This window comes from Leucoraja erinacea, chromosome 14, assembly GCF_028641065.1.
Source record: "Leucoraja erinacea ecotype New England chromosome 14, Leri_hhj_1, whole genome shotgun sequence".
Taxonomy (NCBI): Eukaryota; Metazoa; Chordata; class Chondrichthyes; order Rajiformes; family Rajidae; genus Leucoraja; species Leucoraja erinaceus.
The window spans coordinates 36,453,382-37,030,097 of record NC_073390.1 but is presented as its reverse complement, the minus strand read 5'-3'; the positions used below and the strand labels follow the sequence as shown (position 1 = coordinate 37,030,097).

The window sequence follows — 576,716 nt, the reverse complement described above, 5'->3', positions numbered from 1 at the left end:
GATTGAAAAGACTAGGCTTGTATTCACTGGTGTTTAGAAGGATGAGGGGGGATCTTATAGAAACTTCTAAAATTATAAAAGGACTGGACAAGCTAGATGCAGGAAAAATGTTCCCAATGTTGGGCGAGTCCAGAACCAGGGGCCACAGTCTTAGAATAAAGGGGAGGTCATTTAAGACTGAGGTGAGAAAAAACTAAGAGGGTTGTAAATTTATGGAATTCCCTGCCACAGAGGGCAGTGGATGGATTTAAGAGAGTTCGATAGAGCTCTAGGGGCTAGTGAAGAGAGGATCGGGGATAGGCAGCTCTATAGGGGACGATCAGAGTCATAGGGAATGGCGGGGAGCTCGAAGGCAGGCACGGGTCATCCTGATATTTTCGATCATGTCATGTCATAAGAAGCCACATCTATGAAGTTCAATTGCTGTGTCGAAGGAATCCCTAATGGCCTCCCTTTCCTGCCACCTATAAATTTCTATTGTAGCTACATCTACTTCCTCTGGCAGCCTGTGTCATATACCTATAACCCTCTGAAGATTGTTGTCCTTCATCTATTCATTTTTCCCCCTCTCATCTCAAACCTATGTCCTCAGGTTCTTGATTGTGGGAATTAGACTCTGTGCATTGTGCACTGTGATCTTTGCTTCAAGAGTAACGTCAGGTATCATATGGGATTACCCAATCCATTCCTTGGTGACTGATATTAGAGTACCTCTGGTATTACTCTCAACCTGCTTACAATAATAGTGGACCCATGTAGGTTGTTCACTGACTTATAATGATGACATACCGTATGGAAAAGTTTCATTTAGTTTAGAGATACAGTGCGGAAACAGGCTCTTCCGCCCACCGAGACTTCATGACCAGCAATCCCTGCACACTAACACTATCCTACACACACTAGGGACAATTTACAATTTCACCTGCAATTGTATGCTACAATTAGCTTACAAATCTGATCTGAGGAAGGACATTCTTGCCATAGAGGGAGTACAGAGAAGGTTCACCAGCCTGATTCCTGGGATGTCAGGACTTTCATATGAAGAAAAACTGGATAGACTCGGCTTGTACTCGCTAGAATTTAGAAGATTGAGGGGGGATCCTATAGAAACTTACAAAATTCTTAAGGGGTTGGACAGGCTAGATGAAGGAAGATTGTTCCCGATGTTGGGGAAGTCCAGAACAAGGGGTCACAGTTTAAGGATAAAGGGGAAATCTTTTAGGACTGAGATGAGAAAAACAGTTTTTACACAGAGAGTGGTGAATCTCTGGAATTCTCTGCCACAGAATGTAGTTGAGGCCAGTTCATTGGCTATATTTAAGAGGGAGTTAGATGTGGCCCTTGTGACTAAAGGGGTCAGGGGGTATGGAGAGAAGGCAGGTACAGGATACTGAGTTGGATGATCAGCCATGATCATATTGAATGGCGGTGTAGGCTCGAAGGGCTGAATGGCCTACTCCTGCACCTATTTTCTATGTTTCTATGTCTATGTTTCTAAACCTGTATGTCTTTGGAATGTGAGAGAATACCAGTGCTCCCGGAGAAAACCCACGCAGGTCACAGTGCGAACGTACAGACAGCACCCGTAAACAGGATCGAACCCGGCACTGCAAGGCAGCAACTCTACTGGCAGCAACGCCACTGAGCCGCCCGCATGGTTTTTCTTCGAAATTTTCCAGTAGTGCAGAGCGATCAAGTGAAATGCCTTTGGAAATATAAGGATGATCAAAAATTAGATGATTACAGAAAAAGGCATCACATGATTTTCTGAATCATCCTGTTATTATTTGAAGTATGACGGAAGGGATGGGCTAGAGGTGCCCGTGTGAAGGGCATTTTCAGGATCAAATGCTGCACCAGATGTTCTCTTGAGGAAGTCTCACATGGACCTCCTGTAGTGGAGACTTTTTGAGTGGCTCAAGCTTTTTGACTTCTTCCTCAAAGTCCAGCATCTCATGAAGTCTTCATCCTCCTACTCATGTTGCCTTGGGCTGCAAATCCTCCCCTTGCTGAACTGCAGATGTGCCCAATACTTAGTGCATGACCCGCCATGCCCAAGCACGATACTGGGCCTTCCAGATACTGTATAGAGTGTCAGCAGAGTGGTGTAGGCAGGTAAATGTCATTTTCAGCAGCCCAAGCAAGTTCTTATTTCTCATAAATATAAATAAATGTCTATAAACAGGACAATACTGAGGGTGATGCAAGGCAAAAATAACCGTTAATTTTGTTTGTTCACAACTAACCAAATCATGCATTAGTGATGTTGTCTCCTTTCCTGTTGATTTAAAAGCAGGTACTTTATGGTCAACTGTGATGTCAGTGTTGAGCTAACAGTTAGTTTTGCTCACGCAAATGCTGAACATTTCCTGATTGCAGTTCTGCAGGGGACACTGACAACCCTCCCCTGATTGCAATCGTAATCTTGATTAATTAAATCATAATTTCTACTGAGATCATCAGTTTACATTTCTAAGACACCATTACCTAGAAAATGAATGGACATTATAGAATGGCAGGCCAACAAGGATTTGTGGCATGATGAGCCTGCTAACAACTGTTTGAGTAGGGGAATAGAGGACCAGAGGACATAGGTTTAAGGTGAAGGGGAAAAGTTTTAATAGGAATCCGAGGGGTCACTTTTTCACACAAAGGGTGGTGGGTGTATGGAACAGGCAGCCAGAGAAGGTAGTTGAGGCTGGGACTATCCCATTGTTTAAAAAACAGTTGGACAGGTACATGGATAGGACAGGTTTGGAGGGTTATGGACCAAGCGCAGGCAAGTGGTACTAGGGTAGCTGGGACATTGATGGCTGGTGTGGGCGAGTTGGGCCATAAACCTTCGCAGTCGGCGCTACGGGCGGCCGGATGTACAGGCCCTCTCGTTGGGACGGTCCAACACACACTTCGTCTTCGAAGTCCCGAATCGGCGCTTTCTTACCGGAGACGGCGGCTTCAGGATGTTGTAGGCCACAGGCCTGCAGTTGGAGCTCCTCTCTGGCTATCCCCAGCGAGGGATCCCGCTCCGGATGGCAAGTCCACGCCGCGCCCGCGGCTAGAAGCTCTGCAGACCACGGCTTCAGAATGTAACAGTCCACGGGCCAGCGATCGGAGCACTCCCTTCTGACGACCCCCGGCAAGGGCTCGCCTGCTCCGCGATGAAAAGTCCACGCTGCGCCCGCTGCTGAAACTCCGGGCCCGACTCCAGGAAAGGCTGCTCCAATCCATGGTGTTAGGCCACGAGGGAGGCAACGTGGAAAAAGTTGCCTCTCCGTGGAGGAGGTGACCAAAAGCAGTTTTGCCCTCATCACCACCCCCCACACAAGACACACTGAGAGACACTAAAACAAACATTTGGATACACTAAAAAAAACCAAAAAAGTAGAAAAAACGAATACGCTGCTGGCAGGGCAGTGGTCTCTCTGCGCCCCCACTGACCACCAATATGCAAAGGTCAGATATGTTAACAATCAGGGATGGGTGTTGGTTACATGACTTGGATCTGTAATTGTGGGCATATGTCCCGTGACTGATGGAGTCAGCGTTTCAGCAGCAGGGGGTGGATGGCAGATGAGTGGGGAAAGGGTCTCAGTAGATCAATGGAAAGAATTGTAAAAGCTTTTACTGGAATGAAGGCATGCAGAGAAAGCTATTGAAGGAGATTTGTATTTTACTGTGATGGACCAATCATAAATAAGTTCCTGGCCCTTGTATAGACAGATACCTTTGATTGATGCTGAAACCAAGTTCACAGAATGGTTACAGCTTGGAGTAAGTCATCTGTGCCATCAAAGTTGTATGAGTTGTATGCAGGAGCAATCAAGCTGGATACAATCGCATGGCCCCACCACCCTTCAATCGCAAGGTACAACAAATTCATTATTTTCAACTTCTGATTACACTGAATACTATGAATCGTCCTGGACTACTAACCAATAGGCAAATGCAGATCTAAACTCCCTACTGTATTAAAAGATATTTCCTCATGTCATGTCATGTTTCCTCTTGTGATATGAGGCTTTTAGTATTTTGAAAAGTATTAATAAGCAATTTGGGAAAGAGGTTAGGGAAAAAATGTGTGCTGATGAGTCTGTTCCTGTGTGGCGCTTTTGTAAGTTCTATGTTCTATAGAGACAAAGAAATATGGGAAGAAGCTGGTTGGATGATAAACACAGGTACACATTGCTAAGGCACATTGGCTTGATTCTGCATATTCAGGAGAAGCTACTTTGTCTAACATGGAACTTGCTGCCATTGGGGGTGGTTGAAGTGAATAATGCAGATGCATTTCAGGAGAGGCTGGAAAAGTATTTGAAGGAGAAGGAACATAATATTTGGCACTAACATATCAGAAGGAGAGGAATGTTGTGTGTATGGATGAACTGGAGATGCTGGTTTACATCAAAGATAGACACAAAATGCTGGAGTAATTCAGCAAGACAGGCAGCATCTCTGGATAGAAGGAATGGGTGAAGTTTCAGGTCGAGACCCTTCTTCAGACTCCAGTGAAAGGTCTTGACTGGAAATGTCACCCATTCCTTCTACCCAGCGATGCTGCCTTTTACTCCAGCATGTTGTGTCTATCTGGACGGAGAGGATTTACAGGAGACGTGTGGGCAGGCTTTTTATTTGGACAGTGATACGTGCCTGGAATGTGCCAAGAGTGGTGGTGGTGGAAGCAAATAATATAGTGGCTTTTAAGAGGGTTTTAGATAGGCACACAGAAGTGAAAGGAATGGGGGGGGAAATAAATGCAGTCAAAAGACTTTAATTTAATGTGGCATCGTGTTTGGTACCAACATAATGGGTAGAGGAGACTGTGCTGTACTGTTCTAAGTACTGTGCACTATTGAGATGAACAAATGTAGGAGGATGTCGGAGTGAAGCATAACATTGATATGGACTGCTTAAGCACACTGTCCTATTTCTGCACAATCCAATGGGATCCCATGTATATATTTCTATGATTACATATTCACAACCCACTCCCATGCATAATATCTCTGCCCATTTTGCTAAGTACAAATGAAAGATCTTCAATTTGAGATGATCTAAATCCAAAATGTTAGCTTGATATATTTACTGAACCCCATGCCTCCAAAATATTTACAATCAGGCAAAATAATATGATAGAACATTTAAACACAATTGAGTGGATTCAAGAAATATCTCAATGATATTTTAACCAAGGTTCAAATATATAATGCTAAGCCTCAGATTTAAATCCTGCTATTTGTTGTCTCCTGGATTCCTATTAAATAGAAACATAGAAAATAGGTGCAGGAGGAGGCCATTCGGCCCTTCGAGCCAGCACCGCCATTCATTGTGATCATGGCTGATCGTCCCCAAATGTTCAACATCTGAGTGAACCCTTCCATATCATTACAGCTTTGTGTTCATCTGCCTGAATTCCACTTTCCCCAAACCATCGTTTCACTTAAATATAAATAGGATATATTTTTTTTAAAACAGCATCATTGCATTATAACAATCAAAACATAGTTACATCAATAATATTAACCCTAACCCTAAATAATATTAACTAAAGTGCAAAATTATTTATCTACAAAATGGCAGGCGGTTTTGTTTGTATTTCCAATAAACTTAATGTTGTTAATTCTGTTGGCTGGAGCAGTTTGAAAGGATAAGGGCAGACCCAAATGTAATGTTTCCATTGAACTCATTATATTTCCTTTTCACGGACAGACAGCCTGATAACATAATGTGCGTTAGGATGTTATACCGCAAACCTCTTGCGAAGTGAATGATTCATCTGGATATCACAACACATCAACAAAAGCTGCATCTCATGATTGCAGACTTTGCCAATTCTCTCACATGAACACATGCATAAAATACCCTTTTTTCTTTCAATTTTCACTGCTTAACACATGTCACGCAGAATTGATTGGTGGTGATGCGTCGGTTGGTCTTTTCCTGCACATTGTTCGCCACCAAAGTACTGAACTCTATTGCATTCTTAAGGAAGTTTTCATAAGAAGGATAATATTAATTACAGAAAGAAAAACACCATAAGCATCAGGCCACACAGATATGGATTGAGTTATGAGGCAGAAGGCATTGAAGAGCACTCTAATGCAAGCCATTACACCTTCCCAGACCACCCTTCATACCGTATACCTTTCATTCCTTATATATCCTTGTGTCTATCCAAAAGCCCATTAAATTATTACATCCTATTACTATTAGATCCTCCTCCAACATCACCCCAGCAGTGGGTTCCAGGCACCCATGACCCTCTTGTGTAAAAAACCTGCCCCGCACATTTCCTTTAAACGTTGCCCCTCTCACCTTAAAACTATGCTCTCTATATGCAACATTTCCATCCTGGGAAATTGGTCCTGACTGCCTACCCTATCTTTGTTTCTCAATATATTTTTCTTCTATCAGTCTTCACTCACCCTCTGACATTCCATAGAAAACAACCCGAGTTTGTCCAACCTCTCCGTATAGCCAATGCCTTGAAATGCAGGCAACATTCCAGCAAACCTCTATTGCGCCCTTTCCAAAACCTCCACATCCTTCGCGTAATGAGGTTAAAATATCAGTCACGATTGCAGCAGATATATAGAGTTTTGGGTATATTGGAACACCACCGCTTGCTGGTCTCCCACTGAACCACACAGCATGCTGGGGTAACTCAGAGGGGCAGGCAGCATCTCTGGAGAGAAGGAATGGGAGACCCTTCTTCATACTGAGAGTCAGGGGAATGGGGAAACGAGAGATCTAGATGGTGATGTAGAGAGATATAGAACAAATGAATGAAAGATAAGCAAAAAAGCAACACTGATACAGGAAACAGGCCATTGTCAGCTGTTTCCCAGGATAGCATGTCTATCTTCGGTTTAAACCACAATTTGCAGTTTCTTCAACCACACACTATGTTGGTTTGAATGTATCTTGCTGGTCCTTCATTATTGCTGAATCCAAATCCAAAAAGCTCCAACCCTCAACCAGACTTACTTTAAAGCTGGGCTAACCCACCTTAGAGAACTGAGAGATCGTTGTCTGCTCTGTTCCACAGAAACACAGCTCACTCCCGATTCTTGAGGATCCATTCCAATGAAAGTTTATGGATCTGAAATGTTAATCTGTTTCTTTCTCCTCAGAAGTTACCGGATCAGCTGGGCATTTCCAGCATTTGCTGCCTTTATTACAATTTTCCAGCATCTTTTTACTTTTCTTACTAAAAGCTTTGACCCACGGTACAAGTTAATTCCAAGAGGTCTGCCGAGTTTGCCCTGATTCGAACTCGGAGATTTACGGTAATGGACACTCGTCGGTATTCTGGGCTCTCGTGGACATTTTTTAAACATGTTGAAAAATCTTTTTGAGTCTTCCCGTGCTTACCTGCCATTAGGGAGTCTTCCCGAGTACCTGCCGTTAGCATTACGAGCCGTTAAGAGACGTCCCTGAGCTCCGACGTACCCGCTACGTTCATTCTCCGTGCTTACCACAAATTTGATTTTTTTTTAAACTCGGGAGAGCTCTTGGAATGAACTCGTACCGTGGGACAGGGCTATTAGTATCCACTGTATTATAGCAGAGGAAGAATAAAACTGGATCAACAATGCAGCATTGACTTGGCACTAAAGTTAAATGCAGCTAAGTAATCCTAAGAAAAGACGCAATGTGATCGGGTAACTCAGAAAGTTGGGCAACATCCCTGGAGAACATGGATAGGTGATATTTCTGGTTGGGACCTTTCTTCAGACTGTTGGGGTGGGGATGAATACAGAAAGCTGGAAGATGGGCAGGACAACGTGTGGCAGGTAAAAGTGGAAAAAAATACAGAGAAATCTACAAATCCCCCCAAAAATACTAGGTGGGTCCATTGAGGGGTTAGGAAGGCAAATGACATATCAAATGTTATTGCAAGAGTTGGAATCCTTGTAAGTTGTACAGGGTAGTTGGCCATACCTAAGTTACTATTTCAAGTTTAGATCCTCATATTAAAGAAATGGTAAACTGGCCTTGGAGGCAGTCTAATAGTAATTAGCTACCAATACGTACGATTAGTAGATGGGTCCATTATGAGTAGCTAAACAAATTAGATCTGTGTTCTTTCCAAACATACAAGGGGTAATGCGATATGGCCCATCAAACATTTGCTGCTTTCTTGACTTCTCAAAACACAGTCAATAAAGTTAATCACAGCACAATTAACTAATGGGTTTCAAAGTTAAAGCTTTAAAAAAACCTCAGAAAGTTAAAATTGAAATTACATGTTATACTTAAGTTAGGTTGACAAAGAAATGTGATAGTGGTTGAGATGTAATGGCGACTGAAGGCTTGGTGTTCATAATCTTGCATTTTTCATTGTGTTTGTCCTTTAAGTTTAATAAAAACTGATCTAATTTTGGCTGAACAGCAATAAAGAATGGAATCTAGCTCGACAATAACACCTGCAAAATATCAAAGTCGCTAAATAATATTTAATAAACTTATGGCTAAAACCGTGCACACGAGAAGAAGAAATCCTGACATCAGTTCTTCATGAGGAATATTGAAATCTGTGGATGAATTTTATCAGAAATTCTCAAGCTTCATAGGACTAAACATGGAGAATAGTTTGTAACAAAGTTGGTTAAATGCTGAATTACACAATAGATCATAAGATCATGTGATAGGAGCAGAATTAGGTCATTAGGCCCATCTGCCAATCAATCATTGCTGATCTACAGTATCTCTCCCTCCTAACCCCATTCTCCTGCCTTCTCCCTATAACCTCTGACATCCATACTAATCAAGAATCTGGCTATCTCTGCCTTAAATATATCCACTGAATTGGCCTCCACAGCCTTCTGTGGCAAATAATTCCTCACATGCACCTCCCTCTGACTAAATAAATTCCTCCTCATCTCCTTCCCAAAAGAACGTCCTTTAATTCTGAGGCTATGACCTCCAGTCCTAGTCTCTGCCACTGGTGGAAATATCTTTTCCACATCCACATCCTCTCCACATCCACTCGATCCAAACCTTTCACTATTCTGTACATTTCAGAGGTGTGTCCTCTCATTCTTCTAAACTCCAGCGAGTACAAGCCCAGTGTCATCAAACGCTTATAGCTAGCAAACATGTTAAAGATAGCCATGCGGAGGCTGCAATTTCCGAGAAATATCTCCAGTCATAGAAATGGATGGGGAACATATTTACCTCAGTATGTTTAATGCATGAATCAATGAATGAACAATCTTCTCTGTGGATTGTCACCTTGGCGTGGTGGAGAAGCTTGTGTGGTCCTGAGATCCTGAAAGCGATGCCGTCTGGAGCTATGCTCCTGATAAGGCCACTCATGGCTGTAAGGTTGTGGGAGGAGGACTCTGACAAAGAGAAATCCAACCAAGACCTCAATGGTGGAACAGGCGGAGGTTGATGGCTGACCTTAGTGGAGCGTCACAACGGCTGGGAAGGCAGATGAAGGTTGCAGCAGAAAAGTCGTCTTGGACTCCGTGTCACTGGATCCAGACCCAGATCTGTCAAGGAGCATGTGGTGGCTGTCTGTGCACCAGTCTCCCCACGTTAAACAGTCACGCACAGGCGTCCTCCAACCATGGAAATACCCATGGTCAGCCATGACTGAGGGGGGCCTAAGAAGAAGAATGAATGAATGAATGAATGATTCAGTCAATTTTTGTTTTGCATACCCAAGGTTTGCAAACAGTCGCCACATAAAGAGCTCTGACAAAGTTACAAAGTATCCCACACTAGATCTCCCCCCTCCTGCCAATGCTATCCTCGACCTAGACCACAGTATGCCACATCCCTCCTCTGAAATTTGTTCTATTGAAATGCAATGTGTTAACATCACCAAAGACTACATTTGCTACTTCTGCCGCGGACTGACTGTCAAGGCCATGGCCATCAAATGACATTTTGTGATACATTTTATTATTTTATTTAGTGAAGCAGGAGGCCTCTGAGCAACTGTTAGACAGGTGAAAGAACAGAATAAGATGAGAAAGGAGGAATGAGAGGAAAACTGATTGGGCAAAGGGGCAGTTTCGGTACAACCATATCAGTAAATATTAACACAGAGAATCTAATGGAAAAAATTAGTCACATTTAGAGACCAATGTCTCACTAACTTAGTGGTAGATCGGTAAGTCTGATAGCAGACAGCAAATGAAGTTTGAACGGCAGTTCGAAATGAGAATAAATCATCCAATTTCATCAGTAGACACAGATGGATTGGATTTGACTGGACTGGGTTTCTCCCATTGACTTGCTTTGTTTCCCATACTCCTTGCATCTATTTGTCTTTCTCACTGTCCCCCATTGTCAGAGTGAGGCTAAATGCAAATTGGAGGAACAGCATCTCATATTTCATATATCACAGCCCAGTGGTATGAATATAGATTTCTCTCACTTCAGGTAGACCCGGCATTCCCTCTATCTCTATCCCTTCCCCATCCAAGTCGCACTAGCTTCTAATTTTCACCCTACGAACAGCTTACAATGGCATTGTTTCCTTTATCATCATTAAGGGCCTGTCCCACTTGGGCGACCTAATCCGTGCGTTCTGGCGAGTTTGCCCTCGACTCATACTCGAAGCATGGTCGACACGAGGTCGTAGGAGGTCTTCGTAACTCTCCTTCATGCTCGTGAGTAGTCTCCGCGTACTCGAGGCCTCAGCTAGGTCGCGGCATTTAAAATAAAAATGTTAAAAAATGCCCGCGAGTAAAAAAAGTCGCCATGGAAAAAATCGATACATTTTCTATTCGTAGGTTTAGTCGTAGTAGGTCGTAGTAGGTCAGCATGTTAGTCGTAGGTAATCGAGGATAGTCAAAGGTAGTCGAAGGTAGTCGTAGATAGTCTTCATCATAGTCGAAGGGAGGCCGAAGCGAGGTTGAAGGAGATCGCAGGAGGTCGTCTTCATTCTCCACTATTCGATGTCCAATCAAGTCAAGTCAAGTCAAGTTTATTTGTCACATACACATACGAGATGTGCAGTGAAATGAAAGTGGCAATGCTCGCGGAACAACAAAACAACCAAACAAATTATAAACACAATCATAACACACATATTATTTTACATAATAAATAATAGAAGGAAAAACGTTCTGTACAGTTAGTCCCTGGTGACAAAGGCGTTTACAGTCCGAATTGCCTCTGGGAAGAAACTCCTTCTCAACCTCTCCGTTCTCACTGCATGGCAACGGAGGCGTTTGCCTGACCGTAGCGGCTGGAACAGTCTGTTGCAGGGGTGGAAGAGGTCTCTCATGATTTTGTTTGCTCTGGAGTTGCACCTCCTGTTGTATAGTTCCTGCAGGGGGGGTGAGTGAAGTTCCCATAGTGCGTTCGGCCGAACGCACTACTCTCTGCAGAGCCTTCTTGTCCTTGGCAGAGCAATTCCCGAACCAGATGGTAATGTTCCCGGACAAGATGCTTTCCACCGCCGCTGCGTAGAAGCACTGGAGGATCCTCGGAGACACTCTGAATTTCCTCAATTGCCTGAGGTGGTAAAGGCGCTGCCTTGCCTTCCTCACCAGTGCTGAGGCGTGTGATGACCATGTCATATCCTCAGAGATGTGGACTCCCAGATATTTAAAACAGTTCACCCTATCCACAGGATCCCCATTTATACTCAATGGAGTGTACGTCCTCGGATGATGTGCCCTCCTAAAGTCCATGATCAGCTCCTTCGTTTTTTTGATGTTCAAGAGGAGGCTGTTCTCCTGGCACCAGAGTGCTAGATCAGCCACCTCCTCCCGGTAGGCCCTCTCATCATTGTCTGAGATCAGGCCCACCACCACCAATTTTCCCAAAGTTAATCATAGCTAGTCGTAGCTAGTCGAAGCTGGTCTTCACTACAGTCGAAGGAGGTCGAAGGAGGTCATCTACATAGTCAAATGAGGTCTTCAACATGTCATTTTTTCAAACTCTTCTAAACACGCCAATTAGGTCGCCCAAGTGGGACAGCCCCTTTACTTTTTTGCATATCTGTCATTCATTGTTCTTTATCTCTCCACATCATCGTCTATATCTCTTCCTTTATCCTTAACCATTCTGAAGAAGGGTCTCGACCCAAAACATCACCCATTCCTTCTCTCCAGAGATGCTGCCTGTCCCGCTCAGTTACTCCAGTTTTTTGTGTCTAAGCGTTTGTGTATGATTGCTTTCCTTCCCAGCTCAACCATTCTTCAATATCCAAAGAGTACAATAGTGGAAATGTTTTGGTAAGTGGAAAACTGTAAATGGAAACGGCTGAATGAAATGCATTATCAGGATCATGGCAGAAAGTTAGTGAAAAATAATTTGTAAATTGAAGAATCATAATTCCAAAGGGTCAATAATGTTTTTGACAAAAAATTGTAAACGGGATGCTTATAAATCGAAGGCACCTCGATAGTCAATGTGTGATATCCACACAGACCTTAAACACTGGCAACCAGAAACAAGCAACTTATAACTGTAATAATTTTCTCACCACAATAAAGCATATTTTACCCTCAAGCACCTTCTTTTTCATTACAACTTAATTGGACTTGGAGTTACTCCGAGGAATGCAATGTATTCACTGAGAAACAAACAGTAAAGTATTTGTTCATATTCTTGGTCTTTTCCCTGAACCCATGCCAGACTGCTGTCATACAATTGGACTTTGAATTAAGGCACACTGTTAACTTGTTACAGTAGCACGTCTGCTCAGATGACTAATTATACATTGCAGGGGTTAGGGCCACAAATGACTAAATTTGCAGCAGCTTTTTTTTCACGTCCCATACGTTCTAAGCTTGGAAATTAGAGTCGTTTCCAGGAAACGCAAACTGGTTGAGCTGAAGAGATGATTGAAACTTTACCTGAAGTGAAAGAAAGCATCTTGTGTACTCAAATGGTATGTTCGTAAATGTATCAAAACCATATTTCACAGAAATCCTAGATTTAAGAAACAAATCAATATGTCTGTGTTCAGAAAGCGAAAATTTTAATCAGATAAACAACAATGGGCAGACACAAGAATATTTCCCCACAGCCCAGATTCCAGGAGTAATTTGCAACATTATCTCTTAGTCACTCCCCTGCTCTCCCACATACAGCCCACCTCCATCTGAGGCTTGAACTAAATGGTGGTTCATGATGGTGCATTTTACTTCAAAATACTCTGCAGTATTTTAGGTGACTTTTCAAAATATAATTGGTTTAACTTTGATATTTCATGATGTTACGGTTTCTTACACTTGATACATTTGATTGTGGCAGCCGGACATCAGTTGAGGCCACACTACGGAAAACAAAAGGGGACCTGGCATGAAGGGGGGGGGGGGAGGTGCCACCGAGAACAAAAAGGGACACGGTGTGGGAGGGGTGGGGGGGGAGCCGCTGAGAACAACAAGGGACCTTTGGGACTATACTAAACACTTTGTAACGTTATTGGCGTCCGATATGTGACGAATCTTTGAATACTTTGTGCATGGCATGCAAAACAAAAAATGTCACTGTAACACATCAATGTGACAATCACTCAATCAATTAACCAATCAATCAATCAACCAATCGATCGATCAACCAATCAATTGTCATATTTGAACATAGAATGAAATAAATACTCAGGAATAAGCAACCTGGCTCTTTGAACTCTGCCATTTATGAAGATTATTGCTGATCTTCGACTTGGAACTTATTTTCCAGTATTACCTCAGCATCTCTTGACTCCCTTAAACCCCTTTCTCATGGGGCAACTTGATGCAAGAGTTAACCAGAGTTGAACATCGTGGGAACCTCTTGCGATAACCATACGGCATTCGTGGACCACCGTGGCGCTAACGGCAGGTACTCGTGTAACTTGGTGACTCAGGAGAAAATTCAAACAAGCTTGATTTTCTCCAAGAGTGACTTGTACACTTGTGGTTGAACATTGCAACATTATATGGACATAGTGGCCTGTGCCATATCCGTACTGACTCTTGCGTGTACCGTGGGAACTCCTGCGAACGGTGAACCCGGAAGCTGGACAGAGGGGACAGAAGGTGAGTAAAAATTGTCTTCTGTGGGATTGAATTTAAAAAATAAAGATTTGCATCCGCATATGGACATCAACTTATTCATGAGTTATGTTAATGAGATTCAAGAAAATAACTATAATCTTTAAAAGGGACTTTACTGAAAGGTCCCGCATTTTTATGGTCCGTGAGAAATTTTTCACATGTACTTCTTTGAGAGATTCAGCTCGGAGTCCTCGCCGACCAGCGATCGATGCCTTTCCGAAGCAGGGTCCGGAACGCTACCAATCAATGTTCTCCAGAGACCCGTGTAAAGAAGTGAACTGCACATGCTGGTTTAAAACGAAGACAGACTCAAAAAGCTGGAGTAACTCAGCGAGTCAAGCAGCATCTCTGGAGAAAAATAGGTGATGTTTCGGGACGAGATACATCTTCAGACTCAATTCCGATTAGGATGTCTGAAGAAGGGTTCCGATTCGAATCGCCACCTATTCTTTTTCTCCAGAGATGCTGCCTGACACGCTGACTTACTCCAGCATTTTATGTTTTTCTTCCCAGATCTGACTTACCTGCTGAGTTACACCAACATTTTGTGTCCTTTTGTGCATATTAACCAGCATCTGCAGTTCCTTTAGACGTTACCTAACTTCAGATTTTAGAGATATAGCACGGAAACAGGCCCTTCGGCCCACCGAATCCGTGCCGACCACCTATTCTTATACACTCCAGGGACAATTTTACAATGTTACCGAAGCCGATTAACTTACAAACCTGTAATCTCTGGAGTGTGAGAGGAAACCGGTGCATCCATGGTCAGGATCGAACCCCGTTCTTTGGGGCTGTGAGGCAGCAACTCGACTACTGTGCCGCATGTAGTCAGATTTAATAAATTGCTGGTGTTGCTTCCAAAGACAGAAGCACTTATAATATTAGATCAGAATTGCATCTTTCCGCTAATAGAGTCAATTATTAGTCAATTAATAATATAATCAATTATTGTTGGTGACATTTCACCTACGAATATCAGACTATTTTCGCAGAGGTAAGGGCCAATTAGGCATAGCAAAAGGTATGAACACTTTTAAACATTTTTTTCCGACTATTTTGTTAAATGCAAATACAGGGAGAATGATCAAAGTGCTCATATGGCTCACTCTGTTAGAAGCGTTCTGAGTTTAAATGTTCCGTGTATTCCTTCTTAAAGTATACATTTTTTTGTGACCAGGGGTGCGATTGAGAACAGCTGGGAAAGGGCGGAGGGGGCGTCACGAATAACAGCGTTTCCCTGGCCATATTATGGCCCATTCCCCAACCGTAACATTAATTCAGCTCTGTCTAACTCCGCCTTCACTCCAACATTTTGTGTCTGTGTTCACTATGAACATTGAATTATTTAATTTTATGTAACTTATTCTCTCTCTCTCTCCCTCCCTCTCTCTCCCTCTCCCTCTCTTCCTCCCTCTCCCTCTCCCTCCCTCTCTCTCTCTCTCTCCCTCCCTCTCTCCCTCCTCCTCTCCCTCTCTCCCCCTCTCTCCCTCTCTCTCCCTCCTCCTCTCTCTCTCTCCCTCTCTCTCTCTCTCTCCCTCTCTCTCCCTCTCTCCCTCCCTCTCTCTGACACAGGCATGAATGGATGAACTCCGCGGGCCAGGCAGCATCTACGGAGGGAAATGGACAGGCGACCCATTCTTCAGGCCCCCCCCTCCCCCCCTCCCCCCCCCCCCCTCACCCCAACTCCCCCCCACACACACGAATGCTGGCGAAACTCCACGGGTGCCGCGGGGCCGAAACGTTGTCTATTTCCTTCGTTCCATAGATGCTGCTGCACCCGCGGAGTTTCTCAGATTCAGATTCAATTTAATTGTCATTGTCAGTGTACAGTACAGAGACAACGAAATTCTCCAGCATTCGCGTGTGTGGGTGGGAGTTGGGGGGGGGGGGGGGGGGAGAGAGATACATAAGGCAGCCTGAGAATTGTGACAGCCGGACATCAGTTGAGGCCGCACTATGGAAAACAAAAGGGGACCTGGCATGAAGGAGGGGGGGTGGGGGAGGGAGGTGCCACCGAGAACAAAAAGGGACACGGTGTGGAAGGGGTGGGGGGAGCCGCTGAGAACAACAAGGGACCTTTGGGACTATACTAAACACTTTGTAACGTTATCGGCGTCCGATATGTGACGAATCTTTGAATACTTTGTGCATGGCATGCAAAACAAAAAAATGTCACTGTAACACATCAATGTGACAATCACTCAATCAATTAACCAATCAATCAATCAATCAATCAATCAATCGATCGATCAACCAATCAATTGTCATATTTGAACATAGAATGAAATAAATACTCAGGAATAAGCAACCTGGCTCTTTGAACTCTGCCATTTATGGAGATTATTGCTGATCTTCGACCTGGGACTTATTTTCCAGTATTACCTCAGCATCTCTTGACTCCCTTAAACCCCTTTCTCACGGGGCAACTTGACGCAAGAGTTAACCAGAGTTGAACATCGTGGGAACCTCTTGCAATAACCGTACGGCATTCGTGGACCACCGCGGACCACCGTGGCGCTAACGGCAGGTACTCGTGTAACTTGGTGACTCGGGAGAAAATTCAAACAAGCTTGAATTTCTCCAAGAGTGACTTGTACACTTGTGGTTGAACATTGCAACATTATATGCACATAGTGGCCAGTGCGATATCCGTACTGACTCTTGCGTGTACCGTGGGAACTCCTGCGAACGGTGAACCCGGAAGCTGGACAGAGGGAACAGAAGGTGAGTAAAAATTGTCTTCTGTGGGATTGAATTTCAAAAATAAAGATTTGCATCCGCATATGGACATCAACTTATTCATGAGTTATGTTAATGAGATTCAAGAAAATAACTATAATCTTTAAAAGGGACTTTACTGAAAGGTCCCGCATTTTTATGGTCCGTGAGAAATTTTTCACATGTACTTCTTTGAGAGATTCAGCTCGGAGTCCTCGCCGACCAGTGATCGATGCCTTTCCAAAGCAGGGTCCGGAACGCTACCAATCAATGTTCTCCAGAGACCCGTGTAAAGAAGTGAACTGCACATGCTGGTTTAAAACGAAGACAGACACAAAAAGCTGGAGTAACTCAGCGAGTCAAGCAGCATCTCTGGAGAAAAATAGGTGATGTTTCGGGACGAGATACATCTTCAGACTCAATTCCGATTAGGATGTCTGAAGAAGGGTTCCGATTCGAATCGCCACCTATTCTTTTTCTCCAGAGATGCTGCCTGACACGCTGACTTACTCCAGCATTTTATGTTTTTCTTCCCAGATCTGACTTACCTGCTGAGTTACACCAACATTTTGTGTCCTTTTGTGCATATTAACCAGCATCTGCAGTTCCTTTAGACGTTACCTAACTTCAGATTTTAGAGATATAGCGCGGAAACGGGCCCTTCGGCCCACCGAGTCCGCGCCGACCACCTATTCTTATACACTCCAGGGACAATTTTACAATGTTACCGAAGCCGATTAATTTACAAACCTGTAATCTCTGGAGTGTGAGAGTAAACTGGTGCACCCATGGTCAGGATCGAACCCCGTACTTTGGGGCTGTGAGGCAGCAACTCGACTACTGTGCCGCATGTAGTCAGATTTAATAAATTGCTGGTGTTGCTTCCAAAGACAGAAGCACTTATAATATTAGATCAGAATTGCATCTTTCCGCTAATAGAGTCAATTATTAGTCAATTAATAATATAATCAATTATTGTTGGTGACATTTCACCTACGAATATCAGACTATTTTCGCAGAGGTAAGGGCCAATTAGGCATAGCAAAAGGTATGAACACTTTTAAACATTTTTTTCCGACTATTTTGTTAAATGCAAATACAGGGAGAATGATCAAAGTGCTCACATGGCTCACTCTGTTAGAAGCGTTCTGAGTTTAAATGTTCCATGTATTGCTTCTTAAAGTATACATTTTTTTGTGGCCAGGGTGCGATTGAGAACAGCTGGGAAAGGGCGGAGGGGGCGTCATGAATAACAGCGTTTCCCTGGCCATATTATGGCCCATTCCCCAACCGTAACATTAATTCAGTTCTGTCTAACTCCGCCTTCACTCCAACATTTTGTGTCTGTGTTCACTATGAACATTGAATTATTTAATTTTAGGTAACTTACACTCTCTCTCTCTCTCTCTCCCTCGCCCACCCCCCCCCCCGTCCAGTCCAAGGTTTGCAACGATGGTTCCCTCTTGGGATCACACTATCCCTAGCCAACAATTGGCCTATCAGGAAACCAAATATAGACATAAAGTGCTGGAGTGACTCAGTGGGTCAGGCAGCATCTCTGGAGGAAAGGGTTAGGCGACATTTCGGGTCGGGACCCCTCTTCAAAATACCCTGCTGAGGTCATCTGTTGCTGGCCCTGATTTGTCCCGGTCTTTTCTTGCTTCCAGTTCCCCCCCTATAATCATCCCGAAGAAGGGTCCCGACCAAAAATGGAATCTATTAATTTTCTCCAGAGATGCTGCTTGGCCCGCTCAGTTACTCCAGCATTTTGTGTCTAACTTGCTGATTCAGACAGTTTTATATTATCAAGGATTCTGCGCTGACTCTTTACTCTGAAATACACGTTGGAAATTTAAACTTGGGCGCAACTAACATCGTCTTACTACCGTGGGAACTCTTTAACTCAGCGGGCAGGCAACAGTTGATTGTTGCTCCCTTCAGTTTCCCAGGGGGTCGGGACGGGACTGGAGTTGGGAGGGAAAGGTGGGGGAGTCGAGGGAGAGGAGGGGGGAGACAGATGGGGGTATCTTCATTTACTGGCGGCGGGTGTCTGTCACTGAAACAGGCAGGTGAGATTTCACATCCACCTTGTGTGTGCCTCGCTCACTCTCCCTCCCTCCCTCTCACACAGGCTGAGAGACTCTGCCTCTGTGAGTGTACGTCTCTTTCTCCACCTCTCCCACACACAGTAAGACCGAGGTACTGTGCTCAGTCCATCTGTGTCTCCCACATACACAGTAAAACTCTGCTTTGTGTGTGTATATACGTCTCTCCTCATTTCTCTCTCCCCCCACCACCCTCTCTCTATCCCACCCCCCCACCTCTCTCTTTCTCCCCCCTCCCCCACCTCTCTCTTACTCCCCCTCCCCCACCTCTCTCTTTCTCCCCCCACACACAATAAGACCGATGTATTCTGCTTAGTCTCTCTTCGCTCCCACACACACAGATAGACCAAGGTCATGTGCGCTCTTTCTCTTCCGCAAGTCACCCCGAAGTACATCACACTGCCTCGGTGCCTCTCTCTCTGTCTCTCTCCCCCTCTCTCCTAAGTAATGTGGCATCTTCCTGCAGTAAAGTCACGGCATTAGTACAGGCATGTCTCCAAATGAGCCAATTCAACCAAGGGAGGATATTTATAGTGTGTGGAAAAAAAAGTGACATCATTTGTGCCACGTGATGATTTAATTACACTTGACAGCTTACAATGTCATTCAAGATTTAACGGGAAAGCTCAGGAGACGGACAAGTCACTCGCACAAATAACGGAAATGCCGAGTACCGTGGGAACTCTTTGTCTACCCCCCCATTATATCGTGTGATATCGTGCTAGACCATGACCACTTCTCTCTGGTTACATCTTGCGTCGTCGTCCCGTGAGAAAGGCCTATTAATGTCCAGAAATCTTTGAGATCTATTGATACTAAATATTTATGACCAGCTGTGTGAAGAATATTTTTCTCATCACAATACTAAACAGCACTGCCCTTATTCTGAAACTGCACCACCAGCCTTATACTCGCCTGTCAAGGAAACACACTGGACATCTTCAGCTTAAGTTGTTTTGCATCATTGTGATAGAGATGAAGGAATCATTGTGACAAAACTTATTATATCATTTGGCACATTAAATATAGTCATAGACATGTTTGTCTATCAATAATTGAGAACTTTATTGAGTGTTAGGTTTACTGTTCTATGATCTTTTTGGACCATTTATACAAATTACGTTGTCCCAGCAAAGCTGTTGGAACATATAATGTTGTCTTGTCAGTTAAAGTGTGCTCACAAATAATTCATAATTCAATGGACGTTTTTATCAGACTCAAAATATGGAAATAAACAATGTCATTGTAGTTATTAAAATTGTAATAAAATACCTGCTGTTATCCCAGCAGGTTAATCCTTCAAAAAAACGATATACTTTTTTTAAAAGAATAAAAACTGGATGTACTTTGAGTTTGATGTACCGAGAGGGTTTGCAAGATATTTCCTTCTCCTGATGAATAAAGATGTTTACATCAACCAGCTTCAGACTCGGAGTGGTTTAGCTCACCAGTCACACCATGGACCAAAGTGTATAACTATTTATTGTGTACTTATTACAGAGGTTGAGAGATTATTTGTACTGTGACTCACAATTTTGAATGGATTCAAAACTGTTAAAAAGAAAAATCATCAATCATTGGTGCCACTTTTAGTTTTAGGTTTGGGATGAAGCATATACCAAGGTGCCACCAGGAGCGCTGCACGATTGGCAGCCCCGCAAACAGTCTGTCTGTTTCTTCATCTTTTACATTTTTTGTTGTGTTTTTAATGGTGTGTGTAAAAATGTTCTCCAATTGTTTTATGTGGGGGGTGAACGGGGGGGGGGGGGGGGGGGGGGGGGGTGTTGGGGGGTTTGGGCAAAACTTTATTTCAGTTTCTTACCTTGTTGGAGATGCGATTGTTTCCCGGATCGTATTCCCGGTCGCTCTGCGGCCTAACATCGATGGAGCTGGAGGCCTCCTCGGAATGACTGAGCCCCACCACAGGGCGTGGACAACATCGGAGCTGATCCCTTGCCTGGGATCGCTCCAACTGTGACCTGTGGACTTTACCATCGAGTCTCATAATCTCGGGAGAGGCTAGTCGGGAGCTCCTACGACGTAGAGGTTTGACAAGCCCCAACCCGCGGTCCTATCGCCGATACAATAGCTAATCGCCCCGATGCGGAGGGCCCAAACACCGCTGGCTACGGGAATCAAGATTGTCCCGTCAACAGAGGGCTCGCGGCCCCCGACTGCGGGAGAACAAAGAAGGGAAGATATTTGAACTTTTTTTTGCCTTCCATCACAGTGAGAAATGTGGGGGAGTCACTGTGGTGGATGTTTATGTTAAAATGTATTTTGTGTGTTCCGTTGGTTTTTATTTGTACTGTATGTCTGACTTGGCAAATTAAATTCCTCGTATGTTGCAAAACATACTTGGCTAATAAAGCATGATTGTGATTGTGATTATTGTGATTATACATCAGAAGCACCTTACATCTGCCATCATTTCGAATCGGTACACATTTCTAATTTCAAAACAAAGTCTGAAAGATAAAAATGGAACTGCACTACAACACTGCAACTGAATTGAAAATGTGTCACATTTCTTTGAATCTTGGGCGAAGTGAAACAGAATCTTACCAAATATCCCCTCAACATAAGGTACACATATTAGAACTGTCTTCAAGCTAAGTTCTATGGTTAAAGCCTGCAAAGTCTTCCATATATCCAAACAGAAAAATTCTGGTAGTTTCCAATTCCGAGCAGTGGTGATGCTCTAGCATTTCCTTGGGATATAAACATCAAATAGAGAGAAAAACATGGATAAGTAATTAGGCGGCAAGTACTATCACACATTTCAAAAGCAATTAGACAGTTACATGGATAGGGCAGGGATAGTGGGATATGGGCCAAATGCAGGCAAATGGGACTAGTGCAGGTGGAAAATGTTGGTCGGTATGGGTAAATTGGGCTGAAAGGCCTATTTCCACACTATAAAACAATATAACTATGACTATAATCTGATCCAATACCTATCCAGTTTTTATATTTTTCACAGTAAAAGATATTTACTTCTAATTGAAGACTTTGAGGTGTGTTCCTTGTATTTATTTCAACATGGAAAATATAAAATGGAAAATAATATATTCATGGTCCAAGATATGAAACTTAGACCATTAAAGTTTCATGGTGAGTGGGAGTAATGGGAGCATTTTTTTTAAAGCTTCCATTCCTTCTTCTAGGTGTTTATGTACATAGCCCCCCAAAATTAGTTGAGCCTGAAGCATAACAATTGTAATCTGCTTCAAAATTGCCAGAAAGCTAGGTAGATATTTAACAAAACTCATAATGGTATCTTGAATTTCCACAGGGCATGCTGTAAAATTGAATCACCCCGAATAAACATTTTGTTAAAGAAAATAGGAGACTGATCACGTTTACATCTTGATTGTTTGTGGACCTGAAGTACTCGAGCATTAAGATTATACTTCACACTTATGTGTTGTATTTGTAGACGGTGGTAGACTTTGTGAAGTGAAGAGATGGATCACTCCCTATAAAACAACAAATCCTAGCACCCACTCCCACAACCACAATATTTGATTACATTAAATTTCTCGTCCATGTCAATCTTTCAATGTTGTGGGCGGTTATTCCTTAGTGCCAGATAAATTGTTAAAAATGTTATCTGCTATTTAATAATCTAAGGCTGAATATTATCTGTATATTTTGGGCAGCGCAGTGATACAGCAGCAGGATTGCTGCCTTGTCGAGACCCAGGTTCAATCCTGACTACGGGTGCTGTCAGTACAGAGCTTGTATGTTCTCCCTGTGACCATGTGAGTTTTCTCTGGGTGCTCTGATTTCCTCCCACATTCCAAAGATGTTTAACTGGCTTCTGTAAATTGTCCCTAGTGTGTAGGATAGAATTTTGTTTACGGGTGATAACTGGTTGGCGCAGACTCGGTGGGCCAAGAGGCCTATTTCCACACCAAATCTCTAAAAGCTAAACTATTCCTGCATGTCAACATAGACTTCATTGAAATTAAAATCAAGAATACCCAGGACACCAATATAGGAAGTCCACAGCTATCTCACTGGGTTACTCAGCAGGAGGTAATTAAGAGGATTGAGAGGGCAAAACTGTGAATGGACTTGGAAAAAAAAAACATTGAAGGTGAGGCATCATCTTATCAGGTTTCAGCATAGCACAGAGAGAAAGAGTAGTGAATACCTACCTATTTAACAGTGAACTTGGACAGCACCAACAGGCCTGCTACTGTACGCAAACAGTAATAATGCAATGTAGCTGTGGGTGTTCTGTGACATGAACTGCAGGGTATAAATTAAGCTGTCATTTGTATCTACATTTGATGGTGGGATAGCTGTCCATAAGATTTAAATGCACTGCAAAGAGTGATGTGCAACTTAAGACTTTAAAAGTCATCTGTTTGTTTGTCTTAGTCGAATTAGGATTGACGATCAATTTTGCGGGAATAAATATGCATTAGTTCCTCACTACAACAGCTGGAAACTTCTAAAGTTCACATTTCATTTTGAAAGACACTTACGTATTAGGAAAGTCTGATGTTCTGAAGAGCTATCACATGATATGGCCAAAATAACCCCTGCTAACTAAGCATGAAAAAATGTTAACAATTGATTAAGTCACCCAGCCCCATTCCGGACTTGGCCAGCAGCTGGCAGGGAGATGCCAGAGATGGTCCAGGTGAATTTGAGTGTCGGATGGAAATTAATGGTGAAGTGGATGAAGTCAGTGAGTTCTGCGTGGGTGCAGGAGGTGGCACCAATGTAGTCGTCAATGTAGCGGAGATAGATTTTGGTGATATTGCATTGTGGAACAGGTTGCATTGGGGGACCAGGCCTCCTGTGTGACAGGGACCCAATGGGTCCCACTTGGTCTAGGATATTTATAAATAATTAGAACATTCTTCTCAAACAGCATTATTCCAGATTGTGCTTCTACCAACAGGATCCTTTCTTGTACATTTCTTAGTAGGTGGGCTCCTTCTACTGACAGAATTTCATATTGCAATATGTCCACTAATTGATTTAAATTATGTTCAACCTGCTCTTAACATTGCTTTATTATCTTTTTTTGATGAACAAAATTATATGCATATGTGAATGAAATAGATCTACATATCAAAAAATAACATGACTATATCATAGCTTATAAACTTCGCCTACCAAAATGTGCTTTTGTGTGTTAGGTGAATTTCAAGATTTTGATGCATAAATCATGCAAACTTGCTGGAAGTATATGATTCACAGAAAGATAATAAGGCTAATAAGAATAGATTGAGAGCATTAAGTCCTGCTGGCTTTATGTAAAAATCTAGTCACATTTGCCCACTTATTTCCCCAAAGCTCTGCACATTTTCGTTCCCATTAAAATACCTTTGGATATTATTTCAACATTACATTTGAATGTGCATCATTCCTGTCAGTGCATTCCAAATTCTAAAACGTATTGTCAAATCCTTTATTCCTAAATGTGCGCTGTGAATTATAAATATACGGTTTAAAAACTTTTCTGGTTCATTTTTCCAACTTTTACCATTTTACTTCCTCTGAATCTAAATTCTTCCAACAATGGAAACAATTTGTCTCTGTCAACTCTCTCTTGAGCTATCACGGTGTTTAAATATTGTCACCAGATCCCCCCCAACTCCCACTGTTCCAGTGAGAACAACCCCAACCTCTGCAGTGAATTCACAGAACCATTTATTCTTGGAATCGTGCTAATAAATCCCTTCTTCAACCCTGTCTAATGCTTTCATATCTTTCCTGAAGCGCAGTGCTCAGTGGGCAGGGAGGGGTTGTGTGGGGGAGGGGTTGTGTGGGGGAGGGGTTGTGTGGGGGGGGGTGTGTGGGGGAAGGTATGTGTGGGCGGGGGGGGGGGGGGGGGGGGGGGGGTGGTTAATTTAAAAATTGCGCAAATCGGAAGATGTCAAGATGAGAGTTTTAGTAATAGTATAGAAGAAGATATAGAATAATAGTATAGAAGAAGATATAGAATATAGATAGATAGAGATATATATATATATATATATATATATATATATATATATCTCAAACTGTAAAGGGCCATTCTGAGTTGCCATTGAGGAGACAAAGTTTTGAAAAGCATTTTAACAGCTCCTTTCAATACCATGCTGGAAGTAATCCCTCATTAAAGCATCCCTACAGATCAAGAGGAATAATAAAGCTGAAACACCTGGGCAAGGAAGGACTACCATTGAAGCACTTGGTTGCCTGAGTGCTGATTGTAGAGGACAAGGCTTTGCAAGTGACCCTGTCATGTTGATGAAGACAGATTACACACCTACCGCGCCAGCTTGTCTGCCTATCAGTGTGATTCATCAGTGAATCAGGAACACAGCAGCCAGCAACCTTGCCTCCTGGCAATCATTCCTCACATCCATTCATTCAACCCCTAACCACATGGCAATTTTTGCCCAGTTAATTTGGCCAAATTACAGAGTGATTGGAGAAATCAAACAATGGACTTTATCACAACTGCACACTTCTATGTCTGAATGTATCAAGTGAAAACATATTCAGTTCAATTGTGTTTCACCATGTGCTTTCTGAGTGCCAAACCATTTTATTTCTGTATTGGCATCTAGCCACCAGAGGGAGCTGAATCACAGTAGCTCAAAGGTTTAAAGTTCAATTAGTTTTAATTTGTCATTTCTCCCACTCTAATCTCTCTGTCTTTCATTTCCCATATTGCTCCAACAATGTCCAATATGAATTCAAGGAACATTAAAGACAATTTCTGTCTTTGCTTAGATCTCTGGAGAGAAGGAATGGTTGGCGTTTCGGGCCAAGACCCTTCTTCAGACTGAAGTCTTTTCACAACTTTGATCTGCTCTCTATTACATACATTTCCTCTGTTCTTGCTACCATTCCCTCTGTAACTTAAAAGTCACTCATTTTTTTTTCATTTTTCCAGTTCTAATGAAGACCCCTTGACATAAAATGTCAGCTTTCTCTTTGTGTGGCTGCTGCTGTACTTGTTAAATGCTTAAAGCATTTTTAGTCTTGTTTCAGATTTCCAGTATCTGCAATGTTTGCTACAACTGCTAATATCCACATTTGGTGTTATTACTTCTCTTTTATCTTAATATCAATGACAATTTACAGAAAAATAAAATGGCATAAACAAAAAACAAACCTGCCACATAACTATAAAACTAACATTTCCATCCTTGTATATTTGCCTAATTAATGTATCTGGTGGTTTCCTTACTCACTGCAAATAATCCCTCAGTTGCTGTGTAACATCATCAGTAGGTGATAAATAGGTTTGCCATCTTTCTCACTCCCAAATAAGGGACAAAAGGCCAAAATAAGGGACAAATTCCTGACAACATAAAGTACAGAAGGCCTTCGTCAAGTCACCGCTGTCGGGCTTAAACCATGTCGGAGGATTATATGCTGTATGCGACGGCTGATGGGGTGGAAGGTGAAAACAAGGGGGACTCTGTCCTTGTTATGAATAGGGGGGAGGGTAGTGAGAGCGGAGCTGAGAGAAATTGAGGGGACCCTAGTGGGAGCCTCATCTATAATTGAAGAGGGGAACCCCTATTCCCTAAAGAGTGAGGACATCTCCAATGCTTGACTGAGACACCTCATCCTGGGCGCAGATTGGCATAGACAAAATTGGGGTAGGGGTTAGAGTCTTTACAGGAAGCAGGGCGGGAAGAAGTGTAGTCAAGATAGCTATGGGAGTCAGTAGGTTTGTAGTAGATGTCGTTCAATAGTCTGTTACCTGTGATGGAGACAGTGAGATCTAGAAACAGTAGGTAGATGCCGGAGATGGTCCAGGTGAATTTGAGTGTCAGATGGAAATTAGTGGTGAAGTGGATGAAGTTGGTGAGTTCTGCATGGGTGCAGGAGAGCACCAATGTAGTGGACAATGTAGTGGAGGTAGAGTTAGGTGATAAGGCCAGTGTACGCCTGGAACAGTGATTGTTCGAAGTACCCTACAAAGAGGCAGGCATAGCTAGGGCCCATGTGAGTGATTGTTTTGCTGAACACCTCCGCTCAGCACTTTAACTCCCCCTCTCATTCCCAATCTGACTTTTCTGGCCTGGGCCTCCTCCATTGTCAGAGTGAGGCCCAACGTAAATTGGAGGAACAGCACCTCATATTGACTTATCTAACTTCAAATTGCCTTTGCTCTCCCTTTCTCTCCATCGCCTCCCTCGTCCCAGTTCTCCCACCAGTCTTACTGTCTCCGACTACATTATATCTCTGTCCCGCCCACTCCTCTGACATCAGTCTGAAGGGTCTAGATCCGAAACGTCACCCATTCCTTCTCTCCAGGGATGCTGCCTGCCCCACTGTGTTACTCCAGCATTTTGTGTCAACCTCTGATTGACATTCAGTACCAGAATATGATTGCATCCCATCTTATCCTTATAACAATAAACCTCTGATCTTGGATGTGCATGTGTCTCTGCCATCTCTCTCCCTCTCCCTCTCCCTCCCTCTCTCCCTCGCCCTCTCCCTCTCCCTCCCTCTCCCTCTCTCTCTCTCCTTCCCTCTCCCTCTCTCTCTCTCTCTCTCCTTCCCTCTCCCTCTCTCTCTCTCTCCCTCTCCCCCCCCCTCTCTCTATAGTCCCTCTATAGTGGATAGGGCGGGTATGGGGTAAAAGGAGCCAATGAATAATATTAATACAATATCAAGGGGAGTGGTTAGTGTGTGTGTACATGGGGGGCAGTTAGTCTGTGTATAGGGGTAGTAAGTGTGTGTGTGTGAGACGCCGCAGGATAACCCCCCCCCCCCCCCCCCCCCCACCCAACCGGACCAGACCTAAAGGGTCACACTTGGTCTAGTAACTATTAAAACTCTGATCTTGGATGTGTGTGGGTGTGGGTGTGGGTGTGTGTCTGCGTGTCTGCGTGTCTGTGTGCATGCGTGCGTATGTGTGTGTGTATATATATAATCATACTGCTCCAAAAAAACGACGCTCTAATGGTAAAAAATTTACATTTTCCGGTAGAGTTTTATCCCGTGGTCAAATATCATCTTATGTGAAAAATCCATGCATTATTTCTTGTTATCAATCAAAATGTTGAAATATCTGAAGAAACTTGGGGAAAAAATAACTGCTAATTCCCCGTGCTTACAGCGGTGACGTCACAATGGGATTGTAGCCCTGCTTGCAACATTGTTGCTATCCAAGTACACTGAGTCCTGTTAGCCCTAGCAAGTGCAAATGCATTTTTTTTAAAGTTACAGTACACTGAGTTCTGCTAGCTACCAAGTGCAATCGCATTTTTTTAAAGTTTAAAAATGATGGGGGGGGGGGGGGGGGGGTGCATAAGGCGAAATGAGCACCCCCTGCCCAGTTGTCGGCTATGGGTGAGTGGTGGAATATTGCGTTGGGGAACGGGTTGCATTGGGGGACCAGGCCTCCCGTGTGATAGGGACCCAATGGGTCCCACTTGGTCTAGTATATTTCTAAATAATGAGAAAGTTCTTCTCAGCATTATTCCAGATTGTGCTTCTACCAACAGGATCTTTCCTTGTACATCACTTAGTAGGTGGGCTCCTTCTACTGACAGAATTTCAAATTGCAATATGTCCACTAATTGATTTAAATTATATTCAACCTGTTCTTAACATTGTTTTATTATCTTTTTTTTTGATGAACAAAATTATATGCATCTGTGAATGAAATAGAACTACATATCAAAAAAGAACTTGCGGCTATATCATAGCAAGTTATAAGCTTCGTCTACGAAAATGTGCTTTTGTGTGTTAGGCGAATTTCAAGATTTTGATGCATAAATCATGCAAACTTGCTGGAAGTATATGATTCACAGAATGATAATAAGGCTAATAAGAATAAATTGAAAGCATTCAGTCCTGCTTTCTTTGTGTAAGCGATCTAGTCCCATTTGCCCACTTATTTGCCCAGAGCTCTGCATATTTTTGTCCCCTTTAAAATACCTTTGGATCTTCTTTGAACATTACATTTGAATGTGCCTTCATCATTCCTGGCAGTGCATTCTTAATTCTCGAATGTGTTATCAAATCCTTTATTCCTAAATGTGTGCTGTGAATTATAAATATGTGGTTTAAAAACCTTCCTGGTCCATTTTTCCAACTTTTATCATTCTATTTCCTCTGAATTTAAACTCTTCCAACAATGGGGACAATTTGTCTCTGTCAACAGATCCCCTCCCAACCCTCACTGATCCGGTGAGAACTACCCCAACCTCTGCAATTAATTCACATACCATTTATTCTTGGAATCATGCTAATAAATCCCTTCTTCAATCCAACTCAGTTGCTGTGTAACATCACCAGTAGGTGATAACTAGGGTTACCATCTTTCTCACCCAAATATGGGACAAAAGGACAAATTAAGGGACAAACTCCCGAAGTACAGAAGGTCTTCGTCGAGTCACCGCTATCGAACTTAACCCATGTCTTTTTTGTTTCCCATTGCTTGCTATAGCTGTTTTTTTTAATATAGCCTTTCTTTTTTGCAGGTTTATCCATAGTTGCACATGCCAAACTGACCGAACAACACCAGAAACCTTTACTGAAACTTTTTGTTTTGGAAGGAATTGGCAAAATCCAACTTTGTTTTATCAAGATTCAAGTCTGCATGGCTCACATAAAAATCTGAATTCTTCAGAAGCACTCTACAGATTGCCATTGCTGAAATCCACTGCTCCTCTTAGCATGTGTGTACATTTGAATTCCACTGGGTGGCAGTAATGATGCTCCTACTACTTTCAAAGGGGTCTGAATGCAATCACCACCTACAAGGCGAAATCAAGATACAAGATACAAGATACATTTATTCGTCACATGTGCCAGATGGCACAGTGAAATGAAATTCCCATACAGCCATACAATAAAAATAAGGGACCTGATGGTGTACCCGGTCGTGTTCTAAAAACCTGTGCGGACCAACTGGCTGGAGTTTTTACTGACATTTTCAACCTCTCACTTCTGAGGTCTGAGGTTCACACCTGCTTTAAAAGGGCATCAATAATGTCGGTGCCCAAGAAGAGCAAGGTGACGTGCCTCAATAAAAATCGGACAGTGGCACTAACGCCTGTGGTGATGAAGTGCTTTGAGAGGTTGATCATGGCGCAAATCAACTCATACCTCGACAAAAACCTGGACCCACTGCAGTTCGCTTACCATCCCAACAGATCAATAGTGCGATGCGATCTCGCTGGCTCTCCACTCCACTCTGGACCACTTGGACAACAGAAACTCATATGTCAGGCTGTTATTCATTAACTACAGCTCAGCATTTAATACAATCATCCCCTCCAAGCTGGTTACCAAACTCGCAAAACTGGGTCTCTGCGCAACCCTCTGCAATTGGATCCTCGACTTCCTCATTCACAGACCACAGTCTGTACGTATTGGTGGAAATGTGTCAGCCTCGATAGCAAGGGAGCACCTCAAGGCTGCGTGCTCAACCCCCTGTTGTACTCACTCTATAGTCATGACTGCGTAGCCGGTCATAGTGCAAACTCCATCATCAAGTTTGCCGATGACACCACTGTTGTGGGACGTATCACTGATGGAGACGAGTCAGAGTATAGAAGAGAGATCGACCGATTGACCAAATGGTGCCAGTGCAATAACCTAACTCTCAACACCAGCAAAACCAAGGAGCCGATTGCCGATTGCAGATACAATTTGGAAGTGGTAGAATGGGTGTGCATATATCTGAAGATCTCTCCTGGTCCCAGAACACTGTTGCAATTATAAAGAAAGCACATCAGCGCCTCTACTTCCTGAGAAGATTACGGAGAGTCGGTATGTCAAGGAAGACTCTCTCGAACCTCTACAGGTGCACAGTAGAGAGCATGCTGACCGGTTGCATCGTGGCTTGGTTCGGCAACTTGAGCGCCCAGGAGCAGAAAAGACTTAAAAAAGTAGTAAACACTGCCCAGTCCATCAGCGGCTCTGACCTCCCTACCATCGAGGGGATTTATCGCAGTTGCTGTCTCAAAAAGGCTGGCAACATCATCAAGGACCCACACCATCCTGGCCACACACTCATCGCTCAGATGCCTTCAGGTAGAAGGTACAGGAGCCTGAAATCTGCAACATCCAGGTTCAGGAACCACTACTTCCCCACAGCCATCAGACTATTAAACTCAACTCAAACAAAAATCTGAACTTTTTAATAGCCTATTGCACTTGATCTGCTTATTTATGTGTGTATATATATATTGAATGGCATATGGACACACTGATATGTTCTGTATTTATTTATGCCTACAATATTCTGTTGTGCTGAAGCAAAGCAAGAATTTAATTGTCTTATCTGGTGCACATGACAATAAACTCTCTTGAATCTTGAATCTTGAATCACTTGAGAACATTGAGAAGGGGAAAGTTTAATGGAGGTGTGCAGGGCAAGTTTTTTCCAAAGAAAGTGGTGGAGGCCTGGAACATACTACAATACCAGGGTTAGGGGTGGAGGTAGATACGATAGTGGTGGTTAAGAGGCATTTGGATAGGCACGTGGAAGTGCAGGGAATAGAGGGATATGAATCCTGTACAGGCAAATAAGATTAGTTTACCTTGGCATCATGTTCGACACGAACGTTATGGGCTTAAGGGTCCTTACTTGTGCTGTTCTGTTCTCTGCTCTATGTTCTATGTTCTACGAACAACCTGGCTGATGTTACATTTCTGATGCACTAACACTTTTCGTACAATTAAGCTCTAAACCAATCTGCAGTCCCCACCTATGTTAAACAAATAGAAATTGCAGGAATCAAGTAGATTAAAAAACATAAACAGAATCATAACATAAGGAAGCCATTCAGCATCACAAGCCTGGGACAGTTAAAGACGGATCCATTCACAAGTTATTAGGAGTAGAATTAGGCCCATCGAGTCTGCTCCGCCATTCAATCATGGCTGATCTCTGCCTCCTAACCCCATTTTCCTGCCTTCTCCCCATAACCATTTTAATCAAGAATTTGTCTATCTCTGCCTTAAAAATATCCACTGACTTGGCCTTCACAGCCCTCTGTGGCAATGAGTTCCACAGATTAACTACCCTCTGACTAAATAAGTTCCTCCGCACCTTCTTTCTAAAAGAGCGCCCTTTAATTCTGAGGCTATGACCTCTGGTCCTAGACTCTCCCACCAGTGGAAACATCCTTTCCACATCCACTCTATCTATGCCTTTCATTATTCTGTAAATTTCAATGAGGTCCCCCCTCAACCTTCAAAACTCATGCAATTAGAGGCCCAGTGCTGTCAAACGCTCATCATAACCCACTCATTCCTGGAAACATTCTTGTAAACCTCCTCTGGACCCTCTCCAGCACATCCTTCCTCAGATATATGGCCCAAACTTGCTCATAGTACTCCAACTGTGGCCTGACTAGTGTCTTAAATCATTCTAATCCTGTTCTCTTGTCTGAAGTACACATCCAAGTACTTTTTAACTGTGATGAGATTTGTCATCATCTCCTTGCTGAGGGGGATGAGGTTGCTGTCACAGTTAAGGGGAACATCTCTGTCGTTGTGAGACGGCAGCTCTTCCAGCTGCGCTACTGTGCAATCATTGCTGATGCAATTTTAGAGAAGGTCAATGCATTCCGCAAATGTACAAGTGAAGGCCTATGTAATTAGAGCGCATGGTATTGGGGGTAGGGTGTTGACATGGATAGAAAATTGGTTGGCAGACAGGAAGCAAAGGTCTGTGGAATTCTCTGCCTCAGAGGGTGGTGGAGGCAGGTTCTCTGGATGGTTTCAAGAGAGAGCTAGATAGAGCTCTTAAAAATAGTTGAATCAGGGGATATGGGGAGAAGGCAGATTGGGGATGATCAGCCATGATCGCATTGAATGGCGGTGCTGGCTAGAAGGGCCAAATGGCCTACTCCTGCACCTATTGTCTATTGCCTATTGTCTATTGTCTATAGTAGGAGTGAACGGGTCCTTTTCATAATGGCAGGCAGTGGCGAGTGGAGTGCCGCAAGGCTCAGTGTTGGGGCCGCAACTGTTTACCATATACATTAATGATTTGGAAGAGGGAATTAGGAGCAACACTAGCAAGTTTGCGGATGACACAAAGCTGGGTGGCAGTGTAAACTGTGAAGAGGATGTTAGGAGGTTGCAGGGTGACCTGGACAGGTTGAGTGAGTGGGCAGATGCGTGGCAGATGCAGTACGATATAGATAAATGTGAGGTTATCCACTTTGGCAGCAAAAACAAGGGGGCAGATTATTATCTCAGTGGGATTAGGTTAGGTAAGGGGGAGGTACAGCGAGACCTGGGTGTCCTTGTATACCAGTCACTGAAATTTGGGGTGCAGGTACAGCAGGCAGTGAAGAAAGCAAATGGAATGTTGGCCTTCATAACAAGAGGATTTCAGTATAGGAGTAAAGAGGTTCTTCTGCAATTGTATATGGCTCTGGGAAGACCACATCTGGAGTATTGTGTACAGTTTTGGTCTCCTAATTTGAAGAAGGACATCCTTGTGATTGAGGCAGTGCAGCGTAGGTTCACGAGATTGATCCCTGGGATGGTGGGACTGTCATATGAGGAAAGATTGAAAAGATTAGGCTTGTCTTCACTGGAGTTTAGAAGGATGAGGGGGTTTCTTATAGAAACATATAACATTATAAAAGGGCTGGACAGGCTAGATGCAAGAAAAATGTTCCCAATGTTGGGTGAGTCCAGAACCAGAGGCCACAGTCTTAGAATAAAGGGGAGGCCATTTAGGGCTGAGGTGAGTAAAACCGTTTTCACCCAGAGAATTGTGAATTTGTGGAATTCCCTGCCACAGAGGGCAGTGGAGGCCAAATCACTGGATGGATTTATGAGAGCGTTAGATGGAGCTGTATGGGCTGGTGGAATCAAGGGATATGGGGAGAAGGCAGGCACGGGTTATTGATTGGGGACGATCAGCCATGATCACAATGAATGGCGGTGCTGGCTCGATGGGCTGAATGGCCTCCTCCTGCACCAATTTTCTATGTTTCTCTGTAATATCGGTAAAGGGACCATACGAAAGGAAGATATGAAACAAATACCGAAAATGTGGGAAATACTCACAGATTAAGCAACAGCTGATGGGTGGCACGGTGGCGCAGCGGTAGAGTTGCTGCCTGACAGAGCTTGTCAGAGACCCGGGTTCGATCCTGACTCCGGGTGCAGTCTGTACGGAGTTTGTACGTTCTCCCCGTGATCGAATGCGTGGGCTTTCTCCGAGATCTTTGCTTTCCTCCCACACTCCAAAGACGTACAGGTTTGTAGGTTAATTCGCTTGGTAGGTTTGTCCCTAGTGTGTGTAGGAATGTGTGTAGGATAGTGTTAATGTGCAGGGATCACTGGTCAGTGCGGACTCGGTGCGCCAAAGGGCCTGTTTCCATGCTGTATCTCTAAACTAATCTAAACTAAATCTGTGGAAAGAGAGATAGTCAACATTTCAGGAACTAAAAGAAAACTGTAGTGAAGTAGTACCATCATGGAACAGGAGAGGGCGATATTTACCCAGTCTGAAGAAGGGTCTCGACCCGAAACGTCACGTATTCCTTTTCTCCAGAGGTGCTGCTTGACCCGCTGAGATACTCCAGCTTTTTGTGTCAGTCTTCACTTTACCTATTTACAGGGTAAATACCAGAAATCAAAGAATGATAAATTCATACAGGTGTGATTAAATGACAATGTGTCCCACCACATCTATGCTGACCACTGTCTGTAATAATCCCATCTTCCAGCCCTTGGCCTGTAGACACCTCTGCCTATGTGATTAAAGTGCCTATCTCAACTCTTTCTAACTGCTGTCACTGACTCTGTATCCACCACTTTTGCGCCACGCCATCTAAGTAAAGGCTGTGGCTGAGTAAAAGCCTATGCAAATCCCTTGGATAGAGTATGATATTCCCAAAGAAGCAGCCAGACGAGGGCACGGTGGTGCACTGGTAGAATTGCTGCCTTACAGTGCCAGAGACCCAGGTTCGATCCTGATAATGGGTGCTGTCTGTACGGAGTTTGTATGTTCTCCCTGTGACCTGCATGGGTTTTCTCCGGGTGCTCTGGTTTCCTCCCACACTCCAAAGATGTACAGGTTTGTAGGTTAATTGGCTTAGGTAAAATTTGTAAATTGTCCCTAGTTTATGTAGGGTAGCATTAGTGTGTGGGGATCTCTGGTTGGTATAGACCCGCCGGGCTGAAGGGCCTATTTCCACTAAACTAAATAATTGAGGGATAGTAGACCTCCTGATCTAAATGGTCTTATAAGCTCTGGCACCAAAGATACATTCACCAATTTCACTTTTAGGGCAACTTCTAGTTAACTTCCGGCTAAGGGCAGGCTGCCATATGGGTTCCATAAACCCAACTATATTCCATCAATGGCTTAGCATATTGATGTTGTTTACAGCAGAGAGAGGCCAGTTCAGGACTTGGGTACTTAGTGACATGGGTAGTTGAAAGGCTAATGCCCCTGTCCCACGTAGGAAACCAGAACGGAAACCTCTGGAGACTTTGCACCCCACCCAAGGTTTCCGTGCGGTTCCCGGAGGTTGCAGGTGGTTGCCGGAGGTTGCAGGGAGTGGAAGCGTGGGAGTAGGGAGACTGACAAAAACCTCCAGGAACCGCACGGAAACCTTAGGTGGGGTGCAAAGTCTCCAGAGGTTTCCGTTCAGGTTTCCTAAGTGGGACAGGGGCATAATTCTGACAGAAGAACAGAACATGCTGGATATACACTACATATAGGCAGTGTAGAGACGAACAGTGTTAAATATAAATAAATGCTTCTGTTTTTCATTTTTATTTGACATATCAAGAACATATGGTTTGCTACAGGAGTAGGTGTAGCGGTAACATGATAACATCTAAATGTAAACCACAAATATGCTCGTCAAAAAGGATCGTCAATTTATGGAACTCACATTGTTAACCGGCTGAGAGGAGGAAAGAAAAGGAAAATGGGCCAACAACATTCGTCAATGTTTCCACTTTATGAACATTTTGGGACTTACAGAACATCGCTATTAGTTTATAGAGAATAACATACCGATAGCTAGACCTTGATATGTGCATATACAGAAGTAAGCTGAATGGAAGCAGACAAAAGATTGTTAGAAAGCTTTCAATACACTCAGTGAAAGGTTGCACTTAACTCCTGCTTTGGGAAAAAACTAACTTCTAGTTACAGAAGTTTAAGTAGATTTCTATTGCAATTAGACAAGTAGCAAATGACTCTCAGACCTCATCTCCAATAGAGATGACATATTCATCATATGAAAGACTACTTTCTCTTATTGTGCGGTGCATCACTTTGCTGTGTTTAGGGAAACCAGTGAAGTAGTCTTGAAAATTGAATATGATCCAACGCCATTATTGATGGATGGCAGGTATAGGGAAGGGATGATATCCAGATGACAGTCAGAAGATGTACGGCATTCTTGGGACTATTCTTGGGACCAACACCTGGAGTACTGTGTGCAGTTTTGGTTTCCAAATTTGAGGAAGGACATTCTTGCTATTGAGGGAGTGCAGCGTAGGTTCACGAGGTTAATTCCTGGCATGCCGGGACTGTCATATATTAAAAGAATGGAGCAACTGCGCTTGTACATACTGGAATTTAGAAGGATGAGAGGGTATCTTATTGAAACATATAAGATTATTAAGGGATTGGACACGCTAGAGGCAGGAAACATGTTCCCGATGTTGGGGGTGTCCAGAACCAGGGGCCACAGTTTAAGAATAAGGGGTTGGCCATTTAGAACGGAAATGAGCAAAAACTTTTTCACACAGAGAGTTGTGAATCTATGGAATTCTCTGCCTCAGAAGGCAATGGAGGCACATTCTCTGGATGCTTTCAAGAGAGAGTTGGATCAAGCTCTTAAAGATTGCGGTCAAGGGATATGGGGAGAAGGCAGGAACGGCGTACTGATTGTGGATGATCACCTATGATCACAGTGAATGGTGGTGCTGGCTCGAAGAGCCAAATGGCCTACTCCTGCACCTAGTGTCTATTGTTTAACATGATGGTACTGTTTCTCTCTCTGGTACTATCTAACACTCTTACTCCATTAAGCATCTTACTCCCCTTTTTCTAATTCTATATGTTGAGCCCATTCCCTGCCCATTTATCTTGGTCTTTTTACAACCATACTCATGGACGTCCCTGTGAGGATCACATAGTACTGATCCTCTTAAGATGCAACACCTTTTGTTCAACAATAAGCCACAAATTCCAAAAATCTGAAACCTCTCTCCCAAACATTGCCGCAAGTCCGTCTTTAATTGTCCTTTTCTTATTTCTACTTACATTGGACATAGCATTGCTCGTATATTTGCAGAGACTGCAACATGTTATTTCCTTCTTAGCTCCTGGCAGTTTAACAGAGGAAGTCACTGAGACATTGCATCACAAAATCATATATCACGGACAGGGCCCCAGGTTCCCAGCCAAGGTCCGTAGAATCATAGAAATACTATAATAGACTTTATATCTCTATGGCAGAATGGAAAGTAATCAAAATGTGCACATAGAAAGTGCCTGTGAGTTAATAGACCAAACAGATCTAAGCTACATTTTAAAATAAAATTGCATACATGTAAGCCCACGTAACAAGCAAAATGTTTAGATCACCTCTGAAAAGTACAAAGTTACAATACCACTTGACTGTGAAATGAAAAAAAAATTAATTAACTAGATCCTGGAAAACCAATAGCTATTGGCGAAAAACCAGTCCAGGCATTACATTTTGGGCTGTGTATTTATGTGTGTCTTAGTTGTGTGTATGTTAGTTGTCTGTGCATGATGTGTGTGTGTTAGTTATCCATGCGTTGTCTATGTGCTTGTGGGAGGGAAGAAGAGAAGGGAGGGAGGGAGAGAAGGGAGGAAGGAGAGAAGGAAGTAGAGAAAGAAGGGAGGGAGGGAAGGAGAGAAAGAAGGGAGGAAGGGAAGGAGAGAAGGGAAAAGAGAGAGAGGAAGGAGAGAAAGAAGGGAGGGAGGGAAGGAGAGAAGGGAAAAGAGAGAGCGGAAGGACGGAGGGAAGAACAGAAGGGAGGGAGGGAAGGAAGGGAAGGGAGGGAGGAAAGGGAGGGAGGGAAGGGAAGGAGAGAAGGGAGGGAGAGGGCCGGCAGCAGGAGCGGATGTGAACTGAGCGAACGGATGTGAACTGAGGCCGAGGTTTGTAAACGATGCTCCAACCCCCGGCCCAACCCTCCCTGTATTGTTCACCGCATCTCCCCGGGGAGAGAGAGGGGTGGAGCCAGGGCTGTGTGCGTGAAGCATGGTGACTGGAGGGGCGGGAGCGCTGCCCCGGGACCATGAGGGAACGACCCACCTCCCCCTCTCTCCCATTCCCCCTCACACTCCCCTCCCCATCTACCCCTTTCTTCCCCTCCACCCCTCTCTCTCTCTCCACCCCTCTCTCCCCCCTCCACCCGGGGTATATCTACCCGAGCCGAGAGTAGATTATGCCAAAGATCCTAGAGCGGAGCTTTGCATTACTCTAGCGTGGGTCCCCCTTAGGCGCGGGGCCCAATTGGGAGCAATAGGTCCAGTCGGCTTGAGGCCGGCCCTGATCACGGAAATAGGGAAATAGCCTTCAAAGTATCATCCACAATGACCATGAAACATCCCATTTTATTTTCCTCATTCACATTAATTCCAACAGATTCCACCAGTCCACAACACATGAGAGGCAATTTACACTACCCCAATTAATCTATCAACTCACACATCTTTGGTCTGAGTTCCAATACTTCCTTGGCCAAATGCATTTCTTTTGCACAATCAAGTTCAGGTTTCTTACCAAACTGAAAATGTAGCTACTATTTTTTTTAAATATTTGACTTTGGGTCAATTGAATTGTTTGGCTGTAAATGATAAGTGCCACTTAGTATGTTACATGAAAATAAGTGTAACCTATGCAGGTTAATTTAAATATTTCATCTTTCGATTTTAATGCACAAGGCAGGGAGATCCAAGTTATAAATAATCTGCATTGGTTAGTGGGTTTGCTATTAAGTAAGCATAATATGGGTGAGATCTGTGTTGGATGGTTGTGCAAAATGAGCAATTCAAAATGATCAACCCATTATACATCTTTTCTTTTAAACAACAGGTGATATATAAAACTATTAATTCACTGTTGATGACTTTGCAGAAGTCCTAATTCACTCAAATGGGTGTTTCTCAAGACATACACTTCTGGCTGCAATGGCTCCGGCTCATTAGATTTGTTGGTGCCCTTTTTATATGCAACCCCTATATTCAGTAGAGCTAAGATTGATATGGTCAGGACCAACACATATTATCAGAAAATCCATACTGAAAGTGAGTCATGCATGCTTAAGTGTAATTTATAGCAATGACATTCAAATATGTGGGGTGATGTTATAGACATGCACAAAATCATGAGAGGAATAGATTGGGTAGACACATAGAATCCAGTGTATTGGAATCGAGAACCAGAAGACATAGGTTAAAGGTGAGGGGGGAAAGATTTAATAGGAACCCGAGGGGTAACTTTTTCACACAAAGGGTGGTGGGTGTATAAATGAACTCCCGGAGGGGGTAGCTGATGTAGGTACTATCACAATGTTTAAGAAACAATTGGACAGGTATATTGATAGGATATGGATCAACACAGGCAGGTGGGACTAGTGTAGATGGGACATGTTAGCTGGTATAGGCAAGTTAGGCTGAAGGGCCTGTTTCCACACTACATCACTCGATGACTCTATACACAAGATAGTCAGGCTGACAGTGGGCCCTGAGACACAGCCATGTGTTCGCTTTGGTAAAGTGCATTTAATTTTGTTCCACTTTGAATAATCCATCCTCTTCACATCTTACATCATCATTACAAAGGGCTTTCCCCAGTGCACATTTTGCAGCCCTGTTCACTGATTATCGTGTTCCATCTTCTGCCGCGTGCCTTCAATAGGTTGTTTTCCACTCTGACCCTCTGCATCTTTGCCTTGTTGGAGAAGAAAGGGTGTTGACAGTCCAACTTGTTCAGCCTTCCACCTCACCTTCCTTGTTGTTCACATCATGGACAGGACATCGTATTTCTGAACATTTCAGCCCACATACCCACTGCAAAGTGTTATCACTTCCTCAATCAGCCTCTTTGCAGTCGTGCACAGTCTTAAGGTGCAGCTGTTTAAAACCCACAGTCAGAAATAAAAACTATCTTAAATAGACTTATGTTATAATATTATCATTAACATGGGATATGTCCCTGCTTTCCACCAACCCTCCCATAACAACTTTTGTTCTTCCCTTCCTGTAGATATTTCTATAGGTACTATGAAGAAACTATTTGGTAACTTCCTCAGACCATTTTTCAATGAGGGTTCTTGTTCTTTCTATCTCCTGCTTCTTCCCTTGTTGGGGCTGGTTTTGTTGACATTTTGCATGCATGCACTTGCAGCATGTACTTAACACAAGGAAATTGAAAACTACTGAACTGCATCCCAATATCTTCCTTTTCTGCATAGTTTAGTCCTAAAATCCCAGTTTTGTGACTGAGGCCAGTTTTACTTCCAGCACGCATGAACATAAAGAATAAGCAAGTCTTTTTTAATTATCAGTCTATGCTATAAAGGTGAATAAATATTTTTGGTGCAGAAGACCCCACTACATTGAAAATTGAAATCCACATTCATTGAAAATAATTGTCATAGTCAAACAGCTTAGAAATAAGCCTCGTGCCCCAAGTCGTCCATGCCCACCAAGATACCCATCAAAGTTAGTCTCATTTGATCGTGTTTGATTCATAGCGCTCTAAACCTTTCCTATCCATGTCATGTCCCTGTCATAGAAATTAATGGATTCATGGAGACTGACCAAATAAAGAAAAAAATATTCAGCCAGAGGGTGGTGAATCGGTGGAATTCATTACCACAGAGTGCCTTGGAGACCAGGTTATTGGGTATATTTAAAGCAGAGGTTGGTAGGTTCTTGATTAGCAAGGGTGTTAAAGGTTAGGGGGAGAAGGCAGGAGAATGGGGTTGAGAGGGGAAAATAGATCAGTCATGATCGAATGGCAGAGCAGACTCGATGGGCTGAATTAACTAATTCTGCTCCCACGTCTTATGGAAAAATATTTCTGTTGTCAAGAGAAACATAGCCAGCTTAGCGTGTTTTTTAGTTTATTCTTTGACTTTATTGACCATTGTGGGTCCCAATTGTTTGCTCAATAAGCCAGTGCACAAATGGTTGGGTTGGCGAGAGAGATGCTGTATGGTTTGCCATGTTTTATACTTGTTACCTTGAGGAAATGTGTGCATAACGAAGCACAGATGTAGCAATACAAGACCCGGGCTGTATTTAAACCTCATAATCATGCATCTTAAAATGCCAACTAAACGGAATCATGCTTTTTAACCTTTTCTCACTACATTCTAAGAATGCCATCAGTAAACCATGACAAAGTAGAGATGCTTTGAGAGATTACATAATAGCAATCATCTCATCAGCAGAAGGTATCTCGACTCGTTTTGACATTTATTGGCCCACTGACCTTTTGACTTCTTCTGGATGTTTATCACTATGGGGTTATTGGTACATAGCTTAGAACTGTATGCATCACAGCATGGTCTACAACAGCTACAACTCATCCAAGACCACAAGAAATTTCAGAGTATTGTGGACGCAGTCCAGACCATCACACAAACCAACCACCATCAGTTGACTCCATTTACACCTCGGCAAGGCCAGCAGTATAATCAAGGATGAGTTGTACCCTAGCCACACCCTCTTCTTCCATGTAAAAGGCATAGAAGTGCGAAAACGCACACCTCCCAAGTTCAGGAACAGTTTTATTCCCAGCTATTATCAGGCAACTGAACCATACTACCAACAACTAGAGAGCAGTCCTGGCTACTTATTGGAGAACCTCGGACTATCTTTGATCAGACTTTACAGGATTTTATCTTGCTCTAACTGTTATTCATAGAAACATAGAAAATAGGTGCGTGATTTATTTAGTATGCAGCCATTCGGCCCTTCGAGTCTGCACCGCCATTCAATATGATCATGGCTGATCATCCAAATCAATATCCCATACCTCTCCATACCCCCTGATCCCTTTAGCCCCAAGGGCCACATCTAACTCCCTCTTAAATATAGCCAATGAACTGGCCTCAACTACCTTCAGTGGCAGAGAATTCCACAGATTCACCACTCTCTGTGTAAAAAATGATTTCCTCATCTCGGTCCTAAGAGACTTCCATCTTATCCTTAAACTGTGACCCCTTGTTCTGGACTTCCCCAACATCGGGAATAATCTTCCTGATGAAACAAAATACAGGGCGGAGGTGCAGAACCTGGCGGACTGGTGCACACGTAACAACTTGTCACTAAACACCTCCAAGACCAAGGAGCTGATTATTGACTTCAGGAGGTCCCATAATAGAGAATACGCCCCAATCGCCATTTACGGGGATAGTGTGGAGAGTGTCCAGCTTTAAGTTTCTGGGCACTCACATTTCAGAGGACCTCACATGGTCCATCAACACCGCTGCGCTGGTCAAGAAGGCACAGCAACGACTGTTTTTCCTGAGGACATTAAAAACGACTGGTCGGTCCCAACAGCTGCTGACAACGTTCTACCGCTGCACCACAGAGAGCATATTAACATATGGCATCTCTGTGTGGTATCTCAGCTGCACGGAGGCGGAGAGGAGAGCTCTTCAGCGCGTCGTCCACAGAGCGCAGAGGATTATTGGGACACAGCTACCAGCCTTGGAGGGCATCTACCACACACGGTGCCTCAGGAAGGCCGTCAGCATCCATAAAGACTCATCACATCCCTGTAACGGACTGTTTGAACTACTTCCCTCCGACAGACGTTACAAGGCCTTCTACGCCCGTACCTACACTCAGAAACAGCTTTATTCCAAGAGCTATAGCGGCTCTGAACCGGCCCTGCTGAGTGCCCACTGTCTCCCTCGGATGGTCACGCCACACAGCTTATTTATTTATTTTACTTTTCTTTTTCATCGGTTGGAGCTGCATACTAAATCTCGTTGCACTGACGTGCAATGACAATAAAATATATTATTATTATTATTATTATCTAGCCTGTCCAACCCCTTAATAATTATGTAAGTTTCTATAAGATCCCCCCTCAATCTTCTAAATTCTAGCGTGTACAAGCCAAGTCTATCCAGTCTTTCTTCATATGAAAGTCCTGCCATCCCAGGAATCAGTCTGGTGAACCTTCTCTGTACTGCCTACAAAACTGTATGCAATACTCCAGGTGTAGTCTCAACAAGACCCTGTACAACTGCAGTAGAACCTCCCTGCTCTTATACTCAAATCCTTTTGCTATGAATTCACATTATTCAATTTATCATGTGTCTGCACACTGTCGATGGCTTGATTGTAATCATGTATTGTATTTCCACTGACTGGTTAGCACACTGCAAAGGCTTTTCACTGTACATGTGACAATAAACTAAACTCAACTCAACAGTGATCCCACATGTTAATCAAAGCATTAACGTACTACTTTACAAGGAAATCTTGTCTCCCCTAAAGGTGTTGAGGAAAGATTCAGTTAGTAATGTCCATGGTCATAGTTTGGGGCATTGATCACGGCCAGTTTCTGACCATGGAATGATTTTCATTAGTTTGGCCTTCACTGGAGAACATTGATAAGTAACAGGCCATAAGTTAACTGCAATGGTTTAGGAGGTTGTAGATTCTTCCTTGCTCCTACATTCTGTTTCAGTCTTCTTAGAGAAGTGGCATTGATTCATTTCTCACAAAGGGCCTCTCTGCCAAAATCCCAATCTGCCTACAGTCAAGTTGTTGGTGGTTGCCTGGGCCTTTGTATTCAGCTACTGACAAATGGAAGGGTCAAAAACACAATATTTTTATTTCTTAACTTTAAAAGCTCAGCCATTTATAGAAACCGGTCCTTCTGAAAACAAGGGGAGGGGAAGACCATGCTTATCCATGAACACAAATGAAAAAACAAATGCAGAAACTGCAAATCAGAAATAAATGCAGAAAACACTAAAAACCCTCAGTAGGTTAGATCAGAAGGCTTAGGTTATAGGTGAGAGGGGCAAAGTTAGAAAGAGATGTGGTCAAAGTTTATACACAGGGTGGTGAGTGCCTGGACCCCACTGTCAGGGGTAGTGGTGGTGGCAGGTACAATAGTGACATTTGCGAGGATTTGGGATGGGTCCCTGTATACGTAGGGAAAGGAAGGATTTGGATCACATGCAGGCAGATGAGATTAGTTAGATCTTGGCATCATGTTTGGCATAGACACTGTATGTTGAAGAGCCTGTTCCTGTGTTGAACTATGTTACACCTTAGGCAGACAGACTACATCTCTTTCCAATATTGCTAATTGACAAGTTAACTATTAGCAGAATTAAGGGCTGCAACGGTGGAGCTGTGGTAGTGTTGCTGCTTTACAGTGCTTACAGCGCCAGAGATTCAGGTTCGATCCCGACTATGGGTGCTGTCTGTACAGAGTTTGTATGTTCTCCCCGTAACCGCATGGGTTTTATCCATGATCTTTGGTTTTCTCCCACTTTCCAAAGACGTACAGGTTTGTAGGTTAATTGGTTTGGTAAATTGTCCCTATGGGGATCGCTGTTCGATGTGGACTCGGTGGGCTGAAGGGCCTGTTTCTGCCCTTCGTCACTAAACTAAACTAAACTAAACCAAATTGACTTTTTAAATTTACATTTCCACACTACCATCTCAGACAATTAAAAGTAAATAGTATTGAACTACCGACAGAGAACAAACTAGGTAGTCGGGTAGATAGCAAGTAAAATATACAAAGAACCTTTCCATGTAAGTCGAGTTTCACTGTCCCGTAATCGGTACACAGGACAATAAACTGACCTTTGAACCTTTGAACCCTTTGTATACTTCTCATGTGGAGTGTAGTAGTCAGATTTTTGAAAGTGCACACATACAGATAGTTTGTAATGTGTGAATTACTGAATGAGAGCCTATTGAAAGCCTATTTGCCACCAGAAACTGAATGCACAAGGACTCAGGGAAGAGCAATGTAAACTGATCCTTGAGTGGCTATCTATATCTTCCACTCATTTCCAATGTGAGGAAGCCTTGCCTGCATCTTCTGGAGAGACATTGATAAATACAGTGTATAGAGCACAGAAATCCATTCCAGGCCACAGCAACTATAAGTGGATAACATTCTTCAAGGAAGAAATAAAATATGTCATCTTGCATGGACAACACCTTGTACCTATTGTAAGGAATAGAACAGGGACAATCTATAGATCTAGGGACAATCTAGAGTCCTCTCGTGGTAGTTTATTATTGTTTATTTTCAATTATCTGAGATTGTATTAAATAAAATAGGCAATTCTGCATGTAGTCAGCATGTTAGTCAACAATATTGGAGAGAGATGCAGTCCCTTACAAGAATTACCTTTCTCAGCTATGTTTTATCATAACTCTTACACCTACTCAATAACAAGGAGGTAAACATTGCACAAAGTAACATAGTAAACAATACCTTTACTCAAAGGTACGTACTTCTCGTACTTTTTTAAATACATTATCTTTTAGAGTTTACCCAAAATAATGCTCTTACTTTGTGGTGCAATGAAGTTAGCACCTTGCAACAAATTGTACTGCAATGTCAATGGTATATTTTTATTTAGATAGATGACCAAAGGTCGTAGAATCACAATGGTAAGTAGAATTGATTAACCATCTTCAGATTGAATGGACAAATAGATTATTGCCGACACATGGAAGTATAGATGCTGGTTTGGACAAAAATAATTTCACTGCGGGTTTGCACTATGCACGTGGCAATAAAAGTACCATTGAACTTTTGATTTACAAGGAAAAGGTTGGAGTAACTCAGCGGATGAGGCAGCAACTGCGGAGAACATGGATATATGATGTTTCAGCTTGGGACCCTTCTTTAGACAGATGTTGCTGTCTGAATTGCCGACTCCTATTCTAATATTTACTTCCTCATAGATACCTCAGTAATGACCGGTAGTCAAGGTCTGTTTAATGTTTCAGGAGTGGTAGGTACATCAGTACCTTTTGTTGAGCAGAAATGCCTTGTGATTATCATTTGCTTAATAAATAAAGGTGTTTTAGAATGATGAATTGTGTAGACGTTGATCTTGCCCTTCATAGAGAATAACATTGGAATAAGAAAATTGAATTAATTGTTTTTGTTTTTAATTATCTCTGGCTTGATGTAATGTTTCTTTGTGGGTTCTGTTAAAAGTAAAAGTCACCAATTATTTTTATCTTTTCTTTCATATACAGTTGTTTACAGGAGCTGCTTGGGAGACTAAACGTATTAAGAATAATTAGAACATTCTGTGGTTAGAAATGTTCCTCTTAGATGTAACCCGCTCATGTGTCCTTTCGCAAATTTATCTAAATAATCGCGCTGAATTCACACCTCTGAGGTCACTTTTTCTCTGACCTCTTCATTGGTATGCTGAGATCAGAGGATGAATTTCTTGGAAATGTAATTTCTTGCAGAGATGAGTTTCAAATGCAAAGGGGAAATGACAAAAAAGCAGCACACACAGACATGGAAAACACAAAGCAGAAATTGCTGGGTACAGTTAGCAGGGTGAGCAGCATATGTGGAAAGAGAAGCAAAGTTAATGTTTCAGATTAAAGTCTCTTCATTTATATTAAACATTCACTCTTTGCCTCCAAGAATTTGTTTCTTCTCCTGAAAAAGAAAGAGTTAAGAGGGTATTACTAAGTACATCAGTGCCTTTGTATGATGTGCCTGACAAACAGCAAGAAATGTGCGAAAGATAAGAAGTCCAGGTGTGATGTTTAGAATTGTGCTAACTTTTTATGGTACGATGGCACAAAAGATTGTTAGATTAGAGTCAGATTGATAAAGATATATGATGCGGGTGTGAACCATGGAGCATTGTGAAAGGCTAGTGGTGTAGCTGTTGGGGGGTACGACTTGATATTCCTTTTACTAACCCCGACCTCACCTGTGAGACCAGTAAACATCCTGCAGCACTGCATCGATGCCTTGGGGATTTCATGCTTGCTGTTGACTTTGTGCTCCAAATCCCACTTTAGCTTCCTGGGACCCCATGAGAGAGAGCATCTCTCTCATTCTCATGACCTCAATGACCCAACTATTCTGATCTACGTAAAGAAAACAAAATGGGGGCACTCATCTTGTATTCCACCTGATTTTTCCACACCCGGAGAATGCAAAGGTTACATAAAATTAGAGAATTCAATATTCATACCACTGGGTTGTAAGCTGCCCAAGCAAAATATGAGGTGCTGTTCCTCCAGTTTGCACCAGGCTTCACTCTCACAGTGGGGGAGGCCCAGAACAGAACATTTCTCTCTCCCTTGACACTCAGTCTGAAGAAAGGGCTCGACCAAAACGGTCACCTATTCCTTCTCTCCAAAGATGCAGCCTGACCTGCTCAGTTACTCCAGTATTTTGTGTATATCTTTGGAGAATGACTTTCACCTCTTGAGAGTACGAAGGCATGGTTTTCAGTTAGAACGAGCTATCTTCAAGCTCCACAGGAAATTGATCAACATAAAAAAGCACTGTGGCAATAAGCAATAAAAACAATTAATACTGGCTGCTTCCTACAATCACGATATTGAGGTCCGAACATGATTTATTTTGTTGATTCTGCACTGGGTCAAATGGCATGGATTACTCAAATAAACAATAAATAATAAAATGAGTTTATAAGGAATATTTGGACCTACAGCCCTGCTGTAACTCATATTCAGGACTGGGAGAAATTCAAAGACCAGCAGAGGAGGACAAAGGGCTTCATTAGGAAAGGAAAAATAGATTATGAAAGAAAACTGGCAGGGAACATAAAAACTGACTGCAAAAGTTTTTATAGATATGTGAAAAGAAAGAGATTAGTTAAAACAAATGTAGGTCCCTTGCAGTCAGAAACAGGGGAGTTGATCATGGGGAACAAGGATATGGCGGACCAATTGAATAACTACTTTGGTTCCGTCTTCACTAAGGAAGTCATAAATAATTTGCCGGAAATAACAGGGGACCGCGGGTCAAAGGAGTTGGAGGAATTGAGTGAAATCCAGGTTAACCGGGAAGTGGTGTTGGGTAAATTGAATGGATTAAAGGCCGATAAATCCCCAGGGCCAGATAGGCTGCATCCCAGAGTACTTAAGGAAGTAGCTCCAGAAATAGTGGATGCATTAGTAATAATCTTTCAAAACTCTTTAGATTCTGGAGTAGTTCCTGAAGATTGGCGGGTAGCAAACGTAACCCCACTTTTTAAGAAGGGAGGGAGAGAGAAAATGGGGAATTACAGACCAGTTAGTCTAACATCGGTAGTGGGGAAACTGCTAGAGTCAGTTATTAAAGATGGGATAGCAGCACATTTGGAAAGTGGTGAAATCATTGGACAAAGTCAGCATGGATTTACGAAAGGTAAATCATGTCTGACGAATCTTATAGAATTTTTCGAGGATGTAACTAGTAGCGTGGATAGGGGAGAACCAGTGGATGTGGTGTATCTGGACTTCCAGAAGGCTTTCGACAAGGTCCCACATAAAAAATTAGTATACAAACTTAAAGCACAAGGCATTGGGGGTTCAGTATTGATGTGGATAGAGAACTGGCTGGCAAACAGGAAGCAAAGAGTAGGAGTAAACGGGTCCTTTTCACAATGGCAGGCAGTGACTAGTGGGGTTACCCCAAGGCTCAGTACTGGGACCCCAGCTATTTACAATATATATTAATGATCTGGATGAGGGAATTGAAGGCAATATCTCCAAGTTTGCGGATGACACTAAGCTGGGGGGCAGTGTTAGCTGTGAGGAGGATGCTAGGAGACTGCAGGGTGACTTGGATAGGCTGGGTGAGTGGGCAAATGTTTGGCAGATGCAGTATAATGTGGATAAATGTGAGGTTATCCATTTTGGTGGCAAAAACAGGAAAGCAGACTATTATCTAAATGGTGGCCGATTGGGAAAGGGGGAGATGCAGCGAGACCTGGGTGTCATGGTACACCAGTCATTGAAGGTAGGCATGCAGGTGCAGCAGGCAGTAAAGAAAGCGAATGGTATGTTAGCTTTCATTGCAAAAGGATTTGAGTATAGGAGCAGAGAGGTTCTACTGCAGTTGTACAGGGTCTTGGTGAGACCACACCTGGAGTATTGCGTACAGTTTTGGTCTCCAAATCTGAGGAAGGACATTATTGCCATAGAGGGAGTGCAGAGACGGTTCACCAGACTGATTCCTGGGATGTCAGGACTGTCTTATGAAGAAAGACTGGATAGACTTGGTTTGTACTCTCTGGAATTTAGGAGATTGAGAGGGGATCTTATAGAAACTTACAAAATTCTTAAGGGGTTGGACAGGCTAGATGCAGGAAGATTGTTCCCGATGTTAGGGAAGTCCAGGACAAGGGGTCACAGCTTAAGGATAAAGGGGAAATCCTTTAAAACCGAGATGAGAAGAACTTTTTTCATGCAGAGAGTGGTGAATCTCTGGAACTCTCTGCCACAGAGGGTAGTTGAGGCCACTTCATTGGCTATATTTAAGAGGGAGTTAGATGTGGCCCTTGTGGCTAAGGGGATCAGGGGGTATGGAGAGAAGGCAGGTACGGGATACTGAGTTGGATGTTCAGCCATGATCATATTGAATGGCGGTGCAGGCTCGAAGGGCCGAATGGCCTACTCCTGCACCTAATTTCTATGTTTCTATGTTTCTATTCTCCAGTATGGATGATCTTGGATTGCATATCTAATAGGAATAGATCAGCAGATGCACAGAATCTCTTGCCCAGAGTAGGGGAATCAAGGACCAGAGGACATGGGTTTAAGGTGAAGGGATAAAGATTTAATAGGAATCCGTGGGATTCCAGAGGGGGTAGTTGAGGCTGGGACTATCCCATCGTTTAAGAAACAGTTAGACAGGTACATGAATAGGACAGGTTTGGAGGGATATGGACCAAGCGCAGGCAAGTGGGACTAGTTTAGTGGGACATTGTTGGCCAGTGTGGGCAAGTTGGGCCGAAGTTTCCGCACTGTATCACTCAATGACTCCATGACTCTATGTAACTTGAAGCATAACTCCACATTCAGGGACAGTTTCTTCTCAGTTGTTATCAGGCTACTGACCTGTCCTCTCATCAGCTAGAGTGTGGTCCTGACCTCTTCATTGGAGACCTTGGAACTATCCTTAATCGATCTTTATTGGATTTTAGCTTGCATTAAATCACATTAGATAAATGCTGTCCCCTTTATTTTTTATCTGTACACTGCGGAAGGCATGATTGTAATCACACATAGTCTTTTCTTTGACTTGATAGCATGCAAACAAAAGCTTTTCACTAAACCCCGGTGCAAATGACAATAACACTAAACTAAATTAAACTAAAAATAACTAAAAACCACAGTGCAGGGTATCTTGATAAGTAGAGTTTGTGGGATTGTTTGACTAGACCATGAACAATGTATGTTCATGTAAGCATGCTGTCTGGTCTTATTGGCCATATTCCCCCTCCAGTCTCAGCCCTGAACCTGACCAGAAATGTCAACAATTACATCCTGTTAATTCAAACAATCCCCCATAGCTGCTGCACAACCTGTTGAATTCCTCCAGCATCTGCCATCTAATTTATTTTAGAGATACAGTATGGAAACAAGCCCTTCGGCTCACCAAGTCCGCGCCGACCAGCGATCCCTGCACAATAACACTTTTACACACACACGCACACGCACACACGCACACACACACGCTCACGCACACGCGCACACACACACACACACACACACACACACTCAGGACAATTTACAATTTTATCGATGTAAATTAACTTACAAACCTGTACATCTTTGGATTGTGGGTGGAAATTGGAGTATCCTGAGAAAACTTTACACAGTCACGGGAATAATGTAAAAACTCCGTAGAGGCAGCATCTGTAGTCAGGATTGAACCCGGGTCTCTGGCGCTGTAAGGCAGCAACTCTACTGCTGCTCCACCATACCACCCTAACCCACTGCATGTGGAGATATTAGATCTGAGACATAAAATTGATCAGAGGTCAAAGATGCTTCCAGGAATATCTTAAAGTTGGATTGAGAAATAGGCATTTGGAGAAAATTTGGGGTTTTAAGGTAATATTCTATAGGTTCATGAGAATAATCCCAGGAATGATTGGGTTAATATATGATGAGCATTTGATGGTACTGGGCCTGTACTAGCTGGAAGTTAGAAGGATGAGGGGGGACCTCATTGAAACTTACCAAACAGTGAAAGGCCTGGATAGAGTGGATGTGGAGAGGATGTTTCCACTCATGGGAGAGTCTAGGACCAGAGGCCATTGTCTCTGAATAAACGGATGTACGATTAGAGAGGGGATGAGGAGGAAGTTCTTTACTTAGAGGGTAGTGTATCTGTGGAATTAATTGCCACTGATGGCTGTGGAGACCAAATCAATGGATATTTATTTTGAGGCCGAGATTGACAAATGTTTGATTAGTGCAGATGTCAAAGCTTATAGGAAGAAGGGCTGAGAGAGAAAAATACATCAGCAATGATTGAATGGCGGCGTAGATTTGATGGGCCAAATGGCCTAATTCTGCTCCTATAGCTTATGAACTTATGAATTGATTACCTGAAGATGGAGTGGTGCAAATCAAGGATATGTCAGAGCTCATAATTGGAGGAAAGCGCAGCGCACAGTTCATCCTTGTGAACTGAGTTGTTTGGCTCTGCATGTGAGAAAGACATCACTTGGCCTTCTAACCTATGTTATAACTTTCACCTACACTCCACCTACATTAGTTCCCATCTATATTTACTAGAGAAGTGGGTGAAGATGTTAGAGTGAGTGATTCAAAATGCTAACAGGTCTTGATTTGTAAGGTTTGTATGCGTATCAATTTTTGTTCCCTGAAATGCAAAAGAAAAAATATATCTTGGGCAGAAACAACGGTGTGCGAAAAGCTAGTGAAAATTCGCATGTTGAATCATTCCCTGCTGAAATGTGCTATGTGAGAATATCTACCCTTATGTTTTCACTTCCTGACATAACCAGAATCATATTACTGATGTGACTTATCTTTCAAATCAGCATTTCCTTCCTGTAATATTTCTACCAGCAAAGTACACCGATCAACGCCAGTTAAAACAATAGTAAATCATAACATACACTAAAATACAACAGTTAATAGTGAAGAGTGTCCGAAGAAGTAGTAATTCAGTGTAATTACTCGGAGAACCTTTAATGTTATTTCCAGTTTTGCATCAAATCCACACTCTTGCAAAAGTTTCCAAACTAAGTGACAACATTTCTTCTAGTTGTCTTTGATGGCAAAGGGTCTACATTATGATCCTGTACGTGGTCCACCTTGAAGCTGATACAGTGCATAGGAGTAATGCTGCAGCCTTACAGCACCACAGACCCAGATTCGATCTTTACCAAGGGTGCTGTCTGTAAAGTGTTAGTACGTTCTCCCTGTGACCACGTGGGTTTTCTCTGAGAGCTCCAGTTTCCTCCCACATTTCAAGGACATACAGGTTTGGTAGGTTAATTGTCCTCTATAAATTGTAAACTGTTCCTAATGTGTAGGATAGTGCTGGTGTACGGGGTGATCACTGATCGGCATGGACTCGGTGGGCCGAAGGGCCTTTTTCCACGTTGTATCTCTAAAGTCTCTTTGTCTAAATTACCTTCAATTGTGGCATGGTGATTCTTGCATTTGCTATCCTACTTTCGTACTAGCATGTAGTGTAAGTGGCACTATCCCCTTTTTCATTCCGTTGCTGAACTTCCTGCATGTGGGCCTATTAATTGGCCATCCTCCTTTTTACCCCTACCACTTTCAGATCTATTTTCCACCCTGCACCTTCATATTAGACCTGAGAGACTATTTTCCTTTTTGCTTTGTGTCATTAGAACACTTTACTGCACTTGATTATATGAGGACCAGGGATATTCCTTTTACTCCCCCATGCTTGGTGACCATTCTGGATTCGGCACCAGGAGAAATTGAGCAGAAGGGGCCTGTTGAGTTTGGAGGAGTGAGGAAGGATCTCACTGAAATGTTTCCCATGGCTGTGGTATCCAGATTCGCAGGCCTCAAAATAATGGGTTGACCATTTAGGATGGAGATAAGAAAGACAAGTCATTAGCACAGCGAAGAGATCTTTGGATTTAATTACATATTAAAACTATGGACACTCAGTCTCTCTGAAGAAGGGTCTCGACCCAAAATGCCACCCATTCCTTCTCGCCAGAGATGCTGCCTGTCCTGCTGAGTTACTCCAGCATTTTGTATCCATCTCAGTTACTCAAGGCAGAAATTGAAACCATTTTAGATAATAAAGAAATCAATGCATATAGGTTTTGAGCAGAAAGTGGCTCTAAGCTGAAAGATAAGCCGTGAACATTGAATTACAGCGCAGTGACAGGACTATCACTTTAAGTTTCCATGTTACTTTGTTCCCTGTTCCCAAGTCTGCTTCATCTGAATCGCTTTCCAGGTGCATATCAGAAAACTTTCCCCAATATTTGTAGATGCTGGATGAAAATATCTCAGGATGAATCCGTCCTTAAACAACTTAGAAAGGATTTACAGACTTAAAGAAGGACTGGGCACAAGGGCGGACTTGAGTTTGGACTTTGGAAACAATGCCAAAAACATGGTGCCATTTGCATGTCTAAATAAATATGCAAAAGGAATTTCACTGTGCAGTTGCACAGTGATAAATAAAGCACCATTGAATCATTGAAGACTTATCATCTTATTCCGTGTCCTTGCATCCCACTGATCCCTCTGTGTGCCCCCTCAATTCAAAATGAGAGTCCGACACATTCTGTTGCCAGGGCTACCTCATGACTATCTCACCCCCCCAAACCCCAAGCAGTGCGAGCATTCCTTCTACTGTTCCTATATTTCACCTCCTCCTATCAAATTCCAAAATATGTCCCCCTTTTCTAACTACTACTTGACATCAGCAATACATCCACAAAACCTTCTTAGAATTCCCCTCAATAACCAAATAATGGGTTCAAGGAAAGAGCCTTCACGATGCGGCCCTGTTTCCACCAATCTTTCCACCGCCACGCCCAAGAAGCACAAGAAGCGTCAAGACAGACACCATTGTATGTAGATGCCGAGAGATGTGTGTTCAGCTTTGGCTGAACAACTTCTAATCTTGTGTGTGGACTCAATAAGAAGATCAAATAATTAGGTTTTTCTGTCTAGATTCTTAACCCATGACATAATGTGTGGTGAAACCACATTAATCCATGCTAAGGGAGATCTGTTCAATAAATGTCTTTCCTTTCTTGGGTCTGAAATTAAATTTAGCCTGAACTGATATCAATTGACTGACATGTAATAGGGTTGGACAACGTAATGGTCTCGACCCGAAACGTCACCCATTCCTTACTCTCCGGCGATGCTGCCTGTCCCGTTGACTACTCCAGCATTTTGTGTCTAGCTTTGGACAATGTAAGCCAGTTCCATGCAGATAGTAGAAACAAGGGCCATCTTTTCATTTGAACAAACAAAGTTTGGACTGCAACTAAGAGAGTTGGGCAATGTTCCAGCATTATTAGATAAATCAGGACGGACAATGAATCAGCAGCCAGAGATTTTATATTTAAAATGTCACCAAGTAGGGACAGTACAGTGGCGCAGCACTAGAGTTGCTGCCTTACACGCCAGCAATCTGGGTTCCAAACCTGACCATGGGTGCTGTCTGTACAACGTTTGTACGTTCTCCCTCTGTGACCACATAGGTTTTCTCCAGGTGCTCCTGTTTCCTCACACATTCCAAAGACATGCAGGTTTGTAGGCTAATGGGCTTCTGTAAATTGTCCCCAGCGTGCACGGTATGGCTAGTGTACGTGTGATCGCTTGTCAGCATGGACTCATTGGGCTGAAGGGCCTATTTCCATGCTGTATTACTTTAACAAATGTGTACAAAGAGAATTTAGCAAAATCATTCTGTCCATGAGAATGTGGATTGTCTTCTAAAAATTGTGGCACAGTCACTTCCCACATTAATTTTACACAAAAGTAATTATCTTAAAACATGTAAAGGATAAGCAGGGGATTGGAACCAATTAGTAGCTATCATATTGATCAAACATGATGGACTGAAGTACTTATACCTGCATTATAATATCCTATCTATAATATCCACTGACTCTAAACCTTAATTGATCATTCCACTCAAAGATATTTGCCTATGCAAATGAAAATAAAGGATTTATATTTAAAGTTCCTCTGAAATTGGGATGGAATGAAAGATCTTCAATTAATATATATTTACACTATTAACTCCTGTGAGAGCTGTTAAAGATAAAAAATGGTTGGGGCAGTCGTGAATTTTACATTTTAAAATACCATACCAGCTCAATGACAGACCTAAAATTTCATAAATATTAAGTCCGTGTTTTTCTTTTAGAAAACGTTTCAAATCGAGGTTCATGAGAGTTGAAACCACTCGTGCGTGGTTTTTTTTTGTTTGATATCTGATATCAGCAAAACTTCCTGATGCTATATTTCCTGTTAATAAGATGAAACAAACTGGTAGATGTTGCAATGAATTTGCATGAAGAACCAAAAGCCCCTATCTACGTTGTGGTCACTTAGATTTCAAGAAGTCCAAGATATTGAGCTGGTCACTATTACTGTGAAAGACCAAGATGTTTGATTGATAGAATGGAAAGAAATACTCTGTTTTTCTGAGATTAGTACAGAAAAGAGGTAATTTTATTGATCATGGACAATTGTTAACTATCCATACTATTACTAAAACTCTCATCTTGTCCTCTTCCGGTTTGCGCTGTTTTTAAATTTGCGCAAAAATGGTACAATATATCGCTAGGATTTTTTGCCACCTTACTCATCGTTCTCCTCTGCTCCAAGCGCACCAAGTTTTGTTCCCATCTGTGAAATATTACAAAAGCTATTGGTCTGTTATTCGCCGGGATGGCGACGCCCCTCCCGGCACCTGCTGTCAATCACCGGCAACAAGGATAAAGCTGAAAGAGCGGAGTGTGAGCATGTGTGTTCGCGGGTGGAAGCTGGCTGTGTTTGCAGGCGGGGGATGGCTATGTTCACAGGCGGAGACTGGCTGAGTTCACAGGCGAGGGCTGGCTGTGTTCGCGGCGGGGGCGGGCTGTGTTCGCGGGCGAGGTCTGTGAGCGTGACAGGCGCTGGGGACGGGAGCAGCTGACTGTGTCCGGAGCCGGGCCCTGGAGCCGGTGAGTGCAATCGGAGCTGGGGCTGGGAACTGGTGAGCCCACACACCATCCTCCCACCCCCCCCCCTCCCTTACACCCCCCCCCCCTACACCCTCCCCCTCCCCATTACCCACCCCTCCCCATCACCCACCCCTCCCCTACACCGCTCCCCCTCCCCACACACTCCCCCTCCCCCACACACTCCCCCCTCCTATGCACACCCACTCCCCCCACACCCCCCCTCTCCCACACCCCCCCTCCCCCACACCCCCACCCCACACTCGCCCTCCCCCATACAAACCCCCTCCCACACACACACACCCTCCTCCCCCCACACCCCCTTTGCCCCCACACTGCCCCGTCTCCCACATAACCCCCCACACCCCCCTTCCCCCACACACCCCTCCCCCCCCACACACACACACACCTCCCCCACACACATCCCCCTCCCCCACAACGCCCCCGTTCGCCACACACCACATCACCCCACTTCCCCCCCACACTCCCCCCCCCCACACCCCCCCCCCCCCCCCCACCAGCCCCCAACCAGGCCCCACCTGAAGCTTATCCCCTCGCCTGGCTGCAGGACCCTCCCCGCCTGAAGCCATCAACGTCCTCAGGCTACAAAATGCACCAGCCGTTGCATTGGGGGAACAGGTGAGTGGTGGAATATTGCATTGGGGAATGGGTTGCCTTGAGGTACCAGGCCTCCCGTGTGACTGGGACCCAACAGGTCCGCACTTGGTCTAGTAGCTATCTAAAAGTTAACCATTACCATGCACCTTCCTGCTTTGTGAGGCAGTTGTTCCCCTTGGAGACACAAGGGAGTGCAGATGTTGAAATTGTGAACAAAAAATGAGCTGCTGGAAGAATTCATTTGGCCAGGCAGTATCAGTGGAGGAAAATGCACAGCTGTCATTTTGGATCGGGATCCTTCAGTGGGTCTGAAAGTGTAGCGGGAGATAGCAATATAAAGGAGGAGAGGTAAGAGGTGTAGAGTGATAGATGAAACCAGGAGAGAATGCATTGATTCTCAGATGAGTTAGATGTGGCAGAAAGGATGGAGACAGTCACACAAGACTGGGAGATGGCACATGGGAAAACACAAAGCTGCTGATTACGGAAGCTGATAAGAAAGGAAGGTGATGAATGGAGCCAATTAAGGGAGGGGCGGTTAGCAGAAGGGACCTGTGGCGCAAGGGGATGGGGTTTCCGTGGGTAGGGTGAGTGGGTGATGGGCAGTTGGATTAGGTGGAGGAGAGGATTGAAACTGGATGACAGGGGCCTGAATGGTGTTTGCGGGAGGACCAAGGTAGATCAGTAGGAGACAGAAAAGGATAAGAGGGGGACATGAATTTAGAGAACCATTGGGTTTTGGAGCACCCAGGCAGAACATGAGATGCGGTTCTTCTTGTTTGTGTTTGGTTTCACCCTGTTAGAGGAGGAATCGAGGGCAGGCAGAATGGTAGGAAAACGGGAAGGAGAATGAAAATGACTTGCAACCAAGAGCTCCAGCTGGCTGTGGTGGACAGAGCACAGCAGCCACCAAGTTTACTTTAGAGATATAGTGTGGAAACAGGCACTTTGTCTCACCGAGTCTACGCCAATCAGCGATCACCTGTACATTAGTTCTATCCTACAAATTAGGGACAAGTTACAGAAGCCAATTAACCTCCAAACCTGCATGTCTTTAGATGTGGGTGTAAACTGGAGCACCCAAAGGAAACTCACCAGTCACATGGAGAACATGTAAACTCCACCCAGTGAGCAACCAAGGTCAGGATCGAACCCGGTACTCTGGTGCTTTGAGGCAGCAACTCTACCAGCTGCACCACTCTTGCCCTGGTTCCCTCTCTACTTGAAACATAGCAACATAGTAAAATAGGTGCAGGAGTAGGCCATTCGGCCCTTCAAGTCAGCACCGCCATTCAATATGATCATGGTTGATCATCTAAACCCTGTTCCTGCTTTTTCCCCATATCCTTTGATTCGGCTAGACCTAAGAGCTCCATCTAACTCTCCTCATCTCAGTCCTAAATGGCCTACCCATTATTCTTAAACCTGGTCCGGGACTCCCCCAACATTGGCAACATTTTTTCTTCATATGGCCTGTCCAATCCTTTAAGAATTTTAATGCTTCTCTAAGATCTCCTCTCATCCTTTTAAATTCCAATGAAGACAAGCCCAGTCGACCCATTCTTTAATCATATGTCAGTCCTGCCATCCTGGGAATTAACATGGTGAACCTATGCTCTATAGCAATAATGTCCTTCCTCAAATTAGGAGACCAAAATTGCACACAATACTCCAGGTGCGGTCTCACCTGGGCCCTGTACAACTGCAGTAGGACCTCCTTGCTCTTAAACTAAAATCCTATCGCAATGAAGGCCAACATGCCATTAGCTTTCTTCACTGCCTGCTGTACCTGCATGCTTACTTTCAGTGACTGATGTGTCAAGCACACCCAGGTCTCGTTGCACCTCCCCTTTTCCTAATCTGACACCATTCATATTATAATCTGCCTTCCTGTTCTTGCCACCAAAGTGGATAACCTTCAATGGTCTCTGCCTGTAAGGGACCTACATTTGTTTTCACTTATCTTTTCCTTTTTACATATCTGAAGAAGCTTTTGCAGTCAGTTTTTATATTCCCCTCAAGCTTTCTTCATGCTCATACCCCCCCCCCCCCCCTATTAACCCCTTAGTGACTTCATTATTCCATTGTAGCACATGCTAACATGAGCAAACTTCACAATGAAAGGAGGATATAGTTCAATCGATACCCACATTATGGTCTGTAAGACAAAACTGGTCTTTGTCAATTCTTGGATTGGGTATTTGATATTCTACAGTGTTAGAGGCACAAGTCAGTGCATGTGGTGGTGCAAACTCTTCCCCTGAGATCTATATTTGTGGAGACTTATGAGGCAGGGAGTTGGTAAAATGATCACGTGGAGCAGATCAGGGATGCAATTGCACGGGGTAAGGACTGAGGCTGATGAATGCCCGAGGCTGGGCACATGAAAGTGGGCAGCTGGTTTAGGCAGGAAAATTTGGATGGGGAGCTTGAACAGATATTGAGTCGTATTGGGCAAATTATGGAGGGTGAGACTAAGGAGTTTATTTGGGAAGGGGGCTGCAGATGATGGGGAGATGGAAAGTTAATGAAGACAGTTAGCTGAAGGTGAATAGATGGGTTAGATTTCTCCTCAAAAGCCAGATAGGCTTGAGGATTTTACCAAATACTGAAGCAGGCCTCTAGTCCAGTTAGGACTAACGTCAACAATGTTTTGCTAACTTCCTACCTTCGTGGAATTTCATGCCAGTGACACCAAATATGAGATGTGCTCCATTAGACTTGACTGCACAACACCAACAACCTTGCGTGTCACGTGCATGGAGGTACCAGCAGCAAAGTCAGATTATGACCTTGCAACCCGACATGAAAATGGTTTCCCAAGCCCAAAGGCTCGGGCAGACCCAGTGTACGTCCTTCACTTTAGGAATTGTATTGTGTTGTAATTAATTTACTAGCCAAGTATGTAAAAACATACAAGGAATTTGATTTGCCATACAGTCATACCAAAAAAGCAACAACACACACAACTACATAAAAATTAACATAAACATCCACCACAGCGCACTGTGATGGAAGGCAATAATGTATTATCTTCTTCCCTCCTTTTCTTCTGCAGTCAGGGCAGTCGAACCATCCACAGTTGGGGCGATCGGAGCTCCTGCAGCTGGCGATCGAATCTCCCGCATCGAGGAGAATGAAGCTCCCGCGAGCGTTCGAATCTCCTGCAGTTGGAGCTCCCGAAGTTGATCCCTAACCCAGGACCGCAAGCTCCACGATGTTAAGTCCGCACGATGTTAAGTCTGCAGGCCCGTGTGGTTGAAACTCCCAAAGTCGATCCTAGCAAAGGGATCACCAGCTCCACGATGTTAGGCCACAGTGCGGACGGAGATACGATATGGAAAAAGTCGTCGTTTTGAGTGCAGAATGATTTTGAAGTGCACAATGTTGCTAATAGTGACACACGACCTGGGCTCCAATTAGTATGAAGGAACTGCAGGTGCTGGTTTACACCGAAGATAGGCGCAAAATGCTGGAGTAACTCAACGGGTCAGGCAGCATCTCTGGAGAAAGGGAATAGGTGACATTTTGGGTCGAGACCCTTCTTCAGATTGAGAGTCAGGGGAGAGGTAAACTGGAGATATGAAGAGGTTCAAAGAATAAATGAATGTAAGGTATGCAAAAGGCCAAATCTAAGCCATCAACGATGATCAAAGAAATGTGGAGCCCATAATGGTCCATTGCTGGCTGTGGAGAAGGTGAAACTAATGAGTGAAACAGTGAAATTAAGCAGGATGACAGTGAACCTACTAAGACAACCAGAGAGGGGGGAGGGACGGAGAGAGAAGGGGTGCAATATTCATACTGTTGTGTTGTAAGCTGCCCAAGCAAAATATGAGATCCTCCAATTTGCATTTGGCCTCACTCTGACGGTGGTAAGTTGAATTTTATTTTGCAATGTTAATATTTTTGCCTAGAAAAAATTTATAAATATGTGTTGATTATATTTTTAATTGATCTGGATTCAAAAGCTTTTTGTTAATTGGTCATTTCAAATGTCCAGAGCAACTCAACATTTCAGGTCGAGACCCTTCCTCAGACTGAGAGTCAGGGGAGAGGGAAACTAGAGGTATGAAAAGGTACAAAGAACAAATGAATGAATGCCAGGATGCTGCCTGGCTTGCTGTTACTCCAGCAGTTTGTGTCTACCTGGGTCTCCATTGACCTGGGTTCGATTCCAACTTCAGCTGCAGTATATGTGGAGTTTGCATGTTCACCTTATGACCCTGTGGGGTGTCCCCTGCATGCTCTTGTTACTACTCACTCTAAATAACATGGGGGTTGGTAGATTAATTGTGCACCATGAATTGCCCCAGTGGTTTAGGCGAATTACAAGATCCAGGATCAGATGATGGGAATGTTAAGGGAAAACATTGAGATTGGTGTAAATGAGTGTTTGCTGGTCAGTGCAAACTCAGCAAGTTGAGGGACCCGTTTCCATGCTGCCTGACCCTTTGAATCTAGGTCTATGACATTCTTAAGGGCCTGTCCGACTTGGCGATTTTTTTCAGCGACTGCCTGCATCATTGGTTCACGTATGAGATCACCGAAGAATTTGTGGCGTGATGCGGCGTGACGCGTGGTGACGCTGGGTGATGCGGCTGTGACTCGGCGTGATGACGTATGATGCGCGGTGTTTTTTTCAAGTGTCGCAACATTTTTTTTGTCGCCGCTGGATTTTGAAATGTTCAAAATCTTTTGGCGACACAGATATGACGCCGGCAGTCGCCGAAAAAATCGCCAAGTGGGACAGGCCCTTTACTGGGTGAGACTACTCAAAGTTTAGTTCACCAAATGCCCTTTGTAGTCAGGAGAAAATATTAATTTGGTGCAAGAAATAATGTTATACCCTCCCTGAGGCACAATACTCACTGCCTCACTTATACTCACTACAACTCACTGAAACCTGTCAAATGCTTCTCAGAGGAACTGAATAAGAGAATGATCAAATAAGGCCCGAGAGCTATAATGTAATTGACTTTGATGCAAGGAAGTTTGGAAAATTATGGTGACTACGGTATGATGTGTTAAAACTTTCACCCACGGTCATAATGATTCATTTGCTGATGACCGCTAGGAACTGTACACCAACTTTCACCACGGTAGCGTCACAGAAAATATGATTGCCACAGGCAGTCACTAAGCAGTTAAAGCCAGCACATCCAGCCGAATGCAAATGCTTTGTGCAGTCACAATGCAGTACAGGAAGCTGTTTCTAAAAATGTACTATGGACTACGGTTGCTGTGTCTAATGTGGGTAAAAGCACTAACGTTTCTCAGTAAGAGGCACAATGCTGCCCACAAACAAAGGGGAGTGCATGTTAACTGCTCCAAAGTGCACACGGCTATTTAACCTGTGAGTAACCACCTGTCTCTCATAGAAGGTTACTTATTGTCTATCATGGAAAGATAGCAGCATAATAATTTGATTGTGTTGTCATGAGGAACCTGTGGCAGATTGCTGCAGTGTTGCTCCCATCTGAAATGTTTGTACCCACTTCAATATAACAATGCATTGTTGAAACAGTGGCAATCGCATTATTGAGTAAAGATGACAGTGGAGCCCAGCATCAGATGCAAAAGCCACACTTTGGGATATAGTGCTTGCGTTCCCCTCACATATAAAATCAATGTCAGTGATTACAATCCTTCCAGTAATAACTGCGGTATAGAAACTCACACTATTCCTTGGACTATAAGATGTACCTAGTAAGAACTGGACTAATTGGGAACCGTTGGGTCCCATGTTCACACGGGAGGGCTGGTCTCCCGACGCAATATTCCACCTCTCCACCAATTCCAATATTGGTGGCCAGTGGGGGGGGGCTTTCTGGAGCGCTGGTATGGGTGTTGTGGGCTGAAGGGACTGGTCTCCAGAGGGCTAGTATGGACATTGTGGGCCAAATAGATTCTTGGGGTGGCAGCGCAGTCCCTCAAGCCTGATGTGCTGGCAGCTCACTCGCAGCTGGTGGGCTGGCAGTTGACTCACGGCTATTCCTTGAAATTCCATTTCAAGCAGGGTGCAAGGCCACCAAATTCAAGTGCAGTTTCATACCAAGCTGGCAGGGTGCAAGGCCACCAAATTCAAGTGCAGTTTCATACCACTTCAAGCAGGGTGCAAGGCCACCAAATTCAAGTGAAGTTTCATACCACTTCAAGCAGGGTGCAAGGCCACAAAATTCAAATGCATTTTTATACCATTTCATGCAGGGTGCAATGCCACCACATTCAAATACAGTTTCATACCGTTTCATGCAGGGTGCAAGGCCACCACATTCAAATGCAGTTTCAGACCATTTCAAGCAAGGTGAAACCACCATAAAACCACACAAAACACCACACTCACAGTTCAGTAGACATTCAGTGTGTTCAGTTGATTCACAAATCAGACCGAGTCGTGACCTCTCCATCCAAAACCCCAAACAGCCATTTGCAGCGCTTTTTACGTCAGCCCAAAACACCCAAACAACCATTTGCAGCACTTTTTACTTCAGCCCAAAACCCCCAAACAACCATTTCCAGTGGTTTTTACTTCAACCCAAAACCCCCAAACAACCATTTGCAGTGCCTTTTACTTCAACCCAAAACCCCCAAACAACCATTTGCAGTGCTTTTACTTCAAACCAACCATATTTTCATTTTCAAAACACATTAAGGGCACTCAAGGTCAGTAAAACCACATTCGCAGTTTAGTAGACATGTGTTCAGTGTTATCTACAGCTCCGACTGAGAGACGTGACCCTCTCACTTCCCCCATCTTGCAGAGACTGACTGAGGCACAACACTTCCGGGTTTTATAGTCCCTCCCCCACCCACCAGCAGAGGCAGCAGAGAGAATGTCAACATTTTTTAAACATTAATAACACTTTTATCTTTCATCCATGGGAAAATCCTCTGGTCCAGCTCAGCGGAGTGGGACTCTGAGCGAGGTGGCCAAAAATGATAACCATAAGTGGCGGCATTCTTTCAGAAATCGTGAAACAGAAAGTCAGAAAGTGGTCAAGATCTTAGTTTTAGTAATATAGATACGTCCATTGGCAAAATTAAATCCATTGAGTCATCTTCGGCTGGAAAATAACTGAAGTAAAAGAAAACTGGCCACAATTGTGTTGATTTGTGGTGCAAGTTCGGATGAATGATTGACCTTCTCCTGCTCCTATTTCCTATGATTACCCATCACTCAACTGACATTCATCTCTATCAAGCATCATTTCCTCCTTACATTCATACACCCCCTTCCCTCTCACACTCAAATGGTTATCACTAATCCAACACTGTTACTATTACAGCCGGGCTTTCTCTGTGTTCTATGATCTCACCATTACAGTTCCAACAGCCATCCTCCACCATTGGCGAGTGACCCTTTCAAGCGCTCAACAGTAATTTATTGATAATATTTATTTTCCATTTAAAGGTATTGCACGTAATGTGATTGCATTGATGGTTGTGGGGAAGTAGCTATTCCTGAACCTGTCTCACTACCCCACCTAACCCCATCTCCCACCACCAACTTATCTCTGTAAATGTCAGCGACAGATGTTTTCTGCTCTTGTTAATGTATGGTATATTGTGTATCAATAACCCATTCTCAAAGGTAGGTGCTGTCAATTGAGGTTTGGTGAGTGTTTTTTTGTAGAGAGTGCACACTGCAGGCATTGCAACCACTAATGGTATTGATGGATGGCAGCAAGGTGTGAAACTGGTGCTAATTAGGCAGGTTGGGCGGCACGGTGGCACAGCGGTAGAGTTGCTGCCTAACAGTGCTGGCAGCGCCGGAGACCCGAGTTCAATCCCGATCGAATAAAAGAGATGAAGTACAATGTAGCAAGGATGAGCGGGCGGCAAAAAGATTGGGTAATATTCAAAGAACAACAGAAGATAAATAAAATGGCAATATGGGGAGAAATGATGATGTACGAAGGTAAGCTAGCCAAGAATATAAAGGAGGATAGTAAAAGCTTCTTTAGGTATGTAATGAGGAAAAAATAGTTAAGACCAAAATTGGACCCTTGAAGACTGAAAAAGGTGAATTTATTATTGGGAACAAGGAAATGGCAGATGAGTTGAACAGGTACTTTGGATCCCTCTTCACTAAGGATGATATAGTAATGGCCAGAGGATCTGGGGTGACAGAGCAACTGAAGGAAATCCACATTAGGCATGAAATGGCATTGGGTAGACTGATGGGACTGAAGGCAGATAAATCCCCAGGGCCTGATGGTCTGCATCCCAGGGTACTTAAGGAAGTGGCTCTATAAATCGTAGATGCATTGGATATTAATTTTCCAATGTTCTATAGATACAGGAGCAGTTCCTGTGGATTGGAGGGAAGCTAATGTTATCCCATGTTTTAAGAAAGGCGGGAGAGAGAAAACAGGGAATTGTAGACCAGTTAGCCTGACATCGGTGGTGGGGAAGATGCTGGAGTCAATTATAAAAGATGAAATAGGGGCACATTTGGATAGCAGTAACAGGATCGGTCCGAGTCAGCATGGATTTACAAAGGAGAATTCAAGCTTGACTAATCTTCTGAAATTTTTTGAGGATGTAACTAGGAAAATGGACAGGGGAGAGCCAATGGATGTAATGTACCTGGACTTTCAGAAAGCATTTGATAAGGTCCCACATTGGAGATTAATGGGTCAAATTAGGGCACATGGTATTTGGGGTAGAGTGCTTACATGGATAAAAAATTGGTTGGCAGACAGGAAACAAAGAGTAGGGATTAACGGGTCCCTTTCAGAATGGCAAGCAGTGACTAGTGGGGTACCGCAAGGCTCGGTGCTGAGACCGCAGCTATTTACAATATACGTCAATGATTTGGATGAAGGGATTCAAAGTAACATTAGCAAATTTGCAGATGATACAAAACTAGGTGGCAGTGTGAACTGTGAGGAGGATGCTGTGAGAACGCAAGGTGACTTGGATGAGTGGGAAGATGTATGGCAGATGCAGTTTAATGTGGATAAATGTGAGGTTATCCACTTTGGTAGCAAAAACAGGATGGCAGATTATTATCTAAATGGTGTCAAGTTGGGAAAAGGGGAAGTACAACGGGATCTGGGGGGTCCTTGTTCATCAGTCAATCAAAGTAAGCATGCAGGTACAGCAGGCAGTGAAGAAAGTGAATGGCACGTTGGCCTTTATAAAAAAGAGGAGTTAAGTATAGGAGCAAAGAAGTCCTTGTACAGTTGTACAGAGCCCTAGTGAGACCACACCTGGAGTATTTTGTGAAGTTTTGGTCCCCTAATTTGAGGAAGGACATTCTTGCTATTGAGGGAGTGCAGCATATGTTTACAAGGTTAATTCCTGGGATGGCGGGACTGTCATATGCTGAGAGAATGGAACGGCTGGGCTTGTATACTCTGGTGCTTAGAAGGATGAGAGGTGATCTTATTGAAACATATATGATTATTAAGGGTTTGGACATGCTAGAGGCTGGAAACATGTTCCCGATGTTGGGGGAGTCCATGACCAGGGGCCACAGTTTAATAATAAGGGGTAAGCCATTTAGAACGGAGATGAGGAAACACTTTTTTCACACAGAGAGTTGGGAGTCGATGGAATTCTTTGCCTCAGAGGGTGGTGGAGGCCGGCTCTCTAGATACTTTCAAGACAGAGCTAGATAGGGCTCTTACAGATAGCAGAGTCAGGGGATATTGAATGAAGGTAGGAACGGGGTACTGATTGGGGATGATCAGCCATGATCACATTGAATGGCAGTGCTGGCTCGAAGGGCTGAATGGCCTACTCCTGCACTTATTGTCTATTGTCTATTGCTATCAACTGAATGTAGATAAATAGGATTGATGTGGATAGATACAACGGAATGCATGGACATGATGGGCCGACGGGCGTGTTTCTATGCTATGACTTCCTCGCCATAATGTTAAGGACTTGCAGAAAGTCTATAGTGACAGGTAGTGACACCGTTACTGATCAACTTAGTGACCTCTTTTACACAAACCACAAACCAAACAAATCAAAATTGAATGGTTTCGGCCCGAAACATTGCCTATTTCCTTCGCTCCACAGATGCTGCTGCACCCGCTGAGTTTCTCCAGCATTTTTGTCTGCCTTCGATTTTCCAGCATCTGCAGTTCCTTCTTAAACAAATCAACATTGGTGGTGGCATAGGGGCACAATTAGTAGAGTTTGCCTTACAATCATTACCTCGAAAGGTGTCTCTAACCTTGTGTGTTTCCTCCGGGTGCTCTGTTTCCCTCCTGCAAGCCAAAGATGTCAAGTTTAGGAGGTTAAATGGGCACTGTATGTGGCCCCGAGTGTGTAGGTGAGTGGGTAGAATCTGTGAGGGAGTTAATGGTAATGTAGTGGGAATAAATGTGGATTTAGATAGGATTAATATTAACTAGTGACTGACGGTTGGCATGGAATCAGTGGGCCAAAAGGGCTGTTTCTATGCTGTATCCCTCTATTTTTACATAATACAGTGCAATTAAGATCTCAACCAGATACAGTTGTTGAATAAGCCTTTGCACTTCATTACTACCTCTCTTCCACATATCTTTGCCTATCTCAATTGTCCTGCACTGTGTAACCCCAGTGACTGCGGCCAAGCTGGTGCATAGTTGTTCCTGCATGGTGAAAGAGGTTACATGTGTCCAGCTCCAGCACAAAATGGACCAGCTTTGAAGCCAACAACTTCCTTGCTTCATGCAAGAATGGTCCAGGCTGGTTGACCAAAGGGGCTCAGAGAGGGATGATCACATTCACAGCAATGGATCCAAACACTGAGAGCCACAGAGCTCCTGCTAACCAACAGAAGCAGAGATCAGACCAGGATGGATGTTGTCAGTGTTTGCATGACAAGTCTTAGCTTCCAAATCAGCAATCTTATGTTCGGCGGCTTGAATCCTTGCACAATAATTGTTTTAACAACGACAAGCTGATATTGCAAGCCTACTTATTCAGATCCCAGTGAGTCCAGTTAGGAGTGGCACTGCGGCACAGCGTTAAAGCTGCTGCCTTACAGTGACCCGTGTTTGATCTAACTGCGGTTGCTGTGTGTATGGAGTTTGTACGTTCTCCCTGTGACCTTGTGGGTTTTCTACGGGTGCTCCGGTTTCCTCCCACACTCCAACGACATGCGGGTTTGTAGCTTAATTTGCATCTGTAAAATTGCCCCTGATACGAGATGTAGGATACAAAAGTGTGATAACATGGAACTAGTGTATGGGTGATTGATGATTGGCGTGAGCCAAAGGGCCTGTTTCCACACTATAAACTAAATTAAATTAAACTAAACACATGCAGGTTTGTAGGTTAATTAGTTTAGGTAAGTTGTAAAATAGTCCCTAATATGTAGGATAATGCTAGTGTACGGGGTGATTGTTGGTTGGCATGGACTCAATGGGCTGAAGGGCCTGTTTCAGCGCAGTGTCTCTAAAGTCTAAAGTAAAGATCATATATAAATTAATAAGTATAATGAAGAGGCGTATAGATCACGTTGAGCTGATGCACAATATACATTAAATTACTTCACATTATTTTGCCGACAAATGAAAAACACTGCAATTAGGGTCGCATATGTACTCTAACAATTTTTTTAGGTGCCCATGAGCTGTGTATGTGAGCAGCTCCATAACCCATCTATCAAGGGTTCCTCATCCACCACTATTTTAGCACTCAGAAATAGAAGCCACCAAGAACATCTCAAACAATGATGGAGACCAGAATTTGAGTGTTAAAGGAAAGGCTGCATCATACGCAGCCATGTCCATTCAGAGGTGTTGAATAGCATTTCAGTGGCTTTGTCTATTACAATCCCACTGACTCCCAGACAGTTATCTGGACAACACCTCCTCTCACCCTGCCTCTTGCAAAGATGTTATCTCCTACTCTCAATTTCTCCATCTCCGCCACATCTGCTCCAAGATGAGGCTTTCTATTCTAAGACATTCTAGCTATCCTCTCTCTTTACTAAACATGGTTTCCTCCTTTTTGTCATTGATGGTTCCCTCACCCAATTCTCCTCTGTCTCTCATAATTCGGCTCCACCCAGAGGGAACAAGGGTAGAGTTCCCCTAGTCCACATCTTTCACCCCACCAGTCTCTGTATCCAACACATAAAAAATCTCTGATATTTCTATCACCTCCAACATGATCACACACCACATCTTCCTATCTCCACCCCTTACCGCCATCTGCAGGGACTACTCTATCCTCAACTCCTTGCTTCATTCATCCCTTCCCACCCAAACCAACCTTACCAACACCTGTCCCTATGCCTCTTCTCTCATCTCCTTCCATGGATCCCAGCAGTCCTTCCAGATGAGACAGAGGTTCACGTGTGCCTCCGCTAACCTCATCTACTGTATCCCATGTTCCCAAGGTGGCCTCTTTTACAGCGGCGAGACCAAGTGTAGACTCGCCAACGGTTTCGCTGAACACTTGCCCTCAGTCCACCGAGGCCTACTGAATATCCCAATCGCCCACCATTTTAAACCCTGGGTGGAGGAGATCTGTGTGGATTGGAGTTTCACACGGATCTGTGCTGGTGCCTCTGTTGTTTGTGATAGATGTATTATGGTATTGGGGACGATGCCGAGTTCAGCATTCACTACACCGACACTCACAGTAGGGTGAGCTCCTGTGTTATGTTTATTTACAGAGACAAGAAAGTCCAGGACAGCATGGTGGCATTTCCATTGTCGACAGGGCATATGTGAGGTGGGCGGGTGATCTCAGATTTGTCCCAGTAGCTCAATCCTGGTCTCAAAGAAGGAAGTATGGCAATCTCAGTTTCCCTCTGCTGTTCACGCATGTCTTGAGAGGAGGCGCTGGCAGTCTCTGGGTAATCCTGGTGTGTGTGTGTGGGTGACTTCCCTCATTGTGCATGGGCAAGAAGGGGCACTGACGTCTCAGGCTTGACCTGACGTCAGTGTTCTTTTTTTTCCTGACTTTTTGTTATATTATTTATTACGATTACATATTCTGTTGTGCTGCAGCAAGTAAGAATTTCATTTCATTGTTCTATCTGGGACATATGACAATAAAACATTCTTGACTCTTGACTATTGATGTTTGAAGGATCCCCCCTTCGGTTTCCATAACATGTGAAATAGGCAGTGATGAGAAACAGACATCTAGAAATGATCATTTCTTCTCAGCTCCATCTCCCTCACTCTGACTGAGACGTGTGGAAGATATTAACAACCCCATTCAGGCTCAAACCAGATATGTCAGTATTATTGGTCATTCAATGCAGGGGCCTTCCTGTTCTGAGTGTTTTGAGCATCACATTACATATTCACACGCCAGGGGAGTTTTGACAGGAAGATTTTGTAAATGCGAACCACAGTAAGTGTACTCTGGGTATTTTTTTCCTGTGTTAATCATCTTACAGAGAAACTATAATTATACTGCACTCATCCTGCGGCACTATGATCTATGTATTAGATTTTTTTAACTAAAGTTTCCATTGGTGATTAAACGCTCACAATTGATTTGTGAGTTTCAGTATTATAAAACATACAACATGGAACTTAGGGCAGTACTGCACAGGGAAAGGCACTTTGCCCCCACAGTGCCTGCATTGAACACAATGCCGTGAATCAAATGTCTTGTGCCTGCATGTGATCCATAACCCTCCTTTCCCTGCATATCTATGTGCCTATCCAAAATCTTTTTAAATGTCACTATCTTATTTGCCTCCACCACCACCCTTAGCAGCCCATTCCAGGCACCCACCACTCTCTACGTTATAAACTGGCTCCACACATCTTATTTATATATTTCCCCTCTCACCTTCAAGCTATGCCCTCTAGTCTTTAATCTTTCCATCCTGGGGAAAAAGGTCTTGACTGTTCATCCTATCTACACTTATAATTTAATAGACTTCTATCAGGTCTACCAACAGCCTCCGACACTCCAGGGAAAACATTTCAAGTTTGTCCAACTTCTCCTGATAGCTAAAAGCCTCTATCCCATGCATCTCTCTGGTAAAACTCTTCTGCACCCTCACCAAAGCCTGTACAATGGGGAAACCAGAACTGCACACATTGCTCCAAATGCAGCCTCACTAAAGTCCGATGAATCAGCTACAACATGACTTCCTGTACTCACTGCCCCAACCGATGAAGGCAAGCATACCTTATGTCTTCTTTATCACAATATTTACTTGCGTTGCCACATTCACGGAGCTGTGGACGTGGACCCCAAAATCCCTCTGTAAATCACTGCTATTAAGAATCTTGCCATCGAGTATATAATAATATATTTGCCCCTAACATTTTACATCCCAAAGTGCAACACCACCACCATGCCACCCAATTCATGGGGATTTTACTAGTTATTATTACCAGACATTAAGACCTCTGGAGCATGGAAAATGTTAATGAGTTCTGTGCCCCATGAAATTTAAAAAAAAAGTGTTTCTTTCAATATTGGTGGAGGCAGATACGATAGTGGCATTTAACAGCCTGTTGGTAGGCATTTGCATATGCAGGGAATGGAGGGAGTTAGATTCCATGCAGGCAGATCAAATTCCACAAATTCACAACTCTCTGGGTGAAAAGGTTTTTTTCTCATCTCAGTTCTAAATGGCCTACCCCTTATTCTTAAACTGTGGCCACTGGTTCTGGACTCCCCCAATATCGGGAACATATTTCCTACATCTAGTGTGTCCAATCCTTTAATCATTTGATATGTTTCTATAAGATCCCCTCTGACCTTTCTAAATTCCAGTGAATACAAGCCCAGTTGGTTCATTCAGGGGATTAACCTCATGAACCTACACTGCACTCCCTCAATAGCAAGAATGTCCTTCCTCTAATTTGGAGACCAAAACTGCACACAATGCTCCAGGTGTGGTCTCACCAGGGCCCTATACAACAGCAGAAGGACCTCTTTGCTCCTATATTCAACTCCTCTCGTTATGAAGGCCAACATGTTATTAGCATGATCACATTGAATTGCGGTGCTGGATCGAAGGGCCGAATGGCCTACTCCTGCACCTAATTTCTATTGTCTATTGTCTAGTGTCTATTGCCTGCTGTATCTGCATGCTTATTTTCAGTAATTGATGTACAAAGACACCCAGGTCTTGTTGTACTTCCCCTTTTCCTAACCTGATACCATTCAAATAATAATCTGCCTTCCTGTTCTTGCCACCAAAGTGGATAACTTCACATTTATCCACATTATACTGCATCTGCCATGCATCTGCCCACTCACCCAACCTGTCCAAGTCACCCTGCATCCTCATAGCATCCCCTTCACAGTTCAGACTGCCACCCAGCTTTGTGTCATCTGCAAATTTGCTAATGTTACTTTTAATTCCTTCATCAAAATCATTAATGTGTATTGTAAACAGCCGTGCGGTACCCCACTAGTCACTGCCTGCTATTCTGAAAGGGACCCGTTAATCCCCACTCTTTGTTCCCTGTCTGTCAACTAATTTTCTATCTATGTCAATACCCTACCCCCAATACCATGCGCTCTAATTTTGCCCACTATTTTCCTGTGTGGGTCCTTATCATAGGCTTTCTGAAAGTCCAGGTACACTACATCCACTGGCTCTCCCTTGTACATTTTACTTGTTACATCGTCATAAAATTTCAGAAGATTAGTCAAGCATGATTTCCTCTTCGTAAATACATGCTAACTTGGACTGATCCTTTTACTGCTATCCAAATGCGCCACTATTACATCTTTAATAATCGACTCCAGCATCTTCCCCACCACTGATGACAGGGTAACTGGTCTACAATTCCCTGCTTTCTCTCTCTCCCTCCTTTTTTTTAAAAGTGGAATAACATTAGCTACCCTCCAATACCCAGGAACTGATCCAGAATCTATAGAACATTGGAAAATTATCACCAATGCATCCACAGTTTCTAGAGCCACCTCCTTGAGTACCCTGGGATGCAGACCATCAGGCCCTGGGGATTTATCAGCCTTCAGTCCCATCAGTCCACCCAACATCATTTCCTGACTAATGTGAATTTCCTTCAGTTCCTCTGTCACCCTCAGTCCTCTGTCCCCTTGTACATCTAGGAGATTGTTTGGGTCTTCCTTAGAGAAGACAGAACCAAAGTGCCTGTTCAACTCGTCTGCCATTTCCTTATTACCCATAATAAATTCACCTGTTGCTGTCTTCAAGAGACCCACATTTGTCTTAAACAATTTTTTTATTTCTCACATACCTAAAGATGTTTTACTATCCTCCTTTATATGAAGAAAGATTGGATAGACTCGGCTTGTACTCGCTAGAATTTAGATGATTGAGGGGGGATCTTACAGAAACTTACAAAATTCTTAAGGGGTTGGACAGACTAGATGCAGGAAGATTGTTCCCGATGTTGGGGAAGTTCAGAACAAGGGGTCACAGTTTAAGGATAAGGGGGAAGTCTTTTAGGACCGAGATGAGAAAACCATTTTTCACACAGAGAGTGGTGAATCTGTGGAATTCTCTGCCACAGAAGGTAGTTGAGGCCAGTTCATTGGCTATACTTAAGAGGGAGTTAGATGTGGCCCTTGTGGCTAAAGGGACCAGGGGGTATGGAAAGAAGGCAGGTACAGGATACCGAGTTGGATGATCAGCCATGATCATATTGAATGGCGGTGCAGGATCGAAGGGTCGAATGGCCTACTCCTGCACCTATTTTCTATATTTCTATGTTTATGTTTATATTCTTGGCTAGCTTACCTTCGTACTTCATCTTTTCTCCCCGTATTGCCTGTTTATTTACCTTCTGTTGATCTTTAAAAGTTTCCCAATCCTCTGGCTTCCTGCATCCTTTGCTATGTTATACGTGTTCTCTTTTATTTTTATACTGTCCTTGACTTCCTTTGTCAGCCACGGTTGCCTCTTACTCCCCTTAGAATCTTTCTTTGGGCGCTGTCTAGGAGATTGTACATTCTCCCTGTGACCGTGTGTATTTTTCTCCAGCTGCTCCGGTTTCCTCCCACTTTCCAAAGAACTGCAGTTGGTAGGTTAATTGGTTTCTGTAAATGTCCTCTAGTGTTGAGGATACAAAGGTGGGATAACATAGAACTAGTGAACGGGTGATCAATGGTCAGTGTGGACTCAGTGGGCCGAAGTGCCTGTTTCCACCTTGTATCTCTAAACTAAAGTGGAAAAGCTAAAGGGAGAAAGAAAGTAAGAAAGGTCACTTCACACCCCTGCCCCACCTTCCCACCTCAGAAATTCCACCACAGTTTCCACAGTAGGTTTCTAAATAGACTCATTATGGTTTGGAATACAAGAGCAGAGAGTGTGATCAAGCAGAGAAGGGAAAATTACCTACTGAGACGATGGGCTGAGGTGTGATTTTGAGGTTGAATTTCTTATTGTTGGTGGCAACTGCCTTGGTGGAGCTTTTAAATAGCTATCGGCTGCCGGCCAGCTTCCTCCCATGACAAGGATTGAGTCATTAAGCTTGCTCGATGGGGCCTTGTGTGCTCCTTCCTCGACCACGGTTGAATCACGCCAACCTTTTCCACCACCTCTCACATGTTCAACAGGAGATAGTATGAAGCTGCAAACCTGTACCTTCATTCTGCTATTAAATAAACAGTTATATTTCTGTTGGTGGAAAAAATATTCTATAAATAGCTAATATGTTCATTCCACATAGGTGAACCAGTATGCTCCACCAGACATAGCAGAAATGTCCATATCCATAGTCACTGCTAAAAATCAGCCTGTCGGGGACATTTTTGGGAGCTTTGAGGGTTAAGGTATTTGTTAGTGTATAATATTTTATCTGTACCTTCAAGATCAAACGACTCAAATTGCACCATCTAGTACCCTAAGTTTAATTTTTAGTTTCGTTTAGAGATACAGCCCGGTAACAGGCCCTTCAGCCCACCGAGTCCACACTGACCAGCGATCTCCACACATTAACTACACACACTAGGGATAATTTATACATACATCAAGCCAATTACCTACATACCTGTACAGGTAATGTAGGAACGAGGTTGCACATACTGGCCAGGATTGGGCAATGAGTTAGAAGCAATGGCAAGCAAATGTAGCACCTGTCAAAGATGTAGGTTGTGGGTTTGCCCAAATCTCCTTGCAAACATGGCCTTGGCCTACTAGACCTCTTTGGAGGGTTTGTGGATTTTCGTGAACAAGGGAATAATAATGTTCTTGTTTTAGTAGACAACCACTCAATTGGGATTCAAGTGGTATACATGGGTACAAACTCAACAACAGAAAGACCAATAAAAACATTGCAAGGATAAATTGTCACGGATTGCTTAAAGAGCTTATCTCTGACAATGGCCTACAATTTTGTGCTGCATTGTTCCAAAATGTCATGATGCTAAACGACATCACATATACCTTAGTCCCAATTTACCATCAGGTATCTAATGGCGCTGCCAAAAGGTCAGTCAGGATACAAAAAAAAAGCCACAAGTTCTTGAACAGGATTCAAAATTCTGTATTTCACAGCGGCTAGCTAGTTTCTTACTGAAATATCGGACAACTGCCCAATCTACCACAGGGTAAACCCCAGCTGAACTTCTCATGAAAAGAAGGCTCAGAACAAGACTGAGTTTGATTCTACCTAACCTGTCTCCTAAAGTTGAACGCAAATAATTAACTCAGAATCGTCATTATGGCGGAAGTCAAAAGGAACAAAGGTTCAATAAACATGATCAGTTTTGTGTTCTCAGTCCCCCTTATGATGCAAACAAACATGAGGTGGGAACAGTAATTGCAGTGTGTGGTACTTGGTTTAAATTGGAGGACATGTACTGTAAGAAGTGCGCACACAAACCATATGATCCCAGCAATGGATGAACCAGTTCATGAACAAAACATAAACAAAGTAGATCCATCAGACTCTGGTATTATTCCAAACTCAGATATAAGATCTGATTCTCCAAAGGAAGTGGGGACGAATGCAAATAATCCAGAACTTGACTCTCGCTCAGAGTCACAAACTGACTATCACTCAGAACCACAACCTGACTCACTCCTCTAAACCAGTCGGGTGGTCAGAAAGAGTGTGTAAATCAGTCATTAGATTAGATTTGTAACAGTAAAGACAATTGTTCTTGTTTGGCTAATTTTCAAGTTCTTTTCTTTTTTAAGAGGAAAGTATTGTAGTGTTAAAATGGCAACTGTGGTTTTAAGAAATGTGTGTACTAAAAGGTGTGATTTGAGTCATGTGATGTTATCATTCTCCTGAATATGTGTGTGAGTATGCATGGTGTACTTTTGTGAAATAAAGAAGACCCACACTGGCAATTTCTTGACCGAAATCTATGTCTGTTTCTGTCTACATACCACTACCATAATATCTTACAGTACATAGAGATATGTTTATACACCATATAACCATATAACCATATAACAATTACAGCACGGAAACAGGCCATCTCGGCCCTACAAGTCCGTGCTGAACAACTTTTTTCCCTTAGTCCCACCTGCCTGCACTCATACCATAACCCTCCATTCCCTTCTCATCCATATGCCTATCCACTTTATTTTTAAATGATACCAACGACCCTGCCTCCACCACTTCCACTGGAAGCTCATTCCACACCGCTACCACTCTCTGAGTAAAGAAGTTCCCCCTCATGTTACCCCTAAACTTCTGTCCCTTACTTCTGAAGTCATGTCCTTTTGTTTGAATCTTCCCTATTCTCAAAGGGAAAAGCTTGTCCACATCAACTCTGTCTATCCCTCTCATCATTTTAAAGACCTCTATCAAGTCCCCCCTTAACCTTCTGCGCTCCAGAGAATAAAGACCTAACTTATTCAACCTATCTCTGTAACTTAGTTGTTGAAACCCAGGCAACATAGTAATTGTTTTATGGTTATATGGTTATATTCCTGGGACAGTCCTGACATCCCAGACTGATTCCTGGGATGTCAGGACTGTCTTATGAAGAAAGACTGTATAGACTTGGTTTATACTCTCTAGAATTTAGGAGATTGAGAAGGGATCTTATAGAAACTTACAAAATTCGTAAGGGGTTGCACAGGCTAGATGCAGGAAGATTGTTCCCGATGTTGGGGAAGTCCAGGACAAGGGGTCACAGCTTAAGGATAAGGGGGAAATCCTTTAAAACTGAGATGAGAAGAACTTTTTTCACACAGAGAGTGGTGAATCTCTGGAACTCTCTGCCACAGAGGGTAGTCGAGGCCAGTTCATTGGCTATATTTAAGAGGGAGTTAGATGTGGCCCTTGTGGCTAAGGGGATCAGAGGGTATGAAGAGAGGGCAGGTACGGGATACTGAGTTGGATGATCAGCCATGATCATATTAACCATATAACCATATAACCATATAACAATTACAGCACGGAAACAGGCCATCTCGGCCCTACAAGTCCGTGCCGAACAATTTTTTTTTCCCCTTAGTCCCACCTGCCTGCACTCATACCATAACCCTCCATTCCCTTCTCATCCATATGCCTATCCAATTTATTTTTAAATTATACCAATGAACCTGCCTCCACCACTTCCACTGGAAGCTCATTCCACACCGCTACCACTCTCTGAGTAAAGAAGTTCCCCCTCATATTACACCTAAACTTCTGTCCCTTAAATCTGAAGTCATGTCCTCTTGTTTGAATCTTCCCTATTCTCAAAGAGAAAAGCTTGTCCACATCAACTCTGTCTATCCCTCTCATCATTTTAAAGACCTCTATCAAGTCCCCCCTTAACCTTCTGCGCTCCAGAGAATAAAGACCTAACTTATTCAACCTATCTCTGTAACTTAGTTGTTGAAACCCAGGCAACATTCTAGTAAATCTCCTCTGTACTCTCTCTATTTTGTTGACATCCTTCCTATAATTGGGCGACCAAAATTGTACACCATACTCCAGATTTGGTCTCACCAATGCCTTGTACAATTTTAACATTACATCCCAGCTTCTATACTCAATGCTCTGATTTATAAAGGCTAGCATACCAAAAGCTTTCTTTATCACCCTATCTATATGAGATTCCACCTTCAAGGAACTATGCACGGTTATACCCAGATCCTTCTGTTCAACTGTATTATTCAATTCCCTACCATTTACCATGTTGAATGGCGGTGCAGGCTCGAAGGGCCAAATGGCCTACTCCTGCACCTAATTTCTATGTTTCTATGTTTCTGGACACTAGGTGCAGGAGTGGGCTATTCGGCCCTTCGAGCCAGCACCGCCATTCAATGTGATCATGGCTGATCATCCCCAATCAGTGCCCCGTTCCTGCTTTCTCCCCACATCCCCTGGCTCCGCAATCTTTAAGAGCCCTATCTAGCTCTCTCTTGAAAGCATCCAGAGAACCTGCCTCCACCACCCACCGTTTCTCCAGCAAAATAGATTTACTAGAATGTTGCCTGGGTTTCAGCAACTAAGTTACAGAGAAAGGTTGAAGAAGTTAGGGCTTTATTCTTTGGAGCGCAGAAGGTTAAGGAGGGACTTGATAGAGGTTTTTAAAATGATGAGAGGGATAGACAGAGTTGACGTGGAAAAGCTTTTCCCACTGAGAGTAGGGAAGATTCAAACAAGGGGACATGACTTGAGAATTAAGGGACTGAAGTTTAGGGGTAACATGAGGGGGGAACTTCTTTACTCAGAGAGTGGTAGCTGTGTGGAATGAGCTTCCAGTGAAGGTGGTGGAGGCAGGTTCGTTTTTATCATTTTAAAATAAATTGGATAGTTATATGGATGGGAAGGGAATGGAGGGTTATGGTCTGAGCGCAGGTATACGGGACTAGGGGAGATTATGTGTTCGGCACGGACTAGAAGGGTCGAGATGGCCTGTTTCCGTGCTGTAATTGTTATATGGTTATATGGTTAACATTCTAGTAAATCTCCTTTGTACTCTCTCTATTTTGTTGCCACCTTCCTATAATTGGGCGACCAAAATTGTACACCATACTCCAGATTTGGTCTCACCAATGCCTTGTACAATTTTAACATTGCATCCCAGCTTCTATACTCAATGCTCTGATTTATAAAGGCTAGCATACCAAAAGCTTTCTTTACCACCCTATCTATATGAGATTCCACCTTCAAGGAACTATGCACGGTTATTCCCAGATCCCTCTGTTCAACTGTATTCTTCAATTCCCTACCATTTACCATGTAACCTCCATACACCTCATAAATCAATTTTGTCCATAAATCGAAAAACCCCCCACAAAATCACTCAATCTGGTAACCGCACCTCCACAATATTGTAACAAATGGTGTTATCTGGGTGAATTAATATAAACATCTATTTATTGACTACCCCCTGCCTAGTTGCAATGGTATAGAAACTGGATGTCCTCTGCCCAATGTCTGATTTTGATGGACTTGAAATATCAGTGGATATTATGGTTCAATAGAGGTTTTTTGTTGCACGCAACAATAGGAATCATGACTTTGCCATTTTTGAGCAGTATATTAAATTGTTGCCTCTTTCATGCCTCTGCTAAAACTGGATATTAGAGGGCTTGAGGTGGATTGGTTTCAGACCCTAGAGTGATACAGTGTGGAAAAAGGCCCTTCGGCCCAACATCCACAAAGGCCAACATGTCCCAGCGACAATGGTCCCACCTGCCTGCACTTAGTCCATATCCCTCCAAACCTGTCCTATCCATGTACCTGCCCAACTGTTTCTTAAACGTTGAGATAGTCCCAGCCTCAACTACATCCTCTGGCAGCTTGTTCCATACACCCACCACCCCTTGTGTGAAAAAGTTACCCCTCAGATTCCTATTAAATCTTTTCCCCTTCACCTTGAACCTATGTCCTCTGGTACTTGATTCCCCTACCCTGGGCAAGAGATTTTGTGCATCTACCCGATCTAATCCTCTCATGATTTTATACACCTCTATAAGATCACCCTTCATCTTCCTGCCCTCCAAGGAATAGAGACCCAGCCAACTCAACCTCTCCCTATAGCTCACACCCTCTAGTCCTGGCAACATCCTCGTAAAATTTCTCTGAACCCTTTCAAGTTCAAAAAAAGACAGAGGGACTGCAGGTGAGCCGCAGCTGCTTGGGCAGCGCCGCCACTTCCGGAGATGATATTGAAAGATTGGTGCACCATGGAGGCTACCCTAACCCTCCCATCCATGCTGACTTGAACAATCTGCCCAACATGCGCCTGAAGTCCTGCAAACCTTTCTGGACTTCCGTTAAATCTCTGGAAGACTTTGACGCTAAGACTGAGTGGCGCAGAGCCTGGAAAGGTGCCAAGACCAACAACGGAGAGGCCATCACAGAGCCCACTGTGAAGCCACTTGGTTTTGACCTCCTTCGCAAGCAATGGCTAAGCCTGAACAGAATCCGCACACTCCATGCAAGAAAAGCCCATCACCTGCATAAGTGGGGGATTTTCAGACAGCCCTGCTTGCAAATGTGGACATCCAGACCAAACCATCCCACACATCATGAATGAATGCGCACTGAGGCTTTTCCCAGGTGGCATCAAAGCCATCCACCCAGTAACTGATGCTGTCCTGCGCTGGGTGTCTATCCTTGAGCTACAACTTTAGGCTGCACATGCCAAATTCAAGAAGAAGAAGATATAAAATTATTAAGGGATTGGACACGCTAGATGCAGGAAACATATTCCCGATGTTGGGGGAGTCCAGAACCAGGGGCCACAGTAAGAATAAGGGGTAGGCCATTTAGAACTGAGATAAGGAAAAACTTTTTCACCCAGAGAGTTGTGAATTTGTGGAATTCTCTGCCTCTGAAGGCAGTGGAGGCCGATTCACTGGATGCATTCAAAAGAGAGTTAGATAGAGCTCTTAGGGCTAACAGAATCAGGGGATATGGGGAAAGAGCAGGAACCGGCTACTGATTGTGAATGATCAGCCATGATCACATTGAATGGGGGTGCTGGCTCGAAGGGCCGAATGGCCTACTCTTGCACCTATTTTCTATGTATCTATCTATGTATCTATGAAGTAATCAAATATCTTTGTCTCTTAAGAACACAGCTGCTAATTTAATTTGTTTTGGGAATGGATACTCAATTAAATATTTTAATTGGTTGAGTCTGGAGTACATCGCCTGAAGAGATGGTGAATGCAGATACTCTGAGAAGATTTAAGAAGCACCCAGACAAGTACTTGAATCGTTAAGACATGAGGCTGTGGACCTAATATGAATAAATGGGATTAATGTAGACAGGTAATTATAGGAACAATACGTTAAAATGACCTACATCATGGCTTGAAGGACCTGTTTTTGTGCTGTAACACTATGACCCTATGATTGATTCAGCTTTAACAATGGATAAAACAATTCCCAGCCCCAGAAAAGAGAAGAAAACCTCTTCCCAAGAGAAAACGTTTGTAATGTATTGTATCTATAATTGCTTGCCAACCCCCTCTCCTCTATCCAACTTAAACATCCCAAGCCTTGTCCTGCCCCCACATCTCTTTACCAGCTTTCTCCCCCCTATTCCTATCAGTCTGAAGAAGAGTTCCAACCTTAAACATCATCTGTTCATTCCTTCCACAGACGTTGCCTGACCCATTGAGTTCCTCCAGCATTTTGTGATTTGCCCAGGATTCCAGCATCTGCAGTTGCTTGTGCCTCCCTTCGAACAATCTCTAGTTTGTTATCCCACTGTGCAATCACTTTCCTTCTTCCCTTTGTTGCCATTTTTACCTCAAACACCAGTTCCAGTGCCAGGTCCTTTCCTGTGATTTCCAGTTGACTGTGTTCACCTGACATAGCAATCGGGATGAACAGAGTTATTATTTTTCAGATAGGTCAATGAATTATACCCTGAATGCCCTTTTATACTTCCATGGCATTTGATTCTGTTGCCCTGCCCACCTGAGGGACTTTCATTAGCTTTTCCTGGTCATCCTGGTTTTCATCATTGATTGATTGAAAGATACAACATAGAAGCAAGTCCTTTGGCTTATGAAGTCTACACTGACCATTGATCGCCCATTCACACCAGTTTTTTTAATTTTTTAATTTCAAAATAGAATTTATTCAGGTAATAAATATAGGCAATACATGAACCCTGCAAAAAATTCAACCAACATTTCCGGAGGCTATACAAATTGTTCAATACAGTCTACATACATTGCTCAAATTTCACAAATTTGTCCCCTACCCTTGCCACTCATAACCATATAACCATATAACCATATAACAATTACAGCACGGAAACAGGCCATCTCGGCCCTACAAGTCCGTGCCGAACAAATTTTTTTCCCCTTAGTCCCACCTGCCTGCACTCATACCGTAACCCTCCATTCCCTTCTCATCCATATGCCTATCCAATTTATTTTTAAATGATACCAATGAACCTGAAACTCATGTGGCCCACTGGCGTGGAATCCCTTCCCTTATTTTGAGGGGCGTCTCCACCCCACCCTGCCCCCCATGTCCAGCAGTGGAAGGACCCTAGACTGTGGCCCTCCACCACCGAGCCTTGGCGGTGGCTGCACCAAGTTGCAATGTGTCCCTCGGCACGTATATTCCTGCAGATTGCAGCGGGCCAGTCAGCAACAATCCCTGATGGACATCTCGCTCTGCTGGGTGGTGAACAACGCTCGGGCAAACCAAAGAGCGTCTTTCACTGAATTGATGACCCTCCAGCAGCACATGATGTGAGTCTCCGAATGCTCATTCTATGTTATGCAACTTTCGCATCCACTCTCTGCACACGAGGGACATTTTACAGAGCCAATTAACCTCCAATCCACACACCTTTGGGAGATGGGTGGTAACTGAAACACCCCCGAAGGAACCCACGTGGTCACAGGGAGAACGTGCAAACGCCATGCTGACAGAACTGGAAGTCAGAACACTGACACTGTGACGCACCAGCTACGCCATTTTGCTGCCCTATCATGTGTCCAACTTATAGGCAGCCAAGGAGTTGCTCGACCTGACCTGAGTCTGAAGTGTCAATGCATGCAAACATTTGGTGGCTACATCTCGCTACGAGTGCCATTGCCACATCTTTTCCCAGTAGTTGTTTAGAAAGCTATTGTCAGTGCAAGTGCTGAGAAATGAGTGCAGCATCTTCCTGAATATAACTGAACCCCTCCATGCCAATGTATTCTTAACTCAGGTTTAATAACAAATATTTAAAAAAACAAGGAAATAAGTGGATGTGGCATCACAATAGAATAGAATAGAATAGTTTCTTTATTGTCATTGTAACATGAGCCATGTACAACGAAATTTAAAAATGTCAGTCAGCCAGTCAGTGCACCATTCAAACATTTCTAAAAGCTAACAATACATACAAGGTAAAATATTAAAAGATAAACAACTAAAATAAATATCATGAAAATAGCACACATAAACATCCAACCCTCCATCCTTCTGTCGATTTCACAGTGTACCACAGTCCCTTAGTATGTCTCGCCCCTGCGTTCCTTGGCGGCTACATTTAGTGCTTTTATAGCAGTGGGGTAAAAACTGTTTTTTAGTCTGTTCGTCCTTGTCCTTGTAGATCTGTACCGTCTGCCTGACGGCAACAGTTCAAACAGGGAGTGTCCGGGGTGGGAAATGTCCTTTATGATGCTCTGGGATTTTTTGGTGCAGCGGGAACTGTGTAAGTCCTCCAAGGTAAGGAGAGGGCAGCCGACAATCCTCTGGGCGTTGTCAATGGCCCTCTGGAGCGCTTTCCTCTGAGCCGCTGTGCAGCTGGTGTACCACACGCATACACAGTAAGTTAGTATGCTCTCAATGGAGCACCGATAAAAGGACAGCAGCAGTCTCTGAGTGATGTTATTCTTCCTGAGCACCCTCAGGAAGTGCAGTCTCTGCTGGACCTTTTTCAGCAGCGCAGTGGTGTTCACGCTCCACGTCAGGTCCTCCTCAATATGGATTCCCAGGAAGCGGAAATCCTCCACCCTCTCTACACAGTCCCCTCTGATATGTGACTGGTTGAAATAACTCTGCAGCAAAGGATTTACATTTTAAAGTTGATAATTCATACTCAGGGGGTGGTCTCTCAACTAGCCATTCAATTCCCTACTGAAGGGAATGTGGTGGAATGTGTTTCCACCACATTTACAAGGTAAATTCGAGATCCTAAGAGATGCTAACTACTGCTGCCAGAGAAAATTTCCTTTCATCCCTCTTATATCTTTCATTAAAAAGTAAAATCTCGGACTTTTGGTTGTTTTACCCTCTGCTAATGAGAGGAGCGCCCCACTCTTTATTCCATCTAAATTAGTCATTGTTGTACACCTCAGTCACATCTACTCTCACCTCCTGTTTAAAGTCAATCAACATCTCTTTTTCCAATCTAATCTTACAACTAAGATTCCTCACCTAGAACCATTCTAACAAATAATTTACAAGCCTCATTGGCTCCATAATATCCTATCTACTGTGAAGTAAATTTGAGTTTTAAACTACTTGCTACCTAAGAAATGTTCCTTTCACATCACACTCACTTCTCTTGTTATAAAACAAACATTGTTTTGTCCAGGTTTGACATAATCCACCATTATATGTATTTTAAGGAATTAGATAAATTTCAGACATAGGAATGACCAGAATAATATGGGTTGAATGAAGAGGGACTGGAAGGAGGTTCATGTAGACCAATTATATTTGATCTTTACAAGATTTTTAAAAATCACTGATAAAGTGTATGAGGAAATCCATCTTAGAGCAAATAAGTACATGTTATCCATGTACGTTATTTTTCTGCTTAATGGAACAATGGGTTCTGATGCATCATGTTGGAAATGTTTGAATCCTTGGTTTTGGGTCTTGTCATTTGCCACTCCTACAACTTCTGGTCAGTTTCTGGACTCTAGTTAAAGCTTTTTGATTTTGGTTTGGGCTCTGGGTCACAATGTTGCAGGATAGCACAATTATGGAGCCGGTAGAGTTGCTGCTCCCAACCTCTGGTGCTTTCTGTGTGGAGTTTGAATGTCCTTCCTATAGCCATACAGGTTTCCTCTGGGTGCTCCAGTTTCCTCCCTTATCCCAAAGACATGTGTAATAGCGAGTAATAGAGTAGAGTAATAGGCAACTGCAAAATTACCCCTAGCATGTAGGTAAGTGGTAGACTCCAAGCTGCTTTGAGAACAATGTGAGGAAAATAAAATGGGATTAGCTTCGAATGAGTGTAAATGGGTGGTTAATGATCAGCATGGACTCAGTGGATCAAATACCTCTTTCAGTCAGTCAGTCAGTCAGTAAGAACTTGGTGGACCAAATACCTGTTTCAGTTGGCCAGTGTGGACTTGGTAACTGACCAAGGGCCTGTCTCGTTTGGTCAGTGTGAACTCGATGGACCTAGGGCTCGTTTCAGTGTTGAATGATTCAATAACTATAACACTAGCTGCCTTGATTGGGAATTTAAACCAGCATAACCACTGTTATGTGACAACTTTTCACATCCTATACATAAATCTAACAAGATATTGTTGCATATCATGATGACGAGTCAGTCTGGGTATCTGATGGCTGAACTACAATTGACCTTCCTATAATGAAGTGAATATACTGATGGTCATATTTCTGTGATGAGTATGAAAGCTTTGTCATTATGTTCAGAGTAACTCTACGAAGGCACTTTTGTGGTTTAGATCAGGAATGGAGATATGCTAATGAGACATGCTTACATGTTTATCTGTATAAAACTAACAAATCAATCCAGACAAGGAGATTCAAGTTTTTTTTTTAAATACCATCGAAGAGATTTGTACACTGATCAACATTAAAACATATACAATTTAAAACTAAAGCACCATTCACAATGACCATTAAGTTATCACCTTCACTTGGATAGTTGATTCAAGTGAACAGAAATGTAACGTAAACTGTTAAAAATAGAGGCAGGGACTATACTCAAATCTGGTCACTTAATCAGAGTTTCCGTAGGGGAACAATAAACGCACCTCTCAGTAACCACCTCCACTCACGGAATAAGTATAGGAGACCGACCAGTTGAAAGGATATATATAATGTACGATTTCAACACAAACTTAAAATATTTACAGTGGTGTCACCAGTGAAGAACGCTCTCGAGAAAATGAAGCAAGTTCTTGTGATACTAACTTGTCTCGGTGTCCTCATCTGGACAGTGTTTGGAGGTGAGTGAAACGTTTATCCCAATTAAGCTGTTTTACAAGCTGTTAAGAACGGAAGAGAACTTTTTTTTCGCCTACCATCACAGTGAGGAATGTGGAGGAGTCGCTGTGGTGGATGTTTATGTTAAAATGTATTTTGTGTGTTTTTTTGCTTTTTTATTGGTGTGGCTGTATGGCAAATCAAATTCCTCATATGTTGCAAAACATACTTGGCTAATAAAGTATGATTATGATTATGAACATTTCCACTTAATTAAAATGTAAAGAGCGGCAGCTGAACGTACATTTTCAAAGCTGCTGCTAATGAAATATCATTGGTGGCAACAATGCTATCTTTTAATTTGTGCAGGAGATAAGCAAAAAATAGCAATAACTATTATTGGCTGCAGGTGGTTAGATTGGTTAAAACACATCGTTGTATGTTTCAATAGACAATTTTTTAATTAGCATAACCCACAATAACCACCTTGCCACCTTATCATAGAGTGATTATCTCCAACCTGGTTAGCACAGGACTATGAAGTTCCAATGCATTTTGCACCCAGTGCTGGTGTCCATTGAAACCAGTCACAGTGAAGAGTAAATGAAAAATAGAATTAAGGAAATGTGATGGTCATTGTTACTAACACTAAATTAACACATTTCCACAATTTCTACCTGACAGGTAGAATTATGAACATAATGTTATTGTTCAATCTTTACCTCCAGTTGAATTACTTTAAGAACTGTTATTTGTTACTAATCGCAGTCCAAGTTGTGTATTTTGCAACAAAAGCTGAACAGTATGATCAGTAAGCCATTCATTATTCTCTTAACCTTACTGAATCAGAAACAATAATCAAATTGACGAAGTGCAGACCTTGAATTTCCTTTGAATTCTCCTTTTGGTGTAACTGAGGGCAAGATAACCACCTGAAAGAGGGAAATTTAGAATTAATGTTCATTGAGATTTTTACTGGCCAAACAAAAGTGTTTTGCATGCAAATTTTTAGAGTCAGTGAACATAGCAAGAAATGTTGATCCCTTCAGTTTGTTTTCTCCAGATATATCTGTATCTTCACTTTTGTTTTCCAGCTCCTACTTCAACAAGAAAGAGCTGCTGTCGTAGATACTCATCTAGAACACCCCATTTCAACAAAACCCAAAAATATGAAATTCAGAAAAACGATGGACGCTGCAGAATTGAAGCTGTGTTGTGAGTATCCTGTCTCTAGCTGCCTCACAGCCTGACTTCGTAAATAAAATCTTGATTTGGTGGCTTTTATTCTGATGTGGAATGTTTCTGCATGGTATCATTCAGAATTGTTGTGATTGTCATTCAAAATGCCTGCTATTAATGCAGTGTAGTCAAGGATAGACCACTGAGCGCAAACCTTCATTTTTTGGGGGGATTTTACTCTCTTCTTCTGAAGAATTAAATGTTATTGAAATGTAATTCCACAAGCATCAAAGCCTTTCTTTAATCCAGGATGAAAATTATCCAAAAGGAATAGAATTTATGGGATGGATATAGGATAAAGTTATACACTTGAGTGTATTTAGGGCTTTAGTGTCAATGAATACTTTATGGTCAGCATGGATTTGATGGGCTAAAGGGTCTTATTTCCATATTGCACGGCTCTATGTTTCTATAGCTAAAGAGCATTTGACATATACAATTAACAATAAAAGTAAATCCAACCTCTTTCTTTTCAGATTTTTTGTCAATGGCACACGCATCTGCGCAGATCCAGCTAAAGGGAAAGTGAAAAGACTTGTGAAAAAACTCTCCCAAAGAGAGGAGAGAGGCTGAAAATGATATTAATTCCCTGTGACTGTCTACTGACCAAAAACAGTATTCAAAAATATTAACTTTCAGTTTCAATGTCCAACAATTCCACATTTTCTACGTTTCCAAGGAATTGGGAAATTTGTACATCAAAGCAAGATTGAAATATTCAAACAACATTGGTCAAATTTGACCCACTCTTCAGTGCGGTGTTGTCCATGTGTCTTATTGATTGACTTGATGTGGTTTTATTATGATTGTAAATATGACAGGATCGCATAGTGCCTTGCCAATTTAGAGTCAGATATTGCTCCCTGGAATCTCTCAATGTTCCCCTACAATATTCTATACTGGTTTCCCAGAGAAAATGATCTCTAGTTACAGTAGTAGATCCTGGATCCTCGAATGCAGCAATGCTGCCTGTGTGGGTCCCCACTCTCAGTATTCTCGGGCTACCCCATGCTAAGTTTTGCAGATAACTCATTAAAAGTTAATTATGTCACAAATCAATTGCCTGCCTTTCCAAGATAATGCAAATGTTTTTTCATAGCCCCTGCATTATTGATTGATGGACACTCCCCCACCTTCACCACATTTTACAAATTCCTGTATTGATGAATGTATATAATTGTCACATATTTTCATAAACCATACTAATGGTGTTCAATGCAAAGCACAGAGTGATTGCTGTATTTTTCCGACATTTAGAGGCAGGATAAAGGAGGCATTCACATTATGTTTTTATTTTAGAGATATATTGAATAAAGACATTCTTGCATTAGATTGTATGGAGGGATCAAAACTGAGATATATTTTAAAGGCAGGATACACAATCCCAACATTAGCACTGTAATTCCCAATGAACCGGATAACGATTTTTTAATTGTTATTCAATGCTGCACTTTTATGAATGCGTGTATGTTATCCAGCAAACCTGGTTCTCCTCATTAAAAAGATGACGCATTTCATTATTTATTTTGTTTGTAATTTCCCTGTACCTGTTTTCACTTTTCTAAGAAATAAAAATTTATAATATTTTAAAATATATTGTCATTGTGATCTGTTATAAGCTCAACACAAACTTGGAATTTACTTGCTCCTTAAACTTTCATGAATCCATTCTGATGAAACAATAAAATTGATTAAAGTTCACATGAACAATTTCAAATCCTTATTACTGACTTGATTCATAATAATTGTACCTTGCATTCCACCAATTTTTGAACTCAATTTAGCATTGTGCCTGGATTCAGTGTGATAATTAAACAATCCTGTTGAATGGGAATTTATATTAAATGTAATTTTGTGGAAGGCAATCTGTTTGCTTGCTCACATCTTTAGTTTAGTTTATTTTAGTTTATAGATACAGCGCAGAAACAGCGCAGAAACAGGCCCTTCGGCTCACCGAGTCCGTGCCGAACAGCGATCCCAGCACACTTACACTATCCAACACACACTAGGAACAATTTACAATTATACCAAGCCAATTAACCTTTGGAGTGTGGGAGGAAACCAGAGATCCCAGAGTAAACCCACGGCGAGAACATACAATCACCATATAGACAGCACCCGTGTTCAGGATCGAACCCTGGTCTCTGTCGCTGTAAGGCAACAACTCTACTGCTGTACCACCTTACCACCCTTAATTGTTTGAACATCTCATTGGAGAGAGGAGAAACTGGAGTTTAGAAGGATTGGGAACATTGTGGTCAGAACCGTTCCTCACAGATTTAAAGCTCGCTTTTTAAGGATTTTTTAAAGCACACAGATTTAAAGGATGGCGGAAAAATTAACCGTGGCTCTGCGGACATCTGTGATCTAGACATGCAACATTGCCGGAATCTACCCATTGTTTGAGTTATCTCATGTAATAGCAGAGGCACAGTGGTGCAGCGGCAGAGTTGCTGCCTCAAAGCACCAGAAACCCAAATTCGATCCTGACTGTGTGGAGTTTGTGGTTCTCCCTGTGACCGTGTGAGTTTTCTCCAGGTGCCCTGGTTTCCTCCCACATTACAAAGACATGCAGATTTGTAGGTTACTTGGTTTCTGTAAATTACCCCTAATGTGCAGCATACAAAACTGGAACTAGGAACTAAGGTATAGGTGATCGTTGGTGATCGATGGTCGGCATGGACTCGGTGGACCGAAGGACTTGTTTCCACACAGCATCTCTAAACCAAAGAAAAAATAAAGGAATGATGGCATAATTCATAGACTAGAGTTGGTAATACTTCATAGGGTTCTGACATCAGTACTGAGCAATAGATTGACTTCATCACTTACGGCCCCCTGCCCTCCCAAGCCTCCAACCTCAGCCCCGTTCCGCAGCCCCGCTGGCTCGATTTTACCTTCTATGTGAAATCCACAAACCTGACTGTCATGGCAGACCCATTGTTTCTGTCTGTTCGTATCCCACCGAACTTATTTCCACATATCTCGACTCCATCCCACACCCCCTGGTTAAATCCCTCCCTACCTATTTTCAAGATACCTCACACACTCTTCGTCTACTCCATGACTTGCGTTTTCCAGGCCCCCATTCCCTCATCTTTACCATGGATGTCCGGTCACTCAACACTCCATCCCCCTTGACCTCACCTTCCACCCTCCCAGCCGTCACATACAACAAATAATCCTCCAACATTTTTGCCACCTCCAATGGGATCCCACCACTGGCCACATCTTCCTATCTCCTCCCCTGTCTGCTTTCCGCAGATTCCACTCCCTCCATAACTCTCTGGTCAATTTGTCCCTTCCCACCCAAACCGCCCCTCTCCTGGTACTTTCCCTTGCAACCACAGGAAATGCTACACTTGTCGCTTTATCTCCCCCCTTGAGATTCAAGGACCCAAGCAGTCTCTCCAGGTGCGGCAGAGGTGCACCTGCACCTCCTCCAACCTCATCTATTGCATCCGCTGCTCTAGGTATCAGCTGCTCTACATCAGTGAGACCAAGCGTAGGCTTGGCAATCGCTTCAGCCAACATCTCCACTCGATTCCCAAAAACCAACCTGATCTCCCGGTGGCTGAGCACTTCAACTCCCTCTCCCATTACAAATTAGACCTTTCTGTCCTGGGCCTCGACTCCTGTTGGCAGCATGCTGTAAAGGTTGTAACGTTGTTTGCTCCCGCAACTTTTAATTCCTTGCTTACACACTTTCAATGTTACTTGATTTCAAGACACAGTCTAACCTTTTCTAAAGTGTTGATAACACTTTTGTATGCTACAATCGTGTAAAGGATGGAAAAAAGAGCAAAAAAAGCTACTCCAAGGAAGGAGCGTGGGGAAGGCGTAACCTCTGATTCTGGTACCTTAGAAGCAATAACGAAAATGAACGGAGAAATGATCACGAGATTCTGCAGTTTGGAAAAAATGATGAAAGGAACTTCGAGCAAATTGAAGGAAGTTCAAGACAAGCTGATTATGTTACAAGATGAATCTCATGAACAGAAGGAACACATTAATAACTAGCCAACCTTGGGTCAGGAAAGAGATTTGAAGATTGAAATACTGGAACGGAAAATAAACGAAAATACTCGGGCACTTGAGCAATACAAGACTAAAAACATGGATTTGGAAAACAGAAGCCGTCGACTGAATCTGCAAATTGTTGGTTTGCTATTGGTTTTCTGAAAGGAAGTTAATAACTTTATCCATATTGTTTGTAAAAATCATGTGGAATAATTTCGTAGACATTAGCCGTTCATGACACTGGAAGGAAAAAAATCTAAGGTGGAGCCAAAAGTGACAACATTTCAGACACTTTTGTAGTTCAAATTCTGCTCAGATAGAAAAAACGAAACTATCAATCCAATTACCTGACTCCAAGTTAGTGCTAAACAATGGCGATTTAATACTACAGGTACACAACCTTTTATCCGAAAGCCTTGGGACCAGACACTTCTCGGATTTCGTAATTTTTCGGATTTCGGAATGGAAGATTTTTAGCGTAGATTAGGTAGGTAGCGCGGGCGGCTTGAAAAGTCTGGAGTGGCTGCCTCCTCCCCGGAGACCGGGGAATCATTGTAAATCATTGCTTAAATGTTAGTCAGTTAGTTTGGAGGGATTTTATGTGGTGGGGGGGGGGTGAAGGGGGAAACTTTAATTCTTAGTCCCCTACCTGGTCGGAGAGGCGGGGAGCAGGCAATGCCTTACCAGGTCGCCGTGCAGTAAGCTCCGGAGCGCTGTGGCCGCCGACTCCCAACATCGCGGAGCTGGGGCTGCGGGCGTCCGGCAGCGGGCGGCGCCGGTTGGAGCTCCGACCCCGGCGAACTCTACCCCTGGCTGCGCGTCGCTCCAAATTCAGCGCGGCCCACGGCCGGACGCCCGCAGCCCCAGCTTTGCGATGTTGGGAGTCGGCGGGCACAGCGCTCCGGAGCTTACTGCACGGCGACCCGGTAAGGCATTGCCTGCTCCCCGCCTCTCTGACCAGGTAGGGGACTAAGAATTAAAGTTTCCCCCTTCACCCCGCCCCCCCCGCCCTTCACATAAAAGCCCTCCAAACTAACTGACTAACATTTAAGCAATGATTTACAGATGTTTAAGTGTCTCCGGGGAGGAGGCAGCCGCTACAGTAGTACAGACCTGGGTTGACCGTGGGTCGTTTCGGGTCAAGTTTGGCGCCAAACGCGAGCTTTGGTATGCAGACAACATCCTGGAAAAAATGTCCGGTGTTCGGAGCTTTTCGGTTTCCGGAACTCCGGATAAAAGGTTGTGCTTTGCTTCAAGATCTAAATGTTGTTAATTTTATAAAAGATCAGATTGCTTTCTTCTTCTTCACAAATGCTACTAAAGAAATATCCAATGGTGTAGTTTGGGATGCTTTTAAGGCATATATTCGTGGACAAATTATTTCATACTCCGCAGGATTTAAAAAAAACTAAAAATGAAATATTGGTTGATGAGATTAAAGAAATTGATAAAAAAAATATTCAAAAGCTCCTAGTCTAGAGCTCTATAAGAATAGAGTTGAACTTCAACTGAGACATGATTTGTTATTAGTATCACCGATTGAGAATCAACTACTTAAAACCAAAAGTCAATTTTACATGCATGGCGATAAATCTGGCAAATTATTCGCCAATCAGTTGAAAGCTGTGTCAGCTAAACGTCAGATTATTAAAGTGAGTAAACGGGATGGTACATTGACAGTAGACCATGATGAAATTAATAAATCCTTTCAGGAATTTTATACCTCCCTTTACCAATCAGAATTTCCTACTGATCCCAATATAATGCATGAGTTTTTAAAGAAACTGAACTTGCCAAATGTACCATTTAATGAGTCTCTTTTGTTAGATGAACCCATCACGGAGGAAGAAATACTGAAAGCAATCCTTTCGATGAATTCTGGTAAACTCCCAGTTTGGATGGGTTTACAGTGGAATTTTTAAAAGTATTTTTCGAGTTTACTGTCCCCCTGGCTATGCAAGGTTTTTAAAGAAGACTTTTGAAATAATATATTACCACAAGCTTTTTATGAAGCATCTATTTCTTTAATTCTTAAAAAAGATAAAGACCCTACTGAAGTGACATCATATAAACCTATATCACTGTTAAATGTAGATTCCAAATTGTTTTCAAAAATATTAGCTATGAGATTGGAAAATATTTTACCGCAAATTATTTCTGAAGATCAGACAGGTTTTATTAAAAATCGTTGCTCATACTTTAATGTTAGGAGATTAATGAATATTGCATATACAGCGTCAAATAAAACTCCAGAATGTGTTATTTCACTTGATGCTGAGAAGGCATTGATAGAGTAGCATGGGAATACTTATTCAATACACTTGAAAAATTTAAGATTTGTCCAAAATTTATCTATTGGATCTAGCTGATATATCATATACTTCAAGCTTCTGTACTTACCAATAATCAGAGATCCCCTTTTTTCAGGCTGTTTCGAGGTACTAGACTGTTCCTTAAGTCCTTTATTGCTTGATATCGCTTTGGAACCTCTGTTAGGGAATCCCCTAATATTTTTTGCATTGTCCGTGAGAATAAGATGCATATTCTATCTCTCTATGCAGATGATCTGTTATTATTTACCTCTAATCTGGAAAAATCTATTCCTGCAGTAGTAGCACTACTTTATCAATTTAGTAGTTTTTCTGGTTATAAACTAAATCTTAGTAAAAGTGAGCTTTTTCCATTAAACAATCAAATTTCGTATTATGGACAGTTTCCATTTAGATTGACAACCGACTGTTTTACTTATTTAGGCATTAACATTTCCAGGAAACACAAGGATCTATTTAAAGCCAATGTTATGCCCCTAATTGACCACATCAGACAACAGTTTACTAAATGGTCACCAATGTCCTTATCTCTAATCGGCCGAATTAATGCTATTAAAATGTTTATCCTACCTAAATTTTTGTATATAGAATAGCCTTCAAAAAATGTCTAATTTGTAAATATCTAAAGAAATGTGAGTTAGGTAGATTATATTAATTTGAGAGTTGTTCGAAAGATATAAAACAACCATCCAAAAACAAGTCATGAAAAACTGATAAACCCTTCCTCGTCCATAACAGAAAGGCTTGATCAGTACTTGGAAGAAAAATTAGATACAATAGGACTCAATAAGATAAAATCATTCAATCCAAAAAACTTACGAAATTGAAACCTTATTCGGAATGTATGTCTTATTATTGGGTTAATCGTATATTTATTCAATCTCGTAATTGTAAATGGTAACGAGGCCCCTAGAATAGAAGCCAATGATAGCCCTTGCATAGAATCACGTTCAAGATTTATCCATCCTGGGCATTGGGTATCTTCTAAATCTTTTGTCCAAAACAATAAATAGCGAGCATTAACTGCTATTAACCACCTTTCCTCCAGCCATGCAACAGCCACAGGAGAAGCACCGTGGTATTTTGGGAAGATTCCCAATTCCCCATGGAGCAAAGTGAAAACTAAGACACTATTGGTAGTATGTACATTGTTACTATTTTAATAGGTTTCCTTTACAATCAGATATCTTGTTCCATTAAAGCTCCTTTTGCTCCTTTGTACAAGTCATGTTGAATCAGTCATTCAGACTAACACAGTGCAGATTCTGCTCATGTTCGACACTTCAGTCATCAGCTGAGTGCTAGTAGCAAACAATGAAGCTAGGTCTGGCTGTAAATTGTCTGAAATGAAATGGACAACTTTGTAGAATTGTCTACAATTTTAAATGAGACAAAGATGCTACAGAGTTTATTTCTTGATTGAATAATATGATGTCTACTTGCAGCTGCCTCCAATGTATTCTATTGAGCCAGGAGGTGATTATTAAGCACTCTTAGGTCTCAATGAGTTATACTTATACTTTGTAAGAAGATCCTTCTAAATATCCTTCAGCGTGCCTGAATGTGTGGGCTTAAGTGGGCCATATCAATTCCCCAAGGTTGGCAAATAATGGATGCTTGTCACAAAGGTATTCATCATATGAGATTAACTCAGGTACATCTGGTCCATGGGCAATAGCTAAGAAATTGGATTGAAACAACAGTAATTGCTTCTGTTTGAGTAACACATATAATGTGATAATAAAGTGCATGAAACACTCAGCTGGTCAGACAGCATCTGTGGAAAGAGAAACGGCTACTCTGCTATGCTTTGAAACAGACTTAATTTTTCACTTCAAAGACCCTTCAACAGTTTGGAAACTTTTCGAGAATTTGCATCAATTTTCAATTGATATCCGGCCATTAGAGATTTGGGTTGGGCCAATCCTACAAGTGTTCACCATAAAGCTGTTGTCAATTGTCTGTCAAATTTTGGTCATATATTTAACATATCTTTAATAATTTTAACAGAAATTAAATCTAAGAAATTGAGAATTATGACCTTTGATCAGAGTGTCTCCCCAGAATATATATTTTTTTATGTGTGCTAAATGCTTTTTTTCTTTACTTCTATAAGGCTTCATTTCTTCATTTCTGTCTGCTCCTGGTACAGGTCATGGCTTGTGTGAGCTGATGATTGCATTTCACAGACCATGTCTCCAGTTCTTACAGACTGCAAAGATTTGTGACCACCCATGACCCCAGGCACAAAAAGCCCATTAGCTCAGTGTGGTGTTCCCAAGGGACTCATGTAACCGTGGGGAGACCATTTTAACAGCACAGACCATGGGTCGGCCCAGGAATGCTGTGGGTGCTTCCCATCAGGCAAACAGCATTTTGCATGAAAAATGTAGCATGACTGTTGAGATGTCCCAGAGGGAGTAAACCAATATAGTCGTTTCTAGAAGCAAAGATGATCCCGTTTTGTACTTTGTTTTCTTGGGGACTTCCAATTTAACATGATTGAGGGAAATTGTTCAACCCATTTAGAGCAGTAGGAAACGGTATAAATTTTACTTCGGAGTCACGTGAGTGACTACGTGAAGAAGCCCGCCACGACGCAAGCGTGTCATATCGCTTTCACGCTTGCGAAACGACAGGCGGGGTGGAGCGTTCCCCCGCAGCGGTAAGTTTGAAACCGCGACCTGCAGGTAAGTGATTTACTCTGTGGTAGTGTTTGTCCCCGCGCTGAGGGGGGGGAAAGCTGGGGCAAAATAGTGTCCACAAGTGCTGCGAGTGAAGCTGGCTGGGGAGGACCGCGAAGTTGCGGGAGCCAGTAGCAGCTGAAGGCACAAGCCCCGTAAGTGGGATCAGCTGTGCCAAATTCTGATCCCGCGCCGGCCAGAAGACCATGGCAACAATTTGTTCCCCCGTAGCAACAATTTAAAACAGGACCTGCAGGTAAGAACTGCGGTCTTTTTGTGTTTTCCCATGCTGATTACAGGTGGAGAAACCAACGGGAAACAACGAAGACAAGGTCTGCGACAAAGCTGGTGAGGGAGGACCGCAGAGCAGCGGGCAGCCAGCAGCAGCCAGCGGCACTCGGATCACCGATAGTGGGATCACCTGTGCCCAATGTCGCCTCCGCACCGGCCAGATCCACGCGGCCGGGCGGAAAGGCTAGACACAAAAACAAACAAGGTCATGGACTCAGAGGAGTCCGACTTTGAACAACCGCGGGCGGCCAGTGACCGAGAGCGCTGGAGCCGGATGGAGCGGTGTGTGGAGCATTTGCTCCAACATGACTGACTCCGGGAGATGGAGTCGGGTCACTGTGGGCCCTATGATAAACCCACAGCAGTACCTCGTGAAGGGCTGCACAGTGCTTCTACCTCATCAGAGGGGAGCACTGCAGGTCAGTTCTGGGCTGACCTGGAAGAAGAAGGAAGGACAAGTGTGCAAGGGGTGCAGGAACAAGAGAACCTACTGGACTAATAAAAGAAACTCCACCAAAAACCCACTACAGCCAAGGACAGCACCCCTACGCACCCACCAGCAGAACTGGTGAAAGCTCGAAAGCCCGGTACTCAAAGCATGAGTCTTTTTTAGGCCATGGCCCAGGCCAGCCTTCTTGGGAGATGCGGGGACCCCAACGCCAACCAAACCGAAAATCCAGACACCAGCGCAACAACAGCAGCGAAGAACCTACAAAAAGAAGTAAACCTGCCATTGGTAACTATGGAGGTAGGTGGGTCTGGTTCCCTACAAAATACAGGGAGCATGGAGGTTGGGGGGGAGATTACACTCTTTTCTGAATGCATGGAGCATGTTAACAACCAATACTTACATCTTAAGCAGTATCCAGGGATATACAATAGAGTTCATACACAAGTACAGCCCTCCAGTTCAACATATACCGAACCGAATGTTCATGTTTTCTGATAAAGAAAAATCAAAAGTGTAAGCTGAACTAGAGCGGCTTTACGTAAAAGGTGTAATTGAGAAAACACAACACGAACTATTAGAATTTGTGTCCAATATATTTACCAAAAACAAAAAAGATGGTGGTTGTCGCATCATCATAGATCTGACAAAATTGAATACATTTGTACAATATATTCACTTCAAAATGGAAATCTTTGTTACTGCTAAACAATTAATTTCCAAAGGTTACTTCATGGCCAGCATCGATTTAAAAGATGCTTACTATTCAGTGCCTATACGAGGTGACCACAGATGTTACTTAAAATTCAACTGGATGGGACAACTCTGGCAGTATAAAGCACTGCCAAATGGGTTATCATCAACCCCAGGCTGTTCACAAACATTTTGATACCAGCCCTAGCGTTTCTACGGAAACCGAAACACATGGTCATGGCATATTTAGATGACATACTCATTGTGGGCAAAACTTTGGAATTGGCCAAACAAACTAACAGCCACAAAACAGTTATTTGTAAAACTGCGACTTATTATCCATCCAGTTAAATCTAAACTAACGCCTTCCACTACTATGGACTATTTGGGGTTCACCATTGACTCAGTTCACATGTCGGTGACTCTGCCTAAGGGAAAGGCTAGAGATTTAATCGAGGCTTGCAATAACCTCATTGACATCAGCAAACCATCCATCAGATTGGTAGCAAAAGTAATTGGCAAAATGGTGGCTGCCTTTCCAGCCACACAATTCGGACCTCTACATTACCAAAACTTACAGAGAGCAAAAATACAAGCACTCAAAATTAATGCAGGTCACTTTGACAGACCTATGAAACTACCAATCAAAGCTAAAATGGAACTAAAATGGTGGATAGATAACATCTGGCTTTGTTCCAATCCAATCATTGTCAGTAACCCTTCCATGGTACTACAAACTGATGCTAGTACACTTGGGTGGGGAGCCACCAATACCATCACCAGCTGTGGAGGTAGATGGACTGCTCAGGAGGCATCATTATTACTCACACTGGGCATAAACTACCTGGAAATGTTGGGTGCATTCCATGGCCTAAAGTCATATTGTACTGGGTCATACCACCAGCATGTTAGACTACAGATAGACAATACCACCGTGGTAGCATATATCAACCACATGGGTGGAAACAAATCGACATCATGCGACAATCTGGCTAATACAATTTGACAATGGTGTATTCAGAGAGATATTTGGATATCAGCCACTTACCTACCAGGAAGACTAAATTTAGTGGCAGACACCAGGTCACGCAAATTTAATGAAAACACCGAATGGATGTTGAATAAAAAAGTATTTGCTGATATTACAGCAAAATATGGAACACCAGATATCAATCTATTCGCATCCAGACTTAACCACCAGTTATCAAATTATGTTTCATGGGAACCAGACCCTGGGGCAGTGGCGACAGATGCATTTTCGCTGCATTGAGAGAAATTGGTTATTTACGCATTCCCTCCTTTCTGCCTCATCAGTCGGGTATTAAGGAAAATACAACAAGACTCTGCATCTGGTATTTTGGTAGTACCCGATTGGCCTACTCAACCATGGTTCCCAGTGGTATTAAACATGGTATTAGAACCATGTATCACCATCCCACATAGACCAGATTTATTGCTACATCCCGTAACAAGGGATAGGCACCCATGCCATAAACATTTGAACTTATTAATTTGTAGAGTTTAAAAACACCTCTACTACAACTGGGACTGACGGACCGAACAGTGAAAATGATCTCGGCGGCCCAAAGACAGTCAACCAAAAAACAGTATCTGGTCTATATCAGGAAGTGGGAGATGTACTGCCATAAAAACAACATCACCTACAGAGACATGAACATCCCATCTCTTCTGAAATATCTGGCAGGCCTCCACTATGATGAGGGGCTCAGTTACAGTGCCATCAACTGCGCCAGAAGTGCCCTATCAGCTTACCTATGGCAGGGGACAGAGCGTTACTCTGTTGGGACTCACCCACTGGTAACAAAACTTATGAGGGGAATTTTTAATACTAATCCCCCAAGAACCAGGTACTCCCAAATATGGGATGTAAGTATTGTCCTGAAGATGCTCAGGAATTGGTCTCCAGCAACAGCTCTGTCCCTACACAGACTGACATTAAAAACAGTCATGCTAATGGCATTGGTCACAGCACAGAGGGTACAGTCACTGCATAAACGAAGACTGGACAACCTGACTTCCTCAACAGAAAATATTATGTTTCATATCTATGAGTTAGTAAAGCAGACCACAGACCAGACAGGGATCAGCAGGCCTCAATATACAATTTAGGTCATACCCAACAGATGACCGTCTGTGTGTAGTAAGACATCAGTCGTTATACATGGAGAAAACAAAAATCCTAAGAGGCAATGAGAAGGCACTTTTTGGTCAGCCACAAGCAACCACACAAAAGAGTGATGGTCCAGACCATCTCAAGATGGCTGAAACAGGTGCTAACACAGGCTGGGGTGGATACAAATATTTTTAAATCTCATTCCACCAGGGCTTCAGCTACATCGGCGGTGATACAGTTGGATGTACAAGTGGACCAAATCCTCAAGGCAGCAGGATGGCCTGGGGAAAAAACATTCCAATTATTTTACACCAAACTAGTAATGAAACCTGGAACGTTTGCAGAAACAATTTTAAGTTCTGTAAATTAATTTAAACCCATAAAAAGGGGTTATAATTTTGTGTTAATAAATTTATGATTTCAATGTCGAATTCATGTCCAAATTATGTTAACACAATTCCTCCTAGTCATCAAGGCAGACGTGATGCATGGACTCGTTTCCACGGCATGAAATCACAGAGCTTTGAAATCTTCACGTAGTCACTCACGTGATTCTGAAGTAAAATAATAAGATTAAACGAGAACTTACCAGTTTGAAGTTTGATCTGTATTTTATGAGGAGTTACGATGAGAGATTATGTGCCCTCCACTCCCACCCTTGATCATATATGTAACTGGTATCTCTTCTCTAATCTTACTATGTTTAGTCATTACAGTTATCTGTGATTTCACACCGCTGCTTTGAAGAATGACACGCATGCGTCGTGGTGGGCTTCTTCACGTAATCCCTCATCGTAACGCCTCATAAAATACAGATCAAACTTCAAACTGGTAAGTTCTCGTTTAATCTTACTATTAATTTGCAGGCAAGCATGCAAAGTGATTAACAACACAATGATATTTTGCAAGACTGTTCAAGGATACAAACTGGGCTTATTCAGTTAAGACCACTTTTCCCAAGGAGGTTCCAGTTGCCGTGTCAGCGCACACTCAGCCTGGGTGGTAGCTACTGCCTGTTAGATATTGGATAGCAAGTCTGCATTCCATTCAAAGTTATAACATTTTCTGGATTTCATTCATAGATGTAATGCAGTGCGATGTAATGTGATCCGGATCAAAGGTATATTGGCTCAAATGACTCTATAGGTACATAAATAATTTGAGAATGGGTGCGCAGGGAAGCCTTTGTCAATTGGCTTGCAAATAAAAACATTAAAATCATTCTGGTCCAAACCCATGCTCTGTTTGGACATGTGATGGCTGAACTCTTGTGATGGCCATATTTCAAGTGCCCTCTCATAATTTTGGCTGGATGAACAGAAATGCCGGTCCACCGGTTGCCGGAAAATTGATGGTGGACCTGTGGAAGCCTGTAGCAATGGCCTTGGAATTATATCAGCACTTCTTTAGCAGAGAGAACCAATGGTCTCCCTAAAGGGGTCACAGCTTAAGGATAAGGGGTAAATCCTTTAAAACCGAGATGAGGAGAACCTTTTTCACACAGAGAGTGGTGAATCTCTGGAACTCTCTGCCACTGAGGGTAGTTGAGGCCAGTTCATTGGCTATATTTAAGAGGGAGTTAGATGTGGCCCTTGTGGCCAAGGGGATCAGAGGGTATGGAGAGAAGGCAGGTACGGGATACTGAGTTGGATGATCAGCCATGATCATATTGAATGGCGGTGCAGGCTCGAAGGGCCGAATGGCCTACTCCTGCACCTAATTTCTATGTTTCTATGTTTCTATGTAAAGCAATGATGAGCAGTGGCAGTGGGAAGTGGTATGTATTGGCAGTTGCAGGTGAGAATGATTCTGGGCCTTGAGAAAAAGTGAGAGTCAGTGTTACCTTGGCTTTGAAAGAGAAAAAATATCCAGAAATACGCAATAGTCCAGCAGCATTTGTGGAGAGAGAAATAAAATCATTGTCTTGAGTTGATGACCACTTGGTCTGTAATGGAGCATTCATAGACGAGGTTGTGGTTACATTTGAGATATTATGAGGTCTCAGTTTTCAGTGAGGACTACATGGTGGAACTACAGTGTGCACAAGTCTGTTAATGAATGCTGGTTGCTTGTGGTTGGCCTCTCAAACAGCAATGTTTCTAAGCAGCCAGCATAAGTGAAAGGTGTTTCTCCATTGAGGCCTCAATAACCTCATGGTGCTGGGACCGCAGCTATTTACAATATACATTAATAGTAAGATTAAATGAGAACTTACCAGTTCGAAGTTCGACCATTATTTTATGAGGAGTAACGTTGAGGGATTACGTGAAGAACGCGCCAGGACGCATGCATGTCATTCTTCAAAGCAGCGGTGTGAAATCACAGATAACAATAATGACCTGAACATAGTAAGATTAGAGATAAAAGGATACCAGTTGAACTTTATGATCGAGGGTGGGAGCGGAGGGCACGTAATCCCTCAATGTTACTCCTCATAAAATAACGATCAAACATCAAACTGGTAAGTTCTCGTTTAATCTTACTATTTTACTTCAGAATCACGTGAGTGACTACGTGAAGATTTCAAAGCTCCGTGATTTCATGCCGTGGAAACGAGTCCATGCCTCACAACTGCCTTAATTGACTAAGGGAGGAAATAGTGTTAACGTATTCAAACATAAATCCGACATTGAAATTCCATGATGAACTATTAACAACAATTATAGCCCCTGTCTTATGGGATAATCATGATACAGATCTAATTTTGATTCTGCAATGTCACATCTCATTGCCTCTGTGCTGTTTAGAGTTCTCTATGTATAAGAACAAATGTCTCATAATGCATAGGCAATCATCTATTGGGTATGCACTGAACTCTATATGAGGCCTGACGATCCCGGTCTGTTCTGTTAAACTCATTCGTGGATGTAAAAAGTTATTTTACTCGTAGAAGAGGTGTTACTATCCAGCCTTGATTTATGTAAAGACTGAATTCTGTGTGTTGAGACCAATGCCGTAAGCATGACCATGTCATGTGCAAGTCTATGCAGGGACAGAGCTGTAGCTGGTGACCAATTCCTCAGTAATGTTGGACTATACTCATATACCATATAAGGGAAACTAGTCCTTGGGGATAATATTAAAAATTCCCCTCATGAGTTTAGTCACCAGGGGGTGAGACCCGACAGAATGACGCTCTGATCCTTGCCCCAGAATACTGAAAAGGCACTACTGGCGCAGTTTGTGGCACTAAACTGAGCCCCTCATCATAGTGGAGGCTAGCCAGGAATTTCAGAACAGAGTTATGTTCGTCGTACAGTAGTGGTGTTGTTCCTAGAACTATATTTCCCACTTCCCGATGTGGACCCGATATAGTTTCTTCGTGGACTGCCTGTGAGCCGCTGTATATGTTCATTGTTCGGTTCGGTAGTCCCAGGTCCGGAAATGGTTAGTTAAGATTCTGCTGACGAACACATTTGTCCTATTATGGTAGGAATGACTTTCCCGCCCGTTACGGGATTAACCAACAATCTGGTTATTTCGGAACAGAGAGCCATGTTTAGTTGGATTTTGCGTAATACCCGATTGATGAAGCAGAAAGGAGGGAATGCATAGAAAGAACATCCCCCCCCCCCCCAATGCAGCGAGATGGCATCCATCGCTGATGCCCCAGTCTGATTCCCAAGAAACACAGATAGGCAACTGGTGATTAAGATGCAATAGATCAATCTCTGGTGTTTCATATCATGCTACAATATCAGCAAACACTTCGCGGTCCAACATCCATTCAATGTTTGTCTTGAATTTGCGTGACCTGGTGTCTGCCATTAAATTTGAGGTTACCTGGTAGGTAACTAGCAGATATTCAAATGTTTTTCTGAATACACCATTGCCAAATTGTGTTAGCCAGATTATCACATGATACCGATTTGATTCCACCCATGTAGTTAGTATATGTCACCATGGTGGTGTTATCAATGTGTAGTCTAACATGCAGGTGATGCATTTTTGAACAGGATGATTTTAGTCCATAGATCGCACCCAACATTTCCAAGTAGTTTATGACATGTATCTGAAGCAATGATGCTTCTTGTGCATCCCATCTATATCCACAACTAGAGATGGGGTTAGTAACACGCCAACCATGAACACTGGCATCAGTTTGTAGCACCACTGAATGGTTGCTGACAATTATAGGGTTTGAACAATGCCCAATATTTCCCCTATCATTGTAATTCCGTGATTGCTTAGATTGGTAGCCTCATTGGTCTCTACACATGACCAGTATTGATTTTAAGTGCTTATACCTTTGTCCTTGTAATTATTGGTAATACAAAGGTCAAACAGTGTGGCTGGAAAGGCCACAGTATTGCCAATTACCCTTGCTACCAGTCGAATAAGTGGTTTACTGATGTCAATGAGGTTGTTGGACTCAGTTAAGTCTGTACCTTCCTTTGATAAGTTACCCACATGTATACTAAGTCAAAGGTGAACCTCAAGTAGTCCTTAGTGGTGGAAGGTGTTAGCTTAGAATTAATAACGTCTACAATCCTTCCGCATAGGCACCGTATAGTAAGCATCTTTTAATGGATGCAATCCATAAAATAGCCTATGGAATCAATTGTTTGGCAGTAACAAGGTTTCCAATTTTGAATGAATCTACTGCACAATGTATTCAGGTTTGTCAGAACTGAATGATTGGTAACCACATCTTTTTGTTTTTCGTAAAGATATTGACACAAATTCCAAAGAGTCGTGTTGGGATTTCCCCATGATTCCCTAGCATCTAGCCTCTCCAGTTCAGCATGCGCTTCCAGTTTTTCTTATCGTGAAGGCACGAACGCAATTTTTGTGCACAAATTCAATTGTATATCCCTGAACACTAGGTAGAAAATAAGTGTTAGTAGTCTTCCCGCCCGGCCGTGGTGTTGATCTGGCCGGCACGGGTGCCAAGTCTGGCACAGCTGATCCCACTCACGGTGATGCTGGTGCCTTCAGCTGCTGCTGGCTGCCCGCAACTCCGCGGTCCTCCCCAGCCAGCTTTAGACGCAGCCCTTGTGGACTCTATTTTTGTCCAGTTTCCCCCTGTAAAAACAGCGCGGGAAACAAAAAATGACCGCAGAGTAATTCACTTACCTGTCGGTCGCGGTTTCAAATTTACCGCTGCGGGGGAACGCTCCACCCTGCCTGTCGTTTCGCAATGCGTGAACCGATATGACACGCATGCGTCCTGGCGGTTTCTTCATGTAGTCACTCACGTGACTCTGAAGTAAAATGATTCCGATGAAGGATTTAAAAGTAACATTAGCAAATTTGCAGATGACAGAAAGCTGGGTGGCAGTGTGAACTGTGAAGAAGTTGCTATGAGGATGCAGGGTGACTTGGACAGGTTGGGTGAGTGGGCAGTTGCATGGCAGATGCAGTACAATGTGGATAAATGTGAGATAATCCACTTTGGTGGCAAGAACAGGAAGGCAAATCATTATCGAAATTGTGTCAGATTAGGAAAAGGGGAAGTGCAATGAGACCTGGGTGTCCTTGGACATCAGTCACTGAGAGTAAGCATGCAGGTACAGCAGGCAATGAAGAATGTGAATGGCATGTTGACCTTAATAACAAGAGGATTTGAGTATAGGAGCAAAGAAGTCCTTCTGCACTTGTACAGGGCATGGTGAGACCACACCTAAAGTACTGTGTACAGTTTTGGTCTCCTAATTTACGGAAGGACATTCTTGCTATTGAGGGAGTACAACGTATGCTCACGAGGTTAATTCCCAGAGTGGTGGGACTGTCATATGATGAAAGAATGGAACAACTGGGCTTGTATTCACTGGAATTTAGAAGGATGAGAGGATATCTTATAGAAAAATATAAAATGATTTGTTTGTGCATGTCGGGTTGATTGCATTAGTCGAAACAGGGTGGACCACGTGAAGGTTGCAACCTCAACAGCTGAGTTTTGTTGAATAGCTTGGGCTAATAGCTGCCACACCAAACGAGTTGACTGTGATTAACTCTGCAATGCGGGTATCACAGGGACAATTAAGTCAAGCCTTTCGCAGCGGTTTCCTGTCCTCTCTCATATCGTCCCTTCCAGCATACGCAGAATGGAGAGGATGTTGAAAGATTAGTGCACTATCGAGGATAACGCTGACCCTCCCCTCCATGCTGACGAACAATCTGCCCAACATGCGCTTGAAGTTGACCTCCATCAAAAGCAATGGCTAACCCTAAACGGAATCCGCACCCTACATGCATCAACAGCCCATCACCCAATTGTTAAGGGATTGGACATGCTGGATGCAGGAAACATATTCACAATGTTTGGAGAGTCCAGAAAAAGGGGCCACAGATTAAGAATAAGGGGAAGGCCATTTAGAACTGTTTTTGTGCTGGAGAACTCTATGACCATTTGATTGTTTCAGCTTTAACAATGGATAAAACAATTACAAGCCCCAGAAAAGAGAAGAAAACCTCTTCCCAAGAGAAAACTTTAGTAATGTATTGTATCTATAATTGCTTGCTATTCCTATCAGTCTGAAGCAGAGTTCTGATCCAAAACATCATCTGTCCATTCCTTCCACAGATGCTGCCTGACCCATTGAGTTCCTCGAGCACTTTGGGTTTTGCTCAAGATTCCAACATCTGCAGTTGCTTGTGGCTCCCTTCGAACAATCTCTAGTTTGTTATCCCACTGTGCAATCACCTTCCTTCTTCCCTTTGTTGCCATTTTTTACCTCAAACACCAGTTCCAGTGGCAGGTCCTTTCCTGTGATTTCCAGTTGATTGTGTTCACCTGACATAGCAACCTGGATGAACAGAGTTATTATTTTTCAGATAGGTAAATGAATTATACCCTGAATGTCTTTTTATACTTCCATGGCATTTGATTCTGTTGCCCTGCCCACCTGAGGGACTTTCATTAGCTTTTCCTGGTCATCCTGGTTTTCATCATAGATTGATTGAAAGTTACAATATGGAAGCAAGTCCTTTGGCTAATGAAGGTTACACAAAAGCTGGAGAAACTCAGCGGGTGCAGCAGCATCTATGGAGCGAAGGAAATAGGCAACGTTTCGGGCCGAAACCCTTCTTCAGACTGATCGGGGGCGGGGGTGGGTGGGGACAAGAAAGGGAAAAGGAGGAGTAGCCAGAAGGCTGGGGATGGGAGGAGACAGCAGGGGGGCTGAGGAAGGGGAGGAGACAGCAAGGACTAACAAAATTGGGAGAATTCGATGTTCATGCCCCCGGGGTGCAGACTCCCCAAACGGAATATGAGGTGCTGTTCCTCCAATTTCCGGTGCTGCTCGCTGTGGCCATGGAGGAGACCCAGGACAGAGAGGTCGGAGGCGGAGTGGGAGGGGGAGTTGAAGTGCTGAGCCACCGGGAGGTCAGCTTCGTTATTGCGGACCGAGCGGAGGTGTTCGGCGAAACGATCGCCCAACCTCCGCTTGGTCTCACCGATATAGATCTGCTGACATCTAGAGCAGCGGACGCAATAGATGAGGTTGGAAGAGATGCAGGTAAACCTCTGTCGCACCTGGAACGATTGCTTGGGTCCTTGAACGGAGTCGAGGGGGGAGGTAAAAGGACAAGTGTTGCATCTCTTGCGGTTGCAAGGGAAAGTGCCCGGGGAGGGGGTGGACCGAGAGGGAAGGGAAGAATTGACAAGGGAGTTATGGAGGGAGCGGTACCTTTGGCTAATGAAGTCTACACTGACCATTGATCGCCCATTCACACCAGTTCTATATTATCCCACTTTCGCATCCACTCTCTGCACATAAGGGACATTTTACAGAGGCCAATTTACCTCCAATCCACACACATAGAAACATAGAATCATAGAATATAGGTGCAGGAGTAGGCCATTCGGCCCTTCGAGCCTGCACCACCATTCAATAAGATCATGGCTGATCATCCAATTCAGTATCCTATCCCTGCCTTCTCTCCATACCCCCTGATCCCTTTAGCCACAAGGGCCACATCTATCTCCCTCTTAAATATAGCCAATGAACTGGCCTCAACTACCTTCTGTGGCAGAGAATTCCACAGATTCACCAATCTCTGTGTAAAAAATGATTTTCTCACCTCGTTCTTAAAAGACTTCCCTCTTATCCTTAAACTGTGACCCCTAGTTCTGGACTTCCCCAACATTGGGAATAAGTTTCCTGCATCTAGCCTGTCCAACCCCTTAAGAATGTTTTAAGTTTCTATAAGATCCCCCCTCAATCTTCCAAATTCTAGCGTGTACAAGCCGAGTCTATCCAGTCTTTCTTCATATGAAAGTCCTGACATTCCAGAAATCAGTCTGGTGAACCTTCTCTGTACTCCCTCTAGGGCAAGAATGTCTTTCCTCAGATTAGGAGACCAAAACTGTAAGCAATACTCCAGGTGTGGTCTCACCAAGATACAAGATACAAGATACAAGATACATTTAATTGTCATTTGGACCCCTTGAGGTCCAAACGAAATGCCGTTTCTGCAGCCATACATTACAAACAAATAGACCCAAGACACAACAACACAACATAATTTACATAAACATCCATCACATCATTGTGATGGAAGGCCAAAAACACTTATCTCTCCACTGCACTCTCCCCCCCCCACGATGTCAGAGTCAAAGTCAAAGCCCCCGGCTGGCGATGGCAATTGTCCCGTGGCCATTAAAGCCACGCCGGGTGATGCGAGGTCGCACACCGGGTCTTGGTGTTAGAGCCCCCGGCGTGCGCTCGCAGAGTCCCGCGGCCATTCCAAGCCTCGCGGGGCGGTGATGTCAGGCCCCGCTCCAGGAGCTCTTCAACCCCGCAACTCGGGCAGGGGAAGTCGCCGTTGCGAGAGCCCTGAAAAGCGGTCTCCCTCCAGGGATCCGCGGGCTCCCGGTGCTACCGTCCACAGACCTGCCGTTGGAGCCTCCGACTCTTCGGTAGCAGCAGCAGCAGCAGTGGCAGCAGCAGCAGCGCTCCTCCACCGCTCCACCCGCTCCGGACTCGGCCAGCCCCGTGAAGGCGACGGTGAGTCGTAGCACCAGAGTCCCCGGCTTCTTCCTGTTGGAGGCCGCTCCTCGTTGCGGCCCCAACGACAACGGAAACCCGACGAAAAAGGTCGGGTCTCCAGTGCAGGGAGAGATTTAAAAAGTTTCCCCCCCCCTCCAACCCCCCCCCCACACACACACCCCAATAAAAAATAACAAAAACTACATTAAAACACAGACACAAATAATAAACCGCGGACAGACTGCAGAGGCCGCTGCTGACGAGAGTCGCGCCGCCCACCGAATCGCGCCGCCCACCAAGACCCTGTACAACTGCAGTAGAACATCCCTACTCTTATACTCAAATCCTTTTGCTATGAATGCTAACATACCATTTGCTTTCTTTACTGCCTGCTGCACCTGCATGCCTACTTTCAATGACTGGTGTACCATGACACCCAGATCTCGTTGCATCTCCCCTTTTCCTAATCGGCCACCATTCAGATAATAGTCTACTTTCCTGTTTTTGTCACCAAAGTGGATAACCGCACATTTATCCACATTTTACTGCATCTGCCAAGCATTTGCCCATTCACTCAACCTATCCAAGACACCTTGCAGCCTCCTAGCATCCTCCTCACAGCTAACACTGCCCCCCAGCTTCGTGTCATCCATTTGGGAGATGGGTGGAAACAGAAGCACTCAGAAAGAACCCACGTGGTCACAGGGAGCATGTGCAAACGCCATGCTGACACAAACGGAGGTCAGGACACTGACACTGTGAGGCACCAGCTACGCCATTCCGCCACCCTATCATGTGTCCAACTTATAGGCAGCCAAGGAGTTGCCCGACCTGAGCTAAGTCTGAAGTGTCAATGCTTGCAAAGATTTGGTGGGTGCATCTCGCTACGAGTGCCATGGCCACATCTTTTCCCAGTAGTTGTTTTTTAGATTAGATTAGATTAGATTCAACTTTATTGCCATTGCGCAAATACGAGTACAGGTACAGCGAAATGCAGTTTAGCATCTAATCAGAGTGCAACGTAGTAAAATACTAGTTAAAACAATATGTACAATGTGGATATAATTGATCTAGTACAAAGGCAAATAAATATATACAGATAAAAGGGTATAAAAGAAAGCTAGCGTCGGGCCTGTGAGTTCAGCAGGGTAATGGTATTTTGGAAGATTCTGTTCCTCAGCCTGCTGGTGCGAGACCTGAGGCTCCTGTACCGCCTTCCTGATGGGAGGAGGGCAAATAGTCCATGGTTGGGGTGTGAGGGGTCCTTAATGATTTTCCCGGCCCGTCTCAGACACCATGTGTGGTGGAGGGCAGCTTTACAGGGAGCGGGGCACCGATGATGTGATGAGCGGTTTTCACCACCCGTTGCAGTGCCTTCCTGTCAGCTGTGGTGCAGCTGCTGTACCATACCGTGAAGCTGGTGGTCAGGATGCTTTCAATGGTACAGCGGTAGAAGTTGGACAGGGTCTGGGGGAACAGATGAACTTTCTTAGTTGTAAGTTAAGAAAGCTATTGTCAGTGCCATGCTGAGAAATGGATGTAGCATCTTCCTGAACATTACTGAACCCGTCCATGCCAATGTATTCTCAACTCAGGTTTAATAACAAATATTTAAAAAACAGGGAAATCAGTGGATGTGGCATCAGATATGTGTGGTTGAAATAACTTTGCAGCAAAGGATTTAAATTTGAAGTTGATAATTCACATTCTGGTTGTGGTCTCTCAACTAGCTATTCAATGCCCTACTGAAGGCATTGGTGGAATGTGTTTCCACCACATTTACATGGTACATTCAAGATCTTAAGAGATCCTAACTACTTGCTGCCAGAGATCCTTTCATCCCTCGTATATCTTTCATCAAAAAGTAAAATCTCTGACTATTGATTGTTTTACCCTCTATTAATAAGGAGCGCCCCTCTCTTTATTAGTCATTGTTGTACACCTCAGTCACATCTCCTCACCTTCTCTGTTTCAAGTCAATCAACATCTCTTTGTCCAATCTAATCCTACAACTAAGATTCCTCACCCAGAACAATTCTAATATATCATTTACAAGCCTCACTGTCTCCTTAACATCCAATCTACAGTGAAGTAAATTTGAGTTCTAAACTACTTGCTGCCAAAGAGATTTTCCTTTCACATCACACTCGCTTCTCTCATTGTAACACAAACATTGTTTTGTCCAGGTTTGACATAATCTACCATTATACGTATTTTAAGAGAATTAGATAAATTTCAGACAAAGCAACAACCAAAATAATATGGGTTGAATGAAGAGGGACTGGGAGAAGGTTCATGTTGACCAATTCTATTCGATCTTTATAAGACTAAAAAAAATTACTAATAAAGTATATGAGGAAATCCATCTTAGAGCAAATAAGTACCTGTTTTCCATGTACATTATTTTTCTGCTTAATGGAACAATGGGTTCTGATGCATCATGTTGGAAATGTTTTAGTCCTTGGCTTTGAGTCTTGCCATTTACCACTCTACAACTTCTGGTCAGTTTCTGGACTCTGGTTAAAGCTTTTTGATTTTGTTTTGGTCCCTGAGTCACAATGTTACACGATAGCACAGTTATGGAGCCGGTACAGCTGCTGCTGCCAACCTCTGGTGCTTTCTGTGTGGAGTTTGCACGTCCTATTGCCATGCAGGTTTTCTCCGGGTGCTCCAGTTTCCTCCCTTATCCCAAAGACATGCAGGTGGATAGTGTAATATGCAACTACAAAATTACTCCTAGCATGTAGGTGAGTGGTAGACTCCAGGCCGCTTTGAACAGTGTGAGGAAAATAAAATAGTATTAGCATAGGATGAGTATAAATGGATGGTCAATGGTCAACATGGACTCAGTAGATCATAGACCTTTCAGTCAGTCAGTATGAACTTGGTGGACCAAAGATCTGTTTCAGTTGGCCAGTGTGGACTTGAGAACTGACCAAGGGCCTGTCTCAGTTGGTCAGTGTGGACTTGATGGACCTAGGGCTCATTTCAGTGTTGAATGATTCAATAACTCTTTAACACTACCTGCTTTGATTGGGACCTTAAGCCAGCTGTAATCACTGTTTTGTGACTGTTTTTCACATCCTATACATAAATCTACTTAAGATATTGTTGCATATCATGATGACGAGTCAGTCTGGGTATCTGATGACTGCACTACAATTGACCATCCTATAATGAAGTGAATATACTGATGGTCATATTTCTGTGATGAGTATGAAAGCTTTGTCATTATGTTCAGAGTAACTCTACAAAGGCACTTTTGTGGTTTTGATCAGGAATGAAGATATGCTAATGAGACATGCTTACATGCTTATCTGTATAAAACTAACAAATCAATCCAGGCAAGGAGATTCAAGTTTTTTTTTTAAATACCATCGAAGAGATTTGTACACTGATCAACATTAAAACATATACAATTTAAAACTAAAGCACCATTCACAATGACCATTAAGTTATCACCTTCACTTGGATAGTTGATTCAAGTGAACAGGAATGTAACATAAACTGTTAAAAATAGGGGCAGGGACTATACTCAAATCTGGTCACTTAATCAGAGTTTCCATAGGGGAACAGTAAAGCCACCTCCCAGTGACCACCTCCACTCACGGAATAAGTATAGGAGACCAACCAGTTGAAAGGATATATATATAAGGTGCGATTTGAACACAAACTTAAAATCTTTACAGTGGTGTCACCAGTGAGGAACGCTCTCGAGAAAATGAAGCAAGTTCTTGTGATACTAACTTGTCTCGGTGTCCTCATCTGGCCAGTGTTTGGAGGTGAGTGAAACGTTTATCCCAATTAAGCTGTTTTACAAGCTATTAAGAAGGGAAGATAACTTTTTTTTTCGCCTTCCATCACCGTGAGGAATGTAACGAGTTGCTGTGGTGGATGTTTATGTTAAAATGTATTTTTTTTTTTTTTTTTTTTTTTTTTTTATTTATATTTTTATTATTATTGGAGATAAGTACATAGTCTATTACATCATTACTGTCTTACATTTTTAAAATGATAACATTGACAGTTATTATTACATTGTCTCCAATATTTTTTACATTTTTCTTCGTTTTTTTTTTATAACTAGATAGAACTAAAAGGATAGGTGAAATAGAGGGAAAGAAGAGGGAAAGAGAGGGGGAAAATAAAAAAAATAAAAAAATAAAATAAAAAAAAATAAAAAAAAAAAGAGAGAGGGGTGAAAAAGGTAATTAAGGAAGAATGGAAAAGTTTGTTTAAGTTTAAAGACATCATTCGAGATATGTTCGTATATTTCAAAGTGTAGTATTTCATCCAATCTTTAGTCCGGGTGCTAGTCAGGTTCCTGTGCTGAACTATTCTGACCCTTTAAGTACTCAATAAAAGGAGACCATGTTCCAACGAATAATTCCTGTTTGTCCAACAGGGCAAGTCTAATTCTTTCCACGTTTAAGGTCTCCGTCATTTCTATAATCCACATTCTGATTGTGGGGGCCGTAGGGCCTTTCCAAAATTTTAGGATTAATTTTTTTCCTGTTATTAAACTGTAATCGATAAAGTTTCTTTGTGTTATTCTAAGTGTTTGATTTTATTCTAATATTCCGAGTATTATTAATTTTGAGTTTGGTTCCAGTTGTGTTTTGGTTACTTTGGATATTATACTAAAAATATTTACCCAAAAATTTTTAATTTTTGTACAGCTTGTAAACATGTGCGATAACGTAGCTTCTGAATGTTGACATTTATCACATATAGGTGAGATATGTTGAAAAATTTTATGTAATTTTGTTTTGGCGTAATGTAACCTATGTATTACTTTAAATTGTATTAGAGAGTGTCTGGCGTTTAGTGAACACTGATGTATGTATTGTAAACTTTCTTCCCAAGTGTCTTTCGTTATTACCTGATTTAATTCTTTTTCCCATGCTTGTCTGTGTAAGTCCGTCATAGGGATGTCACTGTCTAATAAGATATTATATATAAAAGATATTAATTTTTCTGTATTAGGATGCTTATTCCAACATTCGTCAAGAATCTCTGGGTTTCTATTTCGAAAGTTTTTAGAATTTGATTTAACATAATTTCTAAGTTGAAGATATCTGAAATAATCATTCCCTCGAAGTCCATAAACCTGTTGCAACTCCTGAAATGTCAAAAAGGAGCCTTCCTTGTAAAGGTGTCCCATATTTTTAATTCCATTATTCTTCCATTGTGTAAAACCCCCGTCTAAACATGAAGGCTTAAACAATGAATTATTCACGATTGGAAGAGAAAGAGATAAGTTATCTAATTTTAATGAATTTTTTAATTGTTTCCAAATTTTTATAGCACTAAATATTATAGGGTTTTCCCTGTAAATTTTCTTGTTTAATTTGGACGTAAATGTTAAAATGTATTTTGTGTGTTTTTGTTGCTTTTTATTGGTGTGGCTGTATGGCAAATCAAATTCCTCATATGTTGCAAAACATACTTGGCTAATAAAGTATGATTATGATTATGAACATTTCCACTTAATTAAAATGTAAAGAGCAGCAGCTGAACGTACATTTTCAAAGCTGCTGCAAATGAAATATCATTGGTGGCAACAATGCTATCTTTTAATTTGTGCAGGAGATAAGCAAAAATAGCAATAATTATTATTGGCTGCAGGTGGTTAGATTGGTTAAAACACATCGTTATATGTTTCAATAGACTATTTTTTAATTAGCATAACCCACAATAACCACCTTGCCACCTTATCATAGAGTGATTATCTCCAACCTGGTTAGCACAGGACTATGAAGTTCCAGTGCATTTTGCACCCAGTGCTGGTGTCCATTGAAACCAGTCACAGTGAAGAGACAGGGAGGGAGGGAGGGAGGGAGGGGGGCGAGAGGGAGGGAGGGAGGAGGGGGGCGAGAGAGGAGGGGGGCGAGAGAGGGGGGAGGGGGGAGAGAGGAAGGGGGGGTGGGGAGAGGGAGGGGAGAGAGGGCAGGGGGGACCAAGGGGGGGGGGAGAGAGGGAGACAGAGAGGGGGGAGAAGTGGGGGGAAGGGAGAGGGGGAAGAGAGGGGGGGAGGTGGGGGGGAAAGGGAGAGGGTAGGAGGGGAGGGGGTCAGAGGGGATGAGAACTCTCTGTGGAATGAATCCATTAATGGAGCCACTCTGCTCCTGGATTCGAAGTTGTCACTGCCTTCCCTCTGGAATTCAGATTCAGATTCAGATTCAGATTCAATTTTAATTGTCATTGTCAGCGTACAGTACAGAGACAACTAAATGCATTTAGCATCTCCCTGGAAGAGCGACATAGCAAATGATTTGAATAAATAATAATAAGTGTCCGGGGGGGGGGGGGTGGTGATTGGCAATCACCGAGGTACGTTGTTTAGTAGAGTGACAGCCACCAGGAAGAAGCTGTTCCTCGACCTGCTGGTTCGGCAACGGAGAGACCTGTAGCGCCTCCCGGATGATAGGAGGGTAAACAGTCCATGGTTGGGGTGAGAGCAGTCCTTGGCGATGCCGAGCGCCCTCCGCAGACAACGCTTGCTTTGGACAGACTCAATGGAGGGGAGCGAGGAACCGGTGATGCGTTGGGCAATTTTCACCACCCTCTGCAATGCCTTCCGGTCGGAGACAGAGCAGTTGCCATACCATACTGTGATGCAGTTGGTAAGGATGCTCTCGATGGTGCAGCGGTAGAAGTTCACCAGGATCTGAGGAGACAGATGGACCTTCTTCAGTCTCCTCGAAGCCTCGTCCCCATCAGATGCCGAGTTCCCAGAGCCCTGGTTAAACGCGGGGGCCGCTCACGGTTAAGTTTGTGAAAGCGGCCCCATCAGACACGGTGAGGCCTCGCATCCTCGGCGTTTCAGACCCCGAGTATGGGGAGGGGGCGGGGCGGGTGTAGTGGGCGCGCGGACGAGATGCTGAGTGGGCCTGCCGGCCAGGCGTACGACGTCGAGACGCGAGACGCTGCGTACGCCCTCAATGCGCCCGCGGGCCGACAGGCCGCTGACGCGCCGGCTCTGTCACGCTCGCTCAAGCCAAAGATCAGCTGTGATTGAGAGTGGGGGGGAGTGAGAGAGAGAGGGGAGGAGAGAGGGGGGAGGGAGGAGGGGAGAAGGGGGAGGAGAGAGGGCAGAAAGGGGGGAATAATGGGGAGGGAGGGGGTAAGGGGAAGGGGGAGAGGGGGGTAGGTAGGGAGGGAGAGAGGGTTGCAGTGGGGGAATTGTGGGTGGAGAGAGAGAGGGGGAAGGGATGGGAGATGAGGGGGGTGAGGGGGAGAGGAAGGGTGGGAGGAGGGGGGGAGAGGAATGGGAGAGAGGGAGGGGAGGGGGAGGGGGGGGGAGGAGGGGAGAAGGGGGGGAGAGAGGGCAGAAAGGGGGGAAGAATGGGGAGGGAGGCAGAGAGAGAGAGAGACTGCTGGCGGGCGTGGGGCGCCTTCTTTATGGCCCCGGTCACGGCCCCATCCCAAACCCCAGGTTTGGCCCCCACTACAGCTGGTTAGAGAGTGTGAGGCTTCGCATCCTCGGCACTTTAAAGACGCCGGCTCTGTCGCGCTGGCTGTTCCCCTGCTGCTGGAAAATCAGCGGTTGAAGATGCGATGTTTGGCTTGAGGCGGCGTGACAGAGAAGGCCGAACCTGGCACACACACACACACACACACAGTTTTAATATATAATAGATAAATGTTCATTGAGAATTTTACTGTCCAACAAAAGTGTTTTGCATGCAATTTTTGGAGTCAGTGATCAGTTTGTTTTCTACAGATATATCTGTATCGTCACTTTTGTTTTCCAGCTCCTACTTCAATAAAAAAGACCTGTTGTACTAAATTCGGAAAGAGACTACCCCCTTTGAACCGGATCACGGAATATGTAATTCAGATAAAAGATGGACAATGCAAAATTGATGCTGTGTTGTGAGTATCCTGTCTCTCGCTGCCTCACAGCCTCTTTGCATATAAAACCTTGATTTGGTGATTTTTATCCTGATGTGGAATGTTTCTGCTATGGTATCATTCAGAATTGTGTGACTGTCATTTGAAATGCCTGCTATCAATGCAGCGTAGTCAAGGATAGACCACTGAGTGCAAACTTTGATTTTTTGGGGGATTTTTCTCTTCTTCTGAAGAATTGAATGTTATTGAAATCTAATTCCACAGGCACCGAAACCTTTCTTCAATCCAGGATGAAATTTGTCCAAAATGAATAGGAGTCAGAATTTATGGGATGGATATAGGATAAAGTTATACACTTGAGTGTATTTAGAGGATCAGTGTCAATGAGTATGGTCAGCATGGATTTCATAGACTAAAGGGTCTTGTTTCCATATTGCACGGCTCTATGTTTCTGTAGCTTATTAAGAGCTTTGACATATATAATTAACAATAAAAGTAAATCCAATCTCGTTCTTTTCAGATTTTTTGTCGAGGGCCAAGACAAACCCAGATGCGCAGATCTAGATAATTGGAAAGTGAAACAACTTATGGAAGAAGTCTCCCAAAGAACGCCGTGTGGCTGAACATGATATTAATTCCCTGTGATGGTCTACCGGCCAAAAAGAGTATTCAAAAATATCAACTTTCAATTTTAATATTCAACAATTTCACATTTTCTATGTTTCCAAGGAATTAGGAAATTCATACATCAAAGCAAGATTCAAATATTCAAACAACATTAGTCAAATTTGACCCACTCTGCAGTGCGGTGTTGTCCGTGTGTCTTATTGATTGACATATATGGTTTTATTATGATTGTAAATATGACTGGATCGCATGGTGCCTTGTCAATTTAGAGTCAGATATTGCTCCCTCGAATCTCTCTTTGTTCCCCTACAATATTCTATACTGGTTTCCCAGAGAAAATTATCTCTAGTTTCAGTAGTAGATCCTGGAGCGTCAAATGCAACAATGCTGCCTGTGGAGATCCCCACACTCAGTATTCTGAGGCTTCCCTCATGCTAAGTTTTGCAGAGAAATCATTACATGTTATTTTTGTCACAAATCAATTGCCTGCTTTCCAAGATAATGCAAATGTTTTTTGATAGCTCTTGCATTACTGATTAATGGAACCCCCCCCCCCCCCCTCCCCTTTCACCATGTTTTATAAATTCCTGTATTGATGAATGTATATAATTGTCACTTATTTTCATAAACCATACTAATGGTGTTCAATGCAAAGCACAGAATGATTGTTGCATTTTTTCTACATATAGAGGCAGGAGAAAGAAAGCATTCACGTTATGTTTTTATTTCAGAGACATGTTGAATAGACATTCTTGCATTAGATTGTATGGAGGGATCAAAACTGATATATTTTCAAGGCAGGATACGCAATAACCCCAGAATTTGCACTATAATTCCCAATGAACCGGATACTGATTTTTAAATTGTTATTCAATGCTGCACTTTTATGAATGCGTGTATGTTATCCTGCAAACCTGGTTCTCCTCATTAAAAAGATGACGCATTTTTATATATTATTTTGTTTGTAATTTCCCTGATCCTGTTTTCACGCTTCTAAGAAATAAATATTTATAATATTTTAAAATATATTGTCACTGCGATCTATTATAAGCTCAACACAAACTTGGAATTTACTTGCTCCTTAAATTTTCATGAATCCATTCTGCTGAAACAATAAAATTGATTATGCTGAAATAATAAAATTGAACAATTTGAAATCCTTATTACTGACTTGATTCGTAATAATTGTACCTTGCATTCCACCAATTTTTGAACTCAAGCTAGCATTGTGCCTGGATTCTATGTGATAATTAAACAATCCTGTTGAATGGGAATTTATATTAAATGTAATTTTGTGGAAGGCAATCTGTTTGCTTGCACACATCTTTAGTTTAACGTATTTTAGTTTATAGATACAGCGCAGAAACACGTCCTTCGGCCCACCGAGTCCACGCCGAACAGCAATCCCAGCGCAGTTAAACCCCTGTCTCATGGTGCGAGTCCACCCACGAGTGATCCAGAGTTAAAAACAAATCAAACTCGTGGTAATCACGTAGAATTAACGTAGCAGGAACGTCGGGGCTCGTGGACGTAACTTTGCGACTCGTAACGCTAACGGCAGGTACTGGGGAAACTTGTTAACTCGTGAACATTTTTCAACATGTTTACTCTTGAAGGAAAAATTTGAAACTTTTAAACTCGTTGTAATACCGTAGTAGCCCGTGAGTTTACCGTAGTAGCCCGTGAGTTTACTGTAGTAGCCCGTGAGTTTACCATATTAACCCGTGGCTACTATCTGTATGTTTATGTTGTTTTTTGCCTGTTTGAGCATGTTTTCGTTTCTTTTGGATACTCCCACATTTTCTAATGGTTATAGTGTTGAAAAGCTTTTTACAAATCCGTTTGATTCTCACTGTTTACTTCTGTGCACAATAAAAGAGAGTTCTTTGTTATCAAAATCAAATTGATGTCTGCAAGTCTTCAATTTAATATAATTCCAAAGTCTCATGACTTGAATGTAATATTCCTTTCATCATAAAACACAAAATAGAGGAAGTGATACAATCTATTCACATCTTGATTCTCACAATCATTTGTGAGAGTGGAGGACTCAGGTGCCTCATGTGCTGTGCTTTTTAAATGTAAAACAGTTTAACCTCTCAGTAGATCGGAAAATAAGACAATCAGCACAGTGAATGGGAAACAAAGTCTTTATTCATCTTGTTCAATAAATAAAGCACATTTTTGCACCATGGGAAAAGGAGCACCACAGCAAACAGCATAGTGGTTTGAAAAAGGGCTTCTCATACATGTCAATTAACAAATAAAACACAAAGAAGTATATCCAGTATTTCCTCTCATTCAGCTGTGAAATGTAGCACATGCCTAAATTCTGGCAATAAAACAGACAATGCAATGCACTCAATGGCTATGTTGTGAGATCTACCTACACTAATCAGACAAGCAGATGCATGATAATCACTGCTTCAAGAACAGACAGATGCTATGAAATTATTTACACTACAATGAAAATATAAATCCACACTTAAAGTTAAATCAAACAAAGTCAGCAGGATTTAAACTGAACATGACATTTACAGACAGTTTCAGTCTGAAGAAGGGTTTCGGCCCGAAACGTTGCCTATTTCCTTCGCTCCATAGATGCTGCTGCACCCGCTGAGTTTCTCCAGCATTTTTGTGTACCTATGACATTTACTGAATTTGTTTGCAAGTGGGCTCTTCTCATGCAGTGGTGTACCTGTTGGCGGCTGTCCCTCAAAGTAAGCTATCCAGCCACGGCACACTGCCCAATATTGAATCGTGGTATGAGCAGAGATGGTCTCTCTGCTCTTTTGCACTCTTAAGGTTGTTTGATCCATTGCAATTGTTCTCATCTCTGGTTTACGGAGAGTGCATTGAACCAGGTTAAAATGGATTATGACTTTGAGTGTGTTTTAGTCAGTTTTGTGTGGCAGCTGTCTGTTTTAATCAGCATTGTCTGCAGCCCATCGTTAAAATGCATCAGTCTTGGAGTCAATTCTCCTCAACTGCTTGGCGTTAATGGAGAGCTCCCAAAGCAGAAGGCGTCCCGATATAAATAATGACACGTTTCACTTAACTAAACACAAGACCGGACGGCAAACACACATCATAAGTTAAACTCTGTGCCCGGTTGGAGAGTGGGGATGGTGGAAGAGGAGACAGTTCACATACACCAGCGTCAAATACAGTCCCAAGAATTCATACAGCTACGCAGTAGGGGAAAAAAAGTGGACAAAAAATATATTCCGCTCCAGACATGAATGCCAAAAAATACTGATAAATAAATAAATGATTTTAAATATCCAGCTGATATTTACAGTGTGAAAGTTTTAACATATAGGTCAAATAAGAAAATGGTCCAAAGACGTGGGTAGGTTAATGGGCTTGGTGTAAATGTCAATGTGCACGGATCGCTGGTCGGTACGGATTCGTTGGGCCGAAGGGCCTGTTTCCGCGTTGTATCTGTAAAACTAAAAACTAAATAGGGAAGATGAAGGACAGTGGGGAAATAGGCCCAGAAATGTCAGTAGTGTGAAGAAGGGTCTGGACCCGAAACGTGGGGGACAATAAATAGGAAGAGCGGCGTGCTTTGTAACTTTGTCAGTTCCGTAGGTGACTGCTATTCGTATACATTGTGTATGCAAGCAAATAATTTCACCGTGCCTTGTCACATGTGACAATAAATTATTCCTATTCCTATTAATACTCCAGAGATGCTGCCTGAGTAAAATCCCTGTCTCACGGTGCGTATCCACCCACGAGTGATCCCAAGTTAAAAACAAATCAAACTTGTGGTAATCATGTAGAATTAACGTAGCGGGAACGTCGGAACTCGGGGGCGTAACTTAGCGACTCATAACGGTAATGGCAGGTACTCGGGAAACTTGTTAACTCGTGAACATTTTTCAACGTGTTGAAAGATTTCCACGAGTCAAATTTACTCCTGAAGAAAAAATGTGAAACGTTTAAACTCGTTGTAATACTGTAGTAGCCCGTGGGTTTACCGAAGTGAGTCGTGAGTAACTCGTGGGTTTGGCCTGAGTGCCGGAAGTGAAATGTTGAAGATTAGACATCTCCGGCGAACTTGGATAGGTGACGTTTCGGGTCGGGACCCTTCTTCAAACTTTAGACCCTTCTTTCACCTGAAACGTCACCTGTCCATGTTCTCCACAGATACTGCCTGACACGTTGAGTTACTCCAGCACTTTGTTATTTTTTTCGTAAACCAGCTTCTGTAGTTCCTTGTGTTCCAAAATGTAATGCTTTATAAATGTCCAGAGATGCTGCCTGTCCCACGGAGTTACTCCAGCACTTTGCGTCTGTCTGCCGGGAGACCTCGTTTGCAGCGCAATGTGACATCTACCGAGCATACATTGCCAACTGGTGTTTTGGCAGCAGCAACATAATCTCCCGGTTAGTACACTCAGTGTTGCTGAGGCCTAGTTTATGTAGAGACAGGAAACTGCAGATGCTGGAATCATGATCATAAAACACACACAAAGTGTTGGAGGAACTCACACAGCACTGGAGCAATTCAGCGGGACAGGCAGCATCAGCGGAGGGAATGGACAGACATTGATTCGACTCGAAAAGAAGGGACATGACCCGAAACATTGCCTATCCATTCCCTCTGGCTTACTTCGACACTTTGTGAGTTCATGTCATAGGAGCAGAATTAGGCCATTCGGCCCATCGAGTTGCTCCAACACTTTGTGTTTCGCTCAACATGCCAGCATCTGTGGTCCCCGGTGTCTCCATTTGCCAGCTGGAAGAACTCAGCGGATCATGGAGCTTGAAGACGGACCACCCTGACCCGAAACCTCGCCTGCCCATTTCCTTCCACCAATTTCATGTAGTCACTTTTCGATAAAACCCCACCGCCCCAGTTATTCCAAGTCCATTTAATTCCGCGTGTCTCCATTTCATTCATTAAGTCGCCGGTACTGTTACATTGTTCGTTTTCGGTCAATACAACAGAACAGTCTGAAGAAGGGCAATGATAGACGCAAAAAGCTGGAGTAACTCAGCGGCACAGGCAGCATCTCTGGAGAGAAGGAATGGGTGACGTTTCGGGTCAAGACTCTTCGACAGACTGGTAAGGGAAGCGAGAGATGTAGATGATGATGTATTGTAAAGAACAATGAAGGCAAAAAAGTAACGATTATAAAGGAAACAGATCATTGTTCGCTGTTCGTTGGGTGAAAACGAGAAGCTGGTGCGACTTGGGTGGAGGAGGGATAGACAGAGAGGGAATGCCAGGGTTACTTGAAGTGAGAGAAATCAATATTCATACCACTGGGCTGTAAGCTGCCCAAGCGAAATATGAGATGCTGTTCTCCAATTTGTATTTATCCTCACTCTGACTGGAGTGGACCTCGGACAGAAAAGTCAGTGTGGGAATGGGAAGTGTTTGGCAACCGGGAGATCAGGTAGGTCCGGGTAGCAACCAGGAGATTCGCGATCTGAAAAGTAACCCATTCCTTCTCTCCAGAGATGCTGTCTGACCCTCTGAGTTCCTCCAGCTTTTGGTGTCTATCGTCAGGGTAAACCAGCATCTGCAGTTCCTTCCTACACAACAGAACAGTACGAGGAGCGGTTAATGTTAGAGGCTGCTCACTAACCTCACTATGTATACATTGTCCTCTCTAGCAATGAATAAATATCATTCGGTTACCGTATTATTGACTACAACCGGCCGTTTAATAACACTGATGACTGCTCTTTAATTCTCAACCACTGGATATTTGCCTGGAAACAAATTGCATGTTTTCATTCAGTGAGATCATTCAATTTTAATAGACTGAGGAGTTAAATCCGGCGCCACTTCACAACAAACTAAATGACCTATAATTTAAAATATAATAAAATTCCCAAGACTATTTCACATATATAATTCCAGCACCACTTCACACTGAGCTGTCCGTGATGTTTAAAGGGGCTGGCATCTGCCCTGATCCATTAGCCCTGTGCTCAACCCCCAATCTGGAGGACCAGTGGATCGCTCTTCGTCTCGCCTCTACCCTTCGACCTGTCCAGCATGGGAAACCCGAACAGGAGACGAATCTCCCGCTGGCATAGCTCTAGGGGTCACTGAGACACACAAGCTCCAAGGCCACGACAAGGTTGCAATCCAACGGGGAGAATTGTTGTTAATGGCAGCGTATTGGCCACATGAAAGTAGTCCTTGACATTTATTTTGTACAGGTTCAGCACCAATTTCCCCGTACCAATGGATCCAGAGCCTTGCTGGATTATCGGTTTTGAGGGGCTGAGATATTGGCCCACAAGGTGGGCTATGGAAAGGGATATGCTGGCTCCGGCTGTACCAGAGGTCCAGAGCCCCGGCCGCTCGGGGCAAATTCGACCTGCCAATTGGCGGCGGAGGTCCCGATGAGGTTGAGACAGTCCAACTCATCCGGCCTAGGCGCCACATTTTCAGGGGGACTTCCGGGGGGAGGGGATTTCAAGTGCGCTCTCGTAATTTTGGCTGGATTAACAGAAATGCCGGTCCTCCAGTTGCCGAAAAATCGATGGTGGACCTGTGGAAGCCTGAAGTAATGGCATTGGTATTATATCAGCACTTCTTTAGCAGAGAGAATCAATGGTCACTCTAAAGCAATGATGAGCAGTGGCAGTGAGAAGTGGCATGTATTGGCAATTGCAGGTGAGAATGATTCTGGGCCTTGAGAAAAAGTGAGTCAGTGTTACCTTGGGTTTGAAGGAGAAGAATTATCTGGAAATACACAATAGTCTAGCAGCATTTGTGGAGAGAGAAATACATTTATTATTTCGAGTTGATGACCTCTTGGCCTGAATTGGAGCATTTATAGACTTGAAGTTGAGGTTGCAGTTGAGATTTTATGAGGTCACAGTTTTCAGTGAGGACTACATGGTGGAACTACAGTGTGCACAACAGTCTGTTAATGAATGCTGGTTGCTTGTGGTTGGCCCTCTCAAACAGCAATGTTTCTAAGCAGCCAGCATGAGTAAGAAGAGTTTCTTCATTGAGAGAATAACCCCTGTCATTTTCTTGACCAATGCGGTTGACAATCTCATTGCGGAGATATTGCACTGCACTGACATTGGATGAAATGGATGCGAAGAAACACCAGTGTGCACGTAAATCTCACACCATTCTGTAGAAAGTTGGATGATAATGTCCAGTGATGAAACCACCAGTTCTTTCAGAAGCTCACATAGATTTCTGATGCAAATTACAGCCCCGTACCTACCATCAGCACATCAGAGACGCCATATCTGACACCCTGTCCCTTGAGCATGAAAGATAGATAGAAAGATAAAGCATGGAAACATGCCCTTTAGCCCACTGAGTACTGAGTCTACGTCGAACATCAACCATCCATTTACACTAATCCTATGTGAATCTAATCCAGTCTAATTATCCTCAGGTTCTCGCTCATTTTCCCCCCTTCCCGTAGATTCCCCAACTCCCACACACTCCCAGGAGCAATTTGCAATGGCTAATTAAACTACCTACCGATGAATGTGCGTCTTCTAAGAAAATTATTCAATGGAAATATAAAAAATTAATTATCTGAGTGAAACTGTGATCTGACGATGAGAGTAAATCAATTGATACCTTTCCAGAGATCTGCAGATCCTGCATTACTGCACATTCCTTGATCTCCCAAATCATCCCGGGCTGCTAGATAATTCCGCTTGCTTTCTGGAAGCAACTATTCAATTTCAATTTCAATTAACTTTATTTTTCCATTCGGAACTTTGGTTTCTGCAGCCATACAACAAAAATTAACAATTTTACAAGACAGACAACCAACTCAATTCACACAGACACCAATCACAGTGAATCTCCTCCTCACTGTGATGGATGGCAAAATCTTGTCTCTCCCCTGCTCTCCATCCTCTCCCGATGTTAAAGCCCCAGGCGGGCGATGGTAAGTCCCGCGGCCGTTAAGGTCGCGCCGGCGATGTAAGGCCCCACTCCGGGTCTTAATGTTGGAGCCCCGGTGGGCGATGGCAAGTCCCACGGTTGTTAAAGCCACGCCGGCGATGTCAGGCCCCGCTCCGAGTTATTTTCAGTCCAGCAACTCGGGCGGGAGAAGCTGCCGCCACGGGAGCTCCAAAAAGCAGTCTCCCATCAGGGTCCCGATGTCACCGTCCACAGGACTCTCCTCTGGAGCCTCCAAAGCCTCGAAACTTGGTTGCAGCTGCGCGCCACCACAACTCCCCACACTCCGAGGCCGGCCAGCCCCACGATGATAAGTCCGCAGGCTCTGCGACTGGAGCCCCCAGGTCATTCCGGCTGGGGGCCGAACCACGGTGCTAGGCCCCAATGACAACGGAGACCCGACAGGGAAAAGGTCGGGTCTCCCGTGCAGGGAAGTGATTTAAAGTTTCCCCACACATACACAGTTAAAAACAATATAAAAACCACAGCATTGAACGGGACAAAAATTTAAAAAAGGACAAACGGACTGTAGGGGCTGCTGCCGCGAGGCGCCGCCATTTCACATTTACATTCACTTCCAGATGTGAGAAATAAATGCACTTCATTGTGTCATTCTACATTCATAGTATGTATGACATTCTATTGTGTCACACATCTAGTGATGTGACAGAGATCAGATCACTAAGCTCTCTATCTCCTTTCTGATCATCGTCTTAGTAGGTATGTTGCAAAACCTACCTGAGCGTTGTTTGAGAATCTGCCCCAGGCCGTGTGCGTGATTCTGGCGCTGTTTAGAGGGGGCGGGTTTAAAACGCGATTTTTACTAGGCTGTTGCAATCGAAAATGTTCAGCCTAGTAAATCATTAACGAAAAATCGCTGAAAGACCCCGTCGCAAAAGGTATTATTATTAGCGTTTATGGCCTTGTATAATAGTTATAGTAGTTTAAAAATCACTCTCTAAACCCACGACCTCTCGCAGCCCCAGGGTTTTATAAAGCAAACAATTAAAGGTATGTACCTTATTTTTACATTAAAAGGAGCTTCTTAAGATTCAGATTCAATTTTAATTTTAATTGTCATTGTCAGTGTACAGTACAGAGACAACAAAATGCATTTAGCATCTCCCTTGAAGAGCGACATAGCAAACGATTTGAATAAATAATAATAAGTGTCCGGGGGGGGGGGGGGGGGGGGGGGGGGGATTGGCAGTCACCGAGGTACGTTGTTGAGTAGAGTGACAGCCGCCGGAAAGAAGCTGTTCCTCGACCTGCTGGTTCGGCAACGGAGAGACCTGTAGCGCCTCCCGGATGGTAGGAGGGTAAGCAGTCCATGGTTGGGGTGAGAGCAGTCCTTGGCGATGCTGAGCGCCCTCCGCAGACAGCGCTTGCTTTGGACAGACTCAATGGAGGGGAGCGAGGAACCGGTGATGCGTTGGGCAATTTTCACCACCCTCTGCAATGCCTTCCGGTCGGAGCAGGACAGCTCTTTACGAGCGGCAGTGAGTGAGCGGCCTAGCGAGTGAAGTGCCCTGTGAGAAAAGTGTGAGTCTTTGGCTCGAGAGTCTTCGGCGAGGAGGCTGAGGAGAGGAGACCACGCAATACGCTTGAGAGGTAGAGACCAAAGAAGGAGATGTCAGGCAAGCTGATTCAGTGTGATGCTTGTAGTATGTGGGAGGTCAAGGACACCACTGGTGCCTCTGGCTGCTACAAATGCGAAAAATGCATGCAGGTAGAGCTCCTGAAGGGCCGTGTTGGGGAACTGGAGAAGCAAGTGGATGACCTCCGGTTCGTACGAGAAACGGAGTAGTTCCTCGACAAGTCCTACAGTACGATTGTTACACCTAAGGTACTGGAAGAGAGAAGGTGGGAGACAGTGAGAAAGGGAGGGAAGCATGGAATGCCAACGTCCCCGGGTGGTGTACCTCTTGTAAACAGGTTCATCTGCTTAGAAGCTGTTGGGACAGAAGACGTGAGCGGCGGACTGGCCTGTGATGCGAATAGGGCTGTTGAGCCAAAACCAAAAAGGCCTAAGGCAGGCAAGGCCATTGTAGTGGGAGACTCCATCGTGAGAGGTACGGACAGGGGTTTCTGCGGCAACAGACGGGATGCGAGGATGGTGTGCTGCCTTCCCGGTGCCAGGATCCAGGATGTCATGGACAGAGTGCAGAAAATCCTCAAGGGCGAAGGTGAACATCCGGAAGTGGTAGTGCATGTCGGCACAAACGATGTCGGAAAAAAGGGGATGAATATTCTGCAGCGTGACTTTAGAGAGCTCGGAAAAATGTTGAAAAGCAGGACCTCCAGGGTTGTTATCTCCGGTTTGCTTCCAGTTCCCCGTGCTGGCGAGAGCAGGAACAGGGAGATACGGGACCTGAACGTGTGGCTGAGGAACTGGTGCACGGGGCAGGGATTTAGATTCTTAGATCACTGGGATCTGTTTTGGGGTAAGGGGGAACTGTACAAAAGGGACGGATTGCATCTTAACAGGTGTGGGACCAGCATTCTGGCAGGCAGGTTTGCCACTGCTACACGGGTGGCTTTAAACTGAATAAGGGGGGTGGGGTGTCGAATGGGATAGTGGAGGATGGAGTTAAAGGGAAAGGGTTTCTTAAATATGTGAGCGTAGAGACCGAGGGGTGTAAAATGAGGGTAGAAGAAATAGGTAGCAAGGTGAAAAGTAAAAGTGGCAGGCAGACAAAACCAGGGCAAAAATCAAAAAGGGCCACTTTTCAAAGATAATTGTATAAGGGGTAAGAGTGTTGTAAAAACAAGCCTGAAGGCTTTGTGTCTCAATGCAAGGAGCATTCGTAATAAGGTGGATGAGTTGAATGTGCAGATAGCTATTAATGACTATGATATAGTTGGGATCACGGAGACATGGCTCCAGGGTGACCAAGGCTGGGAGCTGAACATCCAGGGATATTCAATATTCAGGGATAGACAGAAAGGAAAAGGAGGTGGGGTAGCGTTACTGATTAGAGAGGGGATTAATGCAATGGAAAGGAAGGACATTAGTTTGGAGGATGTGGAATCGGTATGGGTAGAGCTGCGAAACACCAAGGGGCAGAAAACGCTGGTGGGTGTTGTGTACAGGCCACCTAACAGTAGTAGTGAAGTTGGAGATGGTATCAAACAGGAAATTAGAAATGCGTGCGACAAAGGCAAAACAGTTATAATGGGTGACTTCAATCTACATATAAATTGGGTGAATCAAATTGGCAGGGGTGCTGAGGAAGAGGATTTCTTGGAATGTATGCGGGATAGTTATCTAAATCAACATGTAGAGGAACCAACGAGAGAGCAGGCTATTTTAGACTGGGTATTGAGTAATGAGGAAGGGTTAGTTAGCAATCTTGTTGTACGTGCCCCCTTGGGCAAGAGTGACCATAATATGGTTGAGTTCTTCATTAGGATGGAGAGTGACATGTAAGGTAACTTTGAGGGTATGAGACGTGAATTGGCAAGATTGACTGGCAATTAATCTAAAAGGGTTGACGGTGGATATGCAATGGAAGACATTTAAAGACTGCATGGATGAACTACAAAAATTGTTCATCCCAGTTTGGCAAAAGAATAAATCAGGGAAGGTAGGACATCCATGGATAACAAGGGAAATCAGGGATAGTATCAAAGCGAAGGATGATGCGTACAAAATAGCCAGACAAAGAAGCATACCAGAGGACCGGGAGAAATTCAAAGACCAGCAGAGGAGGACAAAGGGCTTAATTAGGAAAGGAAAAATAGATTATGAAAGAAAATTGGCAGGGAACAAAAAAAACTGACTGCAAAAGTTTTTATAGATAGGTGAAAAGAAAGAGATTAGTTAAAACAAATGTAGTTCCCTTGCAGTCAGAAACAGGTGAGTTGATCATGGGGAACAAGGATATGGCGGACCAATTGAATAACTACTTTGGTTCCGTCTTCACTAAGGAAGACATAAATAATTTGCCGGAAATAGCAGGGGACAGCGGGTCAAAGGAGTTGGAGGAATTGAGTGAAATCCAGGTTAGCCGGGAAGTGGTGTTGGGTAAATTGAATGGATTAAAGGCCGATAAATCCCCAGGGCCAGATAGGCTGCATCCCAGAGTACTTAAGGAAGTAGCTCCAGAAATAGTGGATGCATTAGTAATAATCTTTCAAAACTCTTTAGATTCTGGAGTAGTTCCTGAAGATTGGCGGGTAGCAAATGTAACCCCACTTTTTAAGAAGGGAGGGAGAGAGAAAATGGGGAATTACAGACCAGTTAGTCTAACATCGGTAGTGGGGAAACTGCTAGAGTCAGTTATTAAAGATGGGATAGCAGCACATTTGGAAAGTGGTGAAATCATTGGACAAAGTCAGCATGGATTTACGAAAGGTAAATCATGTCTGACGAATCTTATAGAATTTTTCAAGGATGTAACTAGTAGCGTGGATAGGGGAGAACCAGTGGATGTGGTGTATCTGGACTTCCAGAAGGCTTTCGACAAGGTCCCACATAAGAGATTAGTATACAAACTTAAAGCACAAGGCATTGGGGGTTCAGTATTGATGTGGATAGAGAACTGGCTGGCAAACAGGAAGCAAAGAGTAGGAGTAAACGGGTCCTTTTCACAATGGCAGGCAGTGACTAGTGGGGTACCCCAAGGCTCAGTACTGGGACCCCAGCTATTTACAATATCCTGTGGCGGTCCCTGGGGGGTAGGCCACTCCTTGGATCATCCCCCCCGACGATTGAGGGACAGGGGCGTAGGTCTGCCACGGGGTTTACCGGTCGACTCCCCAGGGGTAGAGATAAGAGTGTCGGTGTGTGTTCGTGAACTGTGGTAATTAAAAAACTTCTTTTGAATCCGCCTGGCGTCCGGTCTTTTCCTGACCTTGACCAGGCCACTACAATATATTAATGATCTGGATGAGGGAATTGAAGGCAATATCTCCAAGTTTGCGGATGACACTAAGCTGGGGGGCAGTGTTAGCTGCGAGGAGGATGCTAGGAGACTGCAAGGTGACTTGGATAGGCTGGGTGAGTGGGCAAATGTTTGGCAGATGCAGTATAATGTGGATAAATGTGAGGTTATCCATTTTGGTGGCAAAAAAAAAACAAAAGCAGACTATTATCTAAATGGTGGCCGATTGGGAAAGGGGGAGATGCAGCGAGACCTGGGTGTCATGGTACACCAGTCATTGAAGGTAGGCATGCAGGTGCAGCAGGCAGTAAAGAAAGCGAATGGTATGTTAGCTTTCATTGCAAAAGGATTTGAGTATAGGAGCAGGGAGGTTCTACTGCAGTTGTACAGGGTCTTGTTGAGACCACACCTGGAGTATTGCGTACAGTTTTGGTCTCCAAATCTGAGGAAGGACATTATTGCCATAGAGGGAGTGCAGAGACGGTTCACCAGACTGATTCCTGGGATGTCAGGACTGTCTTATGAAGAAAGACTGGATAGACTTGGTTTATACTCTCTAGAATTTAGAAGATTGAGAAGGGATCTTATAGAAACTTACAAAATTCTTAACGGGTTGGACAGGCTAGATGCAGGAAGATTGTTCCCGATGTTAGGGAAGTCCAGGACAAGGGGTCACAGCTTAAGGATAAGGGGGAAATCCTTTAATACCGAGATGAGAAGAACTTTTTTGGCAGAGAGTGGTGAATCTCTGGAACTCTCTGCCACAGAGGGTAGTTGAGGCCAGTTCATTGGCTATATTTAAGAGGGAGTTAGATGTGGCCCTTGTGGCTAAGGGGATCAGGGGGTATGGAGAGAAGGCAGGTACGGGATACTGAGTTGGATGATCAGCCATGATCATATTGAATGGCGGTGCAGGCTCGAAGGGCCGAATGGCCTACTCCTGCACCTAATTTCTATGTTTCTATGTTTCTATGAGACAGAGCAGTTGCCATACGAACCCTGTATATAAAATTTTCTATAGCGAGTAGCTCATATTGGGCTCTTTATATCCCGCAGTATTTTTCTGGGCATTTGAGGGCACAAATCCAGCGCAATGTGAACGTTCTAAACCAGCACGTTCACAGGAACCCACTAGAAAGCCGATTTAAAATAGACTTTAATTTACAGCAATTGAACGCTAAATTCCTTCCATTTGGCCTATAAATTGATGTAAATGAGATTTAAAAATCATGTTTTATTGTGAATTATTTGAGAATATTATTTGGATACTTAGGCTATTTAAAAATGTTAGTCATTTATTAAGAAATTGATAGATGTTTAGATCTAGTAATTGAAGTTTGAAATTAGCTACAATTGGGTAACTAACTAATTATATGCTTTAATTTCAGGTCATCCAAGTAAGATTATTTTATATTTGTTTCAGAATGGTTCAATCTATGATAACTGAAAATTTCATTCAGATCTCTTAATTTTTAAGAAGGTTATGGGCTTTTGACTGTCCATGATCACAGCTTTTTTGTTATGTCCATAGAAAATCAATAGGGAACAAGATGCTAATTTCCGAGTATGAAAATGGCCATAACTTTTTTATTACTTGAGATATGAAAGTGAATTAGCTGTCAAATTAAACTTATTTTTATGCTTTATCTGATGGGATAAAAATGCAGACTTGATTTTTTAAATCTCAAAATTTTGTAACATTGCTAGTCTTAGCATTGTTTGAGATCTGGCCCACTGTAGTGATGTCATCTGGAAGCTTGTAGGTGGAGTATAAGGATTATAGTATGAACTCAGAACTATGGAGCACTTGTGAACATAAAGACACCAAGGTTATCCATATACCTTACCTTCTTCATCTGTCAGTTGAAAAAACATAATCAACGAGTATATACACTGTACATGTTTGAAGAAGGGTTCCAACATGAAACGTTGTCTGAACATTTCGATCAACAGATGCTGCCTGACCCACTGATTTAGACTTTAGTCCTTAGACTTGAGAGATACAGTAAGAAAACAGACCCTTCGACCCTAATTCTTTGGAGTCAGTTCTGTGGTTTAGATGAGGCAGGAAGATATATTAAGACACATTGACACAGTAAACCACAGTTTATCAAGAAATTAATCCAAGCATGAAAATTCAACATTATTTCTAAAATAATGTATGGCGCACCCACACACACAACCAGTCTGTAATGACCATAATGTCACTACTATTTTGTGAATGGAAATATAAAGGGTACCACTACGATTAGGAATAAGAAGGTTTCACAAATCTAATGGTCTCATCATAATTTCCACAGAGGCACCAAATCAATTTTCCCACTACTTCTTCCCCCAGAGAAGATAGACAGGAAGTTGGTCATCTCAGAGGGCATATATATATAAGCTACGATCTAAATACACTCTATTCTTTAACATCATTGCAGCAGTGAGCAACACAATTCAAAGAAAATGAAACAAGTTTTTGTGGTGTTGCTTTGTCTCAGCGTTGTCAACTTCAATGTGGCCGGAGGTGAGAGCAATACTTTACTATGTGTTTGTTGCACGTTCTGCTTATTTTTACTTTTGAAAAAAACTGTCCGCTAAGCAATTGTAGAGCAACTCATAATGTCCGAAGATTGCTTGTCGTTGACTGTAATTGGTTGCTATTTTTCAATACTTAGCACAGACCATTTAGAACATTGTTCTGAACCCATCTGTAAATAAATAGCAGATGATTTTAAATGAAGCAGCAAACCTTACTTTATTTCTCCACAGATCCAGACTCTCTTTCAGTCTTGTTTTATATTTAGCTGTATTTTCCTATTTGTAATTGTATTTCTGTGATTGACACAATTTGGGGAATTGGTGCAGTTGTTCAGCCGTTACTGATGCTGCCTCACAGCTCCAGTAATGCGGGTTTGGTCCAAGCTTCATCTGCTCTCTGCGTGGAGTTTGCATGTTTTATTTACTGTATGACCACAAGGGGTTTCCCCTGGGTGCTATGGTTTTTTCTCTCAAATACATACGTAGATTAATAGGCTTTAACTGTAAATTGCCCTTCATGTACATAAAGGGCAAAAGAATTCAAGGGGAATTGATGAGCATGTATTAGAAAATTGTGGGATAATAAGATGGAAAAATGATCTTGACGTGATTGCTTCGCTACATATTGGCACAGGTCCAATGGACCAATTCACCTCCTTCTGTATCATAATAAGTGATAAACCAGGAGGAAAATGTAGTTCATAGGAACATTTTTACCAAAATGATTGTGTGGACATTACTCAGTATTTAGCTTTCATATAAAACATAATTATGATTGTTTGGAGAGGGTTGTAACTCCTTGTTACTTTTTTCAATACTACGCACTCTTCTCACTGCTACCATTGGAGAGAAGGTACAGGAACCTGTTGTCCACAGGTTCAAGAACAGCTTTTTCCTATGAACTATCAGTTTCTTGAACCACCCTCCCTACAACTCTACTCCAACCACTTTATCTGTACTGAACTACTACAGACTTTGCCCTACTATGGTTGCTCCATGTGCTTTGTTTTTTGCACTATTATGGCCTAATATTATCTAGGATTGTTGTTGTGACTCAGTTTCTGTTCAGTTTATTGTCACATGTAATGAGGTACAGTAAAAAGCTTTTGTTGCATGCTAGCCAGCCAGTGGAAAGACAATACATGATTACAATCGAGCCATTTGCAGTGTATAGATACATGATAAGGGAATAACATTTAGTGCAGGGTAAAGCCAGTAAAGTCCGATCAAAGATAATCCGAAGGTCCGTGATGAGGTAGATAGTAGTGTCTAATGTGTCTAATTTGCCCGTAAACTTACACCAAGTAAAAATCTCATTGTTCTCATTCATATTTGGTGCATAGGACACATTAATACTCTTGATTCTTCACTCTTATTCTAAACCAAAATATTCTCCAAGAACCACTTTGATATTGAGTTTTCTTCTGGGAAAAAGTGCTAAACGTTTATTTAGTCTGTTTTACCTACAAACCTATTAACATACCACCAGCCTAGTACAGGACTATCAAGTTTCATTGCGCTCTGTCTGTCTAATTGACCAAAGCAGAAATGGTTATCACTGTCTTCAATTCTTATTACAAAGAGGCACTACAAAACACCAGTGCATGTTGCAACTAAATGACCATGTGACCTAGAACCATAACCAACATGATATAACCATATAACAATTACAGCACGGAAACAGGCCATCTCGACCCTTCTAGTCCGTGCCGAACACATAATCTCCCCATGTCCCATATACCTGCACTCAGACCATAACCCTCCATTTCCTTCCCATCCATATAACTATCCAATTTATTTTTAAATGATAAAAACGAACCTGCCTCCACCACCTTCACTGGAAGCTCATTCCACACAGCTACCACTCTCTGAGTAAAGAAGTTCCCCCTCATGTTACCCCTAAACTTCAGTCCTTTAATTCTCAAGTCATGTCCCCTTGTTTGAATCTTCCCTACTCTCAGTGGGAAAAGCTTTTCCACGTCAACTCTGTCTATCCCTCTCATCATTTTAAAAACCTCTATCAAGTCCCCCCTTAACCTTCTGCGCTCCAAAGAATAAAGCCCTAACTTGTTCAACCTTTCTCTGTAACATGCAGCATGATGTATTTGATATTCCAATGTGCTTGTCTTCTCAAGTTAATTTTGTCCAGGTGATTCATTCATTGTATTACCATTCATTATATCACCATTCATTATATTACCATTCATTGTATTACCATTCATTATATTACCATCATTGTATCACCATCAGTTCCTCTGCTTTATCTTCACCTGTGCTACACTAACTTTAAAAAATGTCCGTTAAAGATGAGCCCAAAACAAATTGTGGACTTTGTAATTAGTGATAATATATCAATAAGATAGCACTAAAAATAACAGCAGTGAATCTATACTAATATTCATTGAAATAAAAACCAGTTCATAAAATCAATTTTGTGAGGAATATTTATTGGAAAGTAACTCAAGTGCAAATACAAATGGCCAAGAATAAGATCATCTGTGCTATTTAAACAAACCTTTATTCTCCGCTAATATACTTGAGTCTTATTATACTTCCTACTGTGGCTATGACATATTTCATCTTTTCTGTGCTGTGAATGCATTAGTTTACATTGAAGAAAGGCAATTTTAACCAGTGACTTGAGCCCTATTAGCTGTGATCTGTGTTAATATAGTTATTGTTTATGTAAGATCTTTATTTGCAGCATGTAGAAAACAACATTCATCCCCTTAAACTTGTCCTTAGTTTCTGGGCTTAATTTCTCTCCATTTATTCCCAAAAGCAGTAAATAATTAACTTTTTCTTCATTTTCCTAGCTCCTACTCGTGTACTAACCAGCTGCTGTATGAAGTATTCGACACGAATCCCTGTCTTCAAAAATATCCAAAGATATGAAATGCAAACAATTAATGGCCAATGCAGGATTGAGGCTGTGATGTAAGTCGTCTTCCTCTTCCTCCTCTCCTTCTTGTTTCTCTTCTTGTTCCTCTTCCTCTTCCTCACTTCCTCCTCTTCTTCCTCTCCTCTTCGTCTTCTTTGTCTTCTTCCTCTCCCTCTTCTTCCTCTCCCTCTTCTTATTCCCAAGTCAACAGGAGAGCAAAATCTGCTGCTCAAACTCAGCCTGCACATATTTTAATGTCATAGAGTCATAGAGTGATACAGTGTGGAAACTGGCCCTTCAGCCCAACTTGCCCACACCAACCAACATGTCCCAGCTACACTAGTCCCATCTGACAGTATTTGGTTCATATCCCTCCAACCCTGCCCTGCCCATGTACCTGTCTAACTGCTTCTTAAATGTTGGGATAGTCCCTGCTTCAGCTACCTACCCCCCCCCCCCCCCCCCCCCCCCCCCCCCCCCCCCCCCCCCCCCCCCCCCCCCCAGCGCGTTCCATACATCCACCACCCTTTGCGTGAAAAAGTTACCCCTCAGATTCCTATTAAATCTTTTCCCCTTCACCTTAAACTTATGGCCTCTGGTCCTCTATTTTTTCTTTTTAATAAAACTCTGCCTTGCACTGGACCCTAGATTTGTATGTCATTATTATGCTTGAAATGTATATAGTTGTTACCGAATGTAAAGTTTATTCCACCGGGTGGCGCCGTCAGCGATGGCAGCGTCGCCCACAGTCTGTCTGTCTTTTAGTCTTTTTTGTTATTTTTAGTGTGTTTTAAAAGTTTGTGTTAATGTTCTCTGGTTTGTTGTATGTGGGGGGTAAGGGTGAGGGAGGGGGAGGGGAAGGGGAAGGGGTTGGGGGAAACTTTTTCTCAATCTCTTACCTTGCCAGGGATGCGATTGTTTTCCCGGATCGTATCTCCGGTCGCTCTGCGGCCTAACATCATGGAGCTGGAGGTCTTGCTCGAAACTGACTTTAAGTCCCCTCCGTGGGATCGACGTCCCAACCGCGGCCTGCGGATTTCACCATTGAGGAGCTCGCAGTCTCGGGTAGATGCGGATGTCGGGAAGCTCCAAAGTCACAGGAGGTTCGACTAGCCCCGACCCAGGGTCCGATCACCCGACACAGGGAGCTGAGATCCCCCCAATGCGGGAGCTTGATCGCCCCGACGCCGAGGGCCCGACTGCTGGCTATGGGAGCAAAGATCGTCCCGTCAATAGACAATAGGTGCAGGAGTAGGCCATTCGGCCCTTCGATCCAGCACCACCATTCAATGCGATCATGGCTGATCATCCCCAATCAGTACCCTGTTCCTGCCTTCTCCCCATATCCCCTGACTCCGCTATCTTTAAGAGCCCTATCTAGCTCTCCAGAGAACCGGCCTCCTCCGCCCTCTGAGGCAGAGAATTCCACAGACTCACCACTCCCTGTGAGAAAAAGTGTTTCCTCGCCTCCGTTCTAAATGGCTTACCCCTTATTCTTAAACTGTGGTTTAAGAAGCCCCTAGTACTGGACTCCCCCAACATCGGTAACATGTTGCCTGCCTCTAGCGTGTTCAAACCCTTCACAATCTTATATGTTTCAATAAGATCTCCCTCTCATCCTTCTAAACTCCAGAGTGTACAAGCCCAGCCGCTCCATTCTCTCAGCATATGCACTGGAACGGAAGGCTCGAAGCCCCCGACCATGGGAGCACAAAGAAGGGAACAGATTGAACTTTTTTTTCGCCTTCCATCACAGTGACGAATGTGGAGGAGTCACTGTGGTGGATGTTTATGTTAAAATGTATTTTGTGTGTCTTGTTGGTAAATCAAATTCCTCGTATGTTGCAAAACATACTTGGATAATAGAGTATGATTATGACGATTATGATTTGTCTCATTTCAGATTCATTGTTAAGGGAAAACAGGTCTGCACAGATCCAAAAAATGAAAAGGTGATTGAAAATTTGAGAAAGCTCGCCGAAAAAGACCAGAGGATGAAGATGATGCTTATTTTATGGAAGTAAAGAGGATATCTTTACCAACTGTGGAGCGAAGGAAGTTTTCAAGAAAACCTTTTCTACTTAATATTCTGCTTTCTCATATTTCACACATTACCTTGAAAAAATCAAACATGGAACCAAGGTCTCCATACATGCCTTAAATTGTGAACAAGCCTTATTCAAATCTGATCTTCTCCTTGTTGTTTGAGCTCTACCACACACTGCTTCTTCACCGCCACCTTTGTAAGGGCGGTACAGTCACACAGTGGCACAGCAGTAGAGCTATTGTTTTGCAGCACCAGACACTCGGGTTCGATCCTGACTATGGGTGCTGTCTGTGCAGAGTTTGTATGTTCTCCCTGTGACCACGTGGACTTTCTCCAGGTGCTCCGGTTTCCTCCCACACTCCAAAGACATACAGTTTGGAGGTTAATTGGCTTCAGTAAAATTGTCAATTGCCTTTGATAGCGTGAAGGATAGCGCTGGTGTATGAGGTGATCGCTTGTCAGCGCAGACTCAGTAGGCTGAAGGGCCTGTTTCTCTGCTGTATCTCTAAAGTAAATCAGAGATGGGTTGCACATCCCAAAAATGAATCATTTTTAAAAATTCATGGATGGTTGATCAAATCAATAATGGCTTCAGTAAAGAGTCAGGTTGCACACCCATCATAATGTCCTATCTGGGAATTCTTATTTACAGATCTTGAAACCTGCTGTTATTCCATTTTAGCTTAGTTACAAAGTGCTATTGTTACATACATACAGTCTAATGTACCAATGCTGTTTTCCTTAAAATAAGTTTAGCTAACATACACACATAGAGTTATACAGTGTGGAAACAGGCCCTTCGGCCCATCTTGCCCACACCAACCAACATCTACACTAGTCCCACCTGCCTGCGTTTGGCCCATATCCCTCTAAACATGTCCTATCCATGCACCTGTCTAATTGTTTCTTAAACATTGCAATGATGCTTGCCTCAACTACGTCCTCTGGCAGCTCGTTCCATACACCCACCAACCTTTGTGTGAAGAAGATACCCCTCAGATTCTTATTAAATCTTTCCCCCTTCAAATTAAACTGAAGTCCTATGCATCTCAATTCCTCTACTTTGGCCAAGAGACTCTGTGCGTCTGCCTGATCTATTCCTCTAACGATTTTATACACGTCTATAAGATGACCCTTCATCCTCCAAGGAATAGAGTCCCAGCCTGCTCATACCTCACCAAGCAGTGACATTTTATAATATTCCCATTCAAAAAGGCTTCACTGTCAGGTAGCGAAAACTAATTTATGCCAAGTTAACTTACTTTTTTCCAGAACAGGTAGAATTATTTATTTTCAAAACAGGTTGCATAATGGTCCAGACTTTGCATAAGGGAAAGGATGCTGAAATATTAAGCTGATCTTCAATCCCACTCTTTTTAATGTCTCACAAAGAGTGTATTCCCTAAATAGAAAAATTAAGCTATTTATTCTCACTCTTTGCTGTATTCATTTTATGAATCAATAAATTGTATATTCATAATTTTGAGTACGGATCATTTCTGCATACAATTATCATTAAGCAGTGACAAGTAAACAGTGGATACATTTGCTTTTATTGATTTCATGGGTTCATCGGGACATTGAAGATGGTTATTGAAAATTCCAGCAGGGCCTTGTTCAACTGAGCAAGTTGGCGGAGGAATGGCTAATGGAGTTTAATGCAGATAAATACAAGGCATCACATTTTGTTGAAGTCAAACCACAGCAGGATCTTCATAGTGAATGGTAGGCTGCTGAAGACTGTGGTAGAGCAATGTTCCAGGAGTACAGGCGTTAATTCCAGTTCTTCTACCACCTCGAGTCTGGATCAGTAAAACACTGAGTCAAGCAATGGAATCCAAGCCCTTTTATTCAACTTCTGCTCCACTCACTCAAGCCCGTGACAGCCTCGCGTAGACGGAGCAGAAAGAGAGACAACACCCCAACGAACAGATCATCTTTATATCCCTAGACACTAACGGCACAAAAGTACAAGGGGGGGGGGGCGACAAACCAATCGTCGATAAAATACATGGAGTGGCAATTCCTTTGCCCAATCACAGAACAATACATAGGAACATCTTTAACACATGGAGACAAAGTAGAAACATCTTCAGTGCATAAAGAAACATCTTTAGTAGGGCCACCCCTCTGGACCAATCACGGGTGCCGGTGGGAAGGCACTGAAACAAAGTAGAAGCATAACACTCCCCTAACCAATCACAAGCATGCATTAAGTGTCAGTGCACTGAAACAGAAAGAAAACCCTTGAGGAACCCAGACTTAATGGCAACAGGTGGGTCACATGAGCAGAAGCTTCCTGGGGCTTCTTCATAGTTCCAGACACAGTGGAGCCAGTAAGGTCACATGGGTCCCCAGCACCTTGCAATGTATTGTCACTATCTGTGAAGCCCACTTTCTCACAGACACCTGCCATTTCCAAAGTACCCAAACCCTTACGTATCTACACAGGTACATAGTTCCCTGAAATTGGCGTTATGGATAGATAAGGTGGTAGAGAAGGATTTTGGTACATTACAATTGTACAAGATGTTGGTGAGGTTGCATTAGGAGTATTGTGTTCAGATTTTGTCACCCTGATATAGGAAGTGTGTCATTAATCTGGAAATAGTGCAGAAAGGATTCATGAAGATGTTGCCAGGACTCAATGGCCTTAAATATAAGAAAAGATTGGCAGACAACAACATTATTCCTTGGAATACAGGAGGTTGTTGGATGATCTTATAGAGATAAATGAAATCATGCGAAGAATAGATAGGGTGAAAGCACATAGTCTTTTACCCAACGTAGGGGAATCAAGAACCAGAGAACATAACTTTAAGGTGAGAGGGGCAAGATTTAATTGGAACCTGAGGGGCAACCTTTTAACTCAGCAAGTGGTGGGTATATGGAACAAACTGCCAGAAGAGGTAGTTGAGGCAGGTACTATAACAGCATTTAGGATAGGAAAAGTTGAGAGGGATATGGGCCAATCATAAGCAAATGTGACTTGGTTAGATGGGGCATCTTGGTCGGCACGGACAAGTGGGCCGAAGGGTCTATTTCCCTTCTGTACAACTCTATGATTGTATCTAAGCTTAATCAATGCTGATAAATAAAGCGGTATTATTTAAATATCCTGTTATCATTTGGACTTGCCATTCCCACACTTCAATTTCTACCAATGACTTAAAGTACTGAACTTATTTGATCCATTTGATTGGATTCTGTCTGATAATTAATCCCACCAGAGAATAACGTTCTTTATTGAACATGAAATGCCTTCTTTCACTAATGTTTGAAAATTTCATTAGAGGGAAGAGTAGTCAGGGCAGATGAGAAATAGATACTGTATGCATGAGGGTGCATTTTATCTCAGATGTAGCACTACTTTCCGTGAGATTGAAGGACTTTGCAGAGGGGATCTGAGCATTGCAAGGGGGCGGCACGGTGGCGCAGCGGTAGAGTTGCTGACTTACAGCGCTTTCAGTGCTAGGGACCTGGGTTCAATCCTGACTATGGGTGCTGGAGTTTTTACGTTCTCCCTGTGACAGCATGGGTTTTCACCGAGATCCACGGTTTCCTCCCACACTCCGAAGAGAAACAGGTAAGTAGGTCAATTAGCACACCATGTGTAAATTGTCCCTAGTGTGTTAGGAAAGTGTTAGTGTGCGGGGATCGCTAGTCTGCGTGGGCTCGGTGGGCCTAGGGGGCTGTTTCAGCGCTGTATGTTTAAAACTAAAAACTAAAACTAAAAAGATCTCTGACCTCCTCCCTCCTCACTATTGAGAGACTGAGACAGTCCTTTCAGAAAAAACTGAATTTCACTTCTTTCTGCTCTAATGGCATTTGGTGCTCCACTGCATTGGAGAAACCAAACTATGGGGTTAACCGTGAGCTTCCTGTTGACTGTAACTTTAAGTCTCCATCACACTTTCATTCAGACACATCGTGAATAACTGTGGCTTTCTGCAATGTTCTAATAAGGTGCAACATAAGGTGGAGGAATAGCAGTTAATCTTCAATGTGTGCACAGTGTGGCCCTTTGGACTCAATATTGAATGTAATAGTTTCAGGTTACTTGCTTTCTAGGCATGTATCAGCTTGTAATGTCAACCCATTCACTCTCTCTTCACGGATACTGTCTGATCTGCTTGGCATTCCCTACAACTCTGACCTGCATTTCAGCCTTTTGTTTTTTTTCTTTTTCTCACTCAGAATTAACTATCAACCGAGTGATTTTATCAGCTGCTTATCACCATGGCAAACCCAGCCTCACCTGTTGCTTTGTCCATCTAGTTCAGTTCAGTTAGTTTATTATCACTTGTACCGACGTACAGTGAAAAGCTTTTGTTTTGTGCTAACCAATAAGCAAAAAGACAATAAATGATTACCATCGAGCCATTCACAGTGTTCAGATGCGTGATAAGGGAATAACATTTAGTGCAAGATAAAGTGATGTCTAATCAAAGATAGTCCGAGGGTCACCAATGAGGTAGATAGATAATAGTTCAAGACTGCTCTCTCGTTGCAGTAGGATGGTTCAGTTGCCTGATAACAGCTGGGAAGAAACTGTCCCTGAATCTGGAGGTGTGCGTTTTCACACTGCTATACCTTTTGCTCAGTGAGGGGAGAAGATGGAGTGTTTGCTTTGTCCTATCTATTCTTTCCCAACTTCCAGCAACTTTTTCACTCCTTTCCATTTCAGATCCAAGGCGTCTATTTCTCTTTCCACAGATGCTGGCTGACCTGCTTATTGTTTCCAGCATCATCTGTTTGCATTTCAGATTTCCAGCATCATGATGTTTGTTTTATTTTTTATTAATATTTTTGTTCCTTATCCTTCAATTAAAACCAAATTATGGATATAATTATAATTTAATTAACCTACAGTACTTTCACTTCAAGCCAGGCTGCCACTTCTTGGCAGAGAAACTAAGTTCTGATGCATTTTAGTTTTTTCATTGCCACTTCACCACAATGTCACAAAATGATCTTTCCATTAACTTTTCCTATTTGATTGATTTTACAAATGAACCAAGAGATTGTTCCAAACACAAATTCACAATGATCATTGTTCCCGCCTGTTCAATTGATGAGTGGATGATATGAGACTGTACCTGGCCAGTCAAATCTCAAAGCACTGCATAACGAAGGAAGCCATCTGATATCATCAAAGACCCACATCACCCTGGTCACATTATTGTTGCCATCATCAGAAAGACGGTGCAGAATCGTGGGAACCATTGCCTCCAGGATGAAAAACAGCTTCATCCCAACAGCTCTCGCCACAACCTCATCTCAGCACCAGACACCTACAGACTACTATGGTTGCTCTTCGTACTTTGGCTTGCATGGTCTAGTTTACCTAGAATAACTGATAATTTATTGGATATGTATTCATTGTGTCATTGTGGTTAATGTGCTTGTAAATCTGCTGCGTAAGAATTTCATTGTTCTAGCCCCAGAACATGTGACAATTAAGCACTCTTAACACTCTCTAGACCAATAAATTACTAATAAACAAAATGTACATGAGGGCCTCTTCTAATATCTGCCACAACTACCCCAAACACAGTGAATGTTCTCAGACATTAATGTTTTGTTTAGAAGCGGGGCTAACTCTTAATAGGAAATCCAAAGTGAAGTCCAGAAACAGATCTCAGCTAAGGGAGCAAAACAAGTGGCTACATCAAACTATGATTTTGAATCCCATTTCAAATTCCTAACTGGCAAATATTATCAAATACCAACATCATGCCGGTCAAGGTCTCATATTATTTCTGCTATCGGGAAGAAGATATGGGAATCTGAAAGAAATCCCCACCAGATTCAAGAATAGCTTTCAACAACCATCAGGCTCTTAAAGACTACACAAGACTACACAACACTTTTTCAAAATGGTGGCGGCGCGGGCACACCGCGACGCCCTGTGTCTCCCTAGAATGGGAGTAGCGACGATCCCCTTACCTGCTTCAAGGCTGCTCACTCGGAGCAGTCTTGTATTCATCTCGTACAGCCGACAGGAACTTCTGGACTTCAGTTCCTGCGGCTGCAACAACTTTTTGGACGATCTCCCTCTTCCGTCTGAGCTCATCAGAGCAACAGAGCACCCGACTGGAGACCGCCAGGTGAGTCGCGGGGTTGGAGACGGCCATCCGACCCGCGGAGCCCAACCGACCCTCGGTCCTCACCCGATCCCCGGCCCTCACCCGACTCCCGGCCCTCGCCCGACTCCCGGTCCTCCGAGTGAGGCCCTATATGTCCCGGTCCTCACCCGACCCCCGGAGCCCATGAACCCGCGGAGTTGGAGAACGCCAGGTGAGTAGTAGAACGCCACCCGACCCGTGGAATGTAAAGCACTTTCGGAGACCGCCAACGAGCTGGAGTCACCCTTTTTGAAATGTGCCCATGGAGCTGGAGAACACCCCGGAGCTGGAGACTTGACGATATAAACAATTGGACATTTTATTTTAGTTTAAAGACACAGCAATAAGTCCATGCCGACTATCAATCACCCATTCACACTAGTTTGATGTTATCCCATATTCTCATCCACTCCCTACACATTAAGGCCAATTTACAGAGGCCAATTAACCCGCAAACATGCATGTCTTTTGGATGTGGGAGCATCTGGAGAAAACCCACGTGGTCACAGGGAGAATGTGCAAACACCACTCTTGGCTCTTGAGCTGGATAGACTATTTTCTCCTTTTTTTATTCCCATATACTGTACATTTACGTATAAGGGCTTAGCTGGTGAGGCATATATTGCTCATTTTTTAACAGTCCTTGAAAGGTAGAGTTTGCTGCATCATGGAAATCCTTCTGTTGAAGGCACTCTCATACTGACCTTGGGTAGAGAGTAATGGAATTTAGTTATAGTAATGACAAAGCAGCAATTATATATTTTCCAGACTGGACGGTGTGCAATTTTAAAGGGAATATCCATTATACTAACAACCCACAACCAGGGCTTTGGCTGCGATAGAGTTATGTTTTCTTTATCACTTGTTTTATGTTTGCTTAGTTAGTTTAATAGAAATAACATTCCTTTTATTTAAATCATATTGTGAAGTTTTAATTTAAAAGTAAGCCATTTAAAGTGCCTTGTTTAATTTGGTGGTCATTTTCATAAATATTCAAAAATAAAGATATCTCTCGGGCACTTTACGTAGCAAGGGAACATAAACATGTCCAAATGAGTGAAGAATATGCTTCAGACTAAAACTCAATCATTAGATCAGACTCACAAATTAACGAGGAATACTGTAGTTACTGGAATTGTTTATCCACTTTGTCGATATTGATTAAATTCTCGCTTTGATATTCCAGAATGAATGTATGATGTTTAAAGATCAGCCTTCATTAGCTGGAGCATAAAACAAGATCTTCGATCGAAGTGAACAATTAAAAATAACTAAACAAACTCAGACACATGTCTAGTGAAAATAAAAGGTGGGTCATGCTCAATAGGAGGAGGGGACACGAGGGGCTGAATGGTCTTCACCTTCTTACATTGCCTGGGGATTAAACAAGAAGTAAAAGAAGGTGAAAGGTAAAAGAATTTCCTATCAAACCAGAATGGAAAATTCAAAAGCAATGCAGGATCAACTCTGTTTGCATTTGCATCTTCATTTTTATTTAATCTCTAAACCACTCCAATGTTATATTTCTCCTGTGAAGAATAAATAAATGATGACAAATCAATATAAAACATTGATTTTAAAGTTATTTTCAGTGAATAGAAAAGATTTTTTCAATTAATTGGGGGGTTGGTGCGAAGTTATAAGATTGCTCATATGGGGAGAGAGGCTCGGATGTCTTCAAGACAAAAATGGAAATTCCTCCTTTCATCGTGATCATTCATTGTTAAGTACCTTGGGTCAAAGTCTTATTAATAAACCAGCTTTTTCCTCCACTGTGCAAATCAACAGTCACCTATCTAATGGAAGAAAAATGGTCACTCTGCCCACAGGTTTCATTGGAAGTCATCACCATTACATCAGCACTAATAATAGCTGTAACAGGCCAGTCTTGTGTTATTGTGGTCAGTTTACACCTTACACTTGACTTTACTTGTAAATCCGTTGAATAATGGAGCGCTTAAATTTGTGCACAATGACTCACAATAATATTTTACTTTTTAATCCACTATCATTTAAATATCCAGAATGCTTTTACAAAAGGGTGAGGTTTAGTTTAAAAATTATTGCACTGTTGAGTAACAATATAAACATGTGATGCAGACTCAGGCAAAGAAGAATGAAATGATAGTGAGATTATGCTTAAACATGTGGAGTTGGGAATGTTGGGGATTCATCCAGTCCCAGCCATCATTTTACTTGGTATTTAGTGAAAGCTCAGAAAAAATATTGACTACTGGTCATTCCATTTTTTTCAGATTTCTTGTCAACCTACAGCCGAGCACAGAGACAAGAGATAGATGTAAAGTGCAGGAGTAACTCAGTGGGACAGGGAGCATCTCTGGAGAGAAGGAATGTGTGACGTTTTGGACCAAGACCCTTCTTCAGACTAGGGGTCAGGGGAGAGGGAGTCCAGTGCTCTTGGACACCTTCTCCTACTTGTCCTTGGACCGTGACCCCACACATGAGTACCAGGCCATAATCTTGCAGACTATTTCTGATTTTGTCACTTCAAGCTGTCTGCCCTCCAATGCCTCCAACCTTATTATTCCCCAGTTCTGCACGGCCCGGTTTTACCTCATCCCTAAAATCCATAAACAGAACTGTCCAGACAGACCCATTGTTTCTGTCTGCTTCTGTCCCACTGAATTCATTTCCACATAGCTCAAATCCATCCTATCCCCCCTGGCCTAATCCCTCCTGACCTATGTCCAAGACCCTTTTCCATGCCCCTACTCCCTCACCTTTACTACTCCCCCTCATACCTACAGAGGTAAGAGACACATAGGAGGAAGTAATGTGATAAAGGAAAGGAAACCCCGACATTCTTCATTGCGGCATCTCTGCTCTAATCCATCTCTGTAGTTTCCAAGTAAATATAAATAGAATTAAATGACTATGACACTGAAGCTGAAAGTGTGAGTAAGCAGCAGGGGAATGGGGGAAACAGCTTTACTATGAGCGTGGGCTGAGGTCTTGAGGCTGCATTGGTTGCAGTAGGTGTCGTGCAGCATTCATACACAGAGGTCAGCTTCCTGCCACAACCCCATTCGAGTCACAGATCATCCGAGTGGGGCCTGGTGTGCCCCTTACTGTACAACAAGGGAAAGTTGAATCATACAGACCTTTTCCATTCCTCCAGTTCATTCATAAACGGAAGGAAAAACGACATGTCCCAGTGGTCATGCACACTCATACCCCCATCGACTCTTCTCATAGAGTCCTAGAGTGATACAGCATGGAAACAGGCCCTACAGCCAAACTTGCCCATACCGGCCAACATGTCCCAGCTACACTAGTCCAAACTTCCCGTGTTTGATCCATATCCCTCCAAACCTGTCCTATCCATGTACCTGTCTAACTATTTCTTAAATGTTGGGATAGTCCCTGCCTCAACTATATCCTCTGGCAGCCTGTTCCATACACCTACCACCCTTTGTGTGAAAATGTTACCCTCCAGATTCCTATTCAATCTTTTCCCCTTCATCTTGAACATATTGTATGTCCTCTAGTCTGTGATTGCCCTACTCTGGGCAAGAGATTCTATGCACATGTTAGATTCAAAATGCAATACCTCACAATTCTCTCTTTTAAATTCCATCAACCATTCATCAACCCACCTGGCCAATCGATCAAGATCCTGGTTGCAATTTTCGTGCAACCAGAGGTCTTCACTATCTCAACACCACCACCATCCGAGTGGGGCTTTTGTACCCCCTTCTGCAACAAGGGAAAGTTGAATCTAATCTTGCGACGTGTATGCATCTTATCTTCTCAATCATAGAGTGATACAAAACAGGCCCTACAGCCAAACTTGCCCACCGAACATGTCCACCGAGGCACACTACTAGTTTGATCCATATCCCTCCAAACCTTCTGCCATGCACCTTTCTAAATAGTACATGAAGGGGAACACCTAGGGTCAACATGAGATTCAAAATGCAATACCTTGGTTTAAAATCCAGAAGAGGGCACGGCCAGAATATTTAATTTTGAACATTTAATCATGTTTGCTTATATCATCTCGGGCCACCATGACAGCTCCTAGAGCAATCCATCAATACCATTCCCATGATTGAATGGTGGAGTAGACTTGATGGACTGAATGGCCTAATTCTGCTTCTATAACTTATAACATGATTTCCCCCACTTATTAGTTTAGAGATGCAGCGTGGAAACAGGCGCTTCGACTCACTGATTCCGCGCTGAGCAGCGATCTCCGTACACTAGCACTATCCTACACACACCAGGGGCAATTTTACAATTTTCACCAAAGCTAATTAACCTACAAACCTGTACATCTGTGCAGTGTGGGAGGAAACCAGGGTACCTGGGGAAAACCCACACGGCCACAGAGAGAACGTACTGTACAATTTCTGTACTGACAGCACCCATAGTCAGGGATGAACCCAGGTCTCTGGCACTGAAAGGCGGCAACTCTACAGCTGCGCCACCATGCCACCCCTGTAACATTATCTATCCCTTTCCCATTAACAGCATGCTGATTCTAATGCCACCCTAAAGATAGGGGTCATTTATAGCAACCAATTAACCTACAAAACAGCAGCAAACTGTGATGTGAGAGTCCCAGGGGGAAACCTATGTAGTCCTATGGAGAATGTACAACTCCATGCAGCCAGCTGAGGTGATTCCAATGTTTCTTGTTTTTGTTTCAGATTTCTAGCATCTGTAGTTTTAGTTTTAATTTTCGCCCATTTTGATAAACTCACTGGAACTGATAGAAATGTTGGAATAAATTGCAGGACCTCTGGAACGTGTATTACTCAAAAGACTATGTTAATATTAGCACAGATTTCATATTTTATATTTTTCACAATATTAAAGGAGACTGTATGGCCAGTCCTGTCGATGGCAGAATTTGGAACGATCCCATCAATTTAATTCCCTGCAATAATTTATCTGTAAACTATTTGCTTTTGCACCTGCCCATCAACTCCATTCCTGATTCTTCCATCATCCCTTGTAGACAGCACCAGAGGTCTCACTAGGGCGCTATACAACTGCAGAAGGACCTCTTTGCACCTATACTCAACTTCCTCTTGTTATAAAGGCCAACATGCCATTTGCTTTCTTCACTGCCTGGTGTAACTGCATGCTTACTTTCATTGATTGATCAAGGACCCCCAGATCCTGTTGTACTTCCTCTTTTCCCAACTTGACAGCATTTAGATAGTAATCTGCTTCCCTGTTTTTGCTACCAAAGTGGGTAATCTCACATTTATCCACATTAAACTGCATCTGCCATGGATCTGCCCACTCACCCAACCTGCCCAAGTCACCCTGGATTCTCATAGCATCCTCGTCACAGTTCACACTGCCAACCAACTTTGTGTCATCTTCAAATTGCTAATATAACTTGAACAATTAGATATTAATTGTTATAAATTGCTGCAATATTTTCAGTCCATCTCATTTTATTTCATATTTCCTTACAGCCTCGGAAGAGGTTATTAAGCCCATCAAGTTCACACCAATGAGCAATCCCATTCCACCTCTAAATCTTGAATAACCTATTCTCATGACTTTTTCAACCATTCTACCACCTACGTATACTTAGCTAATTACCCAGCCACATGCCTTTGGCTTTTGGCATGTGGGATGGAAAGAAGCCACCAGTGGAAAACAACATGATCACAGAGACACAAGAAGGTAGACACAAAATGCTGGAGTAACTCAGACGGTCAGACAGCATGCCTGGAGAAAAGATGATGTTTCAGGTTGTAACCCTTCTTCAGACCAATGGTGACCAATGATTTGAAGAAGGGCTCCGACCCAAAATGTCACCTTTTCCTTGTCTCTAGAGATGTTGCCTGACCTGCTGAGTTGCTCCAGTATTTGTGTCTATCTTCAGTATAAGCCAGCACCTGAAGTACACATGAGAGAATGTGCAAACTCCACACATACAGCACTGGAGGGTAAGATTGACCTCTGGTCCCCAGATCTGTGAGCAGCAGCACTACCAGCTGTGCCACTCTGCTGCCCACGAGATGGGGAAGGTGCTGTATTATATTTGAAGATATTTGAAAGTGATATATTGTTGCTTCCTCCATTCACATGGTTCCCAGATCCTCTGGAGCCTTCATTATGAAATGTTCCTCTAACCTCAGCCTATTTAGATATATCGATGACCGGACTTCTATAAGCCAGATATATAGATGCAAGGAAGTCTATTAACTAGATATACATATGATTAGAAGTCTATGCCAGTAAGTATGATCAAGTGTAATGTCTGCTGGCACCACTCTCTGCTGGTAGTTTAGCTCAAATAGCACCATCTCCTGCACAAGTTGGATATTTACCAGCACATATTGGTTATTGTGACAGCAGAGCTTAAATCAATGAGGATTTTTCCAAATCAAAAGTTTACAGAATTAGCACAAGGATTCATTCTAACTCGGTGAAAATCCTGTAGAAACTATAAACAGTCATTAAAAAAAAACAAAAATCTGAATCCGTCCTTTTATTCTGAGGCTGACCAGTGCTAGACTTCCCCCACTACTGGAAACACCCTCCCCACATCTACTCTATCAAGGCCTTTCAAAGAGATCCACCCCTCCTCATTCTTCTAAACTGATTTTTTTCCTCTTTCATCTGAACATGTCTTTTGGACTTGAAAAGCACATTTAAACCTCCACATCTTTGGCCAATATCCATTTAAATTATCTCTTCCTCCTTTAATATAGGATCAATTTCTGAAGTTTCATGGAGGATAATTGGTTCAGTCACCCATAACCAAATCTACCAAAACTCCCACCTATCCCATGATTGTCCTGGAATGTGAAGGTAACTCATTGGTTTGAATTGAGACGATGGCCATGAGGCTTTGAACTTGATTCTCTGATTAAATGGGTTGTGGTTATGACAAGAATATATTCCAAGGATTTCAGGAGAATAACTTAGCTCTCTCTCCTCCTTGCTTATCAACCATACCTTTCTGTAGTTCAATACTAATATTTCCATAATTAAAAAAACAAAAAACTCCCTCAATACAATCAATGATGAATAATGTTTCTTTCTAGTGTTCATATTCCTCCATGAGACAATATATTGTGTTTCCACAAGATTTTCAGTGGGGTTTATTAATGTTAATGTTCATAAAGTAATATTTAATTTCCCTTTGAACACCAGCAAACAAATTAACACAATCTTCATTGCTCAGTGGTCTGAATATGAGGACAGGTTTTCAGCTAGAACACAGAACGAAAACTCGTTTATTGCTAAATATTTTCCAGAATCTCTATTTAACTGTTTCATTCAACCAAGGTGCACCACATTTTATAATCAATAATGTACAAAATAATAATTGTTAAATGCAAACTATTTCTGTAAAGTAATAATCAGGAACATTGAAAATTGTATATTGAACCAAATCCCATTCATTCCTCAGTCTTTATTTATCTATATGAAGTTGTTCATCCAAAAACCTTAAATTCTTGTGTTCAAAATCCATGTCATGGTGTTGTCCCTCTTTGTCTCTGCATTGTGATTTCCTCAACGTTCCTCAGACTTTTTCTTTATTACATTTCTCTTGCTTTTGCCCAACTATTTCTCTCTTCAACATTCTTCTCAATCTCCTTCACAAGCCCACAAATATATATTTCTTTTCACTCGTGCAATATTTTCTGAAGTCCAGCCTCATTGTTTCTTTTGTACAACAGTGAAGCCCACAGGATGATTTTTTACTCTCTTAAAGAAAGGTGTGAATGCAACCTGTTGCTCTGGTGAAAGTGCTGTGTGTCTTTTTTTATAAGGCACAAAAGAAAGCAAAATCCCCACGGAAGGTTAATGCTTGCTCCTTTATGAAACAACCACCCCATCTGGACCAGGCTGGAGTTTTGATTCCTGGTCTCTCCCAACCCAAGTCACTGGTCAAGAAGAGGAGATCATACTCATTAACCTTTGTTTTAACTCCGTATGAGCAGAAAGTTAATGGCTACCACTTACAGTTATCCTGAGGCTTTATCTCATCTTTCTTACCTTACACTCATATAATGCCACAGAAAGAAGCGACTCAGTCTGTTAGGTCAATGCTGGCTCCCAAGAGAATAAACTCATTACTCCCATTCTCCATCCTCTTATTCTCTGTTCTCCTGCAACTTACTTCACCTCACACGTATTTCCTGGAAATAGAAGGTAATTTCAGCCCATGGAACCCACAGCAGTTCATTGAGTAACCCCATGCCTGTAATTTACTCCCCCCACATTCCTGTCAACTCACCCCATATTTTACCATTCACCTACACTCTGGAGGTAGTTTATAGTTGTCAATTAAGCTACCAACCCACTCATCTTTGGTATATATGAGAAAACTGGAGCATTCGAAGGAAACCCATGTGGTTGCAGAAATTGGCCTTGCTTATGGGAGTAGGCTTACGCTGGGAAAGAAGTGGAAGGAGGTTACGAGGGTCATGAAATTAACGGAGAAAGAACATATTGAGGTGGATATCATTGGGGATTACATTGGGGACATGGGAAGTGAACAGAGACAACATCAAAGAGTACTTTGATGCAGATCCTGGGAGACTGCAGATTATGGGGAACTTTAAATGATAAGTGGGAGGTGAGATGCAAAGTAAAATCTTAAAGCTGACGGAGCCTGGTGTTATTTGTTGATAAAAGTCATACTATTACAGTGGAAGCATTCATAGGTCATAAGGGCATAAGTGATAGGAACAGAATTAAGCCATTTAGCCCCTTAAGCCTACTTGATCATTCAATCATGGCGGATCTATCTCTCCCTCCTGACCCCATTCTCCTGCCTTCTCCCTGTACCCCCTGACACCCTTACTAAATAAGTTAAGCAAAAGGTGTAGCTATCTGCGAGCATTTCTTTAAAGGAAGTGTCATCACCCCACAACAGATATGTACAACATTATTGTATTCATGGATTCAGAAGCTCATGGATGGCAAGTAATAGCATTTTAAGAACTCATGTTGCTTTAAAATGGTTAAATCTTGTCTCACCTCAGTCATTCCTTCTTTCCCTGCTCCATCTGAAGCTTGGGAGCGCCACACCATCAGACTCAGGAGCTTATCAGGCTTCAGAATGTCCTCCATAAGATAGATTACTGTCTGATTCACTTCTACCCCACAGTGTACATTGGACTTTGTCCATAGAACTGTTGCACTATAATGCTGAGAATTATATTTTGCATTCTAACTTCCCCTCTGCTCTACGTAATGTACTTCAGTTTGAATTTATTCTATTGATGGATAATATTATCTTTGGACAGCATGCAAAACAAAAGCATCTCGGAATGGGTGCCAATAGTATACCTAGCTCGAAAACTAGACAATCAATTTTGGTCACCAATATTTCTCTACAAGATGCTAGGGAAGAGACTGCATTCAAGAATTAAAACAATTTTTTAGAGGGAGTCACAGTGTCGCAGCGGTAGAATTGCTGCCTTACAGTGCCAGAGACCCAGGTTTGACCATGGGTGGTCTGTACCGAGTTTGTACTTTCTCCCTGTGAACGCATGGGTTTTCTCCGGGGCCCTCCAATTTCCTCCCACATTCCACAGATGTACAGGTTTGTAACTTAATTAGCTTCTGTAAATTGTAAATTGTCCCTTGTGTGTAGGGTAGTGTTAGTGTAAGGGCTGATTGGCATGGAACCAGTAGGCCAAAGGACCTGTTTCCACACAGCATCTCTAAAGTGTCTGTCCACATGTCCCTTAAATGTTGTACTATATCTGATTCTGCCACTTCCTCTGGCAGCATGTTCTATATATAAACCGCTCTCTGTGGAATATTCCGTTTTGTTTTCCCTAATGCTCCTTTTAGCTGGTAAAGTAATGGAATCATACAGCATGGAAACAGGCCGTTTGGCCCAACTTGCCCTTGCCGACCAACATGCCCCATCTACACTAGTCCCACTTGCCTGCGTTTGGCTCATATCCCACTAAACATGTCCTAACCGGTCCCGATATTTTTAAATTGTGATAGCACCTGCCTCAAGCTACCTCCTCTTCATTTCTACCTCCTCTAGTTTCTTAATCCTTTCACCTTGCAGAACAGTACAGCTAGAACAATCTTGTTTGTTCTTTAACAAGAAGATAGACCCATAATGCTGGAGTACATTAGCGAGTCAGGCAACATTGGAGAAAAGGAATAGGTGACGTTTCAGGCCCAGACCCTTCTTCAGACTCTTTAGCAAACTATTTGAGGAAATCATCTTGCATATATTCAAATAATTAATTTAAAAGCTTGTTTCATTATGAAGCCACCAGATTGTTATAAAATTACACCTGGTTCATTAAAATCCTTTAGAAAAGGGAAGTTGCCATTCTTACCTGATCTGGTCCATAGATCATCCCAGGAAACAAATTTGTTTTAATTGCTTCTTCAAATTTGGGTGCAATTAGGGATGAACAATATTACTGGCATTGCCAGTGATTCATACTGTGAGGATGTTTTGTTTCCCTAGTTTCCCAACCTTGACTCATTGACGGGAACAAGAATAAGCTGACTATCCTCAAATGCAATGGCCAGGTCTTTCCTTCACCGCCATAGTTTCCGAAGTCCCTGTCAAATACAAGTAAAACAATCATCCTGGGAAATGTGGCAACCACGACCTGCCACAGACTGAAGTTGACATTGTGAGCTAATCTGTTTAATAATGTTGCAAACTTGTGGAATAATCAGAGCACAGAGAAAACATCTCTAACATAGCAAAATCAATACTGGGTTGGATTTTTGCCCTGGACAGCACGAGTCTGTGGACAGTGACTTACTCTCAGGGCTCTTGACTCAGAAGCAGTGGCGGACTGGGTCTAAAAATATTGATTGCCAGGAGACAAAGGGGGCCCACTTCATCAGGGGCCCACTTGATATAGGGGGCCCACTTCATTAGGGGCCCACTTGCCATCGGGCAAGCTGACACCCTGGCCAGTCCGCCACTGCTCAGAAGGACAAGTTCTCCTCTCTGAACCACGACTGCCACCGTTCATTGTGAGATGTTGAAAATGCCAAATATGGATTGCACAGTCAACACAGTGCAAAATAATTGTGTGCCATCTATGGGATGCTTTGGCTTAATGTGGCACTAAAGAAACATAGCTATTTTAATTAAACGTTAATGTAAAAAGAAACATTAGATCGTGTCAAGGATATAAAATAAGATTAAGTGATTGTAATGTTTTATCAACGAACTAATTGAAAAGTATATCATCATATTGATCAATTGTTCATCCTCAGAGGCAGAATCACTTTACAGTTATTGTTCTTCAATGCACATTGGTAGACGTTTGATAATTCAATGGATAAGTTTGATTTGCAAGGTAGAATGGTGCGCACGGTTGCCCTGCCTCACTGTCAAAATCCAAAGAGGCTTTAGAGCAAGGAAGGAAGTTAAAAGGCAGGATCACAAAGGCTGCAATGTTGGGGTTATTCCCAATACTACATGCAAAGTCAAAAAACCGAGGATAGGGCAATTAAACGCGTGACTAGAGAGATGGTGCAGGAGGGGGTGATGTGGTGGTGGTGGGTGGGGGGGGGGGGGGGGGGCTTTAGGTTTTCTGAAATGTCATATACTGAACTGAGGCAGATTGCAAGTACAGAGGAGGCTCCAAGAATATATGGACAATCTGCATAAACAGGTGAGGACATGACATCTTGAATGTAATATGGTAAAATATGAGGTTGTCCCCACTTTGAACTTAACAAACAAAGCAGAGCATTCATTAAAAGTGGCAGAGCAGACGTTCAAAGGGATCTTGGTGTACGTGTACACAAGTCACTAAAGGCCGGCGATTTATGTGCAATTAGGAAGCAACTAGAACGTTCACTTTTATTGAAAGAGGATTTGAGTACAAGAGTAGAGACCAAGGGCCAAGTCCATGAAGATATGTGATTTTCTGTCCGCCTATCTTGTTCTTTTTGGAGAAGTGCCATGATTAGAAAGCAGAGGTTAATAGCTCCTGTTTCGAGAAATATACTCTCCAGGTCAAAGCCAGCAGAAACTGAAATATCTCTCCGCCTCAGAAAGTGATTGGGCTAACAATGTCAAAAGAAACCAGCAGAAAACATTAGCATTCATTTCCTTCCTTTCTTAACATATGCTTTTCAAGGTAAGACATTTATTGTTCTGTTTTTGTCTTATGTCATTTAACATACCAGGTATTATAGTATAGTTCTACAGACATAAAGTCATATTTTACCATATTACATTCAAGATGTATGAAAATACATCAAGACCACTACTGCTGTAGGAGAGAGAGGAGCACATTGACAATTGCCAATGATCATGGAGAGAGAGGAGTTTCTCTGCCCTATTTTTTAAATAAAAGTCAGAGCAGCCTCGCCATAGGTTTAAGGTGAAGGTGAAAAGATTTAATTGGAATCTGAGGGGTAACTTTTTCACACAATGGGTGATGGCTGTATAGAACAAGCTCTATGACTGTACCTTCATTTGACAACTTCCCTGAAGTAGAGAATGCCCCTAGAGTTTATGCAATGACCAGGCTGGAAATTTCAGTCAGTGGGCATAAGTTCATATGTTAATAAGTCGTAGAAACAGATTTAGGCCATTCGGCTCATCGAGTCTACTCGGCCATTCAATAATGGCTGATCTTTCTTTCTTTCTCTCTCTCCCTATAATCTTTGACACCCTTATCAATCAAGTATCTGTTAATCTCCCCCTTAAAAATACCCAGTGACTTAGCCTCCACAGCTGTCTGTGGCAATGAATTTAACAGATTCACCACCCTCTGACTAAAGAAATTCCTTCTCATCTCCGTTTTTTGGGGCGTCATTTTATTCTGAGGCTATGCCCTCTGGTCCTAGACTCTCCCACTAGTGGAAACATCTTCTCTACATGCACTCTATTCAGGGCTTTCACTATTCTGTAAGTTTCAATGAGGTGTCCCCTCATCCTGCTAAACTGCTGCGAGTACAGGTCCAGTGCCGTCAAACACTCATCATATGTTAATCCAGTCATTCCCGGAATCATTCTCACAAACCTAATTTAGACCCTCTCCAATGCCAGCACATCCTTCCTCAGATATTATGCCCAAAACTGCTAACGATACTCCAACTTTAATGATCACAACATTGGATCTGGCTTCTGAATCAGAGTCACACAGTATAGAAATGGGCCCTGGGTCCATGGAGTCTGCCCTGACCATCACGCACACAATTACAATACTTCCGTACTAATCCCATTTTATCTTCTCCATTTTCCCATCCATTCACTCCAACTTGAGCTGCTCATCTAATACAGTAAAGGGTTCAGCCTACCAAGCCTAAAGCCTTTGTGACCTGGTAGAAAAGTAGAGCACCAGGTGCAAACCCACGTTCATAGGGAGAATGTGCAAACTCAGCAAAGAACAGGATATCAGGAATGAGCACAGGTCCCTGGAGTTACTGAGCAACTCTGGAGAGAAGGAATGGGTGACGTTCAGTCTGAACAAGGGTCTCGACCCGAAACATCACCCATTCCTTCTCTCCAGAGATGCTGCCTGTCCCGCTGAGTTACTCCACCATTTTATGTCTATCTTCGCTATAAAAAACCTACTGGCGGAACTCTGCCTGTCAGACATTTCAGGTCAAGTCTGTGCATCAGGGACTTGAGTAAAGTGGAGATAGCGGGTACAAGGAAATGAGAGGGAGGGAGGGGTGAGACAGGAATTATCGAGCAATAGGTGGATCCAAGTGAGGAGGGGTTGTTGGGCAAATGGAGCCATGGAGGGGAGGGATATTTGGCGACAGGAACAGATTCTGGGAGATGATTAGTGGAGACAGCAAAAGGCTGACGATTTCGGAATCTATCCTTTACACTTTCAGTCCAGAAGCCAAAGTGCTGACTCTCCCTTTGACTCCACAGATGCTGCCTAATTGGACCCACTGAGCTACTCCAGCAGTTTTTGTTTCTTTTTGCTATTGACTAGTTAACTTTGTAAACCCTGTGTGTATCACCTCATCAGCTGCCAGCAGATGGTGCTGTTGTGCCTTGTAATCCACGCTTTTTATTCTTGAGAAACTGCATTAGACTGTCCTCTGGTGGCAGACGTGAGCAATTACATACACCAAAACCTGAACTGGACATTGAGCAGCAGCTTTAATTTAAAGGTACACAAAAATGCTGGAGAAACTCAGCGGGTGCAGCAGCATCTATGGAGCGAAGGAAATAGGCAACGTTTCGGGCCGAAACCCTTCTTCAGACTGCCCCGGAGAGAGGGAGGAGAACTTCTTCAAAGTAGGCATGCCTTGAGGAGATTTCGCAGTGGAGTAGACAAAGTGTTTAAGAAGGAACTGCAGATGCTGGAAAATCAAAAGTACACAAAAATGCTGGAGATTTTAATTTAAATTCAGATTCAGCAACACCAGGGTGCAATTCCTTGTTCACATGAAACTCTCAGAGTACTCAATATAAATACAATAACGATGAATAGAAAAAAATGACTACAAGGAGTGCAAATGAGCAGAATGGTACAAGATTGTAGTGCAATCAGTCGTAGTGTAAAAAATGTCGACGTGTAATAACAGAATAACAAAAAGAGGCAGAGATGAGAGTAAGAGTATGTGGCAGCAGTTTCGGGTAGAGGGTGTGAAAGAGGTGATCGGTGTCTGATAGCAGTGGGGAAGAAGCTGTTCCTAAGTCTGGACATCAGAATTTTCAAGCTCCTGTGTCTTCTCCAGAAGGCAAAACAGAGAAAAGGGTTGCAGGCACCTGGATGATATTTCCAGCTTCCTTGATGCAATGAACTGTGAAGATGGTTTGCATAGAGAGAAGTGTCAAGCTTGTGATGGAGAGATCAAAGCACTTCAACAAAACTACTTGGGAGAGAGAGAGTTAGAGTGCCAACATGCACAGAAGGCTGCGGAGGCCTAGTTAATGGATATTTTTTAAGGTGGAGATTGATCGATTCTTGATTAGTAAAGGTGGCAGGGATTCTAGGAAGAAGGCACGAGAATGGGGTTGAGAGGCAAAGTTAGATCAGCCTTGATTGAATGGCGGAGCAGACCTAACTGTCCAAATGGCCTAATTCTGCTCCTAGAACGTAAAAAATTATGAACTTATTGAACCTACAACATTTATGGAAACTTGCTCTATGTGTTCTGCTAATAAATAACTTATATGGTGATTCTTCAGTAAGTGTCTACTTTTACGTTTCTGGAAATAAAACTTGAATTTTTGCAACTTTAAATGTTGTTTCACATAGATGAACATCTCTACTGTGGGCAAAATATGTTTGACGCAATCTTTTAGAGAATTTAATTTATTTTTTCCTCTTCTTTTTCCAGGTTGCCCATTGCATTCAGTCATATTTTTATGATGACCAACACTGCAAAATCTAACTGATTTAACAATAATATAAAATCAAAATGTTGTTGCTGTCTTTCAAATTATAGAGTATCGTCCTCAAATAAACCACCAAAAAAAAATATTTTTCAGTCTAATGCATTGATTTTAATCCTTCGTAACAGTTTACTGCCAAAAAAAGCTGCTGATTTTCAGCAAGAATGGTAACCTTAACATAACTTTTCACCAGCTTCCTCTGAAACAATATTAACTTCAGATGAAAAGGCAGATGCATACTGTTCAGTAATTAATTACAATTGATAATTATGGTCATTATTGTATTATTTTACACACTATGAGCACTAAATACTCATGTGACGGACATGACAGCATGGTGGAGATGATCAAGTTTGGGAGTGTCACGTGATGGAGATGACTGAAACTATCTTTAGGGGGGTTGGGACCTGGGGCTGGGGCTGGGGCTGGGGCTGGGGCTGGGGCTATTGGGGTTGAAGCTAGGTCTGGGGTTGTGGCTGGGGCATCCTACCACCGATCTCCAGTCCAGCCCAGTCCCTGCCAGGATGGCCTCTCCATACCCCCATGCTTGGCCATATCATTTCATAGCCACAAGGGCCACAGGTGCAGGAGTAACTCCTGCATCGCCATTAAAATGATCAGCTGATCATCCAATCAGAACTGGCCTCTCCATACCCCCGATCCCTTTAGCCACAAGGGCCACATCTAACTCCCTCTTAAATATAGCCAATGAACTGGCCTCACTACCTTCTGTGGCAGAGAATTGCACAGATTCACCACTCTCTGTGTAAAAAAATGATTTTTTCATCTCGGTCCTAAAAGACTTCCCTCTTCTCCTTAAACTGTGACCCCTAGTTCTGGACTTCCCCAACATCGGGAATAATCTTCCTGCATCTAGCCTGTCCAACCCCTTAAGAATTTTGTATGTTACTATAAGATCCCCCCTCAATCTTCTAAATTCTAGCGTGTACAAGCCGAGTCTATCCAGTCTTTCTTCATATGAAAGTCCTGACATTCCAGAAATCAGTCTGGTGAACCTTCTCTGTACTCCCTCTAGGGCAAGAATGTCTTTCCTCAGATTAGGAGACCAAAACTGTACGCAATACTCCAGGTGTGGTCTCACCAATACCCTGTACAACTGCAGTAGACCCTCCCTGCTCTTATACTCAAATCCTTTTGCTATGAATGCTAACATACCATTTGTTTTCTTCACTGCCTGCTGCACCTGCATTCCTACTTTCAATGACTGGTGTACCATGACACCCAGGTCTCGTTGCATCTCCCCTTTTCCTAATCGACCACCAATAGTCTACTTTCCTGTTTTTGCCACCAAAGTGGATAACCTCACATTTATTCACATTATACTGCATCTGCCATGCATTTGCCCACTCACCCAACCTATCCAAGTCACCTTGCAGCCTCCTAGCATCCTCCTCACAGCTAACACTGCCCCCCAGCTTCGTGTCATCCGCAAACTTGGAGATGTTGCATTCAATTCCCTCATCCAGATCATTAATATATATTGTAAATCGCTGGGGTCCCAGCACTGAGCCATGCGGTACCCCACTAGTCACTGACTGCCATTCTGAAAAGGACCCGTTTAATCCTACTTTTTACTTCCTGTCTGCAGCCAGTTCTCTATCCACATCAATACTGAACCCCAATACCGTGTGCTTTAAGTTTGTACACTAATCTCTTATGTGGGACCTTGTCAAAAGCCTTCTGAAAGTCCAGATATAACACATCCACTAGTTCTCCCTTATCCACTCTACTAGTTACTAGTTGCATTCTACTCGAAAAATTATATAATATTCGTCAGACATGGTTTACCTTTCATAAATCCATGCTGACTTTGTCCAATGCATTCACCACTTTCCAAATGTGCTGCTATCCCATCTTTAATAACAGACTCCAGAATTTTCCCCACTACCGATGTTAGACTAACTGGTCTGTAATTCCCCGTTTTCTCTCTCCCTCCCTTTTTAAAAAGTGGGGTTACATTAGCTACCCTCCAGTCCTCAGGAACTAATCCAGAATCTAAAGAGTTTTGAAAAATTATCACTAATGCATCCACTATTTCTGCGGCTACTTCCTTAAGTACTCTGGGATGCAACTTATTTGGCCCTTGGGATTTATCGGCCTTTAATCCATTCAATTTACCTAACACCATTTCCTGGCTAACCTGGATTTCACTCAGTTCCTCCATCTCATTTAACCCCCGGTCCCTTGCTATTTCCGGCAGATTATTTATGTCTTCTTTAGTGAAGACAGAACCAAAGTAGTTATTCAATTGGTCTGCCATGTCCTTGTTCCCCATGATCAATTCACCCGTTTCTGACTGCAAGGGACCTACATTTGTTTTAACTAATCTTTTCCTCTTCACATATCTATAAAAGCTTTTGCAGTCATTTTTTATGTTCCCTGCCAGTTTTCTTTCATAATCTATTTTCCCTTTCCTAATTAAGCCTTTTGTTCTCCTCTGTCCTCCTTTCCCGAATGGCACATGGCACGGTTTGTTCTCCAGAACAAATCAAAAAAGAATGATTTATTTTTATTTTCTAGAAGTTGAGCACCGTTTGGAGATGACGCCGAATAAAGGTACGTACCTACTATGCAGCAGAAAACTGAGTTTTCACACGCTTCGCGTCCTGCGAATCAGGAGAAATTCACAAGGTAGGGGACTTTTGAGGTCGGAAGTTCGCATCTATTCTATTGATAACCATGCGGGACGGCTCAACAAATGTGTGTGACGGTAAAGGACTACAATCACGGGACAAGAATTTTTGTCAAGAAAAAAAACCGTTAAGATTTATAATTTTATTAAGGATAGAGGATTTTTTTTAAGGGTGATAAATATTTTATTTATTAATACCTACCGTTTAAAAGTATTTTCATTTTAGATAGATCCCCCATTAAATAAATATTCTGACTTGAAATTTCACTAGTTACCATCGGGACATGCGGTTTTGGGGAGGAAGCTGCATCGAGCATCAGGAAAAAACCCCAAAACATAATACTTTATTCATTTAGGGTTTAATCTTTATTTATGAGGATTATGTTTATTAACAATATAGAAAAAGAAGAAATGGGATAGAATTACAGATTGTCCTTATATACAGCATAAAAGTAGCGGGACACCAAAGTCGACACTTACTGAAGAATCACCCATATATGAAGTTGAACAGCTCGGTGTTTATACAACTTCCAACAATGAACTTGCAGGGAAGATACTGTGGAGACCAATCAGACTAAAGTGTACATCTTCCCTGTGACATGGAGCTATCACAAAATGAATTGGGAAATTACCACAATTTTATTTTATTTCAGTCTCTTGCAGAACAATAATATAACTGGGTATGTCTTCCCATAGAGAACGCTAAAACAGCAGAGAGAAGGCAGAGTTTAATGAAGTGAAGAAATAATGCTTTTTAAATGTCTTTGTATTTTAGAGGTATACACACTTTAGAGTGATCAGGGTGTTCAAGGAGTGAAAGCTAAGAATCTAAGAACATAAGTCTTAAAGCAGTAGGTCATTTGGCTCCTCAAGCTCACTCTTTAGGTTCTATAAGATCGTGGCTCATTTGATCCTGGTCAGCTCCCACTATTTGTCTGTTTCCCCTAAAGTCTAAAGATATATCATTCTATTTCAGCTGTGAATATTTTCAATGACTTGACTTCCACTGCTCTCTGAAGCAGCAAATCCAAAATCTTCATTACCTGTGGGAAGAAATAACACATCCTCTGAAATGGAAATTGCGTATTTTTAGTCTCTGTGTCGTTCCGGATTTCCCCATGAAAGGAAACATCCCGTCAACTTTTACTTTCTTAAGACTCCTTATGATCTCAGTCTGAAAAAGGCTCCCAACCCAAAATATCATCTGAGAGAGACACAAAGTTCTGGAGTAACTCTGTGGGTCATGCAACGTTTCTGGAGAAAAAAAGGATGGGTGATGTTTTGTGTCAGGACCCTTAATCAGATTGTTATCATCTGATGATTTCCCTCCGCAAATGTAGCCTGACCTGTTGAGTTCCTCCACAAGTTTGTCTTTGCTCGTGGTTCCAGCACCTGCAGTCTCTGGTGTCTCTCCATTACACTCTTGTATGTTTCAATAAGATCTTTAGTTTAGTTTAGTTTAGTTGAGAGATACAATGTGGAAATAGGCCCTTCGGCTCAGCAAGTCCGCGCCAACCAGCGATTCCCATATAGTAACACTATCCTGCACATACTAGGGACCATTTACAATTATACCAAGCCAATTAACCTACAAACCTATACATCTTTAGCATGTGGGAGAAAGCCAGAGATCCCAGAAAAAACCCACCCAGGTCATGGGGGAAATGTCCAAATTCCGTACAAACAAGCAACCATGGCCAGGATTGAGCCTTCATCCCCGGTGCTGTAAGGCAGCAACTCTACCACTGTGCCATAGTGCCATCCTTCGTATTGTTCTGAACTACGATTAGTAAAGGAGCAACCTGCCCAACCTTTTTCCATGAGACAGCCTTCTCACCCTAGTAATTAACTCAGTGAACATTTCCTGAACTGCCTGCAATGTTAATACATCCTTTATTAAATGATGCTGGTGTGTGCCATCACTGCTCAGTACAATTGCAGCAAGACCTGTCTGCATTACCTTTGCAATGAAGGCCATCATTCCATTTGGCCTTAGTGCAGCAACATTCGGCAGTCTTAATTTAGATTTAACTGAAATAAAACCAGAAAATATTTGAAATGCTGACAAGATCAGGTAACATCTGTGGAAAGAAAAGCAGAGTTAGCACTGCAGCTGAACACATTTCATCAGTTCCAGGATTAATTGCCATGCATCAAAGTCTGGCGAGGATACAAAGTTGGGTAGCATTGGGAATTATGGGGTATGTAGATCAAGGGATATTGACAGACTAAATGTATAGGCAAGCCCATGCCAGATGAACTATAATTGGCAAGAAAGAAAAAGGAAAGCAGAATATATATTTTTTAATGGTGAGGCTAAATGGTTTTGGTGTTCAGAGGGAAATAGATCACACTTGTATATGAGCGTGGAAAGTTAACCTGCAGGACAACAGGTTGATAGGAGCATTGGGTTGGATCAGAACCTCATTGGTGACAATTCCCTTCAAAATAAAACACAAGGAACTGCAAATCAAAGACAAGCTCTATGTTCAGAATTACTGTGGAAGAAATGTCTTAATTTTGTGAATTATCATGAACAGTTGCAATTGCTGCTATTTCCACAGGGTGACCAGGTTACTATAGAGGCAGATGGGGCACCAGCACCAAAAGAATCAAATTGTTTGAATGGCCTGATTTTAAGGTAAGGACAATGTTATTAACAGTGAAGAAATCTGTCTGTTAATTGTGGCACATCTGTGAGATAGGGCAAATATTCTGAAGATGAGGAAATGATGTGGAAGCTCCTAACACATGCCATGAATCAAAAATCCACTGCCATTGGGAGCTCTGTTCATTCTGTGGGTTTTGCCATATTTTGCTAATTACTGGCTTAATAGGAAACACACAGTTCAATAGGGTTAAAGAGGTCACATCCAGAAGTAGTTACTAACATTGGATCCTGATGGAATAATCAAAACCACAAAATCAAGAAGGTTTCCATATTGGTGAATGTAATTGCTTCTGTTTAGATAATAGGCAGATTAATAAATGGTCAGGACGCACAGGGGTGGTTTAGTGAAGACATTTCAGTTCAATTTCAATCGGGGCTAGTAGAATTTTTACCATACAGCTCCAGAGATCCAGGTTCAATCTCCAGTCCCAACTGTGAGGATTTTGCCCATTTTTCCCGTGACCACATAAATCTCCTCTTATGTCCTAAAGATGTGCGGCTTGGTAGGTTAATTGCCCGCTATAATTGCCCCTAATGCAGAGGCAAGTGGTAGAATCTGGGGAGAGCTGATGGGAACATGGGGAGAATAAAATGTTTTAAAGTAGGGTGACTAAAGATGGGTGGTTGATGATCAGTATGGACCCAGTGGGCTCAAGAACCTGCTTCTGTGCTAAATGTCTCAGTGAGTAGGAGTAAACATTCAGGCTGAGGACTGCCAGTATAGTCATATATTAAACTAGCTTAAACACATGGTCCATAGATTTCAAACCATTGGATTTGTGGACTGATGGTTGGAGGACATTGAGCATATACGGAAGAGGCAGGGATGGAGGGAAAAGGGGAACGCTTCACTAGGGTGGAGATGGTGTATGAACAAGTGATGGTGCTCAAAAATGGTCCTAAAAGTAACTGATGGGAAAGGAGGTACAGAAGGTAAAGAATGCAGTACGTGAAGGCAGGGATAGTGAGGGAGGTTGGAGATATAATGAGCTGCCAGCATTTGTGGAAGGACAGTAGCAAACATCAAAGATATTGAATGTAAACTCCCCACATGACATTTTATTTTAATAGAACTGTAAAGCAGCCTTTGATCGGTGTCATTGTTGGCTTGGCTTAAACCAATGACGTGCATAGTTATACTGTGAAAATGAAACTTAAAATAAATAGATTTCATCCAAAATATATCTGTTGTTTATTTCCACCTCAGTCTTTTTTCGCTGTGAATTGTTCTCTTCTCCCCCTGCAAGGTGGTGACTAAACTAATAATGTACAAAGGTTTTGTGAAATGAATGTCGCCAAGAACTTAGCAAGCGATACCATTGTCCATATGCTCCTCTTCAGATGGCAATCCAGAGAAGCAAGACACAGTGTGCGGATTTTGAACAAAAGGCAAACTGCTGGAGGAGCTCAGCGGGTCAGGGAGCATCTGAGATGGGGAAATGGGCAGACGATGTTTTAGGTCAGGACCCTTCTTCGGACATCCTGGCCCTTTGAGTTCCTCCGGTTGTTTGTTTTTTTTGCTCGGGATTGCAGCATCTGCAACCTCTTATGTCTCCACAATGTATTTTACTGTCTAAGGTGAAGCTTTACTCTGCTGCCTTATTGGTGACACGGACCTGTAGTCTGCATTGAGCTAGTGCCCTAACACTGCTGCATTGTCAGTCCAGGAAGAATACAGACCACTGATGGCAATGTCAGAGATAACTCTTCACAGAAATTGAACAAGTGGCTAAGGCTAATTGCTCAGGCACCCAGTGCCCAATCGTTGAAATCTGTCTGTTTTATGACTTTGATCTATTTGGCCCTACTCCAAAATTGTGAAAATGTAATTCATAGATTTCTAAATAAGGTGCAAAGTCGTGGAGCTACAGCTGGTCACATAGCCAGTGACTTCTCATCTATTGCCCCTCGTGCATGTGAGAGGTCAGGCAACACTAAGTGATGAAAGTGAGCTTGCTTTCAGTGGCATCACAGAGAAAATCAGACACAGACATTGGATTCAAAAACCTCCAAAAGCTCAAAGAGAAGCACCAGTCACATTCAGTGAATCAATAAGCATTTGTACAAACAGTGATAAAGAGCAATGGAGCAAACAGAATGTTTCTAGGAGGATCTTTTTACCGTAGAGATTTTGAAGTAGAGATTACGAGCCCTCTTCAAACCTGTATGCACAACTAAAAATGATGCGGGAAGTGGAAGACTTAGTGTTGATCCAGGGTCCATTGACAATTACTTCCAAATCATCCTGCTATTTTGTACAACCACAGTGGTGCAAAAATTGAAATAAACACAGAAAGTGCAGGAAAGATTCACCAGGTGTGGGAGCATCATGGAAAGAAAGGCAAAACAGCATTTACTTTCTCATGTCTAATTGAACTTGAGAAGTGACCTGCCTTCTTGAACCAATCCTTGAGGGGTGGATATACCACCAACTCTGTTAGGGAAGGTTGTTCCAGGTGTTTTACCCAGCATGAGTGAAATACTTCCAAGTCAGGATCGTGTGTGGCTTCAAGGGAAATGTCTACGAGGTGGTGTTCCCATGGTTTTGCTTCCCTTATTCTTCTGACTGGTAGAGGTTGTGGGTTTGGAAAGTGCTGACTAAAGAGTTTTGTTGATTTGCTGCCATGTGTCCTGTCAGTGGTACTAACCATTGCTACCGTGTGTCAATGATAGCCAGAGTGAATGGTTGTGGATCGGGTGCCTAGTAAGTGCGCAGCCTTGTCCTATTTGATGCTGAGGTACTTGAGTGTTATTGAAGCTGCACTCATCCAGGCAAGTGCAGAGTATTCCATCCCACTCCTGACTTGAGCCTTATAGATGGCAAACAGGCTTTGAGGAGCTAAGGGGTGAGTGACTCTCCACAGGAGTCCTAATCTCTGACCTGTATGTGGCTTGTCCAGTTCAGATCCTGGTTAATGCTAACCTCACAAGGCATTGGTAGTGTGGGATTCCGTGATGGTAATACCATTGAATAGTTGAGTGGGGTGGGGGGAGGTGGGTGGTAACTAGATATTTTCTTATTGGATATCATCATGCAATGTTTATGAAACATTTAGACAGGTACATGGATAGGATAATTTTGGAGGGATATAGGCCAAACACAGGGGGACATGTTGGTCTGTGTGGGCAACTTGAGCCAAATGGCCTGTTTTTACGCAGTATGACTTTATGACTCTATCATTGTCTGACACTTGTGTGACAGGCCTGTCACTTGCCAGCTATCCTATTCAACTGGATTTTGGCCAGCACTTGCTGGATTTGATTGTGGACACCTTCATTGCCCGAGGAGTCTCAAATGCTGCTGAACATTGTGCAATCATCAACAAACATACTTACTTCTGACCTTACGATTGGCAGGTAAGGCCGAGGATGGGTGAACCCAGGACACTGCGCTGAGGAGCTCCTGCAGAATTGGCCTGTTACTGAGGTGATTGACATCTGACCACCACAACCATCTTCCCTTGTGCCGGGTATCATTCCAACCATTGGAGGGTTTTCCCCTGATTCCCATTCACTCCAATTTAGCCAGTGCTGCTCGATGCCACACACATTCAATTGCTGGCTTGATGTCAAGGTCTGCTACTCCACCTATGCTTGTGAGTTCTGTACCTCACAGTTTTGGTCTGCAAAGGAATCAAGCACTGACTAAGCAAACAGTAGACATTCACACATACTCTGGTGCGATATTAGGATCTGTGCAAAGATTGCGTAGAAAGTGCAAAAGTTAACAAGCACATTTTAACAACTGATGGTTATGATGCAACACTCCAGTATTACTTACTCCCACACTGACATTTAGTGAGCTTTGGCTTTTAATATTCATCTTCTGAAGTGGTAAAATTAGTCCTTGTATCTGTATATGTGCCAAAGCATTGAATTTCTATCAATGAAATTCTTATGTGGCAACCAAAGGTACACAGTCACTATACCCAGATTTCAGTATCTATGCACAAGCAGACTGATCCCCTCTAATAAATAGCCATAGGGTCTCTAATTTTGCTGCTTGTTACATGTGTATAAAGTGTTACAGTCACTTTAATAGCAGCCACTGAGATGGCCAGGGTACTTAATTGGCACTCAATGCACTTTCTTCTCATTCTCGGCACTTTGAGCAGGAAAGAGCAAATATTACAATTGAAAGCAGAGGCTGAAATGGGCCCCTGCTCTAGCTGATATGCTTCTCCTGATCATTGTAATCATATTGCTGTTGTTATCTTCAAACATGGAGAAATTAGCCCCAGATCTATGAGGTTGTGGCAAAGCATTAAATGTTTGTCAGATGGAGCCCATGTGTGGGACAACTTACTCCAACAAATAGATGTGTGGAATGTGACGCTGTACAGAACGTCAGTGCTATTTTTTGCGGCAAGCAATCATGCAACTCAGAAGGAACCCATTTGGATTATTCTGTATCAGTTCTTTGTAAGCGTGACCAAAGAGTCGGCGGCACGGTGGCACAGCGGTAGAGTTGTTGCCTTACAGTGCTTACAGCGCCAGAGAAGCAAGTTTGATCCCGACCACGGGTGTTGTCTGTACGTTGTTTGTACGTTCTCCCCATGACCGCCTGGGTTTTCTCTGAGATCTTCGGTTTCCCCCCACACTCCAAAGACATACAGGTTTGTAGGTTATGAAGGAAAGAACTGCAGATGATGGTTCAAGTCTGAAGAAGGGTCTCACTCATTCCTTCATGTCAGAGATGCTGCCTGTCCCACTGAGTTACTCCAGCATTGTTGTGTCTACCTTAGGTTTGTAGGTTAATTGGTTTAGTATAAAAGTTGATTGTCCCTAGTGTGTAGGATAGTGTTTGTGTGTGGGGATCATTGGTCGGTGCAGACTCAGTGGGCCGAAGGGCCTGTTTCCGTACTGTATCTCCAAAACTAAAACTAAAAAAAACAAAGTCCCTCTCCTCTTATGTATCTACATGGATTTTTTATTTTCTATTGCAAGTGGATATTCTGTTCCTTTTGAAGACAATTGTTGAATCCATTGGGATTTGGAACCAGCCTCTGGACCCTAGTATCAGAGAGACATAGTGCATGAAAATAGACCCTGCATCCCATTGAGATAACGAAGGTAGACACAAAGTCCTGGAGTAATTCAACAGGTCAGGCAGCATCCCTGGAGTAAACAGATGCGTGACATTTTGGGTCGGGACCCTTGTTCATCTTCTGATCTATGCCAGTTTGAACTATTCTCCTGGATGTACTAAATGGTTTCACTAGTGCCAGTACTGACCATCAAAAGGGTAGAGAAAAAAGAGTTGAAATGAAATCCAGGGAGAGAGCAGGGTTGAGAGACTAATGGATAGCTCTTTAAAAGGGCTGGGAGTGACATGGTGGGCCAAATGGACTTCTGTACTGAACGATTAATGAATCATTGCCGCCTAGAAAATTAATGCATTCTGATCTCTAAAAATACCATTACATCAAAGTTTGTCCCCCGCCTAGGTTTTAATACATTGTCATATTCACAGTTCTAGTGGTAATATCTATCTATGATGCTGCTAGCCATAAGCAAGTGATTGCCTCCACTGGGGTCAGCTTGTTAGGGGTTGCAGCTATTATTTTTGAATTCCAGTTCAAGATTCAGAATGTAGGTGAGAATTTGCATGGAGACCTCTTCCCAGAAATCCAGGCCATTCAGGCAGAATGGGGTTTTCGGTGTGCTTCATTGAGGGGTCAACATTGATGATATCTAGGATATCAACGGCATTAACTCCACACCACACACACCCACTCACCCACATACAACAGCAGTAATACGATACTGGCCGGTGAGTGAAGGGGTATTCTTTCTCTTCGGTGGTGCAGGATAACACTAGGTAGTGAATTTCCATCTTGATTGTGTTCTAAACGTTATTATATTATTTTTTGAGTTACAGATACAGCGCAGAAACAGGCCTTTCGGCCCACCTAGTTCATGTCGACCAGCAATCCCCATGCACTAACACTATTCCACACACCTGGGACAATTTACAATTACCAAAGCCAATTAACCTACAAACCTGTACTTCTTTGGAGTGTGGGAGGAAATCGGAGCACCCGGAGAAAACACACCGGGTCACAGGGAGAACGTACAAACTCCATACAGACCTTGTAAAGGTTTCTGGAGCTTTCATGCTCAGAGTCACACTGCGCTTGTTCCCTCTGTCAGGCAAGCACTGCAATTTCCAACCATAATGAGAGAAGCAATCCCAAGTGGAAGTTTGTGAAGAGCTTGTCAGACTCAAGGCGATATGACTCCTTAACACCAGTGAGTCTACGGAAGTTAATTCTGAAGCCCTATTTTTACAGTGCTGCTGATTGAGAACAACAATAGACCTGCCACTGAGAGCAAATTATTAATATAAAAGTGTCTCCATTTAAGATGGTTTATGTGGATGGGATTTGTGGTATGTTCAACATCGAAAAGGTGAGAGATGGTGTCTGTGCATCAATATATCCCATCGTCTTATTGATAAAGTAAAATGTTTCCGCAAGGCTGAATATAAGCTTTGAGCTTGCCTGATTAATGCTCAGAATAGAATGAGACAGACATGACCATGGAGCTGTGTTACTTTATCTCCTGGGAGCCCAAATATTGGCAGCTATTTCTATCTGCAACATGGTTGTGGTGGGAGCAAGCTAGGAGATTGATCTGAGACATCAGGAACCTGGACTCTACAACCTTCATAAGCTAAATGAGTGGAAGGTGTACAGGGTAGAAAAAGCAATTCTGGAACTATTTCTTCAAATTAAGCAGGAGGAAGAAATATAAGAATAAACTGTAATTAAAAAAACTGAGGAAGAATGTGAGCAAGTTTTTCAAAATGTGGAATTGATTTTTAAGCAGAAAATAGCTCTACTTTAAAACCTGTAAAGAGTACTGGTTTTTGGGGGTGGGGGGGGGGGGGGTTTGAAGGAGGTGCAAACATTTATATTGGTCAATGAGTAAAGTAAAGGGCTGAAAGTCATCAACAATATCCAGTCTATATAGTGCCTTCATTTATTAGTAGTGGCGCCATCTGGTGGTCGGGCCACTGGTTAATCGAACCCTCATTCATCATGTGGTAAGAGGCACATAACTGAGGGGTGGGGGTTAGAAATGAAGTCGAGGGTGTGCCCTGCTGCAGCAACATGCAGTTACTGTGGGCTCAGAAACACTGCTCTTGTTTTAGAATTATTTTTTGTTTAATAAAGCTTGTCCTTGAGTTCACAACGTCTGACTCACTGTATTGTGCTTTATAGTTATCCAGTCCCTTGAGTTTTCCATCCACAAGGACCAATAGTCCAATTGGGTTCCTGGAGAATTAGGGTTCAGATTGGGACAGATGTCACAGTGGCGCAGCAGTAGAGTTGCTGCCTCACAGCGCCAGGGATCTTGGTTCGATCCCATGATCACATTGAATGGCGGTGCTGGCTCGAAGGGCCGAATGGCCTACTCCTGCACCTATTGTCCATTGAGTGCTTTCTGTATGAAGTTTGCATGTTCTCCTTGTGACCGTGTGGATTTTCTCTCAGTGCTCCGGATTCCTCCTACACCCCAAAGACGGTTTGTAGGTTAATGGCTTTGGTAAAGATTCTAAAATGTCCCTAGCGTGTGTGGGATATTGCTAGTGCACGGGGTGATTGCTGGTCGGCGTGGACTCGGTGGGCCGAAGGGCTTGTTTCCGCGCTGTATCTTGAAACTACTCTTGTTCCATTGTTTATCACTGCTCATCCACTGGAGGCTGAAGGTGATATTAAAGCATTTTACAGCCTCAGTGCTTCTGTATTCAGGAACAAAGAGAATCATTCAAAGTTCTCCCCAGCCATAGGTATGAAGCAATCTCGAGAAGAATATGAATTGCTATCATCAAGGACAAGATCGAGCCAAATGACACTTGTGTATATAGCCCAGTCTATCACACAGACCAGGCTCTCCACTATTAACTCCATCTACAATTCACATTGCCTCAGAACAGCAGCCAACATAATCAAAGACTTGTCTCACCACAGTTATTTCCTTTTCTCCTCATTCTCATCCTTTCATGAGATAGGATACTGTCTGATTTGCTTTTACACATTGGCATTTGTCTCTAGATCTAGTGCGTTACAATGCTGATAACTACAGTATATTCTGCACTCTGTATCTTTCCCTTTGCTCTATTGTACCTGACTTTGGCTTGATTGTGTTTATGTATAGTATTATCTAATTTAATTGGACAGCGTGCAAATACAAGCTTTTCACTGTGCCTCTGACGGATATTGAGGGGGAATCTTATAGAAACTTACAACATTCTTAAGGGGTTGGACAGGCTAGATGCAGGAAGATTAGTCCCGATGTTAGGGAAGTCCAGAACAAGGGGTCACAGTTTAAGGATAAGGACCGAGATGAGAAAATCATTTTTTACACAGAGAGTTGTGAATCTGTGGAATTCTCTGCCACAGAAGGTAGTTGAGGCCAGTTCATTGGCTATATTTAAGAGAGAGTTAGATGTGGCCCTTGTGGCTAAAGGGATCAGGGGGTATGGAGAGAAGGCAGGTACAGGATACTGAGTTGGATGATCAGCCATGATCGTATTGAATGGTGGTGCAGGCTCGAAGGGCCGAATGGCCTACTCCTGCACCTATTTTCTATGTTTCTATGTTTACACCCGATACATAAACCTAAACTTGCAGACAAATCTACAAAATGGAGGGATACCATACAGTTAAGGAAGAAAAGACAAAATTTTACAGAAATATACTCCAGCGAAGAAGCAACGGTTTTGGAGGAAGGAAAGATTGAAAGAGACTTTTTTAGAAAATAGCCTCAAGTTTCTTTAACAAGAAAAAGCCCCCCAAATAGAAACATATTTCCTATTAAATGAGTAAAACATGTTAAAGGTGCACTGGCGTTTGGAAAGACTGGATTATACACTGAAAACAATGGTGCATTTCATTGTTCATCCAACTGTGCTGCACAGCTGACAAGAACTCGGGCTGTTAGTCTGCCTGTGGGCTGGAGTGAACAGATTTCCAATAGAAAAACTAAGCACTGAATCATAGTCATAAGCAGGCTTCTGGAATCCAATTCAAGGGGGAAAAAAACAGCTTAAAGGCAGTTAAAGCTAGTTGGTAAGAATCACCAGGCATGGCCTCATAAGAATGGACCTATTTAAGTTGATTTAAAATAACACTTTTCAAACCAGTTTCCTCTCGAGCCTTTTGCATTCCTTGTGAAAGCAAATGCCTTCCATGATCACAAGTATGTCAGGAGATCTTTTTTTCCCTAGTCTGAGAGTTCATGATGAAATGCTAAGAAGCAGAATGTTAAAATATCGATGGTATCCATTGACTGCTGTCTAACTCCTGGTGGGTTGTGGCCATTCCCCGACACTAGGCCTGGCTCTCCCACCGTGGATCCAGGAGAGGGAAGCTGCCGAGCCCAGCCCCTACTCACCATGAAGACCAGGAACCAGAGAGAAACCAGTCAATGATGTCAGGTCTCTCTCATCTGAGCTCTGACAAAGGGTCCGCTGAAGAATCTCTGACATGACCTGTTAACTCTATTCCTCTTATCACAGATGCTTCCAGACTTGCTGAGTCTTTCCACCATTTCCTGTTTCTATTTCAGATTTCAGCATCTGTATTTATTTTATTCAAAGTTAATGGCATATAGATGGATTGATTGAATTGTTTGAAAGATGCAGTAAGGAAATAGGCCCTTCAGCCCACCAAGTCCACAACGACCATCAATTTACACTAAGTTCTAGTTTTCCATGTTATCCCACTTTCGCCTTGAAGACGACTCCAAATCCAATGGCAACAACTTTCCCATTACTGCAATAAGCTATAAAAGTACATTGGGCAAGTTTCGGTCCTGAACCAACTATTGACATTGTTCTACGGTGGTGCCTTACCTTGGGCAATAAGCCATATTCACTCTGTGCCAAACTTTGGATTTAAAATCAGACATGGCCCTCTTCATTTGACAGCATTACATCTTTGTACGTAAAACTATGACTGTTGTTTGCGATCCCAAGAAGACCCATGGATAGCAGCAACTCAGACTTTCTTCAATGCCCTTTTCAAGAGTTTAAATCACCCGTGATTATGTTGAATGACTGGGCCAGGCTTGAGAGGCTTACGGGTTTTCATTTCCTCCTATTTTCCTCTGTTCTTGAGGTTAGCTTTCCTGTTTGCAGTCAATAGTTTGGTTTCCTCATGCCAGCAGAGCCGCCACAATTCCAGTAAAATGCAGCACAGGCTTGGCTCTCCCCGGACCATGAACTGAAGGCTAGATTTATCTATGCGAGGTAAATGATCAGATGCATGTTCACAGATTGGGAACAATGCTGGAATTTATTGAACATTCTGTGCTGAAGTTACTTTGATATGCCCAAGATTTTGTATTCCTAATTTGTTACTGTGCTGTAGCTTGAGGCAATGGTGCATCAGTTCAGAGGACAGTTCAGTACCAGCTGCTTTGATGTGTAGTCCTGGTAGGACCAGGTTCGGTATGAACTCCAGGTTCCTTTCTGTGGTGTTGTTATCTTCTTGTTATGTTATTTAAGTATATTCCCCTTTTACAAACTCTGTGCATATTACCGCCGTAACACTGTATTGTTCAGAAGATGCCAGGTATTTCTAGTGCATAATAAAGAAAGCAGCCATTATTTCACATCATCATCAACATTGCATCTGCACTTATAATCCCAGATACGAGGACTAAATCATGACATTGCGGAGAATTGTGGACACAGCACCAGACCATCATGCAAACCAAACTCTCTTCCATTTACTTCATCCACACATCATGCTGCCTCGGCAAGGCCACCAGCATAAACAAGGACGAGTCTCGCCCCGGACACTTCCTTTTCAAGCCAAGTCAAGTCAAGTCAAGTTATGTTTATTTGTCACATACGCATACGAGATGTGCAGTGGCCCATCTCCCATCACAAACTATAAAGCGGTCCTGACCTACCGGTTTGGAGACCCTCTGACTATCTTTTTTTTTTTTTTTTTTTTTTTATTTTTTTTTTTATTAGAAGTAAGCACAGTCATATGGCACCAAAGTGCCTAATATATATTTTCATAATACATTTTATGTACAACTTCTTTTTTTTTTTTTTTTACATTGAAAAAAGATGAGAATAAGAAAAAGAGGTTAGATAGTAAAGGATAGAAAAATGTGAAATATATAGTGTGTGAAGAAAGAAAACGAGTAAATGAAGAAAGTTGAGAGAGAAAATAGTGAAAAGAAAAGGAGATCATTATTTATAGTCTTGACCAACCCTCGTCCAGTCCTGAAACAGTTATTTTTTACAATTGTGTTACACCATATGATTCCAAAAAAACGACGAATGGAGACCAACTCGTTATGAATTGGTCTGATTTATCCATTAGGAGGAATCGCATTTCCTCAAGATGAGCAGTGTCCAACATACTTGCAATCCACATTTTAAGCGTTGGTATTGATGTACCCTTCCAAAATTTAAGTATTAATTTTTTTGCTATTATTAAACCATAATTAAGGAATAGATTTTGAGATGTGTTCAATTTATTCCCATCTTCCATTACACCAAATATAATCATTTCAGTATTAGGTTCCATTCTTGTCTTGAATAATTTTGTAAGTATTTCAAAAATATCATTCCAAAATCTATAAAGTTTTATGCAGGAAACTAAGGAGTGTGTTATAGTTGCCTTGATGGCCCATCTCCCATCACAAACTATAAAGCGGTCCTGACCTACCGGTTTGGAGACCCTCTGACTATCTTTAATCGGACCTTACTAGACTTAATCTGCACTAAACATATTCACTTTATCCTGTATCTGTAGACTGTGGATGGCTTGATTGTAATCATGGATAGCCTGTCTGCTGACTGGATAGCTCGCAACACAAAAGCTTTTCCCTATACCTTGGCACACATGACAATAAACTAAACTGAACTAAACATTTGACATGACTTAAGGAGAAAAAACATTCATTTTTCAAAATGGTGGCAATGATTATTAAACATTATTACAGCTGTTATCAGGCAAGTGAACCATCCTATCACCAAGGAGAGCCACCTGACCTTCCATCTACCTCATTGTAGACCTTCGACCTATCTTTAATTGGACTTCACTGGACTTGATCTTGCACTAAATGTTATTCCCTTCATCCTGTATTCGCACGCTGCGGACCGCTTGATTGTAAGCGTGTATAGTATTTTCCCTGACTGGATAGCACGTAACTAACAAAAAAGCTTTTTGCTGCACCTCAGTGCACGTGATATTAATAATAAACTAAACAAAATTAAATTATTTCCTTCAATGAATGACTTCTTGAGAGAAAGATAGCACTAACTTCATATTTCACTCCCTCAAGGAACGTGGCATGTGAAATAATTCTATCACACGAGGCAAAAACTGAACAAAACATTAAGATTTCATATGTCTGAGACAACGGTGCAAAATCCAAGAGAGAGTTGAAAACACAGATTATTGAGGGATGTAAATCAAAGTAACTTCAACAATGAACCTTTGGAAAGAATCTCAAACTGTTTGAGCATCTTGAGATGGCAAAACCACTGTCATTTTCAGAGAATAAACCAGATGATGTGCAAAACCCTCAAGATACTGCTGTGAATGGACCCAGAGGAGAAGTATATATCAGGACAAAACTATCACTTGACAGCTTTGGCAGTAAACAATAATAGCATCAGAAAGATAAACAGAACTCACAATAGTGCTCGTGCTCTTGTAGCAGCAAGTCACGCCATATGGGATGTCCTGCTGAAAGAAAACATGCGGAAAACTCAACCATTTTGCAAAGGTTGTCATTCAGTAAATCCAAATGGTCAGAACTCATCAAGTAAGTAGACACTGTTGAAGCCAATGTGGAAATCAAGAGCGATTCCAATGATCCCGAGTATAAATTAATTATTCTCCACACTCATCAGAATACAATGCCATACATACTAGTGAACGCTAGCAAATCATCTGTCAGTGTATTGGTTGATATGGCACATTGATCAATGTGATGAGTAAACAAACCTCCATCAGTCTATCAATCTTTGCTGTCATCCTACTCCAAGTCAATGAGAACATAGTGTAATATTCCCAAACTATCATTCTACTTTGAAAGCTTTCAGGTTGTTTGTTCTGGAAACAGCATACAAATCCAAGCATGTCAACGTGACATTCTGTGTAATCTCAGGTGATTGCTAGACACTTCAGAAATTTGACATAGCATCAGTATTTCACATGGTAAAGATCACATTTGCTGTGCCTGCAACTAGCTCCACTAATCAGCAAGGAAATATAGCAGAAGTACAAACCTGCTATTGTCATCGCCAAATCACCAATGGATTGCTTTAGAAACATTGCTCACAAAGCAGAGATGGAAAGTGAAGACTAAATCATTGGTTGAAAACAGGATTAATAAATATCTGGTGTATCAAGTTACCTTGATGCCACATCTATAAGTGTCAGAGCTACACAAAGGGCCATGGCCAGGGGAGTAATGCTGAGGCTTTACGGGGCCAATCGCATTTGGAATATCGTGAGCAGTTTTGGGATGAATATCTGAGGAAAGGTGTGTTGGTGTCGGAGAGGGTCCAGGGGAGATTTATGAAAATTATCTCGGGGATGATTGGGTATTTGATGGTCCTCGGTCTGTACTCGCTGGAGTTTAGAAGGATGAGGGGAGGACCACATTGAAAATTATTTAATACTAAAAGGCCCGGATAGGAGAGAATATATCCACTAGTATATCCTGAGAATATATCCTCAGAAGAAGAGGACGTACCTTTAGAAAGGAGATGAGGAGGAATTTGTTTAGCCAGGGGGGTGGTGAATTTGTGGGAATCATTGCCATAGATTGCTGTGGAGGCCGTCTTTCAGAGATTGATGCTCTTGAAAGGGTCTGGGGTGAAGGCAGAAGAATGGGGTTGAGAGGGATAGATAGATCAGCCATAATTGAATGGTGGAGTAGACACAATGGGCCGAATGGCCTAATTCTGGTCCTATGTCTTATGAACTTGTGAACTTATAATACTTTTGACTTTTCAGATTCATATGCTGGTGATCATTTGGTGACAATTTACAATGGCCGGAGTAGATTCCCCGTTTTAGAATTGTCGAACATCTATCAACCAGAATTTAATTACTTCTTCACACTAATTGATATTCCTCAAACATTGGGGAGGGAAAACAACTGTTTATTTGGTCTTCTTAAACCTATAATAACACAGATTACCATGTGGCCTCTCAGATTCATATCAGTTTCACAGGCTGCAATTCCATGAGTTCTGTTTTCTCTTTTCCCACATTTCTACCCATTCTCTTACACACATACCTTTCAATTCTCCTTTGATTCATTATTTCCCATTAACCTACTCTAAGGGTCATTAATCATTTCCAATTAATTTAGCAGCATATCATTGGGGTGCAGAGGAAGCCACTGCACCCAAGGAGAAACCACATGGAATCACATAGAGAACTCTACCCCCATGCGAACTCCATAGAGACAGCACCTGCTGTTCGGAGCGAACTCACTAAGCTGAAGTTTATAAGCTTTATATGTGCAAAAACACTTGCACATATAATCTTGTGGCAAAGGTGAAATGTGTGAAAACTAAAACTAATGTATTCAAGAGAGAGTTAGATACAGCTCTTAGGGCTAACGGAATCAATGGATATGGGACAAAATCAGGAACGTGGTACTGATTTTGGATGATCAGCTATGATCATTTTGAATGGCGGTGCTGGATCGAAAAGCCGAATGGCCTACTCCTGCACCTATTTTCTATGATAGACAAAAGTGCTGGAGAAACTCAGCGGGTGCAGCAGCATCTATGGAGTGAAGGAAATAGGCAACGTTTCAGGCCAAAACCCTGCTTCAGACCGATGTAGGGTGGGGGGGTGGGGAAAGAAAGGAGAAAGGAAGAGGAGGAGCCAGAGGGCTGAGGGAGAGCTGAAAAGGGGAGGAGACAGCAAGGGCTACCGGAAATTGGAGAAGTCAATGTTCATGCCGCTAGGGTGCAGACTGCCCAAGCAGAATATGAGGTGCTGCTCCGCCAATTTCCAGTGGTGCTCACTCTGGCCATGGAGGAGGCCCAGGACAGAAAGATCGGATTCGGAATGGGAGGGGGAGTTGAAGTGCTGAGACACAGGGTGATCAGGTTGGTTAATGCGGACCGAGCGGAGGTGTTTGGCGAAACTATCTCCAAGCCTACACTTCGTCTCATCGATGTAGCGCCTTCTTAAACCTATTTTCTATGTTTCTGTTTCTATAAAGGAAATTGGAATCATAGAGCATAGAAATAAGCCCATCATTCCATTGTGTTTGCACCAACAGTATAAACAAATTTATACTAATCCTATGTTAAACCATGTTATTCTCCCAACATTCCTGTTAAATCCCTTCTAGTTTTGTACCTCATCTACACACTCTGGCCAATTTACAGTGGCTAATTAACCTGCCAATTTGCGTGTTTTGGTAATGTGGGAGGAAACCGAAGCATCCAGAGGAAACCTACATAGTTGCAGGTAGAACGTGCAAATATCATAAAGATCGGACTGAAGGTCGGTTTGAACCCTAGTTGCTGGAACTGAATGGCAGCAGCTGTACTACTTGCGGCTCTGTGCCGCACTCATTTGTTCATGCCACTCCTGTCAAGGATAGCATGAACTTTATCACTTATCACAAATCTACAGCGACACCTCAGTCATTGACCAGAATACCGGGAGCTATACTTAACATTTGCACAACCCGCACATACACATTCCCCTGTAAAATGGATGATCAACATCAAAAACAAACACAACAAAGCCAAGAGAAACAGCATGAGAGCATATCAGAGAAACACATGAAAGCCAGGTCTATTAATTACAAAGTGGGGTTACAGCTCTTTTGAAACTTAATAACGTAAAGGCCATCTGTATGATGTGCCATCACTTGATGTGACCACCACAAAAAAAAAAAATCCATGGCCAGAGCATCAAGCGGTTCACAAAGCATCAGACAAAACAACAGACAGCTTCAAACTGCCCAAGAAACCATCCATTGTAGAATCTGAAATAAATAGTCTCAAGATTGAAGAAGAAGCTGAATAGCTTCTGCAAATTGTTCCTTGTGTGTAGGATAGTGTTAGTGTATGGGGTGATCGCTGGTCGGCAAGGACTAAGTGGCCAAAGCGCTTGTTTCTGCACTATATCTCTAAAGTTTAAAGTCGAAAGTGAATTCCAGTTGATTCAACAACCATTACCCTCACACCCAGGAATTGCTAACGTTGTCCATCATGTGAACAGAAGACTCCATCTTATGTAAAAGTCCTCATCCTAGACTCCTCTTGTTAAAATAAATAATCTTTTTCTTAGTCTTATTATCATTTGTTATTTTCACATTATATTAATGTTATGTTCTGTCGATACATCTCCTTTTAAAGAACACTCTTTCATTCAGTGTATAATTTTGAGAATAGCCAGTATATATAGAGCAGCAGTAAAGAAATTAGCCCATTTCACATCACGTTGAGCAGTCAGTCTATATAATTAATCACACATGCAAGGACTAAACCATTGCAGCTTAAACTTTCCCTGAAGCAGTGAATCAGTTGGATTCACAGTTACTTTTGCTGACACCAGCACTATTATTTCCAGCATTTTTGAAAACTGAATTTATATTCCTTAACTGCTGCGGTTGGATTTAAATGAACACACAATTTCCTGAACTGCCTAGGTCTCAAGAGGCCTCTCTCCATGAACCCATCTACAGTTCTATGGACCCTGGCCCGGTCTATGACCCATTCATCTAAATAAATAACGTCCTTCAAGTTTTGTTAGCACATCCCTTTCTATCATGCTCTTTCCTACTGATGTTCTCAATGGCCAATACACCAAAGCCTTTTTCCGATGTCTGGTGCTCCTTTTTTTCCAGTGTTAGATGTATCTTTCATCCGCTTCTTCCCAAAAAGCTGTCAGTTTTGCCTAAAGCCCTTCCTCACCTTGAATCCAGGCCCGATCAACCCTACTACTCCTTCCCTGGCTTTTATTCTTGATTCTTCTCTATGCTACTTCCCACTGTGATTTACAGCACAGTTGACTTCCTCCACCATCTTTGCAATGGGACCTGCTGGGAAGAAAGGGTTCTCTTCCAACAAAGTGTGAGATATCTGTCCTTCCGTGTACATCTACCAATATTCCCAATATGTCTCCATGTCTTTGCCCAAAGCCAATGCAGGTCCATCTACTGTGAATCTTTGGCCACCACAGAACTTTGACAGAACTGTGGAACAGCCGTAGAGTTGCTGTCTTACAGCACCAGAGACCTGAGTTTGATCTTGACTACAAGTGCTGTCTGTACTGAGTTTGCATGTTCTCTCCATGATTGCGTGGGGTTTCCTTGGGTGGTCCGGTTTCCTCCCACACTCCAATGAAGCACAGGTTTGTAGGCTAATTGACTTCTGTAAAGATTGTAAATTATCCCTAGTGTGTGCAGGGTAATGCTGGTGTATTTGGGATCATTGGTTGGCGTGGTCCCGATGGGCCGAAGGTCCCGTTTCCGCGCAGTATCTCCAAACAAAACTTCTAGATCTTCATTCCTTGCTAAATACAAATAACTTTTAATTTGCACTCATAAACCGGGACGTTTACAGTTCTTCTGAGCACTAGACTGACTACGATTCCATCAATCACATCCTTGAAAATGATTCGAGACAGGCAGCACACTGACAGACAGGTGTAATGATAGCCACTGGATAATGAACTGGATAATGTGTGCCCTCAGCAACAGCAGAGAAAGACATTTTAACTTGGTCCATTCTGTCAAATTCCTAAAAGCAATACATCACTGAAACACTGGCAAGTATTTTTTAGGTACAGCTAATCTAATTTGTGCGTTAAACTTCATCCTCTGTTGAGTCCATTGGGCTTTAAGTAGCCTTTAATTATATTTTGAAGAATGTTCTCATACTGGCGCCTCGTATTATTTAACAAGTAAATAAATTATTCCTTCAATCTCATTACTGTCCCTGCGGCTTGCGTCTGACCAAAACTAAATAACCTTTCTATTTCATTTCTTTCTTCCTCATTAATATAAATAAGGGTGAAGTCTCAACTTCAGAAAGGCATATAAAAGATATAGTCATGCATAGGAAGGAACTGCAGATGCTGGTTTATATTGAAGATAGACATGAAATGGTGGAATAACTCAGCGGGTCAGGCAGCATCTCTGCAGAAATGGAATAGGTGACGTTTAGGGTTGGAACCCTTCTTCAGGACGTCAAGAAAAGAGGAATTTGTATCTGTGGAATCGGTCGTTGTAAGGTCTCCTCAAACATTAATACTTCAATCCATTAGGAAGGCATTTTTATTGAGAAATATCTGTCCTCATCCTGAGTCTGAGACATAACTTGCACAAAGGTTTCCTCTAAGTGTCATTCAGGTCACCCCCCCCCCCCCCCCCCCCCCCCCCCCCCCCCCCCCCCCCCCCCCCCATCCCACCATCATTTTATTACAGATACGGGCATTTTCCACCTGTCCGGATACTCGTAGATTGAATGACTTATAGAGTCATAGTCATACTTGGCCATTTCAGAATAAGCCACATTGCTATTAGCTTGGAGTCACAATCAGCACAGGTTGGTTTAGGGTTTTCTTCCCCAAAGGACATTGGGTGGCACCATGGTGCAGCTAGTAGAGCTTTAAGGGCCTGTCCCATTTTCATGACCTAATTCACAACCTTTTTTACTCGTGGACATTTTTCATCATGTTGAAAAAAACGCCCCGACCTACTTGATGCCACGAGTACCTACGACTAGCATCACGACCTACCTACGACCTCCTACGACCACGTGACGACCATGCTGCGAGTATGAGTCAAGGGCAAACTCGGCAGAGGTCGTGAATTAGGTCGTGAAAGTGAGACAGGCCCTTTAGACTTTAGACTTTAGAGATGTGGGGCCGAAACAGGCTCTCCGGCCCACCGAATCCACGCTGACCAGCGATCACCCCATACACTACCACTATCCTACACGCCAGGGACAATTACAATTTTTATTACAAGCCAATTAGTCTACAAACCTGTATGTCTTTGGAGTGTGTGAGAAAACCGGAGCACCCAGAAAAAAACCCATGCAGTCTCAGGGAGAATGTCCAAAATCCGTACAGACGGCACCCATAGTCAGGATCAAACCTGGGTGTCTGGGGCTCTAAGGGAGCAACTCTAGCGCTGTGCCACTGCACCACTGTGTTGTATCACAGCTACAGAGACCTGGGTACAGTTCTGATCTTCACTGCTGTTAGTGTGGAGTTTGCATGTGACAATCTAGATTTCCTCAGGGAGGTCCGGTTTCCTCCTACATCTTAAAGGTCAGCGGCTTCATACGTTACAGCCACTGCAAACTCCCTGAGTATGTGGGTGAGGCACAAGCGAATTGATGAAAATGTGGGGGAAATAGGTCATTAGAAAAGTAAAGGGCCTGTCCCACTTTCACAACTTAATTCAAAACCTCTGCCGAGTTTAAAGGACCTTAAAAAAAAATCAAGATCATGGTAATCTACGAAATCCTACGACCTTCCATGACTATGATCACAAACTCCTACGAACTCCTACGAGTATGTCTACGAATTCCCACGACTATTTCGATGCCCTCCTTACGAGTAAAAAGTTGCAATTTCTTTCATCCCGACCATTTTTTTACTCCTGGACATTTTTTATCCGGCTGGAAAAAACATCCCGACTTACCTGATGCCACGAGTACCTACGGCTGGCATACCGAGCCGCTACCATATATTCACGAACTTCTATGACCTCCTACAGACTCGTTACAAACATTCTGCGAGTTTGAATCAAGCGGGAAACTTGAATTTGTGAATAACTTGTGAGAGTGGGACAGGCCCGTTAGTGTGGGATGGAATTGTGCGATGAGCTGGGACCGATTCAATGGACAAAATTGCCTCTTTCTATATCATAAGGAAAAATTGGTCTCACTTCCAGCTTTCTTTATTCCCCCCCCCCCCCCCCCCCCCCCCCCCCACAAGTGGCCTGAAGAAGGGTCCCCACCCGAAACACCACCTATCCATGTTCTTCAGAGATGCTGCCTGTCACATTGAGCCTTTCCAGCATTTAGTGTCCTTTTGTGTACCACAACATCTCACATCCTTGTTTCTACATTTGTGAACCAGATGAGTTTCATGTTTACCATTACAGATTTCAGTTTCTAATTCCAGTTACATTTTCTTAACAATTTAAATTCTACAGCTATCATGGTGGGATTTGAAATGAAGAAGCATCTCGACCCGAAACGTCACCCATTCCTTGATAGATTCTTGATTAGTACTGGGTAGATAGATCAGCCATGATTAAATTGCGGAATAGACGTGACGGGCCGATTGGCCTAATTCTGCTCGAACTAATGATGAATTTATGAACATTGCTGTATCACAAGCAGGGATATATTTGCCGCCGCAATGTTTCGAGAGGGGTGGGTTCTGGATCAATGGCGGCACGCTGCACATTCCCTTGGTGCACCTGCACCTGCACGAGATAACAGTCTCGTGACTGATCTGAGATGCTTATGGATTGAATGGCCCACCACCATATGCAGCGACATTGGTGTTCAAGGGAGCACCAGGAGATCTGGTGTGAATTGATTTGTTGTCATGTATTCAGCTGATCGAATACAATGATCGGAATCATATCCACCATCAACAAACCAGCTTCCTTTCCAGCAGTTGTTAAATCACCAACCTTGAAGGTACACAAAAAACTACAGATGCAGGAATCATAAGCAAAACACAAGATGGACAGGTGAGGTTTCAGCAACCCTGTCCATTCCCTCCACAAATGCTGCCTGACCCGCTCAGTTCCTCCAGCACTTTGTGTTTTGCTCTAGCTCTAAGCACAGGTCTCCTGTAATCCTCACTCACTGCCTCCCCTGTCAGGTGACACAGTAGCTTAGCAGTAGACTTCTGCCTTACAACACCAGAGACCCAGGTTCGATCCTGTCTACGGGTGCTGTCTGTACGGAGTTTGTATGTTCCCCCTGTGACCGTGTGGGTTTTCTCCAGGTGCTCCAGTTTCCTCCCACACTCCAAAGACGTGCATGTTTGTTGGCTAATTGGCTTCAGTAAATTTTAAATTGTCACTAGTGTGTCGGATAGTGCTAGTGTACAGAGTGATCGCTGGTTGGCATGGACTTGGTGGACCGAAGACCCTGTTTCCGCTCTGTATCCCTAAAATAATGTCTAAAGTAACGATTAATGATAGTGGATGCAAACATTAGAAAGCACTGATGCTGGCACAATCTATTCATGTCTCATTTCTTCTAGTTGCGAGAGACACCTTCACTGTAGTTAAGTCCAAATCCACCAGCGCGGTTGATATCTGAAATTCAGAGGCCATTGAGGATGGACAATGAACGATGCCAGTGACCTTCAACTTTCTACACCATCAATAAATGAAAGACTACTCGCTTTGAATCTGTCTTCAGCTACAGTGGACAATGGCATTCAGATTTCCCTTTCTGAGGAAGGGTCGTCAACCTGAAACGTTAACTCTGTTTCTATCTTCACGGACACTGTCCGATCTACTGACTGTCTCCAGCTTTTTCAGTTATATTTCAGATTTACAGAATTTTTTTTTTCTCTCTTTCTGTTCCTTTGTTTTCCTCTGAAAAGTATTCGACCTATATTTCCCTGGTGATTGGCTGCAGCTCGCACCTTGTGTAAAGTATCTTCTTGTATCTGCCAAGGTGCTGGACAACATTTCCTACATTCACTGTCTGGGCAATATTCTGGTGGACTTAATTATACACCTGTCAGATTTCATTGATATTGATTCATTGCTAAACCCACAGTGCAGAGTGGTGATTAGGAAAAGAAGTAAGTCAATCCTTCTTGCATCCAGGTGTTTAATGCGACCGTGATCTGCTAACTACCAATCCACTGCTCTTCCTTGAGTAATTTAAAATTTTTTGCCCTGCTTTTGAATGTGGGAGGAAACTGGAGCACCCAGAGAAAAACCACGCGTTCACAGCGGGATTGTTCAAACTCCGCACAAACAGCAGCCGTGGTCAGGATCGAACCCTGGTCTCTGGTTCTGTGTGCTGTGAGGCAGCAGCTCTACCGATGCGCCCCTGTGCCGCCCCCCAAAGTTGCAGCTTTAGGTGGCTGCAGACTGGAGTCTCTCTGTGGGCTAGGGTGATAAATAACATAGCCATTGGCTCATATTGATTTCCCATCATAGAGAAGCAAAGAAACCTCAATTTATCTTGAAGGCATTAAATTGATTTTTGTGTGAGCACTACATGTCTAATTTAGTGTGGAATTTTAACTGGGCTTTTATACATTAAACCTGTCAGTTGCAGAAATGATGCATGTTAGCAGAAAACAAGGTTTGAAAGTAAGACACCTGCTACATTCAGGCCTGGTAATAAATTGCTCATCGTGAAGTGGTCATAGGGAATGAGAAGCATAGTAAAGCAAAATAATATACCATAAAATGTGCTTGTTTGGTGTTTTGATAAGACCTAATCTCTTGTCATATTATTTATTTGCCCTGTATCCTGGTGCAGAAAAAAAATCATTTTCTCTTCTCACTCATTTAGCTTACAGATCCCACCCTTCTTCAGCAAATCCTTGTGTCACTGGCAATGTTACACATTGACCTTACATTTCTGCAACAAAAAAAAGCAGCTCCTCCAAAATCATAGATGGGGAGATGGACGGAGAAGGGGGGGGGTCAGTCATTTGTCTAATCATGTCTTTGCTAGACTGCCGGAATTATACTCCATTAGCATGTTGATAACATGAAGCACAATGTCTTCCTGTATGGAACTGACAAAGTGCCTTTGACCTGAACCGCTTTTTGTTTCACTTTCCACAGATGGACAGCACAGTTGGGCAGCAGTGGAGTAGCTGCCTTACAGTGCCAGAGACCCAGGTTCGATCCTGACTACGGGTGCCGTCTGTACAGTTTCCTCCCGCAAAGACGTACAGGTTAATTTGGTTCAGTAAGTTACAAAATTGTCCCTAGTGTGTTGGACAGTCCGAATGTACGGGGTGATTCCTGGTCGACGTGGACTCTGTGGGCCAAAGGGCCTGTTTCCCCTCTGTATCCCTAAAGTTTAAAGATGGCCTGCTGAGTGTTTCCACCATTTTCCGTTTTACCTCAACAGTGTGGGACTGCCAGATGTGCATGAAAGGGAAAGTCCTCACCACCACCAACACAACTGTAAATACAAACTTCTGGAGTAACTCAATGGGTCAGGCAGCATCTCTGGAGAACATGGACAGGTGACACTTCGGGTCGGGACGTTTCTTCAGACTCAGATGTCACCTGAATATCATGGACAGGCGATAGTTCAGGTCCCGATCGGAAACGTCGTATATCCATGTTCTCCACAGAAGCTGACAGACTCATAGAGTTACTCCAGCATTTTGGATCTCTTTTTGTGAACCAACATGTGCCTTGTTTGTACATCAATACAACGGTTGTAGATAGAGCACAAGATTCCACAGTATCTCCCAGTATTTCCATCAGGAAGGCTGCCTTATGAACTCACAGCACATTTGAACTGCAGAGTGTTCATCAACTCCATTAATTTCAACAGAGGAAAACAACAGTCGGGGTGAAAGCAAAGTTACAGATAAGTTACTTTTTTAATTCAATGTAATTACATTTTTTTGGTAATTTTTAACAGTATGAATACTTTTAATAGTCAGGTTTTTAATGAATTTCTGATCACTATGGTAGCCTTGACAATCAGGTTGCACTTTGTGACAAGGAGGATGTTTGGCGTGGTGGCCAATCTCCAGGTCTGAGGGGGTCAAAATGGCTGTCACAGTTGGCAAGCAATTCCAGCAAAATATCACACCAATGAACATGACCACTCAGCATTCTTATGTGTTGTCAATCACACAAAGACGGGGCAGGTCCGTGGCTTTCACTAACTGTAAATGGAGGAATATCCATCACCTTCCCAAAGTCGTCCGAGGATAAATGTATCAAATGGAAGAGATGAAAAGAGAAAACTGACATAACAAGATGAATATCTGAAAGAAATGGGTGGTCTCATTTCAACTCACCTGCCATAAACCAGGTAGCTGGTATAGTTAAGGTGCTGTCCCACTGCGGCATCCTAATGTGTGTGTTTAGAAGAGTTTGCCCTCGACTCAAACTCGCAGCATGGTCGACACGTGATTCTAGGAGGTCCTATGAGGTCACTGGAACTCTCCTTCATGCTCAAGGGAAGTTCCCACATACTCGCGGCCTCAGTTTGGTCGAGGAGAAATTTTTAGCTTGTTGAAATTTTTTCCGCGAGTAAAAATAGGTCGGCATAGTTCTTTTGAACACGTAGTGCAGTGGAGTGGGGTCGCTATGTAGTTACAGGCAGTCAGGGCAGCCGTGGGCAATCTCCTTCGCTGACCGGGCATTTTAATTGGCTCATTGGAGTTTTCTGGACCAAGGAAAACCAACTGGTAGGTTAAATGCCCGCTAAGCTTTATTATAAGTTGTCTGGCTTCTTAAAAATGTCTCCACTCCTTCTCCCCCCTTTTTCTTCCCCCTTCTCTCTCCTTCCTTCCCCTTCTCCCCCCTTCTCTCTCCTTCTCTCCCCATCTCTCCCCCTTTCTCCCCCTTCCCCTCTCTCCCCCCACCCCCACTCTCTCTAAAGGACTCACTGTAACTATGCAGCCATCTTTTACCATCCTGTTCATCGCACGTGTGGATTTCAAACAGCGCTCCCCTGCTTTCCCTGGCCCCCGCCTTTGCGATGTGTTTGTGTTTGTGTGTGTGTGTGTGTGTGCGGTTGGTCCAGCTCACGGTTTCATTGCTGACATTTTTTCCAGCTCGAGGTTTTTTAGGTGAGTGCCCTCGAGCTTGAAGGTCGAAGACAGTCACTGAAAGGTCGCGTCAGTGGGACAAGGCCCTTTAACACCCCCACATCAATACGAAAATGGTGTTTAAGAGGTTTTTAGATAGGCACATGGAAGTGCAGGGAATAGAGGGTAATGGATCATGTGCAGGCAGATGTGATTGATTTAATTTGGCATCATTTTCAGCAGAAGCAGTGTGTGCCAAAAGGTCCATCCCTGTGCTGTACGATTTTATGTTCTATGTTTTATCACTTATCCATGCTGGAGCTGCCATGCATTGATTTTCATCACAGGCAGTTAGTCTAAAGGGCGTGTCCCACTGCGGCGACCTAATTAGCGAGTTTAGAAGAGTATGCCTCAATTCATACTCGCAGCATGGTCAACACGAGGTCCAAGGAGGTCTTTGTAACTCTCCTTCATGCTTGAGAGTAGCCCCCGCGTACTCGAGGCCTCAGTTAGATTGCGGCTTTTTTTTAGCTAGCTGAAAAATGCCAGCGAGTAAAAAAAGGTCGAGGTAGGTCGTATTAGGTCGTAATACTATCTTAGATAATCAAAGGTAATCAAAGGTAGTTGAAGGTAGTCGAAAGTAAAGCTTGTTGAGAAAAGAATCCGACTGGTAATGTTAAATGCCAGCTAAACTTAATTAAAAGTTGTCTAGCTTCTTAAAAGTGTCTCCACTCTCCTCCCCCCCCCCCCCTCCCATCCCCTCCCCCCCCCCCCCCCCTCTCCCTCTCTCCCCCCCCCCCCCCCCCCCCCCAGCTTGCAGTTTCATCGGTGACGGTCGATCCAGCTCGAGGTTTTTCAGGCGAATGCCCTCGAGCTTGAAGGTCAAAGACAGTCACTGAAAGGTCGCGTCAGTGGGACAGGCCCTTTAACATCTTGCATTCTTACAAAATATAACTCAGGAAGGAAACTGTGATGACTCCTCAGTAAAATAAGCACAGGAACAGGCCCATTGGCCCACAGTGTATATGCCAAACATGATGCCAGGTTAAACTAATCTTATCCATCTGCCTATGATCTATATCCCACCTTTCCCTGCTTATCCATGTGCCCATCTAAAAGCCTCTTAAATGCCGCCATTGTATCTGAGTCCACCACCACCCCTGGCAGAGCGTTCCAGGCACCCACTACTTTCTTTTAAGAAACTTGCTCCCGCACATCTCCTTTCATCTTAAATCTATGCCCTCTGGTCTTTGACATTTCCACAATGGAAAACTATCCGTTTGCCCCACTTATGCCTTGGATGAAAGAAATATTATTTTTTGTTATGAAGTGTGTAAAGCTCTTAATTTCATCAGAGTACTCTAAAATATCCTCTAAAGAATTTCTGGTTGACTCTTCAGAAGATTAAAAAAAAAACCTAACATACAGATAAAACAGCAGGGAATGTTGAAACTATTTTATTTTTAGCAAATATGTGCATGCAGAGTTGGGAACGAAATTTGAATTAATTCATCATATTTGAATACACTGTTTAGACGCTACATTGTAGTAGGAAGATGGGCTTATTCAAAACTACGTTGGCTACCCATCCTGTACAAGGTTTGTTTGAATAATATATAGCTGCAATTACACCATTCAGTCATGCAAGATTTGTGCAAGCAGGGATGTTTATATTTTATTTTTAATCTGCATTCAAAGTAGTGTGTCAACTGTTCGATTACTGACATGCTTAATTATTGGTAAAAACGTGCAGAAATTGTGAAAGGACTCGAATTATGTTATATCTGAACTGTAAAATAATGGGAAAAATATAAATACTAATTGCATTTACTATCATGGTTCTGTGTAGTTACGTTCCTTCCTCTCATTTCTTCTCAGATACTGACTGAAGAATGTGTTGATCCCAGTGACTGTAATGTGAAACATCCTGTGTCAATTTGTCACAGAGTCATTACATAAAATGATTTAAGATGCTGTGGATAAATGCCAATAACACACAGGACATGTTATGCTATAAGGATTCAATTGAAGGTTTTGTATTCTGCCTTCAAATGGCTCATTTGTATGGAATGTAAGAACATATAAACCTAAGCGCATTTACTCATTCAGACTGCTAAAGTATCAGAGATTAAAAACACTTTATTCCACAAAATGTGATATTCTACAATGTGTAGTTAGTACATAATGGATAGGCTGGTTGAATCATATGAAATGCACTGAAATAGGAGAATGTGCATAACAGGGCATATTTTCTATTTTGGTCTATATATAACTCCATTTACCAGGCATTCTGTGGAACTTGTTTCCATTGTTGGACTGGATATATGAGTGCTGGAAGCCGTGGCTATTTTTGTTCAGCAAAGAGAATCCTCCACTTTTCAGCTTTCTTTTATCAGCCAGGGTCGCCCTTTCTCTGGCCAGGCATGTACATCAATGGAAATCACAGACATATCTTTCATTGCAAAGAATGATTCACCTTTTACTGACACAAAAAGAGATACATTTAATTATTATTCAGGTGCAGTACTCTCACCACATAATACGGTGGGAAATTTTATGCTGACATTGTGTATATATAACAGGATGCATATATACTCACTTTAATGTGAACAAGAAACAGGTGGTAGCTGGTCACATAGACGAGTTTGAAGTGTAGGAAGGAACTACAGATGCTGTTTTACACTGAAGATAGACAAAAAATGCTCGAGTAACTCAGCGGGACAGGCAGCATCACTGAAGAGAAGGAATGAGTGACGTTTGTTCAGTCTGAAGAAGGGTCTTGACCAGAAACATCACCCATTTCATCTCTCCAGAGATGCTGTTTGTCCTGCTGAGTTACTCCAGCATTTTGTGTCTATTTTATACAAGTATGATCATCGGTCCTTTGGATTTTAAGGAAGAGCTGCACGTCAAACCATCCCTTTTTCCCAGAAATGGTGCCTGACCCACTGAGTAATTCCCGCACATTGTATCTATCTTCAGTATACACTAGCATCTGCAATTCCTTTCTGCATTTTGTGTACAATTATTGAACAGCCGAATATCCGCATTATTATTCCCAGAAATCGTGCAGATTTGTTTCAATTCAGAGCCCACGCTATCATTATGTGGACCTGCACAAATCGTAACTGCAAACCGCAGTAAATTGCTAACAGGTTTACTCTTTGAAGTAGTAAAGCCGCAAATTAGGCATCAAGCATGACTAAAAAGGATCATTTTATCTATTTATATCGAAACAGATTAAATCCACATTCCAAATATCCTACATGTTTGCGTGTGCTAAAATACATGCCGCAAAACGACAGTTGAAGCCACAAGGGTTAGACCACATGGGAAACAGAGAAAAAGAGGGCAAACATTTGTAGGTGCATAAGGGCATTTTACACAATATTAAATTAAGTTTTGGTTTTAATTTTGAACTACGTTAGTTTTATTTATCTCCCATTTTTGAATGTTGGGAAGTAATTGCTTTGCTCACATTCAATGGTAGTGTGTGAGCTGATGAGGCAACGCCAAGTGTCAAGCTCCTCATAATTGTCTGAATGGGTTGTGTATTCTCTGTCATATTCATAGTCACCAGTGCCATACACCACAAGCATTTTGGAAACAGTCACAAAATGCTAGAGTAGGGGTCGAGCGAAGGAAATAGGTGACGTTTTGGGTCGAGACCCTTCTTCAGACTGATTTGGGGATGGGAAGAAGAAAAGAAGAGGCAGAGACAGTGGGCTGTGGGACAGCTGGGAAGGGGAGGGGAAAGAAGAAAGCAGGGACTACCTGAAATTGGAAGTCAATGTTCATATTGCTGGGATGTAAACTACCCAAATGAAATATGAGGTGCTGCTCCTCGAATTTACGGTGGGCCTCAGGACAGAAAGGTTGGATTCGGAATGTGAGGGGGAGTTGAAGTGCTGAGACACCGGGAGATCAGGTTGGTTATTGCGAACCGAGCGGAGGTGTTGGGCGAAGCGATTGCCAAGCCTACGCTTGGTCTCACCGATGTAGAGCAGCTGACACCCAGAGCAGCGGATGCAATAGATGAGGTTGGAGGAGGTGCAGGTGAACCTCTGCCACACCTGGAAAGACTGCTTGGGTCCTTGGATGGAATCAAGGGGGGAGGTAAAGCGACAAATGCAGCATTTCCTGCTGTTGCAAGGGAAAGTGCCAGGAGAGGGGGTGGTTTGTGTGGGAAGGGACAAATTGACCAGGGAGTTACGGAGGGAGCGGTCTCTGCGGACAGCCAAAAGGGGAAGAGATGGGAAGATGTGGCCAGTGGTGGGATCCCGTTGGAAGTGGCGAAAATGATGGAGGACTATTTGTTATATGTGACGGCTGGTAGGGTGGAAGGTGAGGACAAGGGGGACTCTGCCCTTGTTATGAGTGGGGGGATGGGGAGTGAGAGCAGAGTAATGGGGTATAGAAGAGACCCTGGTGAGAGCCTTATCTATAGTAGAAGAGAACCCCCGTTCCCTAAAGAATGAGGACATCTACGATGCCCCGGTAAAGAATGAGGACATCTAGGACACCCAGCATTTTGTGTCTATCTTCAGTATAAACCAGCATCAGCAGTGCCTTCCTAAGCAATCTGGTGCTCCTGGCCGGTGCCTAGGATCCGACAAGGTATATGAAATGTCTTTGCTATGTTGGTCCTTGCTCAATGAAAGATATGGTTAATATGGGACTCCCACATCCTGAAGACATGCCGTTTGGTAATTTAATTGGTCGTTGTACATTGCCTGCAATTACAATGCAGGCAATGTACAATGACAGATTCTGCGAAATTCTGATGAGAAAAAATGGAATGAATGTAGAATGAATGCAAATGGGTGCTGGATAGTCAGTGTGGACTTGATGGGTCGAAAGGCTTGTTTCCATGCTGTATCTCTCGTTTTATAACTTAGTCTACATCAGTCCTGGACCTCAATGTCAGTGTTCATCATTGGTAGCATTCGGCACATTTTTTACAGGGATTTCAAAGAATTATATGGTGAGTCTGGTTTGAGATAAGGTATGAAGAGATAAGAAAGTCAAATCAAATGTATTCCTGGTAACCCAGGAATCTAACAAAGATCTCTTGGTGTTTATACAACAGCTGTACATAAATGCAGTGGAAGTGGATGATCCCAACATCTGCAGATAATGAATCCAAGCCATTGCAGGAGGCCTAACAGACTCACAAACATTAACACTCACTCATTCCGGTTGGAATGCATAAATAACAACACTCGAGGTTGACTGACCTGGTAAATATGGTATCAGTTACCTGTCAAATGCAATATGGACCAGCAACTGAGAGATTTTGTAAATGTTTCCTGGAAATACCAGGATAGATCTACTCTAATGCAGAAATATTGAGGATTGTAGATTTTATTTTTCCTGGCTATAGGTCACCAGAGCCGCAAATGTCCACTCCTAACTGACATAACTCATTGAGGACCCACCTAAAGGCTTGCCTGGACCCGCTCGAAGACTTGATAGACAGTATAAAAGGGGGCCCCCCCCAAAGGCTCATCGGTCGGCAGGATTGGGAACCTACCTGAAGGCTTGTTGGGTGACTTAACCAGGAGGGAGCTGTTGATGTTGGGTGCTTGGAGTAGACCAGTAGGCAGGTGAACCAAGGTGATGCTTCCAGTGCCTTCAGGTTAGGCTGCAGGAGGCATCGCCAGGACGCAAAGATGGCCGGACAAGGAGAGGGATGTCGGTTAACTGCAACTGCTCCAGTACATTGAGTGCGTGAGTGGATTGAACATTGAATAATGGAGTCAATAATAGCCAATAATGTCCGGCATGTATAACATATTCAAAAAGAATTTCACTGTGACAAATAAAGCACTATTGACTATTGAGCTTCCTGTAACACTACCAACCTGCTTACTCCTCTGTAGTCCCTGTAAATCAGTGTATATTCTGTGTGCTGCATCTCTCTGCTGATCACACGTTCCAGTGGGCTAGTGTAGTGGGAATGAAATGCGTGGAGAGTGGGTTACCTTAAATTGGAAAATTCAATGTTCATTTAATTTAGTTTAGTTTAGTTTATTATCTGAATGGTGGCCGATTAGGAAACGCGGAGGTGCAACGAGACCTGGGTGTCATGGTACACCAGTCATTAAAAGTAGGCATGCAGGTGCAGCAGGCAGTGAAGAAGGCGAATGGTATGTTAGCATTCATAGCAAAAGGATTTGAGTATAGGAGCAGGGAGGTTCTACTGCAGTTGTACAGGGTCTTGGTGAGACCACACCTTGAGTATTGCATACAGTTTTGGTCTCCTAATCTGAGGAAAGACATTCTTGCCATAGAGGGAGTACAGAGAAGGTTCACCAGACTGATTCCTGGGATGTCAGGACTTTCATATGAAGAAAGACTGGATAGACTCGGTTTGTACTCGCTAGAATTTAGAAGATTGAGGGGGGATCTTATAGAAACTTACAAAATTCTTAAGGAGTTGGACAGGCTAGATGCAGGAAAATTGTTCCCGATGTTGGGGAAGTCCAGAACAAGGGGTCATAGTTTAAGGATAAGGGGGAAATCTTTTAGGACCGAGGTGAGGAAAACCTTTTTCACACAGAGAGTGGTGAATCTCTGGAATTCTCTGCCGCAGAAGGTAGTTGAGGCCAGTTCATTGGCTATATTTAAGAGGGAGTTAGATATGGCCCTTGAGGCTAAAGGGATCAGGGGGTATGGAGAGAAGGCAGGTACAGGATACTGAGTTGGATGATCAGCCGTGATCATATTGAATGGCGGTGCAGGCTCGAAGGGCCGAATGGCCTACTCCTGCACCTATTTTCTATGTTTCTATGTTTCTATGTTTAGTTTGGTTTATTGTCACATATACTGAGGTACAGTGAAAAGAATTTGTTGCGTGCTAACTGGGCAGCGGAAAGACAATACATGATTACAATTGAGCCTTCCACAGTGTTCAGATACATGTTAAAAGGAATAACGTGATAACATTTAGTGCAAGATAAAGTCCAGTAAAGTCCGATCAAAGATAGACCTAGGGTCTCCAATGGGGTAGATAGTAATTTGTAAAATTCGCCCTAGTGTGTGTAGGATAGTGTTAGTGTGTGGGGATCGCGGGACGGTGCGGACTCAGTGGGCCGAAGGGCCTGTTTCCATGCTGTATTTCTAAACTAAATTAAACTAAACTAGGGAAAATTTACAATTTTACCGAATGCCAGTCAACCTACAAACCTGTATGTCTTTGCAGTGTGTAAGGAAACTGGAACACCCGGAAAATCACGGTTAGAACGTACATACTCCATACAGACAGCACCCGCGTCTCTGGCGCTGTAAGGTAGCAGCTCTACCACTCCGTCACTGTGCCGCCCTATAAGGTTTGACGTAATTATTAAAAAGATAAAGGGGATGCTATGGAAGGATGTCAAAGTTAGTCGATGAAGCTGGGAGCTATTGGTGTGTAACACTGAACAGGATAAGGGCAGAAGGAATGATTTAACATTTTCAGAGAATAAATATTAGAAGCATTGGAATAGTCAAACGCAGAGGTGACAAAGGATTGAAACTTTTTGTAGTTGGTCTTAGAGGTCAGAGGCTAGTGATGCATTGAAGATAGGTCGTTTTGAGATGCAGATAGCATGGAGTGGAGACTTAGAAGATTCAAACACAATATTAATCTTGCCAACAATATTATTCAGCAGGTGGAAAATAAATGTTGGTTCCCTTTTCCACCCCGTTTGCTCTTCTTCGCTACTTTCTCTCTGTGCCAACATTCTACAATTTGACGGGCTGGCAGGTTCTTCCTGCGACCACATGGTTTTTTTTATGGGTACTCCGGTTTCCTCCCACATCCCAAAGACGTGCAACTTTGTAGGTTAATTGATTTCTGTAAACTGCCCCTAGTATTTAGGTTAGCACTAGCATACGGGTATCACTGGTCGGCGCGGACTAGGTAGGCCGAAGGGCCTGTTTCTAAACTAAAACTAATCATTTTTCCTATCCCCTTTAACCTAACTGCTGCCACTGTTCTTCTCATCTTGCCTTCCCTCATCTTTTCTCTTCCTTCTTTTCACTTCACTTTCCCTTCTCCACATTGTTCTTTCATATGAACCCCCACCCATTTACCACTCCGTCGCCCTTACACCCTCCCCACGCCCAAGTTCCTCCCGCCCAGGGCCAATTATTCTGCTTTGGTTTTGAGCATCTCTGCGCCAAGCCACGGGGGAATCGATGAGCATGTTTTAAAAATGCAGAAAGGTGGTTGACATTCTTTACGAGCTTAGTCATAGCCCTTGAGGTATATGACCTCATCAGCACTGCCTGATTAAATAAATGCCTTGTAACTTATGCAAACCATTTATTAACCATGCTGCATTTCCCTGCAGGAATAAATTCCAAGTGGTAACTGAAAGGAATTATTAGAGACATTTTCAGGTGGGTCTGGGCAGTGAGGGTTAATGCTTGTGACTTTCCTTCCAATTGTTACTATGATGTATTATTTATCAATCTGCTTCACTGTTGCTCATTCAAAGTGCATCTGTCTGTTGCATTAAGCAGTTCACTGCCCCCATCCCTGCCATTATAATCCACAACAGCCCACGCCGAGAGGATGACAGAAGCACCTAGATATCTCTTTAGTATTATTTCAGATTTGCTTTTATTTAATCAATGCCTTTTATCACTCAAACTTGGAATAAAAAATACTGCTGTCCTCCACACCAGCATGTTAACTTCAGCCAGCCCGCCCATATAAATCATGTATATATCCAAGGTGACAGAACCAAGTCACTTATTCATTGCAAATGCTTTCCACACTTGCAGAAAGCAATATGCAGGGCGAGCACGTTTGAAAGCATGACTGCTTCATAATCTCATGCTTCTACTAAATTAATCAGGAGTACCTGATTGAGCTGGATATATCAATGAGAATGCAAAGGAAAATTATACTCAGGTACTAGAGTGCTAAGTGCCTTGATCACTAATTAAAAGACTGATTGCAAGATTCCCACTTCAATGTAAATAAGTTTCTGAAATGTGATGGATTAAAGGAAGAATACAAGTATCAGTGTTTCATTGCACTTAGTTCACTCTGAACGCAGTATCTCAGTGCTATTTGCTGGAATCTATGTAATAGGGGCATGGATTGATTGCAAGGTTTCAAGCAGCTTGTAAGGTTTGCTTCACAATGCGTTTCCAATTTTATACACGCTCATTATATCTGGAAATCCTCAAGTATGTAAAAGGGTCATCTTCGACATCTACAGAGTTTTAGAATTGGGATGAAAGAATAGAACATCCTGATCTTGGTCATGAATATCAATATAATTAATCTGTGTGGCACAGTGGAGCAGCAGTTGTGTTGCTCCCTAACAGCACCAGAGAACTGGGTTCGATCCTGACTACTGGTGCTGTCTATATGGAGTTTTCACACTCGGCATGTGACCGTGTGGGTTTTCTCCACATTCAAAAGACATGCAGGTCTGTAGGTTAATAAACTTCTGTAAATTCTGTAAATTGCCCCAATAGTATAGGATGGGATAGCATGGAACCAGTGCAAGGCTGATTGATGGTCGGTATGGACTCGGTGGGCTGAAGGCCCTGTTTCCACACCTGTATCTCTAATCACTAAAATAAAATTTATGTGGTGCTATAAATATTATTGAATTATTCTGTTCTACTTCCAGTTGTTTATAACCTTATATATGATTCCCAACATTTAGGATTGTTTTTTTTCCCAACCACTAACTAGTAAATTAATTGCAGGGGAACTTATTGAGACAGCAGTGCCCCTTTAAATTACTGCTGACAACAGAAAATAGCAGATTTGGTCCCGAATAGTTTATTACTGGAGGTTTACACCAGAGACTTATAAAACAATACAGGATTTATATTGGTACTGAATCTCCTGTGTAAATGCAGCTTTTCCTAATTATGTTCTAATGGATTTATTGAAGCCTTTCAGGTTAGCAGTATATTGTTTCATTGTATTGTGAAGACATGTAGTTTGGCTCTGTACACGTTGTTGAAATGAGTATCCCTGGCACGGGAAAGCATCTGGCAAATCATTATTCTGTTTTTCTTTATATAACGTTTCCTGTGATATTGCAGTTGGGAAATCGCGACCAAATTTACTTTTCAGGTGAGGAACCAGCGAGCAAGTGGACCAGATGTAACTCAGCCACCTTGTAAAGTCATCTTTATATTCCTGCTTTTAATTCCCGTCTAGATTTAGAATGGTAAAAAGTGTGTAATTTATTACACCTAATTTGCCATCTCAAAATACTTGCACTACATTTCAGTGAGTGTGTGAGATTGGGTGTGAGAGATTGTGTGTGTGTGTGTGATTGTGTGTGCGGGAGAGATTATGTGTGTGTGTGTGTGAGAGAGAGATTGTGTGACTGTGTGTGAAAGAGAGATGTGTGTGTGAGAGAGAGATTGTGTGTGTGTGTGTGTAAGATTGTGTGTGTGGGAGAGTGTGTGTGTGAGAGAGTGTGTGTGTGAGTGTGTGTGATTGTGTGTGTGTGTGTGTGTGAGATTGTGTGTGTGTGTGTGAGATTGTGTGTGTGTGTAAGATTGTGAGTGTGTGTGAGATTGTGTGTGTGTGTGTGTGTAAGATTGTGTGTGTGTGTAAGATTGTGAAGATTGTGAGTGTGTGTGAGATTGTGTGTGTGAGAGTTTGAGTGTGTAAGATTGTGTGTGTGAGAGACTGTGTGTGAGTGTAAGTGTGAGATTGTGAGTGTGTGAGAGATTGTGTGTGTGTGAGAGATTGTGTGTGCGTGTGAACGTGATTGTGTGTGTGTCAGATATTCTGTGTGAGTGTGTGAGTTATATACATCCTTGTGTGCATGGCACCGAATATACAATACAATTTATTTGTCGTTTGGACCCCGTTGAGGTCCAAACGAAATGTCGTTTCTGCAGTCATACATACAAAACGAAAAAGACCCAAGACACAACACAATTTACACAAACATCCTTCACAGCGCATCTTCTCCTCGCTGTGAAGGAAGGCAAAAAAAAACATATCTCTCCCCTGCACTCCCCTCTCCCCCCCATGTCAGAGTCAAAGACAGAGTCAAAGCCCCCAGCAGGCGATGTTAAATGTCCCGCAGCCATTAAAGCCACGCCGTGTGATCCAAGGCCAAGCACCATGTCTTGTTGTTGGAGCCCTGGCGGGCGCTCACAAAGTCCCGCGACAATTCCAAGCCGCGCGGGGCAGGGATGTAAGACCCCGCTCCAGGTAATCTTCAACCCCGCAACTCGGGCGGGAGAAGTCGCCGTTGCGGAAGCCCCGAAAAGCGGTCTCCAACCAGGGACCCGCGGGCTCCCGGTATTTCAGTCCACAGACCTGCGGTAGGAGCTTCCGAAACTCTGGGGGTCGGGCCACAGCAGCGCTCCACCCGCTCCGGACTTGGCCAGCTCCGTGAAGGTGAGTCGTCCGCAGCTCCACGACTGGAGCCCCAGGTCGTTCCTGCTGGAGGCCGCTCCACGTAGCAGCCCCAACGACAATGGAGACCCGACAAAGAAAAGGTCGGGTCTCCCGTTGCAGGGGAAAGAATTTAGAGTTTCACCCACCCCCGCCCCCCACACACATACCCCGACAAAAAATAATTAAAAACTACATTTAAACGAAACAGAAAATAATAAAAAAACATGCGGACTGCAGAGGCCGCTGCTGACGGGAGTTGCGCCGCCCACCGAGTATATCAAATCTAAATACCATCACAAACATCCGCATTTGATATCATGTTTTGCACTGAAAAAAATTCCCCCATTTTCAATATTGTAAATTAAACATCTGCAGCCCTCCTTTATCTTGTCATTCCATTAAGAGGCAAAGCTCGTTTATAAATTAAGGATTTTATTGGCATTGATGTGGTTTCCAATGCAGAACATCCCCTGCATGGAAAGCTGCACTATTGATTGAAGTCAACGTAAGGCATGTTGAAAATTAGTAAACAATTGAACAGCTCAGTTTAGCTAAATATTGTAACAGGAAATAATAGAGGGGTAAAGGAAATGGACGATACAGTTCACTAAGAAAAGGGAACCTCTCTTAATGTACGCATCAACCTCCACTTTGAATGCACTAATGAATAATGAGTAATGAAACCAGAAAGGTTAAGCATGTAATTTTTATCTTTCGATATGGATGAGTCATTATGCAGACCCATTGTTAGTTGACAGTATTGATGTTTCTTTTATGGAGAATCCATGTGATACAAATAACTGTAATATGGTTAGGTTCTGTGTCATCAATTAAGGCCCAGGCATCACAAGCCATTGTCCCTCTGGGTCTCCAGTCACATCCTTGCCCAGGAGAACCCTGATGTCAACTTTGACCAGCTTTTGTTGCAACATCCATGGACTCTCTCTTCACGTTACACCTGTGTGTTATGGACAGGTGTCAACAACTTAAATATTAGGCAGCAAGGCACCCGCTAACACATCCATCCTCTAACGCAGAAGATAAAGGATGGTGTGACAATATTTTTTCAAATCCAGCTACTTCTGCTGGAAGTTTTTGTATCTGTAATATTAACTCAGTCTTTTTCTCTCTGCCACCATTGCCTGGTCAGCTGGGCATTTTCAGCATTGTCTGAATATGGGTTTTGACCTGAAACCATCACTGATCCATGTTCTCCAGAGATGCTGTCTGATCTACTGAGTAACTCCAATACTTTGTGTCCTTTTCAGCATTGTCCTTTTGGTTTCAGTTTCTGGCCAAAGCGCTCGCTCATATTTTACAGCTTTAGTCTGCCCCTTTGTTTATTTTCTCTCTCAAATTGCACCCATTAATCTGTTTACCAAACAGTGCTGTAAATGTTGAAAATTAGGAAATAATTGAACAACTTACCTGTGCAACCCTGATTTTGCCCTATCACTGATGTTCTATTGGTCCTATCCATTCTTTCGCCAGCCTCCCTGAAACTGCGTTTTCTCACTTGTCCGGTTATAAAGTCATACAGTGTGGAAACAGGCCCTTCGGCCTAACATGCCCCATCTACACAAGTTCCACCTGCCTGTGTTTGGCCCATATTCTTCTAAACCTAGCCTATCACAGTACCCATCCAAATGTATTTTAAACATTGTGATAGTACCTGCCTCAACTACCTCCTCTGGCAGCTCGTTCCATACACCCACCACCCTTTGTAAAAAAAAATGTTGCCCCTCACGTTCCTATTAAATCTTTTGCAAAACCTTACAACAGAAGTGCCTGGATTTGAAAAATTACTCATCTTAAACCTATGTTGTTCTGATGAGACTGTTTAAAATGATGAAAAATTGACTGTTTCACATTCCTTAGATGTTGACTGACCAGCTGAGTGTTTCCAGCAACTTGTTTTTATTTCCTATTTTCAACATTTGCAGTTATTTTATTTACAAGTGGAGATATGTGGAGACATCGAGGGTGTTGATGGGGGGGGCAGGGGGAGAAGGGGTGGGGTGTGAGTTTTTCTATGGCAATAGCTACCTCACAAAGAGTAGGATGGAGTAATACTTAATGGATAGCAAATTGGCTCCATGGAAGGACGGAGAGAGAGGGTGATGGTGGAAGGTTGTTTCTTGGTCTGGAGGCCTGTAACTACTGGTGTGCCTCAGGGTTCGGTGCTTGGCCCGTTACTGTGTTTGTCATCTACAACAATGATTTGGGTGAGAACATACAGGGCAAGATTAGCAAGTTTACTGATGATACAAAAGTAAGCAGGTTTGCAGTAATGAAGATGGTTGTGAAAGAATGCAGCAGGATCTGGATCAACTGGCCAGGTGGGCTGAGGCATGGTTGATGGAATTTAATACAGAGAAGTATGAGGTGTTGCATTTAGAGATGTCTAACAAGGGCAGGACCTACACAGCACATGGTAGGCCTCTGGGGAGTGTTGTAGAGCAGAGGGATCTAGGAGTGCAGTTGCATGGTTCCTTGAAGGTCGAGTCGCAGGTAGATAAGGTGGTAAAAATGGCTTTTAACACTGGCCTTCTACTGAGTTGGATGATCAGCCATGATCATATTGAATGGCAGTGCAGGCTTGAAGGGCCGAATGGCCTACTCCTGCACCTATTTTCTAAGTTTCCATGTTTCTATCAGTCAGAGTATTGAGTATAGAAGTTGAGAGGTCAGGTTGCAGTTGTATAAGACATTGGTGAGACCACATTTAGGATATTGTGTTCAGATCTGGGCACCATGTTATAGCAAAGATATTGTCAAGCTTGAAAGGGTTCAGAAAAAATTTACAAGGATGTTGCCAGGACTAGAGGGTGTGAGCTATAGGGAGAGGTTGAATAGGCTGAGGATTGAGGACCACAGGTTGAGTAGGCTGAGAATTGAGGACCAGAGGACATATGTTCAAGATGAAGAAGAAAAGATTTAGTAGGAATAAGAGGGGTAATTTTTTCACACAGAGGTTGGTGGGTGTATGGAACAAGCTGCTAGAGGAGACAGTTGAGGCTGGGATTATCGCATCATTTATGAAGTAGTACACGGATAGGGACAGATTTTGAGGGATATGGACCAGACACAGGCAGGTGGGACTAGTCTAGCTGGGACATGTTGGCCGGTGTGTGCAAGTTGGGCTGAGTGTTTCAACACACTATCACTCTATGGCTCTAGAAGCCTCTATTCCTTTCCTCCAGAGATGCTGTCAGGCCCACTGAGTTACTCCAGCTTTTCATGAACAGCTAATTTAATGTCTAATTTCTTGGCATTGATTGATGAATGTAATTTAGAGCATTATCCCAAGGATCAAGAACATTCTTAAATCTTTTGAATAGCCTGGTGGATGAAACCAGGGCCTGTTGCTGCATAAATTTACAATAATCTGCAGGACACAGATTCATTTCCAGATCAATCAACACTAATCCATTTTATTTCTGATAGACTCGGGATGCTTCTGATAGACCCGGGATGCTTCTGATAGACCCGGGATGCTTCTGATAGACTCGGGATGCTTCTGATAGACTCGGGATGCTTCTGATAGACCCGGGATGCTTCTGATAGACTCGGGATGCTTCTGATAGACTCGGGATGCTTCTGATAGACTTTAGGTTTCTGTGACTGGAATAGTTGAAAATTGTTCTGGGCACAAATGGGCTGAAATTTTCATATAAGATTACATGCTGCAGCAGAAATAAGGGAACATTTTGGGTACTTGACCAGTTGCAGAGGTTTCCTTGATACCTGGTGGCACTGCATAGAGTGCACACTGAATCAGTTCATCTGGCCATGCCCAACACAGTAACACGTCTGAAGAAGGGTTTTGGCCCAAAACGTTGCCTATTTCCTTCGCTCCATAAATGCTGCTGCACCCGCTGAGTTTCTCCAGCAATTTTGTGTACCTTCGATTTTCCAGCATCTGCAGTTCCTTCTTAAACAGTAACACCACAGTTTGCATATTTAATAAATCTCTCTCCCTCTATCATCGGGTGGCTGCTTTGGAGGACTTAAAGTCACCTACAATGCCATTACTTTTAGCATTCTTCTGACTCAGTTTGGATTCTGGATAACAATGCAAAATTCAGAAGTTTATCATTCATTTTAGAGCAAAATATAGCAAGCCATAAGACAAAGTTCTGCCTCTTACTGTTTTACTTCCAATCAAGTACCATCTACTATTAAAGATGTTCATGTTACATGGAACCATGCAGGTCGTACACAACATTTCATGGCTAATGAATCCAAATTAAACAAAGATTGTGCAGTAAAATAAGTGTAGAAATGATAGAAGTATTATTGCCTCAAACATCACACCGTACACCACATCTTAACACCATAAGGTGTCACACCATAACATATGCTGAATCCTAAAATGTACATAAATGCTCATATGCACAATACTCATAGAGCTAGTAAAGATCGTAGAGATGGAAGTGTGAGGTACCAAAGAGGAATTTGAAAAGAAGAATAAGAACGTTAACACTTAACACTGTTCTAGATGGCAAGCATGGAGATAGTGTGTGAGTGAAACATGATGCTAGGAGGAACGCATGCAACATAGTTTTACTTGACATCAAGTTTATAAAAGGTAGACCATCATTGGAATAATCAATTAAGTGTCAGAGGTAAAAACGCATGGATTAGAGTTTCAACAGAAGATAATCCGAACCAGAGGAGGACTGGGTTTATAATAGAGCTGGACATGGGCAGATACTTGCACCTTGGCCTCATTTATGACACCAAGGTTACAAACAGTCAGTGTCAGAGAGTTGGCAGAAATAAGGATAGGGAACGGCTCTTGCAATGATTACCATGGACCACAGCTCAGTTCTATCCAACGCAAGGTTTGCACTGAAGATAGACACAAAATGCTGCAGTAACTCAGCGGGACAGGCAGCATCTCTGGATAGAAGGAATGGGTGACGTCTCGGGTCAAGACCCTTTGAAGTCATGGGAGGGAGATAAAGGATGTAAGGCATGAAAATGAGACATCAAGTTCAAGTGAGTTTATTGTCATGTGTCCCTGTATAGGACAATGAAATTCTTGCTTTGCTTAAGCACACAGAACATAGTAGGCATTTACTACAAAACAGATAAGTGTGTCCATACACCATAATATAAACATATACACACATGAATAAATAAACTGATAAAGTGCAAATAACAGAAAATGGGTTCATAATAATCAGAGTTTTGTCCGAGCCAGGTTTAATAGCCTGATGGCTGTAGGGAAGTAGCTATTCCTGAACCTGGTTGTTGCAGTCTTCAGGCTCCTGTACCTTCTACCTGAAGGTAGCAGGGAGATGAGTGTGTGGCCAGGATGGTGTGGGTCTTCGATGATACTGCCAGCCTTTTTGAGGCAGCGACTGCGATAAATCCCCTCGATGGAAGGAAGGTCAGAGCCGATGATGGACTGGGCAGTGTTTACTACTTTTTGTAGTCTTTTCCTCTCCAGGGCGCTCAAATTGCCGAACCAAGCCACGATGCAGTATGCTCTTGACTGTGCACCTGTAGAAGTTAGAGAGAGTCTTCCTTGACAAACCGACTCTCCGTAATCTTCTCAGGAAGTAGAGGCGCTGATGAGCTTTCTTGATAATTGCATTAGTGTTCTCGGACCAGGAAAGATCTTCAGAGATGTGCATGCCCAGGAATTTGAAGCTCTTGACCAAACGTTGATATAAATGGGGCTGTGGGTTCCCCTCCTACTCCTTCCAAAGTCCACAATCAGTTCCTTGGTTTTGCTGGTGTTGAGGGCCAGGTTATTGCTCTGGCACCATATGGACAGTTGCTCGATCTCTCTCTCAAGTCAAGTCAAGTCAAGTCAAGTCAAGTTTATTTGTCACATACACATACGAGATGTGCAGTGAAATGAAAGTGGCAATGCTCGCGGACTTTTGTGCAAAAGACAAACAACCAAACAAACTATAAACACAATCATAACACACATATTCTTTTACATAATAAATAATGGAAGGGAAAACGTTCAGTAGAGTTAATCCCCGGTGAGATAAGCGTTTACAGTCCGAATGGCCTCTGGGAAGAAACTTCATCTCAACCTCTCCGTTCTCACTGCATGGCAACGGAGGCGTTTGCCTGACCGTAGCAGCTGGAACAGTCCGTTGCAGGGGTGGAAGGGGTATCTCATGATATTGTTGGCTCTGGAGTTGCACCTCCTGATGTATAGTTCCTGCAGGGGGGCAAGTGAAGTTCCCATAGTGCGTTCGGCCGAACGCACTACTCTCTGCAGAGCCTTCTTGTCCTTGGCAGAGCAGTTCCCAAACCAGATGGTAATGTTCCCGGACAAGATGCTTTCCACAGCCGCTGCGTAGAAGCACTGGAGGATCCTCGGAGACACTCTGAATTTCCTCAATTGCCTGAGGTGGTAAAGGCGCTGCCTTGCCTTATTCACGAGTGCTGAGGCGTGTGATGCCCATGTCATATCCTTGGAGATGTGGACTCCCAGATATTTAAAAGTGTTCACCCTATCCACAGGATCCCCATTTATCCTCAATGGAATGTACATCCTCGGATGATGTGCCCTCCTAAAGTCCATGATCAGCTCCTTCGTTTTTTTGATGTTCAAGAGGAGGCTGTTATCCTGGCACCAGAGTGCTAGATCAGCCACCTCCTCCCGGTAGGCCTTCTCGTCGTTGTCTGAGATCAGGCCCACCACCACAGTGTCATCAGCAAACTTAATTATTGAGTTGGAGCTGAACCTAGCCACACAGCCATGTGTGTACAGGGAGTACAATAGGGGGCTGAGGACGCAACCCTGGGGCGATCCTGTGCTCAGGGTGATGGACTTCGATGTATTCCCTCCCATCTTGACTACCTGGGGCCTGGTGGTGAGAAAGTCCAGGACCCAGGCACACAGGGAGGTGTTGAGCCCCAATTCCATTAGCTTCCCGGCCAGTCTGGTGGGGACTATCATGTTGAAGGCTGAACTGTAGTCTATGAACAGCATCCTCACGTAGCCCCCCCCTTCTGGCTGTCCAGATGGGAGAGAGCGGTGTGCAAGACCTGGGAGACCGCATCGTCCGTGGATCTGTTCGGACGGTATGCAAACTGCAACGGATCCATGTTCCGAGGGAGGAAGGCACAGATGTGTTTCTTCACCAGCCTCTCAAAGCATTTCATGACTACCGAGGTAAGGGCCACGGACGGTAGTCATTCAGACAGGCTGGGGAGGCATTTTTTGATACCGGTACAATGATGGATTTTTTGAAGCAGGCAGGGACTTGTCCAGGGAGAGGTTGAATAATGTAGTGAGCACTGGAGCTAGCTGCGTAGCACAGGACTTGAGTACTCGCCCCGAGATGCCATCGGGGCCTGCAGCTTTTCTCGTGTTCACCCGTGTCAGAGCCCTCCTCACGTCGTGCTCGGACAGCGAGAATGTGTGCACATTCCTCCCTTCAGCTTCGGTAGCCAGCCCGCTGGCCGTATTGTCGATAGTCGGCAGACCTGGAGTGGTGTTGCCCCTCTCGAAACGAGCGTAAAAGGAGTTCAGGTCATCAGCTAGGGAGGTGCCGGCACTTGCGGATGAGGGAGGGTGCTCTGGTAGTTGGTTACAATCCATAGCCCCTGCCACAGGCTTCTGGTGTCCTGCTGCTCCATCTGTAACTCCATCTTGTCTCTGTACCTTCTCTTTGCGTCCTTCACCGCCCTTCGCAGTCGGTAGGACTCTGCCTTGTAGACGCCTATACTCTGACTCAACCCCATCAGTGATACGTCCCACAACAGTGGTGTCGTCAGCGAACTTGATGATGGAGTTCACACTGTGACTGGCTACGCAGTCATGAGTATAGAGTGAGTACAGCAGAGGGCTGAGCACGCAGCCTTGAGGTGCTCCTGTGCTGATTGTTATCGAGGCCGACACATTTCCACCAATACGAACAGACTGTGGTCTGTGAGTGAGGAAGTCGAGGATCCAGTTGCAGAGGGATGCGCAGAGACCCAGTTCTACGAGTTTGGTAACCAGCTTGGAGGGGATGATTGTGTTAAATGCCGAGCTGTAATCGATGAATAACAGCCTGACATATGAGTTTTTGTTGTCCAAGTCGTCCAGAGCGGAGTGGAGGGCCAGCGAGATTGCATCCACCATTGATCTGTTGTGGCGGTAAGCGAACTGCAGTGGGTCCAGGTTTTTGTCGAGGTAGGAGTTGATTTGCTCCATGATCAACCTCTCAAAGCACTTCATCACCACAAGCGTTAGTGCCAAAGGGGCCGAAGCACAAGGAAAATGTTGAATAGATCATTGTTAGCTCAGGGAAGGTGACAACGAAGCATACAAAGATGAACATTTAACCAAGTGGACAGTCAGACTGGATGGAGAACTACAATGGGGGAGGGATGGAGAGAGAGGGGAAGCAAGGGTTACTTGAAGTTAGAGGTAGATATTCATACCGCTGGGTTGTAAGCTGCCTAATTTTGATTGTTGGACAATGGAGACAATGGGAAGATTCAAACAAGTGATAGTGAGGAAATGCTGGTAACTGTGCAAACCGTCACAATGTTTTAGAGAAAAGGTATAGGTGACGTTTCGGGTCAAGTCCCTTCTTCAGAAGTGTCTCGACCCGAAACGTCACCTATTCTTTTCCTCCAGAGATGTCGCCCAACCCGCTGAGTTACTCCAGTTTTTTGTGTCTATCTTTGGTGTAAACCAGCACCTGCAGTTCCTTCCTACACAACGTGTTAGATGACGTGGCAAGTGGAAGTGTGCAGAAATTAGTGGGGGCTAAAGATATACAGCATGCTTGAGATTAAAAGCAAGAAGCGGGAGAATATTTTTTTTAAAGAATTTATGTTTGTGTTTGTGTATCTGAAATAATGCAGCTTTGTTTGTGTCAGTTGCATGGACTTTCAGTGGAGGGATTTCATTTAAAGAAAATAGTTAGGGTCGGCCAACAGAATAATTACGAGGAGGGAAAGGCAAACCGTGACATAAAATATTTTAACAGCTGAAAATCTCCATTTGACCTTTTTGAGCAACTAGTAAAATAAATTAATTCAATTGACTGAGCATGATGAGAACAGTGCATGTGACTGGTGAAGGATATATAATGCACACATTATTGGGGATCGATATTTCAATTAATTCTCACTTCAAACCTTGCTGAAAAGATTGTATAAGGCAAGAAGACAAAAGGTGGTCCTCAAATGGAGAGGGGTAATTGATAGGAAAGTCTTGAATTACTATAACATTTATAATAATCTCACGATGCAGTAAAGGCTTTCAAGTCAGTGTTTTTTGTGAAGAGCAGTCACTCTATTAATGGCACCGTTTCACATCCAGTAACTACATCACATTCTGTTTGCTTATAGTAATATTTCACACTGATGTGTAAATGACCAAATTATCAGGGTTTTATTTTCAAACAATGTTGGTTTGGGGTTAACAATTGACCAATAAACTGGCGTAAATCCCTTTGTTCTCCTTCCACACAGCATGACGAGATCCTTGAAGTCTCGACCCGAAAAGTCACCCATTCCTTCTCTCCAGAGATGCTGCCTGTCCCGTTGAGTTACTCCAGCATTTTGTGTCTATCACTGGTATGATGTGGCAAATCTTGCCCATCAAGATTCCACCAAGTGCGAGGAGATAAATTAAGCAGAAAATGTCTTATTTTTAGAATTGTCTGAAAGATATATGTAGCCTTAAACACCTCGTTTAGTTTAGAGAGAAAGGGTGGAAACAGGGTCTACCGAGTCCGCACCGACTAGCAATCCATGTGCACTAACACTATCCTACACACTAGAGACAATTTACAATTTTTACCGATGCCAATTAACCCACAAACCTGTATGTTTGGAGTGTGGCAGCAATTTGTACAGAGTTTGTACGTTCTCCCCGTGAGTTTTCTTTGCGATCTCCCACATTCCAAAGATGTACAGGTATGTAGGTAAATTGCTTGGCAAATGTTAAAAATAGTTCTTAGTGTGCGTAGGATAATATTAATATGTGGGGATCGCTGGTCTGCATGGACCCAGAGGGCCGAAGAGCCTGGTTCCGCGCTGTATCTCCAAAACTAAAATAAAAGTAAATTGGAGCACCCGAGGAGAATCCACGCGGTCACGGGGAGAATGTACAAACTCCGTGCAGACAGCAGCCAAGTCAAGATCGAACCTGGTTCTCTGGTGCTGTAAGGCAGCAATTCTCCAGCTGTGCCACTGTATTGCCCAGGGTGTTCTGGAGGTCTGAAGCACTTGAGAGTGATTTGGGTTCAGGACGGGACAAAATGATCTGAGTTACAAGTCTTCATAGAAAATGGGATGCAGGATTTTGATCTTGGATATCCTTGACACGCTGACTATAGGGTGCGTCCCACTTACCCAATTTTTTCAGTGACCTGCGGGCACCCGTCATAGTCGTAGCAGGTTGCCAAAAACTTTCAACATGTTAAAAATCCAGCAGCGACCAGACAGCGGGGTGACGCCTGTTTGGTGGTGAGTAGTCGCCCAAAGAGTCGTACCTTTTTCTGGTCGCGGCTGGATTTTCAACACGGTAAAAAGTTTTGGCAACCTGCTGCGACTATGACGGGTGCCGGCAAGTCGCCGAAAAAAATCGCGTAAGTGGGACAGGCCCGTTAGGGTGCCTATAAAATACATTGTTCCAGTCACCAGCATCTCTTTCTCGTGGAAAACAAACATCTCTGCTCCCCCACCCTGTCCAGAAATCCGAACTTTTGTTGACAATGAAGACTTGAGAACAAAATTGAGAATTTCACTTTGCACTCCAACGCTGACAAACCTTGACATTCCGCAGATTTCACAGCTCTCCTCCATACAAAGGACTTGCACCATTAGAAATCAATAAAATCAGTCAAGAAACTTTACTGCTTCCATGCTTGCAGTACAAATGCATCATGTCCTGTCACCCATAACTTTAAAAATTTCACTACAAATCACCGGTATTCAGAATTTCTTTAAAAGCCTATTCAGCACTGCCCGTGATTGATGGGGAACATCCATCTCCTGGTCTGGATGCCTGCATTATTGCACACACTGAAGTTTTTTCTTATCCCTCGCAGGAAAAAGCAAGACATGCACAATTTATACCAGCCTTGTGCCAATCTTCTGCTTGACAGCACTGGCTGGTTTGAAGGACAAGGGGCAGCAGTATTCAGAGACGCGTACACAGCTGCAGCTGGCTGCAAGGCCAGCCCAGGTCTGAGGCAGGCAGAAATATGTTTATCCTCCTTGTTCCCGCTTGGCTGAAATGTAACTGCCTTGCCCCAGGGATAGCCTTGCATATGTCTGTATACATGCACGGGCAACACTCTCTCCCAGTGGAGAGGGAGGTAAACATCTGGAGAGTGAACTGGGGAAAAACACTTGTTCTTTCAACTCTGAAACATGAGACAAGTTTAGAAAACACACAGGAGATTCAACGGCATCTTCTCTATTAATTTTAACACTATCCCAGATCCGTGCCACGTGCACTGTTCCTCGAAGTAAAATGCCACCAAAGCACTGCTTTTGTGGGGAGTCCTAACAATCTGCACACTGTGTGGCGTCAGTCATGATACCAGAACAATAATAAAGACACTGACAACACACAGTTTGATGCAGAGACAACAACCTGGCTGCTCAACACACGGCATGAGATCTAACTATTCCTTTGGTTTATGTTTCATACGCAAGAAGACACACACAGTAAGGTGAACTCACTCGATGGGGTTTATTTTTAGAGACAACCAAGGGGGTCTAGAATCTCCCACAACTCTCTCTCTCTTTCCTTCTCTCCCCCTCTCTCTGTCTCTCCTCTCTCTGTCTCTCTCTCTCTCTCCCCTTTTCTCTATCTCCCTCCTTTATCCTCCCTCTCCCCCTCCCTTTCCCCCTCCCTCAAGTTGCTTTTGTTTGACATTGTTTACCATTTACCTATCTTTCTGCTTCAATAAATAAGTCATTTTCTGTTATCCAGAATACTAGAATATATAACAGATTTCTTACTGATCCTCTGGGAAGCAATTTACTGCAACTACAGTGAATAATCCAGACATGGTAATGTTTAAAATAAAGAATTGATATATGTATTAAGGGGTATAACACAAAGAGCTGGAGGAACTCTGCAGATCAATCAATATCTGTGGGTGAAATGGACAGGTGATGCTTCACGGCTTCAAGAAGTGTCCTGACCCAAAACATTCCTTCCCCATTCCCTCCACAGATGCTACCTGACCCCTTGAGCTCTTCCAGCACTTTGTGTTTTGCTTCAAATTCCAGCATCTGCAGTTCTTTGTGTCCCCATCAAGAGGCAGAGCCTGTCTAAAAATGGACATGTCACCAGGATAAAATACACACAAGTATCTTCAAAGGAACAGCACTGTAGCACAGGGATTGACTGATTTTTCAATCCTTTTCAGCTGCACACATTGTGCCAGAGGACTGAAAGGCGGCTAATGTGGCACTTATTTATGAAAGGAGAGCAGAATAGATGAAGCAACTACAGAGCAGGCAGCCTAACATTAGTATTGGACAAATTAATGGAAAAAATTATATGTTATGGCATAAATCTGCAGTTAGAAAGTCACAGGCTAATCAAGGACAGTGAGCATGGATTTAAAGGAAGGTCGTGTCTGCTCTATGATTAAACCTCTGAATTGGTAACGTGTAGAAATGATGAGGTTGGCACATTTGATGTCGTTTTCATGGATTTTAGCAAGAGAGTCGACAAACTCCCCTCTGACCAATCGATCAGTAAAAGCCCATGGATCCAGGCCAATGTGACATGTTGGATTAAAAATTGGCTCAGTGAGAGAAAGTAAAATGTAATGACCAACAGAGTTTTAGTAACTGGGGAGCTGTCTGCATTATGGTTCTGCAGAGTTCAGTAGCAGGTCCCTTGTTTTTCTTGGCATATATCAAAGACTTAGACTTAAATGAGGAGCTATGATTAAGAACATTGGCAGTGTGGCTGATGGTGAAAAAGTAAGTTCTAGCCTGCAACAAGAATCAAAGGACTGATTAGATGCGCACAATAAATGGCAAATGGGATTCACTTTTGCTAATGCATTAAGGAAGGGCAATGAAGGTGAGCAAATACATGACAAATGATAGAATACATTTTTTTTTCTCTCGTGTTCTATCATTTATCACATAATTGGTCAATGTTGTTGGTAGAGGAACAGAAGTCAGGGGGTCATAGAGCTATACAGCATAGAAATAGGACCTTCAGCCCACCTTGTCCATGCAGACAAAATTGGCATTCTGGGCTAGTCCCATTTGTCTGCATAACCCATCCCTGTTCATAAGTTGTAGGAGCAGAATTAGGCCATTCAGCCCGTTAAGTCTACTCCGCCATTCAATCATGGCTGATCTATCTTTCCCTCTCAACCCCATTATACTGCCTTCTCTGCTTAATCCCTGACACCTATACTAATCAAGAATCTATCAATCTCCGCTTTAAAAATATCCATTGACTTGGCCTCCACAGCATTCTGTGGCAATGAATTCCACAGATTCACTACCCTCTGACTAAAGAAATTCCTCCTCATCTTTCTAGAGGTACATCCTTTTATTCTGAGGCTTTGGCTTCTGGTCCTAGACTCTCCCACTCGCGGAAACACCCTCCCCACATCCACTCAATCCAGTCATTTCACTATTCGGTAAGTTTCAATGAGGTCACGCCTCACCCAGAGAGTACAGGCCCAGTGTCGTAATACACTCACCATATGTTAACGCAATCATTCCTGAGATCATTCGCATAAACCTCCTCTGGATCCTCTCCAACACCAGCACATCCTCAGATATGGGACCCAGAACTGCCCACATTTCTCTCTTTTCCAATGAAAACAAATCTAGTCTCTAGTTTCTCCTCATAACTAAAATACTAAAACATTCCATCTCAGGAAAATCCTGGTGAATCTCTTTGTATGCTCTCTGGTTTAATCACGCCCTTTCGGCAGTGTGTAACCTGTATTACATTAGCCCATGTTTTAGAAAATTGTGTGATTCCATCTTTGCTCTTACACTCTAAGCCTGGCAAATAAAGACTGCATCCATCCTGCGTGCCTTCTTCATGACTCTGTTTACTAATTCTATCTAATTCAAGGACCCTTGGATTTATACACAAAGTCCATTTGTTCCTCAATACTCCCTAAGGTCATTCCATCGATATGTGTCCAACCCTTATCTGAAACCCCCAGGTAGCATCACCTCACCTGGGACTCCACAAACACTGATGGGGCAGATTGGAATTTAAATGAGGGATGGGAGTGAAAAGTTAATTCCTCCACCATCTCAAAGCAATTTGTCTTTGTCAAGCCAGTTAAGTGTCTTGTTTGTATCCAGCTGCATACGTCTGCATTGGTTACTCTGTGGTGTCAGTGTTGCTGTCCTCAGTAAACTTGTAAGCAGAGGATAGGTGTCAATGATGTGTGGACTTTTCATTAGATTACTGTTCGAGGTACTTTGAAAATGATGAAATATAATCCCATTATCAAGAATTCCAAGAGTATTCAATTGCCATATGTTGCGACAATGGAAACATTATCAATACTTGCTTGCTGCAGCTTAACAGCCCCATAAATGCAATAACACAAACAATTTGTGGGTGTCTTTGGGATAATTCTGACTGAAGGCCCATACGTCTGACTGTGCAGTCACTGGTTGATCCCACAACAGAGAAACCTTTTGATAAACATGCAGGATGTGGAGGCTTTGGAAAGGGTTCAAAGGAGGTTTACCAGAATGACGCCTGGATTAGGGGATAAAAGCTACAGGAAGAGGTTGTTTGGATAGACTTGGATTGTTTTCTCTGGAATGCCAGAGGTTGTGGGGAGATCTGATCAAAGTATATAATGTTATGAGATGTATAGACAGGGTAGCCAGTCAGAAACTTATTCCCAGATTGCAAAAATCAAATATGAGTTGGCAATGCGTTAAGGTGAAGAGGGAAATGTTCCAAGGGGATGCGAGGGGTAAGGTTTTACACATTTAAGAAACTTTTGGATAAGCATATGGATAAACAGGCAATGGATTCTGGATTATCCGCAGGCAGTTACATTTTGGCACAGGTATTGTGGGCTAAAGAGCCTGGTCCTTATCTGTACTGTTCTCTGGATCTCAAGCTCAATGCCTGAAATGGGGATATTTGCCAGGACCACTGCCTCCTATTTCAAAGTTCTTTTAATGAGCATTGGCGGAGCCACATCAACAGAGCTGTCCAAATGCTGCAATATATAAGGCCTTGATATTCATTTTTTGACCAGTTTAGAAATAATGGTACAAATGGCCACCACCTGTTTTGTAAAATATCTAAGATTCCCCCACTTTCCAAAACTCAGGCTAGAAAGAGTGCGGAGAAGATTTATGAAGATGTTGGCAGAACTTTAGAACCTAATTGGGAAAAGTTGTGCAGGCTAACTTTATTTCTTGGAGCGTAAATGTTTGAGGGATGATCTTATGGTGGTGTATAAAATCACGAAGGGAAGAGATTGGGTAAAAGTGTATTTTACCCAGATTAGTGGAATCAAAAACTAGAGCTCACATGAAGATGAGAGAGAAATGATTTAATGGGAACATGAGGAGCAACTTTTTCACACAAAAAGTGGTGGGTATATGGAACGAGCTGCCAGAGGAGGTAGTTGAGGCAGGCATTAGACAACATTTAACAGACGTGTGGACAGGGTCGTGGATATGAAAGGTTTAGAGGCATATGAAGCAAACACAGGCAGGTGGGACTAGGGATGATGGGGCATCTTGGTCAGCATAGGCAAGTGGGCCGAAGGGCTTGTTTCCCTGCTGTATGACAATGACTCTATGACTCAATCCTAACCGTCCCAATTCAATTCACTCAATGATTTAAAATGCTGAAACTTACAAATTCATCCCTCATTGATACTGTAGTACTACCCATGTTCCACAGTGGCATCAATGTACTGACCTATCTCAGAAATGTATTTTGCTGTGATAAAATTACTAGAAGATGAATTTCTGTGCAATTATTTCTTGCACTCATCTCCGAGATTGGAAAAGATCCGGTGCATTACATAAATCAGGTTAACAACTATGCTTTAAATTTCTCAGGTTTAAAACCCACTCCTGGTGTATTTTTTCGGAATAACCTTTGAACACTAAGCTTTAGAATACTGTCTAGACACCATCACCTACATTTAGGTATGTTACAAAACGTACTTTCAGCGGCACTGCAATTCTGCCACTGGCCGTGTGCTCGACTTTGGCAGGTTTAAAATGCCGTTTTCTCCAGCCTGTTGAAGTAGATCTTTGTCAGGCTGTTTAGCTGCTGAAGAATAATCAATCCGACTTGTGTTTTATGAAGTTTTTTAAAAACATCGCTGGATAATTTAATAGCAGGAGTAAAATAAGAAGCGACTTCTAAAGCCGTCAACAACGGGACGGATCTCATGTACGGGACAAAGCAAGGTAAGCCGTTTATTTTTACATATAAACGTGCTTCTTAGGATGCCTTTAATCAAAATTTCACGTTGCAAAAAGGTGATTCGGGCCCCATACGAACCGGCAGTGTTTTTCCTGCCGCTATAGGGTTTAAATTCACCGCAAATGCAACGTTCTAATCGATCGCGTTCCACAAAATCCCACTCGCAAGATGATTAAAATGTCCATTAATTTACGGGAATTAAACACTAAATTCCTTTCATTTGGCCTATAAATTAATGACAATGAGATTTAAAAATCATGTTATATTGTGAATTCTTGTGCGAATGTTATTTGGACACTTAGGCTATTTAAAAATGTTAACCTTTTCTTAAGAAATGGATAGATGTTTAGATCTAGTAATTGAATTTTGTAATTAGTTACAATTCGGTAACTAATTAATTATATGTTTTAATTTCAGGTCACCCAAGTAAGATTGTTTCATATTTGTTCCAGAATGCTTCAATTTATAATAACTGAAAATTTCATTCAGTTCTCTTAATTTTTAAGAAAGTTATGGGCTTTTGACTGTCCTCGATCACAGCTTTTGAGTTAAGTCAATGGAAAAGCAATAGGGAACAACGTGCTAATTTCAGAGTATGAAAATGGCCATAACGTTTTTAATACTAAAGATATGAAAGTGAATTAGGTGTCAAATTAAACTTCTTTTTATGCTTTATCTTATATGAACTACCGTCTGAGAGGAGAAAAAGTGTCCCCCTTGTTCCTCCTAAATCTTTCTCCTCTCACCTTAAATCTACGCCCTCTAGTTTTTTAATCTCATATCTTGGGGAAAGGACTGTGGCTATCCTATGTCCCTCATAATTTTACACATCCCTATGCCACCCCTCAGCCTCCTATACAGAGTATACCCAGCCCTTTTTTATTGTTCAAATCCTCCAGACCTAATAACATCGTTAAAACACTTTTGCACCCTTTCTCATTTAACAACATTTTTCCATTGCCAGCGTAACGAGAACTACACACAGTACTTCAAATATGGCCTGACTATTATCTTGCACAGCTGTAACATGATGTCCCAACTCCTATACTTAATACCCTGCTCAATGGCAAGCAGGTCAAGTGCCTTCTTTACTTCCCTGCCCATCTGTGTCATCACCATTATGGAGCATGTAGCTGCACCCCTCGATCTCTCTGTTCTACAACACTCCCTAGGGCCTTACCATTTACAGTCCAATGATTTGTCCTACCAAAAGGCAACACATTGCATTTATCTGACAAACTCCTTTTGTCATTCCTCATTGAGAGTAGATCAAGATTCACTGTAATCGCAGATGACCTTTTTCACTGTCCACTGCCACACCAATTTTAGTGTCATCCACAAACTTATTAACCATGCCACCGACATTCACATCCACATCCAAGGAAAGGGAGCAGAACAGGAACTGGAATAATCACAGCTCAGCAATGGCTTCCCAGAGTGCTGGGAGCAGAGGTCCTACCTTACCAGGCTCCACAACCAATGGAAAACCAATTGACTTGTCTTGTTGATGGTCTCTACTTTAGACCACATACATGTCCTCGAACCCTTAACTTGGTTTTGTGCATCATAATTTTACAATGATTCACTGCAGGCATTTGGAATCTCAATTGTATTTGGGAAGAGACAAACACCTTTTTTTTTCAATGTAGCTATCCAAATTCATTCTCTCCATAGAGGCTGCCTCACCCGCTGAGTTTCTCCAGCATTTTTGTCTACCTTCGATTTTTCCAGCATCTGCAGTTCTTTCTTAAACATATCCAAATGTGCTGGAAGCTTTTCTATGCCACATTAGAATCAGATGGAGTTGGGGTGATGGTAATAGCTGGGAATTATTTAAGAAACATTTAAGTCTCTTTGCTTGGTTTACTGTGCTTTAGGCTTTGCAAGGTCAGTAATTGTTCTCCATCCTTTATTAACCTTCTCTAGACCATCAAAATATAGTCTGGCCAAGTCAGATGGTGTGTGACTTGGAAGAGGTGGTGTTTCAAAGCATTGCCTGCCCTTTCATACACATCTCTAATGTTCAACTGGAGAGTAAATGGGTACAGTTAACTCTCTTGTTCAAGGTTAGCAACAATTCAGTCCATATCATCATTCCAGGCAATAATTTATTTCCACTGGAGCTCAGCTGTACACTTGCAAAATGTCAGATGCCAGAAGATAAAGATGCCAATTGAAAGGAAAATATGTGATAAGTTAGTAGATAAACAGTTTGCAGACAAAATTGGGCAGCACAGTGGCGCAGCTGGTAGAGCTGCCACATCACAGTGCCAGGGACCCGGGTTCAATCCTGATCTCGGCTGCTGTGTGTGTGGAGTCTGCAAGGTTTGTGTGACCGTGTGGGTTTACTCTGGGTGTTCTGGGTTTTCTCCCACAACCCAAAGATATGTGACTTTTTAATGTGTGGTAATTAGCTTCTGTAAAATTGTTCCTAGTGTGACAGAGTGGAAGAGAACCTGACGTAAATGTAGAGCTAGTGTGAACCGATGATCAATGGCCAGCATGGACCGAAAGGCCTGATTCCATGCTGTTTAGTTGAGTTTGCCCACCAAGTCCGCACCAACCAGCGATCCCTGCACACACAAGCTAATTAACATACCAAGCCAATTAACCTACAAACCTGTATGTCTTTGGAGTGTGGAAGAAACCGAAAATCTCAGAGAAAGCCCAAGTGGTCACAGGGAAAATGTACAAACTCTGTACAGATAACACCCGTAGTCAGGATCGAACCAGGGTCTCTGGCGCTGCAAGCACTGTAAGGCAGCAGCTCTACCACCGCGCCATCGGGCCACCTGTTTCTTTCAATCAATTAATTCATTCAATCAGAATATTGATGAAAAAAAACATTTTTATAAAAAAATAAAGATTTTGTGCTTATGTGGAAAAGCAAGCAATTTAGCCCATCAATAATATTTCCATAATGGAATAAATAATACAAATAAGACTGGCTGGATCCTGTCAGGCCTATCCATGCATTTAGAATTTGTTTAGATACAGATTGCAGTTGATTGAAATTCTGTGATCCTTATCAATTGAATTAGGTTGAGAATAATATACAAACAGACAAGGATTATTTTATGATGCAATTTAACCAGAGGGTCTCATAAAAAATATTTAATGGGAATAACACCAGTAAAATCAGAAGAAAATCAAATGCCCTTCTGCCGTTTTCTTTAATTTATTGTAAAGTATAAACAATGCGGGATGGTAAAAAGAATTATATTGACAGTATCCAATTACAGTGGAGCACAATCCAGGAGTACTTCAAGGAGGACTAAACCATTCTTTAAAAAAAAGACAGAGCTGAATTGTTTGTAGTTAATAAATCAGCCATGATTTGGATTTGGAAGAGGAATGGATTTTGTCACATTTGCAGATTTACCTGTAAAATATGGATGCAACTTAATGGAAAATGTCAACAGGGACCCACAATGGAATTACGAGTAAAAAGAATGCCAAATCCCATCCTGCTTACCTCGCTGCTAGTTACGTTATATGAGGTGAATAATAGGCACTCAATCTCACCTCAATTAGTCTGCCATAGACCCAGAAAATACACAAGGTAGGAGCAGAGCGTTTTCAATGCAAAGTCATCTTTCTCCTTCAAGCCACGTTTCCTCTGTGTTATGTGTCAAATTACTCTGATGCTGCATCTTAAAATATGATTATTAGAAAAAAATTCACAGCCACAATGTATTCTTAGACCATATTATCATCTTTGTATTCTTGCCGTATATATTTCGATCATAATTCCACAATCATTTGCACAACCAAAATAACATAATTTTATAGAGGCACCTTTGATTTTCCATTGAATTTCCGAATAGTACCAGGAGCATTGGAACTCGCATGTCATGGAACGGTGGTTGCCAAACAAAAAAAGCATCATTTACCTGCTATTTTAGAGTCACGTTACTGGCAACTGGTGGAGACTTGTGCCAAATGGGAACATAAACCAAGGAGTGCAGCATGAATCCATTCAGAAGAGAACATATTCACAAAACCAGGAGACCAGGTTACAATGATCAATGGTACAACGGTTCAACAGTACATGTATTGAGGTATTAAAAGTGAAATTCATTTTTGTGTACAGTTCAGTACAAGTATTATGATACATAAGCACTGAGATACCTCTTAGATAGGCATCTCAGATACAGCTTGAACACTGATGCTGCTGTAATGAAGAAAAGATTGCAACAGATAATCTTTCTTAGTGGTATCATTTCAAAGGCAAATATTGAGTAAAACCAGGCATATTTTAAGTATTTAAATCTGTCAAGTTCCTGCTATTTACAAGAGTTCAGCAAAACTGTCTGATTTGAGAAGAGTGAACACAATAAGAAGTTGTGACCAAACAAAATGGTGAGCAGTGGAGAAACTCATTGCGTCAGGCAGCATCTGTGGCGGGAAACGGACTCGACAATTCGGGTTGTGATCCTCATCTAGAATGAAAGGATAGAAGGGAAGTAGGAAGTATAAAGAGGTTGGTGGGGAGAGAGGGGCAAGAGCTAGGAATTGTTGGATACAGGTTTAGTTTAGTGAAACGGTATGAAAACAGGCACTTGGCCCAGCGAGTCCATGCTGACCAACGATCACCCGTACACTAGTTCTATGTTATCCCACTTTCACATCCTGCACACTAGGGGCAATTTAATGAAGCCAATTAACCTACAAAACTGCACATCTTTGGAATGTGGGGGGAAATGGGAGCACCCACAGAAAATCCATGCGATCACAGGGAGAACGTAGAAACTCAGAACAGACAGCACCGTAGTCAGGATTGAACCTGGGTCTCTGGTACGGTGAGACAGCGGCTCTACTACTGCGCCACTGTGCTGTGAGGAAGCGTTGCATGGCAGGTAACAGTCAGGTGTGGGAGGGAAGGGTGGAGATAACAATGGAGGCTACGAGGTGATGTGGTGAACAAAAGGAAGCAGATGCTGGAATCTGCTGGGAAAGGAAGGTACTGAATGTGAGATAAGGTTCACAGAGGGAGGGGAGGAGTGAGTAATTGGAGGGAAAGGGGATTCAGTGGGAGTAGCGCCTGAAGAAGGGAGCAATAAATAAGGGTGATGGTGGGGGGGAGGGGGGAGAAGGTAAGGTGGGAAGAACAGGATGAGAGAGGGAATCGGGGAAGATAGGAGAGAAAAAGGGGCAGAGAGGGTGTGGGTATCCTGAAATTCCAGAATTCAGTATTCATGCCATTGAGTTGTAGACTTAATATGGGTTTTATAGGAACAAGGAACTGCAGATGCTGGTTTACAAAGATAAAGACACAATGTGCTGGAGTAACAGTGGGTCAGGCTGCATTTCTGCAGAATATGGATTGGTGGCATTTCAGGTCAGGACCCTTCTTCAGTTTGGATCTGAATATGAGGTTTGTTTCTTTAGCTTGCATTTGGTGTCACCCTGGTAGTGGAGGATGCCAAGGTCAGATTTGTAGGTGTGGGATTGGAGAATTAAAATAGCTGGTGACTTGGAGATCCAGATGGCCACAGCAAACACAAAGGTGCTTCGTAACACAGTCGCCTCATCTGCCTTTGGTCTCACTGATGTAGAGGAGGCCTGTTTATAAGTAATCGGAGCAGAATTAGGCTATTCAGCCCATCGAGTCCACTCCAATATTCAATTATGGCTGATCTATCTTTCCCTCTCAACCACTCTCCTAGCTTTTCCCCCACAAGATTTGACACCCTTACTAATCAAGAACCTGTCTAATCTCCACTTCAAAAATACCCAAAGACTTGGCCTCCATAGCCGTCCACAGATTCACCACATCTCTACTTCCCCTCGACTATTTAATTTCCCTCCACATTGTTGCATGTTCCATTGAGTTCCTCCAGATGCTTTCTTTTTTTCCCTATAGATTCCAGCATCTGCAGTGTCCTATGCCTCCAAGCTATGCCAATAGAGGTTGATCAGTTTGCTCAATAACAGGTCACAACATGGGCTGCAATCCCACTCTGGTTACCACAGAAATTTTGGTGGGGAATGCTTTAAGATACAATATGCCCTGGATACAATAGTTCACAATTACATTTATATAAGCAGGAATATCGTACATTAGAGAGATCAGCGGACTTAAGAGAAGACTGCATGCAATTGTTATTCTGCCACCAAATATCCTTGCCATGGTGGTGACAAAAGATACCCAACACCTGCTTGTTGTCAGCTTTGGAGTAGGATTGGGGTTATCTGCACAGACAAGGTCTCCACCATTCACTGCATTTCTATTCCCATGTCCCTGGCAATAAATGGTCTCAATTACTAAACTCATCCTACATTTGCTAAACCGATGATTCGTAGGCTGTGTTTGGGTTTCACGCCTTTCTTAGCTCAATATATCTCACCCCTAAAATCTTCAACCTTCTCCACCCCCAACACAGAAAGTATTTGCGATAAGTTACATATCAATTGTTTTGTAAAAATAACACAATAAAGTTGTAAAGGTCATAAGGACATTAGGTCATAAGTGATAGGAGTAGAATTAGGACATTGGGCCCATTAAGTCTACTCCACCATTCAATCATGGCTGATCTATTTTCAATTCAACTTTAATGTCATCGCACAAATACAAGTATCAGTACAACAAAATGCAGTTTTGCGTCAGTCCGTAGTAGTTGTACATAAAGAAAACAAAAAAAAAAATAGAAAGAGGGAAGATACAGAATAATCAAGAAATACAGAATAATTAAACAATGGGGACGGAGGGACCAGAGAAATCTATCGTCGGGACTCCGAGTTCAGCAATGTGATTGTGTTGTTGTAGAAGCTGTTCCTCATCCTACTAGTACGTGACCTGAGGCTCCTGTACCGCCTCCCTGATGGGAGGAGGGCAAACAGTCCATGGTTGGGGTGTGAGGGGTCTTTGATGATCTTCCCAGCCCGTCTCAGACACCGTTTTCGGTGGAGGGCATCCATGGCAGGGAGCGGGGCACCGATGATGTGCTGCGCGGTTTTCACCACCCGTTGTAGTGCCTTCCTGTCCGCAGCAGTGCAGCTGCTGTACCATACCGTGAAGCAGGTGGTCAGGATACTCTCTATGGTACAGCGGTAAAAGTTGGTCAGGATCCGGGGGGACAGGTGGGCTTTCTTGAGCCTCCTCAGGAAGTAAAGGCGCTGCTGTGCCTTTTTGATCAGCTTGGAGGTGTTGAGGGACCAGGACAAATCCTCCGAGATATGTACTCCGAGGAATTTATAGCTGGAGACGCGCTCCACCTCAGTCCCGTTTATATGGATGGGGGTATGACTGCCTCCTCTGGTCTGCCTGAAGTCAACAATAATCTCCTTCGTCTTTTTGGAGTTGAGGACGAGGTTATTGTTGGCATACCAGGCTGTCAGGTGCTGGATCTCATCCCTGTAGGCTGACTCATTGTTGTCGCTGATCAGTTCTACTACCGTGGTATCGTCAGCAAACTTAATAATGGCGTTGGATCCGTACTTTGGGATGCAGTCGTGGGTGAAGAGGGAGTAGAGGAGAGGGCTGAGCACACAGCCCTGTGGCACTCCGGTGTTCAGTGTTATAGTGGAGGAGGTGAGGTTATTGACCCTAACAGACTGTGGCCTGTTAGTGAGGAAGTCCAGTGTCCAGTTGCAGAGGGAGGTGGAGATGCCAAGTCCACTGAGTTTGGTGATCAAGCTGGCGGGGATGACGGTGTTAAAGGCAGAGCTGAAATCAATGAACAGCAGCCTGATGTAGGAGTTGTTGTAGTCCAGGTGGGTCAGGGCAGAGTGTAGGGCCGCCGATATGGCGTCCTCTGTAGACCTGTTGGTCTGGTAGGCAAACTGATGGGGGTCCAGTGTGGGGGGGAAGCTGGCTTTGAGGTGAGCCAAGATCAGCCACTCAAAGCACTTTGCAATGACAGGGGTGAGTGCCACTGGGCGGAAATCGTTGAGACTTCCTGTAGCTGACTGTTTGGGCACTGGCACGATGGTTGATGTCTTGAGGCAAGTGGGGACAACACCCTGGGCCAGTGAGAGATTGAAAATGTCGGCGAGGACTGGGGATAGTTGTCCAGCACATGCCCTAAGCACCCGGCCAGGGATGCCATCGGGGCCGGCAGCTTTGCGCTCATTCACCTTGCTCAGTGCATCTTGTACAGCAGAGGTGGAGAGGCTGAGAGGTTGTTCATTCGGGGGTGGAGCAACTTTAATGGCTGGGGTTTTGTTGTCCCGGTCAAAGCGAGCATAGAAGTGGTTAAGCTCGTCAGGCAGGGTGGCGTTGTCTGGGGGAGGGGTGTTAACTTTCTGATAATCGGCAAGGGATTTGATTCCTTGCCACATGCGCCTGGGGTCAGAGTTGTTGTGGAAATGCTCCTCAATCCGCCGTTTATGATTGAGTTTAGCAGTCCAAATTCCCATTTTCAGATTGGCCCTGGATGAGCTGTATCCTTCAGCGTCGCCAGATCTGAAAGCGGCATCTCTCTCCTAACCCCATTCTCCCCATAACCCCTGACACCCGTACTGTCTATCTCTGCCATAAAAATATCCATCTATCTATCTAAACATAACTAAAACTCTGATCTTGTTATCTTCCGGTTTGGCGGTCTTTCTATTTGCTTAAAAACAGTTCACGATAGTCCCACGACAAGTTTCAATCCAATCGGTTCAATTTCGTAAAAGTTAGCGAGGTTTAAAAATCTTAAAAACCGCGTGTGTGCAGATCGATCTCTTCTTCTGCCAGTCAGCGCCGCGCGGATTAGTCTCTTCCCCCGTCACTCCATGGGACGGTCCGCCTCTTCCTGCACTATCGCGTCTTTACTGGAGCTGGGGGTGGCTGGCGGAGGTTTCCAACCGGATTTTCAGAGGTACCCGAAGCAGTCCAGCCCCGCCCCAAGCAGCAGCCCAGCCCCAAGCAGCAGCCCAGCATCGGAGACCCAACCCAGCCCTGCCCAGAGTCGGAGACCCGCCCAGCCTGGAGTCAGGTGTCGCCAAACAGAAAGCAGAGACTCTGATCCCGGCGGAGGAGAACGACCAGCAACCAGTGCCCGCTGCGAGTCCCCATCCCACCGCTAATTCCAGCCACAACCCCTCTGGTCCCCCCCACGCCCCCCGTGATGCCCCCCTTTCCCATGACTCTTCCCCGTCTTTTCTCCAAGCTCACTCCTCCCCCTCCCACACACCTTTCTCCCCCCACAACTACCCCCCCCCCCCCCATACACCCCACCCCCCCCACAGCCCCCCCCTCGCCCACACCCCCCCCCCCCCATACACACGCCCACACCCCCCCACACACATTTCCCCCCGCCCCCCCCCACACACCCCCCCACACACACTCCCCTCCAAACACACCCCCCACACATACACCCCCCCACACATACACCCCCCCCCACACACCCCACCACCCACACACACGCCCCGCCCACATACCGCCCTATCCACACACCGCTCGGCCCACAACCACCCCACCCCCACACAACCCCTCCTCCCCCACTACCCCCTCTCCCCTCACAACTCCCCGCCCCCATAACCACCGTCCCACAATCCTCCTCGCCCCCACAATCCTCCTGCCCCCACACACCACCCCCCCCCCACTCACACACCCCTCCCCCACAACCCATCTGTCCCCACCCCCCCACCCCGCCCACAACCTCCCCCCACACACACCACCCCCACACACATATCCCCCCCACAACCCCTCCGTCCCCACACCCCCCGCCCCCATAACCCTCCCCACCCCCACACATCCCTCCCCCCATCTCACACAACCCCCCCGCCACACACACCACATCCGCCACACCCCCCTCCCCCACATTCCCCCTCCCCCCTGCCGCACACCCCACTTCCCCCCCCCCCACTTCCCCCTCCCCCCCCTTCCCACACATGAAGAGGAGGTGGAGGGAGTGCTCGGAGATGAGGGGAAATGAGCCGCGCCTGCACAGTTAGGGGTTATAGGTGAGTGGTGGAATATTTTGCGTTGGAGAAGGGGTTGCGTTGGGGGACCAAGCCTTCCGTGTGACTGGAACCCAACGGTTCCCACTTAGTCCAGTTGATATTAAAGGTTAAGGATAGGAAATATACAAATGAATCAGACAGTACGCTATGGACTAAAAGACTCAGCATACTACCTTATTTGCGCTAAAATGGTTTGTGATAGCGCTACGATTTTTCGCCAGTTCATTCACCGTTCTCCTGTGCTGCGAGTCCACCAAGTTTTGTTCCGATCGGTCGACCGCCGTAAAAGTTAGCGAGGTTAAAAATCATAAAAAAACACGCATCCGCAGATCGATCTCTTCTCCTGCCAGTCAGCGCCGCGCCGATCAGTCTCTTCTCCTGTCACTTCCTGGGACGGTCCGCCCCTTCCTGCGCCATTGCATCTTTACTGGAGCTGAGGAATGCCAGCAGAGGTTTCCAACCGGACTTTCGGAGGGACATAAAGCAGCCCCGCCCCAAGCAGTAGCCCAGCGTGGGACCCGCTCCGACCCAGCCCAGCCCAGCCCAGCCCAGCCCAGCCCAGCCCAGCCCGGAGTCGGAGATGTCGCCGATGTCGCCAAACGGAAAGCGGAGACTCTGATCCCAGCGGAGGAGAATGACCAGCGCCCAGCTGTGAGTCCCCCTTGCACCGCCAATTCCACCCACTAACACTCTGGTCCCCCTCGCTGGCTCCTCTCCCTTCCCCATGATGCCCCCCTCTCCCCCATGGCTCTTCCCCCCATCTTTTCTCTGAGCTCACTCTCCCCTGCCCACATACCCCTCTCCCCCCCCCAACTTCTCTCCACCCACACACCCCTCTCCCCCGCAACTCCTCCCCACACAAGCCCCCCCCCCCCCCCACACACCTCTCCCCCCCCCCCACAAGCCCCCTCCAAACCCATCCCCCCCCCAACACAACGCCCCAACTACCATCCTCTCCCCCCCACCCCCAGACCCCAAACAACCCCCACTCCCCCCCCCCCACACACCCCCCCCTGCCTCCACTTAATTCTGTGCAGTTCTTAATAATACCATGACTGTAAAACAACAATGCACTAGGATCATATTAGTCTGCAGGTTATTGCAAGTTTTCACACCCAAATCTGTTCAAGTACCAACTCTCTTCATTCTCAATCAGTTGTAATTTGTTGGACTGTTTGGCCAGCTAGTAATGGGTGATCAGAATTTTTCTCTAATTATAATGAAGATAAACGATTACCTTCTGACTCCACAACAATCTCTGTTTTCTGGCAAGGGCTCCACTAATCTTCCTGATAAATGGCTGAGACTAAACAAGACTCTTTGCACTTTCAATTGGCTCATGCTCAACGCTGCTGCTGCTGAACTACACCTTATTTTATACTTGCAGACTTTATTATCTATGGCACTTATGAATGGCATATCTTGTTCTATACTTCCTACATTTGAGTTCTGTACAAGTCCTTCCCACCATCAACCCTGAGATTGTTGACCCATTCGGCCAGGTAAAGCAATGCCTTGGTTTAAATATTTTCACCTTCATTTTTCAAAACCCTCCTTGCCCCTCGCTTTTTGTGGAACGTCCTCCAGCTCCTCAATCAGCTAGAAGATATCTCCATAGCTCCATTTCTGCCTCATTGATCATTGTTAAATCTAATTGCTCAAGCACTCCATGATTTACGTTGCAAATACTTCCTCTTCAATCATTTCCACCTCTCATTCCTTCTTTAAAAATCTCCTTAAAACCTAGGCCTGTGCCAAGTTTTATCTCATCGGATCTATTGCGTGGAGCAAGGTTATATATATTTTTTATAATGCTTCTCATAGAGTCGTACAACACAAGAACAAGCCCACTGAGCCTGCATCAATCAAGTACCCCTTTTTATTCTCCCCAGATTCCTTTCAAAATTATGGGAGGCATAGATAAAATAGAGAGTCAGAACCAATTTCCCCTGGGGGAAATGTCAAAGACATTTCAAGGTGAGAGGGACAGAGTTTAAAGGGGATGTGTGGGGCAAGTTTTTTTCGTTACACAGAGAGTCGTGGGTTCCAAGATTGCAATGCCAGGGGTGGTGGTTGAGGTAGACACAACAGCATAATAAAAGCATTTAGTCTGAAGAAGGGTCTCGACCCAAAACGTCACCCATTTCTTCACTCCAGAGATGCTGCTAAGTTACTCCTGCATTTTGTGTCTATCCTTTAGATAGGCACATGGATATGCAGGGAATGGAGGGGCATGGATCATGTGCAGGCAGAGATGTGTTTAACCTGACATCACATTCGGCACAGGTATTGTGGGCTGAAGAGTTTGTTCCTGTGCTGTACTGTTCTACTGTATATTCTATGATCTAACCCTCTACAGACTATACCATGTACTTACTTTAAGGCAATTTAAGCCAATTAACATTACATCTTTGCGAACACAAAGGACTTCACAACATTTCTGCTGCTTTAAAAAAAAAACCACATAAATGAAAATGTAATATTGAGATTAGCCCACTGCTTGCCATTAGTTCCATGTAGTTCAGATTGCAGTCATGGCGGCACCTCTGTGGTTCTGCTGTATAAACCAAACATCCTGGCTAAATTGTCATTCTGTCTCATCGTCCACAATTAATGGTCGATTACACCTTTAAATTATAAGAGACTGAAAAATATTTCGTTGAATTTTCTAATGGAACTTAAAATGGTGATAAAACTCAATTACAGCCACTTGACATTTCAAGTCATGCAGTGTAGCAGCAATCATTAAAAAAGGGCAGACTGATGATAAACACGGCAAGAATTGCAATTCCAAGCTTCATCAGCGAGCCTCCAGGAAAACCAGTGGCCCTCGAAATGTTTCTCAAAACACTGATGAAATTTGTGCTCCATCTACGGTATATTAGGCTGGTTCAGATATTCAGGGCTGCTGGGTGTGTTGACGGATTCCATTGACAAGGATGGCTAAAAGTCACTTTTTTGTTCAAATATTGTTCGGGAAATATCAGCCTGTAAAAATCTCAGTGTGGTACACTTCCAAGAAGGAGCAAAATATTCCTGGATGTTGGCAGAAAATGAAGACATTATGAAGGATCTTCATCTTGGCACTGTTCCCAGGAGACACTTCAAATATTCCCTTTAATATTGATATGCCTGAAAAGAGCACAAATCAGTGAGACCTTAGCAAACCCAAACCTGTGTTTGGTTGAATCCCACTGGTCACTGTGGATGGCTCGATTGTAATCATGTATTGTCTTTCCACTGACTGGTTAGCACGAAACAAAGCTTCAAAGGTTTAAAAAGTTTCAAAGGTATTTTATTGTCATGTGTACCAATTAAGGTACAGTGATATTCGTATTACCATACAGCCATACTGAAAAAAAGCAACAAGGCACACATAAAAGTTAACATAAACATCCACCACAGCAGATTCCCCACATTCCTCATTGTGATGGAAGGCAATAAAGTCTAATCTTCTTCCCTCTTTATTCTCCCGCAGTCAGGGCAGTCGGGGCGATCGAAACTTCCGCAGCTGCCGGTCGAAGCTCCCGCGTCGGGGCGATCGTAGCTCCCGTGTCGGGTTGGTTGAAGCACTAATTGGGTCGGTCGAAGCTCCTGCGGCTTGGAGCTCCCAAAGTCGGTCTCTAACCAGAGACCACGAGCTCCACGATGTTAAAGTCCGCAGGCTCCCACGGTTGGAGCCCCGAGGTCAATCCCCGGCAAAGGGATCGCCAGCTCCGCGATGTTAAGTCCGCACGCTCCCGCAGTTAGAGCTCCCGCAGTTAGAGCTCCCGAAGTCGGTCCCCAGCAGGGGCCGCCAACTCCACGATGTTAGGTCACAGTGCGGACGGAGATGCAATACCGAAAAAATTTGCATCTCCATCAAGGTAAGGGATTAAATAAACCCTGAAGCGGAAATAATAACTGGCCATCAAATGCGAGACTACAATCGAGCCATCCACAGTGTACTAGTGGGATACAACCAAACGTGGGGTCTGGGTATGTTACTCAATCTCACTGATTTGAGCTCTTTTAAGGCATGATGTGAAGATTTGGTCTTAATCTCACTCAACATCTACACAAACGTACAGAGATGTGCATGCACAGCTTTAACATTGTCTAGATTGGATCGTTGTCACATATACCAGGGTACAATCACATTACCTATTCACATGAAGCTCATAGCAGCTTAATCTAGGATGGCAATAAGAAATGTGTTAATTTTATTCCTAGCTCAGAAGCCAATTGTATCACCTTAACGGATGGTACAGTTGGAGTTAATTAAATCAGCAAAAAACTGAGGGCAAATTAAGACTATATTGGCACTTCCTCAGCAGGCAGAGTATGTATCCACAGAACCTCCATCGTGAGACTAAATTGCAAAGGAACCACCCTGAGATATGGCAAATTTAACACCTCATATTTCATAGAACAGCGAAAAACCTGTAACAAAATGCAAGCAAATAAGTGAGGTAATATTATTATGCATGGTGGTGGTGGAGTTATGAGCAAAATCAGACAGCAAAAACATAAAAATTGAGCTGTTTTGTTTGAGTTATCTTTTTTTGAGGGATTTTACAAATCACTTCTTGAAGCATGGAAGTAATAGCTCAGCAGATTCACAAACCTCAATGGAAAAAAAACGTTCACTCCTCACTTTTCTCTCAGTATTTTAACTTCACAATAATTTGTCATTGGATTCAAAAGAAAGGCTACAGACAATAGTCAGCTGCTCTAACCAAATAATAGCATGGAACAGAACGTTAACTGTTAAGGATACCACTGGTGTTTGGACTCTGGGCATTGTTTTCTTACCATCAATTTGGACTTGTTTGCAGATGGAAAATAATGAATTGATTATACAGGTACTTTATTTTAATTTGAGAGACATTTGGATGGGTCCACGGATATGCAGGAAACAGACAAATATGGATTATGTGCAGGTAGATAAAAGTTGGTCTTAGCATCACATTCGGCACATACATTGTGGGCCAAAGGGCCAGTTCCTGTGCTGTACTGCCCTATATTCTACCTTGCGCTCGATCTCATGGAGATGTTCTGTGGGCATCATGCACCATGGGGTTATTTGCCTCTCACACTTTGTGCGACCGCTCTACTAGCATACTAGACAACCCAGCAGTTGCGGGAAAATTGCTTAAACTCAGATATTCGCCCATGCTTTGTAGGGTGTACATGTTACCATTGTACAACATTCTTTTCCCAGAAAATGATGGATGGTAATTTGTTGCACATGGAATAGATTTCCTCAGGAATATTTTTTTAAAGAAATAATATCCCTGTTTGGTAAGTCCATTAAGCTGTAAACATTTAAATTGACCCCTCCGTGCGAATCCCTAGTTAACAGCAAAATGTATTTTTCTTTACTCTTTCCTTCCTCATTTTGCACTAATGTTTGTTTCGAAATCCTCAAAGCAGCTGTAAACATTGATTTCCAGAGGTATACTAGCTTGTACTACATGTTAATGACATAAAAAGGACTCTGGTCCTCATTTGGTTTAGTAAAACTATCTCCTGAGATTGATATTGCAATCTGCTAGATTAATCTTGGCTCAGGTTCTGATAAGACAATTCTTGGCACCGGGGCTCATGTTGTTGACCTCCCCGTGGTGAGCCCTGTCAACTGACCTCAGTCAGGCGAACGACAACAAACAGAGACAGCAGCAGCACCGCAGCTTGGCGCCAACCCGGAGCATGCGCCCTTTTTAGGGCGGGCACCTACGGATGTCGAACCGGATGGCATCACCCTGCTGCAGACTTCTGCTGCCTCAAACGCAAGAAAAAGATTCATGGCACCATGTCGCTTTGATACTTGCACTAAAACACTCTCACTCCAAAACCACAACACCACAACTTTTGAATAGCAAGGAAAGATGTACATATACGTCTATTTATAATGAGCTTAATTTCAGTGATCCTGCTGCACTATTTTTGGCCAGAAACCAAGAGTTCATGGTCCACTCTATGTTGATGCACTGTTCTCATTTTCTATTCAATGACCCATCATTTGGATGTGTAACTTACTGCCATACGCCTCAAAGACTTCATCTCAACAGAATTTGCTCAGTATCAGTGGCACAATTTATTTCTAAGTTTCACGTATTATGTTTGTTTAGTAAGCAGCAGTCTTTGGCCTCGCATCCAGTCTTGAACTCATAATATCGACTGAAGCTCCACTGCATTTCCCAGTGTTCAGCCCTGTAAAAGTTGTAACTTCAGATATGGTGACAGGTTCCTGTTCAGATGACCTTTAAAGATCCCATGGCACCATGTGAAGTGTATGCTCTTTGTATTATGGACTACACTATTCTCTCAAGTAACATCAAAAAGATGTTTTAGTCACTCACTACTTTATGGTGAGTAGCCACTTTCTTTGCTCCTCTAAAATATACTAGTAATGTTCTGAATAAAATATAATGCAGCTATTTATTTTCATGCAGGTTACAATAATTATGCATCTTCTGACACATAGATAAATACTGAAGAAATATTCAGCAAATACGTTCTATAAATCTTTTGAAATTGATGCTTTAATTTTTAATACCTTATCCATTGGAAATTCTTTTGACAAAACTAATTTTGTTGAATTAGATTTATTAAATCATGAGCACAAGAAGCTGCAATCTGTTCAAAATACGATATTTTAGACCTTATTAAAGCAACGTGCCCGGTGTCGCAAACTGTTCGTGAAATAATACGCTTCTATGTTTTCACAAAATGAATCATTTAAAAATAATCTTAATGTAATCATGACCAGAAAGGTTCTGGAGGGACTCTGCTTTTCCCTGTCATCTTCCACCAATGCCCTTCATTTTGGGAGGAAGGAAGTTAATGGGTCTGTCTGCTCCACTCAGCATTGATCTAAATGATTTTCAATATGATAATATGGACTCTATGCCAACCAGCGCACACTAAGATGGTTCACCTTCCTGTTTTCCTCTTGTGAACGGAAACTGACAAGGAACAAACTACACATCAGCCTCAAACAGGGGCACCATTATGCATGATAAGCACAGGTAATGCAATACTTTCTTGGCACTAAGATTGTCATCTACAGCACTGAGGAAGCGACTGATGCAAAAGCAAATGATTTCTGCGTTTTCCTTAGGCATCAACTTTCACTGATGGAGCTGCACTCGAATAAATGGTAGATTTGCAAAGCAGATAATGGAGCCTTTGAAGTTTTTTGACAAAACATTGATTTTGCTTCAACTCCACAACATTGATGTGTGCATAATAGAATTGTATTTATCGCCTGCTTCAAATGTGCAGAATATGGCACCTTTGTTTCTGGGCCCCAGCCTGCAGAGTCCAAACCCTAGAAAATTCAGACCTGCATTTCAAAATAAAAACCCCCCAAATCCAGGTTTTCTCCCCATGCTTTGTGAACCTAATGCAAGCCTCGAAATTGCCAGAACCTTTTCATTTGCCCCTCCATGACTTCAGAACAGATGAAGGCACCTCCACCTCCACAGTGTGGAGGGAATCCATTGAGGGGGATAAGTAAGTAGGTCACTTAGTTTATTCAATTCATGTTTTTTTTTACCTGTTCTTATTCATAGACTCATAGATTAATACAATGTGGAAACAGGCCCAACTCGCCCACACCAGCCAACAATGTCCCAGCTACCCAAATCCCACTTGCCTGCGCTTGGTCCATAACCCTCCAAACCTGTCCTATCCATGTACCTGTCCAACTGTTTCTTAAACAAAGGGATATTCCCAGCCTCAACAACCTCCTCTGGCTGCTTGTTCCATACACCCACCACCCTCTGTGTGAAAAAATTCCCTCTCGGATTCCTATTGAATCTTTTCCCCTTCACCTTGAACCTATGTCCTCTGGTCCTCGATTTCCCTACTCTGGGTAACAGACTTTGTGCATCTACCCGATCTATTCCTCTCATTATTTGGCATACCTCTATAAGATCTTCCCTCATTCTCCTATGCTCCATGGAATAGAGATTCCATGCCTATTCAACCTCTCCCTGTAGCTCACACCATCTAGTCCTTTTTAAAATTAAAAACTCCAAATGTATTATTAATTTTAAAATATTTTTTTTAATGTGTCTGATTGTCACAGATTGGCAGAAACAAAAATTCTGAAAAATGGATAGGAAAGGTTTGGAGGGATATGGGCCAAAGACGGGCATGTGGGACTGGTATAAATGGGGCATCTTGGTCGGAGTGGGCAAGTTTGGCCGAAGGGCCTGTTTCTGTCCTATATGACTCTAGGACTCTATGATAGCTTTACTAACTGTTGAAGCCATTGGCAGGGCCACTGGTTATAAAACATTTTTCAGCTGCCTTGTAGGCAATTTTATTAGCTGCCCCTCTTTAATGAAGGTGTTTCCATCAAGAATCAGGCAAATAATGCAGGAAGCTGAAAACTTAAAGAATGGACAGAGAATAAACCAGGACAGGCCAGGTCACTACTGATGGGAAACACCAGGCATGTTAGGAGAGCAAGCATTCTGCAAATTCAAAGACATCAGAGGCCAATGGGATGAGACAGGACAGCACAAAACAGAAAAGAACAAGAAACATTTCAGAGTTAGAATATTCCCATCACAATCTTGAAAGCCTGATGACAAACTTACCGCATGATGTAGATTTTTATATCATAATAATATTCAACACCAAGAAGCTAGTCAACATTTCCATTTTATTCCTTACACGTGTCAATTTAGTCACTGCTTCTTGAATTGGTAGCACTTGAGATCTGAGATGGCAATGACATTACAGAAGCATAGAATAATAATTGTAAAGGCCATTCCACCCACCCCGTCTACAGTTGCTCATTTCAAGATCAATTGGCTTAAGCCCACTCCAGTGCTTTCTATGTCCAAACAATCCCTTGTGTTTCAAGAAGTTATTCAGTTCCCATTGAAGACTGTAATAACCACCCTTTCAGACATTACACTGTAAACCCTAAACATACATTGCATCAAAAAATTGTTTTCAAATTTTGTGTCTCTCTCTTATGCCAGCCAAATTAAATTGGTGCATTCTTGTAACCAACTCTTAGCCATTGCAATTTATTTTCATTTATCTAATCTAAACCATTCAATGTTTAAAATATGTTTATCAATCCCCTCTTGGACTCGTCTATGCCAAGAAGAAGAATTCCATATTCTCAAATAGCTGTATCCTCTTATGCTTGGAACAATTCCAGTACATCTCTTCATAAAAGCGTTGATGTCTTTCTTGAATTACTGTGGTTCAGAGATACTCAAGTGAGGGGTGGGAGTGGGAGTTTTACATCTTTAGAACAATGTTATGTTTTCTTCACTCAGTGGAGTATAAACTTGCCAACTGTTGCTTCTTCACAGCAACTGTGCAAAGCATCTGCTTCTGAAATTGAGCCCTTTTGGGGTCAGTGGAACCAAATTTTGGAAACATAGAGACATAAAAAACATAGAAAATAGGAGTAAGCCATTCGGCCCTTCGAGCCAGCAGCGCCATACAATATGATCATGGCTGATCATCTAAAATCAGTAGCACATTCTTGCTTTTTCCCTATATCCCGTGATTGCATTAGCCCCAAGAGCTAAATCTAACTCTCTCTTGAAAACATCCAGTGAATTGGCCTCCACTGCCTTCTGTGGCAGAGAATTCCACAGATTCACAATTACACAGATTCTCAGTCCTAAATGGCCTACCCCTTATTCTTAAACTGTGATCCCTGGTCTGGACTCCCCCAACATCGGGAACATTTTTCCTGCATCTAGCCTGTCTATATATGTTTTTATAAGATCGCCTCTCATCCTTCTAAATTCCAGTGAATACAAGCCCAGCCGACCCATTCTTTCATCATATGTCAGTCCCGCCATCCCGAGAATTAACCTGGTGAACCCACGCTGCAATATCCATCAATAGCAATAAGGTCCTTTCTCAAATTAGGAGACCAAGATTGCACACAATACTCCAGGTGCGGTCACACCAGGGCCCTGTATAACTGCAGTAGGACCTCCTTGCTCAAATCCTCTCGCAATGGAGGCCAACATGCTATTAGCTTCACCTGCATGCTTACTTTCAGTGGCTGATGTATAAGCACACCCAGGTCTCGTTGCACCTCGCCTTTTCCTAAAATGACACAACTCAGATAATAATCTGCCTACCTGTTCTTGCCACCAAAGTGGATAACCTCACATTTATTCACATTATACTGCATCTATCAGTACAATCCACTGCTGCTACTGGACATGTATATTAAGCATGAGTAACTGTGGTTGAATTTTGTATGCTGTCTCTCTGCTTTGTTAACCCATCTTGCCCTTTTTTCAGAGATTTGTGAGCAAACACTCACAGGTGCCTCTGTTCTTCCATTCCCTTTGAAACTGTGCTTTTTAATTTGATGTGTCTGATCCATTTTGCTTTTGCCCACATCTGCTATGTTCCTGCCTATTCCATTTGTCTATCAATATCTTAGGATGCATACTGTCCATGTCTATTTATTTATCATAAACTAAACTAACCAGTTATTTTGCATCATCATCAAGTTTTGAAGCAGAGTTCTCTATTCCTAATGTGTATGTAATTAATATACATCATAAACAGCACCAGACTTAATAATGGTGATCTTCAATGATGACCTCTTCAAGTCTGACAAAGAGATATTTATGATATGTCTATTTGAACATTTATAAGCACATTAACCCCAGCATCCTCTCCATATGAAACAGTGTTGCTTTGACCTTCTATCCTTAATTCATAATTGCATGTAACGTCCTTTATCCTCTTGTTTCATACAGTGTCCTCCAAAAGTCATTAATGGATCATTGATTGTTGGGAGGTATGTACTCCGAGAGATCTAACCATTTATTTTGCTTGGTTGGAACTTATATTTCTGTTAACATGGAATTACTTCTACAATTACTTAACAAACTGGACTAGTTCAGGACACAAAGGCACAGTGGTGCAGCTAGGAAGGCCACAGCGAACCCTGAGTTCTGATGCTGTCTCAAAGGAGTTTATGCATTCTTCATGTGACCAACCGGATTTCCTCCATGTGCTGAGTTTCCTCCTAAATCCCTAAAGTCGGGCAGGTGGCTAGATTAATCGGCCATTGTAACTTGTCCTTACTATCTAGTTGAGTGACAGACTCTGGGGGGGGGGGGGGGGGGGGGGGGGGGGGGGGGGGGGGGGGGGGGGGGGGGGGGGTGGGGGGGGGGGGGGGGGGGGGGGGGGGGGAGGGGGGAAATGAACAGAATAAAATGGAATTCATGTAAATGAATGATTGGTAGTAAGTGGGGACTCAGTGAGCTGACGGACCTTTCTGTGCACGATGACAAAATAAAGCACTAAGATCCTGAAATGAGAAAGAGCCACAAAGTTGGCTTCCAATCTAGAAGAATGAGTATGAGAGAATATTAGAGGAACTATTATACAGGAACGAGATGTTATATTTCTTCCTCTAAAATTACCATACTTTAAGGTAAGTCAAGTCACCTTAGTTGAGGTAGATTGTGATTAGCCCATACATCAGGGAATATAGCTAAGGAAGGAAAATTGTGCAATGTGTAGATCGGCCATTATCTACTTTAATGGCAGAATGGCTTGGTTTCTTTTTATTCCTGTGATATCAATGTAACCTGAAACAGGTTCAATTTGGTGGGAATACAAATACTGCAGCATAAAAGTGATTATCTTTTTGAGCAATAGAGGAGGCAACATGACAATGATTTCAGTGTCAATGGACTGTTTATAATGAGCGAGGGAGACCTTTTCTTTTCTGGTGAATAAAATGACCCTCTGAACCAAGATATAGGTGATCTTCTGAACAAAATATATAACCATAAAAAAATGACAGCCTGTATTTTTGGCTAGAGATTCCCTACAACTCCAAAGTCTACAACATACTACTTGTATAAGACTGTATACTTGGCACTCCAAGTGCATCCGAAGCAAGTATTTTAAAGGAAGCAGGCAGTCCAAGAACTATCAATTGGTGCCTTTGTTAGTATGGCTTAATTTACAGCTGACTGCAGTCCAGTGTCTTTGTTGGAGGTAAAGCCCCGAAGAGTTGTTATAATTTGATAACATCACAACCTATCAACCAGCATGACAATGAAGCAAAATTAGGACAGGGGAATATGACTCAATCTCACCTCCCACTGTGTTCACAATCTCATCAGCATCACTACGAGATAGAGCCATGCAGAAATCAAATAGCATCCCGCTGTGAGGGAGACATAATCACATCAAGAGTCAAAAGTGTTTATTTGTCATATGCTCTGAATATGAACTGAACAATGACATTCTTACTTGCTGCAGCTTTATCGACACATTAGATGCATACAACAACAATAAATCTACAATATATTATTTGTTATTCTATGTAAACTGTAACAAGATGGCACAAAAAGGTTGGGTGAGGTAGGGTTGGGGTTAGGGTGGCTCAGGGTGGTCGTGAACTTGATAGTTGATGGGAAGAGGCTGCATTGAACCTGGTTCTCGGGATCCTGTACCTTCTTCCCATTGGTAGTAGTGAAAAGAGAGCATAGTCTGAGTCTTGGATGATATTATTATTGACAGTATCATGTCTGGCAGAGGAAAAGGAGGCAAAGGGCATAGTTCAGTTGGCGCCAAGTGGCGCAGTAAAATGCAACGTGGTAACACCCAGGGCATCGTCGAACCAGCCATCAATCCCCTGGCTCTGTGTGGTGGGTCTGATCTGCAAGGAGTTCCAAGGGGGGGCTGAAAGATTTCCCGGGGAATGTGATCACTACACTGAGCACACCGAACGTAAGATGGCCATCGCCATGGATGTGATGCACACTCTGACATGCCGGGGCTGAACACTCTATGGGTTTGGTGGCTGAAGAACCTCACCCTTTCTCCCGAGCACAGAACATGATATATGAAGATTGGCCGAAGGTTTATCTTGCCTGTCACGGCCCAAGAAAATATTGATAGAAACGTAGGAGAACGAGGTCCATTTCCCAGCCCCAGGAGATGTAAAATTAGATGAGGTTTGAAAGCACCTTGGGGCTGAAATATAAAAGCTGATGGATTTCAATTCCCTTGCACTACAGCAGAGAGCGCAAAATGATCATGTGATTCACTGCCATCTATCTTGTGCTATTGCCCAAGACCAGATCTCACACAGGGGCTTTACAACTCATTCAGTTTCCTTGGGTTAAAACTAGGATGGAGGTTTGAAAAACATTAAGGAGAAAATAAACCACAAAACCACAGTTGCTGCCTGACTGCACCAGAGTCCCGGGTTCGACCCTGACTATGGGTGCTGTAAGCATGGAGTTTGTACGTTCTGCCTGTGACTGCATGGGCTTTCTCTGGGTGCTCAAATTTCCTACCACACTCCAAAGACATACAGGTTTGTAGGTTAATTGGCTTCTGTAAATTGTAAATTGTCCCTAGTGGGTAGGATAGTGTTAGTGTACCAGGTGATCACTAGTCAGCGTGGACTCGGTGGGCCGAAGGGCCTGTTTCCACACTGCATCTCTAAAGTCTAAAGTAAAGTCTAAAGTAAAGAACTTGTTTGAGGGAATTCATTAAGTAATGACAAGTCTACATATATGTTAGTCCTCTATCCCACCAGGCAATCTGCTTACACAATGTAAGGCTCAGATAAGAAAGTAAATTAACTTGAAATTAATAAGAAATTAAGCTCTCGAAATTAAGGAACTCAAGCTACCATAAGGTGGGATGTGGCTTTCCTGTGACTTCACTTGGGCCTTAAATACTCTTGGAAATGACCTAGTAAACTATTCAAATATACAAAACCATTATATTAAAAATCAGAAACAGGAGGGAGCATTGTCATTCAGGCATCAAATTCAGACACAGTAAAGTCACTTGCTGCCCAACCTTGCAAAGTCCACCTCACAAACATCCAAGGACCAGTGTCCACATTGGGGGATAGTCACAAAATGCTGGAGTAACTCAGCAGGTCAGGCAGCATCTTTGGATCAAAGATATGGTCTGATGAAAGGTCTCAACCATAAACCTTACTTATTCCTTCTTTCCAGAGATGCTGCTTGACCTGCTGAGTTACTCCAGCATTTTGTGTCTATCTTTGGTGTAAACCAGCATCTGCAGTTCCTTCCTCCACATTGGGGGAGCTGTCCCATAGAGTGGTGAAGCATCAAGCTAACATACTCACCCTCATAGAATCATAACTAGCAGTTACTATGCCAGTCTCATTCATCACAATTGCTGGGTACATCTTATCCCACTATCAGGACGGACACATCTGGAGGTGTGGCGGGATAGTATATTCCTACAAGGAAGCTGTGCTGGGAATCCTCAATATTCACAAGTCTCAGTTCAATTCAATTTAGTTTAATGTCACGTGTGCCTAGGTACAGTGAAAACCTTTTTGTTGCGTGCTACCCAGTCAGTAAAAAGACAATACATGATTACAAGAGCTATTTACAGTGTATAATAGAGATTTAAGAGTGTGTGGAATGATTGTAATATGTTTGTAGACCTGCTTCTGTGGGCAGCACGCAAATAGTCACCTGGGTTGGGCGCCATCTTGGAAGTAGGTCAGTCTCCAGGAAGACTCCAGGCAAACATGGGCAATGAATCCTCCTTCTCATTATCACCCACCATATTCCCCCTCATCTGATGAATCAATGCTCCTCCACCTTGAATAACATTTGCAAGAGGTAGACAATAGACAATAGGTGCAGGAGTAGGCCATGCAGCCCTTCGAGCCAGCACCGCCATTCACTGTGACCATGGCAGATCATCCACACTCAGTACCCCGTTCCTGCTTTTTTCCCCATATCCCTGACTCCACTATCTTTAAGAGCTCTACCAACTCTCTCTTGAAAGCATACAAAGAATTGGCCTCCACTGCCTTCTGAGGCAGAGAATTCCACAGATTCACAACTCTCAATGTAAAAGGTTTTTCCGTATCTCCGTTCTAAATGGCTTACCCCTTATTCTTAAACAGTGACCCCTGGTTCTGGACTCCCCCAAAATTGGGGAAATGTTTCCTGCGTCTAGCACGTCTAAACCCTTAATAATCTTATATGTTTCAATAGGATCCCCTCTCATCCTTCTAAATTTCAGAGTATATAAGCCCAGCCGTTCCATTCTATCAACATATGACAGTCCCGCCATCCCGGGAATTAACCTCGTGAACCTATGCTGCATTCCGTCAATAGCAAGAATATCTTTCCTCGTATTTGGAGACCAAAACTGCACACAATATGGTGGTCTCACTAGTGCCGAAGGGTTTATTTGCTCCTATACTCAACTCCTCTTGTTATGAAGGCCAACATGCCATTCACTTTCTTCACTGCCTGCTGTACCTGCATGCTTACGTTTTGCGCGAAGGAGTATGATTTTAATGATCAACGCTCTGCATTATTTGAGGAAACAATTTATGCGTTCAGTCTACCTGGAGATTCAGTCTGCGTATGCCCGGAGTGCCCTACAAATCGTCCCCATTAAAACGTCTCAGTAAAAAAAAAGCTACAAGGCTGTGTTTAAAGGGGGATTTGATCGATTGGAGCATTATTATTAAATACGCAAGAAGTGCATGAGTTTGAACCAGTTACGTCCATTTAAAAAATAAACTGGAAGTCATAAGGCAGGGGTCACATGAGACAAGGCTTGTTAAAAATTGAACTCGGCATCACACTGCTTGTATACTATATTAGCTTTTAAGGACCTTTGCTGTATAGGATGGAGATGGCACGATAGTATTGGTTGCGTTTTTCCTCATACTTGAAAAATGATTAATGTTGGACTTTCATTTGAAATAAACTTGTATTTCAAACAGATATCTGAACGTCTTCTGTGCTGTCTCCAAAGCCCCCATATCCATTCTGTAATGGGGTGACCAGAACTGCAGTTATTGGCATCTCACAATCTGAATCCCGCCAAAGGTCAGCCTAGTTTATTGCTTATGCTGGTTCAGTCACTTCATGCTGACTGATGAAAAAGGACCCTCCAGATATCATTGTGCTTCCCCTTTTCCCAACTTGACACCATTCAGATAATTTGCCTTCCTGCTTTTGCTACCAACGTGGATAATCTCATTTATCCACATCAAACTGCATCTGCCATGTGTCTGCCCACTCACCCAACCTGTCCAAGTCACCCTGCATCCTCATAGCATCCTCCTCATAGTTCATACTGCCACCCAGATTTGTGTCATCTGCAAATTTGCTAATGTTACTTGTAATCCTTTCATCTGAATCATTAATGTATATTGTAAATAGCTGCGGTCCCAGCACCGAGCCTTGCGGTACCCCACTAGTCATTGCCTGCCATTCTGAAAGGGACCTGTTAATCCCTACTCTTTGTTTCCTGTCTGCCAACCAATTTTCTATCCATGTCATTACTGAAAGGTACTGAAAGCAATCTTGGTGGAGTCCATCGCTGTCCATCACCAAGATTGACTCAATAGCAGCATTATTGGCATCCGAGTTGAAAAGGGCACAGTTGCTATACAAGGTTCTGTGGCTAGAAGTGACTGATCCAGCATAAGCAATAAACTAGGCTGACCTTTGGCGGGATTCAGATCGTGAGGTGCCAATAACTGTGTAGTTCTGGTCACCCCATTACAGAATGGATATGGGGGCTTTGGAGACAGCACAGAAGATGTTCAGATATCTGTTTGAAATACAAGTTTATTTCAAATGGAAGTCCAACATTAATCATTTTTCAAGTATGAGGAAAAACGCAACCAATACAATCGTTCCATCTCCATCCTATAGAGCAAAGGTCCTTAAAAGCTAATACAGTATACAAGTAGTGTGATGCCGAGTTCAATTTTTAACAAGCCTCGTCTCATGTGACCCCTGCCTTATGACTTCCAGTTTATTTTTTAAATGGACGTAACTGGTTGAAACTCATGCACTTCTTGCGTATTTAATAATAATGCTCCAATCGATCAAATCCCCCTTTAAACACAGCCTTGTAGCTTTTTTTTTACTGAGACGTTTTAATGGGGACGATTTGTAGGGCACTCCGGGCGCACGCAGACTGAATCTCCGGGTAGACTGAACGCATAAATTGTTTCCTCAAATAATGTCGAGCGTTGATCATTAAAATCATACTCCTTCGCGCAAAAGTCGCCCAGATTAAAAAAAACTGCAAACAGGCGTGAGTTAAATGTCAGCTTTATTATTAATGCGGATTAAATACATTTAACATGGATTTTCAACACGCCTTTTAGGGTGTCTCGATCACACTAACCAGTGTGAAAAGTAAACAATACGTAGGATGCAACGCAGCATTAAAAGGAGCAACAGAGACAATTGTATTCTCACGCAAAAATGATCTTGGACATTTTCCAGTTGCCACTTTAATCGACTGACTAATTTCTAAAATTACTGCTACAGTATGTGTCAAACTATGGCGAGTCTTAAATGGAAGTGTGGCTTCACTCTTCCCCCTCCCTCTCTCTCTCTCCCCACGTATCCAACCTCTCTCCGCGCAGGGCTTAATCATCTCGTCTGTCATTTACACTCGGCACTGTACCTTAGACAGTGCACTGCCTCCGCGCCGCACTAATGTTTCACCTCCCCGTTTCACCTCCTTCTCTCCTCCAACTCCTGTCACCAAACGCTGGAGCAGTAGGGAGAAACAAAGAACTGCAGATGTTGGTCAATGCACAGAAGGACACAAAGTGTTGGAGTAACTCGGCATCTCTGGAGAATGTGCATAGGTCGAGTCGAGCGACAGGCACGTGTTGCAAGCTCAAGTATCAATTTGCACCGATTACCACACACATTCTGGTGTTTCAATCCGTCCTATTCCATCGCAATACGTTAGAATGTGCACCGTTTATTGTCGCGTCTGTGAGAACTCCGATATCCCTCAAAGCTACGCTTAACCCAAGAGGCGGCCCCCGTGGGTGGCTCTTTAAAATGGCTTCGTTTTGAAGATAGGTGTTTTATTTTTGTTTTGAAATGACAGGAAATATACCGCGTCACATCAAATTCAACAGCTTTGGATCAGTCAGTAGGTACCGTGCAGAGAGTGTGGCGGATTTCCCCCCCTCATATCATGATTACAAAACTGGCGCTATGCCAGATACACACATGACACACGCTGCCGAAAACCATGTCCCAGAGGGAACCAGGGCGATCCTTCGGGAACTTGCTACATGGATGATACAACTTCGCGCGTTCCGTGGACACAAAACACACGACATTCCCAAGGTCATTTAAAACTAACATCGAACGATTCATTATTACCTTTCCTCAACTTTAGAGAATTAGTCGTTACAAACTCAATTTTTTTTTAAATATGATTGGGGATGTCAATCCACTGCATTAATGTTGAGCTAACGCGCCGTGTCAGCTGTGGCGTTCGTCTCCTGGGGCGTGAAGGTTGAGAATTCAAGTCCCACCCTTGAGGCACGAGTATTAAAAATAGTCTGAAGAGTCCCGTCCACGTTCTCCAGAGATGCTGCCGGACCCGCTACGTTACCTCTGCACTTTGTGGCTTTGAAAAAAAAATAGCATCTGCTGTATCTATAAACAATATATTGTAGTATCGGGGGGACTACCCATTTTTTGAACCAAGGCTCCGTTATAACAGAAACTATTCTTACAATAAAACCTGTAAAAGACTTTAGGATTTCACATTGTGTAAAATGCTGCAAAACTACGTATACTTTTGTCTGATAAAGCGATTTGGTTGCTCCCAATATTTATCCCCAAACATGTTTCCTATTCACTGAAACAGACATTATCGGTTCTTTTACTGAAAAGCTGTGATGTTAATTGATTTTCCAGACGCTGTAAGAAGCCTTTAAGGCTTGATTTCTCCCGGAGTCTGTTAAGTCTAAATACATGGGAATGCTTCAAGCAAAGTAGTCGCAGGTCAATCAAGTCGGAGATGCTCGCACATGCAAAGCGAGAGAGTTCCCTTAAAGGGATAGACACAAAATGCTGGAGTAACTCAGCGGGACAGGCAGCATCCCCGGAGAGAAGGAATAGGTGACGTTTCGGGTCGAAACCCTTCTTCAGACTTAAAGGGATATTGTTCACCCGAAAACAAATTCTGGTGCAAAGATTCAGCCTGCATGTTATATCACTTTAACGACCTGTCGGTTACTCTAAGAATAGCATGAATTATAATGCCGGGTCTTCGGTATATTCCGGTAAAGATAATCCCGTAAAAAAATGACCATCTATTTGTAAATTAGTCTAAAAGATTATTTTTTTTTGGTGGTTTTAACATTCCAACATTAGTTATTACCGCTGGGGAACGGTGAACGACAAACGTTTGGTAGTCGCTCCCCACAGAATAGAGGATCCAACTGAACACAAAACTTAGGGCAGCGGATGAAGACCTATGTATTGAATAATTGACACGATCACCAGCCAACTGCGTAGAATCGCATTGAATTTACACCACAGTACTCCACCAGCCGCCCGACAGTTCTATGCTAGAGGTTATGTCTATTTCAACTCGCGGTTTCACTGTGTCCTGTTTTTCTCCCCCCGCTTCCGTGTACTTATCTCGCTTTTCCTTAAATATGCACAGCGCTTTGTGAAAGCCAGACGCCGCTACAAGGTTCCCCATGGTTGTGGAGGCGATGCTGGGGGGCGGGCGAAGAGTGTTGCCCCTTTAAGGTGGGAGTCGAATAAGGCAGCCCTGCTCACTGCCGTGTGATTGACAGTGGAATCGTTACCGGGTGCCTCCTTCTGCAGCTCCTCAGCTTCCATCTCTCTCTCTCTCTCTCTCTCTTTCTATTAAGAGCTCAGCAACTTTAAAGAAGGGATGCAGGCTCAGGCGCACTAAAATGGCTCTCCATCGATGGATTTATCCTTTACTCCACTTCATCCTCGCCAACAATGCCGCCCGGAATTATCCAGCCAACGAGGGTAAGTTGGCCGTTGCATAGAGAGGAGAGGAGGGGGCAGAAAGTTAATGACAAGGACTTTGGCATTCTCTTCAATGAGCTGAAACGCAAACTCAGCCATAATTATCCGGGGAGAAAATTCTGCACGTTTAATATCTCGCAAGTAATTAGAAAACACAAACGGGTCTGCGAAATAGCAGTGGCCCCGTGTTGCTTTAAGCGACTTCTTCGTTTTGGTGGATAGATGCGAAGTGGGTTATTAGGATAACCTGCATTGCTAGTAATTGGTTGGTAGAACTGAAAGTTTGGGAGAAACTGGTTCAAAAAACAAACCTTGTGGATGGGGCAAGGAGGCAGGATGTCTGGGTCATTTCACTTGAGTGGAGCCATAATCAAATAATATTTACTCACACAGTTATGTGGCCATGGCTACAACTTAACAGCATCACCTGGGATCTTGTTAACAATTAGCCTTGTGCTCAGTGGCGACAGTGCGTTGAGATGTGCACCATTGGGTAGATTTAGGTCAGTATACGGGGTTTATGTGTACGCAGTCAACGCTGTAAGTTGTAGTCAGTGGAAGTATATTGTTAGATTGGAAGTATTTCGTGAGATTGGGCGGGTGGATGTTGCACAGTCAGTCTCTGGGGAGATGCACCCACTTGCCTGACTGTACAACCATCCGGACTGTGTGTTATTGTCTCTTTTCTGCCAGCGAATCTGCACAAGTGTCGGCAGACAAAAGGTGGCGGTCTTTCCCCCCTCGCCCACAGGTTACAATCAATTTTGCGACCTTAATTACGGAGTTTTAAACATTCTGATTATTTTCCTCCCTCCCTCTAAAAGCAACAGTGCCTCTTTGCATTCAATGGATAAAGCATATATTTTTTAAACATATCTTTTCATATTTAGACAAAAATGAACTTTTTATGTCAAACATTGTTAAGAAACGTGTGTTTATTGATGGTGCACCCACAGGACTGATAGGGAGAGGCCAGTTCTTGCGGCTGGGCAGTGTGGCCTGAAAAAGACAGACCTCGTTAATTATGTTGGACAAATGGGAACAGATTTATCTCTAATACCGTTTTCGCCTTTTCTTCCTTTCTTAATGTTCTCCAAATATCCATGTCTGAAGAAGATGGGTCCAACAGATAGCTGTTTGCCGTATAAGCCAGGGACCACTCACCTTCCCGCCTAGTAGGTCAAGTGCGATGCAATCTCATCCTACTTCCACATTCCAGTAGGAGGCAGCAGATAGCATTTGTTAGTTTGAAGCCTAAGTGATTCCTGATTCTGTATCATTTCCCAAACACCAAGTCAGGGATGCTAAAACCATTTGTTGTGTCCATGATCCAATGAAATAGTGTACACACACACACACACACACCCCCACCCCCCCCACCCTATTTCGGAAATGCTGGTTCTATTTGGTTCCTGAATAAAATCAATTGCTGCCATGCCTCTAAATCTTAGGGTGAACGATCGGGGTCAGTGATGTGCAAAAGTAGTCTGCGCTTGGCAGTTGTTACCCTTCACTGTGAATGGTACTTGGGAGCTGTAAGGTTCCAGTAAATCAGCCTTTTTCAGTGCCTGCTGACACATTGGGGATGCATCATTTCACAAGAACAGTGCCACTCTGCAGCTTCAAGCATCCATGTAAATACAGGACAAAGGTTGTGATGGGTCCACAGTCTGGGTCGTGCACTCTGTAAAGGACGTGATGGTGGAGGAGGAGGTCACTTCCAGCTCAATGAGGCAAATCTCTACTTTCACACTGTGTCTCATTTATTGTCTCGCATTTTAAGAACAAAACATACTTTTTCAGTCAGTTCATCCATAGAATGAGAACTGGCCAGTGGCTGACTTCACTGGGCTTTGATCCCAACATTTGGCACTCCTGTCCAATGGATGTGGACTCTTGTTGGGATTTGCATTCATGCACGATCTCTCGGGGGCAGTTCCAAATGCCTAGCCTGTTCCAGATCCGTGTGAGCAGCAGCTGACAGTAATACCACAAGGATCACAGCCCCAGACTGTGCTCTACTGGTACAGCGAGAATCTATCCTGTTTAGCGTCATACTAACATACAGGACAGAAACAAGTCCTTTGGCCCAATTCACTTGCATGTGATCCATATCTCAATAACCCATTCCTATACATGTACCTGTCTAAATGTCTTTTTAGACATTGACATTGTACCTTCCTCTGCAGCTTTCTTTGAGTACTTGTTCCATATATGCCCCACCTTCTCTGTGAAGAAATTGACCCTCGGGTCACTTAAAAAAAAAATCTCCTCTTGCCTTAAACCTATTCCCTCTTGTTCTAGACACTTTATTGGTTGTGGAGTTGGGTGAGACTGCAACTATTCACCTTATCTATGCCTCCTTATGATTTTATAGACCACCATAAGGTCACCACTTGCCCTGCTATTCTCCAGGGGAGAAAAAGGTCCCAGCCCACTCCTGCCTCAACCCTCAAGTTATGGTAAATTCCTGGTGATTTTTTTCTGCATCTTTTTTAAACTTAATGGCATTGTGAAGTGCAATTGCTTTGCATGGCAGCCACTTCTTTAATGGGATTCACAAATGGCATCAAGACGGAGCAGGTGGTTTGTTTTAGTGATGTTGTCATGGGGATAAGTATTGGCCAAGACATCAGGGAGGACTCCTTGTTCTACTCCAAAATGGTATTGTGCTTCATTGTCCACCCAAGGGACTGACGTTTAAATATGACCTTTTAATATTTCAGCCAAGTAATAATGCTTACATCTTGTGTTGGCTGAAGTGCCAACTTGGACTTCATGTGCGGTTTGCGCATCTGTTGCTCATATGGATAATTATAAATGTTTCTTAATGCTTCATAACACATAATGTGTTGAACAGTCAAGGGTACAACTGGCCTTATGTTGTTGACTGGCCTTTGCAAACATTATTAGTTCTCTTCATGTGTTATTGAACCACATGGATAAAAAAAACACACGTCAATTATAGTATAGAAACAGACTATTCGCCACAGCATCTTTCTTACAAAATTCTCACTCTTCCTGCTCGAGCAGTTCTGAATGGCCATCTGCCTCACTGGTGGCTCTTGGACTATGTTTGATCAGGCTGTACTATCTTTAACTTGCACTAAACATTATTCCCTTATCATGTATCTGTACACTGTGAATGGTTTGATTATAATCACGTATAGTCTTTCTGCTGACTGATTAGCATGCAGCAAAAGCATTTTTCTGTACCTTGGTACACGAGACAATAAACTAAACGGTTGACTGTAACCTATTTCCCTCTCCTCTCGTAACTTATTCTCTCAAGGATGGTCATAAACTAAGCTTTGATCCACCAATCTTCATTGATGGGTAATTAACCATGGCCAAATAATCTCTCAGAATGTCTATGGATCATGGGAGGGAAACAAAATGGGGGAAATCCATACAGCTACAGGGACAACGTGCAAACTCCACACAGAGAGCACCCAATGTTGGGATTGAACCCAGGTGTCTGTGTAAATAGCTCATTCTAAGCTTCCCCCCCCCCCCAGTCTAGTTTCAGTCAATAAAATACTGAGGTAAGCACTTGCGCATCTAAACTTTATTTTGGAAAAAGACAATAACAGTTCCGCACTACTATACCTAACCACCGTGGGTTCAATCCTTGTATCTGCTCTGCCAAACCCTTCTAGCCTCGTACAAGCAGAGACACTCCAAAAGATCACGCAGTCCCAAGCATTCTCCCAGAAGATCGACACAGGACCTCGTGGGAGCTACCTTTTATAGGTCCCCGAACCTTGAGGGGCCAAACCATATGGGGGTGGTCTCTTTACAGTCCAATAACAGATATCGATTAACACAGTACATGATAGACATTTCCCTAATCCAATAATACAGTAACTAATACAATGCTGTGGCGAAAGAAAGTTCTAGAAGGAAGCAAACAAGAATAAACATTGAAACATGTGCCCTGAGATTCAAACGGTTTCACCACGGCTCAACAGTTCGACCAATCATCAACCAACAGGATGACCGTCTCGCAACATTATTTATACTATTTACAATGCCCTTGCAGCGATCCAATCGAAATAATGCATTTAGGGTTTGTTTGCAAAACTGCTAAACATTTTATCAATTTAGGAGAAACAAGGAGAACACCTGAGTTTATTTTTGTGTGACTAACTCTCGCTTGGCTGAATGTCGGTTGCTTCACTGTGCAGCCTCAATGTTCACACTTGTCATTCTCTGATGACTTTAATGGAAAGAGCACTGACATAGATGGCGCAGAAGGACACACCCTGGTCTGACCTTCTAACTGAACCTAAATGACAAAAATGTATTTCCTGGAGAAATATCAGTGATGACATTTTGAATCCTAATAGGTGTGTCACTATACCATCGTATTCTGTAACAACGGGGAACAGGAATTGTAGGTCATCTTTACTCCTGTTTTAACTTGACTGGCTATAGTATTCTTGTTGGAATGATGATCCCAATGTGTCTGGGAGTTGGAGTCTGTGTATTCCACTTTAAAAATTGCCCAATCAGTATTCTTACAAAGATCTTGTAAGAAATCTTCCTATTTTACTCCTCATTTCACAAATTGACTAATGTTTGTTCGAGGGATTTTATGCCCATCTTAATGTATTCATTTATATTTCCATTTCCCTTTATTCTGTCCACTCACTTGAATTTACAACCTCTTTCCCAAGTGTCCTCCAGATTTATATGGGCAAAGATCGACAGAAAGGATGAGTCTTGGAAGGACCATGTCACCAAAATAAATTTCCATGAAATCTAGAGCAATCGGTTCGTATGGAGTAACCATTATAATCAATCCATTTCCAATCATCTGCTCTTTTTCTTCATTCAGTCACTGCTCTGTCCTCCCAAACCCATATGAACATTTAAAATTTAGTATTGATCTTTTTGATGTCAAAGTATCATCATTGATAATGATGGTTACATTTTTTGGCCACAAACAACATCCATTTGCTATTGAATGGCAAGACATCATGGGGTGCGTCACACATGAGTGAGGACAGTCTGACACTAAGTGAGTGGAAGAAGTTGGGAATGGGTGATTAAAATGGTGGGGCAAAGTCAGGGTATAAGTGAAAAGACACAGAGGTAGTGCAATTTAGGGAGCAACTTGCTGAGAATTGGGTTTAGGTCGTTGAAGGCAGGGCTGCCGTTGCATTACAAAGGAGGTGGTACTCGTGTGAGATTGGGGTTGGGGGAAATGGCCCGTGTGTCTAACACAGTGCAGCACAATTCCCCATTGATCTATCAGGGAAAATGAAACCCACCAACCAATGTGGTGAGGGTTGTGACTTTTTATATTGCTTCTTCCAGACAATTGCGGGTTAAATGCAACATTTCCAAGTTCGCATATCACACAAAGCTGGGTGGCGGTGTGAGCTGCGAGGCGGATGCAATAAGGCTGCAGGGTAACTTGGACAGTTTGGGTGAGTGGGCAGATGCATGGCAGATGCAGTATAATGTGGATAAATGTGAGGTGGCAAGAACAGGAAGGCAGATTATTATCTGAATGGTGTCAGATGAGGAAAAGGAGAGGTGTAATGAGACCTGGGTGTGCTGGTACATCAGTCACTGAAAGTAAGCATACAGGTACAGCAGGCAGTGATGAAAGCTAAAGCATTCATTGCCAGAGGATTTGAGTTTAGGAGCAAGGAGGTCCTACTGCAGTTGTACGGGGCCCTGGTGAGCCTGCACATGGAGTATTGTGTGCAATTTCGGTCTCCTAATGAGGGAGTGCAGTGTAGGTTCACCAGGTTAATTCCCAGAGTGGCAGGACTGACATAAGATGAAATAATGGGACAACTGGGCTTGTATTCACTGGAATTTAGAAGGATGAGAGGGAATCTTATAAAAACATATAAAATTCTTAAAGGATTGGACAGGCTAGATGCAGCAAAAATGTTCCTGATGTTGGGGGAATCCAGAACTAGGGATCACAGTTTAAAAATAAGGGGTAGGCCATTTAGGACTGAGATGAGGAAAACATTTTCACTCAGAGTTGTGAATCTGTGGAATTCTCTGCCACAGAAGGCAGGAGGCCAATTCGCTGGGTGTTTTCAAGAGAGTTAGATTTAGCTCTTGGGGCTAAAGGAATTAAGTGATATGGGGAAAAAAAGCAGGAATGGGGTACTGATTTTGGATGATCAGCCATGATCATATTGAATGACGGTGCTGGCTCGAGGGGCCTTCGCTTGTATCTATTTTTCTATGTTCTATGTTTCAAGATCAGTTCTTTCAGTTAGACATATTTTGCTCTGTAAGATCAGGAATATATGTTAGCTGATTTCAAATGCATCATTTGTGAAAAAGGCAATAACAATCTGCCTGTAGGTGGTATATAGGGCCAAACAGTGCAAATCTGCCCTTGTCCAGTAGCTTATCGTTCAATATTTGAAGTGCTTTGAACTCTGATACATGTGTTCTCTTTTAAGTGACTCCCTTATGAATAGAAATACTGTATTTAATAAGAACCACAAGTCTTGCTGTGATGTGTATTCTGTTCACCTTTTCAATACTACATCAAGGACTGAATCTAAGCATTGAGAGAAATACTGCAAAGCTTGGATCAGTGCCAGTGGATGTGCTCAAACTGGGGCAGGAACCATAAGTACTGCCAGTGTAAATCATCATCAACATTGGTTAGGTACAGATCAAATGTTGGTGCTTATCCATGCCACCCAAAAGATCACTTCAGTGAACAACGTTGCTTGCTTCTTGGCTCAGTGCATCGAGTCGAGGATGTATGATTGTCATATGCATTGGGAACAGAGCAATGAAATTCTTACTCATTGCAGCTTTACATAGAAAATAGGTGCAGGAGGAGGCCATTCGGCCCTTTGTGCCAGCATTGTGATCATGGCTGATCGTCCCCAATCAGTAACCCGTGCATGCCTTCTCCCCATTTACAGGCACATTAACGCCCTAATACAACAAATAAATATACAATACACAATACAAAATATCAATTATGTTAGATTACTAGCCATAATAGTGCAAGTCAAAGTATGTAATGTAACCGAGGGTCTTGACCTGAAACGTCACCCATTTCTTCTCTCCAGAGATGCTGCCTGTCCCACTGAGTTACTCCAGAATTTTGTGTCGATCTTCGGTGTAAACCACCATCTGCAGTTCCTTGCTATACAAAGTAGTTTGGGGCTGAGATAGGATTGTAGTTAGGGTTATGTAGGGTGGTTCAAAAGTCTGGTTGATGGGAAGGATCTGTCCTCAGGTTCCTGTACCTTCTTGTAGATGGATGGAATGGACTAACAGCATGACCAAGGTGGGGTGCGTCTGGGTCTGCATGATCACTGTAAATGTATCAAGTAGCTGGAAATGAACAAAGAAGAGAAGGAAAAAGCCAAATATTGCCCTCCCTCATGTGGTTCAGGATTAAGACTTGCTCGTCCTGACATTAAAAATAAAAAAGTATCTAGTGTATTTCACCATACTTATTGACTGGATATTGGCAACCATGTGGCAGTGGGTTAGGAAATATCCTTTTGCTTCTTGGGACTGGGTTTGAGTGCAACCTAGATTGATTGCATTATTTTCTCAGCTGTCTAACAGCAGCTTTTCAGATCATAAGTGAAATGAGTTTGGGCAGTTTCAGTTCACTCCCCAATGAACACCCCATAGAAAATGTTAATCCAACACTAATTATCTCTAATTGGATAACTCTGTGTCTGTAAAGGGAAGCCTGCTGTGGGGAATGGAAATTTGATGGTTTGGTCTGAACAACAGGTGTAGTTTGCTAAATTAATTTGACCTGCATTGTGGCCCATAAGTTTTTCAAACGGGGATTTCTGAATGTGTTTGTATTATAATTGGCATGGTATTTTCTTTGCAGGGTACTAAGTGAGTGTGGTCTTCAGCGATTCTCTTTTGGAGTAATTGGGAGTCTTTTCAGATGGGACAAGTGTGTCAACTGTAAGAGGTCACACACAAAGTGGGGCAAGTTTAGTAAATGCTTAGCTAGGCTTCCATTGATGCTTGTTTTAAGCGTTGGTAATCTTTCAATATGTTTAGTTAGTATGAGCAATTTGAGAGGGGATTCAAGTGAATAGAATCGTGGATTTAAGCTTAACATCTTGTCCCTACATTCAAAGTTTCAGCTCTAGTGGATTTTGAGTGAGAAGACTGAACCTTCAAATTCCAGTTTGGGGGTTTGAAAGGAAAATTTAGGCTGATGTTTTAATGCAGTCCCAAGAGAATGCTGCATTATCAGTAGCGGTGGTTTGAGGTCTGGAACCCCGTTTGCCTAGGTCTGTTGGAGGGAGTACAAGACCCGAGGGCTAGGCAGACTGCGGTAGTGGGTGGAGCTGCTGGAGATGTCGAACGCGAGGAGCAAGGGCCGGCAAGAGGGTGAACCAGGGTAATGGCCCAGGGCCTTCAAGGTCGGCTGCAGGAGGTGCCCCTGGGACACAAAGATGGCAGGCGGGGTGAGGGATGTTGGTTCATGAGCCGGCCCGGTGGAAAGTAACAGAGGGAGGCCCTGCTGGAGCCTGGGGCTTGCCAGGATCGTGAGCTGCTCCAGTAGACCGAGCGTGCAAGCGGACTGGACTTTGCACTTCGCACTTTGGAAATGGCGCCAAAACTTGGCGGCAGCAGCGCGTGTAAATGCGGAAAAAATACTTCACTGTGCAGTTACACATGTGACAAATAAGCACCATTGAAACCATTGGTTGTCATGCTAAAGATGAATTAAATTCAATTTAAACAGCATCCCATCTGCCTTCAAAAACGCATTAATGATTGTATGGATACACTGCAAAGTAGGGTGGGAGCTATGTCTTGGCTGATTTTGTAATCGGCATTGTGAAATACATTACTGAGGGCTTGCACGTTGCTGTTTATTGGAGTTTGCCACATTCAAACTGGATATCACATTTCAAGAGTCAAGAATGTTTTATTAGTGGGTTTCATGTAAGGCAGAGGTTCACTTCAAGATTCAAGATTCAATTTAATTGTCATTTGGACCCCTTGAGGTCCAAACGAAATGCCGTTTCTGCAGCCATACATTACAAACAAATAGACCCAAGACACAACATAATTTACATAAACATCCATCACATCGCTATGATGGAAGGCCAAAAGAACTTATCTCTCCACTGCACTCTTTCCACCCCCCCCCCCCCCCCCCCACCCCACCCACCTCCCCCCCCGATGTCAGAGTCAAAGTCAAAGCCCCCGGCTGGCGATGGCGATTGTCCCGTGGCCATTAAAGCCACGCCGGGTGGTGTGAGGTCGCACACCGGGTCTTGGTGTTAGAGCCCCCGGCGTGCGCTCGCAGAGTCCCGCGGCCATTCCAAGCCGCGCGGGGCGGTGCTGTAAGGCCCCGCTCCAGGAGTTCTTCGACCCCGCAACTCGGGTGGGAGAAGTCGCCGCTGCGAGAGCCCTGAAAAGCGGTCTCCCTCCAGGGACCCGCGGGCTCCCGGTGCCGCCGTCCGCCAGACCCGCAGTTGCAGCCTCCGAATCTCCGGAGGTCGGGCCGCAGCAGCAGCAGCGCTCCACCACCGCTCCACCCGCTCTGGACTCGGCCAGCTCCGCGACGGTGAGGTGAGTCGTCGGCACCAGAGTCCCCGGTCTTCTCCTGTTGGAGGCCACTCCTCGTTGCAGCCCCAACAACAACGGAGACCCGACAAAGAAAAGGTTGGGTCTCCCGTGCAGGGAGAGATTTAAAAGTTTACCCCCTCCCTCCCACCCCCACCCCCCCCCCCCCCCCACACACACACCCCAACAAAAAATAACAAAAACTACATAAAAGTATAGACAAAAAATAATAAAAACGCAGACGGGCTGCAGAGGCCGCTGCTGACGAGAGTCGCGCCACCTACCTCGCGTCGCGTCTTGCACCTCCTCCAACCTCATCTACTGTATCCGTTGTTCAAGATGTGGACTCTTATACGTCGGCGAGACCAAACGTAGACTGGGCAATCGTTCCGCTGAACACCTTCGCTCAGTCCGCCTGAAAGTACCTAATCTCCCGGTTGCTTTAATTCTCCTTCCCATTCCCACACAAACCTTTCTGTCCTAGTTCTCCTCCATTGTCAGAGTGAGCCAAAAAGCAAATTGGAGTAACAGCATCTGGTATATCGCTTGGGCAGCTTACAGCCAATGGTATGAATTTGATTTCTCTAACTTCAGGTAGCCCTGGCATTCCCTCTCTCTCCATCCCTCGCCACCCATTGCACTAGTTTCTCATTTTCACCTAACAAACGGCTAACAATGGCCTGTTTCCATTTTCATTGTTACTTTTTCGCATATCTTTCACTCATTGTTCTTTATCTCGCTACATCATCACCTATATTTCTCATTTCCCTCATCCCTAATCAGTCTGACGAAGGGTCTCGACCCTAAGCATCACCCATTCCTTCTCTCCAGAGATGCTGCCTGTCCCCCTGAGTTACTCCAGCATTTTGTGTCTATCTTATGTTTTATTGTTATATGCCCTGAAAAAGGACAATGAAATTCATACTTGCAGCGGCACAACAGATATCTTAACATATTACATCATAATAAACAACAAAAAAGCAGTACAGTATACGGTAAAAAACACTATAATAGTGTAAAGACAAAATCGATGTGGTTTGGAGTTTAGCTGGTATTTCATAGCCTGGTGGTTGTTGGTAAGACATTACAATCAGGACTGCACTTAAAAATATTCTTTGGGTGTGAAGTGAATTGTGATGTTCTGTAGCAGTAAAAGTCTTGTATTTATCATAAAAACAAATAACACATACATGGAGATTGGATTGCATAGTGATGCGTTTTCTATGATGCATGTCATTGTAAATATATCCCATTCACTAATTGCAGAGAATATCTATAATTGCATCACAAAGTTGCTATAATTTGATGATGGAAAAATAATTGCTGAGTTTTGTACATTTATCTGCCTGCATCGGGCCCTATGATATATATTACCAGATCCCATCTAGATTTGTGCCAGAAACTGGATTACAAACATTCACAGGAGGAAGAAGTGTTTGTTTAAAATTGTCACATGTTTCTGTTGCATTTTGTTTTTCACTCAAGATTCTAGCAGTCTCTTGGGTCTATGTGTTTCTAAATAACAATTTCCCTTCTACACAAGTAGCATACACCATCATGTACTCCACTGTGAAAGTTACCCAGTCTATTTGTATTGATAGAGTGCCGGTTTAATGTGGGGAAAATGTTCTTCATGAGATTTAAAAACTGCTGTTGAGAGGTACACACGGAGAAGGTACTTGCTGAATGAGTCAGCGTGGAAGCAGGCTCAACTTGCCCACACCGACCAACATGTCTCAGCTACACTGGTCCCATGCAAGTAGATTTACAGTGGAGATGGGGAAAGTCCATAACTAGGAACCTATATGATTGAGCATAATGGTGCTTAGGAAAAAGTTGAGTTGATAAGACGATGGGTTATTTAGGAAAGTGGTGTTTTTTTGGAGAATTGGGACTAGTTCAGAAGTCCATGCAATTTGGCATTGCATATTACTTTACTAATATCATTGGGCTTTATTCAGTAGATTGTTCCAATAATCTGTGGGGGGAGAGAAATTTACCTGCTTGGTCCATTACTTTCTGAAATCTGTAAGTTATCTCAAATGAACTTGTCTACCTGTTATCTGCAGCATACCTGATTCCTATTGTTTAAGTTTCTAGAGGGGCGTGGGTGGGAGTGGGATAGAATACTCCAATCAAATATTATGCAGATCAAATGTACTTATTGTGATACATATGTATCACAATATCCACGACTGGATTAGGCAAAAACTTCAATTGAGCTAGTTGTCCTCCTTCCTAGTTGGACCTGAATAGTTCAGACTCTGCGTAAGAGAAACCTTTATTACATTTCCACAATTGTTCTTTTTTTTTGTTCCATTAAATCATTCCCTTTCCAAATGCAATGCCAAGAATTCCTTGCTGAATGGCTAGATTTAAGAGGGTGACGTTAATGCTCTGGGGAGCAATTATGTCATTTTATGGCATAGATTGCATAACTCATTTCAGCCTTTCCCATTCAATGTGTTCTTTCATCTTGGTAGCAAGCGAGAATATTTCATTCAAAACTTTGTGATTGAAGTAAAATGGTGAGACCAGTATAAGTAATACAGTGTCTTGAAAGGTAGACCACTGATTAACCGATGATTTGTTTAAACGTAGATGAAGGAAATCATCTCGGTCTTTGCACATAATGAATGCCCTGTGGAAGCAAAGTACAGGTGTACAAAGTGCTAACTCGCCACTGTGTGTCTGCATGAGGTAACGCTGCCCAGCTCAGACACATTTATTACAGTGTAGCCAAACAATGTGTCAATTAATGGTTATTCTGAGAAGCCTTAATGGTTTTAAACAAAAGCTTCTTTCTTGTGCTGAACTGGTTGAGTTTTATTATATTACACTATACTTGGCTGTTATATTTTAATGACAAGTGCTGTAACAACTTAAAATTGTAATTTAACTGAACACTCTACTAGTTTAAAAAAGTTTAGTTTAGAAGCCCACTGATTAACACTGACCAATTCGCTCATACTAACCTACAAAAACTAGGGACAATTTACACTTTTACTAACCTACAAGCCCTTACGATTTTGGAGTGTGGGAGGAAACCAGAGCACCCGGAGGAAACCCACGCAGGTCACGGGGAGAACGTACAAACTCCATACAGACAGCACCCGTTGTCGGGTTTGAACCCGTGTCGTTGGTGCTGTAAGGCAGCAACTCTACCGCTGTGCCACTGTGCTGCCCGGTTCATATTCAATGTTTGTTATTGACCCCAATGGTTCATCATACTGGACCTCCCATTCCTCAGACTTTAGGGGATTAGTTCTTGCACCAAGTAAATCATTTACAGAGGAATATATGCATTAGTCACAATTTTTATTGATGATGGCATCGCAGTAGAACTCTGGCCTTTCAGCGCCAGAGACCCAGGTTTGACCCTGACTATGGGTGCAGTCTGTACGTTCTCCCCATGACCTGCTTGGGTTTTCTCCGAGATCTTCGGTTTCCTCCCACTCTCCAAAGACGTACAGGTTTGTAGGTTAATTGGCTTAAATTGTCCCTAGTGTGTGTAGGATTGTGTTAGTGTGCGAGGATCGCTGGTCAGCGTGGACCCAGTGGGCTGAAGGCCTTGTTTCCTCGCTGTATCTCTAAACTAAACTAAAAACTATAATTGAATAGGCATTTCTCTGTGATTCTATACTTTTGCAATGTAAATGTTTTGAATAAGTGGCTTTCTATAAATATGCCCAACCTAGGCAAGGTATGACTAATTGAGATGATTGCATTGCTACCCAATGAAGATCATGTGTTGTTGATAAACATTAACAACTCAATGCACTTTCTCTGATCCCGTTTCAAGCTTACCTAAAGCCGAAGGCCTTGTAAATTATGCCTGTATTATATTAATAGCAGATCAAATTTAAAGTCCAATGAGATCTTTGAATTTTATTCAACTGTGCGTAGTCTGTTGTGGTTAAAATATTGACCCTGGAATGTTTAATTAATGAGCCTGGCCATTATTTTGGCATATACAGTTTATTGCTAATAATATATTTAACGCTGTGACTAAACAGATTAACCTGCACCAATGATTAGAATAGAACATGTCAATTCACATTTACACAGATCCATTGAGCTTAATAGCTGATAAAGAGCAAGTGTTGAGTCAATACCACTATTTGTGTTTACTAAACATATTATTTTGATGTGTCAATACGGTACCAATACATTTTAGACACAAAGTGCTGGAGTAACTCAGTGGGTCAGGCAGCAACTCTGGAGAAAAGGAATAGGTCTTCAATGGACCAAAGGTCCACACCTACTGCTTTTCTCCAGAGATGTGTCTGACCTGCTGAGTGACTCCAACATTTTGTGTCTATCTTTGGTGTAAACCAGCACCTGCAGCTCCTTCCTACACCAATACATTTAATAAGGGTTTAGTTTTAGTTTGGGTATGTTGCGATCAGAAAAGGGCATTTAGAACTGTGTGGTTGTAAGTAGTCTTGTGGATATCTGTTAAACAGCACACCATCTCATGCCAATTGTGTGATGTGCCCTGCTTACATTTAGAAACCAGAACAGTCACAAAATACCACAATCCCTATACTAAAAAGGCTTAAACCAAATAACTTTGTTCTAGTTGTTACTTTCTCTAAGATCTATGGGGAGAAAGCAGGTACTGATTTTGGATGATCAGCCATGATCATATTGAATGGGGATGCTGGCTCGAAGGGCAGAATGGCCTACTCCTGCACCTATGTTTCTAACTGTAATGCATTCTGTAGCTGTAATTCTACTACACTCTGGTATTTTTCTCTTCGCATTACCAATTGAACTTGTGTATGACTTGCTTGTACTCATTTATAGTATGATTTGACTGGAAGGCGCACAAATGAGGTGTCTCTGTATCTTGATAGACATGGCAATAATTAACCAAAACCAATATACTATTCAGCATTTGGTGGAGATTCTTAATCAATTTTTGTTTTGATGGGGAAGGAGATCGATGAAGGTAGGGCAGTGGATGTTGTCTACATGGATTTTAGTAAGGCATTTGATAAAGTCCTTCATAGTAGGCTCATCAGAAGAGTAAGATGCATGGGATCCATAGTGACTTGTTTGTTTGGACTCGAACACAAGTTCAAGGGTTGTGGTGGAAAGGTGTTATTCTGGCTGGAGGTCTGTGACCATTGGAGTTCTGCCGGAATCTGTGCTGGGACATAAATGTACATGTGTTTGTTAGTAAGTTTGCAGACTTGCTGGACTTGCAGACAGTGAGTAAGACTGTCAACGTATGCAGTGGGATAGAGAACATGTATAGAAATGGACAGAGATGGCAGATGGAGTTTAATCTGAGCAAGTGAGAGGTGTTGCACTTTGGGAAGTTGAATGTAAGGAGAAATGATACAGTTATACAAGACCCTTAACAGCACTGATATACAGAGTGAACTTGTGGTGCCAGTCCATAGATACCTGAAATTGGCAATACAGATAGATAGAAGTATTGGGCTTAAGGCATGCTTGCTTTCATCAGTTGTGGCATTAACTACAAGTGTCACGGAAACATTTGCAGATTTATGGGATTTTGGTTAGACAGTTTTTGGAGTATTGTGTGCAGTTCTGGTGGCCACATTATAGGAGGATATAAAGGCTTTGGAGAGGGTGAAGAAAGAGTTCATTAGAATAATGAGAGTATTAGTTATAAGGAGAGGTTGGACAAACTGGGGGAGACCTGGTGGAAGAGTATACAAGGCTGGAGAGGCAAAACCATTTTCCAAGGGTGGCAATGCCTTTGGGCCATAGCTTTAAGGTGAAAGGGACAAAGTTTAAAGGCGATGTATATTATGTGGGTGCCATGAATGCTCTGCCAGGAGTTGATACGGAGGTAGATCGAAGGGCCGAATGGCCTACTCCTGCACCTAATTTTTATGTTTCTATGTTTATAGATACAATTATGACATTTAAGAGGCTTTTAGATAGCCACATTGATATACAGGGAATGGAGAAGTATGGATCATATGCAGGCAGTGAAGATTAATTTAAATATTTGGCACATACATTGTGGGCAGAAGGGACTGTGTGTGTGCTGTACTGTTCTATGAAGCACAGGTTAAAGCCAGCTATTAATACTGCATTAATCTCACTTAACAGAAAGGTGGAAAACTGAACAGTATTCTAGATTTTAAATGCTGCTTATTCTACTTATTTTTCAATTCTAATTTTAAATTTGTTGGCGTGGAAATCAATGGAATTTCCCCCCTTTTTCTCTTGTTCTGTCCATACACCAGAGATGGACCTGAGAGATCTTGGCAGAGCAACAATTATCTTTACTTAATGATGCTGTTTCTCACCAGGAAGAATTAAATGTGTTTCTCTTGTTTACAGTTACCCTGTTGGACTCTATGTCAGCTCCTGGAGACTTGGGCTGGGTGGCATATCCTCCAGAAGGGGTGAGTATATTCTATTACTTGATTGAGAAGTAGCTCAGTAGAGCATAATTAATAAAACCAATTTCACACAATCTACTCTGAATTATGTCGTGTTGAATCCCGATAACTCTTTGAAAGTGGTATTCATTAGGGGTAGCGCAGCGGTAGAGTTGCTGCCTTACAGCACCAGAGACCCAGGTTCGATCCTTGACGGAGTTTGTGCGTTCTCCCTGTGACAGCCATGGGCCTTTTCTGGGTGCTTCAGTTTCTTCCCACATTCCAAAGACATCCAGGTTTGTGGGTTAATTGGCTTCGATAAAAATTGTAAATTGTCCCTAGTGTGTAGAATAGTGTTAGTGTACAGGGTGGTCGGTGCAGACTCGGTGGTACGAAGGGCCTGTTTCCACACTGTATCGCTAAAGTCTAAAAATATTCCGCAGAATAATGTGTTTGAAAACTGATTTGATACGATGATTAGAGTCACTTGGTTCTCCCAGTTAGTATGTAATTTGTTGAAAACTTTCTTTTGGAACAGTATTGTGTTCTTTGCTATTAGGAATTATATTTACCTCTCTGCAGATCCATCAAAGGGTCAGATGTGCTGTTTTAAAGTTACAGGGATGGAACAGAATGTAGTTATGTCGACATATCCATCTACTTTTAGAAATATTTTTGTGACCTGAAGTTAACACGGAGCAAGATTTGCAGCAAAATCTGAAGTTCCTTGATTGGGGCATCTGGCTGCTTTGTGAGCATCTGCATTTTGTCTGATGTAAAACAATATGCAGTCACAATAATGATATGAGCATGAATCTGCTAACAATCTTGTAATCGAGGTACAAAGTGAAGTCCTCTGAAATGCAATACTTCTAGCATCAAGATTTAAATGGAGCCAACACAGAAACACAACCCTCTGCATGTTCCTTCCTGTTTCTACACCTTCTTGACCTCGAAATATATGTTTCGATATCGGCAATATCACTTGTAAACACTATCACTCCCTACCCAACAACCTTGTATATTAACAGCAGCTCAACTTTATAAAGTTATTGGATTTGGTATAAATGGAGATGTTGATGTAACCAGCATTCCTCAGTGCAGATTTTTCTACTACCCATCGTAAGAAATCAATGTGTCGTCCACTCAAATGAGATGTGACTGGCTAGGCCTAACCTTGACAGGCAGACTCTCCCACAACTTCCACAGGTGAAGCTGTCTCTGGCCGTTGCTTTGGGGAGTGTGGTGCATTTGACCTCCAGGGTCTTGAACAATGTGCTATTGTGGTACTTCATACATGCCAGGAGGTCCTTTCTCCACCTCCCCAGGTCTTTAGCAGCTGCTTCCCAGTCAGTGCCAATGTTAAAATTTGTCACATCTTTTTTAATCGTATCATTGTAGTGAAGCTTTGGTCTTCCCCTGGGCCCCCATGCTTTGGTGACCTCCCCATATAGCACATATTGGGGGTAGACACAAAAAGCTGGAGTAACTCAGTTGGACAAGCAGCATCTCTGGAGAGAAGGAATAGGTGACGTTTCAGGCCGAGACCCTTCTTCAGACTGAAGAGATGCGAGTTGCAGGGGTGTGCACTTTGACCTGGATGATGGGTTTAGTTCACTGAGGTACAGTGAAATGCTTTTTGTTGCATGCTTTCCAGTCAGCAGAAAGCCAGCAATTGAACAGTCTGTTGTGTGCAGATACAGGATAAAGAAAATAGCATTTAATGCAAAGTAAAGTCCGATTAAAGATAGACTAGGGCATCCGATGAGGTAGATGGTAGCTCAGGTGACAGGATAGTTATAGAATGGTTCAGCTGCCCGATAACAGCTGTGTTTCTCTTGACAAATACATTTATAATGGACTTAATGGCATCCCTTTTGTATTGTGAATTTTCAGTGTTACTCCAGCATTTGTGTCTATCTTTTGCATGTCTTGACTTCTGATTGGGTGTGGGCAGGCCAAGGAATGTGAGGGGGATCATCTATTGAGGACATCGTTGTCGAGTCCAACTCTGATGAGAGAATTGTTTGCAAGATAATAATATGGGGATTGACAATCTGCGATTTAATTGTTTAGAATCAACCTTGGAGGTTGTTCTCCCCTCAGAGTCAAGGCTGTAAGTTTGAATACATCAGAGGTGTGCAAAATCAACACCAACAGTGCTGTATTGAGCAGATTAAATTTTGTACATTCAGAGATGCTTCTTAAAGAAACTTTAAATCGAGGCTCCCACTTTTTCCTTGAGGAAATATAAAAGATCAGGGGTGTTATTCAGAGATGCGAGGAGCTGCAGATGCAGGTTTACCAAAAATAAATGGCACCCAGTGCTTCTGCAGGTCTGGCTAAATCTCTGGAGAACATGGGTAGGTGTCGTTTCGGGTCGGGACACTTTTGCTTTCAAAGAGTCGAAGACTTCTCTGGCCTTCATTTATCCCTCAACCAATATGCTAAAGCAAATTATCTGATCATTATTATGTTGCATTTTGTGGAGACTTTCTGTGCTAATTGGCACCTGTGTTGCTTGCACTACACCAGTGCCTGCACTTCATTGACTGCAGCTTTGGGACATCACGCATGTTGTATATTTATTCCAGCCTCTTTCTTTCACTCGCTTGGGGACACTGGTGTTTGTTTACTGTTCCTCAGCTGACGTCAGTGTGGGAATCAAACTCCAATTTTGGCTTTAGCAGTTGTGATTATATTGCTCATAGCATTACAGTTCTATTCTAAATCTGCTGGTGACAAACCATGTATTAAAGAGCGTGGGACAAAATCTGTCATTTTAACAGGTAACTTCAGAGAACATATGGGAATCTGCAATCTCCATTGCCAATGCCAAGTGCTTGCTGTTAGTTTGGGAACAACTGCATGATTGGTGCCTTTTTGTATATAAACCATTAATTTCATTCATTAATGCATGATATCATAGAAACATAGAAAATAGGTGCAAGAGTAGGCCATTCGGCCCTTCGAGCCTGCACCGCCATTCAATATGATCATGGCTGATCATTCAACTCAGTATCCTGTACCTGCCTTCTCTCCATACCCCCTGATCCCTTTAGCCACAAGGGCCACATCTAACTCCCTCTTAAATCTTGCCAATGAACTGGCTTCAACTACATTCTGTGGCAGAGAATTCCAGAGATTCACCACTCTGTGTGAAAAATGTTTTTCTCATCTCGGTCCTAAAAGATTTCCCCTTTATCCTTAAACTGTGACCCCTTGTTCTGGACTTCCCCAACATCGGGAACAATCTTCCTGCATATAGCCTGTCCAACCCCTTAAGAATTTTGTAAGTTTCTCTAAGATTCTATAAGATCTATAAGTTTCTACAGATGTTATATCAAAAGCATAACATTTGCACCTTACAACAAGCAAACCATACCGTGTAAGAAGCAACTGCAGATGCTGGTTTACACCGAAGGTAGACTGGAGTAACTCAGTGGGTCAGGCAGCATCTCTGGAGAAAAGCAATAGGTGGCATTTTTGGTTGAAACCCTTCTTCAGACTGATGAACTGTCTTGACCCAAAAGGTCACCTATTCCTTTTCTCCAAGCAAACCATATTTGTCCAGTTGCTCATTTTATATATTAGGCCCAGTCTGTTATTATTTCAAAGTTTAAAGTTGATTAATCAGCATTCTAATGTGTGTCTTTGATTAAAACCTTTATTTTTTATTAAAAAGGACACTATGTGGTAAATGTATCTCTCCTTGCATTCAATAACATCTCTTTAATCCAGTGTATTAGTTAACTTCTAAAGGACATCTTGATGAGGGGGTGAATGATTGCATATACCTGTAAATGGGGCTATCCTCTGTAGTACGTGGTTGGGTAATCTCAATTGGTCCAGAAACACATGTGAAAGAAATAGTAGTCTTCGGTGAAGTCTAATCCATTGCTTTCCCTGTCACAAAAAAAAATGTGTGTATTCAAGCTGCCTTGCTTAATATAATTCACCTTGGTTCAAAATAGGCTTTGTATCTGGAGACTTGGTGTAGCAAAGACGTGTTGCTTGGCTTGCTACCACTAGGGATTGGTACATTACATTGGCATAGTTACACTGCAGTGAAATAGCTCATTCACTTGGTCGTCATTGGAAGCAAACAGTGACTACACTGGATTGATATTGTCATTGCATTCACACTCTCGTATTACAACCTCTGAAGCTAATGCTCATCTACAACGATGTCCCCACTTAGTTTAGAGAGAGAGAGAGCGGAAAGAGGACCTTTGTCCAACCAAGCCCACGCCTACCACTGACCACCCCGTACACTAGTACCATCCTACACACTAGGGCCAATTTACAATTTTACTAAAGTTAATTCACTGACAAACCTGCATGTCTTTGGAGTGCTGGAGGAAACCAGAGCACCCGGGAAAACTCAGGCGGTCTGGGTGCTGTAGCAGGTGCTGTCTTGTGTGCAGTTGGCAAGCTGCCACTACCTGTGACAGGTGCTGATGCTTTGCAAGTGCCCAGTGTTGATTCAAGTGCTCCGTTTTTCTTCCACATACCAAAGACGTGCAGATTTTTAAATTAATTGGCTTCTGTAAATTACCCCTAGTAGGTAGGATGCATGAGTGGGTTAACGTAGTGTATGGCTGATCGATGGTCAGCATTGATTCAGTGGGCTGAAGGGCCTGTTACTACACTGTATCTCTATACTAAACTAAATTAAACATATGACTGAGTGTCTGGGATATCCGGCTGGTGGATGGGGATGGATTTGTGTCGGAAGGGATTTATGCAGCGGCTGGTTCACACAGAATATAGACACTAAATGTCGGAGTAGCTCAGTGGGCTAGGCAGCATCTCTGGAAAAATAGGAATAGGTGACATTTCCAGTCCAAGCCCTTCTATGGACTGAGAGACTAATGGGCAAGTCCCACTTTTTCGGCGACTGCCTGCACCCGTCATAGGTCGTTGTAGGTCGCCGAAAATGTTCAACATGTTGAAAATCCAGTGGCGACCAGAACAAGGTACGACTCTTTGAGCGAGTACTTACGACCATACAGGCTTCACTCCGCAACATGTCGCCAGGGTATCACCTGTATGGTTGTGAGTAGTCTCCTCAGTTGCCCAAAGAGTCGTAGCGTCTTTCTGGTTGCCGCTGGATTTTCAACATGTTGAACATTTTCAGAGACCTGCAACGATCTATGACGCTTGCAGCAGTCATTGAAAAAGTCACGTAAGTGGAACGGGTCCATAAGTCTGAAGAAGGGCCTTGCAACAGCAGGCATCTTTTTCCAGGTAGGAACTTGGTATCTCATGCCGAGGGGGGGATTTCTATGTACCTTCTCTCCCCATGCTTCTCTCTCCTTGTACCCACGTCTTGGGGTTACTAGGTGGGGCAGACCTGGGAACACTGTACAGATTCCCTTGCTAAGTCAGTGAGGACAGATGGCAGCTTCCCTTTCAGCACCCACCTGCTCTCGTCTCACCTGTTTTTTGTGTATCTTCTCCCATATTGTCTTTGTTCATGTCCACATTCCGAACAGTCCGCTTCCCGAACAGTCCATGGGATTAGAACCATGTTATAACCTCTGATCTCCCTTTAACATGTAAAAGCCAGTCACTTCTGTTGACATTTGAACGCACTGAGTGAATAATCTCTTTTAGCAGAAGTCAGCCACAAAATTCATGCTCTTGTTCTGCTGGTGTGCGCAACGCTTGGACAGACATGACAATATATTTGAATTTAAATTCTGTGATATTTTAAAGGTAAAGTTCAGTAGACCGTTTTTTTGGCATACCGTGACATTAAAGCCGTAGCAAATGTTATTTACAGAGGTTCACTCAGTCGTACAATTGTATCCTCTGCACTAAGCTCACGTGTACAGTAACTGGTCAAGTATTCTTCACAATACATTGACTTGACCTTTTACTTTTTCTGTGTGTTTTGGTAACAGAGTCACACAGCATTAGATGCTATGTTTTTTCTTCAGGAAAGACCTTGGTAAAGTGTCTGTTAGAATCTTAGAATCCTGCATCCAGTGCTTGCTTAGTGCAGGTAATAGAAGCTTTGGAAGGCACAGTGGTGTAGCGGTAGAGTTGCTGCCTTACAATGCCAGAGACCCAGGTTCGACCCTGACCTTGGGAGGTGGGCGAAAGGGCCTGTTTCTATAGCATAAAAGACCCCAAGATTTATTCCCACTTATAATGCCCTAGTAACTAGCACAGACTCAATGGCTGCCTCCTTTGTCAAAACAATTCCACAAATTACCTCAGCAGACACAAGTTTGATCTCCTTACTCCCCTGCAATCCATTCTTCATGGAGATTTGATCAAGTTTATCAATAGTGAATGCACCGTGGCTTTGATGATGGATGAGGAATGTTATGCATTACATCAGCGTATGGATAAGATGAACCCATGAATATTTTCTTGTGTAACTCCAGTGTACTATTTTAATTAAATAGAATTTCTAATTGCTTATTTTCTAAACTTTTTTTGCTTGCATTTTCAATAGCTTGATCGGAAAATTCTTGTTCAATCCTCAACCTCAAGCGTCAGACAATAACTTTCTACTCAATTATCTTTTGCCCTGACCTTAATTTGGGAAATGTATTTGTAGGAATGCTGTTATATATCTAAAGCTCATGTCAGCAAAGAGATTTTTATGTCTTAAAATTCAGTTGCCTAATTTTTTAATAACTGTACGACACAAACATAAATAAGGAAGGAAATGCAGACTCTAAAGCAAATAATTCATTTTCTCAGCAGCCCCACGCCGCTGGAAGTGGGGCTGCTGAGAAAATCAATGTTGAACCATCCTGAATATGAATCCACGAGCACCAGGCACTGCCTTCTGTGCCATTTAAATAAATCAGCTGCCAGTGTAGACCATGGGAGTGCAGGTACAGGATGTGGCAGAAGTGGTTGCTTTTGTTGATGAGGCGCCAGGCTATTGCACACAGCACATGCTGCCGCATTGTCGTTGATGTATTCGGCCATGCCAGGCCAGTAAAACATGTTTTTCGCCCATGAAACAGTGGTTTCAGCACCTGGGTGTCCTGCATGGACAGTGTCAAAGTACTGGTGATGCATCGTAACAGGAACCACGGCCTTGTGTCTTTTTAAAACCATGCCATCTTGTAGCACTAGTTTGTCCCAAACAGGGAAGAAAGGTCATACTAGCAATGGAATGTTGTAGTGTTTGTCTGGCCAGCCGCGTTTAATGACAGAAGTTGGCGATCGTAGGGTCTTGTCGGTGGCAGTCTGGGCAACCAGGTCCTCCATGCAAGATGAAGGATACGGACATCATGATAAAGTCATCATCCTGCGAGGGTAGATCCTCGCAGATCTTCCGAGGTGCACGTGAAAGAGTGTCTGCCAGGTGCATATCCTTTCCATATTTGTAGGTAGGGACAATGTCATATTTTTGAAGTTGTAGTAACATTCGTTGTAGGTGCGCTGGAGAGTTATGAATAGGTTTACTGAAAATGCTGAGAAGAGGTTGGTGGTCGGTTTCAATTGTAATAGTGCGACCAAAGATTAAATCGTTTAACTTTGTGCAGGCGAAAACAACCGCTAACAACTCCTTTTCGATTTGGGCGCATCGTTGTTCTGTGTCGGACATGGTGCGCGAGGCGGCGACAGGCTTATTGTCATGGCCACCATTCTGAAGGCATGTAGCGCTTGGGCCATGTTGTGAGGCGTCACATGTAAGTGTAATGGGCAGTCTATGATCAAAGTACGCTAGAGTAGAGGTGGCCGACATCTGCCGTTTTAGATTGTCAAATGCTGCCTGTTGTTGCTCAAGCCAGGTCCCAAGCAGAGTCTTTGTGTGGGAGATGGTGCAATGGGGTTGATATTTTGCTGAAATCTGGAATTAATTTGCTCCAACAGTTTGCCATGCCAAGAAACCTCTGCAAGCTGGGCACATCCGCGGGTGCTGGAAGTTCATTAATAGCACTGGTTTTCGCTGGATCACTTTTCGGGCCGTCCTTGGTAAATATATGGCCTAGGTATATCGTAAACTCTGACACCATGTTGATTTGTAGTCCTTGTAATAATAATGGCCTTGCACCATGTCAGGTTATATAGGCTTTATTAGGAATAAGCAACACAAGTTCTCACTTGAGAGTTCACTTTAAGACTAACAGAATGCAGCAGACCGCGACGCTAACAAGCTAGTGGGCGTAACTACAAATGCATGACTCGTAGCATGAGCCACTAATCAACAGTGTCTTTGCACTTGTCTTGCCTTTGTGCCTTGAGGAGTTCTAAGCTTGTGAGAATTTTGGTGTGCAACACAGATATCCATCAAACCGTCTCCTCCAGCCAACTGAGAGAGATTCTGTAGGGACTTCCTAATGGCAAATGCTGAGAGCTGACCACAGAATGAAAGCAGATCCAGATCGACGGCAAGATAATTCTCAAAGCCTTTTTTTTTTTTTTGCTCTTTTCTCGACTTTGGCTCATTGTTCCTCGATGTACCGTGGAAAATAAAATTCCACGTGACCCTGACACTAATGTTGTACTTCACACAACATAACTGGTTATTGCCAACAATGTGCTTGGCTCTACTTTCTACCCAGTCCTGGCTGTCCTTGAGCCACATGTTGTTGTTGTTTCTGAGGGAGTGCTAAGTCCACCTTCACTGGTAATGCAACTTTAATAAAAGATTCTGTTACCAGGAGTTTCTCAGCAGGAGTCTGGCTGGGTCTGATGATCAATCACTGCAGCAGTCAAGCCACAGGCAATATTTAGTTTTAAAATAATGATTGTGCCACCTTGCACCTGCAGATGCCCATCCTACATATTAAGATGCAAAAAAGCAGCATTTTCTCCTAATGCATCGAAGATTCTCAAAATCTGTTCCCATAAATCAATCCCCACTTCCCAGGCTTGGGAAAGAATAAATGGACCTCTGCAATTACTGATTTTGTTACATGGGCAGATATATTTCAGACAGTAAGGCAACACTCTCGCTTTATAGTTATAGCTGCCTGTTGTGGGGGTGAATACTTAGCAGGTGAATAGAAGGAATGCTGAAAATGACAAAGTGCTGGAGTAACTCAGCAGATCATGAAACATCTCTGGAGATTATGTAAATGTGACATTGCAAGTTGAGATACTCCTTCTGACAATGCAGTGCTGCCTATTTTGTTCAATTAACCAAGACGTATTTCTTACTCATATTTGTGGAATTATGAGTTTTATGCAATTAGCATGGCATTAATACTGCTGCTTTACAGCTCCAGGGATCCTGGTTTGATTTTGACTTTGGGTGCAGCTTGCGTAAAGTTTGCATTTTCTCCCTGTGAATGTGGGTCTCTGCTGTTTGCTTGAATTTCCTCATGCATCCCAAAGGCACACCATTAGGTTAATTTTATACTGCAAATGACCTCTGAGTAGGTAAATGACAAAATAATGAAAGGGAGTTGATGGTGCAAGAGAGAAGAAACTGAAGATAAATAATGACAAGCTAATGGGATTGATTGGATTGTTCTTTTGGGAGCTGGTACGGCCCCGATGGGCTGAATGGCATATTTCTGAAAGTACAACATCACTGCACAAACCCAGTATGCCTGGCGAATACTGAGCTGTATGATATTGAGCATGGCATTGGGTAAATTTGCTAGAGACACAAGGAACTGACATGCTGGTGTCTTCATAGAACACAAAATGTGAAAATAACTCAGCAGGCCAACATCTCTAGAGGACATGGATAGGTGATGTTTCCTGTTGGACCCTTTGACAGATGGATTACTTTGCTATCTACACAAAATTGCCAAGAATCAAGTTATGTGGTGAACTTTATCCTGGACTATATTATGTTCAGAAGATATAGCTGATTGCCATTGTTTTAGAGCAGGGGTCGACAACCTCCAGCCCCCGGGCTGAATGCTACCCGTAACCCGAAATCACCCAGCCCGTATGTGTTTTTTACTTTTTTTTCTTTCCTGCAATCATCCGGCGCCCCGAGTGTGGCCAAGTGCCCCGAGCTCTGGCTGTACTGCATCCTGCGCAAAGCCGCCAGCATGGCCGCCCGTGCAACTTCTGGGAATACGTTTAAGAACGAACTGGAAAAATCGAAGGTAGACAAAAATGCGGGAGAAACTCAGCGGGTGAGACATGCAAGGATTGCATGAAGCTGCCTCACTCACTGAGTTTATCCAGCATTTTTGTCTACCTTCTGTGAGCACGTGATTTGATGCCTGCCGTCCAGGGCGGGATGGTGTCGGGATCCATGTGTACACGTGATAGATGTGGCCCAGCCATCTGCTCACAGACATGCGTCCTGATCCCTATGCAGAACAAGCTTGCCGACCCCTGTTTTAGAGTGTAAAGAACTAAAGATTGGATGTGTGATCAGAATCACAACAATAGCAATGCTATGCGTCCAAGAAGAATGTTCTTGAAGTCTGACTGTCCATTGGGCTGGATTTGGTGTTGCAAATTATGGCAAGGCCATCTGTGTTCATTCTATCAAGAATTAAGTTAGGCAACCTGGTGCTTGGATCAGGGGCATTCCAGAACTTCCAGCATGAGGACTGGACTTTGGACTTTTTCTTTTTCTTTGTAAATGGCACCAAGATATGGCGACTGTGCATTTTTTGTGTTGTGCAAACGAATTTCACAGTGCTGTGTATACTTTTCAATAAAGAACCATTAACAGTGCATTTCAGAATCTCCATGGTTCAACGTGAAAACCCAGATGTTCTGTGTCAGTTGCCGTATTCCCATAGTCTATCACCAGTAGTTGTGGCTTTAAAATCGGAAGTTAATAAAATTGCAATGCTGTATGTCAAGCATTGCAATTTTTTTAGAACTGGTGCAATTAGGGGTATATAAAAAAAAAATGTCACAGTTACTACCAATCCCCTCTGACAGCGAAAAACACTTTGCGGGTTTTATTCAGAATCCAACTTGTGCCAGAGGTAGTAAAGATAATTGTTTTACCTGTTGTGCCTTATCCCGCTTTTATTTTTCCAACATTTACTTTGCTTGTGAATTAAATATAATTGGCCTTTGCTGAATTGTGCTCCTTGTTTGCACTTTATGGCCTGGATGTGTACCAAGAGGGATTACATGGACACTAGGTAGGATGTTGGGGCCAGACTTTTGAATGGAAACCTTTGTTTCTCTTTGTGCTGAGGTTTAAAATCTGTAGCAACCACTTTTTAGCTCAGTCATTGCCATGGCTGGTGCTGAGATATCACTTCTGGTTATGAAATCGAACATTTACACCACAGAGAAGGCCATTCTGTCCACCATAACCACAGTGGTTGGAAAAAGAGCTACTGTGCGGTGATCTGTAAACACTGCAGGTCATAGCTCTTTAAGTGAAGCCCTCCTTCTAGCACCATCTCTCCAGCTACAAATTCACCTAAATCAGTCACTACCTCACCAGTGCAAAGAACAACCTCGAGATGCTAACTTTAATGGTTCTGCTTCTTGATGGAGAGTCGTAGATTTATACAGCATGGAAACAGGTGCTTTGGCCCGACTTGACCAGAATTGCTACCTGAGCTAGTCTGATTTTTCAGAATTTGGCCCATATTGCTCTAAATCATTCCTATCTGTGAATCTGCCCAAATGACTTTGCAGTATTATAAATGTAACTGTTTCAGCAGCTTCTTGGTTTAGTTCAGTTTGACCCTTTTGGAACATAACCTTTAGCTATTCCCCCGCCTCCTCTAGTGATATTTTTGAACATGGCACCAAAGACGGGACTCGCCCTCCTAGAATCTCATGCACAGAAACTCCTTTCTGCTTCCCTGACTACAACATTTCTGATAACTATTGGTCTTGACTTGACTTGTCTCTTGACTTGTCTCTTGACTTTTGTCCTTTCCTGTACAATTGAGCCACCCATAGTGTTACTGTCTTAAGTCTGGCTGCATTTCCTCGGGGAATAAGCTTTCCACAATCCATATGTAATTTCCATATCCAATTTGTAGTTTTTTTGCACAATCCGCAAGCATTGCCACTTTTTATTTCACTGCACATCTCATATGCATATGACGAATAAACTTGACTTGATGCTGGTTAGAGAGCTGCACTTGGGAGTAGTTAAAGAGAGGAGAGGTCCACTTGCCATCTAGCCTTCATTGTTTCTCCCTCTCCCTGCCCACTTTGAGCTGTGACGTGACCACATTTGGTCTGGTACATGGATAGGGAAGGTTTAGAGTGATGTGGGCCAAACATTGAGAAACGGGACTAACTTAGATGAGGCATCTTGGTCAGCATGGATGGCTGTATAACTGTGACTCACTTCCTAAGTGTGTTATTCACTAAGCAATCAATCTTTACAGGTAAATGGTGTAATAAGAAAATCAAGTGTTTTATTGTCGTATGTCCTGAACGGAAAAATAAAATTCTTACTTGTATCAGCGCAACAGATATGTCAACATAGTACAACATAGTACTCTGTAAATATTATATTCACATATACATACATACATACACTAATAGTGCAAAGACAAGAACAAAGTTTGTAGCTTATTTTACCGCAGTCTGTAAAGCCATGTAACTTTCCAAAGCTTGAATTCCTTGGATCCGGCATTGTGTAAAAAATACGAGGACTAAAAATTTGCCACAAATATACGTGATAAAGACCACAAAAAAGAAAATAATATAAATTCCATTCAATGGTTTCATCAAAGATTGTTTTGAAAATCTCTAAGCTTTTTTTATCTCCTAATGTTCAATTGCTGATGGAACAATGCTTCACTTTCAAATGTGAAAAATCGATATCGTAAAAGAAAAGCCTGAAGATTAGGTTTGTATCCAGAAACTGTCTTTGTGTAATGTGTAGCTAGTTAGTATGACCTTGACTTCGGGCTATAGTGTGCAAATGAAATTGGTGGAATACAATTTCCTGAGAGAGAACATCATAATGCATCATTTAAAACTGCCGTTACAGGCTGCAAATTTGTGACTACATTTTTCACCTACTTCTCATGGGGAGCCAGGAGGAAATTGTGGAAAGATGAATTTCATCCAAATGAAACCAATGTGCATTTGTCAAAATGGAATTTAGTTTAGAGATACAGCACAGAAACTGGCCTTTCATCCCACCGACCAGCAATCCCTGTACACTAATACTAACCTACACACACAAGATAATTTACAATGATACCAAGCCAATTAGCCTACATACTGTACGTCTTTGCAGTGTGGGAGGAAGCTAGAGCTCCCAAAGAAAACCCACACGGGTCATGGGAAGAACGTACAAACTCTGTACAGACAGCGCCCGTAGTCAGGATTGAACCAGGCGGTGTAATGCACCAACTCTACTGCTGCGCCACTGTGTTGCCCTAAATGCTTAGTGACTAATGCGTAAGAGATTTTCTGTGTGGGTTTAGCTTGTACACTCACGCCTGTCGAATTGGGGTTTATATTCAGTGAACAATCACTGGCCTTGGTCCAAAACGTTTGAAGTGAACCAGCATCATCATGAGGCCGCCATTTAGGCTTTCTGTAAAATAAAGAATGTTGGATCTTTAACTTTTAGAGTCATACGGCGTGGAACAGGCCCTGCAACCCAACTTGCCCATGCTGACCAACATCCCCATTTGGACTAGTCCCACGGCCTAAATGCCTCTTGCCTAAATTCTTCTAAACCTACCCTTTCAATGTACCCGTTCAAATGCTTTTAAACATTATACTTGCCTCAACTACCTCCTTTGGCAGCTTGTCCGTATCCCACCACCCTTTGTGTAAAAAAATAAATCTTTCCCCACTTTTAGTTTAGTTTAGAGATACAGCATGGAAACAGACTCTTCGGCCCACCGAGTCTGCGCTGACCAGTGATCACCCCACATACTAGCGCTATCCCCCACACCAAGGACAATTTACAATCTTTGCCAAAGCCAATTAACCTACAAACCTGTGCATCTTTAGTGTTGGAGGAAGCCGGTGAACCTAGAGAAATCCTGCTTGGTCACGGGGAGAATGTACAAACTCTGTGCAGACAGCACCCGTCATCAGGATTGAACTCGGGTCTCTGGTGCTGCAAGGCAGCAAGTATGCACCACTGTGCAACCATGCCCTTGTGTTTTTGCAAGTTGCAGAACATTAATTTTCTTATCATTCAAATGATGGTTATTGAGTTGATCTCACATTAAGTTAAATAAATGTGTATAGCGATGCATAGTCGTTTAATCTGGCTGTCGCTTTGAGTGAGTTATTTTGCATCCTGGGGATAAACAAGCTCGGCCAATTTCCCCAGGTGATAGAAAAGCACTATTTACTAATTTAGAATGAGAAATTGGAAGTCAATTTCTCAATTTAAAATAACTTTAAATTGCTGTTCATTACTAATGAGGAGAATGCATAATGTGTACACTCAGCAGCTCAGAGTTTGTATTGGGAAGTTTATTAAAATAGTAATTAAAATGTCTACAGTGGAAGCATGCATTTGATGGTTTTACTGTAGGGGTTGTTTGCCAGTGAATTCCCTTGCAGCTGTGTGTTGCAAAGCTATGAGGAAAAACACTTCATGTTCATTACCGCTGAGGTTTTGTCTCATTTCCACTTTTGTTGCAACACGTGTTCAGATAGATAAAGCAGAAACCACGATTTAAAAAATAAAACCACGAGGCGACATGGTGGCGCGGTGGTCGAGTTGCTGCCTTGCAGCGCCAGACACCCGGGTTCAATTCTGACTCCGGGTCCTGTCTGTACAGAGTTTGTACGTTCTACCCGTGACCTGCGTGGGTTTACCTCAGGAGCTCCAGTTTCCCCCCCACACTCCAAAGACCTGCAGGTTTGTAAGTTATTTGACTTGGTTAAATTGTCCCTAGTGTGTGTAGGGTAGTGTTAGTGCGCGGGAGTCGTTGGTTGGCGTGGACTCGGTGAGCCAAAGGGCCCGTTTCAGCACTATATCTCTAAATTAAACTATAAACTAAACATTGCAAAAAATGGGAAAGGCATGCCTTAACATGTATTTTATCAGTACTGGATGCAAGGACTTGTGCAGACTATGCCCAAGTCCCACCGGTCATCCTGCTTCATTGTAGAATTTACAGCACCGAATCAACACACACTTCATTGTACACACACACACACACACACACACACACACACACACACACACACACACACACACACACACACACACACACACACACACACTCACACTACAACCCCCCACACACACACTCCACATCTGTACAACACAGCTTCCTCCCATCCCTATGTCTCGTTTAGCAGCTAATCTTTCTATTCCTTTGTCAGACGGTGAAAAGTGGGGCATAAGGGAAAGCCAGTCATTGGAGTAAAATCCCACGTAACATGGGGCAGTAAACCCGGGGGGGGGGGGCGCAGGGGGACACGTTTCTTCTTCCCCCCCCCCCCCCCCCCCCCCCATGTTTTGAGAGGTGGGGGACATCCCCCCCCCCCCCCCCCAAGTTTTTGTCATCCAGATTTTTAAATCTCCGCTTTCCGCGAGACAGTGGAGGTGGGACTGCTGATCGAGGGCGCCGATTGGACGAGAGAGACGTCGGTCAGCAGGCAATGAGGGTGGGACATGATGATTCAGCGCAATGATTGGAGGAGGGAGGAGTGGGGGGGGTCGGACTGAGGATAGTGATTGGAGGAGGGAGACGTGGCACAGACCTGCGCCTCATCCACAGCCAGGATCGATCCCGACCGGGTCTCCGGGTCTGTCCCGTCCCCACCCGAGTGCCACCCCCCCCCACGGGTGGCCAGAGAGGTCGGGAGTCAGATGGGCGCGGCGCCCCCAGGCCCACAGCCAGCGCAGAGAAGCAGCGCTAAACCCAGCTCACTCTGCCTACCCCGCCAGGTTAACCTGCCTAGGCTTGCGGGAAATATGCGTGGAGAAGCAGCGCTGGTGTCCCATCAGTCCAGGCAGGGCTTGTAGGTTAACCCAGCGAGACAGGCAGAGTTGAGCTGCATTTAGCGCTGGATTGAGCCTCCTAAGCCTCGCGCATGAGTGTATGAGCGTGAGCATGTGCGCGCGGCCACCAAAAAATTGTGTCTCCCCCGGTCCCCTCCATGTTTTTGATGGCGAGTTCTGTGCCTGCACGCAACTACCCACTAGTTATTTTTGGCATGAACTCATTTAATTGAACTGCCAAATATAGATACCTATTGAAGATGCAAAACTGGCACTTTTAAAGATTAACCTTGTGTTTTGGAAATCATTTTATTAAACCATTCCTCTGTGGAGCTTACCTCCCTACACCCCTGGTACAAGCAATACAACATGGAAATTCTGTCCATGCTAGCCTGAAAAACATGACGAGATGCAATGCAAAATGTATCATACTCTCTAAACAGTAGTCTATTTCCTCCTGCATAAAGCATTAAGACTACTGAAATTTATTTCCGTGAAACCTGTTTAAATCACACTAAGAAAGATGTGCAGCCATATAAGTAGAACTGCCAGCAATCAAAAGGAGGAAACCAGGGTGTGGCCAAAAGCTTGATTGAAGCTAAGTGTTACGTGGCATCTTTAAAGAAGCGCATGTCTTAAAGAGGCAATGATGTTAAGGGAAAGGCGAGGCAGTGTGTTTGTTGCTAGCGTTTAATTCCTTTGGCTTTACTCACCTGTGGCACAAGACTACACAGAGAAATACCATGGACTATTACCATTGACTGTCGGACGTCCACATTGATACACACCTTCACAAAAATTTGAAAGGGAATGATGCCGTTGTGCACTAAACTGTCAGTATTTCCTACAAACTGGTGTTGTGTATTACTTGTAGCTCACAAAAACTACCTGAAATCAATTAATTCGAGGTCAAGTAGCTTTGTCAAACAGCCACTACTGGTATTTATAGAATGTTATTGCTGTGTATTTTCATTTTGTTTCTTTCTCTGTGTTGATTTCTATGCCGCTGTGGCATGATTCGCTTCCATACATCGGAAATATTTCCTTACAATGTCCTCTTGTGATAAATATTATTTGCTTTTTATAAAAATTATAATTCCGCACTTTGAATGACTATATTCTAACGTCAAATCAATATTTAGGATGAAGGCTGGGATAAACTATCACACATAAACACATTGCACATAAGGGGCAGCATAATGGCACAGCGGTAGATTTGCTGCCTTGCAGCGCAAGAGACCCGGGTTCAATTCTGCTGATGGGTGCTGTCTGTACAGAATTCGTATGTTCTTCCTGTGACCTGCTTGGGATTTCCCCGGGTGCTCAGGTTTCCCCCCCCACACTCCAAAGACATACAAGTTTGTAGGTCAATTGGCTTTGGTAAAAATGATAAGATTTTCCGTAGTGTGTATAGGATAATGTTAATGTGCTGGGATCGCTGGTCGCCGTGTACTCGGTGGGCCAGGTTTCTGCATTGTTTCCGCATTGTATCTCTAAACTACACTAAATGGGATAGAGACTTTTAACCAATATGTGATGAGTGTAGATTTCACCACAGAGCTGGTATTTATTTCCAATGGCACGTTATCCGAGAAGGTCATTCTGGAATATTTAGCAACTACAAGGATCGGTTAAGTCTGGCGCTAAAGTTACCTAAAACCCATCAGCTATCTTGTTTCTATTCAAATTTTGAGCTACTTTCAACAATAGTTTTATTTTCATTTGAGCATTGGTTCCGTCTCCATGTTGAAGTGCTCTTGTCTGTACATTTAATGGTGGGCATTAGAAAGTAAGCTGCAGTTGGGAGAAGAGAAACTGTAAACTAGGATAAATATGCAAGATGGTGACAGACTTTGTAGGGCAGGGGGTGTTTGCAGAAGTGGCTACATATTTACATGCTCTTAAATGGTTTGAAAGTCAGCATTAAATAGTGTAATGAGCTTGGGGACTCTGTGCTGAAATTGTAAAGAATTTGCTGAAATGGATATGGAGACAATTTGAGGCTTTGTTAAAAGGTTTTGCATTTGCATTAACCCAAATTTGAATGAAAGAAAACCTGATTCCATGGTACATTTTCAGTTTGTTTTAAACATCTGTCAACTGAGAACATGAGTGCAGCCTAGAAATTGGCCATTGCCTGGAATATTTGTGTTTAGCAATTCACGGAAGGGGGTTAGTGAACATCTTGTTGGAGGTTTGATGCAGGGAAATTCTGTAACACAAGCTCAAAGGCATCAAACAATCTGCTGGAGGGACTCGGCATCAAGCAGCATCTGTGCATGGAAAGCAGTTTAGTTTAGAGATATAGCGTGAAAGCTGGCACTTCAGCCCACCGAATCCGCATCGACTGGCAATCCCCGTACACACCAGGGACTTTCTTCCCGTGACAACGTGGGGCTTCTCCGGGTGCTCTGGTTTCCTCCTGCACTCCAAAGATGTACAGGTTTGTTATTTGGCTTTGGTAAAGATTATAAATTGTCCCTAGTGTGTAGGATAGTGCTAGTGTAAGGGGATCGCCAATCAGCGTGGACTTGGGGCGAAGGACCTATTTGCACACTGTATCTCTAAACGAAACTAAACGGTGCCAGGCCTATCCTTCACAACACCAAGGACAGATAGAACCATAGCATGTAGTGTCTCTTGGTGCCAGGCATGCTTTAGTTCTGTGCAAAGCTTGATACAGCACACACACACACACACACACACACACACACACACACACACACACACACACACACACACACACACACACACACACACACACACACACACACACACACACACACACACACACACACACACACACCACCAGGATAAGATGATGTTGGGTACATTTTTCTCAGTTGGCTGAAGACTTGGGCATTGCAACCCTTTGGACCCAATCAATCGAGTTTCCCAGATGAAACCAAAAACCGCAAAGACTGAGATGTGGGGTATGGGCCGCACACGTGCTAAGAAGCGTGAGCAAGGGAACTATCCAAGCTTGGCATTCAGTAGTGTTGGCATCACAGTGGACCCCTCCATCTGCATCCTATGGGGACCTTTTAACCAGGATGTCCTTGGATATTTATGATCAGCCACATAAATATCAGACCCGGTTACCAGACCAGATTAGATGCTGGCTAACCTGCAGTGGGTAATTCACATCCCAGTCTTTCTACCATCCACAAGGCAAAAATAAAGAGCATTTTGGTTGAAGTGCAAGAATTGTGCCAAAGGGCCTGTTTCTGTGCTGTATGACCCTTTGAGCAATTAATTGTAATTATTCCACTTGCTTTGATGATTATAACTCCAGCATCATTCCCCAAGGTTAAAGTAATCCAGGATTCCATATTGACGAGTGTGTGCCATCTACAAAATACACTGTAGTTACTTGCTTAGGCTTCTCTAACAGGCCCCAGGGACATGGGAACAGCAACATCATCTTCAGGATGCGGTCTGGTTTTCACAGGGCAGGTTTCCTGGAGCAGACCATTGCCACATCAGTTAGTATTGTTGCCACACGAATTCAGTGACCCGATTGATCCTGTCTGTGTGGAGTTTGCATGGTCTCTCTGTAACTGCTTGGGTTTTTCCCTGGGTCCTTTTACATACCATGTCTCAAAGCTGTGCTGGTAGATTAATAGGACATTGTAAATTGCTTTGAAAAGTGCCTAGAGCAATGGAGGGAGGGTTAGAAGATGGGACTAATGGGTACTGTGAGAGCTGGCAGAGTTTGAGTGAATTTGTTCCTTGTGTCACAAGGAAATACGAGAAGAAATGCAACAGTTCAAGAAGGTGACTCGACATCACTTTCTTGAGAGCAAGCAGTAGATCCCAGTCTTGCTAGTGATGTCTTGGTAAGTGAATAAATGTAAAAAATAAAGAAAGGATCCATAATTGTGGTGGTGCTCCTGTAAAAATGTTCCTCATCCTGCTTGGTGAAGGAGATTTTGGGGGATGCTGGTGGAACAAACTTGGTGAGTTGTTACAGTGCATATGTCGGGTTTGTATACTGGTATCACAGTGTGATGTTGGTGGGGGTTGTACAACAAGTGGTTTGGTTGCTCATCAAAAACATTTGCTTTGTCCTTGATAGTGCCATGCTTTTCCAAAGCCAGAAGCCTGCATTCTTCCATTGTTTCCGAGTCTGTAGCAAGCGGACATGTGCTGGATGTACTGTAGTTCCAGACGTTACCATTTTCTCTATTTCAACTCCATTAATTGCAGTTTAACCAGGGCTCCTTGGTATTATTGAGTAGTCACTGCGCCTCTACACTGATATTTGGCCATTGATATCTGCATGTAAGGGGAGAGACATTTCCTTCTAATCACCAGAATTAAATTTATTGACGTCAGTGAACCATCTGTAGTTTTATGGGATTTTTTTGTTCGGTGACTGATAGTATCTGTTAGCTTTTGAGATCAGTGACAAATTATTCCACAAGAATTTTAGATAAAATCTGTGGGCAAGTGTTCTGGTGTAAATCTGACTGAGTATTGGCCAGCTTATAATTGAGTAAATGCCATTTAATAATGATCAAAGCCTTTTGCCTTCATTTTATTTATAATTGGGAAGATTTGTTGGTGATTATCTCCATTAGATTTCGGGGCTTTGAGAGGAGGTTGATTAAACTGATCCATCTGGCAATTTTTGGCTGTAGACATTTGAAAAAGCTGTGTCCTTTTATTCCGATATTGGGCAGCTTGGTTTTGTTTCAAAGATCATTTTGCCAACTTTACTGAACAGGAAATATGACGTTGCAGAAGTTAATTCTGGCTTGGCAGGCTTTATAGTTGCACTGGGATTTGCATTGCTGGGCCACAGATGAGAGGAAATATGTTGAATTATGCATTTTCTTCATTTGTATTCAATTGTTATACGCATACTTGTTCTACAATGGATGCATTGTACACTCAGCATATCACCAGAAGCAAACTACTACTTCTGTATGGTAAAATCATTTCAGCATTTGCTCATAGTCACTATTGCGTGCGCGTGTGTGTGCGCGTGTATTTATGTATGTGTGTGTGTGTATGTATATGTGTATATCTATACATATTTATGTACACACCACTATTAGTACCTCTATTGGAAAGCTGAATTTGATTATCGTACCAAATAAATTATTTCTGTTCCAGTGCATCATAAGGCAATTTCAGCCAACATTTATGTACAGTTGCCTAGAGTCTCATCTCTCCATCACTCCCTCATTGTCACTGGCAACAAAATACATACAGCGTGAAAACAGGCCATTTGGCTCACCTTGTCCGTGCCGACCTAGTGGTAATATGGGCTAATCCCATTTGCCTAGTAATTGGCCCACATCCCGCTAAAGCTTCTCTCTCTGTGTCTCTCTCTGTGTCTCTCTCTCTCTCTGTCTCTCTGTCTCTCTGTCTCTCTCTCTCTGTCTCTCTCTCTGTCTCTCTCTGTGTCTCTCTCTCTGTCTCTCTCTGTCTGTCTCTCTTCATACATTGCATGGAATCTGTTTAAACACATTGTTGATGTTTCAAATTTTCTGAGTAAAAATGTAATATACAAATATTATTATCTCCTTTTGCCACTGAGGCTGTGTCCGTCACATGTAATTGCATAAAAATATATTTATTGCTTGAAGCACTTGGTTCTCACCAAAAAGTTATGTAAAAGCCGATCTGCAAATTGATGGCATTTGTAGCTGCTAGTCGTGCTTATTGTTGCTCTGTTTCTTTATTGCAGTGGGAAGAGATCAGTGTTATGGACGAGAGAAACACACCAATGCGAACATACCAGGTGTGTAATGTCATGGAAGCCTATCAGAACAATTGGCTGCGGACTAGTTGGATTCCTCGTGATGGTGCCCATCGGATCTATATTGAGATAAAATTTACTCTCCGAGACTGCAACAGCCTGCCGGGTGTCCCTGGAACATGCAAAGAGACCTTCAACATCTACTACTATGAATCCAACAACAACAACTTGTGGTACATTAAAGAAAGCCAGTATATAAAGATTGACACCATTGCTGCAGATGAGAGCTTCACCCAAGTGGATGTAGGAGACAGGGTGATGAAATTAAACACTGAGGTACGGGACATTGGATCAGTGACTAAGAAAGGCTTTTACCTGGCCTTTCAGGACGTGGGTGCCTGCATTGCTTTGGTATCAGTGCGGGTCTACTACAAGAAGTGCCCATTAACAATCCGTAACCTGGCAGAGTTTCCAGATCGAGTGACTGAAGGAGACTCTTCCTTGGTGGAGGTCCGTGGCTCGTGTGTGAATAATTCTGAGGAGTATGATGTGCCTAAGATGCACTGTAGTGCTGATGGTGGATGGCTGGTCCCTATTGGAAGATGCGTCTGTAAACCAGGATATGAGGAGAAGAGGGATATCTGCCAACGTAAGTACTTTTGATTTTTACTGAGTTGGAGAGCGAGTTTCAGTTTCTGAGGAAAAATGTCCAAGAGTAAAAAAGGTCGTGAATTAGGTCCTGAAAGTGGGGCAGGCCCTTAAGTCATTGGAGAGACGAAGGACATGTAGGGTGTCCTGAACATAGGTTGGGAGGGATCTCCATGCAATATCCTCTTCAAGGTTAGTAACAATGTCCTGCTTATCTTTTCAAAATAAATTTGCAAGGTTAATTTATGTTATTCGATTAACTGACATAATCTTTTCTGTTTATGCTGCACCTTTCTGATCAATACAAAATAAAAGTTACTAACTTTCAGGAGATGTGGCATGAAAAGGAACAGGAGAGAAGTGAGTGGGTGCTGCTAGAACTAAACTGTCTAGCAGACCTAATCAAATTTTGGCGACTTATAATCTGAAGCATTTTTTTCCCCCCATGTGCTCCAATCGACTAATAACTAAAAAAAAGTGAACATTTGGGCCTAACCAATCTCGCTGCTCTTAGACTGGCTGCCTTGGGTATCAAACGATTTCCTGTAGCAGCAGCCTCAATACTCTAAAAGGGTTCATTAAATAAATATGCCATGTAGTAACTTGTGACTGTATTGAGGTGGTGTTTTTATATTTGACTGTGGCAGAGCTATTGGAAAGCTGCAGAATGTGGCATTAGTAGCAGATGTAGGTCTCTGTCCCACATACATGATGTCTCTTCTGGAAGTGCAAGCAGTAGCAGTGTGCGATGTTTCATCCCCAGCTCCTGCCGAATGTGATTTCGACCCGCTCCCGCAGGTTTATTGTCATGCCTTGGAACAAGTCATCGAGTGGGGATTGCCTGCTTTTGTGTCCCACTGCCTTCACTTGATGGGTTGCCGGTGAAGCATTTTCTGTATTTGGAGACAAATTTGTTTGTTTTACGAGAACCTAAAAATGCAATCATTCCAAGCTCCACTTAGTCACCATTGATTTTATTTAGCCTCCGATATTGTTAATCAAGAAGTATTTCTTTGATGTAGAAACATCCCTTAATCTGCAAATATTTCTGGAGATACACATATTAATTAACCCAACAGGGAAAATAAATTCCCCTGGAAAGCAGACCTTTGGAGCTAAAACAATGTTATTTCTTTGAGTCCAAATCTATTCAAAATGTTCAATTTAAACTGCGTAATTTTAATTGCATTATTGCCTACAATTTATTTATTTATTTTATTTAAAAACATATTTTTATTAGAAATAGACATATTATAAAGTATAGTTACATATTATAGTAAAAAAACTTTTCATATATATCAGTCATACATTATTAAAATTTTCAATAGTCGATCACTTCTGCTTCTAGTGTTTTTTTTTATATAGAAAAAGAAAGAGAGAATAAAGAGTTACAAATATCAAAAAAACAAAAAAGGTGGAATGGATTACTTATAATACGTCCTTGGAGATAGGTTCGTGGATTATAAAGTATGACTTTTCATCTAATCCTGAGTTCGAGTTTCAGTTGGGTTTTCGTGCTGGGCCAATCTATCCCGTCAGATAATTAATGAATGGAGCCCATATTTTATCAAAAAGTTCTTGTTTGTCCATTAAGACAAGTCTAATTCTTTCTAGATATAGGGTCTCCGACATTTCCACAATCCACATTTTAATTGTGGGGGTTATAGGGCCTTTCCAAATTTTTTCCCGGTTATTGTACTGTAGTCGAGGACATTTATTTGGCTTGTTGTGAGTGTTAAACTTTGCTCTGATATTCCAAGTATTATTAATTTTGAGTTTGGATCCAGTTTTGTATTAATAACTTCTGAAATTATATCAGTCCAGAAATGTTTAATGTTTACACAATTTGCAAACGTATGTGTTAAATTAGCATCTAGATGTAGACATTTATCACAAATAGGAGAGATTTGTGGGAAGATTCTATTTAGTTTTATTTTAGAGTAGTGTAATCTATGTAAGACTTTAAATTGTATTAAAGCATGTCTGGCATTTAACGAACATTGATGTATATGTTGTAAACTTTCGTCCCACAAATCTTTCGTTATAGGATGACCTAATTCATTTTCCCATGTGTGTCTATATGGTTCCGTCGGTGGTACCTCGTTGTTTAAGAGGGTGTTATAAATATAAGCTATTAATTTTTCAGTGTTAGGATGCTTGTTCAAACATTCATCAAGGATTCCTGGTTCCCTATTGCCTACAATTTATGACTTCATCTTTGCATAATTGTGCATAAAAAAAATGTCTGCTTATCTTATTATTCAGTGCCCATAATGTGTTGGAAAGGTGGCAGGTTGCTGCAGCAGCCTGTCAAATTATTTCTTCTGACGTTTACCCGGGTCTTTCTATGGTCCTGACAGTTGTTTATAGCAGAGCTGTCAGGAGGTCATCTGGAGATCTAGTGGGGCACAAGACAACACATGCTGCTCTCTCCTGTGTGCCAGCAATACCTCAGGGTGACATCCAAACAGTGCCAACAGTCACAGAGCGCTCTGTTCAATTTAATGAACTTGGTGCACTCATTGCTGTAGAGAGGACATTAATGAGGCAGATAACAGGAGGGAAGATCATGTCCTTTCACTCCTATCATGTAATGGATGCGAAGGGTTGTTTAAATTTTCCCTGACACCTGATGGGATGCGTTGTTAATAGTGAAGTTCGGATCTGAAATTGCTGTGAATTTGCTTGTCAACCAACCATGTTTAAAGTGTATCCTGAAATTATTGGACAATATCTGAATGAAAAGATACAGTTGGAATATGATTGCATTTCCACTGCAAATACCAGCAGGAACATATTATGGGGAGACTAACAATGTCTGGAAAGAGAATTGGATGCTTAGTGAAAAATGAACAATTTGTAGGGCTATGGGGAAAAGATATGAGAGTGGGATTAATGGCATAAGGATGACTAATGCTTTATGTGCAATGGGCTGATTTAGCAGTGCTATAAAATTCTGTGCAACAAAAAACTGCTTTTGGCTACTAATGCTAAGTTCTCCACTAATTCTTGATCAATAAGGGTGTCAAAGGTTACATGGAGAAGGCAGGAGAATGGGCTGGAGAGGAAAAATAAAATTAGCCATGATCGAATGGCAGAGCAGACTCAATGGGCCGAATGGCCTAATTCTACTCCCATGTGTTACGGTCTTATAGATGATTGACTGTCCATTGCTTTCCCCTCCTGACATTCAGTTCCATTGCCTTCAAAGGGTAGAAAATACTCTAGGACCCAATTAGCATTTGCAATTACAACTTTTTATTCTTATAGAAGCATAATTGGAGATATAGTAGATATGTTCTACAACAGCAGAAAATGCTTGCTTGGAAGTTATAGAAGGTATTGGTTTATTATTGTCATGTGCACCGAGATACAGTGAAAAATCTATCCAGATGAATCCTACTATACAGCAGTACATCAAGTAGTACAAAAGCAAAAATAAAATGGAGTGCAGAATATAGTCTTACAGCTGCAGCGAAACTGCAGATAAAGTTCAAGTCTGCAAAAAGGTAGATTGGAAGATTAGGTAATTCATCCCTAACATGTGTGAGGTCAGTTCAAGAGTCTGTTAGCTGCGGGGAAAGGGACGGATTTTGAGTGGTGGTCTGTGGTTTCATGCTTTTGAAACCTGTCCATCAAGAGAGGGGAGTAAAGGAGAGAATGGCCGGGATGTGCAAAGTCCTTGATTATGTTAGCTGCTTTCCCGAGACACTTTGAAGTTTCAAATGGAGTCGATGAGTGGGAGGCTAGTTGGTGTGAAGGACTGCGGTGTGCTCACAACTGTCTGGAATTTCCTGCAGTCTTGGGCAGAGCATTTGCCATATCGACTTGTTATGTATCTGGATAGGAAACTTTCTCTGGTGCATATGTAGAAATTGGTAAGAGTCATTTGAGTCGTGCAGAATTTCCTTGGTCTGATTAATTGATGAGAATTTGGAAATTATGAAGATGTGCAGATAGTTTGGGGGTGTGACAGATAATCAAACGGAATAATAAGACAACATACCACAGGACAGAATGTGTGTGTGATACAATATATGATGACATGAAGAATATGATGATAATAATAATTCAACAGACTAAATCTTCCACATATAAGTGAGGCACCAGAATTAGATTGAGTATAAACAATGCTAAATTACTTGGAAGAATTCTGCCAAGGAGAACTTGCACCGAACTCATCTACTGATCAATTAGCAACTTTAGCAACTGGTGTCAGTATTTTAAGTTTAAATCAACATCATTTTAGTGTAGGATAGTCCCATAATTTTAAAACAGCTGTATTCACATGTTGCAAGAGGACAAAATAAACTGGGAAAACCTCTCCCAAGCCGAGGATCTGTGTAAGGCTTGGATAATGTATTTTTAACTTTAACCTTCATTTCCAAATGTAAGAACAAATAATTGCAAGCTAAAAATATTATAGGCTAGTTGATTCATCAAATGCATTGTCAGAAATGTCATGCTGCAATTGAAATGTCAAGCTGTCTGCCTGCCTTTATGATCAACATCTAAATTCTTTGGCATGGTGAAGACCGGGAGAGTTCAATCCAGCATTGCTGGGGGTCAGGGGCTCAGAAAAAGGCCCTTTGGCCCACCTTGTCCGTGCTGACCAAGCGGCATACTGGACTGGTCACATTTGCCTGCATTTGGCCCATATCCCTAATACATCCATCCTATTCATACATCTGTCCGAATGTCTTTTAAAAGTCGTAGTTGTATTGGTTTCTATAGTTTTCTCTGGCAGTTCATTCCAGATGTGGATAAACCTTTGAGTGAAAAACTTGTCTATTGGATCTATGCATTTTAATTTTTGAATCATCACCCCTGGGGGAAAAAGGCTGACCCGTTCAGTTTATCCATGCCCCTCGTGATCAGTTTAGTGTAGGACAGTCCTATAATTTAAGAAACAAAGCCCCATGCAGTTGCATCATGGTGACTCCCTTCTACATCATTTCCAATTAACGACATCCTTCCTATTGCTGGATGACCAGAACTGCATGTGGTCTTTCACTGAGAAAAATGAATGATCTTATCGGCAAATGGGATCTTGTCATGCTCAAATTTGCTGTCACCTTTCCAACGTGATGACGACATTCCAAAAATATTGATTAGCTGCCATTTCTTGGTCTGTATGTGGGATAAGAAATAATCCAGGTACTTTATTTTGGGAAGGTGCTACAAATATAAATGGTGCACAACAAGGTCTGAGCAAGAGAAATGGTTTTGTAGCGGAATATTTATTTCTACATGCCCATCCCCCCCACCCACCCCACACAATTGGGATCTCTATCAAGATTAATTATATGGGCTGATAAAATGGTGGCATCATTGTCAAAGGATTCCCTTATGCTGTGAAACTGGGGTATCGGGGAAAACTCTGACTCGAAGACAGACCCGATGCTGAGGCATAGAAGGTGCCTGTCAATGGATTCTCACTCCACTTCACCATTTGACCTGCGGCCAACATGTTTAGTGTAGATGTGAAACCTAAATTGGTTCTCCAATTTTCTAATTGTCATTACCAATGCAGTACTAAGTACCGTGTTTGATGGACAATGAGATGTTGTTAAGCGATATCATGTACAATGGTTTTATGAGTGTATACCAGTGCAATGATGTTTCAATATTGGATTTTAATTATTGGAACCTTAATTGGTCAGAGGAGGTGGATGGGAAAGGATAAATCATTGGTTTAGTAGTGTACTGGAAAAGTAGTATTTATTTATAATAAATAGTAGTACACATTTATTTTTCTGTAATCTCAACCTGCGAAAAATCATAATGCAGAACAGCAAAAAATAGGACTACCCTTTTGTAGTGGCTGCTGGATGTACAATTTGACCAAAATGTTGCTATTTCCTGCTGGGTAGATCCCTCTAGCTATCTTCCTTGTTCTCTTATATATTGTGGACCAAAACATTATCTGTCGTTTGCCCTTTATTTGCAATGTTCTCTCTTCTGCCTCTGCTTTCCCTCTGTTTCTGTCTTCGCCACAGGTGTCAGAACTTGGCAGTTATATTCTCCAAATAAGTCCTGAGATTTTCCCCTGGCACCTTTGATTTGCTTTTTCTCTCTCTGTTTGTAAAACCTCTTCAAAGCCCATCTTCCCAACCATGGTTTTAATCTGTATCCTGAAATCTGTTCTGTGTGCCTTCTATTTTGCCTACTCTCAGTCTCAAGGAACATACTAAGCTGTTATTCTTGAATTACCGTGACCAAGTACCTAATTTTCCATCAAGTGTGTGCGCTCACTCTAACCATTTACTTTTTAAATGAGGCAAAAATCTCCTTGATTTACCTTGGATAACCGCACAGAGAATTATGCTGACCATAGTGATAGTAAGCAAAATTCCTCATGGGGATAAAATAAAAGAGACTGCAGTCTTTCATATAACTTCATGTTAAAAGCCAAATCACTTCCCTGAACAAGAAAACACTTTTTTTAGGAAGTGCCACATTACTTTGTAAATAAACTGTTTGTGTAATTAATTTTGCTGATGCGGCAGATAGCTTCTTTTAGGACAAGGCTTGATAAATGCAAATGTGTTCCTTCTTTCATGCGCAGTTTGAGGACATTTCTGACAGATGCTTAAGGTCATTGAAGGTTGGATTAATGGTGACTGGCTTTCTGCAGCTCTAATGGATAAGCCTGGCACAATATTATTGATGATCGTAATTTTGCATTGATATAGCCTCCTTTTGCTCAATTATTTTATTTAATTCACATGTTTAATCGATAATGTTTTTTCACTATTAATATTTTATGTGTCATTCCTAACTGTCACTATGTCATGTTGTCACTTGCAGGCGGAGCACCAAGGATAATTCCTTGTATGTGAATACTTGGCCAATAAACTTATTCATTCATTATGTATTAGCAAAATGCATAATATCTTTTTAGTTGAGGCAATTCACTGAATACGTTGACCAAATCTTGAGGCACCTCCTCAAATTAAGGCACCTGCTTTTAACAAGATGGAATTTGTGCTTGACACAAATTCAAATTTTTAAGAAAAAATGGGAAGGGGAATTGGGGCGGTATTTTACAAATTGTTTTTAATGGTCAAATGGAGAGAAGCTTTAAAAAAAAAAAAAAAAAAAAACTGCTGTTTTTTTTGTTTTTTTTTTTACATGAATGAGAACCAGAACTACTTGTTGTGACTGACTGCAGATGATTAAACAGGGTGAGTTGCAGTGTGGTTCAGTGAAGTAGCAGGTGTGATTAGGGTGACCTGCATCTTCACTTATCCTGTTGGATTAAAAATGCCTGAATGTGAGGGAACTGGCAGAGTAATTTTCACCTGCAAAACCGTATCTCTGGCTTGTCAGAAGATAACACTGTTATCCGTCAGTGACATCAAATTACCATCCATGTGTGATGGGCTGACTGCTAATGTGACACAAAACCACCCATGGTCGTTGCAATTTCATTGCTTAGGCAGTAAAGTAGACATGTCCTTAGAACACAGGAGGATGAGGGATGATCTTATAAAGGTGTACATAATAATGAGAGGAATAGATTGGGTAGACACACAGATTCTCTTGCCCAGATTAGGGGAATCAAGAATTGGATAACATAGGTTTAAGGGGAGGGGGGAAAGGTTTAATAGGAACTTGAGAGGTAACTTTTTCATGCAAAGAGTGGTATGGAACGAGCTGCCGGAGGAGGCAGTTGAGGGAAGTATGCTATTGCAACTATTAAGAAACATTTGGACAGGTTTGGAGGGATATGGGCCAAAAGGATGCATGTTGGATTAGTGTAGATGGGACATGTAGTCCGGAAAGTTGGGCCGAAGGGCCTGTTTCCATGCTGTAAGACTCTACGACTATCTTAGCCTTCAGTTTCATTCCACTTTCACGTCCTGTGTTAAGGGTAAATCCTCTACAACTGAACTAGCCCATTGAGCCTATGCTGGGCTTCTGACCCCATTTTATCTGTGTCACATTGCCCACTCACGTCAAAGTAAGTTTTGCCTCTGCCTCAACAACTCCGCTGCCAAAGAACCAATTTTCCTGTTTCTGTCAACTCCAGCAGAAGCAGATGAAAAATTGTTGACCTAAAGATTTAATTGTGTTTCTCCCTGATGTCTGACCTGTTGAGTATCTTTTCCATTTTCTGCTTTATTTCATGTTTCCATTGCCTTTCTGTCACCTCCAAGCCTGTCTGTTGTATGGTACTCCCTCCCCCTCCCCTTCATTCTTTATAAGTTCTAGTTTGTACACTATCCCACTCAGAGCCTTGCTCACCCACTGCTCGATCTTCCTGGTGAATGTTGGCTACCTAAGCCTTCAACTCAGAAACAAAATTTATGAAGTGTATATTCCCTCGGGACCTTGCCCTTCTCTAGCTGTAGATTCATCCTCAACCTCCACACTCCAAAATATTGCAATCTTTGGCCGTCAGGGTATTCTTCTCCTCTCTCCACCTGCCATTGCAGGCTATGTCTTCAGTCATTATGGTTGTCTGCTCTGGAGCTTCTAAGCTAAAGGACCTCTGAACTGTTGAAAATGCTCTTAAACAGACCTTTACTGCCCACTGCTTGCAGCCCTATCATTGAAACACAAATTTGAACTGATTAACAGGCATTTAGCTTCTATGGTAAGAGGAATTGAGTACAGCAACGGGGATATCCTATTGCAGTTTTACAGGACCTTGGTGAAGTCACACCTTGAGTGTTGGGTGCCATTTTGGTCTAATTTTCTGATGAAGGATGTTCTTGTAGTGGAGTGAGTGCAGAGATTCAGCTCCTGGGAGAGCAAGACTGACCCATGAAGAGATAGTGGGACGATGAAATTCATGTTTGTTAGAGTTTAGAAAGATGAGAAGGGAACATGTGGAAAATTATAAAATCCTGCCAGGATCGCTACATTGAAGAGACATTTAGACAGGTACATGGAGAGGATAAGTTTAGAGCGATATCATCCAAACACAGGCAGGTAGGATTAGTGTTGATGGGACGTGTTAGTCGGGTTTGGCAATTTGGGCTGAAAGGCCTGTTTCCAAGCTGTATATGACTCTATGACTGGCCAGACTAGATGCAGGAAAGATGTTTCTTATGTTTAGAAAGTACAGGAAGAGGGATCACAGCTTAAGAAAATAGAATGAGTCCTTTGGGGCTCTGCGGAAAAATTCCTTCACAAAAGAATGATGGACCTATCGAATGTTCCACTTCAATAGATAGGTGAAGCCAAATCATTAAATATAGTTTTCATGGAAGCGTTATATAAAGGACTAACATCTTAGGAGGAAAAGCTAGAACAGAAAGCTGTTCATACGGAACAGTGGAACATTCAAAATTTGATTAGCCTTGCCACTGTTCCTAGTTCCTACGTTTATTAAAAAGGTTTCTTTGAGTTTTTTGGTAAAAGTCCGACTTAAATGTAAATTGTTGTAGAGCGGCAATACGGTCCAGTAAATGCATAATGCACTGGTGTAGAAGAGGAGTCACTGGTACATGAAACATGAGAGCTTGCTGGTATGACAGTGCAGTGTGATTAATTTACGGCTGGTGAGATGCTAATAATCAGCCTGTGTGGTCAAAACCGTAGAGCATTTTAACAATGGCCATCTCCCACCTGCGGTCTCCCCTCTCCACTCTCAGTCCCGATGCAGAGTTTTGACCATTCATCCACAGGTGCTGCTTGACCCGCTGAGTTACTCCAGACAGCAATTTGTTACACCATTCCAACAACCCCCACCCCCACACACACACACACACTTTCCTTTGTGATTTATCTGCCTTTGCACATATTTGCAGTAGGTATGTTGGTAATGATGATGTTGCACGTTGAATTTAGGAATAAATCAAATGGAAATTGTTGCACTTTTGTGTAACGTCGCACAACTGTTGCAGAATGGTCCCAGCCCGAAATGTTGCCTCTCCATGTCCTCCAGAGATGCTGACAAATCAGCTGCACTTTGATTCTACATGTTGCAGCTTGAATGCTGCACAGGTACCAATCTTGCAAGGACCGCTGAGGAATTGAAGTCCATCGCTTTCTTTGAGACCATTCTTTATTCCAAAAGACTGACACTTCTGGTGCAGTGATTCATTCTGCTTGTTCCTGTTTTGTGACTCTTATCCGGGCTGACAAACTTTGTATGATATGGGGGGGTTGCTATCGGTGAATCTAGCTGCTAATTATATGACCATTATAACTGCTTGTCATTTATTGTGCTACATTTGTCCAATTTTTAAACTCTCATATTCTCCTGGAAATGCAGGCTTTTATTCATTAAGATCAGATGCTTTCAAACGCTGGGTGGAAAACAGAAGTATCAGTGATTCTTTACTTTATTCAAAATCTGGAGCAAGGCCATATCCGTAACAGCAGCAAGTGATAAAAGAGCTTTTTTTAAAGCAACCTTTCTGCTTGACTGGCAGCTCTTTGTAAATGTGATAAGGTGTGAAGTTGTTAAACGCAGCAGGAGCCTGTTTACGAAGAGTAGGCCAAAAATAGTGTATTTTCAACTACAAATGACTCTGTAATTAAGATATAACTGTCTTTTGTTTTAACTTGCTTAGTTTTAAGTGATACCATCCTATTTTTGGGGGGGGGGGGTGGGGGGGGAACGGACTTGAAATTAAGACGATTCAGTTTGCAAAAATGTACTCTCTGGTGTTTCTTCTGACAGTTTGTAGGATAGAACCTACTTCTGCCTCAGTTTTGAGGTGATGAAGGAGGGAACGGCAGACTCTGTTGCAGTAGGGGGCAGGTGGAGGCTGAAGGGGAGGGTGGGTGGTTTGTGAGGGTATGTGCTCCTTCTGCTGCCTCTGTAGTTGCCCAATCAAAGTAATGCAATGGAAGTGACGTTCTTTGGGACATCCCGAGAAGGTGAACGGTGTGTTGGGTACTTTTCTAAACCATCCTTTATCCCTCTGCCAGCAAATATGCCAGGACCACTTCTTCAGACTCCCTGTCCCTTTCTCCAGCATTTTATGTCTATCTTCAGTGTAAACCAACATCTGCAGTTCCTTCCTGCACAATTCAGCAGGTGCCAGCAGCTTTCATGGGGAAGAAAGCGTTTTGGATTCATGAACTTTGAATGTGATCAGATGAGAATTCTTTCCCCCCCCCCCCCCCCCCCCCCCCCCCCCCACTGGCCCCTTGCAGCTGACATTTTCCTCTATGACAGTAGTGAATGCATTTTAAAAGTACTTCATTGATTGTGAAGCACTTTATGATGACCTGGGATTATGAAAGGCATTATGTAGGATGCATTATTGGGCGACCTTGACTCGAGAATGCTGTTTTCTATAACACTGCACAGTCCACACTTTATGTGCATCTGCAGCAAGTCTCGCTGTCTTTGTACATTAAATGATATCCGTTTCTTTTTGTTATCATCTAAAGGTTTTTTTTTTAATCATGTGCTCTGTGGGAGTGAATGATGGACAGGCTGTTGTCTCTAGCATTATTATTTCTACCATGCCAGTCTAGTTGAATATTTAAACTATTTGCAATACGATCTAACCAAGGAGGGACATTTACATTCCCTGGAATTTAATAACAGACAGAGTTGAACCGAATTGAATGAACATATCTCATTCAAACCCTGCTCAAAATCATTCCACTGCTAGGTGTGCGGAAGGGAGGTAGATTAGGTCTGGCCTTTTATAGTTCTGAGAAAAGAGCACTCATAAACAAGTTTCCCAAGGACAACGGTTAGAGCATTAGTTCACTTTACTTTAGAGATACAGTGCGGAAACAGGCCCTTCGGCCCACCGAGACAGCAACGACCAGTGACCACCGCACAGTAACATTGTGGGAGGTGGTTGACAGAGGAGTGAAGTGGAGGAGGCGGGTTGTAATAAGATTTAGTCCAATGGAAAGACAACCTCCAACTGATGGTTCTGCTCATTACTGAACAACATAGATTCTGAAAATGCACGAGTCTTTATTCTGTGCTTTGTTCGGTGGCAGCAGTCTGGCAGCTATCAGCGGCCTTTAATCAACTCTTTTTTTATTAACCCCACTTATTGCTGTCCATCTGATCAGGCACAAGGAATGTCCATGTGCCTCTCGGTCAAATAGCTGACTCAATGGCAACGTTCATATGCAAAAGTGAGTTAAGGCTAAAGATCATCACTTTGTATACCTCTGAAATGTCAGTGTAGTAATGCCCCTGTCCCACTTAGGAAACCTGAACGGAAACCTCTGGCGACTTTGCGCCCCACCCAAGGTTTCCGTGTGGTCCCGGAGGTTTTTGTCAGTCTCCCTGCCTGCAACCTCCGGCAACCACCTGCAACCTCCGGGAACCGCACTTGGGTGGGGCGAAAAGTCTCCAGGGGTCTCCATTCAGGTTTCCTAAGTGGGACGGGCATAAGAAACTAACCAGAGGAAGAAATGAAGTATGTGGACCATGTTTGCTTTTGCATGCACTTGGATCCAAGCTATTGTTGACTTATTCACTGAGGCGTATGGGAGGATAGGCCTTGCATTCGATGTCAGCAAGACAAAGATACTCCCTGAATCTGCCCCTTGCTGCACAGCATAACCCTCTAACAAAGATACATGGCCAGACCCGGGGAAATGTAAACCATTTACCACACTTCGGGAGCCCCCATCTCAATAACGGCGGACATTGATGAAATTCACCGCTGTCATCAATGCACCAGCACAGTCTTTGATCAATTGAGGCAAAGACCAAGATCTCAGACCTTGCACAATACATAGTATACTAGATAGCAGTGAAGCCTTCCTCCTTTCTGTTTCTGAAATGTGGATGAACCTGAATTCTGACCCGAAACGCTGCCCATCCACGTCCTCCAGTGGATGCTTGATTTCCGCTTGACCCGTTGAAGTACTCCAGCACTTTCTGCAGGAGATTCCAGCATCTGCAATTCCTTGATTAGTTTGGTTTAGGTTAAATTTAGAGAAACAGCGTGGAAACAGGCCCTTCAGCCCACCAAGTCAGCGCCGCCCAGCGATCCCGCACACTAACACTATTCTATGGACACTCGGGACAATTTACAATTGCACCAAGCCAATTAATCTACACACTTGCATGACTTTGGAGTGTGGTAGGAAACCGGAGATCATGGAAAAAAGCCCATCTGGAGAAAGTACAAACCCCATACAGACAGCAACTGTAGGCGGGTTCGGACCAGGGTCCCTTGTGCTGTAAAGTAGCAACTCTACTGCTGCGCCACTGTGCCGCCCCTTGTGTATGGATGAACCCAAGGTTGAAGCCATACAGATTTAGTCCCTAAAGTACACAGCTAAAGATCCCAATCCCATTAACCACTAATGCCAACTGCTGCTTAAATTGATCCTTTAAGTATTGTGAACAACTTGGGCATTGCCATCTGCTTCAGTCTGAAGGAAATCTTTAGCTATTTGAAAACAATTGTGATCCATACGAAACTGCGTGATCCCACTTTGGGGGAAAAAAAAGTGGCCTTTTGTTTTGTAATCAATGAAAGTCACAGATTTTGCACTCACCATCATTTAACGAGTCTTTAATTATTATTGCAAGCCACAAGGTTACAATATGTCTGATGTCTGAACTCATTCATTCATCTACTCACTCTTGCTTCATTTGAAAGATCAATGCTGGGAGGATAGGAGAGATGCAACAATGTTGATCTACCACTTATTATGCAGTGACTGACTGTATTGCATGAAAGCCCCATTTGCCTTAGCTGTGTATTTCATGGTGGACCTGCTGCCAGCTAAATCATGAATCTACTCATTCTAAATGCTCCTTGCAGGAAAAGCTTTTTTCAAAATGTTATTGTATATTTAAATTCCGTGGATCCTCATTATATAAATGACATCATCCTCGAATATTAGCAGACTTTCCATTTTATTTTGTGCTTTAATGGAGAAAGGTGGATCGAATTCTTAGTTTTTATTTTAAATGAATTTTAAAGTCTCAACCAAATTCTCAAATGTATAAATCCAAAACAGTAAAGAGTCCTTAACTAGGTATGTGTTGGTTCTAATTTAAAAGTGGGCTCTTGAATCAGCTGACATTGGTAAAATAAAGATTATTGGTACATTAGATGTAAGGTTGGAGACCGGTCTCTAACCATATAACCATATAACAATTACAGCACGGAAACAGGTCATCTCGGCCCTTCTAGTCCATGCCGAACACGTATTCTCCCCTAGTCCCATCTACCTGCACTCAGACCATAACCCTCCATTCCTTTCCCGTTCATATAACTATCCAATTTATTTTTAAATGATAAAATCGAACCTGCCTCCACCACCTCCACTGGAAGCTCATTCCACACAGCTACCACTCTCTGAGTAAAGAAGTTCCCCCTCATGTTACCCCTAAACTTCTGTCCCTTAATTCTTAAGTCATGTCCTCTTATTTGAACCTTCCCTACTCTCAGTGGGAAAAGCTTATCCATGTCAACTCTGTCTATCCCTCTCATCATTTTAATGACCTCTATCAAGTCCCCCCCTTAACCTTCTGCGCTCCAAAGAATAAAGACCTAACTTGTTGAACCTTTCTCTGTAACTTAGTTGCTGAAACCCAGGCAACATTTTAGTAAATCTCCTCTGTACTCTCTCTATTTTGTTGACATCCTTCCTATAATTAGGCGACCAAAATTGTACACCATACTCCAGAATTGCCCTCACCAATGCCTTGTACATTTTTAACATTACATTCCAACTTCTATACTCAATGCTCTGATTTATAAAGGCCAGCACACCAAAAGCTTTCTTTACCACCCTATCTACATGTGATTCCACCTTCAGGGAACTGTGCACAGTTATTCCTAGATCCCTCTGTTCAACTACATTCCTCAATTTACTACCATTTACCATCTACGTTCTATTTTGATTTGTCCTTCCAAGATGTAGCACCTCACACTTATCAGCATTAAACTCCATCTGCCATCTTTCAGCCCATTCTTCCAAATGGCCTAAATCTCTCTGTAGACTTTGAAAATCTTCTTCATTATCCACAACACCACCTATCTTAGTATCATCTGCATACTTACTAATCCAATTTGCCACACCATCATCCAGATCATTGATGTACATGACAAACAACAGTGGACCCAACACAGATCCCTGTGGCACCCCACTAGTCACTGGCCTCCAACCTGACAAATAGCTATCCACCATTACTCTCTGGCATCTCCCATTCAGCCACTGTTGAATCCATCTTGCTACTCCACCATTAATACCCAACAATTGAACCTTCTTAACCAACCTTCCATGAGGAACCTTGTCAAAGGCCTTACTGAAGTCCTTATATATGACATCCACTGATTTACCCTCATCAATTTCCCGAGTAACCTCAAAGAAATTCAAGAAGATTAGTCAAACATGACCATCCCGGCACAAATCCATGTTGACTGTTCCTAATCAGACCCTGTTTATCCAGATGCTTATATATATTATCTCTAAGTATCCTTTCCATTAATTTGCCCACCACTGACATCAAACTAACAGGTCTATAATTGCTAGGTTTACTCTTAGAACCCTTTTTAAACAATGGAACAACATGCGCAGTACGCCAATCCTCTAGCACTATTCCCGTTTCTAATGACATTTGAAATATTTCTGTCATAGCCCCGGCTATTTCTACACTATCTTCCCTCAATGTCCTAGGGAATATCCTGTCCGGACCTGGAGACTTATCCACTTTTACATTTTTCCAAAGTGTCAGTGCTTCCTCTTCTTTGAATCTCATAGTTTCCATAGCTACTCTACTTGTTTCCCTTACCTCACATAATTCAATATCCTTCTCCTTGGTGAATACCGAAGAAAATAAATTGTTCAATATCTCCCCCATCTCTTTTTGCTCTGCAGATAGCTGTCCACTCTGACTTTCTAATGGACCAATTGTATCCCTCGTTATCATTGTGCTATTAATATAGCTGTAGAAACCCTTTGGATTTACTTTCATTTTACTTGCCAAAGCAACCTCATATCTTCTTTTAGCTTTTCTAATTTCCTTCTTGAGATTCTTTTTACATTCTTTATACTCCTCAAGCACCTCATTTACTCCATGCTGTCTATAATTATTGTAGATCTCCCCTCTTTTTCCGAACCGTGGCCAATTTCCCTTGAAAACCATGGCTTTCCAATTTTTACTATTTCCTTTCAACCGAACAGGGACATAAAGATTCTGTACTCTTAATTTCACCTTTAAATGTCCTCCATTTCTCTTCCACATCTTTCCCATAAAACAAAATGTCCCAATTCACTCCTTTTAAATCCTTTCACATCTCCTCAAAGTTAGCCTTTCTCCAATCAAAAATCTCAACCCTAGGTCCAGTTCTGACCCTCTCCATAATTATATTGAAACTAATGGTATTGTGATCACTGGACCCAAACTGTTCCCCAACACATACCTCTGCCACCTGACCTGTCTCATTTCCTAACAGGAGGTCCAGCACCGCCCCTTCTCTAGTAGGTACCTCTATGTATTGCTGCAAAAAACTATCCTGCACACATTTTACAAACTCCAAACCATCCAGCCCATTTACAGAATGTGTTTCCCAGTCTATGTGTGGAAAATTGAAATCTCCCACAATCACTACCTTGTGCTTACTACTAATATCTGCAATCTCCTTACATATTTGCTCTTCCAAATCTCGCTCCCCATTTGGCGGTCTATAATACACCCCTATAAGTGTTGCTACCCCTTTCCCATTTCTCAGTTCCACCCAAATAGCCTCCCTAGACGAGCCCTCTAATCTACTCTGCCAAAGCACTGCTGTAATATCTTCTCTGACAAGCAATGCAACACCTCCACCTCTTGCCCCTCCAATTCTATCACACCTGAAGCAACGAAATCTTGGAATATTTAATTTCCAATCACAGCCCTCCTGCAACCATGTTTCACTGATCGCCACAACTTCATACTTCCAGGTGTCAATCCAGGCTCTAAGCTCATCCACCTTTCTTACAATGTTCCTAGCATTAAAATATACACATTTAAGAAACCCACCCCCTCTTATTCTCTGTTTATTTTCTTTTTCTTCTTTCTCCCCTACATTTTGAGTCCGAGCGCTACCCTTCTCTGCCTCCTGCCTCACACACTGACTGCTGGCTTTCCTATTTGAGTCCCTCCCCCCCCCAACCGTTCTAGTTTAAAGTCTCCCCAGTAGCCTTTGCAAATCTCCCCGACAGGATATTGGTCCCCCTCAGGTTCAAGTGCAACCCGTCCTTTCTGTACCGGTCACACCTTCCTCAAAAGAGGTCCCAATGATCCAGAAACTTGAATCCATGCCCAATGCACCAGTACCTGAAACGTTATCCATTTCTTTTCTCCAGAGATGCTGCCTGTCCTGCTGAGTTATTCCAGCATTTTGTGTCTACCTTTGGAGTAAACCAGCATCTGCAGTTCCTTCCTCAGCAGATACAGATACTGTACAAGGTTGTGATTTGATTTGGTGGTTGTTGCAGATTATGTTTGGGGAAGGGAGGAGGGAGATTCTTAGTTTAGTGTTTAGTTTAAAGATACAGCAGAGTGATTGCTGGTCAGCCCATGGAGTCCATGCCGACCAGCGATCACTCTGTACAATAGCACTATACAGGTGCACAACCTTTTATCCGAAGATCCAAATAACGAAAAACCTCCAAACATTTTTTCAGTCTTGAAGAAAGGTCCTTGAAAACGTTCACCGAGGGCGGCCCGCAGAGTGGACAGCGGAACCTCCGGTAGGTCCTTGAAGAAAGGGGAACTAAATCCCCATTCATAAAAGAGAAGGTGAGGGTATATTGCGCGGGAGGGTTAATAATTGACAATCTGCTGCTGCCTGCCCGCTGAGTTAAAAAGTTCCCACGGTAGACTCACGATACACAGTGTATCGTGAGTCTTGTGTGGGAACTTTTTAACTAAGCGGGCAAGCAGCAGCAAATTGTCGCTCCCTTCAGTTTCACCCCACCTACACCCCTCTGCTTCCCGGCCACGTGTGTGACCCCTTCCCTCCCCTCTCCAGCTCCCCGCGCATTGCGGGGGCTTTGCACTGTCTTCACGTTCGAGCCAGTGCCAGTCACCGGAGACGTCAGGACCAACGGGACACCGACCCCCAGGCCCACTGCAAGCACGGAGATCCCAGAGACCCACAGCCAGCAGCAGCCCAGCCCCGCTCCAATTCCAGAGGAACACGCTCCCCGTAGGGACAGAAGCTGATGGTGTGCAAAGTACGTCTTGGTCTTGAGGTTGCGGATGAGGGGGCGCAGCTCGGGCTACGTCTCCGGCACCCCCTGTACAGGAGCTGAGACTCTGTGGAGTTGTTTGCAGTTGCAGAGGGATAAGGGCGGTAAAGTTCCCAGTCTCATTTCAAGGGGGGTGAAAGACGTCAGTAACGGGACACCGATGCAAGCACGTATCCCAAAACAGCCAATTCTAGCCCAGTTTCCGCTATCCAGAGGATCCCGGGTTGCGGATGAGGGGGCGCATTAGGGCTCTGGGCGGCTGCAGATGCTGTAGCGGCGCATCGGGGAATGCTTGCACTTCCGGCCACCCCCCTGGACAGGAGCTGAGAGACGTCAGGACCACCAGAAGCCGCTCCCCGATGGGCCGCTACGGCGACAAGTGGCAGTTCGTCACAGCCCGAGCTGCGCCCCCTCATCGGGACACCGACCCCCAGGCCCACTGCAAGCACGGAGATCCCAGAGACTCACAGCCAGCAACAACTCTAGCCCAGCCCCGCTCCAACTCCAGAGGAACCCGGGTTGTGGATGAGGGGGCGCAGCTCGGGCTGTGGGCGAACTGCCACTTGTCGCCGTAGCGGCCCATCGGGGAGCGGATTCCTCTGGAGTTGGAGGGACAGGGAGACACAGTGGCTTTTGAGAATGGTGGGCAATCACTTCCAAAGTTCTGCCCACACAGTCAGTACACCTCTCCTACACTTGTCTCCCGCACTAAGATCATCTCGCAGAGAATGATCCCAGCCTAACCCTCCCTATTCTCTCCTATTCTGCAAGAAAAAACTACATTGAAAACTCAAACTCGCGATCGAGTAACTGCCGGGATCGAGGCGCAAACTCGCGACCTTGCGGATACGAGCCGAGCACTCTACCACTGAGCCAGCCGTTAAAATCTACGCTAAAAATCTTCCATTCCGAAAGCCGAAAAATTCTGAATTACGAAAAGTGTCTGGTCCCAAGGCTTTCGGATAAAAGGTTGTGCACCTGTACCTACATATTAGGGTCAATTTATAATTTTTACCAAAGCCAATTAACATCCAAACATGTATGTCTTTGGAGTGTGGGAAGTAACCAGAACACCCAGGGAAAACCCATTCCTTCACAGGAAGAACGTACAATTTCCGTACAGACAACATCCGTAGTCAGGATCGAACCTGGGTCTCTGGCACTGAGGCAGCAACTCCACCGCTGCGCCCACTGTGCCACCCTCAAATTTCTTGCACCAAATTTCAGAGGGTTGCATCTGACAACTGTTATTGATTAGCTATATTTAAGAGGGAGTTAGATGTGGCCCTTGTGGCTAAAGGGATCAGGGGATATGGAGAGAAGGCAGGTACAGGATACTGAGTTGGATGATAATCCATGATCATATTGAATGGTGGTGCAGGCTCGAAGGGCCGAATGGCCTACTCCTGCACCTATTTTCTATGTTTCTATTAATATATGATTTCAATAAAATAGTATGTTATGCTCCTTGTATCCAAAAATAATTTGACTGTTTCAGTATCAGACATCCATTATTAAACTGGATTAGCGCTCTGAGGCTGCAGATGCCCAGCGGGAAATGCAGCACTTGCTTCACAAACTAGTTTCACATGGGACCCTGAGCAGCCTTTGAAACACGAGGTATTTGTCCCTTTGGATCTGACATTTATTAGTATAATGTGTCAATCCTGTTCAGTGCAGAATATATAATGAGGAGAGAGAAGGTGTGCTGTGGAGCAGGTGTGGAGGGGGAGGATTTGTTCTCATCTGAGGTGTTGTATCAGTTCATCATCAAGGTGATGTATTTAGTGCATTCTGGAGCATATGACACCTGTCTGTACAGGAGCACTTAGTGCCTTGATTGCGTAAAGTGAAACGTGTTTCTTTCTGCACCACGCTGTTCCATGTTCTCAGATTATCTGTATTAACGACTGTGCCTTCTCACCGTTGTACCGTGCTGATGGAAACTTTGATTGAATCAAAGGAGCTGCAGCCAGCTAACAAGTTTTCCCTTTATCAGAATTCAAAAAATAAAAGTTTGTTTCCTGATGTTAGTTGGATGCATTGATTTCTTTGTGCGAGTCTGAACAAATTGTGCTTTAAATAACAGAAGTTGCAGACTTTGATTGAGTGAAAAGGAGTAGGGATGGAATTTGAAGCAAATTTTGAGCTCTCCTAATCAATACTTTCACAACATCAGGTCTGCGCTCATTTGCCGCATTGGATGGTGGCAGGGGATCAAAGCAAAGTCAAAGAGTGAGAGAGACGGTGAGAATCATAAATGCCGCACGCAAGCTCAGGCACACGTACACGAGGAGAGAGGGGAGAAGAAAAGAAAGCGTTGCAATTTGTGATCGTAAACCAGACTGGTGTTTGTCGTTGTGAACCAAGTTCTAAAGATGATCATAGAAGTAACACTAATCATGGAAGCCCTCTCATCTCTGCACTCTTTTCCCCACCCCCACCATGTTATACTGTTATCTAACTGTTTTAAGTTATGCAAAAACTTGGGTGTACACCTGACCAAAATGCTGCTAATTTCACGTTTTGTATGTAAGGAAAATTAATATTCTATAATAAAGAATATATCAAACTAATTAATTAATCTACCTTTTATCTTGGTAGCATGTGTTCTGATAATGTTTGGGAGCATTTGTGAAAAGAAAAATCCCTTTCCTCTTGATTCTTTGCAATCTGCATCCCATTTAATGGTTGAAACATGTCTGAAGACTTGGCCTCTGAAATAGCCTTAGCTGGATACTATTCACATTCCAATAAGAAATGTTTCAAAAAGTCTTGCCCTTTGAGCTGACCTGTGGGTGGCTTGTCAAAGTAAAGGACACAGCTTTTGATTTCCTGTGGTATGAGTCCATCTCATGCAGCCAACTGCTAAATGTGCTTTCTTTTTTTTTCCACCTTCACCACAACAGTTCTGGCTGATTTAATATTTGCTTGGTCACTTGGATCATTAGCTGGATGTTTAGTTCGGATGTTACCAAGATTCAAGGCTGTGTGTGGGTGTGACACGCACGCACGCCCGCCCGCTTAATATACATACACACATACATATCTACACAGTACACATGTTTATCCACACTCAATCATTCTCTGTGTAAACTCAGTGAATGATTGTGTGTAGATAGATGTGTGTGTGTATGTATATGTGTGTGTGTGTATATATATATATATGTGTGTGTGTGATTGATACAAATACATCGATAGATGCTCCTGAACACATCATCAGTGATGTAACCTAGGGTCATTGGGTGTTTCGGGTCTTTCAACATCAGACACCCTCACCCAGGCGACCCAGCCGTGGTTGATCAGACCACGACTTGTGTTCAGGTGGCATTCGCTCCTCCCCATGGACCTCCTCTCCTGATCCAGAGACATCTTGATGCCTTCTCCGCTGCCTCTGTGGTGTTCTTGATGGCCCTTCTCCTTGCCACTCCGTTGATGCCCAGTGCATTCAAGGCTTTGTAGAGCGATTGCCCTGCAAAACCTCTGCAGCCAACCTCGATGGGCATACACCTTGCCTTCCAGCCCTGCTTACGGCAGTCTATGACTAGCTCTTCATACTTAGCCATCTTCCTCTCGTGGGCCTCCTCCAGACGGTCCTCCCACGGCACTGCCAGTTCCAACAATACGATGTTTTTGGTCGCCTCCGAGACCAGGAGGGTATCTGGCCTCAGGGTGGTCGTGGCAATGTGCTGTGGAAACTTCAGCTGTTTCACCAGGTCTACGGAAAGCTGCCTGTCCTGCGCAATCGCCAGGATTCCTGACGGATTCCTGGCTGCTGTGGTTCTTGGCAGCTGCACTCCGGCCTTCACGAAGGTGATCATCTGGGTGGTGGGACGTTCTCGTCTGCAGCTGCTGATTCCCATGCTGATGGCTTCTGCAATGGGTTTGAGAACCTGGTCGTGACGCCATGTGTACCGGCCCTGCCCAAGAGACTTTGGGCAACAGCTCAGGATGTGTTCCAACGTCCCCTTGCCTGAGCATTGCGGGCAATCTGGAGATTCCGCTTTGCCCCAGATGAAGAGGTTCGATGGGCTATATATATATATCTATATCTATATATGCTGTGGTTCATCTATCTATATATATATATATATATATATATATATATGTGTGTGTGCGTGTTTGTGAGGGCGTATGTATATATCTGCTATAAAGAAAGAATTCACAGTGCCAGAATGACTTGGATAACATCAGCATCACTGGTCAGATGCCCCTCCTCCTTTCCCCTCATGATGCAGCAGTCTCCTCATTTGACACTGTGCCCCCGCCACCCCCAAGAGCAACACTGCAGCATATTTCGTGCCTCTCTTGTCACAAGCAATTACGGCAGAGGAATGGAAATGACTTGCATTTAGAGGCCCAGCAGCCCACGGTGCAGCTGCCCAGTGACCCTTTCAGCAGCTGACACTTGAACGTTCTCTTGTTCCTGTCAAGGCGAAGGCAAAAACGATATTGCAGTTACTTCCGAAATGGGACCAGTGACGAGCTGTCCTGGGAAACCTGCTCATCCAGCTAAATCAGCTCCTGGCAACAGGGCCCGAAACCCAGTCTGCACTGCCAACAAAGCCACTAATGATGATACAGAAGCCTCCAGTCAGATGTTGACCTACATTTAACAGCAATTCCGTCAGAAGATTTATTTTTCTGTTTTGTGCAATTGATGGATATGAATGCTGCATCACTCAATGGATTGTATATTTATTTTTCAACTTTGGGAATCAGGAACTGCATAAACTAGATTCGGCTCCAGTCCTGATCCATTGGAGACTGTGAGGGAACTTGCAAGCCACTGGTTTCCAAGTTAAGGCGATTGACATTGCAAGCCATGTGTGCCTCTGTTCCTCCATCCTGGTGGGTTGAAGTGCTTGTCCCTACCTGGGGAATAGTGATACGTCAGAGCAGAACTGCTAAGAATGGGTAAAAATAAACAACGAATGGAAGATCAAATGAAAACCTACTGAAAATTAAAATAGCTCCATTTTGAGATTGTAAATATCTGATCTATCCAAAGTCAACCGCATGTGTTGTAGGAATAAGAGGTGGCCAAGGAGTTCTGCAAGACATTTAAACTTAGAACTAGCAGTTGGTGTTTAGCTCTATATTTAACTTTTAATTTAAATGTGTATTGTGAAGATCGTGGTAATGCAGGATCCAATTTTTGGTTGCAATTGAAGTCACTTGTACCATACATCTTCCTTCGGTCCTATGCAATAAATTGCAGCAAGTTATTGAAATGAGTCATAACTAGAAATGAATGCTGCCTACATTATAAAGTAGGATAGAGAGTAATCCAACCACTTTAAATATATATATATAGTTTGGCTTTTCCTGTGTTTCATACAATATTTTCAAAGATTATGGTTTTGCACAGGGAGCAGCTGAAAATGATGGCCAGGTAGTTTGTATTATCGATCAATGTTGAATTGACTGAGGCCAACAGAAAGGGAGTAGGGACACTGTCATATCAGTACGACCTAGGTGTAGCTTTGGAGAGCACATCAGAGACATTAGCTTTGCAGGTAATAAAAAAACAGAAAATGCTGGAGATATTCAGCATTTGTGCCGAGGGTGGGGGGGAAACTGAGTAGTAGTTTCAGGTTGGTCAACTTTCAACAGATCTTGATCCATATGTGTTCAATATCTTCAGCATTTGCTGTTTTTGATTGAAGACTTTCAGTGTCTGCAATTTTTGTTTTGCTTTTCCATATGAGGGAGTACTTGGCAGAGCAACATAATTGTGGTCACTCGATCAGGTCAAATTTGCAAGAAAAAAAGGTGAATTGTAATTCGATGATGCAAGTTTCAAACTACCTCTATGCATCTTTGCAACTTTGGCACAATCCATTATTTTAACTACAATGCCTGAAATATAAGACTCGGGGTGAGAAATTAGTTTATGCAAACCCCCAAAAGTCTTGTGTGGTTGAAAATCAGAATAACCTGGAGCAGAGCAAATTTGTGCACGTTTCTGAATGTTTTGACAGCCATCAGGAAATTAATATCCTAATATTCTTGTCGGAATTTAGTTTGCCTTGGTAATTTATTACTGACATTAAACTCCTCACCGAGAACTGTTCCCTCCACTGAACCGCAAGTACATCTCCCGTGAGCCTTAATGGCCTATCCTGGGAAGGTGAGCGCAGGATCAGAATTGGTCTCAGCTTCCTGGTCTCTGAACCTTACCAGGCTGCAGACCGCTGCCACATCTCACGGTTTGAAGCTTGTTGCTACATTAGTGAGATCACCCTAACTCAAGGAGAAAAGATTTTGCCTCTTCCATAAGCCCAAAGAAGCGGGGAATTCATATCAAGTTGGCAGCGAATTAATATCAAGTGGGTATCAATTTGTGGCAAGATATTCTTTGCTACAAATGCAACAGTATTGCATGGGCATGTGCATGTCCATGTCCTCAATGTGCATTGAGATATTCTGCACATGTCCTTTCAGAATCTGCTCAGAAAGCTTACTACTGGAAGTGCCTGCCTGCAAACCTGGAGGGTTTCTATGCACCCTTCTTCCACCCACCCCTTGCACAAAGAACATGCCCCTGCAGCACTGTTCTTCGGCAACCTGTCTCGCCCTTTAAGATAAACCCTCATTGCGGCACCCAGCCATTCCATAGCACTGCTCCCCTACAGCTTGACTTTTGAATACTTTTGAGAAAAACGGGTCTTTCGGCCCACCATGTCCACACCGACCAACGATCCCCGCAGCACTATCCTACGACCTAGGGTCTATTTTACCAAAGCCAATTTACAAACCTGTCCATCTTTGGAGAGTGGGAGGAAACCAGAGCACCTGGAGAAAACACACACAGTCACGGGGAGAATGTACAAACTCCATACAGACGGTACCCATAGTCAGGATCGAACCCGGGTCTCCGGCGCTCTAAGGCAGCAACTCTACCGCTGTGACACTGTGCCATCCGAGCTGGGTGAGTATTGCTGTATTGTGGTACAGCCCTCTAAGAGCTGGGTGCAGCAATCACACCTGCCGTGTTACATGCAGGGAGCAGTGAAAACTTGCAACATGTCCTTGGAGATTGCCTGCTGACATTGGAGAAGTCAGCCGCGGTGTGATGTTGCTCTGCGGGTCCTGCCGTGTTGTGAACCTCGCAGATGAAATTCCTGCCATTTTTAATGTGACCTCCACAAGTGGCATTGGGGGTGATGCACCTCTGTTTTAACAGCAGCAGAAGGGATAACTGAAGCCGCATTGATGCCTCTCTGTGCAATGGCACAGGTTTAATTTAATAGCCTGGATTCCACTTCAGTTTTTCCTCTCGCTGTGAAATGTAGAGCACAGAATAAAAGGCCATGATCTAAAAATTTGAAAAGCTGCAACAAGCAGGGGAATTTATCAATATGTCTAAATGCAAGGGAATACTGACATTTCAGAAAAATTGCCTCCCACTTCTGTGCAGAGAGGGCAAAAGCAGCAGCTCCATTAAAACAAGCCCCTTTAAACAATGTCTGGTTAGTATTTTAGTTCCATATTATAGATTACCACATCTTCTAATTCCTGTCAGATGAGTAATGACCATAGCCGTAATAATTGTGCGCATATTACATTTAATCAGGTTTTATTCTTATTATAATAGGCCTGTTTCTACAGCAATTGGGCAAGTGGATCTACTGCATCCCGCCAGTGATTGCAATTCACCTTCATTGAATGGGCTCTGATTCTCACACACAGGCAGCCTTTGCCTTGACCTGACGCTGAATGTTCCTGGCATGTAACTTTCCTACTCTCAATCATTTTGTGGGGAAAGGCAATGTGGTTTGGGGAGAAGGGATTTTATAGAAAAGTCCATACAACTCTCAGAGGGAGAGTGACAGTTCTTGAGATACTCTTGAACACTTTTAGAGTTTAGAGACACAGCAGGGAAACGGGCCCTTCGGACCACCGAGTCCGCGCTGAACAGCGATCCGCGGGTACACTTCCTGATAGTTTGTCATTGGTAGGAGGCTTGAATTGGCAGCTGGTAGAGCGGCCGCCTCCCAGCGCCAACCATCAGGGTATAAAACTGACCTTGGGTACTGTCTGTGTGGAGTTTGCATGTTATACCTGTCAGCATGTTGGTTTCCTCTGGGTGCTTTGGTGTCAAAGAGAAGGTTGAAGAAAGACTGAATAGACTCGGCTTGTACTCGCTAGAATTTAGAAGATTTAGGGGGGGATCTTATAGAAACTTACAAAATTCTTAAGGAGTTGGACAGGCTAGATGCAGGAAGATTGTTCCCGATGTTGGGGAAGTGCAGAACAAGGGGTCACAGTTTAAGGATAAGGGGGAAATCTTTTAGGACCGAGATGAGGAAAACATTTTTCACACAGTGGTGAATCTCTGGAATTCTCTGCCACAGAAGGTAGTTGAGGCCAGTTCATTGGCTATATTTAAGAGGGAGTTAGATGTGGCCCTTGTGGCTAAAGGGATCAGGGGGTATGGAGAGAAGGCGGGTACAGGATACTGAGTTGGATGATCAACCATGATCATATTGAATGGCAGTGCAGGCTCAAAGGGCCGAATGGCCTTCTCCTGCACCTATTTTCTATGTTTCTATAAGTTAATTGGCCTCTGAAAAAAATCATTCCTAATGTGCAGCGAATAGATGAGAAATTGGTATAACGAAGAACTAAGGTGAATGGGTGGATCAATGGTCAGTGTGGGCCAAAGGGCCTGTTTCCATGCTGTATCTTTCAATTCAATCAATTTGTAAATTCGGAGTGGTGGTATGTACGTTGAGGTGTAGGGAAAATAAATATGTATTGAAGGCTTAGGAAATGTAAGTTGGTACACACCAGAGAAAGTGTGGCAAGCAACCTAGCGATATCTGTGACAGTATTAAATGCACAGTGATTAAGGGTCTGGAAGAAGTGACACGGGGATGGGGATGGAATGAATTGAAATGTGATGGAGGACAAAACAACCTGCCAAATTGGATTTGTTTAAGAAGCAGCAATATTTTCAGAGGGCTGGAACACTTTAGACTTTGTTTTGTGCTTCCTCTCTCAATGACTCTGCAGCCCAGCGTAGTTTAAATGCCCAGAGGTTAACACTTTTAGACGTTTTATAATCTAAAATCTAACAAGGCTTTAATATACCTATGATGTTAAATAAAAAATTACAGTTTACAGAAGAGTGGGCTTTCTGCACACTGGATTCTGACAGTCGACTGTTAGCCTGTCTTGGAGATGACAGTACAATTAGACTCTGCGCTACGGACTAACATAATGATGAAAGCTTAACTGAAGGAAAATCTGCAAGGTTTCTTTGAAGATATAATTCAACACTGTCAGCAATGTATATTTTTCTTTCAGTAAGATCCCATTTTCTTTGGACATTTTCTTTTTTACTGGTGTGCCTGTAGACGAGCCAATTGTACTTTGAAGACTAAATTCCCCAAATTGATTTATTTTGCATTAAGTAGTCTTGGCTCACTGAAGGATTATAATGGCGGCATGAAATAAAGCTAGCATTTTTCAATGGGTGCTCTTCGCTGTTCATATAATGGTGAGACCGTTTCTGACTTGCCTCAGAATGGGGGATTGTTCCAGTGCCTCGCCCCAAATTAATTTGAGCGGAGTCTCAGTTTGTGAACATTTCGGTCAAAAATAAAAATCGTTGCAAAACTACAGTTGAGAATTGGAACCTGTTCCTTCAGCCCACCAAAACCACTCCCACCATCGATCACTCGTTCACACAGTCGTTCTACTTTCTCATGCACTCCCGACACAGTCGGGAAAATTTAGAGTGACCCATTAATCTATAAACCTGCACATCTTTGGGATGTGGAGGAAACCGGACCACCCAGAGAAAACCAACAGGGTCAGAGGGGGAACATGCAGACTCCGCACAAGGACTCCCAGGTCTTTATGAACACAAAAATCAATTTAGTAGCATTTTTTTTTTTTTTAAATGCTCAATTTACTTCACTAGCTGGCTGACCTTGCGTTTTCCCATATTGGATTCCATCTGTGATTTATTTGCCCATTCAGTTAACCTGTCTAAACCCTCACCTAACCATCACCGAGTTCTTCTCACAAATTGATTGTCATCTGGCATGTATTATTTTTAGTTGCCCCATATCGATATCATTGATATGGATTGTGAACTGATGGGCACCAGCATTGATCCCTCCAATCACCTCATCCTCACACATAATACTGATTTTGAACCCCTCAAGCACATCTCAAGCCTGATGCCGCCAACCATCTATTCATCGATTGCAAATACTGATTGAATGGGATTTACAATATTCGTTCCCCTCTCCTTAAGGCAGGAAACAGTAGCAACTGATTGATGGGGAGGCAACTATACTTGTATATCTTGATGTCAAACGGGAGAAGGTACTGAATGTTATTAGGACCACATGGACGAGCCCAGTTGTCAGCAAAGAAGGTCTTCTCCGACATCTTCCGCCAACAGATGGCAAGCTGTGGCCCTTGTGGCGTGTCAGTGACTCTGTGGAGCACACACACCTTTCCTTTCTCAGGAGATAGCAATTCCCCTCTGCCGCTTTCTCCGCTTCCATTTTAAGTGTCCATACCCAACCATTCAGCTCAGGCTGCTGTTGCCCTGTTGAGATGCTGCAATCCGTGCCTGGGCTTTCCAGACCAGCGATCTTTCCAATCATCCTCCAGGTTAGGTGGCTTATTTTACTGGAAGTCATCACATACACAGCTTCTGGACTGCATTGAAACATCTGTAAAATTCACTCATGGGACACACTGTGCACGTATTGATGCCCCCACTAATATGACAGTGAGCTGCACCTCTGCATGCATCTGCAATGCCAAGGTCAACCCAATATAGAAAATAATGTGTTTAAGAAGGAACTGCAGATGCTGGAAAATCGAAGGTACACAAAAATGCTGGAGAAACTCAGCGGGTGTAGCAGCATCTATGGAGCGAAGGAGATAGGCAACGTTTCGGGCCGAAACGTTGCCTATCTCCTTCGCTCCATAGATGCTGCTGCACCCGCTGAGTTTCTCCCGCATTTTTGTGTACCTATAGAAAATAATGTTACTGAAATCTAAATTCCTGTCAATTAAGTTTAAGGCTTTAACTCGGTGGTTTGATCAACTGAAAGATAATATTAAAGCCCCACTTCACGAAAGGAAAATTGTGTTTAAGTGACATTTCTGTGAAGTATTTCTTTCTATTTAAGCTTCAATTATGAGGCACCTTGTTAAAGAGTCCAGCAGGCTAGATGGTGTGTAAAATGGTGATAAAGGCTTCAGGGCATCGCTTCTGTGGTGGTTTTGAGCCGTTGCTAAGCAATTGTCAGTAAGGGAGGGATGGGAATCGGTGGCAACACTGAGAGCAGTTTACTGCCCATTCTTGTCCTGTGTTTGTGCAAAATGTCATATGTTCATAAAGGAGGAAAGCACAACATTGTGCTTGTGTTCTTAACCTTTCTCTGTGGTGGAATAAAGAGCAAGTCAACCTTTTTTATTTGGACTTTTAGATGCTATTGTCTAATGGATTTTCAAAGCATATCAAAGTGTCATTGATAATGAAACTGGTGCATCAGCTAATAGCAGTTACATGAGATGGACTATCACATTAGTAAGCACTATGCACTTGATTTTTTTTTCTCTCTTCCCGTTTCTTGTATTTCAAAAAAGCAGCAACGCAATTTCCTTTGATCTCTTGCGAACACAATGGAGCTGAATTACTACTTAGAATGAGGCACAGCTTGACGTTCATTACAGTTTTAAATCCTTGCCCATTAACATGGCTCACTGTGCACTTTTGAACGGAATTACATAAACTAACAAATGATTGCCAATATTTCACTGCAGGACCTAGGTATTATTCAGATCTTTTTCATCACTGTAAAGGAATATGATTCATTATTTTTTATGTTTAACTACTTGAACTAGGATCTGTTTACAAGCAGAACGTTTGGTTGTTTTTTGTTGACTGGATGAAGTTGTTTCTAAGCCACATGAATATCTTTTGACTTTTCAGCAAAGCTTTAAACAAATGTCACGTTGAATTCTCTTGAACAACCTATGTTCACATGCTGTGCACTGAAGGACACTTTTGATATCTGGTGACAATAAGTATGAAATGAGAAAAAGGCAGCCTTGTATGAAGGTCATTTAATTTAACTACCCAGGTTGAAGCATAAAACCTGCTGCTTTTATAAAGTGATTCAGAAAATATACTTTGTGTTTAAAGGGCATGTAGGTAAGTATGTGGAGGTGGAAGCAATAGAAAGATATGATGACATTGTGAGATTATTAAGCAGCATGGGAGGCAGTTGATGTGCATCTTAAGTACTTGCATCAACTACTAGTCATCTTAAATTGACTGCTTTTGATGTAATTGTTGTTCATTTTTCCAGAACATCCAACTGTTTCTTCATTAAAGCATTTGGCATTTAGCAGTTTTTAAACAATGTTGGTAGCATCTTGGGCATCTTCTTGGCACTTCTTCCAGATGAATAAACCTGCATGTTGTAACCTCAAATTGTGCCATCCTTAATTACTGCCTCATTATGTCTGAAAACAACTAACCTTTTCCATAGAGAGACACAAAGTGCTGGAGTAACTCGGTGGGTCAGGTAGCAGCATCTCTGGAGAAAAAGGCTAGGTGACGTTTTGGATTGGGACCCTTCTTCCTACAGAAATTTGGGTGGGGGGGGGGGGGGGAGGTGAAGAACTGGAGGCGAGAAAAGACCAAGACCAGTGGTAGCTGTGTGGAATGAGCTTCCAGTGAAGGTGGTGGAGGCAGGTTCGTTTTTATCATTTAAAAATAAATTGGAAAATATGGATGGGAAGGGGATGGAGGGTTATGGTCTGAGCGCAGGTATATGGGACTAGGGGAGATTATGTGTTCGGCACGGACTAGAAGGGTCGAGATGGCCTGTTTCAGTGTAATGTGTATATTATATGGTTATATGACTATTCAGGGCCAGCCACAAATAATCTCAGGCAGGGTGGTGCCCTGGTGGGCCCAGGGATCAGGTCATGGAAGAAGGTCCAACATTGGTCCCAGTTAATACCTCAGTAAGGAGCAGTCGCTAATGATATTGGGTCAGGATTGATGGGGGTATGTTCTAGCAAAGTATAAATTAGTTTCAGCATCCAAGTGGCGAACTTGCCATTACATCTGTTAGGGCGACACAGCATGAAAAACAATTAACTTTCAGAGAAGGATTGGACAGTAGAAAAGGATCTTCTTAAGCAGTCCTTCGGGGTTGAGGATAACTTGCCTCCTCTCCAGTTCCAAGATAGCTGTCGAGTCCTCTGTCGCTCCTGGTGATTCTGTTAAGTGGTGCTCAATGCAACAAGTGGCTGGGTTACCTGGGAAGTTGAGCACTTCTGCCGTGATGCGGATTTGGCCTCCGTAGGCTGCCACCGTAAAGACTCAAATTCAGTGCCTTCACGGACATTTCTCCAGAGATTCCCGTGATTCAGTGAGGATGGTGCAGGATTTTTTTTAACAACATTTTGAGAACTTCCTTGAAGCATTTTCTTTGCCCTCTTAGAAATCTTTACAGTTATGCAGTTTTGCATTGACTGCCTTTTTTAAGGAGTCTGGTGTCAGGTATGTGGATCCTCTTGTCCTCCCAGCTGGATTGGTTGAACTGGTAATTGATGCTGACTTGGAGGAGTCTGTAGATCCTGCTCCAGTTTTTTTTTAGTAGGCCATTGGAGGTTAACCATATAACCATATAACAATTACAGCACGGAAACAGGCCATCTCGACCCTTCTAGTCCGTGCCGAACACATAATCTCCCCTAGTCCCATATACCTGCGCTCAGACCATAACCCTCCATTCCCTTCCCACCCATATAACTATCCAATTTATTTTTAAATGATGAAAACGAACCTGCCTCCACCACCTTCACTGGAAGCTCATTCCACACAGCTACCACTCTCTGAGTAAAGAAGATCCCCCTCATGTTACCCCTAAACTTCAGTCCCTTAATTCTCAAGTCATGTCCCCTTGTTTGAATCTTCCCTACTCTCAGTGGGAAAAGCTTTATAAAGGTTGTCCTTGATTTTGAAGCATATGGAAGACCATACCATGCTGCTTTACAAAGGACAAAGGATTTGGTGGAAAGAGTCCCGTATAAAGCAAAGATAGTGTGCGATACAGTGATCGTAATTTTAACATCTCGGCAACATCAGGGTTAGTTTAGCAAATTTGGAAATACAAATAGCCTGCTCACTCCTTCCTTCCTATTTGTTCGTATTGTCCTTTATCCACCCAAATTCCTCCACATCTGGATTAAAATTGAAAATAAAACATTTTTTTAAATAAATGCAATTTAAAATGCATGATCTACATTTGTATGAGAAACAAAAATGTTCAGATTTCTTCATCACTTGCAGTATGGCTGACTTTGTTTTGATTAGATGTGCGCTGTAACACTTTACCATGTGAAGAGGAGATTCCAATAACATGTATATCATAAGGTTTTAACTGTGCTCCATTGAATTATTTCTTATCCTGTTTGAGAGAAGCTTACGTAATTAAAGTCCCCATGTATGCTGAAGCTATAAACTTCCCAACCCTTGGATTGGGTTTGGTGATATAGTATTGCTGAAGTATTAACTTAGCTGGAGCTAAAAATCTGCAAGGAAACTTCACATGAGCTCAATAGAATTGATTTTACTTCATGAATATTGATGCAGTCAGCTGATCCAAATTGAAAGGGAAGAGGAGAGAGTTCACTTCAAGTGTACACAGAGCTTCTGAGTACATGTTTGAAGCATGTGCTTTAGCATTAATGCAAGTTTAATGCAAGCGTTCCCAGCAGCATGCGACATCCACTGAAAAGCACCGACTGCACCAAGCACAAGTGCTCCTGCTCTGTGTTTTTCCCTGTGCTGAGGTGGAAAGTGGGAAGGGCAGTGTGCCACATAAGATTCTTTCTGCCTTTTATTTTCAGCAGTGTTCAATTATTAATCCAGTCAGGCCAAAGAAATAAAGGCACATAAGTTTACAGATTGCGTCGCCCCATAAGTGTTTCCCCCACCAACCCCCAAGTGAAAACATCTTATTCGCTGGAAGCATTTGTCAATTAAAGAGGCACTACCGGTTTGTTTGACTATTTGCCATAATTAAGTAGTTTCCACGTGCAGTTTGTTTTTGTTAACCTCCTTAACTGGGAAGATTGTGTTTATTTTGGTAGCTGAGATTGATACCAGTAACAGATTAATGTTGGATTGGTAGTAAGTCGGATCCCAGATGCACAATTTTATTTATTTATTTATTTTTTTGCTGAGGTGGACACGTGCCTGAGACCTCAGTTCATGTCTAATGATCTGTCTCAAGAGTGTTCACAGGTGGTAGGCCACTGAATTGCTTTTGTTAGACATTAGAGATAGTGCGGAAACAGGCCCTCTTTCCCACCGAGACTGCGTCAACCAGCGACCACCCCATACACTAGTACTTTCCTACACACTGGGGACACTTTACAGTAATCAATTAATCTACAAACTGCATGTTTTTGGAGTGTGGGAGGAAACCGGAGCATATGGAGAAAATCCACGCGGTCACAGGGAGAATGTACAAACTCTGTATAGACAGCACCCGTAGTCAGGATCAAACTTGGGTCTCTGGTGCTGTAAGGCAGCAGCTCGACCACTATGCCACCGTGCCACCCTATTTCCTCTTCTATTTCCCTTTTTCATAACATCTCTGTGCTACCACTCGTTGTGTTTTGCCTTTCTCCCAAAGAATGAACAAAGCGAAATATTAATCTGCTCGTGGGATTCCACTAGAATTCATAGGAGTAAGGAAAGTGGCTCATGTGAACCAATATCTGCATTTAAATCATAAGGACCTTGCAACTCCTGATGAGGCTGCATAAGTTGCTATAGCCTTGCAGCTGCATTAGCTATTCCTGAATGTTTCATACACACAGACCAAAACAAACCAGTGGATTGAGGTGAGAATATGATCCTCGGACGGAGACTGAAGTAGAATGAAATTCTCACCTAATGGCCTGATCGTTCTGAGGTTCCTACTAATTGCAAAGCCAGAGTCTTGGGTTAAAGAGAAGAGGGTAGTGATTTGAGAACACAAAATTGTAATATGGTATATTCTTTGCCATCTGGCAACAATGGGAATTTGGAATTTGTGGAGGGAGGGCAGGCTGCGGCTGAAGGGTGTCGCTGGCATGAGAATTACTGTGAAAACACATTACAGTACTAGTTGCCTCACAGTTGCAGAGACCCAGGTTTGATCCTGACTAAGGGGGCTGTCTATACAGAGTTTGTACATTCTCCCTATGACCATGTGGATTTTCTCCATATGCTCCAGTTTCCTCCCATACTCCAAAGGCATGCAGTTTGTAGATTAATTGAACTACTGAAAATTGTCCCTAGTGTGTAGGTATCAAATTAAAGTTCTTTTTATGCTTTATCTGATGAGATAAATTACAGGCTGGATTTTTAAAATCTCAAAATGTTGTAACATTCCTACATTAGGGCACCCTATCCCCTGTTCCCTCGATTAAATCTATCTTCAGAAAACTAATCGTGTAAACATAAATTCATAAATTTTGTTTGAGCAGAGAAAAGCAACTGCCTAGAATACCACTGCGATTCTAATGTCTTTGATTCATAATCTTCGATAGAAAGTAATAGTGAAAACAATAAATGCAGAGGTAAAAAGTCCTTAAAGCTGGACTTTGACATCCAAAATCCAGCCGGAAAATGACAAGGGTACATATTTAAGACATTAATGTGAGACCATTAGTATCAATGCAAAGAACAAAGACAGGTCATTAATGCACTTGTCCCCTTCGTCAATGGTCCCAGAAGTCAATGATTTTACTGGTTTCAAGATGCAAGTATTGGATTCGGCTGCCAACATTTCTATTTGCCTGAACGTTTTCATGTCACGATGTGAAATCGATAGAATCAATTGTAATGTGTTGTTGGATGGTTTCTCCTCTTTCGAGGAGTGAGTGATGACTGATAGCGATGCCCTGGATTAAATTGCAACAATTAGTCTCTCTGGCGTTGGACAGTCAGGCACCTCCGGCCATCATTTGTTACTGTATCAGGTGTCAGGATGAGAGCACCACCTAACCTCTTCAATAATTTGGAACAGAAGTGCAATTACTGCACTTCATTGATCTGTTGTACAACGGAAGACCTTGCCAAGATGATACATATGGCGGGGATGGTAGGGGGAGGGGTGTGGTGCCGGCTGGACAAGGGAGCAGGGACATGGTTTGGTGATGCTGGTTCAGTCTAATGATTAAAGTTTTTCACCTCAGTATCTCGGATGTTAGATATTTTTTAACATTTTGCTATTCATAGACTTTTATTATAATCATGAAGGTTGGTTGAAACATCTGCACTGTTTTCTGCTTCATCAAAAATCAGCTACATCTAACTGAGGTGTTTTCCCCAACAACAAAATAAAATGAAAGGATGATAGCAGAGAATATAGTTCAATGCTCATTGATTTGGGAAGGTCATGGGTTCCTTTCTCTGCTGCACTGATGATCTTCTTGATGAATATAGGTGATGGTGACATTCTTGATAAATATAGGTGATCAAGTGATTTTTACATGATTAGTGTAGATTAGTTTAGAAATACAGCATGGAAACAGGCCCTTCAGTTCACCGAGTCAGCACCGACCTGCGATCCCTGAGAACTAGCACCATCCTGCACACTAGGGACAATTTACAATTTTTACCGAAGCCAATTAACCTATCAACCTGCACGTCAGGGGTTCCCAACCTCCAGTATACCAGAACCCAAACACAGTCAGTCAATGAGAAAAAATATGTACAAATCCAGAATCAACCAATTTACCCCCTGGGGGGTAAATTTATCCCAGGTTGCTGTATGTGTACGTCTTTGGAGTGTGAGAGGAAACCAGGGCACCCGGGCGAAAACTCACTGGGAGAACGTACAAACTGCGTACCGTCAGCACCAGTAGTCGGGATCGAAACCGGGTCTCTGACGCTGTAAGGCAGCAACTCTACCGCTGCGCCAACATACCGTCCCATGATGGTGACCAAATTTTCAGACAGTTGGCAACTTCTTTTCTGGAGCAGAGTTGGTGAGGGAAATGCTTCCATGTGGCTATCATACATGTGCCACTCTGCTGTTATTACAACAGTGTGAGCATCCACTCTTCAAGAAGTGGCGTTTTGCTCTGATCTGTCAGCCACATCACAGGACTGACCTGGCACCATGCTTAGCTTTTCAATAATTCAGTCTTCGTGTCTACGAGCAAAGATTCAAAATTGACCTTAAAAACATCAAAGGCTACAGCTGCACTAAATTATTATTTCTGAATCACATTTAAGATCAGTACAATTATAGGAGTAAAAATGGCATCCCCCCTCATTAGAGAGGTTAAGAAAGTATCCTGAGGGATTAACAATGCTGCCTGCTGGAAAACGTCTCTGTACAATTGAGCTGAGAACGGGAATTGGTCTGTAACACAATGTTCTCCTGCGTGAAAGGTCTACAGTTACTTCCTGTCTAGGTCACACACAAGTGGCTGGTTAGATGGGTAGAAGAGGGCATTCAAAGAATTAATATTCGGATCGTCACGCCATTCAATGATTACACACAGATCTCTCGGTTGTGTAGAATTCAAGTCTGTTCAGTTCAATTTAGTTTATTGTCACGTGTACCGAGGTACAGTGAAAAGCTTTTGTTACCGGATGGTGCTGGATAAGAGAGCAGGGACGGGGTTTGGAGACGCTGGTTCCGTCTAATGATTAAACTTTTAATCTGAATATCTCAGATGTTACGTATTCTCCACATTTCGGCATTCAAAGATTTTTATTATAGTCATGAAGGTTGGTTAAAACATCACCACTGTTTGCTGACTCATCGAAAATCAGCTAGCACTCGTTGACTTGTGAATGTGCATACTAATACTACACAGAGTAATTGCATTAAAAGATTAGTCAAGGAAAACTAATGTTGTACTAAGCCCTCATTTTCAGCAGCCAACAGAAGTAGAAAAATAGAGATCACTTTAGTTCCACAGGAAGTTGACATTGATCTGATTTTTATTGTTAATTTAACTGCTTGAATTATGTACAAGGTTATAGACACTGGAATACAAGTTCCTAGTTCAGAGTACTGAGTACTTGATAAATTACTTAAACTTTGCAAGTCTGCACAGAATGTCAGAGTGGTTGATTTTAAAACATCCATCATAGTATGTTTCATTGGGACTGTTTATGTCTTGGAGATAAAGCAGAGAAACAGAACGGGCCCTTCAGGCTGCCATCAACCATCCATCGACACTATTCCCGTACAGGTCCACCACCCATTTTCTGGCACCCTTGGTTCCAGAGCCTTTCTGTCAGACCAACCGGGGTCTCTGCCTCTGAGAGGATTTGAATTGTGCTGCAATGGTCCTTGGTTCCAGAGCCTTTGGCCTATGTCAGACCAGAGTACCGGGGCCGGCTCTGCCTCTGAGAGGATTTGGCCGCAGGGGGTGACATTCAATTGTGCTGCAATGGTCCACCATTTTCAGGCTGCGAGGGGCCGAGATAATGCATATGTTGGCTGAAAAGTTGGGCTGACCTCCTGACCTACATGATTCTGCCACTCACCTCTTGTAGAAAGAAACTGAGGTACCTGGAGGAAACCCATGGAGTCACAGCGAGAATGTGCAAACTCCACATGTATTACTGAAAGATAGATATAAAGAATTGGTTACTAATTTGTTACTGCGGTAGTAATATATAAATGGCTGAAATGTTCTTGCTGTTATGGATGGCATCCAATTTTCACTTTCATTTGGTACTAGCTGTCTCCCTGTTGCTGCTGCTGTACGCAGGACTTGTGACCGTTACATTGATGGACGCAATGTTACCGATTCAGTTAAAGGCAGTCGGAAAGACATCCAATTCTAACAGGGTCACGTGTAATAATCAGTGGGGGTTTAGAAGGGAAACCTCGTCACTGCGTATGAAGCATGTATAAGTGAAATGTGATTTCCTGCTACTGTGGGCTGTACATATTAGAAACTAGAGCACAGCACAGATTTTCAGTGGCATTTGTTTATGCTTTCAAAATGTAATGCAGGCCCGTGCAAGAAGAAAGGAAGAAGACGTCCATTGAATTTGCCTATTAATTTTTGTGCCAATTGGTTTTTGCACAGGTGGAAGCTACTTTTATTGGGTGCACTTTCTCTGAAGGGAATTGTTTGAAATTTGTTTACTAGAGGTTTCTGCGGGTTAAGTGCGTTTGCAGAACATGACAATGCATGCTTTTCGTTGTTTCATTTTGCAGATCTATTTTGTCACATTGTGTTTCCAACCCTGGTCTTGTGTATTTGATTAAAACATTGATCGACAAGTACAATGATTCAATGATACTTTATTGTCACGCACCTAGGTACAGTGAAATGTGTTGTTTTGCACACAACCAAATAACGAAACCCCTCCGCAGATATTGGAAATCCGAATCTGCTGGGAAACTTGGCGGGTCAGGCAGCATCTGTGGAGAGACATCTGGCAATGATAAGACCATGGGACATGACTGTAGAGAAAATAAAAATGAACAAAGGAGAATAGCCTGAACAATATTGGGCCGCAATGGCAGATTGAAGTGGAAAGTTAGTGAGTTATTTAATGTTGGACCATTTGGGATTGAGTCCTGTGGGCTGCAACATGCCCAGATGGAAGATGAAGTGTTGTCATTAAGCGCATCTTGTCACAGGTCAGAGTGAGAGTGGGATGGTGAGATAAGATGGAAGCTTGGGCTAATTCCTGTGGACTAAGATCAGTCACACTGGAAAGTGCTTGTTCAACCTGTATTTGGTTTCTCCAGGGAAAAAGAGGCCACAAATAGCTCTGAGATGTAGTGTGCATTCATATAGTTTAGGTAGGCTGTAATTTAAGTTTCTAAAATGTCCATCTTTCTCAGCTTAAACATTACAATTAGCTACAGCACAGCTAAGGAGGATTCCTTGATCACCAGAAAGTTTGCCTACGATTCTGATGTCTCCTGACATTCATTTTCTCCCCTTGTGAAGTTTGAGAAGGGCATGTGGATTGTTCTCTCTAAAAATACGACACACCCAACAGGTGTCAATGCCTTTGTGAAAGAAGGCGTTAGGTAAAAAAACAAGTTAAAATTGAGGCGTTCTTGCTGAAATCAAATGATTTAGATCAGACCCATCTTCTTGCGTATGGCGTGCACAGCTTAATGTTGTAAGTCAACTTGTTCTATTTGATCTATTTGTTTGTGCACGTCGGGTTGATTGCATTATTGGAAACGGGGTGGACCACGTGAAGGTTGCAATATCCCACCCCATCAGACCCATGAAGCAAAGTCATCATTTATCCTGACACAAAATGCTGGAGTAACTCGGGTGGTCAAGCAGCATCTCTGGAGAAAAAGAGTAGGTGATGTTTCGAGTTGGAACCCGTCTTCAGACCCTGTCTAAAATGGTATAATTGAAATGTGCGTTTTGTTCGTTTTTTTGTGGAGATTTCTCTAAACCAACACGATTCTTACCATGATATCGTCTTGTGTGCTGAATATATCACCAACGGCAAAGTTATCTAATATGTTTCATGCTAATTTGATTCTGTTTTATTCTGGTGATGCAAGAAATATTATCGAGTCATACACCATGGAAACGGGCTTGTTAGCCCAACTAGTCAATACCGATCAAGATGCACCCCAGCACTAATCCCATTTGTCCGTGTTTGGCCCATATCCCTCTAACACTTTCCTATCCATGTACCTGTCTAAATGTACTTTAAATATTGTAATTGTTTGTGCCTTTGCCACCTCCCTCAGGCAGCTCATTCCATATACTCACCACCCTCTGAGTGTAAATACTCACCCCAAAGATTTCCCTCGCACTTTAAACCTCTAGTTTTAGACTCCCCTACTCTAAGGAAAACTGACTATCTACCCTATCTATGACCTTCATAATTTTATAAACCAGTATAAGGTCACCTCATTCCCAGGCCAATTAACCTTTCATAACTAAAACCTCCCCTTATAACGAAAATCCCACCAGCCCCCGCCCCCCCTGCCCTGTCAACATTCCAACATCCTCTCTAGTTTAATCTCATCATCCCTATAGCCTGGCAAACGGAACTGCACATGCTATGTGAAGTCTAGCCTAACCAACGATTTGTACAACTGTAACTTGATGCCCCAATGCTAAACTGGCACTTAAAATAGATGTAATGATCTTGGAATTATCGTATTATTAAATATCAAACATCAACATAGGTAGAAAAAGGAGAGCCAATGAATATTATCTATCAGCATTTTCAAATGGCATTTGATAAGGTACCTTATTAAATAAATGTGATAAGGGATAGCATTAGCATTGTTAAAATAATCATTAAAGGTCAGAGGAAGATTAAATGCCATTTTCAGGTGGCAATTATTAGTGGATACAATGGGGAAACAATTATGAACCTTCTGCTGTTCTCAATTTAATGAAAGACATATTGTGACATGGTTTGCTTATGATGCCAAGGCTGGGGGGGGGGGGATGGGGGGAATGGCAAAGTGGGGGGGGGGGAAGTGGCAATGAGGAGGTCAGTTTGCAGAGGGAAAGGGATAGGTTTAACGAGTGTTGGGAAAGAAGGAAACAAGAAAAGGCAGTGGTAGAATTGCTGCCTTACAACGCTTGCAGCGCCAGAGACGTGGGTTTGCCCCCGACTGGTGCTCGTCTGTACGGGTTTGTACATCATGTGGGTTTTCGGTCTCCCAAGACGTACAGGTATAGTTGTAGATTAACTGGCTTGGGTTTGTACACTCGGTATAAGTGTAAATCATCCTGAGCATGATGTAGGGTAGTGTTAATGTGCTGGGATCGCTGGTTGGCGCAGACGGGGTGGGCTGAAGGGCCTGTTTCCGTGCTGTAGCTCTAAACTAAACTATAAGAAAACATAAGATTGTGTTCTTCTGTAGGAGGGATGAAACTACAAAATAAAATACAAAATAAATAATGATGATAAGCTTATAAATGTTTGGGATGGGTGTGAATAGTTAGTTTCTTTATTGTCATTGTAACATCCATGTACAACGAAAGAAAAGTCAGCCAGTCAGTGCAGCATTCAAACATAGAAAGCAACGAAACAACGGTAAAATAATAAAGATAAGCCTAAATAAAAATGACAAAGCACGCATACACACAACCCTATACAAACCACAGTCCCTAGTTTAGGCAGGTATAGTTCTGTGCATTAGCCTCAGTGGCAAGGACATTAAAAACGAGGAAGTTCTGCTCTCATTTTAAGGAGCTCTGCTGAATCAGCACCTAGAGTACTGCCAGCAGTTTTAATCTCTGTGAGGATGATATACTTGCCCTGGAGGCTTTAGCGCAAAGCTTCACCAGATAGATTCCTGTGATATGAATATAATGCATCTGTACTTTAGATTATCCTTTTTGGACATTTATGCATTGTGGGGGGCTCTGCGGCACCTCAGTTAAAGCATCACATCTTCAGCAAATTGGGTTTGATCCTGACCTCCTGTGCTGTCTGTCAATTTTTATTCTCCCTGCAACAATGGGGGTATCTCCTAATCCTTTCAACATCCCTGGTAACGGGTTAATTGGCAACGATAAAATGGTAGTCCCAAACATCGGCAGGAGAATTGGGGAGAATTTTACGGGCTCTTGGGAAAGATGGAGTTGCAGGGAAATAAATGGGAGAACAAAACTGATGTGATTTCTCAAGCACTTGAGCAACTAAACTTTATTTTGGATAACGCAACACAGATTCCCCTATATGATACCTAACCACTGCGGGTTTGATCTTTGTATCTGCTTGGCCAAGCCCTTCTAGCCGCGTGCAAGCAGAGACACTCCAAAAGGCCACGCTGTCCCAAGCGCTCTTCCAAAAGATCGACAAAGGACCTCGTGGGGGCTGCCTTTTATAGGTCCCCGAACCTTGAGGGGCTGAATCACATGGGGGTGGTCTATTCATAATCCAATTAAACACAGTAATTATAACAGTACATAATTGACAGTTCTCCAACCCAATAATACAATCTTGAATACGTTGTATTTGAAAGCAGCTTCTAGAAGGAAGCAAACACAAATGAAGAGTGCAACATGTGCCCTGGGAATCAAACAGTTTCTCCAAGGCTCAACAGTTCAACCAATCATCAATTAACAGGATAACTATCTCGCAGCATTATTTACACTATTTACAATGCCCTTGTAGCGATCCAATCGAAATGATGCATTTAAGGTTTGTTTGCAAAACTGCCATACATTTTTATCAATTTAGGAGAAACAAGGAGAACACCTGGATCCTTCACCATCCTGCATATCAGTCTGATTCTAGACTGGCTGGCGCCATCCAAAGCCTGTAAATTTCAGCTGACAAGGGTTAATCAATTCAGGCACGGATCCTCCATTCTATGGTGTCTTTAATTTGGTCAGTATTAACACAAATATCTAACTTCTATGCAGGAGTTTCAGAAAGTTTGTTTTTAGCTACCATTGTTTTTTTTTTTGTTTTCCATCCAGTTGAGTTCCCTCTTTGGTGTCCCGAAAGGAAGTTTAAAAAACATTAAATGATCAAAACTGGTTAAAACTAAATGGATAAAATTGCATGATAACTGCTTCACTGTCCAATACCAGTTTAATAATAGCCTATCTATCATCAGTTTTATTTATTAACGTTGCATTTTCATTCATAATGGTGATATTATTCATTATAAAAATCCACATTCCCACAGCCGGAGTTCCACTAAGAACACCTGCTGGAGCAGAGTGATACAAATCACAACAGTGCCATTAGCTCAGAAAGCAATAAATCTGGAGCAGAATGCCTCTGCCCTCTGTTTCGCAGCCACTTGGGTAACGGAAATTCGCCCTTCAAGAATTCTCAAACCACTATCCAAAATTTTGAGATGCTGAATAAAATGCGCTCCCTCAGAATATACTTGACACAAAATTAACACGAGTGATTTTTATTTTTTGGTCAACTTGTTTCCTGACACATGCACGGATGAGATAGCTCAGCAAAATGGAAAAGCACAATATAGCCCCCTTCTCTAGTAACACAAATTCCCTGTAATGTGGGGTCGCCTGAATATTCAAACCTATTCTAATCCAATGTTAATGATTTACAACCAATATGTGTTCAATATTGTGAAAAAGCACGCTGATCCATGTGGTTAACATTGTGCTTTGCTTGTCGGTCAACAAGTTGGGAATGCAGGGGAGGATTGATCGGGCTCATCACAAAAACCTTGTTATGAAGCAAATAATTTGCCCTAAAAACCAAACTGTGCAGAATTTATAGACGCATTAAACTGCAGATGCTGATTTATATATTTTTTAAAAGCAACCAGCAAAGCTGCAATAACTCGGAAGGTCAGGCAGCATCCCTGGAGAACATTAATAGGTGACGTTTCAGGTCTGGGCCTTCTTTAGAATTGATAGTGGAAATTACATCAACTTTTCCCAAAAAAGCAAGATCATCTCTCCTGAATAATCTATCATGTCCTGTCTTCTTCCTCATAATTTTTATAAACTTCTACCGGGTCACCCCTCAGTCTCCTAACTTCCAGTGAGAATATTTTTAAGGCAGAGATAGATTCTTAATTAGTATGGGTGTCAGGGAATGGGGAGAAGGCAGGAAATGGGGTTGAGGGAAAGATGGATCAGTCATGATTAAATGGTGGAGTGAACTTGATGGGCCGAATGGCCTAATTCTGTTCCTATCACTTATGAACATGAATAAATCCTGTCTGCTTATCGCTCCTAATACAGTAACTACCAGCTCTCTATTCCAGCCAACATCCTCATCTTTTCAGTGTACGGTCTTCAGATTGGTGACATTAAATGTGAATTCTTCCACATATCTCAACAATTTTACCAGATGTAGCAAGATGCAATGGTGGATTGTTGCCAGGAGTACCGAGCTTAGTTGAAGTTAATTTGTCTGTGATGCACTCTGTATCTTTATTCTTTTATTGTTTTTCTATACCTATTGTGTTTTAATGTGGTTTATTCAATTCTTTCTGACTTTTCCACTGAGAGAGGAAAACAGTGTCTGCATCTCAATTCTTAGTGCACTCAAAAATGTCCTTTCTGCAAATCTTGCAAAATGTAAACATCAATAAGCTACCTGGGTTCTGGTAATTCGCAGCATGCAATTTCTACTGAGTTCCAATTCTATTTAAGGGCCTGTCCCACTAACGCGACTTTTCAGCGACTGTCTTCAACCTTCATGCTCGAGGGCACTCGCCTGAAAAACCTTGAGCTGGGTCGACCGTCAACGATGAAACCGCTAGCTAGTTCGACCGTCAACACACAAACACATCGCAAACGCGGGGGACAGGGTAAGCGAGGGAGCGCTGTCTGAAATTCACACCCGTGATGAACAGGAAGGTAAAAGACAGCTGCCACAGTGTACGGTAAGTCCCTTAGAGAGCGCAGAGGGGGGGGGAAGGGGGGGGGGGGGGGGGAGGGGGGGGGGGGGAAAGGGGGGGGGGGGGGGGAGAAGGAATGGAGACGCTTTTAAGAAGCCAGACAACTTTTAATAAAGTTTAGCGGTCATTTAACTTTACCGGTCGATTTTCCTTGGTCCTGAAAACTCCAATGAGCCAATTAAAATGCCCAGTCAGCAAAGGAGATTGCCTATGGCTACCCTCGACTACCTATAACTACATAGCGACCCCACTCCACTGCACTACGAGTTCAAAAGACTAATTTTTACTCGCGGAAATTTTTTCAGCATGCTGAAAAGTTTTCCTCGACCAAACTGAGGCCGCGAGTATGCGGGAACTTCACATAGATAATGCTAGGGATCTGGAAGTCACTGCCTAAAAAGGTGGAAAGGGGCAACAACCTCTTCACATTCATAAAGGGATATGCGTTTGTAGAACTGTGACCTGCAAGGCTATGTACCTGGAAAGTGGGATTAGGCTGGTTGCCAAATCATAGAAAATTTTGCAACGTATTATGTCTGAACCGGTATATTTGGAATTGATGTCGATCCATATAACATAAATGTAGTGTTTTTATAACCATTTGGTAGCAATGAAGTCAAAAGTGTTATTGCATGTATGAAGATAATCAGCTCGGAAACACTGGGTGAATTAGAGTGAACGTCCTTTATTAATGTTCTTTGTATTGTACAGCATATAGCAAGGTGTAGAATTAAATAAAACCCAAATCTGAATCCTGCATCGTTGATTGCAAACGCTTCTCTAGATAGGCAGGAATAATTTGAATACCTTGATCATGCCTTGCAGCTCAGGTACATCTTATACCTGGGTTTAAAAAGGAATTAAAGGGAACTGCAGATGCCAGTTTACAAAGTAAGACACAGTGCTGGAATAACTCAGTGAGTCAAGCAGCATCTCTGGAGAACATGGATAGGTCCCTGTTCTCCAGAGATGCAGCCTGACCTACTGAGTTACTCTAGCACTTTGTGTCATTTTTTATACCTGGTTTTGGCAAGCTATTATTTGAACTTGTTTTATGAGACACTGCTTTTTAGTCATTTAGGCAATATTTTATTCCTGTAACTATGAGATATTATTATTACTACATTTAATTGGTGAAGATCGAGAGGAATAAAATAGCATATGCATCTTTTTTAGAATAGGTGTGGTTAATACAAGATTAAAATGAAGAGCTGATGGAGGATCTGCCTAATGCACCAGTTGCAATAAATATCCTGGTAGGAATATTGCCTGTGGGGAGAGCTTGCTTTCACTTTAAAAAGATAAAGAATGACTGCAGTAAGCACTTTGGTTGAGATCTGAAATCAGAGAACCGTCTGCATTAATAAACGCTTCATCAGTTGATTTTGATATCCTTGAGGTTTTTTGTTTCTTGTAACACAAAGGTCAATGGAAAAGGTATTCCTCTAAAGTTAGAAGTGCGTTGCCGCACAGCCAACAAAAATTGAACTATACCCACTCTGTAATATATTGAAAGTAGAAGCCAGTGTGGGCACATTGTGGATGGTCTCTGAATGATTGGGAGTATCAGGAGAAGGGAAAATGTTCGATATGGATAGAACGGGTTTAGAGGGATATGGGCCAAAACAGGTAGGTGTAGAAGGGACATGTTGTCCGATGAGGGAAGGTTGGGCCGAAGGGCCTGTTTCCACACTGTAAGACTCTATGACTGACTCTAAGGGAAGTCGATACATTTTGATGAAAAGCAAATTATTCATCAAATTATTTATTGCTGAGGCAATGGTAAAGGCTGAAACTATCACAAGATATCGCCCGGTTACCCGTTTGTGAAAGCAAGCTCAGGAACTGTACATATCTTAATTATTTAGTTTAATTTGGCTGTTTAGGCTTAACTTGGCTTGGCTTTTAAACACCGTTACGTTAGACCAGCTAGTGATGAAAATTGGACATTTCAGATTGTGTTGCCCATGTGCGCACTGCGTGATATGTCTATATTTTTCTTGTTTTGCCATGTGGTGGGGACAGTCTTTCATTCTCTCTGTCTTCTGCAGACAAAGAGACAGACGAGGAGACTTTCTTGGAGCTCTCCATCAATGCACTACTTGAGCCAGTTACTGCGGAGGTGTACAAGATTGATCATGCATGAAGCTGCCTGGCAGTCTTAAATAGGAGCCTAATATAGTGAGGGGGGCATCATGGTGTGTTGGCCATTGTCTGCCCACATGGCGAAACATCAAGTCGCAGAGAGACTGGGAAACTTGCCAGTCAGGCAACAGATGCCCAGTGAAAGGGGACAGACAGACATCTGTCGGTGAGGACCTGAGCAAAATACCTTAACAAAATGGCAAACTGAGCAGCATAATCACTTCTATCTCAGGCATAGTTCATTGCTCGCTGTTACAACAGCTCAAGCTCTCCCTCGTAGCCCAGTAAACAACAGCATATCCAAAGAATTAAATTATTTACATTTAGTTTAGTTTAGAGATACAGATACAGCATGGAAACAGACCTTTCTCCCCACCATGTCTGCGTCGACCAGCGATCCCGACACACCAACACTATCTGAAACACACACACACGAGGGACAATTTATAATTTTATCTAAAGCCAAATAACCTACAAACCTGTACGCCTTTGGAGTGTGGGAGGAAACCGGAACACCTGGAGAAAACCCACGCAGGTCACGGGGTGTACGTACACTCTATGTACAGACAGCACCCGTAATTAGAATCGAACCTGGGGCTCTGGCACTAGAGATAAGATTCAGAGAAAAAGGAGAAACTGTTTAACAGAAGCTAACATCTGTAACAATGCTCAAAGTGATGAGCTTTGGAATAGGAAATGTTCTGTTCAAAGTTGATTAGCAATCAGAAATAAGTCGGGTTATTAACACCTGCAAAATGGCAAGGTGCAATTTGCTGGGAGTTTTATACATATCTGTTCCCTAAATTCAACACCTTCATGCTTTTGAACGCAGTGCATTTCCAAAGCTGATGGCAGAACAGTGTCACCAGGACAGCAGCCTTAACTTTGTGTCTGTTCCTCCCCTGAACTTGTATCCTTTGCACATAAGCAGCAGTCAGGGCCATCTCGATGCAATTATTTTACCTGCTAAATCAGTCTTATTTAATCGTGATGAGGTAATTATGAACTCGGTATGGAGGAGACCAATTTAGCGGATCAAATTTGAGTTTTGCATGCTTATGCATGCCTATTGGGTACCAGAAGTAACGGTGACTTTCTTGATGATGCTAACAATCTACCCACTGTTTAACGATAAGCTTGAGCTAAAAATTCATGAACAAGGTATTCATAAATGAATGTCTAATATAATATGACTAATATTATACATAAATAAATGTCTATATAATATGCTTCACATTATATAGATCCAGTACTTGAGGATAACTGACAGCAAATGAGTGAGTCATAGAGTGATACAGTGTGGAAACAGGCCCTTTGGCCCAACTTGCCCACACCGGCCAACATGTCGCAGTTACACTAGTCCAACCTGCCTGCGTTTGGTCAATATCCCTCCAAACCTGACAATAGACAATAGGTGCAGGAGTAGGCCATTCAGCCCTTCGAGCCAGCACCGCCATTCAATGTGATCATGGCTGATCCCCGTTCAGTACCCCGTTCCTGCCTTCTCCCCATATCCCTTGACTCCGCTATTTTTAAGAGCCCTATCTAGCTCTCTCTTGAAAGCATCCAGAGAACCTGCCTCCACCTGAGGCAGAGAATTCCACAGTTTCATTCCTATGGAAACCCTAAACTGAAAATAAAGAGTAAGCTTTGATAAACAGTGGTCACGGATATAATTATCTTAATTAACGTAAGCACTAAAGATAATTTGTATTTGTGTCACATATTGTTGTGATCTGGAGCTTGTCTCCTTGAAGACTTGTGGAATTTTCAAAAGATCATGCAAAATGCATTTGAAATGGTGAATGGGATTTGCCAGAAGTGCAAGAGTATGGAACTAACTTGATAGGTCTTTCAAATAGTCACTGCCAACATTGTGGGCCAATTAGCCTTGTGATTCCCTGTCTATCTTCTCGAAAGTAGAGAGCTCACGACCAGGATATCAAATGTAACGATAATATATACAACTATTTTGACTGAATCATAGCATTTATAACTCAAAGGCTCAAACGCATTTTATTGTCACGTGTACCAATTGAGGCACAGTGATATTCTATTTACTTAATGTACAGTGACAAAATATAGAGCAAAGTCAAAGTATCCTTTATTGTCATTCAGACCTTTTGGTCTGAAGGAAATTTCATTGCCTTGCAGTCATACATTTAATAAAAGAACAAAACACACAATAAACACAAATTAACATCCACCACAGTGAGTCCACCAGGCACCTCCTCACTGTGATGGAAGGCAAAAGTCTTAATTCTTTGTCTCTTCCCTCCTTGTTCTCCCTCTGCGCTGGCGATCCAGACCTCCGATGTTGTGACCCCATCAGGTGATGGTAGGTAAGTCCCTACTCAACCGTGCTCCGCGAACGGGCCGGTTCAAACTCCGCGGCCCGGGGTGGTTGAAGCTGCCGAAGCTGCCGCCCTCCAGTCCAGCGGACGAAGCTGTTGCCGCGGCAGCTCCGGGTCACCAACCTGTGAACCTGCGAGCTCCCGACGATGTCGTTCACTGGGCCCGCGGCCGAACCTCTGAAGTTGGACAGCCGCCGACGGAACACCGCCACAGCAAGCACTGTCCTCAGCTTGAACACCGGTCATCAATGAAGCTATTGTACGTTGAGACCACATATAGCTGAATGTTCAGTCAAAACACAACTATAAGTGTAGCAATTTAATCAAAATACACTGTTTGCAAAGAAGTGACAGGAAAATAATGTTATCATCACATGATGTATGAAGAATTATGATCGATCTCGGAGAGTGCTTTGTTTGTGAAGAATCTCTTCTGAAATCTAAGTGTCCTGATGTCCCTCTGTGGGTTTAATAATTGGTGTGGTTCTATAGCACACTATTTGCGAGTCTATCTGAATGAAATCATATCCTACTAGTCTTGACCTTCAGGCTGAAAATTGTATGCTTTCCTCACCTTTGTACTCCATTTCAAGCAGCTGTGTCTGCGTGCAGGAATGATAAATAGGCCTGTCACTGGTGCGGGCTGAAGATGTTGTCTTGATTCACTGAGATGTGCTGCCCAGTTGCTGGCCTCCCAGTGAGGAAACAATATTGGAGCATTAAAGGTCTCTTGGATAACAGTAGGGATGGTTGTATTTTTACCCTTGAAACTGGGCAGACAGCATATGCAACAGGAAATGTTATTAATGGTCATGATTCGATTTTGCAACAAAAAAAAATGGAAAGGTGCCAGTAACAACATATGGATTGATATAAATCCATGTCTATCCTCACTGCTGAATAGATGCTTACTGTCAGTCCTTGAAAAGCCCCCAAACAATTACATTTGGATGACTAGTCTTGATTAAAAGAGAGTTGCCCACTAATCTTTCTGTAATTAAATTTGATACAATATTTAGTCAAAGCTGTTACTGCTTGTCTTTAGAAGTGCCAATTATCTGACCAGAATGCAAAATTAAACAGATGCTCGTGATAATGGGCAGTTTTATGATGCCACATTGACAATCTGGTATCTTGAAGACAGGAGTGCTGGTGATGAGTTTTCTTGTGGGTTTGCCGAGTTCCATATTAATTCCAACACCAGTTACTAGGCAGTTCACGTTGAGCTTTGTGGTCGCGCTTTGTGGCCACCTGTTCGGCCCAAATGACGTGCATCAATTATTTAGATGAATGCTGCACTAATTATTGTTTTCAATGGGAGCGTGTTCCGATCTGCCCACTCACAAACTGCAGTGAATGTACGTTGGTCTCTAATGAATTCAGCCACTTGGTTCAGTGTCATTCTGCACGAGAGGGAGAGACTCTACCTGCCTGTGATCACAACAAGCCCAAACTAAGCTGTGAACTGACCAGGGACACTAAGTGCTGGAGTAAATCATCGGGGTCAGGTTGCATTTCTGGATTACATGGATAGACGACGTTTCAGGTGGGGACACTTCTTCAAACAGAACGGAATCAGACAGAATGGGGGTGTGGCTGCAGGAAGTTTGGGGCAGGTGCATGGGAGCATCTTCATTGAAGACACTTAACTTAGAAAGCATCTCTGATGAATTCCTGGATTAAGTGTTGATGACTAAACTTGTATAGTACAGGTGTTAAAAGCTATGGGGAGAAGGCAGGAGAATGGGATTAGGGGGGTAGAGATAGATCAGCCATGATTGAATGGCAGAATACACTTGATGGGCCGAATGGCCTAATTCTACTGTTCCTTATGACTTGTGGTTTAGAGTTTGATTGTAAAATCTAAAATTCTTCGGTATGACAATGCATATTTCAAACCATCCCATGTAGATCCGTAAAGCAAGCTTGCTGATCTAGGAATCAAATATATGGCCTCCTTCAACCTTACTAAAGCATTTGAATCCATCAGTCGGGTTGGCGGGAGAACTGTGGTGTGCCCAACTAAAAGAGAATGAAGTTAGGCGAGGAAGCTCCAGAGATTAGCAACAGGAGCTGGCGGAGTGGCTGTCAGTGGTGAAGTCTTTGAGATTGAGTTTGAGTTTAGTTTATTGTCACGTGTACTGAGATACAGTGAAAAGCTTTTGTTGCTTGCTAACCAGTCAGCGGAAAGATAATGCATGATTACTATCGAACCACCCTAAGTGTACTGCTACATGATTAACGGAATAACGTGAATAATGTTTAGAGAAGAATAAAGACCATTAAATGGGGTTTCCATTGAGGTAGATCGTACTTCATATAATGGCTCAAATCTTATGGAAACTTTGACAAAAAATCTTCGACTCAAGTCTTGAAGAAAATTCCTGACCCAAAACATCGTCAGACCATTTTCCTCCACAGATGCTGCCTGACCCGTGGTGGCCCTCCAACAGTTTGCTTTTGTCCCTTGAACATTCCGCCAATCAGTAACATCATGGCTAATCCAACATGTGACTTCAACTTCACTTTCCTTCCCTCTCCCCATAACCCTTAGACCTTGCAGTCCAAAAACATCAGTCTTGAGTACCTCCATAGAGTCTACATAGACATCAAGCTGCTGCCTGACGGGTCCGATCATCCTGACCTCCATTGCCATCTGTGCGGAGTTTGCATGCTCTCACTGTGTCTGCATGGGTTTCACCTCGTGCTTTGATTTTCCCTCACATTATAGAAACATAGAAAATAGGTGCAGGAGTAGGCCATTCGGCCCTTCGAGACTGCACCGCCATTCAATATGATCATGGCTGAGTCGTAGGTTGGTAAATCAATTGTCCCTGACATAGGTAGTTGTTGGGAATGGGACCAATGTGAGGCAGCAGCTCTGCATCACAACACCGTGCCTCAGCTAGTAGAGCTGCCACCTCGCAGCCCCAGCAAACCCGAGTTCAATCCTGACCATGTGGAGCTTGCCCTTTCTCTCTGTGACTATGGGAGCTTTCTCCTTGATGCTCCAATTTTCTCCTACGTCCCAAGGCAGTAACATGGCAGGTTAATCGGCCCTGTTGCTAAGGTGAATGATCGAATCGGGGAATGTGGGAGAATAAAATAGGGATAGTGTTGATGGTCAGCATAGACTGAAGGGCATTTTTCCGTGCAGTATGACCTTATGACTCAAATGTGTGGACCTGAGTACATATCTGCCGATGAAGCATTCGCTTGAATGCCAGTCTAGCGACTGGCAACTAAAGTGAAGTTTATTCCCTCAGTTCTTTTTCTCTCTTGTCTGACGAGCGCAGTGTCTCTGCTGAGGTTTTTATTTTTGTAAGTTTAAATTGTGTTGTTTTTCATTTAACAACCCAGGAGATTCGACTAACCTTTTGAGCACTACTTAAAAATCTGGCCTGATGCCTGACAAAATAAGGGATGCAAATAAGTGTGGAAGTGCAAGGGAGCAGGCCTGGATGATGGGCGTAGCCCCGTGATTTTGGATGAGTCGTCTGTTTGTTTTGGAAATCTGGCTGGAACCTGGCTGTTCATTTTCTTCATGTTTTGCCGTGGATTGGACGATTAGTGGTGGAAAAATTATTGGGCCAAATTAAACGTTTTGCAGTACTACGGGAATGAGGTTTGGCCATCCAGCGCTGATCGTTTCAGGAATGTGGATAGGAAATAAGGGCAGGATAGCTGTATTAACAAAAGACAACACAAAGTGCAGTAGTGAATCTTTAAAAAAAAAAAAAAGATCTGTTGGTTTCGTGAAAATCCACTGCTTGGATGGTTAGGGATTTGTCGATGATTAGGCCACAAGATACTGGAGCAGAATTAGGCCATTCATCCCATCGAATCTGTTCTGCTATTTGATTATGGCTGACCTATTTTTCTCTCAATTCCATTATCCTGCCATCTCTCATAAATTTTGATGGCCTTACTAATCTAGAGCCCATCAACCTCTACTTAAACAATACCCAATTGCTTGGCCTCCACAGCCGCCTGTGGCAATCAATTCTACAGATTCACCACCCTCTGGCTACAGACATTTTTCCTCATCTCCATTCTAAAGGTGCGTCCTTTTATTCGGAGGCTGTGCCCTCTGGTCCTGGACTTTCCCCACTACTGAAAACATCCTTTGCACATCCACACTCTCTAGACCTTTCATTATTCAGTAAATGTCAATAAGATCCTTTCTCATCCTTCAAAACTACAGTGAGTACAGGTCCAGAGCCATCAAATGCTACTCGTATGGCTCTGGGACCATTTGCGTAAACCTTATCTGGACCCTCTCCAATGCCAGTATGATGTTAGCAGATTGCTAATCCATCTACTTGCACCATGCCAGGGTCCTTGTGTCAGTTCCTTCAAGACGGGGAGCTTTTCTATTCGAGCAAATTGGAGTTCATCGGAAAGTAATTTTGGGCTGTGTGTAAAACATTGATCCAAATCATTCTTGAGCATTTTGCTGCATGTGGTTTCCTTGATTCTTCTGAGGTTATTGATTCTGAGCAGGTTTCACAGGATCCAGAGGCCTTGCACATCTTTGGACAGCAGTACATGGGATTCCTGTTAGATTTCATTGACACAGTTTGTAGGAATTAACTGCAGATGCTGATTCGTATCAAAGATAGACCCAAAGTGCTGGAGTAACTCTGGGTCAGGTAGCATCTCTGGAGAAAAGGGATGGGTGATACTTCAGGTCAGGACCCTTCTTCTGTCTCCATTGACACAGTGTTGTGTTAGCCCTCTCAGACACCGTGCGTGAGCAAACACACTGCAAAGATCTCTGCAGTTTGATTTTTGGTTCATCTTAATTCAACATCGTCGGTGTGAAAGTGAAATATGTTGGGAATAGGAGGACTGGAAAATGTCTTCCACGTCACCATTGAAAAGGAGAAAATGTGGTTGTCTGTTGTGGATGCATTCAGCCCCAGTTGCGATCATCCAAGCGGTAGAATATTAGTTTAGTTTAGTTCTGTTTATTGTCACGTGTTACCAATGTACAGTGAAAAGCTTGCGTAGCTATTGCAGTGAAAAGCTATTTTTCAAACACTTGTTCTGTTTGTTTACATAAGTAACATGAATTTGGGGAAGGTATTAGAGGCTGGTGTCATCTGTCAATTGGCCATTGATACCAGTCAGTGTCTTTGGGAAAGTGCCACATTTAACGTGTGACATGGGCCACTGTTAAAGACCCTCATCTTGTCACTGCGAGTGTGGAGCTTTGTCTCTGAATTGAACCCAAAGTGCAGAGGGTTAGGAGTTAAAATGATGGAGAATGAAATCATTCATCCAGTAAGTTCTTGAAAAGGAATTACACGTAATAATGAAGGCAGTATAATAGGAAGGTTGAACATAGTATGAAATTGCACGGTGCAATTTTATTAATGTGCCAGTCTCCTTGCTTCATCTCCATAACCACTTTCGATATGCGGGTCATTACCTTTGTTAAAATGGGTATTTACTGGAATGTTTCAACAGATTTATTCCTGGTGTTGCATTGCCAAATTTTTACTTGAACGTCAGGTTCAGATATTTCAGTGTCATGAACTCTTATGGTACAAGACGAGGCAATTTTGCCCAAACTTGTGTCATTTTAACCTTTTGAAGTGCTTATTATATTTCCTTTTGAAATTTAGACTTTAGAGATTCAGCCAGGAAGCATGCCCTTTGGCTCACCCAGCCCATGTTGATCAGCGATTGCCCCGTACATACTAGCGCGATCCTACACACCAGGGACAATGTACAAAAGCAAATTAACCTACCGACCTGTACATCTTTGGAGTGTGAGAGGAAACCGGAGCACCTGGAGGAAACCCATGTGGTCACAGGGAGAATGTACAAACTCCCTACAGACAGCACCCGGGTCTCTGGCGTTGTAAGGCAGCAGCTCTACCGCTGCGCCACTGAGCCGCCCACTGTTGTATCGACGCCTGTGTAGATAGTGTTGTACCTACTCCTGTTACCCATTGAGAAAGTGCAATCCAGAACATAAATGGTCTAAATAAATAGAATTCTCCTAATTTCCCCGCTGGCTCCTTTTGCTTGTGGTTTTCATGTCATCTCTGAAAACTGAGCTATGTGCTAATCTCTCCCTGACGTAACTGTTATTCTGTTGAAGGTACCATTTAACTTCTTTTGATACTTGCATTTTTTAAATTTTGGTAAGCTTGAAAATTCTGATGCAAACTGCTTTGAATGCCAGATACTATGTACTTAACTATAATCGTTTCTGCTGTTGAAACTGACCTCTGTGTCAATTCACAAAGGTACAATCAACCACCCAGAACCCTGCCCTGCATTGGGTGTGATTGTGGCAATTCGAAGTAAGGCCGCTGGTTCATTGATTTTAAATGTGACACAGACAAAGGGGTCAGATTAAAAAGGTTCCCTGGCAGCTTTAGGACCAAGTTCATCACAACACAAAGGATTAATTCCTCATGGAAAATGAGCGTGTTGCTTGATTTCAACCTTCTAAGTGACCGATTAAGGGTTTTTGTTTGTCTAAACTCCCAAATGTGCACAAAATAACTGAGGTGACCATTTATTTGTGCCTGTCAGCGGAGAGACATTGAGAGATGAAAATACATCATACCACAGGATACTCGCTATGAACTCTGGAAGAACTTGCAATAATGTAATAGCATCCCTAAGTACACATTACCAAAAAACTAATGTAGAGCAGGAATGATGAGTACAATATGTTGCCATTTTGGCAGTGGCCTTCATTTTCCCCTCTGTATACTCGGTCATCCATCACTTTGCCACATGTGTTCCAACTTGCATTGTGTCCTTTCAACCATCACTATCGTGCCTCTCACCTGTGGCACCAGGTTAAGGAGTATCTCAAATTTTTAATTTTCATCCTTGTTTTCCAATCCCTTCCATCTCCTTCAGATTACAATCCTACCAATGGAATTGGCAGGAGAAATGGGGTTGAGTTGATTGGCATGTGACGGTATAGAGTACAGGGAAATGAGTGGGGGAATGGGATCGGTCTGGGAGTTAGTGTAGTTTTAGGGTTGCCAACTTTTTCCACTCCCAAGTAAGGGACAAAAGGTCAAAATAAGGGACAAATTCCCGACAGCAATTCGTTGACTGACTCTGCCGTGGATGGGTGAATGATGAGTTGGCCCAGGTGCTGCACTGCACGCAAAGCCCAGCCGGCAGGCCAGCTGAGGAGTTTTGGCCGGGGGCGTGAAGTCCGGCACCCCATCCAACTCATGAACCAATGATCGGCCATGAGAAGGAGGGGTGATGGTGTCGGCGGTAAGCGAAGGTCCAAAGGTCGGACAGCTGGCCGGGCGGCCGACCGACAGGGCCACTGGCGAGGCGTTGCTGCTGCACACCATGAGCTGCACTACGTCAGGACGGGTGAGGCCGGACGCGGTGCTCTGACCCATCAGTCCCCTCGACCCGAGTAGTAGCAGTCAAATACGGGACCAGGGCAGTCCCGTATGGGACAAACCAATTTAGCCCAATATACGGGATGTGCCGGCTAATAGGGGACAGTTGGCAACCCTATGTAGTTTCAATATGTTGAATAGCCTCCTATTGTCCTAGAGATATGAGAAATATTGCTACTCTTTCAAGCCACTAGAGGGAGAATCTTCTAACAAAACCTGATCTATAAGGGAACAAATGCATTGAGTACGTTTCTGGCACGTATCACGACTTTCTACCGATCAAAATTATTGACTGTTTTGCCTCTCACTTTGCAAGTCCATTCATGTAATCAGACTGACAATTGATCTTCCAGGCCATTAAAGGCAGTTAATTGAAGTAAAATGTAATCCAAGTTGCCCTCGGTCAAACCTTAATTGTATATTAATCGTAACGGGGAATGCCAACTTGATGTCTCTTATCCAAGTTGAGGTTCTATCTGTCCCTGGTGTTGCAAACGGATGGGTCTACTCACATTGATGTGGGATGTGCCTTTTGGATAGAATGTACTGTATGAGTTCAGGACAGAGGTCCTGAGCTATCATCTACTGTACCTCATTGAAGACCCTAGAACAATATTTAATTGGACTCTACTGGTCTGTTATCTTGAACTAAATGTTATTTCCTTTATCGTGTATCTGTACACTGTGGATGTCTCGATTGTAATCATGTATAGTCTTTCCACTGACTGGACAGCATGCAACAAAAAGCTTTTTCACTGTACCTCAAAACGTGTAGGAAGGAACTGCTGATGCTGGTTTCGGCCGAAGATAGACACAAATGCTGGAGTAACTCAGCAGGACAGGCAGCATCTCTGGAGAGATGTACCTCGGTACACTTGATGATAAATTAAACTAAACTAATCTCCAAGAAAATATTTCCCCTTGAAGAACACTGCATCCAGAAGAATAGTTTGATTAATAATCAATTATGCTGTGGTCTGCATGAAATGTCGTCATGTTGGAAAAGGAATTGATGGCGTCTTTGGGTGATTCTCAAGCAGACTGTTGTCATTTGGCAAAATACCTGAAAACACAAACTTTTAAACGCGTACAAAGACCAAGTTTGGCTGGAGGTGAGAAGGGCTCTCTCTGTCATAATGCTTAGAGTATAGGTTGGAGTATTGATGAGACAGCACGATATGGAGCATTTCACAACCTTGCACCATCCTAACCTTTGTTCATCCTTGTGTTGAATTAGTTGTCCATGGCAGTCTAGGAATTGTGTTGGAAGGAACTGCAGGTGCTTGTTTACACCAAAGATAGACACAAAATCTAGGCAGCATCTACACAAAATGCTTGAGTCTAAGAATTTGTTGGCTAACAGGATACAAAAAATTAAAATCCCTTGGTAGGGAATCCAAGCCGTGGACCAAACAAATTAGCTGCTATCTGAACTTTGTTTTTTAAAGTGGGCAGATTATACGTGACTTACAGCTGTTCCTCGACCTACGATGGGGTTACGTTCTGATAAACCCGTCGTAAATTGAAAATAACGCAAGTCGAAAACGCATTTAATACAACTTGCTCACATGACCAAAGTGAGCTGCGACTCGCTGCCATTGCCCGGCATTTGCACCATCGTAAAGTCGAAACATCGTAAGTCGAATCGGGGAGCATCTGTATATCCTTTGACATTGAGTGCCTGAGTTTCTGTTTGTTGCTGATACCCGGCAGGTTATCCAGGGCAGCTGGTTGAAAACGTCAAATTCCTAGGAATAAATATCACCAACAACCTGTCCTGGACCACCCATATTGAAGCAATGTCCAAGAAAGCACACAATGCTTTTACTTCCTTCGAAGGCTTCGGAGGTTTGGCCTGGCCCAACAACTCTCACTGACTTCTGCAGATGCAGCATAGACAACATTTTATAAGGATCCATCACAGCTTGGTTTGGGAACAGATCCATTCAAGCAAGACCGCATAAAATTGTAGAGAGTTGTGGACGCAGCCCAAACCATCACAAAAACCAACCTCCCTTCAATTGACTCCATTTACACCACACGCTGCCTCAGCAAGGCCACCAGCATAATCAAGGATGAGTCGCACCCCGACCACTCCCTCGTCTCCTCTCTCCCCTGAGGCAAATGGTACAGAGGTGTGAAAATGTACACATCCAGATTCTGGGGCAGGTTCTTCCCAGCTGTTATCAGGCAACTGAACCATCCTACCACAACTAGAGAACAGTCCTGAGCTACTATCTACCTCATTGGAGACCCTTGGACTATCTTTGATTGGACTTTACTGGAATTTACCATGCACTAAATGGTATTCATGTTATTTCCTTTTTCATGTCTCTGTACGCTGTGGATGGCTCGATTGTAATCCGGTATTGTCTTTCCATTGACTGGTTAGCGTACAACAAAAGTTTTTCACTGTACCTCAGTACACGTAACATTAAATTAAACTAATCTCAAGTAATTAATTTCAGTACTTCTTACTGCTCTCTCTCTCTCTCTCTCTCTCTCTCTCTCTCTCTCTCGCTCTCTCGCTCTCTCGCTCTCTCGCTCTCTCGCTCTCTCTCTCTCTCTGTTGGATGGAGATTTGTCATTTGGAGACTAGATCAGCCATGATCACATTGAATGGCGGTGCTGGCTCGAAGGGCCAAATGGCCTACTCCTGCACCTATTGTCTATTGCAAAATAAAACCTGAAAAGAGAAAGAAGCAATGAAGCAGTGTATTTTAGAGAAGAATTCTAATGAAGACTTTATTTGTCTTCCTTGTGTGGGAAGACTAACTGTGCAGTAGTAAGCCATGGTTAGCTGATCCCAAAGTGATCATTATACACCACTGTTCCTCTGTATTTTTGAGAGTTGCTTGGCTGAGAAAAGGGCCAACTGTGGTTTTCAGTGGCAGTAATGGGGCTGGGATTTAAATGGGTTGCTTTGTGTTCAGTGGGATATTAGTGTGAAACATTGAATAGTCCCCATTAATACCCCCATTCAACTTCCTGGCAGTAGAAAAGTTGAATGTTTGGTTTACTCCAGGCTATGGGTTGCAAGATGTTTTACCGCAGCACAAAACAAATGTCAAACAGAAATCCAAATGAATCTTAAATTGCTCAATTTAGTGCAAAAACTGACTCATTGTCTTTCTAACATTAAGGTTAATTGGGAAAGAGAATTTAACGATAAACCTCAAGGCTAAGGCAATTCTGATTTGCAATAAGGAAGTTAGTTTAGGGTGGCACGGTGGTGCAACAGTAGAGTTGCTGCCTTACAGCGGCAGAGACCCGGGTGCGATCCTGACTATGGGCGCTTGGCTGTACGGAGTTTGTACGTTCTCCCTGTGACTGCGTTAGTTTTCTCAGAGATCTTTGGTTTCCTCCCACACTCAAAAGACGTACAGGTTTGTAGGTTAATTGGCTTGGTGTAAATTGTCCCGAGTGTGTGTAGGGTAGTGTTATTGTGCAGGGATCATTGGTCGGTGCGGACTCAGGTGGCCGAAAGGCCTGTTGCTGTGCTGTATCTAAACTAAAGTTTCATGGCCAATATCGTCACTGGCTGAACCATTAAAACTGTGGGCAAGATCTAATGTTGGTTTTGGTTCACACCACTAGCAGTACTGCAACATCAAGTGTAAATGTGGAATAACCCACATTAGATGTAATCATGTTTTCTTCTTGTAAATTGAATTGTTTGTACCCACTCATTGCTGGGCAGCTAAATGGCCTTGTTATGATGGTAACATAAGGTCCTTCTCCCCTTCATTGGGTAAGGCAACAGCTTGTGGGGAGCAGTCGATGTTTAGTGTGCAGTAGTTGAAAGCTTGTGGATTCCCTGTTAGTTGAACCTTTACCTGGCCACTTCTGAGACTCTGTATAACATGGAAATTCCTGGACTGTAAAGCAGCTTTGAGAGGCTGATGTGCAATTAAGCATAAAAGATCCTCGCTCCTTCCAAGCAATAAAAACCAGCAAGAACAAACCTGTGTCCAGTCTCATCTCTCAAAGCATTACGGGAAAAGTAAGAGTATGAGAAATATGAGGAAGAGTGGGCCTTTGGCCCTATATGCCTGCTCTTCCATTCCTTGAGATCACAACTGATCCACCTCAATGCCATTTAACGTCATTATCCCCATATCCTTTGATTGACAATGTTCCAAAATCTGTCCATCTAGATCAAGATGGAGCTTGGAGAATCCCACAATATTCACTAACCTTTATACATTCAAATTCTTTCTTGATATAAACTTAAATGGCCCATTGCTTACTGTGATTCCTGATTGTAGACTCTTCGGCTGGGGAAAAACATCTAGCTTGTTGATCACTGTAACATTCTGGTAAATTTAAGTGAGATCTCTCCTCACCTTCCAAACTGAAGAACACAGACCCACAATTTCTCCACATACGGTAAACCTGTCTAAAGCTCATACACTTGATTTGCACATCATAGCTTCCCAAAAACACCCTGTTCTTTTACAGATGTTGGTTGGAGAATAAATATTGGCACGGACATCAGGGATAATTCCCCGGCAGCTCTTTGAAATGGTGCAATGCAATCTTTCTTCCATCCACCTAAGAGAGCAGAATGGGTCTCAGTTCAACATCTTGTCGAAAATAATGTTTAACCTTTAACAAAGGGAAAATGTTTCCCTCTTTGGAAATGATTAGTTGAGTATTGAAATACAGCATGGAAACAGGCTCTTCAGCCAACTGAGTCCGTGCCGACCAGCGATCAGCCTTAGGCTAGTTCTCTCCTACACACTAGGGACAACTTACAATTGCACCAAGCCAATTAACCTACAAATCTGCATGGCTTTGGCGTGTGGGAGGAAACGGGTAACCTCACATGGTCACAGGGAGAATGTACAAACTGCATACGGACAGCACCCCAATTCAGGATCGAACTCTAGTCTCTGTCGCTGTAAAGCAGCAATTCTACCGTTGCGCTACTGTGCCGCAGAGACAGTGCACTCCCCACCCTGGGCCACATACGTTTCTTAATGAATTTTGACCTGTAGAGCACAACTCGCATTCTTCAACCAAATCAGATAGCTTACTGAGTCAAATTCTAGGACAGTTCTTTCAAGATCAAAGATGTAATGGAAGATGTGTTGCTTCCCTCTTGAGTATTGCAGAGGTGGAAAAGTCATTACTCTACAAAGGCAATAATAATATGGTAGAATGCTGTTCTAGCTCCATGTTCCAAGTTCCCTGGGTCTTGCTTTTCCTGCTGTGTTCTATTAACCATAGTCTATCTCCCTCCTTGCAATGTGCTGACAATGCCTTGCAGCCCCTTTCTTTAGGGACCCTTGGGATGTTGATACCCCATTATATAATGTCAGACTGTTTTGGCTGAAAATTATTCGTTTATTGTTGTTTATTGCTTGCTGATGCCCTCTTGATGGCTAAGCATATAAATCTCTTTCAAGTAGTTCCTGTATCCTCTCTTGGGACAAGCTAAAAGTTCAAACTTCCTCTAATACACTTGCTTTCTACAAATCTATGGTTTCTCAAATGATTATTCTGACCTTCCGCCCTTGCAAAGCCTGAGTGAATATCCTGCAGAAATTTAAGTGGTATACAACACGCTTTTTGTCAACCTTTTAAACTAGCGGAATTACAAATTGGACTACTCACGGAAGCTTTCCCAATATACCTACAGCTTCAACGTGGATACAAGCAACTGCAGATGCTGGTTTACAAATAAAAAGCACAAACTGCTGGAGTAACTTGGCGGGTCAGGCAGTGTCTCTGGAGAACATGGATAGGTGATGTTTCAGGTCGGGACGGTGACCTTCACTGTGATCATGGCTGATCATTCACAGTCAGTACCCCATTCCTGCCTTCTCCCCATATCCCCTGAGTCTGCTATCTTTAAGAGCTCCATCTAACTCTCTCTTGAAAGCATCCAGAGAATTGGCCTCCACTGCCTTCCAGAGAATTCCATAGATTCACAACCCTCTGTGTGAAAAAGATTTTCCTCACCGTTCTAAATGGCCTACCTCTTATTCTTAAACTGTGGCCCCTGGTTCTGGGCTCCCCCAACATCAGGAACATGTTTTCGGCCTCTAGCGTGTCCAAACCCATAATAATCTTATATGTTTCAATAAAGTAACATAGTAGTGTGAATGGGTGACTGATGGTTGGTATGGACTTGATGGGCCGAAGGGCCAGTTTTCATGCTGTCTCTCTAAAATAAAAAATAATAAAGAGCAGTTACTGAAAACTGCGGTGCATCTTGGACAATGCAGCTCACCTCCTCCATGACACACTGGTCAACCTGAGGGGTACCTTCAGCTACAGACTGGTTCCACCAAGATGCAGTACAGAACGCCACAGGTGATGCTTTTTCCCTGGGGCTATCAAACTGTACAACTCCTCCACCTGTTGTCGTGGGGTAGACAGACTCTCTCTCCCCCCCCCCCCCCCCCCCCCCCCCCCCCCCCCCCCCCCCCCCCCCCCCCCCCTCCCCCCATTGGGAGATTCAGCCCTCTCACAGGTCGTTTAATACAGAACTTTGTGCAAGGAATTTAAGGCTTGCTTCAGTTTTAATGACTAAATGCCACCTCTCCCAATGTTGGACTCCTGGGCACAGCTGGCATAATTTGATCCATTATTTCTTAGAAACCAGGCCCTTTGATCCAACATGTCCATGCCAACATTAGATGCCCCTTCACAGGTAGCCCCCATTTGGACCATTTCCCTCTAAGCTTTTCCTATCCATGAAAGTGTCCAAATATCTTTTAAATGTTCAATACCTTGGTATTCTTGGCCAGGACCGGCCTTAAGAGTTGCGGGGGCCCAATTGGGAACAATTTTGGTGAGCCCCAGGCTCCCAGCCAAGGTCTGTAGAATCGTAGAAATATAAATAAAGTCTATTATGGACTTTATATCTCTATGGCAGCATGGAAAGTAATCAAAATGTGCACTTAAAAGGAGCATGCGAGTTAATGGGTCAAACTGATCTAAGCTACATTTTAATATAAAATTGCATACATGTAAGCCTACAAGTTAACAAACAAAATGTGTAGATCACCTCTGAAAAGTACATAGTTATAATACCACTTGTTTTATTGACTGTGAAATGAAAAAAAAAAAGTAATTTAATTAACTAGATCCTGGCAAACCAATAACCATTGGCGAAAAACCAGTCCAGGTATTAAATTTTAGGGTTCAGCCCCATCCTACCCTTTGGGCTTCTACCCCATCCTAATTTAGTTGTGTGTGTGTGTTAGTTATGTGTATGTTAGTTGTCTGAGTGGGATGTGTGTGTGTTAGTTGACTGTGTTGTGTGTGTGTGTTTGGGAGGGAGAGAAGGGAGGAAGGAGAGAAAGAAGGGAGGGAAGGGGAGGAGGAAGAGAGAGAAGGGAAGAGAGAGAGAGAGAGGAAGAAGGGAAGGGAAGGAGGGAAGGAGAGAAGGGAGGGAGAGGGCCGGTGGCGGGAGCGGATGCCGGGGTCTGGGCGGACAGATGTGAGCTGAGGCCGAGGTTTGTAAAGGTTGCTCCAATCCCCGGCCAGGCCCTCCCTGTATTGTTCACCGCGTCTCCCCGGGGAGAGTCAGGGGTGGAGCCGTGGCCGTGTGCGTGAAGCACGGCGACTGGAGGGGCGGGAGCACTGCCCCGGGACCATGAGGGAATGACCCACCTCTCCCTCTCCCCTTCTCCATTCCCCCTCACACATCTCTTCCTGTCTACCCCTTCCTTTCCCCTCCACCCCTCTACTCTCTCTCCACCCTCTCTCCCCCCCTCCACCCGGAGTAGATCTACCCGAACCAAGCGTAGATTACTCTAGTGCGGGGCTTCCTTAGGCGCAGGTCCCAATTGGGAGCAATGGTCCAATTGGCTTAAGGCCAGCCCTGTTCTTGGCATGTGGAGCATTATCTTCTGATTTAAAAGTTGTGCTGCAAGGAGGAACACCAATATCATTTGTTCCTTAAACTACATGTAGTTGAATGCCATTATATTTACCACTGAGTATATTGTCCAAGATCAGTGATGCTGGAAGTCTTAACTACCAGGACATTTTCTTTAGAGATCATTTTGGGACGAATGATAATTTATCAATGATTTTTCTTTTCACTGCATTGTCTCCTGCCCTGTCAGGTGCAACACATTAGGAATGACGGCTCAAGTCAAATCCTGTCCCAATGCTGTCCATTCTGAAAGCCCAAAAGAACTCTGCATGGTTTGATGGCTTTGTAAGATTACCACTGTTCTTAGTAGCAGGTATCAATTCCAGCATTCACACAATGTCTGATTTGAATTTAGAGCAGTAGATTAAAAAACAATTAGACCTTTATGTAATCTTTAACAAATGTTGTTGCAAAGATAATATTATGCAAATTGCAAATGATTTCTCATGGTTGGCATGAGCATTAACAACATTACAGATGAGGCCAGAAATTACTACTTTAAACTGTTAAAATGTTTATCACAATGAATTCCATTGAGGTAACTACTGTAAAATTTGTTTACAGTAATATTCGGGTCACTTTAGCACAAGATTCTATTCTGCACTGGGCTCTCTTATTTTCCAGCATAGTCCCTTGGTCTAATGTTTATTCACCTCTACTTTTCATTATTTTCTTAATTGAATTGCATTCCAATCACTGCTGTAAGTTTGGCCTTGCATTAACTTATTAACATTATCTTATGACTTGCTGCAATAATACAGAAAGTGCTGGAAACGCACAGCTGATGAGTCTTTTTATGGCTTAATGATCTTTGCAAAGACCTGGAGATGTTGCCTGACTTGCCAGTATTTTTGTTTTTATTATTTCTGACATGCCAGTATTATTCCAGTATTTTTTATTTTATTTCCAATATTTCAGCACTAGAATATTTTTGTTTGTAAGTTTCTGCCTCCATTGATTATGGTTCTCTCTCTGACTTCCTGTCTCTGCGTTGCCATGCCGATTAGCAAACGGAAGACTTTATTATCAAACTGATTGTTTAACGATGGACCGTGCCTTTTTTGTCTCCCATTCTCCAATACATTTATAACTAACCTGCTTCATATCTGACTCCTTCCAGTTTAAACAGAGCCAGAACAAGGTTGGCAGTGAGTTTTCATTTAAATGTAACTTTAAGGCCTGCAGCCTTCATTTTACTAGGAAGTTCAAGTAACTACAGAAAACGGGGTTGTCCAGAAATCTGGCAGTTGCAACACATCCGATGCCATTCTAGACTGTCGTTAAACAAGGTGTCATCTCTCCAACCCTATTAATTGTTCTCACTGCTGCATTTAATATGGAGAACTGGTGTCAACATTTGGCAGGACTTTGACACCTAAGTTCAAACAAGTAACTTTTTACTTTGTAATCAAAATGTATTTAATTAAATTTATCATGCAGATAAATCCAAGAGTTTTGATTGCAGTCAACAGCTCGACTCCTTCCCAATGGAGGTCGGCTCTTCAGTGGAGTTAGTAAATTGGCATTCCTTGGTATCGTGAAACAATAAGAGGGATTGGCAACTGGCATTAACTTGTCGGTGAGTCGCAGAGCCTCTTGCCATCTAAAGTTGTACAAAAGCTACGTATTTCACTTTCCTTCTCCCATCCAAAGACAAAGCAATTACTTTTAGAAGGCAACTAAGGCATTTTAAATAGTTTTCTATGCCTTTATAGTTATTTTTAAAGTCATTATATTTATAGCTGTAAGACACGACCTCCTATTCCACACAGAATCAGAATGCTCATATCCTAAAGGTGCCTTTTACTCCAGTCTATTTTCTTTGAGCAGTAGTTGTACAGAACAGAAACAGCGTGCAGGAAGGAACTGCAGATGTTGGTTTACACCGAAGACAGACACAAAATGCTGGAATAACTAAGCGAGTCAGAAAGCATCTCTGGAATAGGTGACGTTTCAGACTCGACCCGAAACGTCACCTATTCCTTTTCTCCAGAGATGCTGCCTGTCACGGTGAGTTACTACAGCATTTTTGTATCTTCAGCACAGAAACAGGCCTTGTGGGCCACCACGTCCATGCCAACCTTTCTGCCCATCTACCGGAATCCTATTTGTCTGCATTAAGACTGTAACGTGCCCTGCCTTGCTTATTAAAGTTAAGTTACTAAATGCATAGAAATCATATTGGAGTTCTGCACCATTTTGCCCATATATATCAAAAGTGAGTCCACCTCAACAGGGACATCGGATTAGGTGATGACTGAAACTCTGAGACGCATGAAACTGCTGATGTTTTGTCTTTTTTTTTTACTGAATCTCCTAGTTTTTTTTAACCAATTCTGTGTGATCCTTATGCACTTGCTGTTGTTAAGATTGTGTAGTATTTTCTGACAATGAGGCCAACATGTAACAAAACTGTAGATGAAAGGTGCACAGAGCACTCTGCCCTGCAATATCCTCCAGTGAGAATCCTGCAAATTCTTTTTTCCACCTCTTATTCTGCTTTGATCTCATCTGCTTTGAGGAAATATCAATGTAAAAAGAAAGATTTGAATGATTTGCATCTTTTCCATTCCTGTGGATTATGGCCCAACATAAAAAGTTATTAGATTTAGGAAAGAGAACCCCATATGTAATATGTAACTCCAATTGTATAAGGCATTGGTGAGACCAAATCTGGAGTATGGTGTACAATTTTGGTCGCCCAATTATAGGAAGGATGTCAACAAAATAGAGAGAGTGCAGAGGAGATTTACTAGAATGTTGCCTGGGTTTTAACAACTAAGTTACAGAGATAGGTTGAATAAGTTAGGTCTTTATTCTCTGGAGCGCAGAAGGTTACGGGGGGACTTGATATAGGTCTTTAAAATGATGAGAGGGATAGACAGAGTTGATGTGGACAAGCTTTTCCCTTTGAGAATAGGGAAGATTCAAACAAGAGGACATGACCAGAATTAAGGGACAGAAGTTTAGGGGTAACATGAGGGGGAACTTCTTTACTCAGAGAGTGGTAGCGGTGTGGAATGAGCTTCCAGTGGAAGTGGTGGCGGCAGGTTCGTTGGTATCATTTAAAAATAAATTGGATAGGCATATGGATGAGAAGGGAATGGAGGGTTACGGTATGAGTGCAGGCAGGTGGGACTAAGGGAAAAAAAGTTGTTCGGCACGGACTTGTAGGGCCGAGATGGCCTGTTTCCGTGCTGTAATTGTTATATGGTTATATGGTTATATCTGGCATTCTCTGATTAAATTGAAATGACATATTTCATCATTTCAAAATCATCTTTGTTTTTGGTTTCTCAGGCCAATCTTTGATGACTTTAATGTGCCATTTTTGGCATATTTAGCACCTCACAACAATAAGTTTCTGCCTGGTATACTTCAGTCATCACCCCGAGATCTGTGTGAAAAATGATGAAACCGTTTCAAATAGAGTTTCACAAAGAAGATTTAGAGGCTTCAACCGGGCTTTAAAGATTGTGTTGACATTTGTCTGCCAAACAGTTTGCTCCTTTGAGTTTGTGTGTTCCATGCTTTGTCCTATGGTGTAGAAAATAACATATTAAAGAAGTATCCGTGGACAGGATCTTACATTTTTATTACCATTTTTTTGTTGCACAATTCCCTCCTGTGGCTTTTAGCTTTGCAGTTTTAATCTGCTGAAAGACATTAAAAAAGGTTTGATGGCCCCCAGAATGGAGTGCAGGGTTTGAAAAGGTTCAGAATGAATTTGAGGAACATATGTAATCTTGTTGCCTCCGACAACAGAAGGCCGCAATTTAGTTTCTGAATCTTTAATGGGAGTTTCTGAGTGATGATGCAATCTCCTTTAATGTTGAACATCACGGGTTGAATGTTACAACAGATCCCAATGGATTTGATTCTGAGCAGCTCTGGGAAAAAAAAAAACGCAAATGCAAATGTAAAATAAAAATCATATATCCTCACCCGAAGGGCCTTCGGAAAACAAATGTTAAGCTCATTGGGATCTAAAGACTGCAGAGCAACGGTCTGATTTACAGTAATGTCACAGTTAACAGACTCTGCAGTACCAATATTGTATTTTTTTTTAATATAAAGAGATGATTGAAATATTTCTGCCGATATGTCTTCAGAATCATTACATCCAGAAATGATTCAGTTATTATCTGACCATAGTTCTCTTATTCCCAATCTAATTACTGGGTGTAAGGGTAGGGAGGAAGTCCTCCTTTTTCATTCTATTCATTTGAAAACCATCATTGTAAATGCAAATTTCAAATGGTTAGATGCAAACCAGAGTCCATGCAGTTTGTCTTCTCCAGCCCTGGCATGTACATGATACAATGGTAATGAAGTGATTGACTAACCCATGCTATCTGCCTGTTTACAATGGACGCAATCTGGCACGAGGAAACATTGCAAACGCTCTTCAGTTTTGGACCTTATCTCCAAAGTCACCTGCTCCTTCCAGTAATGTGATGCTAAGCATGAGTTGTGCCTCAATTTTCCCTGATGCTATGTTTTTTAAAATATTCTTCTGAAAGAAATCTATCTAAATTGTCTTTAATAAATCAATACTATCTGCTTCCGCAGTCTCCCCGGGGAATCTATTACCACTAGCTGACTGAAACACTGTTCTCACAGATTAGTTTGGAGCTAATTGTCAAGCGAAGGCTTTGTCCTCTGCCTCTGTTGTTCTTGATAAGGTGAAGTTGATATTCATTGTTTTCTTAAAGAACTACCCTTTGACCTTTTCAGTCTTTGCAAACAACTGCCCCACCGTCTATCTTCCCTTCCTGCCAAGAGACCATGAATGTGGCATCTCCACAATCAGTCAAATTGGACCTAGACTGAGAAGGTGAACTCGGGAACTGCAGATGCTGGTTTAAACCAAAGATTGATACAAAAAGCTGGAGTAACTCTGTGGGACGGGCAGCATCGCTGGACAGAAGGAATGAGTGACGTTTCGAGTCGAGACCCTTCTTCATACTGTGCAGAAAAATGTTGTTGGAAGGAACTGGAGATGTTGGTTTAAACAGAAGATAGACACACAATGCTGGCATAACTCAGAAGTGCAGGAAGCATCTCTGGACGGGAATGAATTACATTTTGGGTTGAGACCCTTCTTCGGGTTGACAACCCGTTCAGACCCATCTGAAGAAGGGTCTCGTCCCAAAATGTCACCCATTCCTGCTATCCAAAGATGCTGGCTGTCCCGCTGAGTTACTCCAGCATTTTCTGTCTCTCTAAGGTGAACTAAGTGCTGTGCTTTGCCCTTCCATGGCCATTTGCTTCATTAGATACTATCAACCATATTTTCATCCCACTGTGACTCTCTTAAGCTTCCACCTGAATGGGACTGTTTTTGCATGGTTCTAGTCAAACCCTTTGAGACTCCTGCTCAAGATTGTGATACTTTCGTCATGATACAGCCCCCCCCCCCCCCTTGCCACACCATGTCAAACCAGGGGTACATTAGCATCTTCTAATCAATTGAGACCAGTTTCAATCTGCATGATATTGATGTCCACACTCTGTCACTTGCCCTGACCATTTTCGATCTTTCCAAAGTCTTCAAATGAGTTGGTCTCTCTCATAGCACTCAGCCATTTGTTGTCTCTATAACGGTCTAATTGAACCTCAACAATCTAGTTCGTACTCAGCCTGGGCATTCACCAAAGGCTTCTCTGCCCAAGACGCTGCCTACCACCAGTTTTTACTGATTTTTTGTTGTGTTACCTTGATCAGTAGATAAAATGGTGTGTACATTGAATGTTACATTTCTAGCTAGATTTCCGTGACACTGCTTGACAATAGTAATGTAAGGTATGTAGGAAGGAACTACAGCTGCTGGATTACACCAAAGATAGACACAGAATACAGGAGTAACTCAGCGGGTCAGGCAGCATCTCTGTAGAAAAGGAATAGATGGCGATTTGGGTCGAGACCCATTTTCAGACTCTTCAAGCTTCAGTCTGAAAAAGGGTCTCAACCCAAAATGTCACCTGTTTGTTTTCTCCAGAGATGGTGCCTGACCCGCTGAGTTACTCCAACATTTTGTGTCTATGATGGGTAATACAATGCAGAAAACATGCCTGCAGTGAAATCTGCCAGTTCTAAGCATACCTGCCAGTTGGAACTCTCGTCAAACCACACCGCCTTCTTCTAGACTCCAAAAGCTTGAATATATTCTAATTGTTCTTGCCCTTATCCCATCCCACATGATTACTTAGGTCTACTACTGATATGCCTCTGTTGATTTCCATTGGATGTATAGCGGCAGGTTACAGTGAGTTTTATCATATCTTTTATTCACACATCCCGTACTTTCTAAAATAAACTTGGAGCCACAAACTTCATCGCTACTTCTTAGAAACATATAAACTTAGAAAATAGGTGGAGTAGTAGGCCATTCGGCCCTATGAGCCAGCATTCAAATAGGATCAGCCATTCAATATGATCATGGCTGATCATCCAATATCGGCACCACATTCCTACCGAAACTCACAAATTTTTGGTCTCGTGCCCATCCCTTTGATTCATCTCACTCCCTGCTAGGACTACAGTCGTCTGGGCCCCAAGTTCAAAAATTGCCTCTCTACCACCTACTGCCTCACTTTTGCAGTTCTTCTCAAACTGTGGCTCCAAAACTGAGTTCTTGTAACTCCTTTTTTTGGACCAAAATTTCTCTTGCATCTTTACACCTCGATATCATACCGTCGGATGTTTTTTTTTCTCTCTCTGCGAAATGGTCTGTATAAACAAATTGATTCTGATAGCTGTGGGAACTGATGAATAAGCACATCCCACTTTAGCCCCTGGTGAACCACTAGATCTTTGTAGAATGTGCACATTAAATGGAAGGGAGAATGTTGAAATTGATCTTTGTAGGTTTCCAATTTAAGGTTTACTGCCTATCCTTGGGTCATTCATTGTTGACTAACGTACGTTCATTCCTTCCTGCCCGAGAATGATGACACAGTTACAGTTTTTGGTCAGCATTTAGTTGATTAACTAGCTGCTAGTCGGGCACTACCCGATGCTTCCATGCCTTTTTGAATATCAAATTTGTACATGTTATATCATTCAAGACATATTGTAGTTATACTATATGCCTAAATAATTTACACGTGGATTGGATGAAATAAAATACTATGTGTTGGCAGTCAGGTTAATCCCAGAAAATGAAGGCCGAATAATGGGTTTCAGTATTAGTTAAGGTCTGTGTCTTGTAATGGTCTTTTTATAGTGAAAATAAATGGATTATTTTAGCTTTTGCTAAATAGGAATCACCCTTGTTGCTAAACCCCTCTTCAAAGTGTGTTCTGCTGGAATTCATCTCATACATTAGAGTCAGGTCTAATTAAACCAAATCTGTTTTACTAATGCTTCCTGATGTATCAATTTTTTTAAATAGTCAGGCAGAACAAATGGCGGCTAATCCCCTGGAAAATGTCCACTCACTGACGGAAAGGGGCATTATGTTGGCATGGAGACTATTCTGAGGCACCCTTTGGTGTCCCATTCTCTCCCTGAATGAACTGTCACTGCCTTTCAAGTTGCAATGCAAATGCAACCCCTTTCTATGCAGAGTAGCTGTCAGTGGTTTTGTCAAGACTTGCTTTGTAGAAAGTACTTGAAAACAAAGCATTTCCATGTCGATATGCCTGTCCGTCACTGACAGGTGTAGCTGGGCGAGTTGGGATAGAAATGGCTTCATCAGGGAATTATCTGCATGGGCTCCCTCCCATGGGACGTAAGCTCTATCAAAACAATCCTTGCAGAACCCGGGGCACTATGACAGAAACAATAATGTGATCAGGACGATAAGATTAATATTGCCTGTTATATTACTGTAGCAAGATGGATGGTATAAACTATACAATATCATTTGATTATTCTGCTATTATTCCCGTCAAGCTCTTGCATGAATATATTATATTAAGAAAGACTGGCATCTGTTATGTGTGAATATTTATGTTCTTCAGTACTTGTTAAAGGGAGACTCGTCCTGGTGAGTTTTGTAAATAAGGCCCAGTCTCTAAGCTGTCGAGATCAATCTGCAGCCAGGGGCAATCATCACCAATTCTTACACTGAAGTGGTGACTCCCATCTCAGTATTGCTGTCCCTGCCACTATTAACTATTTGCACATATTTCCAGTATTGCAATCCCTGCTACCTCGGCTGTCTTGGGAGTGTCATTAAAATCTTTAATGATGTATACTGTTGTTAATGATATTTATACATATTCATTTCAATGTGCTAATGTTACCTCTGGTTATTCACAGAGGTGGGATTTTAAGAAGGAATGATGGAACATTATAAAGCCTGATAAAGCTATTCCTTTATTTGATCTTGGGAATGATAGGGCATTGGTGACCACCAGCAAGACTGGTTTTCCATCAAACATCGTGGATGTAGTTTAGAGATACAGTAGAGAACAGACCCTTTGGCTCACCGAGTCCACGCCGCCCATCGATCACCCATTCACAGTAGTTCTATGATAACCCGCTTTAACATATAAAAGATTAGTATGGACACAACTTAAATCCAATCCAATGATAGATGCATGTTATGGACAATAGGTGCTACTCTCTAGGTAAAAACCTTTTTAAAAAAAGATGATTTTTTTTAACAGTCAGCAAAAGAACAAAGCACGTGAAAGAGTGTATTTAAAAAAAGCAGAATGTTTAAGGAGAAATGACAGTGTAAATTGAATCTTTTAATAGAGCGAGTATGTGAAGGACAGACCGATAAAAACATAACATTTGGCCAACAGTATTAATGCTTTTTACATAGATGGATCTATTTTGTCAGTAATCTATGCAATATAGCACTGATTCTGCATTGTCAAATTAAAGGACTCTACTGTACAGAAACCATGTTCTTTGTTATTTATATTATTATTTATCAATTTAGTGATTGATCAGAAGATATGTCCTGCTATAAGTTTGGGAGGATGGTGTGGTGTGGTTTATTCTGATTAAATGAATGACACAAAGTTGCTGATGCATTTACCCTCCTGCTGTTTTGTTTGAATGTGTAGGAAGGAACTGCAGGTGCTGGTTTATACCGAAGATAGACGCAAAATGCTGAAGTATCTCAGCGGGTCAGGCAGCATCTCTGGAGGAAAACGATGGGTGACATTTCGTGTCTGAACCCTTCTTCAGTCTGACGAAGGGTTCCAACCCAAAACGTCACCTCTTCCTTTTATCTAGAGATGTTGCTTGACCAGCTGAGTTATTCCTGCATTTTATGTCTGCTTTCTGTAGTGGTTGGTGAATTAACATCTTTATGAAACAGTGGGATGGACAGTTGGCAGTCACATGCTGCCAGCTTGTTCCCACAAAGGAACAAGTGTTCCCAAGTATAAAATACGTAGAATTATGGAGATGGAGCAGTCAGAGTGAGACTAATTGGATGGCTCTTTCAAAAAAATTGGCACGAATTTAATCGGTCGTATGGCTGCCTCCTATTTTGTCAAGGAACAATAACCTTTTGGACCTTGTTGATAGGTTTTTATTGTGCCAAAATTCTCAATCGCATTGTGAAAGGGCTTTACTGGGGTTGATGTTCTGGTGGGCATCGGAATATTAGTTTCACACTGGATCATCAGGAAAGCAAGCTTCCATTTGGCGAAGTACTAATGTGCTTAATTCTGGCTGAGGCCATCCTCTTTGAGAAAATTCCTCCTCCATATGAAATAGATGGTCCCTTATTCTAAAACTCTGCTACTTGGGTGTAGTTTCCCCTACTAGAAAAACATCCTCAGCATGCACCCTGTCTATCCCTCTTAGAATCTTGCATGTTTTTACAAGGTCATCTCTCATTCTTCCTAAATTCAAAAACCCTCTGTGCTGGCAGTCCAGGGACCAACCTGTTCAATATGCACCGTCTTTAGTGCAAGATTATTTTTCCTTTTAACAGACATAGTAACTCAGTACAGGGCGATACAGGGCAGCGCTGGAGACCTGGGTTTGATCCGGACTACGGGTTCAGTCTTTAAGGATGTATTGTGTTTGTACGTTCTCCCCATGACCGCATGGGTTTTCTCTGAGATCTGTGGTTTCCTCCCACGCTCCAAAGACGTACATGTATGTAGGTAAATTGGCTTGGCATAAGTGTAAATTGTCCCTAGTGTGTGTAGGATAGTGTTAATGTGCGGGGATCACTGGTCGGTGCAGACTGGGTGGGCTGAAGGGCCTGTTTCCGCGCTGCATCTCGACATTAAACTAAACAACACATCGAAACTGCACCAAGTAGTCCAAGTGTTGTCTTGCCAGCTGCCTGAGAAGTTACATTAGAACTTTCCTACTTTTATATTCTTTGCCCTTTGCAACAACAGCCAACATTCCATTGGCATTAATTCTTTGCTGGAACTGCATGCCAGGCATTTGTTTCTAATGCACTGGCCCCTCAGATGTACAGCAAGATGTTGCAGCATTGATAATTTAATAATCTGTTTGTCCATTTTTCTTTCCAAAATGAATAAAATAATTTTCCCTGAAAAAACAATATCTGCCATCCTTTTGCCTACTCGCTTAACCTATCAATATCCCTTTGCTGGCTCTTTGTGTCCTCCTCACAACAGCTAATCGATCCATCGATGTGTCACCATTTGATACTTGCATCCATCACTTGTATAGGTTGCAGACTGCTGAGGCCCCAGCACTGATATAGGTGGCACCAACTAATTACAGATTGCCAATCTAATAACAACTGATTTATCCCAGGTCATGGTTTACTGTCAGTTAATGTCCTACCTATGAAATAGTTTTACCCTCAGCCCTGCTATGTGCATTTGCTAGGGCTACCCGTGTGGGTTTAAACTAAATAATGGGGGGGGGGGGGGGGATTGACAAATTGGGAGTATAAAGATGGAGTTGAAGGGGAAGTGAGTACAGGAAAAGTTACAAAAGACTCCCAGATTAATGGGAAGGAAAGTTCGAGAAGGGATAAGAGAGTAAGGTCAGGGCCAATTGCGAGTGGTGTGAGAGGGGAGGTGAATACCAAGGTCAAAGTGGTGTATATGAATGCGCAAAGTATAAGAAATAAAATGGACGATCTTGAGGCTCAGTTAGAAATCGGCAAGTATGATGTTGTGGGGATTACAGAGACATGGCTGCAAGAGGGCCACGGCTGGGAACTGAATATTCAAGGAATATCGAAAAGACAGACAGGTGGGCAGAGGGGGTGGGGTAGATCTGTTGGTGAGGAATTAAATTCAGTCCCTTGCAAGGGGTGACATTGAAACAGGAGATGTGGAGTCAGTATGGATAGAACTAAGGATTGTAAGGGTTAAAAGACCCTAGTGGGACTTATCTACAGGCCCCCAAACAGCAGCCTGGATAGAGGGTGCAAGCTGAATCAGGAGTTAAAATTGGCATTTAGTAAAGGTAATGTTGTGGTTGTTATGGGAGATTGCAATATGCAGGTAGACTGGGAAAATCAGGTTGGTACTGGACCCCAAGAAAGGGAGTTTGTGGCGTGCCTCCATGATGGATTCTTAGAGCAGCTTGTACTGGAGCCTAACACGGAGAAGGCAATTCTGGATTTAGTGTTATGTAATGAACCGGATTTGATAAAGGAACTTGAGGTCAAGGAGCCATTAGGAGGCAGTGACCATAATATGGTCCAGTTTAATCTACAACTGGAGAGGCAGAAGGGTAAATCAGAGGTGTCAGCGTTACAGTTGAATAAAGGGGACTATGGAGCCATGAGGGGGGAGCTGGCCAAAGTTGACTGGATAGATACCCTAGCAGGGATGACAGTGGAACAACAATGGCAGGTATTTCTGGGAATAATACAGAAAGCACAGGATCAATTCATTCCAAACAGGAAGTAAGATTCCACGGGGAGTAAGGGGCAACCATGACAAGGAACGGCAGGGACAGTATAAAAATAAAAGAGAAGTGCAACGCAGCAAAGCTGAGCGGGTAGCAAGAGGATTGGGTAATGTTTAAAGAGCAACAGAAGATAACTAAAATGGCATTACGGGGAGAAAGGATGAGGAATGAAGGTAAGCTAGCCAAGAATATAAAGGAGGATAGTAAAAGCTTCTTTAGGTAGGTGATGAGGAAAAAAATAGTTAAGACCAAAGCAGGATGTTTGAAGACTGAAAAAGGTGAATTTATTATGGGGAACAAGGAAATGGCAGATGAGTTGAACAGGTACTTTGGATCTGTCTTCACTAAGGAGGACACAAACAATCTTCCTGATGTAATAGCCACCAGAGGATCTGGGGTGACGGAGGAACTGAAGGAAATCCACATTAGGCAGGAAATGGTGTTGGGTAGATTGATGGGAATGAAGGCTGAAAAATCCCCAGGGCCTGATGGTACTTAAGGAAGTTGCTCTAGAAATTGTGGATGCATTGGTGATAATTTTCCAATGTTCTATAGATTCAGGATCAGTTCCAGTGGATTGGAGGGTAGCTAATCTTATCCCACTTTTTATGAAAGGCGGGAGAGAGAAAACAGGGAATTATAGATCGGTTAACCTGACATCCTGGTGGGGAAGATGCTGGAGGAAATTATAAAAGATGAAATAGCAGCACATTTGTACATTGAGGGTCGGTCTGAGTCAGCATGGATTTACGAAGCGGAATGTTTTGAGGATGTAACTAGGAAAATGGACAAGGGAGAGCCAGTGGACGTAGTATACCTGGACTTTCAGAAAGCATTTGATAAGGTCCCACATAGGAGATTAGTGGGCAAAATTAGGGCACATGGTATTGGGGGTAGTGTGCTGACATGGATAGAAAATTGGTTGGCAGACAGGAAACAAAGAGTAGGGATTAACGGGTCCCTTTCAGAATGACAGGCAATGACTAGTGGGGTACTGCAAAGCTCGGTGCTGGGACCACAGCTATTTATAATATGCATCAATGATTTAGATGAAGGGATTCAAAGTAACATTAGCCAATTTGCAGATGACACAATGCAGGGTGGCAGTGTGAACTGTGAGGAGGATGCTATGAGAATGCAGGGTGACTTGGACAGGTTGGGTGAGTGGGCAGATTGTTCACTTTGGTAGCAAAAACAGGAAGGCAGATTACTATCTAAGTGGTGTCGAGTTGTTAAAAGGGGAAGGACAACGGGATCTGGGGGGTCCTTGTTCATCAGTCAATGAAAGTAAGCATGCAGGTATAGCAGGCAGTGAAGAAAGCGAATGGCATATTGGCCATAACTAGAGGAGTTGAGTATCGGAGCAAAGAGGTCCTTCTGCAGTTGTTTAGGGCCCTAGTGAGACCACGCCTGGAGTATTGTGTGCAGTGTTGGTCCCCTAATTTGAGGAAGGACATTCTTGTTATTGAGGGAGTGCAGCGTAGGTTTTCAGGTTAATTCCCGAACTGTTATATGCTGGGAGAATGGAGCGGCTGGGATTGATACTCTGGAATAAAGAAGGATGAGAGGGGATCTTATTAAAACATAGAAGACTAGGTTTGGACACGCTAGAGGCAGAAAATGTGTTCCCAATGTAGGCGGAGTCCAGAACTAGGGGCCACAGTTTAATAATAAGGGTTAAGCCATTTAGAACGGAGACGAGGAAACACTTTTTCACACAGAGAGTTGTGAAGTCTGTGGAATTCTCCGTCTCAGAGGGCAGTGGAGGCTGGTTCTCTGGATAATTTCAAGGGAGAGCTAGATAGGGCTCTTAAAGATAGCGGAGGGGGGATATGGGGAGAAGGCAGGAACAGCGTACTGATTGGGGATGATTAGCCATGATCACATTGAATGGCGGTGCTGGCTCGAAGGGCCAAATGGCCTACTCCTCGAAGGGCGCCTATTGTCTATTGCATACCTATTGTGTGCAGTAACCTTTTTATGGCACTTCTGTAGATGCTATCTGACAATCTAAACACATTGTATTCGGTTAGTTCTCCTTTAATCCACCGTATCAGTTACACCTTAAAAAAAACTCCAGCAAATTTGTTGACGACAATTTCCACTCTGCTTGATTGTCGTGTGACTTCTTCTTTAATAATTCCACTATTATCTAACTAATGCCACTAATTTTATGCCTCCCTCTTTTTTTGAATACCAGCATTACATATGATAAATTTCCCAGTCACCTGGGAAATGAACATTGCCGACAATGCAAGTGTTCATTTACAATCCCTAATTGCTCTTGGACTAAGGAGGCAGTTAAGAATCAAACACAATGGAGGTTTGGGAATCGAAGAAGAGCCAGATTAGATGAGGAAAGCAGATTTCCTCTGGTGAAGGACATTGTTAAACCAGGTTGTTTTAAACAAATATATAGCTGCCATAATAGATGTCAGCTTTATTCCCGAATTATTTAATGACCTGAATGGAAATACCTCAATTGGTGTGGTGGGATTGGAACTTATGACTTTGGATCTTGTTCCAGGCCTCAATAAGGTGATCCATTAATTTAATCAATATGCCACTGTACTGCGTGTTCAGAGTCCACATTCTAATACCCTCTAGATTGAAAAGGTTTCTCTTGAATACCCAACTAGATTTATTAGTGATTTGTCTCATAGTTCTGGGCTCCAGTTTTGGACTCCAGCGATGAGTAGAAACCTCTTCTATGTTCCAATGAGCCCATCGCAGTTTTGAAGAGCTCCATTAGGTCACCTCTATAAACGGAGAGAAAATATTTCATCCCACTTCAGAGCACTGTGAATACAATGTTCCCATCTGCCAGAAGTGACCTGATTTTTCTACCTTGCACATTTCTTATTTGAGAAGGTTTGCCGTTCCCATAAACACTTAGAAACCTGACAGTGCGTCAAGGTTAATGCACTTTAATCATGACGCTGTTTGCTGGAGCTCTTGATGTTTCACTTGCATTCATAATGCCCGAGCCAGAATCGCGCCTGAGATTAGCTAATAAAATACTTGCTGAAGAGTTGTTCCTGAGACACGCGCCGTATCCACAAGCTGTAAAGTTTGTACTTGCGCAGCAGTACATGCTGTGTAATGCACCAGCGTTGACCCAGGTCCATTTGGACATGTCGACAGCTGCCCACAGCACTCAAGTCAACACGGCATCATTGTACAGCTCCTTCATCACTGCACCACTCTGAGCTTGCTGAGTAGCTCAAAGTAGATTATAAATGTTTTAGACTCAGATGTTTTCTTGAACAAATCCGTAAGAGTTCGCTTTGTAACCGCTCATTTTTATTCCCTTAGTCGTATTTACATTGCTGCTGCCGACATCCGTGTGATTTAAAGTGGACCAAACTCCTGAGGGAATTTCTTTTCAATGCTAGCTTTTCCAGGACATGAAGTCTAGACATGAAGCAACCACAGAGATCAAAAGAGGCACTCGGCTCAGAATCTTGTGTGTATGTATATATACCTTTATTGGTGATTCTCAAAAGAGGGATTCAGCTGCAGCCGCCAGTGTCCAGACATTTTGGATAGAATCTCTCCTTGGGCTACATTTTACCCTTGTTGTATAGAGGCAGGAGCTGACCTGTACCCCACTCTAATGGCCAAGAACAGTGAAACTTGAGCAGTATCTTGCAATGTGTTTTCAATTAAGCAGAATGCTCAGTGTTTTGATCGAATGGAAATTTGTCTCTGTCAGCCGTGCAAAGTGAATAACCACCCATTTCCTAGTCGTTACAAAAGCCACCCAATAAACTTTACCACATTGCAATCCTCCAACCTACTGTCTCCCACAGCTGACCACTGGCCAACATGCTAACAGCAATAGCTTCTGGATAAACCAGATCCTTGTACATCCTGTCCCACTGTTTGGGATTACAGTTTGTTTGATATATGATTCATTTTGTCTTTTGATATCATATTGGACTGAGTGGTACTTGACTTGGGCCAGCAGTTCTCGGGAAATCTAACAGCCTTATTCTTGTCAGAGGTCAGTCAATCTCTGACTTCAATGTCTTCACGGTGAAGGCCATGAGCCGGAGATGGCTGTGCAACTCAACACCACGGGCGGCATGGTGGCGCAGCGGTAGAGTTGCTACCTCACAGTGCCAGAGACCCGGGTTCAATCCTGACTACAGGTACTGTCTGTACAAAGTTTGTACAGTCTCCACGTGACAGTGGGGATTTTACCATGGGTGCTCTGGTTTCCTCCCACACTCCAAAGATGTACAGGCTTTGGTAAAGAGTTTAAATTGTCCCTGGTGTGTAGGATAGTACTGATCGGGTCAGTGGACCATAGGTCCTGTTTCTGCGCTATAGGACTAAACTAAACCAGTCTGTACATGCATTGTTTGCTAGCTTAACGAATGACTACAGTTGAGAATTGCCTATTTGGTTCTAATTTGCTTTGTAGTACAGTGAAATTGTTTTCAGACACCCAGTTCTTTATTTCTTCACTTTAATGAAATAGGTTTGGTTTGAGTTGTGTAAAAACAATATCTGCTCTCTAAATTCTTCTACTCCAACGTCGCTCAGTACTCAGGAACATCAGAAAACAGGAGCAGGAATGGACCACCAAGCCACTCAAACCTGCCCTGCCCCTCAATATGATCATGGGTGATCTATGCTGGCCTCAACTCCTCTGTGCCACTTCCCCGAAATTCATGAATCTTTGAAATATTTTTCTCTCCTCCTTAAATATTTAGAATATTCAAGCTTCCACCATCCTTGGAAGCAACGGATTCCAGAAATTCACTGCACCTCAGAGAAGTAAAAATCTATGCACTTACAACCCATGGGTTGGAAATTTCTGTGATCTATGTGTAGCTTTAAAAGTCGCATTCGGCACACTTGACTTCAAGTTTATCCATCCAAAGAATCCTCAACTGTGCAATGATTAAAGATGATAAATGAATGGATTAATTCTTGGTTCTGCTGCCATTGGCATAAATAGAAAGAAGTAAATTGGAAAAGACAGCAGCAAATCAATAAATAAGCTCTTTTGGATAATAGTCTCATGGCCGTACAGTGGTAGCCCGCACAAAGCATTGAGACCTGTTGAGTTATCCTCACTCTGTGTTTTTCTTCCATGTTTAATCTGAGTTACAGATGCTGTCATGAATCAACATAACTGCAAGCTTCTAGTCTTTGATGAAAAGTCAGTAACTTGAAACTCTTTCTCTAGCTAAGTCATTTGGCCTACCAAATATTTCCACCATGTCCTGTCTCTTTTTCATACCTCTAACATCAGTGGTACATTTTAGTTTAGTTTAGAGATGTATTGTGAAAGCAGGCCCATCAAGTCCATGCTGACTATCAATCGCCCATTCACACTGGTTCTACATTATCCCTCTACTCCATCCACTCCCTACACACTAAGGACAGTTTGCAACAGCCAATTAGCCTATGAACCTGCATGTCTTTGGGATGTGGGAGGTAACCGGGGCACCCATGGAACCCACGCTGTCACAGGGAGACTGCAAACTGCACACATACAGCACCCGAGGTCAGGATTGAAAACGTGGGTCTCTGGTGCTGTGTGGCAGCAGCTCTATGTAATGTGTCACTGTGCCACCGATTATAGTGACTGCAGGGATATCACTGACGTTTGGATGTGTTGCTTCAGCATAAGTAAAGCAACTGAATGGCAATTGTGTTTCGGTCTGTCTTACAGGGTCTGTCTTCAGGTCCAAAACAAATATGAGATCTAAAAGTAACAATGGCTGATGCTGGTAATCTTGAAATAAAAACACGAAATGCTGGAGATTCTCAGCAGGCCAGATGGCAGAGGAAATAGAAATAGTTAGCGTTTCTGATTAATAATCTCATTCTAATGTTCTGCTTCCGACCAATTGTATGGTGTTGTGTTCTGGTATAACTGACCAAGTTTTCATAAATGTGTTTGTTCAAAAAATGACCCAGGGAATGGGATTTACAGGCAGATAATTCAATTGTTGCACCTTCAAGATGTAGTTACATTGTCATCTTGAAAGAGAATCAACTAAAACTATTTGTTCAGCTTAGTTTAGAGACAGTGTGGAAACAGACCCTCCGGGCCTCTGTGAAGTCATGTTTAATAATTAGGTGAAAAATAGTGATATCATAAATACATTACTAACAAGCACAGCAAACTAAATCTCTTTTTCACCAGTTTTAATTAAACTTGTCAAAATTCCATGTTTCTTTGATGTTTTATATCCCTTTCACTGGTGGTAGATTTCAAAATTTGTTTTTAGAGTCACAGACAAATGGCTTGATGGAAGCAACGTTTAAGGGCTTGATGACGCTTAGAAACATAGAAAATGGGTGCAGGAGTAGGCCATTCGACAATTCAATATGATCATGGTTGATTCATTACCAGAATCACTACCCCGTTCCGACTTCCTCCCCCCATGCCCCTTGATTCCGTTAGCCCTAAGAGCTATATCTATTTCTCTCTTGAATACATGTATGCACGTTTTGGCCCGATATGATGAGATTGATGTTTTGAGTATGAGTTGACACAGATAAACACAAAGGTGCTAATGCAGCCAAAGATTCCTGACCAATTGTTTTTGTATTTACATTGATCTGTTCTAGTAATGATCCAGAGGTTCAAGGAAATAAAAGACAGCTCTGAGAGCAAAATAATATATATATATTTTTTTTAAAAAGCTAATATAACTTTGCCTCTTTAGATACTGATCAAGATTCAGCAGCCTTGAATTTCTGAAGCAGAATGGAGTACAGAAAATTACTGCGTTTGGAATGAAAAATTGCCCTATCATCATTGCTTAAAAAGTGCCTTCGTAAAAAGAATAGAAAAGCAATTGGTTTAAGGTGTCTTTTTTCGAGGATTAGTTCTTTGGCCCGTGGCCATGTAATAATGTCTACTGATCTTGTGTCATGCCCATTCATTTTACTTGGACAGTTAAAAAGCTGATTTGGTTTAGACATTCGGGAGCTTTCTGCTGAACTATATAGAGAAGACTTTGTAAAATCTGCCCCTGTTTCTGTTGCAAACATGAAAGTATCGGTCTGCACAGAACAATGTTGCCGATATCTGGATTATGTTTACATTCTCAAACTAACTATAAAGTAGTCAGAATTCACTCCTGAATCAACCACCGTGAAACATGCACTTTCCTGGACAGATATTTATGCATTTTGGGCAAAGGATGCAAGGAGGCATGAGGAAATGTTTTTAACTCAGAGGGTTGTTAGGATCATGAATTCACTGGTTTTATTGATGATGAACCAGAATCGATCATTGTCTTCAAAAGCAAATTGGATAGATATGATATTGTAGGACTATGGGGAGGGGGCGGAAAGAGCAGGTGGATGGGACTGTCAGGATCCCACAGATGTGATGGGCTGAATGGCCACCTCCTGAGCCATAAAACAATTCTATGATTCCTCTGGAGCACATATGGAAAATGCCGTTGGTTTGATTGAAAAAATAAAATGACCAATTGAGGAGCATCTAAGTATTGGCACTAAATAGCCCAAGTTAAATGTCTAATGCCATGCTTCATATGACCAAAAAGCATAGTATTTATTGCTGTTTTGTAGATCTGAGATGAAATTGTTTAGTTGGCCTCTACAGGTCGGAGAAGGTATTTGGGAGTGTGAATGTGTACAGCTAATGTGAAACCCACAGACCACCATATGGAACACAAGGTGCTTCAGCGCAGTTAAGTGGTGGTGTTTTCTTTCCAACGTGTAGACTTGACTTTGGTGTACTCTGTGTTCTGAATCCATTCAGTGCATGGATTTGAGGTTCTCATTGCCAGCCCAAATACGCCCGCTTCACTTTGAGGAGTCGTGAACCAGGGATTCCCAGGAGCTGATGATGATTTTAAAAGCCTTGGGTAAATTCTTGAATCTTTTCCTCTTGTAATCTCTTTATTAAAATCTGCTTGGTAATGCCCAACAACATGACATAGAACAACCTGAAGAAGGGTCTCGGCCCGAAACATCATCCATTCCTTTTCTGATGTCACTGATTGTCACTGGGAATATCCTGAAGGAACGATGCATGGAAAATTGAGACTTTAGGTGTGCATTAGATGCAGAAGACAAACATTCAGGAAATAATTACAAAACAATATTTTCAAGAAAGTTTGTAGTCTAGAACCCATAGCTGAACTGATTTCTTCCAGAGGGAACAGCTAGGGGGACAATGTTATAAATCTGCATTTTATTGCCTTTATCTTCTTTGGACTTTTCTGAAACTGAAATATCCTTATCTGATTTGAAGTGCATAAAATTATGTTAATATTATCTCTGGCATGGGCAGCAGTATCAAGGTGTTCATGAGTTGTCCTCTCATTGATGAGTGAAAAACAGGTCAGAATTGTTCAGATACTTTTTACTTAGATACTGTGCTTCTTGCAGAGGATGTCATTAGCCATGTTCATCCATGTTTGGATCCTGCTTACTTTTTTAGTTTAGTTTAGAGATACAGTGAGGAAACGGGCCTCTCAGCCGACCAGGTCTACGCTGACCAGCGATCCCCGCACATTAACACTATCCTACACAAACTAGGGAAAAAGTTTACATTTACCAAGCCAATTAACCTACAAACCTGTACGTCTTTAGTGTGTGGGAAGAAACCGAAGATCTCGGAGAAAACATACGCAAGTCACGGGGAGAACGTACAAACTCTGTACAGACAGTAGTTGTCAGAATTCGAACCCCGGTCTCTGACGTTGCATTCGCTGTAAGGCGGTAACTCTATCGCTGTGCCACCATGATCGTTGTTAATTGATTTTAGTGCAAGGAGCGATTTTTCTTCTGTTTTCAAAGAAAACAAAACGTACCTTTTTGAGATGTCCATGGAGCAAATCCTTACCAAGAAGCAGAGAGAAACACCAATCGCTTATGTTTAAAAGCCTAATAAATTAGAAGAAAACACCATTTGCTGCATATTTAATTATCTAGTAACCGTCAACACAGTGGCATTAGGAGGGCACAGTGGTGCAGTGGTTGGGTTGCTGCCTAAACAGTGCCAGAGACCAGGGTTCGATCCTGACTACGGGTGCTGTCTACATGGAGTGTATATGTTGTTCTTGTGACCGTGTCAGTTAGAGTGGAGGGAGTCTGGTAGGTGGACGGTTGCATTACAACGAGACCCAGCATCGGACGAAACTTAATGTAAAAGCGATATGTTTAAAAAAAAAATGGAAACGATAGAAACCAGGTGCTTCCTAGTGATTTCTACTAACTTATAGAACTCAATCAGCTATTAAAGTAAAAAGGGGATTACGTTCATACAGACTGTAAACTGGAGATTAAGTTCCCTTAAACAAAAGCAATTAACCTCAAGTATTTCAGTATGCAGGCAGCATCTTTTGGAGAAAGAAAAATTGTTAATATTCGGCTTAATGTTGTACATCAAGCGCAGGTTTACTTTGGAAACGGGCTGATTTGCTGTCTCACCAGACGTAGCAAATTGAGAAAACCAGATGGAAAATCCTGCATGGTTTAGTTCAGAGATACAGCTTGGAAACAGGCCCTTCGGCTCTGTACCGACCAGCGATCACCCACACACTAGTTTTATCCTACAAACTAGGATCAATTTACAGAAGCCAATTAACCTATAAACTTGCAACACAGTCCAGCCAACAGTCTAATACCAAGGTATGTCTTTTACAAAATGGACGTCTTTGCTTTTTACCTACTACCGTCATTGAGTTGGTCTTTGGTTTGTTCTTCACTAATACCCTTTGGGATTTAAAATCTGCATATCAAATAATGACATTGAGTTTTATTTGGCATCTATGACTGCATCGTGGACAAAACGCAGAACCATGAAAGTTTCAGATTAACATCAATAAAACAGGAGCCACTGTTAAAGACGTTACTGAGCAAAATTTCACCCCATCATCATAAAAAAGGATTTGAAACATCAGGATATGATGTAAAGAAGTTATTGGGTTTAATAAAATAGAGTAGGATTCTATTGCATGATAATTCATAACATAGGTTATAAAACACTTTGCTGTTTTAATAAAATGTGTGGCGTTAAAACTGGAAGTGAGAAAATTGTAATTCCCTGAATTTTTAGCACCATTAATAAGCTGAAAGCTAATTTTTTGGAGGGCATGCCTGTATTACATGTGTCTTTGTGATGGTTTTGAACATGAAACCAAGGAGACGTGAATTTTGCCAGAGGGAGAGACTCTGGGAGTTCTGTAGCAGGGATAAATCTTTGTCTGGTGAACAGTAGCTCCTGTTTTGTTGACATGAATTTGCTGAGATTTGCAGGAGTTTGATGGTGCAGTGTTTTGTCTAAGACAAGTGTCATAAATGCAAGATTAATCTTTGCCAAAGGGTGCACAGCAACATGCATTGTGGGTTTTTTCTGCTGGTTGAGAAGGCAACTAGAATCAGTTCAGATGTCTTGACCCCTACACTGAATGTGGGCAGAATGTACATCTCATTGGTAGTTACCCAGAGGGGATTAGGAGCAAAACCTAGGTCTGAGCAGATAGGAATGGCTGGCTTTCTTTGCATTGTACCACACGTGATCATTCTGCTACCCTTGAGAATTGACTGGTGGACCTTGCTGTCAAACCTCAGGGTTGCTAGTCCAATGCCCATTTCCCATTATCACCATACGTCACAGTAGCATGCTTGGTATTATTGATAAAATACTGAAAATATTCCCTCCCCAGTATTACACAGGAATCAGGTTGTTGGATCACTGAAAAGATAGGAAAACAGGACAATTGATGAGTTGATAATAGAGAAATCAATTTAATCCAAAATATCACAATGTGTAGGAAAGAACTGCAGATGCTTGTTCACACTGAAGATAGACACAAAATGCTGGAGTATCTCAGCAGAACGGGTAGCTTCTCTGGAGAGAAGGAATGGGCGACGTTTTGGCTCGAGACCCTTGTGAAGGAGGGTCTCGACCCAAAACGTTACCCTTTATTTCTCTCCAGAGATGCTGCTTAACCCACTGAGGTACTCCAGCATTTTTCGTCCATCCAAAATATTGCAATGTGAAAAATCACGAGGATTTGAAATAAAAACAAAATCCTGGAAGAACTCACAGGATTCTGTGGAGGCAACGGCTTGGTCAATGTTTTGGATCGTGACCCTCCTTCATGACATCTGTTGGTCTCCATAGATGCTGTTCAACCCACTGAGATCCTCCTGCAATTTGTTTCTCACTTCAGAACACAACATGTGCAGTCTCTTGTGTCTCTAGGTTTTGAAAAACAATTGACTCTCCCATTGTGAGTAGCCGCAGGGAATCATGAATGCCTTGCTTCCACTCTAGATCCTTTTTACAGTGAGGTTATTGTTGAGGCTAATATGTGGATTCTACCATGGGTGGGACAAGAGGTGCTTGGCCAGTAGTTTGGGAAGTGGCAAGCTCTTTCCGAGCCTATTCCACCATTTATTGCAATCATGGTTGATCTGCTTGTAACCTCAATTTCATATTCCAGTCTACGCTCATAACTGTTCTGCCTAACCTTGCCAATTATCAATCTAGATCTGACTTTAAAATATTCAAAGTGCTGTTTCCACTGCCATGAGTTCCAGAGGGCATGCCTTTAATGTATGTGGCATAGCGTTGATTTCCAACATGAATCCAAGGAGATGTGAATTTTGCCAGACGAAGAGACTCTGAGAGTTCTGTAGGAGGATTAAATCTTTGTCTGATTAGTGTGGGGGCAGGCCTATCACTGCTGAATAATTTCGTATTCATAAGTAACAAGAACAAAATTCGGCCATTTAGCCTATCAAGCCTACTCTGCCGTTCAATCATGGCTGATCCATCTTTCCCTCTCCCAGGCCTTTCACTATTCGGTAAGTTTCAATGAGGTCCCCCACTTATCCTTCTAAACTCCAGCGAGTACAGGCCCAGTGCTGTCAAATGCTCATCATATGTTAACCAAATCATTCCTGGATTCATTCTTGTAAACCACCTCTGAACCCTCTCCAATGCCAGCACATCCTTCCTCATTGAGTCCATATCAGGCCAATCAGAAAAAAACCTATTTGTGCCCATTCTGTTTCCTGTTCATTAGTTAACCAATGTTGAGCAATATGTTTCCCTCCTACACCATACAACACTCGGTCAACCCAATGCTCCTTTCTTTTGAGGAGTTGAAGGCAGCCAGGGATTCCCATGAGTTCATGGTGATGTAATGTTTGTTCGTGAAAGCTTTGGGAACATCTTTGAATCATTACTTCTGTCTGACTGGTGATTTTTTTTGTTTTGTTTTTCTCTCTGACAAAGCTCAAAACAAAGTGGCAATTTAGCAGTCTGGTGTCAGACATGCAAACTGCCCCGTGAAGCGAACTAGGTGTCATTTGGGTCACAATGCCAGTGATGGTGGCTTGGGATAGGATGCTGATATTGGCTTGCTTATTCTTTCAGTGATTTGAAGTAATCCACAGACGTGGTGATAACTCTTCGGTTTGTTTTATAAGTAACTTTATCTCAGAAATGAACATGAGAGCAGAGATCACCCCATTAAATCATGAACTTTGTGCCACGGTTGATCATTGATCTTCAAATGCTCTTCCTTAGAGCAGAGCTGTCCTTGTGCATTGCAGGTGGACATCATTGTCTGTTGTCAGTGAGAGTCTTGAGATATTGGAGGTGGTCTGCATTTTCCAGCACTTTGGCGTGGTCTATTATTGTCAGTAGTGGTGGTGTTCAATAGGAACGTGTTCTAGGGCACACTTAAGTGTAAGATCCATTCTCATGCTTCAGCATTGAATCAATTGACTCTGCCTGCAGATGCATTGAGGCATCATCTGTGCACTGCAGTGAAATGACTGAAGTTGGCATGAACATTGTCCTGGAACAGTGGGGATAAAGGTGGAATCATTTTCTGTCTACAGTGGCTTGCAAAAGTTTTCATACCCCTTGAACTTTTCAACATTTTGTCACGTTACAACCACAAACGTAAATGTATTTTATTGGGATTTTATGTGATAGACCAACACAAAGTGGTGCATAATTGTGAAGTGGAAAGAAAATGATACATGGTTTTCAAATATTTTTACAAATAAAAAACTGAAAAGTGTGGCCTGCAAAAGTATTCAGCCCCCCTGAGTCAATACTTTGTAGAACCACCTTTCACTGCAATTACAGCTGCAAGTCTTTGGGGGTATGTCTCTACCAGCTTTGCACATCTAGAGACTGAAATGTTTGCCCATTCTTCTTTGCAAAATAGCTCAAACTCAGTCAGATTGGATGGAGAGCATCTGTGAACAGCAATTTTCAAGTCTTGCCAGAGATTCTCAATTGGATTTAGGTCTGGACTTTGACTGGGCCATTCTAACACATGAATATGCTTTGATGTAAACCATTCCATTGTAGCTCTGGCTGTATGTTTAGGGTCGTTGTCCTGCTGGAAGGCAAACCTCCACCTCAGTCTCAAGTCTTTTGCAGACTCTAACAGGTTTTCTCCCAAGATTGCCCTGTGTTTGGCTCCATCCATCTTCCCATCAACTCTGACCAGCTTCCCTGTCCCTGCTGAAGAAAAGCATCCCCACAGTGTGATGCTGCCACCACCATGTTTCACAGTGGGGATGGTGTGTTCAGGGTGATGTGCAGTGTTAGTTTTCCGCCACACATAGCGTTTTGCATTTAGGCCTAAAACTTCAATTTTGATCTCATCTGACCAGAGCACCTTCCTCCACATGTTTGCTGTGTCCCCCACATGGCTTGTGGCAAACTGCAAACGGGACTTATTATGGCTTTTTTTCAACAATGGCTTTCTTCTTGCCATTCTTCCATAAAGGCCCGATTTGTGGAGTGCACGACTAATAGTTGTCCTGTGGACAGATTCTCCCACCTGAGCTGTGGATCTCTGCAGCTCCTCCAGAGTTACCATGGGCCTCTTGGCTGCTTCTCTGATCAATGCTCTCCTTGCCCGGCCTGTCAGTTTAGGTGGACGGCCATGTCTTGGTAGGTTTGCAGTTGTGCCATATTCTTTCCATTTTCGGATGATGGATTGATTGAACAGTGCTCCGTGAGATGTTCAAAGCTTGGGATCTTTTTTTATAACCTAACCCCGCTTTAAACTTCTCCACAACGTTTTCCCTGACCTGTCTGATGTGTTCCTTGGGCTTCATGATGCTGTTTGTTCACTAATGTTCTCTAACAAACCTCTGAGGCCTTCACAGAACAGCTGTATTTATACTGAGATTAGATTACATACAAGTGGACTATTTACTAATTAGGTGACTTCTGAAGGTAATTGTTTGCACTGGATTTTATTTAGGGGTATCAGAGTAAAGGGGGCTGAATACTTTTGCACCCCACACTTTTCAGTTTTTTATTTTTTTTTAAATTTGAAAACCATGTATCATTTTCCTTCCACTTCACAATTATGCACCACTTTGTGTTGGTCTATCACATAAAATCCCAATAAAATACATTTACGTTTGTGGGGTATGAAAACTTTTGCAAGCCACTGTATATTGTGGATTGGCTCCACTCTAGGAAAACAATTGTTGCAGATAAGGTGCAGCATCTTTTTGTTATCTTTTTGTTTTTTTGTTTTTTTAGTTATGTTAAAGTGTGTTTTTTATGATTTTTTTAATGTCTTTATGTGGGGGAAGAGGGCAAGGTGCGGGGGATACCGTCCTTCAGCCGCTTCCTGGTGAGGACGCGACTATTATTCGAATCGCGTCCTCGCCCCCCCCCCCCCTCCCCCCACAGCGGCCTACCTACCTGGATTGGCGCGGCCTTTCCTGCCGGGATCGACCGGAGCTCCAGCAGCGGCGGGACAGCGCTGAAACATCGCGGGGCTGGCAATGCCTTACCGGGGGTCGCCGTCTGGAGCCCGGAGTGCTGGACCTGCTGCACCGACATCATGGAGCTGCGGTTTGCGGAGCTCCCAACGCGGGCGGCGCTGATGGACATCGCGGGGTCCTGTGACTCTGCCCGGCTCGGCCTGTGGACTCAGGAGCTTCAGACTCCGGCAGCGGGAGGCGGCTGATCAGAAGGTCCGGGCGGCTGAGGAGGAGGATGTTTACCGTCGGGGTTCAGCGTCGGCGTTCCACCAGCCCGGCGTGAGGGCCTGAACATCGGGCCACCCAGGGGCGGCGACTGCGGGTGCTCTGAAGGCCCCGACCACGGATGAACACGGAGAGGAGGCTGGCTGGACTATGGTGCCTTCCTCACCTTGGTGCCACTGTGTTGTGTTGTGTCGTGGACTTTCTGTGTTTGTGCTTTTTTTTAAATTCTATTTTATTTTTTTAATATGTTTTAATATTTATTATTTATTTATTTTTATGATACTGACTGTAAAAGGAAATTCATTTTGTTGTCTCTAATTGAGACAATGACAATAAATTTGAATACAATACAGAATACAATACAGCATTGTGGCAAGACAGACTGAGCAGTGTGCTAAGCTTTGCTTGGGGCCAGTCTGCACTGAATCCAGTCCGCTCTGGGTCCATTGGGAAAGAATATAGTCTGTGTGCCAAAATAAAGCATATATACGATTTTATTTTAGACCTTAGGCATGCAGTGTGGAAACAGGCCCTTCGCCCCACCGAGTCCATGCCAACCAGTGATCACCCAGGAAACTAGTACTTTCTTACACACACTAGGAACAATTTCCAATTGTATTTTACTGAAGCCAATTAACTTACAAACCTGTATGTCTTTGGAGTGTGGGAGGAAACCAGAGCATCCGCTGAAAACCTACGTGGTCACCGGGAAAACATAATACTCTGTACAGACAACACCCATAGTCAGGATCGAACCTGGGTCTCTGGCGCTGCAAGGCAGCATCTCTACTGCTGTGCCACAGCATCAAATATGGGGATGATTTTTTGCCGACTGCCATTTTTGCTAAGGACGCTCCATCGCCCCTCTCTGAATGGGTCAAAAAAGGCTGTGTACAAGGGACGCTGCCATTCCCTACATTTGTCTCTGAGTTGTTCGACAGTGAAGATCAGCAAATAGAGCAGTATTAAATAGCTGACAGTGTCATTAATTACTGGAGCATTGGAATATTAATCTGCCAAATTAACTATAGGTTTCTCCTTACCAATTAGTACACTAAATCTTTACTCAGCGGTTTGCTCGCTAATTGGAGATTCTTTGCTTCCTTGCCGCTTGATATTTATTAAATAATACTTCTATTCAAATGCACCAAAACGCACTGTTGCTCCGAGGCTCGTGAACCAGATACCATAACTCATGGCATAACCAGGAACCCATATATTCGCTTCCAGCAGGTGTGGCACAATCAAATAATTTGTTGCATTAGCGTGTATTTTTTCGTGCTGTCTCTCTGAAAGCCAGGCAACATGGGGCATTAACTCTAAAAGCTATTGATTGGCAAAAACAAGCCTGACTCTGAGGCATTAATATTTAATCAGTGTCTCCCATGTAGGAGAAAACAGTTTGGAGGGATTTCAAGTTTTTGAGCAGCCAAGTGCTAAACCTCCGTGAGATCTTAGTTTAGTTTGCATAATTGATTAGCATGACTCGCCTTGGTGAGGAAAGGTTATGATTGATGAGACATGGCTCGGACATTGAATTCATTACAATTTTTTTTAATGTTAGATTTCATAGGAAGAGCTTTCAGTTCCCTTTCATGGCAGAGCTGTAACATTGTTTCAAGTCAAGTTTATTGTCATCTGCATAAGTATGGGGAGTTACAGGTACAAAGAAAAAAAACTAGCTTGCAGCACCATTGCAGGTACGTAGACTCAGACAAAAGTAAATGTTCATACATTACATGTTTTTTGACCCTTCCATATCTCATTTCCCTCTGATTGATTGGGGGGGGGGGGGGGGGGGGAAGTAAAAAGATAGAAAAACATAATTAGTAAAAAAAAAGTCCATGGTTCTGTTATCAAAGAAGGTTTAAGGTTGAGCAGGTTGGTTCAAGAACCTAATGTATATAAGTAGCTGTTCCTGAACGTTGCTCTGGGACTTAAAGCTTCTGTGCCTCCGGCCTGGTAGTAGTGAAGAGAAGGGGGCATGACTCGGATGGTGGGGATCCTGGTGATAGATATCACCTTGAGGCAGTGCCTCGTGTAGATGCTTTCAATGGAGGGGAGTCCAACACTCTCTGCCATCTCTTGCCTTCCTATGCTTTGGAATTTCCATATGTAAGGCAGAGATAGATAGATTCTTGATTAGTTCAGGGGTTATGGGGAGAAGACAGGAGAATGGTGCTAGGAGGGAGAGACAGATCAGACATGCTTGAATAGCAGAGTAGACTTGAGCCGATTCGCCTATTTCTGTTCCTATCATTTATGACCTTGTGAGCTTGCATCTGGCCATGATGCAATCTGTCAGGATACTTTCTATTGGGCATCTGTAGAGTATTCGGAGATGCACCGAATTTCATTTAACTTCTAAGAAAATAGTAGCAATGTTACAAAATTTTGAGATTTTAAAAATCAAGTCTGCAATTTATCCCACCAGATAAAGCATAACAATAAGTTTAATTTGACACCAAATTCACTTTCATATCTCAAGTATTAAAAAAGTTATGGCCATTTTCATACTCGGAAATTAGCATCTTGTTCCCTATTGATTTTCAATGGACATTACAAAAAAGCTGTGATCTTGGATAGTCAACAGGCCATTTCTTAAGGAAAGATTAACATTTTTAAATAGCCTAAGTGTCCAAAGATTATTCACAAATAATTCACAATATAACATGATTTTTATATCTAATTTACATTAATTTATAGGCCAAATGGAAGGAATTTAGTGTTCAATTGCTGTAAATAAATGCCCATTTAAATCGGCTTTCCAGTGGGTTTCTGTGAACGCGCTGGTTTAGAATGTTGACAGCGCGCTAGATTAGTGCCCTCAAATGCCGAGAAAAATACTGCGGGATATAAAAAGCCCAAAATAAACTATTCGCTATAGATAACTTTAATTACAGGGTTATATATATGCCCCATTTAATGTAAAAATAAGGTACATACCTTTAATTGTTTGCTCTATAAAACCCTGGGGCTGCGAGAGGTCGCGGAATAAAACAGTAATTTTAAGACTATTATAACTATATTATCGAGGCCTATAAAACTAATAATACCTTTTGCGACCGGGTCTTGCAGCGATTTTTCGTTAATGATTTACTAGGCTGAACATGTGCGATTAGTACAGCCTAGTAAAAATCGCGTTTTAAACCCGCCCCCTCCAAACAGCGCCAAAATCGCCGACATGGCTGAGGGCAGATTCCCAATGGCGATTCAGGTAGGTTTTGTAACATACCTAAAAATAGGCATGCTGGCACACATTCTTTGTGATTGCATTTATGTGATTAGCCCAGAACACTTTAAACTTTAAAGATACAGTGTGGAAACGGGCCCTTCGACCTACTGAGTCCGTGCCGTCTGGCGATCACCCCGTATACTAACACTATCCTACACACTAGGGACAATTTATAACTTTACAGGTCAATTAACCTACAAACCCGTATGTCTTTGGAGTGGGGAGGAATCTGGAGCACCCAGTAAAAACCTACTTGGTCACATGGAGAATGTACAAACTTGGCACAGACAGCAGCTAGAGTCAGGATTGAACCCAGGTCTCTGGTGCCGTAAGGCGGCAACTCTACCATTGTGCCGTCCGGCGTAATCTGATATGTTAACACCTGTGAATTTGAAGCTGCTATCTCTCCACGACTGACCCACAATGGAAATTGCTGCATAGTCTCCCAACTTCCCCTTTCGGAAGTTGACAATTTATTTAGTTTAGTGATGCAGCATGGAAACAGACCCACTTAGTCCACATCGACCATTCGATCACCCGTTTACACTAGATCTTTGTGTACACTTTCTCATCCACTCGCTGCATGATATGGGGAATTTCACAGAGGCCAATTAACCTGAAAACGCACATCTTTGGGATGTGGGAGAAAACCGGAGCACTAAGAGGAAATCCACACAGTCACAAGGAGAATGTGCAAACTCCACACAGACAGCACCCGGGGTCAGCATTGAACCAGCTCTCTCGTGTTAAGAGGCAGCAGCTCTACCAGCTGTGCCACTGTGCTGCCCAGTTCTTTGGTCTTGTTGGCACCGAGCAACAGGTGGTTGATGTGGCCCCACTCAACCACGGAGTTGATTGAACATTGCAGAACTTATTTTCTCTTCCCTTATTCCTTTCACATGCAATCAATTTGTCAGTGAGCAAAAGCCTTAACATTCACATCATTCTTTTGCCATGCTGGTAATTTTAACATTCAATTATCCTCTGACATTCTCCCTTGCTAAATCCCACTTAGCTGGAGTGAGACTTGCTCTGATTTAAAAATGTCATCTAATTTCGAGACACTCAGAAAATATGGGGTTGAATTTACTCGAGTGGGTTTACCATCTGCTTCATTCCTTCACATCAAAAATACACACCATTACTGCAGAGCAGGTGTGAAGTGAAGTTAAAAATCCCCAACATACTCTCATGCATTAATTCCAACACTTTCAAAGCCAACAGCATGGTGCTCAAGCTTTTTATTCAGTAAACTCTAAACATCGATTGAAGTGAAAGCTTGGAGCTAGATCGGGCATGATGGAGTGATTGGAAATTATAGTGGATTTAAAAATTGAAGGGTTTATATTTGTTAGTGTTCTGTAAAATGCTTTCAAATGTCAGCTAACGTTTTGCTTTTGGTTTAGTTTAGTTTGGAGATACAATGCGAAAACAGGCCCTTCGGCACAGAGTCCGCACTGACCAGTGATCCCCGCACATTAACACTATCCTACACACACTAGGGACAATTTTACATTTTTATACCAAGCCAATTAACCTACAAACCTGTACATCTTTGGAGAGTAGGAGGAAACTGAAGATCTCAGAGAAACCCCACACAGGTCACGGGGAGAAGGTACAAACTCCGTACAGACAAGCACCCATAGTCAGTATTGAACCCAGGTCTATGCCGCTGTGAGACGGCAACTCTACCGCTGTGCCACCGTGCCGCCTGGTTGACAAAAGAAGAACTTTGTCGTTGGCATGCAGAGTACCTGCTGGCAATAACGTCATAGGAAAGTGGAAGGATTTATTCTTTGCAGGAAGCGGAAGAAGCCATTGCACAAGCCAGCCGAAGGTACCTGATCAATACTGGATTTGTTTCAACTGCACTTTTCCTCTTCCTAGTCTCGGTGCTGTCCTGCCCTGTCCCTGCACATGCATCTCTCTTGACAAAATCTGGGTCCATTGCCAAATTGTAAGTGGAGCTTTGCCCATTACAATCAGTGCTCCCTGCTCTGTAACACAAACCCTGACAGCAGTGCACCTTTCAACAAAGGAAATAGAACATTTAAATCAACCAATTTTGGCTGAATGAATCTAAATCGCAGCTGGATTAAAATAAAAATCAACGCACTTTGTGTAGAGGAAGATTCTGTGGATTCTACACATTGTATAGATTGCACAACACAACTTGTCCCAGGCATGGAGCAAGGCATTAAAATGTGATCTGGCATCTTGCTGAGTCTAGCTGTAAGTCAGGATCTAAAATTAAACACACATCATGGTGACAGCATCTGTGCATCATTTGAGTACATTGGTTGAAATAATCTTCATAGTCAAACCGCAATGCCTTTTTAATAAAAAGGTCAATGTTGAGTGTATGATAGAGCAAAGGCCACCATTGATACTTGAAGCAACTCAGTTACCAGCAGGCCTGTTGCGCTGGTGCAAGTAAGAATTTCATTGTTCCTGACTCTCTTTGAAGCAGTTGCATACTTAGCATTATTTCAAAGCATTTATTTTAGTGATGTCAGCGTGGAAACAGGCATTTCAGCCTAGACAGTCTGCTCTGATCGACGATCACCCGTACACTGGTTCTATGTAAGACCTGTGTCACATTCTGCACCCTAGGGACAACTTACAGTGGCCAATTAACTTACAAACCGGCATGGCTTTGGAAAGTGGGAGAAATCCGGAGCACCCGAACAAAATCCACACAGTCACAGGGAGAACGTACAGACTCTGCACAGACTGCACCAGTAGTTAGGATTGAAACCGGGTCTGCATTGTAAGCTAGCAACTCTACCGCTGCGTCACTGTGCCGCCCCAATGGCCGCAATTCGGCACGGACTTGTAGGGCCGAGATGGCCTGTTTCCGTGCTGTAATTGTTATATGGTTTGTTACATGGTTCATTGTCCTCACTTTCCTATTGTTTTTGTTTGCTTTTGTGTTTTATCCATATCTGAAAATAATTGACTTCCTTACTGAGACATGGTTTACATGTACTGAATGCTCTCTGTATTCAATGACTATTAAGCAAGCATGATCATTGATGATGAGTATCAGTGGGTATCTAATTATAGCTGGCACCACAGCGATCCAGTCCTCAGTCAGCATTCTGAATACATTCTCTGCAAAAGACTGCTAGTTAGCTCTAGACAGATTAAATAATTTCTCCTCATCTAACCAGAGGATGCTGAAACAAATCGGCATATTTGTCTGCAAAAAACAAAGTGATGGAGGAAATCATTAGGTCAGGCAGCATCTGTGAAGAGAATGAATAGACGATATTTTGGATCGAGACCTTTCTTGAGCCCAAAACATTGCATATCCAGTCCTTCTGCAGACGCTATTTGACCCACTGAGTTTCTCCAACCTTTGGGTTTTACAGCATCTGCAGTTTCTTTGTGTCTTTTACAGATCAGAAGCAGAACTTAGTGAGTTGTCAGGATGGCTTGCTTCCTTTTGAATTCCACACACACTTGAATCATAGAACTGTGTAGCGTGGAAACAGGCCTTTCGACCCAACTTGCCCGCCCAAGCTAACATGTCCCAACTGCACTAGTGCCACCTGTCTGCATTTGGCCCATATCTCTCCAAACCTGTCCTACCAATGTGCCTGCCTAACTATTTCTTAAATTCTGGGATAGTCCCGGCCTTAACTACCTCCTCTGGCAGCTCGTTCCATACATCCAGCACCTTTTGTGTAAAAAGGTTACCTCTCAGATTCCTATTAAATCTTTTCCCCTTCACTTTAAACCTATTCCTCTGGTCCTCGATTCACCTACTCAGGGCAAGAGACTCTGTACATCTACCCAATCCATTCCTCTCACTATGTTTTGTAAATCCTTGGGCTTGCTTTTTTAATTCCATTAATTTGCTCCCAGCGCCAAGACTGATCCTGCCAGGTGGAGCTTTTTTTTTAACATGGAACAGAACAGCACAGGAACGGGCTCTTCAGCCCACAATGTTTGTGCCGAACATGATGCCTGGTTAAACCGCCTAGTTTTGTCTCTTTGACTTGCTTTTGCTACGCCAATATGTGCTGGCATAATTTTTGATAATTTGTTTAAAAACTGTTACAGGCTGTAAAAAATTAAATTATGCTGATATTCCTAAATATTTTCTGCCATAATGACAATGGTCCAAAAAGGTCACCATATGCTTAAAGTATTTAAAATGCCCCGATTGTAGCTTCATCACAAATATTAATTGTTCAGTTAATTTATGACTCACTAAATTTATTGTTAGACTTTTACTTGGTATGTGACTAAATGTCACTGCACAATGGTGGGAGGTGTCACATCCGCCATAGCTTCCTTTCGTCCTTTTTGTGGAAAATGTGAGTATTGTTGCCATTGGGGTTGAACCGTTGATAACTTGTGGAAAAACTAGGTTTCATCCAGGATTGAGAATACAAACATGCAGTGATGAACGAGAGCAGAACCACCTCTAGTTGAACTCTGAGCTGTAATAAAGCACATGGAAATTGCATTTGACCATTCAGCCCATGCATGCAGCAATGTCCCTCGTCAATGGTTCAATCATCCTTCCCGACTGTAGTCTGAAATGCTATGACATTTGTGCTGGGGAGATCTGGAGACGGATCTTTATTCTAAGACTTGTCTGGGAAGGAGATCCAGCTGACTAAAATATTTTTTCCACCATCTTCCGGTCTATTTATTGCAATCTATCTTCTGAAACTAAAGTGAAGTAAAGTAAGGGGCAAGCAGTTATTGCAAGGGCTCAATTTTTCTCATTGCACTAGCAGAAGAAGTCACAGTCATTGAAGAGTTGGCTTAATTGATCACTTTTTATGTTCTGCCTGCTTGTAACATTGTCTGGATGTTTCCCAAAACTTAGTGCTAAAGTAACAATATATCTGCCATTTTTGATTGTCAACCTGTGATATTGTAATAGATCATGCTTTATTTCTACCTTGGCTCAATAAAGTTGAGCGCACGATAATACGTCCCAGTAGGAAGATTGTGGATGCTATATCACCCTTGGTCAATACCTTTGCTCAGTGGTACAACTGGTAGAGCAGCTGCCTCATAATGCCAGAGACTCTAGTTCAATTCTGATCCCCAATACCGTGTGTGTGGAGTATGTACATTCTTCCTGTGACTGCATAGGTTTACTCTGTGTTCTCCAGTTTCTTCTCGCATGCCAAAGGCGTGTGGGTTTGTTGGTTAATTGGCCTCTGTGAATTGCCCCTAGTGTGTAACTATGGATGAAAAAGTTGGATAACAGAACTAATGTGAACGGATGATCATTGGTCGGCATGAACTTGGTGGCCTGTTTCCACACTGTATCTCTAGACTAAACAAGATAGAAAACAAAATATAGATGCAAAATGTCATAGACTGATGTCAACCCAGCAGTGTGAACATTGACTTCTCTAACTTCAAGTAACCCTTGTATTTCCCTCTCCCCATCCCTCCCCCTTTCTAGTTCTCCAACCAGTCCGACTGTCTCCGAGTGCTTTGTTGTTATCTTCTCCCAGGTAACAATGATCTATTCTACATTTTCCTTGATCTCCACCCTCCTTGCCCTGGTTTCACACCTTGCACTTCCTTATCTATGTACCTCCCTCTCCCCTGACATCAGTCTGAAGAAGAGTATTGACCCAAAACGTCACCCATTCATCTTTTCCACAGTTGCTGCCTGTCCAGCTAAGTTACTCCATCATTTTGTGTCCATCTTGGGTTTGTGGGTTAAATGACTTCTGTGAAAAGTGTGTAGGATAGTGTTAGTGTACAGGGATCGTTGGTCAGCGCAGACTCAGTGGGCCGAAGAGCCTATTTCCACACAGTATCTCTAAAGTCAGTAGGGGGCTTGAGGGGCCAAGTAGCTGAATTCTGCTCCTAATTTATATGTTCTTAAATCTGATTACACAGCTTGGTAATGGAGAGAATCATTGGATTTGAGCAAATTCATGCTGTTGTGTGACATTTATTTTAGCTATTTAATTCTTGTTCAATGGTACTTTATTGTCACATGTACCTTGGCCTTTTTGTGTACAGTTCAATCAATCAATCAATCAAAGGCTTTATTGTCATTCAAAAATACACCAACAAATGCAAGTCTGAACAAAATTTTGTAGCATCTGGCTCACCGTGCAACACAAAATAACAAAAGGAAAAAAATAGATAAAAAGATAAAATAGATAATAGTGGCAGCACATTATATGGAATTCAAGAGTCTGATGGCTCGGGGGAAGAAACTGTTGTAAAACCTGGCCGTTCTGCTCCTTATACTGCGTGCGATACATTTTGCCCGAGGGCAGCAGAGTGAACAGTCCGTGACGGAGATGTGTGGGGTCTTCTATAATGCTGTTGGCCGTGGACAAGCAACATGTGCACGCAATGTCCCGGATTGAAGGAAGAGAAGTCCCAATGATTTTTTTCAGCCGTCCTCACCACTCTCTGCACGGACTTCCAGTCGGAGGCTTTGCAGTCCCCAGACAGAGATGCAGCTGGTCAAAATGCTCTCTTTGGTGCCCCTGTAGAAAGTGGTGAGGACGGGATGGGGGAGGTGAGCTCTTCTCATCTGGCGCAGAAAGTGCAACTGCTGCTGTGTTCTCTTAACTAGTGATGCAATGTTTTGTGACCAGGTCAGACTGTTCGAGATCTGCACCCCCAGGACCAGGACCCCCAGGACCAACTCCACATCGATATCATCTTAAGCCCCTATCACACTTAGGCAATTTTTTTGTCGATTACAGATGACTAGGCTGTTGTCACATGGTCGTGGGGTGAAGCCTGTATGGTCTTGAGTAGCTTCCTCAAGTCTCCTAAAGAGTCGTAACGTTTTTCTGGTCGCCGCTGGATTTTTGAATTGTTCAAAAAGTTTTGGTGACTGTGGGCTTCACGTAGCTTGTCTTCTCCTGTGGTAGGTGCTGTCGCCAGGATGACGCAGGTTGTCGCCCGGTGACGTTAGTTGTTTCCGGGTGCTGACTTTGGTGAATTCCATTGGCGACTATCTATGTAAACCTACGTCAACCGGCGACAGGTACTGGCGACTGAATTGTCTTCAGTTGTCACCGACCAGGTCGTCGCCTGTGTGGTCGTAGGTGGACGACCGGCATTAGGTCGTCCTAATGGGTCGCCGGTTGTCGGTAGCTTGCTGTAGCTTGACGTCGACTAGGTGGTAGGTTGTAATAGCTTGTCGTAGACATTGTCGTGTGGGGGGGTCAAGTCACCGCTTTTTCGGCTACCTGCTACGACTGTGACAGTCGTCGGCACTCGCTTGAGTGGGACAGGCCCTTTACTATGCATAGGCACAATCATACTGAAGTTCAAGAGTATAAGAATTACATTGGGCCGTACACTTGGGTCACCCATATATCCAGTTATGTTCAATCATATCTGTGCCTCTGTGTGAATGATTCCTCCTGTGCTCTTCCTTTTGCAAGTTAATTAAAACTTTTGTTGGCACTTTGTGCCTTGCTGGGAAATGTTAGGTGATTTTATTTTTGTATGTGAAAATCATGAAGCTTTTGTTACTGTTGAGGTCTGTGTTGAATATTTTGAGTTGTATGTGTTCTTGTTACAGGTCTTGGTTACAGATGGTAAAAATAATTAAGAGCAGGTTAATACAGAGCATATAACACTGGTGCAATGGATCTACACCAGTACTGAAGTAATTTATAATGATTTGTGTAAACGTGTTTTAACAGCTTCTTTTGCTTTGTTTCTAGCCTGCCGGCCTGGTTTTTACAAGGCTTCCTCCATGGATGCATACTGCATGAAGTGCCCACCTCATAGCTACTCGCATCAAGAGAGCTCATCCCAATGTACCTGTGAAAAAAGTTACGACAGAGCAGATTCGGATCCCAGGGCAATGCCGTGTACAAGTAAGTGTAGAGTAATACCAGAGTTACTAAAGCCTACACAATACTGTGGAGGACTAATCTTTCAGAAGTGCATGATGTTTAGAGCACCATCTCTTTCAGAAGTGACTTGATGTTAGGATTGAGCAGTCCTGTAGTGTTCCTTGGGCATTGATGTCGTCCAATGAAATATTTACCATAAACTGCCTTAATAATACTCATTGTGGAATGATGGTTTTGAAATAACTTTAAAAAAATTTAGTTTGCTTTAAATCAGTTTTTAGTGGTTCGATGATTGTATGTTTAAACGTCAAAATCAAATTAAGTTCTAAACAGAGTTTGTTGCAGGAGTTAAAGTCAAAGATTGATAAAGTTCATGGGTTTGCTGTTGCCATCCATTGATTACAGGGTTTGTGGAACGTTTGCCTGGGAGTCTGCATTTAATGGGCATTGCAGTGGCAGCAAAGTATGGTTGGTGCCAAAGCTGCATGAGCAACTAAACGGACACCGAACGTGTGTGAGATGAGAAATGTGTTCCCTGTGAGTTGGGTCTTATTAGAGCTACAGCACGGAAAAAGGTTCTTCACCCCACCGAGGCTGTGCCGACCAGCGATCACCCTGTACAAGAGCACTAGGGACAATTTACAATTTTATCGAAGCCAGTTAATTTACAAAACTGTCTGTCTTTTGAGTGTGGATGGAAACCGGAGCACAGAAAGAAAACTGATGCGATCACAGGGAGAGCGTGTACATTCCTTACAGACAGCATCCTTGGTCAGGATTGAACCCGGGTCTCTGGCGCTGTAAGACAGCAACTCTACTCTGCGCCACTGGAAGAGGATAGCGATAAAGCCACTTGGGTCCGAGGATCAGGTTGGAGAAGTGGCAGGGCAATGGTGGTGTGAGGGTGGCTCAAAGCTGGTAAAGTGGTTCAGGTGGGTAAGGGGGATGTAAGAATGGCTGGCAGGCATAACTACAATTGCTTTGTACCTTGGGATGGGGTGTGTCAAGTGAGAGGGCTTTCAACACTGAGAGGGAGGGTTCAGGCAAGGAGGGGTATACTGGAGCTCCAGTGCACTAGTGGTGCAAATATATCAGCATATATTTATAGTCTTTTATCCAGTGTGAGGAATCAAGAACCATAGGTCGTAGGTTTAATATAAGATGGGAAAGATGTAATAGGTACATGAGGGGCATCTTTTTCACTCAGAAGGTGCTGGATATAAGAAACGAGCTGCCAGAGACGGTTGTTGAGGCATGTACTACAACTACATTTGAAGGTCATTTGGATAGGTACATGGATAGGAAGGGCTTAGAGCGATATGGGCCACATGCGGGCTGGTGGGACTAGTTTAAATGGGGCAACTTGGCCAGCATGGGCAAGTTGGCCTGAAGGGCCTGTTTCCATGCTGTATGACTCAATATTGAATGGTACAATCTAGCTCCTATTCCTTTCCCTTGATGTCTGCCTCTTCTGACTCCATCTTGGATACGTGTGTCAAATTCCACATCCGACCCGAGACCGTTGCCACTGGGCCACCTAAAGCCACTGAACCAGCTCCGTATATAAAAAGTAGAAACAAAGAACTGCAGATGCTGGTTTATACCAAAGATAGATGCAAAGTACTGGAGTAACTCAGTGGATGCAAGTCTGCCTGACTGACACGCTGAGTTATTCCAGCACTTTGTGTTTATCCATTTGAGAAATGCTCGTTCTGAGAGCTCTATTAGACATATAATTTTACGTGTCGCATGTGACTGCAGCAATTGCCTTCCAGATGCCTGGGAATCTGCAGCTTACCCAGATAATGTCATAGTCATAGAGGCTTACTATGTGGAAACAGGCCGTTCAGGACAACTTGCCCTCACTGGCCAACATGTCCTATCTACATCTGTCTGTGTTTGGCCTATATTTAACCATATAACCATATAACCATATAACAATTACAGCACGGAAACAGGCCATCTCGACCCTTCTAGTCTGTGCCGAACACATAATCGCCCCTAGTCCCATATACCTGCACTCAGACCATAACCCTCCATTCCCTTCCCATCCATATAACTATCCAATCTATTTTTAAATGATAAAAACGAACCTGCCTCCACCACCTTCACTGGAAGCTCATTCCACACAGCTACCACTCTCTGGGTAAAGAAGTTCCCCCTCATGTTACGCCTAAATGTTACCCCTAAATTCCCCCTCATGTTACCCCTAATTTCTCTAAACCTGTCCTATCCATGTACTTGTCTAAATGTTTCTTAAATATTGCGATTGTGCCTGCCTCAACTACCTCCATTGGCAGCACATTCCATACACCCACCCCCCTTTGTGTTTAAAAAAAAAGTTACCCCTCAGGTTCTTATTAAATCCTTCCCCCCTCACCTTAAACCTAGGCCCCCTGATTCTCAATTCCCCCTACTATGGGCAAAAGGCTGTGTGTTTACCCAATCTATTCCTCACATGATTTTGTACACCTCGATAAGATCACCCCTCATCCTCATGTGAAAAGCATAAATGGAAGCATGGAAGTCATTCCCCATACATGGGTGCTTGGATTCCTGAGGCTCCTGATTAAAAGGTTGCAGGGCTCCTGTTCCATCCTGTTTTAGTCCACATTTTGTGGCTAACTGCAGATTCAGGCTGTTGAGTCGTGCAGGATATGTCATAGTTTGGCCACTGCTTTTGATAATTTGCTTGGTGCATTAAGCCAGATTTTCCTTTCCATTGTGCTAATAGCTGCTGTGAAAGCTTGAAAAGGACATCCTCTGTCAGCTAATCTAAAGAAAGTGACGGGAGCCGGGCTAAATCCACCAAGACAGGTTTTATTTCCCATTAAGAGGCTGACACAAAGGCAGGCTGGTTTATATAAGCTCCGGCTAAAATCCAGCATGACCCACACAGATGGTAATAAATGGAAATATCCTGTTAAAAGCTAAATGAGATGTCACATTGAAAATTCTATTTAATTTTACCATTAGCAAAAAGACTGCAAGCTGCTGATAAATGGATACATAGATATTCCTACATTGAGTTTAATGGCTTAGTCTGACTGTACAACAGGATTTGCTAGGTGTTGTAATAGAATGCAGAATATTTAGGGAGAATTTGATGTTCCACGCAAGTGCAGCAAAACTCAATCCTGGATTCATCTCCCATTTAGGCTATAATTTCAGCTTTGTATCCTCAATCCTTTCAACCTCATCCTCCACAGAGCAGAAATGTTCAAATTAGAAAGGCGTGTTTAGTTTAGAGATGCAGTGCGGAAACAGACCCTTCGGTCCACCAAGTCCGCGCCAACCAGCAATCCCTGCACGCTAGCACTATCCTACACACACGAGGGACAATTTATAATTTTACCAAGCCAATTAAACCTACAAACGGGTACATAGAAACATAGAAAATAGGTGCGGGAGTAGGCCATTCGGCCCTTCGAGCCTGCACTGCCATTCAATATGATCATGGCTGATCATCCAACTCAGTATCCTGTACCTGCCTTCTCTCCCTATCCCCCTGATCCCTTTAGTCACAAGGGCCACATCTAACTCCCTCTTAAATATAGCCAATGAACTGGCCTCAACTACCTTCTGTGGCTGAGAATTCCACAGATTCACCACTCTCTGTGTGAAAAAAGTTTTTCTCATCTCGGTCCTAAAATACTTCCCCTTATCCTTAAACTGTGACCCCTTGTTCTGGACTTCCCCAACATCGGGAACAATCTTCCTGCATCTAGCCTGTCCAACCCTTAAGAATTTTGAACGTTTCTATAAGATCCCCCTCAATCTTCTAAATTTTAGCGAGTACTAGCTGAGTCTATCCAGTCTTTTCTTCATATGAAAGTCCTGACATCCCAGGAATCAGTCTGGTGAACCTTCTCGGCACTCCCTCTATGGCAAGAATGTCTTTCCTCAGATTAGGGGACCAAAACTGTACGCAATATTTGTACAAAACTGTACGTCTTTGGAGTCTGGGAAGATTATGTAAATATATAGTCAGCCATTATTATGAACTGCTGAAGCCATTCAAGTGAAGGTACTTCCACAGTGTTGTCGGGTAAGAAGCCCAAGATTTCGACCCAATGATAATGAAAGACTACCAATATATTTTCAACTGAGAGAGCGGCACGGTGGCACAGCGGTAGAGTTGCTCTTACATCGCCAGTGACCCAGATTTATTCCTGACTATGGGTGCTGTCTGTCCGGTGTATGTACGTTCTCCCCGTGAACAGATGGATTTTCTCTGGGTGCTCTGGTTTCCTCCCACATTCCAAAGATGTACAGGTTTGTAGGTTAATTGTAATTTGTCCCTAGTGTGTAGAATAGCGTTAGTGAATGGGGATCGCTGGCCGACGCCCTCTCGGTGGACTGAATGGCCTATTTCCGCACCATATCTCACAACTAAACTAAACAAAATGGTGGAACGGGAATGATGGGTGCTCTGAGGAAAGGCACAAACTCGATGGGCCAAATGGCCACCTTGCGTATCCTAAGGAAAGTGATACTATATGAAACATGAGAAGTCCAGCAATGGCATATTGTCATGCCAAGATCATGATCCGCAGAGCAGATATGTGGGACCTCTACTTTTGCTTGCACCAGTGTAAACCAGCAGTTACAAGCAGAAAGTTGATCTTTTTACTAAATCCGGACTAAAACTTAGGGTTGAGAATCGATCGTCAGTACTCGGAGTAGTTCAGAGTTGCAGCGACTTTTAATTCAACCCAGAAGTGGTGAACGTGACAAAGGTGGGGAGCTGGGCAAGAGTGAATGCAGAAAAGAATTAGGTTAAAAATATAAGCTCGGCAGATTTGGAAAATCTTTGGGGACTTTCTTGATCTGTGAGAACTGGACTGCATTTTCAACCTCTGGCCAATGAGAGAAATCCAAGTTTGAAAGATTTAGATTCGGCCTAAGTTAATTGATTACGTTATAGATTTACTTAGAATAGAGTTGGCTGCACAAAACCTAATGTGTGCCACAAATGCTGTGCCAACATTGCTCTGCCAACGCTGCTGCGTTACAATGCTAGAGATCCAGATTTGATCCTGAGGTAGAAGAGGAGGCATGGTGGTGCAGTGGTGAAGATGCTGCCTTCCAGTGTCAGAGGCCCGGGTTTGATCCTGACTACGGGTGCTGTCTGCGTGCGGTTTGCATGGTCACCCTGTGGGTTTTCTCCGGGTGCTCCGGTTTCCTTCCGCATTCCAAAAAACGTGTAGGTTTGTAGGTTAATGGGGTTCTGTAAATTGTCCCTCAAGTATAGGGTAGAACTAGTGTACAGGCGATGGTTGGTCGGCACGCTCGGTGGGCCGAAGGGCCCGTTTCTATACTGTATCTCTGAACTAAACATAAACTAAAATTTATGATTCATAAACATCTTCTAAAAATCTCACTTCATTTAACCCTTTCACAGAATCTATTTTCTTTACTTTCCAACATTTCTCTGTCTCTATCCTAGAAACTGTTACATCTCTAACTCCGAATGCCTGATCCAAGGTTATTGACCTGAAATACTAACAATATCTTATTCTTCAGGTACTGCCTAACCTGCTTAATATTTACAGTAATTTCAGCACTCATAAGATTTTCAGCCATGTAGTTGCTTTCTCATCACAATTCATTTTGTAGTTTATAATGCAAGCTTTATATTGTAAATGCTGCAGGATTAGAGAGGGGAATTTGTGGTTTTCCAAAACGAGCTTCAAGACTATCGATTTCAATCCATAAAAACTGTTATTTATACTTTGGGAGGTAAGGCTCCAAGGGTAAACTGACTGACTGCTCAGTATTATTCAGCAGGATTGACAGTCTTTTTTTTGACGAATGTCACTGAAAATAAATAAATAGAAATTGCTTGCAAAATGTGCCATTCTTGCTGATTATATGTGTCACTCTCCAATAGTGTGCTGCTGGAGCAAGTCCCAGAGAGGGAACCGGAACACATTAGTGTTCTTTCTGAGTGAAGCTAGGGGGTACAGAGGTTAATACTTGCACTAGCCGTGGACCCTGTCAGTTCAGCGATCTCTCGACAGGACTGAAATTAAATTTGGGGTCTGCCGTGTCCCATGACACCCTTTCAATCACCAGTGCACAGGAGAGGCTAACTTTAAAGGATTTGTATCCCAAGACAAGTTATTTATTACCATGGAATGACACAGCCTGCCGCACAAACTGCATGATGTAAGTTCTGGGAGCAAAATCAGGCCATTCAGCACATCAAGTCTACTCTGCTGTTCAATCAAGGCTGATCTCTTTCCCTCTCAACCCCATTCTCTTGCCTTCTCCCTATAACCCTTGACACCCATACTAATCAAGAATCTGTCAATCTCCACCTTAAAAAATATCCATTGCCTTGGCCCCCACAGCCGTTGGTGGCAATGAATTTCCACAGATTCACCACCCTCTGACCAAAGATATCCCTCCTCATCTCTTTTCTACAGGTATATCCTTTTATTCTGTAGGTATGGCTTCTGGTCCGAAACTCTCCTAATATTGGAGATAGCCTTTCACTATTCTTGTACATATCTCCTTGTATCGCACTCTATCCCTGGGGTTCCCAACCTTTTTCTTTCCGTTTACCCCAGGCAACTTTAATAGCGCATAACAATGTTATTTCACTTATTTAGTAACAACTAATGATGAACAGATACCAGTATACCAGAACCAAACACAGTCAGTCAATGAGAAAAAAACATGTACAAATCCAGAATCAATGAATTTACCCCCTGGGTAGACAAAATGTACCCCCCCGGGGGTAAATTTGCCCCAGGTTGGGAACCATGCTCTATCCCTTTATAATCACAGGTGATGCAAGAGTGTGCAGATATTGGAAACCTGAGTAAAAAACAAAGTGCTGGAGGAACTCAGCAGGTCGGGCGGGAAATGGATCAGCGTCATTTTCTTCTGATTGGTTGAGTCTGAAGAAAGGTCTCACCTGAAACGTTGTGTGTCTAATTCATACATTATAGGAGCAGAATTAGGCCATTTAGCCCAACAAGTTTACTCCACCATTCAATCATGGCTGATCTATCTATCCCTCTCAACCCCTTTCACCTGCCTTCTCCCAATAACCCCTGACACCCACCACAGATGCTGTCTGACCCACTGAGTTTCTGTTTGCCATGTAAATTCACAATCCAACAAGAGGAACTATTGAGAAGTGGATTGTAAAATGTGCATTAGTACTGATATTAAAATCTGTTTCCACATTTATGGGACTTTGCTTTTAGAGCATCGAATTTTCAGTTTGCAAAACCTGTGCCTCCCTTCCACAGTATACTTTCATTGCCAAAATCTCTCTCTTATTCGAAGGCAGAATTATGGCAGGTCTTCTCGCAAATGCTTTACACGTTGACATCCTTGCAACAGGAGTCGTGAGATTTCACATTTCTATTACAGATGGAAATTTGTTCCAGCTTTTATTTACTGCAGAGTTGGGAGCGAGATCTTCTCGCCCACCCCACCCCCCTCCCCCCCCACAAAATATTAATGACTGCATTCAAGAGAAATATGATGTCAATCCAGTTTGAATGCATTCACAATAGACGGGGGGAATAAAAACTAAAATAAGATTTAATTGCAACCGCAGGCAGTCAAATAATGGTAGCAGAGATGTGAACAGAGTCTGCAAAATAGAATATAATTTCTATCTTTCTAGAGAAAATTATATGTCTCTCGTTTCTCTCAGTGCAATTGATGAATTTCCCAGGCTCTCATGAGGAATCTTGAAATTGAATGTGGATTAGAAAGATGAGCAGTTTTAGACTCGTGTGACTTTATACAACAAAGAAACTATCCCTTCTGCCCACCTCGCTGACTAGTGATCACCCTGTACTGTGTCCATGCCAACCATCACATGCCCATCCATACTAATGTATTTTACCACTTGCTCCATGACCTCCTTCAAAATTAGCAATCTATGCTTACTACTCGCAGAACATTTCAGATCGCAACCACCTTCAAGGTGAAAAACATCTTGCCTGTAACATAAACCTATTCCCTCTAAAGGTTGGCACCTGCCATGGGGAATAGTTCCAATTATCTGTGCCGTTCATCATTTTGTACACCTCTTATCAGGTCCACACTTAACCTCCTCCCCTCCAAGGGAAACAAACCCAGACTGGGTCATTGACCCCTCGAAACTGAATTGCTGATTTTAAGCCAAACCCTGGTGGATCTTTCCTGCAGCTGTTTATTCAGTGCAAACATATCTCTGATCATTGTGGAACACACAGCCTTTAAATGACAGCTCTGTTTAATGTAACAAAATTATCTAAGACACTTTGTAGGAACAAATTGAACAATGCAGAATTGATATCCGGCCAAAAGAGGGGCAGATTTTAGTTTAGTTTAGAAATACAGCGTGGAAACAGGCCCTTCGGCCCACAGAGTATGCACCGACCAGCAATCAACAGTAGGGCCAATGTTATATGTACTATATACCACGCCAATTAATTTACAAACCTGTATCTGCAAGAGTTTACTCAAGTAGAGATTTTTATGGCATGATAGTTAAATCTAGCTGATAACTGCCAACATCACACTCCAGATATTTAATAGGGTGTGGACAAGATACCAGCAGCTGACTTGGAACCATTTTATTTTCACCATAAAGAATATGGTGCACAGCTCCAATGATCCAAGTTTAATCGGGAAATTCCTAGCTCTGCTTTTGTGGAGTTTGCATACTCTCCCTGTGATCCTATAGGTTGTCTCCAAATGCTTTGGTCATCTCCTATATATCCAAAGTTGTAACATTAACTGTCCACTTTAAAGTGCTCGGTGTATGTAGGTGAGTGGTGGAGTCTTGGAGTAGTTGATAATAGGATCAGTGTATTTGGGTTGTATATCATGCCAACATGGTTGGCAGGGAATCAGTGAGCCTAAGGACCACCTTCTCTGTTGTTGGAGTACTAGTATGTCCAATTTAATCTTGGACTAAGGTTCCTCAACTGCCCCAGAGGGAATGATGTTGATCAAAACAAAATTCCTCTGCTGTTCTGAAATGCTTTTCTACACAATTTTTACACAAGCTGTTTCTTCCCTTTACTGTAAAATAATTGATATCAGCAGTGCCATTTAATATATGGCACATTTCAATACCATGTTGCAGCACACCTCTTGGTAGTGCCTCCAAATCTTGCAGCTCAATCTTTTGAGACAAAACACTGACTGATTCGCTTTTTTATCCGCACTGCTTTTCAACTTGATAATTTTACCTCTTACATTATGCCCACCTGAATGAGAGAAATTACCAACCAAAAAGGCAACAGACAGGCAGCATTGTGCATGGAAGATTGCATCCCACTTGCTTAAAAGCAATTATTTTTTTAGTTCATGCTTCTGACGTTTGGTCGCTCCGCATCGGCTGTTGTAAATTTGTATAACCCAGTGATTGGGTATCTGCCCCTGTGTTCTCCTTGGATGAGTTGTACAGGCAGCCTGCCCGTTCCAGAAGAAATTTTGTCATCGGCATTTGTCAATTGTTGCTTTGCCTTCAGGCCTCACAGTTGAGCTATCTTTCAAGGTGCTGTTAGAATCTGGTTAGTTGTTAATGGTAACTCTGCATACATCCCTTCCTGTGCATGGTCGCGTAGCTAAAGGTGACTTAAGAACAGCAAAACGCAATGTGGAAAAGAAAATGTAATTCGATAAAACCCTCACAATTTTCAGTCTTGACTCTGGGTCTCCACCCAAAATGGCGACCACCCCTCTGCCTCCTGACATGACATGTTCCTTGACCTGCAGATGTTCCTCCAGTGCATTGTATTTTTTTTAATGTTGCTATTTTTAGTTACTTTGAGGCCAGTCATGATTTTGCCCAAACTCAAATTTAGTGTAAAGTCATACATATTATATCTGAAAATAGTTACCAGAAAAGCGATGTAATGTGGACGCAGCGGTAGAGGCCCTGCCTTACGGTTCCAGAGACCCAGGTTTGATCCCGACCTCTGGTGCTGTCTGTATGGAGTTTGGACGTTGTCCCTGTGACCCTGTGGTTTTCCTCTGGGTGCACCAGTTTCCGGCCACTTTCTCAAGACATGCAGGTTTTTAAGGTTAATTGGCTTCTGTGATTTATCCCTGGGGTTTAGGACATAGAACTAATGTATGGGTGATCGCTGGTCGGCACGGTCTCCTTGGGCCGAAGGGCCTGTTTTCACGGCGTATCTCTAAAAGCTTAAAAAAAGAAAGGATTTTTGTTTCAATTATGGCTATTTATCAGTAGAGAACAATTAAAACTTGAAGGAGTTATTTTTGGAGATAAAGCAGAGGTCTTACAGTGAGTCTTTTGCTTTAAAAGAAGCATGCGTGGTCTCCAGAGTAGGAGGCCTGCACCACAGCACCAGTGCAGTCAAATGATGGGCAAATTAATCAGGGAGCCCAAGCATGCAGAACTTTAAGTAATGGATTAATCAAAATGAGCAACATAATCTTCATTTAATGAGCTGAGGAAATTATAGTTCTTTAACTATTATGGGGTTTTTTGGCTAATAGCAAGGGACTACAATTGGAGGAAGGAAAGTGTGGAAGACATTATACGCATGTGTTTTTAGAGAATATATCTCTTTTTGACCTAGTTTCGCAAAAGTGCTTAAGCCTTTGGGAAAAGTTTTAGATCCTTTTTTTTTTTGCTGTAGCAGTCAGGCTTTCTATATGGAACAGTGCCTCCTACATACAGTGTGGCTTTGGATATTCAAATTTAACTCAATGCCTCCAGAAATTTTTCATTTTTAAAGATTCATCTTTAAAAATCAAAGATTAAAGCAGATGAAGAAAAAAAAAATGTAGGCAAGCAGAAATAAAAACTGAAGATACAAGAGGTATAATTCCTGAGTGTCTTCGGTTGCTGAAGGAAAGGGGTCACTGAGAGACAGCAGCCAACGAGGAATGGGAATTTACCTTCATCAGATACTGAGTTATTGTGCATTTCTGATACATTTTTATCTTTTTACTTTTTATTGATCTATACAGGTAATGTAATTGGTGTATTTCTTTCCCTATATTGTACCAGCAAATCGGAACATTCTGAAGACATTGTTCCATATTATTTGACTCTGACAACTCATACACTACTTCCGTGATCAATCTTTTCTGATACCTGCTCAAAACATTTAATTAATTTGTTTCAGGCATGATTTATCTTGAACAAATCCACGGTGAAGTCCTTGACTAAACACTGCCTTTATAAATGAGTATATGTGGCCCATAATGTTTCCAGTAACTTCCTCGGCTCCAATGTTAAGCTGCGGTTTCTGTGCTTTTCAATAGCCTTGTTCTGGAACAAGGACTGACACAAAGTGTAGGAAGGAACTGCAAATGGTGGTTTACACTGAAGACCTGAAATCTGAGTGCAGCTGGTTTCATATTGCCTTCATTGTTGGTCGGTGCTGATCTTTCACATGGACCGCTGTTAGTGCCAGTTTTACATAGAAACATAGAAAATAGGTGCAGGAGTAGGCCATTCGGCCCTTCGAACCTGCACCGCCATTCAATATGATCATGGCTGATCATCCAACTCAGTATCCTGCCTTTTCTCCATACCCCCTGATACCTTTAGCCACAAGGGCCACATCTAACTCCCTCTTAAATATAGCCAGTGAACTGGCCTCAACTACCTTCTGTGGCAGAGAGTTCCAGAGATTCACCACTCTCTGTTCGGTTTTCCAGCGTCTCTTCCATGCGCGCAATATATGAAGCTGATGAAATGAGACAACTGTCACACCAAAGATAGACACGAAATGCTGGAGTGACTCAGTGGGACAGGCAGCATCTCTGGAGAAAAGGAATGGGTGGCGTTTCGGGCCAAGACCCTTCAGACTCAGTCTTCAGGTCTGAAGAATGGCCTCGACCCGAAACGTCACCCATTCCTTCTCTTCAGAGATGTTGCCTGTTCCGCTGAGTTACTCCAGCTTTTTGTGTCCATCTTCGGTTAAAACAGATTACAGATTATCTGGTGTTTTGTGCGTGGGAGCTTGTGTGCGTTACGCAGGCATCCGGATGGTATTACTGTGTTTAAACAATAAATAAATGTGCTTCTTGGTGTCAGGGGGGGGGAATGGGAGGAGATAAGATTGTTTGTGTCATGCACACTTGTCATCAGTCCGCCAGGGAATTTGTGCCCCCCCCCCCCCCCCCCCATGTTTTAAAAGCAATTGACTATGGCTGCCAATGCCCCGAGCCATCTGTCCCTTGGCCACTGGTGGGAGGGGGGGGGGGGGGGGGGGGGGGGGGGGTGGGAAAATGACCTCCACTCAGGGCCAGTGATGTGATGGGCGCGGGGGAACTGTGTGAATCACCCGGTGTGTGGTTCAGGGTCCGGGGGTCAGGGGGGGTGAATCACTCTGTTGTGGGGGTGGGGTCCGTGGCAGTGCCTCTGTGGTGGGCAGAGGGACCAGACTGTCCCCAACTCTGCTCCACCCGGCCCCGTGTGTGTTTGTGCTGCCGACCCGTCACTGAGGGATGCGCTCCTTCGGCCCCTTACAACTTGGTGCTTGGGTTCAGAGTGCCCAGTCACCCTCCAGCCCAGGGTGGGAAAATGACCTCCACTCACCCGGCCAGTGATGTGATGGGCGCGGGGGACTGGACCAATTGTTGACAAGTACCGCCCACCCCCCCCCCCGGCGATGTCATGTCCGTTATTTGGCTTTTCGGCACAGCGACCTTTCGGTGAGTTGGCTTCTAGGCGATGCCGCCTTTTGGTTAGTTGTCGTTTTGGCATGGCTGCCTTTCGGTGAGTTGTCTTTTATGCGTCCCACCCTTTCGGTTAGTTCGCTTTTCGGCTTTGTACGCTTTCGGTTATTTGGCTTTTCGGCTTCGTTTCCCTTCAGTTATTTTACTTCCACCACTTTGCCGCCACGTCCGGGTACCTTCTGAATCAGGTGGTTAACAAGTGAACACTTCTGGTATGTTTTTTTTTAGCTGAAACATCCTTCTTGTAATGTAGCTTTCGCATCACCACTTTCATTATAAAGAGATGCAAAATACTCATTAAAATTTGTCATCCCTTCTGCTTTTACACCATTAAGTCCTTAATAGCCAAAATTTCTTCCTAGCTGATAGTCTAAGCATGTATATGACAAAGTGTAAATAATGTGGGAGAAAGCCAATATTTTTGATGGAAAAAGCACTGAGAATAAGATTAAAATCAATGGGCAATTCTAGTTATGAGCTCTCCACATCATTGTGGTATAAATATATAAAAATTATAGTGGTCTGGTGGAATTTTCTTTTTAACTCGACTCTCAGGCTCTCATCTTTTTGAAAAATCTCAAAAAATACTATGATTTGTGAAGGGACTGATCAGATTAGCATGTCGAGGAGGATCATTTGAAGGCACTGAGTCTCTTTCCGCACAAGATCAAAGAACTATGCAAAAGTCCAAGCCAACAACCACTGAGACTATTCTGTTCTTTTCTTAAACCACTGTTACTATGCTTTGATCCGCAGATCTTCTGAAGTGCTACCCAACCAGCACTTTCCCTGCTAATTCATTATCCACAGCATAGCTTGTAGGAGATGTCTTTAAATATTGGACTAGCTGCTCCTGAGGAAGCTGTATATTTCTGGGGACATCTACTGAAATCACCGTCTCTTTCTCATGTTACTTGCTTATTTCAGCACTGATGAAGTCTGACAAAGGAATAACAGGACATCTATGTCAATCCTTCACTGCTCAATATTCTTTCCGGAATGACAAGAGAATTACTGTGGACCCAACTCGAAATCTAAAGAACCCTTTGGTCTTTTATATATTTGACATGTGTTGCATGTCAAAGTTCCAAAATGTTATATTATATTAATTCCTTCTTGGCACAGTGCAAGTGTCCAACAAACAGAATACTGTTTCTATTAGTTGATGCTGAATGTTAAAAATATGATTGAACTCATTGAGGCTACAACCAAGAAAGCACACCTGCACCTCTGTTTCCGCAGAAGGCTAAATAACTTCAGCATGTGTCCAATGTCTCTCACCAATTCCTATAGGTGTACTGAACAAAACACCATGTCCAGGTGCATCACAGCTTGGTATGGCAACTGCTCTGCCCAATGCTGTGAATAAAGTCTGGTCCATTATACTAACATCCTTACCCCCACCTCGGGAAAGTGGCCACCATAATCAAGGACCACTCACACCCGCAGTCATTCTCTTTTCTCTCCTCTCCTGTTGGGTAGGAGATATAAAAGTTGATTGGACCAGATTCAAGAACCGTTTCTCCCCTGCTGTTATCACAATCTCTGGAGAGAAGGAATGGATGACGCCTCGGGTCGAGAGCCCTCTTCAGATATATGCTAACATCACATATGCTGAGGATGAGTTTGTGATCTAGCAATCTACCTCATGCAACCCCTGATATATCTTTGGCACTATCTGATGTCCTCATGGCTCATCGAATTTGCCTGGAAGGTATGCAAAATAATGTTTTTCTGGATCTTGGATGATAATAATCGTATACTAATACCAAAAATATCCTGCAATAGATCAAGACTACCGTCGAAGCCACGTAGAAGGGATAATCTTTAAAGTGTAATTTTGAGATGATTCACCAATTCCACCTCAGCCAAGTGTTTCCAGATTCTGTTAGTTCTGTTCTTATGTTGGATGGGACACAGTTGGTTTCTGGAGCAGCACAAATGATAGTTGTAAAAGCTTATTCCCTGTATAAAATGTGCATTACATGATCACTGTCCAAAATAAATAAGCGATTGTTCAAAATGCTGAGAGCCAAGACAAACAATCACTTTGGTTCAATGTGAATGTGGTTTTAATCAAAATTGGAATTTCAACTGATCAGCTTGGTATGGGTCTTATGATGTGATAAAATACCTGGACTTATTCATCTGGTTTTAATGTGACTCCCTGGTCAAAAAGCACATTTGTGGTAGTTCTAAATGTTTATTGACTTGGGCTGTAGTCAGTTGCTCCATTTCATAAAGAAAGCGACTGCCAATATAGTCTTTTACACAGAATGCTGGAGTAGATCAGTGGGTCAGCTGGCATCTCAAGAGAACATGGATAGGCAACATTTCAGGTCGGGACCCTTCTTCAGACTGAAGAAGGTACATCTATCTATGTTGCCCTGAGATGCTGCTGTGTCCCACTGAGCCTCTCCAGCACTCTGTGTCTTCTTTTGTAAAACAAAATATTCAGTTCATTGTTTCTGCAAATATATTTTTGGCTTTCAAGTAGTTTCATAGCATTTGGGAAGAATGAGGGAGTGCTTCAATGCTGGAGGAGGCTGTTTGCCAGAATAAAGGTGCGATCAAGGCCTTGCCTGTTTGCTTATTTAATGCAGGCCATGGATCTACCAAGAACGGGATGGTGTGCCCTAGTGAGATTATAAAAAAGATTGCAAAATTACCAAAAAAAAAGCACAGTACTGGAGACAGCCCATGCAGTTCCTTGTGTCTACATGGTGTTACTGTCTGTGGGATCCTGTGTGCAATTGGCGCAGTGGTAGAGCGACTGCCTTAGAACGCCCGAGACCTGGGTCCGATCCTGACTATGGGTGCTGCCTGTTGTCAGGCTCCTGTACCTTCTTCCCGATGACAATGGTGAGATGAGTGTGCGGCCAGGATGGTGTGGGTCTATGATGATGTTGGCTGCCTTTTTGAGGCAACAACTCAGATAAATCCTTTCGATGAGCCGGTGATGGACTAGGCAATGTTCACAACTTTTTGCAGTATTTTCCGCTCACGGATGTTCAAGTTGCCGAACCAGGCCATGGTGCAACCAGTCAATATGCTCTCTACTGTGCACCTGTAGAAGTTCAGGAGAATCCTCTTTGACATACTGAATCTCCGTAGTCTTCTCAGGAATTAGAGGTGCTGATGTGCTTTTTTAAATAAATGCATCAGCGTGCTGGGTCCAGGAAAGATCGTCGGAAATATGCAAGCCCAGGAATTTGACGTTTTTGACTCACTCCAGTATCGGCCCATTGATATAAATGGGATTGTGGGTCCTCAACCACCTTCTTCCAAAGTCCACAATCAGTTCTTTGGTTTTGCTGATATTGAGGACCAGGTTGTTGTACTGGCACCATTTGGTCAGTCGGTCGATCTCACTTCTATATTCTGACTCATCACCATCTGTAATGCGTCCCACAATGGTGTCGTCGGCGAACTTGAAGATTGAGTTTGCACTATGTCTGGTTATACAGCCAAGAGTATAGAGTGAGTAGCGCAGGGGGCTGAGCAAGCGGCCTTGAGGTGCTCCCGTACTGATTGTTACTGCGGATGACGTATTTCTGCCAATTCGAACAGACTGTGGTCTGTGGATGAGGAAGTCGAGGATCCAATTGCAGAGGGATGTGCAACGACCCAGTTCCGTGAGCATGGTAAGCAGCTTGGAAGGGATGATGGTATTGAATGCCGAGCTGTAGTCTATAAACAACAGCCTGACGTAAGTGTTTTTAGTGTCCAAGTGGTCCAGTGCAGAGTGGAGAGCCAGTGAGATTGCATCCTCCGTGCACCTATTGTGACAGTAGGCGAACTGTAGTGGGTCAAGGTTCTTATTGAGGTAGGAGTTGATATGCCCCATAACCAACCTCTCATAGCACTTCATCACCATAGATGTTAGTGCCACTGGTCAATAGTAACTGTGGGCCTGTCCCACTCTGCGCTCGCCACATGGTCACCACATGTTCGCTGGTGGTCACTGGTGAGTCTCCTTCATGGTCGCGAGGAGTTCTGTGACCACAAATTGGTCGCCATGGAGAAAATCGATAATCCTGTAGTGGTAGTTATAGTTGTAGTGGGGTTGCCATGTAGTTATGGGTAGCCGAGCTAGTAGTAGGTAGTTTTAGTTAATCGCCTTGGCTGACCGGGCATTTTCATTGGCTCATTGGGGGAAAAAAAATGTAAGCACGAGTTTTCTGAACCAAGGATAACTGACCGGTAATGTTAAATGCCCGCCGAACTTCACAGCTGTGTATCTCTGGCTTATTAAAAATTGTATGGCTTCTTAAAAGTGTCTCCACCCCTTCTCCCCCCCCCCCTTCTCTCCCCTCCCTCCGTCCCCCCATTTTTAAAGGACTTACTGTACACTGTGCTAGCCGTCTTAACCTTCCTGTTCATCGCGGTGTGTGTCTGTATACCTTGGCTTTGCACCGTGTGAATTTCAGACAGCACTCCCCCACTTTCCCTGGCCCCTGCCTTTGCGATGTGTGTGTGTGTGTGTGTGTTCCACTCTGACACTCGCCGTTCAAGTTCCCGTTTTTTTTAGGCGATTGCCGCGAACTTGACAGTCACTGGGAGTCCGCTGAAAAATCATCTAAGTGGGACAGGCCCTATACTCTTTTTGGGCACCGGTATTATTGATGCCCTCTTGAAGCAGGTTAATTGACTTGGCATCAATGTAAAATTGTCCCTAGTGTGTGTAAGATGGTGTTAATGTGCGGGGATCGGTGGTCAGTGAGAACTTGGTTGGCCGAAGGGCCTGTTTCTGCGCTGTATCTCTGTTCTAAACTAGATTTCCTACATTAGTAACTTGACCGTACTTCGAGAGAACTTAATTCACCAGAAAGCCTATTGAAGTGTTGTAACATCATGGAAGTTGTTGCACAAAATAGATTTGCACTGTTTTTAAATCAGCGTCCCTTTAATCTAGACCTTAGAAAAGCAGGGAGAAGAGAAACATTGTGTTGCAATATCCATTGGTCTGCTTGATCGTCCAAACTTGCTCTGTGAAGAGGGAAGAAACAAAAGATGGATTATAGAAATGGGACGCGAAAGAAAGGGTACGCTGGCTAATTGATTTTGGATGGTCATGAATATCTCTGGCATTCAAAAGTGTTTTAAAGTAGAAGGAAGTAATTAAGAAAGCAAAATGTCAAGTAAAATGCAAGGGATTGAAAATGGCAGAAATATTTAACAATGTCACAGTTTTAATTTTGTCCTCATCCTTGGGATTTTTTTTAATTGCATCGCTTGATAGAATTTTGTAATGTTAGTGATTGAACCGTGAAGAGCAACTTAGATATTTAACTGATGAGAACTTACATCAAAGATGCTGGGAAATTGTTCCTTGTTGCCAAAAAACTACCCATACCTACACACTGCAGTAGAAAAGTATACTTTGGTAAATGCGATGCTGTTGTTTGTAGAACATTTGCCATCTTGCTGTAAACACAGCTGCTGACGTTTTATTACCCACAACGTATTAAGTCTGATGACCCAGCAGATGTCAGTAACTTTACTAAAGTCACAACTCAGACAACATTGTAGAATATAAAAGAAAACCAGAACAGCCAGAGCTAAGAATTCACAAGCACCAGCTAACCTGTAAGCTTTCTTCATCGACTGTAATTAATCTGTATCATATCTCTGAATATACATGCTGATTGGTATTAAATTGTATAGTGTTGAAACGAGCATCTGTGCAATGCATTTGAAGACCTTATTTGTCCTGGTTAAATAAATCATGATCTTCTGTATTTCTTTTAAATCACCTGTCAACTTTTTCTATTCAAAGTCAATTTTATCGTCACATATTCCAATGCCATCATAGTTTTAACAATGGTCATTATTAAAGAAAATATTCTGATATCAAGTGAACACCACCATTGAATAATGTCCAGTTAATATGAAATGGAAATATAATTTCATAACATATTCCAAGTGAGAAATTAGATCATCAATGTAGGGCAAAGAGAGGTACTGGTTTTCTTTGGAGTGTGTACATGGAGTATATGGCACCAATATTACTCATTGTTTGTCTCTTTTTCTCCCTCACCAGAGCCTCCAACGCCACCAGAAAACCCCATATCCACAACAAATGAGACTTCTCTCATCCTAGAATGGAGCCCGCCCAGGGACAGTGGGGGCAGGAATGATCTTACGTACAACATACACTGCCGCATGTGCATGGGGGACAACAGGAAGTGTAGCGTCTGTGGGAGCAGCCTTCGTTTCATCCCCCAACAGTTTGGATTAACGTACACCAAAGTCCTTGTTACGGATCTGCTGCCTCATACCAACTACACCTTCGATCTTGAGGCTGTGAATGGGGTATCTGAGTTGAGCCCCAACCCGAAGCAGTATGTCTCTGTCAATGTCATGACCAGCCAGGCAGGTAAGTGAGTTCCTTTCCTCTGCTGCCAACTGTTAAACATCTTTTTTAAAAACTAGGTTACCATGAACAGTAATCTAGTAGTTGGAAGAAATGCTTTGAAATGTGTCATTTCCAGGAGTGGGAATTTATTGGTCATCAATCATAGCAATGTAGCTGGCTCCTTTAGTTAAGTGAAATCCACATTATCTCACATCTAAGACAAACTTATTACTACTACATTTCCCTTTATAATTTAGACTGTGTTGAAGTAACCATCCATGCTGGATGATGTGGAGGGTGAGGGGGGAGAACCTTCTCTTTATGTCCCTTATTGCCTTTAGTCAATTAAAAGAAACAACCTGATAGAAAATTAACAACTGACATGGCATCAGTTATTATGGGTGGGAGAAAATTCCATCTTTCTATCACGTTCAGCATATTGCGTTCCTGATTTCATTTGTAAAATTCCTCAATAGTACATTAGTCATTTTATGGTCAGGTTTTGCTGGGTACAGTGAAAGACCTTGTTTTGCATTTAATCCAGTAAAATCATTTGATAAATAAGCACATTCATACGGTAGGTAAAAGTGCAATGAATATAATGTAAGAATAATATATTTCTTCTGAGGCAATACAGAGTTGTCACGTTTCTGTCACCATCTTGTTCCTATGTAGCTGTTTAGTCCTGTCTGTTTAGTTTTAGCCAAAATAACTAATATAAAAATAGTTTCTCTTTATCTACCCTATCATTTTGCCTTGGCATCTTAAAACCATTCAATATGTGAAAAACTTTGAATTCCAGGAAATGCAGCTCTGGAATGTCTTGTGCTGGTTTGCAACTCTAGTGTTTGCTCTTCCTTTATTGAATGTTATCTATCTATTTTCAACCAAATATAAGCAAGCTATAAGAAGCATTATTGCCCCTGTATTTAATCTGTGATGCCGAACAATTCCTCTTTCATAATCATAGTGATACAGTGTGGAAACTGGCCCTTTGGCTTAACTTGCCCACACTGACCAACATGTCCCATCTACACTAGTCCCACTCGCTTGCATTTAGCCCATATCCTTCTCAACCAGTCCTATTTGTGTACTTGTTTGATTGCTTCTTAAACGTTGCGATAGTCCCAGCTTCCAAAACCTCCTCCAGCAATTCCTTCTCTACACCCACCATACATTGAGTGCAAAGGTTATCACTCAGATTCTTATTAAATCTTTCCCCTTCACCTTAAACCTATGCCCTCTGGTTCTCGATTTCCCCGCTATGGTCAAGAGAATTTGCGTGTGTACCCAATCTATTCCTCTCGTGATGTTGTACACTTCTATGAGATCAATTTTGTTTAGACATAAGCAGGAATGAGAATGCCGGACTGTTTTATTTTAGATTCCTCCCCTGTCCAAAACTAATGAAACCCAGTGTACTCTCCCAGTTACGTTGCTTGAGAGACTGCATAGATTAAAAGCCAAATTCATGCGGCCATTGTGAGAGTCGGTGGCTTATTTTATCAGAAGGGAAATCTGATTCAGCCTTCCTCACGATATGCTGTTAGCAAATTCACCCGCAGGGGATAATAAGAATATATTTATTTTATCCTTGTAACCTCACTCACTCTGGAGATGCATATTATATGTTTGCCATGGAGATGTTTGTGATTTGAGTTTTAGACTATCAACAGTGCCCAATATTGTGTTGTATTTTCTTTGCATTTTGAAAATCAAGATGGACTTGGCGTTTTGTGCCAGAGGGATTAGTCGGTACATACTTGAGTAATCAGAGCCAAGTGATTGCACTCCTAATGGTCTGCAACTCTAATCACTGTGCACTGTTGTAATTCGAATCACTCGGAGCTATTCATTTGTAGATGCTCTTTGTATGGTGGGAGAGAGTGGTGTAAAATTAAATGCATGCTGCACAATTGAACAAACTGCAAAACCATATGGGCAATTTTCTTCCGGCTATAATGTTCTTATTTTGTTAATTTTAGAGGCAGGAGTTCTCAGAGTATTTCTAATTGTCATCCTCGGATGGAACTATGAAAGCAGCCCCGTCATGGCTCAGTTGTATAGGAGAGAGGTCAAATTAGAAAGGATAATTCATATGCAATTATTCCTGCTTCCTGTGGTTCAATTGAGGATTGATCCCCAATTTTGACTCATTTATATTTCTGAATAAAGGGGAATGACCACTTGGAAAAGCAAACAGCAAAATAGCAAAAATTGCAAAAGGGAATGAGATCAGCAGGAAGATAATTATCTGACAACTGATGGTTAAAGCCAAGTATTATAGAAAATTGTCCTCGTCTTTGAGCTTGGTTGGAAAGCTTGTCACGGTGAAAAAACCATTTCAATTTCTGGTGCAAGTCATACATTGGTCAGACTCCAACTTTTTAAAGACTTGCCATAAATAAGATATTGCATGGCTTCCTGGAAGTTGCACTGATTAAAACCAGAGAGGCCCCAGGTTCAATTTGTGGTCTTTGCTAAATTGCCCAAGTCCCAGTTAGAGTGCCTGTAAGAGCTACATAGTAGTCACTGACTTGTGATTCGGGGAGTGAAATGGTTACCCACTGCTGCCCAGTTGTCTCTGCTGCTGGCAGCAAGTGATGGCAGGGGAGGAGAATTTTCTTCTATTCCCACCCCACCCTGGTAGTATTGAGGAATGCCAAAACGAAGATAGAGATTCAAGCCTGCCGGAGCAGAAGGCAGGAGAAATGGCACGGTGGCGCAGCAGTAGAGTTGCTATCTTACAGCGATTAAAGCGACTAGTGTAGACCCTGACTACGGGTGCTGTCTGTACAAAGATTGTACGTTCTCCCCTTGGCCACATGGGTTTTCTCCGAGATCTTTGGTCTCCTCCCACACTCTAATAACGTATAGGTTTGTAGGTTAATTAATTGGCTTGTTGTTGTAAATGTAAATTGTCTCTAGTGTGTGTAGGATCATGTTAATGTGCGGGGATCGCTGGTCGGTGCGGACTCGGTGGGCTAAAATGACCTATTTCCACATGGTATCTCTAAACTAAACTAAATTACTCGATGAGGAATTTACCCCTCCACCCTTTTCTCAAGCCTCCAATTACTGTGCTAGTAACACAGTGAACACTATATTAGGTTTAGCGCTGGGTTTTGGTGTTGTGAATGCTCTTCGATGAATAGCACAAAGGATGTTCAGCACTATTTTAATGAATGATCATCTATTATGCAGTCAGCAAGAATTCATAGGTCAATATCAAACTCTCTGAACTTCAATAAGGATCAATGTGAGCATTTAAATAGGACACCCTCACTGAAAACTTTCCACTGCTGCTTTGGACAGGTATCTCATTGCCAGGGTGGCCGTGACAATGATCTTTCATGTACTGTATCTGGACACGCGTAGCTCCCTAAGAGGGTGCAAAAGTTATTCTAGTATGATTCTAGAAATGGGGAGTTCAGCTCTTAGGCTAAACTGAAGGACATTTTGCTTCTTTATGAAGATTTGCTGGACGTATAACAGGTCATGTCAGATTTAGATATGGTAATGTTCCCATGAGCAGATGATTCAAGAACTCAGGGCCACACATGGACCAGAATATATGGGGCGAGAGAGGGTGCAGAGAGAGGGTACTGCAAGGATTCTTTTCAAAGCAGAAGGTATTATGATGTAGCGGTCATTGTCTATAAGTATTGGGGGAAAAAAAATCATGGATTTCCAAAGAAAGTAGACTGTCACATGTGGAAATAAATTACAAGGCTCCCGAGAAAATGTGGGAAAAGACTGACTGGATTGCTCTACAAGCAGATATTCAGTGGGACCCAATGGCCTCTTGCACATCATTCTGATTTTTTGGAGGTACAGCACAGAAACAGGCGCTTCGGCCCACTGAGTCCACGCCGTACACGATCACCCCGTACACTAGCACTATCCTACACACAAGGGACACTTTACAACTTTTTTATACCAAAACCTGTATGTCTTTAGAGTGTGGGAGAAAACCCAGGCGGTCATAGGGAGACCGTACAAACTGTGTACAGTCAGGATCAAACCCGGGTCTCTGGTGCTGTAAGCCAGCAACTCTACCGCTGTGCCACTGTACCACCCCATCCAATTCTCTGAATGGTTTCAGATTGGAGTTGAAGTTATTTGCAACTTGTAGTTTTGCTCTCTGCATTTATACGAGGTAGTTCATAGATCTTTTATTCAAAAATGTTAAACCTATTCCATTCTCCATTGGCAATGAGGTGCAGGCATGGAGAACACATGGCTTGTGTTAGATTAGGTTGGTTTATTGTCATATACACCAGGGTGCAATGAAATTCCTTGTACATATGAAGCTCGGAGCATAAATAATATTCATGCAGTCATGATATTTTACAACAGTAAATACAATGATGAGTGCTAAACAGCAGCAGGGTGCAAGATTATTGTGCAAAAGCAAGTGATCGATGGCCAGCATGTACTCGGTGAACTGAAGTGCCTTTTTCCATATTGTATCTTTCAATCAAGTAAAGCTGAAAAATATTTAAGTACAAAATTGGAATAATCGAATGATGTTGAGTTAAGAGTATGTAGCAGCGCTTCCAGGAACAGGGTGTGAAACAAACGTGTGATTAGTTCAGGAGTCCGATAACAGTAGGGATGAAACTGTTCCAGATCTCCTTGTTTTCAAGCTGCTACATCTTCTCCAGAATGTAAAAGACAGGAAAGGGAATGGCCATCCAAGCCAATATTTCCAATCTTCCTGATGCAACACCCAATGAAGATGGATTGGATGGAAGGAAGGAAGTGACAAGCCTGTGATGGACTGAACTGTGTTTACCTCTTCCTGCAGGTTCAGGCGGTCAAGAGCAAAGTAGTTGTTACACTAGGATGAGATGCATCCAGTCAGAATACTTTCTATTGCAGACATCTGTAGAGTTCAAGAGAATCCTTATGCGGTTTATTGATCATTGCATCTGTGTGAAGGGACCAGGTAGAATTGCCGGTGATATGGATGCCACAAAGCATGAAACTGTCTTCCATCTCTACAGCAGCTCAGTTGATGACTTGCAATTTAGTGGACACACATCTCTTTGCCAGCCCAGCTTGGTGGCCTTATCATGCTCTAAATGTGGTCTCAGCATACAATTGATATGTGACAGGAGGCAACATATAATTCAAGCTAATGTCTGCCATTTTGGCTGCAGTTGAGATGTCTTAATTCTGCAGCAGTTCTCTGTCCATCTGCATTTGAACTATTGCCACAAAGCAACAAGGGGACTTTGTGAAAATGGCTATCTGTTGTGGTCATGGCTGATTTAACTTTAGAGATACAGTTTGGAAACTGCCCCTTTCGCCCCCCCCCCAGGTCCGTGCCGACCAGTGATCACCCTGTACACGAGCACTATCCTAAGCACTATGGACAATTTTACAGAAGCCAATTAACCTACAAATCTGTACGTCTTTGGAATGTGAGAGGAAACAGGAGCCCCCCCGGAGAAAACCCATGTGGTCACAGGGAGAACATACAAACATCGTAGAGTTAGCACCCATAGACAGGATCAAACCTGGGTCTCTGGCGCTGTAAAGGGCCTGTCCCACATGGGCGGCAGATGGTGCATGACGATTTTGTACGTGGCAAAGTTCTGGGGCCCCGCGCGTCACTGCCAACGTCACCACGAACCATGCGCGCGTAATGCGCGTGTCGTGCATCGTGATGCACAAATGATATCGCGTAAATTATGCGCAAATGACGCCCAAGGGGGACAGGCCCTTATGGCAGCAACTCTACAACTGTGCCATCCCAAACTCTGAACTGTTAGGTACAGTTATTGCATAATTATGGTAAATTCAACAAAAGACATATTACTGTTCAAGATGGCAATGTGCAGATCATTGACCTCCTGAACAAACAAGTAGTTTCTGGAGTTCTATGTAAATGCCCTGCAATAACTGGCGGAGCACGGAGATACCCGGTGGACTGCTGTGCGCTGCACAATATTGCCGTCAGAGACCAACCTGAAACATCGCTTATCCATTCCCTCCACAGATGCTGCCCGACCCCCTGAGTTACTCCAGCACTTTGCCTATTGCTCAAGATTGCAGCATCTTCAGTTCTTTGTATCTCCATCACAACAATTACACGATTAGACTGAGCATCAGACACAAAAGGAAGGAGTGGAGCTCCTGGGAATTTCTTAATCCCCTCAAAGAGCAAGCTTGAGGTCAGATCAAGAATTTATTTCTTGGAGGAGTTGTTAAGAAGGTTTTAATTGTCAACAGATGCATCAACAGCGATTTTTATGGGAGCTCTGAATTTCTTTGCCTTTAGCTCCTTCTAGACAATCACAGGGGACAATTTCGTATTCTATCTCAGTTGAATTCTGCAAAATGGTGCCCAGGGCTTACTGCCCCTACTGCGATTTATTCCTTCAATGTTTTCCCATCTGGCGTATGCCAATTGTGGCTGGGGAAATGGCCACATTATAGTTATGTTTGCTGCTAAAAATCTTCTTGATACCACGGTGGCAGAGCAGTAGAGCTACTGCCTTGCAGAACCAGATACATGGGTTTAATCCTGACTATGGGTGCTTGGCTGTACGGTGTTTATACGTTCTCCCTGTGACCTGCGTGGGTTTTCTCTGAGATCTTCGTTTTCCTCCCACACTCCAAAGACGTACAGGTTTGTAGGTTCATTGGCTGTGGTAAAATTGTAAATTGTCCCTAGTGTGTGTAGGATAGTGTTGATGTGCATGGGCCTGTTTCCGTGCTGTATCTCTAAACTAAACCATTCATTAGAAATGTTCCATCTTTACTCAATTTGGTGTATATATGATCCTTATGTAATGCCTGGCTGAGACCCAGAGTCAGCTTCAGCACTATATTCCCTATTGACGTGTTGAAAGTTATCATTTTAAGTACATGGTATTATCATTGTAACATCCATTAAAGGGACATGCCACGATGAAGGCAACACTCTTCCAGCAACAGAGTAAATTGATGCTGCAATGATGAGAGCATGCTCCCATAAGGTCAGGCAGCTTGGAACAAACTGATGAAGAAAAATTGCTGAAGGGTAGATCATCGTTTTGCAAGGGGCCACAGGGACCCTCCAGGGATAAAGACATGGGCACCTGGAAAGTTGCCAGGAGTGTGTGAGTAAGTACATGTGTGTGGTCCTAGAATGTATGTACTCAGAGGAAGGCTGCAATAGAGGCAAATGCCTCTGCCTCTCCACAGATGCTGCTTGACCCCATGAGTTACTCCAACACTCTGTGTCATAGAGTCACAGAGAATGATACAGTGTGGAAATGGGTCCTTCGTCCCAATTTACCGGCACCAGCCGACATGTCCCAGCTACATAGAAACATAGAAACATAGAAATTAAGTGCAGGAGTAGGCCATTCGGCCCTTCGAGCCTGCACCGCCATTCAATATGATCATGGCTGATCATCCAACTCAGTATCCCGTACCTGCCTTCTCTCCATACCCTCTGATCCCCTTAGCCACAAGGGCCACATCTAACTCCCTCTTAAATATAGCCAATGAACTGGCCTCAACTACCCTCTGTGGCAGAGAGTTCCAGAGATTCACCACTCTCTGTGTGAAAAAAGTTTTTTTCATCTCGGTTTTAAAGGATTTCCCCCTTCTCCTTAAGCTGTGACCCCTTGTCCTGGACTTCCCCCAACATCGGGAGCAATCTTCCTGCATCTAGCCTGTTCAACCCCTTAAGAATTTTGTAAGTTTCTATAAGATCCCCTCTCAACCTCCTAAATTCTAGAGAGTATAAACCAAGTCTATCCAGTCTTTCTTCATAAGACAGTCCTGACATCCCAGGAATCAGTCTGGTACACTCGTCCCCTTGCCAGCATTTGGTCCATATCCCTCCAAACCTGTCCTGTCCATGTACCAGTCTAACTGTTTCTCCAATGTTGGGATAGTCCCTGCCTCAACTACCTCCTCTGGCAGCTTGTTCCATACATCCACCACCCTTTGTGTGAAATAGTTAGTGCTCAGATTCCTATTGAATCTTTTCCCCTTCACCTTAAACCTATGTCTTTTGGTCCTCGATTCACCTACTTTGGGCAAGAAACTCTATGCATCTACCCGATCTATTCCTCTCATGCTCCTATATACCTCGAGAAGATCACCCCTTATTTTCCTGCGCTCCAAGGAATTCAGTCGCAGCCTACTCAACTTTTTTTTTTAACGTGTGCACAAATGCCCAGCTTTGAGTCTTCAATTTCACTCCGCTTGAGAAATAATTTGAGAAAATGTTTGGAAGCACAAGAGACTGCAGTTCTTTGTATTCTGTCGATTTGTTTTGTGTAATCTGGAATTGATACCCACAGCCAGGGTGAAGGGGCATGGTGCCAATGCAATCTCGTGACAATTGTTACAAATAGTATGTGGAATAGTATGTTTTGAAATTACTCCGTTACACAGCATGGAAACAGGCCCTTGAGCCCACCATCCATGCTGACTGTCAAGAATCATTACATTAATCCCGCACTAATTTGATTTTATTCTCCTTTGGAGGATTGGTGATCCTTCACTGCAAACAGCAGGAGCACCCATTAGTTGCAATATGTTGCTTCAGCTTTAGAATCGCTCAGTACATGCACCAATAAAAACAATACAAAATAAAGGCTATGTAAAGTATACAGTATGAAACGTAATTGGATGGTTGGGGTGGAATGGATTAAATAGCTGGTTAAAATTTAGCCTAAGCATTTCACAGACTATTCATGGTTCATTAATATAATCTATGACATCTGAACAATCATATGAATGTGTCATCACATAAAGGTCTTTTTTGTCGACATCCTCAGAAATTGGGTATGTTAAAGACTGGGGAAAATTATTCCGAAGCGAATAATTAAAAAATGGATTTGGAGAGGATGTTTCCACTAGTGCAAGAGTCTAGGAGCAGAGGCCATAGCCTCAGAATAAAAGAATAGACCTTTAGAGAGGAGATGAGAAGGAATTTCTTTAGTCAGAAGGTGGCGAATCTGTGGAATTTATTGCCACAGACGGCTGTGGAGGCCAAGTCAATGGATATTTTTGAGGTGGAGATCGACAGCTTCTTGATTAGTAAGGGTGTCAGGGATTCTGAGGTGAAGGCGGCAGGAGAATGAGGTGAAGGCAGGGAGAGATAGATCAGCCATGATTGAATGACGGAATAGACTTGATGGGCTGAATGGCCTAATTCTGCTCCTAGAACTTGTGAACGTGCACATTAATATAACACTTTTAAGACTGCTGCGCTAAGGATCCATGATATAATTATCTGACATGTAAAAGTCTACAGGCATCAAAGTAACGAGATAAAGTAACATGAATTATATATATGTTTCGTCTGTTTGGGAGGTGAATCCAAGTCCAGGGCATTGGTTCAGCAAGTATGAAGCATAGAGATTCATGTGAAGTAGAATAATATCCTTTCATGCTAGATAACATGGAATCCCGTGTAGTGGACTGTTACAACCCTGTAGTGTCCGAAAGTTGTTATTGTGAATGAGTCTCGCTCTACTAATGTTTTATTTTCATCTATGTTCAAGTAAACGTGATTGTGAAGGAGAGGAAAAGCAAGGATAGCATCACTCTTGCTTGGCAAGAACCAGACCGTGCCAATGGTGTCATTGTGGAATACGAGATTATCTACTATGAAAAGGTATGTATGGAAATGTGCATTGATCATTTCATTTAGCATTTAGTTTAGAACTTTAGAGGCATAGTTGTGCAGCCAGTGGAGCTGCTGGCTGATGGCTCCAGTGACTTTGATCAATCCAGTCTCCATTTCTGTTTGCACCTTTTGTCTGTGGCCGTATGTGTTTCTCCTAGAGGGCTTTGGTTTCATCCAATGTCCCAAAGTCAGGTAGTTGATTAGGTAGAAACAAGGAACTGCAGATGCCGAAGATAGACACAACACGCTGGAGTAAACTCAGTGGGCCAGGCAGCATCTCTGGTGAAAAGGATAGGTGAAATTTTGGGTTTGAACTTGGGGAATGTTGGGTAGTGTCGGTAGCGAGCTCGTAGGAGCCCGTCTGTAGATGTTTCATAGCGGCTCGCAATGCCAGCCGTAGGAACTCGGGGCATCAAGTCAGTCGACAAGTTTTTTCAAAATGGTGAAAAATGTCCACGAGTAAAAAAATAGCCCCGTGTACCTATGAATGGCTATTACCGTAATTCTCCGAGTTCAAATCAAGGGGAAAACACAGGAGAGTTTGTGAGTAACTTGGGAAAGTGGGAGAGGGCCTTTACTCTGCAACTCCATGAATGGGTTGTGGTGCAATGCAGCATCGACCAAGTAAAATGCTTTGCAATGGGAAGGCCGTGAAGGAAGCTAGGCATCCCCTAGGTAACCAATAGGTAACCAATTAATGGTGGCCTGACAAAAGGGTCCTTGCAGCATAAACATAGCAATTCTAGCAAGAAATAGACTTATTGCAAAGTATCGCCAATCAAAGTAAAATGCAAGAGAAATTGTCAGAATGATTGATGAACTCCATCTACATCTACAGATGGACGCTAACAGATTGCTAGTGACCCCTCAAAAAAATCCTTATACAGCTTGCTTTTGTTGAAAGAAAGTGTAGTTAGGTGGCTTAAAATTACCTCAACATGGACTGGTTTTCTTTGTAAATTGATAGGGGGAGAGTCTAGAACTAGAGGTCATAGCCTCGGAATTAAAGGACATTCATTTAGGAAGGAGATGAGAAGAAATGTATTTAGTCAGGTGGTGAATCTGTGGAATTCTTTACCACAAAAGGCTGTCGAGGCCAAGTCAGTGGATATTTTTAAGGCAGAGATAGATAGATTCTTGATTAGTACAGGGGTTATAGGGAGAACAGGGTTAGGAGGGAGAGATAGTTCAGTCATGATTGAATGGCGGCATAGACTTGATGGGCTGAATGGCTCAATTCTACTCCTGTTCATTATGACCTTATATGTTACAACATTTTCAGATCGTTGACTGTGGAAACGTACAGGACTTTCACTTAGTGTTGACTAAAATCTGTACACAATGATATGTCCTATACACTGCAACCTTTTACATGCGAGATTTCCAGTGTCTGACGACACTGTTTTGTTTACCCCACATCCAGTATGTTCTGGACAATGGCACACAAATATGTTGGCTAAAGGGCCTGTCCCACTTGGAGGTCATTTGCGCATCACGCTGGTGGCGTGCAAAGATTTTGTGAATCCCAAAGTTCTGGGGCGCTGCGCGTGACCGCGTGTCACTGCCTACGTCACCACGCATGCATGCCATGCGCGCATCGTGCATCGTGACACGTAAATGGCACACAAACAACGCCCAAGTGGGACAGGCCCTTGACAATCTACAACCAAACAAGAATGGGATACAAATTGCCCTGCATATTTAGTTAATAGAAAGCTTTATACTACAGGTGGTGTTTACAATGAAGGAGGGCACCTATTTTTATTGATGTTGACAAATCTGTAGAATGGCATTAGATGAATGTAAGTTTGCAGAAGCTGCCAACTTTCTTTTCCTGATATAGTTCAAGTCAATGGTTTTAAATTGCACCCATTACATGTGCCGAGAATCTCGCCCTCTGCCATCTGAGGTGGGTCCTTCTTAGTGTCTTCGAGTAACAATTGATTATTATTTTATGCATTTATCTCAACAGAATCAAAGGGACCAAAATTACACCGTTTTAAAAACAAAGTCCAACAGTATGACAGTAGATGGGCTGAAACCAGGGACAACGTACGTGTTCCGGGTCAGAGCGCACACTAGCGGGGGACGCGGGACTTACGGTGGTGAAATTGAGCTGGAGACCAGTCAAGAAGGTAAGAGGACAATCTGCTTGGAAGAAACTCCACTGAGCGGAATCTCCTAGGACTATGTAGCCTTTGAATGAGTCTAAGTCTACATTGCTATGTTGGCCCAAAAGTGGTGGTGCTTTTCAGAAGGCTCCCTAGAAAAAAAAACATTAAGCAGGCAGGACAGTCATATGCTGAGAGAATGGAGCGGCTGGGCTTGTATTCTCTGGAGTTTAGAAGGATGAGATGGGATCTTATTGAAACATATCAGATTATTAAGGGTTTGGACACGCTAGAGGCAGGAAACATGTTCCCGATGTTGGGGAAGTCCAGAACCCAGGGCCACAGTTTAAGAATAAGGAGTAAGCCATTTGCAAAAGGAGACGAGAAAACACTTTTTCACACAGAGAATGGTGAGTCTGTGGAATTCTGTGAAGTCTGTGAGCCTCAGAGGGCGGTGGAGGCCAGTTCTCTAGATACTTTCAAGAGAGAACTAGATAGGGTTCTTAAAGATAGTGGAGTCAGGGGATATAGGGGAGAAGCAAGGGACGGGTATTGATTGGGGATGATCAGCCATGATCACATTGAATGGCAGTGCTGGCTCAAAGTCATTGGTCTTTGTCGGACAGCTAAAGATGAGGTCTAAATGTCTAAACTGTGGCCCATATTTAGAAGCCTCCGTCACATCTTGTGGGAGATCTGACCATACGATCGTGGATCTGCTCACAAAGCAGCAGAGAATGGATAACTCAGCGTTTGTTTTGGGGCTGGATCCCATCCCAATTTAAAGTCCAAGTAGCATCATAGTAAGGTGACAATTGCCCCTTGCCAACAATGAGTCAGTGAATGTTTAACTAATTGGATAGATATACCCTTTATCCTGTACTTGTACACGACTTGATCGTAATCATGTACAGTCTTTTAACTGACTGGATAGCACGCAACAAAAAAGTGTGCACTGTACCTCGGTCAACATGACAATAATAATAAACTAGACTTTAAAAAAGATTTTAAGTTAGCCTCGCATCAAAGTACAGGCATAGCCCATCTTGTGCGGAATTCAGGATATGGATAATACTTAAAGCCATGATTTATGACATCCCTAGTTGCCCTCAAGAAGGTGATAGTGAGCTGCCAACTTGAACCATTGCAGTTTAGGTGGTCAACATACACTCACACGCCCCACCCACCTTGAGTTTGGGGACTTCAGTGGATTGAATTACATTGCAGGCTTTCAACCTTAAACTTGGCACCAAGAAAAGTGCTCTTTTAAAAAAAAAAGCCCTTCAAGTATATGCAGCAAAAAGATATATATATATATTTCTAATAAAAGGAGGGATAGTATCAAACTCAGCATCACTGAGTGGACTCTCTGAGAGTCTGGTTAATGATAGTAGAAGCCATGTTGAGATGTTTGCTTCGGACAGAATGTGGACCTGCCATTGGTAATGGGATAATGAGTCACTAGAGCCTTTATATTCTCAGTTTATGTGACGCATTACTTGTTCAGGCAATGAGAGAAACATTACACCTGGAGGCGGTGTTCTTTTTATAACAATAACTGAGACATCGTAGCCATAAAAAGAATGAGGATTGCATGTATTCAAGTTTTCAATAAATGCGGGCTCATTTTTTTAAACCTTTCACTGACCAGTTCTGTCCAACCAATGCTACTTTTAATTGCTAGAGAGTTAATCAAAGGCTGCCAATCACACAATTTAATCCATGACATGGAAAGAGTGCATAATACGTACAGGCACATGTGCTCATTATTAGGACTATAAATCTGTGGAGAATTAATTGAATCAACCTAAAATTCTACTAAGTTTGGTTGTAGCAATGGAAAAAGAAACAATAAGATTTGATTTGGATCCAAGAGAGCAACATTTAAAATGTTTTTGGGAAGGAGAAAGTGTTTTTGTACGTGATGTACATGAATTACAGAGGCCTCTTGGAGGTGGTCAGCAACTTGCTACCCGGGTTGTTCTTGGAAGCATCACACGTGTAAAAGTCATCAGATCGGGCTGTCATAACTCACAACGGCAGTATTTGGAAATCATCCCCAGACACTTTGGCTAGATACCAACAGGCTTTAAGATACCACTGCTGTGAATAAGGGAACGAATAAATGAATGAATGGTGGGACAGAGCAACATCCAGCACTGTTTGGAACATTCCTGGTACTATTGCAGCATTAGCAGATCAAGGCGGCACAGTGGCGCTGCAGTAGAGTTGCTGCCTTACAGCCGCAGTGACCCAGGTTCAATCACGTGTGCTGTCGCTACAGATTTTTACATTCGCCCTGTGACCCTATGGGTTTTCTCCGGTTTCCACCCTCACACCAACGTCGTACGGGTTTGTATGTTGATTGGCTTTGGTAAAATTCTAAATTGTCCCTCGTGTGTGGAATAGTGCTAGTGTACAGATGATCACTGGTCAGTGCAGACCTTGTGGGTAGAAGGGCCTGTTTCCACACTATATCTCTAAAGTCAAGGAACAATTCAATACTCATTGTATGATGCTCATCACTGACTTAATCACAGCAGTATAGTTCTACATTCCCTCACATGTTACAAAGTGGACAGATTTTAACCCGGTTGTTTTTTTTGTCATGCATATAATGCTCTTATTTCAGCAAACGTGTTGCATAAACTTAAAGCTTTGTTTTCTCCTCTGTTTTTAGACATGCTTGCTATTGATGATCCAAACCAACCCACCATCATGGCTGTCTCTGTGGCTGGCGGGATAGTCCTCCTGATATTCCTTGTTACTTGCTTTGTTGTTAGTGGAAGGTAAAGAAAAAAAAAAAGATAATTTCCTGTTCAATTTATTCTTTATTCCTCTTGTCCAAGTTTGTTTTTTGAAATGTGAATTTAACAGTTCAAAATATTACTCGTGTCTCTTAATCTATGCTCGCATGCTATGGCCAGGTATTGTAGCAGGAGATAATTTGTAGGATTGGAGCTGCACTAGTAGTAGACTTGATATATAAAACCACCCTGATAGAGCTTCTCCCTACAGTCGATGGGAGCTCATCGTAGCATCGGCTGCAGGTAGCACTTGGACAAAGTCTTTGGGGGTACTTTATAAACACAAAATTGAAGGATATTGGGGTTGACAGATTACGACAACTGTTATGTGAATTGGAAAAGGAGGGGGGGAAACAAAGAAGAGAAGATAAACTTGAGCAAGGTTTATAAGAGTTAATAAGTCTGGAGTGAATGACTTTTCAACTTATAGCTGCCAAATCGTTAAGTTCTGGTTCTCAATGTCAACAAGGAGGAATAAAGACCAAATTTCTCACATTCTCTGGTGACAAAACTCTGTGGGAAAAGTAACAAAGATGCTGTATGGTAACAAATGATATCTGTAAGAAGTGCCATACAGGCCCATTCTTTCTGAGGGTCAGACTGAGTCATTATGGATTCCTACGCAATTAAAATCACGAGGGAAAGTTCCAAACGCTTCCCAGTATTCAGATACATTGTATAGAAATGTGTTTGTTTTCTTCCTGATTCTTCCAGCGTTGTCTGCTGGAGCACCAGGCCTCAACAGCACAAACTCTGTGATAGCACGCAATCTGAGAGCCACTTGCGGTGTTTTCCTGGAGAATATTCTTTCAAAACCAGATTGGTTTTTACTTGCTTCCACGCTACTAACTGTAATTTAGAAAAAGGCTTTTAGAATCTCATCTCACCACACATTGGTTTGGTTCACTGTTAGAAGTTCCAGCACTGGATTAACTCAGCAGGACAGGCAGCATCCCTGGAGAACATGGACAGGTGATGTTTCGGGTCAGGATCTTTCTTTAGTTTAAAATTACGTGTCTGAAACTCTCCAATATTTGATCTCTGACATGGATTAGTGGCTGTTTCTTCAGTATTTAAGTTTGATTCTTGAGATGTTGTTTTCTTTATCATTCTGCATGTAAATTGAATCCAACAGTTAACTCTTGTAAACTTGGTGATAGCAACTATTTTTGGTGCAGTTTATTGACAAAGTTGTTAATGGTGAAACAGAATGAATGTAATTACTTGCCTTAGATGCAGTGACGATATACTAGACTGGTTCAACATATGGTATTTTTACTCTGTAAAGATTGATTAAGCAGAAATCTGAAGAATCTTCATTTTTAAAACTTTCCATTGTTCAATTCCTTTTTACCGTGGCCAGATCTATTCTCATCCCATACATTACCAAACGTATCACCAAGTGCTGAGTGATGATCTACCTAGAGCTTTTCAGCGTACTACATCCAGATCCAGGGTGATTGTTTTGCTGAATACCTTCGCTCAATCTGCCCGGGCCTACCTCACCTCCCGGTTGCCAAATACTTTAATTCCCCTTCCCATTCCCACACTGACCTTTCTGTCCTGGGCCAACTCCAACTCCACTTTCTCTAACTTCAAGTAACCCTTGCATCCCCACTCTCTCCGTCCCTCCACTAGTTTCAAAGTCGTCTTGTTGAGTCTCATTGTCTGTAACTCATTTTCACCTAGCCCACAGCTAAAAGCCTGTTTCTTTGATCATATCTTTGCATATCTTTCATTCATTTCTTCTGTATCTCTCTATATCATTTACATATCTCTTCTTGCCCTTTCCCGACTCTCAGTCTGAAGAAGGGTCTTGACGCGAAACGTCACCAATTCATTTTCTCTAGAGATGCTGTCCGATCTGCTGAGTTACTCCAGCTTTCAGTATTTCATCCCATTAAAATTGGCCCTTCTCTAATAGACCATTATTTACGTTGGAGCGGAGTATGTATTCATCCCCACAGCTACTCTAATGACACTATGATAGCTAAATGTTCCCCCATTGTTTTGTGCTCCACTTGACTCATCTCATTCCCTGCAGTGTCTCTTCCTCCTTTGTTGAGCTAGAAATATGCTACCAAGAAAGTTCTCTCAAAGATGTTTTAGAAATCCCTTTACTCGTCCCACAGTTAGTACTAGAATATTGCAATAGTTAAAGTCCTATTGTATCATCACTCCACAGCTTTAGTATACCTCTGTTATGTCCCCAATATCCATTTCAAAAAAAGTCACCATTGCATTCTGGAATCCCTGTTGTTTCTCAGTTCAAACCAAATATATCTGTCCATGACTAGGTCAATACAGCCCGCGCTGTAACATTGCGATTTTTCTCCTTAATCAACACTGATCCTCACCAACTTTGTATCCAGAAGTATATGGAACTCCATTGTGAACCTTTTACTCTTAGCTAACTTTCATTATTGCTATAACATCACAATCATGTTGCACCTCCAGCTCACCAACCATGTTCAATCCATGCACTGCAAACTATCTTACACTTATTGTCCATATTCAGTCTGGCCCTATCTGTTTTAATACAATTTATCTCCCCCTTTCCACTGCCACTTCCCAGTACCCATATCCCCTACCAAAATGGTTTAGCAGCATTATGAATCTCCCTGCTAGGACGCATGGTCTGTGCAGTGGGTTGCATCTCCATTGGTTTTGTAATCTCCCCCAGAACTTGTCCCAGCACCACAGACATCTAAAACCCTGTCAGCTATACAATTTCTGCAGCCAAGTATTTGTCTGTCCTATCCTCCTCCGTCTGCACTCGTTTGCTCGTGTGTCAGACGACGTGTAGCTCGTTGCACGCTTCTGTCATCATCCAACAGAATTGGTCGCCCGATACGTCACAGAGTGTATTGTGTCGTCATTTCCTGGGATTGCCACGAGGGGGCTTCTGTCATGATCCCCTCCATCTGTACCACCAGGTACACAAGAGGTCATCTCCAGCTCCTGTTTATGACCACTCCTTGAACACCCAATTTATGGTACAGTCTGTATGATATAAACAAGTTGGAGTAACTCGGGGAAGAAGGTTCTCAACACAAAATGTCACCCATTCCTTCTCTCCAGAGTTGCTGCCTGTCCCGCTGAGTTATTCCAGCACCTTGTGTCTATCGTCTATTATAAACAAGTGTTTGGAAGACCGGTGGACCTGCGTGAGCCTGATCTTGACATGAGCTGGAATTTTGCCACATCAAACGCAGGAAGAATACATTCTAGTCGACACGTTGATGTTCTTTTTGCGAATCCTACCTAGCGAAATACCATCCAGACCAACAGCGGTCTCTTTTTCTAAACCGTCAATAGAAAGTAAAGCATTGTTCTGTGTTATCCCACATTCGTAGCCATTTACTACACACCAGGGGCAATTTAGAAGCCATTTAAACCACAAACCTGGTTGTCTGTGGGAGGAAACCGAAGCACCTGTAGAAAACATACACCGTCACAGTGAGAACGTGCAAACTCCATCCAGACCAACAGACAGCACTGGAGGTCAGGATTAATTCAGGATCTATGGTGGTCTACCAGCAGTGCCACACTTATGTTAACTTCTGTCTTTCAAACACTCACCCATCACCACTCTGGGGGTATAGGCAAACCCTAGCCTGATTGAGGTGACATAACTCAGTTTTAAAAACAATATTCCGGTTATTAAAGACAATTCAAGAATCTCAGTAAATTTAGCATTTTTGCCACAATAATTTATTTTCTTCCTGGAGGTAGATGCCATAATAAAAATTATAATTATGCAATGAATTAATTCCAATTTTCCCAGTGTTCTCCATTGTAATTTTCTTTCTGTTATTTCCATTTCATCCTTGGGCACTGATGTTGTTTAATATCATAAAGTCCATTCATTTGCCTGTTTGCATAAGCCACCTACATGACCTCAGGGGAAATAAACAAGTAAAATTACATTTTTCTATCAACATTAGTTCTGTTCCATTTCTTAGTGGTACAGTAAATACGGATGCTATAAGACAGCTGTATTTCAAACATAAATCATAATGGTTAAAAGTGGATAACTATTAGAAACAAGCTTTTTTAAAAATCAAATTTCTTATCTAGTTATGATTCAAAATGAGAAAAGCACCAGATATGGTAGAGTGCCCCAACCAGGAGAACTGCTGCACTTCAAGGAAAGTCTCAACAGCCTTTTATCAAAGGCATTGAGAACGAGCAATAAATGTCAGCCTTAGGCAAAGGCATCCAAATACCAAAGAACCGATAATAAATTAAAATAAATCTTCTTCTTGTGAATACGTACTTCCATCCTTCTGCATGGACAAGTAGGGTATTTCAATGTGGATCAAAGGCTTAGACCTTTCCTCAGATGGGAAGAGCAAGGCCTCTAGGTTATCATTGAATTGTACCTCACACAAGGCAGATAGCAAGGGTGAATCTCTCGTGTAGAAACAAGGAACTGCAGACGCTGGTTTACGCAAAAGGACACTAGGTGCTGGAGTAACTGAGCGGGTCTGGCAGCATCTCTGGATGACGTTTTAACCATATAACAATTTGGGTCGGGATCCTTCTTCAGACTTTATGAATATTTATTTGTGGCTGTTTGACCACTGCACTATGTAACTAGTAGCACAATATATCCATAATTCTAAACTATATAAAAGCATGAGACTATACCTGTAGGCAGACTAACCACTGCAATGTTCAAGAAGCAGGCCCAGCTCCAACAATTAGGGGTATGCAGCAAATGTGACCATGGCAAGGATGCCTTAGACTTTAAACTTTTGAGATACGGCAAAAAAACAGGCCCTTCAGCCTTCTTAGTCTGCGCTGACTAACAATCACCCCATACACCAACCTACACCAAGGACAATTTTACAACTTACCTAAGCCAATTAACCTACAAACCTGCTTTGTAGTGTAGGAGGAAACTGGAACACCTGGAGAAAATCAAGGCAGTCACAGGGAAAACGTACAAAATTGAGACAACACCATAGTCAGGGTCTCTGGCGCTATAAAGCAGCAACTCTACCATTATGCCACAGTCCCGCATTAATAAATCTTGTGAAAACAGCATTGGAAATGGAGATAATATGATGATGCAATGAGGAACTAGTATATGGTAGTATTTAACAGCATTTGGTTCACAATCTTTAAGGCAATTTAAGCTTGTTACATGTAAAAAAAAGGGGCAGATCACTAGGCTGACACACTGTCCTTCATGTTATTCAACCATCCCACTGGAGAATTGTGAAGCTGAGCCGTTTCAGAAGCATCAGAGGAAGGTACACTGGATGTGCAGAGTTAAGGCTCATTAATAAAGCAACATGAAGGAAGCTAGATAATCTGCTGTGGGAAGATTACTTCCCTGCTCTCTCCCCAAAGCAAGCCATGAACAAAATCTTGATTTAAAAACAAATCTAATCAAGTGCATCTTCAGTTTAGCTGTTTACATTATAGCTTCCATGTAACACAGGGGTCATTATTATATAGAGAGGATGCTATGTCTTTTAGAGAATATATTTTAAATCAAAGCAATGTCAGGCATTTTTCAAGCCTTTGGATGTCTTCCTCATGGCACTCCATCTCGTTGCTCCAACAAGCTAAGGTTAACAACCAGACAATATAGATTAAAATCATCTGTTCCCCCGGTTGCTCAGCACTTTAACTCCCTCCCATTCCCATTCTGACCTTTCTGTCCTTGGCATCCTCCATTGCCAGAGTGAAGCCAAGCGCAAATTGGGGGAACAGCACCTCATATTTTGCTTGGGTAGCTTACACCCCAGTGGTATAAACATTGACTTCTCTAACATCAAATAGCCCTTGCTTTCCCTCTCTCTCCATCCCCTCCCCCTTACCAGTTCTCCCACCAGTCTTACTGTCTCCGACTACATTCTATCTCTGTCCCACCTAATCCCCTGGCATCAGTCTGAAGAAGGGTCTCGACCAGAAACGTCACCCATTGCTTCTCTCCAGAGACGCTGCCTGTCCCGCTGAGTTACTCCAGCACTTTGTGACTCCCTTCATTATAGATTAAGTTCTATCCCATGTATTCAATTCTTCTTCTTCCCATTTGTTGATATCATTCTAATCAGGGACAGATGATGTAACCTCCTCCCCACATAAATCACATTTCAAACGTTTATACCCTCCCCCAGCTTACTGATAAAGCAGAAAAGGTATCTTTGCCTCCACATTCTTTATCACTTCACATCCCAGTCTGACATCAAAGCAACTTCGAATACAATTATTGTCCGTCTGAACTTGCAATCATCCCTCCTTACTTAAAAGTATTTAGTTGAAGCTGTTTTTATAGAAGATTGCTGATCACACAGCTATTTCAAATTGGAAATTTAAAGGGTAATTTTCCACTTTGGTTTGTAGAAGAAATATGCAAGTCTTTCCTCACCCATGAATAATTAGTGTCATGTGCAGTTATGTTTCACTTTGAACTCAATCTGTGGTTTGCAAATGAGTTTGACTCTAAAACTTAGAGTGACAAATCACAGGCAATGAGAGATAAATCTCCATTACCTCTTTTCAACTGTAAAGTACTTTGTATTTTAGAAAGTGCAACAGTGCTAATAAAGCATATTTAATCTTCAAGATGAATAGCACAAATTAACTATTCAATTGATTTGGCTAGCATGACATTCATTCATGTTTTCAAAGATAGTTGACTAACACATGTAACTAATGGAAACAGAAACCTGCTTCATATCCTATTGCTACAATTGATTTGCTGTAGCGGTCAATCAAGTTATAAGACACTCCTATTGATCAGCACAGTTCAAAAGAATCAGAACTGCCCATAACTTTGCTGGATTTAAAAGGACACCTGAGTAATCTTAATGGCCTACTTCATTAGCATCGGAGGAGATGCACAGAATCCAGAGTAGAGCAAGAAGTGCAGTTAAAAAAGATAATTAGATACTTCTGGACAGGTGCCAGATGTGGAAGGTACTAATCAGCCTCCAAAGGAAGCCATGACATCTCTATAAATTACATATTATTATGGAGAGATTTTGAACGTTGTCACTGCAGGTGTGGAGCTGTACCATCTACGTGATCGTTTTTTTTTTTTTTTGAAGAGTTAGTCAAATTTATGGTGGGCTATCAGTGTCTTTTATCATGTGTGAATATACATAATACGCCATTCAATTACAAGCACGGCATCACAATGCTATGACTTATTAATGGATTTGTGTTACATTGCAGATTAGTGGGCATTGAAATGAATTAACACCTGTTATCGGTGAGTGGGATAGGAGCCTTTGCCAAGCATGGCAGACCAAGTGTTCTGCTAACACTGTGTATGTCAAGAATTCTGTTTCTAACTGAACAGCAAGGGGTTGAGTATGCAGGAAGGAACTGCAGACGCAATGTGTAGGAAGGAACCGCAGACACTGGTTTACACCGATTGAAAGTGGCTCGCTGTCAAACTAAAACCAATCTGAATTAACTTGGCTGTGCATTCTAAAACTATCCCAACTTTGTACCCGCATACTAAGAAATAGTTAGGAATATACAAAAACTAGGAAATGACGAATTGATCTTTTAAAAAATCAGGCAAATACTAAAAAGTAAAATTAAATCCAAAGCCATTACAACAACCTGCCATAGAAAATAATCCCTGGTTTACCCAAGACTGTATATCTTTAGATGATAGTATACAACGGAGAGTTCATAAATTAAATTTCTGGAGAATTCCAAGTCTCAGTTCAGCAGTGGTTATGTGTGTGCTACAGTTTAGGAGTTTAGGAGCTCAGGAGGAGAAAATGTCAGGATTCTTGCTTCTAATTGCTGTCCAGTGATCCCCAAATATGCATACTCAGCATTGGGCTTGGACAGCATTATGACCTTCACAGCTTCTAAAATTCAAACACATGTTACCATTTGGAGCAAGCTCCTGGTACCCAGGCACACAATCAATGCCTTCAGATAAACAGACTCACTTCAATTATTCCCCTCGGCTTCCAATGGGGAAAGCCAGGAAATCTTAATGAGATTGATTGCTGAGAACGATTTCAGTGATATGGGAAACCAACTTGCTGCTTGCACTCTATGCCCTGCTGCCAGTGTATTGTGGCTACCAGGCATTTTGTAAAGGCTGTTCTTTAAACTTTGATTAGCTTCCATCACAGATCCCAGCTGCTCGTCCATCCGATGCCAGGATTACCACAGTGATAATGGAGGTATCAATTTACATTCTTGTTCCTGTGCACAGAAATCATTCATCACAGAAACAACACACTTACAATTGTTCAGTTTGGACCAATTCTGGCCATTTGCAAATTAATCCAATCAACCACAATTCCGACTAATTCGTGATATTGAAATTGGCCCCTTTACAGTGCAGCTTCCACTAATGACATTGTTGTCTAAATGACATCATTCATAGAAGTGCTTTAGGGCACTTGTGACTAACATGATAATCCTATGTTATACCATTGGGAATTTTGTACATAAAAATATCGTATTAAGTGTTAAAGTTTACATAATTTTAATAATTAAACTCTGGCATGAATGGATGACAGATACTTTAATACCAGCTTGTAAACTAATGTAGCTACATGAACAATCCAGGATTCTGGATGGAGCAACTTTCCCAATGTTTCATTTTCATGCTCGTCATCTCACAAAAGAGACCTTTCCCTTTTTCATTAAAGGCAACAACTCTGAATCTCGTTGAAGTGGAAGGATCGATTCCCACTTTATCTAAATATTCTTTCATCTCATTTGAGTGTTGGAATTAGTTGTGTGTACTTTAAACAAGAAATCTACCCTCATCAGGGTGGCGCAGCAGTAGAGTTGCTGCCTGACAGCATCAGAGACCCGGGTTCAATCCTGACTACGGGTGCTGTCTATATGGAGTTTGTACGTTCTCCCTGTGACCTGCCTGGGTTTTTCCCGGGTGCTCCGGTTTCCTCGCACATTCTAAAGATGTACAGGTTTGTAAAGATTGGATATTGTCCCTAGTGCATAGGATAGTGCTAGTGTAGCGCAGACTCAGTGGGCTGGAGGGCTTGTTTCCACGATATATCTTTAAACTAAAAAAATCTGAATCATACCTACCTTTCATTTGAACTATATATATATATATATATATATATATATACACACACAGTTCAAATATGTATATTCCCATTTCTAATCTCCACTGATAGTGGGTGTAATATTATGCCGAATTGGCTGGATCCCAACTCAGTGAAGCAGTAACTTTGCTGAGCATGTGTATCTGATTATTTTTTGGGAATACTGTTCATGATAGATTTCAAACAGTAGAGCAGAGGAACAGGCCCTTCAGCCCACAATGTCTGTGCCACCCAACTCTTATCTGCTTACACATATCTCCATATTTCCATATCCATATTTCTCCATTCCCTGAATATATCCAGAAATGTATTTAATGTCACCATCACCATGCCTCCACCACCACCCGCCACAGTGTGTTCTAGGCACTCACCACTCTCTATGTTAAAACAAAATACTTACATTGCATATCTCCTTTTAACTTTGCCCTCTCACTTTAAAGATATGTTCTTTAATATTTGATATTACCGTCCTGGAAAAAGGGTTCTGACTGTCTACCATATCTATGCCTCTCATAATTTAAATACTTCTATCAATTTTGCCCCTTATTCTATGGCATTCCTGAGAAAATAATCTAAATATGTCCAAACACTCCCTGGAGCTAATATCCCCAAAATGCAGGCATTATTCTGGTAAACTTCCTCTGCACTGTTTGAAAAGCCACCACATCCTTTCTGTACTGGGGTGACCGAATGCAGCCTAACCAAAGTCTTATAAAGCTGCATCATGACTTCCTGACTATTTTACTCAATGCCTCCAGCAATGATGGCAAAGCATACGTCTTATTTACTACTCCATCTATTTGTGTTATCACTTTCAGGGAGTTATGGACTTGGACATAAAGATTCCTCGATAAGATCAATACTGTTAAGGGTCTTGCCATTAATTGTATATTTTCACATTACATTCACCCTCCCAAAGTGCAACACCTCACACTTACTCGACCTGCCATTTCAGAAAGTAGCTACAATTGACCAGTTTAGCACAACAAGGAGATGAAACCTGGATTTACAATGATTGCACAGTGTTATAATTAGCCAGGATGTTTAGGCGCTAAAAATCTCTGAAATAGGCTGGCAAAAAGGCATTTATTGACAAAAATGGCATAAAAAGGCATTTATTTCCACCACCAAAATATGGTTAAAAATTACAATTATAAAGTATACTACATTAAATGACCAAAGTTGCCTGGTTGCACATAACTACCAGCATTTTTTCAAATTATCTGGTGTTAAACTATGCTGTCTTTGTCAGACAGAATATGCTACAGTTGTGAACAACTTCTTTCTACCCCAGCTGAGGTCACTGGTGCATACCTGAAACAAGCTACAAACCCTACATTCATGTCGCTATCTTGTGCATTACAACTACCTTTGAGAACTTTAGCTGTGTTTTGTATTTCTTCAAGATCTTTGTTAGTTAAAATCACCCTCTCACATTTTCCTTGTATGTCTTCACCTACATCGCCAGGAACTTTAAGTACAAAGTACAGCAAGTGAAGATGTAAACAACTGAGCAATAGTTCAGCTCTTTGACTTATCCAATACTTCCGATGTCAAGAAATACTCCTTTGATGGTTGACCTGCCTCCAGTGTATCAATGACCACATTGGCAACAAATCTCCCCACAGCATCAGTTATCTCGTCTATTGAGATCCATATTTTGTTGCATGCAACTTCATCTCTAATTTTCTGTACAACAATGCTGAAGTTGCTGTCAACATAATTTTTCCATAATGATGACTCGCTTGATATATGTTCCTCTGTGTATTTCCCTAAAAAACCTCTGACAGTGGAATTCCAGCATCAATGAATGCGTTTCACAGATCACTTGGAAACTCAGATTTGCGATTGAAGCCAGCATTAAATGTTGGGAGGAGACAAGCTGGCGTATTTCCTACCTTCTGTTTCTCTGCCATCAACTTGGGTTTAGCTGTCTGTACATGCATGGAGATGAAATATTTTTCTCATGATTCATTGCTTTCTCGCATGCATTGCAAAACAGCACACAGTTGTCTGTAGAGAATATATCTCTCCCGTACACTCTCACCAAATCGTTCAGTTTTTTACAAGTCGTCGACTTGACTTTAGGGATTTTGACGCTTGCTGGGGTAGATCCTACAGGAGCGGGGATGCAGACCTCTATAGGCAGGCCAGGTACAAGCTAAGAAGAGGAATCAGAGCTGCCAAGGAAAGGTACTCTGAGAAGTTGAGGAGCAAGTTCTCAGCAAATGACTCTTCTTCAGTGTGGAAGGGCTTGCAAGAAATCACAAGCTACAAGAGGAAACCTCCCCGCTCCTTGGACAATCATCAGCTGACCAATGACCTGAACGAGTTCTACTGCAGTTTCCATAAACAGAAACTTAACCCTAGTAACCCCAACCAACACTTCACTCATACTCACAGCTTGACTCCAGTTTGCAAAGACTGGACCCTTTCCCACGCACCCCTCTCCAATCACCACTTAACACCCACTTACAGCTGGGTTTCTCCCCGGTGGTGTAAATCTTCTTGTAAGTTATGTTAAAAGGGCAAAAAAGACTGATTTAGGCACTCAATCGTGAAAAAGGCATTATCTTCCTGAAATCATCAAAAACGGCATGAAAAGGCACATGGCATTTATGGCAAAATCCTGGCTCTAGTTATAAATGAAACACTGACATCCTTGACTTCAGTCAGTTCAGTCCATTCTTCAATTCCCTGTGGAAAGTCTTAAACTAAGTTCCCCTCCCAAGATTTGCTTTTAATTAGCTTTAGTCTTCAGCTTCAACTAGGTTTTGTCAGTTCATTGTTCAGTTGCAATTTAAGAACGGATTACATTTTCCCTGGCGGTGATTAGAGGCAAATTGGCACTTGATAAGTATAGGTGAGCTGAGAAATAAGCTATGCCACAGAATTGCATCGTTTGACCTAACCCCTCTTGGGGTTAACGATAGACACAAAGTACTGGAGTAATTCAACGGGTCAGGCAGCAGCTCTGGAAGAAAAAGGATGGGTGATGTTTCGTGTTTCAACTATATTCTGCACCCTGTATCTTTCCCTTTGCTCTACGTATTGGAGTTCAGCTTGATTGTATCTATGTGTAGTATTATCTGATGGGTGACCAGAAACATCACCCATCCTTTGTCTCCAGAGATGCTGCCTGATCCGTTGAATTATTCCAGCATTTTGTGTCTATCTTTGGTATAAACCAGCATCTGCAGTTCCTTATTTCTGCTCCTGTTGGGATTAAGTTGTACTTGCTTCAGTGTTATGTATCTGCTCTATATCGTGGGTGCTGTGGCATTGAGGTTCGGTGATCCTTAAACAGGAGTTCAAATCCCGTTTCAGCACTTTGGCCATTTACATTTAGCTAATTAAAAGGCTCAGAATTACCACATCAGTTATACTGATTACTTTTGGGTTGTCATAAAAGTTCCAGCTACACCACTAGTGGTTGCTGAGCTGACTTACCATAAACGTCACCACACATCCAATGCTGTGGATGGGTACAACAACCCATTAAAGACTCTGGATCATTCATAAGTGCTTTTTGATTTAAAAAAAAAAGAACAAACCTGAAGTCCCACCACAGCTGCTGGCAAATGAATCAAGTTATTCAATAAAAGCATTAGTGATCCATTCAACAATTCATCGGCCGGCCCCATCCCTGGGTTCAAACAGAGTTCTGGCATGCACCACCAGACTCAGCAACAACTTCATCCTCTCTGAATCAGGCTTCTGAATGGTCCTTCCATAAACTAGGACACTCTCCAATAACCTCTACGACATTGGACTTTGTCTCTGGAACTGGTGTGCCACAATGCTGAGAACTATATTCTGCACTCTGTATCTTTTCTTTTGCTCTGTTCATTCTACATGAGTTCAGCTTGATTGTATTTATGCATAGTATTTTCTTATTGGGTAGCAAACAGAACAACGATTTTCACTGTACCTCGGTACACGTGGCAATAAACCTAAGCCAGTGTGAAGTGGGTCCAAACTCTCTACACAATGAGTCGCTGGACTTGCCCTTGACCAGTGTCAAAGCAGGCAGTCGGATTGATCAGCATCTTCCACCTTTCACTGAACATGCACTGTCCGAAATATGCGTAGATATATGGGGCTGATGGTGCATCTGTCAGCATTGGTCGTAAAGTCATTATTAATAAAAATTAGGCCATTCGGCCCATTAAGTCTACTCCACCATTCAATCATGGCTGATCTATCTCTCCCTCCTAACCCCATTCTCCTGCCTTCTCCCCATAACCTCTGACGCCATTGAGGTCTGGCCATTGAAACCTATGACATGGTTCCGACAACCAAAGACAGGACTGCATGAATGCTAAACAAAGAAAGAAGGATGCAATGCAAGCCACATGACAAATAAGTGATGCTGCAATCAACAGACCAAATCAAAGCACTGCTGCTCTTGAATGATAATCAGACTACTTCCTGAAAGAACATTTAGGATCCCCCTCATTCTTAGTGATAGTGATGTTCAGCACATGAGTGTAAAAGGCATTTGTAAACACCTTCAGCCAAAACTGTCCATACAATGATCCATCTGTCTCCTCGTCAGAGAACAGCATTCAGTTAATTTAGTTTAGAGATATAGCGCGGAAACAGGACCTTCGGCCCACACGGCACTGATAAGCGATCACCCATACACTAAATCTGTCCTACACACTGGGGACAATTTACAGAAGCCAATTAACCTGTAAACGTGCATGTCTTTGGAATTGGGACAAAATCAGGGCACCGGGTGAAAACTCACCCAGTCAGAGGGAAAACATACAAACAACGCACAGACAGCCTACCACAGTCAGGAGCGTACACAGGTCTCTGACACTGGAAGGCAGTCACTCTACCACTGCGCTACTATGCCACCCAATTCAATTCACTCTCTAAGACAAGAATCAATGGCTGAGCTCACAGTGCAAGTCAAAAGGTATCTGTCCTGACAACATCCTGCTTGTATCGCTGGATTCCCATGTTGTATAATAAACTGTATCTCGAACCAAATGTTTCCATTTTGCACAGAGCAGAACAAATTCATTCACATCCATTACAACCTTAATCTATTCCCCATCATTCTTAATCTATTCTTCATCATTAGCAAAGAGATACAAGGAATCAGTGTTAACACAAACAAATAGCATTTAATCAGTAATAATCTCTGCACTGACGCTCAATTTATATGCAGTTTTGATAAAAACTATACATCAAACACTGACAAAAGAATTGAATTTCAGATCCAAGGTGAAAGGAAATGTTATTGAAATCAAGTCTGCATTTGAATGAGTGTGTCTTTGAGGAGTCCAATTAAAACAAAGCTCTGAGCATCAGGTGAAAACTTTCATATAGACACATGAAACTACAGATGCTCAAATCTTAAGCAAAAAACACAAAGTGCTGGAGTAACTCAGCAGGTCAGATAGTATCTCTGGAGGACATGGATAGGCGACGTTTCTGCTGGGGTCCCTTTTTCAGACTGATTGTAGTAGAGGAGAAAGTTGGGAGAGAGGTGGGGGTGGAACAAACGCGGGCCAGTATTTGGCACATGGGTGAACAAAGGCCAGAGATGAAACTGATGCAAAGGGCAGTGAGATACGGAGAGAAGAGTCATGAAATAGTCAAGAGTCAGCACCATCCAGCTATCGGGGCGTCATTTACTCCGAGCGGACAGGACATCAGACTCTGGTAAGACCAGAGGGGGGGGTCTGTGCATTTATGTAAACAAAGCATGGTGCACGGACTCCACCATCATCGAGAGTCACTGCTCAGCTAACCTTGAATTCCTCTTGGTTAGATGCAGACCGTTCTATCTGCCCAGAGAGTTCACCTCCACTGTTGTGACTGCAGTCTATATCCCTCCTGATGCTAATGCCAAGCTTGCAATGAAAGAGCTGCATACTGCCATTAGCAAACAACAGACGCACAACCCCGAGGCAGCCTTCATTGTTGCGGGTGACTTCAATCACTCCAACCTGAAGACTGTACTCCCCAAATTCCACCAACATGTATCCTTCCCCACTAGAGTAGACAAGACACTGGACAAAGTCTACACCAATATGGCTGAAGCTTACAAAGCCATCCCCCTCCCCCACCTTGGTCAGTCTGATCACGTCTCATTGTTCCTGCTCCCTAAGTACTCCCCACTCATCAGACGGGTTAAACCAACTGTAAGGACAGTTAAAGTCTGGTCAGAGGAAGCGGACTTCACACTTCAGCAGTGTTTTGGAAACACTGACTGGAAGGCGTTTGCAGCCCAGGCCACCCTTGACTCTCACACGGACATTGATTCCTATACATCCTCTGTTCTGGACTTTATAAACTCCACCATCAATAGTGTCACCTCCCTCAAACAGGTGACCATATACCCGAATCAGAAGCCATGGATGAACAGCGAGGTCAGGCTACTGCTGAAAGCACGGGACACCGCTTTCAGGTCAGGCGATGCTCGAGCCTACAGTTCATCCAGGGCTAACCTGAAGAGGGGCATCAGGAAGGCCAAGCATTGCCATAAGCTCAGGATTGAGGAGCACTTCAACAACAACTCCGACCCCCGACGCATGTGGCAAGGCATCCAGGCCATCACGGACTACAGACCCTCCAACATCACCCCCACATCCAGCGACGCCTCCTTCCTTGAGGAGCTGAATCACTTCTATGGCCGCTTCGACAGGGACAATCTAGAGACAGCCATCAAGGCTGTGCTACCTGCCGATCACCAACCCCTCACACTCACCCCCTACGACGTGTACGTGGCACTGAGTAGGACTAATGCACGTAAGGCTGCTGGCCCTGACGGCATCCCCGGCGCGTGCTCAGTGCCTGTGCTGCGCAGCTGACAGACGTCTGGACTGACATCTTCAACCTGTCACTTGCCCAAGCAGTTGTCCCCACTTGCCTTAAAGCCACCTCCATCGTGCCAGTGCCAAAACACTCCACTGCGGCAAGCCTCAACGACTTCCGCCCAGTTGCACTTACCCCCATCATCACCAAGTGCTTCGAGAGGCTGGTCCTGGCACACCTCAAAAGCTGCCTACCCCCCACACTGGATCCCTATCAGTTTGCCTACCGCAAGAACAGGAGTACGGAGGATGCCATCTCAACGGCACTTCACTCCGCCCTCTCCCACCTTGACAACAGAGACACTTATGTAAGAATGCTGTTCATCGATTACAGCTCAGCATTCAACACCATTATTCCATCAAAACTGATCACCAAACTCGGTAACCTGGGCATCGACCCCTCCCTCTGCAACTGGATACTGGACTTTCTAACCAACAGACCCCAGTCTGTGAGGTTAGACAAGCACACCTCTTCAACCCTCACCCTGAACACCGGCGTCCCTCAGGGCTGTGTGCTGAGCCCCCTCCTCTACTCCCTCTTCACCTATGACTGCACACCTGTACATGGTACTAACACCATCATCAAGTATGCAGATGATACAACGGTGATTGGCCTCATCAGCAACAACGATGAGCTGGCCTACAGGGAGGAGGTCCAGCACTTAGCAGCATGGTGCGCTGACAACAACCTGGCCCTTAACTCCAAGAAGACCAAGGAGCTCATTGTAGACTTCAGGAAGTCCAGAGGCGGCACGCACACCCCCATCCACATTAACGGGACGGAGGTGGAACGTGTTTCTAGCTTCAGGTTCCTGGGAGTCAACATCTCCGATGACCTCTCTTGGACCCACAATACCTCTACTCTGATCAAGAAGGCTCATCAGCGTCTCTTCTTCCTGAGAAGACTGAAGAAGGTCCATCTGTCTCCCTCAGATCCTGGTGAACTTCTACCGCTGCACCATCGAGAGCATCCTTACCAACTGCATCACAGTATGGTATGGCAACTGCTCTGTCTCCGACCGGAAGGCATTGCAGAGGGTGGTGAAAATTGCCCAACGCATCACCGGTTCCACGCTCCCCTCCATTGAGTCTGTCCAAAGCAAGCGCTGTCTGCGGAGGGCGCTCAGCATCGCCAAGGACTGCTCTCACCCCAACCATGGACTGTTTACCCTCCTACCATCCGGGAGGCGCTACAGGTCTCTCCGTTGCCGAACCAGCAGGTCGAGGAACAGCTTCTTTCCGGCCACTGTCACTCTACTAAACAACGTACCTCGGTGACTGCCAATCACCCCCCCCACGGACACTTATTATTTATTTTTTTAATTCAAAATCGTTTGCTATGTCGCTCTTCAAAGGAGATGCTAAATGCATTTCGTTGTCTCTGTACTGTACACTGACAATGACAATTAAAATTGAATCTGAATCTGAAATGTCAGGCCAGAGGAAGGGATATATACATTGAAGGGAATAGGGGCAGAATGGAAAGGGGGCAGAATAGTGGGAGAAATGGGTGTGCAACTAGCTGGGGCAGAGGGGGGGGGGTGTTAGTTTTCATCTATACTATTACTAAAACTCTCAACTTGACCGCTTCCGGTTTGCTTTTTTTTAATTTGCGCAAAAATGGTACCCTATATTGCTAGGATCTTTCCGCCACCTTACTCACCGTTCTCATCTGCTCCAAGCGCTCCAAGTTTCTGATCGGTGGAATATTACAAAAGTTCATGGCTATAACACTATTTACTCCAATAATAAAATATCATTATATGCAGATGATGAACTATTATATATCACCAATTCCCAAGTTAGCATTCCAAGCATATTAAATCTTATAGAGGAATTTTCCTTTCCTCTTAAGACATTCAAATTCCACAAACTGTAAAAGACCCCAAATATAAAATTATATGGAAATATCATCTTATCATATCACTTAGAAATAATATATTGCAGGAGGTGAGGGGTGATCTTCTAGAGGTGCACAAAATCACCAGAGGAATAGATTGGATAAAAGCACAAAGTCTCTTGCCCAGAGGAGGGAAATCAAGAACGAGAGGACATGGGTTAAGGGGGAAAGATTTAATAGGAACATGAAGGTCACCTTTCACACGAAGGGTGGTGGGTGTCTAGAATGAGCTGTGGAGGAGATAGTTGAGGCAGGTACTGTCGCAATGTTTAAGAAATACTTAGACTGGTACATGGGTAGGACAGGTTCAGAGGGATATGGGCCAAATCCAGGCATGGGATTAGTGTAGATGGGACATGTTGGTTGGTGTAAGCACGTTGGGCTGAAGGGCCTATTTCCTCTTTGTATGACTCTAAATTTAAATGCGTGTTAGCCAGTCCCTGCTGTAAAGCAGTTGGTGCTAAATCTAAAGCTTCCTGGCACCATCTAAATCATCATTAACAGCCAGCCATGCTGGAAATGCTCAGCCAGACAGGCATCATAGTGGAGAAAAAAGACCGCTAGCGTTTCCGGTCAGTAAGAATTCTTCAAATTGTAGAAAGTCACCAGACAGTTTACAGAAAGATTTATTACTGTAAAAAAGCTCATCACAAATAGTGTGCAAGAAGGAACCGAAGATAGACACAAAAAGCTGGAGTAACTCAGCGGGACAGGCAGCATTTCTTGAGAGAGAAGGAATAGGTGATGTTTCGGGTCGAGACCTTTCTTCAGAGCTCAGCCTGTCAGTCCTGGCCTTGAAGTCTGGCTGACAGGCACTTTTCTATTCACCCAAGATTCTCACAGAGACAAAAGGCACATCACAGGAACTGCTGCGAATACAGAACCAGGGGGCGAGCATGAGGTGACAACTCAATTCTATTGATCTAGCACTCCTTAACAGCATAGATGGCAGGTAGCCACAGAATGTGGCAGGTGTATTCTCTTAAAGACCATTTGCAAGTCTGACTAACATTATTCAGCTTTACCTGATATGAAAACCTGAATTCCAAAATCGAGCAAGTGTGAGAATTTAGTCACATAGAAGAAGTTTTGCCTCAAACTCTGATCATTGCCGCCATTGGAGTTATGGTTGCAGGCAAAGGTAAAACAATGGTCATTCCGTTGCCCTGTTTCTCATCATGGCCCATTGCCTGTGGTCTTTTCACATCTGCACACACGTTTCCCAGATGCAAAGTTTGGGAGAATGAGAGGTGATCAAACCAAATTCTTGCTGGCATTGACATGGCAGTGCAGCAATGCTTTCAGTAGCTGTGGTCACAGAAATAGGGGTAACAGTGACTAAGTAAAGTGGTGGCCAATGGACACAAGGTGAGAAGAAATGTCTTCACTCAAAGAGTAAAGAATCATCGAGCATAGTACAGCATAATTGTATTTATGTATAAGTCATAAAGTCATTACAACTGCAGTTGTACAGGGTCTTGGTGAGACCACACCTGGAGTATTGCGTACAGTTTTGGTCTCCAAATCTGAGGACGGACATTATTGCCATAGAGGGAGTGCAGAGACGGTTCACCAGACTGATTCCTGGGATGTCAGGATTGTCTTATGAAGAAAGACTGGATAGACTTGGTTTATACTCTCTAGAATTTAGAAGATTGAGAGGGGATCTTATAGAAACTTACAAAATTCTTAAGGGGTTGGACAGGCTAGATGCAGGAAGATTGTTCCCGATGTTAGGGAAGTCCAGGACAAGGGGTGACAGCTTAAGGATAAAGGGGAAATCCTTTAAAACCGAGATGAGAAGAACTTTTTTCACGCAGAGAGTGGTGAATCTCTGGAACTTTCTGCCACAGAGGGTAGTTGAGGCCAGTTCATTGGCTATATTTAAGAGGGAGTTAGATGTGGCCCTTGTGGCTAAGGGGATCAGGGGGTATGGAGAGAAGGCAGGTACGGGATACTGAGTTGGATGATCAGCCATGATCATATTGAATGGCGGTGCAGGCTCGAAGGGCCGAATGGCCTACTCCTGCACCTAATTTCTATGTTTCTATGTTTCTATAAGAACAGGCCCTTCAGCTCACAATATCTGTACCGAACATGATGCCAAGACCAACTTGTATCTCCCTGCACAAGATCAATATTATTCCATTGCCTACATATCCATGTGCCTATCTAAAATTCTCCTAAATGCCACCAGGAATTTTGAATTCCATTGGAACGCCACTTGATTAATTTAGACGCAGGTGAACACATATTAAAGATGATGCCCACTTGATTTTAAAAATGTGCATCTGTTTTGTAATGAAACTGTTAACATTAATCTTCCATTTGGGCTTTTGAGAAAACCTCTAATCATCAACAATTAATCTCCAACAACTACTTCAATAGTTTACTGCCAATAGTGGTTCTGAAATGGAAAGGTTTTACTCAGACTCTTACAGTTGGGTGACCTCTGTCCATAATCTTTTGGTGCCTGATTGTATTTATGTGAGTTGCCTATAATTGAACATACAGTTTACTTGCAGTCAGATGCTGATTGATACGTTATCAGGGGAATCACAAATCTATTTTTCTGCAAGCAGAATCCTTCTCTTCCTGTTATCTATTTTCCCGGAGCAAATTTAATCCGTAGGAAGGAACTGCAGATGCTGGTTTAAACCGAAGGTAGACACCAGATGCTGGAATAACTCAACAGGACAGGCAGCTTCTCCAGAGAGAAGGAATGGGTGACGTTTCTGGTCAAGACCCATCTTCAGACTGAAGAAGGATCTCGACCCAAAACGTCATCCATTTCTTCTCTCCAGAGATGTTGCCTTTCCAGCTGAGTAACTCCAGCATTGTGTGCCTATCTTCAAGCAAATTTATTCTATGCATTCTGTAGAACACAGCCATGAATTCTGTAAACACTGCTCCATGTTTATTTTCCTTCTATGGTAAGATCGAGCACTTTCAGTAATCTGTGTGGAAACTTTTGTTTTTTTAATTTTGCACATGATATTGGTGGTTAAATTAACTAGAACTCGGTTTAAATGATATTTTGTAAATGTACTACCAATGCTTTTAATTGGATCTTGGAATTCAATAGTATACCGTTTATGGCACGATCCTTAACAGCATTAATGTCTAGAGGGATCTGGATGTCCAAGTCCAAAGCTCCCTGAAAATGGCAACACAAGTGGATACATTGGTAAATAAGATGTATGGTATGCTTACTTCATTGGCCTGGGCATTGAGTGTAAAGGGCCTGTCCCACGAGCATGCGACTGCATGCGGCAAGCGCGACCTAACGTGGTCGCTTGAGCCGTATGGCCTCCTGGGGCCGGTCCCACTTCGATTGCCGGAGCCGTATAGAGTTGTGCGGATTTCGAGGCAGATTATCTGTAGCTAATAGCAGGGATGTGGAACATGCCTAGCAGGTCATTCTGTGCTAATGGGGAATGAAAAATAAATGTCAAAATCACAGATGCAAGACTGGCAGGAAAGGCCAGTTCTAATCGTGATGAAAAGGAAAGTTACCTAACGTTGGAGAATTTGATATTGAATTCAGAATGCCGCAATGTGCCCACACAAAAGACGAGGTGTTGTTCCTCCAGCTTGCGTTAGTCTTCATTGTCACAGTGCAAATTATAGTCATTATAATACAATTAATGTTTACCTCACAGCACTTCTTAGAAATGACCAATTTGTAATAGTTTAGTTTAGAGATACAACATGGAAATAATGTAAGAACATTCTGTAGGATTTTATGGCAAATACTGATTTGATTAATAAAAATAATCAAAAATACTAATGTTTATTTTGTGAAGTAGGATAATTTGGTTGCAATGGCACAGTTGTTGTATCATTTAGCACCCAAATGATTATAAAGCAGCAATTTTAATCTAAAATAGACACAAAAAGCTGGAATAACTCAGCGGGACAGGCACCATCCATGGAGAGGAATGGGTAATGTTTCGGATCGAGACCTTTCTTCAGACCCGAAACGTCACCCATTCCTTCTAGCTGAGTTACTCCAGCCTTTTTTTTTGTCTATCTTCGGTTTAAAGCAGCATCTGCAGTTTCTTCCTACACAAATCTAATTCAAAAATTGGGCAAACATTCCAGATTTTATACTTTTTCCATTCCAGAGAATGCTAGATATTTACTTAAGAAAGAACTGCGGATGCTGGAAAATCGAAGGTACACAAAAATGCTGGAGAAACTCAGCAGGTGCAGCAGCATTTATGGAGCGAAGGAGATAGGCAACGTTTTGGGCCGAAACCCTTCTTCAGACCGTTCTTTGGCCCGAAACGTTGCCTATCTCCTTCTCTCCATAGATGATGCTGCACCCGCTGAGTTTCTCCAGCATTTTTGTGTACGCTAGATATTTACTGTTGTTGTCTTGGTGATATCCGTTGTTTTGTTTAATGCCTTGCTTCAAACATCTTCTGGGATGACTTTAACATGTTTCCTTGTTATGTGTTTGCTTCAATATATTGTAAGAGGCCATTAATTAAATTCTGTTATTGAGACTGTAGACAGCCACAAAGCATTAAAAATCAAACCTTCACAGATTGTACTAACGTGCGCAAATGGTCCATGTGGAGATGTATTACAGCTAAATTGGGGAACCTTCCCAAAGGTTGACAAAAATGCTGGAGAAACACAATGGGTGAGCCAGCATCTGTGGTGAGAAGGAATAGGAGACGTTTCGGGTCGAGACCCTTCTTCACTCTTCCCAAAGGTTCCCCAATTACAGTTTGAAAGTTGTGAGACTAGAAGTGATGAAGGAACATAGACATAATATTGGAGTAACTCAGCAGAACAAGCAAACATCTCTGCATAGAAGGAATGGGTGACTTTTCGGGTTGAGACCCGTCTTCAACCATTGCGTGTCCACCCTCCAATGCTCTGTGTGTGGCTTACCTCCACATCTGAACTCTTCAACACAGATAGTGGATGTAGGAACATCTGACTTTCTGCTTCATCACAAAAGGGCTGCAGTGAGATAGACCCCAGTACAATGGATCTCGCTGGTGTTAGGGCAGGAGAACACCAGTGTGAATTGGGCAGCAAAGGCATGTACAATCTGAAGAGTCAAATATCATTGGGCTCATACATTTATTGACAGGGAAAGAAAAAACTTTAATTCACCATTATCTTTTGAGGAGCTGACAAAAGATAAAGCAGTAAAACATGTTTTCAAATGAAATATTGAATATTGGCATTTTGAATGGAAGTTTGCACAGTGTGCTGGTCCATATTTGTCCATCAACCAAATGCCAAAGTTATTTATTGGTATTGGTTTATTAGTGTATCATGTACCGAAATACATTATAAGACTTTGTTTTGTGTACTATCCAGGCAGATCGTACCATACATGAGTATAATAGGTAGTGCAAAAATAAAGAGTGCATATTACAACCACAGAGAATATACAGATAACAAAAAAAGTGAAAGGATCCCAACAAGGTAGGTTGGAAGATCAGGAATACATCCTTAATAGGTCTGTTTAAGAGAGTGGTGTCAGGGAAGATGCTGTTCTTGAAGCTGGTGATATGCACTTTCATGCTTTAATACCTTCTGCCTGACAGTAGAAGGGAAAAGAGAGAATGATCAGGGTGTGTGTGGTCCTTGATAATATTGGACCATTATTCTATCGTTCAAAGTAAACTGGTTCTATTTTCTTGACATGAAACAGTGAAGTATTTGAGTGACTGAAGCGCACTTTAGGACATCCAATGATATGAAAGGCATGAAATTAAAGTAAACACGAATAATTTGATTTGTATTACTTCATTCAAACCATTGCTTGCAGTCTTCCTATTGTAAAACTCATGGATACTGGGTGCAATGGGTATGATTTTTCTGGAAAGCTATTGCAATCAATAATTCTAACTCTAATAAAGTTGGTAACTGCATGTACGTAATCAACCATATCTACGATATTAATCTTAGTTTAGGTAACACTAGAGACTAATCCGATTGTACGGTATTGATCTAAGCAGCTAATTTAGTCGATCTGGTTGACCAAAACAGCATGCAATACAATAAATTCCATTACAAATCCCACTCTCACAGATATTCCCTATGTATTAAACATAGAGGAATATTTATTTGAATTTGTTTTAACCTGCAGGCTAATTACAAACTGAATGGTGAACATGAACTCCAATTATGCTCTAGCTAGATTTAATGATGATTTAAAAATATGCACAAACCACTTCCTCCTTGTAATTTATTTTATATTTGCATTTGTTCCATGCTGGGGGGATTAGTAGGAAATGCCAGCAAATAAACTAAAATTGGAGAAATGTTGATTAATTTCCATCACTGGTATGGGCTGTTTTAGCAAAATGAGAAGTTGCGCAGAGCTGTCTTCTGTTGACATAGTGTTTTTAATTAAGACAAGACATAGCATGAGAGATGGGGAGAGCATAGAGAGGGCCTCATTCTGTCTCTCTGATAGAGCTATCCAATTAGTCCCTCTCCCTTCTCTCCATAGCCCTGCACATTCTTGTCTTTCAAGTATTTATCCAATTTTCTTGTAATTGTGGCCACAGAGACTATTCCTACCACCCTTTGAAATACAGTGCCTCACAACTCCAGCAACCCGTGTTCAGTCTTGACCTCCAGAGATGTGTGTCTTGTTTTTGTACATGCTCCAGGTGCCCTTTGAATGTGGTTGAGTGGTGGAGTCCGGAGGGGGGAATTGATGGGGAGAATAAGAAAGCATTAGTATATGAACAGTGCAAATGGTGAGAACAGATTCAGTTTGCTAAAAAGGCATATTTCTCCGCTGCTCAATCACCCTGACAATTTGCTGCATTGACAACAAGGTTTTCTCTAGCCCATTTTCTCTTCATAAACCTTTGACATTGTATTATCAACTCTTCCCATTACTGAAGACGGAGAAAACAAATAGCTAACGCATCCTTCCTTAATCACCTCTGCGGTAGGTGGAGGTGTAGGATTATTATTGTCACGTGTACTGAAGTACAGCAAAAAGCTTTATTTTGCATGCTGTGGAGAGGATATTTCCACTTGAGGGAGATTCTAGGACAAGAGGTCACGGCATCAGAATTAAAGGATGTTCTTTTAGGAAGGAGATGAGGAGGAATGTCTTTAGTCAGAGGGTGGTGAACCTGTGGAATTCTTTGCCACAGAAGGCTGTGGAGGCAAAGTCAGTGGATATATTTAAGGCAGAGATAGATAGATTCTTGATTAGTACGGGTGTGAGAGGTTATGGGTAGAAGGCAGGAGAATGGGGTTAGGAGGGAGAGATAGATCAGCCGTGATTGAATAGCTGAGTAGACTTGATGGTCCAACTAGCCTAATTCTACTCCTATCACTTATGATCTTATCAAAGCAAATCAGATAACACTGTACCTAAATCCAATCAAGCCGAACTCAAGTACAAAATGAGAGTAACCCGAGCCACTCCAGTCATTGTAATTCATTGAATTCTCTTACACATCAAGTGCCATTCAATAAATCTCTTCTACTGTCTCTCTAAAGGGCCTGTCCCATTTACATGTCCTTGGCACGCGACCTCGTCGTCGCGTTGAGGCGCACGGGTATCGTGTGGGGGCGCGGGGCCGGTCCCACTTAGAAGCACGGAGGAGTATGGAGTTGTGCGCGGTATCGCACGGCGCTCCGAAATTTTGTACCAAACTAATTCTTTGCACGCCAGCAGCCTGTCGCGTAACTGACAGCCAAAATGGGACAGGCCCAAGACCCCGGCGCGACGCAACTTCTCATATCCGACAGCAGCAGAAGCAAACAAACGATCGCCGAGCTCGGCCTGGGGCTCACGGCTGTTGCGGTCTGGATCCGCCTCCCACTTCTACTTCCAGAGCGGAGCCAAGAAAATTGAAGATAGACACAAAATGCATGAGTAACTCAGCGGGTCCGGCAGCATCTCTGGAGAGAAGCAATGGGTGACGTTTCGGGTCAAGACCCTTCTTTCAGACTGAAGGGTCTCGACCCGAAGCATCACCCATTGCTTCTCTCCAGAGATGCTGCCGGTCCCGCTGGGTTACTCCTGTATTTTGTGTCCATCTTCAAATGACGTCACGCGCTCCAGCCAGCTGTGCAACCGCATGAAGTCGTGCGCGACCGTCACGCCTCAACACGTAATTAGTGCGCCAAGGACACGTAAGTGGGACAGGGGCTTAAGGCTCTGAATTCCCTCCTAAAGTCAGGCGGCCAGAATTAAAGATGAAACTCCAGCTAAGTCCAAGCCAGTATTTTATAAAGGTTTGGCAATAAGTAGTGTGTGTTTGACTATTAGCTGACGAATTAGTCTTTGGAAATTGGCTCTGAGCTCATCAGAAACTATCAGCCATAGTTGAACTCTCCACACAGACATTTGGTTGCATTAAGTTCTTCCTTGTCCTATGCTTGCTGTGATGCCAGACAATGGTATTCTGCTCAGCTTGGTCATTTACCCTTAACGCCATCAACTAAACCTGCCATTTAACCTTATCACCAAAACTTACCATTTAACCTGACTAGTATCGGTTTATCATTGGCATGTGTACTGAGATACAGTGAGGAGCTTTGTTAAGGGGTGCTGTTCAGTCAAATCATACTATACATGAGTACGGTCAAGCGACACACAGGTAGTGCAAAGAGAAATATACCAGAGTGTGTGAGAATGCATTCTTGCAAGGCACCTGCATTGAGAATTACCATGAGGAATATTATGTCACCTATCCTCACTGATTGTGGTGTATCAGTCAGGAAGTCAAAGAACCAGTGCTAGGGTTTTAGGGCCAGGAGTTTGGAGATGAGTTTGGTTGTCAACAAAACCTATAATTTCTCTTTGCACTCTTCTGGTGCAACAGTCTAGGCACCTCGTACTCTGACATTTCCTCCCTTTGTGTGGCTGATATGGTTGTGAGCAACATCCATGATTTTGGAGGTGATTTTGATACTTCTACAAAAATTGTTGAAATACGTTACACTGCCAAACCATTTGTCTCCGCTAAATAGCAATACCATATTGGCCAACAGATATCAGGCAACATTGTTTTTTACCATTTTGAACTAATGTCAGTAAAATGTTTATTGCTGCAAGCTGGTTTTGAAATGGTGATAGTTCCAAATATTTGTGGATACTGGGGAAACAAGTGCAATGTACAGTGTGCTGCAGGAAGCCTAGGCTGAGTTGGAAGAAATCAAATCATAGACAAATGAAACAAAGTTTGAGCCAGATTAAAGTCAGCTTGGAGCAGTTGCAAAGTTTTGAAGCAGGAACAAAAAAGGCACTGTTTTATATTAACTACTACTTTTTCCTTTCCGATACAGTATTCTATATGCACTGTTAACAAAGGAAACATGTGATATCACAATAATACACGATGGTTCTTTCCGGTAGTATCTGGCATATTGGTTTTGCTCCTAAAATTCAAACAGTTGTGAAAATAAATCTTTGTGCATAGAAACGGAAGTTCAAGTCTCAGTGGAATTTCTGGGCATTTTTTTCTTCAAAACTGATTACCATGGTAAAGGGGAAGAAGATGCTGTACACATGAGTTAATTGCCTTGGTTGGAAAGTATGGCCTGTAGGTGGTTTTAAGTGTTATGGATATGGAGCTTTAAAGTCATAGTCATACGGCACAGACGCATGTCTTCCTTTGCTCATGTCTTTTGACCTTCTGAGCCTGCACAGCCATCAAACATCCATTTATACTAAACCTACACTGATCCCATTTTATTCTCATTAACTCCCACCATATTCTACGATTCACCTATACACTAATGGCAACTTGCTGCAGCCATTTAATCTATCAAATCCAGATGTCATCGGGATATGGGAGGATAGCGCAGCACCTGGAAGGAACTCACACAGTCACACAGGATGTGCAAACTCGACAGAACACAAAAGGTCAGGATTTAACCTGGGTTGCTGGAGCTCTGGGACTGCAGTTCTACTGGCTGTGCCACCACACCAGATGAGAAAAGGATTTGAAATCACAGGGACTCATAAATCCTTTCGACACGTCATAGAACTGCATCACCAACCCCAAAGAAACGTTAAGACCAAGTCACCCAATTTCTTTATCTATCAAAACTTAGTTGAATGCATAACAATGGACAAGGTATGAAAGGCCTCGACCTGAAACATAACCTATTTGTTTTTTCCCCAGAGGGGCTACCCAACCCCCTGAGTTATTCCAGCCTTTGTGTCTATCTACAGCATACATAGGACTGTTAGGAGATGATGCTCTCATAAATAAATACTATTTATTCTGTAGTTTACCATGGAATTTACTATTCAATAGAACATGCAGTTAATACAACATTTCAAACAAAATGTTGAATAAATTATGCAAATAATATTTTACTATGCTTTGTGTAAAATACAAAATAATGATGATCGGTCATCTTGCTGCCCTGGAAAGCAAATATTACAGACTCCACTACTATTATTATTGTAACAGACTATTCATTTAATGCCAATAATTTTCCTCCTTAATTATGAAAAAAAACATAACATGGTTATTTTTTATTGCTCATTTCTAACAACCTGGTGCTTTACAGAAACAATAGGACAAAGCCGATTAGGATAAAAAATAACCCGATCCCAGATAACGCCACCACCCACCCTCCCTCATTCCATTTACCTCACAGTCGGTTGTGTGTTTGGGCTGTTGGCCCGCAGAGCATTGTAGCTCAGATGCCCTCGAAATGACCCAGCCCATCTCTTCCACGTCCCAACCAAAATTAGGAACCCCTGTCGAGAGATTGAACAGGAAATGAAGTTTCCTATGTAACCACTGCTACGAATTCCCCAAATTCTACTTTGTTTTCATTTTGATGTCAAAAAAAGATTTTCCGCATTAAGCTCAGAAAAGACGTTTAATACCATGTATAAAAATGAAAATGAAAGAGATTGAATACTTCAGCACTGTGTATTATCTCGAATCATGGTGTTTTACAAACTGGTCTTTTGAAAACAGAAGTAGAATTAATTATTAGAGTGGGATTAAACTCTAGAGACAAATTAATATCCTTAAGAATGTCAGTCATTGAGACCTTAGTGCTTGTGACAAGGGTGGGGATTGCAGTAAAGCAGCATTAAGATTAATAATTCTATTAAAAAAGTATTATGACTGTTATTGATCATCCAGTTCCCTTTGTACAATAATGTAGAAAACATTACCCTTCTATTTGACCTTTAACAGTGAAATGGAAAGATAGACAGCAAGACGAACTAAGTCATTATTAAAGTACTACAGTGTTCAATCAGTTAATAATCAATTGCGGATGTGCCTTCCATGTCTCTAACATTCTGCTGTGCCTACTTTTACCATGTCATTGTTTTTATATCCATTATAAAAGATGCCCTGGGCTATTTGCAGCGAATTGTGTACGCAGCCCAGACCATCACACAAACCAACCTCCCTTCCATTGACTCCATTTATACCTCATGTTGCCTCAGCAAGGCCAGCAGCAAAATCAAGGACGAGTCGCACCCTGGCCACTCCCACATTTCCCCTCTCCCATCGGGCAAAAGGTATAGAAGTGTGAAAACGCACACCTCTAGATTCAGGGACAGTTTCTTCCCAGCTGTTATCAGGCAACTGAATCATCCTACCACAACTGGAGAGCAGGCCTGAATTACTATCCACCTCATCGGTGACCCTCGGACTATTTTTGATCGGACTCTACTGACTTTACCTCACACTAAACGTTATTCCCTTATCATGTATCTGTACACTGTAAATGGCTCGATTGTAATCATGTATTGACTTTCCACCGACTGGTTAGCACACAACAAAAGCTTTTCATTGTACCTCGGTACATGTGACAATAAACTAAACTGAACTGAGTGGGATGGGGTGAGCAAAGAGAGAGGGAGATGTACACCTGGAGCTGGAGAGATACAACTACACCATGGGGGAGTGAATCATGCAGCACGGCCCTTAGTGGCTGCTCCCTATCTCCTGCTGCATTTAAGAATAAACACACTCACTCATCACTAATGTTGGATTACGGGCCGCCTCAGACAACAGGATGCTCTGAGACTTCATTTATTCAGTGCTGCCATTTGAAAATAAATACTTTGTTTTAAACCCCAAACGGCAGGTAAGCAGCACTGCGGCTATTCTTCCTGAATTCTGGGCTTCACAGATAATCAGCAGATGCATTGATCCAACAGTAAATTAAGGAGGGTCATGCAGGCTTGGTCACTGGGTACATTCAAACCAGCGACTGATAGATTTGGAGATATGAGGTGAATTAAAGGATGTGGGATTAGTGCAAGAAACTGCTGCTGAGTTAAATGATCAGCCAGAATCTTATCTGGTACAAATAGGCTGCTCCTGCTTGCATGTCTTATGTTTGTGACCTTGGTACTGACAATCCTTGATGACTGCTAATTGAACCAGCAGCATAGGAGCAAGAACATTGTGTTCTTCCCATTTCAAGGTCAGTCAGCACCTTAATTGTCATGTTTACCTGGTGCTCCATATCTCATTCCCTTTCCTCAACAAAACTATCGTTACATCCTTAAATAGACAAATATGCTGAAGTAACTCAGCGGGACATAGAAACATAGAAACATAGAAAATAGGTGCAGGAGTAGACCATTCGGCCCTTCGAGCCTGCACCACCATTCAATATGATCATGGCTGATCATCCAACTCAGTATCCTGTGTCTGCCTTCTCTCCATATCCCCTGATCCCTTTAGCCACAAGGGCCACACCTAACTCCCTCTTAAATATAGCCAATGAACTGGTGGCCTCAACTACATTCTGTGGCAGAGAATACCAGAGATTCACCACTCTCTGTGTAATTTTTTTTTTTCTCATCTCAGTCCTAAAAGATTTCCCTTTAACTGTGACCCCTTGTTCTGGACTTCCCCAACATTGGGAACAATCTTCCTGCATCTAGCCTGTCCAACCCCTTAAGAATTTTGTAAGTTATTCTAAATTCTAGCAAGTACAAGCCAAGTCTATCCAGTCTTTCTTCATATGAAAGTCCTGACATCCCAGGAATCAGTCTGGTACATCCCAGGAATCAGTCTGGGACAGTCTGGGACAGGCAGCATCTCTGGAGAGAAAGAATGGCTGATCTCAGCCTGAAAAAGGGCCTTGACCCAAAATGTCACCCATTCCTTCTTTCCAGAAATGCTGCCTGCCCCGCTGAGTTACTCCAGTATTTTGTATCGATCTTCAGTTTAAACCAGCATCTGCAGTTCCTTCCTATCATTACATCTTTACTAGCTCCACAACCATAATCTTCTGAGGGGATACGTGCCCCATTCCTACTATACTTTGTGAAAGGATGCTAATTAATTTCACAGATAAGCAGGTCACATCTAATAATAGTATCACACCCCTCCTCTATTCTGGATTCCCTTACGAGAGATTTTTTTTTTCACCCACATTATTGAATTTTGGCATACTTTAAATACATTGCTAAAGGGCCTGCCCCACTTAGGCAATTTTTTAGGCGATTGTCATAGTCATAGCAAGAGGCTGAAAAACCGGCTACTGGACCCCCCTACGACAAAGTCCACGACAAGCTACAACAACCTACCACCTAGTCAACGTCAAGCTGCGGCAAGCTACCAACAACCGATGACCCATTAGGACGTCCACCTACGACCACACAGGCGACAACCTATAACAACCAAAGTCAACCTACGTCCACCCGCGACAAGCTACGACCCTGTCGGCGACAACTGAAGCCAATTCAGTCGCCGGTCGACATAGGTAGTCACCAATGGAATTCACCGAAGTCAGCACTGGCACTGGCAACCGACAGCACCTACATCAGGAGAAGTCAAGCTACGCTCATTGGCGTCAACCCACTGCCGCTGGAAATTTGTGAACGTTGAAAATCCAGCGGCGACCAGAAATACGCTACAACTCTTTGAGCGACTGAGGAGACGACTCACGACCATACAGGCGACACCCCGGCGACCATGTGGCGACAGTCTAGTCGCCTGTAGTCGCCTAAAAAATTGCCTAAGCGGGACAGGCCCTTAAGAGTTTTAAATTCAAGTAAAGTTAAATTCTGGTTTAGAAACATAGAAATTAGGTGGAGGAGTAGGCCATTCGGCCCCTGCACCGCCATTCAATATGATCATGGCTGATCATCCAACTCAGTATCCCGTACCTGCCTTCTCTCCATACCCCCTGACCCCTTTAGCCACAAGGACCACATCTAACTCCCTATTCAACCACTCTTTAAATCCTGGTAGCTATCATAGAACATAGCACAAGAATAGGCCCTTTGGCCCAAAATGTCCATGCTGAACATGATTCCAAGTTAAATTAATCTCCTATGCCTGATCATGATCCATATTCCTCCATTCCCTGCATCTTACTGCTTCCATTTAAAAGTCACTTAAACACCACCATTCCTGGCAGCAGGATCTAGGCACCCACCATCCGCTGCATAAATATAAACCTTCCTCCCACATCTCCTTTACACTTTAGCCATCTTACCTTATAGCTATGCTCTCTAGTCTTTGAAATGTCCACACTGGGAAAAAGGTTTTGACTGTCGACCCTTCCTCTGCCTCTAATGATTTTATCTACTTCTATATATTATACTCCCCTCAGCCAGTGATGCTCCAGAGAAAACATTCTAAGTTCATCCAACCTCTCATAGCTAACATCCACTAATCCAGGCAGCAATCTGAGAAAATGTCTTCTACATCTCATCTAAAGCTTCCACATCCTTTCTATAATGTGGCAACCAGAATGGCCCACAATACTATACATGCAGCCTAATCAAAGTCCTATAAAGCTGCAACATGTTTTCCCGAATCATGGATTTAATGCCCCTAGCAACGAAGACAAGCATACCATACGCATTCTTTGCCACTCTAACCATTCTGCAATATCAATGCAGTGCTCACCTGAAAATGTAAGTGAACTGCCAATTTCAGGACAATCGAAAATCTGCACAGTGATTATTTATTTCCTAAATCCTTGAGATGTGTGGGCCACCTTCGAGAATCATGAAGTATATATTCAATTTGAATGAAGATTGCTTGAATAATATGAATTATTCACCCCCCCCCCCCTTCTCCCTTATCAAATAGATGCCAATGATGACATTTGTTGTGTGTGCTGCCTCAGTGTGATCCTGACAGAGTCCAACAAGTAACGGGGCTAGGAAACCTTCCCCTAAGGCTATGCTAGGTTAACCCCAAGCCAATGTGGTGGCCTCACATCTAGTGAATAGGAGACATAGTCCTCAGAGAAGAAACATATAGTGTGTTTTTGTCAATTTAAGTTTGTTTTAATGATTTAATTAATTTGTACTCTGTGCGTGTGCTCTTTGCTAAATAAATGTTGTTCGTTTTGTTTGTAGCAGTTATTTTTTCATTATTGCATAGTACTGAATGTGAATATTAAAGACAGTCATTCACAATCAAACCGCATTAGCAGCCCACGAGTCTGGAGATAGGCTTTCACCAGCTGTAAAAGCCGTTCTGTGAGGGCAGCCCACTGCCTGTGTCGAGGCAGCCCGGAGGCTTCAGTTGGCCACAGTGAAGTGCAAGGAGCTGGATTCCCAGAGAAAGTTTGCAGAGAACTGGGCTAGAACAAACAGTGTGGAGCGGGGAGTTGACAAATTCAGAGCAATGGAAGATCTGTTCCACGATAGTTTTTTTTCTTAATTCCTTCCCCTTGTTATGGGTCGCCATTTTTAGCCAATGGACAAATCTCTGATTCTTTAGATGGAGTCTACTGAACATTGCCCAAAGTTGTTGGGAAGTAATGTGGGCTAGCAACAGAACAGGTCAACGCAATCCCGGTTTCCATTATTGTGCATTAATGGGTCATAATAGGATTGCTACACCGATGGTGCCAATGACTCATGTTCAACCCTGGCCTCCAAAACAATCTGTACGGAAAATCATGTTGCATCAGCACTAACATCTGAACAATGATAGACACAAACTGGTGGAGCAACTGTGGGTTGCTGGGATAGGCAACATCTCTGGAGAAAAGGAATAGGTGACATTTCAGGTTGAGAACCTGAGAGTTTAGTCTGAAGAAGGGTCTCGACCCAAAACATCACCTATTATTTTTCTCTAGAGATGCTGTCTAGAGAGGCTGCCTGACCTGCTGAGTTACTCCAACATTTTGTGTCTATCTTTGGTGTAAACCAGCATCTGCAGGTCCTTCCTACACATCTAAATAAAGTTAGTTCAGGAAACAAAATGATCCTATGCGTGTTTCCTTAGGATCATAGTTCATTGCAAATGGCCGATTTTAGTTTGCACAAGATAAACCCTTTCTACTTCACGGTTTCTTTGTCGGCCATCTTATAACCATATTGTATCCCATGGTCACACACTCACCTGCCGATCATAGTAATGTTGCCATCAATACAACTTATACTCCTCAGATGTTTCCCCCCATGTTTCTGCACACTCAGAACAACAATCATCACAAGCAGTGTTGCCAAGTTTCCATCTGTTAATGTATTTAACAGGAGTATTATTTTAAATGCACCCTCCCCACACATAAGCCGTCACCCAAGTGCATTTCCAATGTTTACTGGTTCCCCGCTCTATTTAATTTCCACCGGTGCGGGATTCCCATTTGAGGAGATATTTTATCCACACATTTAATGAAAAAAATAAAATTTCCAATGTTGGAACCTTGCATGGATATAATGTAGATGAAGGAAGTCACCAGTGAACAAAACAACATCCCAATTAGATTTAACTTTTGTGGATTCAAGTACGATCCCTTAAGTCCCTTCTCTCCAGAGGTCAGCAACAGTGAATGTCAATGCCAGGTGTGACATGGAGTAGATGCAGAATGACGTTGTTTCTTCCACAACCCAACAGCCTCCCCACCTACCCCCTACCCGTGACATTTATTAACAATCCCACCTTTCAAGAACCAAACAACTTTACTTTGATTCATTCTTCTTCCTTGTTCAGTGGCAGTTACGAGAACCACTTCTTTCAAATACGGAATTGCATACAGCTGTTTTAACAATTTTGCAAGTGGCTTTTCAAATTTGTACGGCTGAAGTGTGCTGTCAAAACAGAAAGCAGACCACCTTGTCTTCACTTCATGTTTCATCATTCAAGGGGGCACGAAAGCACAGGACACAAGCAAGGGGCATCGATATAGCGCCATGAAGGAAATACTTTAAACCCACCCGTGTAGCACTAGCAAACCTTCCTTGCCTGCGAATCTTGACTGAGCTGTCACCCAATTTCTGCCATTCAATTTCACAATGATGGCTGACTTGATGTGAATCATTCAGAGAACAGTTCCACCTTTGCCAAAAATCCAAAGTCATATTACCAACAGTATATTTGTGGACTCAATGGACAGCAGAGATCATCATTTGACCGTAGCACCTATTCCTAGCTATCCAACCTGACCTATTCTCCACTCCACTCGCACAACTTAGCGGGCGGTTATTTTACACAAATATTTCCACCGTCATTAAAATTGCATTCAATTATTCTCCATTTGGCCCTTCACTGTGTAATCCATACTATAATAACCCACTATTTTTAAACATTTTCATCTTCCCTTTTTACAGCTCAATCCAGTTATCGGAAGTTTGTGCAGAAACAATGAACCGCAGGTGATGGTTTATTCCAAAGATAAACACAAAGTGCTGGAGTAACTCAGCAGGTCAGGCAGCATCTCTGGAGATAATGGACCCATTTCGGGTTGGGACCTTTCTTCAAGCTCTTCCTCTTCCACCCACTGAGTCTGAAGAAGGGTCCCGACCCTAAGGGTCCAAACCCAAAAGGCAAACAGCCCACTCGATTGGCACTCCTCTCACAACTCTATACATTATGTACTCCCACCTCCAGCACAGGGAGTCTGCAAAGTGTCCCATTTGTAATATGCTGTGCAAATACTTGGCAAGACTTGTACAACAGCATCACCTTAATCAGTAAGGGCAGCAAGAACATGAGAACAACATCATGACCTGCAAAGCCCCTTCCTAGTCATATACAGTGTAACTGAGATATTTGTTACTGCTGTGGCATCATCACTGGATCTAAGTTCTGGAAATGTGGATCAAAATGCACTCGTCAGGAAGGCAATTCACACCATCTTCTCAATGGCACATAGAGATGGGCATTGGAAGCTAAGCCTTTGACAAGCCTCAGATGTTTAAGTTAAATAAGGTCTTCTAATTGCCTCTTCATTATTTGTTACATCTTGAAGCATTGCATGGTCCACAAATGTTGAAATTATGCTCTACAAATCTTTGTCCAGGATATTCACAGATAACGGCAAGAGAGGGTTCCAACTGGTTGCTGCAAACCAGGGCAGTGAGTCGTCAAGCTCACAAGAGCTGAGAGTTTATGTCGACAAACACAGCCTAAAGATGATAGCGGCTTTGTTACTGTGGAAACAGATAGAGACCAAATAAGCCTGAGACCGGCGGGTGCAAGCAAACTGGAGAGCAGCTGCAATCAAAGCTCCATATCGAGGTTAAAAGAGTGTAAGCAACACTATTTGCCTACAGTCTACACTTACTAATCACATAAACATATACAGACCCTCTATATGGTGTGAACAGGCAGTGTATTTGGCAGTTCTCTTAAAATGCTACTGAAGTGATGTTGGCAGTACAAGCAGTACAAAATGAACCAAATTGTACTGCCAAAACTAATGAGTCAACCATAGCAATGGGTAGACAGGGAAGCAGGCTACTCCTCTGCCCAGAATAAGCAGACTATGACTATTTGGCTTTTAGCAAGAAGTTCATACAAGAAAAAAAGCCCAAAGGATAAAGGCAGGAGACATAAGCCTCCGTCCCATTTAGGAAACCTGAACGGAAACCTCTGGAGAGTTTGCGCCCCGCCCAAGGTTTCCGTGCGGTTCCCGTAGTTTTGTGTCAGTCGTCCTACGTGCTTCCACTTCATGCAACCTCCGGCATCCACCTGCAACCTCCGGGAACCGCACGGAAACCTTGGGTGCGGCGCAAAGTCTCCAGAGGTTTCCGTTCAGGTTTCCTAAGTGGGACAGGGGTATTAGGATAACTAATTTATAGCAATGTTGTGGCCTATAGCTTAAGCATATTCAACATCTAACCTTCCCAAACAGCAGAAAGCCTTTTGAGAGCTGATTTAAAAAAATCTGGTCATATATGTGATGTCAGCACACTAACGATCCCACACACTGCGACTTAATTAGTTCAGTGTGGAAAAATACAACCTAAAATAGAATAAAACTTTAATAAAACAAAGCAGGAAATCAGGATGCAATGTCAAGCCCCCCCTCTCCACTTTATTTTATCTTCTCAGCAACCACAGTTTCACATTGATGGTGGAAAGCAGAGGACAGGATCATAAAAAATGCATTCTTCAAATTATTGATTTCAGCTACTCAAAACATGAACCTGGGATTCTTTTACTGAGGTTAGCTACTTTACCCCGGCTCCACATAAGCAAAAAAAAAAGCTGACGTGATCCGTGGGCACTTCTGTTCAGTGTGATTTGTGGCATTTTGTTGCAGATAGTTTTAAAGCAGTTTAAAATGGAGTAGCGTTATGACCTGGGCTCCCACAGTGATTGCTGGAGGAAGATAGTTTGCGATTAGTGCTGACCAAACATGCTTATAAAGGCAGTGGTAGGCTTCAGTCGGAGTAGAGCATCAGCAATTCTGAGCACCACATGAGAGGAAGGATGCAAAGGTCTTGAAGAGATCAATAGAATGGTAGCAGTGATAATAGCTGATATTATTCTCCTTTGAAGAATGGTACAGCAGTCTGCGCTGCTGCCTCACAACTCCAGGGACCTGGGTTCGATCCTGACCTCTGGCACTGTGTTTGGACTTTGTACATCCTCTGTGTGATTGCCCAGATGTTCACTGGTAACCATGGCAAAAATAGACACCCACATCCTGAGGATGTGCTGCTGGTTTAACTGGCTTCTGGAAATTACCTCTCGTGTAGGTAAAAAGCTAAAATAAATTGAAATCAAATGGGAGCCGATGGGCAAGAGACCAAGAATAAAGTTGTGAGGGAATAAATAGCAAGAGAATGGGATTGCTCTGCTGGGACCCAATGAACTAGAGAGCCGCCTCCCAAGATATAGTAAGCACATTACGCTGAGATGTTTAATAAACGTTAGTAAAATTATTATTTCTTATAGAGATGGGAGATGTATTGGCAGCATGGTTGGACACAGATCAAACATTTAAGATGATTGGCAAATGTGCTGGGGGAAAGATGAGAGGAATTACATTTATGCTGTTAAGTGGTGGACTGGGACACAAAGTCCACATGGATGGTAGGGAAAATGCAAGAATAACTTTCAAAAGGGAATTGGATAGCTACTTAGATCTATGTTATCCAGTTAACAACTGCCCCTGCCATTAATTTCCCTCTCGTGGTAATAGAGCACATTAGAGAGATTCACTGGAGGCAAATAAACCAAATGGGCCCATTTGTGCTTTAGGATAATAGGCTTTTAAATGCCAAACTCAGCTCTTAGTTCACACAGTCAGCAGTTCAGGTCAGGTAACACTCAGCCATTGCAAGTCAGATAACATAGATGCCATTGCAATTATTCACGAATTAAAGGAGTTAAAATAAAAGTCAGCAGCTTCCCGTTGTTGGGGGAGTCCAGAACCAGGGGTCACAGTTTAAGAATAAGGGGTAGGCCATTCAGGACTGAGATGAGGAAAATCTTTTTCACCCAGAGAGTTATGAATCTGTTGAATTCTCTGCCACAAGTCAGTAGAGGCCAATTCACTGGAGGTATTCAAGAGAGATGGATATAGCTCTTAGGGCTAATGGAATTAAGGAATAAGGGGAGAAAGCAGGAACTGGGTATTGTTTCTGGATGATCAGCCATGATCATATTAAATGGCGGTGTGGGATCGAAGGCCGAATGGCCTACTCCAGCATCTATGTTTCTTAAAGACTGATTCATTTCACAATCTGCAGAGTTTCCCTAACTTTCCAGACTTTGCAAGATTCCCTGCTTGTTGTGACAATTGGTTCAGGTCATAAATCTGCACTTTTAAAATGGGGTTCCAGGGTTTCCACCAGTTCTGAAGTTACTTTTAGAAATTTCTGGCAGAATGGAACACATCTTCAGACCCATGTCGACATACATTATGAACAGTTTGGCTCAGGGAATACCACGAGACAATGAGAGAGCTGTAGAGTTTGGTGAAAGAATTATCTACACCTGTTAGAGCCAGTGTTTGGTCAGCTTTCTAAAAAATTGTAAAAACTACATAAAAACTCACTGTCATTTGTGGGTTTAGCATCCCCACTTTGCTTTTTCACTGTAAGGCAGATCAAATTTTTTTTTTCTCTTTCTTTATTTGTTCGACACATACGGACATTTATATTCCATCCCTAATTAGCCCTGACCTGAGGAGATAATGAAGAGTCCATCATAGTGATAAATCTAGAGTCAAACGTAAGCCGATTGTGGTTAGGATGGCAGATTTCTTCCCTGAAGGATATTAGGGAAACAGATGGGTTTTTTCAATGATTCAGTGGTTTCATGGTTAGCGTCACAGTGACTAACTTTAAAAAATACCAGATTTATTGCATTACTTGGATTTAAATTCCCCTAGTTGCTACGATGCGATTCAAACTCATGTCTATTGATCAATGGCCCAAAACCAAACCACTCTGCAGCTCTGCCTTTACCCGGTCCCTTGCCAAAGGAATTACTTTCCTGCTATTGTAGCCACAGTTGGTACTCAAGCTGCCTTAGCAATAATAAGGTTAAATTCAGTTATGACTTTAGAGATACAGCGCGGAAACAGGCCATTCGGCCCACCGAGTCCGCGCCGGCCAACAATCACCCCATACACTAGCACTATCCTACACACTAGGGAAAATATTAAATGTTACCAAAGCCAATTAACCTACAAACTTGTACATCTTTGGAGTATGAGTGGAAACCGGAGCACCCGGAGAAAACTCACGCAGTCACAGGGAGAACGTACAAACATCTGGCACTGTAAGGCAGCAACTCTACCACTGCAGCACTGTGCCAGCTGCTACCATTGTGCCACTGTGCCACCCATTAAATAAACAATTTGGGGATGAAACACTCCCATCGGTAATAATGACCTGTCAATGTCCATATTGCCATTTAGATAAATCAGATTCATTAAATCCTTTAAAGACGGCTGGCATAGTGGCACAGTAAGTAGTGCCACTGCCTCGCAGTATCAGAGACCGGGGAACAATCTTGACCTCGGGTGCTGTCTGTGTGGAGTTTGCATGTCCTCCCTCTGAGCACGTGGATTCCCTGTGGATGCTCCAGTTTCCTCCCACATCTTAAAGGCATGAAGGTCGGTGGGTTAATTAGCCATTGTAAATTATCTTGAGTGTGCAGGTGAGTGATAGAATTTGGTGGGAGGTTCATAAGAATGTGAGCAAAATCCATGAATCTTTGAAGGGACATGGATTTTCTATTCATCTTTGCCCACTGTGATTCCACACTGGATTATGTATGGCACACTGCCGCAGCTGGTAGAGCTACTGCCTCAAAGCACAGGAGACCCAGGTGTCAATACTGACTTCAGGTGTCGTCTATGTGGAGTTTGCACGTTCTCCCTGTGACCATGAGGGTGTCTCCTCCCGCATCCCAAAGACTGGCGGGTTTGTAGGCTAATTAGCCTCTGTAAAATTGCCCCTAGTGTGTAGGGAATGGGTGAGAAAGTGCAATAACATAGAACGAGTATGCACTGGTTGGCATGGACTCAGAGGCCCAAAGGGCCTGGTTCCAATCTGTATCTTTCAAACAACCCTAGTTAAGTAGCTGACCTTTCAAACTGTTGCCCTGAATTGACTTGGCAATTCATTCAGTTTCATCAAAACAGATGCATGTGGAATAATTAGGATAAAACCTGGCATTAAACTGGAACAAGATTTTAAAATGAGCACTTAATGACCCGCCCAATCCTGCAAGGCCCTTCTGGCAAACAACTAGGGACTCGAGCCAAGATTGGGTGAGTTGTCCCACCGATTAGTCAAGCACAGCCTGACGTCGTCACACTCGTGAAATCATACCCTTCAATAAATGCATGACCACACCATCACCATATCCTGAGTGCGTTCTTTCCCTTGCATAGGTGGTGACTATGGATAAATCCCTACAAGGAAGCAGCTCTGAGAGCCCTCTCTACTGATTCCACCTTCTCCAAAGTTTTCATGCATCTAATTACAGATGAGTCAGTCATCCAAAAGTTCACATTATAGTAGAATTAGGCCATTCAGCCCCTCGCGTCCACTCCACCATTCAATCATGACTGATCTCTGCCTAATCACATTTTCTTGTTTTCTCCCCATAACACTTGGCACCCATTCTAATCAAGAATTTGTCTGTCTTTGCATTAAAAAACATCCACTGACATGGCCTCCACAGCCCTCTGTGGCAATGTTCCCCAGATTAACTAACTCTCTGACCAAAGAGGTTCCTCCTCACCTCCTTTCTAAATGAACGCCCTTTAATTCTGAGGCTATAACCTCTGGTCCTAGAATCCAGATGAAGAGTCTTGACCTGTAAAGTTCACTGTCCATTTCCTTCCATAAACAATATGTGAAAACTCTGGAGAAAAACTTCAAACTGTCTTTCTACAGAGTCTTACTCCTACTCTGCAAAGAGTAGGAGTAAACAGGTCCTTTTCAGAATTGCAGGCAGTGACTAGTGGGGTTCCACAAGGCTCAGTGCTGGGATCCCAGCTATTTACGATATATATTAATGATTTGGACGAGGGAATTGAATGCAACATATCCAAGTTTGCGGATGACACTAAGCTGGGGGGCAGTGTTAGCTGTGAGGAGGATGCTAGGAGGCTGCAAGGTGACTTGGATAAGCTGGATGAGTGGGCAAATGCATGACAGATGCAGTATAATGTGGATAAATGTGAGGTTATCCACTTTGGTGGCAAAAACAGGAAAGTAGACTATTATCTGAATGGTGGCCGATTAGGAAAAGGGGAGATTCAACGAGACCTGGGCATTATGGTACACCAGTCATTGAAAGTAGGCATGCAGTGGAGGCAGTGAAGAAGGCGAATGGTATGTTAGCATTCATAGCAAAAGGATTTGAGTATAGGAGCAGGGAGGTTCTACTGCAGTTGTACAGGGTCTTGGTGAGACCACACCTGGAGTATTGCGTACAGTTTTGGTCTCTAAATCTGAGAAAGGACATTATTGCCATAGAGGGAGTGCAGAGAACGTTCACCAGACTGATTCCTGGGATGTCAGGACTTTCATAAGAAGAAAGACTCGGCTTGAACTCGCTAGAATTTAGGAGATTAAGGGGGGGATCTTATAGAAACTTACAAAATTCTTAAGGGGTTGGACAGGCTAGATGCAGGAAGATTGTTCCCGATGTTGGGGAAGTCCAGGACAAGGGCTCACAGCTTAAGGATAGAGGGGAAATCCTTTAGGACCGAAATGAGAAAAACATTTTTCACACAGAGAGTGGTGAATCTCTGGAATGATCTGCCTCAGAAGGTAGTTGAGGCCAGTTCATTGGCTCTATTTAAGAGGGAGTTAGATGTGGCCCTTGTGGCTAAAGGGATTAGGGGGTATGGAGAGAAGGCATGTACATGATACCGAGTTGGATGATCAGCCATGATCATATTGAATGGTGGTGCAGGCTCGAAGGGCCGAATGGCCTACTCCTGCACCTATTTTCTATGTTTATATGTCTTCACCCATCATTATATTGTGTGGTTCTGACATCATGGTAAATAGAGTAAATTAGAAACAGAGGGTGGCAGATTGACTCAGCTGCTACCTTGCAACACCAGAGATCCAGCTTCAATCCTGATCTCAGGTTCAGTCTGTGTGGAGTTTGTACATTCTCCTTGTGACCACATGGGTTTCCTCTGGGTGCTCTGGTTTCCTCCCACATCCTAAAGATAAAGTCCTATGCATAATTGTAGATAATGTACCCTCTGTAAATTGCCTCTAGCGCATAGGGAGTGGATGAGAAAGTGAGATAACATAGAACTGGTGTAAACTGGCGTTCAGTGGTCGGCGTGGACTCGGTGGGCCTGGCTGTATTTCTAAACTATGATGCCACAGCTCATGAGGAAAAAAAGAACTGCATATGTTGGTTTATACCAAAGCCAGGCACAAAGTCTAACACGTTGTGTCTATCTTTTGCATAAACCAGCATCTGCAGGATTTTATTTTTACCCTTTGGGTCTGAAGAAGGGTCCCAACCCGAAACGTCACATCCATTTTTCTCTACAGAGATGCTGCCTAACCCGCTGAGTTACTCCAGCATTTGGTGTCTATCTTTATGTAACGGCAATGATACCGGGCTCATCCATGCTGACCAAGATATGCATCTAAGCTAATCTCATTTGCTTGTGTTTGACACATGTTCCCCAAAACCTTTCCTACACATTTAACTGTCCAGTTGCAGTTGTCTTTTAAATGTTGTTGTTGTACCTGCCTCAACCAGATGTGGACTCCCAGGTATTTAAAGCAGCTCGCCCTATCCACTTTCCCCCCTTAGTATTATACACTCCAATATCAATTTTCCCTGAATAAATCACATTGATAATTGTTTTTGAATGAAATAGCATTCTTAGTGTATTGGGTTCTGCACTTCTGATGCCGAGTGGAAGCCAAATACACCAATGTCAAATAACTGACCCTGCACCATTGACCACTCTCAGGGAGTGGGGCAGGAATTTGACAATCAAAGAAAAAATGCTGGCCTTTGCGATTGGATTTAAGACATTGTTCAGCCATTGGTGTTTTGATCAGTAGTTGAATGGGACCAAAACATTCAACCTTCTGACTCAAAGGCAAGAATGCTGCCATTGAGTCAAGCTAGAAACAATAACTTTACAGGGAATGCACTGTGTGTACAAAGTACAAATGGGAGCTAAGAGAGTTCATTTACAGCGCATAGTGCTGCAGTTTTCTGCATCATTGACACTAATGAAACAGATTTATGTCCTTTATCATCAACTTCTTGCAGTCCATAATACTTGAATCCATTTCAGTATTATGGCTGCAGTAAAAAGACAGATATTGATTAAGTTAATCGTGACGATGTTTGCATCCTGCCAGGCAGAATTATCACATTTGTCAACTGATTCCGAACCACCGTTGAATAGAACCATCTCCTGGTCAGACGAGAGCTATTATAGAAACACTGTGCACTCCAAGAGGCAAGATGACATTCAGAATAAAGCTTGAATCACACTGCAAAGTCTCTTGAGTGTTGTTAAGATTGACTACAAACCATTACATAGTGTCAGAACTGGGGTGAAAATGGATGGTTTTAAAACTCTCAGGTCATTTGACATCAGACGAAAATGAGCACAGACCTTTGATTTTTTTAACAGGAGCAAAGCAAAGCAGGAAATGCAGACTTACTTTTTTTGCACCCTGGAAGAAAATTACTCATGCAGATATGTTGAAATAACAAGCTTCAAGGGAAGAGGAGAGGCATTGACCAATAAGGCACGGATCAGTAGAAAAAAGCATATTCCTCTTATGAAATATGCCTTATAGAATATGCTTTATAGAAATATGCCATAGAAATATGCTCAAATGCAGAGACAAGCAGATTCCTAAAGAAATTGCCTAAAACAACAGAAGCAGAAATCAGAACCAAGAAAGCACAATCAACGTATCTAAACAATTCTATATTTATCATAAATAAAATGGATGGTATTTCATGCAATTACATAATAAATCAGATTAATATACAGGAAAGATCATGTCTTAACAATTTGACTGATTTTTTTTAAGAAGGTGAGAAAGGTAATTGCCACAGTTTGTTAATCCACTGATTGACCACATCCAACAGTGGATGAACAGGCAGGGTTTGAGGAATAAATGTCATGTGCAGGCAGTGAGATTTTTTTAATTTCGTATCATAATCATCACAGACATTGGGCTGAAGAGCGCTACACACATCTATGTTAATCTAATCAATAGATCATCAGTTTTGGTAAGATGTGCAAAAGGCAAAAATATCCAGCATTCCAACTACAAGGTATATTCAGCATAAAACGTGACTGAATTTGCTGATGTATAGTCCTAGAGCAAGCCATCATCATTATTATGATGGAAGGCAATTCAAAACAAAGTTTGCAGGCTCATTTGAGATGAGAGATGATGTTGAGTGGATAATCAGAGCAAAATGAGTGACATAAATGTTTACTAGTAGCTTACTGCCACAGCTCGAATGTAATGGCCTGCCACTGGCAATTTATAAGAGATGAAGCAAAAATATCAGCGGCTCTAATGTAAAGTTGGTTATGTGCTTCGGCCAAAACAGCAAACTAATGGAAAGTATAAATGTACGCATTGGAACAGAAAGCATAACCATATTCTTTGACTTTAAATATCCTAGCATTTCCCACAAAAATGAAAATTTAAATAATTAGAGTTGCTGGAAATCTAAACTAAAAATATAAAGTGGAAATATTTTAGATCGAAGACCCTTTCTTCTGCAACATTACTCCATTTCTCTTGAGTGAATGAATACTTTATTGTCACATGTGACAAGTCACAGTAAACTTATTTGTTTTGTATAGCCAAGGTATGCAAAGAGTCACCACGTAAGCGATAGGAGCAGAATTAGGCCATTTGGCCCATCAAATTTACTCTCTAATCTATCTCTGCCTCCTAATCCAATTCTCCTTCCTTCTCCCCATAATCCCTTACACATAAAGGGCCCCAACAAAGTTATAAAGTATTCCACGCCAGGTCTTCAAAAAATGCAATCAAATTCATGAGACATGATCTCCCACACACTAAACCATACTAACCAAAACCTTATCTTTCCAAATGCATGTATATCTTATTCAGCATATGAAAGTTGTAGGCAAAATCAGGATACGTGTTTTTTTTTAAAAAATATGGTTGTTTACACTTATGAAGTTGGAAGAACCAGTGGCTACTCCAAATCCTGCTATTTAGGCTCCGCTGACTGGCTATTAGAGAGGCTATGTGCCACACAATGGACCTATTTTTAGTTCAACTATTGGGCATCATGTTAGAATATCGTGCCAATCATTGGACCACACTTAATGGAAATCTACCCCAAAGTTTATCTACCTGATAAAACCTAAACATCGTGCACAGAACTTACTTGGAATCTCAGTTTCAAACAAATAACATTTACTGGGTAGAATGGGAGATGTAGTCAAGTCAAGTTTATTCGTCACATACGCATACGAGATGTGCAGTGTAATATTGCAGACATCCAGTGACCAGACAGATATAAACTTACCTTGTGCTTCAAGATGTGTGCTGCCTTTTTGGGTCTAAAATTGCAGGCATGCTGCACATAGGAGCATAACCATTCTCAGTTTGTGAACTATTTTGTTCTTCCCAGTATGTCAAATGACCACCTTGTGTGAGATTTGACAGCCGGTCTCAGCTCTATATATTATGTATGAAACTCCAATTGCTAGTACCGTTCTAGCCTAATGCTATGCTAAATTGAGCTCTGTGTTAACAATTAATTACGAGATAACTCTGTGTGTTTCACAATCCTTGGACCGCACATTACTCTATAACGCCTTTGAAAAAAAAACTATGCTTAAATGTTCCTCTTCAGAGGCACAACGAATGCACATAACAACTTCATGTTACATTCCTCCTCAAGTATAAAAGAGCGGACAGACATCAGGCGAGTACCAATCACTAGGATTTCAGATAACAAACTTTAACACGGTGTGCAGCTATTTCCTCACAGCTACCTCCAATCATTCATTGTAACTTTGGTGGACAGACATTAAATAGGTTTTCTATTGATTCACCGTTGCAATTCGGGGAGCCATAAACAAGTGAATGGGATTCTGCCACTTATTCCCAACAACAACATAAAATGGAGTGCCTACTATGCCACTGTATTTACCATCGCTATATCAGTTGCAATATAGGGATGTTATTTACTTAACATTAACACAGCGGAGACCCCATACACAATGTGTAGGTCAACAGATCCTGACAACAAAGGAGAAAGCAGCGTTGAGAAATATTTGTTTGCTTTTCAAAGGCTTTTTTCACTTTAAACTGTTTGATTGGTACATTTATTTCACAAGTCAACCTTGCCATCTGCGGAGGAGTCTTTTTTCTTCATTTCATGGACTTCTTCCTACAGGCTATGAAGTGATCTTTGGACATTTCCTCCTTCAGAAGTGCCAGAGGTTGGCTGCTCGAGAGATGGATGGCTGTACTTATGTCCACTTATTCAGTACACATTTCTGGTGACTTGGGCAACCACAATCTGTTCTTCTTTGCAGCAGCTGCTTGGATTCCTATTACATTGAGATATGAAAATGGAGAATTTCCGTGGCCCACATTCTCATTGGAAGATATTAACTAAACTTGATAACTTATTTAGTTGAAATGTTGAAATCATTATTTTATGGCAACAAATCTTACCATTTAGTTAGCCTGGTTTAAACCATCAAAGCTGGACACAGATCAGCAAGTCAATTTAAAAGAGAGTTAGATAGATCTCTTAGGGCTTGTGGAATCAAGGGGTATGGGGAGAAGGCAGGAACGGGATAGTGATTGTGGATGATCAGCCATGATCACATTGAATGGCAGTGCTGGGCTCGAAGGGCCAAATGGCCTACTCCTGCACTTATTGTCTATGTATCTATGTAAATGAATCAGGCCCATTTTCTGCCTTTCAACATTGACCTTCAACAATCAATCTACAGCAGGATCTTAGAAAAAAGATTATCGCTTTCCACAGCTTGGGAGCTATCCCTTGGTGAAAGCAGTCATCAAAGATAATATTCACCCATCCCCATAGTTAGCATAGGCTTTGGCTGGCTGAAGAGAAATGTGTTCAAGGACAAATAATTCGAAAACCTGGCTCCAACTATTCTCTACTGAGGAACAGACAACCTCAATAGGCTTCAGATACATGGTCAACCTGTTGCAAGCATCTCAAAGCATGAGAGATAGCACCAAAGGTACACAAAAAAGCTGGAGAAACTAGCAGCATCATGGAGCGATAAATAGGCAACGTTTCGGGCCGAAACCCTGTTCAGCTGAAGAAGGGTTTCGAAAACGTTGCCTATTTCCTTCGAGATAGATGCTGCACCACCCGCTGACTCCAGCTTTTTTGTGTACCTTCGATTCTCCAAATCTGCAGTTCCTTCTTAACAGAGATAGGTAATATCTCTGTAGAACCTCCAAATGTATTTGTTGGGTAAGTGAACCAATATCAACATCCTCTACCAGGACAATGCTCCAACACTAAAGGTTTGATGATGCTTAGTCAGCCCTAAATGCCTAGCGTCATATTTGTGAAACAAATGCACTATTTCAGAAGCGGAGGGGCAAATGTTAAAGGAGATCTGTGGGGGCAAGTTTTTTATTTACACAGTGAGCAGTAAGTGCCTGGAATGCACTTACCTGGAATGGTGGTGGTAGTGGCATTTAAATTGTTTTTAGATAGCCACATAGATATGCAGGGAATGGAGAAGGACGGATCACTTGCAGGCGGAGGAGATTAGTTTAACATGGCATCATGTTGGGCATGAACATTGTGGGCCATAGGGCCTGCACCTGTGCTGTACTGTTGCCACCTTCGAGTTTTTCCATGAAGACATTGAATCCAGGGCAAAGAAACCGATAGAGACTAATTACATTTGCTCTTGCTCATGTGCAGGTGCGGCAGAACTTCAGTTGAGGGCAGGTATCTGTCTACATCCAGAAGTCAAACAATGGTGTCTACGATACACGCTTTCAAGATTTATGTCATGATAACAGCATCTTGCCCACAGAGTGCAGAAAAGCATTGAATGGCACAAACTTGTTACACTTCAACAACACTTGAACAGTGCTTAATAACTCAAATGGATTAACTGGCTCAAATCTCATTGCTGTTGCGGAGACCTTATGCACATATTGTCCACCGTAGTCTCCAACATTTTAACAATGATTCTACTTTAAAAGAATAATTGGCTACAGAGTACTGAGATTTCCTATTGTATTGAAAGGCACAATAAACCAAAGTTTCCTTCCCAAATATCTGAAGTAATACACTTACACTCTAATGGGCCTGTCCCACTTAGGCAACATTTTAGGCGACTGCAGGAGACTATGCAGTTGCCACATGTTTGCGAGTGGTTGCCGGGGAGTCGCCTTCATGGTCGTGAGGAGTTCCCGCATTCTAGGAACTAGTCGCGGCCTCATTATGGTTGCTGTTAATTTTTCAACATGTTGAAAAATTAGCGGCAACTAGAATGAAGCCACCATGGAAAGTAGCGAGAATTCGCGTGCCGTAGGTGGGTCGCCAGGAGGTCCTAGTGGGTTGCCAGGAGGTCGGAGATTCTCATAGGTTGGAGCCGGTGTTGACCGGTGAATTTCATTGGCTCATTCGGAAAAAAAGGTGTGTGTGTGTGTGTGTGTGTGTGTGTGTTCCAGTTCCCGGCGACTGCCGGCAACTTGAAAGTCGCCGGCAGTCCGCTGAACAACCGCCTAAGTGGGTCAGGCCCATAAGCTGCATTACCATTTTCACAACAAACTTCTCCATGTTTACCGCTGCATTTCAATCCAAGATTTTGGAAAGGAATGCCCATCTTCACTCCATAACGGATGCTGTTCCAGGGAATCAACAGAGTGAAATTCATGTTCATAAATCATAGGAGCAGAATTACGCCATTAGGCCCATCTAGTCTATTCCATCATTCAATCTTGGCTGATCAATCTTTCCCACTCAACCCCATTCTATAAGTAACTTAATTTCTATAACTTGAATAGCAGCCAGGACAGAGATTTTCGGATGATATCTGCTAGTCTTTTCCTGTTATCTACTTAGGTTCCACTAGTGCATTAAGTACTCAGTCCTAGTTGGTAATAACATGATGCAAGCTTGTAGTACTGGTGGGTGAAGATTCTGCCAATATTGCAAAGACTAAATATCAATAATAGCATGTTGCAGTTTAATCTCCTCTTATAACCAGCTGGTTGAAATATTGTACTGTTTTAATTCTTAAATCAACATTGGGGTGGAAGATTGCAACCTTCACGTGGTCCACCCTGTTTCGACGAATGCAATCAACCTGGCATGCACAAACAGAAGATCAAACAGAACAGGTTGTCTTACAACTTTAGGCTGTGCACGCCATATGCAAGAAGAAGAAGTAGAATCAACATTTATTTACAATGGCAACATTTGGATATTGCAAAGGAACTTAATGAAGCTCATGAAGGATGTGTCTTCAGATGACGTGTTGTGCCGTATGATCTTTCTGCGAAGAAGAACCTCTCTGGATTGAGGCACTGTTCCACTGTATAGAAAACCATCGTTTATCTGAAAACTGATTACTGAAAGGAATTGGGTACTCATGGTATTAATCTTGGCTCTTCTTTGCAAAAGAAACTTGCACTCCCACAGATCTTTTACCTGTCCACACAGTTTTCTTCTCCATTTGTTCATCTTTTGCATCCTTTGCCCCCTCTCCCACCCATCAGGTTCCATGGCAGCCTCTATGCCACCTCTCCCGTGCATGGCTATCCACTGGTCTCTTCCCCCTCAGTGCTAATGTAGGTCTCTTTTTTCACTCTCTAACCTGTTGTTGCTCCAGTTGCACAAGCAAATAGACGATTATTTGGTTTCCAAAAATGAACACATAATGTCCGCCATAATTCAGATAATTTCCACCATAATCAGCATCAAAAACAATGCTCAACAAAAATATAAAAAAATACATTCTAACATGTTAAATTAATTATGGCTTGATAGCATTCATCACCACGTGAATAGTATCAATGAGAGACCGTTAAGAAGTGACTCATAGTTCTTCTGAAGAAGGGACCCAATACAAATCATCACCTCAGTCTGAAGAAGGGTCCCGACTCGAAATGTCATCTATCCTTTTTCTCCAGAGATGCTGCCTGCACTTTGTGTCTACCTTCGGTATAGTTTTTAAAGATGTTCAGAAGCCCCAAGGAACAGTAGTAAATATTAAAATTGGCTTAATTGCCTTTATGTCTGGACAACCAAAAAAAGGAGCGACTTTCCTATTGCTCATCACTCCAAGTGTGCTGGTTGGAAGGTGTTTGGGTAGAAGCTAAATAAACACAGGCCAGGTCCCAATACTGCTGCCGTGTTGTCCCCTGGCTTTGTCTCACAGGTGCTCAAAGCGAGAGCCTTTGAATGAGGTACTGGAGACCTCATAACAGCTGTGTCTGAAGTTTAGTCATAAAGAAAAAAGGAACATGAGGAGTAGATGGATTTTTTTTTTTAAACACTTCTTATAATTTCCCTTCTCTGGTGTTGCATGAACCACAAAAGCGATAACATTCGCAGCGAGCAGTTTATCTGTTAGATCGGTTGAACCGATGACTTCTCTGCAGGAGCAAGAGAACATTTTGATTCTTTTCATTGATGTAACTCCCTTTATGTATTCCAAAGGCACTGTGGATACATCAAAGCAAAGCAAGACCCAGACGAGGAAAAATTGCAGTTCCATCATGGGCAAGGTAAGACTAAAGACAAAAGTTTAAATGAGATCGCAGTTTAAAATATTACCAAAAAAGTAAATGACCGCACTGAGATCATGAGCTAACATTGCCAAGTCGGCTGCTTCTCAGCAGAGAAGTTGTACTGAAAAGGCTTTCACTGAGTGTCTAAAGGAGAAATGAATAAGCAAATAAAATTTAAAACTAAATGCAGTTTCTCCTGATGAAATCCAACTACACACCAAAATTATTTGTTGAAGATTCCATTTGCTTAATTCTAGAGCTATATCAAATTGATGGAAACAATTTTGTTTTTCTGCTCCAGATTGATGGCAATGAACCAACATTAATATATTTTTAAGGTGGTTCAGGACATTGCTTGTTTTGTGAACGTGCAATTGGCTCGGCAATTGTGCTGCATTTCCAAAGTTCCCTAGATTCAGGGAAGATTCCATAGATTAGAGAATCATGAAGATAACTTCTTTATTCAAGTCAGTTGGAAGATGTGTCATATGGAAAATGTTGGAAGCCATTATTAAAAACATTCCAGCAGGGCGCTTAGTAAATCTTATGTTAGTCAATGTGGTTTTGGCAAAAGGGAAATCATGTTTGACCAATTTATTGAATTCTTCAAAGTGATAACATGTGCTGTAGATAAAGGGGAACTGAGGAATAAATGTGGATTTCCAGAAGGTATTTGACAATTTGATAAGGTACCACATTAAAGGTTATTGCAGTAAATAATAACTCATGGCATCAGAGGGTAACACAAAAGATGGCATCCTGTTACATAGTCAGAGAAATGGGCACAAATCTGTCTTTACAGATATTCTGTGGAAACAGGCCCTTTGGCCCACTGAGTCTGCGCTGACAGGTGATCACCCCATACACTAGCGCTATCCTACACACTAAGAACAACATACAATTTTACTAAACCCAATTAACCTACAAACCTGCACGTCTTTGGAGTGTGTGAGGAAACCGGACCCGGAGAAAACCCTCACGGTCACAGGGAGGACGGAAAATCCGGCAAGTGGAGTATAATGGGAGAAGCAGGAGGTTGGCAATTTTGTCAGAAAAAGGTATATTATCTAAGTGGTGAGAGAATGCAGGGTTTAAAATTGCAAAGGGGATTGCATGACCTGGTGTGTGATTCACAAGAGGCTAATAAGCAGGTACAGCAGTAATTAGGAAAACTAACAGAATATTATTGCTTATAATGGGAATAATTCACACCAAAAGTATGGGATTTGTGCTTCAGTTACATAGTTCCTGGTGAGGCTGAGTATGACATAAAGATGGTGCTGCAAAGTAGCGACTTTGTGCAGGCAGCATACAGAAACAAATATCACTGGTATTTTTGTTAGAATGGATGTAAATGCTTTGAAAGCAATTTAGAAAAGGTATACCAGACTGATACCTGGAATAAAGAGACCCAAGAGACTGTCAATGCTGGAGCCGACCTGAAAAGTAATCAGTCCATTTGCTACATAGATGCTGCCTAACCCATCCGGAATAAGGGTTGTCCGATTGGATAGAGATTGGATGGGCTGTATCCTCTGGAGCTTTGAATGAGATACAACTGGTGAAACATATAGGTTCATGACAAGACTCGACAGGGCGGATGTGGAATACACGTTTCCTCTAGTGCAGAATCTAGAACTAAGCAGGTCAGCCACTTAAGACAGAGAGGTGCAGTGATTTTGTTTCTCCTAAAAGGTAGAGAATCTTCGGAATTCCCTTCTCAATTGTGCTTGAATATTTTTAAGGTTGAGGTAGATAGATTTTTCATAAACAATACAGGATACCAGGAGTGGGCAGGGATGTGGAGTTCACAGTACAATCAGATCAGTCTTAATCTTATTTAATGGCAGAGCAGGCTTGAGAGGCTTACACCTACTTCCAGTTCATCTGTTCCCATATCCACATCCATAATGATGAATTTCCATGTAGAGAGCAACCAGAGTTCATCCAGCAAGGTCCTGCTTGGTGCCAGGACCTTAGACAATGCTGTCCAGACATAAGGACTAACTAGTATAAGCTCTGCCCATAAACACCTCTTCAACTTTGTTCAATGCCTGTGGATGTTCCTGACACTCAGAAGCATTCTAAAAAGCATTGAAAAGAATCAAATAAAGTAAAAATGTTCAAAGCTATTTAAAATGTAAAACAAATTTAAAGGCGTAAAATACATAGAATTGTGTGGAATAAGAACAAAAATGAAAAGAAATGTAACCTAGCTTGTCCTTATCTTTGCTTTTCATGGCTATAATATCCACATACTAGTTAAGGGGCACACAAACCTTGATCAGAGAGCAGATTACTCAAGGTAAATGTGGTCACTTTCAGCAAGTTATTTGCAAGTACCCTTGGACTTCACATGGAGAAAGCTTTTCCATGAGATATCCATTGGCAGGATGGAGCTAGGAAATAATCAGTGAAGCACGACCAGCAACTTTCAAAGCCAGTTAGGATGCAGTATGTATTGTGGGTTTTTTTTCTTCCTTCATTTTGAGACCAGCATTTATTACTTTGAACTGAAGGCATCACATCGGAAAACAGTTAAGAGTTAACCACATTAGGCCTGGAGTCACATATAGATCAGGCAGGCTTTTGGCCTGTTTAAGAAGTTCAGTTGATGTGATTAGACTTTTTGCATGGACATGGTTTATTTGTTGAAAATCTTGTGAATTGAAGAGATGTCATATGTGAAGTACATTAATAATGGCTTCAGCCTGTGCTTCCATAGTTAGGTTGCCTGGGAATAGAACCTACATTCATCCACATACCTACGAGGATCCCAATCAAGCCGTGCGAGACTTTGCAAAGGAAATCGATGCATCCTGCATTCGGATTGAAAGAGTCATAGGTGGTGGTAAGTAATTACACAATGTCGGAAAGAGAGTATTCGGCAAGTAAAATATGGCAATTCTTTTTAATGGTTGTTTAGTTCAGTATGAAGGATGGTGACATTCAACTTTTAACCATTCCTCAGTCGTAACCTGGACAACACTACCCCTGCTCTGTGCCATATATGGACAACCCAGCTGCCTTGCTCTACACAAAACCTTGACCATTACCAAGCTTGGGCCACGTTGGTCTATTTTAGTTTATTGTCACGTGCACTGAGGTACAGTGAAAAGCTATTGCGTTGCGTGCTACCCAGTCATTGGAAAGAGTATACATGATTACAATCACAATCCACTGCTATCCACAATGTACAGGATGAAGGGAATAACATTTAATGCAAGATAAAGTCCAGGAAAATCCGATTAAAGATAGTCCGATTGTCTCCATTGAGGCAGATGGTAGGTCTGGACTGCTCTCTACTACTTAGGTATGCCTCAACCCCCGCCCCCCAGCAACCCCTTGCTTTGCTTGGCATGTGTGTGTTCTCAGTAAAATTATATTCCTGTTTTACATTTCATCCTGGAGAACTAATCAGGATGGCTACTTGAACAATCAGGACAACATCAGGATGATCCTAACTTCACTTGGCATCCATTGACATGTACACTTCCAAAGCAGGCATGGCTGGACAGACATCAGGGACAGGAGCCTTGGCACCTCTTCCCAGCACTGCAGGAACCAATTTAAGTAGACCAGCTGGTGCCCTGGCTTATTTCAGATGCCTTCAACGGAGAAAATTAATTTCTAAATGTGGCTTAGTCTCTGTGGATGTGAACAATTCAGTTTGGAGGAACTTGTGTTTCCACAGCTGTGGTACAATTTCTGCTGCCTGGTAAAAGTTGAGAATTGTGTACAAATGTTTTATGAGCGGGTTCGAGAGGGATATAGTCAGGTAAAGTCTGAGCTCATGATTTCTCCCCCCCGAGATCTACTTCTAAATGTCTGCCAAGTCAGATGTTAACTAAATCTGACCTTAAAATGAATGCACTGATTGGCTCTGTGGCCTATTAAGTTCTATTCCCATACGTAAAATGAAATAGCTGATGTATAATCAAACGGATTATGATGATTTTTTCCCCCCTAATCCTCTGATCTTACTAGTTGATGTGGTCTGTTTTATTTGATATGTTCTGTTTTATTTGATTAAGAACTCTCTTTTTCTGCATCACCAGGTGAATTTGGGGAGGTTTGCAGTGGCTGCCTGAAGTTACCTGGGAAGAGAGAAATCTATGTTGCCATCAAAAGCTTGAAAGCTGGTTATTCGGAGAAGCAGCGCAGGGACTTCCTGAGCGAAGCCAGCATCATGGGACAGTTTGACAACCCCAACATAATCCGCCTCGAAGGAGTGGTTACAAAATGTAGGTATTCCTAACAGAACCCAATCACACTGAATATTATCTCCCCTGCTTGTGGCGTATGCTTTTCAACACTGTGCCCACGATTTATGGTAGAATGTTCTTATTCATTAAAAAAAAAACTTAAGTAGGGCTTTGCTGTAGGAGTGACTGGTTTTGCATTGTGAAACAATCTCTTTTCAATTGAGACTAGTCGGCATTATAATTACTTTAGCGAGACCCCCCGACTTAAAGTAATTTAGTTGGATACGGGCACCATGTACTGCATAGCATTCACTTAAAGAAGGATTATGATGCCTTTTGGGATTACCTAAGAGTCAGGAACCACCTGCTCAATTGACTGCATTTCAGCAACTCCATGGAAGCAGCTGTATTCAGAGTGCTCCATCTGGTGTGCGTCAACTTGGCTTTGTTCTCCTGAATTTTTCTGCTGAAATGTTTCCCTCCAGTGCCATAGAGCTGCCAACATGTCGAGATTATCTTGGAGTTTTCCAACATTAAATATGATTTTACAAACTACACAGGAGGGGAATAGAAATACAAGGGTATTCAAGGAATTGTGATTTACGTTGAACAAACTGAACGGAGAAAACTATTTAGCCCCTCCAGCCTCTTCCACCTTTTATTGTGACTGCCCTGATCCAGCTCCATTGGCACAAAGTGCCTTAATACCAAGTGACCGCTTTCTGCACAAGATTAACTGGCGAGAATCAGCAGGGCTTATTCAGTTATTGAGGGGGAGAAACCAAGTCCTAATTGTATCTTTACCTGATGTCCACAAATGAATGCCTGTAACCAAGGGGCAAAAATTGGAGTTGGTAATTATAGCAAGTTTAATTTATTAACCAACAAAGTCAGTGGTGGTCTCGACCCGAAACATCACCATTCCTTCTCTCCAGAGTTGCTGCCTGTCCCACTGAGTTACTCCAGCATTTTGTGTCTATCTTCGTGGTAATCTTAGAGTTCTGATGTTGCCAATTGTTTTAGATAACCAGTATCCTAAATGAGACACCTGCAATTTTATAGCACCTACTTTGTCCCTTCAGGACACCCCGAGATGCTCCGCATTTGATCAATTAATTTTTGAAATGGTGCACAGGTTTCTTGTAGGAAACTTGGCAGCCAATTTGTGTGCAGCACGGTTCCACACAATGTGACAATAATGCGAGAATCTATGTTTAGACTTCTTAATTGAAAGATTAATATTGCCCAGTCTGTAGGGTTAACTCCCCTGGTCATCTTGGAAATGGGCCATGGAAACTTTTACATTCAACTGACTACCTCATCAAACAGACTGGATCTCCAGCACCTCGCTCTTCCTTCAGTGCTACACTGTGGTGTCAGCCAAGGGGTTTGCGATCGGTTCTCTGGAGTGGAACGTGAACCAAAAAACGTTCAGCTTAAACAAGAAAGCTACAATGTACACCTAATAGTCTACCACTGGGCAGTTTGTCTACAGCCTTTCTCCATCCTATGTACATTACCAACCCCAGTGAAGTTTCAATCTATACCTGCAAAGACCAGCAAGAAGAAACCTTGATCACTAATCCACTTGCTGAAACATCTTGCTACAAACTGCTACCCTTTTGCTACCTATTTGGATTTATTCATTCATCACTTTTCAATAATTGTGTCTATTCAGGGCAGCCAGGGATTATGATTCAATGGTTATACAGACAACTATGGCGGAAAATAGCCATCAAAGCAGCAGCAGATCCATGCAAATTGAGTTTTTAAAATTGTACAGAATAATTGATGCATGGAGAGTCTACTTTGAATAGTTGAGAGTTTCAGCTCTTTTAGGACATGTTTAAAATATAATTCCTTGCACATCCTCCCATTAACGGCAAGGCTCCAGTGGCACAAATCACAATAGTTCATAAAATATGCTTCACCGCTAATTAATATTGCATTTCAATCTTATGTTTTTGGGTTGCTTGGTTTGGGCAATGCAGAATATTTATTTTCCATGTACTGATTAATGAACTGCACAGGTTACAGCAACCTGTCTCAGAAGCCTTTTGGCACTCAGATCAAAACAATCATCAGACTATGCTTCTGAATATGTAATTCTGATTAATATTAACAATTCAGACAAACACAGCTAATTAAATGGATTGAACTTTGTCACATTATCATGAATATTCAATTGCAGACCTAGATTAAGAAGCATATGCTAGCGGATAAAAAAGAAGCATACATCTTACAAAAATATTACAAATATGTCACAGAGGTTGAAGGTGTTCAGGCAATAAAATTAGATTGTCGTAGGTAGGTCATTGGTAGGTCGTGATGCTAATCATAGGTACTTGTGGCATCAAGTAGGTTGGGGACTTTTTCTACCTTGATGAAAAATGTCCACGAGTAAAAAAGGTCATGAAAGTGGGACAGGCCCTTTCCAAGGACCTCTTAGCAAAGATCTTATAGCAGAGCGCTCTGCTATAGGAGGTTGTGAAAGGAGCGCTCTGCTATAGGATCTTTGCTTCCTAGTGTAAAATGGAAAATTAAAAGATAAACAAATTCATTATTGTGATCAGTTTTGGATCACTCTTGGAATAGAAATAGCTGACCTCAAAGAGATTGTGGCACGGAGTGGAGGGAGGCAAGTGAGGTGGGGAATGATCACCACTCCTTTGACTCCACCACCAAATCTAGCAACCAGCAACACTCAAGACACCTTTCCCTCAAAGGCAGAGTGGGTGATGTAATGACATTGCTTACCGAATAGTGAAAGGTCTGGATAGAGTGGTTGTGGAAACAACGTTTCCACTAGTGGGAGAGTTTAGGACCAAAGGCAATAGCCTCAGAATGAAAGGAGTCACTTTTAGAAAAATGAGGAGGAATTTATTTTGTCAGAAGGCGGTGAATCTGAGGAATTCAATGCCGCAGAAGGCTGTGGAGGCCAAGCCAATGGATATTTTTATGGCATAGATAGATAGATTCTTGATTACTACGGGTGATAAGGGTTATGGGGAGAAAGCAGGAGAATGCAATTGAGAGGGAGAGATAAGTCAGTCATGATTGAATGGCGGAATAAACTTAATGGGAATGGGCCGAATGACTTAATTCTGCTCCCATAACTTATGAACCTATGAGATTCTAGTTAAAATTATTCAACTTCACACTCGCCTCACAAAATCCAAACAGACTTGCAGTGACTCACCCTGCAACGCACTTTCTACCAGGTCTCAAAATATAGGATAGACCCTTCAGGACAGAGGTGGAACATTTCTTTACATAGACTAAATTTCTTTCCCATGGGGTCATGAAACTTTTGATTTCTTCATCCTCTGAGGGCTTTGGATGCTCGTACTGAGTGTGGCCCAGACAGCATTTTTAGTTTAGTTTATTGTCACGTGTACCGAGGTACAGCAAAAAACTTTGTGTTGTGTGCTAACCTGTCAGTGGAAAGACTATACATGATTACAATCAAGCCGTCCACAGTGTACAGATATACAATAAAGGGAATAACGTTTAGCGCCAGAAAAAGTCCAGTTTTGGCTATCGATGGAATTGTTTCAGGAATCACGAGAATAATATGGGAAAACGATGCTGAAATAAAACATCAGCCATGACTTTATTGTATCATGAAGCAGGAACAAGGGGCTGATTTGTTTGCTAGACGCTTCTATACCTTATGTTTTTATGTAAACGTCTATAAAGCTAGTATGATTTATTTTTTGTTTGTCAGAGAATAAAAGCTTATTGGAAACCTGCAATAGATTTACTTACTGCCTGGCCAGGAGAATGTTGTTGCCGATCTATCCTCGTTAGAAAAAAGTGTCCCATTATCATTTCTGTCGGGCTTTTGGTGGAAATGAAGGAATGGAAGCTCTTTTAGCAAGGAGTCACTCAACAAAGTTAATTTTACTCTCACCCGCAAGACAAAAAAGCTGAATCCCCACCCTATCAAATGCATGCTTATTATAAGGAATGAACATTTATAAATGAGGAGAAAGGATGACATTAGAAGACAGTTTATATTTAAGAGACGACTGGTCTCAATGACCCTCAGATTTGTCCTGGGTTAAAGCTTGGTCAACAAACTTCCTTTTAATAACATCCCTACAGTCATTACACACAATATAGCAAGATAGGGACAAAACTGGGCCCTTGTGGTTATTCATTCTTAAGGATCTGTCCAATATTTTTGCATCTGCTTGATTTAACAAATTTGTTAATCTCTGCACTTGCATTTGGTGACTGAGCTGCCACCCCAAGAATCCATTTGGCCCACAATGTCAATACTAGCCTTCTGGAAACCAGTCTCTCCAGCCCACAACACCCATACTAGCACTACAGAAAGCCCCCCTCCCCCCCCCCCCCCCCACTCCCCCCACCGTGTCCCACTTAGTCTAGTATAGAACTAAAAATATCACTCGCTTCAACACATTGTTGGTATTAAAAGATCATAAGGAATAGGAGTAGAATTAGGCCATTTAGCCCATCAAGTATACTCCGCCATTTAATCATGGCTGATCTATCACTCCCATCTAACCCCATTCTTCTGCCTTCTCCCCATAACCTCTGACACCTGTACTAATCAAGATGGTTAAATATCATCTGAATTGTAGGGATATTTTCTGAGGGATATTTCTCAGGATTGGAGGTGCTCGAGTTGAGGCCGATGCATTTCAGCTTGAACCTATGGATTAAGTTAATGCAAGGCGGTGATGGGAAACAATTAAAATTGACAAAGAGGCTTATTAATACAAACTGTTTTTTTAAGGATTGCGGGACCTCAGATTATGGCCAAGTACTTGATCTGATACTTGTTGCAGCCCAATATATGTAGGTGGATTCTTCGTCAACACCTATGAAGAGCACAGATTAATTATTTATTCAGCAGGGGGACCTAAGGGGGACTTGTTTAAAAAAAGCATCAATGAATCCTGGAATTATTAATCAGCGTATGGGAAGAATTAGTTCTCTGGAATACCTATGATCACAGCTTACCTGATCTGGGGAAATGTTGACTATGCAATCATTGTAAAAATAAACTCCTTACCTTAAATTAATGTCTGTAGTGTTAGACCTCTCTGCTATAATGAGAATTGCCTACATTCTCTCCAATTGACACCACTCATAATTTTACACACCTCTACCAGAACGCATCTCACCTCAGCTTCCTCAACTTCAAAGAAATATAGTTTTCTTTTAATAACCAAGTGTCCCAGTAGTAGGGCATGGGTCCGCTGGGTGCTTCTTATACGCTGCGGTTTTAATGATGCAGGAAGTTTTCACCGATCATTATCTTAAGCAAAACTGTAGCTTTTTTTAAAAAAATAATTTCTTAACTGGCAAGGAGGAACCTAGCCGCAGTCCCTTCTGCATGGGCATCTGACATATTTTGAAGGAGATAAACTCCAGAATCAAAATCATTAGTGGCCTGATCAAAGACCGTCGCTAATGGTCGCAGGCTCTGCTGTGATACTTGCTAAACTCTTGAAGCAAGGAAGCATGAGATTATTAGCAGCAGTTGCTAAAATGCCAAATTGACACAATTGCTGATCATTATGTGATATTTCAGTGGCGTCCTAGGCTCCTGTCCCTTCAGATAACTCAGTATTGTTAATAGCAGCAAAGTTCACAGAATCGTAGGAAATCCATCATTGCAAAAGATTACAAACGATGAGCCTTGTAATGATTACTTTCAGTAGGATTTATGTATTGTAATGCAGACTTTAAGCATTATTTACAATGACGCAAAAGATCAAAGCCAGAAAATTGGCTTTGAAATTGGCCAGAGGAAGTCTGAAGAAGGGTCTCGACCTGAAACGTCACCCATTCCTTTTCTCCAGAGATGCTGTCTGTCCCGCTGAGTTACTCCAGCATTGTGGCTACCTTTGATTTAAACCACCATCTGCAGATCTTTCTTACAAACCCAGAGAATTGTTCTTTTCGTACAATTCAACTGCCATTTTCATCCTAAATAAAAAAAATACAAAAGACTGCTGAAACATGTAGCAAAATATTTAGCACATGTTAAGTTCAGAGATACAGCGTGGAAATAGGCCCACCAAGTCCACGCCAACCAGCAATCATCACATATTCTAGCACTATCCTACACACTAGGGATAATCTACAACCTTTACCAAAGCCAATTAACCTATAAATCTGTACGTCTTTGGAGTTTGGGAGGAAACCGGAGCACCCAGTGAAAACCCACATGGTCACAGGGAGAACGTACAAACTCCATACAGACAGCACCCATAGTCAGGGTCGAACCTGGGTCTCTGGCGCTGTAAGGCAGCAAGTCTACCGTTGTGCCACCATGCTGCCCTAATATGGCTGATGTATGAACCTAGAGCATCTTTAATTTTTGTTCCAAGGTGTATTTCATTCAAATATCACCCCGCTGTCACACATTCCGCACTATTTACTTTTCATGCTTGATTTGATGCCACCAAAGCCACCTGAAAAGACAATGCACTCATTCACAAAATAAATGTCAATGTGATTTTTTTTGTTCAGAACATGAGGCTGAAATTGATCACTATCAGTGGTGACTCAGAAGCCTGGTCTATAACATGCCTGATTTTCTTTTGAGCCACTGGCAGTGAAAAATGTCTCCTCCTTCAGCGGGATCCATGACTGGCAACGCTATGGTGACATTTATACATTAACATGGCCTAATACAGTACAATACCTGTGCTCATCAAAGCTTCTGAAGTAGGATGGCACAGTCCTGCAGCTGATTGAGTTGACTCCTCACATTGCCAGAGACCCTGGATTAATTCTGACCTCTGGTGCTGTCTGTACACATTTTCCCTGTGACTGCATGGGTGTCCCCTGAGTACTTTGCTGGTTAATTGGCCTCTGTTAAACTGCTCCTCATGTGCAGGGAGTGGATGAGAAAATGGAATAACACAGAACATGGAGTTTGTACTTTCTCCCTATGACCACATGGGTCTTCTCCGGGTGCTCCAGTTGCCTCCCACATTCCAAAGATATACCGGTTTAGAGGTTAATTGGCTTCTGGAAATTCCCCCTCGTGTACAGAATGTGAAAGTGGAACAATATAGAAATAGCGTATACGCGATGATGGTTGGCGTGGACTCAGAGGGCCAAAGGGCCTGTTTCCTTGCTGCATCCCTAATCTCAGTTTTGTTCAACTATGACTGATTTTTTTAAATGTAACACATATTTCAATGTATTTTGAGCATGAAATTGGTCAGTTACGTGATTAATTCTACACCGAGTAACAGGCAAGACAATTTAGACAATCCAGATCAATTGTGTTAATAGAAGCAGCATTTAATGACCTTCCCGTTCTGCAGAAGTCACTTGGAAAGCCCTTCTGCTGGGTCGCTTGTCATTCTCTTCCAGCTTTGTCTCCTGGCTAATGTATGCAGAAATCAATTTAATTTGCCACCAGGGTCAGAGTTCAATGTATCTACATAATTGTGTTCAAGAAGTCCCAGTTTATCCTCTCAGAATGATGTTTAGCCTGCTCTTTAAAATAAATCCCAAGTCATCTCAAAACTCAGACTGCTGGTAGCCCATAAAGCAGATTTATGGCCTTGAAATTGGAGTTTCCTCTGTGCATCTGAGACACAAAGGGGTCTATATTGCACAATGGCATTCAATTGTATGCAGCGAGCACACGAGTATTTACTGGGAGATACTCTGGCTACAGTAAGCTTCCACTGCCGCTGTCTCTGCAGGACTTCGAGGTGGGGTCTGTCTGATGGATCTCGACCCGAGTTAGGCTGGGCACCCGCATGTGAAGGACTGAACCAGCGCTCCTTTGGGATCCCATCGACAACCACCAGCATCCCCATCCCCCTCCATTAAGTAATTCCTACCCCACCAGCATGATCTGCCAGCATGCCCCTTGTCACATCCCCAGCTACCTTCTATTATCAATCTCACACCCATAATTACTTATCCCACCCATTGTCAACCAAGTTGATTTCCAACCATCCTCACATATACCAAGCTTACCCCCAACCACCCTGACCATCAAGTCCACCCCCTGAAGACCCATCCTAACCCCACCCCATCCCTGGAACCAGCTCTTGCTCCTTGACATCTTGATCATGGACAATCCCTATATTTCCCTACCTTCCTCAACCCAAGGTATCTCAGTCCACAAACGTGACATGTCTTTCTCTGCATTCTCAACAATGCTGCATGGAAAGGAAATGATGTTCAGTGCTGGCAATCCCTTACACCTCACGCTCTGCTAAATTTACCAGAAAGCAATTTCTAAACCAAATATGTAAATGCTTGCTGCAAACCATCCTACTAATCGGTCTTCAGAGGCACTGCCCCACTTTTAGGCACAACTTGTACAGCAGATGAGCATGTTGGCATTCTGTTCCAACTTGAAAAGATGCCAAAACACAAAGGGCTGGATTAAACTCAGTGAGTCAGGCAGCATCTGTGGAGGGAATGGATAGGTAACATTTTGGGTTGGGACCCTTTACAGAACATTCAGTCTGAAGATGGGATCTGCTCTGAAATGTTATCTTTCGATTCCCTCCACAGATACTGCCCGACTCACTGAGTAACTCCAGCACTTTAAGTTTTGGCATCATTTACCAGCCAAGAATTTTAAAAATATCTCAGCTAAATTGACTAAAACGTCATAAAATGTACAAAGGAATTACAAGTGATTGTAGACTGTTCCAAATCTTTTGATAGGTTTAATAATATCTTGGCAATTGCTGGCTGTGCCCACAAAACTATCTAAAGCTGGATCAAATTTATCACAATTGGAAGTTTCTATGAACCATGGTGGTTTATTGGGACTTTGAGGAAGCTTCTATTAATTACCTATAATTATACCTATAAAAGCTAGAATTATTTATTTCTGACACAAATTTAAAACTTTTTAAAGAGTTATATTTAAATTAAATGGTGCATTTTTAATCCTGTGAAGAAGATAGTCTGAAGAAGGGTCTTGACCCGAAACGCCACCCATTCCTTCTCTCCAGAGATGCTGCCTGTCCCACTGGGTTACTCCAGCTTTTTATGTCTATCATTGGTTTAAACCAGCATCTGCAGTTCCTTCCTACACAAGGTAGACTTGCCAGAAAATGACCTGGGTAACATGTAGCATTTACTAGTGAGAGAACATCAAGGAAACAGCAATACGGCAAAGTTTAAAGGAGCTCTGGAAAAAGATATTACATATTCTATTGTAATAGGAGTCTATTAAATATGTCATCCGAGAAGCTACTTGAGGTTTGCATTTTTATGACGCTACAGCATAAAGTGGCAGAGTAAAGGTTCCTCTATAGATGTTACTTGGTTTCTGTTACTACTCCACTCCACCCCTCTGAAAAGGGGAGCAGTATTTAGGTGATGTTAGTCAGTAGTTTCCAAGCTAGATATTCTCAGCAAGGGAAAGTTTCACCAACATAGATGACGTTGGCCTGTTCTATCTAACTACCCAGTGGCCGCATTCATCCTGAATAGAGATGTCATTTATTTTCAATATAAATTGGAAGGATAGCTTATTACTGTTAAAACAAGGACCAACATAGAATTTTTAAGAGCATATTCAAGTCCTTATCCAATCTAATCAACAAAGCTAAATTATGTTAGCATCAATTTTCAGGTCTATATTGCTGTTTGTTTCCTGTATAGAAATGACATTTGTTCAATCTTTGATGTGAATCAACAGTTTATTTAACGTGACATAATCATATCCCACTGAGTTTACTCAGTGAGTCTCTGACTTGCAAAGATCATATTTCTAACCTCCTGTCTGTTGACCCAACTGATCTCAGTCGACAGAGAGCTATTTTTCTGAGCATTTTAGTTCAGGGGTAGAAATCACCCAGTCATATGGATTCCTTCATCTCTGACCAACATGGGTAAGAAATGGACAAGGCTCAGCTGTGATGCCTCTGTCTATAGTCAGCAATATCTTGCTGATTCCATTAAAAAACTTACATATCAATAAAAGCTACTTGGCAAGACAAAATTGGCAGCCAATCTGCTGTAATTGAACAGAAATTCCATGTCTTTTTCGAGTTAAAATGAGTAAATTAGATGAGAGAAAATAAGATCAGTGGTTTTAACACGTTTGCAGTCTCTGAACAATTCCATTTGTTGCAAAAACATATTTGAAATCTGAAGCTAATTAATAATAGTCTGAAGAAGGGTCTTGACCCGAAAGGTCATCTATTCCTTCGCTCCATAGATGCTGCCTCACCCACTGAGTTTCTCCAGCATTTTTGTCTACCTTTGATTTTTTACAGCATCTGCAGTTCTTTCTTAAACAAGCTAATTAATAAAGTATTTTTACAGTAGTTAATCCTGTTTTAAAAGATTGCTATTCTGTAGTGTCTGTTTATTATAAAACCCTGTGACATAGCCACAGTCTTACAATGTAGAAAACAGGGATACCCAGAGGAAAACATAATTTCCCGCAACGATATTATCCTGTGTACTATATTTGCTGAGGACTTTTTGTTTGGGACCTTGTACTATGTTTGCTACAATTGATACTTGTACACAGCAGTCTGTGACCATTGTCAGCAATAACACCATACCAGATGGTGCTCTCCCTCAAAAAAAGATGCAAAGTGCTGGTGTAACTCAGCAGGTCAGGCAGCATCTTGAGAATAAGGAGGAAATATGGGACATAGGATTGCTCCGTCGAGAGCTGACACGGACTTGATGTGTCAAATGGCCTTGTTCTGTTTGTCATAGTATGTAAGCAAACAAATACCATTGAAGGTCGAGGGATGAATGTCATTCTCATGAATAAAAGCTTTGCTATGAGGAAAGGAAACAAAGTGCTGGAGTAGCTCAGCAGGTCAGGCAGCATCTGTGGAGAACATGGATGGGTGATGTTTTGGGTTGGAACCCTTCTTCAGACTGTATGAAGATCCATAGAACACAAGTTTTCTTTATAAATGGTCATATGCCAGACTCCGCATCAGTGATTAAAGCTCTAGAAATTACCCTCTAAAAGATTGCTCAATTATTCATTGGTAATTATTTTTTTATCCCCAATCAACATAACCATAACATTGCTGTCTAAGAACTTAATGTCCACAAATGAGTTTATCACATTGCAACAGAGATTACATATCAAGAAGTACTTCATTGCCGGTGAAACACAAAATGTAATTTAAGACCATGCAGAAGTACGTGAATTATAATGAAAAATGCACAGTTCGCATAATTTAATCAGTGGATTAAGTCACTTTGAAATGTTAAATCCATACCATAAAGTTATATTAGCATTGCAGTGTCATCTAATCTATCAGCAGTTTGAATGAATCACCTCTGCTGTAGGGATATGAACACAGGCAGGAAATTCTGTTTCTGCTGTTCATTGGTGCATATAATGGTGACTGATGAGAAATCCAACTGAATTTCCAGCAAGCCAAGAGCACAGCAACCATCAAGCTGGGAGTTATTCCCGTCACATAGGGTCGCTGGTAGAGACTGATTTGCCAACAGCGTCCTTTAGAGTGAGCTTGCAATGATTGCCCATCCTTACACCATCTCCAAGATGCCAGATCAATCTAACAGCTCCCCACTTAGAGCTCCATTCATTTTGATGGTAGCAGCCAAGCCTCAAGCGTGCATAAATTCGATTGGCTGTTTCATCAATCACCGCGATAACGATGTCACGGAATGTAACCTCAAGCATCGAACCTTTCAATCTTCTCCAGCTTTGCAAAGGAGCTGGACATGAGGCTAATGGATATTTAATTTATAGGGGAAGCTGTAGATTGGGTTCCTTTCTCTATAAGAAATGGAACGTACCTTCCTGAGCACTGTTCATTCACTTGCATGATGTATACCCAATGTGATGCGAGCCTAAAACTCAGAGTCCCTTCGCCTCGCTTTATGCACATTGACCAACCTGATTGCTGACACAAACCCAGCATTATTGCCCTGTGATTCAGGAAATGAGACCAATCCGTCATGCCTGACAGTCTGCATTTACTGGACGATAGTCTGACAGCAATTTCTTGTAAATGTAGCTGTAACATTGAACTTACATTCCTGCACCTGCTGCCCTTCCCGTCTTTATTAAGACGTATCAGTAATGATCTTGGAGCAGATAAGTTCTTGATTCATCTCCACCTCACATTTTATTAGGTTTGTAAAACAACGTCAAGAATGATCATGATAGTGTGGAAACTATTAAATGATCTTAACCCAACACATACGATGGAAGGGAATACTGTCACATGCAACAAACTATTCTTACTGTTTCTTTCAGATCTGAATAATGTTTCAGTGCAACCTTCCATCAAATCTTTTCCAATGAAGAATCACACACAAAGTGTTAAAAATATTTCCATTTCAGATATTGTTTTTGTGTGTTTGTGTGTGTGTGTGTGTGTGTGGTGTGTGTGTGGGGGGGGGGGGGGGTGTGGGGTGTTAAATCTCACAGCTGTATTATAACAAAAAAGTAGAGAAAATCAAATAGGCTCATAAAAAAAAAAAAAATTCAACCTCATGTCTGCGTGAACCCTTTAAAAGGATTTTTTTTTCCTGTAGTGCTACCAATTTTTATTTTTCAATCCAATCCAATTCCTATTTTAAAAATATCAACACACACTTCCACAACCCTCTCTGTGCAATGCAAATTGTGACACCACACTGCATTAAAATAATATTTCCCTTGGTAGTTTGATCAATTATTTGAAATCATCATTGCCTGAAATTATCATTGCGAACTAGAATAAATTAGAGAGACTATGCACATTTTCATCCTGGTTCATAATGTCCAGGAATGAGCAGACTATTGCCAGTGAAAGGGTTAATCCAGTGCTCGGGAAGATAAAAGTGTTGTTTACCCTCGTCATGTCACTATTCATTTAGTATTTATTGTTAAGCATAGACAGCAGGACATTAAGATTTAAAATACAATATCTGGTAGGGCATTAGGGGAGGTACTCTATCAGCGTTTACTATCTTTCATTTTAATGATGACGGCAGGGCTGATTTATATATTTTTGTTGAAGCATTAGATAATTGGTAATATTATTTATTACCTTAAAATTGGATTCTGTTTTCATTCTTAGAACAATAATAATCTTAGGATAATGGATTTCACTATTAATCTGCCCAATACAGTATACAATATTCACTGATAGGGAAGAAAGACTTAAAATGTATTTTCAGTCTGATAATAAACCTGCATTGTTTTATTTGTGGCCAGCATTAAAAATATTTCTGACTCCGGGATGCCAGAATTCTCTACAATTGGGGCCATAAACCTTGCTGCTTCTCGTGACCTTGGGATGAAATGGTCTAAGTGCTTAATAGTCAAAAACCCAGGGGGAATGCAAATTTGGCATTTTTGGAGGAGTGCAGGTGTACACACCATCACTGTGGGGTGGACATGTGCAAGTGTTTCATGTCACTGAGTAGGAGAGAACTGCAGATGCTGGTTTAAATTGAAGGTGGACACAAAATGCTGGAGTAACTGCAGGACCTGCAGCATCTCTGGAGAGAAGGAATGGCCGATGTTTTGGGTCGAGACCTTTCTTAAGTCCCATTCCTTCTCTCCAGAGATGCTGCCTGTCCCGCTGAGTTACTCCAGCATTTTGTGTTTCACTTCACTGTTTTACAAAGATAATTACTGGGGATAATCATGTCCCTGCTTGCCTCTCCCCTTCCACACACGATGTATTTTCATTTTGAAATCTAGCACCGTATTAATTTAAGAATGGATTCTAATGTTTTGGTAATGAGAGAGGAGACACTTCCTGGAGAAATGAAACATATTGCATGGCATGACACAACACAAGGCAGTGACATATCACACACAGGTTCACCCCTCCACAAATGCAGCAGGAAGATCTAATCTGTAGACTGTGGGGCCTTTCTTAAATATTCATTTACTCCTGTGAAAAACCTGAACAAAGCTACTTGCTAAAACCAGTAACTATCCTTTGAAGTCAAGAATTGATCCATTTAAAAATAAATCCTTTATGCACAGATCTTTAAAAAACAATATATATTTTTCAAGGGTAGGGAAGACTTACAATGCATGGAGCAGCATAATATTAAAAACATGCAGTTTTAAAGCCCAAGATTACATTACAATGCACTATTTTAAAATTGAAACATTAAAACTCTCTTTTAAAGTAGAAATTTTCCTTAAGTACTTTAAAATCAGTTTTATAAACATCGTGATGAAAAAACTATATCAGAGTTTTTATATTTCACCTTAATGAGGATATATATGTATCCAACTTTTTCTTCAGTGTTAATGTAACTTTGTTTAAAATTCACAATATAGAAACATAGAAAATAGGTGCAAGAGGAGGCCATTCGGCCCTTCGAGCCAGCACCGCCATTCATTGTGATCATGGCTGATCGCCCCGCATCAATAACCCGTGCCTGCCTTCTTCCCATATCCCTTGACTCCACTAGCCCCTCGAGCTCTATCTAACTCTCTCTTAAATCCATCCAGTGATTTGGCCTCCACTGCGGCAGGGAATTCCATAAATTCACAACTCTCTGGGTGAAAAAGTTTGTTTTTCTACTTTCTTCTTTCTACTTGGGATGTAATGTTAAAATTGTACAAGGCATTGGTGAGGCCAAATCTGGAGTATGGTGTACAATTTTGGTCGCCTAATTATAGGAAGGACGTCAACAAAATAGAGAGAGTACAGAGGAGATTTACTAGAATGTTGCCTGGGTTTCAGCAGCTAAGTTACAGAGAAAGGTTGAACAAGTTAGGTCTTTAGTCTTTGGAGCGCAGAAGGTTAAAGGGGGGGGGGGGGGGGGGGGGGGGGGGGGGGGACTTGATAGAGGTCTTTAAAATGATGAGAGGGATAGACAGAGTTGATGTGGATAAGCTTTTCCCACTGAGAGTAGGGAAGATTCAAACAAGAGGACATGACTTGAGAATTAAGGGACAGAAGTTTAGGGGTAACATGAGGGGGAACTTCTTTAGTCAGAGAGTGGTAGCTGTGTGGAATGAGCTTCCAGTGGAGGCGGTGGAGGCAGGTTCGACTTTATCATTTAAAAATAAATTGGATAGTTATATGGACGGGACAGGAATGGAGGGTTATGGTCTGAGTGCAGGTAGATGGGACTAGGAGAATACGTGTTCGGCACGGGCTAGAAGGGCCGAAATGGCCTGTTTCCGTGCTGTAATTGTTATATGGTTGTATGGTTACTGCTGTATTAACGTAATAGGCTTGCACAGTGGGATGGTAGATGGCATGATGTGTTATGCCACATGGTGTTGTTGTGTGGGTTAAAGCATGGGGCATTGCCAGATTCCAACTTCCAGTTGGTAGATAAAGGAAAAGTATTTAAAAAGTGGCCGAGATCATGCCCAACTGTGGTGGCAAAGGTAGTGAAGAATTCCAGAGTAATCTACATTAACTCTGTAAAAGGTGGCACAGTGGTGCAGCTTCTAGAGCTGCTACCGCACAGTGCCAATGATCCAAGTTGGATCCTGACTTCGGGTGCTGTCTGTATGGAGTTAATTGAAAACACGTGGATTTACTCTGGGGGTTCTAGTTTTTTTCTCCCATATCTCAAGGACGTGCAGGTGTGTAGGTTAATTGGCCCTAATGTGTAGGGTGTGGATAGGAAAGTGGGATAACACAGAACTAGTGAGAAAAGGCAGCATTGATTGCCTGTTTGGACCCGGTGGGCTCAGGGACCTGTGTCCACGCTGTATCTCTAAACTAAACTGCAATACACGTCGTAACAAACTGACCCTAGAGAAGTATCAGAGCCTTGAGAGAAATTGATTCCCTTTTCCTTGATTTATAGGCCAACTAAAAGAGAGGAAGGGAGGAAATAATTTAAAGAGAAACAACCATGTAAATCAAATTGTTTATGTAATTTTAAGGATCTGTCACTAATAGGTTGGCAGTAAGACTCAGACCATGTGAAATTCCCATAAGGTAAAAATAAAATGTTAGCATGAGATTGAAGCAGAACTAAATTTACAATAGCCACAGAAAACCTGATTAAATAGAAGACATTCGCTAAATAAAATAATAGTCATAACAAGGAGGAACAGGCTAAATGGCTTCTCCCACTGTTCAACAAGCTCTACTTTCCTGCTCAATCCTCTGAATTCCTCGATTCCCATTGCATCCAAAGAACAAATACAGTGGCGTGAAAGTAACTGGCACCATATTCTTCATTCAACTACTAATGTCCATGCCCATGGTATATAGCTGGGAACTTGCTGTGCTGAGTTTGATTGTTCCCGATGTTGGGGAAGTCCAGAACAAGGGGTCACATTTTAAGAATAAGGGGGAAATATTTTAGGACCGAGATGAGAAAAACATTTTTCACACAGAGAGTGGTGAATCTCTGGAATTCTCTGCCACAGAAGGTAGTTGAGGCCAGTTCATTGGCTATATTTAAGAGGGTTAGATGCGGCCCTTGTGGCTAAAGGGATCAGGGGGTATGGAGAGAAGGCAGGTACAGGATACCGAGTTGGATGATCAACCATGATCATATAGAATGGCGGTGCAGGCTCGAAGTGCCGAATGGCCTATTCCTGCACCTATTTTCTATGTTTCTATAAGGAGTGGATGAGACAATGGGATAATATAGAATTAGTGTGAACAGGCAATCAATGGCTGGCATGGGCTAGATGGGCTGAAGGGCTCGTTTTTATACTGCAGCTCTAAACTAAACTAGATTGAAAATCCCTGCTTGCATCTGTTATTTTATTGTCCATGTGTTGATGTATAATCTAGGCTATAATAGTGCTCCGAATCATTTGCAACAAACCAGATGTGCCTTTGTAAACGACAGGATGCTTTTTACATGTAGATAGACACAAAAAGCTGGAGTAACTCAGCGGGTCAGAAAGCATCTCTGGTGAAAAGGAACAGGTGACATTTCAGGTTGAGACCCTTCTTCAGAGTGGAAGGGCCATGTACATGTTTACATGTATACATTTGCAGTAGGGAGACTTGTCCCAGATGCATGTGTTGGAGAAATGATGGATTCAATCACACAAGTAGATCAATGGAGGGAGCTTAAAAATGCTTTGGACAAATAAAGATCTCACTTATGGCATTGCCCCCGAGGTGTCTCAAAAAATCCATCCCGGGTTCGCTCGATTATTGAATCTAGTGCAACATCCTCTGACCTTGAGACGGCTTCTTGAAGCAATGCCTTTTCCTGATTCCCTGTTAGTAAGAAGGCACTGGGCTCTTCAACGACCCCATAAATATTTACAGCCTTTTGGAAACCTTGATGTATTTATTTTATGTTCTTTCCACACTTCACGAATGCAAAATGAGGAAAGAGAAGGTTGGCTGTCCAAGGACAGAATGTGTCGGGGATAAATCAGCCATTTCACTCCATCCTGCAGCAGATAAAAAGATGCCCAAAGAGGAGCGAAGTGTGTGTGTTTTTTTTAAGGTTTCCTTACACTCGCTGTCGATCTGTTGACATTGTGTACACTCTGCGTGAAGTTGTCAGGGTACTTTAATAATTTGCAAGCGCAGGTGCTCTGTGGCCTTTGCATAGCAGCTGACATATTGAAATGAGGCAATGGTTCTCATCTGGGTCTTCCTTCACGGCCAGCTCCTTAGATTGGACCAATCCATCAAGCCCATCTTCTACACGCTCGCAAATAACTTAGACAAGTGCTCATTAACATTCATGATTTTATGGACATAAGAATTCTCAGTAGATTGCCAAGTCTAATTACCTGCTGACATTTATTGAAAGCTTTGATTAGTGCATATCGTAATGAATAGAAAGCATGTGGTAGACGACAGGAAAGGAAGCCAAGTTGCATACTGTTGTCTCAGTTAGACATCGCCACGGAATGAATGCAGGAGAATTAAGTCTGCTTTTGTTTCGATACAACGCAGCTAACTAATACTTGAAAGGCAAAAATAAATGGCTCCGAATTGGCAATATGGTCTTAACAATTCACCTGCAGCCATCGCCAGAGGATAAGTAGAATTGTGAAATGAACTAATCTGTGCGAAATAGTTTCATAAATGCAATTAAAACATCAACTCCTTCAGTTAACCAGTCAGATTGAATCTGTCGCTGATAGCTCCCACTCGAACAAACCAGAATACTTTCTGAACTCCTTAAGCTACACTCCAAGTGGTATTTTAAAGCCCATATAAACCAACTAGGATTTATTCAAATAATCACTTTATTAATTTATGAAAAGTGAAAGAAAAATACTGTGCCTCACTGTCTCAAAAGTTTTAAAATCTTGCTGTCAGGTAACACCACCTTTGCTGTGATTATGTTAATGCTTCTAAATTGCAGGGGAAGACAAACATAGCAAGAACTTGAAGTAAAATGTACCCATATTTGCGTTTTTCTGTTTGACAAGTGAAGTTTACATGATGGCCTGTCAATTGCCCAAGTTGTTCGTCTTAGTGCAAATTCAATGATAATGCACTCAAATCTGTCCAGTATAATATTTCCTCTGGCATTACCTTGAGGAGGACAATCTAATCCGTCTTCCTGGCATTCTGAGGTGACTATCCTTTAAAAGGTTTCTTCCTTTGCAGCGTAGGCAAGGGGAATGATCTCTTGTTGTTCAAAGTTCCCATACAGGTTAGTGGAGAGACACGAATTGATGCATTTTCTGGTGTTTTAAAGAAGATTTGCACAGTAGATATTTTGTTTTTCCTGCTTATATTTGAACCTAATTTTGGCCATGTTAAATTAGAATTATATGGCCAGGAAACTCATTCTTTTTCCATTCTTAAAGCAAGTATTTCTCAAAAAGTATCCGTATGGAAATATTAATGAAAACAAAATCACTTTAGAAGCATTCTGCCTTTCTACCAGAATCTTATACCATCGCATTAGAGTTATTCAAAATCTCTATATTGCACTGTCGCTGATAACTTGGAGGCAGTGTATATGAGAATGTCATTTAATTGTAAAGTGATAAACAAGAGGTGTAAGTAAAACATGAATTTGACTGGGGTTTTGACATATAAACTATTGCTTATTAGTGATTTTCTGTCCACTATGTCCATTTCTTTAGTTGCCTGAAACTGTGCCCTCAAGAAAGCTCTTTTTTTTTTTTAGACAATTTGAATTGACTGCCGTCCAATATATAATCAATTTTTACAGACCGAGACAGAAGAAAATAACTGCAACAGGCAATGTGGAATGATACGGCTCCAGATGGATCAATCCCATTCCCTTTGTCCACCAGGGTTCAATTGAAACAAAAAAAAACACTTAAATGCTGGAGTAACTCAGCGGTGTTACTCCAGCACTGTTTATTTGTGTAAACCAGCATCTATAGTTTCTTGTGTCTTCAGTTGAAACACGCTAACCTCAAAACTAAAATTAACCGAGGTTGACCCCCACCCCATCATTACAGTGCATTAAAACAAAGTCTCATCTACCCGTTCAGTGAATTATAAATAATATTTGAAGTTCGAGGGGGGGGGTGAAGTTATTTGCAATTTTTGCACAACTATCATTACTAAAACAGATTACCATGCATTTTATCTGTTTTCTGAGTTATTATTGGCCACAGAATGACAGAGGGTAAGTAAATACAATAGCCAAACTTTGTTTTTTGTTGGTTGTGCAGCACTTTGGAGCAACCTGTGAATGAGAACCATTTTGATCAGGGCAGGTTTTTTTCCCCACTCCATCTCTTTGCAAAGTGCAGTTTTCACTCTTGATTTAAAAGGACGATAACTAACCATAATCAAGATACATGTTCATTGAAAATCTGCTGCCAATTAGCACAAGACAAAGTTACAGCTTACAGATAAATCCAAATAGTTGTAACAGAGGTCAATGGTTGGATGATGTATATTGCAAATTGGAACAGATACAGTATATGAAGTACCAGGCATGACACTTCTACCTAAATCATCCCACAATTATTATATCATTAGATCTGCCCTATGTCGAATACTCATAGTACAAAATACCACAGCATGCCATTCATTCCAAAGCATCAACAATATTCAAATTAGTGGTGAAAGGTAATTAATGTGAACATTAACTTCATTTCTCTTTCCGCACATGCTGCCCGACCTGCTGAATTTTTCAAGCATTTTTTTAAATTTTAGATTTCAACTAAATCTGCACTATTTTGCTTCCAATTTATAAAAGGTTGTTTATATAAAATGATACAAAATTAGATACCACCAGTAACATAACAAATCCCTTACAATGCAGGTTAATATTATTCCACTAACATTCCCCCAAAATTACCTACTTGAATCCAAAAATTGGTTCTTGAAACGGTAAATGTGTGGTGATCAAAGTTCCAGAAACAAAAATATGTATCTGTTGTATTTATCATTACCATGTATACTGTCCATTCGATGAGCTTCTCAAGAACAAGGAATGTCATTACATCTAAGTCTAAATGCCAACAAACTAATCTGAATCAGAAACTTAAACCTTTCTGAAAATTCTGTGGTTCTTCCATAGTCAGAGATACAGCACAGAAACAGGCCATTCAGCCTACTGAGTCTGGACAAACCAAAAGCACCCCTCTTTATGCTTTTCTTACCTTAGAATTTTACTTCTTCCCCCATCCCCCAACCCAATATTCCACCATGCACCGGTCTCCTCCAATGGAAATGAAGCAGTTCTCAAAAGTAAGATTCCAGCACTGCCCTGCCTCCCTCAGCAGTGGATTAAAAAAAAAATCCAATGGCACCTACCCTGCCTGCTGCAATTTATTCTTCCCCAATACATAGTGAAAGCAGACAGACAAAATTAAGAGAACCTTTTATAAAGTGATTTGTTTCAGAATTTTACTTGCCACAGTGCAAATATTATTACAAATCTGAAAAGAATAATGTTATAAAATTTGGATAGTACCAACAAAACCAACTCCAACAAACACCTTTGTTGCTGGGCAGTTCCTACCTTTGATCTGCGTGGGTGGGCGGTGGAGCAGTTGCTGTGTCTTAACCCTGCATGGATGGCTAATTTACTACGTCCTTGCATCCAAGTTAAAACTATGTCCCCATTAGCAACTCATCGCTATTTAATTTGTTACCCTTTCCATTTCCTGGTGATGGACATTGCTCAAGCAATTCTATGACAACCCCTCGACTCCACATAGCCTAGATGTTTAATAACTTGTATTGTTACCACTACCTATTGCATACCAAGAATGCTTTCAACTGAAATATTTAACGTTCTAAGTTGAGTATCAATGCATTTTGAATATTAAAAATCATTGGGGCCTGAAGTAAGGTTAGTGAAGACTAACAGGTAGGAATGCAATAGCAGAAGATCCCCACCATTGGATTTAGAAGCAGGCTGTAATTTCAAATGCAGAAATGATTTTAATGATACACCGTAGCCTCATGCCTTGGGGCGATAGTTACAAATGCAGCAATGTTCTATTTGCGTTTCAAAGCAGAAGTAGATGGGAATTTAAAGACTGAATGTGCCAATATCTGAGAAAAATCATCTTGCACTCCCAACTTGCCAACTTTCACAAACAATGTATATTCGCTTCAGGATTATGTGACACCAGTGGTGCAGCCTCATCTCTTGATAATTCCCTGCTTAAATTCATTCATTCTGCATGCAATCTGGCGCGTCTTCAGAACATCGAATGTGATTATGCTGTCTCACGGACAACAAAATAAAATGTGCCCAAATTCTCATTTTGCACTACTTTATATTCACTGCTGTTTTCTCCTTCCTCCAGGCAAACCTGTAATGATAATAACCGAGTACATGGAAAATGGATCGCTCGACTCATTTCTGAGGGTAGGTTCTGCTCTATAATTAATACTATGACACTTGTTATTATTGAAATGATAATGATTCACCCAAAGGAGAAGCTAGACTTTGCCTAAGTAATTAAAACAAATGAAGGTGAATTGTTACAACCAGACCCGTTTCCTGTTTAATTTACAAATCAAGGAGGATGTTTGAATAATGCATGCACTTTGCCCTCATTCTTTTCCTGAATGCTCTATGCTCCATTATGAGGATAGACACAAAATGCTGGTGTAACTCAATGGTTCAGGCAGCATCCCTGGAGAAAATGAATAGGTGGTGTTTTCGGGTCAGAACACTTCGGACTGAAAGTAGAGGGGGGGGGGGGGGGGGGGGGGGGGGGGGGAGGGGGGGTGTGTTGGGGAAGGATGCAAAAAAAATATATATAATAATAGGTAATAACTCCATTACTTTCTTGGACTTATCCAACCCAGTTAAAACACAAGTGAATCCAATATTGGCTAAAACCAATATTGCAGTTGGTGTGGGATGAGATTTGCGATGAGGTAGAGCGTGATAAAGTGAGGGGTAGTATTGGTCACATCCTCACCTCCCGCCAGCTGTGAAAGGACAGGTCTACATGATTTCAAGTGTGGCATTAAACTCCAGTGATTTGGTATCCAATTGACCAAAACTCCTGACAGTTTGAGTATAATATTATCACATGTACCAAGGCATAGTGAAAAGCTTTTGTTGTGTGCTAAACAGTCAGTGGAAAGACAATACTTGATTACAATCGCGCCATCCACAGTGTACAGATGCATGATAAATGGAACATGAATAACTTTTAGTGCGAGATAAGTCCAGTAAAGTCCGATCAAAGATAGTCTGAGGGTCTCCCATGAAGTGGATGGTAGTTACGGGCTACTCTCCAGTCGGTTGTAAGATGGTTCAGTTGACTGATAACAGCTGGGAAGAAACTGTCCCTGAAGTATCTGTTCCCTGTTCAGTATCTAGCTCACTCATTAACATAGAAACATAGAAAATAGGTGCAGGAGGTGGCCATTCGGCCCTTCAAGCCAGCACCGTCATTCAATATGATCATGGCTAATTATCCAGAATCGGTACCCTGCTCCTGCTTTCTCGCTATATCCCTTGATTCTGTTAGCACTAAGAGCTATATCTAATTCTCTCTTGAATACATCAAGTGAATTGCCCCCCACTGCCTTCTGTGGCAGAGAACTCCACTTATTCACAACTCTCTGGCTGAAAAGGTTTTCCCTCATCTCAGTCCTAAATGGCCTACCCCTTATTATTAAATTGTGGGCCCCTGGTTCTGGACTCCCAATGGGGAAATTTTTCCTCCATCTAACCTGTCCAATCCCTTAAGGATGTTATACGTTTCTTATAAGATCCCCTCTCGACCTTCTAAATTCCAGTGAATACAAGCCCTGTCGATCCATTCTTAACCTGGAGTGTAAGGCAGGGGTCCAGAATATAATCCAGGTATGGGACCAAACCCTTGGTCAGGGTCAAGAATGCAACCAGGTGCGTGGCCACAATGGGGAACCGGAGTGTTTCAGCTTGTTCCGTTCCCTGCTCCCTTTAAATGCACCAGACATCTGTTACCACTCCCATTAAACTCATTGGGTTCACTGAAGTTATTGTGCCATTATGGAATATGTAGAAAAGTGAAATGAAAGTGGGCTGTAAAATCACTAGGAATGACGTTAAATAATGTAGAAAATCCACCAGACCAGCAAAAGCCCGCGGTTGGCAGATTATCAGCGTTTTACTGTGGTTGGGATTATTTGTCACAGTTGGTAGGCTGCTGTTCTGACTGGAGTTGCAGATGTGGCCATATGAAGATTGGTACGTTCTCCTGGCTGAACAGACACATAGGGGATGAGCTGGACTAATTTTACATGTAAAGGACAGCATGCAATTTAAATAATAAAACTTGGTTCCAATATTAATCTTAAATAACTCAAGATAATGCGCTTTTGAAATTTAATCAGTATAATTCAGTTCTATTTCATATGCAGGACTTAACATAACCAGCTGAGTAATGATTATAGATTTTGTAATTTATTCATGAATGAAAATTGATCAATGGTTCTTCAGTAATTCAATATTATCACTTGAAAGTAATGTATGTATTTTCATGCTGCTAGACCCATATTGCTGCTGCATTTGTCTTTTCCACACACTTGACCTCCCACTTCACTGGTAACATCAAAAAACCAAGATAAATAATGATATTGCCATGAGGCAGGTTTCTGTTAATCAAACCACTACAGTTTGAAATAGACTCAGTTAGTGCATTTGGGGAGACGGGCTGGGATTCAAGGGCAAAAGACATAATTGCGCCTGAACCAAATATCTTAATTGCTAAGTTAGGTACCTTGCCCCCACCAACTGTCACTCACTGGCCTGTGGAGGCCAAGTCAGCGGATATTTTTAAGGATGAGATAGACAAATTCTTGATTAGAACGGCCGTCAAGGGTTATGGGGAGATGGCAGGAAAATGGGATTAGGAGGCACGGATCAGCCATGGTTGAATGGCGGAGTAGACTCGATGGGCAAAATGGCCTAATCTACTTCTATAACTTGTGAACATCAGTTGTGTGTGAGAGAAATTCCCAACAGTCCACCATATTTGATAATTTCACACAGTTAACATGAATGGAAATGTGGTTTTTAAAAATTGGGTCAAGTCGACACCTTTTTTGTTTGTCAGCAAAATATGGAACTAAATCACTAACGTAATTATTTCAAAAATTATTTTAAAGCTGATTTTCTGATAAGATAGCAGCCTCACTCAATCTATATCGAATGCATTGGGAAGCACGAGTTGCCAAGCACAAGTTATAACTGCCCATGCTACTTGTCCAGATAGAAGTTGTTGACCTACAGCTTGTGCATTCTAAAGGCAATCATGAATAATAACTAATTTAATATGTTACCATATTGTACACCATTTAGCTGAAATGGAAAAATCCATTTTATTTTCACTCCTTAGTGCAGACAGCTTTGATATTTTATGGTTGGGGCATTTAGTGCCTTAGGGACATTTTTAATGAGAAGAAAATTAGTTCAGAAAACTATTAATGCTATGGATATCAGGCAATTGTTTACAAGTTGGACACCAGAGTGTGGTGTCTTTGAGTAAAGGAGTTGCCAAGGAGCACCTGCCAGCCACATGAAATGGGGAGACCCATGGAACGTATCACCCAACGTTAAATCAGAAAGGCATGCTGTGGGGTTGGGGGAGGAAGGAACTTTATGGATACAATTGTGTGATCTTGATCAGGTGCCCACTGCCTTGCCTGGCAAGGATGAAATACAGAGACCGAGTATGCACCAACGATCTATAAGAGTGGTTGTGGTGACCAAGGCACTTACAGAAAATTACAACATGGCATCTATTTTATGGCATCTACAGTGGCAGAATATGTCACCCAGACTTATTCTTAACCAACTGAATACCCAAGCTGCATCTCATTTCCCTTCTTCAGTTTCATTTCCCCCAAGTGGTTACCCCTTCAAACTAAAACAATTCAGAGTTCAAATATTCTACAATAAATGAGAGTTTTGTCCCCAACTGATTTTGAAGTGTATTGTTGAAGAAGCCTTTATATCCTACGAGTATAGCTGTATGGATTTGATGGACATTTCTAATCAATTCATCTCCAGAGGCCTGCTACAAATGATGTATTAAGTAATTCTCTCAAGTTGCAATTGAAACAAACTTAGAGCCAAGCTGAGAGAACCACTGTGGGTTACAAGACTAGCCATTTATTATACACCCCCAAAGTATATTGGACTCTATTCCGTGTTGTATTTAGCTCCATTCCTTTCTAATAGCTTGGCATACAATTTATAGAATGGCAAATTTGATTTAATGTTTTATGCTTGTATGCAGAAGCATGATGGACAATACACAGTCATTCAGCTGGTTGGAATGCTCAGAGGAATTGCCTCCGGGATGAAATATCTTTCAGATATGAACTATATACACCGAGACCTGGCAGCCAGAAACATACTAGTGAACAGCAACTTTGTCTGCAAGGTGTCCGATTTTGGTTTGTCACGAGTGTTGGAGGACGACCCAGAAGCAGCCTATACAACCAGGGTGAGTGAATAGATCAAGCAACACTTGATCTCTGGCAACAATCTCTGCACTCCAAATGTCACATATTCAACCCATTACTAAAATCCCTCTGCTAACATCCTCACATCATTTCAAGTCATCTGCTGCTAAAGCACTTCTCATCTGCTGCAGGAGTACTTGCCCTTTAACTCTGTCCTCCTCATTCTAAAGTCTTCTTACCTTGCATCAACTCAAAGAAATCGAAAGCTTTGCTGCCTCTGTTCCAACTTGCATCTCCTTTCATTGAGACCAACAAAATCAAAGTAAAATCCCAGTCTAATGATGGTCCATTGTTGAAGAGATCCAGAAGGTGTCCTCAGAATGAAGGCAGAAAGAAACTAGGCTAGGGTGGGTTTAAGGATGGGTTGCAACTAAACAACCCAGCGTTATCTTTGCATTCCAGGATTAACTTGAAACAAATTGTTTTGTTAAAAGAGGTGTTCCCAGATTTATTGGCAGTGAATGGCCCAAAAAAAGTTTAAATTTTTTTATAATCCGTCTACATCCACTCAAAGATCTGATATTATCAAATCTCAACAGATGGCCAAAAGGCAGGAATGCACCTTTGGTATTTCTGCTTTATATAAATCAGTGCTCTACATCTGTAACTTTCTTTGCTTTCGTCAGGGAGGAAAGATCCCCATCCGATGGACAGCTCCAGAGGCCATTGCCTATCGCAAGTTCACTTCAGCCAGTGATGTGTGGAGTTATGGGATTGTCATGTGGGAAGTTATGTCATACGGAGAGCGGCCGTATTGGGAAATGTCCAATCAGGATGTAAGTAGCAAAATCACATGTTTTTGTATGGTACTATTTAAATGCACGATGACCTAGATTGTTTACTTACCTTATGACATTCTGGATAACGCTTAACTAGAGTCTCCATCATACAATTCTGCCCTGCCAATTTGCTGCTTAATAGTATAGATCATTCTCTAGTCCATCACCATTTAAGGTGACCTTAAATTCCATGCAGCTGGATTGCAAATTTTCATTGATTTAGCTAATCCCATTCACTGACAGAGTGAATGTAATATGTCAAGTCCGTTATCTGCGCAGGTATGGTGAGAATCTTGCTTGTAGCACATAAACAATACAAGTCATACACAAATTACCCACAAATTCTACAACAGTTAAAAGAAAAAAGAAGGACGAGATAAAACAAGATATATTAGTGCAAATAAAAAAAAAAATTTAATTAGAAAACAAGTCTCGGGTATGCAAAAGTTGACCCAAAGTGTTGCATTGTTGAGGTAGGATTAGGATTGTGCAGGTTGATTCAAGAACCTGATATTTGTAGGAAAGCAGCTGTTCCCAAACCCAGTGTGGGTCATCATGCTTCTGTATCTCCTGCTGGATGCTTTCAAGAGAGCGCTAGACAGAGCTCTTAAAGATAGCGGAGTCAAGAAATATGGGGAGAAGGCAGGAACGGGGTACTGACTGTGGATGATCAGACATGATCACATTGAACGACTGTGCTGGCTTGAGGGGGCGAATGGCCTACTCCTGCACCTAGAGTCTGTTGATAGTGGCAATGAGAAGAGGGTGAGGATCCTCGATAGTCTTCCTGGGAGCATTTTATGCAGATGCCTTTGATGGAGGGGAGGGCCCATGTTCGCATAATAGACCAGGTTGAGCGAAAACTCTTGGCAGCCTCTATCTCTGCAGCACCTATCCCTACTAGATGCAGCCCATTAGATGGAATATAAAACCACAGCAGAGTTCACTATAGTGTGTAGCTAACATGTTACAAAGGACAGATGAAGAATATGCCATTTAAACTCATCTTGGGGATGGCAAAAAAGACAAGCTTCCAAAGGGAAATGTCTTGCCAAATTCCTAATACAAAATTTTCACCATTCAATAGTTGTGTGAAGCAATGCAATATGCAGCAAAGGATTACATTGAAAGTAGGCGATAACTATACTGAAATTGATACATTGAGAATAACAATCGTGTTTAGTCAAAATGCAACTTAGATTACAAATTATTAAGAAATTAAATGAGACTTTTTTCACACAAAGGGTGGTGGGTGTAAGGAACGAGCTGCCAGGGGAGGTAGTTGAGGCAGGAACTATTGCAATGTTTAAGAAACATTTGGACAGGTACATGGATGGGACAGGTTGGAGGGATATGGAACAAATGCAGGCAGGTGGGACTAGTGTAGCTGGAACATGCTGGCCGGTGTGGGCAAGTTGGGCAGAGGTGCCAGTTTCCACACTATCACTCTATGACTATTCCACACCTTCCCAAAGGAATGAGAGCCCAGACTGATTTCTGGAGAACCAGCATCTGCAGATCCTTGCATCTCCAGTTGAATGTATACCTTGAATGGTCATCTTGGCCCTGCAGTGATGCCAGTGAGTCCTCAGAGTCCTAAAGCCAGCAGATCTCTTCTTTCAGGACCATCTCAATTTATAAATATTTGAACGTCTCATAACTTCCACTATTGGCAGCAAAAGCTTTTCACTTTAGAAAGGAACTGCAGATACTAGTTTACACTGAGGATAGACACAAAATGCTGGAATAATTCTTCCGAAGAAGGGTCTCAACCTGAAATATCACCCATTTCTTCTCTCCATTTCTCCAGAGATGCTGCCAGTCCCACTAAGTTACTCCAACATTTTGTGTCTAGCTTTTCACTGTACATCAGTACACGTGACAATAAACCATAAACTAAACTAAAAGGTTATTTCCCCCAAAGTATTTTCTAAAGATTGAATCAATCTTTCCTAAAAACTAGGTTTCTAAATTCATGCAAATAATTGGTTCTTATTGTTGGAAAAAATATTGGGGCATTTCATTCAAAATCTCAGAGGCCATTGAATACCAGCTTTATAGAAACATAGAAACAGAGAAAATAGGTGCAAGAGTAGGCCATTCAGCCCTTCGAGTCTGCACCGCCATTCATAGAAACATAGAAAATAGGTGCAGGAGTAGGCCATTTGGCCCTTCGAGCCTGCACTGCCATTCGATATGATCATGGCTGATCATCCAACTCAGTATCCCATCCCTGCCTTCTCTCCATACCCCCTGATCCCTTTAGCCACAAGGGCCACATCTAACTCCATCTTAAATATAGCCAATGAACTGGCCTCAACTACCTTCTGTGGCAGAGAATTCCAGAGATTCACCACTCTCTGTGTAAAAAATGATTTTCTCATCTCGGTCCTAAAAGACTTCCCTCTTATCTTTAAACTGTGACCCCTAGTTCTGGATTCACTATGATCATGGCTGATCATCCAACTCAGTATCCTGTACCTGCCTTATCTCCATACCCCCTGATCCCCTTAGCCACAAGGGCCACATCTAACTCCCTCTTAAATATAGCCAATGAACTAGCCTCAACTACCTTCTGTGGCAGAGAATTCCAGAGATTCACCACTCTGTGTGAAAAATGTTTTGCTCATCTCGGTCCTAAAAGGCTTCCCCCTTATCCTTAAACTGTGACCCCTTGTTCTGGACTTCCCCAACATCGGGAACAATCTTCCTGCATCTAGCCTGTCCAACCCCTTAAGAATTTTGTAAGTTTCTATAAGAGCCCCCCTCAATCTTCTAAATTCTAGCGAGTACAAGCCAAGTCTATCCAGTCTTTCTTCATATTAAAGACTTGACATCCCAGGAATCAGTCTGGTGAACCTTTTCTGTACTCCCTCTATGTCAAGAATGTCTTTCCTCAGATTTAGAATCATTTTAATTCTCACTTCATGTATTGTGATCCAAGTTCAACTGATGAATTACAGAACTGAAGTATTTTCAGAACAGAAATATTTTCTTATTAAATTATTAATTTAAAATCTTTATACAATAGTTTGTTATATTGTGCACCATATTAGACTTGAGAGATGCATTGCAGAAACAGGCCCTTCGGCATGAGCGCATGTTGACCAGCGATCACCCTGTACACAAACACTATCTTACACACCAGGGACAATTTTACAACTTACTGAAGCCAATTAACTTACAAACCTATATGGGTTTGGAATGTGGGAGGAAACTGGAGCACCTGGCAAAAACCCACGCGGTCACAAGGAGAACGTACAAACTCCGTACAGACATCACCATAGCCAGGATCGAACCCGGGTCTCTGGCACTGTAAGGCAATAACTCTACAGCTACGCTGCACTACTGAATATTGATTAAAATATCTTCCATTTAATTTATTATCCACAAATGTTTGAAAACTGATTTAGTTCCTTGGGCTTGCAAGGACCAGTAACTGTACAAAGTGAACTTCAGGGTAAACCTCTTGCATTCGCCGCAGGTGATTAAAGCAATTGATGAAGGATACCGCTTGCCGGCACCCATGGATTGTCCTGCTGTGCTTCATCAGTTGATGTTAGATTGCTGGCAGAAAGCACGCGGAGATAGACCAAAGTTTGGCCAGATTGTGAACATTCTCGACAAGCTGATACGAAATCCCAGTTGTCTCAGAACGTTAGCCAACGATGCAGCTTGGTAAGATTTATCACACTTAACATTGAAATAGAAGTTTCATTTTCAAACGGTAAAACGACAAACAAAGATGATTAAAAATAAACAAGTAATGAGGTGCAAGGAACGATGTTTCAAATGTTCTTTTTTTTTGTGCATGCACAGGTCAGGCAGCATTTTGCAGGATCCATGCACTCCGGACACTTCCAATATCACAACAGTAGATGAATGGCTGGATGGTATCAAAATGGGACAATACAAAGATAATTTCTCATCAGCTGGTTATGGCACACTGGACACTGTTGTGTATATAAACAGCAGGTACTGTAAGCGGTAATGCTGAGGGAATGGATTCCCTTTTCCAGGATCCTGAATCTTTCATTTAAATGTTATTAAAAACATAACTGCCTTTTAAAATTGACTACTTTGTCACCCACATGAATATTTTTATAACTCATTCTCAGTAATGCAGTCAGCCAGCAAATTGACACCCTCTTCCTAAAGTAGACACCACAGTTAATATCTCTGTATTAGTTTAAATCGTAAAATTGGCATAACACAAGTACAGATGACCTTTTGGCCCATCATGTTTCTACCTACTCCAGGTGGAACAGTCCCATTCCTCTCACCAAAATTCTGCCAATTACAGTATTCTCTCTCAAGTGCCTATGCAGTTTCCTTCTGAAGCCTTCTGACTCAGTTTATACCAGTTTACAGGCAACAACAAAACACACTTTATATCCCAACTCCCAAATAAAAGGAAAGGTTTTTTTTGGGTTGCATCCTCCCTTTACAGCTCTTCCCCAGTATATCCATTCCCTATCTTTTATTCCTGGAAATATTTGATAATAGGAGCATCTCTTTACAAAACAGTCATCTTGAACACCTCCGTCAAGTCTCCACACTATCTTCTTTGCACTAAGTAGAACAACCCAGCTGCTTCAATCTAACATTTTAGCTCTAATGTATCCAGCTTGGTGCACCCAATTCTCCAAAAAATGCAAGCTTGGCCAAGACACACCTTGCATCCTCTTTTCATCACCAACCCTACACATTGCAGTTTTGTTTCTCACCTTCAGAAGTCTCCTCAAAGCCAGGTCTCTTTGTCCATGGGTTTTCAATTTAGGTTTGGCTATTGGGACGATCTACTAAAAAAAAAATGCATTTTAACATTGTTAGTAGTGAAAGATGCATCATTAAAAAAAAAAACCCTTTATTACTGATCTTTGTTTTTCACTATTAAAATATTGTTTATATTCTAAATTTACAGCTAATTGTAAAAATTAGTGTCTCTGATAGAAATAAAGCATCTATGGAATAAACATGTAAAATGTGTAATCTGACTGGTTGTTTTAATTTGTTGCTCTGATCGACCTTTCTCCTTCCAATTTCTAGTGACCTCTGCAGAATCGGAGTGACGTTAGCTGGGCATCAGAAGCGGATCCTCTGGAGCATTCAGAACCTTTTCACCATGGCTAACCAGATACATGGAACACACATTCACGTATAACAAATTCACTGCAGCAAAACAGTGTGGTTGGACTGTGAGGTGAGAGAGAGAGAGAGGAGAAAAAAAAACAAAGAAAGCTACTGAGTGCCCTGCTTCCTTCCTCCGAATAACAGCTTCTTTAATCACTAGTGAGGAGAGAACAGCCTTTCTTCAAAAATACACATCCGGCATTCATTCAGCATGCAATCGGCAATCCTTGCGGCAAAGTAATTATCGGCACATCTCATTCAAGCTTTGCAAATAAGATAAGACCGTGTGGAAAAGTCAGTTTGATTCATTATAGAGAAAAATGATAGCTTCTTAAACATAGATTTTCTTTGCTCTACAGATGATGCTTTACAATAGCCATCATGTCCTTTGTTTTAAAAAAAAACCTGAATCACTGCGGTTACTGTTAAAAAAAAAAGCATTACTGGTTTGAGGGCAATTACTAGCCCAGGAGCTGCTAATCTAACAAGTCTTTCCTTGACTATGTCTTTTCTATGCCACACACAGAGTTGGGAGTAAGATGTAGTTCCTGCCTTGAACAAAGCTTAAAAGAATCCCCATGGGCCAACTAAATGAACCGAAGATGGAATCAGATGCCCATGCTGAAGTAGATCAAAATTTGGACTCATTCAGGGCTTTGTTTTCTAAATTAAGATGATGTCTTAATTTTGTCATATTGAAGATAAGTACGAGTGAATGGAGTAGGAAACAATAAGGTCGAATTAACCGAGAATTATCGCTGTGCTAATTCCGAGCACAGATTTTAAAAAGGCATATTTATGTTTGGTTGAAAATGCCCAAATCTCATGAATTAAACAGCTTTCATTAACTGAGCCAGGTGGAAGGCGAGTGCATTGTTAACCACTATTTACTAAAGAGGAACACCCATCTTACATGATGAACACACAATGAAACCAATTTGGAATTTAAATCAAGATCCAAACTCAAATTATAAAATAGAGTTTGGATTCCAGATTCATGAAATGGATGTCCTTCTCACTAATCTGAGCTGAATAGACTGGAACACAAAGTGGCCGAGAATGGGGAGCCATGAAATTTTGCAAGCACGAGTCAGAATCTGTTGATGTACAGATGTTGAAGAAACTAAAAGAATAGTTTAGTAACTTTGGATTTGAACTTTGATTTTATGTCACAAAAAAGTGATTTCTCCAGAAAGAAATTAACTTCTTTTGCTGTCAATTGCAGCACCAACAATGCCATTTGATTGGAACACGAGACTTCAAATTGTTTATTTTAGTTTAGTTTAGAGATACAGCATGGAAACAGGCTTTTCGGCCTACCGAGTCTGCGCTGACCAGCGATTCCCACACAATAACACTATCCTTCACACACTACAGACAATTTACAATTTTACCAGAGCTCCTGGGGCAAACTCACAAAGGTCATGGGAAGAATGTACAAATTACGTTCAGACAAGCACCTGTAGTCAGGATCGATCACGGATCTCTGGCGCTGTAAGGCAACAACTCTACTGCTGCGCCACCGTGCCGCCTCTTTGTCTTTGAAGCTATGATTATGTACTGTGTACGGAAACATCTTGGTCTCCCTATCTGAGTCCTACCGAACAAATTAATTAATTTCCCATCCTTTGTCCTTTTCAGTTGCCCATGTTGAGATTCTGGTTTACCACCTTCTGTAACTGCTTAAAACCTTCTGATGAAGGAGCTCTCAAAATACTGTCAGACAAGGAATTCCAGGATTTAGACCCAGCCAAAAGAGGAATGGCAACATTAGCTCCAAGTCAGGATGGCACACAACCTGAAAAGGGGAACCTGCAGATGGTGATGCTCCAATGCATGAGAGGCATTCAGGTCAGGACTCTTTTTCTAAGATGGTGCACACTGCAGCCATATGGTGTAGGCTCACACTGCATTCCGCTCATTTAGACTGTCCCCAAGTTTAGCTGCATTTTCTTTTGTTACCGCATTCAGAGTTAGTGTTAAACAAGTACATACAGAGGGGAGGCGAGGGTCACAGGGTTTGGTAACACTCAGCTCTACATTCCTTGTAACATACATCGAGGCACCTGATTAATTGAAAAGGGAATATCAGTGATAATGAACACCAAAAGATAGAATTTGTTCATTTTAGCCACAATGTCATTTTGAAAACAAAGCTATAGGCATGTATTTTTAACTATCATTAGCTCTCATTCTACTAAATACTGTATCAAGATAGAGGCCGAGCAGCAAATAACTTTCTTTCTCTTGATCTCAATGCTTGCCGTTACATGTATTTATACAGATTGAGATCTCTCTTCTCCATACGTTTTCCTCCCTTGCCCTATACAAGGCTTCTTTTGATGCCCACTACATTAAGAAAAAGGCAGCTTAGGAAAGAGATAAGGAATCATTGGAAAGATATAAGAACTCAAGAAGCCGAGAAATGCAGAACGTGAAGAAACAAGGAACTGTAGATGTTTAAGAAGGAACTGCAGATGCTGGAAAATCAAAGGTAGACAAAAATGCTGAAGGAACTCAGCGGGTGAGGCAGCTTCTATGGAGCGAAGGAAATAGGCAATGTTTCGGGTCCCGAGGAAGGGTTTAGACCCGAAACGTTGCCCATTTCCTTCGCTCCAAGGAACTGTAGGTGCTGCCTAACAAAAAGGTGCTGGAGTAACTCAGCGGGTCAAGCAGCATCCTTGGAGAACATGGACAGGTGATGTTTCATGTCGGGACTCTTCTTCAGACTGAAATATGGATGGGTGATATTTCAGATAGAGTGTGTTCTTCAGGCTGAAGCAGGTGCAGTTTCTCTTTCCAAAAGTGCTGCCCAATTTTCTGAGTTGTTAAGCATTTTTTTTTGTTTTTAGTCCATATCAATGAATGATTACTATATTATTTGTGTTCATATTTATTTATCTAGAATGATTATGATGGTTAATGGTCAGAAAGGGCAAATATCTTTGTACATACCTTTTAAAAAAAAATTGCAAGTCTGCGTGTTAACAAAGGAGACATGAATAACACCTAAAGCAATCAGGTAAACTTTCCCCAGATAAACATTATTACATTAGGTGGTATTGGTTGCCTCAATGGTACATAACTTCCAAAGGACATAATGAAATGGCATCAAGAATCTCTGTCTATTCTTAAGTATAGTTGATAATATAATGTTTAAGAATGTTTAAGACAGTCTGAAGAAGGGTCTCGACCTGAAAGATTGCATATTTCCTTCGCTCCATAGATACTGCCTCTGGAGTTTCTTCAGCATTCTTGTCTACTGTTGATAATATAATGCTCATTTCTGGTTGTTCTTATTCCATGCAATGTTTAAGGAAAGAATCCCCATGGGCCAACTAAATGAACCGAAGATGGAATCAGATGCCCATGCTGAAGTAGATCAAAATTTGGACTTATTCGGGGCTTTGTTTTCTAAATTAAGATGGTCTTAATGTTGTCATATTGTGGGGCTAGATCCTCTTTGCCACCATATTTTATAGTGTAAATATTTGTGGACAGCCAATGGGTACAAAAGGGACAATGAGGAGCAAATCAGGAATTTTTGAAAAAATAAATTTTCACCTTAAAAGACATTCAGAGAATTATTGAGTACAACAAGTTGGTCATTATTTTGTACTAAGCACCAATTAGAATTGTGGCGGCCATTTTAAATTACAGTCCGAGATGACACTGTCCCTCGAATTTAACAGTGGCAATGAAGGGAAGAAAATGTATATGCAAGTAATTATACGAGGATATGTGTTTAAGATCACCAACTACCAAGAGTATTACAAGGCTGGGATCCCCAAATTGTACCTGTCGGCAATCCAATGAAATGTTTGTGCAGTTACATTTCTGCAGCAATTGTGAAACTAAGGTGTCATGAGGCACGTTTTGATTCTCATCTCTTACCCAAGTGTAACTTTGAGTGGCTGCACACTCAAATTATATGATTCTTTGCATCAGTACAGAGCTGAAAGAGCTTTGCATCAAATCAATCCGAGTAGTATGCACAATCTACAGTGAAGCAGACAGGAAGACAGGCATTGATTGTGGGAAAAATAGGTGGGGAAATCACACAAGGGAGAGGACAATGCTGAGATTTGTAACAAATAATCTCAGAAGGAAACAAGTTGGTTCAGTTTAAGCAGGAGTGGCTGATCTCACTGTGTGTTCACCTAACTTTTAAAAGTTTAAAAATATAGGGTTTCTTTTTTAAATTTTTTTTTTTTTTTTTTTTTTTAAATTAAAGTGGACAGTGAAAGATTCTTCAGCATAACTATACTTGTTTCATGCTTCAACATTTGCTTGTCAATTTACTCTCTGGAATTTGAGGAAGAACTGATAGGCTTTTAAAATGAAGAGCCCCGTCATTTTGTAACGGAGCCATGGCAACAGCAGAACAAGAGACAAATATTGTACCATATTGTATAAAATGTACAGCGTGACTGACCCAAGTATAGAATATTTATAATTGTGAATTTTTAAAATGACTAAAAACTGAACCAGTTCCATCAGTATGTGCAGAACGATTGAACAAGATACTTCCTTTGGAAAAGTCTGCATTTGAGAAGAAAGTAACCTTTACGTTAGGTGTAGGATAGCAACTCTCCTGCGTGATAAAGTTTTGTTAAAGATACTTAGGGCTGCACCAAATCAAATAATTGTAATTGGAGGTTGGATAACATGACATTGAATCGGGCTTAATGAGCATGGTCCAGCAGTGATCACAAGCTCAGATTACATTGAAAATTATACAAAAAGGGTGCTTCGTGATTGATAAGCACTGTGGAATGCATGGGCACATAAAGCACCAGACAAAGTCCTGCACAAAAGTCAAAACTCAAATGTGTATGAGAGAAAAATGGTGTGAAAATAATTGTGTCTTCCCTTCCCAGATGTTTTTCTCAGTTATTGAACCACCAACAAGGATGACCTGAGCAACAAAATAGCTCAATTACTGTAATGATCAAGGTTACCTGCTAAACGGATGTGGGGAAATAAAAAGGCAGATTCCCACTCTGTGTCACAGTTTGACTGTGACTCCTTCCATGGTTGGTCCCACTAGCATTAATTTTCTGGGCCACACGCCATGGAACAGAAGGTTAGCAAGCATTCATGAATTTGCCCGGAGTCAGTGCATCCAAGGTGGTTAATGGTTTTTTTCTAATAAGACATTGAAGCAATTGTCCTTTCAGCCCCTTGTGCCAGTTCTTGTCAGTTTAGTTAAAAAAAAAATCTTTGTAATCCAACAGCTCTCCAAAATAGAGCTTTAACCCCCTGAGCAACGAGGGCTTTTAGGTCAAGACTGTTTTGATGGTTGTTTTTAATGTGTTTCATGTTACCAGTTGTTCATTGTCTCACCACCTCAGAGCATTGGTACAGCCCTAAAACACTGATGAACCTGGTCTCAGATTGCGTGTGAGAGATACGAGACTGTGGCCTTTTTGCAATGTATGTATTAATTTATGCTTCTTAATTTGTGAGCTGTATTCCCAGTTTGCTGTATCTAGTGGTCATTGTTCCTCCATAATGCTCCAAGGAGCTCGCTGGTGGTGCATCAGCTTGGATTTAATTTTTATGTCGCTGTAATAAATATGCAAATATTTTTCATTTTTTTCCACCTACAAGACTTCTGTCTCCTACTTATTGTGGCTGGTGTTGGCGAATGGATGAAAATGAGTCTGTTGCAACTTTCAGGTTGCCATGACTAAACAATTTGCTCAGTTGAATGAACATTAATCACCTAATCCACCATCTGTTTCCTGAACACCCTCCAAGATTAGTAGAAGGCTATTCCATTCAATCTATTTATCATGATTGCAAAGAATTTCATTCACCCATCCTGACCACATCTCAGTCTGGATTCCACTGGAATTATGGACGCCCAAAGATGGTGACTGGGTCTTCCAATCAATCTCACTCAGGAACCAAACTTAGAGAAACACAAAAGTTAGCAGCTCTCCCCTCCATCCATCCATCCCCAATTACAATCAATGTGAAGTGGGATCGTGATCCAAAATGTCACCATCCATTTTCTCCAGAGATGCTGCCCGACCTACTGAGGCACTCTGGCATAAACCAGCATTCCTTTTCATTATATTAAACTTAGAAATACTCAACACCAAAACAAACCATTTGAACCATTGTATCCCTGCCAAACATCTGCCACCTATTTACACTAATCCTCCATTTATTGCATTTTTATTTTTATTCTCCCCATATTCTCACCATTTTGCTCCAGATTCTATTCCCAATCAGCCACTTGTTGGCAATTTAGAGCAGCCAATTGCCCTACCATCTGCAGGTCTTTTGGATGTGGGAGGAAGCCAAAGCACCTGGTGGAGACCCACACCATCACATGCAAACTCCTCTCAGATAACAGAGGATATGATTGAACTAGCTCTTCTTCACCAAGGCAGTGGCTCTACCAGATACACTGCTGCATCACCTCAAACTTATCGTGTCACTGGAAAATCACGAGGAATGAACATTCACCCATGCAATATTTCACAGGATAATGTCCAAGACCTTTCAAGAGAGACAGCAATCCCCTAAACTCTAACAGGAACTCAGCCAATCATGGATTCATCACTGAAAGACCGCACTAAATAATTTCATGACATGGAGAAACTTCTGGGACTTGCAGTTTGAGAACAATTATAGAAGTTACAAAATAAAATCCAGAGAAAAATATTGCACAGTCTGTACTCGAGCTGAGAAGTTCAGCTACCTAAACATCAAAATAATTCATGACCATCACAAGATCGTAAACTGGTTCTTTGTGCAAGAAACAACCTCAAAAACATTTTTCCAGCTGTGTACTGTACTGTACATGTACTGAAAATTACTCTGTGCATTTATTTCATCTGGAACCAAATGCAAATATCAGTGAAACAAGCACAAATATAACTCCACTAATGGTTGCCAATTGATGCTCAGTCTTGGCAGACCAAACCAGTGAGAAGGCCATACGAGATAAGGGAGGCCTGAGACTTCATAAACAGAGAGCAGAGAGGAGTGCTTAAAAGGTTTATATTTGCAAGTCTTTTATGTTGTCTCATTCTATTCAGATTGGTGGAATTTTCTATTAGTATGAGCAAGAGGGGAAATGTTTTGAAGTACTGAAAATTAATGTGCACCAAACATTAAAATTCTGGGTGATACCAGAATATTGGAAAACAGCCAATGGAAATCCTTTGTTCAATATAATAGACAGAAGGCAGGTAACTATAGACAGTTTGCTGAATAATCACGTTTATAATCAAAAAGGAAAATAATGAATCATTTAGTAAAGCTGATTATAATCAAAGCTGGTCAACACGATTTTATGAAATCTGCATTTGGGTTTGATACATTTGCTTAAATTATTTGGAGATGTATCAGCAAGAGTTGAGAGGGAACATGTAATGTATTTAGATACCCAAAAGGCATGTACAAGATGCCACATAAGAGGCTGATGCTTAAATTAAGGACCGAAGGAAAGGTGAGAGATGTAGTATGGATTGAAAACTGGCTGTCAGAGAAAACAGAGATAGAATTTTTTCACATTGGAAGGAGTAACTAGAAAACCGTCCCAGGGGCAGCGTTTGGTCTTTAATTGTTCAAGTTCAAGTGAGTTTATTGTCATGTGTCCCTGATAGGATGATGAAATTCTTGCTTTGCTTCAGCACAACAGAACATAGCAGGCATTGACTACAAAACATATCATGTGTGTCCATATACCATTGTCTAAATATATACACACGTGAATAAATAAACTGATGAAGTGCAAATAACAGATAATGGGCTATTAACGTTCATAGTTTTGTCCAAGCCAAGTTTAATAGCCTGATGGCTGTGGGGAAGTAGCTATTCCTGAACCTGGTTGTTGCAGTCTTCAGGCTCCTGTGCCTTCTACCTGAAGGTAGCAGGGAGACGAGTGTGTGGCCAGGATGGTGTGGGTCCTTGATGATACTGCCAGCCTTTTTTGTGTTTAACATTAATGGCCCAGAAGACAGAATGAAATGCAAGGTTTCCAAATTTGCCAATGATATAAAAGAAAATGGTGGAAGGGCAGGTTGTGATGAGGACGTTGCAATTATGCATAGGGAATAATCTATCAATTCTACATGGAGTAAAAACCTGACAAGTGGAGCTTAATGTGGGAAAGTGCAAGGCGTGCAAATCGGTAACAGGAATCAAAAGGCTGCAGATCTAAATGGAGGTAGATTGTAAATTACTGAAGTTTGGAGGGATCTAGGTGTCCAAGTGCAAGCGTTAGCCCACAGTTCCAGCAAATAGCTGAGAAGGCAAACAATATTCTGACCATTATTGCAAAGGAATTGGAGCTTTAAAATAGAGGGGTGTGATTACGGTTGTACAGGCTTTTGAGACTACACCTGGAACATTGTGCAGTGTTGGACTTCATACCCAATAACAGAATATAGAAACATAGAAAATAGGTGCAGGAGTAGGCCGTTTGGCCCTTCAAGCCAGCTACTAGAGTTAAATTTAGCTCTTAGGGCTCAAGGGATATGGGGATAAAGCTGGAATGGGGTACTGATTTTAGATGATCAGCCATGATCATATTGAATGGCAGGACAGACTCGAGTGATCTAGTGGCCTGCTCCTGCTCCTATTTTCTTGCCTTTAAATGTTTTCTCAGTCATATAGTCTAACCAAAATCTCACTCTGAATTTCAGTGTTGATGTTACGTGGATTTTTTTTAAACTGCAGAAGAATTGCATATGTAAGAGTATGAAAAACTGCTCTTTGTTGCTACGAGGCAACAGTGTTAGATCATTTAGTTTCCTTCTGTTATATTGCATCCCAAGATGTTATTGCACCAAGTCCAGCTACGCTCACTTCATTTGAAGATATATTCTGAAACCTCAGCTATATGCATTCACCATAATTAACCGGGAGCAATGTTATTACTAATTCTACAGTAGATCGATTCAATGCAAAGACAAGCAAATTGGAAACTATAAAACTGTCATTTCATTTTCGTAGTGGAATTACAATGCACGATCTTCACACACTTTTGCTGAGCTTGATAATTGTTCATAATGTGCATCAATTGTATTAGGTTCTTTGATTATGGTCCTAGAAATTAGATTGGATCCAAAGCAAGGTGGAATTCCATTGCAGTTCGTACATGTTGGGTGGCCACATATTGGTCCCTGGATCTCATTTACCAACTGTTTTCCCCCCAAACCATCTCATCAGTCCTGGGAAGGAAGGGCAGCATGATCAATGGGTTCAGATGTTCTGCAATTATACTTTAAGCGCACGGGGAACAGGCTTGACGATGGTGAAAATGGTGACAGATGTTGGGTTATATTTAATACAGTCAAGTAAAAAAAAAAAAAAAAATCATGCTTCACCAACTCCAAATTAATAAAAAATACAAGTATTAACCATCTGGTAGCAACCTCCAGCAGTCTGGTGACCATTAGCTAGATCACACTCAACTTCTGAAGAATCTGACCATGGTATGGAGGGTGTGTACTGCAGTACAAACAATCAAATATTGCAAAGGAGACTCGAAAATGCATTTAAACCCCTTACTTTGAAACGGAGCCCAATGCACATTTCAGGCTTGTATTGGATACTTACAAGAACCTTTACCAAAAAGATGAATTGTACATATTTGATCCACAGCAGACTTAATTTTATCAATGGAGATTGATGAAGTCAAAACCTGAAGCAGCCAGAACTGAAGGCATACCTACAAAAGCAACTGTAAAATGCTATCCTCCAAAAATAATCTGTCAGATTAGTGTGTAGCAAGGAACTGCAGATGCTGGTTTATACCAAAGATAGACACAAATTGCTGGAGTAACTCAGCCTCTCCGGCAGAATCTCTGGAGATTGTTGATACTACGAGTCGGAGCCCTTCTTTGTCAGATTAGTGTCAGATTGTTTCATGTCGCTTTTGAAACTTGAATAAACATTTCCCAGTGTGATCCATCATTATACGTGCAACAGTTTCCACAACAGATCTGCGTGGGATGATATTGTTCCTAATGAAAAGCTGCTTTAGAAAACCATAAAGGAACCTCGATCTTTTTATACCAGGATAGAGAATTGTTGGTCACTGCGGGAATAACAATGTTACAGACTCAAAACGAACCTTGTGTAAATCTGCTGCCCTACCGCAAATCTCATTTCTCAACCATATCCTCCAATTCCCCAATGAGAGTCGCTCAGCAGACCCTCCATGTTCAATGGCTCCTCCAAAATATCTGCCAATACTTCCAAATCCACATATGGAAAGATGATGTCCCCTCAAAAGTTCATAGATCATGATCCATCCACCTGGACTCTACCATTCTTGACCACATGGTGGCGTAGTGGTAGAGTTACTGCCTTACAGCATCAGAAACCTGGATACAGATGCTTGTCTGTATGGAGTTTGTATGTGCTCCCCGTGACCTGTGTTGGTTTTCTCTGAGATGTTTGATTTCCTCCCATACTCCAAAGTTAAAAAAAATGTTTGTAAGTTAATTCACTTGGTATAAATGTAAATTGTCCCTAGTGTGTGGAGATCGCTGGTCTGCACAGACTCGGTAGGCCAAAGGGCCTGTTTCCGCGCTGTATCTCTAAACTATATTAAAACTAAACACATACTTATTACCTCCAATAACAATCCCCAAAGCTTAGTCAACCATTTCCCTAGCATGAGGAATACAAGCCATTCAGTCCATCATGGCTGCTCTGCCATTCACTAGGATTCCAGCAGATCTTCCAAATCAGCGGCACTGTCAGACACTGACCATAATATCTTAGATTCCCTTTATTCCCAAAAATCTATCAGAGTTCTTGATTATTCTCAACGGCACATTCTTGGATGGAAAACTCCAAAATAAGCTTTCCACCATGGTTCTGATTAGCCAACCTCGTATTTGGATATAGTACACTTGGTTCCAGGCACCCCATTCAGGGGAAATATCCCTGCATCTACTATGTAAATATTGTATATGTTTCATTGTAAACTGTTTGGGGGAAACACCAGTGTTCAATTCACAGCAGTGAGATTTCAAATACCTGCCACTTTAATTCACCATCCCACTCTGATCTTTTTATTTGTGGTCCCCTGCATTGTCACAATGAAACAAAAAGCAAATCTGAGGAACGGCACCTCATCTTCATCCTAGGCATGTTGCAATGCTGGACAGCACGATGGCACAGTGTATATAAGCAGTGCCACAGTGCCAGCCATCCTGATCCAATCCTGGTGTTTTGATCTGTGGAGGGACTGCATGGGTTTCCACCAGGTATTCGAGTTTCCTTGCAGAGCCCAAAGACATGCAAGTTAGTAAGTCAACGGACTAGGGTAAAGTGCCCCTCATGAGCGATAAAATTCAGTTCTGGTGAATTTAAGGAGAGAAAAAAAACAGTAGAAATCAGTTTGGTCTTGCCCTTAGTTTTCTCCATTGATATTAATGGACTTCTTGGCATAGAGTCAGACAGCTTGGAAACAGGCCATTCAGTCCAACTTATCCATGCTATCAAAAATGCCCCATGGAAGCTAGTTCTCTTTGCCCATGTTTGGCCCATATCTCCAAGACTTTAGGTTTAAAGGGAGAATACATGGTTTCATAGCCTCCATGCTTGGGAATATGCCTTCAATTTACATGCTAAATAAAAGTAACAATGAGCATCAAAGCAGCTGGCTGTTATTCAAAATACACAAGTCTGGTGTTTTTTTCCCCAAAAGGTATTCCAACAATTTATGCAAAGTCAATAAGCATTAAATGCAATTTTTACCTAAAAATTCTGTGATTATTTCATCAATAGACTGAATTGCCTGAAGAATGATAATAGATGTAATTTGTGGCAGCGTACCTCTAATTCACATTGATATAGCAAAAGCTTCTAAAACAGCATATGTCATTTCACTCTGTAGTTCACAGATTCCTTTGTATAATAGCCTGCATAAGCCAATAGCGAGATGGAGGTACAAACAGCACATCCTTTGTTAAAGGCAGCAATGCTCAGCTAAATGACAATTATTTGGCTACAACATGCATGTAATACAGCTTTATACAATGATGGGGAGAAGATTCACCATCATAGAGGTGCATGCGCCAAATAACCTAATTGTGGAATAGAGATCGATGCATTTTAAGCCAGTCACCAGCTAAAATACAAACATCCGTTAAACCACAAATATTAGGAGAAAGACAAAAAGGTATTTTCTCAAAAAAGGGTCATTAAGAAATGAAATGCATTTCCATGTGCCTTCTGAAACCATGCATGGCACATTTAACAAATTATTAGGCTGATGAGAAAAAGACTTGATAGTTCTCACGTTGGTGATTGATAAGAGGAATTTGTGATGGTTGAGATACAGTAGGACAAATAGCTTAGGATTTATATAGTTTATAGTCAAGACTTGCAAAAGATCACAGAGAGATAAGGGGGAATTAGTTTACACGAGAAATATTAGGCAAGGCTTCTCAAGCACATGAAAGCAGTTCAAGGTACAGAAGGAAAATGCCAATACAGAGAATTTGCATAACTGTTATGGCATTGAATTAGCATTTCTTGCCTGGAATTTATAATACCGTAAATGGCAAACTGGGCTGTAGAAATCACCATGACACTATAGCAGTTATACAGAGAAATGAATTTCATTCACTTCACTCTAGGGAGCTCAGCACATTTCACTTCCTCAGTTCCGTCTCCAGAACCAATCGAAATGTACACTTGAAGGCATGGAAGCAAACCAAGATAGAGCAGCTTGTCTGGAATCCAGCAGCACCGACATAAACTGCCTATTCTATAAAATGCACATGTCTGAAAGCTCTTGCAGTGCCAACTGGTAAATGCTCTCAATATTAAGGCAGTGTTTAGCAGGGTGGCATCAAGGAGCCCTGGCGAAGCTAAAGGCAACTGACAAATGGAAAACAGTCCAGTCATTGGAAGTACTCCAGTGGCTGAGCTCATACCTCAAAGGAATTTGGTTGTGGTTGGAGGCCGATCTTCCAGCCATAGTAAATTGCTGCAAAAGTTCCTCAATGCTAGGGCTTTATTCTTTGGAGCGCAGAAGGTTAAGGGGGGACTTGATAGAGGTCTTTAAAATGATGAGAGGGATAGACAGAGTTGACGTGGATAAGCTTTTCCCACTGAGAGTAGGGAAGATTCAAACAAGAGGACATGACTTGAGAATTAAGGGACAGAAGTTTAGGGGTAACATGAGGGGGAACTTCTTTACTCAGAGAGTGGTGGCTGTGTGGAATGTGTGTCCAGTGAAGGTGGTGGAGGCAGGTTCGACTTTATCATTTAAAAATAAATTGGATAGTTATATGGACGGGAAAGGAATGGAGGGTTATGGTCTGAGCGCAGGTATATGGGACTAGGGGAGAATACGTGTTCGGCACGGACTAGAAGGGTCGAGATGGTCTGTTTCCGTGCTGTAATTGTTATATGGTTAATGTAAAATTCTAGTTTAATTTAGTTCATTGTCAAGTGTACTGAGGTACAGTGAAAGCTTTTGCCGTGTGCCAACCAGTCAGCAGAAAGACAAAACATGATTACGCCCGAGCTATCTACAATATATAGATAAATGATAAGGGAATAATGTTTAGTGCAAGTTAAAGCCAGCAAAGTTCGATCAACGATAGTCTGAGGGTCACCAATGAGGTGGATAGTAATTCAGCACTGTTCTCTGGTTGTGGTAGGATGATTTGGTTGCCTGATAACAGCTGGGAAGAAACTGTCCCTGACTCTGGAGGTGCAATTTTCACACTTCTATACCTTTTGCCGATTGGAAGGGGGGGGGAAGAGAGGAGCGAGTGGAGTGGGTGCGACTCATCCTTGATTATGCTGCTGGCCTTGCTGAGGCAGCGTGAAGTGTAAATTGAGTCAATTACCTTCAGCTGCTTCATCAAATGCTCTCTCTAAATGTTGTCATCAAAAGGTTTTATGTGGAGGTTTGTTTTCTGATGATTGGACAGATATCTGTTCCATCCACAACTCTTCAGTAAATGAAGCTACATCAGCAACATCAAGCCAACATTCAGGCATGGGCTTACACAACATAACTAATTACCACACCGCACACGCAAGAGAATCTAGCTTGGCAAGAAAAACATTGTGGCTACACGTGCAGAGCAGAGGCAGGATACCCTGCAATGAATTACGTACCTCCCATCTACAGAGCCTTTCCGCCATGCCCAAAAAAAAACAATTCAAGGGTTCTTTGTATTATCCCCTCTTGCCAGCTTGAGTGCCTCTCCAACAACTCTCAAAATTAGCACCATTCAGGACAATGCATCTCTGTTAATGACAGCCCATCAACTCTCTGCACCATTCACCTCGTCCAGCATGGTGCAGAGAGTCAATTTTGTAAATTATACTCAAACATCCCCCTCCCCCCCGTTCCTTGATCATCACTAGGTCTACATTCTGGAACATCGCTTCTATATAGCAGGATGAGAGTACTTTAGCTGGACAGAAAGCAGCATTTCATAAAGGCAATACACCACCTCCACCACCTCCAATACAACAGCATTGGAGATGAAATGTTACTATTCCCTCAAACAATTAGATAGATGGGGGTCACATAGCTTCCAGATCCCTAGATTCATTTTAGATCCCAAAATATTTCCAGTTTGTAAAATGAACAAACTCACTCTTCGAAACACGTCAGCACAGGAAGCCTACAACATGAGTGAAAATTACACTCAAATGATTTGTGCATAAAACCCAAACAATTGTGTAGGATATTCAGATTGGGAAATTTAACTGATACGTCTGGCCATAGATGCTCAAATGGCTTTTATTCAATGTCAGTGCCTCACTTTGTTGTTTTAATTGCTACACGATTGCTTTTCCCAAATAAATTTCAGACGTGTTATATATCAATGACTTTTCAAAACACCGCTTCCTACTGCATTGAAGATTAAGAATATCCAACCTCCAAGAACAGAATAGTGTTATTAACTTGTACTCGTAACACAATAGTTTGTTACATTGAATGAAGATATGATGTACTGTACATTTCCTTGATAAGGCATGCATACACATCATAACATCACACAGTGTACTCTTTTTAAACAATTACAATGCCTAGGTTTTCCTTATTGAAGACATTTTGCAGGGTAAATTTTACCCAATCCATAAAGATAAATGCAAGTATTGCTTTGGCATTATAATTCTACTACCTTAATAAATAAACAAATAAGCAAGTGTTCATGTTGATAATGAAGGACGTGCATATAAATGTGGATTTAAAAAAATAATAATCTTATTGCCAGGGAGCCAAAATCATTATTAATCTGCTCAGGTGATAAATGGCAAGGGCAGAATATTTTGCTGGATTAATCTTCTCATGATCCGTAAAAGGGCAGGCAATGCTACATGCAATCAAATCACAATCTATGCTCTTTTCAATTTCAACGGACCTGGTAATAAAGTTATCTCTTGGTTCTTCCTAAAAACTGAATTGATTGAAACGTATATCCCCACAGTTTAATGGTTTAGTCTCCCACACAAGTGTCTACTGAACTGACATCAGAGAAGCTGCCTGGCCTGCTGAGTTACTCCAGCACTTTGTGTCTACCTTCGGTGTAAAGCAGCACCTGCAGTTCCTTTCTACACATGGATTCCGTTCCACTTGAGGTGTTCATCTTTCCATATTATAAATGCGATTGCTTTGTCACTTTTCCAGTAGAGTCCCAAGTCTGGCTATTTATGTGTAGGAAAGAATGGCAGATGTTGGTTTAAATCAAAGGTAGACATAAAATGGTGGAGTAACTCGGCGGGACAGGCAGCATCTCTGGAGAGAAGGAATGGCTGATCTCAGTCTGAAAAAGGGTCTTGAGCCAAAATGTCTCACATCCTTCCTGTAATGGAGAGACCAGACCTTCACGCAATACTCCTAATGCCGCCTATAAATAGGTGCATTAGCATTTCCTTACTCTTATACTCAATGCCATGACCCATGAAAGCATGCATACCATGTGTCTTCTTTACCACCATCTACTTATGTCACCACTTCAGAGAGTTATGGACTTGGACACCAAGATCCCTCTGTACACCAATGCCATTACTTGATTTGAGTATAGGAGCAGGGGGGTTCTACTGCAGTTGTACAGGGTCTTGGTGAGACCACACCTGGAGTATTGCGTACAGTTTTGGTCTCCAAATCCGAGGAAGGACATTATTGCCATAGAGGGAGTGCAGAGAAGGTTCACCAGACTGATTCCTGGGATGTCAGGACTTTCATATGAAGAAAGACTGGATAGACTCGGCTTGTACTCACTAGGATTTAGGAGATTGAGGGGGGATCTTATAGAAACTTACAAAATTCTTAAGGGGTTGCACAGGCTAGATGCAGGAAGATTGTTTCCGATGTTGGGGATGTCCAGAAAAAGGGGTCACAGCTTAACGATAGAGGGGAAATCCTTTAGGACCGAGATGAGGAAAACTTTTTTCACACAGAGAGTGGTGAATCTCTGGAAGTCTCTGCCACAGAAGGTAGTTGAGGCCAGTTCATTGGCTATATTTAAGAGGAAGTTAGATGTGGCCCTTGTGGCTAAAGGAATCAGGGGGTATGGAGAGAAGGCAGGTACGGGATACCGAGTTGGATGATCAGCCATGATCATATTGAATGGTGGTGCAGGCTCGAAGGGCCGAATGGCCTACTCCTGCACCTATTTTCTATGTATCTATGTATAATTTTCTCCTTACATATGGCCTTCCAACATGCAATACCTCACATTCATTGGACTGGGGCTAGTGTAAAATCTTCGAACACGTACCATATTTCATCAAAAACAGCAGGTGCAACCTCAATAATATTCCACGCTATTTCTCCATTTCTGAAGTTTGAATATGATGGCAGAACAAAGATTTATTTCAGAGATTCACTCAGAGAACATTAAAAAACTGAAACTTAATCCAGGGCGGAAATCCCAGGAGGGTACAGGGGGCAGGGCCGGCCTTAGTAGGTGCGGGGCACAATTGGGAACAATTTTCATAGAAATATAAATATATAATTATAAATGAGTCATATTCAAGCACATGTCGTTAGTAATATGACAGTCAGTCGGCTTTTAAAAATCTTAAACTGCGCATGCGCAGATTGTTCTCTCCATAAAAATAAAAATTCAATTTGCCCAAGGCTTACAAATCTCCTTTTTTCTGAAATACTGAATGGGTAGGGGGTGGCGGGTGACAGCAGGTGGAAAGATGGTGGGAAAAATGGGAGCACAGTGGGACAAGTTGAATCAGTTGTCATCTTATTGAATGATATACTAGTTCAAGGGACCAATTGGGGGGAGAGTTCCTTTCACAGCGTGTGGGGAGTCTAGCCAGGGGTAAAGTTGTGCGGAGGGCAGGAGCGTTGAGAAGGAGGGGTTCGGGGTTCATGCCAGTAACCCACTCACTCACCGCTGCCGCGGTGCTCCGGGCGCGGAGCCACCGCATTGTGGCCGGGGAGGGAAACATCTCACGTGGCTACGAGCGGCCGCCATCACCGGACAGCGGAACCGACTGCCATCTCAGCACCTTCTGCCAGCCCGCTCACCTCCGGCAGTGCTCTCTGTCTGAAAAGTGAGGGGACCAGTTCGAGAGCAAAGATCATAGAGCGGAGTGGGTCAGCGGATGATGGTTAACATCACAGCGGGCGGTGGAGCATACTCCGCTGTTACTCGCCCTGGCATATGGAGTAAGCTCCACTGCCCGCTGTCCTGTTATCCATCGCCCGCTGACCCGCTCGAGCGGGATGCTGGCATGATTCCCGACCCCCTCCTTCTCAACGCTCCTGCCCTCCCAGCAACTTTACCCCTGACCAGACTACTCACACGCTGTGAAAGGAACTCTTCCCCCAAGCAGCGCTGTCCTTTTACAGCCGCTTCCCACTTTACAGCCACTTCCCATCAGCTGCTAGCAATGAGGGGTAAACAAGGCTATCCCTCAGGACAGCAACATCGTTCTCAGAGAGTGGTAGCTGTGTGGAATGAGCTTCCAGTGAAGGTGGTGGAGGCAGGTTCGTTTTTATCATTTAAAAATAAATTGGATAGTTATATGGATGGGAAGGGAATGGAGGGTTATGGTCTGAGCGCAGGTATATGGGACTAGGGGAGATTATGTGTTCGGCACGGACTAGAAGGGTCGAGATGGCCTGTTTCCGTGCTGTAATTGTTATATGGTTATTATATTATATGGTTATAACAAAGTCTGTCTTTTTTGGCTAACAACCTAACCTTCGGCCTCTAGGATGCAGGTTCATTTTCTAGCAATGTTACAAAATTTTGAGATTTAAAAAAAATCAAGTCTGCAATTTATCCCATCAGATAAAGCATAAAACATAAAAAGTTTAATTTGTCAGCTAATTCACCTTCATATCTTCAGTTTTAATGTTATGGCCATTTTCATACTTGGAAATTAGCATCTTATTCCTTATTGCTTTTCCATTGACTTAACACAAAAGCTGTGATCGAGGACAGTCAAAAGTCCATAACTTTCTTGAAAATTAAGAGAACTGAATGAAATTTTCAGTTATTATAGATTGAAGCATTCTGAAACAAATATAAAACATCTTACTTGGATAACCTGAAATTAAAGCATATAATTAGTTAATTACATAATTGTAGCTAATTACAAAATTGACCGTTGTAACAAAAATAGTAATAAACACCCAGACTGCCTTGCAAATTCAAAAATGTGATATTCTCAAGATTAGGAACTAGGGGTGCGCTAAGGTCCGTGAAGCTGAGGTTGGGAAGGAAGGGGGTGGGAGGGGTAGACGCTATGCCACCCCCATGAGAAATTTTACTTAACTCCGAAATTGAGGATAGACAAAAGCTGGAATAACTCAGCAGGACAGGCAGCACTGCGACTCTGGAGAAAAGACCCTTCTTCAGACTGAACTGAACTCTCGTCGGTGAGAGTACTTGTGATTGTCTAAAGAAGGATCTCGACCAGAAATGCAACCCTCTCCCCAGAGCCCCTGCATGATCTGCTGAGCCACCACAAACAGGGAGTTGAAGGTAGACACATGGGGGTCCATCTTCAACTTCAGAGCCAAACAAAAACCGTGCTGGAGGAACTCAGCGGGCAAGGAAGCACCTGCGGAGGGAACAAATCACTTACCAGGAGCCGCCATGGGCCAGGACTCTTCCCCCCTCCCCCAACAGAACGGAACCGCAGATGCAGAGACACAATGTGGGCCGGTAAGTAAATTGAATGACTAACCTGCACACCAAGAAGCTCGCCAAGAAGAAGCCCTCAATCATGATGGTGAGTTTTAAGTAATTCTCAATGTGTAATCAATGCAACGATCTACATTCCTCAGTAAATGTAATTGTGTTTTGAACAAATATTAATGACGCCACATGAATTGTATTCAAAGGAACACAGCATCATTAATACTTGTTCAAAACACAATTACATGTACTGAAAATGTGGATCAATGCATTGATGACACATTGTATAACTACTTGTTAACTACTGGCTGTTAACAAGTGCTAACAGTAGTAGTTAAAATCGTTTGTGTCTGATGGCCGTGCAGCGCTTGTTTTCCATGTTCGTTTTGTAAAACAGTCCGTATGGCAAATGTTTTTTTTAATCTTTATTTAACAAAGCGAATTTGTATTTCCGTATGAAATGCGGAAGATTAACAAGGGGCCCTCCTTAGGTGCGGGGCCCAATTGGGAGAAATCGGTCCAATCGGCTTAAGGCCGGCTCTGGCAGGGGGGTCGCATCCCCTCCATGTTTTGAGAGGTGAGGGACGATCCCTCCCCCCTCCATGTTTTGTAATCCAGATTTTTAAATTCGGTGAAGAAAATAATCTATTAAAAATCTCCGCTTTCCGCAAGAAAGTGGGGGTGGTACTGATGATCGAGGGCGCCGATTGGACGAGAGATACGTCAGTCAACAGGCATTGGGGGGGCAGGTCATGATGATTCAGCGTGATGATTGGAGGAGGGAGGTGTCGGTCAGATGCGGAAGTAGGGGGGTGGGACTGAGGATAGAGCGCGGTGATTGGAGGAGGGAGACGCCCTGGTGGAGCAAAGATCATAGAGTGCAGTGTGAATCAAAGATTATAGAGGAAACGTTTCAGGTCAGAACCCTTCTACAGACTGTCTGAAGAAGAGTATGAAGGATTCCAACCTGAAACATCACCCATTCCTCTTCTCCAGAGATGCTGTCTGCCCCACTGAGATGTTCCAGCATTTTATGTCTATCACTGGAAGGTATCATCTGTACTTTGCAGGCCTCTGAAAGAAAACACTGGAGAAAAGACTGAGCTGGCCCAGGATAGCCCATGTTGGGCATCGCAACAAACGCTCATCATGGGTTAATCTACCCTGATAGGAGCAGGCAGCATTATACAACTCGTGCTCACAGCGAACACATATAAAGATGCAAAAAGCAGGCAAAAAGGGTGGCATAGTGGCACAGCGGTGGAGTTGCTGCCTTACAGCGCCAGAGACCCCAGGTTTTCGATCCCGACTATGGGTACATGTTTGTACGAAGTTTGTTCATTCTCCATGTGACCTACATGAGTTTTTCTCTGAGATCTTCAGTTTCCTCACACTCCAAAGACATACACGTTTGTAGGTTAGTTGGCTTGGTATAAACATAAATTGTCCCTAGTGCATGTAGGATAGTGTAAGTGTTCGGGAATCGCTGGTCAGTGCAGACTTGGTGGGACACATGGACTGTTTCCACGCTGTATCTCTAAATTAAACCAATCTGGTCCGCGTAACAATAAATTTGCTTTGGCTTCCTCATCGAATATTGAATAAATAAGTGTATTCAAGCTAGTTTTAGAATTGATCAATAGATAGGTCCTCAGATCTTGGTATGTATTTAGTAATAATCTCTTTCAATTGGTTAGTGCAGCTTACTGGAAGAACAAAATCACCAATGACTGTTAAATCCATTTCAACACTATTAATTTTGGGAAATTGCGGGTCTGAAAAAGGATTCCGACCTCCAACATCACCCATTCCTTTTCTCCAGTGATACTGCCTGACCCGCTGAGTTACTCCGGCATTTTGCGTCTATCTTCAGACTGAGTTTTAAACTTATTTAATAAATTATGAAGCCAATGTCACAGCATGATGAATAAATCACACTTTACTATAGTGTTACATAATCCATTGACGTGAATCATTAAACATCAAACTGGTTGCTAAAAATCACTTGGCTTAGTGCACATAAGCATCACGCTCTATAGCACATTCTACCATTTAAAAGCAAATCACTAACCAAGCTATTGCATTAAATAACCATCAAAATATCTTCACTAGCAAATGAGTAGCAGCAAATAAAGTGCCTCATATTGTTTTCTTGGCAATAACACTTAAATGGCATATCCAGATGTTTAACATCTTTACACAACCCCAGATTTCATTCAATGTTCATTCCATTGAAAGATATCTTGCGGCTGCTTTGATTTCTTGCTCTTCACTTTACTTGTTAACATTCTTCTGCCTATATTTGTTATAGAAACTGCCCATGTCAAGATAACACTGCAACACCTTCCTTATGACCAATGTTATAGGCAATGCAGAATCATTATTGAAAGATTATAGACAATAGGTGCCGGAGTAGGCCATTCGGCCCTTCGAGCCAGCACCGCCACTCAATGTGATCGTGGCTGATCATCCCCAATCAATACTCCATTCCAGCCTTCTCCCCATATCCCCCGACTCCGCTATCTTTAAGAGCCCTATCTAGCTCTCTCGTGAAAGTATCCAGAGAACCGGCCTCCACCACCCTCTGAGGCAGAGAATTCCATAGGCTCACAACTCTGAGAAAAAGTGTTTCCTCATCTCCGTTCTAAATGGCTTACTCCTTCTTAAACAGTGGCCCCTGGTTCTGGACTCCCCCAACATCGGGAACATGTTTCCTGCATCTAGCGCGTCCAAACCCTTAACAATCTTATATGTTTCAATAAGATCTCCTCTCATCCTTTTAAACTCCAGAGTTTACAAGACCGAGGCTTGTATTAAAGACTGAAGCTAAAGACTAAGCAATTGTAAGTTTGCATATGCACCATTGGCCAACTTCAGTGGGGACAATTTTGTCAGAGATGGATGTAAATGAATTTGAAGTTGGATGGGCACAAACATTGTGGGCCCCAAGGGCCCATTCCTATGCTGTACCATTCTAGGTATTACCCTGAGATTGTGAAATGTTGGAAAGCATTAACCAAGGGTGGAACTATTGGTAAGACAAAAGGTGCAGGAGTAGGCCATTCGGTCCTTCGAGCCAGCACCGCCATTCAATGTGATCATGGCTGATCATCCCCATCAGTACCCCGTTCCTGCCTTCTCCCCAGATGAGAGGGATCATAATTTTAATCAAAATCACAAATTTGATTTCATAATTTAGAATAAAAGCTTATGCAGTAATCATTTCCCTGGAGGAAAACCGAGGCAAATAGTGACGTGCAAAAAGTTAGAACAATGATAGTGGATTCCCTCAGCTACCAACCAAATAGTTCCCTTGTGAGATGCCTGAAGTTTATCCTTGACCTTGACGTTTCACCCACAGTTGCCAATTAGTATGGCTCAAACAACATTTCAAGTTTACAAATAGGGATTCACAAACAACTAAAGTGATATGTTGGCTGAACTTCCCAGTTATCAGTAGCAAGGAGGAACTGCAGATGCTAGTTTATACCAAAGATAGACACAAAATGCTGGAGTAACTCACTGGGTCAGGCAGCATCTCTGGAGAAAATGGATAGGTTCAATTCAGTTTAGTTTATCAGTTCAGTTTATCTTCACGTGTACTGAGGTACAGTGATAAGCGTTTGTTGCATGCTAACCAGTCAGCAGAAAGACAATACATAATTGCAATTGACGTTATTGTTTCAGGTCAGCACCCTTCTTCAGACTGGTCCCAACTCGAAACATCACCTATCCATTTTATCCAGAGATGCTGTCTGGCCTGCTGTTGCCCCAGCATTGTGTGTCCATCATCAACCATCAGTCTGTGATAATCATAGTTTCCTTTACAAATTGCGAGGAACCCTTTTTAAAAAAAAGTCCAGCTCCTGGATATTTGCATTGATCACTTTCATAGGCAGTTTGAACCCAAATCAACCATAGGCAATAGACAATAGGTGCAGGAGTAGGCCATTCAGCCCTTCGAGCCAGCACCGCCATTCAATGTGATCATGGTTGATCCTCCTCAATCAGTACCCCGTTCCTGCCTTCTCCCCATATCCCCTGACTGCTATTTTTAAGAGCCCTATCTAGCTCTCTCTTGGAAGCATCCAGAGAACCTGCCTCCACTGCCCTCTGAGGCAGAGAATTCCACAGACTCACCACTCTCTGTGAGAAAAAGTGTTTCCTCATCTCAGTTCTAAATGGCTTACTCCTTATTCTGTGGACCCTGGTTCTAGACTCCCCCAACATCAGGAACATGTTTCCTGCCTCTAGCATGTCCAAGCCCTTAACAATCTTATATGTTTCAATGAGATCCCCTCTCATTCTTCTAAACACCAGAGTGTACAAGCCCAGCTGCCCCATTCTCTCAGCATATGACAGTCCCGCCATCCCGGGAATTAACCTTGTAAACCTACACTGCACTCCCTCAATAGCAAGAATGTCCTTCCTCAAATTCGGGGACCAAAACTGCACACAATACTCCATTTGTGGTCTCACTAGGGCTCTGTACAACTGCAGAGGACCTCTTTGCTCCTATATTCGATTCCTCTTGTTATAAAGGCCGCCATGACATTTGCTTTCTTCACTGCCTGCTGTACCTGCATGCTTGCTTTCATAGGTACACAAAAATGCTGGAGAAACTCAGCGGGTGCAGCACCATCTATGGAGCGAAAGAAATAGGTGACGTTTCGGGCCAAAACCCTTCTTCAGACTTCTTGCTTTCATATACTGATGTACAAGAACCCCAAGATCGCGTTGTACTTCCCCTTTTCCCAACTTGACGCCATTTAGATAGTAATCTGCCTTCCTGTTTTTGCTACCAAAGTTGATAACCTCACATTTATCCGCATTAAACTTCATCTGCCATGCATCTGCCCACTCCCCCAACATGTCCAAGTCACCCTGCATTCTCATAGCATCCTCCTCACAGTTCACACTGCCACCCAGCTTTGTGTTATCTGCAAATTTGCTAAAGTTACTTTGAATCCCTTCATCCAAATCATTGATTTATATTGTAAACTAGACCAAGTGCAGACCCGAACCCAATATTCCACCATGCACCCGTCTCCTCCAATGGAACTGAAGCCGTTGCCAAATGTAAGTTTCCAGCACTCCCCTGCCTCCCTCAATTGCACCTCCCCTGCCTGCTGCAGCAGTGAAAAGTTCAGTGTTCCTGTCTTGCAACTTTGTTTCGAAGTGTGTTGGAAGCTGATAGGAAGGAGCAGCCGTCAACGAATCAAAAGGCAGGAAGGGATCCGTACTGCAGGCGGACGGATGGATTTGAGTTTTATATATTAATAGATAGATAGATAGATATAGATAGATAACAGCGGTCCCAGCACCGAGCCTTGCGGTACAGATGTGAACAATATAATGGTAATTTATTTAACCAACTGGATTTGGCTGATTCATGCACACTCTGCTTTTGAAGAGTCAACTTCATTCACTGGAGTCTCATTTAGGTGGTGGTTATTCATAGCCATCTCCAACAGTTAAGGCAAAGCAATAAAGACTCATTCAGATTTTAAGTCATTTAAGTGGGGCTTTAGAAGCCTATTGCAGAAGGAGATCCTGAGGATGACCACGATTTGGGCCAATCCAAGGATAAGGCTTGCACAGCCGCAAATAGTTAAAATTGTACAATTGTTTAATGTTGATAAGAATTCCAAAAAAATGGAATAATAAGAAAGGACTGCTTATTTGGTCTTGAAGCAAAGACATAACTGTCATTGATTTTATTGGCTGCCCCAGTTGCCTTCAATCCCTAATAATACTTCCAATATAAGAAACACTTTCCTCGGACATGGAATTAGAGGAAATCGACCCATCATGATTATGGAATGATTGAGCGAGTTAGGACAGTGGGCAACTTCCCCAAAAGGGGAGAATAAGGCCTAGAGATTGCACCCCTTTGGTATGGCACAGCACACAATACCCCAATCAGGTAGAAAGACCACTTCTGTCCAGAAGGATGTGTCCTGCCACACTAATTGAGAGATACGAGCCATCGGTGCCCACATTTGATGTCATGTAAAAACATCAATTTAACAATAAATTTGGTTACACCAGCTCACTAGAATAACACAGTTGATGCTGAGAATTCAACTCAGCATTTTCAGTTGTTCAATATATCAATCATCAAAGAATTCAAATCATTTTAAGCCTATATATATATATCACAACACTGACATATAAAGTGAATAACACAGCTTTTAATCTTGCATTGGCACCAGTAATTTGGAACACATTGATGCAATCATAAAGAAAGCTCATCAACACCTCTACTTCCTAAGATGATTGCAGAGATTCAGTACGTCAACGAATACTCTCTTGAACTGTTACAGATGTACAGTAGAAACTATATTGACCCATTGCATCATGGCCTGACTCAGCAATTCGGACATTGAAGAATGAAAAAGTTTGCGAAATTTTGTGAATACTGTAGAGGTCTCTAAAGATTTCTGAAAGCAACGGCGTGCACAAGTGAACCACTAGCTGTAACCAGACCCTAACAAGTTAGAATGAAATAGTCATACAGTAGGGAGGGAAAAAGGCCCTTCAGCCCAACATGCCCCATCTACACTAGTCCTATCTAACTACATTTAGCCCATATTCCTCTAAACTATCCTATTCATATATCCATCTAAATGCTTCTTAAACATTGTGATGGTACCTGCCTCAACGACCTTCTCTGGCAACTCATTACATCTGCCTATCACGCTTTGTTTTTAAAAGAGTTATCCCTCCGATTCCTATTTAATCTTTTCACCCCTTACCTTAAACCTATGTCCTTTGATTCTAGAGATTCCTCCACCCTGGGTAAAAGACTGTGCATTCATCCTATCTGTTCCTCTCATGATCTTGTATGTCTCTATAAGATCACCCTTCATCCCCTTGCACTCCAAGGAATGAAGTCCTAGCCTGCTCAACCTCTCCCTGTAGATCAGACTCTTAAGTCCTGCCAAATATTTCTGGGCTACTTTAAGAATTGCTCCCTTCAATTTACATTGCACTTATTATTAGTTATGAATCTGCGGCCTATTCAATTATTCTACCAGCCTGTCTCAATCTCCCTGAAGTTTGTTCTATGTTCTTCCATTCATTGCATCTCCAAGTTTGATGACATCTGTAAATTTTGAAACCAAATCTGTTCAAGTCCAAGATATTGACATGTATTGAGAAAAGAATTGCGGCTGTCTCAATAATACTCCATGAGAACTCTAGTGTACAGTCCCCTTCGGCCTCAATACTTCCATGAACTTCAATCCTGATTGCAAACCTACCATGTGGTACTTTGATTGATGTATATGTCAACACCCTTTGAAAAAGCACTTTCCCTCTGAAACCAGCCCTCAACTTTTGCCTTCAATCTGGACAATCTTACTGATGATGGTGAACAAAATGAGGAGAATACAGATTTCCACTGGTAATTAGTTCAATATAGTGAAGAATATAATTTAAACATATATATATATATATATATATATATATATACACATACATACATACATACATACATACATACATACATATATATATATATGTTTTTAAATGCAGACAGATTTGAGCATTTTACATCAGGATTATATTTATTGTTAAGATCTTCTAAGATCCAGAGAAGTAAAATGTCGGAAGCTCTTCACAATGTGCTGAGCATTATTAAGTACTTTAGCACTCTGGGGAAGACCAGGTGGTGATGGAGAGTTTGCAAGCTAAATTATGTTCTATCCTGCAGCAAAGTTTCTTATTTGGGAATCAGGATCTTGGGACCTTGTCCAGCTTGATGGTTTAACACCACACCAGGCAACACACGGGCCTGCAGGGAGCTAATTATTCTCACTGTGGGGTTCCTGTTAAACTGCACATACTATATTAAGTTACCATGCCATGGGCAATAAATTATTAATCAAGGACATGAACCAACATATAAATGTTCGCTGCCTAAATGATTTCTGCCAGGAAAACTATTTTCAGATATTATGTTTATTTCTCATTTCAAATGTTTCACATGGGAACATGAGAAGTTATTTATTATGGGTTAAAACACGAGTAGGGATGAATTATTTTAGTTCCACTTTTGTAGAGCAACACTGACGAGACTGGGAATGTCTAAACAAGTTAACAAATCCTCCAATAGACTTGGATAAAACACTGACACAAGGTAACAATTGTGTTTACAGTAAAATTCCTTGGTCCTGCATGCAGTGAGATTGGCTTTCTTTTAACTAACAGACTGAATTCTCAAACCCATTTTGGCAAACCTGAATTATATCAAATCCTTGTGCTTTGAATGAAGAGGTAGGTAGGTGTGTGTGTGTGTGTGTGTGTGTGTGTGTGCGTGGCCTTAAGGGCCTGTCCCACTTGGGCGTCATTTGGGCGTCAAGCGGGTGGTGCGTGAGGATTTTGAGAATCCCCTGGGGCGCCGCACACTACCGCGCATCACTGCCTATGCCACCACGTCTCACCACACGCCATGCGCGCGTAATGCATGCCATGTGCGCGTTGTGCATCGTGACGTGTAAATGATGTCATGTAAATGACGCGCAAATAATGCCCAAATGGGACAGGCCCTTTACTGTAGGCAAGACATGATGTTGATGGAAGTGTACCTAACGTATTGTAGGTGAAAAGCAGGAAGTTTTTACCCTTCAAAGAAATCTTGGCATGGAGTCAGAGACTGTGAATCTGCTGTGAATCCAATTCAAGTTGTGACAGCACTGATCAAGTGCCATATACTACCCTAACATTGTTTTATTGTTCCACTTACACCATTTCAATAGTTTATTGTGATATGTCTTGAAACAGACAATGAAATTCCTACTTGCAGCAGCACAAGATATAAAACATAGTACTCTGTAAAACCCATAATAAGGTTGAAACTAACGCCCAGGTTCAGGAGCAGCTTCTTCCCTACAACCATCAGACCACTAAACATACAACCTCTTAATAGATTTGAAGCTATAGATACACATATATAATATGTATATGTGTGTGTTTATATGTGTATATGTGCATATGTATACATGTTCAAACCTGTTTAGGGGTTAGTGTTTAGTGGTTTGATGGTTGTAGGGAAGAAGTTGTGCCTGAACGTGAGTTTCCAGGCTATTATACCGCCTTCCCAATGGCAGGTGTAAAATGAGAGCTGTAAGTTAATTGGCTTCTGTAAATTGTCCCCAATGTGTAGAATAGTGCTCGTGTACGGGGTGATCGATGGTCGGCCAGGACTCGGTGAACCAAATAGCCTATTTCTGCGCCATATCCCTAAAAAGTCTCTGGGAGATACAGCTGTTGCGTCATGATACCACTCATATGGCGACTCTTCATGCACGAATAGATCTACAGACTTCTTCATAATAGGAAGAGGGGTTCAGTCTATTAGTGCCCTCACCCAATATTAATGTATGTAAGTAATACCAACTATAGGGCTAAAGGAATTAAGGGATATGGGGAAAAGGCAGGAACGGGGTGGGTACTGATTAGATGATCAGCCATGGGTCGAAGGGTCGAATAGCCTACTCCTGCACCTATTTGTCTATGTTTCTATGATACAGTACAATGATTGCTTATGTGGTCTCCTTTACCAAGCCCATGCACACAGCAGAAAGTACTAGAAATCAGCCAACATTGCCATTACATTACAGTAAAACGTATTACATGTTTTAAACCTTCTGAAGCCCATCCTATACCAAGAGCTTGATGGAAAATATCTGGTATTTGAAAGCTTGTTTTTTTACTGATAAATCATTTGTCACTTTTGTCTGCCAATTCATTATGCCTCTCGCAATGTCATTTGGAAACCCATTCCTTCCTAAAATGTCTAATTCCCCTTGTGTGCCATTTCTCCCACTTAGAGCCCTATATAAATTTATGGACAAAATTGTTAATTTAATTGACGAGGAGATAATTGACTTTGGTGAAATTAAAATTAATTAACTTGTGAAATATCACTTTAAGCCCAAGCACATCCAGATGCACATCCTGTTAACAATAGTGTCCATAACAATAACGCAGATCAGCATTTGATAATTTGCCGAGAATGGTCTCGACCCGAAACGTCACCCATTCCTTCTCTCCAGAGATGCTGCCGGTCCCGCTGAGCTACTCCAGACTTTTGTGTCCATCTTCAGCATTTGAGACACTCATCCCTAAAGATGTTTCTGACAGAGACACCATTGCAGTTCATCAATAACTGGATGTTACTATTCTTTAAAGTGCAAAACAAAATGTTGATCACAAGAGCAATCTGCATGTTCACAAACTCGATGACTCTATAAGGTCAGCCATTCCGATCAGCGAGCTATTAAAAATAGCTCTTTTGTGCCCCAGAAGAACCCAACTTTAGGAAGGTAATGAGAGTTCTGTGTGTGCTTATACAGAAGCAAAAAACGGTCGTAGCTGATCTTCATCCGATGGGGTTAATTTTCTCACTAATGGCTCCTGCACCGTCATTAAGCGTCATGCGAGACTCCCAATGGAGGTTGAAGAGAATAACAAGAGCAATTAGTGTACAGGCGTCAGGGGAGGAATTATTCACTGAAAGAGGACCTCTGTCCGTATCTTCGACTACCACCAGAACACAATATAGGGGATAAGGTAGCACGGCAGGGAAAACCAGTTAAAGAGAAAAAAACTCATTTGTGCCTTATTACTTTGGCACGTTCAGATACTTCAGTGAGAAGTCTCATGAGGAAATTAGAAATTTGTCATCATATCAATGTCACCAGTTAAAATTGTAACTTGTTTGTAGTACAGCCTTCAATTAATAGCACAGTGTTTCAAGTATGGAACAGTACATTGTGTGTCATCATTCATCAGTTTGTTTTTCTATACTTCATATTTGCAATATTTCCGGAATGTAAGGTGCTCTTTTTTTAATTTTTTTTTAATTTTTTTAAAGAGACCAAATGCTCTATTTTAGGAATTAACTCCAGGATTTCTAGCATCTTCTCTAAATTCAAATTATTCAGAGGAGTTTAAGCTGCTGAATAACAACCCGGTATGAATTTACCATCAACACTACATGCCATATGTATTGATCCTATATTAACTCCAAGGCTTGATGTCGCGAGTGCAGAATTCCATCCAATTTTTGACATTGTAATCGAGAAGAGGGGAAAAAAAAAAAAAAGAAGCTGGTTTGCAACTATTTGTAAAACCACAAAGGAAGAACATGGCACCATAGAGCATGCTAGAATTACCAAACTAAAGATAGCATTGGCCAGAAGGTGGGGTTGTATCTATTTCCTGACATTAATAGCCATCAACTCCTCGAGTGAAATCCCATAGTATTCATACAGAATTTAGAGCTTCACTGATAAGGCTGTTTTATTTATAACCAAACCCTCTCCTTTAGATTTGCAAGAGGGAGGCAAGGTCACAGCTTCTGATGCCAGCACTCTGTTAACCATCAACCCTCATGGCATTTCCCTCAAGCACCCGTTCACAACTTCCCTCCTGGGATAAATAAAGTTCTATCGTATTGTATCTTACAACGATCTACCCTAGATGCAAGATACAGGGACTGAGCCAAGTGGGCAGGGTATGCTGATGGTAACACCATTGCAAGGAAGTGGGTACTCATAAAGAGGGTTAGGATGTGGCAGTGATCATCAAGGCACAAGTCTCAAATCTACAACATTGCTCACAGTGCATCAAACATCAACCACATCAGGCAAGGTGTTTCTTCTAGTCTCTTGAATGGAGAAGTCTACTAGCAGCAAGCAAGGACACTGAAGTTTGCTTAGTTTACTTTAGTTTGTCACATGTACCGAGATACCGTGAAAAATTTGAGGGTCATCCAGAAACAAGACTATACAGGTGCACAACCTTTTATCCGAAGTTCCAAATAACGAAAACCTCCGAATAGCTACATTTTTTCAGTCCTTGAAGAAAGGTCCTTGAAAACGTTCACCGAGGGCGGCCCGCAGAGGTGACAGCGGAACCTCCGGTCGGTCCTCGAAGAAAGGGGAACTAAATCCCCATTCATAAAAGAGAAGGTGAGGGTATATTGCGCGGGAGGGTTAATAATTGACAATCTGCTGCTGCCTGCCCGCTGAGTTAAAAGGTTCCCACGGTAGACTCACGATACACAGTGTATCGTGAGTCTTGCATGAGAACTTTTTAACTCAGCGGGCAGGCAGCAGCTAATTGTCGCTCCCTTAAGTTTCACCCCACCTACACCCCTCTGCTTCCCGGCCATGTGTGTGACCCCTTCCCTCCCCTCTCCAGCTCCCCGCCCATTGCACCGGCGCGGGGGTTTTGCACTGTCTTCACGTCGGAGCTAGTGCCAGTCACCGGAGACGTCAGGACCAACGGGACACCGGCCCCCAGGCCCACTGCAAGCACGGAGATCCCAGAGACCCACAGCCAGCAGCAGCCCAGCCCCGTTCCAATTCCAGAGGAACACGCTCCCCGTAGGGACAGAAGCTGATGGTGTGCAAGGTGCGTCTTGGTCTTGAGGTTGCGGATGAGGGGGCGCAGCTCGGGCTGTGACGTCTCCGGCCACCCCCCTGTACAGGAGCTGAGACTGGGAACTGTGGGGTTGTTTGCAGTTGCAGAGGGAGGGGGCAAGGGCGGTACAGTTCCCAGTCTCAGCTCCATTCCAGGGGGGTGACTGGAGACGTCAGGACCAACGGGACACCGACTGCAAGCACGGAGATCCCAGAGACTCACAGCCAGCAGCAACTCTAGCCCAGCCCCGCTCCAACTCCAGAGGAACCCGGGTTGCGGATGAGGGGGCGCAGCTCGGGCTGTGGGCGAACTGCGACTTGTCGCTGTAGCCGCGCATCGGGGAGCGGGTTCTTGTTGGTCCTGACGTCTCTGGCCATCCCCCTGGACAGGAGCTGAGAGACATCAGGACCACCAGAAGCCGCTCCCCGATGGGCCGCTACAGCGACAAGTGGCAGTTCGCCCACAGCCCGAGCTGCGCCCCCTCATCGGGACACCGACCCCCAGGCCCACTGCAAGCACGGAGATCCCAGAGAATCACAGCCAGCAACAACTCTAGCCCAGCCCCGCTCCAACTCCAGAGGAACCCGGGTTGCGGATGAGGGGGCGCAGCTCGGGCTGTGGGTGAACTGCCACTTGTCGCCGTAGCGGCCCATCGGGGAGCGGATTCCTCTGGAGTTGGAGGGACAGGGAGACACAGCGGCTTTTGAGAATGGTGGGCAATCACTTCCAAAGTTCTGCCCACACAGTCAGTACACCTCTCCTACACTTGTCTCCCGCACTAAGATTATCTCGCAGAGAATGATCCCAGCCTAACCCTCCCTATTCTCTCCTATTCTGCAAGAAAAAACTACATTGAAGACTCAAACTCGCGATCGAGTAACTGCCGGGATCGAGGCGCAAACTCGCGACCTTGCGGATATGAGCCGAGCACTCTGCCACTGAGCCAGCCGTTAAAATCTACGCTAAAAATCTTCCATTCCGAAAGCCGAAAAATTCTGAATTACGAAAAGTGTCCGGTCCCAAGGCTTTCGGATAAAAGGTTGTGCACCTGTACATGAATACAATCAAGCTGTCCACAGTGCAAAGATGAAGGATAAAGAGTACAACATTTAGTGCATAGATATAACATTGAAATCTGATTAAAGAAAGTTCAATGAAATACACGAGAAGTCAGGATCATACTCTAGCTGATGAGAGCCTGTTCAGTTGCCAGATAACCACTGGGAAGAAATGGTCCACGAATCTGGTATGCATTTTCAACAGTCTGTATCTCCTGCCTATTGGGAGAGGGGAGAGGAGGGAATGACCAGGGCAAGACTGGTCCTTGATTATGCTGGTGGCCTTGACGAAGTCTAAAGCGTAGATGGAGTCGATGGAAGGAAGGCTGGTTTGTGTGATGGTCTGGGCTACATCCACAGCTTTCTGCAATTTCTTGCAGTCTTGGATGGAACTGGTCCAAAACCAGGTTGCAATGCATCCCGGTAAGATGCTTTCTACAGCTCATCTATAGAAGTTGGTGAGGGTTGCTGGCAGTGTGACAAAGCCTCCTAAGGAAGTAGAAGCAGTGTGCATTCTTGGTCATATCTACAATGTGGTGGGTCCAGGACAAATTGCTGTTGATATTTATTCCTAGGAACTTGAAGCTTTCGACCATTTCCACATTGGCACCATCAATGAATACCGAGCTGTATGTATGGCTTTGCTTCTTAAAGTCAATCACAATCTGCTTTGTTTTGCTGACATTAAGGGCAGTGGAGGCCGGTTCTCTGGATACTTTCAAGAGAGCTTGATAGGGCTCCTAAAGATAGCGGAGTCAGGGGATATGGGGAGAAGGCAAGAACAGGGTACTGATTGTGGATGATCAGCCATGATCACATTGAATGGCGGTGCTGGCTCGAAGGGCTGAATGGCTTACTCCTGCACCTATTGTCTATTAAGGGAGAGGTTGTTCTCTTGGCAACAAGTTATCAGGATCTCAATCTCCTTTCTGTGCTCCCTTTCATCATTATTCTGTCCGGTTAACAACAGTGATGCCATCTGCAAACCTGTGAATTGAGTTGGATTGGTATTTGTGTGCACAGTCGTGAATGTAATAATAATATATTTTATTTTATTGTCATTGCACATAAGCGCAACGAGATTTGGTATGCAGCTTCCAACCGATGTCATAACATAAATAGCTAATACAATTTAGATTTAGATTTCCCGAGAACATGGATTGTAAAAAAGAACAGTAAAACAGTCAAAACAGTTCAACAGACTAAAGTGCATATGTGTCTGTGCGTCGTGACCATCCAAGGGAGACAGTTCATGGGGGGGGGGGGCCTCAGCATGGCCAGTTCAGAGCCGCTATAGCTCTGGGAATGAAGCTGTTCCTGAGTCTGGAGGTTCGGGCGTAGAAAGCCTTGTAACGTCTGCCAGAGGGAAGTAGTTCGAACAGTCCATTACAAGGGTGTGAGGAGTCTTTATGGATGCTGACGGCCTTCCTGAGGCACCGTGTGTGGTAGATGCCCTCCAAGGCTGGTAGCTGTGTCCCAATAATCCTCTGCGCTCTGTAGATGACGCGCTGAAGAGCTCTCCTCTCCGCCTCCGTGCAGCTGAGATACCACACAGATATGCCATACGTTAATATGCTCTCTGTGGTGCAGCGATAGAAGGTTGTACAAGGTGTATAATAGGGGCACCAGTGTTGAGAATGACCATGGAGAATGATTTGTCACCCATCTTCATCAATTGCAGTTTGTGGGTCATGAAGTGAAGGATCCAGTTGCACAGGGGAGTGCCGACTCCAAGTTCCACGAGTTTGGTTGGGATAATGGTATCGAAAGCCAAGTTATAGTTGAGTAATAGGAGTTTGATATAGGTGTCCTTATCTAGGTGTTCCAGGACTGAGTGTGAGGGCAGAGATATGGCATCTGCATGGACCAGTTATGGCAGGCAACATCTCTGCAGGCATCAAAAATGAAGGTCAGGTAGTAAGAGGTCATGATGCTCCATCTTCAAACTGCTACACTGAGGTTTTGGGTGCATTTTGCATCTTTTTTTAAAAATAGTTTGTTAAATGCTTGTGGATCTCACCACACTTATTCCCCCCCTGTTTGGAACCAGTTTAAGGAGTATGATAGAGATCAGAAATAAGATATTGGCAAGGCTTCATGGATAATCAATTACCATATTCCCTGCTAGGGTACCTTTGTGAATCTAGTTACAAGTGTAACAAGGTAATACTGCATTGCATTTGAAGAGCACCTCTTTCAGAATAGTTACAAATACCATTTTCAGAATCAGTGGATTACTTGCAAGCCCCATTTAACAAAGGGTTCAGAATAATCTATGAAATGCAAGGCTGCTTACTGCAGTGAAAATAATAACCCCTTTGCAACCAAGCCATCAAGGAACAGTGGGTGCTGGAGAATAATCACATGCTTCATTGCTTAGAGCGTTCAATGGAGCTAATATTTCACAGGGGCATAAACAACACATGACACCCAGCCATGTACCAAAAAGTGATAGAATTCTATATACAAGATTGTAAACAATTTGGCTCTAAGCAAAGTAAACCGCAAAGATAAGAAGCATAAATTAGCTGTAGTAAATTGGGAAACTGCAAGGCCATGAAATGGAAAAACACAAACCTAGCGGAAGGATGCGCCACCTCACTAACACAAGCCTTTATTGACATTGCAGGAGCTATCCTACCCATTTTATTTGTGCCAACTTGCACAACGACTTCAGGCTGCTCATCTCTCCCCCCTTGAAAATTGTCTACTGCTGGTCTGAGACAGCATAGAAACCAACCTGGAGTCCCGGTTGTGGCCACGGAATCTCCATAATTATTGAGTCTCCTATCACTTAAGCTCTCTCCAACCTCACCATTCCATTCTCTGCCTCAGAAACATACCAGAGCCACTGAACTGACTGCTGCGGCTGCTCTATTCAGCTTCTCTGAACAGTCACCCCCTCTCCCCCCAACATTATCCAAAAGGGTTTACTCGTTTAAGGGGAATGGCCACATGGGACTCCCTCACTGTGTCTACTTCCTTTACCCTTCCTGGTGGCCATATACATTCTATTTGAACCTTGGGTGTGTCCATCTCACTATGTCTATCTATGGCACTCTCAGTCCTCTGGACAAACTAGGTCCACTTCCGAAGCACACATACACAGCGACAAGTTGCCAGAGTGCTCGTTGGAAGAAGATATGTTGATGGCAGCAATTAAAACTGGAGAAACAACAGGACACTGGAGGGTTATACGGTTGGAGGAGATTTCACGGAGAGGGCAAGATTTGAAAATGCACAGGTTTTAATGAATTTACTACCAGAACTAAATACCACTACTTTCTCTATTTCCTGCACATCTCAACACATTGTCCCCAGTACAGGAAAATATCCTTGCTCTCTGTGAAATCAAGGGTGAAATCTCCTCCAACCATATCTATCCCAGGGAGAGGGTGATGAGAGTTCATCCGATATTTATCTTCAAGCAAGGAACACATTTTTCTTCACCATTTGGCAGTTTCAATGTGATCCAACCACCAGTCATATCTTCCCCTCACCTCTCCGTTCTGCATTTGACAAGGACCACTTACTCACAACATCCCAGTCAGTTCTTCTGTCCTGAGCCACAACTTCCCGTCTGGTAGTACCTTCCCACCCAAATCAGAGATTCACTTCACTTTTACGCACCTTTCATTCACCCAAATTTCTACCGCTGCACCATCGAGAGCATCCTTACCAACTGCATCACAGTATGGTATGGCAACTGCTCTGTCTCCGACCGGAAGGCACTGCAGAGGGTGGTGAAAATTGCCCAACGCATCACCGGTTCCACGCTCCCCTCCATTGAGTCTGTCCAAAGCAAGCGTTGTCTGCGGAGGGCGCTCAGCATCGCCAAGGACTGCTCTCACCCCAACCATGGACTGTTTACCCTCCTACCATCCGGGAGGCGCTACAGGTCTCTCCGTTGCCGAACCAGCAGGTCGAGGAACAGCTTCTTTCCGGCGGCTGTCACTCTACTAAACAACGTACCTCGGTGACTGCCAATCACCCCCCCCCCCCCCCCCGGACACTTATTATTTATTTTTAATTCAAATCGTTTGCTATGTCGCTCTTCAAGGGAGATGCTAAATGCATTTCGTTGTCTCTGTACTGTACACTGACAATGACAATTAAAATTGAATCTGAATCTGAATCCGAATCTGAATCTGAATCTGAAAATAAACATTCCAAACAAACCAGTCATTTACTTCTCCTTCTTCCAAAGTACTGCATTCAGTGTTCACAATGGGGCCTCTACAGTGGAGAAATTAAATATCAATTGGGTGGATCACTTTGCAGAGCACCTGCATTCAGTGGGGTGATCCTCAGCTTCCAGTAGAATCCCACGCTAGATCAGAATTCCACTCATATTCTGATCAGTCTGCAGCTTCCGCCTCGGCTAAAGTTAGAGGTACAACAGGGGGGGGGGGGCCTTGGTATGAATGCAGATTATCCCTAGTGTGTAGGACAGTGTTCATGTGTGTAACTCTAAACTAAACGGCTGTGATGTACTGGATTGATACCAGATATACAATTTCTGTTATTTGCCTTATAGCACCAGAGACCCAGGTGCTGCCTGTACGGAATCTGTACGTTTTCCCTGTGGGTTTTCTCCAAGATATTTGGTTTCCTCCCACACTCCAAAGATGTAGAGGTTTGTAGGTTAATTGTCAAGTCAAGTCAAGTTTATTTGTCACATACACATTCGAGATGTGCAGTGAAATGAAAGTGGCAATGCTCAGACTTTTGTGCAAAAAGACAAACAACCAAACAAACTATAAACACAATCATAACACACATATTCTTTTACATAATAAATAATGGAAGGAAAAACGTTCAGTAGAGTTAGTCCCCGGTGAGATAGGCGTTTACAGTCCGAATGGCCTCTGGGAAGAAACTCCTTCTCAACCTCTCCGTTCTCACAGCATGGCAACGGAGGCGTTTGCCTGACCATAGCAGCTGGAACAGTCCATTGCAGGGGTGGAAGGGGTCTCTCATGATATTGTTGGCTCTGGAGTTGCACCTGTTCCTGCAGGGGTGCAAGTGAAGTTCCCAAAGTGCGTTTGGCTGAACGCACTACTCTCTTGGCAGAGCAATTCCCAAACCAGATGGTAATGTTCCCGGACAAGATGCTTTCCACCGCCGCTGCGTAGAAGCACTGGAGGATCCTCGGAGACACTCTGAATTTCCTCAATTGCCTGAGGTGGTAAAGGCGCTGCCTTGCCTTACTCACGAGTGCCGAGGCGTGTGATGCCCATGTCATATCCTCGGAGATGTGGACTCCCAGATATTTAAAACAGTTCACCCTATCCACAGGATCCCCATTTATCCTCAATGGAGTGTACGTCCTCGGATGATGTGCCCTCCTAAAGTCCATGATCAGCTCCTTCGTTTTTTTGGTGTTCAAGAGGAGGCTGTTATCCTGGCACCAGAGTGCTAGACCAGCCACCTCCTCCCGGTAGGCCTTCTCGTCGTTGTCCGAGATCAGGCCCACCACCACAGTGTCATCAGCAAACTTAATTATTGAATTGGAGCTGAACCTAGCCACACAGTCATGTGTGTACAGGGAGTACAATAGGGGGCTGAGGATGCAACCCTGGGGTGATCCTGTGCTCAGGGTGAGGGACTTTGATGTATTCCCTCCCATCTTGACTACCTGGGGCCTGGCGGTGAGAAAGGCTGGGTATAAATATAAAATTGGCTCCAGTGTGTGGAGGATAGTATTAATGTGCAGGGATCACTAGTCAGTGCGGATTCAGTGGGTCGGCGGGCTTGTTTCCGCACTGTATCTCTAAACTAAACATCTCTTCTGACTGGGCATTTTGCACCTTCCCAAAATAAACACAGAATTTTCCATCTTCAGGTAACGTATTCTCTAGGAGACACTAGAAACTGCAAATGTTAGAATATTGAACAAAACACAGGTGCTGGAAGAACTCAGCTGGTCAGGCATTGTCTGTGGAGGGAATGGACATGAGGTTCCTGGTCAGGACCTTCCTTCAGACTGATGTGTTGTGTTCTCTTGTTCCTTTGCTCACCTAGTCTCTATAAAATGCCTTAAGGGCCTGTCTCACTTGCATGCAATTGCATGTGTTTGGCGCGACCAACTGGAAGCGGAGTTCGCGGTACATTTGCACGTGACGTAATTTACGTCATGCTTACAAATCAGCTGGGCAGTAGGCGGGCCGATTGAATTTGGGCGTCGCACAGCGTCGGGTGGTGTTGTCATCACGCAATGCCACGCGCCAGGTGTACGCCATCAAGACGCTGCATTCGCCGTCAAGACGCTGCGTACGATCGCAATGCGCCTGCATGCGTACGTGGGCAGATAGCGCGCAAAGATTTTGGTCACTGCAGGAATTTCAGAGCCCCGCGCTTCTAAGTGGTACCGGCCCCGCGCAGCCAAACAGTGGCCGGATGCCTCAAGCCCTTATTAGTTAGATCATATAACTAATGATCCTTATAACCTGAAATGCTGTAATCAATCTCCACCCAATCTTTTGTCTTGCACCTCACTCTTTCCCTCCAGCCCTCTTTTGCAAACTGACACCCCTTCACCTCTTTCCCAATTCTGCAGCATTGTTTGAAGTGAACTCAAGTCTATGGAATCTTATAAAGGTGAGAAAACCACACAATTTCAAAAAACAAAGAACACACTGGCTTCCCAGCCAACATGCAGCATTGAAATACTTCTCCCTATTTCAACATATTTCAGTGTCAGTCATTTTTCTGTAATAATTAGACAGTGGGAGATGGTGATGACACAGGTCAATTGGCATTTCAAGATGCAAAATTAACCAACGCATAACCCTTTCCATTTGAAATATGTGTACATAGAATATTAATTCTTTTTTGCCAATAAACCATGGCTGTTAATGCTAGCCAGATGAAAAGTAACCATGTCAGAAGGTAATTTACATCTTTGCACACTAATTTGAATTAGCAATCAATTTTTTTTAGTGAATAAATGTCAAGAGGTCAATTGGGTCGACACTTCATGGTTGACATGAACGATCAGATTTGGTGAAATAGGAGACTGTATTACAAGGAAGATTTCATTCATAAAAAAGTGAAGCATCTTAACGCAGCCATTTCTCAGGGATCCAGTTGGTTTAAATGATGATCAAAAAACCTCAGCATGTCTGCCCCATGTCAGAGACAAGAGACAAGAGACAAGAAAATGGCAGATTTGGCCACTGCTTATAGAGTAGGATCTTAAAACTTCAGTACTGTTTTATTGAAAATTAGAGGTATTTTCCTCCACAAATGCTGGTCCAAGGAGATATTACAGTGGATTATTTTTTTGCACTCATCTTTGAAAGTTATTGTCGAATCTGCTTCAATCCTCCTGATCCTAATATATTACTTGAAAGGAAGGTGCTCCATGGAAATATTGTTTTGTTAAACCTATTACTTTTCCAATTCACTGTAAATTTGTGCCATCCTATTACCAGTCCTTCTTCTAATGGAAAGTATTTCTCCTCATTCACTCAAGAATGCAAATGCATCTTAGGTAGACAAAAGTGCTGGAGAAACTCAGCGGGTGTGGCAAAGAGACTCTATGCATCTACTGGATCTATTCCTCTCATGATTTTGTACACTTTTATGACCCCCCCCCCCCCCACATCCCCTCATCCTCCTGCGCTCCATGGAATAGAGACCCAGCCTACTCAACCTCTCCCTATAGCTCACACCCTCCAGTCATGGCAACATCCTCTTCACAACATGCATTTCCCATTTTGAACATTATTTTCCCATCGAGATCCAACCAATATTCATAGACACAAAGTGCTGGAGTAACTTAGCGGGTCAGGCAGCATCTCTGGAGAAAAAGGATGGGTCACGTTTCAGTCCTGGTCCGACCCGAAACGTCATCCATCCCTTTTCTCCAACAATGCTGCCTGACCCGCTGGGTTACTCCAGCACTTTGTGTCTATCTTCAGTAAACTAGCACCTGCATTTCCTATTTATAAAGCTTCAGTTTGTTATAATTTTCTTGCTTGGAGTTTATTTTTCTATTCACAAATCCAAAGATTGTATTTTCTACAATTTGTCTTGTTACCTTTATAGATGCATTTGCATATCCCATCAGATCCATTTCAGTACTCCTTTTAAAACTATTTTATTCATTTCCTTCTAAAATGTACTGATTCAGACCTTTCATTTGTCATTTAAAAAAAAAACTTCCCCAGGCTATTCTTCCAAAATCTTTCTTTGAATAGTTATAGACAATAGATGCAGGAGTAGGCCATTCGGCCTTTTGAGCCAGCACCGCCATTCAATGTGATCATGGCTGATCGTCCCCAATCACTACCCCATTCCTGCCATCTAACAAGTTAGGCACGTTTTACTTTAACACTGCTCCATTGCTTCTTGAATAGATAAACAGGAACTTTCAGAACAAAACAAAAAGTTGACTTCCACAATGTAAATTTGTTTTGGCCAGTTGCAAACTGAAAGAGGGTCATACAATGGCAATCGTCATCAATATTTGATCAGTATATTCTTTGGCAATAATGTTTTTAGAGTTCAAAAGCTAAAAAGAAAGACTGCATAGGTTGTACAATGAGTCTATGAACAAATGAACTAACTTTACTTGCAAAGTATCACCATTAAAGAATCATATTATACTTGTGCTGAGCAAGATGAGAAATGCTTTTCTTCGTAATTTAAATTGAGCAAATGTGCACATCAATTTTATCTTCTTGGCATTCTGCTCTTCAGCACCAAGCATGAGGAGTCAGTGCACTTTACGTTGGAAATTGCACATTGATCATTCATAATGGGCATCATTCTGCATTCTGTATTAGTCCGCATGTGCCCAAATTTGTTATTAATGATAACAGGAAATCTGCAAACAGATTATTGGCAATACATGATTGATAGAATATTGCAACTTGAAATTAGAATTCTTTCCATTTATTGAGACTGTAACTGCTCATTTTTCCTAACACCGATATGAAATTATCAAGCTGCCACTGGGATAATTAATCAAAACATTTTTAAATGCAGAAGGAAATATAAATGTTTTTTTTTTTAAAGTCAATAATTACATATGGAGCACAAGGTGGGCAACATTAAATAACAACACAGCATGCATTGACAGGAAAGTTTAATCTAGATCACTAATTCAATGGGGTTATAAGGGAACCATTCAGTAGACTAACAGTAGCAAGAAAGAAGCAGTTCCCGAATCCAGTAGTATGTGCTTTCAAGCTTTGGTATCTTCAGCTCAACAGGAGAAGGGAGAAGAGGGAATGGCTAGGGTGTAAATAATCCTCGATCAGGTTGGCTGTTTTTCTGAAGCAGAGTGAAGTGTAGATGCAGCTGGCAGTTGTGGTGGTGAAAGAAAGAGGCTGGATGTGAGTAATGGACCTCCCCACCATCGAAAGGATTTAACGGAGTCGCTGCCTCAAAAAGGCAACCAACATCATCAGAGACCCACACCATCCTGGCCTCACACTCGTTTCACCACTGCCATCGGGAAGAAGGTACAGGAGCCTGAAAACTGTAACGTCCAGGTTCAGGAACAGCTTCTTCCCTACAGTCATCAGGCTATTAAACACTATAAGCTCTGAACTACTATAGACTATTATTATGTCACACTTTTGTTGAATTTCATTGTTCTATCTGGGACATATTACAATGATGCATCCCTATAGAATGCTTCCTATAGTACATTTATAGAAATTGACAATAGTCATTGGAGACATAACAAATTTCCTTAGCCTTCCTAGGAAGAGGCATTGGTCAGCATCATATAAATGCTTCTACGTACTCTATTGCAAAGCTAACTTGGCAAAATGTAATGTTGGTGATAAAGCTTTAAAATGAAAGAATAAATAAATATAACTGTGTGCAGAGCTAATCATTGCTGCAATGTCCCGGAGTTTAGTAGGAGTGGGATGGGTTTTGTTTGCCATCACTTCTGTGTAGCAACAACTCAAGATGTCAAAAATCTTATTCCTTTCATTTTTCTTCCCTCCCTCTCCACCCCCTTAGAAATTCTTTTGTAACACCCTTATTTGTGTGTTACACCTCCACTCCACCCCCCCCCCCCCCCCCCCCGTCCGTTTGAGCAAACACATTAATCCGCGGTCCTTGAAACACACACACACGTAGAAAGTTTGATGTAATGTGCTCAGTTAGCTGGACAACACTTTGACTTTCATCAATCACATGTTGAAGTCCCCAGTCCACCAGCATGTGGAAATCAAGCATGTTAAAAATACAAGATAGACAAGTAGCTGGAGAAAACTCAGCAAGCCAGGAGGCATCTCTGGAGAGAAGGAATGTGTAACATTTCAGGTCAAGACCTTTCTGAAGGAACAGAAAGTCACCCATTCCTTCTCTCCAGAAATGTTGCCTGTCCTGCCCGCTAAGTTACTCCTACGTTTCCTGTCTATCTTCGTTTTAAACCAGCATCTGCAATTCCTTCCGACACATGTTAAAAATGCAAGGAACCGGACAAAAGCTGTAAATAAATGTCATAAGGGGCAGGAGTAGAATTAGGCCATTCGGCCCATCAAGCCATTCAATCATGGCTGATCTATCTCTCCCTCCTAACCCCATTTTCCTGCCTTCTCCCCATAACCTCCGACACCTGAACTAATCAAGAATCTATCTCTCTGCCTTAAAAATATCCACTGAAATTAGGTGATAATATAGTTCTGTTGCTGCCTGGGTAATTTGTCCACATAATTTTATATTTACTCCACATTCCCCCAGGCAAACCAGGACAGTTAAACACTGGCAAAGGACTTTGGTCACACGAGTGGTGGTGGGTGCTAGAACCTGTCCCCATTACACACATGTACACCAGAGGGCGCTATAGGGATCAGAGCCCAGCACAATTTCTTAACCAAGATATTAAGAGGTGTTGTGAGATAAATTAAACTTTCACTACTCGTAATTAACTTAACTTTATTTAAGCTTTAACAACTTATTTCTGCAATAACAAACTCAGATATTAAGATGGCTGATTCTAAGGCTTTTGTTACTTGCACATGTGTTGTCGTCCTGCGCATGCGCACAGACTAGAAACATGCCCCAACCCATTTTTTTGTTGTTATTGAGAAAAACCAACCCATTTTTTCCCCCACAGGAGCCAATAGAATGCCATATTATTATGACAGTTTGAAGAGTCTCACGATTCCCAGAAAACATTTGAAATCCTTAAAACTAGTCTGAAGAAGGGTCTTGACACAAAAAAGGTCACCTACTCCTTTTCTCCAGAGATGCTGCCTAACTTACTGAGTTACTGCAGCATTTTGTGTCTATCTTTGGTGTAATCCAGCATCTGCAGTTCCTCCATACACATGTCTTTACTATCATTGTGGAAGTTCTTAGAAACATAAAAAATAGGTGCAGGAGTAGGCCGTTCGGCCCTTCGAGCCTGCACCGCCATTCAATATGATCATGGCTGATCATCCAACTCAGTATCCTGTACCTGCCTTCTCTCTATACCCCCTGATCCTTTTAGCCACAAGGGCCACATCTAACTCCCTCTTAAATATAGCCAATGAACTGGCTTCAACTACCTTCTGTGGCAAAGAATTCCAGAGATTCACCACTCTCCGTGTGAAAAATGTTTTCCTCATCTCGGTCCCAAAAGATTTCCCCCTTACCCTTAAACTGTGACCCCTTGTTCTGGACTTCCCCAACATCAGGAACAATCTTCCTGCATCGGGCTCCGACTACCCTCCAAAAACTGTCAGAGTTATTGTAGAATAGTATTCGGCAGGTCACATTATCTGGAAAGGGCTTGTAGTGGGGCCGAGTCCACTAACCTGATCCACACAGTTTCAAACAATTCACTGGACGATGGTCGACACAAGAGACTGCAATCACAAGCAACAATATGCTGGAGCAGGTCTGGCAGCATCTGTGGAGGGAAATGGATGGACTACATTTAAGGCTAAGATTCTCTTCCGACTGATGATGGCTGATCGCCACAGCTTTTGTTCCTGTCTCCATAGCCATTATGTTACCACCCAATTTAATTAGAGTGGAGAGGCTGATGTTTTAGTTACAACCATTATTTCTCACAGCCAAAGTATCATAAAGCCATACAGTCCACCCTGTCTATTATGGGATGGTCCTATTTACCTGTATTCAGCCCATATTCCTCTAAACAATTACATCCTTCCACCTGTCCAAATGTATTTTAAAAGTTCTAAATGTATTTGCTCTGGCAACTCATTCCAGATAAACCTACCCTTAGAGCAAAAAGTTCAAAGTCCCTCATATCACATCTCATTTGTGTAATGTTCACTTTATCTGTACCCCTCATGATTTGGGATACTTTAATAAGTATATCCCCGTCTTCCAACCTATCCAAGTCACTCAAGCCCAGGTAACATCCTGGTGAATCTCTTCTGCATCTTTCCTACAGTTGGGTTACCAGAACCGCACACAATACTTCCATGTATGGTCTCACTAATGACTTGTATAGCTGCGTCACGATGTTCCAAATGTTGTATTCCATGCTCTTCCCAATAAAGGCAAGTGGCCAAACATCACCTGCACCACCCTATGCACCCGACTTGTCACCTTCAGGGAACCATGCAATGCATACCTGAAAAGGGAGACACAGAAATTGAGAACCCCCAGCACAAAATACGAGGATTCACGAGCAAGATCAAGTTTGGATTTGGTAGAAGTATCAAGGGTCATAAGGAAAGGCTTGGGAAAAGAGTCGGTCCAGCAATGAAGTAACTAGACCTTAACCCAGAACTTAACCTGCAGCCTTTTATTTTGTAAAACTAAATGATCTTTCTCCAAATCTTCCCACTTAGAGTTTTGGTCCGCCTATCGTCACCAGTGCTTTTGTATCCGAGCCAAGCAGTACGATGAGATTCATTGTGTACTGCATGAAAGGATTGAATTGGTGGATTAATCAATATAAGTATCAAGTGGAACAAAGCGGTGTTAAATCCTGTTATTGTCAAAGCTACTTCTCTTTAAATTACTATGTAATTAGTTTATTGAACTGTGTACAAGAATAAAAGAACAAATTATGAGGGAAGTATAAAGATCAACCATAACAGTAGGTCATCCTCTCAGATCCCAGCCACCCACTCAGTGAAGGTGCTTTGATTAGTACCTATGGGAGCAACCTCACTTCAAGGCTAGAGGGTTTGAGAAAGCAATCCATCACCTTCACAAGGGCAACTAAAGTTGATTGAAGCAGCCCTGGCCACATCACTAGAATGCAAGGAGAATGGTTTAACCATTAAAGCACTGATGGACCCTTTTAATTCATTTGTGTACAGTTCCAGTATACCCTCAGCTGCACGGTCAAGTTCAACGCCAATTCAATCTTTATGTTCGCTGAAGATACCACAGTTGTTTGGCTGGATCAACACCAGGGATGAGATGGAGTACAGTGAAGAGATCAGGAACCTTGTGTCATGGTGTCAGGATAATAATCTAGCCCTGCATTGCAGTAAGTCGAAAGACTTGTTGGCCTCTGGAAGTGAGGGTGTGGATGGGGTGTGTTAATACTACCCTGTCCTCATCACCGAGCTACGTAGAGTTAGTTGACAGATTAAAGCACCTAGGCATCCATATCAGCAGCAACATTATGTAATCCATTCACACCGATGCATTGAACATGAAAGCACAGTGTGTTTACTTTCCTAGCCGCCCGAGATGAATCAACATATCCACAAGGATGCTCTCATTGGCCTAATGATGAAAGTATTCTAATGGAATGCATTCCATTCTGATGTGGCAACTGCTCTGCTCTCTATCACCTGAACCTACAGGGAATGGTGAACACAGCCTAGGCTTGTCATATCACAGGCTTGTCATTTCCTTCCAATCAGTCAGTCTTCATGGTGTGTTGTATCAGGAAGGCTGGAAGTATGAACAATGATGCCTTTCATCCTGGCCATTCCCTTTTTGGAGAATATACAAGAGCATGTCCAGTCTTAAGAACAGCTTCTTCCCCATGGTAGTAAAACTCCTGAACAAATTTCACAGCCCCTCGATTCATCTTTACCATACTGTTCACTCCAGGAGCTTCATTGCACCCCGGTGAATATGACAATGAACAAACATCGAAACATAGACCTAATAAGATCCGATCTGACTAGTTTGATTGTGGAGAAGTTGTCAAGGTTAACAATCTGTTGGCAGCTATTCCTGTAAATTATTTCACGATGGCAACTGTATTTGGCTTTCGGGTGATTAAAAAAAAATATCATTCAAGCTGGCTTTGAGACAAATTAAAATGGACCACAAGAACCTCATGTGGAAATAAAAAGTCAAGAATAGAGATATTGTTTTAATAGCAGCTTTTTAACGAGAGAATGATAAATTAGCTGAAAAAAATTTATGAATATTAGAAAATGGGAAGAGAAACAAGATAGGCAGATCTATTTAAAAGTCATATAACAGAACTGAAATATTACTAAGTAAACTAAAACAGTAATGAAGTATGATCAAGGATGCCTTTGATCCTAGCCATTCCCTTTTGGGAGAATAAGAGTGCTTGTCCAGTCTTAAGAACAGCTTCTTCCCCACGGCAGTAAAACTCCTGAACAAATTTCACAACACCTATTTATCTTTACCATGTATACTGTTCACTCTAGGTGCTTCATTGAAAGTGGTGTAAACCCAAGTTTAACCCAATTTTTTGTTTTTAAAGACAAGGATATCAGGGAGAATAGCAATTCTTTTTTTGTAGCAAGGATAAATTTAATAAATCAACGTTACTGCTTTTCCTTGATTAGAGGTTCCAACACACTGAGGTACAGTGCAATGGGGAGAAACAAATTTCCAGAAAACAGTCAAATGCCCATTCCTCTGTCCAAACTCGACCAGTGAGAAACACCAGGCTCCACAGCCTCACAGGCATTACAGCATGATGCCAATCTGGTTGTACGAGAGGAATCTTATGATAAACTCAATTTGGGCTATGGAGTGTTGGATCCAATGAGATTTATGAAGATGCAGGAGAACTGGTTGAAAACTGGTGTGGGTATCAAGAGATGGAATAGGTTTTCAACAATGGAGAGGGGAGGCCAGATCGCAAATAGGCCGTGCTGAATATAGAACAAGTACATTTTAAGGACAGGACAGGCAGCATCTCTGGAGAGAAGGAATAGGTGACATTTCGGGTAGAGAGCCTTCTTCCGTCTCAACCCGAAACAGCACCCTTCTTTCCAGAGATGCTGCCCATTCCGCTGAGTTACTCCAGCATTTTGTGTCTATCTTTGGTTTAAAACAGCATCTGCAGTTCCTTCCTATACATTTTAGGAGTTATTTATAAAGAATGCACACTTAAGGGGAGAATTAAAATTTCATTCATAAATGTTACGGTAAATATGACTCTTGCAAATCACTATTTTTCCTCTATAATTTCTTCTTACAAATGGTAATATTTTATTCAATATAAATCAATTTTAGGTGGTTAAGAAAAAAAAACAGAATGCACTATTTCTCACTAGATGTACAGCATAATTTCCAACACATTATGAAATCATTCTCCAGTCATAACTTTAAATATTGGAATTGTACTTCTTTCAAGACTTTATAGAAAACTTGTACTTTTGCTGGCTCTCCCTCAGGCAGTTACCCCATGTCATACTGGGTCTGAAATAAAGCCAAGCCAGTAAAGTATTACTCTCTCCTTAAAGTCATTTCAAAGTAACACTTGAAATTAACTATGTAATGTAAAATTGGTGCTGTTCATATTCAGTTTGTGGCTGGTATCAAACGTAGCAAAACTCATTAAGTTGTGGTTTAACAGAAAGGTTGCAACAGTTTTGGAAGGCATGTTATCACCACATACAAGGAACATTAGGAATTACCAATGGTGCTGAGCTTTTCTGTAAATTAATACAAACGCTTTTTGATATTTACACTGTCTCTCTTTTTCAACACATGCACAAATGCTCACGAGTTGAGCAAAGAAAAAAGGTTTAAAAGTAGGTTGCAGATTAAAGTGAAGTTTAAAAATGTTTGAAATTTTCTCAAAAACACTAAAAATAAAATTAGATCCCGACACGGAATTGATCATTCTATGTATGTCAGAAGCCTGTTCTGAGCTATCATTATTTCAAAGACATTTCTTTAATTATAGGCCTGATAACGGCGAAAAAACTAATACCTGTACTCAAATTTTGGAAACGTACATCAGTCCCTACTCTTAAGATGGATTATAAACATGTCCGAGACGCTACATCTTGAAAATATTAACATAGAAAATAGGTGCAGGAGTGGGCCATTCGGCCCTTCGAGCCTGCACCGCCGTTCAATATGATCATGGCTGATCAATATGATCATGACATTAGACTAGTCTTGGCAGAAAAACCAGATCATTTTTCGAAGACATGGACACCATTCATTGATTTATTACAAGGATAGTATGGTGCAACAGAACTTTGGATTTAAATCTAATTACAGGTTGGCTGAGGTGGGTGGGAAGGGATGCGAGGCAGGCATATCACCACTTTTTTTTTTTTCTCTCTTTTTCTATTCCTTTCTTCTTTCTTTCATTCTTTGGCTACACCACTGTGTTAGTCTAGGGGTTCTATCTTTGCACATTTCACTTTTTCTCTTTCTTGCTTTTTCCCCTTTCTTTTCTTCCAAATATAGCTAAAAGTTAAAATTGCTGTACAATAACTGTATAATTTTATATGCCGTTGGTTCTATTTTTGTACATTTGTTTCTAATGAATAAAAACATTTAATAAAAAATAATAAAAATGGGCTTCGTGCAAAAATAAGTATCGGAACTTAAAATGATGTCCGGATGCGAGACAAAAGGTTTTCTTGAGGGAGGGGTGGAGAAAGACAAATTTAAACAGCTGGTCTGCTTATTGAGTCCACACACAACATTAGAAGTTGTTCAGCCAGAGCCGAACACACTTCTCGGCATCTGCATACGTCTGTTTCGTCGCTTCTTGGTGGTGGAAACAGTGGTGGAAAGATTGGTGGAGACAGTGCCACGACGTGAACGCTCTTTCCTTGACCCCAACAGTTGATGATTTCATACCAACTCTTCACCACCAAAAAGTCAAAATTGACAATTAATTCTTCTTTCACTTCTTGATAAGGAAGTCTTTTATGTACGAGACACTCCAAATAGACGTTCAAAGCATATAAAACATTGCGTGCATGTTTTTAACACACACCAACAGAAAGAGTCTGGATGCTAAAATAAGTATACCTAGACTGGCAACTATTCAGGGATGCTGCTCCCAAGTTTCTCCATTAAGCCCCGCTATGAGGATCTGTTCTAGTTATTGCCCTCTCGAGAACAGCTCAAACCATTTCAGTAATATTAACCATTTTATGTTGCCAGCTGCAGACAAGAGTTCATAGCCCAACCAATAAATCATTTCACACTCTTTCTCACAGTTGAAAGAACGATACACACACAATTCACAGCACAAAAGTAAAACAGTGTTTATATTTTGGCTCCTTTTGTATACTGATGAGGTGGATAGGGGATGCAAGGAGGGAAGATGTTATCATTACGAGTCTCAGATCACCTGAAGAGTAGATATTCATGTAATAGCACAAACACCCTGGGAAATGTCATACTCATTGCGTTGCCAATGATACATGCAGAATTACTTGCACTACATAGGTTACATGTTTACACTGAGGAAACATTTGAAGTGTCTTCAGCTGTGCTAAGATAACAGATACACTCTAATGGTGACAGAATATGCAAGTTCTTTTGCACAATCGTGAACAGTTCTAATATATAGCAGAAGAGGAATTTTAACCTGCATCTCATCAATTCTTTGATCATGTAAAAAAATGCTTTGAATGGACCATTAGATCGGGCCTAGTACTAAGACTTTTGGATAATGCACAAGAAGCTGTGGGGAAAAAGCTTTAATATAAATGACCAGCATCTTGAAGCTCTTGAACATCTTTACAGCAGCTCCACACGGTTACATTTCCTTCGGTCAACATCCAACTCTTTCATCATGCTGATGTTAAGAACTAGGTTGTAATCCTGACACCATAGCACAAGGTTCTCGATTTCCTTCCTGTACTCCATCTCATCACTGTGGTTGATGTGGCTGACAACAGCGGTATCATTGGCAGACTTAAAGATAAAGTTGGTGTTGGACTTGGTCACGCAGTCATGAGCAACCAGGGAGAATCAGAGCAAGGGACTGAGCACACAATCCAGAGGAACACCTCTATTGAGGTCTGAAGAAGGATATCGACCCAAAACGTCACCCATTCCTTCTCTCCAGAGATGCTGCCTGTCCCACTGAGTTACTCTAGCATTTTGTGTCCATCTTCGATTTAAACCAGCATCTGCAGTTCCTTCCTACACCTCAGGGTGCAGAAAATATTGTGATCAATTCTAACCAACCAAGGTCTTGGGGGTACAGGAAGTCCAGAAGCCCCAAGGCCAAAGGTCTAGAGGTTTAACGATAAGATTATTCTGTGTTATGGTAGTATCGGCGTAGGTTTATTATTGTCACGTGTACCGAGGCTGTTGGCATGGGTGTCATTGTGTCATTGACCTTTGCTCCAATACAAACATACAATTGAGTTCACCAGGGAAGGATGCATTGTTGCCAGTGAAACTGCCGAAGACTGACATGCAGCCATTGACTATCATCCTGATGTAGGTGTTTATATCATCAAGGTGATCCAGAGCTGAATATAGTGCAAGAGAAATAGCATCTGCTGTAGACCTTCTTTTATCATCATGTTCCATTGGTTTAGATTTAGTTTGCTTCATTTGCAGTTCAGAGATACAGCATAGGCTCTTCGGCTTACGCACATTAACACTATCGTACACACACACACTTGGGACAATTTACATCAATACCAAGTCAATTAACCCACAAACCTGTACGTCTTTAGAGCGTGGGAGGAAGCCGAATATCTCGGAGTCATTGGCGTCTCCCTACCCTCGGTTCAAGAACTGTTCCAGAGCCGCTGTCTGAAGAAAGCACAGAGAATTGCCAAGGACAAACTGCACCCCCTCCACACACACCTGGATCTCTTGCCATCAGGCAAGAGATATCGAAGCATCAAAGCCCGGACTACGAGGCTGCTAAACAGCTTCCTACCACAGGCTGTGAGGCTGCTAAACAGTCACTCTGCACTCACAGTCACTTGACTTGACTGCGGCTGGCACGGACACTTTAATAACTGGCACTGGCCACTCAAATCAGCGGCCCCGGACATTTTTTATGATTGGTTTACTGTATTTTAACATTGTGTTTTTTTACCTGCTTTTAACTATTTATACTGTTCCATCAGGGACTGGATTGTTTTTTTTAGTGTTATTATGTGTGAAGTGTTTTTAAATTTCATGTGCGAGGCTCCGCTATTCACTGGGAAACATCTTTTCATTTTGCACTGTACTTGTTGCTTGCAAGATGACAATAAAGGTTGATTGATTGATTGATTGATTGATTGAAAACCCACATGGTCATGTACAAACTCCATATGGACAGCACCCATAGCCAGGATCGAACCCGGATCTCCGAGGCTACAAGGCAGCAACTACCGCTGTGCCACCGTGCCGCCCAATATTGGTATGAAAATGACCCGCAACTTGTATTAAAAATCAAATATAACCTAAGCATCTTTGTAAGCAGGATATTCAACCCCTCCCCTAAAAAAAAGTCTGTCAGCCACGAAATGTAGGTCCTTTGAATAAACTTGAAACAGCTAAATTTAGAAACACCTTGGGAGTTTAAGTTTGATTCAGATCACTTCCTCGTATACTAATCTTTGATCACTCAGGAAGCTAACACATTAAGAAGTTGTAATGGCACATTGCGAGGCAGACTGCACTACCATTATTGCTCATCATCATTACGAAATAATGACAAAGATTCACAAACTGACAGTTAAGTAATTAAACGAATGCATAAAACCATTTGAACCTATCTGCCCCAGCTAACTAAATGCTGCTCCATTCCATTGATTGTGCCTGGTGTAATGGTGATGACTAGAGTGTATACAATACAATGCTTTCATTGTTATTGAATCACTTCTCAAAGTTAAGCTCACTAAACAGCAGGTGAATTGAAAACTTCACCAGACATTTTGCAGAATGAAACCCAATACACCCAGAACAGTAGAGATTACTTAACTCGTATCATAAGGTCATAAAGGATAGGAGAAGATTTAGGCCATTTGGCCCATCAAGTCTACTCCTCCATTCAATCATGGCTGATGTACCTTCCCCTCCTATCCCATCCATCACCCTAACCATTCATTCCCTTTATCACTGGTCTGCAGTGCTTTCTAACTACAAAATATTCTGCAGTTAGTATTCCATCAGTACCTAAACCCACCACCTTTCCCACCAAAGATAGACACAAAAAGGCTGGAGTAATTCAGCGGGACAGGCAGCATCTCTGGAGGGAAGGTGTTGTTGATGTTTCGGGTCGAACCCCTTCTTCAGACTGGTTAAGGCTAAGGGAAACGTTATGTGAAATAATTTCCCTTATAGTGATAACCAGTCTGAAGAAGGGTCTTGACCCAAAAAGTCGCCCATTCCTTCTCTCCAGAGATGCTGCCTGTTCCGCTGAGTTCCTCCAGCTTTGTGTATATCTTCAGTTTAAACCAGCATCTGCAGTTCCTTCTTACACCTCCCACACCAAACTGAAGGTGAGCAGATGCACAAGAAAAGAAGACCACCCCTTGCTAGTTCCCCTCCAAACTGCACCCTTGCCCCACTTGGAAATACATTGCCATTCCTCCAATGTTACTGGATCCAAGCCTGGGAAATCCCCCTCATATGGAAGTGCATTGACAAGAAATTATGTAGTTCAAGGTATTGGCTCACTACCTTCAATGGCTATTCAGGCTGGCCTTGCCAACGACACTCACATCCTAACAAAGAAGTGTACATAAAGTCAGAGTCATACAACATGGAGAGAAGCCCTCCGGCTCAACTCGGTCATGACAATTCCATTTGCCTGCATTAGGCCCATATCTCTCTGCTCCTTTCCTTTCCAAGTATAAATCCATCCCTTTAAATGCTGTAATTGTATCTGCCTCCATCTCTTTCTCTGGCATCTTGTTCACCTTTTGAATAAGGGGCTCCTCAGTTCGCCTTTAATTTTTTGTTTCCCCTCTCATCTTCTGGGTGGTAAAGAAAGACATTGGTACACAGTCCTTCCATCAGGCAGAGTTTTGAATATAGAAGTTGGGACATCACGTTACAGTTGTACAAGACGTGATTAGAGGACATAAGAAAGAAATGAGGGGGCATGGGATGGCAAGGCCACATTTGGAGCATTATGTTCAGTTCGGTCACCCTGCTGTGGGATCCCACTCACATCATAGAGCTCCACACGTACAGTTCCCTTTTGCCCCCCTGAGGAAACTAACTCTTTTCCACACTATCTCCTTTCCTATAATTTACTTGAAAAAGGTTTGATGATTCTCCTTAACCCTGTTTGCTAAAGCATTTTGCCATCCTCATTTTACTCTCCCGATTTCTTTTTTACCTGCTCTCCCACACCCCCTATAAACCTCACTCAAAACAAATGATCTTCCTGACACAGGCTTCCTTTTTATTTCTGATCTAGATCAATGGAACAGAGATAGACACAAAATGCTGGAGTTTCTCAGTGGGACAGGCAGCATCTCTGGAGAGAAGGGATGAGACCAGATGAAACAGATTTGCAATAATTCCTTTAGAAAGGAGACGAGGAGGAATTTCTTTAGCCAGAGGGTGACAAATCCATGGAATTTATTGCCACGTATAGCTGTGGAGGCCAAGGCATTGGGTATTTTTAAAGCAGAAGAAGACAAGTTCTTCATTAGCAGGGGTATCAAAGGATATGGGGAGAAGGCAGGAGAATGAGGTAGGGAGAGGAAAAAAAATAGAACAGCCACACTTGAATGCAGAGTAGACTGAATGGGCTGAATGGCCTAATGCTGCTCCAATACCTTATGAACCTATGATTCAACTGAATAGGCCTTCAGGATTGTCAGGCTTATTCATATTACCTCATACACGATCAGAGCAAATAATAGCAACGTTTTAAAAATAGACACAAATCACAGAATTAATGAAGGTGGAGAAAATCTCTCAGATATTCGGTTTTAATAAGAAATCAATTTGGGGAAAAAGGATACATAACACATTTTGTTGGTGCTCAATATGATTCTGATGCTACAAAAACAAATGGACTTGTTTGACAAGAATATTGACATGGACTATAAAAGTGTGTACATTGTTCCATCTCACATTTTGTTGCCACCATGTGCTTTCTCCACGGATTTCTGATCCTTGCACTTCACAATGGTGCTTTCTAATTGTGGTGAGGTAGCTAGACATCAACACTACAAATTTACCTTCTGAGCTTTGCAATTCCAACTTCATAATTGTTAAAAAAATTACTATCATTTCATAATCAAAGGAAAACCATTAAAAGATTTATAAATTGAAGAACACCAGCAGATTATATATTCAACACTCTCCACAGCTAAAAAATAAGGAATGTAGTATCCAATGTCTTACCTTCTTTCACAAGATATCTCATGGATTTGTTATGCTGAAATTTAAACTGAATGTAGCTAGATGACTTGGTTATTTTAAAGTAACAGTGTTTAATAAATCTGTAGCAATAAACTATCAAAATATTACTTTGTCTGTTCACCCTCCAACTCAACATTAAGTAAACATTACAGGATAGCTTCCCCCACATCTCTCCCCTCCCCTTTACCAATGATCTTCGAGTATGTAGCTTCATTGAGAGGGTACAGTTTGTTGATCAATTAGGAGTAGCTTCAATTCAGTCCTTTATTGAGAACAAAACCAGATTGATTAAAGATAACAAGCAGTTGAGATGCACACAGTGGTCTCTGCTTTGTTGCAAGCACCTAAGTTAACGAAATAAACTGAAGGACAGATGTTATTGCTAACGAGAGTGAGGAGTGTGACTTTTCCATTCCACAAACACAATGTAGATATCTGCAGTTGCTGCTCTGCATTGCTAATTGTACACAGATAACATTCTTGAGTGAACCATTACAAGCTTGTTTTTAAAAACTCTCAGGGAGCCTTTTGCAGTGACATGGAATCATTTGTTATTTGAGATAACTCTTTTTTCTCCACTTTGTATTGGTTAATGCAGAATAGGTTTGAACTCTGCAAGTGGCAAAGGAAAAAGTCAGCATCTGAAAGCTAATTAATTGGTCACAGCTGAGAGGAGGCATTTTGAATTAATCAGTGGCAGAAACAAATGCTGTAACCTTGCTTTTAAGTAATCTAAAGCAATTATGTTTCTCTACACCTCTGGTGATCTCCACCTGCAGCTTCCAACCTTATCATCCCACAGCCCTGCACTGGCTGCTTCTATCTCCTTCCCAAAACCCACAAAGAGGACTGCCCAGGCAGACTCATTGTTCCTGCCTGCTCCTGCCCAACATAACTCATGTTCACAAGTACACAATTCATTGGAGCAGAATAGGCCATTTGGCCCATCGAGTCTATTTTGCTATTCAATCACGAATTAGGTCTAAATCAATAGATTTGTTTTAAAGCAAGAGAGCATATGAAGTATTACCCTTAAGTGACATTCTGTTGTTGCAAAATTGAATGTTTTTTATAGTTTTATTTATTAATGTCATGTCTACCGAGAAACAATGAAAATCGTTTGTTTGCGTGTTATCCAGCCCATGGAAAGCCTGCATATGAATGTAAATTAACTGTAACAGTTCTGAGAAGCAGGCACACCACTTGACTCTACTGTCCTATATCATAATATTATAAACACCTGCATGTGTATACACGCACGCACACACACACGCACACCTAGGCAGAGAGAGACAGACCGGCCCATTTAGACAAAGAAATTGGCATTTCACATGAGATCTCTTCCTTAGTAATGCTACACTTAGGGCAGACAGCTTTTCCATCCTTTCCAAAGTAGGGAGGGGGGAGGAGGGAGGAGGGAGGAGGGGGATTCAGGTGCAGTTTCCTGCCATTTCAAGCAGGGTGCAAAGCCACCGAATTCAAATGCAGTTTCAGACCATTTCAAGCAGGGTGCAAGGCCACCAAATTCAAGTGCAGATTCATACCATTTCATGCAAGGTGTTCATCCCGAGTTTCCCCTGATTCGAATTTGGAGAATTATGGCAATAGCTGTTCGTAGGTACTCAGGACTCTCATGGACATTTTTCACAGTGCTGAAAAAACTTCACGAGATATCGTGTTTCTCAAGTGCCTGCCATTTGCATTATGAACCGCTACGAGACATCCACTACGTACATTCTACGTACTTACCACGAGTTTGATTTTTTTTAACTCGGGAGAGCTCTTGAATTACCTCATACAGTGGAACAGGACCTTAACAGTGTGGACTGCTCTGGAATGTAGTTCCTTTGAAGACGCTCATCTCCCACATTTAGCACAACAGACATATATATTAAAATATAACAGATATATTTTGAGGCAATTCGGTTTAGTCGCCTTTTGAATGATGTGACAAGGATTAACTGCAACCGCTGCTGAACTCATTAATATTCTTTGGCCAGTTATAAATAACAACATAAAATGTTATATTTGGTCCAGTAATAACCTACACAATTGTTGACTGCATAGAACAAAACGTAATGTACCGAGGTAAAAGTTTTTCTTTTCAACTGACAAACGTGCTGAAACATTGGCTGCCTCGCCAACAATATGTCCATCCCTTTCATCTTCGTTGTTTTTTTAGTATGTGTTAAATGTATGTTTTTAGTGTTCTTTAGCTTGTTTTATGTAGGGGTTTGGGGGAAACTTTTTCTAATCTCTTACCTCGACGGAGATGCGATTTATTCCGTATCGTATCTCCGTCCGCACTGCGGCCTAACATCGATCAGTTTGCTGGAGACCTTTGCTGGAGACCGATTTCGAGAACTTCACCGCGGGTGCCTGCGCGACTTTAACATCGCGGAACCCGTGATCTCTTTGCCAGCGATTGACCTCTGGGCTCCAACCGCGGGAACTTAACATCGTGGAGCTCGCGGTCTCTGGTTAGAGACTGACATCGCCAACTCCAAGCCATAGGAGCTTCGACCGCCCCGCCGCGGGAGCTGCGATCGCCCCAACGCGGGATCTTCGTTCACCCCGACACGGGAGCTTTGACCGCTGGCAGCAGGCGCTTCAATCACCCAGGCAACAGATGGTTCAACTGCCCCGACCGTGGGAGGAATATAAGGGAAGAAGATCAGACTTGATTGCCTTCCATCACAGTGAGGAATGTGGGGAATCCGCTGTGGTGGATGTTTGTGTTAACTTTTAGGTAGTTGTGTGTCTTGTTGCTTTTTAAGTATGGCTGTATAGTAATTTGCATATCACTGTACCTTAATTGGTACACGTGACAATAAAAGACCTTTGAAACATTTGAAACCTTTGAAGCATAATCATAATCACATAAAAACATAGCAGGTGCTCTTTGATGCAAAGTAGATTTGAAGTGGATTAAATTTTGCTCCTTTTTACTTGTCATAAGAAATACAGTTTATAATGGAGTTAAAAAGACATGGCACTTGGTGACATACACCAGATACGTCAAGTAAATCGCCAGTGACTCAACGAAAATAACATGCCAAATTTCAATCGCAAATTTACACAAAGTTTATGTTCTGGAAAAAGTCAGCCAGCTCTTTTTCAAGTGATCTTTTGTAATGCAGATTTTCATTTTGTTTGATGTGTATACCTATAGGGCAACATTACAACAGCTGTCACTTTATTTCCAAACAGTTGTTTGATTTAACCAATGAGCACTGAATGGAAAGTCTCACTGATGATTAAGCAGCTCTGTTTTGATGTATTAATTATGAGAACAAAAGTATTTCTGCAGGAGCTGAAATGAGCAGGAGCGAAGGCTATGCTTGTCACACATGGAAGACTGGTTAAGTAATTAATACTTGTTAGCACAGCGCTGTAAACATACTCTTAAGTTTACACTGAGCTTCATTGAACTAAAATAGGGAACACATTTGCAACACTATAGACTAGATATCATGGTCTTACTTTAGTTTAAGTTTAGTTTATTGTCACCTGTATCAAGGCAATCTTTTTTGTTGTGTGCTATCCAGTCGGCAGAATTGATTACAACTGAGCCGTCCACAGTGTACAGATGCGGGAAAAAAGGAATAGCATTTAGTGCAAGGTAAAATCCTGTAATGTCCGATTAAAGATAGCCTGAGGGTCTCCAATGTGGGAGATGGTAGGTCAGGACCACTCCCTAGGATAGAATGGAGAAGGAGTAATGAGCATCAACAGTAACAAATTCAACATCACATGGGAAACATACTGCAGGTTACTTTATTATATTTTATTGTTTTCAACCAAATGTTGCATCTGTTGCATGAGCCAATGTTTTAACAGAATGTTGGAATGGAAAACATTGTTTCCTATATATCTCCCAAAAAAGTTTTTCAAAAAATTGGACTCAGACATTACAAATTTTATATGGGATTATAAATCCCATAGAATACAAATAGCACACCTTAATAAACGAAAAGAGCTGGGGGGTCTAGCGCTCCCTAATTTTATGTATTATAATTGGGCAGTAAATATTAAAAATATGATTCACCTGCTGGACAATTCTGCACAGCAGGCGGACTGGATGGTAATGGAAAAAGGGGACTGCTCCCCGAGTAATATAGGAGCGACCATCCTCTCACCAATAAATTTGAATAATAAAAATTATAATAAAAATCCAATTATACATAACACAATAAGAACATGGAAACAAATAAAACAGAATTTAAAATTAAGAAACCTATCTCTTTTAATACCAATAGTCAATAATCCATCGTTTAAACCATCAATCATAGACAAATCATTTATACAATGGGAAAGAATGGGAATTAAAACGCTCGAAGATCTGTATGAATTGGGGAATTTACTATCATTTCAACAACTACAACTGAAATATAATTTGAAAAATAACCAATATTTTAAATATCTTCAAATTTGTGATTATCTGAAAAAACACACAAAAGACTATCATAATATGCCTTCCGACTTATTGGATGAAGCAATGAAGACCAAGGCGGAATCAGCTAATTTAATATCGTACCTATATAATATCATTTTAAACATAGAAATACCCACAACAGATGGAATTAGAAAAGATTGGGAACAAGAATTAACTATAAAAATCTCAAAAGAGACCTGGGATAATCATTTACTACAGGTGCATAAATGTTCGATCAACGTATGACATACGCTCATCCAATTTAAAACATTACATAGATTATATTATTCAAAAACTAAATTAAATAAAATCTTCCCTAATGTTTCACCAATCTGTGATAAATGCCTGTGTCAAGAAGCTACCATAGCGCACTCTTTTGTTTTTTGTACAAAAATCCAAATATTCTGGTATGAAATATTTGATATTTTTTCAAAATTGATCAAAATAAAACTGGTACCAAAACCAGAATGGATTATCTTCGGAATATCGGAAGGTAACCCTGAATTAAATGTGTTTCAGAAGAATTTATTTAATTACGGGCTAATAATGGGAAAAAAGCTTATACTTAAATTCTGGAAAAATGCGCCGACACCAACAATAAAAATGTGGATATCAAATATGTTTGAAACATTACATCTGGAAGAGATGAGATTCCTCCTAGCAGGTAAAGCAGACCAATTCCAAAAGACGTGGTCTATGTTTCTGGACCTATTACAAGTATGAGGTGCAATAGTAATTTAAAAAAAAAAAAAAATATATAAATAAGTGGTATCAGGACCTGGTAACGGGAGGTAAAACAACAAAAACAGACTTGGTTGGTAGTCCCCTTTCTGCGGAGTTTAATGTTATAATAGAGCGATTGTTTCTATTTTCTCTTTCTTTCTTTTCTAGGGTCTATTTTCTCACTTTACTTCCTTCTCTAACTTCTTTCCTAAGGGGCTTTCTTTTCCCAACACTCTTGCACTTCACGACTCTCTTGCACTTTCTTTACTTTCCTTACTTCTACCTTTTTCTTAAAGCTCAAAAAAAATGAAGCGGTACAAAAAATGTATTAAGATATATGTGTTGTGTAGGATTGTAATTTACCGTACTTCTAATAAAAATAAAATTTAAAAAAAAATTAAAAAAAAGGAAAACATTGTTGATTCTGGCGATGCCTGTAGCTGATGAGAGGGAAGTGGAGAGACAGTGTGGTTCAGCTGGGAAACCATTGTTGGAACAAAGGAAGTGCCACATGTGCAGGAGGAGACTGAGGGGAAAAATGAAGTTGGTCACAAATATAAAAGAAGCACTTTCTTTAATGGATATCAAGGTAGATCAGATTGCTGATAAGAATAAGGCTATCTGGATTGTTTTGGACTAACACAATTTGTTTAGAATCAGATTTAAGTCACATATAGATAATATCATAGATTGTAAGGTTGATGTCAAAGTCAAGTCAAAGTATCCTTTATTGTCATGTGTGATGAAATTGGCACTTTACTGCAATTGGGGGAGGGGGTGTTATGTGAGATTGGGGATAAATTACAATGTTTAATGAAAACAGAGAGACCCTTATCCTTTATCTAACCTGTGTGACGTTGGGGCCAGTTACGCAAAGTAGAAAATCACTTCCATCAACTAGACAAGCATAAAATGGATTAATAAACTAAATGACCGGGACCATGTGTAGCATATTATACTTCATAAAAGATATAAGTATAGCCAAAATTCTGGATTGTTTTTAAATACATCCAAATTAATTTAGTTCATATTGTAAAGGAATGTTAGGAGCTTGATGGAATTTGCCAATAGGTCCTGTCAATGGTTTGCTCTTGAGAACTATACAGACAAATACAGTCACAAAACTGTTGGAATACTATAACATTATCAGGATGCTGGATGCTTCATTGCTTTATCAAAGGAAACATGAGATGCTTCATTTGAAAAATGTTTATTAATAACAGAAATATGTAGTAAACATAGTTCCTCTTACTGTATAGCATGCATACCTTCATCAGTTGGGTTACTGGATATAAAAGTTGGGAAGACATGTTGCAGCTGTATAAAGCTTTGGTTAGGTTGAAGTTCTCTAGTTGCCACATCAAAGGAAGGATATGAGGGCTTTGGAAAGGATGTAGGTAAGGTTTAGCAAGATGCTACCTTGTTGAAGTATTTTCTGCTTGAAGGAGAGGTTGGATAACCTTGGATTGTTTGTCCAGCATATCGGAGGCTGAGGGGAAAACTGATAGAAGTATATAAAAATTATCAATGGCCTAAGTGTTGTCAGATCTGCTCAGGATCTTAATGCGCTTCAACCAAGTCAGCTTTCCCTCTTCTAAAATGTTGTGAATATAAACCCAGCCAGTTCAACTTTTTCTCGTGTGATTAGGCTACTGCAGGACAATTCTTGCTGACCGTGGGTGAGTTGAACCAGAAATAAAGCTGCGTCAATGGCAACAGGGCTGGCTGGGTAAGAGGAGTAATGGTGGAGGGGTCTCAACCTTGCAAACAGTCAACAAAGATGTGAAGATCTAACCCAGCAGGGCCACACTTACTGGAGATGCCATCCATGACTTTGGCCAGGTGTCATGTGCAGGGTAACAGTTGCACTGAAGCAAATAGAGAGAAAGATTTTCCAGTGGCAAGTAAACATGGAGCCAGGTAGACATGATAAGCTTGCGGATCCTGGAAGAGCGTTAAAAACAATTCAGGATCAAACGCTTTCTGCTTTTAATTTAGATTTAACATCTGCAGGTCTTTTTGATTTTCATTAAAATATTAGTGCCAACTAGTACCAATAGATACCAAATAGATACATTGAGGGTCATAGGTAATAATACCTAAAAAATAAAAAGATAGTGACTGAGCAAAATCACATTGAGGAAGGAGGAGAGCAGAGCAGACAGCACCGGGTAGGTAGCGGACCAAGATTTGAGTCTGGAGAAAGTTTAAGTAGAATATTCTGGATACATTGCTTAGGTTTGGAACTTGGAACTACAGCAAATGAGAAATGGGTGAAAGTTGGGGAGCAGTGAGGAGGACGTGTGAGTTGCAAGGACGGTTGTACAGATGGTCTCAATAACTGTAACAAAGGAAGGCTTGAGCTCTGTTTTTCCAGCTTGTTTTGGATAAGATAGTGAAGGAGCCAAGAGAAAATGTTTGTGGATGTGGTTAGTTATTGGAATCAAGGCGTTCTGTGCTCCAGGATGACCCTGAAGTAATGGGAGGGTTTGGCTCAGTGAAACACTGATTTTATCACACTCAAAATATATCTGGTGAGGAATGCTTAGAACAGATGTATGTACTTAAAAAAAACACACACAAAGTGGTGGAGTAACTCAGCAGGTCAGGCAGCATCCCTGGAGAACATGGATAGGTGATGTTTCAGGTTGGGACCTTTCTTCAGACACAGTACTAACGTCTATTCTTTTCTCCCAATAGACATTTGTAAGGCATTGTAAAATTGGTTCGCTCAGAGGACAACTTGTTACATGTGCAGATGCTGAAGCTTGAGGATTGTGCGAAGGGGAGGCGGGAGATCAGAAAAAGAGGAAGCATTGGAGACATTACCAGAGATTGAGTGAAGAGGCCATGAGCGGCAATAAGCAGAGGTTCTATGATGAAATGCCACAAATCTACTGCTACTGATTGATGTTCAGATTCAGATTCAGATTCAATTTTTTAATTGTCATTGTCAGTGTACAGTACAGAGACAACGAAATGCATGCAGCATCTCCCTTGAAGAGCGACATAGCATGTTGAATAAAAAATAAATAATAAGTCGTTCTACCGAGGTACTTTGTTTGGGTGACAAAAGAAGCTGTTCCTCGACCTGCTGGTTCGGCAACGGAGAGAGAATGTAGCGCCTCCAAAATGGTAGGAGGGTAAACAGTCCATGGTTGGGGTGAGAGCAGTCCTTGGCGATGCTGAGCGCCCTCCGCAGACAGCGCTTGCTTTGGACAGACTCAATGGAGGGGAGCGTGGAACCGGTGATGCGCTGGGCAATTTTCACCACCCTCTGCAGTGCCTTCCGGTCGGAGACAGAGCAGTTGCCATACCATACTGTGATGCAGTTGGTAAGGATGCTATCGATGGTGCAGCGGTAGAAGTTCACCAGGATCTGAGGAGACAGATGGACCTTCTTCAGTCTCCTCAGGAAGAAGAGACGCTGATGAGCCTTCTTGATCAGAGTAGAGGTATTGTGGGTCCAAGAGAGGTCGTCGGAGATGTTGACTCCCAGGAACCTGAAGCTAGAAACACGTTCCACCTCCGTCCCGTTAATGTGGATGGGGGTGTGCGTGCCACCTCTGGACTTCCTGAAGTCTACAATGAGCTCCTTGGTCTTCTTGGAGTTAAGGGCCAGGTTGTTGTCAGCGCACCATGCTGCTAAGTGCTGGACCTCCTCCCTGTAGGCCAGCTCATCGTTGTTGCTGATGAGGCCAATCACCGTTGTATCATCTGCATACTTGATGATGGTGTTAGTACCATGTACAGGTGTGCAGTCATAGGTGAAGAGGGAGTAGAGGAGGGGCTCAGCACACAGCCCTGAGGAACGCCGGTGTTCAGGGTGAGGGTTGAAGAGGTGTGCTTGTCTAACCTCACAGACAGGGTCTGTTGGTTAGAAAGTCCAGTATCCAGTTGCAGAGGGAGGGGTCGATGCCCAGGTTACCGAGTTTGGTGATCAGTTTTGATGGAATAATGGTGTTGAATGCTGAGCTGTAATCGATGAACAGCATTCTTACATAAGTGTCTCTGTTGTCAAGGTGGGAGAGGGCGGAGTGAAGTGCCGTTGAGATAGCATCCTCCGTACTCCTGTTCTTGCGGTAGGCAAACTGATAGGGATCCAGTGTGGGGGGTAGGCAGCTTTTGAGGTGTGCCAGGACCAGCCTCTCGAAGCACTTGGTGATGATGGGGGTAAGTGCAACTGGGCGGAAGTCGTTGAGGCTTGCCGCAGTGGAGTGTTTTGGCACTGGCACGATGGAGGTGGCTGAAAGGCAAGTGGGGACAACTGCTTGGGCAAGTGACAGGTTGAAGATGTCAGTCCAGACGTCTGTCAGCTGCGCAGCACAGGCACTGAGCACGCGCCCGGGGATGCCGTCAGGGCCAGCAGCCTTACGTGCATTAGTCCTACTCAGTGCCACGTACACGTCGTAGGGGGTGAGTGTGAGGGGTTGGTGATCGGCAGGTAGCACAGCCTTGATGGCTGTCTCTAGATTGTCCCTGTCGAAGCGGCCATAGAAGTGATTAAGCTCCTCAAGGAAGGAGGCGTCGCTGGATGTGGGGGTGATGTTGGAGGGTCTGTAGTCCGTGATGGCCTGGATGCCTTGCCACATGCGTCGGGGGTCGGAGTTGTTGTTGAAGTGCTCCTCAATCCTGAGCTTATGGCAGTGCTTGGCCTTCCTGATGCCCCTCTTCAGGTTAGCCCTGGATGAACTGTAGGCTCGAGCATCGCCTGACCTGAAAGCGGTGTCCCGTGCTTTCAGCAGTAGCCTGACCTCGCTGTTCATCCATGGCTTCTGATTCGGGTATATGGTCACCTGTTTGAGGGAGGTGACACTATTGATGGTGGAGTTTATAAAGTCCAGAACAGAGGATGTATAGGAATCCATGTCCGTGTGAGAGTCAAGGGTGGCCTGGGCTGCAAACGCCTTCCAGTCAGTGTTTCCAAAACACTGCTGAAGTGTGAAGTCCGCTTCCTCTGACCAGACTTTAACTGTCCTTACAGTTGGTTTAACCCTCTGTATATTGCCCATGTTATGGGCAATATACAGAGAAAATAATCACAATTTTTGATATCTCATGTTTGAAAAAAATCAGCAACTTCCAAAGATGTTCAATGAGATAGAGAACTCGTTCTAATCCTTAATGTTTGGGGGAAAATGGCAATTAAATACCAACAGGTATTATTTTTCAACTCTTGAGAATTCTGCAGGCATCCAAAACACTCTGATGTAAATGGAATTATACTCTTGATTGGGAATCAGGAGGTTCTTGGTTCATGTCCCACTCCAGAGTTTAGTGCACAGATGTATCGGCTAGCACTTTAGTCCTGAACAGAGAGAATACTAGTACCTGTAGTACTGACGTTTATGTAAGACATTTAACTGAGGGCCTGCCCTTTTGCTCAGGTGAATACAAAAACCCATTGAATTACATCAGCCCATATCAGCAGAATAATATATTTGTACATTATTACATGGGTGGTTGATTAGCTGCAATTGCAACAATAACTATTGCAAAAGAGTGTCATTGGTAATAAAATTATTTAGGGTATCTAAATAAGGTCCTGGAGATGTTATGCAAAAGTAGTTCATTCTTTTTTTTTCCGCATATTTTATCAAGAGATTAACTTTTCCAGTGGAAACACAATTTGTGTAGCTTGGTACTTGAAAGGATGTAAAATCAGGTGCAATAGCAAAACAAGACAAAGGCATGGCATCTAATCCACAAATCAATGCAATTTGACTCTTTACATGTTTGCACTATTCACTGTGGCCAGAGCAACACATGTTCTTATTGAAATCAGGCACAGTTATGAAAGGCATTTGTACATGTAGACTAATTAATCCCATTCTTTGTGGAGACATAAAATGAAAAGTAGGTCTGTATGAGTTTAAAGTTATCTTCAATGTAATCTTGAATGTCTGTGACAGTATAGTTGGGTAGTGTTCTTTCCTCATTCCCACATCCTGAATGATTCCTCCACATGCACATACGCTCTTCACATATTGTTGTTTTCCAAATATGGACATTGGATAATTAAATGCTATTACACCACAACCAATCTGCTAAAGATTTTGTCAATGATTCATTATGGCATAGGACATATAAATTGAGGAATAAACATGTAGTTAATTTTCACAATGCAGGGATAGTAAGAAAGGTCATCTTCGGTGCTAAAATATTCAATTTTTATAAAATCTTTCCATTAGTAATAAGAAAGCTAATCAGTGAAGATCTACCATAGATACCATTAGAAATAGCAATATCCATTTCAATTATTTTTTCTTCCAAATGAGCACTGTAATACATCTTCATGTCACTGCAAATGAACCAGCATATTAGAGCTGAGATTCTTCTTTAATGAAAAAGGTTTGTATGGAAAATATATCTTTTCCTTATTAGCCTACCAAAAAAAAAAAATTGACGATGAAATGCGCAATTTCTGGAGAAGCAATTTCATTGGTGGTTGATAATTATGTGGGAAAAAAAAGAGTTATTCTGTTTCTCGTTAAAAGAGATGTATCAATTTTCATCAGACTTGGATCAAATTCTGCCAGCGGGACAGAGTTTGGATTGCACAAAAATGAAGTCATTTAAGCAGTGCGCTCAACGGATTTATTGAAAAAAATGTTTTCAATATTAAATCTGCATTTAATTCCATATTATATCAAAACAGAGATTAGAATTTGGATTCTAAAATGAATGTGTTTAGACTGTGCCAAACTGTTGTATAATTTTGCTGACATGGCTGTGTATTATATTTCACAACATGGTACATCTCCTGTGTAGTGTTTTTGTATAACTTAATGTGATGAGTAGAAGTTAGCTCCCTTCCTATCAGTCATTGTCAGCCAGGGCTCAACTAGTAGCATAGAGTCATAGAGTGATGTAGTGTGGAAACAGGCCCTTCAGCCCAACCTGCCCACACCGGCCAACATGTCCCAGCTGCACAAGTCCCACCTGCTTGCATTTGGCCCATATCCCTCAAAATCTGTCCTATCCATGTACCTGCCTAACTGTTTCTTAAACATTGAGATCATCCCAGCCACAACTACCTCCTCTGGCAGCTTGTTCCATACACCCACCACCCTTTGTGTGAAAAGCACATTTGTTTCCACGTTCAGAGGTTGTAGGTTCAAGACCCACTCCAGAAATTCGGCTACGAATGTTAGGCTGGCATTTCCAGCTGGCATTTAGGCTGGTTGCAGTGTTAACAAAGCCTTAGTGGAGGCATGTCTTTCACATGGTACTTGAAGTTGAAGTTTCGGATGACATCTCTGCTGGAGTTTAAGGAGAATGTGGAACATTTTGAAGAATTCACCCAGTGCCCTGATCAACATGTATCTATTATTTTAAATAGTAAAACTTCAGCGGCACAGTGGCCAGCGGTAGTCGGGTGGCAAACTGCTTTACAGTTGGTGCCTTACTGCATCAGAGACCCGAGTTTGATCCTGCCTACTGATGCAGTCTGTACTGAATTTGTACGTTCTCCCGTTCTCCTTGTTATTGTATGGGTTTTCTTCAGGTGCCTCTGGTTTCCACCCACATTCCAAAGACGTGCAGGTTTGTAGGGTAATTAGCTACTGTAAATTGTAAATTGTTCTTAGTGCTCAGTGGGCCGACGGGCCTGTTTCCATACTGTGTCTCTAAAGTCTAAAGTAAAATAAACTAGTTTGGGAACTCTTGATGTGTGTGAATTAGCTTCCATGTTTCCATGCTGCACGACAGTTTTTCCACTTCAATTGTACAGAGAGGTATTTAGTATAAATATAAATGTATTTATTTTTTTATTATTCTATCTTTCTCTTATAAGATATACAGCAATATCTTAAAAACAAAATCTTCCTTTTTAGACTGCTGGCATATTCGGAGAGTTTTCAGAGAATGTATGCATATTGAATTTGGAGGAATTTGTAGAATACAGTCAGAATCATTTGCTGGAGCAATGCATTTTGGAGAAAACCAGGGAGAGGCTATTTTGGATCTTGTAATGTGTAACAAATCAGGCTGCAGTCAGAGCAAAAGATGCTGCAGGAAGGAATGACTATAGCATGATGAAATTTGAAATGAGAAGCCTGGGTCTAAAACACAAGAAAATAGGAGCTGGAGTAGGCCAGCTGGCCTCTCAATCCTACACGCTTCAATCTGATCACAGTTGATTTATTTTGGCCGCAACTTTTCTTCCGTACCAGTTCCCCATAATCCTCAATTCTTCGATCTATCAAACATTTATCCATCTCCTCTTGAAACACATCTAGTGATCTTGCCTCCACCAGCCTCCACCAGCCATGGGGGGGGGGGGGGGGGGGGGGGGGGGGGGGGGGGTTGACCAGAGATTTCCAAACATTCACTACTCTCCTGAACAAGACATTCCATTTTAAATGATCAAGCTCTTATTTTGCAGCTATGCCCTCTTGTCCCCGACTCTCTGCCTATGGAAACATATCTCAACATCTACCCTGACAAGCCCCCTTACGATCTTATCGTTTTGGAAAAGGTCATCCCTTATTCTTCTCAACCAAGGATTCTATCAACTGTATTAAACTTTAATTAGGAGAACTTCATGGCATAAGCATAGGGTTGGCCAAAGTAGGGGGGCAATGGACAAGCAATGACAGGCATTGGGGGAATAAGGAGGATGAGCCAACCATACCTAACCAAAGAAGTATTAAGTTAAAGAAGAAAACATATAAAGTATCAAAAGTACTTGAGAGGTTGAAAGATCATTTCATAATCCAGTCTAAGGACTAAGGGTATCAAAAAAAATCTGAGAAAAAATAAATTGTAAGGGCAAACCAGCAAGAAATCAACTAAAACCAACTACAGATCTTCATAAAAAGAAGAGGAAGTGAATATTGACACCTTAAAGAATGAGACTGGTGACAAAGTTATAGGGGACCAGGAACTGGCAGAGGAGTTAAACAGATATTTGAAATCAGTCTTTTTAAAGATGCCATAAAAATCTAATAAAAAAAATATGTGGGAAGAAATGAAATATCATCACTATACAGAATTAGTATTAGGTAAATTAAAGGGTGTTAGATGATAATTTGCAACCAAGAAGTGTAAAAGAAGTTGCTATGGAGACAATGGATATATTATTGTAATCTTCCAATAATCCCTAGATTCTGGAAAAGTGACAAAGGATTGGAAAACTGCCAAAATGATAACCTTTCTCTAAAAGGGGAGGCGGCCAAAAGTGGACTAATAAAGAGTGGATAATCTAACATCTTTTAGCTTTAGTTTCAGTTTTAGTTTAAGAAGTACAGCATGGAAACAGGGCCTTCGACCCACTGAGTCCACGCCACCCATCGATCAC

General features: G+C 42.5%; 2 protein-coding genes and 2 long non-coding RNA genes across 5 annotated transcripts; 3 read left to right on the top strand and 1 right to left on the bottom strand.

The window, feature by feature from the left end:
* Positions 1-110,981: 110,981 nt before the first annotated feature.
* On the top strand, positions 110,982-121,978 carry LOC129703575 (uncharacterized). Its single transcript, XR_008724586.1, has 3 exons — positions 110,982-112,168; positions 116,144-116,264; positions 116,764-121,978. It is a non-coding gene; the product is annotated as an uncharacterized LOC129703575 (long non-coding RNA).
* A 9,575-nt stretch (positions 121,979-131,553) lies between these two features.
* Positions 131,554-137,681, top strand: LOC129703574 (C-C motif chemokine 17-like). The gene is made up of 3 exons (XM_055646163.1): positions 131,554-132,180; positions 135,011-135,131; positions 136,979-137,681. The coding sequence occupies exons 1-3, from the start codon at positions 132,120-132,122 to the stop codon at positions 137,097-137,099; spliced, it is 303 nt and encodes a 100-aa protein (XP_055502138.1). The 5' UTR covers positions 131,554-132,119; the 3' UTR covers positions 137,100-137,681.
* A 105,760-nt stretch (positions 137,682-243,441) lies between these two features.
* On the top strand, positions 243,442-512,776 carry LOC129703572 (ephrin type-A receptor 3-like). Of its 2 annotated transcripts, none has more exons than XM_055646161.1 (17): positions 243,442-246,144; positions 262,030-262,094; positions 283,580-284,240; positions 386,283-386,438; positions 405,142-405,477; positions 414,975-415,087; positions 417,072-417,234; positions 419,891-419,999; positions 471,169-471,236; positions 473,950-474,090; positions 475,298-475,483; positions 497,085-497,146; positions 501,024-501,233; positions 501,879-502,028; positions 505,516-505,709; positions 505,851-506,006; positions 507,081-512,776. In XM_055646161.1, the coding sequence occupies exons 1-17, from the start codon at positions 246,063-246,065 to the stop codon at positions 507,193-507,195; spliced, it is 2,967 nt and encodes a 988-aa protein (XP_055502136.1). In that variant the 5' UTR covers positions 243,442-246,062; the 3' UTR covers positions 507,196-512,776. The 2 variants fall into 2 exon arrangements, with proteins under 2 accessions (XP_055502136.1, XP_055502137.1); XM_055646162.1 differs by having other exon boundaries at positions 243,443-246,144; positions 473,965-474,090.
* LOC129703573 (uncharacterized) lies at positions 479,840-507,209 on the bottom strand. Its single transcript, XR_008724585.1, has 3 exons — positions 507,060-507,209; positions 506,759-506,830; positions 479,840-481,408 (listed from the first exon to the last, which is right to left on the bottom strand). It is a non-coding gene; the product is annotated as an uncharacterized LOC129703573 (long non-coding RNA).
* Positions 512,777-576,716: the final 63,940 nt, after the last annotated feature.

Coding starts and splice junctions, on each gene's coding strand:
- LOC129703574 (XM_055646163.1), top strand. CDS start 132,120: ATGAAACAAGTTTTTGTGGTGTTGCTTTGTCTCAGCGTTGTCAACTTC. Junction 132,181..135,010: donor CAACTTCAATGTGGCCGGAG/GTGAGAGCAATA, acceptor TCATTTTCCTAG/CTCCTACTCGTGTACTAACC. Junction 135,132..136,978: donor TGCAGGATTGAGGCTGTGAT/GTAAGTCGTCTT, acceptor GTCTCATTTCAG/ATTCATTGTTAAGGGAAAAC.
- LOC129703572 (XM_055646161.1), top strand. CDS start 246,063: ATGGCTCTCCATCGATGGATTTATCCTTTACTCCACTTCATCCTCGCC. Junction 405,478..414,974: donor TGTCATGACCAGCCAGGCAG/GTAAGTGAGTTC, acceptor TCTATGTTCAAG/TAAACGTGATTGTGAAGGAG. Junction 420,000..471,168: donor TGCTTTGTTGTTAGTGGAAG/GTAAAGAAAAAA, acceptor TGTATTCCAAAG/GCACTGTGGATACATCAAAG.